This window comes from Jaculus jaculus, chromosome 17 (assembly GCF_020740685.1).
Source record: "Jaculus jaculus isolate mJacJac1 chromosome 17, mJacJac1.mat.Y.cur, whole genome shotgun sequence".
NCBI lineage: Eukaryota > Metazoa > Chordata > Mammalia > Rodentia > Dipodidae > Jaculus > Jaculus jaculus.
Genome location: NC_059118.1, coordinates 6441141 through 7017856, shown reverse-complemented (window position 1 = coordinate 7017856; position 576716 = coordinate 6441141). Strand labels below are relative to the sequence as shown.

The following is a 576716-nucleotide window of genomic DNA, read 5'->3' as shown; positions in this document are numbered from 1 at the left end:
TGGTAATCCTCTTACTTCAACCTCCCAAGTGATGAGATTAAATACATAAGCCATTCAGTGGTTAAAGGTAATTTGTTATAAAGTTTGATGGCCTGGGTTTGATTCCCCAGTAGCAGGATACACAGAATAATGCATGAGTTTGTTTGCAGTGGCTGGGGGCCTTGGCACAGTCATACATCTCTCTCTCTCCCTCCTTCTCTCTCTCTCTCTCTCTTAAATAAAAATACATTGTTAAAAAAAAAAGACATGAGCCATTATGCCCAACCTCCTATGCACATAATGAACAAGTTCCATGACTTCACTGAGTTTTGCCTCCTCTTATAAAATGGAGAAGACACGGCTGGAGAGATGGCTTAGTGGTTAAAGCTTTTGAAGTCTAAGGACCCAGGTTCAAATCCCTAATACCCACATAAGCCAGGTGCACAAGGCAGCATATGTGTCTGGAGTTCATTTGCAATGTTAAGATGCCCTGGCATGTCTATTCTCTCTCCCTCTCCATCTGCCTCTTTCTCTCTCAATTAAATAAATACAAAAAAGTAGAAAGTTTTAAGGTTAAAAATGGGGAAAACAATGTCTACTTGATGGGTAGCTGCATGTAAAATACAAATCAAAATTCTGTAGCATAGAGATATTCAACAAATATTAATCCCTTATTAAAAAGCAAGGTTTCTGGGCTGGAGAGATGGTTTAGTGGTTAAGGTGTTTGCCTGCAAAACCAAAGGACCTCAGTTCGATTCTCCAGGACCCATGTAAGCCAGATGCACAAGGGGGTGCATGCGTCTGGAGTTTGTTTGCAGTGGCTGGAGGCCCTGGCTTGCCCATTCTCTCTTTCCCTCTCTCTCATGTTCTCTCAAATACATAAATAAAATAAAATTTTAAAAGCAAGTTCTCAGCCTCTGTGAGTAAAGTGTTTGCTATGCAAGTGTGAGAACTTGAGTTTGGATCCCCAGAACCCACATAAAAATCTGGGCATTGTTGTGCCTGCCTATAATCTCAGTGTGAGAGAGAAGAGAATTCCCTGGACAAGATGGCTAACTGGACTAGCCTAGTCAGTGAGGTTGGGGTCCAGGGAGAGACCTTGTCTCAATAAATAAGGCAGAGAGCAGTTGAGGAAAATACCCAGCACCCACCTCTGCCCTTCACGTTTACACGAACACACATGTGCGCACACACCACATACACACACACAAAAGGTCTCAGACTGGGGATGTCACTCAATTGGTAGAGTGCTTACCCAGCATGCACAAGGTCATGGGTTCAATCCCCTAGCGCTGCATACATCAGGCATGATGACAAACATGGAATCCACTTGGGAGGTAAAGGCAAGAAGATCTAAAGTTCGAAGACATCCTCAGCTATGGAGGAAACTGAAGGCCAGTATTAGCCAGAGACCACGTCCCAAAAGAAAAAGGTAAGGTTTCTTTCTTTAGTTTTGCAAACTATAAGTAAGCTTAAGAACTAGAAGCCACAGATGGTCTGATACATTGCCTTGAGACTCAAAGAGATCGCCCATGGTGACTTTGCAGAGTGCCAAAAACCATCAGTTTTTATGTATATTCAGAGGAAGATAGAAAGAAGGACCAGGCTGGCGCAGGTGGAAAAGCGAGATGGACTGTGGTGTACAAGCATGTGCTCAGGGACGAATCAGGCCCAGCAGCTGATCAGAGCTAGAGAGACAATGGCACGGCCATGACACGTGGTGGTCACCGTGAAACGTAAGTGATCTGAGCTGGTGAGACAATGGCACGGCCATGACCCGTGGTGGTCACCGTGACACGTAAGGGGATGCAGGGGTAGAGTGATGACTTCTTGTAGGGCTCACAGACATGCTTCATGCCTGCTGCCTTGCCTATGGAAGCCTTCACAGCACACTTTTTGGATCCCGAATGCGGGTTGAGCTCAGGTCTTTTTCACGAGTGATGGTTCTGGGTCAAGGTTAAAGGAGGCAGCAGGAATCCAAGGTCTCGTGGAAGATCCACAGCCTAAGAGCCAAGCCCAAGGACGAAGGTATGTGTAAGCCAGGCATAGTGGCATACACTTATAATCCCAGCACTGGCAAGGCAGAGGTAGGAGGATCTCAGTGAATTTGAAGTCAGCCTAGGCTACAGAGTGAGTTCCAGGTCAGCCTGGACTAGAGTGAGACCCTGCCTCAAAATAAAAGACTGTCAGCTGAATAGATGCCATCTTTTTTGAATTATTTATTTGATAGTCAGAGAGAGTAAGAATATATGGCCATTCTAGGGACACCTGTCACTACAAACAAGCTCCAGGCGCATGCACCACTTTGTACATCTGTCTTTTTCGTGGGTACTGGGGAATTGAACACCTGGCCATCACGCTTTGCAAGCAAACACCTTTAAAAAGGTGCCATCTTGACAATCACCTTTTCATTTTTTTGTTTTTGAAGACTGGTATTGGGAAGGAGATAAAAATTAATTAATTAATCAATGAATCAGACCCTGGGATTTATAGAGTTGATTTCATTTTAGTTCCCAAAATATCATTCAGTTACAGAGAGAGGAAAGCTTTGGTTCCGGGTTCACATGAATATAAATGACTTGAAGAGAGTACCCAGGAAAAAAGAACGTCAAGGAGGAAAAATGAGAAATTAAATTTAAAAAATATGGACAGAAGAGGTGGCGCGATGGTTAAAGGCCCTTGCTTGCCTTAATGGCCTGGGTTTGATTCTCCAGGACCCACATAAAGCCAGATGTACAGAGTGGCACATGCATCTGGAGTTAATGTGCAGAAGCAAGAGACCCTGGTGTGCCCATATTCTTTCTCTCTTTCTTTCTCTCACAAATAAATAAATAAAATGTTTTTTAAAAATAAAAATATGAGAATACTTATGTAACGTGGCCATAATGATTGCTACAAAAGGTGCATTTGTAATGATTTAAAGAATTTAAGAAGCAGTGGACAACCACGTGTGGTAACTCACGTGTGTCATCCTAGGGCTCAAGAGCTGAGACGGGAGGATCGCTGTGAGTTCAAGGTCAGCCTGGGGCTATTGAGTGAGTTCCAGGTCGGTGAACACTGTCTGAAGAAACCAAGAAGAAAAGAAGAAGGAGGAGGAGGAGGGGAAGAGGGAGAAGCAGCAGCAGCATTGTACACTGCTGATGAGGGGATGGAAGTCAAAAGACTTGACTTTGTGCCTCAGTTTCCTTTTATGTCAAATACACATAGCAATCATTTCCATGTTAATTTAAAGTTATTTAATTGTTTTGTTTGTTTGTTTTTCGAGGTAGGGTCTCACTGTAGCCCAGGCTGACCTGGAATTCACTCTGTAGTCTCAGGCTGGCCTTGAGCTCACAGTGATCCTACCTCTGCCTCCAGAGTGCTGGGATTAAAGGTGTGCACCACCACACCCGGCTAAAGTCATTTAAATTTTGAAGTGCTTTGAAGTCTATAGTGCATTACTACAAAGTATGTTTGTAATATTAAGATATCTCCCTCTCTCTCTCTCTCTCCCTCCCTCCCTCCCTCCCTCCCTCTTTCTCTCTGGCATGTGGTAGCATGTTTTTAATCCCAGCACTCAGGAGGCTGAAGTAGGAGAATCACTGAGTTCAACGCCAGGCTGAGTCTACATAGTGAAAAAGTACCTGGGGCTAGGGAGATGACTCAGCAGGTAAGAGCTCTTTACCACACAAGCATGAGGCAAAGAGGTCCTGATTGACCCTGTGTTCAATCCTCCAGGACCTACATAAACAGCCATGCACGCCTATAACCCCAGTCCTGTGGGGACCAGAGACTGGAGAATCACGGGCTCACTGGCTAGCCAGTCGGACCAAAACATGACAGCTCTGGGTTGAGAAAGCGGCTCCATGTCAAGTAATCACGGGGATGAATGACATTCTCCTTGGCCTCTGCGCAGAGGCACAGTAGATATGTGCATCTGCACTAATGTGATGCGCCGCACATAAACCACACACAAAGCTCCACATACAGGAATAGTGGTGATGATGTAGTTAGGATACCTGGGCTTAGTAAGTACCTCCGGTGTTGAGCCAATTCCTTCTCGAAAGTACTTCCACTTGGCAGAGGTGTGGGCTGCTCTCGTTAAAAGAGGAGAGACCCATGTCCCAGAGTGCTGTGGCTGAGCCCTGCACAGCAGGACGGCCTTTGTGAAAGAGAGGGCCCCACAGCAGGACGAGGCTAGCTCATTGTTGTCGTTACTCAGAGAGCATGGCTTGCCTGCGGGTCGTTACTCAGAGAGCATGGCTAGCCTGTGGGTTTAGAGACAACACGTTACCAACTACAAGTACTACTGCTCTTCACATTTTCATTGACAGCAATGTGGAAATATATCTCATGGGCTGGAGAGATGGCTTAGCGGTTAAGCGCTTGCCTGTGAAGCCTAAGGACCCCGGTTCAAGGCTCGGTTCCCCAGGTCCCACGTTAGCCAGATGTACAAGGGGGCGCACGTGTCTGGAGTTCGTTTGCAGAGGCTGGAAGCCCTGGCGCGCCCATTCTCTCTCTCTCCCTCCATCTGTCTTTCTCTCTGTGTCTGTCGCTCTCAAATAAATAAATTTAAAAAAAATTTAAAAATAAAGTTAAAAAAAAGAAATATATCTCACAAAACATTATTCACAAAAGACCCTGTAGCATATGTTTATTAGATCTTTCTGTTTTCTTTTCTATTAGCTCTATGAATGCCTAACCTGCTCCCTCTAAGATCTTTCCTATGTAACTTTGAACCCACAGGGTTCCCATATGAGAACAGACATTAGATCTGATATGACATCTGCTGTCTGCCTTTTTCCCACCTGATGGCCAGCCTAGCCCCCTCGTGCCCACAAGGAGCTGTTATCTGTTCTGCCGCGCACACAAACCACAGCTCTGGGCAGCAGTAAGTCTGCCAACCATTCATGTGCTGGTGCTCAGGTACCCCAAAGTATGAACTATGCCATTGAGAACTGGGGTGTGCAAGCAGTGGGTGTGAGAGAGTATGGGTGCCCCAGGGCCTCTTGCACCTGCAAACAAACTCCAGACACATGCACCACTTTGTGAATCTGGCTTTATGTGGGTCCTGGGGAATTGAACCTGGGCCAGAAGACTTTTCAAGCAAGCACCTTTATCTGCTGAGCCATTGCCTTAGCCTGCGTCTCCCATTCTATTTATTTATTTATTGCCCTAAATAAAATATTTTCAAATAATGTTTCTTTTAAAATTTATTTATGTATTTATTTTTAAATTATTTATTTGAGAGAGTGAGAGAAAAGAGACAGACAGAGAGAGAGAAAAAAAGAGAAAGGGCACGCCAGGGCCTCCAGCCACTCACTGCAAATGAACCAGACACATGTGCCATCTTGTGCATTGGGCTTACATGGGCACTGGGGAATCGAACCAAGGTTCTTTGCTTTGCAGGCAAACACCTTAACTGCTAAGCCATCTCTCAAGCACCTCTTTTTTTAAAAAAAAAAAAATTGTTTATTTATTTGAGAAAGAGGCAGAGAGAGAGAAAGACAAAGAGAGAGAGAGAGAGAGAGAGAGAGAGAGAGAGAGAGAGAGAGTTAAGGTCTTGCTCTAACTCAAACTGACCTGGAATTCACTGACTTAGACCACCCTCAAACTAAAGCCCTCCTCCTCCTGATGCTGGGATTAAAGGTGTGCTCCACCACACCCAGCAACATAGATCTTTGTGATTGCTGGTTTCATACTGAGACACAGTTAAATTAAAGGTCACACACTAGACTCTGGATGTGAGCTACCCTCAGAAAAGTCAAGATAAGATAAATCTTTCTCATGGGCACAGTATGGGTTACCACAAAGATTCCCTACTTTAACCCCCCCCCCAAAAAAAAATAAAAAATAAAACTGACTCATCAAAGTGGCAAGACACCAAAGTTCCTCGGCATGTCTCAGATGTCGTCCCATCTTCTTCATTTCTTTAGAGCAAAGTCTTGTATTTTCCTCTTCATTGTTCATGCTCTGGAATGATAGGACTAATCTCCACCTGTTCCACTAAACAAAACATGACAGACAGCTAAAAGTGTGAAAGCCAAAAACCATGTGAAAAACTGCCTTAAAAGATGAGCAGCCCACTTAGAGGGAAAGTGCATGGGAGAAAGTAGGAGTTTGTGACTGCTCAGTGTTTTCACACAGACTTCTGCAAAAGGGGAAAAGAGGAGGAGAGCGTGGAGACCTAGCTAAGATGTCTCTAAAAATCAGATTGCTATTAATCTATGGAAATACCACTTGCAGAAAGGAATAATAGTGCCAAGAAGCAAGGAACCCAAATAGTTATCTACCAAGTCTAAAACTGGGTTTGTAGAGGAGCATTACGCTCTTTGGGGAACTGCAGAAGCACGGGTTCCAATGCGCTCCCCTGAGGCCGGGAATCACGTGCAGATGGAAGTCCGCAGCATGGCTGTTGCAGGAGAGGATCCCCATGGGAAGCGCCCCTTCTCCCACCCCCCCGCCCTCCCCTCCCGTGGGCTCCCAGTGAGCTGACTCCAGCAAAAACAAAAAGGGAAGGAGAAAGACAGAGAAGAAGGAAGGGGGGAAGAAGGGAAGGAGGGTGGAAGGGAGAAAAGAAGGAGGATAGCAAGGAAGGGAAGAAGGGAAACAGGAAGGGAAGAAGGAAAACTGAAAGGAAGAAAGGGATGGAGGAAATTAAGGAGAAAGAAAGGAAAATAGGCAAGAAGGAAGGAAAATAGTAAGGAAGGGAAGAAGGCAAAAAGGAAAGAAGGACGAAGAAAAAGAGTTAAAACCCATCCCCTAAAGAACTCCTGACGCACTCATACTGTGTTGCCCACCCAGGAGACCAGGACAGAACAAGAGTCGTGGACCTCCCGGTGTTTACGCTCCAGAACAAACTGCTGGGCCAAGGTGCCATCTGTGCCCCGCCCACCCTGAGCTCGATGGCTCATTGACTCGCGTTACACGGATGCTAGAACTATGGACTGGAACCGGTGTTGCTTAGTTCACGTATTCAAAGTGACAGCTCAGATCTGAGGCAAACTTCCTGCAAGTGCTTAACCGGCAAGTAGGCCACGCAGGCTGCTTGCTGCTGTCGTTGATAGACTTCCAGGTTCTTCGTTGCGGAGATTAAATATGGAGTGATTCGGTACACACCGGGCTGGGCGTCTCTCACTTCTTTTTTGAGTTCTGTCCTGACGTCTGCAGTACTTCAGTGTTGCTTTTGCTCTAGAGTTGCCGGCATGTTCTTCTGTTCCTGCTAGACCAAGGCTTGTCAGCTTGACTCCCGAGAGAGACACCCGCCCCCCATTCCTGCCTAATCATTCTTAGGGTTTTTGTTGTTGTTTGTTTTTTTGTTTTTTTTTAAAGGCATGCACCACCACCACCATGCCCGGCTTAATCTTTTTCTCTCTTTTTTAAAAATATTTTTTAAGACTTATTATTATTTCTTTATTGGGGACAGAGAGAAAGGGAGAGAGAGAGTGAGAATGGGTGCACCAGGGCCTCTCGTACTGCAAATGAACTCCAGATGTATGCACCACCATGTGCGTCTGGCTTATGTGGGACTTGGAGAATCAAACCTGCATCCTTAGTCTTCGTAGGCATGTGCCTTAACTAATTTAAGCCACTTCTCCAGCCCACTCTTAGGTACTTTGACTTCTGAGAGTGACTCCCACACACACACCCATCCTGCCCATCCATTCTTGGGTACTTTGATTGCTTGGTAAGCAGACTTAACCCTCCATAGGCCTCACAGAAGACATTCACTCCACTTTTCTCATAGTTACCACTGATCTCACCATAGCAGGAGAGAGATTGGTCAAGGGTAGAGATGGACAATGGCCTCAGCTTGGGCAGGTCAGGATAAATTTCTGAGTAAGAAATGGTTAATAACCATTTACACTCTTTTTTTTTTAATGTGTGTGGGGGTGCTCATGCCATGTGAAGGTCATATAAAGGTAGGTGAAGGTCAACTTTCACGTTGGTCCTCACCTGTCCACCCCATATGAGGCAGGCTTTTAGTTTTATTTTTTTTAAATAGTTGCTTTGTTAGTTGTTGTTTTGTTTATTTTATTTATTTGTTTATTTGAGAGCAACAGAGAGAAAGAGGCAGAGAGGGAGAGAGAGAGAGAGAATGGGCGCGCCAGGGCCTCCAGCCACTGCAAACGAACTCCAGATGCGTGCGCCCCTTGTGCATCTGGCTTACGTGGGTCCTGGGGAATCGAGCCTCGAACTGGGGTCCTTAGGCTTCACAGGCAAGCTCTTAACCGCTAAGCCATCTCTCCAGCCCTAGTTTTATTTTTATTTTATTTTATTCTTTTATTTGAGAGCGAGAGTGACAGACACAGAGAGAAAGACAGGTAGAGGGAGAGAGAATGGGCGCACCAGGGCTTCCAGCCTCTGCAAACGAACTCCAGACGCGTGCACCCCCTTGTGCATCTGGCTAACGTGGGACCTGGGGAACCGAGCCTCGAACAGGGGTCCTTAGGCTTCACAGGCAAGCACTTAACCACTAAGCCATCTCTCCAGCCCTAGTTTTATTTTTTAAAAAACTAAAAAAATAAAAACTTGAGTGGGAAAGATGACTCAGTGGTTAAAGGCACTTGCTTACAAAGTTTTATGGTCTGGGTTTGGTTTTCTCTCTCTCTAATAAATAAAGTTGTTATTTAAAAATTTAAAAACAGCCAGGTGTGGTGGCGCACGCCTTTAATCCCAGCACTTGGGACGCAGAGGTAGGAGGATCGCCATGAGTTCGAGGCCACCCTGAGACTCCATAGTGAATTCCAGGTCAGCCTGGGTTAGAGTGAGACCCTACCTCAAAATAACCCCCCCCCCCAAAATTAAAAACATTTTATTACCAACCTCCAGGCATTTACACAATGCACCCTGATCACAATGCCTCCTACCACCCTCCTTTGACCTCCTCCACTACCCCTCCCTCCACGGAACCGCTTCTTCCAACACCATCGTATTATTTCTGCTTCTTATTATGCAGGTCTCATGTAGGTAGCTTCAGCCACCGTGAGGTCAGGAATATCAAGGCCACTTTGTGTCTGGAAGGCAGCATTGTCAGCTCTGCTCCTTCTTTTGGCTCTTACATTCTTTCTACCACCTCTTCCAAAATGGCCCCTGAACCTTGGAGAGTGTGATAGAGATGTCTCACTCGGTGCTGAACACTCCACTTCTTCTCAGCACTGCGGTGATTTTTGAGTTTTCCCCAGTGGTCATGGCCATGTGAAAAAAAAAAAAGAAGAAGAAGAAGAAGAAGAAGCCTTTCTGACCAAAAGCGAGAGTAGAATTAATATGCAGGCAAAAATGTAAGTATTGGGCTGGAGAGATGGCTTAGCGGTTAAGTGCTTGCCTGTGAAGCCTAAGGACCCCGGTTCGAGGCTCGGTTCCCCAGGTCCCACATTAGCCAGATGCACAAGGGGGCGCACGCGTCTGGAGTTCGTTTGCAGAGGCTGGAAGCCCTGGCGCGCCCATTCTCTCTCTCTCCCTCTATCTGTCTTTCTCTCTGTGTCTGTCACTCTCAAATAAATAAATAAATAAATAAAATTTTAAAAAAATTGTAAGTATTTAGAGGACAATTTGATGGGCAAAATATATGCATTTAGCATGACAACAGCAGTAGTTTCCTCCCAGGACTTGTTTTTGACTAGGTTTCCAGAGCCAGGCAGGAATGCCCTCCTTGGAGCGGGCCTCAAATTCAGTCAGGAGGCAAGGTTGTTCATTCCCGACTCTCACTCCACTGTGATTTGCTGCACTTACCACAGGCTTCTGGGAAATCCTCATCTCAGCCTCATGTCTAGCCAGCAGCGGGCTGCAACGGCAGAAGCCTACCACGCCTCTGGCTTTCTTCATGGGGTTTAGAGGCCAGGGAATCAAACTCATGTTCTGGAGCTACTCAAGATACAGGTGTCACTGGTTATACCAACCCCAGGAGGAAATAAGCTTAATTGTTTTTACTTGTGACTAACTATATAGATCTTATAATTACAGCTCATATCTTCTGATAGAATTAATAAGATACCAGTATTTTACAAACTAAATGATGAAAAAGTGATTCACTTCTTAGGGGTCTTTTGTTTTCTTTTTATAAATAATTCATCACTGTTATTGACATTTTAAAGTGAGTACAGTGGCTCCTGCTTGTAATCTCAGCACTTGGCAGGCTAAGATAGAATAATCACCATCACCATAATAAGTTCAAGGCCAGCCTGGGCTACAGAACGAGTTCCAGGTCAGCTTGGACTAGAGCAAGACACTGCCAGAAAAAAAAAAAAAAAAAAGGAAAACAGAGAAATGCTATAAAATACCAAAAAGTGAAAATATGCACCATTTTAACCTTACTATCTAAAGATGTTGATCTATTTTTCTCCAGTCTTTTTTTTTCTATTAAGATACATCAATTCAGATTCAATATATAATCAATGATTATTCACTATCTCAATCTCTTTCCCTCTCATTTTATAAAAGGAGAAATACTCTTCCACAAAATCTAACATTTTTAAAACCTCAAGCTTCACAATATTCAAACACAAAGAAGCAGGATGATGTAACTCCTTGTTCTGCCTCGTTCTCAATTCTAACACTTTCTCTTGATGCTAAATCTCACATTTGTTTATTGAATATCCAATGACAAATATATACATTGAATGCTTGCTGGACAACAAGTTGGTGACATGGCATTCCTAATAAAAGATATATTACTAGTGAGAATATTAAGCAAAGTACATAAGTAAAATGTTTCCAGGATTGTAGAAATAAGTGCTAACCACAGAACCAAAGAATATTTCCGGAACATCTTTAGTGTTGAATAGAGTGTAAAAATCTATAGAATGACATGGCAGGAGACTTGACTAATAGAGTTTGGTATGCTAAATGACAATATTTTCCTATGATCTTCTTTCTGTGATATCCTAAAACTCCCTCCCTTAAAAAATAAAATGTGTTCCTTAGCTTTGAATCTGAGTATGCTAGTGATTACAGTAGATGTGACATCATGAGGTATCAGAGACAAGTTGTAAAAAGGCAAGAAAGATTCTACCTGGTTTTCTTGAAATGCTTGTTCTTAGAACCCAGTGTTCAAGCGATGAGGAAACCCAGACAGCCTGGGGCTTTACCTAAAGGCAGATTTCAAGATGGTGTTGACGTATCAAAGTCCTCTCGGTATGTCTCTGCCCCTTCCCCCCACCCCCACACACACACTTCCCATACAGCTTAGTTGCAAATTTCCACATTTTCTGTCTGAAAGTTCTGTCTTCTAGGAAATAAATGGAAAATGTTAACCATCTGCCACTCGTGCATCACACTCTGATTCTTCTCAGTATTTTTGCTTTGTTTTAGTCTACTTTTCTCCTCCTCCCAAGTGGTTGGCTCTCCATTTGATTTACGCTTTCCCTATGTGGTCAGCTCATGCACACCTTCCTCCAAATGCTACAGCTACTGATCTCTCTGTACATCTTGGTAACTCAGGCCTTTGCTAGCCCAAAAGACCACAGGGAAATAAATCTGTATAATACTTTCTTTTTCCCTTCTCTCTCAAACTAGAAAGTAAAAATGGTAGACATGTGAATCTCTTTCCTGACATAGCAACTCTTCAGAAAACCACTTATATTATTACTTAATATTTCTTGTCTAGAACCAGAGACAGCCATTTATGATTGCTTTTTTATGTTTTTATTTAGTTATTTATAATAAGAGAGAGAATGAATGGGTATGTAATGGCCTCCAGCCACTGCAAACAAACGCCAGATGCATATGCCACTTTGTGCACCTAGCTTTACGTGGGTACTGGGGAATTGAGCCTGGGTCATTAGGCTTTACAGGTAAGCCCTTTAACCACTGAGCCCATCTCTCCAGGACTAAACAGCTCCTCGAGCCCTTCCAAAGAGACGAATACCCAATCCTTGTATCATTCTGCCTTCTGCTAAACTGTTCAGAATTGTTTCTATTTACTGCCCTAGACGTTAACCTAGTCTTCCAGGGAAACTCTCAGAATTCATATCACAACATACAATTATATGGTTATTTATCAGATACTTTGTTTTTGTTTGGGTCACTTCTATGTCTTTAGCACCTAGGATAGAGCCTGGCGTGCAAAGATGGGATTAATAAATATTTGTCAAACCTAGGAGAGAAGTTAGCACTTTCAATTGTGTGGGTAATTCATTCGTCAACTAATCATGGAGATAATTATATTCACACCTCAGTTACCTATTACATCTTTAAACAATAACGAAATCACAGAGTGTCTAAAAGGAATGCAAGTATAGTTCAGGTTTATTCTGAGCACAAATACGTGTAGAACTGGGGAAATGGCTTTGGGGATAAAGCGCTTACCGCCCAAGCACGTGGACCAGAGAGCCGATCTCCAGACCCAAGTAAAACCGGAAGTTGTGGCGGGCATCTGTGATCCAACATACTGAGGCCAAGATGGGGGCAGGGGCACAATAACGTCCTGAAACCTCATGGACCAGCTAGCCTGGCAAACACAGTGGTGAACAACAAGATGAGGATGGGGGGCAGGAGCTGACACCCGAAACTTGCCCACCGACCTGCACATGCACACCGTGGCACATGTATACCTACGCTTATGCATGAATGTGCATACACACACACCCCTATCACAATCACATACAAAAAAAGAATTAGAGGCACTGCCTCCAGGTCCAAGACATAGTCCAGGACAGCAAATGAACAAATCTATGGGTAGTGGATTACTCTGTTCGTAGCAAGCCTGGCCTGATCTAATGCTGACTCAGTAGGAGACTTCTCCAAGCTAACTGGGAAAAGATCACTAGTCTAGCAACCAGGATAGCTCTGGTTGTGCTATAATTAAATGAAAAGAGGTTTTCTAGGCCAATTTATTCTGGGTATGAAGTTGTCAAGTTCTCACATCAAAGGGGAACTTCGATGTGGACCAAGATGTCTCAACAATCAAGGGTGAAATTTGAAAAGATTTGTTCATCTGCAACTAAGGTTCAGTTTATTTTTATATATTTTATTTTATTGTATTTATTTATCTGAGAGTGACAGACAGAGAGAGAAAGAGGCAGAGAGAGAGAGAGAGAGAGAGAGGGAATGGGCGCATCAGGGCCTCCAACCACTACCAACAAACTCCAGACGCATGCGCCCCCTTGTGCATCTGGCTAATGTGGATCATGGGGAATCAAACCTCAAACCGGAGTCCTTAGACTTCACAGGCAAGCGCTTAATCATTAAGCCGTCTCTCCAGCCCAAGTTCAGTTGTTTTGTTGCTGAATCCAAAGGTACAAAGAAACCGAGGGGCAGGTGGCTCTTAGCATGTGCCCAGCATGTGCACAGCCATGTTCCTAAAGCACTGGTAGCTTATGCAGGCCATGCAGGGGTGGCTAGCCCATGGGTTCTGGACAGAAAAGACCTGTGAGCACATGTGTCTCTTCCATTTGCAAGCTGAAGGCCTTGGAGCAAGTCATGTAACCTCTCTGAGCCCTTGTCTCCTTGTCTGTAGAGTGGAAATGCTGGTTACGCCTGCCTGTGACTAATGAAGGGTTTAGCTCCCGGGCTTAAGTGCAATAACACATGTCAAATATGTGGCATGGAATTTAGTTTATCCTGTCGTCTTTGACAAGTAGTAAGTGGCTGTTTCACTGTTCACTAACAGGATACTTTTGTGCTCTTCCATTAAAGTATGGTGAACTCTTAAACCTACAAAAGGAGTCACTGGTCACATTGTCATGTGAGTCCTAAGTTTTTCTGTGAAGGTAGAAAGTTCCAGAGATGTAAAGTGTCATCAAGACATAAGAAAGTCAGGCATGGTGGTTCTCATCTTCAATCCTAGCACTAGAGAGGCTGTAGCAGGGAGACCACCGACAGTTCAAGGCCAGTCTGGGCTTCAGAGTGAGTTCCAGATCAGCCTGGGCAAGATTGAGACCCTGCCTCAAAAAGAAGGGAGGGAGGATAAAGAAGGGAAGAAGGAAAAAGAAGGAAGCAAGAAAGGAAGGGAAGAAGGGATGGAGGGAGGGAAGACCACCAAATGGCAATTTCTACTTTGTGGGGTGCTTGCAGTTGCCCAAATCCTTCTGAAGTCAAGCCTGTTCCCCCCATTCTGTATGGTCCTGCTAGGGCTGCTCTCTTCCTGGTGTGCGTACCCATAGTACTTCAGTCACACAGTGGAACCGTGATTGTTCTAGAAGCCAGCATGCATTCCCAAATATTGCCGGTGTAAGACCTTTCCTGGAATCCATATGGATTTACACAAAATTTTGCTTTCTGGGTGCCACGTGCTGAAGGCACAATAGAAGCTGGGAGCCACCTCACATCTTACCTGGCTGGCAATAAGTTGATATGGACAGCAAAGGAGGCAGAAATGTGCATAGGAGAGGAAGAGAGAAAGAGAGGTTCTATGAATTTCATGTGTCTAGCCTTCCTTACATAAAATTACATAATCTTGTTTTATTTTTTATTTATTAATTTATTATTTATTAATTTGCAAGGAGAGAGAGAAAGAAAGAAAGAAAGAAAGAAAGAAAGAAAGAAAGAAAGAAAGAAAGAGAGAGAGAGAGAGAGAGAGAGAGGGAGGGAGGGAGGGAGGGAGGGAGGGAGGGAGGGAGGGAGGAAAGAAGGAAGAAAGAAGAAAGAGGTACCAGGGTCTCTAGCTGCTGTAAACAAACCCCAGACACATTCGCCACTTTGTGCATCTGGCTTTACATGGGTGCTGGGGAGTCAAACCCTGGTTGTTAGGCTTCGTAGACAAGCACCTTAACCGCTGAACCATCTCGCCAGCCCCAAATTATATTATCTTTAACACTGCATTTTATGTATCAGAAATTTAGTTTGGGGCTGGAGAAATGGCTTAGTGGTTAAGACATTTGCCTGCAAAGCCAAGGGACCCAGGTTCAGTTCCCCAGGACCCAAGTAGGCCATATGCACACGGTGGTACATGCATCTGGAGTTCAACCTCTGCAAACTGAGACCCTGGTATACCCATTCTCTCTCATAAATAAATAGATAGATAGATAGATAGATAGATAGATAGATAGATAGATAGATAGATATACATATTTTTAAAAAGAAAGAAATTTTATTTGGGCTGGAGAGATAGCTTAGTGTTAAGGTGCTTGCCTGCAAAGCCAAAGGACCTAGGTTCAATTTCCCAGAACCTACATAAGCCATATGCATGAGATGGTGCACCATTCTGAAATTTGTTTGTAGTAGCTAAAGACTCTGGCACACCCATATTCTCTCTCTCTCTCTCTCTCTCTCTCTCTCTCTCTCTCTCTCTCTGCCTCTCTCTCCCTAAAATAAATGAATAAAAATAAAATATTTTTTTAAAAATAAACTTAGCTTGTGGAGGGCTAGAGAAATTGCTCAGTGGTTGAGGCACTTTTCTGCAAAGCCTAACAACCTGGGTTTGATTCCCCAGAACCCATGTAAAGCAGGATGGCCAAGGTGGTGCATGCACCTGGAGTTCATTTGCAGCAGCTAGAGACTGTTGTGTCCTTTCTCTCTGTCTCATTTCTTCCCTCTTATCTCAGGAAGCAGAAATAAACCAAATCATATTTTTAAAAAGCCCTATAGTACTTGAACTCTTGCCTCAGGATCTATTTCGGGAGCAAATCTAAACTAAAACACGGCGATGAAAGTGACATACACTTACTTTAGCTCAGTGTAGACTAGCTGGGGCTGGGAAGAGGGCTCACTGGGGAGCGTCTGCTCACACACATGGAGACCCGAGTTCACACCCCAGCACCGAGTAAAAATGCTGCGCATGGGGATGTGCAAATGGAGAAATGGAGAAGTGGCTCAGGAAAGAGAAGGGCAACAGGGATCCAAGAAGACAGAAAGTGGGCTGGAGAGATGGCTTAGCGATTAAGCGCTTGCCTGTGAAGCCTAAGGACCCCGGTTCGAGGCTCGGTTCCCCAGGTCCCACGTTAGCCAGATGCACAAGGGGGCGCACGCGTCTGGAGTTCGTTTGCAGAGGCTGGAAGCCCTGGCGCGCCCATTCTCTCTCTCTCCCTCTATCTGTCTTTCTCTCTGTGTCTGTCGCTCTCAAATAAATAAATTTAAAAAAATTAAAAAAAAAAAAAAGAAGACAGAAAGTGAGCTGGTTTCATAGAGCCTGTGGCCACGTGGGCTTCTTGGGGTTACCAGTGCAGACCATCAACCTCAGAGCGAGCATACGTTCCTGGCAAACCCTCCGGTCATGGGTGCAGACTGTGTGGGAATGTTGGCTGGCACTTTGGCCTATCTCGTGAATATACATGGGAGCTTCTGGTTGCTGGGGCAAGCAAATGCTGCCCATGGAGACGGGCCTGTGGGCACCGCAGTGGTCGGGCTCTGAGGCATGGGGAGATTACCAGTGGCATCTGCTACAATACAGTGGTTCAAAAACGATGTAGAGGACTAGCGACACGGCTCATCAGTTAAAGGTACTTGCTTGCAAATTCCATAGTACCTACATAAAGCCAGACTCACAAAGTGGCGTATAAGTCTGCAGTGAGCAGTGGCAAGAGGCCAGGGGCACCCATTCCAATTCATTCTCTCTCTCTCTCTCAAAAAAATTTTAATAAATAAAATAAAATTTAAATGATGTAGAAAAACGTTTATAATGGACCAAGGAAAGCACTTAATTGGTAAAGTGCTTGCCTCACAAGCTTGAGGACTTGAGTTCAATTCCAAGTAACCACGCAAAAATATTGCAGCTAGTTGTGCACCTCCTAATCCCAGAGCTGGGGAGATGGACATGGGAAGAGCCCTGGGGCTTGCTGGCCAGCCACTCTAGACTAATGAGCAAAGCCCAGACCAATGAGAGACTCTGCCTCCAAAAAGATGGACAGGGTTTCTGAAGAATAACCCCCAAGAGAACCCTCAGCCCTCCACAAGTGCATGCATGCATCTACACACACACATACACACGCACACATTTTAAAATAAAGAAACATGCCAGTTATGACAGAATTTTCTGTTTCTGTAAGTCCTTAGGGGTTAGAAGAGCCCTACTGCCTTAGTTCCCTGATATCTTCCTACTACATAATGAGCAGAGTCACTACACACATGTCACATACATGTGCATGCACACGCACACGCATGCACACACAGTACTGGACTCAGAAATATTGAGAGAGCTGGAAAGTTGCTCAGGGGTTAAAGGCACTTGCTTGCAAAACTGAAAGGACCAGTTTTCAATTTTCTAGCACCCACAGAAAGCCAGATGCACAAAGCGCTGCATGTGTCTGGAGTTTGTTTACAGTAGCAAGAAGCCCAGGCAGGCCCATTCCCTCTCTCTCGATCTTTCTCTCTCTTCACAAATAAATAAATAAAAATATGTTTTAGGGGCTGGAGAGATTGCTCAATGGCTAAAGCATTTGCTTGCAAAGCCTAACAACCCGGGTTCGATTCACCAGCACCCATGTAAACCAGATGTGCAGTGGCACATGCATCTGGGGTTCATTTTCAGTGGCTAGAGGCACTGGCATGCCCGTTCTGTCTATCTGTCTCTCTTCTATCTCGCTCTGCTTGCAAATAAATAAATAGTATGATTTAAGAATATGTATATATTTTAAAACAAAAGAAAAGAAAGGTTGGGTGAGCTGCAGAAACAACCCAGTTATTAGGCAACAAAGTCTCAAGTGCAAGTGTTCTGACTTCAAGTCTACAGTGGGTTAAATTTGCTCTCAGAGCAGCTTTGGAAGAAAAGCCTTTACCCAATCTTTCCCCTCCCCCTTGTAATAGAAAACCAACCTCACTGCACACACATAAGATGTCTTAGAATATTATTTTTCTAGCTTCCTCCCTTTTCAAAATTTCACCGTCTTAGCTGGGTGTGGTGGGACATGCCTTCAATCCCAGCACTCGGGAGGCAGAGGCAAGAGGATCTCCATGAGTTCAAGGCCACCCTGAGACTACCTAGTGAACTGCTGGTCAGCCCAAGCTAGAGTGAGACCCTACCTCAAAATACCCCCCCCAAAAAGTCCCCAGGTTGTCATTACATTATCTCCGTAATGAAAACCTGTGTTTATGATTATTTTTTTTAAGAGAAGACTGTCTTTAAAGAAGTCAAGCTAAAAAGCCTGCAGAATTCAAATCAGTAAGATCTTCATCTATAAAGAGTGAAATGGAAACAGAATGAGAAGTGACCCATGATGGAAACTCTACTCCTCTCACAGGGAGTTTGTAGGTAAGTGTTAAAGAAAACCTGGCTTCAGTAGTTCACACCTTGGCCACACGTCAAGACAAAGTATCTTCACAGGAGGGTAGACTGAGGGGCTTAATGGGGTCAAAGGATATCACCACCCATGACTTCCGTTTTAAAGAACGGGTTCACAAGTCAAATACATAGGGGTGCAAAATCATAGATACCACCATTCAGAGGCTTCCAGATTTGGGGGCAGGCTTCTGAGGAAATTCAGTTTCTCCAGTTCTGGAAGATATCAGACTAATCTTGTGTTCTCAATCTCGTGGAGAAAAGTATGCAGTCTCAAGAATAAATACAGGTTTCTGAGTAGCTAGTAATCTCTTACAACTCATTTGGAAATCAACTAAGGTAGCAATAATATGATAATTAATACTCACCATAGTAAACCAACACTTCTGTATGCATGAAGCCCAAGCATGTACGCCTATGGGTGCATGTATATAACGTGTGTAGAAGCCAGAAATGGATATCAGGTGTCTCTCTCTATTGCACTTCGCCTTACTATTTAAAATGTTTACGTGTGTGTGTGCATACGCACCCATGCTCACACACGCACCAGAGGCTCCTGAATGACTGTCCAGCTTTATGAGCGTGGAGAATTAAACCAGGCCTGGTAGGCTTTGCAAGCAAGTGCCTTTAACCACGGAAGTACCTCTCCAATCCTTCCCCACCTTTTTTTCCCAATATAGAGTTTTGCTCTAGCTCAGGCTGACCTGGAATTCACTAGTCTCAAACTCATGGAGATCCTCCTACCTCTGCCTCTTGAGTGTTCGGATTAAAGGCGTGCGCCACCATGCCTGGCCCCACCGTTTTTTGTTTTTTTTTTTTTTTTCGAGGTAGAGTCTCACTCTAGCCCAGGCTGACCTGAAAATCACTATGGAGTCTCAGGGTGGCCTCAAACTCACAGCGACCCTCCTACCTGCCTCCCAAGTCCCACCTTATTTTTTTGTTCATTTATTTATTTATTTATTTGAGAGTGACAGAAAGAGGCAGATAGAGAGAGCGACAGACAGAGAAAGAGGCAAATAGATAGAGAGAGAGAGAGAGAATGGGCACCCCAGAGCCTCTAGCCACTGCAATCTAACTCCAGACACGTGTGCCCCCTTCTGCATCTGGCTAATGTGGGTCCTGGGGAGTTGAGCCTCGAACCGGGGTCCTTAGGCTTCACAGGCAAGCGCTTAACCACTAAGCCATCTCTCTAGCTCCCCACCTTATTTTTGATATAGTCTCTCACTGAGCCCAGAGCTCACAAGTTTGACTAAACAAGCTAGCCAACTGATCCTGGGATCCCAGCTGTCTGCCTCTCCAGCACTGGAATTATAGGCATATGCATCATGCCTGGTTGTCCACGCGGGCTAGAGAATTAAACTCAGGTCCCCACTTTACCCACTGAGCAATCTTCCCAGCCCAACAGTAATTATGTGTGGCTATTTCATAAAATTGGATAAAACATTCTTTCATTTCTCCTCAAGAAAACTTAAAAGCTAATAACTTTTTGAACTATGCTTTCATGACTTTTGTAAAATATACTGTGAATCATTGTTATAAATAATTTAAGTCAACTTCACCAATTTATTATAAATTAATTAGCAATAAATTCCTGAAATGACAGTCTAGATTTTTGAACTGGTCTCTGGGGTGTATGTTTGTGTTTCTGAAGATGATAGATTTTCACTTTTTCTGAATTTACCATTGCTGATAAGTTTAGGCAATTGGGGACTTAATTACTTCAAAATACTTTTGTGGGTTTTTTTTTTCTTTTTGTTTATATGTGTGTGTGGGTGCACATATGTGTGCATGCATGTTGAAGCCAGAGTTAGTCAGCTTACCCTGGGAATCCCCTATCCCAGCCTCCCAAGCACTGGGATGACAGGTGGGGTGCCACACCTGCCCAGCATTTACAAGGGTGCTGAGGATCCAGACTCAAGATATTAACCCTTGGACAGCAAGCAATGTACTGACTGAGCCATCTTCCCCTGCTTCGGTAACCTGGAAACCCCTATCTTCAGAATCCCTACAGACAGAACAGTGTGTTGTTGGGGCCTGAAGATCCCTCCCATGGGGTAAGGCCTCACCTGTGAATCAGCTGGTGGGCGGAGATTGTTGCTGGTGGGCGGGGCTTATTGCCAGGATCATTCATACCTGGTTCACCATCCTGGTAAGGGTCAGTGGTCAGTTTCTCCCTCCGGATTCAGTGGTCATCTGGAGGAGGGAATGACAGGGGAGGTGCTGGCGGATAAGAAGCACAGATGCTCTGAGATTGTAAATCAGGCTGGAGGAAAGTGTGTCTAAATTGGAGTTGAAATTGGGTCAAAGTCCAGCAGTGTGTGGAAAGTTCAGCAAAGGGCCCCAGGGGGAGTGCACAGAGGTGAAGTCAGGGCATGGGGAGGTGCGGATAAACCTGGGGAAGGGCGTGTGTCAACTGAGCCGTCATTCTGAGGACCACAGAAGGCAACTGAAAGGTAATGAACAGGACACACACACACATGCACACACAAATAAATTTGCATTTGATTTGCTTCCAGGAAAAGCATAATGAACATCTTTAACCAGATCCCCAGATGTCCAGGACAAGTATATGTCCAAGGTTGCTGGAAATATCACCATCCTGAGCGACACAACACCTTTCCTACAATGGCAACATATACTTTCATATCGCTGCTTTATGATGTGTTTAAGGCAACTGACACCCATCATAAAAAGAACATAAGCATAAAACATAAAATCGGCAGCATCTACACTCTGAGGGAAAGAGTGGGTTCCACATCTGGGTTCCACATTGTCATGTAGATTCACAAACCACATGAAAATAGGAGGAGGAAAACTTGAGAAAGGGAGGGGAAGAAGTAAGGGAGAAAGAGAGAGACAGGAGAGGAATAAACATGGTCAAACACATAATATATCTGATGAAAATGCCATTATGAAACCCATTTTTTGTACAAATGTATGTTCAGTAATTAAAAATAAAGAATGGTTTCCAAATTACTTCAATCTCTACACAGTTTAGGAAGTGGGATACAAAAGGCTTAGCAGCATAAAAATTCTATAGACAGGGGCTGGAGAGAATGCTTAGTAGTCAAGGTGCTTGCTGGCAAAGCCCAAGGTCCCAGGTTCAATTTTCCAGTACCCACATAAAGCCAGATGCACAAGGTGGCACATGCATCTGAAGTTCATTTGCCCTGACTAGGAGGCACTGACACACCCATTTTCTCCCTCTATCTCTCTCTCTCTCTTTCTCTCTCTTTTCTATCTGCCTCTGTCTCTCTCTCTCAAATAAATAAATATTTTTAAAATTCTATAAACAGTTTGCATAGGTATGTATGTGTGTGTATATGTGTGTGTGTGTGTGTGTGTGTATACACAATCAGTTAACTTCATAAATTTGCAGTCATACAATACCCTAGAAATTATCTAGCTCACTATTCTTAAACTTTCTGTCCCAGGGAACTCTCACACAGTTAAAAATCATGCCAGGCATGGTGGCACACTCCTTTAATCCCAGGACTTGGGAGGCAGAGGTGAGAGGATTGCCATGAGTTCAAGACTAGCCTGAGACTACATAGTGAATTCCAGGTCAGGCTGGGCCAGAGTGAGACTCTACCTCGGGAAAAAAAAAAAATCATTAGTGCCCTCAGAACTTTTGCATCTCTGAGTTCCCACTCTAAATACTAGCTATAGGGCTGGAGAGATGGCTTAGTGGTTAAGCGCTTGCCTGTGAAGCCTAAGGACCCAGGTTCGAAGCTCGATTCTCCAGGACCCACGTTAGACAGATGCACAAGGGGGCGCATGCATCTGGATTTCGTTTGCAGTGGCTGGAAGCCCTGGCGGGCCCATTCTCTCTCTCACTCTCTCTATCTGCCTCTTTCTCTGTCACTCTCAAATAAATAAATAAAAATGAACAAAATATTTTAAAAAATAATAAAATTAAATACTAGCTATATTAGGAAATTAAAAGCAAGAAAACTTTGAAACACAAAGTGGTTAAGCACAGGTTTCCTAGAACCGACAGGGCCATGATGTCATCACACATCACATCGCCTCAGGAACATTCACCACATACTCCTGAGAGAAAGAGAAAGGAGTGATACCATTTAACACTCTTACGAAAACACCTTTGCCCTGGTGGCCACACTGTCAGGATGCAGGGAACCCCCGTGATCCCTGCTTGCATCATACCTGGAGAACCATTAATCTGGTCCATCTAGAAAATTAGGCCGAGAACGTGCTCCGGGTCACCTAGTTGGTGGAGGCAAGAGCTAGAACGAGTTCCTGGTTTTTGATATCTACTCATGGCCGTGCGCCCATCCCAACACAGCCGCCTACCCAGGAGCAACTGCAAGGTGTGGGCATGAGGTAATGGAATACTACTGGATTGCGTCTGTTGATGCTCAAAACATGCAGGACACACTGAGCAGTTGTCAGCCGAGAGGGTTGAGAAGGACTTAAGAAGTAAGGTCTTCAAATGGGTCCTGATACACAGAGACATTTCTCCTGCCCATAACTGACGGCTAACTCCACAATGCATGACCCATCTACCTCAACAAGGAGGGGCCAAGGGGAGGAGTAAGTCACAGATGAGCCTAATAATGGTACCAAACTGACTCTATTTGCTGAATAGAAAACTAATTAATAAAAAAAAAAGTAAGGTCTTTCTGACCTGTCGCCATTCTCCTTCCTCCAAACCTGGGTCTGGTCTCCTTCTGAAGACAAGCCACAGGAATCAGAACTCGTCTTCCCCAAGGCAAATCAGACGAATTAGAACTCTCCCCCAAAGCAAGCCATAAAACTGGTGGGGGGAGGTCATTCTCTCCCTTCTACCTTGAAGACCCTCATTCCACATGGGTCCTGCCCCACACCTGGGGGAAGGAATGCCATACAGAAAGGTCACAAGGAATCTAAACAGACAGGCCTTGCTGGGTTTTCCCCTCTCAGTCTGTGACCATAGTTAATGCACTCTGCTCCAATTGCATATCTACATAGATGTTCATTGTTCCTCAAACTTAAGCATAAAAATACTTTTCCCTGGATAAAGGGTCTTCAGGTCTCAAAGCTCTTGATTGTATCAGTTTGAGATACTTTTCTCTCTCTCTCTTTTTTTTTTATTACAGAAATGTTAGCTATGGCTCTCACAATACCTGAAGGAATATATCGTATCTACGCATGCTTAATAACTATTTGACTGCAAAATTTTACTGACAATTATTCACACAATAGTTGATGATCTTGGCCAGTGAGCATCTCTTAGACTGACCAATACATCTCATTTTGCCTGGGAAGATCACTTTTTAACATTGAAAGTCTAGGCATTCCAACAGTCCTAAAGGGAAACTGTTGTCGTCCTAATTATTCCTCTGTGACTCCAGAGCTTTCTGCTTCCAGGCAGTTGAAAGGGAAGAAATGTAGGAAGCACACCTAATTCCTAAAATCCTCAACAGTACCCATCTGTTCCCCTTGCACTTCATGATGGAAATAGCTGCATAGAGGAAGGGACCTCGTATGGGAAATGCATGTGGACAGCTGCAGTCTTGAGAGAGGGAAATGCACATACCGGGCAACGAGACTATTAGGCCTCTTTGACGAAAAAGAAAAAGAAAAGGAAAAACGGGGCCTGGAGAGCTTGCTCAGCAGTGAAGGTGGTTTCCTGAAAAGCTTAATGACCCAGGTTCAATTCCTCAGTACCCAAGTAACACCACATACACAAAGTGGCACATGCATCTGGAGTTCACTTGCAGTGGCTGGAGACCCTGATGCACCCATTCTCTCTGTCTGTCTCTCTGCCTCTCTCTCTCTCTGTGTGTTTATAAATAAATAAATAAACAAAAATTAAAATAAAAAGAATGAAATTATCTAAATTTCTCCAATAACATTACAGGAAGGAAGATAAAGTGGGTTTCAAAAGCCCTGTTATTCTCAGTATTATAATAGAGATGAGAAAATTGAGCCCAAGAGTACTGAACACTCTATGTAAAGAGTGTTGATCTAATTTCTGCTTAATTCTTGTGTAGAGGCCTTGATCTAAAATAAACATTGATTTATGAGAGAGCACATTAACGGTTATTACAGTTAGTCCCTAAGAATATTGGAGCAGTAAAATATATTTTAGATGCATGAGAATATTCCATACTTAAGAGAATACTCTTAAATTTTCAAAATAATGTATTTTTAAAAAACCAACAAAAACAAAAAAATCCTCCTCATTTGACATGTGCATATTTATATTTTCTTTTTTTTCATCGTCTGTGTGTGGGTGGTATGTGTGAATGCATGCATGTTCATATGGGTGTGTTCACATGGGCATGCGGGTGCATGTGCCCATGTCCTCATAAATGTGGAGATCATGTGTTGACATCATGTGTCTGCCTTGATCATTCTCCACTTTTATTCTTTGAGACAGGGTCTCTCGTTGACCTAGAGCTTATTACTTCAGTTAAACTAGTTAGCCAGAAAACCTCAGGGAACCTCCTGTCTCCATCTTCCCAGTGCCGGTAATGTAGAGGAGCACACTCTGCCCAAAGTGTACACGGGTTCTGTGGATCCAAACTCGGCTCTTCATGCTTGTGTAGCAGGCACTCCACCCTAAGCTATCTCCCCAGCCATATGTTTGTGTTTAATTTTAATTTTAATTTTATTTTATTTATTTATTTATTTGAGAGAGAGAATGAGTGCACCAAGGCCTCTAGCCACTGCAAGCAAACTCCAGACACATGCACCACCCTGTGCATCTGACTTACAAGGGAACTAGAGAATCGAACCTGGATTCTTAAGTTTCGAAGGCAAGTGCCTCAACCCCTAAGCTATCTCTCCAGCCCATGTTTGTGTTTTCTTAAAGTTAGATGCTTCTTGCATTTTCCACCTAGTTCCAAAGCTGAACCCTACCTCTGTCACTACTTTGAAGCTTTAATGTCTGAAACTCCAACTAAATAGTAGCCGAACTAAGTCCCGAGCACATGCCAACAGTCTTCCCGTGAGTTAGAATCCGAATTCAAATTCTAAAAAGAATCTATAAATGCAAAAATAAGAAAACATAATTTGGCAACAAATGAAGCTGTCCTTCAAAGAAGTCTATGGTCCACTAGGCTAAGTTCTTTTTGGTGGGGCAGGAGTGATTCAATGCAGGGTCTCACTCTAGCCCAGGCTGACCTGGAGTTCACTCTATGGTCCCAGGCTGACCTCAAGCTCACAGTGATCCTCCTACCTCTGCCTCCTGAGTGCTGGGATTAAAGGCGTGCACCACCACACCTAACCTAAATTAATTTCTTAACAACAACAACAAAAAAAATGTAGGAGCTAGGCCGAGCAGAGATAAGAGGATCACCATGAAGTTCAGGCTATCCTGAGACCACATAGTGAATTCCAGATCAGCCTGTGCTAGAGTGAGACCCTACCTCAAAGCACACACACACACAAAGAAATGTATACTTTCATCATTTGAAAATAATAAGCAAGAAAACAAAATGGAATTAAACTGATGGGAATGTCTGTGTACTTCAGGTTGTATGTTCGTATTAAAATCCTCAATAAAAAATAATAAAATAATCCCAACACTCAGAAGGCAAATGCAGGAGGATTGCCACGAGTTTGAGTCCACCCTGAGATTACATAGTGAATTCCAGGTCAGCCTAGGACTCTACCTCAACCCCCCCCCCAAATAATAGTAATTAAATAAATTTTTAAAAGAATAATAATTAAATAATAATAATTAAAATTTAAAAAATAAAAATTTACCTGATTCATGTAAATATTAACATACTACTAAAAACATAATGCTGCATATTTACATTTTCTCTAGGAATTGATAGTTCAAGGCACAATACTTTGGGTCACAAATGTACACTTTTTCCTTGTATTATTCCAAAGAATTTTGGCTTGTGTTTCCACTACCCATTGCACATCTTGTCTGAAAGAATTAATTGTGGGTAAGCATTATTTAAACAAAGTCCCCTTCTCTTCTGGGCTGAAGCTCTCCTCTGAAATATAACTTGCCCAAAAGCATGTAAATAGAAACAGTGGCATTTCTTTCCATGTGATTTGCCAAAAGGGTGTTAAATTTTTGTGTGTGTGTTTTTTTTCTTTTTTAATGTGTGATTTGAAAAGAAGTGCTAAATTGCTAAAGGAAATTAAAATGGAGGGAAAAATGGAATTCTAAACATTGTTGTTTTTGAACCTAACATACCAAGTTAAGTTAAAATCCAAATTTTGATAAAAGAAAAAGTTGTTAGGGATAAGCAAGGAATATGATAACATATAATTTATATGTTATATTATATTGTTATTACACACTATGTATGTAATATAAATATAACAAACAAAATAAACAATATTTTTTTAAAAAAACAAGAATTAAATGAAATGTTATGTCTGAAATAGAAAAACTTACCATATACTGATGTGATATAAATAAAAAACAAAAAGAGAGAATCACTAGTTATTTGAAGGACTTTTCATAGCAAGGAAGAGAGTGTCTTTGAATTTTTTTAATTCTTATAAATTGGTCATAATTAAACAATAGACTATTCAGAAGGTATATAGGAGGGGAGGGAGGGGGGAAGAAAGGAAGGAAGGCAGCGAGGGAAGGAGAAGAAGAAAGGAAGGAAGGAATGGGTACAGGGAGGGAAGAAAGGAAAGGAAGAGAGGGAAGAAGAAAAAAAGAAAACAGGAAAGAAGAGAAGAAGGGAAAAGGGGAAAGGAGGGATCCAGGTCCCAAATGGCCACTATTATCACCTGAGTGTATTTCTCTCATTTTCAAAACACTTCTAATGAGTTAGCCCATTTCAAAAACAGCAACAAAAACACTCCTAAAGCCCTTTCATGGTCCTCATACAGGGATAGAACTTGTGCTCTTAAAAAGTAATAGGTATTCATTTGTTTTGTTTTTCAAACTCCAGAAAAGAACCATACCTTTGATATTCTACTGGCCTTACTGGTAAAGGAGGGAACTGTTAGCTGGCCCACTGGAAGCCTGACAGACCTTGTCAGCATTTAAAAGGACCCCCAGGCAGCTCCAGCCTTCTAAAATGGAGATTGGCCACCTCCAGTCATGAATCTGGCTTCCTCCTTCCTAATCCTCACCAAAGATTGTCACCCAATAAATTGTCATATTCATTTCATTCATCCTTCCACACTGGTCTTCCCATCGAGGCATAGACTTAAACCCATTGTTTCCATGAGAGCAGAACCCCGCCCGAACTGAATGTGTCCCCTGGGTCCCTGTGATTTGTAGATACATGCCAAGTGTCTCCCCAAGTCCACATGTCCTCAGAACTCTGGGGCTTGCAACCAAGACTCATACAGTCCCGATGCCACTGAGAAATCCCATGGCCAGGCGTCTGTTGAAATGGAGAAATAGAATGAATGAGTGTCGTGAGCTAATCATAACGTCATAGGAATGGAGGGGGAGTGGAGCGTAAAATGTTAACCACTTAAAGTTTCTTAATTTAGAACTCATTGCATCTTTCTTCAAGACATCCTCCTGCAGTGTTTAGAATGAGGTTGAGACTCTCACAAATGAGAAAACTCTGGTGGCTGAGGTCCAAACATTAGGACTAGAATTCCAGGCATGTAACCACTAGATCAATTAATTAATGTGTGTTTGTTGATTGCTTTCTGCCAATAAGGCTATGGCAATGTGACATAAAAATTCCCTTCCTTGCCGGGCGTGGTGGCGCACGCCTTTAATCCCAGCACTGGGGAGGCAGAGGTTGGAGGATCGCCATGAGTTCAAGGCCACGCTGAGACTACAGAGAGAATTCCAGGTCAGCTTGGGCCAGAGTGAGACCCTACCTCGGAAAAAAAAAATCCCTTCCCTTAGGTTGAGAGTGTAGCTCAGTGGTAGAGTGTTTGCCTAGCACACACAAGACCCTGGTTTATTCCCCAGCAACACAAAAGAAAAAAACATAAAATAAATAAGTAAATAAAAATATTACCTTCCCTAAAATGATATGTAAACTGACAGAAAGGAAAACAGCTATGAAAGTTTAAGTAAAAATTTAAGTACATGAAGAACAACCAAGCAAATATTGCTACAAATTAACAGAACTCACTAAAAAGACAATAAAACCCTCTCTTGTATAGCAAAATGGATGAACCTGGAGGAAATGATGTGAAGTAAAACAAGCAAGGCGTAGGAAGACAAGCACCACACAAGCTCACTCATAGGTGAAATCTTATTGCCTGGCTTTCTGGTGGGTGTTTTAAGGGAATATTAGACTCTAGGTATGAGAGCTGTCAGGTACATCTTCATTGAATTTGTAAGGTTCTTATTTTAATAGGAATAGAACAAAAATTCAATCCAGTGTTCACCAAAAAATGAAGAAAGACAAAGAAAGAAAAACCTAACATGAAAGGGTTAACTATTATTCCAGTCTCAATGGGATCAAAGGGCTAGAATCTGATAGAGATTACATTTGTGACACAAAATTTCCAACCAAAGGGAGGCAATTTCAGTGAAAAGGATTTTAGATAATCTTTAAGCATTTCATAATGGAAAGTGGTCCTTTCTTAGAGGTAGGGGCATTGTGGTGCACGCTTTTAATCCCAGCACTCAGGAGGGAGAGGGAGGAGGAGGAGGACCACTGTAAATTCAAGGCCAGCCTGAGACCAAATTCCAGATCATTCTGAACTAGAAACCCTACCTCAAAAACACACACAAATACTTAAGGCAATATACTACGTTGAGGGGTAATATCGAAGATATTCTTTTTTATTTAAATTTTATTTTAAAGAGAAAATGGGCACTCCAGGGCCTCCAGCCACTGCAAACAAACTCCAGATGCAAGTGCCACCTTGTGCGTCTGGCTAACGTGGGTCCTGGGGAATTTGAACCAAGGTCCTTTGGCTTTGCAGGCAAGCACTTTAACCACTAAACCATCTCTCCAGCCTGAGATTACTCTTTCTTTTGCAAAGCTCAGTGAGTCCATGATACATTTTATAATGAAATGTTCAGAGTATTCACAGATGTCTAAGTATTAGGCATGGAGCAGGCATTTTACTAGGAAAAAACTTGGCACCCCAAATTTGGGATCTGTGGATGCCCAGAATGATCTGCCATTTGGCTACTCAAACCTTTCTGGACAAGAAAAAGAAGATCCCATTTGGCAAAAAGGGAAAAAAGCATAATGAATTTGAAGACAGTTTTAGGATGGCTCCTTTCTACTTCATAGTGGGACATACAGCAATTGTATCTAAAGAATTAGAAATATTTGATGTACTGAATGGTGGTGTTGTACTCACAGAAATGAGAAATTCTGAAGAGAAAATATGGGGAAGATCATGTTCATTGGATGTGTTGGTTTGAGGTTGCTCTGAGAGAGACATTCATATAGCAACATAAAGACACTACATGAATTACATACTACAGAATCAGATCCCCTTAATGATATAATAATTAAATATTGCCAAATGAGGCTCTTTAAAATAAGTTTAGTTGATATAACATATCATCTCTTCTTCTGAGGGGAAAAAAATAACAACCAAACAGCATGCAATAATACTTTGAAAGGATTTTGGAAACTAGGTTTCTTTTTGGAAATACATTCACCCATTTATTCACAGATAGATGTTCATCAAAATACCATATGTTAGCCAGGTATGTCTTTAATCCCAGCACTCGGGAGACAGAGGTAGGAGGATCACCCTGAGTTCGAGGCCACCCTGAGACTACATAGCAAATTTCAGGTCAGCCTAGGCTAGAGCAAGATCCTATCTTGAAAAATCAAAAAATGTGTGTGTGTGTATGTGTGTGTGTGTGTGTGTGTGTGTGTGTGTGTGTGTACCATATATTGGGGGCTAGAGAGATTGCTCAGTGGTTAAAGCACTTGCCTGCAAAGCCTAACAACCCAGCATCCACATAAAGCCAGATGCACAAGGTGGCACATGCATCTGGAGTTTGTTTGCAGTGGCTGGAGGCCCTGGCACACCATTCTTTCTGTCTTTTGCTTCTGTCTGTCTGTCTGTCTCTCTCTTTCTCTCTCTGCTTGAAAATAAATGAAAATAAGAGCTGGAATGATGGCTTAATGGTCAAAGCACTTGCCTGCAAAGACAAAGGACCCAGGTTCAATTCCCCAGGATCCACATTAGGCTGATGCACAAGGTGGCACGTGCATGTGGAGTTCATTTGTGGTGGCTGGAGGACCTAGCATGCCCATTCTCTCTCTCTCATTCTCTCTCTCGATTCTCTCAAATACATAAACTTTAAAAAGCACTTGATGTGTAAGCCCCACAACCTCAGTCCAGATTCCCAAACTCACCTAAACCCGGATACAGTAGTGAATGTCTGAAAGCCCAGCCCTACTAAGGTGAGATGGCAAGTGGAGACAAGGCTTCACAGCAGTGATCACCAGGCAAATCTGTCTCAGACATGTAGGTCATGACTGACACCCACCCAAGGTCGTCCTCTGACCTCCACGTGCTTACCTGGGCATTCACGTGCCTGCACTCACATGCATAAATATGCGCACACGTCACACATAGTAACAGCAATAATAACAACGATGGTGGGAAGACTATCTGGACTTTTAAGTAATGGTTTGAGTGGTGTGTGTGTGTGTGTGTGTGTGTACTCTAAAATATGCACTCAGGAAGCAACTTCAAATTTAATAAATTTAGGCCAGGCATGGTGGCACACACCTTTAATCCCAGCACTCAGGAGGCACTGCTTGGAGGATCACAATGAGTTTGAGTCTGAGACGACTTAGTGAATTCCAGGTCAGCCTGCGCTAGAGTGAGATCTTAGCTCAGGAAAAAAAAAAAAAAAAATTAATACATGTAAGCATGAAGGTTTGATTATAGTCTACAAGTCATAAGCTTTTATTCAGATATCAATGTATATCATTTAATGAGAAAAATCAGTTCCCACACTTGAAATACAACCGTTTTAATCAGATCCTGTAACTTAAAAGTTAGCATACAATTTACTTAATGATGGACTCTTAACCTGCCTTCATCAAGGCGCAGTATCAAAACAGCCCCTCTCGACAAAGCCCCTGGACACCATTCATAATCAGGCCACTGTTTGCTAACAAACCCCAAATGGTTTTCATGGGTAGCGGGTTGACATATTGTCTCTGACACGTTGTACATAGGGAGCATGCCTGACTCGGTCCCGCAGCCCTTCAGGCAGCGCGGGGTTGCAGGCAGCGCTAAGCGGCACAGGTGCCCTGCTTCTGGAACCCGTGGTGGGGCATTTGTGAATCTTGACTCCAGGGGCTCATAAGGTGTCTGTAATCATATCACAGCGATGGAGGTGAGTGACGGAAGGAAGGAGGAAAGCTCAACAGCCTGCTCCTCAAAAAATAAAAAAATCACATGCTGTGAGACTTACAAGTATGCTCAGTGAGACTGGGAGACTTTTTCTTAATATGCAAACACATTGAAAAGTAAAGAAATATGGGCTGGAAAGATGGCTGAGCGGTTAAGCGCTTGCCTGTGAAGCCTCAGGACCCCGGTTCGAGGCTCGGTTCCCCAGGTCCCACGTTAGCCAGATGCACAAGAAGGCGCAAGCGTCTGGAGTTCATTTGCAGTGGCTGGAGGCCCTGGCGCGCCCATTCTCTCTCTTCTCTCCCTATCTGCCTCTTTCTCTCTCTGTCACTACCAAATAAATAAAAATAAACAAAAAAAAAAAAGTAAAGAAATAACGCAGGTCAACTGCTATTTTGGCAGACTGATTTTAAATATTGGGGATTTTAGTTGCTTGTTGTTTACTGTTAGTTCTTCAGGCAAGGTCTCACTCTATCAAAGGCTAGGCTAGAACTCACTTTGTATGTAGCCTAGGCGGGTCTCAAACTCACTGTACTCTTCCTGCCTCAGCTTCCCAAGCGCTGGGATTTCAGTGATTTGATTCTTTCTTTCTTTCTTTCTTTCTTTCTTTCTTTCTTTCTTTCTTTCTTTCTTTCTTTCTTTCTTCCTTCCTTCCTTCCTTCCTTCCTTCCTTCCTTTCTTTCTTTCTTTCTTTCTTTCTTTCTTTCTTTCTTTCTCTCTTTCTCTCTTTCTCTCGTTCTCTCTCTCTCTCTTTCTCGCAAGCCAAACAGACTGGCCTTTTGTTTTTAAATGCAAGAAAAAGAGAGAGAGAATTGGCACACTTGGATCTTGCATCACTTTGTGTGTCTGGCTTACATGGGACCTGGAAAGTCAAACATGAGTCCTTATGCTTCACAGGCAAGGACCTTAACTGCTAAGCCATCTTTCCAGTCCATGCTCAGTTCTACGCACAGGATTTTCAACCTTTAGCCCAAGGGCACATGTCACACAATTGCTGCAACCCTTTGAAGATACCTAACTTTGGAGGAAAAAAAAAAACATTACACATACTCCATATTTCTTCATCTCTAGAATGGCTATTAAGAGGGAGCTTAAAATATTGCTGAAATTAATTTTAGCAATAAATTACCTTTGGAAGATAATGTCTTACCTTCCAATAGTGTAGCCCATAGCAGTGAAAGAGGAAGTCTAATATTTCTTATCCAAAATTGGGACTACAAGTGCTTCAGATTTTACAATATTTTTATGTTTTGGGATATTTGCACATACACTATGATAATTGAAGAGAGGACCCAAGTTGACCTATGTGCTTCATTTGCATATTACATGTACCTTATACACATAGCCTCAAGATAACGTTGTACAATATTTTTACTCCACTTGTATTTTGACTAAGACCTGACACATGAGATCAGGTGTGAAGTTTTCCCCTGTCAGCATCACGTTATCACTCACAAGTTTCAGAACCGTTGAGATGACCAATCTAACTTTTGTTCCTGGTCATTGACATTGTTGTCCCTTTTTGTTTCTCTAAAACCAGTCTCTTGTCAACTCACAGAACATTTATTCTATTGTAGGGAATGGCTATTACCTGATTCTAGAATTGAAAACACAGCTAATTAAGATTGCTTTTTAAAAGAAGTAATTTATTTATTTGAGAAAGAGGCAGATATAGAGAGAGAATGAGCACAACAGTGCCTCTAGCCACTGCAAAAAATTCCAAATGCATGCGCTACCTTGTGCATCTGGCTTTACGTGGGTACTGGGAAATAAAACCTGGGTCCTTTGATTTTGCCTTAACTGTTAAGCCATCTCTCTAACCCAAGATTACTTTAAGAAAGAAAGAAAGAAAGAAAGAAGGAAAGAAAGAAAGAAGGAAGGAAGGAAGGAAGGAAGGAAGGAAGGAAGGAAGGAAGGGAGGAAGGAAGGTGGGAAGGGAGAGAAAGAAAGGGCAATCCAGGCATGGTGGCGCACAACTTTAATCCCAGGACTCAGGAGGTAGAGGTAGGAGGATTGCCAAGAGTTTGAGGCCACCCTGAGACTACATAGTTAATTCCATATCAGCCTGAGTCAGAGTAAGACCCTTCCTTGAAAAACCAAACCAAAAAAGAGAGAGAGAGAGAGAGAGAGAGAGAGAGAGTTTCAGATTTCACAGCATTTGCAAATTTCAAAATTTGGAATTTTTGGTCTGACATTTGTCCAGTGGAATTGTCATATGCACACATCCCTGTACGGTGGGTTGAGTATTTGACAGTTATAACACAGATGATGTTAGCCCTGGGTTGAAACCACAGTCTAAATGAGGCATCGCCAGCCAAGATTAATATTTAGTGCAGGCGGAATAAATAAAGCAACAAGGAAGCTTTTTATACACAACAAACAAATTGGAAAAGGAAACATTAGTGAGGAGGGTCTCTGTAGCGGAAATTTTATGTGGGTCCTGGACCCCTTTCTCTTGGTAGCACGGGTTAGTGGTGGCCCGCTGGGTGCCAGGCACTTGTCGAGACCCCAGAGGCCCAGCAACAAATACCACCAAGGAAGATCTCTGCCTTCTTAGAGCTTTGATCGCTTCAAAGGTGGGCTACCAGCAGGGCATTTCTCTTTTTTGTTTGAGGCAAACCCAGCAGACTGGCCTTTTTTCATGCAAGACAGCAAGAGTGAGAGACAGAGAGAGAGAAAGAGAGAGAGAATTGGCGCACCAGCGCCTCCAGCCACCACAATCAAACTTCAGACACGTGCACCACTTTGTGCATATGAGCAGCCTTATGCACTTGCGTCACCTTGTGCATCTATCTGGCTTATGTGGGACCTTGAGAATCAAACATAGGTCCTTAGGCTTCACAGGCAAGTGCCTTAACCACTAAGCCATCTCTCCAGCCCTACTTTTATTTTTAATGAAACAAAAATAGCACCGGTCATGGTAGCCCATGCCTTTAATCCCAGGACTCAGGATGCAGAGGTAGAAGGATTCGGATTGCTGTGAGCTCAAGGCCAACCTAAGTCTACAGAGTGAATTCCAGGCTAGTCTGGGTTAGAGCAAGACCCTACCTCAAAACAACAACAAAATAGATACTGTAAAGAAGGAAGTTGGGGCCAGAGTAGCTGAGCATGTCCAAGGCCCTAGGTTTGATCCCCAGAAAAATATAAAACAATAAAGATGAGTTTGACACATAACAGAGACCTCTTTTCACAGATGGTCTTCTTGGGGCATGCCATTTATTTCTTCTAGAATCACACCTTACAGTAGCTGGATGCCACCCAGAAGACCAGGAAAGCATTGGCAAGTTTCATTTCTTAAAACAGTTGGGCTTTTTGTGAGTGAGTGAGTGAGTGTGTGTGTGTGTGCATGTGTAAGTGTGAGTGTGTACAGAGTTTTCTATGAGGTTCTTTTGTTTGCGATTTGGGTCTTCTAAGCTTCAATCTTTTTCCTTCCACTACATTGTACAGATATTTTCTTTTTCTTTTTTCTTGAAGTAAAGTCTCACTCTAGGCTGACCTGGAACTTACTTTGTATCCCCAAGCTGGCCTAGAACACCTGGTAATTCTCTTACCTTAGCCTCCTGAGTGCCGGCTTGCACAGATATTTTTCCAATGAATATTTTTCATTCTGACTTACTATTTTGCTCAAGATATTGGACTGTCGTTTCTTCAGGATCACCAACACACCTTGTAGAAACACTTGATCCATGGAAAACCCATCTCCACACTCCCGGCCTCTGGACTGAGATGGCACACATCACAGATGCTGGTGGCTTCATTCCTGCTTTGGGGGGCCAAATAAGTTTCATATGTTGTCTTTACTATCCAGCCACAGTTTCTCCTGCCAGAAGAGATGCACTCTGAATCTGATGACTATTGGGTCATCAGAAGTAGAAATGGTGGACTCAAAGACTACTATTTGGGCTGGAGAGATAGCTTAGTGGCTAAGGTGCTTGCTTGTGAAGACTAAGGACCCATGTTCAACTCTCCAGATTCTACGTAAGCCAGACACACGAGATGACCCAAGCATGCAAGGTCACAGATGCGCACAAGATGGCCCGCCCGTCTGGAGCTCAATTGCAATGGGTGGAGGCCCTGGTGTGCTATTGGTCTCTCTCTCTCTCATAAAAAAAAAAAAAAAAATTAAAGAAAAGACTATTAGCCGGGCATGGTGGCACATTCCATTAATCCCAGAACTTGGGAGGCAATGGTAATAGGATCACCATAAATTCAAGGCCAGTCTGAGACTACAAGGTGATTTTCAGGTTAGCCTGGACTAGAATGAAACCTTACCTCTAAAAACAAACAAACAAAAAGACTATTATTCAAGGGCTGGAGAATTGGCTCAGTGGTTAAAAGGTGATTGCTTGCAAAGCCTGACAGCTGAGATTCAATTCTCTAGTACCCATGTAAAACCATGTAAAGATGCACAAAGTGGCACATGCATCTGGAGTTCATTTGCAATGGCAAGAGGCCCTGGTGTATCCATTCTCTACGCTTTCTCCCTCTCTCTGTAATAAAAAATAATTACTTTTAACTTTTTTTAATTTTAAAAAGGCTATCCAACAAGCCAGTGTGCAGAGAGACATACAGACACATAAGTATGTACATGTGTCCCCACACACACACACAGGAAAAAGAGGGGAAAGAAGATTCTAACAGCTGTGTCCCAAGAGTTCTAACCCTGGAAAACTGAATAAAGGATGCTGTAACATAATGTAGATTTAATGAATATAAAAATATATAGTGGTGCTCTCTCTCTCTTTCTAAAATAAAAATAAATAAATAAAAGTAAAAATAAATAGTAAATAAAAATATTTTTTAATGGACTGTTGAGATTGCTCAGTAGTTCAAGCTACTTTCATGCAAAACTTAACAGCCTGGGTTTGATTGGCAGTGGCAAGAGTGCCTGGCATGCCCATTCATTCTCTTTCTTTCTCTCTCTCTCCTCACAAATAAATAAAAATATTTTTAACATGAAATTTGATATGGAGATGTGGCTCAGTGCCTGCCCCAAATACACAATGCCTTGAGTTTGATATTCAGTGATATACACATACAAACAAAAAAACTGAAATTTCTCATTTAAAAATCCCGTTTGGGACTGGAGAGATGGCTTAGTAGTTAAGACACTTGCCTGCAAAGCCTATGGAATGGAGTGTGAGAAAGTGAAGGAGAATCCAGCTGAAGACATCTTTGGCCCTGCCTGTCTCCCAAGGGTGACGAGAGCCATAGGAGCCTCAGAGCACCTCACAGGAGAGAGAAAGTGTGGAGTTGAGATTTGGAGGCCATAGCTTGTCGTGTGAAGCATCCAAAGCCACCTTTAGTGAGCAGTCCAAGAGGGGAGATCAAAGTCACCAAGACATTTGTCTCATGGGCCGTGAGTAAGTGCATTCAGGCCCACACCGAGGTATTCACCTCTGATCCTATTACTTAACTCTTCCAGACTGCCTCCGCCTTAGCTTCCTGACAAAGCATAAACTCCTCAAGGAAGACCCAGGTTCCACACAAAGCAGCAAAGGTATGCCTGTTTCTAAAAGAGACTGAGACAGAGTCAGAGTCCAAGACCTAAAGGGGAGAAATGGAGAAAGAGAGAGAGAGATTGAAAGGAAACATATCTTGAGGTGAGAGAGGAAGAGATATCTAAAGAAGAAAGATCTACGAGAGAGAAAGAGAGGGAACAACAGATATGAATAAAGGAGAGAAGGGATCTGTGGTAGTTAAATCATTATCTTCTTTGAGTTCTTTTAGAAATAAAATAAATATAAAAAGACAAGTAATTTTCTCACCTAATTTGCTTGTGGAGCTGATAATTAAGTGTTGCTGATTGCATCACCAGGATGAATTTGTGATGCTTGCTGTAGTGGCTCTGCATATTTAAAGATGAAAATGTTCTTTCTGGCCTGGTAAAAATATCATTTTATGAACCCTCTCCCTCGGGCAGTCCCAAAAGCCTCCACTCCCTGCTTCTGTCTGGAGCTGCAAGATTCCCTGTCTGTGACAGGGCAAAAGATCAGCTTGATGCCTCAGCGTTACTGTCAGCCAACCTCTGAGAAGCAATCCTAGACTCTGATCTACAGAAATGCCAGATGTTCCCAGAAAAACCTACACACACACACACACACACACACACACACACACACTCCCACCTTGCATCTGCGTGTGTCTCAATTATTCTGTCCCCTCACCCCTTATGAGGAGAGGGAAAATGACACCACTGAAGAGCCCCAGCGGCAGTGGCCCACAGCTGCTTGGAGATGCCCACTACTCCATGTACAAACAAGAGGGTGCTGTGAAATTTTCTGTCTCCCTTTCCTCATCCCCAAACAGAAGCAGTGACTCACAGGAATGGTGTGAGCTTGAAAGGAGCGGATGACAGGAAAGCCCAGAACAAGGGGAAGATGTCATCGGCGTCCCCATCACCACCTATTCTGGATGACCCCGAAGTACATGCATGTCAGAATGACTAGGGGCGGGGCTAGAGAGACGGCTCCGTGGCGAAGGAACTTGTCTGCAGAGCCTGAAGGCCAGGGTTTGATTCCCCAGGACCGACATAAAGCCAGATGCACAAAGAGGGAGCATGCATCTGGAGTTCATTTGTAGTGGCTGGAGGCCCTGGTGTGCTCATCCCCCTCCCCTTGAATAAATATTTTTTAAAAAAAGAATGACCAGGGAGAATTGCTGGTGAACCAGTGAGCATATTGGGGTGATGTACGGAGCGTGAGTGACTCAAAAGCAGGAACAACTGTGCAAAGTCACAGAGGGAATTCTTAAAGGCTATATTCACAGGCTCCACACCCAATTTTATTAAGACTTCTACAGAAGGCCCCTCTGTGAATGAATGTTCAGGGAGCCACCAGTCCAGACCTGGGGGACTGAGCGTGACTGAGTGACGACTCCTGGTGGACTCAGGTTGAGGTGGCCACTATCCACCTATTCTGTGGGAGTCATCCCATCTAAGTCTCGGGAAACGGTGTCATCCCAATGGTCATTTGGTGAAAGTCAACCCTCTTCTCTCAGCTTCCTTTTTGTAAAAATATTTATTTATTTTTATTTATTTATTTACTTATTTGCAAACACAGAGAGACAGACACAGCAAAGGAAATAGAGAAAACGGGTGTGCTGGGGCCTCTGTCCACTGCAAACAAACTCCAGATACATGCACCACTTAGTGCATCTGGCTTTATGTGGGTCCTGGGGAATCAAACTTGGGTCATTAGGCTTTCCAAGCAAGTGCCTTAACTGCTGAGCCATCTCTCCAGCCTGGGCTTCCTTTTAAATCTTATCTGCTGCTGCTAAAAATACTTGTTCCTAACATTGATACTCCAAAGAGACTGAATTTGCTTAGTCTTTAGGCAAATGTCATAGGAGAGATGGGACTCTAACATGGGTAGTCTCTCTGTCTCTCTCTTTCTCTCCCTCTCAGTTCTAACTTTTCCTTTTTGATATTTTTGAGGTAGAATCTCACTCTAGCCCAGGCTGGCCTTGAACTCACAGTGATACTCCTACCTCGCCACCTGAGCGCTGGGATTAAAGGTATGCACCACCACACCTGGCCCTCAATTCTAACTTCTCTAAGAAGCATCCCTGGTCACCTTTAATTCCCACCATGCTGACTACTAAATATTCTTCGTGTATTTGCAGCAGCTCAGCAGAGATGACCAGCAACAGAAGTTTCTCCCATGGAGACACTGTTCTCGCCAGCAGGGATTTAGTGAAGAAGCAAAGGAGAGTTTCCCATTCCAGTTAACCATGTCAGGTCAAGAATTGTCTGGGGGCGAGAGAAATGGGAAATTGGATAAAACACTTGCCACACTAGGATGAAAACCTGAGTTTGGATCCCCAGCACCCACATAAATGCCAGGGTGGGCGTGGTAGCCCACTCGTCATCCCAGTGCTTGAGAGAGGGCGATAGGAGAGCCAGGCACAGGGCAAGCTGGCTCGCGAGACCAGCTGACTCAGAGAGTTCTCGGTTCAAGAGACAAGCTATGTACCAGTAAGCAAAGGAGGCAGTGATTGAGAGAGACACTTGCTGTCAACCTCTGGGCTCCAAAAACACCCATACACATGTGTGGCCACAGGTCTAAGAACGTACATACATGCATACACCATGTGACACACGCACAAAGAATTGTTTGCTCTGCGGAACAGCAATTTACACTCAAGCTTCCTTGTTTCTGCACCGACTCAGGGGACGACTCCTGGAGAGATAAGCATGGGTGTCTAAACGCGACCAGATCTCGACGAAACCCTGTGTCTGCATCTGCTCTGCTCATAGGCATCCCAACCAGTCCATCTCTATCATACGATGCCACTGTGGGCTGGGGCAGGGAGAAGCTCATCACCCACAATTCTGGTTCACGTGCAGCATCTCCGTTGTTTCTGCCATCCAGGAAACATCTTCACTGGTAGCTACTAACATCATCCAGTACAGGATGCACACAAGTTTTGTGTAGCTCATAAAAGATGAATTTTTTTTTTCTTCACCACAGCTCCCAGTTCATAGTAGGCATTACTGGTGAGGGAGACAATGTCTAGAAACTTTGTGAAAGTCACTGGAAAGGAGACAACTCATTGTAACTCCAAGAAGAGTTTGAGGTCCACACATCAACAGGACAGGCAGTTCCCATGAAAGGAAGCATTCTGGCCTGCCCATGACACTTCCTCTTTGTCTTATTCATTGATTTGAGAGAGAGAAAGTGGCAGAGAGAGAGAGAGAATGTATGCACAGTAGTCTCCAGCCATTGCAAAGGAACTCCAGATGCATCTGCCACCTTGTGCATCTAACTTATGTGGAAACTAGGGAATCAAACCTGGGTTCTTAGGCTTAACCACTAAGCCATCTCTCCAGGCCTGACATTTCCTCTTTGAATAAGGCTTTTAGTGATTGATATCACTGCTTACACATGGTGCTTTCCTGTTCCATATCTTTAATTTTTAAAAATTATTTATTTATTTATTTGAGAGCGACAGACACAGAGAGAAAGACAGATAGAGGGAGAAAGAGAGAATGGGCGCGCCAGGGCTTCCAGTCTCTGCAAACGAACTCCAGACGCGTGCGCCCCCTTGTGCATCTGGCTAACGTGGGACCTGGGGAACTGAGACTCGAAAGGGGGTCCTTAGGCTTCACAGGCAAGCGTTTAACTGCTAAGCCATCTCTCCAGCCCTGTTCCATATCTTTAACATCCTACATGCAGTAAGACCTCTTAGTAAATTAATATATTACTTTGCACACAACAGATTTGCAGGAAAATATTGTCAGTAGAAATAAAAGCAAGAATCAGCCATAAAGGTAAATTTTTAAAGTATTCTACTTATTTATTTATTTGAGAGAGAGAGAGAGGCAGATATATAAAGAGAATGGGAGCACCAGGGCTGCAGCAGCTTCTGCAGACACATATGTCACCTTGTGTTATCTGGCTTATGTGGGTATAGGGAATCAAACCTGGGTCCTCAGGTTTCACAGGCAAGCACCTTATCTGCTAAGTCATCTCTCTGGCCCTACATTTTTTTTTTAGAAAGGAAGAAAGAAAGAAATTAGGCTGGGGAAATGGCTCAGTGCTCGCCATCCAAGTATGAGGGCCTGAGTTCAGATCCTCAACACTGACATTAAATGTCAGGCATGGTGATACAGTGAGGTGTGCATGTAATCCCAGTCCTAGGGAATCAGTGACAGGGAATTCCTGTTGCTCATAAGCTAGCTAGTCTAGTCGAATGGATCAACCCCAGACTCAGTGAGAGAGCACACTTCAAAGAATAAGGTAGAAGGCTGGAGAGATGGGCCAGTGGTTAAGGCACTTGCCTGCAAAGCCTAATGATCCAGGTTCAAGTCCCCACATAGATACACAAAGTGGTGTATGCATCAGAGTTTGTTTGTAGCAGCTAGAGGCCCTGACATGCCCATTCTCTCCTCTCTCCTTCCAAATAAATAAATGAATAAAATTTTAAAAAGAATAAGAGGGAGAATGACATGCACACGTGCATCTGCACGCACCCATATATGTATGAACATGGATGTACGCACGCACACATACCACGTACGCATGCCAAAAAGAAGACATGGGGACCAAATTCACTGCAATTATTTTTCATAGCTCTTGTGACACACTAGCCTTACTCCCTGGCTCATCACATCCTCGAAGTAAGACAGTGGGGTGAAAGAAGCAGAGGTCACTATGCGTTCCTCATAGCTCAGCCACCTGCCGACCTCAGTGTGGGGGCCTGAGAGCCACTAACGAGTGTGGATTTTGTCACATTTGTTAGTACCTGTTAGCTGGATCAGAAGAAGGCATCTCTGCGCCTAAGCAGCCCACAAATCCCCTTCATGTGCCCCACTGCTGATAGGCTCTGACAACAATATGGTGAGACTTCCCTCCCTCTGGCCCAGGGCCACGAACAGCATCAGAGCACACCCAATGCTCCGCAAGTAAGCAGCATAGCAGGAAAAGGTCAGGATGAATTCTGACTTCTCTTGAAGGAAATACACCTCGACACAAGTTTTTTGTGTGTGGTTGTTGTCTATAGGAAAAAGGGCATCTCTGTCAGGAATTTTTCCTAACCAGTAAGTGCTTCTAAGGGAAGAGTGCTGAGCGTCTAACAATGAAGAGTTCAAGTTCTCTTTAAAATACACACACACACACACACATACACACACACACACACATATTTTATGTATTTATTTGAGAGAGAGCATGGGTACACCAAGGCCTCCTATCACTGCAAACAAACTCCAGATCCATGAGCCACGTTGTGCATCTGGCTTTATGTGAGTACTGGGGAATCAAACCAGAGCCAGCAGACTTAACAAGTAAAGCACCCTTAACCCCTAAACCATCTCTGCAGCCCAGATAGGTTCAAGTTCTAACCTTTGATATGGATAATAACCCCAATATAAAGGTTCTGAAGGCTGGGAGGATGGCTCAGAGGGCAACAGTGCTTACCACAGTCATGAAGCCTCGCGACTGCCTCAGCCTACCCTAATTCAATTTCCCAGGACCCGCGTAAATAATTGAGTATGGCTACACATGCCTGTAATCCCAATTCTGTGGGAATCGAAGACCAGAGAGTGGCAGGGGCTCTGAAAACCACAGCGCCACATTCAGAGAGACCCCATCTCAAGGAAACGCATGAAAGAGTAATAGAAGAGGGCACTGGACGTTCTCCTCGGGCATCTGGGCACCTGCGAGTACGTGGGCACACACCACATACACACACCAACACACACCACACCACACGTACTACACACCGTAAACACAGAAAAATGGCTCTGACGGAGGAAGAACCATGTTATCTTTTAAAATGGGGACAAGTGGTGATGATGTTCAATATTCCAAGTTCTTCCTCTGGAGTGAGAAGGTGAAGAGAAATTAACAGATAGTCAGAGTGCTATATCACACCAAATGTCCCCAGGAGGCCTTCCAAAAGAAGGACTTAGGAATCCAAGTCGGATTTGAGAACATGTTATAAATGGCAATTATTTGCCTTTACATTTTATATCTTTCGTTTGAAAAGGTTCCCTCTTTTAAGTTTAAATTTCCAGCAGCCACACGCACACCAGGTGGACATGGTGGCTTGACTGTAATCCCAGCGCTGAGGGAGGTGGTGACAGGGGATCTTCAGGGCAAGCTGACTGATTTAGCTAGTCATCCAGCAAGCTCTGGGCTCAAGCAAGAAATACTGTCTCAGACTGGGCATAGTGCCAACATGTCTTTAATCTCCACACTTGGGAGGCTGAGGTAGGAGGATCCCCATTATAGACCTTTTAAAATTGTTTATATCTTCTTGATTGAATGTTGATAGTTCACAAATGTGAAATTTATCAATACATTTTTAATGCACTCCCTAATCTCTAAACATCAACAGTACTTTTACATTTTTTATTTATTTGGACATGTGTGTGCGCATGCATGTGTATGGGTGTGGCAAGGGGCACTGCAAATGAATGCCAGATGCAAATGACACATCGTATAAGGCTTTTATGTAAGTGCCAGGAAATTGAACCCAGCTTGGCAGGCTTTCAAGTAAGCACCTTTAACCACTGAGGTTATCTCCCCAGCCACTCATCAGGTTTCTTTTTTTAATTATTTATTTAGTTAGTTATGATAAAGAAAGAGAGAAAAAGGGAAAGATTGGGTATGCCAGAGCCTCTAGGCATTGCAAACGAACTCCAGACACATGTGCCACCTGCGCGTCTGCCTTATGTGGGTGCTAGAGAATTGAACCTCACAGGCACCTAACTGCTAAGCCATCTCTCCAGACCTCATCAGTGTTTGTGTTTTGTTTGTTTTTAAGATAGGGTCTTCCTGTAGCTCAGACTGACCTCAAGCTCACTCTGTAGTCTCAGGGTGGCCTCAAACTCACAGCAATCCTCCTACCTTGACCTCCCGAGTGCTGGAATTAAAGGTGTGTGCCACCACACCGGGCCTTCTTCAGTATTCTTTTTTTTTTTTAAAATTATTTATTTATTTATTTATTTGAGAGTGACAGACACAGAGAGAAAGACAGATAGAGGGAGAGAGAGAGAATGGGCGCGCCAGGGCTTCCAGCCTCTGCAAACGAACTCCAGACGCGTGCGCCCCCTTGTGCATCTGGCTAACGTGGGACCTGGGGAAGCGAGCCTCGAACCGGGGTCCTTAGGCTTCACAGGCAAGCGCTTAACCGCTAAGCCATCTCTCCAGCCCTCTTCAGTATTCTTAATGCTGCCTTTTCAATTCTAATTGCATTGATTTGGGTTTGTAGCCCTTTTGGTTAGGTTGGCTAAGGGTTCACCAATCTTTCCATATTTTAAAAGAAGCAACTTTTTGGCTTATACATTCTTTGGTTCAGTTAGTCTCCATTTCTTGATTTCCACTCTGACCTTTGTCATCTCTTTTTATCCATTTTGTGTTTGGCTTATTCTTATTTTTCTAAGACCTTGAGGTAGATCACCAAGTAAATTCACTCCTCTCAGAAAGCTATAAACGTTTCATTAGAACTGCCTTTGCTGCATCTCGAATGTTCTTGTAAGTTCTTATTTTGTTTTTATTTGATTGCAGGAATTTTTTGATGCTAGGAGTTTTTAAATTTCATTCCCTATTTCTTCAATGAACCACCGACCATTTATGAGTTCAATTTCCATGAGTTTGCATAGTCTGTGTTTCTCTGGCTACTGATTTCTAGTTTTATTCTGCTATGCTCTGATGAAAAACATTCTTTTGTATTTTTTTTGTTTGTTTGTTTTTCAAGGTAGGGTCTCTCTCTAGCCCAGGCTGACCTAGAATTCACTATGGAGCCTTGAACTCACGGTGATCCTCCTACCTCTGCCTCCCAAGTGCTGGGATTAAAGACATGCACCACCATGCCCGGCTCTTCTGTATTTTTTATGACTTGCTTTATGGGGGCTCTGGCTGTCCTCGCTCTGTATCTGCTGTGGATCTGCGATGAAGTGAGCCAGCTGCCTCCATATTAGTGAAGTTTCCCCTTGAACTGTAAGCCTAAATAAGCCCTTTCCTCTCCTCAAAAAAAAAAAAAGATTTGCTTTATGGCTGAAAACATGATACATTTTGTTCCATGGGCTGCTGAGAAGAATTTATATTCCTCAGCTATCTAATGGAATTTTCTATAGTTATCTGTCAAGGCCATTGGATCTTCAATGAAGGTTAGCTATGAAGCATCTTTGTGGATTTTTTTTTTTTGTAAGTTTGTTTTGTTTCATTTTTGTTTATGTTTTGGTCTGAATTATCTTATCTGTTAATGAGAGTGGGCTACTGAAGTTATCCACTATTATTGTATCTTGACCAATCTGTCTCTGTATGTTTGCCAATATTTGTTTCATGGGAGTTGGTGTAGTGGTGTTTACTGAATACGTACTTGCAATCTTTATTGCTTCTAAATAGATCATTCTCTTGATAAATAAGTACTAACTAATTCTGGCTTGGAATGTGCTTTGCAAGATATGAGTTTGGCTTCACCTGATATTTAGCTTCCACGAGATTGGCATGTTGCTTCCCATCCTTCTGCTTTCAGTCTGTGGATGCCCTCTCCAGTAAGGTGTGTTTCTCACAGGCAATAAACAGATCATAGTTTTCAATCCAATCAGCTAATCTGAGGCTCTTACACAAACTCCCACTGATGTTCCCCCAAGTTCAGCCAGAACTTGATGTGAGTTTACTGTTTCTCTGGGTGACCCCTTAGCACCACCCAGTACAGCTGTCTAATGGGCTTTTCGGTGCCAAGTGGGAAGAGAAGGACATGACAGCATTCTTTATCCAGGCCATTTTCTGTTTGCAAAAGGAACCAGGTTAATGACTGGCATAAATGTTGTGATCACTTTTAACTAAGATATGAATCAGCCTGGTGCTAATGACTTTTTATAGCTATTTTTACTTTCATTAGAGCCTTGTCAGAAAACATTTTTTTTTAATAGGTGCTAAATCCAAGCTTATTTTTCAACCTGTTTAGGTCTAATATTCTGCAACCTGAAATATTCAAGGCAATGTGTATAATCAGAAATCTTTTTTTCTCCTTTAAAAAAATTTTATCTACTTATTTATTTGAGAGAGAGAGAGAGATAATGGGCACAGAGAGCCTCTGGCCACTGCCAACCAGACATATATGCCACCAGTCATTTGGCTTTGTAGGCAAGTTCCTTAACAATTAAGCCATCTCTCCAGCTGTAGAAATATTTTAAGTTGGAGAAAAATTATGCCAAATAAATGATTTGTAAAGTGCTTCTTAGCTGTATAATTCTATGATTGCCATTCAGTAATAATAATATAGGTCATTTATTAACAACTAACTCACATGGATAAAATGGTTCAATTATTTTTATCCTTTATGCATAGGGAAAAACTAAATTCCAATAAGGATGAAGATGAATAAAGCTCCTGAGATCATTCACTGTGCCAGGACTCTCATTCTGAATGTACCACACATATGTGTTTAGCCATTACTTTCCATACACAGCATCAAGTTGTCACCCACTTACCCAGCCAGACTGCAGGAAACAGGCATAAGGAATTTGCTACCAGTAAGAATCAACAAGTGGGCTGGAGAGATGGTTAAGGTTAATGGTTAAGGCACTTGCCTGGGAAGCCTAAGGACCCAAGTTCCATTCCCCAGTACCCATACAAGTCAGAATCACAAGGTGGTGCATGTGTCTGGAGTTCATTTGCAGTGGCTGAAGGCCCTGGTGCACCAATTTTCATTTTCTCTCTGTTTCTTCACTTTCTATCTTTCTCTTCTTAAGATAAATAAATAATTTTTTGAATAAAAAAGAATCAACAAGCAGTAAGTAGAAATGCTACTAAAATGAATCTATGACTTATTTTCTGCAATGTTTTAAAAGAATATGACATGCCCCTAACTATAGTCAATCAAGTGAACTTCCCAAATCAGAAATGAAAAGAACAATGGAAAATCTTTCTGTTGTGAAGTTCTAAATCCAGTAAAGTTGTCAGAAAAATTTAATCTGCTCTCCCACTGAATGTGTCACTCAGCTGTCAAGTCTAGAGGAAAGAAATAAGTCATTGCCTAATGCATTGAAAACAGTAAAAGATTTATTGTTTTCCTAATTAGTTGAATTTGGTTAAGTAGGCTGACCTTAGCCCACCTTGGGGGGAAGCAGATGTGGAAACTATCTTGGGGGCTATTGTGGAAACTCTAGAGATAAGATCCCAGAGATGTTGGGAGGAGAACCATGACTGGAGCACCTTATTACAATAAGTGTGGTTTTATTTGATTTGATCACCTAAGATGAGCCGGACGGAAGAAAACAATTTAGATGCAGGATCATTCAAACTGGCTTTTGGATGTGTCTTTAGGGACCATCACAAAGTTCCTAAGATGAAAAGGAATTCATAGCTAATACAGATATAGATATAGATACCCACATATATACAGGCTAGGGCTGGAGCGATGGCTCAGTAATTACATGTGCTTCCTATGCAAGCATGAGTTACTAAGGAGGCCTGAGACTGCCAGAGTTTGAATCTTCTGAACCCACATAAAAAGCAGGGTGTGGCCATGAGCACCTATAACCCCAGTCACTCAGGGTAGCAAAGTCTCCAGAATCTTTAGAATCAGTAAAGAGACTCTAGCTTATAAGACCAGGCAGAAGAGCAATCGATCAGGACACCTGACGTTCAACTCTGCCCATATGGGGTGACATATCACACCACATACAGACACACACACACACACACACACACACACACAGAGAGAGAGAGAGGGGGGGTAGTAAGAAAGTTTACTAATAGCAATAAACTTGGGTAAAAAATGGTTTGTTTTGTTTTGTTTTGTTTCACCTCATAATTTAACATTGGAGGGAAAAGAAACTCCAACCTATGACCCACAGGCAATGTCAGTGCTGAACAAAAGTCCAAAAATTACACATGAAAATGAATGTCATGGAGTGGAAAACAAAGACAAGGGCTTAAGATGGGTGGCAACCCAGAAACCAAACAGACACAGGATGTTAGCAACAGCAGACCAAAGGAGAAAAGGGTCCTTGGATGGAGGAAGAGGACCACAGCAAATGGAATGGGCAGGACCACCTAGGTCGATCACCCATCGTGTTGTAACAAGTGCTCTTGACGTTGGGGCATGAAGAGTTCCTGGGACCAGACTAGAGGTTAGGGAGATCTGTTTTTGCCTTCTGATGCACCCAAGAAATCAAATATCTTACCTCTACTGGTAAATATCTGGATTAAGTTTCTCATATTGTCATAGAACCATAGACTCATGGGAAATTTGTGAACTACTTCTTTATAATCCTCCCATATCTAAGTTACCACAGGTGATAAATTTGTGGATGTGTGTGTGTGTGAGTTGTATATATGGTGTGCACACGTGTATATGCAGATTCACACGCCCTATGCACACATATATAGAGGCCAGAGAAAGATGTCATGTGCCTTCTGTTGCTCTTCCTCCATAGTTCATGGAGTCGGAGTCTCTGACTGAGTCTGGCGCTCCCTGTTTTTCAGTTGGACTGGCTGAGCAGGGAGCCCCAGAGACCCTTCTGTCTATTATACCCTCCCTCTCAGCTCCTAGGCTGCAAGCACGTGTGACCATATACAGCTTTCTCCATGATGGCTGGGGATTGAACTCAGGGTCCACAAACTCACCCAGCAAGCACTCTTACCAACTGAACCGTCTCCCCAACCTCACATTTTTACTTACATTAACACCAACTTTGTCATTTCCCGCAGGGAAGAAATTCATCCTGTCTCTCAGTACCAAGAACAGTTTTGATTCTTCCAAGTGGCTCTTTTGCTTTTATTGTATTTGCGCTATGAGTCATGGGACCAGTCCTGTTCCCTGTATTAATCAGAGTGCTTATAAACTTATAGCCTGCCTCCACCAACTGTACAACTATAAGGGATGCATTTTTATGCTGCGAATTTGGGGTTTAAACTTTACTGATTCTAACTCACCTCTATTCTTATATTCCAGTATGCCTGCCTTGATTTCCCCATAATTCAGTAGGGAAAATTGTCTTTTGTTTGCTTTGATAGTGTTTGTATATGTATGCTTTCATTTGTATAATTCTGCACCTCATAATTAAAATTCTTTTTATTTTTTAAAATTTATTGTGTGTGTGAGAGAGAGAGAGAGAGAGAGAGAGTTGGGTGTAACAGAATCTCTTGCTATAGCAAATGAATGTCCATCTGGCTTTGTGCGGGTGGCTGGGGATTGAACCTCTGTGACAGGCTTTGAATGCAAGTGCTATTAGTCACGGGCCATCTACCCAGCCCCTCAAATCCTTTTCTTTTTAAGAAGTAAGTAGGGGCTGGGAAGATGACTCAGCAGACGGAAGCACTTGCTGTCCAATCACGAGTTTGATCCCTAGAACCTACTTGAAAGAGAAAAGCTGGGCATGGCCTTTCCTATAACCTCAGTACCGAGGGGAATCAGAAATGGGAAAATTTCTGGAGCTCACTGGTCAGCCAGTCTAACCAAAACAAATTTATTGATAGGTATAAATAACAAGATAAGAAAATAATAAAGTATATAAGTAGTATATAAGTAGATAGATAGATAAGAAATGTAAGAAAATAATAAAGTGTAATGAAATAACAATGGGTTTTATAACTGTGTATCTATCACTTCCTTTGACTGATTACATTAAACTTCAATGTCTCTTAATGTCCTATTCTTTTATTTTTCAGAGCAGATATACCACTTCTCATATGTTCCCCAGCTATCAAAATGACTTATAGTTTTAAGATACTGTGTGCACTTTTAGAAGTCTGAAATGTTAATAACAATTTGTAAGATAACCCTCAAATCTCACTGGCTTATCAATTCCTTAAGGACAATAGCCAGCTGGTCTGCCTGCCAATGAACTCCTACAGCAATTGCCATGCTTAGTAGGCAGTCAAAATTATTTGTGAAATAAACAATCCCTATCATTGAGCTAACTGCATTGCTATCAGAATAGACAGTGGAGACCAATTAGTGGTTTCAGCAACAGAAAACATGAAAAATGACAACTAAAAATCAGAAATGCTTAAAGTTTAGAATTGTGGCTTTAAAAAAAATTGTTCAGTAAATAAGAAAAGCTTCACGGGCCTTATTTCTTCTAGATTCTGCTGTGCCCTCCCCATTTTCATCACCTAGGCACCTTTTCATTTTCATCATCCTCCTAAGGCACCTTTCCAGAGGCTCCCTCTCTGGCCCAGCTACGCAAGATGATGTGGTTCTGTCTTCCCTTAGTTGTTGTTGTTGCTGTTTTTTCCTATGCCCTTGTTGAAGACCTTCAAAAGCTGCCAGGAAGCTAAGGTTTGAATTCTCTGAGAGTTAGAATGAGGAAGATACATGTAGAGTGTGATCCATTTGCCCTAAGCGCGTGGTCTTCCTGAGTCTCTACTGTCAACGGATTCGCCCCAGCAGGCTTCATCTCAGCCTGTTACCAAGAAGCACGCGTGGGGTCAGCAGGAAGGCTCGAGGCCCAGTATGGCTAAGTGCGGAGGACGCAAGCGCCTCAGAGTACCACCGAACTCGCTGAAGTCAAAAGGGGATGGTGCCGATTTATGTGGTCAGGTCACTAAAGAAAACATGTCCCTAAACTAAACAGGTACACAGAGGGAGAGTGTCAGGATAGTGACTTTTCTCCTTTTTTTTTCCTTAGAGTTATACAAAAGAACATTAATGTTACTTCTCAGAGGACGGCAGTCTATGTTTGTTCAAAATTGACATCCAGTGTTATTTTGCTGTGGAGGCTCTGGGTCCATTTTGCTGACATTTTGGTTAGCTATAAAATAAGTAATCTCTGAGTAAAAAGAATCCTGAGAGCTGGAGAGATGGCTCAGGGGTTAAGACACTTGCCTGCAAAGCCTATAGACCTAGGTTCTATTCCCCAGACCCACATAAAGCCAGATGTACAAGGTGGCACATAAGTCTGGGGTTCACTTGCAGTGGCTAACGGCCCTGGTATACCCATTATCTATCTGCCTCTCTCTGTGTCTCTCTCTTTCAGATGAACAAATAAAATACTTTTTTAAAAAAAAACAGAATCTTGGGCTGAAGAGATTGCTCAGTGGTTAGGATGCTTGCCTGCAAAGCCTAATGACACAAGTTTGATTCCCCAGTACCCATGTAAAGCCAGATGCACAAAGTGACAGGTGCATGCATCTGGAGTTTATTTGCAGTAGCTGGAGGTCCTGGAAAGCCCCTTCCCCCACCCACTTGCAAATAAATAAGATATTTTTTTAAAAAACCAGAATCTTGCTGGGAATGGTGGCTCATGTCTTTAATCCCATCACTTGGGAGGCAGAGGTAAGAGGATCATGGAGAGTTCAAGCCCATCTTGAGAGCACATAGTGAATTCGAGGCCAGTCTAGGCTAGAGTGAAACTCTACCTTGGGGGCAGGGGAGAATCTTGAGAATGAGAATCCACATCAACTAGTTCCTCTGTCACCAATCAGCATAAAGCAACAGAGAAAGAAACAGGTACTTTGTTAAATTAATAAAAAACCCATGAGGGGTGGATGAGAAAGCATTATATTAGCTGAACAAAATCAAACATGGCCAATTTTAAGGATTTATTTATGCAGCATTCTGGAAGAAGACCAATTATAGGCACATATAATAAACTAATTAATGGTTGCCTAGGAGGTCAGTGTAGCATTTGCCCCATAAGGTATGAGTGGGGATGGACATGTAGCTTATCTTGGAGTTACACAATTGTATGTATTTATGAAAAGTCACATAAGGGCTGGTGAAGTGGCTTAGCGGTTAAGGTGTTTGCCTGCAAAGCCTAAGGGCCCTGGTTTGATTCCTCAGGACCCATATTAGCCAGCTGCACAAAGGGGTGCATGCATCTAGAGTTCGTTTGCAGTGGTTAAAGGCCCTGGCACCCCCATTCTCTCTTCCTCTCTATCTGTCTCTCTCTATCAAATAAATAAAATATATTTTTTAAGTTGCATAGATGCACACTAAATTTTAATGTACTTACTCTATCTAAATTATTCCTTAATAAAATAAATTATTTAAAAAATATTTATTTATTTATTTATTTATTTATTTATTTATTTATTTATTTATTTATTTGATAGAGGGAAAGAGGCAGAGAGAGAGAGAAAGAGAGGGAGAGAATGGGCACACCAGCACCTCCAGCCACTACAAATGCACTTCAGATGCATGCACCCCCTTGTGCATCTGGCTTACGTGGGTCCTGGAGAATCAAACAGGGTTCCTTTGGCTTTGTGGGCAAATGCCTTAACCACTAAGCCATCTCTCCAGACCCATAAAGGAAATTTTTAAGGAGAAAGTCTCTATAGATAAATGCATGCCAGCTTCTTCCCTAAGCATGTGGAGGTATGAGGTGGAATGAGGTAGAAGGAAGAGAGAGACATTAGTATTATCATAACAAAATACTTCAAATTATCATTATGCACTAGACATGTTACAACCCCTGTCCTACTGAGTCCTCCATTTGAATAGTAATTCATTTATCCAAACCTAGTGGCTTTCAACCATTAGCCCAGTCTGATTTCTCTCGAAAGCCCAAGATTTCAATACAGTACTTGACTGCTTCTCTTAATGTGTGACAGAAGTTTCTTAACATACAGACATGAATTCAAGGGCTGGGGAAATGGCTCAGTGGATACAGAGCTTGCCACGCAACTCTGAGTACGTGATGGTAGACCCTCGGGCCCACACAATAGCAGGAAGCTATGGTGGGCTTCTGTAATCCCACCATACCTCTGGCAAGAAGGGAGGCAGAGACAGGAGGCTTTCCTGGAAACTCACCAAAGGAGCTATGAAGAAACAAGGAGAGCCCCTGCCTCCAAGCAAGGGCTGGGAGAGGACGAAAGTGTTCCTCAGCACCTCTTTGAGTTGTGACCACCTAGAGAGTTTTGAGTGGTACTGGTCAAATACTTATAGACCACTTCCCTTCTCCTAGGACTTCTCTGTATGATGTATTTGGGGCTATCTTCCTTTTAGTCTCAATAATATCTTGATCCATGTATGCAGCGATTACAAAATACCATAGACTCACATGGCTTTATAGACAATAGAAATTTATTTCTTTTTTTAACTTTTATTTATTTATTTGTAAAGAGAGTGTACGGGTGAGCCAGGACCTCTTGCTGCTACAGAAAGACTCCAGATGCACGTGCCACTTTGTGTATCTGGTTTTATGTGGGTACCAGGGAATTGAACCTATGTCAGCAAATTTTGCATGCAAGTACCTCTGACTGCTGACACATCTCCCCAGACCCCCAGAAATTTATTTCTGATGGATTTGGAGGTTTGGGAGTCCAAGAACAAGGTGGGTGTGGATTTGGTATCTGTGGAAGACATGCTTCCTGGCTCACACGCGACCATCCTGTGCTGTGTCCTCACTTGGGAAGAAAGTCAGAAGGGCCGTCCCAGGGTCTCTTGTACAGGGACAACAATCCCATTCCTGAGTTCTGGGATCATTATTGTTGTTGTTGTTATTATTATTATTATTATTATTATTATTATTACCTAGTTATTACCCAAGAGTTCCAACTCAGATGTCCTTACCCTGGGAACTGAGTTTCAGCGCAAGGACTTGGGGAGGGAGAGAAGACTATTAAGACAGTGGAATTCTGACATATATTTACTTATTTATTTATTTATGAAGAGAGAGAGAGAGAGAGAGAGAGAGAGAGAGATGAATGAATGGACCTCTAAGCACTGCAAACGAACTTCAGATGCATGAGCCACTTTGTGCATCTGGTTTGAGGTGTGTTCTGGGGAGTCAAACCTGGGACAATGCAGGTCAGCAGGCTTTACAAGCAAGCACCTTGAACCATTGATTCCTCTCCCCAGCCTATATTCTTCTATTTCCGTGGTCTGAACTCTGACTTGGGGAGACTTAAAGCTGTTGGGCTGAATTCTCCACTGGACTATTGAGTGCAGCACATGCAGAACCTTGGGGGATGAGGACAATGATATGGAATATGAAATTCTCTAAGTTAACGCATACCAAAATCCCCATCTTTCTCCAAGTGAAGGCACTAAGCTATTCTACGGGGTCCAGAAAGCCCTAGAAATTTGGTTAAAATCACATTGCTCAGAGTGGCTGCGTACTGTGTGCACTTCCAACCCTGCAGAGCAGCAACCCAAGAAATCTGTTTCTCCTTGAATGGAAGAATTTTGGCTTCCCATTTGTGTAGGCAATTCTCAAGGGAAATTCTCAGAACAAGGAGGAGGAGTTCTCTCTGGCAGGAGAGCAGCTCCTTCCCTCGGCATTTCTTCAATGTGTTGTTTGTTTCTCCCCTGACAGTCTCTTCTCCCATATGGAGAGAACATATTTTCACGCAAACAGAAATATGTTCGTATCAATATTTGGTTGAGATTTTAGTCACAGTGTTCCCTCTTGGCATCTACTTAACTGCTGTTCAGTAGCAGATTTTTCCATATTCACGGCGTCAGCAAATGCTTAGGAAATTTTTATTTATTTTAGCAAAATGTTTTGTTGAGCTGTCAATAGTTGACATGGCGAAGGTTCTCCTCCCTCCCCCCCCCCTCAGTTTCTTCACACACACACACACACACACACACACACACACACACACAGCTATACCAGAAAAGTCTGAAAATTAAAAAAATGCCAACATATTTTTTTTGTATCTTTGTGTGTGTGTACACATATGTGTATATGCATATGGTGTATGTGTGTGTGTGTGTGTGTGTGTGTGTGTGTGTGTGTGTGGCTGTAGGTGCACCATGGCATGCATATGGAGGTCACAAGACAACCTTGGGATGTTTTACTCTCCTCCTTTTTTCCCGAGGTGGCCCACTATAGCCCAGGCTGGAATTCACTCTTTTGTCTCAGGGCGGCCTCGATCCTCCTACCTCTGCCTCCCAAGTGTTGGGATTAAAGGCACACGCCACTACACCTGGCTTCCTTCCTCCTTACTTTTCTGCTGCAACTTGCAAGCTTCTAGATTCTCCTGGCTCTGCCTCCCATTTCCATAGGCATATTTGGATTACAGATGCATGCTCCTCTTTATGTGGGCACTGAGGAGAACTGAACTTGGGTCAACAGGCTTGTAAGCAAGAACTTTAAACTGCTGAACCACCTCCCACCCTCTTCTTTTGGTTTCTTTTTTATTTCTTTCTTTGGGCTTCTTAAGAAACAGTCTTAAGCCAGGTGTGGTGGTGCACGTCTTTCATTCCAGCACTTAGGAGGCAGAGGTAGGAGAATCGCCATGAGTTCGAGGCCACCCTGAGACTACATAGTGAATTCCCGGTCAGCCTGAACTAGAGTGAGACCCTACCTCTAAAAACAAAAAAATAAAAAAATAAAAATAAGATAAATAAAACAGTCTTGAAGGCTGGGAAGCAGTTAAATGCACTTGCTTACAAAGCCTGCCAGTCCAAGGTTCAGTCCCACAGAACCAATATAAAGCCAGATGTACAAAGTGGTGCATGCTCTAGAGTCATTTGTAGCCACAAGAGGCCTTCTCCCTCTCTCTCTCTCTCTCTCTCATAAAAGAATTTAGACTAGGACTGGGGACATGGCTTGCAATGCCTGCTACCCAGGTTCAGTTCCCCAGTACACAAAGTACCACACGTACCTAGAGTTTGATTCTAAAGAGCAAGAGGTCCTGGTATGTCCATTCTCTCTCTCTCTCTCTCTCTCTCTCTCTCTCACACACACACACACACACACACACACACTCACACAAATAAACAATTTTTTTTACAGAGAGAGACAGAATTTGCCTGCCATGGCCTCGGCCACTGCAATCAAATGCCAGATGCTTGCACCACCTAGTGCCCATGTTTGAACTTGCACGTGCCTCGCCTGTGTGCATCTGGCTTATGTGGGACCTGCAGAGTTGATCACGAGCCCTCGGGCTTCACAGGCAAGCACCTGCAATGTTGGTGGTCTCCGTCATGTGCTGCAAACTACAGGAGCTGTGAGTGTGACAGCCTATAGCTTTCCTCAGCGCCCCTCCCCGTCCCCTGGCTTTGACATGGGTGGGTGCTGGGGATCCAGGCCCAGGTCGTGTTGGCACGAAAGCGTTTTCCCCACTAGGCCATCTCCTCAGCCCCTAGATACCAACTTCCTTCGTTTTTCTCATCTCCGTACTATACCCATCTCTGCTAGGAAACAGTTCATCCACTGAAACAGGAATGATACATAGTGGGGACCACATCACTGGTTGAATGTGTATTTATTTCACAAGACATTGCTTTTAAAAAGTTTTTTAAAAAGTAATAGTCAGGGCTGGAGAGATGGCTTAGTGGTTAAGCACTTGCCTGTGAAGCCTAAAGACCCCGGTTCAAGGCTCAATTCCCCAGGACCCACGTTAGCCAGATGCACAAAGGGCACACGCATCTGGACTTCGTTTGCAGTGGCTGAAGGCCCTGACGTGCCCATTCTCTATCTCCCTCTTCTCTCTATGTCTGTTGCTCTCAAATAAATTAAAAAAAAAAAAGTAATAGTCAGGCTGGAGAGATAGTTCAAGTATAAAGGCACTTGATTACAAAGACTGGCGGCCCACGTTTAATTCCCCAGTGCCAACGTAAAGCTAGATGCCAAAAAGTGGTGCATGTGTCTGGAGTTCATTTGCAGTGATAGGAGGGCTGGCATGCCCTTTCTTTCTTTCTCTCTCTCTCTCTCTCTCTCTCTCTCTCTCTGTCTCTCCCTCTTTAATAGTTTTTAAAGACTAAACTGAACCTGGAACTTACCAATTCAGCTACAAAAGGCAGCCAGCGAGCCCTAGGGACCCACGTGTCTCTGCCACGGTGCCTGCACCATGCATTTGGCCTGGGTGTTGGGGATCCGCACTCAGCACGTCACCCGCGGAGCCGGCTCCCCAACCCCCACCTGCTTCTTGCCTCCGCAGAGTGGCGCTGTGTGTGATGTCACCACTGACCTTGCAGATGACAAGGGCCATTTGCTCTACTTTGCCGCAACTAGCACTATACAAAGCCAGAACCACAGACACTTGGTAAAGACTTTTGGAAAGAATAAACGGAGTGGGGGAGGATGATAAGAGGGGACTCAGAGGAAATAGGAGATGAAACCGGAAGAGGGAAGGAGAGAAAAGCGCAATGTGCTTCTGCTGTGACTGTATTAAATAGATAACAGAGGTGAAGCAGGCGGGGTGGCGCACGCCTTTAATCCCAGCACTCGGGAGGCAGAGGTAGGAGGGGCTCTGTAAATTCAAGGCTACCCTGAGACTACACAGTGAATTCCAGGTCAGAATCAAAATAAAGTCTGAGATTATTTACATAGATGTGTGTGTATGCACATATTTTTGTTTATTTATTTATTTTTGAGGTAAGGTCCCACTCTAGTCCAGGCTGACCTGGGATTCGCTATGTAGTCTCAGGCTGGCCTCCAACTCACAGCGATCCTCCTACCTCAGCCTCCCAAATGCTGGGATGAAAGGTGAGCGCCACCATGCCCAGTACTTTTTACTGCCTGCACATGCTGTAATTTCACTATAATCCCTCCTCATTACCCTCATTCGTCCCCACTTCCATCACCTGACTTCAGTGAAATCTGCTCCTCCTTCCACGTGGTCTCTCTTCTTTTTGAAGGTTCATTCTTTGTCTTACTCCCCTCCCATCACATATGTGAAAATGTTAGGCAGGTCTTATGGAAGTAGTGACCTCCACTGTGAATGCACCAGCCCCCACAGTTCCACGGGATAGGGTCTCAGAGCACTCTCCCCCACCCTCCGGCTCTTACATTCTCTCTGTCCCCTCTTCTGCAACATCTCCTGAGTCTTCCATGACTATATTCTTAGTCTATGGCACAATTCTAAAGTGATTTTACCAACATTATCTGTATCTCTAAAAGGCTTTTTTTTTTTTTTTCTTGATTAGCCACTCTTGCAAAATTCCATATATCCAGCTTTGAAGTCACCCTCCACGTCCACATTGTCTACACATGGCTGATTACGTAGATCAGCAGGCACGTGCTCAGTGTGGACTCGCACATTGAAGGGTAAACGTTTTCAGAGATGAATGACACTGTTCAGGATGTGGACCGTGCTGCCATTACTTTTATGTTGCATAAGTATCACAAACGCACAGTTGATACGAAGGGAAGAGCTCTAGGAAACAGAAAAGCTTTACCCTTAATGAGATGCCGAGAGACTTCAGCTTATTGGCAAGGTGTAGGGTTTTTTTTTTAAAAGAAGGCAAGGACTAAACCTGGGGTCTACAAATATATCATTGAAGATGATGCCTAAACAATGAAACCAAGAAAATCATGACAAATTATAATTCTGCGAGGCAAATGTATCTATCCTAACACACATTGCTCGTAGTCCAGTAGGAGCTCACAGTTGGGGACTGTATGAAAGGAGGGGTGAATGGTCTTTGCAAACCCTGAGGAATGCCAGGCACATCCTTTCACACAGTGGCTTGAACGTCAAGTGTCTCCCGTAGCCCCATGTATTTGTGATTAAGCCTCACACGGAATCTTCAGGAGCCTCTGGGAGGTGGAGCCTTGCTACAGGCGGTGTGTCACTGAGGGCGGACCTCGAGCTTGATTACACCAGCTCCAAGACCATTTCCGCCCAGCTTCCTCTTCTGCCATGCTTTCACTAGCCGTGACCAGGCTTCCCTTTGAGACTATAAGCCCAAATGAATGCTTTCCTCCCACAAGATGTTTCTGGTTGGGCATTTTGTCCCAGCAACGAGAAGGTCACTATAACACAGGATCTCTCACCGGCCCGGAGCTCACCAGTTAGACTAGATGGTTGGCAGTGAGCTTTGAGGATTTTCCTGTCTCTGCCACCCCAGTGCTGGGGTCATGGGCATGTGCCATCATGCTCAGCTTTTACACGAGCACTAAGGATGAAAGTCGGGTTTCTCCTGCTGACAAGGCAAGCACTTCACCCACTAAGCTATCTCCCATGCCAGTCATTTCATTGCTGCAACAAAATACCTGCCTTTGTTTTGGTTCACAGTTTGAAAGGACACAGACCATAGTGGAGGAGAAGTTGTGGCCTCACGGGTATAAGCAGCTGGTATTCAGCTCATTTTCTCTTCTCTTCCTTCTATTTCGTCCATGGCATGGTGCTGCCAACATTCATGATGGGTCCTCCTTCCTTAGTCAATTAAACCTCTTGGGAAAACACCCTCAGTTTTGGGAAACACCTTGCCCAGTGGTATGTCTCCCAGATGATTCCAAATCCAGGTCAGGCCAGGTGTGGTGGCGCACTTCTTTAATCCCAGCACTCGGGAGGCAGAGGTAGGAGGATCGCCATGAGTTGGAGGCTACCCTGAGACTCCATAGTGAATTCCAGGTCAGCCTGGGCTAGAGTGAGAGCCTACCTCAAACCTCTGCCCCCCCCACCAAAAAAAAGAAAAAGAAATCTGAATCCAGTCAGGTTGACAAGGAAGATGAACCTTCACAGAGGCACAAAATCACAGTGTTTGTGTGTTTGGCACAATTAAGTAGGTATCTGGAAATACCTGCATTTATTTACTCCTAACTTCCCATTTCAAAACAAATATTTCAACCAACTTACAAAAATATCAAATAATTCAGATAAAATAAGTATGGAACAAATAGTAAAAGTGAGATTAAATGAGAACAAAGGTAAGATGGGAAGACAAGAAGGGAGGAGTGTCTTGTTAACATAAGTAAGCTAGTCACATTGCATATTACTATCTTAAAAATTGACACAGGGGGCTGGAGAGATGGCTTTGCCATTAAGCGCTTACCTGTGAAGCCTAAGGACCCCAGTTTGAGGCTCGATTCTCCAGGACTCATGTTAGCCAGATGCATAAGGTGGTGCACATGTCTGGAGTTCGTTTGCAGTGGCCGGAGGCCCTGGTGTGCCCATTCTCTCTCTCTCTCTATCTGCCTCTTTGTCTCTCTCTGTCCATTGCTTTCAAATAAATAAAAATAAATTTTTAAAGGAAAAAATTGACACAGGGCCGGGAAAATGGCTCCACAGTTAAAGGCACTTCCTTACAAAGCCTACAGGTCTGGGTTCGATTCCCCAGTACCCACATAAAGCCAGACGCACAACATGGCATGCGCGTCTAGAGTCAGTTTGCAGTGGCAAGAGGCCCTAGCATGGGCCATACACACACTCTCTCTCTCTCTCAAATAAATAAATAAAAATATGTTCTTAAAAATTAAGACAGGGCTGGAGAGATGGCTTAGCGGTTAAGCGCTTGCCTGTGAAGCCTAAGGACCCCAGTTCGAGGCTCGGTTCTCCAGGTCCCACGTTAGCCAGATGCACAAGGGGGCGCACGCGTCTGGAGTTCGTTTGCAGAGGCTGGAAGCCCTGGCGCGCCCATTCTCTCTCTCTCCCCATATCTGTCTTTCTCTCTGTGTCTGTCGCTCTCAAATAAATAAATAAATAAATAAATAAATAAAAATAATGTTTAAAAAAAATTAAGACAGAGCTACATGTTGGGTCATGATATGCAGAGACATTTATCATACCAATAACTGTGCACTAACTCCACAATGCACGACCCATATAACTCAAAAAGGAGGGGCCAATGGGGAGGGGATAGGTCACGGATGAGCCTAATAATGGTACCAAACTGCCTGTATTTGCTGAATAGAAAACTAATCTAAAAAAAAATTAAGACAGAGTTGGAGAGATGGCTTAGTGGTTAAGGCACTTGCCTGCAAAGCCAAAGGACCCAGGTTCGATTCCCCAATACCAACGTGAGCCTGATGCACAAGGTGGTACATGTGTCTGGAGTTTGTTTGCAGTGGCTAGAGGCCCTGGCACACCCATTCTCTCTCTATCTCTCTATCTGCCTTTCTCACTCTCAAATAAATAAAAATATTTTTTAAAAAATTAACACAGATTTAGAACATGGTACACTCTCCAAGAAATTCTGCATGGAGCCATAGTAAGTGGGGGCAGGGGTGGAGAAAGCAGAAAGGGTGAGATTTCCTGCAAATCTATGACTTCATTTTTCTTTACAGCTAAATAAAACCCCACTGTGTATATGCACCTCGCTTTTCATTATCCGGTCATCAGTTGATGAAAATTTAAGTCGACTCCACATCCTCATTGATGGGCATTGAGCAGCAATGACCATGGGTGTGCAGTATCTCTGCAGTAGGATATCAAGTCCTTTGGGCATTTGCCCAGAAGTGCCATAGCTCAGTCATATGGTAGTCAATTTTTAGATTTTCAAGTAACCTCCACACTGATTTCTATAGTGGCTACTCCAGTTTACACTCCCACCAACAGTGGGAATGTCCAGGAAAACAGATGAAGGGCTGTGGAGATGGCTTTCATTAAGGTTTCATTGCAAAGCATGATGGTCTGTATTTGATTCCCCAGTACCCCTGTAAAGCCAGATGCACAAAGTAGTAATGCATGCATCTGGAGTTAGTTTGCGGTGGCCCATTCTCTGTCTCTCTCCCTCCCTGCAAATAAATAAATAAAATATTTTTTAAAAAAGAAAGAGGGAGAGAAAGAAAAAATGCAATTGGAAAAAAGATAAACTAAGTGAGGTAACCCAAACCCAGAATGACACAAACCAAACGTTCTCTCATTTGTGGATCTTAACTTTTAGTTTGTGCACATATATAAATAGGAGAATGTGAGGCGGAGTATGGGCTATGATTCAAGGTAGGAGGCCTCGAGAGGGTCAAGGGTACTTCCTCCAGTTGCTATCCCTGGTGGGGTGGTTTCAACAGCCTCTCGTGTTTATGAGAAAGCCCGGTCCGTGCTCGGTCTTCCGCAGGAACTCTGGGAGGTAGAGCCGATGTGGTGGAGAGCTGTGTGGTCAGAAGTACCACACCAGCAGCTCTCAGTCTCGAATTCTTACCCATATTAACAAAGCATTGAAAACATGGACTCTAACGTTTATTTTAGGGACAGTTACTACAACAGAGGAAGCAAAGCAGGGGAGTACCCAAGCAAGACCAACTCTCCCCTCCCCCAGCAGCATAATAGATCAGGTCCAGCAGGCCAAGCAATGAACTAAGCAGTTACGTGATAAGATGTTTCACGCCGCATTAAGATGCGTTTCTTGATTTTTTATTTTATTTCGTTTTATTTTATTACTATTTTTTTAGAGGTAGGGTCTCACTGAAGCCCAAGTTGACTGAGAACTCACTCTGTAGCCCCCAGTCTTGCCTCATACCCAGGACCCTCCTAACTCAGCCTCAGTGCTGGGAGTAAAGGCATGTACTACCATGTCCAGTTTATATCTGTGATTTTTAAATAGTCACAGAAATCATCTAACTTGGTTGTGTTTTGTTTTCAAAATAGTCTCTTTAGCCAGGCATGGTGGTGCACGCCTTTAATCCCAGAACTCGGGAAGCAGAGGTAAGAGGATCACTCAGAGTTCAAGGCCACCCTGAGACTACATAGTGAATTCCAGGTCAGCCTGGGCTAGAGTGAGACTCTACCTCAGTCCCCCAAACCCCACCAAAAAAAAAAAAAAAAAAAAGTCTCTTTAAGGGAAAATAACGATATCATCCATTTCATGTTGTTCCTTAAAGAAAATTCTGTAGAGAGGGGTGGTCACATCCACTCCTCTCTCTTGTCAGCTCACACTTACTCAGGCTGGGGAGATGGCTCAGCACTTAAAGACACTTGCTTGAAAAGCCTGCCAGCATGGTTTGGCTCTGGTTTGATTCTCCAGTGGCCACGTAAAGTCAGATGCACAAAGAGGCACATGTGTCTGGAGTTCTTTTGCAGTGCCTAGAGGCCCTAGCGCACCCATTCATATTCATTCTCTCTCTCTCAATCTCTCTCTCTCTCTATTTCTCCCTCCCTTCTTCCATCTTAAATTAATAAAAAAAAAAAATCCTTCCTCATCTCCTCATTGTATTTGTTTGCACCTATTGAAGGCCCCAGGAAAGTAAGGAAAATGAGAAGTTTCTGCAGGTCATTCATTGTACAGGGACATAGGATAATTCGACCTAATAGAAGAGATTCTAACTCCTAACTACATCCCCCCACCCACCCAGGAGAAAAGGCTCCATTGAGCTCCAATGAGCGGTATGGTTTCCAGGGGTAGCTAACGAGAGAATCACCTTTGCTCTATGAAAGCTAACCATTGGCCTTTCTCTGCTTGGTTGCCCTCAAGCAAAGTCACACCTATGTAATATAGACCATGAGTGTGAGTACTTTTTAACTAGCCTCAGAAAGAAGGACAATTAAAAAGTTGCTTGCGCCTGGTGTGGTGGCGCACACCGTTAATCCCAGCACTCGGGAGGCAGAGGCTGGAGGATCGCCGTGAACTTGAAGGCCACCCTGAGACTCCATAGTGAATTTCAGGTCAGCCTGGACTAGAGTGAAACCCTACCTCAAAAAAAAAAAGTTACTTGCCAAGAAATTGGAGCTAAGAATTCTAACAAGTGGCTTGTCAGTGAAGAATGTCCTGGCTCCAAGTAAGGAGCAGGCTTGTCACTTTTCACCCCATCCTCTGAGGATACGTAGGGAGGACAAAATGAGTGCAGCCCTCCTGGGTCTCCCCTTAAGAGTTTAAAAGCAAAATATTGATTTTGAGTTACCCCGTGTCAACTCAGCTTTTGCTCTCACGGTATTTTTATTCCCTTGTAGATTCCTGGGTCCATTTGTTGCAGAATTTTTTTTTAAAAAAGGAAATCACTGGCAAATCTGTAGTGGGTCCATGTAACATTTCTTCACCTAAAAAAATATGGTCAATTGACACCTTAAAGGTTTCCGGGCGGCTCTAACTCTTAGTGACATCTCTTCTGCAGCCTCAGTGTGTTCTAAGCAGATAAAGTGGACGAATTGATTTTAGTTGTGTAAAACCCTTGACAAAGCCTCTCTCTGGCCATCTAGGCAGTCTCTTGATAATTTTTAAAGGATTTGCTTATGACATAAATGCAGGCCTTCAGCTCCTCTCCATTTTCCTTCTCTTCTGGGTCCAGAGTAAGTTTCCTGAGACCACAAGATAAAACTCTCAGGGCAAACAGTACAGGCCACTGAGCTTTTTCTACTTTGCGTTCATACACCTCAGAACACCGTACTTTTGTATTATTACAAATGATATTGTTGGGATAGTCTCACACAGGACCAGTTAGGGTTCTTTTTTAAAACAACATATATTTTTATTTATTTCAGAGAGAGAATGGGCAAGCCAAGACCCCTTGCCACTGCACATGAGCTCCAGACACATGTGTGGCTCTGTGTGTCTGGTTTTGCACAGGTACTGAGGAATTGAACCTGGTCCAGTAGGCTTTGCAAGCCAGTGCCTTTAACCACTGAGCCCCAGTCCCAGTTAGGACTCCTAAAGCGCAGATGACCATGCAGAATATGAATTAGATGAGTGTCATAATCGATCCTGATGTTTAATCACGGAGCTCTAGCCACAATGTGGAGGATTGATTGAAAGGGGACATGGCTGAGACAGGGGAATGACTTTGGGGCTCTTTGTATTTGAGAAGGAGAAAAATAGCTCCTGGCTAATTTATGATCTATTCCATGGCCTAATTATTTAGCTCACAACTTATTTCCTTTTAGGAGCAATTTATTTTCTTTCTTTTTGTTTGTTTGTTTGCTGTTTGTTTTTTCAAGGTAGGGTGTCACTGTAGCTCAGGCTGACCTGGAATTCACTATGTAGTCTCAGGGTAGCCTTGAACTCATAGCTATCCTTCTACCTCTGCCTCCCAAGTGCTGGAATTAAAGGCGTGCACCACAATGCCTGGTTTAGGAGTAATTTCTTTTAAAAAAAAAGAATCCATGTCTCAAAGAAGGTGGAAGGCGAGAACTCACACTTCAGTTGTCCTCTGCCCTTTACACGCACACTGTGGTACACTTGTGCCCCCACACACACACACACAAAGAAAGTACATGATTCTCATACTCAGTCCTCACTGAGTTCAAACTATATGCCTGCTGTGGGATATCTCTCCATTATGGAGTAATATATATATATAATTTAGATTTAGATACCTGTATCATATCGTATATAAGATAAAGAAATAGAAAATTTAGTTCTAGAACAAATAAAAGTCAGGGCTGAGGACGTGGCTCAGTTGATAAGTGCTTGCCTAGTATGCACAAAGCCCTGGGTTCAGTCCCCAGCACCACATAAGGCCGGGGGTTCTTATACACACCTGTCACTTCAGCACCAGAGAGGTAGAGACAGAAGATCAGAAATTCAAAGTGATCTTCAGCTACATGACAAGTTTCAGGCCAGCCTGAGTTACAAGAGACACTGTCTCCAAAAAAAAAAGAAAAACATTAATTGAATTAATTAAATAAATAAAAGCCACATACAAAAATGATGCTAGGGCTGGAGAGATGGCTTAGCGGTTAAGCGCTTGCCTGTGAAGCCTAAGGACCCCGGTTCGAGGCTCGGTTCCCCAGGTCCCACGTTAGCCAGATGCACAAGGGGGCGGACGCATCTGGAGTTCGTTTGCAGAGGCTGGAAGCCCTGGCGCGCCCATTCTCTCTCTCCCTCTATCTGTCTTTCTCTCTGTGTCTGTCGCTCTCAAATAAATAAATAAAAAATTTTAAAAAAAATGATGTGTGTTACTGAAAGCAATGATTTCTGGAAGAAGTGGTCACTTGCAAGGATATAAAATTAGAATGTAGGGAAGCATAAACTGAGCTGTTTTGGTGTTTCACATTACCACTTTCTCCAAGCCCACTAGATGAAGAAGAATTACTCAGCAATGTTAGATTGTGACTGGGGCAGCAGACACAGGACTGCGGTGTGAAACTTCTTCTAAAGACACACTTTCTCCTTTCTGAACTCTGGGTAAAAGACCTCAGGTGCACTGACTCCTTTTCTAACACATTAGTGACTGCTCCTTCTACAGTGTCAAACCAGAAATATTCTCCAAAGACATACATACATACATATACATATACATATACATATACATATACATATACATATACATGTACATGTACATATACACATACATACATACACAGAATGTCCACAGTCTGACATAAAAGCCATTCCCTGTATTTCTGGGACCTCCCAAGCTTGTTCTTAATCTAAAATGAATGTGATTCATTTTTGCCCTTTAGGACACGGGAATCATTTTCATTTGGTGAATTCTTGCCAAATGTCTTCCCTTCACAATAGGTAGGGGGGAAAGGCTGCATTAGGTACCATCTGTCAATTATAAATCCTTCAAGACTAGGAATGACACCAAACAAAAACGTATAGTGAAAATGTGGACCACCTATTTTACCCTCTTAGAAAAAAGTGTCTTCCCATCACCTTCATCCTCCTTTTTGTAATATTTCCTTTCATTTATTTTATTTATTTATTTATGAGAGAGAGAATGGGCATGCCAGAGCCTCTAGCCACTGCAAATAAAGTCCAGACACATGTGCCACCATGTGCACTTGGCTTACATGGGTTCTAGGGGAGTCGAACCCAGGTTCTTAGCTTCTTAGGCAAGTGTCTTAACCACTAAGCCATCTCTCTAGCCCTCATCCTCCTTTCTTTTTTTTTTTAACTTTTTTGTTTAATTTTTATTTATTTGAGAGCAACAGAGAGAGAAAGAGTGAGTGACAGAGAGAGAGAGAGAATGGGCGCGCCAGGGCAAACGAACTCCAGATGCCTGCGCCCCCTTGAGCATCTGGCTAACGTGGGTCCTGGGAAATCAAGCCTCAAACCAGGGTCCTTAGGCTTCACAGGCAAGCACTTAACCGCTAAGCCATCTCTCCAGCCCTCATCCTTCTTTCTTAATGACAACAAAATATGTCAGATTCTCCCACATGTCCTGTTCCTTTCTCCTTGGGGTTAATAAGATTAAAATGCTTTGACAAATGTATAGCTCTGTTTTCTCAACATGCAACTCGATTGTCATTAGATGATAGTTAAATGTCAGAGACTAAAAATAATGTGGACTGTGGTAAGATGTTTGACTTAGGCTGGGGAGGTGGCCCAGCAGTTAAAGGTGCTTACTTGTAAAGCCTATAGACCCAGGTTCAGTGCCCCAACTACCCACCCAAGGCCAGATGGGTATCTGTCTACAGTGGCAGCAAGAGACCTTGGTGGACATACACAAATAAATATTTTTAAAAAGGGAAGAATTGGGAGTATAGCTCAGCAATTATAGGCACTTGTTTGTGAAGCCTGCCAGCCTGGGTTGGCACAGGTTCAATTCCCTGGTACCCATTTAAAGCCAGATGCACTAAGTGGCACATGCATCTGGAGTTTGTTTGCAGTGGCAAGAGATCCTGGTGCGCCCATTCTCTCTTTTTTGCTCTCCTCTCTCTCTCCTCACAAATAAATAAATAAAAATATATTTTTAAAAGATGTCTGGCTTACTGAAAAAAAATCTATGGGAAATTAACATCCCAAGCTATTTCAACTGCAAACCACAGAGCTCCAGCTTAAATGCGGCAAGAGTATAGGCAGGGAGTGAGCAAGCAGAGCTCACGGCCTCTGCTCAGGAAGTGCCTTTGCTTAGGTCGCCCACTCTATCACGAAAATTATTCACTGAAGAAACGTATCTCTGCCTCTGGATGAAACTAAGTTCCACGGTATATTTAATGATTCTTGGGCAAGATGAGAGCCAGCTGCTGATAGACAGATAGACAGACAGACAGACAAGTGCTGGAAGATGGCACAGATGTTACATGCTTTCTTGCAAAGCTTGATGGCCCAGGGTTCGATTGCCCCACACCCAAGTAAAGCACAGCTCAAAGTGAAGCATGATTTTTGACCTGAGCCCACCTAGGACAATGGGAGGGGTACCCAGAAGGACTCAAAGCTCATGAGCCAAGCTAGACGACAGCTGCAAAGAAGATGAAGCACAGAAAATTCCTCTGATCTCCACGTGCACATTATGGCACTCATTCCCAAACACACACACACTTACATGCAAATAAATCAATACACTGTTTAAAAGATAGATAGATGGATGATAGGAAGACATGATAGAAAGATAAATAAATTGATCATGAACAGACAGATGCAATTTTTAAAACATTTCTATTTATTTATGTGCATGACACAGAGAAAGAGAGAGAGGAGTGAGTACGGGTCCCCGTCTCTTGTGACTGTAAACCAACTCCAGATACATGTTCCACTTTGTGCATTGGACTTTATGTGGGTGCTAGGGAATCAAACTCGGGCCAGACGGCTTTATAAGCAAGCTCCTTTAACCACTGAGCCATCTCCCCAGCCTAATAGATATAATTTAGGTTAGAAAATTTGTCCAACTTTTATAATTAAATGCTTCCAGTATATTAATCAGCACAACATTGAATATAATTAAGTTTAAACATTTTCTTTTCCTAACTCTAGGGACAGAAGCAAGAGGAATGCTCAAGAGTTCAAGGCCAGCCTAGGCAATATAGCAAGACCTTGTCTTGGAAAAACAGAGAAACAAACATGGGGGAGGACTTCTGAAGGCAGGATGCTGGGAAGTCAGGAACCTGCTCTGCTCTTTTTTTTTCCCTCCTCTTTCTTCTCCATCTCTTCTTTCCCATCAATGTGTTTGCTGATTTTATTGTTTGTTTGTTTTGAGGTAGGAACTTGTTCTAGCCCAGACCAACCTGGAATTCACTATGTAGTCTCAGGTTGGCCTCATACTCACAGTGATCCTCCTGCCTCTGTCTCCCAAGTGCTGGGATCAAAGGTGTGCATTAGCACACCCAGCTACAGAGAGAATGGGCACACCAGCACCTCTAACCACTGCAATGAGACTCTAGACACATGCACCGCTTTGTGCATCTGGCTCCACCTGGAGAATCAAACTCGGGTCATTAGGCTTTGCAGGAAAGTGTCTTAACCACTGAGCCATCACTTCAGCCCTGTTTGCTGATTCTCTAAAAAGCCAAAGCAGCAGAGAGAGATGGTAAAAGGGAGAATAATTCTCACATTACTGGTATGGCCCTGTCCTGTGATGGTATAGGAGACGCTCAGTGATGGACCCATCAGAGCTCTGGTTTGGGCACCGTCAGGAACAGTGCCCTGTCGTGGAGCTGGAAAGCCATTTCTCTCATCCTCTCTCTTCCTTTTCTTAATAGATCTTGTTATCAGTCTCTCCTCTCAATCTGTCTCAGGTATGGCCACACTGCCTTTCCAGATGTTTCCCCAAATTGTACATTTCAGTTGGCTCTACTCTCCAGGACATCTCCATCATGCAATCTCTCAAACCTGCCCCACCCTCCAATCCATATCTAGACCTTGGTCTCTCAGTCCATTCAGGCTGCAGCAACAACACAGCAAGACCTTGACCTGGTGGGGGAGGGGCATGAAAACAAAAATCCAGCTCTGCCAGGCGTGGTGGGGCACGCCTTTAATCCCAGCACTCAGAAGGTAGAGGTAAGAGGATCGCCATGAGTTCGAGGCCACCCTGAGACTACATAGTGAATTCCAGGTAAACCTGAGCTAGAGTGAGACCCTACCTCGAAAAAACAAAAAAGGGGGGGGGGGGACGGAGAGATGGCTTAGCGGTTAAGTCATGTGCCTGCAAAGCCAAAGGATCCCAGTTTGATTCTCCAGGACCCACGTAAGCCAGATGCACAAGGGGGCACCTGCATCTGGAGTCTGTTTGCAGTGGGTGGAGGCCCTGGCATGCCCATTCTCTCCTCTCTCTTTCTCTCTCTCTGCCTCTTTCTATCAAATAAATAAATAACATATATTAAAAAAAAAAAAAAAGAAAAACAAAAAAAATCCAGCTCCATCTCCTCCAACACGCGCGCGCGCACACACACACACACACACACACACACACACACACACACACTTGTCTTCAGGCTCATGGGGCTGCCAAATTCTTCAACAACTGAGATCCTTCTGCAACAAAACAATTGGCCACTTTTCTCTGGCACGGAAAGAAAACTCTGGAAGGAATTGGGATATTAATTACTTCTTTATAAGCCTGGGTGCTTACCCGTGGTTTGTCCGTAGGCAGTTACTGTAGCTCACTGTGTCCAGCTACGTATGCAAGGGAAGGCTGAACAGGGGCTGAGCAGACACACACTGCCGCCTTCCTAAGCAAGGACAGCCTGCGGGCGGCACTTCCCACTTGTGTTTGTAGGTGGCATTAGAGTGACACCCACTCTTCTTAAGCATTGCATTTGTCAAGGATACTGCTGGATCTCAACAGAGCCGGGCCTACACGATCAATACTCAGCCACCATTCCATAAGTAGTAATTATTCATTTCATTAAAATATTCATTTTCCTAGGAAACTCTTTTGGGGGGCTTCTTTGTTTTGAGACAGGGTCTCACTTAAGCCCAGACTGACCTGGAATTCACTATGTAGTCCAGGCTGTCCTTGAACTCACGGTGAACCTCTTATCTCGGCCTCACAAGTGCTGGAATTATAAACTGAACCACTATTCCCCACTTCCGGGTAACATTTCTTTTTGAATATTTGTTTGTTAGAGAGAGAGAAAGAGTCTGGGTTCACCAGGGCCTCCTGCCCCTGTAAATGAACTTGAGGCACAAGTGCCAGTTTATGAGTCTTGATTTATATGGGTCCTGGGAATTAAAACAGGGACCTAAAAGTAAGTGCCTTTAGTGGCTAAACCATCCCTCCAGCTCCCTGGGTAATGTTTTATTTTTGGCATGTGTGTAATATGTGGGGGGGGGGTTGATTTATGCTCTTAAATGTGCCCTGGCCTATGGTATCCTGTGGGCTCACCTGCAGGGACCTGAGGAAGACCTCAAGTGTCACGTTCCATCAGTCACCCACCCGTTTTAAACTTGCGGGGGAGTCTCTTACTGATTCCAGAGCTTACTCTTTACAAGCCCCAGTATATCTGGTCTTGACGTCCCACAGAACTGGGGTTACAGATGAGCGTGCTTGCATGGGTTCTGAAGATCTGGAGTTAGGAAGCGTCGGGCTACCTCAGGCATTCATTCGCACTCTTTTTTTTTTTTTTTTTAATTATTTTATTTATTTGTTTGAGAGTGACAGAGAGAGAGAGGACAGATAGAGGGAGAGAGAGAGAATGGGCGCGCCAGGGCTTCCAGCCTCTGCAAACGAACTCCAGACGCGTGCGCCCCCTTGTGCATCTGGCTAACGTGGGACCTGGGGAACCGAGCCTCGAACCGGGGTCCTTAGGCTTCACAGGCAAGCATTTAACCGCTAAGCCATCTCTCCAGCCCATCATTCGCACTCTTGTAGGCAGTACACTTAGCTGCTGGCCATCTCTCCAGCTCCCAGGTAACACTTTTTAAATGTCTTTTCTCCCTTTCTTTGACATTAAAATATTTTATTTTTGTTGTGGTCTTTGAACTCCTGTAAGGTCTTTAATAATAAGAGTAGCAATGGGGCTGGAGAGATGGCTTAGCGGTTAAGCACTTGCCTGTGAAGCCTAAGGACCCTAGTTCGAGGTTCGGTTCCCCAGGTCCCACATTAGCCAGATGCACAAGGGGGCGCACGCATCTGGGGTTCGTTTGTAGAGCCTGGAAGCCCTGGCGCGCCCATTCTCTCTCTCCCTCTATCTGTCTTTCTCTCTGTGTCTGTCGCTCTCAAATTAAAAAAAAAAAAAAGAATTAAAAAAAAAAGAGTAACAATGTGGGCTGGAGAGATGGTTTAGCAGTTGAGACACATTTCTGCTAAGCCTAAGGACCCAGGTTCAAGTCTCTAGGGCCCACATAAACCAGATACACAAGGAGGCAACTACACCAAAACCAAAAGGAACAATAACCGCAAACATGACTATGCTTTAACATCAACTAATTACTGTATCAACAACTATATCATTTGAAAATCACAGAGCAACATAGACAAATAAAAGCCTGAGAAAAGACACGTGCGGGTCATATCTCGGGGGCCAGACCGGCGCAAGCCCTCTTCATTTTAGGTGTGAGGTCTTTTCAACATGTCAGTATGTGTGTGTGGTGTACTTCACACCCAAAGCCAGCCAGGAGAACTTACAAGGCACAACTCAGAGACGACTTTGCCCATGCGCCCCATCTTTAGATGGGTTCAGACCCTCCATGTATTGGGAAAGGCCCTTGCCACTTCACCCAGTGTTGCAGTCAGGTTGGCATTGCTGGTAGAAATCACCCAACCAAGAGCAGCTTGTGGAGAGAAAAAAAGAGGTTTATTTTGGCTTACAGGCTCAAGGGGGAAGCTCCACATTGACAGGGAAAACAGTGGCATGAGCAGAGGGTGGACATCACCCCCTGGCCAACATAAGGTGGACAACAGGAACAGGAAGTGTGCCAAACACTGGCAAGGGGAAACTGGCTGTAACAGCCATAACCCCTCCCCCAACAATACACTCCTTCCAGGAGGCTTTAATTTCCAAATCTCTATCAGCTGGGGAGACTAGCATTCAGAATACCTAAGTTTATGGGTGAAATGTGAATCAAACCACCACACCCAGCTTTTTTTTTTTTTTAATATTTATTTGAGAGCTACAGACACAGAGAGAAAGACAGATAGAGGGAGAGAGAGAGAATGGGCACTCCAGGGCTTCCAGCCTCTGCAAACGAACTCCAGACGCGTGCGCCCCCTTGTGCATCTGGCTAATGTGGGACCTGGGGAACCGAGCCTCGAACCGGGGTCCTTAGGCTTCACAGGCAAGCGCTCAACCGCTAAGCCATCTCTCCAGCCCCACACCCAGCTTTTAGAGTGGTTTCTTTCTTCCTCTTTTTTTTTTTTTTTTTTTTTTTTTTTGAGTCAGGGCCCCAGGCTGAAATAAAATTGCCCCTGAGTGCTGGGTACAGGCATAGGCCTTAGCTTTACATGGCATTTTAGAGTTAATAAAACAGCCTCATGAAAGGTCTCATTAAGTTGCCATTAAGAGCATTCTAGCATTGTTATATTATTTAAAATATTTTATTTATTTCAGAAGAGAGAATGGACAAGCCAGGGCCTCGTGCTGCTGCAAAGAACTCCAGATGGATGTGTCACTTTGTACATCTGGCTCTACATGGGTACTAGGGAATTGAACCGGGACCATCAGGCTCTGCAAGCAAGTACCTTTAACCACTGATCCATCTCCCCAGCCCACATTACTCTTTTTTTGTAATAAATAAATAAATATGTCTGTGTATTATTGGTTTTTTAATTGATAATTTAAAACCAGACAGTTTTTGGTGCTGTTTTATGTTTCCTGGGTTATTTGGCAATTCAAACACCTTCCCAGTGTTCAGGGCACACTGACCAAACACTCCAACATCACGTGCTACCCCCAAAATGCCCTCTTTCTGCAAGGCATGATGAGGTATGTCTGTAATCCCAGCATTTAGGAGGTGGAGGCCAGTGGTTGGGGAGTTCAAGGTCATCCTCCGCTACTTCTCAAGATGGTGCCGCTAGTCTGGGCTACCTGAGACCCTATCTCAAAACTGAAAAAATAAAAAGTAAAACGGAAGCTCCTTTATCCCTTTCCCCTGCCAATTCCAGACGACCAGCAGGCAAAGGGTGTTTCCACAGACTTTCTCCTGACTGTCACCTCTCTCTGCTCCCTCAGCTCAAATGTCAACTCTTCAGACAGGGCCTCCACCAGCCGCCAAACCCATCAACCCGGCCATTCTTCAACTCCAGCGCACGTTGGAATCTTTACGAAGCGGGATGCCTGAGTCTCTCCTCCAGCAATTCTGATTTAATTGTCCTGGGGAGGGGGGGTCTACAGAGGCCTCTGAACAACTCTCCAGGTTATTCAAATATGCAGCCAGAATTGGGAAGCGAGGCGTTGCGCTGGCTGATTATTTTTTGCCTTTCTCTCCTTGGCTGACTTGATGCTTTGTGGGTCTATCGCCAGCTGCCCAGGACTGCCAGCCGGTCCCCTTCTCAACATCATGCAGTTTGCATCCCACCACCCCATGTTTTTGGCTTGCAGGTTTACCGACCACAACGCGTGGTGATCACAGTGTGGGGCGCAAACCCAGCTTTATCTCACCACTAAGAAGGAGCTTGGAGAATGCGCATCTCCAAGAGTTGTCACGGGGTGGGCTGGGGTGAGGGGTGGGGGGTTGGGACTCCAAGAAAGTTGATCGGGTCAGTCCTTGGACCTTCGACCACACGCGCCTCCCGGCCGGGGTCTAACCCAGCCCATCCGCACCCCGCCACCCGGGCAGCCAAGCCAGGCAGGATTCTAACGAGGCGGACGGGTCCTTGTGGGCGCATCTCTTTGATCCGATCTAAGGCGGCTTTGGGTCAGTCTAGCAGATCGCTTCCCCGCCCACCAGCCGGAGGAGCACAGGACACGGTCCCCGGAGCTTGTTTACCAGCCTTCCAGGGTCTCAGAGGACAAACAACTAGGGGTCTCACGGCAAGGGAAACTCCTACCGGGGGCGCAGGCGGGGGTTCCGCGCGCTCGGAGTCGGGGGCCCACAAACCTCGCCGGGGCGCTGCGCGCGCGCTTCCCGCAGCACCGAGAGCCCCGCGGCGGGGACCCGCACCAACGTTTTAAAGCACGTGCCCAGGTAGCGAGACGGTGACATCTCCAGGAACTGGCTTCTTCAAGATGTATTTTTAAGTTGAAATAAAAGGGGATGGGGCAAGGTGTAGAAATGGTGTGTATAAAAGTGATCAGACGCGTGAGGCGCAGATAAGAAGTTCAGGTGCACACACGCCCTGCTGGGACAAATATGACATAATAATCCCAGAAAAGACAGAGGATTAGAAATTAATCCTGTTTGTCTTCAGGTCCGGAAAATTGGAAGGCGTGAGATGCTTATAACCTGGTGACTTTTAAAAAGAAATAACGCAAGTATATTGTTAGGCATGTATTGATTTTACATTATATGCTGTAGTATTATACATAATAAATCGTATTTGTATATATTCTGCAGCTGATATAGAGTTAAGGAAGTCGAAACTACCACCGGCCCTGAAAGCTTTCCGAAGGTGCAGAGAAAAAAAAAACACACACACAAAGATTCATAGTGAAAAGCGGAAAAGAGGGAGCGAGGAACATGCGGGTCCTCGTCCTCACACCTCGTCAATCAATCAAGACCACCCGGGAAAGGTGGGTGTCACTGGGGTAGTGACAGGGGAACAGGCGCCCCACCAACCCGAGGGCATCGGAACATCTGAGCTCCTGGGCCAGTCGGCTTAGGCGCACAAACCCAGACCAGGACTCCGGGATGGAACAGACATGTTTTTAAAAATTTTTATTTGTTGGTTTATTTATTTATTCATGCTCTGGCTGAGCGAACCCGAATATAGGTGGTAATAAATTGTATGTGCATTCACTCATAATCCTAAACGTCTCTTTGGAGCAGGAGTAGCCCCAACCACACCAGCGTCGCATGATGAGGGATTGGGACGATCTCAGAGGTCGGGCGACAGATAAGGCAGAGGCATCATCACGGCTGTGGGTGTCGGCACAGGTAGACAGAAATGCGCCCCAGGTCCCCCAACCCCCCCCCTTGCACGCCAAGATGGGGGTTGGGGGGCTGGTAAAGGCTCCTCGCGACTCCTGGCCCATAATGGAAGGGGGAAAAGACACTTAGGAGCGGACAGTCAATGAGCTGAAGTTTCCCTTGCAGCCTCCTAAGCGGATGACCCTCTAGGAAAGCTGTTGGCCCCAAGGCCTCATTTTTCTGATCAGTATTTCTAAGTCTCTGGGAGAAAGCTGCGACCTCCTTGGCTTCTCTGGGTCCTCCTGGACTTGCTACTCACGAGATGTATATAACTTAAAGCAACCTACTTTATCTCACCTACCCTCGACTTTCCTATCCATAAAATGGGGTTTCTTGCACGTGGAATGAAGGCAATGAAATCACATAAACCAAAGCTTTGGTCCAATCCTCTCAAAGAGTGGTCCACTCATGCTATTATGGGTCATTCCTAACAAGGATGACCCAACAAGACTCCCCCCGCCCTCCATCCCCCCCCCAAGATTGATGTTGAGACTGGAGTTGTGAACCTAGAATTGTGGAACACATTTGTAATCCCAGAACCCAGCACCTGAGGACGGTGAGTCAGGAGGAACTGTGAAGTTGCAGACCAGCAAGGATACAACAGTGAGACCCCGCTTCAATGAATAAGCAGATAAATAGGTAAATGAATGGACGAATGAATGAATGAATGAGTTATGAGGCCAAGCCCCCACCACCACCACCACACTCACCAAAGGGAAAACTGACCATTTTCCTTTGCTTCCTCCAAACCCACACAGCCTCTCTAAGGCTCTCTGTTTGTCCCACCTTCCCCAAGATAAGCCCAAGGACCCACAGTCCCCAGCATTAAGACCTTCCAGATCCAATTCCTTCCCCGCCCCCACCCTGCTACTTCCGGCCGTGTGCTTGGCAACAGAGGCCTTTCTTCACCTGTCCAAGAGTCATCCGCCTCCTCTATAAAACGAACTAGGGAGGCCTGGTTTGAAAGATCTTGCAAGTAAAGCTGAGGGCCTAACCTACGGTGAGCACCACATTATTTATTTATTTATTTATTTATTTATTTATTTATTTATTTATTTTTACTTTCTTTAGATATGGAGTTGAAGAGTCTTTCCCACGTGGTTGTGGGGCTGGCCCAGGAGGCTCCCTGTTTCTTCACCAGCTCCTTCATCCCTGGTAGGAGAGGTGGTCACGTGTACCTTTCCAGGCCCCGCCCGAGGGTCCAGCCATCTTAGCCCTGAGGTTGGAGGACCTCCTGCAGTCCCGCTGCAGCACCTCCTGCGGTGGTTCCCCCTGCACCTGTCCTTGCCACGCGCACGTGTTGTCCGCCGGTAAGGCCCAAGGAAGGAAACACACAGCCGGTTAAGCGGGGCCAGTTCATGGTACCACTCGACTTTTTCAGGGTCTGGGCTGCAACCGGATGGTGGAGAAGAAAACCTGAAGCTAAGGACCTTCTTTTCTTGCTTTGAAAAGTCCTGGGTCCCAGTGGCACAAAGAAAGAAAGAAAGAAAGAAAGAAAGAAAGAAAGAAAGAAAGAAAGAAAGAAAGAAAGAAAGAAAGAAAGAAAGAAAGAAAGAAAGGAGGGAGGGAGGGAGGGAGGGAGGGAGGGAGGGAGGGAGGGAGGGAGGGAGGGAGGGAGGGAGGGAGGGAGGGAGGGAGGGAGGGAGGGAGGGAGGGAGGGAGGGAGGGAGGGAGGGAGGGAGGGAGGGAGGGAGGGAGGGAGGGAGGGAGGGAGGGAGGGAGGGAGGGAGGGAGGGAGGGAGGGAGGGGGGGAGGGGGGAGGGGGAGGGGGAGGGGGAGGGGGAGGGGGAGGGGGAGGGAAGGAAGGAGGGAAGGAGGGAAGGAAGAGAGGGAGGGACGGAAGGAAGGAAGGAAGGAAGGAAGGAAGGAAGGAGGGAAGGAAGAGAGGGAGGGAGGGAAGGAAGGACGGAAGGAAGGAAGGAAGGAAGGAAGGAAGGAAGGAAGGAAGGAAGGAAGGAAAAAAAGAAAGAAAGAAAGAGGGAGGAAGGGAGAGAGAGAGGGAGGGAGAGAAAGGGAGAGGGAGAGAGAAAGAAGAAAGAAAGAAAAGAAGGGGAAGAAAAAACTCTGCGGGAAAGCTGCAGGGAAGGGAGGTCCTGGGAAAAACAGAATGCTAATGACTGCCTGAGCTGGGCGGAAGGCGCACGGCCAGGGTTAGGGAGCCTCCGGAAGTCTCCCTTTGAAGTGTACCTTTCCAGCCGAGCTCCCAGGAAAAGGCTTCTGATTCCTTCAGCAGTCCTGGAAGCTGGAAAGGAGCTGCTAGAAGCGCTGAGAGCGCTGCACCCCGGCTTCCTGCGGCCTTTGACCTGTTTACCGCTGCTCCCCGCCCCCCACCCGGCCCCGTCACATTTGGAATCCCGGGGAGTGGGAAGCCGGGGCCAAGTTTGGGTTCGTCTTCATTTAGCCCCAGTGACTTAGCAAGAAGAGGGAGCGGGGGAAAAAAAAAAGAATTCAACTCACTTTCAGTGTGATGGGAAGTAACAGCGCAAGACGTTGGCCTTTGCTTTGGACTAGGTACCATAGCACCGTCTTTACACTGTGGGATGAGTGCAGGCAGGGCCCGAGGCCCACAGGACTCAGGGAGCTGGTGCAGATTCATGGAGCCACTGCAAAGAAAAGTCACCCGCACTCGCAGTGCTCTGCTTTGCTCTTGAGAGTCCAGATAGGGAAAGTTTAATATATATATATTTTTTTAATCCTGTTTCCCACCTTCCATGCCCTTCCCTTCCCACTCTCCCTGTTCCTTGGTCATCATTTCTGCCAATGCCCACCGTCCTCATGCCTCAGGGCCTGCATACAGATGCTCACGGCCTGTCAAGCCTTGGTTCAGCAGGCTTGGGCTCTACCCACCTGTGGCGGAGACGTCCTCAAAGGGGGGAAACACTGCAGACTCTTCTTCCTCCATCAGTGATGTGCACTTGATGTCACTCAGGACGCACTTTCATCCTGGAAACACCCTGCTTGTTCTCTTAACAATTCTATGGTAATTCCAGCACTAACGTCTCACTCCCCCTACCAATTTTCCTGTGGGAAAAATGCTAGCGATGAAATACATGCAAAAAAAAAAAAAAAAAGTGCCAGGCGTGGTGGCGCACGCCTTTAATCCCAGCACTTGGGAGGCAGAGGTAGGAGGATTGCCGTGAGTTCGAGGCCACCCTGAGACTACAGTGATTTCCAAGTCAGCCTAAGCTAGAGGGAGACCCTGCCTTGAAAATAAAGCAAAAAAAAAAAAAAAAAAATTATATGTGACTGAATGTTCTTTCTTCTGGGAGAAGGAAGGAAGGGAGGGAGGGAGGGGAAGGGAAGAGATAGAAAGAGAAGGGAAGGAAAGGAACTAAGCTTTCTTTAGAAGTAGAAAGGGCAAAAGGAAGATGTAAACAAGTCCTGAAAAGTCCAAATGTGATGAAAACAACAGGTCTATCAATCTAGGAGGGTCTGCTTCCTTTTAACAACAATAAAAGGGCCCTTCTCCCTTCAGTCTTCTTGGCTCTACAGCATGAGACCTGAGTATAGCCCATACCTCAACCTTTAGCTCAGGGATTTAGAGCCCCTCTCCTTCAGTCAATCAGATGAGCTCCAACTAAGTGCCAGGTGGTTCATGATAGAAAAGTAAGACAGATGGAGCTTTCTATAATCTTCATACTTTAATGTTGCAATAATTAACCAAACATTTGCATAAATAATACACTTTTTGAAAGCCTTTTTTTTTTTTCTTTTTGGTTTTTTGAGGTAGGGGCACACTCTAGCTAAGGCTGAACTGAAATTCACTATGTAGTCCTAAAGTGGCCTTGAACTCATGGCAATCCTACCTCTGCCTCCCCAGTGCTGGGATTAAAAGAGCATTTCGCCTTTTGCCTCATGTGGCTTTTCTTATTATTTATGGGAATAGATGTACTTTTAACAAATGACTTTTAAAAAATAACTTGATTAAAAATATAGCAGCTAAGTCCAGAAATTCACCTGAAGTTTACAAAACAAAACAATTGAAGGTAAAATGAAGATTAAAGGTCCCCATCTGCAGAGAGTTTTAATTCAATGTTTAGGAATTTGCTGGTATAATAAGCAACTATTAGTATGTTTATTGATTTTCATTCCAGAATTTCCTTTCCTCTTCATATTTTAACAGTGAACAATTTGCACTTAGCCATCTAAATATATGAAGTGATAATGAAGATAAAAGTTTAACTTGGTCATTGTGGCTTGAAAAGCTGAAAGTGAGTTTAAGAGAACCCTTTGCCTCACACAGTTGTGAGTCTGGTGTTCTGTGTTGAAACAAAGTGATGTTTATTTCATTCAGTGTCCCAATGGGGAGAAAAAGTAACACAGATCCTTAGAAAGGTGAAACTATGTTGGGGAGATCTTTCAAGGATGGTTTGTTTGTCCTTGGCCAAAAGAAAAATCTTGAGGCTGGAGAGATGGCTCAGTGGTTAAGACTTTTGCCTGCAAAGCCTAAGGACCCTGGTTTGCTTCCCCAGTACCCATGTAAAGCCAAATGCACAAGATGGTGCATGCACCTGGAGTTTGTTTGCAGTGTCTAGAGGCCCTAGCATGGCCATTCTCTCCCTCTCTCTCTCTCTCTTTTTCTCTCTTTCTGTCTTTCTCATACACCCTCTCTAATAAATAAATCAAAATGTTTTTAAAATCTTTTGGGACCTTTACTGGATGGAAAGAAAGAAGGAAGGAAGGAGAAAGAAAAGGAAGGAAAGGAAAGGAAAAGAAAAGGAAAGAAAGGAAAAGAAAAGAAGAGAGGAAGGCTTAGAGGGAAAGCTGCCCCATGCTCTGGGAAGCCCAGCAGAGGTAGCAATCTGGGCATCAGAGAACAAAGGGCCAAAGAGCAAACCTGAGATGGTGAAATAAAATGTAACATCAACAAAGAAAGGGCCATAGATAAATAGTAAAAGGACCAACTTGCCACAAAAAACCCATTGACATTTTTCCAGAGTCCAGGGAAGTGCTGGTGACCGGTTAATGTTGGAATGTTTTCCTAGGGTTAAAAGGAGAACATGCAGCCAAGTCTGTTCAGAATTTACAAAGTGTTTGAATAACACGGACAGTGTTTTGATAACACATTTTTAGTGGGGGAGAAAATAATAGAGTTTATTGGGACATTTATATGGGCCCCCTTGGTTGCGTGTGGGATGGCAGGGGGGGATGGGAGGCAGACCCTATATCATTGCACTCATCTGCAACTCACCCCTGCAGATTATTCATACACGTGTCGGATGCACAATGGGCTTCTTAGTTTTACATTTCAATGATCCATGCATTGTGAATGGTTTACCTTTAGGGGGCAAAGGAGAGAAGAGCCCAGCTAACTCAGACTGGCAATAACTGCTATCAGAACGAACTGGTGGTGTGAAGCTGGTATACTTGTTTGGAACAAGCGAGTATGGGATATTTAATACACATCTATTACACAGCCTTGACCTTGACTTTCCTCAGCCCTGAGAGGTCGCTGCTGGCTCCATCTCAGGCTTGAAAGGTGAACCACTTAAATTGATCCAGTCAGCAGTTGGTTCTGGGGTTGCCAGGGGTCTCCTCCCCAATGTTGATGTTTTTCCTCAAAGTATCACTGTCAGTTGAGCCACATAAAACCAGGGCCTTTCAATAAAAGTCTCATTTGGATTTCATGAAGCTTGGGTGTCATTGAAATCAAACAGCAAACAGGCTGAAAGGCTCCATTCCTCACCCACCCAATCCAAGCAAGGCGCTGCCTGACATATTTGCTGAGGCCCCTGGTTTTAGCTTTCTTTTCTGCTCCTATTTCTGGAAAGAAGTAAAATAAAAAAGGGTGCTGGAATTTTAAAGTGTGACAGGGATACAGGAAAGCTTTATTTTTTTTAATGTCCCTTTCCCTATTTATAAGTATTACCGAGCCAGCAAAAAGAAAAGCCCATTCCAAGTAGGAAATCACAGGTTTGCTCTCTATAACTCTCCACACATTTTTAGACTAGGATAGTCCACATGTAATAAGAATAAAATATAATTAGTTAAATAACACTGAACCACTAGATTTATTTATCTCCATGCAGCCATAAAAAGTTATCTGTAGTTGAAACTGTGCTTTCCATCATTTTAAAGAGGAATTAATTAAATGGATGTGTGTAATATAATACATAATAGTATTATCATATTTCCAATAGTAGTATTATTTTCCACGTTCCCAAAATCTCGGATCCTAAAACAGTTTTTGGTGGCATCTTTGTTTTGATTCTCTCAGTTTCCCTTTACTTCTCCATGTGTTCGAATTTGGGTCAAATGATGGATTTATTAGGGAAGTGGGGAAATAGTTAAGTCCCATTCCTTGCCCCAACCATCAATTCAAATCCCAGTTACTCAGATGGAACTGTACAGATTTAATAATTTGGTGGCACTCAGAATGAACCCACGCACTTCCGTGAGCTTGCTCGGGAGTGAACCAGAATCAACCCTTTCTGATGTGGCGCCGGGGACAGCTGGCCTGTGTTATTTGCGCCAGAGTAGGTGGGAACGATGCCTGTTGCCTGTTCTGGCAGCGTGCCACGCGCTGCCTTTCCCTGGCGCTTCCAGAAAGGACACCAAGGCCCGCTTCTGGCTGTGTTAAGGTGCAACGCTGACATATACTTTCAGGTCACCCTACCTGCAAATAACGTGAGATTCCGTCTCACACCTACGGCCCCCGCCCCCACCTGCCTGCAACGTCGAAGCTAGGGACTTAGATCCAGCACTCCCCAGCACAGTCAGGGCTTGGTCGCCAGTGCTTCCAAGGCCTCGTCCTTTCCTGGAGCTAGAATCTCCCTCCTAGAATCTTCAGGCTGATATACATGAATCTACAAATGCATTGTCCTATAGGAGGCGGGGGGAATCTTCCAGGCTTCCCTGGGTGAAAACAAAACAGAAGCGAGGCGAGGAAAGAGGTCAGTCAAGTCATCAGACCGGGCTAACTAAGGCTGAACACTGGGGGCGACACATACGCTGGATCTGCTCCCAGGCTGGTGTAGATCAAGATTTATATGACCAACGTCCTCAGCCTAGCGTCTTAATTTGTCCCTCCAGCCACCCCCCACCTGTGCCTTAACCCCCCAAACCCTTGCGCAACCTCAGGATTTTAAACGGCACCCCACCAAAACCCACGCCCTGGAGCATCCGAGCGCGCGTCCTGCGCGCCCCACTCCCTCACACAGAGGTAAGGGTGCTGGTCCCCGAGTTGCAAAGCTTCGCGGGCTTCTACAGTAGCGTGTGCCCCCCCCCCCCCGACAAATCCCGCGGGCCACCTCCTCATCTGCCGTAAGCAAAAAGTTTCCCGTGTGATCGCGTTCGGTTGGGGAGACAAAACCCCCGACATCTCAGCCGGAAAATGCACTCCTGGAGCGATTCCTCAAGGCGTCCGTAATTACTTTTTAAATGCATATATGCAAGCTTCGTATCCGCAACGAAACGTGCCAACCCTCCCCCCTCTCTGTAATAATAAAACAATAAAATATGACGACACCGTCCCGGTCTGTTTGCGGAAATGCAGGAAGAAAAAAAAACCTGGCAGCTGGGGCAAAGGAGCTTAATTCAATATCAAACTGATTATTACACTAATTATTCTGCCTTCTGTATTGTGCCGCCCCAGAAGAGAGGCGCAGGGCATTTGAACCACACAGCTGCTAGGGAACCTTTGTGTCTTGATGTCAGTCCCCACTGAAGATGTTGGCACTTTGGGAAGGGGACAGGAAACATCCTGGAGTCAGGGGAAACTGAGCAGTGTAGATTTGAAATTGTAGGCAGCGAGCACGATCGCTTCCCGAAAGCCAGATTGTGAGCTTGGCGGTGACGGTAAAGTGGTTGGCTCGTTTAGACTCTTGTTTGGTCCTAGCAATCCTCTCCACTCGGCTTTCTGATGTAGTACCTGAGAGATTTCGCCACCCTTGGAATTGGGGAGGGCGGGGTGAGAGAAGCTGAGCTGTACGTTTCTCTCCACCAACCCTTCCCACTAGGTAAAAAAGATGAGACCGAACCAAAAAACTGGTCCTTGAACGTGGACCGCCAGGAAGTCATGAGGAAGGTGCGTCGCAGCTTCGGACGCGGAGACGCTGGGTTTGGGTCGCTCTTCCACTCGCCCGGGTTTTACGCCCTTCGGGAACGGACGTGCGCCTTGCTGCAAGTGGCGAGCTGGCGCAGACGCTCTGTGCGCGCCTCCAGTACCTGCGGCTGCATCATGCGCCAGGACTAGGCAAACCCTAGCATGGAAACTTAAGCCCTCCGTACTCCTCAACTCCAGGATCAATGACCACAGAGGGACATAGTCTCAAAAAACCAAACCAACCAAACAAACAAACCCAAGGGGTGGGAGGTGGGGGGAAGCAACTGCAAAACAGGCAAAAGAGGAGGGGGGGGGGCGGGAATAAAGTTGCAGGCAACTTGATCCAATTAATGAATGCCTAATTGAATTAGTGTCACCTCCACCAGCCAATAGAAGTGTCCCCAAGCTGCAGGGCTGCGAAGCCCCTCCCTGGCCGCACGTATATAAAGCAGCCGGCGACAGGCTGCAAGTTTCCAAATGGCCAAGTAGCACATTGGCTTGACAATAGAGAGATACAGGGCAGGGGGAAAAAAGCAAGCCAGGGCTGGTGGTGTGTGCGCGCGAACAAAGATCTAAGCCCTGTCGCTCTTCCACGGTGTGTGAGGGTAGAGATTCAGAGAGTCAAGACGGATAGGGAAAGGAAGAGAGAGGGGGGGAAAGAGAAAGAGGAGAGAGAGAGCGCGAGCGCTAGTTGTTCACTCTCCAGCTCCTACCTCCGCGCTCGGCGTGGACCGAGCGCCGGATCCGGGGCGCGCGCGGTAGCGGCTCGCTAGTCCGCAGGTGGGTAGCCCGGGCGTGGGAGGAAGGGGAAGTGACTTTCCCCTCGGAAGAGGGCGCTGGCTCCCCCATCCTGCCTTTATAATAAGGCTAGGGGAGGAGAGGAAGCCGCCGGCTTGCCGTCTGCGATTTGCAAAGCATGCAGTTAGGGGAGCAGCTCTTGGTGAGCTCGGTGAACCTGCCCGGCGCGCACTTCTACTCGCTGGAGAGCGCTCGAGCCGGCGGTGGCGGCGGGAACCTCGGCCCGGTCCCCGGAGGTGCCTCTGTCCCGTCCCCGCAGAGGCTGGACTTAGACAAAGCGCCCAAGAAGTTCTCGGGTAGCAGCGGTCTGTCGTGCCAGGCCGGGAACGCAGAACCGTCAGCCGCCGGTGCAGGGCCCCCCACGGCCATGCTCGGTGACGCCGACACCGGGGACACTTTTGCCAACGCGGCGGCGGCGACGGTGTCTAAGCCGGGACCCCCTGATGGTCGCAAGGGGTCCCCCTGCGGAGAGGACGAGCTGCCCTCCGCCTCGGCCGCCGCCGCCGCCGCGCGCTACTCCATGGACAGCCTGAGCTCCGAGCGCTACTACCTTCAGTCCCCTGGAGCGCAGGGCTCCGAGCTGGCCGCGCCCTGCTCGCTCTTCCCGTACCAGGCAGCAGCCGGGGCGACCCACGGATCGGTGTACCCGGCTTCCAACGGCGCGCGCTACCCCTACGGCTCCATGCTGCCCCCCGGTGGATTCCCCGCGGCCGTATGCCCACCCGGGAGGGCGCAGTTCGGCCCGGCGACCGGAGCTGGCAGCGGCGCGGCTGGCAGCAGTGGCGGAGCTGGAGGTCCAGGAGCCTATCCCTACAGCCAGGGATCTCCCATCTACGGGCCGTACCCCGGAGCTGCTGGGGCAGCAGGATCTTGCGGAGGATTGGGGGGCCTGGGGGTTCCAGGCTCCGGCTTCCGCGCCCACGTCTATCTTTGCAACCGTCCTCTGTGGCTCAAGTTCCACCGGCACCAAACAGAGATGATCATCACCAAACAGGGCAGGTGAGCGCAGCTTGGAGGAGCGCCTACTCCAAGTCCCCACCCCGAGGTGCCGGGATGAAGGGAGAATGTGGGATCCAGGGTGAAGATGGGTGGGAGGGAGTTGTGCCCACGCGCACTGGGCTTGGCTTGGGGGATGGTTTTCCGTGTGCAGTCGGGGGAGAGTGGACACCGCATCTCCAAAGCCCTTCTGTCCTGGACACCTGTGGATTGTGTCGGCAGCTAGTCACACACTCCTCTCCCCTCTCCTCACTCTTAACTGGATTGACAAGGAGGAGGCGGAAATGGAAATTTGGATTCGTGCACAAGGACGGATCCTAGCGATCCGCCGGCTCCTGGGTGCTGCTCGCTTCAAGCAGCGGGTGGGGAAGAGCGCCGGGGTCTCCTCGGGGCTCTTCTGGGAGAAGGGCGCGCCGGAGGAGTCTGGTTCGAATAGGGTAGATGGTAGGTAGATGGGTGAACAGGCTTCGGAACCGGATGTCAGACGTTGCAGGGGCCAGAAAGTTGAGGTATACCTACGAACTGCCAGCAGTCACTTCTGCAGGGAGTGGGGAGGGGGTCAGGGGGTCCTGGGAGATGGGGCGCTCAAAGGGGGGCTTTCAGCATGTATGTATGCATGTGTGTACCCATGCCTGCATGCACGCACGGATGCACACATTATACTTCAAAATGTATGCGCGCAACTTAAATGTTTTCGAGCGCTTCTGCATTTAAAAATAAATTTTGACATTGGGAGAAGGAAATTTATATTAAGAGTGTGAAAGAGCCGAAAACTTGAGTTGGCAGAGGACTAAGAAGTATGTATTAGGGAAATGCTGATTTGGGGTCAAATTATTTTAAGAAAAGAGGGAAATGTTCCAAGAATTGTCAATTCAAATTCAAAATACATACATATATGTACGTATGTATATATGGTATGTATGTATGTATGTATGTATATGTGGCGGAGGGGAGATAGGAGAGGCGCAGGAGGTGGGTCAGGGCCCTTCGTGGTACTGTCTGGATCAGCCTTACTCACTTGCGGTTCGGTTCCCTGGTGCAGGCGCATGTTTCCCTTCCTGAGCTTCAATATCAACGGACTCAACCCCACGGCCCACTACAACGTGTTCGTAGAGGTGGTCCTGGCCGACCCCAACCACTGGCGCTTCCAAGGGGGCAAGTGGGTGACCTGCGGGAAAGCGGACAATAACATGCAGGGTGAGCAGAGAGGAGGCTCCCCAGGGCAGGGAAGAGAACTGAGCCCCAGCGTCGGTCAGCTCGCACTTAAATTGAGCATCCCCTCCCCCCACAGTGCGGCCCCGAAGATGTTAGTCCGAGGTGCCTTATGCCGAGAGAGAACTGTTCGGTCACGTTTCTGACATACGGTTATAGATAACCGAACCTTTACTGTTTCCCGTGCAATGCCATGTTTGAGAAAAGAATAGTCTTAGAATATTCTGGGTGGGAAAGACCACTGTTGAGTTTTCTCTCAAGAAAGCCCTGACCAAAGGGTCAAGTGCACATATAGAAGTAACCGTCTTCCATCAGCTTTTGCAGCTTGGTAGTCTCAGGCTAAACATTCAAGAGCCATCTCTTGGCTTTTTTTTTTTTTTTAACTTTGGAGATAAGTGCCTTCTCCCGTGGAAGGCTGGCAGCCCCTCACCCAGGGAGGGTGTGGATGGGGGGGGGGTCCTACAGGTGTTGGGAATTCAGCTGCCGGTAGATAGCAGGCATTCCCTCCCCTGCCCTCTTGGCAAACAGGCCTATATGCATGGGTTTTAAGTTTTCTTTCATTTTCCTCTTAGGCAACAAAATGTATGTTCACCCAGAGTCTCCTAACACTGGTTCCCATTGGATGAGACAGGAGATTTCCTTTGGGAAATTAAAACTCACCAATAACAAAGGCGCTAACAACAACAACACACAGGTACAGGGACAAAGGGAGAGGAAGGGGTGTCTTCTGGCTGGGGCAGGGGTCTCTTCTAAGGGAAGTCCATACTCTTCACTGCGTTTGAGGATTTCACTTGTGATTGCTCCCCCCCCCCCCCACTTAAGTTCCTTATTTTCACTTTCTTACTGGATTTCAGTAATAGTTGACACGGAACTATCAACATCTTCTGGGGACTTAAGAAACCAACAGGATAAAGTGTTTATTAAGCACACAACACGAGGATGTTTTGCTATTTGGTTTGGGTTTTGGTTTTCTTTTTCTTTATTTTGAAGATTTTTTTTTTTTCTTCAAGTTAGGGTCTCACTCTAGCCGGGGCTGACCTGAAACTCACTCTGTAGCCCAGGCTGACCCTCAAACTCAGATGACAATCCTCCTACTGCCTCTCTAGTGCTGGGATTAAAGGCATGTGCCCCTGTGCTAGGCTTTGGTATTTATTTATCTATTTTTATTTTTATTTTTATTTATTTTGGCTTTTTGAGGTAGAGTCTCAATCTAGTCCAGGCCGACCTGGAATTCACTCTGTAGTCTCAGGGTGGCCTCGAAATCCAAATGATCCTCCTACCTCTGCCTCCTGAGTGCTGGGATTAAAGGTGTGCACCACCCCACTTGGTTTTTTATTTACTGTTGAAACCAGGCCTCATGTAACCCAAGCTGACTTTGAACTCCTGGTCCTCCTATTTCCACCTTTCCTGGTGCTGGGATTGCCAGGAATATACCACCAGGCTCACAGCTACGTTTCTAAGTTTCACAAGTGGTAATATTACTAGTCTTTAAAATGACAACAAGAGGGCTAGAGGGATGGCTTAGCGGTTAAGCGCTTGCCTGTGAAGCCTAAGGACCTGGGTTCGAGGCTCGACTCCCCAGGATGCACGTAAGCCAGATGCACAAGGAGTTGCACATGTCTGGAGTTCGTTTGTAGTGGCTGGAAGCCCTGGCATGCCCATTCTCTCTCTCTCTCTCTCTCTCTCTCTCTCTGTATGCCTCTCTCTCTGTGTCTGTCGCTCTCAAATAACTAAGTTAATTAATTTTAAAAAATGACAAGAAAACTGTAGGTGGGGAGAAAGGAGAAGTCTCATCCCAAGATATATGATGTGTTAAAAATCTACTTTTTAGGCTTTTAAGAGACTTTTAAGGTTTGGCAACTATTTCGGTTCCATTTCCAGATGATAGTCCTACAGTCATTACACAAATACCAACCACGACTGCACATCGTTGAAGTCACAGAAGATGGCGTGGAAGACTTGAATGAACCTTCCAAGACCCAGACATTCACCTTCTCAGAAACGCAGTTCATTGCCGTGACTGCCTACCAAAACACTGACGTGAGTGCCGTGCGCTGCGCACAATCTCTCAGGCCGGGTCTGGCAAGACCAAACACTCAACTACTGTTCTTCTCCATCTAGATTACTCAGCTGAAGATTGATCATAACCCTTTCGCAAAAGGCTTCCGGGACAACTATGATTCGTAAGTGCTGCTTTCCTTCCTTACTTCCACGGTCATCTTGAAATAGGACACATGTCACCACTCTGCTGAGGACTTGTAGGAAGGACTTTCATATTTGGGATTTTTGCCTTTTATTTTTTTGAACATTTTATTTATTTATTTATTTATTTATTTATTTATTTATGAGTGACAGAGAATGAGAGAAAGAGGCAGATAGAGAGAGAGAGAATGGGCGTGCCAGGGCTTCCAGCCACTGCAAACGAACTCCAGACAGGTGTGCCCCCCTTGTGCATCTGGCTAACGTGGATCCTGGGGAATCAAGCCTTGAACGGGGGTCCTTAGGCTTCACAGGCAAGCGCTCAGCTGCTAAGTCATCTCTCCAGCCCTGTTTTTCTCTTGATGTATGTATACACGCGTGCACGTACATCTGTACTGGCGATCAAACTCATGACCTTGTGCAAGCATTCTACAACTGACAGACTTCCTCAGTCCTTTTTTTTTTTTTTTTTTTTTAATTTGAGAGCGACAGACACAGAGAGAAAGACAGATAGAGGCAGAGAGAGAGAATGGGCGTGCCAGGGCTTCCAGCTTCTGCAACGAACTCCAGACGCGTGCGCCCCCTTGTGCATCTGGCTAACGTGGGACCTGGGGAACCGAGCCTTGAACTGGGGTCCTGAGGCTTCACAGGCAAGCGCTTAACCGCTACGCCATCTCTCCTGCCCCTCAGTCCTATTTTTGCACACAGTTTTGCCTTAGCTAATCCTGCTTCAGAATTTTATTTTATTTTATTTTTGTTTTGTATTTTGAGGTAGGGTCTCACTCTAGTCAAGGCTGACCTGGAACTCACTATGTAGTCTCAGGGTGGCCTCGAACTCACTGTGATCCACCTACCTCTGCCTCCCGAGTGCTGGGATTAAAGCCATGCACTGCCACACCCTGCCTGCCTCAGAATTTTTACGGGAAGAATGTTAAGGGCTTGAACATAAAAGTGTAAAAGTACTTCCCCCTTGCCCCCACATGTGAGTAGAGGTTTGGATTTTTGTTTTGTTTTGTTGTTGTTTGACGTAGGGTCTTGCCCAGATTGTCCTGGAACTCACTCTGTAGTCTCAGGGTGGCCTTGAATATAAGGAGACCCTCCTACCTCTACCTCCTAAATGCTGGGATTAAAGTGTGTGCCACGACACCCAGCTGAGGTTTGGATTAGTTTTTTTTTTTTTTTTTTTTTTTTAATTATCTATTTATTTGTAAGAAGGTTATGGGGAGAGAAAGGGAAAGAGAATAAGGTCCAGAGTCTCTTGTCACTGCAAATGAACCCCAAACATATGTGCCACTTTTTTTGTATCTGGCTTGTTGTGGGTACTGAGGAACCGAACCTGAGCCATCAAGCCTTTAACCACTGAGCCATCTCTCCAGTCCAGAGATGGGAATTGTAAACTTCTGCCTCCTTTTTATTTAAGCCTACTTGTTTTTATCCTCATCAGTGGATGTTTTTAACTCCCTCCTTTCTTAACATGTGAAGAAACTGAAAGTAAGAGGATGTATTTTCACAACAGCCGATGGGAAGGCGTGGTTGCTTAGATAGGGGTTGTTGAACCCCATTGCTAACATCTGCCCATCACACTGACAAGGGAGGTTTGCTCTCTAATCCGGGATTCTAATCAGGCCTGATCTGCTTCCAAGATCAGGCTTAGTGAGTTCAGGGCAGAGTTTGAGGACTTGGCACAGGTTGATTCCCTGTAGTTTAAATACCTAATGCCTGACAGAGGAAAACGCTTCCTTACAGGGTGGGAGCCCCCCACCTCCCCCTCTCCAACACACTGGTCTTCTCTGCTCAGAGACAACTGATACTACGTGGCCTTTTCTCATTTCTGGGAAGTGGTTTGTCTGGGGACATCAGGTTTTTGTTTTTCTTTTAAGTGTTTCTTTTTATATTGTAGCATGTACACCGCTTCAGAAAATGACAGGTTAACTCCATCTCCCACGGATTCTCCTAGATCCCATCAGATTGTCCCCGGAGGTCGGTACGGCGTTCAAAACTTCTTCCCGGAGCCCTTTGTCAACACTTTACCTCCCGCCCGCTATTACAATGGTGAGAGAACCGTGCCACAGACCAACGGCCTCCTTTCACCCCAACAGAGCGAAGAGATGACCCACCCTCCCCAGCGGTGGCTTGTGACGCCTGTCCAGCAGCCTGGGACCAATAAACTAGACGTCGGTTCCTATGAACCAGAGTATACTTCCAGTACCTTACTCCCATATGGCATTAAATCCTTGCCCCTCCAGACATCCCACGCCCTGGGGTATTACCCCGACCCCACCTTCCCGGCAATGGCAGGATGGGGAGGCAGAGGTTCTTACCAGAGGAAGGTGGCCGCAGCAGGACTTCCATGGACCTCCAGAATGAGTCCTCCCATGTTCCCGGAAGATCAGCTCTCTAAGGAGAAAGTGAAAGAGGAAATTAACTCTTCCTGGATAGAAACTCCCCCTTCCATCAAGTCTCTAGATTCCAATGATTCAGGGGTTTACACCAACGCTTGTAAGCGGAAAAGGCTGTCTCCCAGCACCTCCAGCAATGAAAATTCTCCCTCCATAAAATGCGAAGACATGAGTGCTGAAGAGTACAGTAAAGGCACCTCGAAAGGCATGGGGGGCTACTACGCTTTCTACACAACTCCCTAGAGAGTTCTCCTAGCCTCTTGACAACTTAGCTAACATCCCCCCGGATGGAACTGGTGGTGTGGTTCTGTGGTCGGTGGTGTTGTTCCTTGCTTCCCCTAGGTTGCCAAAAAGACACTCGCCTTCCTTCTACCATGATGTACCCTGTTTTGTGCAATTCTCTAAAAGAAGGAGCCAAAGCTTTGTGGTTACTGCAGGTAACTGAGACAGACCTAGCAATTCGTTGTTTTTTTTTTTGTTGTTGTTGTTGTTTGTTTGTTTTTTTCCCCCTCTTAAGTGAATGGAGGACTCTGAACTGTTTTAAAATTCAAAGGCCATTTAAGGTTCTTGATTTTATTTATGGGAAAAAAGTAACAAGCAGGCTGTGAAGATGGAGTTCCTGCACTATCAAATGGGATAAGAAAAAGAAAGAACACAAAAGAACCTTAAAGTCTCATTTCTATTTGTCAATCCTTAAGCAAACAGAAGCTCTGAGTGTTGAGGTATTTTTTGCTTCGGAAGAGAAGGGCTGGCCTTAGGCTCCAACAGTGGGCTCCCCCCCCAGCTCCCCTCCCCCCTTATCTCTTATCAGCGGCTGGGAGTCCAGAAACAGGTCTGTGAAAGCACTAGTCTGATCTGACTAGGACTCCTTGCAGATTTGTGCCATGAACCCCGGTTCAGGCACTGCCTCAGTTGAAAGTCGCTAGGAGAGGCGGCCCTTAGGACTTAGGGTAGGGAAGGGAGACAGAGAGAATATTTAAGTGTACAGTCGTGTATCTAGAGGCACTGTAGAATAATGTTGAATATATTGTATAAATCGACTCTGTGGGCGTTCCGAGGTCATGTAAAATGGGTGCTTTGGCATTGTTGAAGAATTTGCAGATCACCTAACTGTAACCGAAGGTGTGAGAGGTCAGTATCACACTCTGTGACGTTTGGGTACATTCTGATTACTTCTTAGGTAGTAAAGAATGTATTCAGCAATTTCTGTACCAATTTAAACCATGCTTAAAGAAAAATCCCTGTCCACCCCCTTCCTTGGCCATCCCTGCTCCCCACCTCGGGAATGTGAACGAGTCTGCCAGAGCTCCTCTAAGCCTCTGAGAGATCTTGGATTTCTATGTACAGCTTTAAGTCTTTTTAATAAATGTGGCTCAATAAGGGACCTGGCATAGCTCTCTCTTTTGTCCTATGGGTTTTATTCTTTTTTGTTTTTTTTTTTTTAAATCGCCTATTTGTTTCCTCCTGTATATACCTTTTTCTAGAGTGAGCAATCCCCACCCCCCTTGGAAGGTTCTAGAATCTCTACTGGATACTGCTGTGGTGAGGGGGTTGGGGCGGGGATGGTTTTGTTTATCATTCTTTTTTCTTTCCTTGAGGATGAATGGGGCTATTTCCTTGCCCACTAGGAAGTCCGGACAATGGCTGGGGATACTAACTAGATTGCGCGCTCCAGGTTTAATCCTAGTCTCCAAACCTCCGCCCCCAAGGGCCCTGAGTCATTTTGGTTTACTTTTGAGGCCACCCGTTGGTGGGTCTACGTAGGTTCTCCGGGAACCCCCTTCCCCGCCCCCCGCGGCCAGCTCTGAGCGCCTACACGTTCCGGGTCCCCGAGGCACCCGCTGAGCCGCGATGGTGACCCGCCGCGGGGCTTCGGCTCCCATCAGTGGGTTTTCATTGCTGCTGGCACCCAAGCCTTTTTTTAAACCTTCTCCCAAATTTGGCCGAGGCCGGGGGGTGGGGAGGGTGGGGGGGCGGGCGGGAGGGGGAAGGGGTTAGAGGAGAGGGGTGCTGGGGACGGGCGTGAACGGCGACCCGCCGGAGGGGCATCTCGCACCAGGATCAGCCTGGGGGTCTCTCCCTGGCTGGACGAAGGGCGCCCCATCCCCGGGCTGGAGCTGGGCAGTTGGGGCGGAGGACCCTTTGTCCTCCCCTGCCAGACGTCCCGCCAGGCTTATCAGCAGACAGCTCACAGCGCAGCTTGCAAACCCCTCCAAACCCCTTCTCACTCCGGGGTAAAGGTCTGCCTGGGAGGGTCCTTGGAACTGCGTAGATATGCAGCGGCTAAGAGGATTAGCTGAGGGAGGCCAGCCATCAGCCGGGCCCTCCTCCCCTTCTGCGTCCAATTAAGGCCTCCAGGAGATTGTACCTGGACTGGCGGGTCTCCCTTCCGCTCCGGGCTCCAGGGGCCAGAGCTCCTCCTGCGCCGCCGGTGAACTTGGCGGGGTGAATTTGCGGGGTGCTCCAGCTCCACGTTTCCAAGGATGTCTGCTCAGACCTGGCTGGCAAAGCCGAAAACCGCCCCGAATTTTACCTGCGTGTCGGGGAGCGAATAATTTCAAGATGCTTCTTTAAAAATAATAAAAAAAAAAAAGTAATTTGTTATTGCATAACAGATTTTGGGCTTGGGGATTCGGCACCAGCCCCGGACCCTCCCTTTACATCCACATCCAACCATTACGTACTGAGATATCCAAACGATGCTCTCCGGTTCCTGCCCCTTTGGAAAGCCCTAAAATGCTCCTCATTAGCGGGGAATAAAAGAGGACTCTGCCCTAGTCTGTTTCAAATCACTCATATGTGTGTGTGTGTGTGTGTGTGTGTGTGTGTGTGTGTGTGTGTGTATGTATGTATATATTTGCATCGTACAGTAAAAATGAACCCAATACTTGTGAAAAGTCCCTCACAGTGTTTAATAGAAACGTAAGTGGCTGAGTGGCCCCAATTAACACCTTGTGATAAGGCATTCCTAAGATGGAGTGTCAGACACCAAATTGTGAAGAGATGTATCTAATTAATCCTCCCAGGATGACACCGATAAACAAGCCTCCATTTAAATAAAGATCAAGGGCTCAGCACAGGTTTGTTTACACTCCCCGCCAGGGTCCGCGCGTCCGCGCCCCTGTAGGACGCTCTGCGCGCGCAGGGCGGAAGCCCAGGCTTGGGGGATCTGCTGGCTCGCCAAAGTTCGCTTCTCCTGGGCTCTTGGCACAAGCGAAAACACGAAAGAGGAAAAGGCAGTCTCCTGCCCCTCCCCCTCCAAAGGCAGCCACAACCGATTCAGAGTTAGAAATACTATGGTTTTTTTTGTTTTGTTTTGTTTTGGGTTTTTGTTTTTTTTTGCCATTTTCCACGCGGGTCGTCTCCATCACCAAACAGTATTGGATGTCTCGGGTAAAAGAAAGGAGAAAGGATAAAAAAGCAATCCACACGTCATCTCCCGATGTTATGTATTCCGTTTGGGGAAGAATTCCAAGCGGGGCCGTCCAGCCCACACCTCTCCCCGGGGCGCGCGTTCAGCCCAAGCAGGTTCCAAGACTGCTTGGCCTTGAGCGGCCCGGACGCTGGATGAGCTGCCCTGGGAGGGGCTGTAAGGGGACGCCTAGGCGTGGAAGAAGAAGAAGAAAAAAGAAAACTGGGAAAGGTGGGGGAAGAAACAGAAAAGAATTTGGGGCCGAAGGGGAAACTAAGTGCTAGCTGACCATATTCTCAAGCCTGTGTATTAATGGGCCGGGGTTACTCAGGGAATTTATGTCTCAACACCCCTGGGGATGTTAGATGCTCTCATTTCCCCCCCCCCTTTGGTTTTCGAGGTGAGGTCTCACGCTAGCTCAGGCTGACCTCGAATTCACTATGTAGTGTCAGGGTAGCCTTGAACTCACAGCGATCCGCCTACCTCTGCCTCCCAAATTCTGGGATTAAAGGCGTGCGCCACCACGCCCGGCTAGATGGTCTCACTTTTTTTACGTGAATCTGTTTTCCTCCTTCCTTGCTGCCTTTGATTCAGCTTTAAATATGTATAAAGGCAGGCTAGCCGTCTTTTTCTCTCTGCAGTCTCGACTCGCTTTCTCAAACAGGAGGAAGAGAAATGCACTTATTTAAATAAATAAAAAAAAAAAAAACCTCCTTGCAGGTGTAGTGTTCCGCAAGATTTTGGTTGCTATCGACCTTTTCAGCCGCCTGGAGAGACCATTTAAAACCTTGCCCCTCTCCGCCGCACGCGCCTCGGCGTCCTCCACTTGGCTAACGGAACCAAAATTTTAATTTTCCCAGTGGAGCGATTTCTGCATACCCTCCCCCCTTTTTAAATGCAATTCCCAAAAACTCTGTTGGTGAGACGGATGAAGTTCCCTTGATACGAAATACCCCTTCGTCGCCACCACCCCAGCGGCATCCGAGTTTTTGACGTTTTCAAATACGAGAGCTCCGCAGGTCCGGCTTGGGAAGATTCCAAGCCAAAGTCTCCGTCCACCTGCGCCGGGGCTCGCCCGCGGACAGATTCAGTCCTTCTCCGGGGCGGAGGCCTGGACCCTGCGCACACGCCCCGGGTTCGCGCGCGGGACAGGCCCGACCGTGGACAGTCTCCTCCTGGACGCAGAACCTCAGAGGTTAAGGTTGCCTGTCTGGGATGACACACACCTTTTTTTACTTTTCTTTGCTTTTTTTTTTTTTAACCCCTGCCTTTATTTCTTTCCCTTTGTTTATATTTATTTGTTTATTTATTTATTCATTTATTTTACTGGGAAGTTTGTATTCTAGACGAAGGTCTCATTGTAACCCAGGCTACATATCTACATATATGACTGTGTAATTCATTCTTGGAGCGGACGATGACTCCAGATCCTCTTGCCTCTCTTCTCCCCCATCCCTCTTTCTCTCTGACTCTCTCTTTTTTTGTAAAGACAGGGATAGCCCAGGCTGGCCTTGAACTCCTGGCAGTCCTCCAGCCTCACAGTCTCCCCAGTGCTGGGATTACAGGCACGAGTCACCACATCGGGTTTGAAAAGCAGACTTCTCTTGGAGACGCACACACACCTCCCGCGCGGGGCTCGTCCCCCACGAGTCCCGGAAGACGCCCAGTTCTGCAAGGCAAGATCCCAAACGCCGATCACGTTCTCAGCAGTGGTCCCCCAAGTGCTCCCGCGTCACGCAAGTGTCTGCGACGAAGCGCGGGTCACGGCCGACTTTTGGGTGCGCGTCCCGCGCGGCACACACCCTCCTGAAACCCTCGAGGGCGCGTCTGCAGCGCCCGCTCCGACCGCCTCCAAGCGCCGCGTCTCGCGCGGCCTGAGACACTCTTCGCCCAGCCGCGGATGGCCTGCGCCATCTGGTGGCCGCCAGCAGTGTAGGCCACCACTTTTAAAATCTATCTATATATAATATTTGAGAGAAAGAAGGAGAGAGAAAGGGCGTGCCAAAGCCTCCAACCACTGCAAACGAACCCCAGATGCATGAAGCCCCTTGTGCATCTGGATTACGTGGGTCCTGGGGAATCGAACCGGGGTCCTTAAGCTTCACAGGTAAACTCCTTAACCTCTAAGCCATTTATTTCCTCGGTCACCGATTTTGACAGGTCCTCGCATGTCCGGCTCCATCATGCCTCTGTGCCCATTCCTATTTGGGCTGCAATCCCTTACTGACTCCAAGGCTTTTACTGTTGTTTTGTTTAGCTCCGGTGATCCTCAGGTCTCTCTTCTCCCCTGCCCCGAGGGACTGGGGTTCCTGGCACAAGTCGCCCAACCAGATGTTGATGTGGGTTCAGGAGCGGAAACTTGGCCAGTCTTGGGCCCCCTCAGGCCCTCACGCTGGCGCAGGAAGCACTTACTCACAATGAGCCTTCTCTCCAGTCTGTGCTGCTTCTTTCTAGAAGCGTCCCTTCAGGTCATTTGCCCATTTATTGACTGGGTGATATGTTTCTTTGTTGTGATTTTTTTGTTACTTAGAAAAAGCTTCCCCTTACCCCCATTCTGTAGGTTCATTGCCCTGCTGATTTTCTTTATTTTGTAGGAGAGTTTTAATGTGTTGTGATCCCAGGTGTTGATTGTTGCTTTTAGTTTCTGAGCAGTTGGAGTCCCATTTAGGAAACTGGTACTTGTACCTATGTTTTGAAGTGTATCTCCTATCTTTCTCTCTCTTTTTCTCTTCTTTTTGTTTTTTTTTTTAATCTGTTTGTTTTATTTTGTTTTTATTGACAACTTCCATAATTTTAAACAATATCCCATGGTAATTTTCTTCCTCCCCACACTTTCCCATTTGAAACTCCACTCTCCATCATATCCCCTCCCCTTCTCAATTAGTCTTTTATTTTGATGTCATGATCTTTTCCTCCTATTATGATGGTCTTGCCTAGATAGTGTCAGGCACTGTGAGGTCATGGATATCCAGGCCATTTTATGTATGGAGGAGCATGTTGTAAGGAGTCCTACCCTTCCTTTGGCTCTTACATTCTTTCCACCACCTCTTCTGCAATGGACCCTGAAAGGTGTGATAGAGATATTGCAGTGCTGAAAACTCCTCTGTCACTTCTTCTCAGCACCATGGTGCCTTCTGAGTCATCCCAAGGTCACTGCCCTCTGAAAAGAGAAGCTTCTCTAACCAAATTTGAGAGTAGCATTAATATATGGGTATGAACATGAAGAAAAGTGTTTACTGGGCAGTCTGATGAGCACAGTATATACATTTAGCCAGACGTTACAACTCTAGGGCTCATGACTACCCCTGTTGTAAGTTTTCAGACTCAGGGATGAATTCCCTCCCATGGAGCAGGCCTTCAGTCCAATTTGAGTGCAGTTGGTTTCCCACATAACAGATATGCCACTATTGCACCTGTTGGCTCATTTGGCCTGGCTGGCCAACTATAATAAGGCTTGCAGTGTCCACTGTTGGGTATATTAGTGTTGACTTTTCTTTCTCCCATTGAGCTGCATGTAGTGTGAGGTAGGGTCCCACTCCAGCACAGGCTGACCTGGAACTCACACTGTGCTCTCAGGCTGGTCTCGAAATCAGAGTGATCCTCCTACCTCAGCATCCCTAGTGCTGGGATTAAAGGCATGCACCACCACGCCCATCCCTCCTATGTTCCTACTGGTAGTTTCAATGTTTGGGGTCATGCATTAAGATCTCTGACCCAAGCCAGGTGTGGGTATAACAGGTTAACATGGTATAACAGGTTACCTATACCTGGCTTGGGTTGTTTTCTTGACTCATCCTGACTGATGCATGTAGGTGTTAGAAAAATCAGGGGAAGGGTAAAGGAAAGGAGGAATAACATTTGAAAAATAGACAACTTCTATACTAAAGTCCAGGCACATTGGTGAAAGCGTTGGAGATCAGGAGGCAACAGAACAACAGTGCTGTCCATGAGCTCTTCTTATGTAAGCCTCATCTTAACAGTAATTTCCTTGTACTGCTAATGTTCTCTGTGAACTCGGGAAAGGGCAGGCAGTGAAGGGCACATGCCAGTCGGGGCATTGTCCAGTTGTCTGGGTGAAGTCCAAAGGAGTTGTCCCACAACAAAAATATCTTTATCTGAGAACAGATTGTAGACTATTTTCTGTGGCTTTACCCATAACCTGTCTGGGTTGGGTCAGCTGCTGAGTTGGCACAGTTGATGGTTAGGGACTATTGCTAAAGGTCAATATTTTCACAGTCATACCACACGGTTGAGCAGTGGCATCTGTCCCTGGCCCCTGGGAAAACAGTTCTTTTACACACAGTAGGGAAAGACATAAGAGAGTCTATCTTTCCCTCTCTAAGACTGTTCAAGCTGGTAATGGGTCAGTGTACTCTAAATAATGTTCTTTAAATGGGGAAGAAAAGAATTCACAACTTTGGGAATCATTTAGAGATGGAAGTTCACTGAGTACGAATATGTACATTTATTTTAGTGCAAGCAGGTAGTGAGACTTGTACTGTTTGAAGTACGGACAAAGCAGAGACAGTGTCCTGGGCCCAAGAAAAGTTCTGCAAATGAAGGTGCCCATTGGTCCAGGTATCTGTCAATATGCGTATAAGTTGGATGCAGCACTGTAGGCTTTGGGTGTGTCTGCTTGGGGAGCTGTCGAGCTGGTGTGTGGGGAGTGATGTGTGTTGAGAGCACTGCTAAGGATGGGTAAGGAATCTTGACGAGGCAGCTTGTCATCGGTGTAGGTGGAAGGAGCTTTTGGCTGAGACTAGAGGCTACAATAGCCTATACAGTGTGAGTGGAGAGTGATCCACCACTCTTGCTCTGGCTGTCTTGGAAACATTAAGGACAACTATTAGGTAGCTATCCTTGAAAGGAAGACGCACACATTCCTTCTCTGAAGGTCTAGAAAGCATAGCTAGGAAAATCCTCATGTGTTGAAAAGAAACACACACACCCCTTTCCTATGGTTAGAAATGGTCCATTTAGAAGTTTTAAAAATTTCTTTAACTATTTTATTACTTATTTTTATTTGAGACAGAGAGAGAGAGAGAGAGAGAATAGGTATAGAATAGGCCTCTAGTCACTGCAAGCAAACTCCAGACACATGTGCATCTAGCTTACATGAGTACTGGCAAATTAAACCGGGGCCCTTTGGCTTTGCAGGCAAGCACTTTAACCTCTAAGCCATCTCTCTAATCCTAGAAGTTGTTTAGTGTTCCTAAGTTATATGTGTGATCCTCTAAAAATGGATGACAGAAAAAAAAAATTGGTTATATTATCTTCCCTCCAGCCCTAAGGAAAAAATCCAGAGGATCTTTTATTAAGTGAAGATCTCTTCTGTGTGAAGAGGGTCTTGCACCAGGCAGAGAAGGCTAAGCCAAATAAAGGACATCTGAAGGAGTCTGCTTTCTTTCAGAGAGTCTGCTAAAGTTCTGAAATTCCTGAATGTGTTCTGAAATAGAGACAGAAAGGGGGAATTGCCTCCCTTTGGAAATCAGACACATCTGGCTATATAAAAGTATTATAACCTCAGAGGTTGAAGAGATGACTGACTCAGGGATTAAAAGCACTTATCTTCAAAGCCTGCTGCCCTGGATTCAAATCCCCAGTACCTTCATACAGTCAGATGCACAAAGTGGTGCATGCACCTGGAGTCTGTTTGCAACAGCTAGAGGCCCTGGCACATGCGTTCTCTCTCTCTTAAATAAATAAATAATTTAAAGGTAGTTATGAGCTAGAGAGGTGTCTTAGTGGTTAAGGCTCTTGCCTGCAAAGCCCAAGGTCCCAAGTTCGATTTCCCAGGACCCATGTAAGCCAGTTGCACAAGGTGGTGCATGCGTCTGGAGTTCGTTTACAGTGACTAGAGGCCCTGATGTGCCCATTCTCTCCCTCTCTGTCTCTGCCTTTTTCTCTCGCTCAAACAAATAAAACTAAAATATTTAAAAAAAATAAATAAATGAAAATAAAAATAGCAGAAAAAGAAGGAAAAGAAGAAAAGGGACAGAGTATGTGTAGTGGTTTGAATTAGGTGCCCCCCATAAACTCATGTTTTGAATGCTTGATACCCAGCTAATGACAATTTGGTAGGTGGAGACTGGCCTGCAGGAGGTATGTTCTTGGGGCAGGATAAGAGGTGTGACAGCCAGTTCCCCTTTGCTAGAGTTTGGCTCTCTCTCCTGCTGCTGTTTTCCACCTGCTGTGGCAGAGGTGATGTCTAGCCTCTGCTCATGCCATGCTTTCCCCTCCCATCATGGAGCTTCCCCTCAAGACTGTAAGCCAAAATAAGAAACTTTCCTCCCATCAGCGCTTTTGGTCAGGTGCTTTATCCCAGCAATGAGAAAGTAACAACAACAGGGAGGGAGAGAGGGAAAGACATGAAGTAATTCCTCTCATCATAGGTAATAAGTGGCCAAACTGGGATACGAACTCATCCCGTTGACTCATTCCTATTCACGTGGTTACTCATTAAAGCCCTCATGCTCCCTATAGGAAGAATCCACTATCAATATGAATCAAGAGCTTAAAAAAATCACAAGTCATGCACAGATTTCAACTGTGTACAAAACACCATTTGTTGACTTAAGTCTGATCAACAAGTATCTAGTCAGGAACAGGGGACGTGGTTCTCAGATCCCTCAACCTTTCTCCTTGTTACCAAGACACCTCACTCTTTGAGATAAGGTTCATTTCTCAGCCCTGTGAGTTGGATCACCCCTTCGAATGACTGTTCTCACTGAATTTTTTTTTTTTTTTTTTTTTTTGAGGTAGGGTCTCACTCTGGCTCAGGCTGACCTGGAATTCACTATGTAGTCTCAGGGTGGCCTTGAACTCTTGGCGATCCTCCTACCTCTGCCTCCCGAGTGCTGGGATTAAAGGCGTGCGCCACCACACCCGGCTCTCACTGAATTTTTGAGTCATCACCTGTGCAAATATTTCTAGCACATGTCACATAAACAAATACCAAACTGTTAAAAATCAAATAAGATTTTGCAGGGTGTGTCTCAGAGGAGACAGGGAAGTGTTAAATGTGTTACAGGTGGTGACCAAATAAAGGGAAAAAAAAAAATGCCTTCATTTCCCTTTCCAGTTCTCTCTGGTTGTGATCATAGGACCCTGCGCAAGAAGTTTTGTTTTCCCCTTAACTTTGTGCCTACTTGTCCAACAAAGGCAATAACAGTGATGACGTAACCCTTCATTTTCACGTATCTTTGGTCTACAGTGGGAATTAACACAAAAATAATTTTAAGAAAATGTAAAGATAAGTGACTATAGGCTAAAAAGTGGGCTAAGTATCAACAGGAGCATTGTGGACCAAGTTTAGACTGTTAGGTAGGCCTATTTTTCATGGGAGATCTACCAACAATCCTACGACACTCATCTGCATAGGCTTATCATATGCAAAGGTAAATATTAAAATATTTCAGGCTGGAGAGATGGCTTAGCAGTTAAGGTGGTTGCCTACAAAGCCAAAGGACCCAGATTTGACTCTCCAGGAAACCACGTAAGCCAGATGCACAACAGGGCACATGCATCTGGTGTTTGTTTGCAGTGGCTAGAGGCACTGGCACACCTATTCTCTCTTTCTCTCTCAAATAAATAAAAATAAAATTAAAAAATTGGTTTAGCCAGGCATGGTGGAACATGACTTTAATCCCAGCATTTGAGACGCAGAGGTAGGAGGATCACTGTGAGTTCGAGGCCACCCTGAGACCACATAGTGAATTTCAGGTCAGCCTCCTGAGCTAGAGTGAGACCCTGCCTCAAAAAAAAAAAAAGGTTTAAAAAATGTCAGAGTATGAAAAACATTAGAATAGCATAGAAATACAAGTGTTTTGATATTTAGATCTTGTTACTTATTGTGATAAGCATTGCATTCTCAAGTGCTGGGATATAGCTCAGTGTGGGCAGGACTTGCCTAGCATGGACAAGGCCTCGGGTTCCAGCACCAGCACTGTGAAAAAGTCTCTCTTGTGGGAGGGGGGAGGTTATTACCATGGGATATTTTTTATAATCATGGAAAATGTTAATAAAAATTGAGGAAAAAAAAAAAGTCTCTCTCTTCTCCGTCCTCTAACACACATGCCCATGTTTCCCTGACCACTGGGACTGCAGAAAGGTGCCACCACACCTGCTCTTCCTTTGATTTAAATTCACTACCTTCTTAAAAATCGAGTTTCTTACTGAACCTGGAGCCGCTGTTTTCAGCCACACAGGCTGACCAGCGGGCCCCAGTGATCTTCCTGTCTCTCCTTTCCCACCCCAGGACTGGGTTACGGGCATGTGTGGCCATCATGGGTTTTCACGTGGGTTCTGGGGCTCCACCTGAGGTCCTCCCAGTGCCTCCAGCTGGTATAGCAAGTGCTTTTAGCCACCAAGCCATCTCCCAGGCCAGACTTTTTAAATATGTATTGTATTTTTTATTGAATTATTTCTTAGAGAGAGAAAGAGGCACAGAGAGAGAGAGAGGAAGAGAGAGAGAATGGGCATGCCAGGGTCTCCAGCCACTGTAAATGAACTCCAGATGCATGTGCCCCCTCGTGCATCTAGCTTACATGGGTCCTGGAGAATCAAACCAGGATCCTTTGGCTTTGCAGGCAAATGCCTTAACCACTAAGCCATCTCTCCAGCCCCCAGACTTTTTTTTTTTAAATGCCTCTATAGATTCACATTATTTAATTTTCAATTGTCCTAGACCACTTGTAAATAAGCTATACATATAACATTCTGGCTTTCTGTAAGATTTGACTTTTCACTTTGTGGTTTGCTTAAATGCCAAAGGTCACAGAGGCACGAAATGTACCATTTGTATTCCTTGGGTGGTGTGGGAACTCTTCTACTTTTTTTAAGATTTAAAAATTTTTATTTTATTTATTTGAGAGACAGGTTGAGAAAGAGTGAGTATGGGCATGTCAGGGCCTCCAGCCATTGCAAATGAACTCTACATGCACATGCCACTTTGTGCATCTGGCTTATGTGGGTACCAGGGAATCAAAACCAGGTCATTAGGCTTTGTAGGCAAGTGTCTTAACCATCTCTCCAGCCCCTCTACTTTTTTTTTTTTTTTTTTTTTGAGACAAAGTCTTGCACTGAATCTAGAGCCTTGTGAGTTAGCTAGACTAGCTGGTCAGTGAACCCTAGGCATCTGCCTGTCTCTACCTACCCCTGAACTAGGATTATAGTTCTCATGCCAACATGCCCAGCACTTGACTTGGGTGCTGACAATCTGAAAACAGGTCCTCACACTTTCACAAGCAAGTCCTTCCGAACCATCCTCTCTGCCCCTGAAATTTTTCTGAAACACAGACAGGGTGGTTGCTACTGGAAGTGTTGGAAGTGTAGCAGCAGTTAGGCTGGCTCTGTCCCTAAGAGGATGGCCTCTGTGAGAAAAATGATGTGTACCAGGTCCATGGGGATGAAATCCACGCAGCCTCTGCTCATGAGTACAAGAATACAAGCCCATTTTAAATGCCCTTCTGTTCTACAGTAAGGTGTGTAAGTCTTCAAGCAGCTATGTAAGTGATGAATTCAACTTTTAGAAACAGAAAAAAAAAAAAAAGAAAAAAAAGAAGGGGCCAGTAGACTGTGCTGGTTGGGTTGGTGCAGGACTCTGGGAAGTGGGTCAAAGTCAGAACCATATGGATTTAGCTTGACTTAACCAAAGCTATCATGGTTATTAACTGCCCTGCCCACTGTTGAGTCATCTTGGTACACTGTCCCAGCATGCCACAGATAAACCGCACCATGACAGCGGCTATGTGGAGCTTTATACCTGGACTCTGGAGCCCTAAGCATCAGGAGTTTATGGGAATTACCTTGAGATTAACCAGGCACATCCGGGCTTGAATGAAGTCAAAGTCACTTTTGTCCTGAACATTATATAAACCCAAATCCTGTTGTCACTGAGGACCATGCTTATGTCAATAGTCTCAATCAGCAGCACTTTGTATAAGACTGTCTCAAAGGAAGGAGGGATTCAGTGGAGGGGAAACTCTGGGGAGAGAAAAGGGAGAGTGGTCGTGGTGGGATTATGATATAGTATATTGTCTGTATGCACGGAGGTTATCAATGAAAGTTTAAAAATTATCACTCTGTGTAAATACTGGGTTTGTTTCTCTTTTAGCTCTCAAAGAAACTTGAGACTGGTTCTCATATATTGGGGAATCAGTTGTGGCAAAAACAGTTCGGGGTGGTGTGGCTGTAGATGAGTTCCAATGGTGAGTTGTATATAAAGTTGTGGCACACAAAGCAGCTAGAGTTAACAGTCACTTACAGGTTTGAGGACAATGAGAAGATATTCATTTGCAGAAGCAAATATTACAAAGCAAATTGGGGCCAGCATTGTGGTAAAAGACCTAAAATGTTTCAATCCTGTGCATGTGTCCTAGTGAGACTATCTTCTCCTCATAATTTGCCTTCTTCTGATCTTTGTCTTTCTTTAGGTGCTATCTCCATTATCTTCTTGCTCAGTTTTAAACAGAGAGAGAGGGAGAACATGGGCACCACAGGGCCTCTAGTCACTGCAAATGAACTCCAGATGCATGACCACTTTGTGCATCTGGCTTATATGAGTGCTGGGGAATAAAACCCAAGTAATTAGGCTTTGCAGACAAGCACTTTAATGGCTGAGCCATATTTCCAGCCCTTCTTAGTAATGTTTTATTTATCATACTGTGTTTTGATAGGATCCTCATGTATGTAGATGTAGACACACAAATGCACGCACACATACATGTAAGTATAAAATTGGCAATCTTCTATAAAACTTGTGAATGCCCGAGTGAGGAAGCTTGTCGAGCATCTGCAGCTGGAAGTATAAGGGGATTCATGAATTTCAGTCTTTTGAGTGGTGAAGATTTCTGAAAAAGAACAAAGAGAACTCTCCTGGTAATTACGCAGGTGTTCACTGGTATGAGATATGAAAGGACTCAGCCAGGAGTTCAGAGAGTGTTCCAGGCCCTGCTCCAGTTCGGGTACCTCTCCGGACGTAGATACTAACAGAGCAATCTGTTCTCAGTAATGCTAGGGAAAAGGACAGGCTCGGTTGTGGATATCAGTGTGTACTCTGACAGGAATGTAAGGTCTTGCAAACTGAATCGTACAGAAGAACGTTCCTGACATGCATGTGAAGATTCATAGGTGACCAAAGTTGGATGAATTAAGCACGCAAGTGTTAACAATGCTCAGGATGACGACAGGAGCCAGGGTCAACACGGGCTACAGAAAGGTGACTTCCACTGGACTGTGATTTTTTTGTTTGTTTGTTTTTGTTTTTCGAGGTATGGTCTCGCTCTAGCCCAGGCTGACCTGGAATTTACTACGTGGTCTCAGGGTGGCCTCGAACTCGTGGTGATCCTCCTACCCTTGCTTCTTGAGTGCTGGTATTAAAGGTATGCGCCACCATGCCTGGCTTGAATTTTTCTTTTGAATATTCTCAGGAACTTACCACTTAGCATGTTAACAAAAAAATTTTTTTTGAGGTAGAGTCTCGCTCTAGCTCAGGCTGACCTGGAATTCACTATGTTATCTCAGAGTGGCCCCAAACTCATGGCAATCCTCCTACCTCTGCCTCCCAAGTGCTAGGATTAAAGGCGTGTGCCACCATGCCCGGCTTGTTAACAATTTTTGAATGAACACGTGAAAAATGTGATTTCACCAAAAGGAAGGATAAAGGCAAATGTCTGAGGTGTTATATAATCTGTCTGAACCATTTGGGCTAACTGACTCAAGGACTCTTTAGCTGATGGAAGAATCCAGACAAGTGAAAATGGCTCCACTGGAAGACAGAGAATTCCTGCTGGGCAGGATGGGGTGTGCTGATCTCCTCCACAGGCTGAAGCTGAAGGATAACTTGAGCCAATGAGTTCCAGGCCACCTTGTCCTGGGCAACATAACTTTTATCTTACTTTTTAAAATTTTGTTTATTTTTATTTATTTATTTGAGAGCAGCAACAGAGAGAGAGAGAGAGAGAGAGAGAGAGAAAGAAAGAGGAAGAGAGGGAGAGAATGGGCACGCCAGGGCCTCCAGCCACTGAAAACGAACTCCAGATGCCTGCAACCCTTGTGCATCTGGCTAACGTGGGCCCTGGGGAACAGAGCCTTGAACTGGGGTCCTTAGGCTTCACAGGCAAGCGTTTAACCGCTAAGCCATCTCTCCCACCCTTTTTCTTATTTTTTAAAAAGACTATAATTTAGGGTTGGGGAGGTAGCTCAAATAGCGTTTGCCACAAGCAAGAGGGTCTGAGACGGCCTGAGTTCAATTCCCCAGGGCCCACTAAACAGCTGGACATGGCTGTGCAAGTCTGTAACCCCAGTCCTGTGGCGAGCAGACGGGAGGATCTCTGGGGCTGGTTAATACCGCAGCTCCATATTCATATTCTCTCAAAGAAGTTTGTGTGGACGGAAAACAGAGGAAAGATACCCAGCGATCTCCTCTGGCCTCTGCGTGCCTGCGAGCGCGTGAGAACATACATTAGCAGACACCATAGACACACATACTACACGCGCGCACACATGCACACAAAGAAGCTCACTGCAACATGCTGTGGTGGCTTGCACCTTGGGGGGCTGAAGCCAGAGGACCGTAAGTTCGAGGGCCAGCCTGGGCTACACAGTGGGCTTCTCATTATAACGACAAAATAACTTAATTATTATTACTTAACGATGATTAATTAACCACAACAATTACTAACTATAATAATGACTATGGCTTAAAATAACCCCTACAGACAGAATTCTCCAAACGACGACTGAACAGCAGGCCTCCGCCCCCCACCTCCATCCTGCCTGGTCCTCAGCTTCCATCCCTGCTATCTGGATGTTCACGCTGGCTCTCTTCACTCGGTAGCAGGAGGCTCTCCTCGTCACTTCGCAGCGCCAAAGCCCGGGTGACAATCAGCTCGGCACCTCTGCCCCTCAGCCGTGCCCGTGCCCCTCAGCCCACCGGGCTCTGCCAGCCGCCAAGCCCCAGCTCAGCCTTCCGGGCACCTCTGGTTCTGGCCCGAAGGCGCGAGCTCGCGTGTGTCGGCCCCGCCCACTAAGCTTGTCCTCTGCGGCGCTCCGTACAAGTCCTTGGGCGAGCTCCACGTCGGCCGCGCAGGCGCCCTGGGCGCGGCGTTCACCTGCTGCCGTTGTCGTCGCCGCCGCCGCCGGGGCTGGATGGGGGGGCCGAGGCCAGCTTGGGGCACCCAGAGGACAAGACACGCGGCGGCGGCGACGCCGACAGCCGCAGCACGAGTGTCCCGAGACAGCCGCGAACCGAAGGCGGTGAGGCCCGGCCCCCCGCCGTCCCGGGGATAGAGAAGCCGTGGCCGCCCTGCGGCCGACCGGGACTCCCGTGACGCGCTCGTACCCTCGCTCGGCTCCGTCACCCTCCGGGACCCCGGCTGCACCATGTTCAAGAAACTGAAGCAGAAGATCAGCGAGGAGCAGCAGCAGCAGCTCCAGCAGCAGGTACGGTGGCCGCCTGGGGCCCCGCCGCCCGCCCCCCGCCCCCCCGCCCGCGGCTGAAAGTTCTTCCGCGGTGACTTTGAAAGCTCGGGTCCCGAGCACTGCCCCTCCCCCAGAACCCGTCCTGTAGGATGAGTTCATCCACCTCCTCCCACGGACCCGGATCCCCTCATCCTCATACTCCGGCGTGTCCGCAGTCATCGCGACCTCTGACCTTGGAGCACCTCTTCCCCTCTAAGAGGATGAGCGCCGTGGGTTCGAATCCTGCAGTGGATCCGAATCCATGTCGAAATTTTCTTCCCACACCCACCCGTGACCCCCGACCCAGCAGTAATTGGCAGTGTAGCGGGGGGGGATAAAAAAACCCAGCCACCACCACCCCAGGTCCCTCATGATAGCTGATCTTAGGCCGAGGTCCCGTCCCCTGCCTGTGTCAACCAGACATTGACTTTGCAAGAGCCACGATCCTCTCCTAATAGTAGTCTTGGCTGGTCCTGGAGTGGAGGGCAGAGCTGAGCCTTCCCGGGTCAGGCTGCTTGCGGGGAGCTCGGTGGGTGGGCCTCTGTCCAGCGGCTGTTACGAATTAGTCGCCAAGCATAACTAACTCCTTTAAGTGCGGACTGGGGAGGCCCGTGCACGGCCTTGCTTCTGCTTGTGGCTTGTTTCCCCACCCCACCCCTCTCTCTCCCCCCAGAGAGCCTGTTGCTTTAGGAAATGTTTCCAGGGGGAAAGGAGGTCATGTTAGTGCTTTTGGGAAGAAAAGAAAAAAAAAAAAGTTTAGCTCAGAAGAGAAGCCAGGGGCTTCCGCTAAATGTTCACAACTTTCCCGAATCTCAACGGATTGGACACTAATTTCTTCCTAAATTTTAGGGCGTCTGGCCTTAAAAAGGCTGAGTTTTGACTAATTCGGAAGCGCTGATTTTTTAAAAATATAACATTTATCCTAACTGCTGCGTTGGGTTTTTGACCCCTGGAACTGTAAGTTGAGATTGCTCTCTTTAAATTTAAAGATTGTGTAGAGTGAAACAGTCCTCCAGATGACACTGGAGCTTGGTTTTCCTAGGTAAATAGTAATTAAAGCTCAGATATTAAAGGGTGTATTTTATATACCTCTATTGCCTTCTTTTTTTAACTTCAAAAAAATCATCTATGGCCTGGACAGATGGCTTAATGGTGAAGGTGCTTGACTGCAAAGCCTAAGGACCCAGGTTCGATTCCCTAGTACTCACGTAAGCTGTATGCATATGGTGGCGCATGCATCTGGAGTTCATTTGCACTGGCTAGAGGCCCTGGCACGCCCATTTTCTCTCCATCTGCCTTTTTCTTTCTTTCAAAAAGATAAAATATTTTTAAAAAATACTTTTATTTAGAAAGAACCAGAAACTTTAAAAATGAGGCAGAGATGAATTGTGGAGTAATGGGCAGGGAGTGTGAGATGCTTGCACTTAGGAATGAATAAAGTATGAATGACCCAGGATTCTGTTTCTAGATTTTATTCTAGGAAGATTTAGGATGCACAAAGATTTAGCTTCATGTGGGACAATAGAGAATTGGTCCATCAGTTAGTTGTTTATTGAGCATTAAAAATAGCCAGCATAGCAGGGCTTGGTGGCACACACCTTTATTCCTAGTACTCGGGAGGCAGAGGTAGGAAGATCACCATGAGTTCCAGGCCACCCTGAGAGTACATAGAGAATTCCAGGTCAGCCTGGGCTAAAGTGAGACCCTACCGTAAAGAACAAAACAAAAAAAAAGCCAGCATATATTGGATCCTTACTGCATACCAGGCATTTGCTTTACTGTTTTACATAGACTACTCAATGCTGCGCATACCTGTGATGAAGATACTACTGTGGCTACTATAGATGGAGTGAGGCCCAAAGGTGCCTAATGTTACCCGGGTAGTATTAGGGCTGCAGAAAATTATTAACAACAGGAAGATATGTGTTGTACACTACAAATTCAGAGCAGCACGTAAAATGTGACCATGTTTTGTGGTAAAAAGAAATATATTTATAAGCCTGGCATTGTGGCTTACACTTGTAATCCCAGTAGTGGGAGGTAGAGATTGGATGATTGCTACATAGGAAAACTCTGTCTCCAAACACTAAACAAATAATTAAATAACTGATATATATATTTCTCTCTCCCCTCCCCCCTCTCTCTCTGTGTGTGTGTGTGTGTGTGTGTGTGTGTGTGTGTAATGAAAATAAGGAGTTTAAAAGGATATACTTTAAGGTGCTGATATGCTTTTTCATATTTCTACTAGTGAGCTTTCCTTTATGAAATGAAGTGTATTAGTGAGGTTACTACTAATAATAATAATAATAAAACAAGCACTTGTTCCAGGCATTAGAGCTCCTAGTTCTAGAGCTTATTGCCTTTAATGTGACAGTGCGTCTGGACCAGACAAAATCAATTTGTAGACACAGTAATGTTCCTTCCTACTACTGACTTCTTGTAGGCTTCTCAGCGAGACATGGAAACTTAAGATTTAAAATAGCCCTTTTGGATAGTATAGTTATCCAGAACTCAAAAGTAGAATGTTAAATGTTTTACCACTAATGTAACTCCATTCTCTTTTGTATTCAGATCTTCAGTTACTCAAAAACCTTCTGAAATGAGAAGTCTAGGTTGTTTTCAGAGAGCTAAGAATTTCTTTATGCATGAATTGAATATTTCTGATAACATTTCTTTTTTAAAAAATATTTATTTATTTATTTGCAAGTAGAGAGAGATAGAAAAGAGGCAGAGAGAATGGGCACACCAAAGCTTCTAGCTACCACAAACTAAATCCAGATGCATGTACCACTTTGTGCATTTGAATTTGTGTGGGTGCTGGGGAATCAAACCCCAGTCGTTAGGCTTTGCAGGCAAGCTGATTAACTGTTAAGTCATCTCTCCAGCCACTCTTTCTTTCTTAAATATATATATATATATGAAGCCGGGCATGGTGGCACATGCCTTTAATCCTAGCACTCGGGATGCAGAGGTAGGAGGATCACCATGAGTTCAAGGCCACCCTGAGACTCCATAGTGAATTCCAGGTCAGCCTGAGCTAGAGTGAGACCCTACCTTGTAAAACCAAAAACTAAGTAAATAAATAATATATATATTTGCTGAGGGGGGGGTAGGGAGGAGGGAGAGAGAGAGAGGAAAGGAGAATGAACAGGTACACCAGGCCCTCTAGCCACTGCAAGTGAACTCCAGATGTAGGGAATCAAACCTGCATTGTCAGGGCTTTGTAGGCAAGTACCTTATCCACTGAGCCATCTCTCTAATCCCATGATGACATTTCTTTTGCACTAAATTATATATGTGTATTTTCTTGATCACTAATAATTTTTGGGTATAAATTATTTTTTATTGAAAGCACTTGGACTCACTCAAAATTAAATTGTTTTTGCCCTTGCCCCCACACTAAGCAGCTTGTCTTACCCCACCATTCCATCTCCACCATGCTTATTCTTGGTCTGCTCTTCATATAATGTTTCCTTTTTTCCACATTTTCTTTTTGCCTATGTATGCGTATATGGTGTGCATGCCAGTGTACATATTTGTGTACATATGAGAACATGTATGTTATATGCAGGTGATCTGCATGTGTGTGCATGCATTTGAGACCAAAAGTCAACATTGAGTGCCTTCTTCAGTTGTTTCTCCCCCTTTTTTTATTTTTTGAGGTAGAGCCTCTTACTGAACCCATATTTCACCAGTTTAGCTAAACAGGCAGCCAGTGAATCTTTAGAATCCCCTTTTTTGCCTCCCCACACCGGTGTTACCCCACTTGTAGTTTAGGGTTCTGAACTTGAGTTCTCGTCTTGTGTAGCAGTTACTCATCCTCAGCTCTTTTGTAATGTTTGCAACTGTGTGCAGTAATGTTTCTTCCTACTTTTGAACTGGTGTGGGCTTTGAAGTTAGACATGGAAACTTGAAATTTATGTGAAAGACTTGGATGAGAGATGTAGGAAAATCGCCATGAGTTCGAGGCCACCATGAGACTACATAGTGAATTCCAGGTCAGTCTAGGCTAGAGCAAGACCCTACCTCAAAAAAAAACAAAAAAAACCAAAAAGCAATTACTTGAGGGATTTTGTGTATTAACCCAAAATGAGATGTTCCTTTTGTTTTCAGAGGCCTCTGTGTGGAGGTGTTCCAGTTATATCACTTTCCATAGGTGAGATTGCCTGACAGGCTTGTTTCCTTAGAGGGACTTGTTAGTTTCGTGTAATTCTGGGAACAATGAAACATTTGTAACTTGCAAAAGTTGGTGACAATAGTAATAGTAATAGTGATATTGTGTAGAGTTCTTAAAGGCTTTAAAAGCATTTAACAAGCCTTCTAATAATTCACATTCACTTCTGTTTATTTGATGCTAAAGTTATTTGAACACTTCTTTTGTGGTGATTATTATTATTTTTGAGATAGGATCTCGCTTTAGCCCAGGCTGACCTGGGATTCATTGTGTAGTCTCAGGCTGGCCTTGAATTTACAGCAATCCTTCTGCCTCCCAAGTGCTGGGATTAAAGATGTGCACCACCATGCCTGCCCACTTAAGATATTTTTTAGTAACATATATATTAGATTTTTAAACTCTGTAAAATTATTCAGAAGAAGCTAATAGAGCACTTGCCTAGCATTTTTTTTTCCAAGTTAGGATGTCACTCTAGCCCAGGCTGACCTCTCACTATGTAGTCTCAGGGCGGCCTTGAACTCTCGGCGATCCTCCTACCCCTGCCTTCCGAGTGCTGGGATTAAAGGTGAGCACCGCCACGCCTGATTTGTCTAGCATATTTAAAGCTCTCTGGTCTGTATTCCCAGCTGTGTGTGTGTGTGTGTGTGTGTGTGTGTGTGTGTGTGTGTGTTACTGCCATATATATAGTACATATGTATTTTGCATTTTCATTTTTTTGTAGTATTACTAGAACTTAAATATTACAAGAAGGAGATATCAAAGGACAGTGTTGTACTGCCCACCTATATGACACGCATAGAGTAGCCAAGTTCATAAAGACGGAAAACAGATGTGAAGTGAGACGTGCGATCGGCATCTCCGAGAAAAGCTACCCCTGCGTTAACATTCCACAGGCTGATTGACCGGTTAGAATGTCATGATTGTAGCTCATGGAGTTGGAATGTTGCGAGTCCACCGCCAGATTCTCCTGGGCTACCTTAGCTCTATTATTATATAGCTTCTTCTGAATTAATTCCACAGAGTATAAAATGTAGGCATTTATTGTCCTGCTGTGTGTGACCTAACATGCTATGACTACTAAGTAAACCCCAGAGCGTACTAATAAACCCCTGGTTCCATCAACCCAAAGGCCAAGAGCAGCAGCAGATAGCATCTAAGACCTACAACACATTTGCCACTTTGCGATAATCTGCCTATCTTGATTTTTCCACCAGTTTATTTGGAAAGTGACTTGATTTATGACTTGCTCTGTTTTGTTACCATTAAGACTTCATGAAATTTTTACCACATTGGAACATGATATTTGGGGCGATTTAATCTGTGTTCCCAGGCCATGCTCACTGCTGTTTGGTTCCAGAGTAAACAGTCTCTTATTCCCTCGAAGGGAGAACTGGTTTTCACATCAACAGGAGTTACTGTTTAATGAGTGCAGTTTCAGTTGGGAAACGGAGAAGGTTTGAAGATGGTGGTCCAGCAGGGGATGGACACTGCACCTACAATTACCATGCTCAAAACACTTTTTAACAAGCAGCATATAGGTAGGGGCACATGCTGTCCCAATACCTGGGAGACTTATGCAGGAGGACTGCTATGAGTTTGAGGCCAGCCTGGAATACAGAGTGAGTTTCAAGTTATCCTAGACTGGAATGAAACCTTACCTTGAAAACAACAAAAAACAAAACCAAAAGCAACATAAAGGCCCACTTCAAGCCTGCAGTGTCTTACAGTTTTTAATGTGAGGCCCTGAAATATTAGTTAATGTGGTAGAAAAACCAGTAAGCACTTCTACAGGTAACAGATTAAAACCAGTCCCTTTCGGAAGGGACCTAGATAGCTTTATTGTAAATTTGAGTTTATTAAATAATATCCCAGTCTGGAAATTGGTAAAAGTATAAATGCCAAAGAAAACACTCAGACTAGAAGTCAGAACATATCTTGTCTACTTGTAATCTTTGTTATAACGAGATTATGATCATCACTGATGTTTTATATAGAATATCTTTTACTACATGATAAGTTAATAAACAATCTTTTATGTGTTTTTTTTTTAAATATCTTTTTAACTAGTCATAGTGTTGCACGCCTTTAATCCCAGCACTTGGGAGGCAGAGTTAGGATGATTGCCATGAATTTGAGGCTACCCTGAGACTACATAGTGAATTCTAGATCTGCCTGGGCTAGAGTGAGACTCTACCTTAAACAACTTATTTCATAAATAAATAAAGAGATATATAGTTTGTGTATAGCTGTGTGTATGATGTTTGTGTGTGAGCGTGTGGGTGTGTCATGGCACACACGTGTGGGAAGATCTGAGGATAGCCTTGGGGTGTTTGTCCTTTTCTTCTACTTTGCTTGAGTCAGGGTCTCTTTTGCTGTCATGTTTTTGCCACTTGGTGCACTGTTCTAACTGGCCTGTGAGTTTGTGGGTTTGCTCAGCCTCTCGTTGCTTTTTAGGAGTGTTGGAATCACACACACATTCACAACTGTGCTTTGTGTGTGTGCTGGGGACTCACATTCAAGCCAGCAGGCTTGCAAACATGCACCTTTAACCACTGATCTCCTCATGTTCCTTTCTATGTGATTTTAAAGAAAATCTTCCATGAAGCTAGTCTGAGTGTCACACATATGAAATCCCAGAATTTGGGAAGCAGTCTGAGGCCAGTCTGGGCTGCGTAGGGAGACTGTGTCTGAGATCTGTCATGCTGTGGGAGTACATGAAGAACCATGCAGGCTTCTTCTCTTTTGTAGCCTAGCTGGTAGGGAGAGCTGGAGAATAAGTTCTGAGAGGCCTGTGTGCCCTGCACTGGGATGAATGAGCCCGCTCTGTTAATGTTGTGAGCCTCAGAATGCCCACGAGGGTGTGCATTGTGTGTGTCCCTCAGCTCTGCCTCCAGGGAAAGGGGAGGCAGATTCAGAGCCAACCTTCTGGGCCCAGGTGAGAACAAGGCTGCAGGTTATTGTAGAATCTCAGTGTGTTAAAGAAGGTCGAAAGGTTTGGACTTAACAGTGCAAGATTCCTTCACCTTCTAGATCACAGTGTATATGGGAGAGAGGATTTAAGCTTTTTTTTTTTTTTTTTTTTGTCTAGGTCCAGATTCTAGGTGGAAATAATTTTGCCTGAGACTAGTTCTCCTTTCTTTGTAATGTGTTGCAGATTGAAAAGCCTAATTCCAGAAACCTGTCTTTCTTTATGGGTAGTTATCATGCTATTTTGAGTTTTCTTTTTTTCCTTGATGTTTGGTAATTTCTAATTTTCATTTATTTCTTTTTTTGTTATTACTTTTGGTATTTTTTAATTCTTTTGGGGAGGAGGGAGTCTTACTAGTCTTTTTTGGGTGGATCCCATGTGTTTCTCTTTTTTTGTTATTTATTTTGAGAGAGAAAGAGGCAGAGAGAAAGAGGCAGAGAGAGAGAGAGAGAGAAGGGTATGCCAAGGCCTTCAGCTGCTGCAAATGAACTCCAGATGTGCGCCCCTTGTGCTTATGTCACTGTGCGTCTGGTTATGTGGGACCTAGAGATTTGAACATGACTTCTTAGGCTTTGCAGGCAAGCACCTTAACTGCTAAGCTGTCTCTCCAGCCCTATATGTTTCTTAATTTTGTTTATATATACTCTTTTCTCCTGCCATTTATTCTGTTACTTTGTGAGATTTCTTCAGAGTTTTATATCAACTGCTTCTATTGACTATCCCATTCCCACAAATACCACCGCCAGGTAGCACTGATTGGATGATCACAAGCTGAGTGCACTGCTCAGTGCATTGCTGGTACCATCTGCATCAGTACACAGTGTCATGTAACTTGTGGACTTGTAGTGTCTCCATTTTACAGACAAATTGAGGCTGAGATTAAGGGACTTGTCTGGTGCTCACATAATAAATGGTAAAGCTGAAATATGAACCCAGGCCGTCTGCCTGTACAGCCCATTCTTATTCATATTCTCTCCCCTTCCCCACAGGTGGTTGCCAGTGAGGAGGAGGGGCTCACAAGACTACAGCCCATTCTGTTGACCACCGTCCCACCTTTGCTTTTAGCTCAGTTTATGCTTACGGTTGTTTTACAGACACTACAGCTTCTCAACACTGAGTTGATAAGCACTGTTTCTCTCTCTCTTTCTTTCATACACACAGATACATATGCATATATATGTTTAAGTTAAATTTAAGCATGCATATATTTATGCTCCATTTTGTGATTAATTTTTTTGTGCCTCATATTTTTTTTGTGTGTGCGTGTGTGTTTGTTTTTTTGAGGTAGGTCTCACTCTAGCCCAGGCTGATCTCAAATTTACTATGTAGTCTCAGGATGGCCTTGAACTCATGGTGATCCACCTACCTCTGCCTTCTGAGTGCACCACCATGCCCAGCTTCATATTTTTATTTTTATTCATATTGGTTATCTTGTTCAGCTTTTTATTTTTTAAAAATTTATTTATCTCTATGAGAGAGAGGAAGAGAAAGAGAGGGCAAGGGAATAAACACACCAGGGCCTCTAGCCACTGCAAATGAACTTTAGATGCCTCTGGTTTACGTGGGTACTAGAGAATCGAACCTGGGTCCTTAGGCTTCGCAGGGAAATGCCTTAACCACTAAGCCATCTCTCCAGCCCAGGTTTTATTTCTTTTAAGAAACATTTCTCATGGTTGTTGGTGTTGATTGCAATCCTGGAGATAAATTCAGATAGCTGACGAGTAGAGGGCTGTGGACTGTGTGTGGGGGATGAGTAGGAATGGGGAACAGTCAGGGTTGTTGGTACTGTTTTTATGAGTGCCAGAGAAGTAAATACGAGAAATAGTCATGTAAAGACTGCTCTGGAGAAGGGTTAGGGAATTAGAAGATCTACACATTAACTCAGAGCTCGGAGCACGTGATCTGCACAAGCCATGCAAGCGTTCTGGGCGTTGGACCTCACCGGGAATCTGGGTACGCTCCCATCGGTCCTGCACACCTTTCAGGTTGCTTGTAAGGCTCGAAAGCAGTAACATACCTGAACGCATTTGTGATCGCAGAGCCCTTGTGCATTTCACAGTGCCCAGAAGGTGGGACGCTGGGTTTGCATTGTCTTGCAGATAACATGTGACCCCTGTGTGTTTGAGAGACAGGTTCTTCCAGTGTGATAGCCGTGTGCCCAAGATACTTTGACTGCACATAGGAAGATGTTTCTGAAAAGGATTAGGGTAACCCCTGAAGCGTCTTGATGGGCAAAGAAAAGTCCTAGAACAGGACATTGAAAGCTTATCATTCCTAAAGATGACTGTATTCGTTTTCTCAGGCTGATAAGTTACACAACTTTATAACTTTAGTACCTAATAAACTTAGTTACTTTCATCCTTTTGTAGGTGAGAAGTCTGTCATGGTAAAACTGGGAAGCTGGCTCACATCATCACACACCCACAGCAGAAAGAGAACAGCGCATGAGCTGGCTCTGAACACAGCCCCAAGGTTTGCCCCTAGCAGTCCACCTCTACCGCACGAGTCCACCAACTGGGGACTAAGTAGGAAACATAATATCTGAGGCTATGAGGACTTTTATGTTCAAACCACCACATGAGCTATGGTCTGGATATCCAGGTTGTTTTCTCATGTAGAGGTGAGGGTTTAGTTACCTAAAGAATGCTGGGGAGATGGGTAAGGTAATTAGAAGAGCACTGTGCTAACCCCAATGCCAAAACCTGTGACTAGCCAATTTTTTGTGGTTGGTGGACTAAGGTCCTTAATTTCTTGGGGACTGTGAAGAGACACCACTACAGGCTGCCAGCATTGCCTTGCCCTGGGTCTCTGTAGCATAACAAGAGTGCATCTATCTGGTCTCTGTTTCTGCCTTCTAGACCCCTATTTAAAGAGCTTATACAATTAGACTAGGCTCCTATGGGTAACTTAAAAATTATATGCATAGAACCCAGAGCCTTCTTTATACATGCTAGGCAAGTGCTATACCATTGAGCTATGTTCTCAGCGCTTTAAATCCCAAGACCAGCCACAGGAGACAGCTGCTCAAATACCAACATGTATGCAGTACTTTATGCTTTAGTCACGTCCATCCTCTGTGTGACCCTACCCACACAGTGCCAAAGAGTAGCCAGCCAGCCACTGTGCCAGGCTTTGCTGGGTGGTACTACTTTTCTGGGGACAGTGCATTGTAGAACCTGTTCTACAACTTCATAAACTCTGTCACTTGATGTTACCAGTTCATCCAGAGCTAACAAGTCCTCCTGATTAGGCCATTGCCCCTTTTAAAAATTTACAGTCTTCACATGAGTGGAACTCATTGCAGAGTTGTACTTTTCTAGCCTCAGACATTTATTTGTATATGTAGGTGAGTTCAGATCTGTTGTTACAATTAGAGAGTTCTGAAGGTTTGGGAAGCTGAATTATTAGGCTCATTTCTTAGGCATGCTAGAACCTCAGCAGAGTCAGCTGGTCAGGAGCATTTCCTCTAGTCTGTAGTTCTTTCTAAGTTACTTCCTAACATTTACCCCTCAGTGACTGTTTTCTCACAGGTCTGTTATAATGGGAAGCTCCTCCCTTCTGAGGCACAGCCTTTGAAGCTGGTGGGCTTGATAGCTGGTGGGCTTGATAGCTGGTGCTCCAGATGTGGGAGAGGTTTGTTAAGCCTCCCCCAGCATTCATGGCAGCTGTCTGTGATGTCCTCTGTGACCGTGAACATGGTTCCCTGGACATGCTTTCCCTTCCCAGGTTTCAAGCACACATTGGCTTGTAACCAACTTATACCTCGTCTAGGTACCTAAGCCAGCATATTCAGCTGTTGTCTTTAAAGTTTTATGTCTTTACTGTTCCTGCTGTGTTGTGGGTGATAGAAGATATCTTATCTCTTATGGTGACTTCTGCACATAGCTGAATTGCCTGTTATGTGTTGATATTCTGGTTCATCTTTTAGAATTCTTGGTTGTAAGCAACAGAATTAATTCTGTCTAGGTACAAGAAAAGCAATGTGGAAAGGATATTTGGTAGCTGGAAGTTTTCTTGTTCTGTGGTCAGCTGATTTCTTCACCCAGCTAGCTGCCTTCAGCTCTCATAGCATTGCATCATGGCTCTATCTGCGTGGCTGTTGGAAGGCCTGTCCTCATGCTTGCCAGATGACGACGACCTTTAACTTGACAGGTCTATTTTCTCCCTTGTGACTCAAAGTCTCATGTGGGTGTGTCTCATTGGGACATCTGAAGTTACCTGCTCCAGATGGAAAGAAGATTGGGTTAGTAAGTTTTTAGGGTTCTAACTTACGGTCTTGTAAGAACTGGTGCTAAGAGGAAAGGTTATTAAATTTAGCCTTATAGTTGCGTTTTCCCTCTTCACAAGTAAACTCATTTTGGGTTCTGCTTTTATCATAAAAATCTTTCCCATTCATAGATTAAAGAAATAGACTGTTGAGGTGGTTTTTTTTTGTATTTAAATTTTTCAAAAACATTTTCTCCTTAATGGAGTTAAAGTATGACCTAAGTATCTGATTTGATCCTCCTCGCCATTTGGATGGCTAGCTGTGCCATGTGTCCTGATGTGACCTGTTACCCTAAATCTCTGTCTGTGTTTATGTGCACACAGTGCTTGTATGTGTGCACTTTGAATTCTCAGATCCAACCCAACCTCACAGTTGTGCCTAGCTTTTTTTTTTTTTTAATATTTTTTTGTTCATTATTTATTTATTTATTTGAGAGCGACAGACACAGGGAGAAAGATAGAGGGAGAGAGAGAGAATGGGCGCGCCAGGGCTTCCAGCCTCTGCAAACGAACTCCAGACGCGTGCGCCCCCTTGTGCATCTGGCTAACGTGGGACCTGGGGAAGCGAGCCTCGAACCGGGGTCCTTAGGCTTCAGAGGCAAGCGCTTAACCGCTAAGCCATCTCTCCAGCCCTGTGCCTAGCTTTGATAGATTAGACTTTCATTTGTGTACTCATTTTCTCGTTCACTTGATAGATACTGATTAAGCACTTCCTATGAACAGCTGTGTAGATTACAAAGCATCAAGGCATTAGACATTCATTTCCACATGTAGTTGAGTTTAGATCTATTTTGTTACAGGTATTGAGTTTTAAAAGGTTTGATTTTGTACTTTTAGTGCTATTTTTAGCTCACATTATAGTAGACTAGACACCTAGCTTAAAATGTGGAGCTTTCTGTTGAGGGTTTTGTATTGTGTGTAGTAAGTGGTCAGTTTTACCATCTTGGTATCCAGCTGTCATGCGCACACAGGTTCAAACAAAGGCCTTTGACTAGAGAGGGAGGAAGTGCTGCTTACTTGCGCGCTGCATAATATTTACTGAGTGTTTTCTGGACCTTAAACATGGAATTGACAACCTTGTTTTTGTATGTGAACTTTAAACTTCAGAATCATTTTAAAAATAAAACAAAGAGTAAAAATTTCATACATTCTTCAGTTGGCTTAAGTTTATCTTAATATCATCTTATAGTTCCATCAGACCTTGTATGTATGAAGAGATCTAGCCCTCAAAAACCTCATGTTGGGCTGGAGAGATGGCTTAGCGGTTAAGCACTTGCCCACTTGCCTGTGAAGCCTAAGGACCCTAGTTCGAGGCTCGATTCCCCAGGACCCACGTTAGCCAGATGCACAAGGGGCCGCACGCGTCTGGAATTCGTTTGCAGTGGCTGGAGGCCCTGGCACGCCCCCTCTCCTCCCTCCTCCCTCTCACCCACCCTCCCTCCCTCCCTCCCTCCCTCTCTCTCTCTCTCTCTCTCTCTCTCTCTCTCTCTCCCTCTCTCTCCCTCTCTCTCTGCCTCTTTCTCTCTCTGTCACTCTCTAATAAATAAATAAAAATAAACAAAAACAATTTTAAAAAAAGACACTTCATGTTGCTGAGATTGGCTGAGATAGGCCAAGGACCCAGTAGGTAGCTTTGTCCTTTTCTTCTCATGTATTTATTCCTTTCTTCATTGAGCACTTAGACCTGGCTGGGAAAAGAACTGCCCAGTACATACATAGCGCACTAGTCAATGGTTCTGATTAGTTTAAGTGCTTCTAATTTGTACAATAACTTTTAAATATAGGCTTCCTCCAACTCTTCAACACCAACACGATCTAGAAGCAGGACATCTTCATTCACAGACCAACTTGATGAGGTCACACCCAATAGAGAGGTAAGTGAAACTTTTGCTTTACTTTGTATAAGAAATTAATCTAAGATGTAATGGTACATAAGGCCTGCATACACACACACATATGTACATAATCTGTGTATGTGTGTGTGTGCATCACATTTCTCTATGCAGTCATCTGTTGATGGACATCTAGGCTGATTCTATAATTTGACTGTTAGGGCCAGTACCCCAGCAAACATAGCTGGGTAATTATGTCTGTATGTTGACATAGATTTCTCTAGTCTGTGTCCAGGGATGGTATAGCTGGGTCGTGTGGTCATTCTGTTTTCAAGTTTTTAAGGCACCTTGGTTCCCACAGTGGCTGCTCTAGTTTACTTGTTCAGCAGCAATGAAGAAGGGTTCTTTCATCTCTGTCCTTAGCAGCATTTGGCATTTGGTTTCTTGATGACAGGGTTGAGATGGAATCTCAGTGTACTTTTCATTTGCTTTTTCTTTTTTTTTTTTCTTTTTTATTTTTTTGAGATAGGGTCTTGCTCTACCCTAGGCTGACATTATGTAGTTTTCAGGGTGGTCTTGAACTCACAACAATCCCTCTACCTCTGCCTGGGATTAAAGGTATACACCATCACACCTGGCTTTCATTTGCATTTTTGTGTATTTTCATATGTTTACTAGCTACTTGTTTTTTATTTTTAAAATATTTTTCTTTTAGAACAGTTCTATTTCCCATTTGTTGACTGGGTTGATTTGAACTTTGGAGTGTTGGGTTTTGGAGTTTATTAGTATATTGTCATTATTAATCCCATGTTAAATGAGTAGCTGGAAATGTTTCCCATTTTGTAGGCAATGGTTTTCTTTCCTGTGCAGAGGGGGTTTTGTTTGTTTGTTTGTTTGTTTTTATTTTTGAGTTAAGGTCTCACTCTAGCCCTGGAATTCACTATGTAGTCTCAGGGTTGCCTCAAACTCATGGCGATCCTCCTACCTCTGCCTTCCAAGTGCTGTGGTTAAAGGTATATGCCTGCATGCCCTGCTCAATATGCAGAGGTTTTTAAATTTGATGCACTTTTCCTTCTCAGCCCCTGCCACCATCTCCCAGGCTGTTACAAGTCCTGGTCACAAATTGCCTCCCTGTACCTATGACAGTACTTGCAGTGCAGTTTCAGGCCTGTTTTGAAGTCTGGTCCATTTTGAGTTCTTTTCTTTTAATTGTGTGAGAGATAGGAGTCTAATTTCAGTCTTGTAGATGTGTATATCCAGTTTCTCTAGCACCGTCTGTTGAAGAGGCTGTTTTTCTCCAGGGCAGCATACTTTTGGTGCTTTGTGGAAAATCAGGTGACTTATACTATCCCTGCATCAGCTTGCTTCTTGGTTGGCATGCTAGCTTTCTCTTGAATTGGTCTGTCTGCTTTTGTACCAATACCACGCTGTTTTCATTATGGTCATGGTATAGTTTGAAGTCTGGTATGTATGTAATCCCTGCAGCATTGTTTGTTTTCTCAGAGATTCTTTTGTGTTTTTATATGAATTACAGGATTTCTTCCTAGTTCTAGTTCTGTGAAGAATGTCATGTTTTTGATGGGCGTTGCACTGAATGTGTAGATAGCTTTAGGTAACATAGCAGTCATGATCTGTGAATTTATGCACATGGGAAGTGCTGACTTCTAGCGCCTTCAGCTAATTGACCATTGGTGCCTGACCAGTAGGCATTGAAGCTCAGGGTTGGGATTAAGACATCTGTTTTTAACTGGAATTCTACGAGAGAATTAAAACCTACAGAAGGTGATTTGAGTACAACTTTGTTTTCCCACTGGAGGTATTGAAGTGGTACCATGCTAGGTACGAGGGGCCCGGCCGCATGCCGTGGTGCCTTAGTGCAGGTGGTAGCTTGAGAGGGATGGTGGCAGCCGTGCTGTGCGATACGCTGTGCCTAGAGCTAGGACAGCTCTCCCGACAGTGGGGAGGGAGGGGAGGCCGGCTGTTGATAACGTCGCTGGCTCTGCTCACACTTGCTGGGGGAAAGTTTTGTCCTTAGGGAGGCCTTATGATCAGGAACGGAATCAATCAGCTCTCTTGCGGGCTGTGACTGAGTTTGTGACAACTCTTGTATCTCAGTAGAACAGGACACCTGACCTGGAGCTTCGGAGTCAGATTTACAGGATAAGGAAGGAGAAAGATGAGACCTATTCCAAAATGAGTCTGTAAGGGGAAGTTCTAGAATGAATGCTAAGAAGGCAGCCAGCAAAGAAATTAAGGTGTGATTTTATTCTAGATGAACTTAAAATAGTGAAGTGGTCTGGAAAAGACTTTCAGACAAATTCAAGGATATCCTTGGCTACCTGGTGAGTTTGAGGCCATCCTGGGTGCATAGGACCCTATCTCAAAGAAAAGAACTAAACTAAAACAAAACCTTGTCCTGTCCACAATTATGACATCTCTGACATAGGCCTGGATGAAGAATTAGTGAAGATTTCAGAGCGTATCTGGAATCCTACAGCTTTTATAGACATTTATTTTCAGATATGCATTTTCTACAATAATTTAGTATATACTGCATACTATGTTATATAATACATTATAAACTATAGAGTAGTTTATATGTTTATACTGTAGTATATAATTGATTGCCCTATAACAACTGTGAAGTTTACATTTCAGCATTTTTAAAAACATTTTTATTTTAAAATAGTTATAAGCATGTAAGAAGTCATTAAAAATTTGGAGGAATGGCCTTGGGTACCCTCTGCATTTTCTTATAATAGTACTATCTTGGATAGTTACAGTGTGTCATCTAAACAAAGCAGTTGCCGTTGACAAATTGTGACCCACAGAGCCTGCTGTTGAGGTTTTGTCAGTCTTCCATGTTGTGGTCCTTTGTGGACGTGCAGTTCTAGAACATCAATAGGTGTGTGTAACTTCTGCCATCAGAAGAAACCACAAACACTCCAATTAAAAATTGCTATATATTGAACTTATGATTGTTAATATTTTGGTGTGTAATATGCAGTTTCTGAAAGATTTGTCTTGAAAAGTTACACATTTCTGTTTCATAAGTTTCTTCTGTACATATTTTGGGTGAAACTAATTTTGCATGTAAATATAAATAAATGAACTCATCTCAGGATTTATGAATGTTGTACTAAGGCTTTGTGCTGCTCACCATGAATTCTCAATTCTAATTTACTGAGATAGGATTGACATACACAGTATATACAACACAGTGAGTTGGGTAAGTCTGCACCATGAAGCGATAGCCATATTGCATCTCCCAAAATTTCTTCTTGTCACTATCAGGATGGTGATGGTGGTGGTGGTGATGGTGGTGGTGGTGATGGTGGTGAGGTCTGATAAGAGGAGTGGTGCAGTCAGGTTTGCATTGCCGGCAGAAATCACCCAAGAGCAGCTTGTAGGAAAAAAGGCTTATTTTGGCTTACAGACCCAAGGGGAAGCTCTATGATGGCAGGGGAAACGATGGTATGAGAAGAGGGTGGACATCACTCCCCGGCCAACATCAGGTGGACAACAGCAACAGGAGAGTGTGCCGAACACTGGCGAGGGGACGCTGGCTATAACACCTATAAGCCCGCCCCCAGCCATACACCGCCTCCAGGAGGCATTAATTCCCAAATCTCCATCAGCTGGGAACCTCACATTCAGAACACCAGAGTTTATGGGGGGCATCTGAATCAAACCACCACAAGGAGGGAACATAAGATCTGTTCTCCAAGACAAGTAAGTCAGCTTCAGGCAATATGTCCTGTAGAAGACCCCCAGAACCTTACTTGTATATCACTGACAGACACTGTTCTTGGGTGCTGGGGTTTTTTTTTTTTTGTTTTGTTTTTTCAAGGTAGGGTCTTGCTGTAGCATAGGCTGACCTGGATTCACCATGTAGTCTCAGGGTGGCCTCAAACTCAACGGTGGTCCACCTACCTCTGCCTCCCAAGTGCTGGGATGATTAAAGCCTGTTTGTATGGAACAGCTCTCACGCTGCCATACAGTGTGCCATTGTGCCAGCTGTGGATGTGGTCTGAGTGCCATTTAGCAAGCTGTTTATAAGTGGACTTTGAAATCCTAAACTCCTTAGTTCATCTCCATTCCCGGTCATTCCCAGGAGCTTATTACTCTGTTGGGGTGAAGGGTCAGTAGTCACCGTGATGATACCAGAGGCCACTGCAGTGTTATGCATGCTGTGTGGTGAGAACACTTTGCAACATGCCATTTTGATTTGTATTTCATCATTTGTTTTGTTTTTATACCTCTGCTTGTTACACTGAATGAGACAGCTGCTAGCCGGGATGATAGCAGAGCCTGCTTTTCTCTCTGAGTATACTGTCTTTGCTTTGGATTCCTCCAAGCAGCCTAAAGCACAGAGTGACAGTGTGGTGAGTCCCTGTGGGGAAGCAAAAGTCATCTGGCTATTGTTGAAGCAGATCTGCCGCTGCCGCTGCCGCTTACCACTGACCGTGTCTCGCAGCCTCTTCAGCACCCTGTTGCTAACCTTCCTTTAAAGAACTCCGAGGTTCCTCACTGAGTGCCGCCACTGGTGTGCGTCCTGGTAGCCTGTAACCGTGTAGAAATAACCCTTTCCTCTAACAGGGAGAGTGCCTTCACTCTCCGTGTGCAACCGTGTGGAAATAACCCTTTCCTCTAACAGGGAGAGCTGCCTTCACTCTCTGTACGCACTGTTTCGCCTTGGGAATGTTTGCTTTTGAACTAAACACAGCATGCATTGCTGAAAACCTCTATATTAATACTGGGAGAAGGCCAAAAATACTTTGAGATGTGACTCACATTTTTAAGGAAAATAGTTTGTTGCTGTGTAAATCTATAATTAACACCATTGCATCGGTAAGTGGATTCTACTGTGACAAATTGCTATTTTGAAGTTACAGGTAAGAAATAATTGCATCTTATTTTGTAATTACTTCTGAGTAATGACAGTTTTCTGTGTACTTGAACATAGGAGAGGAAATAATTATCTCATTTTTTCTAAGTATTTTACACATAGGAAAGGAAATAATTAACTCATTTGTTTAAACTGAATGTCTTCCTACAATGTTTAAAATTTGTATAAAATTTTATTTTGGAGCTGGGCGTGGTGGTGCACAACTTTAATCCCAGTACTTGGGTGGCAGAGGTAGGAGGATTGCCAAGAGTTCGAGGCCACCCTGAGACAACATAGTTAATTCCAGGTCAGCCTGAACCAGAGTGAGACCCTACCTTGAACCCCCCCCCAAAAAAAAAGTATATATTTGGGGAAAGTAGACTTTTTTGTGTTTGAAGTGTCTAATAGCTTCATTATTTAGTAAGTTAACATTTAGAAATGTTTCTCTTGTAAGGTTAACTTTTGATATTAGATTGGACTGTGATTGATCTGGAATCATAGTGTTCCTAAACAGTAAGAATTGGCTTACTTACATGATTAGTTATAGAAATAGAATATTTCTGTATTTAAGTGTGTAGCCAATAAAAACTTGGTATGGCATATTGCCAGTAGCAGCCTTCAGTTCCTTTCTCAACTGGATTTAGAGAAGATAGGTCTGTGATATACGGGAGACTGGTTTCTCCTGGCGCTGGCTATTATTCTCACCTCACTCTTTCTAAAACTGGTTTGGGAGTGAGTAAATTTACCAGTTTACTTTAGGAAACATGAATAATAAATTTTATACTTGATATAGTAATGAAAATGTTAAAAATGAAAACAGCATCCACATACCACTCTCACAAGTACAGAGCATAAAAATCATGTCCAGTGAGTCCTTACTTTGTTGTTAAAATGCTACCATGTGAAAGTGTCAGTTTAGTCTATTTAGAAATAAATGTAAGTAGTCAAAAATGTCTTCTAACCTCAGAATATGGGGCAAAATAAAGCTCAGTCAAGAAAGTGCTTGGCTTGCAAGCAAAAGAAACTGAGTTCAGTCCCCAGAGCACACATAAAAATGCCAGCTGTGGAGGTGAGCGAGTGCTTGTAATCCCAGTGCTAGGGAGGCGAGACTGGAGAGACTGGTACTCACTGGCCAGCCAGTGTAGCCTAATTGGGCAAGCTTCAAGCTCTGAGAGGCCCTGCTCAAAACAAGGTGGACAGCAGTAAGGAATGACGTCGCCTCTTACCTCTGCATGCATGTGCACACATGCACATTCACACAAGAACACATATATGGATGAAAGAAAATACCCTCCCACCATGTCTTTTCCTGACCTGTGTCAGTGCCTTTCTTGATATCCTAACCATTGCTCACCCTTTCCTTTTCTTTTTTCTTTTCTTTCTTTTCTTTTTCAAGATTTTTTTTTTTTTCTTATAGAAAGAGGCAGATAGATAGAGAATGGGTGCACCAGGGCCTCCAGACACATGTGCCACCTTGTGCATCTGGCTTACTGTGGATTCTAAGGAATCAAACCTGGGTCCTTAGACTTTGAAGGCAAGTGCCTTAACTGCTAAGCCATCTCTCCAGCTCTTCTTTGTTTGTCTGTCTGTCTGTCTGTTTGTTTGTTGGCAGGGTCTTACTCTAGCCCAGGCTGATCTGGAACTCACTGTGTAGCTCCAGGCTCCAGGCTGACCTCGAACTCATGGCAATACTCCTACCTCAGCCTCCTGAGTGCTGGGATTAAAGGTGTGTGCCATCACACCCAGCAACCATTGTTTTTCAATATGTTGACTAGCCAAAGATATTGTTTGTCTCTGTAAAATATATTTTGAGTCTTACAGTGTATCATGTGGTACATTTGGAGGCCACATCCTATTAATTACACTGTTAATACTAGTACTATGCACATTTGTCATCTTAACATGGAAGTGGTAGAGAACAGGAAGATGTTAGTTTCCTATAGTCACCCAACCTTTCTTCCTTATGTAACTCTAAAAAAATGTCTTGGAATGATAAAAATTTGATAACTTTTATTATAAAGAGAAGAAAAAGTACTTAAAAGTTGTACTTTTTGCTAAGGAAAACTGTGAGCAAACTATAAACATGGAAATAGTAATAATGGCATAAGACTCTTCCTTCCCCTCCCCATACCCATCACCCCGTGTCAGCATAAATAACTCATGGCCATCCTGTTTTATCTGTTTCCATCCTTTCTCAAACTTTCTTACACTCAACACTCACCCTCTCCACACAGGCAGCCTCCCACTTTGGATATTTGCAGCAAATATCTATTCATATTTAAAAATTTGTGAACATTTTTGCCAAGCTGAGCACCTTGTCTACATAATTCAGGGCACATTAGGCCTGATGTTTGTCCTTCGTCGGCTGGCTGTAGAGAACATGGACCTAGTGAACGACCAAGTGCTCAAAGGTAGTGGCTGCTGCTATATCTGGCGGAATCCTCTTTTTTAAAACATAGAGTTTTGTTTCTAAATATTTTATTCATTTATTTATTTGCAAGCGGGGGGTGGGGAGGAGAATTTGGGCATGCCAGGGCTTCTAGCCATTGCAAACAAACTCTAGACACATTCACCACTTTATGAATCTGGCTCCGTGTGGGTACTGAGGAATTGAACCCAGGCTGTTAGGCTTTGCAAGCAAGCATCTTAACCTCTGAGCCATCTCTCCAGCCCCAAAACATATCCTGAGGTACTTCTCCAATGACAGTAAGTTGTAGTTAATATACTGTATTCTAAATGTGAGATAGAATTTTGAGTATCTAGGAAGCACAGGTGTCTGTGAAATCCATGACATGACGTCAGGAGAATCCTGCTTCACTTGGAACAGTTGTCATGTCGACAGAACAAAACAAAGCTTGACATGTGGAGAAGGGTTCTAATTAGAACTTTTTCTAAAAATGGCCACATGCTTTTCTTTTAAGTTGGCTTCATATGCATGAGCCATTTTCAATATCTTGTCCAGTTTTGTGGTTTTCTTTTCTTTCTTTTATTTTTGTAGTTTAGCCCAAATTATTTTAATTTGAATGTGATTTTATTGTAGGAGCAAATGCCTGTACTTGTTTTTGGACTGTTTTCTATTGAATGAGCTCTGCTGGTGGGACTCTTGTGGCTGACTTTGGCCATGGGGGAAAGTGGGCCTATGGTGGGAAGAGGTGTGTGTCAGCGTGAAGTCAGTTTGCTCACTACTAATCTCGACTCCAGTTTCACATGTTACAGCAGAGGGGGTGTTCTTCACTACTTACCACGCTGGCTGTGTGTTGCATGAACACTGTCTAACAAATGAGCAGTTACTAATTTGTTAATAGATAAAAGTCTCTGATAGGACTTTGTTTTTATGTGATAAGCTTTAGTTTTCTATTCCTTTTCATGATGTTTCTTTCTTTTTCTTTCTTTTTTTTTTTTTTTTTTAGAATGCCTCTCATGCTACAAAATCTCCAGATGGTGTTACTAGAAGTGAATCATCCACGCCTCAGGTGTGCTACTAGAGTTACTTAAGAACAAAACCAAGATCAAATCAAATCCACTATTATTAGCATTTTTGAGTACATTGAAATGATGATGTCTAAACATTTAGTATAACATATATAGCAAACAGGCTTGTTCCTGTTCTTTAAAAAGTTTCAAGTCAAAGAAACATTTTATTATTCATCATTAAAAAAACTAATGGCATTGAAATAAAAACTTCAAAAAATGAAATCTTGGGCTGGAGAGATGGCTTAGCGGTTAAGCGCTTGCCTGTGAAGCCTAAGGACCCCGGTTCGAGGCTCGGTTCCCCAGGTCCCACGTTAACCAGATGCACAAGGGGGCGCATGCGTCTGGAGTTCGTTTGCAGAGGCTGGAAGCCCTGGCGCGCCCATTCTCTCTCTCTCCCTCTCTCTTTCTCTCTGTGTCTGTCGCTCTCAAATAAATAAATTAATTAATTAAAAAAAAATGAAATCTTACCTTTGTAGTTGTGAAAAATTGCAGATGTAGCCAACTTGAGAGGCTAGTTGAGCTGTATGATATGAAAAGGACTAAGAAGGAAATAACAGTTCTTTAAAGATTGCTTATATTAAGAGTATTTTATTACTAGAAGATTAAAGCTATCTTTGATCTTTTTTTGTTTTTGTTTTTGTTTTTTTGAGGTAGGATCTCACTCTAGCCCAGGCTGACCTGGAATTCACTATGCAGTCTCAGGGTGGCCCCAAACTCATGGCGATCCTCCTACCTCTGCTTCCTGAGTGCTGGGATTAAAGATGTGTGCCACCACGCCTGGTGCTATCTTTGATTTTTTTAAAATTTTTTATTTATTTATTTGAGAGCGATAGACACAGAGAGAAAGACAGATAGAGGGAGAGAGAGAGAATGGGTGCGCCAGAGCTTCCAGCCTCTGCAAACGAACTCCAGACGCGTGCGCCCCCTTGTGCATCTGGCTAACGTGGGACCTGGGGAAGCGAGCCTCGAACCGGGGTCCTTAGGCTTCACAGGCAAGCACTTAGCCACTAAGCAATCTCTCCAGCCCCTATCTTTGATTTTTAAAGGCTGGGGAGAGAGTAGGGCTCAAGTGACAGGATTTGATTCCCCTAAAGGAAAAAATTCCTACCCAGTGATAATCGTAACTGGGTTAAGCATGTTTTCACTGAAGGTTCAGATTAAACAAGTGTGTGCTGTGTACCTAGTTCATGGAAAGCACTGTGGCAAGGCTGGAGAGAGAACACAGTCCTGTTGTAAAGAGCATGAAGCCTGAGGGAAGGCCGTGTGCACAGCAGACACAGTGATAGGACTCTCACAGAGGCGCACGCGTGCGTGCGTGCATGCGTATATAAGGCTCCATTCTGAATACATGAATGTTTTCCCTCACCTAATCTCACAACAGTCCTGCTAGGAAGGTGTTCCTTTGAAGCCCCCACCCCTGCCACATGCTCTTTACCTCTTTATAAACACATCCTGACCTCTAGGCATTATGTCTATAAAGAAGTCACCCTCACTCATAGTAGATGGGCTAGCTTAGCCCATCAGGATCTGCAACTGAAAAGCATTTCATGAGTCAGAAGTGACTGGCAGGGGAATTACCAATAAAGCATGAAGGTTCCCACTCTTTAGCCCTGTCCCCATCCTGCAGGTAAAACTTGCACATTACAAAAACCAGCTAGGAAGTACAGAGGTTAATGAAGAGAAAGTTCTTGTTTGATCTGATGTTGGCCTGACTCTGCAGAGGGTCTAGTTCAGACTAATCAATGATTGATTAATGCTGTTTTGTTTGGTTAATGCTTTTTTATTTTTTGCAGTCTTGGGGATTGAACCTAAGGCCTCACACATGCTAAGCAAGCACTCCACCACTGAGCTTCAGTGCTTAAGTTGACAGACAGAATTGTAAGGAGGGCAGAGTTGCGTGTTACTAGCTAACTCCACTCCATTCCTCTTTTAACCAGAGTGAGCTCCTTACACATTATCCTTCCTCTTAACTCGTTTTCTTGTGCTGTTGAGAATGATCTGGGATCACTAACTCCCTTAAGACTCCTCAGTAGTGCCCACTTGAATCATTCACACACCTCACATAGATGGTAGGTGGTATGGAGTCAAGCAGTTACGTATGGCTTCCTTCCTTTACTCATGGGCAGACTGAAGCAAAGTGACTTAGTGCAGTTATTGTACTGCTAGGTGACGGTCCTGAGATCTCCATTGCAACGCTGTGACTGGTCTAGAGGGTTTTCAGAAATAACCAAGTGTCTTGTTTTTCAGAAAAGAATGTTTATGTGTTATGTAAAGTATCAGGACCATAAACTGAATTTGTTAGAGCTTTACTGGATCGTTGACGTGTGGGGGTTGACGGGAGTGAAATGTGTGTGTTTGGGCTCATGTTCTCTGTTGGATTTTGGTCGCAGTCAGGTGACACACAGACTTTTACACAGAAGCTCCAACTCCGGGTTCCTTCCGTGGAGTCTTTGTTTCGAAGTCCCATAAAGGAATCTCTGTTCCGATCTTCCAAAGAGTCTTTGGTACGGGCATCTTCCAGAGAATCCCTGAATCAACTTGACCTGGACTGTTCCCCTGCCTTTGACCCACCTTCCGATATGGAGAGTGAGGCTGAAGATGCACAGGGGGCTCCAGGCAATCTCAGCACAGAGCAGTTGCTTCAGCGGTTGAGAAGAATGGAACGAAGCTTAAGCAGCTACAGAGGAAAATATTCTGAGGTAGGACATAGCCTCTTTCCCTTCCTCCTGTTCTGCTGTTTATATTACTATATTTTATTCTGTGGCTGGGTAAACCATTGATTGCCTAGATGCCTTGGTTAGTATTGGTTGGTGTTCTCTGGAGTATATGCTTACAAGACCTCATGATGCAGAGGCCCGCTAGCAGAACTGTAAATTTTTCTTCTTTTTAATTCAGATGCATGCACCACCTTGTGCATCTGGCTTACATGGGTGCTGGGGTACTGAACCTGGGTCCTTAGGCTTTACAGGCATGCTCCTTTATTAGTAAGCTGTTTCTCCAGCTCCACAACTGAAGGTTTTTGAGAAGGTTGGTGTCTGTAGGTTTTGGCTTTCACATTCTATGTCCCTTTACTTTCCTAGTCCCAGTCTACAAAGTGTTGGAGACCCAGGACAGTGGTCATCTCCTTCCTATACACCCTCTCTGCCCCCCATTATTCACCTCTATGGAGAGTGGCTCCAAAATGACCTTGTTCTTGGCATCTTACAAGATGACAAGTCATAAAGTAGCGAAAAATTACATCAAGAGCAAAGACTAGAAAAGGCTTAAACACACTGACACAGGAGCAGTGGCCACTCCAGCAGACTGCTAGGTGCATCGTTCGGAGAAAAGTGTGTCCCTGCTCAAGCCGTGCAGTGTCCCAGGTGCCTAAACTGTTCCTGTGCCAACCGATCATCTTGCAGATAAAGTACCTCCACTTAAACATCTGCCTAAAGGGAACCATGCAACTGCTAACTCTGGAGGACACCATGCCTGATTTGGGAATGGGAGGAAGGAAGTGACGCTGGATTGCCTCTCTTTTGGGTCTTTAGGAATGTGGCACCTTCCTTGTATGCTTTCCGTGTTTCCTCCTCTTAATTCCCTTTCTTCCCTGTGCACTGAGATGTGTCTGTGGCTTAGCTTTGTCTCCATGTGTGTTGTTGATTGCCCAATGGTTTTGTAAATCAACATCACATTCAATTTTAGTGTATCTTAAACTTCACAGTTAGGATGTGAATTCCACATATAGCTGTAAAATGTTGTGGGTAATTTTTTTAAAAACCCAGCAGCCCAAAATAAAGTGACGAAATCTACAAAATGCTTTTTTAGAACTATAAAGTACTGGCAAAATAGAAAGGAATCATCAGACTAAAATCTAAACACTGCCTGAAATGTAGAGCTGTGCAAGAGGACATCATACCCACAGGACTCTTGTTGCCTGTGGCATTATCCAACCTCTCCCTCATCTTTTCTTTCCAATTTCTATTTTATTTTTGCTAAAATGAAGTAATAATCTTGAATCTTTTTGTTTATTTATACTTGTGTCACCTTTGCTAACTAACCTTTTGTTTGAAGCTGGGACAACAGTAGAATTGAACACCAGGTACAACTTGTTCTGTATTTACAGTGTCATAGCTTTAAAAGCACTGTCCTTTTGAGGGATGTGTTAATTTGTAGTAGGAAAAGGAGATCCAGAGAGGTTAAGAAACTTGCTTAAAGTCACACAGGGAGTCATTGGTAGGATCTGTATTTGATTCTAAGTCTTCCCTATTCTGCACTGAGAGCCAAGCTGCTTATCAGGAATAAAGAGAAGCTGGGGCCTTTCTCTCTGCTCCTCCTCGTCACTGCCGTTCCTACGACGAGATGGCGTCATGGCACTCTTCCTCCTCACCCCACTTTGGCCTTTTTGGTCTGGAGGTAACAGGGAGATCCATATTTAAAAATTTTTTTTTCTTTATTTATTTGACAATGGCAGACAGAGAGAGACAGAGGCAGAGGGAGAGAGAGAGAGAGAATGGGCGTCCCAGGGCCTCCAGCCACTGCAAATGAACTCCAGACGCGTGCGTCCCCTTGTGCATCTGGCTAACGTGGGACCTGGGGAACCGAGCCTCGAACCAGGGTCCTCAGGCTTCACAGGCAAGCACTTAACCGCTAAGCCATCTCTCCAGCCCTGTTTATCACATTTTTGATCTACAGGTAGACTTGCTTCCTTTTTCAGTGCTGCTGGCTCTTGATCCAAGAGGTCAGTGCTGGTACTTAGGGGTACTCAGCAGCCTCCTGAGGAAAGCAGCAAGCTTCAGAGTAGGCAGCACTTCCAAATCTACAGCCTTGCCCTTCAGATCTCTAGCACTTCTAACCTAGAGTCCCATGACTCAGTGCATTTACATTCAGATGCGAACAGGCCTAAAAAGACTACTAGCCTGTCACCTCATCAATTTGTGCTAGAATGCGTTCAGTATCCCATTTAGGTTAAACATCTATTTGTTTGAATTACCAGTGTGTCTGTCTGTTGGTTTTGCAGTTCTTTCCTCAGGTTTTTGCAGCTCCATAGTCACTGATTCTACAACCAGAAAGAACTTTTCTGCTGTAGAATATGGAGTCCAGAGCCCAAAAGTGATCTGAGAGCTCTTCAGAGAAGCTGGCTGTCTGCTTCTCATTCCCAGTCAGGCTGGGGCAGGCGGGGCCCCAGCATTTGTGTCTCCAGCAAACCTCCCGCCCCCTGGAGCGCTTGCTGACAGGGTCAGTGACTGCAGCTGGGGAAGCTTTCCCCCTTCCCGCAGCTGGCTGCCTCGCCTCTGCCCAAGGTGCTGGACTCTAAAGAGGAGCGTGCCTGATGGAGTCAAACAGAGATTCTGTGTCCTGTAGCCAACTTAGATTTTTAGTTTTTAGAAATATATTTTCTATGTTGTTGGGTATTTTTTATCCAGTGAGTTATGTTGAATTGTCTACAAAGAACTTTTCTAACTTGTGTTTCGACTTGTTTGTGTATTGCATGTGCACACATACTTGCAGTTGCTTGTGCCCATGCCCATGCATTTGGGGGCCAAGAGAGAATGTGGCATGTCCTCCCTGGTGTCTCCGCACTGTTTCCTGTAGACAGAGTCTCACTGGTTCTGGAGATACTGTTTCCAGCCAGACTGGCTGACCAATGTGTCCCAGCAATTTTCCTGTCTCCTCTACCCCAAGACATAGCCATGCCCCATGCCTGCTTTTTTTTTTTTTTTTTTTTTTTTTTAACATGGGTGCTAGGGATTGAACTCAGGTCCTCATGCTTGTGCTACAAGTGCTCATACTGAGCCATCTTCCCAGCCTATTTTTAGACTTTTATAAGGAAACATTTTAGTAGTATTGAGAGTAGTTATCTGTATTTATTGAGGGCTAATGTTATACTGATTCCATTTTAGATTGTTACAGCTTACCAGACTCTTCAGAGAGAGAAGAAAAAACTTCAAGTAAGTCATTTGTTGGCTATGTTATTGAGTCATGCATAATTTTACAACTAGCAAAGCTCTAATAATAAGATACTGCTAATTCTCCCTTTTTAAATTCTCCACACAGTACCAGTCACCTGGTCATTACTGAAGGGTTTGATAGAGAACCACTAGCAGAGCCCATGCTAGAGACAGACCCTTGCTAGGGAGGGCTTCCTACAGTTGCTATCGGCCTCTTCAGTGCTCACGAGGTCTGGACAGAAGACACGCTTGCCTCTTTCAAGTATCTTGCCCGGCATCTTCATTGTTCAGCAGTGAAGAAATACTCCACATATGTTATCCATTGGTTCAATACTTACTGATTGCTCTAAAGAGCTAGACCTGCATTTGGTATTTGGTAGGTAGCTTTATATGAAACCATAAAAATCTCTGAGGAGTTTATTGTCTACTCCAGCTTGCAGACAGGATTAAATATAGGAAAAGAGGCTGATCAGATATATCTCACCAGCACAAAGCAGGCCCATGTAGCCTGTAACTAAACTGCTCCACATTTTTCTGAATTGTTAGTATTGATTTTATTTTTTTATCTATTTGAGAGAGAGAGCGCGCGAGGGCGAGCACTCCAGGGCCTTCAACCACTGCAAATCACCCCAGATGCATGCACCCCCTTGCATTGATTTTTATAATTGAAATGGTGACATTCAACTTTCTCTTTGTTTTCTTAATTGACATCTGTGATGTCTGCACATATTTTTGTTTCCTGTCATTCCATCTGGTGGATGTAGTGCAAGCAGTCCTTTCTCCTAGAGCAGCAGTTTTTGGAGATCAAACCAGGTTCCCCTTGAATGAATCAGGCTTAGGTCGCTGGGATGAACTTCCACACTAGGCACAGTTATGGATGAAGGAATGTATTTGACGCTTATAGATATAAGGGAAGTTCCGTAATGGCAGAAGAAATTGGCCCTCTTTCACAGGCCCACACAGAGAAGAGCCACAACTGCCAGAACACGCAATCACACTTCAGGACCTCTAGCCAATGCTCAAGCACTTTGCATAACTTTAGACTGGAATTCCCCAAACACATCTTAGGGCTGAACCCTAGGATCTGCCCACAATAACGCTAAGTTATGAGCTTTAAGAAAACTCCTGAATTGACTGGCGCACATCCATTCAAACTGCCACCCCCTTAAAGCTTCTTATTAAAATTAATATACAGTTAAATTGATACTTTGACTTACTTATCTTTGTGCTTTAACAAATGTGTAGAATTATGTAATCATTCCCAGAGCCAGAATACAGAACAGTTTGATGACGTTTCAAATTTTAACTTGTAACAGATTTTTAACATGGACATACCCTTACCATTTTCAGTACTGTTTTCTACCTAAAGGGTTTTTGGAGAAACAGTTGTAATATATTTTAGACAATTCTCTTTTACTTGCTTTGTATTACTAGGTCATCCAGACATTTAACTAACATTTTTTTCATTAAAGGGCATATTAAGTCAAAGTCAAGATAAATCACTTCGGAGAATATCAGAATTAAGAGAGGTAAGTTTTAGTTTTTTATACTTTGGGAACATTAATTTAATCTCTGTGTTCATTAAAACTATTTCACATACTACAGTGGCCTCATCGGCATGTAAGTAGAGTAACTAGCTACCCTGGCCTGGAAGACCACAGGCCAGTTCTTAAAATTTGTTTTGCTTTTTTGAGGTAGGGCGTAGTTCTAGCCTAGGCCGACCTAGAAGTCACAATGTAGTCCCATCCTGGCTTTGAATTCATGGTAATCCTCCTAATTGGGCTACCGAGTGCTGGGATGAAAGGAGTGCACCTCTGTGCCTGGCCAGTTGTTAACTTTTTAATGGTGTGGTTTTTCTATGACAGATGTTGTTGAAATGATGAAACATGCATCCCTTGCTTTGCAGTGGAATGTCTGTTCTTGTGAACAGTCAGCAGTAGTTTCCATGGCTAACTGGTCCCACTATTACATATTTTAGACTTCACTTTGCTTTTTGTAATCAATAATCTTCTAGTCTAAATAAAAGAGTACTTAGGTTCACTGTCACTTCCAGTTAGATTGAGTTCCTTCCTATTGTGGGTGATATGGACAAGGACGGGGGAGCGTTGCCCATTGTCAGACGTGAGCCTTCCTGGGACGGGAGTGGGTTTGCCCTTGGTCAGACGTGAACCTTCCTGGGACGGGAGCGGGTTTGCCCTTGGTCAGACGTGAGCCTACCTGGGACGGGAGTGGGTTTGCCCTTGGTCAGACGTGAGCCTTCCTGGGACGGGAGTGGGTTTGCCCTTGGTCAGACGTGAACCTTCCTGGGACGGGAGTGGGTTTGCCTGTGGTCAGACGTGAACCTTCCTGGGACGGGAGTGGGTTTGCCCGTGGTCAGTCATGAGCCTACCTGGGACGGGAGTGGGTTTGCCCGTGGTCAGACGTGAACCTACCTGGGACGGGAGTGGGTTTGCCCGTGGTCAGACGTGAACCTACCTGGGACGGGAGTGGGTTTGCCCGTGGTCAGACGTGAGCCTTCCTGGGACGGGAGTGGGTTTGCCCGTGGTCAGTCGTGAGCCTTCCTGGGACGGGAGTGGGTTTGCCCGTGGTCAGACGTGAACCTACCTGGGACGGGAGTGGGTTTGCCCGTGGTCAGACGTGAACCTTCCTGGGACGGGAGTGGGTTTGCCCGTGGTCAGTCGTGAACCTACCTGGGACGGGAGTGGGTTTGCCCGTGGTCAGACGTGAACCTACCTGGGACGGGAGTGGGTTTGCCCGTGGTCAGACGTGAACCTACCTGGGACGGGAGTGGGTTTGCCCGTGGTCAGACGTGAGCCTTCCTGGGACGGGAGTGGGTTTGCCCGTGGTCAGACGTGAACCTTCCTGGGACGGGAGTGGGTTTGCCCGTGGTCAGACGTGAGCCTACCTGGGACGGGAGTGGGTTTGCCCGTGGTCAGACGTGAACCTTCCTGGGACGGGAGTGGGTTTGCCCGTGGTCAGACGTGAGCCTACCTGGGACGGGAGTGGGTTTGCCCGTGGTCAGACGTGAACCTTCCTGGGACGGGAGTGGGTTTGCCCTTGGTCAGATGTGAACCTTCCTGGGACGGGAGTGGGTTTGCCTGTGGTCAGACGTGAACCTTCCTGGGACGGGAGTGGGTTTGCCCGTGGTCAGTCATGAGCCTACCTGGGACGGGAGTGGGTTTGCCCGTGGTCAGACGTGAACCTACCTGGGACGGGAGTGGGTTTGCCCGTGGTCAGACGTGAACCTACCTGGGACGGGAGTGGGTTTGCCCGTGGTCAGACGTGAGCCTTCCTGGGACGGGAGTGGGTTTGCCCGTGGTCAGTCGTGAGCCTTCCTGGGACGGGAGTGGGTTTGCCCGTGGTCAGACGTGAACCTACCTGGGACGGGAGTGGGTTTGCCCGTGGTCAGACGTGAACCTTCCTGGGACGGGAGTGGGTTTGCCCGTGGTCAGTCGTGAACCTACCTGGGACGGGAGTGGGTTTGCCCGTGGTCAGACGTGAACCTACCTGGGACGGGAGTGGGTTTGCCCGTGGTCAGACGTGAACCTTCCTGGGACGGGAGTGGGTTTGCCCGTGGTCAGACGTGAGCCTTCCTGGGACGGGAGTGGGTTTGCCCGTGGTCAGACGTGAACCTTCCTGGGACGGGAGTGGGTTTGCCCGTGGTCAGACGTGAGCCTACCTGGGACGGGAGTGGGTTTGCCCGTGGTCAGACGTGAACCTACCTGGGACGGGAGTGGGTTTGCCCGTGGTCAGACGTGAACCTACCTGGGACGGGAGTGGGTTTGCCCGTGGTCAGACGTGAGCCTTCCTGGGACGGGAGTGGGTTTGCCCGTGGTCAGACGTGAACCTTCCTGGGACGGGAGTGGGTTTGCCCGTGGTCAGACGTGAGCCTTCCTGGGATGGGAGTGGGTTTGTCAGTGGTCAGACGTGAACCTTCCTGGGACGGGAGTGGGTTTGCCTGTGGTCAGATGTGAGCCTTCCTGGGATGGGAGTGGGTTTGCCCGTGGTCAGACGTGAACCTTTCTGGGATGGGAATGGGTTTGCCCGTGGTCAGACGTGAACCTTCCTGGGACGGGAGTGGGTTTGCCCGTGGTCAGACGTGCTTGCTCCTTCCAGTGCGCTGCTGTCTTTCTCTCCCCCTTCCCTGTGGAGTCCATTGACGCGTTAGTGCTCCCCTTGCCTCCTTTCCATGTGGATCCCCGCAGCATGTGTTTTACTAGTGTGAGCTTTCTCCCCACCCCTTTGCATTTTGGTGTTTGGGGGGAATACTTTTTACTTATTGTTGAGAATGTTCTTCATGGATTTCAAGTACAGGCCTTTAACCACTAAGCCATCTCTCCAGGCCGTCTTCCTGAGTTTCAGTTTGCTACTTTCTGTTATTATTTTGAGAACTTTGAAACAGATGATTTTAGGACTAACTTTACAATTTCTTTATTATTTATTTACTTATTTGTAAATGACAGAGAGAGAAAGAGGCAGAGAGAGAGAGAGAATGTGCACACCAGGGCCTCCAGCCACTGCACACAAACTCAAGATTCATGCACCACCTTATGCATCTGGCTTATGTTGGAACTGGAGAATCAAGCCTCGAACTGGGGTCCTTAGGCATCACAAGCAGGTGCTTAACCTCTAAGCCATCTCTCCAGCCCTAACTTTAGAATTTTATATATTTTAACAGATATCACTTGTATAATTAATCAGTCATATATACAAATGTTAAAAGTATAAGTAGGCTTGAAAAGGAAAAGGATTAAAAATTGGTCAATATGCAGATAGCAGTTGAGAAATATTAGTGTGGGGCTATGTTTAGTGGTACCGTACTTGCCTGGTGTGTATGAGGCCCTGGTTTACCCCTGCACCACATTCCTTTTCTGAGTGGTTGCTGTCATCAGGAACAGCCCATTTCTCCATAGACGAGCCTTTGCTCTTACTGCTAATGACAAGATGACGCCCAGATTTACTGTCGGTATTAGTCACTTAAAATTTTCTTCTATTAATTAGCCTCAATCTGTGACCTCTTAGTGTCTGGTAGTACCTTCACAAGACCCTCAAAATAGGAGGAAAAGATAATGACATCAAAATAAAAGAGAGACTAATGGAGAAAGGAGGGGATATGATGGGGCGTGGAGTTGTGAAGGGAAAGTGGGGGAGGAAGGGGAGGGAAGGGCATTATCATGGTTTATTTCTAAGGATAGAAGTTGTCAATACAAAATATACATTAAAATAAAAAATTTTGCATTATTATTCTTACTGAAATAGTAGTTAATTTCCAGTCCTTTGTTTTATGAAGCCAGTTCCTTATGTCTCTTGTTATACAGAAGCAGCATTTACTGCAGTCCCACAGTAGTCAGTCCCTTTGAAAACTAGGCGAAGTCATGTGTGTTATGCTGGCAAGGCAGCCATTGACCTCTGTGCTAGAGGTAACTACAGCTACGCTTCCATGACAAAGCTTTAGGTGATGTTGATAATTAATATCTTAGATGAATCCACTCCCACTGTGGAAATTACTGAAAAGTCACAAATCCTTCCACCACAGCCTTCCTGAGATTCCAGTGTCTGGGTTTACTTGAAAGATAGTGATCATTGGAAAAGCATGCTTAGGGTTAAGGGTATATGAGGGGCTGTGGAGAATGAGAGAACCACAACTTAGGCAGCAGTTTTTGAAATCATCTTTTTTCAAGTTATGAGCACTACATCTTGTTTTTCCTTACCCTAGAGGAGCAAATACTGTCTTTGTTCATAATACATATTTATTATCTTGAATTTTGGGACTAAATAAAGTGGGATAATTATAGGTAATTCCATTTTGGGGAAGAATTTCATGCCCAAATATTATTCACTAGTGATTATCTACGCATAGTGATGGAAAGCAGACTTGTGTGCTCTACAGAGGATGTACATTTAGAGGCTGGGTGCTTACCAGGGCATTGTCTGTAGAGACACAGGACACTTCCTTTTGTCCTGATGCTTCTCTGCTGAGGAGTCCCTCACCGAGGCTGTTGTCCGCAGGAAATGGGGACCTGTTATCAGGTGGGTGAGTACCGCGCGGTGTTCCTTCTTACTGGCTGTTAGTAGTCCAGGCCATTGTAGATGCACAGGAGAACACAGGATACATCTGTGATAGATAGCACCTCACCTCAGTGTGCGCATATCTGTGATAGATATCGCCTCAACTCAGAGTGCGCATACATCTGTGATAGATAGCGCCTCACCTCAGTGTGCACATCTGTGATAGATAGCGCCTCACCTCAGCGTGCACATCTGTGATAGATATCGCCTCACCTCAGTGTGCACATCTGTGATAGATATCGCCTCACCTCAGTGTGCGCATCTGTGATAGATAGCGCCTCACCTCAGCGTGCACATCTGTGATAGATAGCGCCTCACCTCAGCGTGCACATCTGTGATAGATATCGCCTCACCTCAGTGTGCACATCTGTGATAGATATCGCCTCACCTCAGTGTGCACATCTGTGATAGATATCGCCTCACCTCAGTGTGCACATCTGTGATAGATATCGCCTCACCTCAGTGTGCACATCTGTGATAGATACTGCCTCACCTCAGTGTGCGCATCTGTGATAGATAGCGCCTCACCTCAGTGTGCGCATCTGTGATAGATAGCGCCTCACCTCAGTGTGCAGATAGATATCGCCTCACCTCAGTGTGCACATCTGTGATAGATAGCGCCTCACCTCAGTGCGCGCATCTGTGATAGATATCGCCTCACCTCAGTGCGCGCATCTGTGATAGATATCGCCTCACCTCAGTGCGCGCATCTGTGATAGATAGCGCCTCACCTCAGTGCGCGCATCTGTGATAGATAGCGCCTCACCTCAGTGCGCGCATCTGTGATAGATAGCGCCTCACCTCAGTGCGCGCATCTGTGATAGATAGCGCCTCACCTCAGTGCGCGCATCTGTGATAGATAGCGCCTCACCTCAGTGCGCGCATCTGTGATAGATAGCGCCTCACCTCAGTGCGCGCATCTGTGATAGATAGCGCCTCACCTCAGTGCGCGCATCTGTGATAGATAGCGCCTCACCTCAGTGCGCGCATCTGTGATAGATAGCGCCTCACCTCAGTGCGCGCATCTGTGATAGATAGCGCCTCACCTCAGTGCGCGCATCTGTGATAGATAGCGCCTCACCTCAGTGCGCGCATCTGTGATAGATAGCGCCTCACCTCAGTGTGCGCATCTGTGATAGATATCGCCTCACCTCAGTGAGCGCATCTGTGATAGATAGCGCCTCACCTCAGTGCGCGCATCTGTGATAGATAGCGCCTCACCTCAGTGCGCACATCTGTGATAGATATCGCCTCACCTCAGTGTGCGCACATCTGTGATAGATATCACCTCACCTCAGTGTGCGCATCTGTGATAGATAGCGCCTCACCTCAGTGTGCGCACAGGAATGGATTAAATCTGAAGGAGATTTGAGGTAAATCTTTTAGATTAGTCATCAAAAAATTAGAAGGATCTGAACCGTGGTTATGTCTGTAGGAGAAGATGGAACAAACATTGTAGAGAAAATAATAAAAGCCTTTGGTTATATTCAGGGGTCAAGGAAGATAAATGATGTGACCTTGTGGTAGCAGTTCCAAAATAATACAGGGGTTTGGTGTCCTTTCTAACATGTTAATAAGTATAGGGAAAAGATACTGGACTGCACCACCGTTGGAACCAGTGAAGGACCAAAAGGAATACAGTTGAGGAGAAATCATGGAAAACAGTGAGTTTGGTTGAGGTGGTAATTACTGTGGCTGGCGTAACAGGGATAGACATTGATTTTTTATAGGCCTCCTCATTGATGACCTGAAGCAAACATTGTTTTCCATAGTTTCAGGAACTAGGTGTATTATCTTGGATGATCAGCTCATTTATCCTTTTCATTTTACAGCTGAGAGAGCCTTGGTTTTGATTATTGGATGCTCTCATGAACTGGGAGGAGGATATTGTTGGCTTTCTGTTTGGTGATTGCAACTTAGCTTTAGATCAAGTGACTATAACCTAAGTCACCTTGGGCCCAGCTCAACTTTATCTTGTCTTTTTTTCCTTCCACATTATTATCAATCATCGCAGTTCCAAAAAGGATACATTGTCTTCTGAGTTCTTCATGTTGTTCTAGGAACAAAATTATTTTTCGATGTTAGTGGTTTAAATTCTCATTATTCTCTAATTATTTGTGTGTATACCTTATCTTAAGAGATTGGAAACTGTGGATTGGTCATATTTTTAAACCTTGAAAGCGTTTAAGTTTGTGTCTTTTGGTTTATACTGAAAACTACCTATAATATCCTGTTTGTTTCAGGAGCTCCAAATGGATCAGCAAGCAAAGAAACATCTCCAGGATGAGTTTGATGCATCTTTAGAGGAGAAAGATCAGATCATCAGTGTGCTCCAAACTCAGGTAAAAGTGTGAGAGAAGAGACTGGTCAGTAGACGAAATGTTTGCCGTGCTCGAGTGCCTGGTGTGGAGCACGGACGCCGTGGCGGCCGCTGTACTCGCTGCGCCCTGCCCTGAGCATCCCGTGCAGCGTGTGAGCAACAGGAGGCTGACGGCTCCCAGCAGGGTGGAAGGCGAGCGCTGACCTGCACGTCATCCTCCGACGTCCATGTGTGTGTCGTGCTGGGACGGCTTGTACTCTTACATGCACACATCCGTGCCCTAATTAATTAATTAATTGTGAGAGAAAGAGAGGGGAGAGAATTGAGGTGGCAGGGCCTCTCGCCATTGCAAACAAATTGCAGATGTGCCAATTTGTGCATCTGGCTTATGCAGGTACTGGGGAATCAAACCCAGGTTCTTTGGCTTCGCAGGCAAGTGTTTTAGGTGCTAAACCCTCTCTCCAGCCCCCTAAATAATTATTTTTAAGTATGGAATTTTAGATAAAGAAAAGTGGAAGAGTTATTATACTGCAGTATCTGAGGTGTTCTAAATTTAAAAGTGGGGGGAAGTTCAGTTTTAAAACTGCTTTTCCTCAGTTTTTTTTTTTTTTTTCTTTTTTCATTTTCGTTTTTGTTTTTTGAAGTAGAGTCTTGTTCTAGGCTGACCTGGCATTCACTCTTTAGTCCCAGTCTGGCCTCGAACTCACAGCAGTCCTCTTGCCCCTGCCTCCTGAGTACTGGGATTAAAGGCACACACCACCACTCCCCAGCCTTTTTCCTCAATTTTAATGGTAATTTTTGGTCTGTTATATCTTTTGACTAATTATGGTCTCACGGCTTAATAGCACATAGGAAAACCAACTGTATTGTGAGTCAGCTTTCCCACTGCATACCTGACTATGATAAAAATTATACTATGTACTATTCTCAGGGTGTTTGAAAGAAAGTATTGCCTCCATGCTTTCCCTAATGAAATATCCTTTGGTAGGTATCGCTCCTGAAACAGCGATTACGAAATGGCCCAGTGAATGTGGATGTACCCAAACCGCTCCCTCCGATGGACTCCCATGCTGAAGTAGGCAAGCACGAGGAGATCACAGAGAGTGTCGGGGAGCCAATAGGTAAGCTTTCTTTGTCACAGTTTAACAACCAGAGAATGCTGAGAGATTCCAGCATATGAGCTGATACAAACAGGCTGAGACAGAAGTAAAGCGCCTAACATTTCTACACAATGCAAGGGTTTCCTGGTGTTTTTGTTTTTGTTTGTTTGTTTTGTGGCTGTTGTCTTAATTCTTAAAAGAAAGCCACATAATGTGTAAGTAGCACCTTTTTGTTGTAACTAAAATACAACACCTGTGATAATCCTGTTTCACTACCTCCCAACTTTGTCTTCCAAGTGCTGGGATTAAAGGCATGAGCCACCGCCTCTAATAGTTTAGTTTTTAAATAACATTGATCACATATTTCTGTATTTTAAAATGCTCTTATTTGTCTGATTACTTGTTTGTTTTTAAACTAGGAAAGAAAAAAATAGATTTTATTTTAAAGTGCAGGTAGTACCCTCTCTGTATTTGAAACTTTGAGTTCATTTTTAGTAAAAGTCCCACTTTTCTTAGACAGGATCTCACTATGTAGCCCCAGTGAGCTCAACTTCTTGATCATCTTGCCTTAGACTCCCAAGTGCTGAGATTATAAGCATTCATCACTGTACCTACTCCTTTCTCATTTAAGAAGGACGTGCTTATGATAGTACAGTCAGAGGCAGAATAAGTTTGCTGATCAGCAGCCATTTAAGCAGTCAGCTATAAGATGTTATAAAATCCTTCTGGAATGTGAAAATCTCACTAGTCCTTACATTTAGAAGATTCAGAAAGCTGGACTCATCAGAAATTCTGTCCTGAGGAGATTAGAATAGGGTTGAAAAGAATACTTAGGGTTGCAGGGATAGCTTAGCAGTTAAGGCACTTGCCTTCAAAGGCTAAGGACCCAGGTTCGATTCCCCAGTACCCATGTAGGCCAGATGTACAAGGTAGCACATCTGTCTGGAGTTCATTTGCAGTGGGTAGAGGTCTGGGTGTGCCCATTGTCTCGTTCTCAAACAACTAACTAACTAAAAGATTTTCTTTTTAAAAAAGCATACTTAATAACCATTCCGTAGGATAGGCGCTGAGGTAGTGAGGATATGAATACCAGAAAGGGGTTTCAAGCTGTCTTTTAAGGACGTGAACTTCTGTGCCATTCCAGAATGGGATTGAACCACAAAAGAGGTGAATTTATACTCAGACCTTTCAGATAAAAAAAAAAAAAAATCAACAAAAGTAAGTTAAAGAGTAGAGGTTTGGAAAGGCCACATTATATTAACTGATTAGGATTGTCCCTTCTCTTGATCTGGCTTAGAGTATATCCAGGTTTTTGTAGAAGAGTTCCTTTCAGGAACAGTGTGGCTCAGTGGTAGAGAGTATGCTAGAGTATATGCTTAGCATGCACAAGACCCTGGGTTCAAGTCCCAACACCAAAACAAAAAGAAAAACTCCTGTGTTCTACCAGGTGAACTGTCCTGAGTCCTTTGGATCCTCCCTGACTGCCCTCTTGTGCTGCTTCTACTCCTTGTAGGGGGTGATGCTTCCATGAAGACCCTGGAAACACTTCAACAAAGAGTTCGACGCCAGGAGAATCTGCTTCAGCGTTGCAAGGAGAGCCTGCAGTCACGGAAGGAGCAGTGTACACTGCTGGCCAGTGAAAAGGAAGCGCTCCAAGAACAGCTCGATGAGAGGCTCCAAGAGCTGGAAAAGATGAAGGTAAAAGCACAGTGAGTTAGTTGTTTCATCCTGCAAAGCCAGCTGCACAGGCCCCGTGGCCTGCACCTCCTCTGGTGAGCCTCCTTCACCCCTGTCCACAGACAGGCTGAGAGGACGTCCTTGTTGGGGCCACGTGCCCAGGGTTTCATAGCGTTTTCCTGCATTTGAGATTTCCTATATACTTTTTTTTTTCCCCCTGTTATAAAATACATCTAGATTAGATAAGCTTCATAGAGTTCTCATCTGAGAAGTGTTATTAGAGATGGAAATGAACTTTTAAAACTCTTTTAGGAGCTTCATATGGCTGAGAAGACTAAACTTATCACTCAGTTGCGTGATGCAAAGAACTTAATTGAACAGCTTGAACAAGATAAGGTAAACCCCCGAAATTTATAATACTAAAATTTATTGGTTTTGAAAGCAGTTAGAAGCATTAATATATACTTCTGCTTTCCAAAATTTTTGCAGCTGCTTCCATGGACAGGATCTTTAACTAAATTTGTATAGTAACATTAGTTTTGTATGATGTCTGATGGTCTGTTATTTCTTAGTACCAGTCAGCATTTTATCTTGTAGGCTACAGTAATGGTTACAAAGGAAATCCATGTTTATAGTAGATACCTACTTTTCAGAGAAAGGGTGAGTTATTTAAACGTGAGATATTCTGAATGTGACTGGTTTCAGTATTTCACACAATATTGAAGCAGACTAGTCTTTCAGATAAGTTGTTTGAAAAGTAGAGCTGTGATAATGTGTATATTAACATAAACCAAGGTTTTTAGAAGTGAATTTTAGAATACACAGTAATACTAGGAATGAAGAAGGCCTGAGTTTTTCCATTAGCACTTTGGGTTGGAGCAGAAGCCTAGTAGACAGTTGGTCTTACACCCCAAGTTCTTGAGCCCCTTTCAGAAACAGTCTGTCATTGTCTTTAGTGTGTTGGTTTATAACTACAGTATTTTAACCTATCTTTAAAACAAAACTCGTTTTTAAGTAAAAATATAATCACCTTATGATTACATCTCTGATTTTGACAATAATTCCTTCATCTAGTCTGCTATCTATTTAACTTTTCCTTATCATCTCTTCCTTTTATTTTGTTTTATGAATCCAGTAAAGTTCTTTAATTACAGTAGTTTGGTATGATTCCTAAGATTTCTTTTAATCTATAGGTTTATTTTCCTCCCCTCCCCCCATTTTTCTTTCCCATTGTGATTTGATTTGTGAAGAAAATGAGGCTCACGACTTTGTTTGCAATCTCGTACTAGCGGTGCTTTACTTGCCTGGTTGTGCTCTCGTACTATCAGCCGTCTGGAAGAGCCATGCTCCAGAGCAGGGCCAGCGCACCCTGCAGGCCAGGTGACAGTTTGTTCAGACTAGAAAGTTGCTACCACAAAGTCTGAACACCTTTTCAGGAGACAACTTGATTTACCCAATTTTTGATTAGTCACAGATGACTGATTCAGTTCGCAACAGGATGCATCGAGGGCATTTGCTTCTAGTGTGGATGTTCCACAGAGGGACCAGGAACAGCCGCACATTGGAAGGATGGGGGCCTGGCCTTCCTGCAGTCAGCATAGGAAGGAGAACACCAGCTCCCACCACGTGGCAACAGGCACTCTCCCATCTCAGCAGTGGCTCAGATGTGAATGTCAAAGCACAGACCAGTAATTGTAGCTAATTGTGGCCTGAGGCAAGTTCAGAAGGCTTTACTTTGTTCAGTATCAGCTATTTATTAAGATGGGAAATTACAGCATATGATAAGGTTATAAAATAAGTCTTTAACCTGTTCCAATACTTAAAAGTACTAAACTTACTATTAAAATATTTTTAATATCAAAAATCCTGATGATACCACATAACTTAAGCTACAGAGCAAAATACAGACTTGAATTTGTGAAATACTGAAGACTTTCCTTAGTAAGAAGTATTGTTTCTGCCTTTCAAATTGTCTGAGCTGCGCTCTGTGTGTGCAAGCATGCTATCTGTGCAAACGTTTTAGACTCTGCACTTCTGTTCAGGGAATGGTAATTACAGAGACAAAGCGTCAGATGCATGAGACCCTGGAGCTGAAAGATGAAGAGATCACTCAGCTTCGCAGTCGTATCAGGCAGATGACAACCCAGGGAGAGGAGCTACGGGAGCAGAAAGAAAAGTCTGAAAGAGCTGGTAAGAGCTCAGGGTGGCTTGATTGATGTTGGCGCTCTAAAGTCCTTGAAAGTACTTGACCAATGTTATGAAGTTAAGTCTTGATTCGAGAACACCTAGGTGGCCTCTGGTCCATAGCCTGTGTATGTATAGCCCTTACCTTAAGCTAAGAGCAATTTTTATATTTGTAAATGTTTGAAAAAACAAAGAAGAAAATGTCAGAGACCATATGTAGCAGACTACAAGACAAAATATTAACATCGGATCCTGTACAGAAAATACTGATCATTGCCTTGGAATATCACAGTTCAGGTGTGTGGAACTAGTAGACAGTGCGTGGGGCTTATTCAGTAGCTTGTAGATGCTACAGGATAAGCAGAAAAGAGGAGATGTAACCTGTCACACGTTTTTAAACGCAGTAGCATTAGGTTTTAACACAATCAGTACTGTGCCTTAAAGAATAGATACCAGTAGAGTATTGAGCAAGATGCGGAACTGAGTCATGCTAGGGAGGGAGAGCTGGAGAGCAGGTCAGGAGGGGCTCAGTAGAAGGCAAGGACTGCACGGATCTCAGTTGTCCAAGGTCGGAAACAGGCATACTGACCATAGGGGGCAGGCGAATTCACTGGACACCACTTTTGCTGAATGGGAAATGGAGTTGGATTGTGAAGGAGCTGCTGGAAACTTAAAAGGTGAGTAGCTGCCTTTAAACCTTAGTTTAAAGGAAAGTGCAGTGTATGGAAGCTAATCCTTTACTTAGAAAAGAACTGCAGTGAGAAGTCAAAGTTGTAAGGAAAAGCAGAAAGTCAAGTTTGAAGGAGAGAAAGCTTTGGTGCCTTGACTAGGGTGGTGGTTCTGGGAAAGAGGGCAAAGTAGAGTCTAGAATTTGACCAGCCTAGAGGAGCAGAGGAAAAGTAGGAATCTAAGTTGACCCCAGCATTCAAGCCAACAAACTGCATGAGAGTGAAGAGTTAAAGTGGAGTCAGAGTTGGAGACATTTTGAATTTGAATTAACCATGAGCTTTCCAAATGGAATCGACCTGTAGGCATTTGGAAAGAAGAAATTGGAGCACCTACTAGGAGCCGCTAGTCTAGGCCGGAAGCCTGTGCTTCATTCTGGGGGAGGCTGGTTCCTCCACAGGATCATCTTACAGAACTGGTAGTGATGCCAGTGACAGGTTTTTGTTTGTTTGCTTGTTTGTTTAGTACCTGCTGCTTCTGCTGCCACTGTTCATTAACCGCTGCTGGCCAGTGGTCATGCCACTGTTCATTAACTGCTGCTGGCCAGTGGTCATGCCACTGTTCATTAACCGCTGCTGGCCAGTGGTCATGCCACTGTTCATTAACCGCTGCTGGCCAGTGGTCATGTCAGCCGGGCTCTGCTAGTCGTGTCTGACGTATTGAGTCCTTATGCTTCTGAGAAGTGATACCATTACTATCCTCATTTTACAAATAAGAAAACCAAGAATATTTAAAATAAGAAACTTATTAATATTCTAGTACAGAGAATCAGTATATAGTTAGCATTTTAATCTAGGCGTTGTGGCTCCTGGGTCTGTCTTTAACCCTAGAGGTCCTTGAGTTTTGTAGAGAGAAATACATGAGCAAAAAGAACTTATCTTGAGAAATCACAGGAATTTTGAGTGGTTATGTTTGGGAGAAGAATACAAAATATATTTCTGGAAGTGAGGAAGCTAGGATGAAAATTTTGAAAGGATCTGTAAATTTAATGATAATTTGGTTCCAGGAGCATAGTTCTGAGAAATTACTTTAGAAAACAGATTGTAAGGGGTTAAAGAGGGAAACGGACATGGATGAGAGAAAAATGGTTGATACCATCCTTGTGGTATCATGTTTATTTCCTTGTAGTTTTATGAATAAAGTGATTTGAGGGTTTTAGTTAATGAACTTGTTCTCAATAAGAAAATTTCCCTTTGGGGAGAGTTAATAAGTAGCATATTTGAGGATATAGTTTCTTGAGGTTTACTTCTGACATTTTAAGACTTGTAAGATACTGTTAAGCACATCTGCTGCCACTGAACAGAAAATCCAGAGTGTAGTGTCAGCGTCTGTTTGTACACCTCTGTTTTAGCCTTGATGCTTGTAGCCAGTCAAGAGGAAGTGATGTTGGTCAGGGAATTAATTTTCTCTTAAAATTGGGCTGTACTTTGTGAGATGGTAGAAGCTGATGAATAAATACCAATTGAGGCATGAATAGATAGATAAAATCCACAGTTGGCTCATGATAACTCCCAGTCATATCTTTAGTAATAATTTCCTTCTTGTCCCTAGAACAGATGCTGGTGTTAAATACCTGCCTTCCTTTTTCCTAGCCTAGGCTCCGGACACAGAGGGAAACATTAGCATTATTACACCTCCTAGTACTGCTGGGAATTTAGAAATAGATGTGTCTACATGAAAGAGTTACCAAAGGAAATAAGCTGTTCTAATACATTTTCATCTGTAAACATTTTCATTTTGATATTAGCATTTTCAACATATGGGTATTAATAAACGACTAATGACTTTGACTCAATCTGTATATGAAAATTGGCTAGAGAACATTCTGCACTACTTTTCTCAAGGAACCATCCATTGCATTGCTTCTAAACTATAATACCTCCCGTATGTAAGGTTAATGAAGTCTGAGTGTCTCCAGTTAAATAAATCATTCTGTTATAAAATACTGTTACAATTATAGCAATGTGCTAACACCCAGACATCACAGTCAATCTCTGCTACGTGCACAGTCTCTTAGAAAATTGAGACATGGTTTTTGAAGTGTGCTATAGTACTCTTATAAAATCATCTATTTTAATGGACAAGGAAAATGTAAGTGCTGTCCTCCAGCTATAGATTTTCTGCCTTTCTGGGTGTTACTTAAGGTCAGTAGAGAGTTATATCCTACAGTAACCTGACTTTTAATTTGGAGAAATGTAATGACTTAGTTTCAGTGCATGATGCTATATTTTAGATGCTAGGAAATACTTAAAATGGCCTTGAAAATTCAATCCTCACCAATGGTAGAATAGTAATTGATGCTATTGAACGTCTTCCTGCCTTTGTATGTGTGTGTGGGGGGGTGTTGGAAAATAGGAAAAAGAAAGCATACTATATTTCCATTTAGTCTTATCCAATCTCTCTTTTTTAAAAAATATATTTTATTAATTTGAGAGAGCGACAAAAGAGAGCAAGAGAGGCAAAGGGATAGAGAGAGGGTGAATGGACATGCAGGGCCTCCAGCCACTGCAAACTAACTCCAGACACATGCACTACCTTGTGCATCTGGCTTACACGGGTCCTGGGGGATTGAACCTGGGTCCTTTGGTTTTGCTGGCAAGTGCCTTAACTGGTAAGCCAACTCTCTCCAGCCCCCCCCCATCTGTATTGTTATATTATTGCTCATATAATTTTGTAGGTTCTTTGTACTACTACTTAGCATTATAGTAGGAAAACCGTTATATGTTGCTACAGTACTGACATGTTTTATGGCTGTGTCACCGTGCATGGATATCAATTCCTTGGTAACCATTTCTCTGTTGATCAACTAATAACTTGTGTTTTGTTTTTGCTCTTGTGAATACTAACAATTTTACATCATCTAATTTTCTCCCTCATGATAAATTTTTACCCCTGGACTTTTTATACTTTTTTTTTTTTTTTTTTTTTTTTGGTTAGTTACTCCTAGGTGATTATAGCCATTACAAAAAAGAAACCATACCACAGGATTAATTCCTACCCCAATTAAAATTTTCTTTCCTGCAGTTACACAAAATGAGTAAAGTATTCTGCTTTGATTTTAGTCTCCAGAGTGAACTCACTTGATCAGCCTTGTTTTCCTTCTTATCCCTGTCTTTGTAAAGTTCCTGTTTTAAGTAATTGGCTGCATGTGAGAACTTGAATTAACCCATCCTGTCTTTGCTTTTTGATATCATGATGTGTTGTGCAGGAAATCAGCTTTCATTCTTCTGTATAGTGTAGGCCTGGGGATGTACCAGAGATAGTCAGTAGAATGCATTTATTTGGTATTTGAAGGATCCTTTAAAATAAGTTAATATATGTAAATATTGCATAAAATTTATAAATATTTATATGATAAATCAAAATTACATATGTATTTAAGTGTTTTTTGTTGGTTGCTGGTAATTTATGTAACAGTTATTTTAGATTTTTAAATCTCACCAAACATCTTGTTTTTATGCATCTACACATGCCCATAAGTGAATCATGGTGCCTTTCCCAAGCCTTGTATGAACAGGACTGGGGTAAGGTCTGGTGTTTCTGTTTTTTGTTTTTTTCTAATCATAGGTTCTTAGAATAAGCTTTACAAAGAAAATTCCATGTTTCTCAGGCAAAAAACAAGGCATGAATTAAAGTAGATTTTAAGTGTGCCATATTTGGAACTAATTTGTAAGTATTTTGGCACTAAATATTGGATAGAATAAGTTAGTATATTATATGTACTTCCATGGATTTTTAAAATGCATTTATTTATGCCCCAAGAAATATCTTTATTACTAGAAACCATCAGCCTCCAAGTGAACACATTTTTAGTTAAATTTAACTAAATTTACTTAGCCTCACTTGAACCCAATGGTTTTAAAATTAGCAGTGCTTATAAGGTATCTGATGGGTTACAGTGTACAAGGACATCTTCCACAGTTCTACAGCTGTTTTCAAGTCAGAGCAGTGGAGTGAATAGGATGAACTTTGTTCCATATTTCAGAAAATGACTTTAAAAAGTCTATTTCTATTGCAGATGTGATACTTGTTAAGTCTCTGAAGGTCCTGATTTATTTATGAGCTTTGTACTATCTAGTTTATGCCACTGGGTGGTAGTATTTTCTTTCCATTTACATTAACTATAAACCAGGATTTTTCAGACTTTAATGTCAGAGGGACCTCTTTGCACTCTGTGTGTTTTTAAAATTTATTTATTTAGTTATTTATTTTTGAGAGATAAACAGATATATATAGTAAGAGTGAATGGGCATGCCAGAGCTTCTAGCCACTGTAAATGAATTTCATACGCATGTGCATCCTGCTTTATGTAGGTACTGAGGAATCAAACCCCTGTCCTTTGACTTTCCTGGCAAGCTCCTTGACCACTAAGCCATCTCTTCAACCCCTCTTTGCACTCTTAATACCCATGGCAGTTTCATAGAGCCATATCTGTGCGGTTCTGTGGATTGCTGTTTCTTTGTATTACTAATTAAAACTAAAAATCTTCAGAGATTTTTAAAAAACTATGTTTTTGGAATAAAAATATACATTTATGTCACTTGTTTTTGAAATTACCTATATTTTTCAAAATACAATCTTGTGTTTGCATTTCTGTTTGTTGTTTGGTGTAATAGAACACACAGGGATGTCTTCTCTATTCAGTCTTTTGACACGTTCTTTGCTTGAACTGTATAAGGAAAGAAAATCTTGTTCTATACAGACCTGTTTTGCAAAGGGAGACCCTCACAGATCTTGTGAAAGAATCCATGACCCCAGGTTCTTAGAGTACACACTAAGAACTGCTGCTTTAGATTTTTGATTTTATTCACAAAATAGCCGTAATGATTGGGCGGGAATGTTAGTAAACCAAATTTTTTTTGTCGCTTTTGATGTTAATTCATACCTCACCTATGTTGTAATTTTTTATTTTTATTTTTTTGGTTTACTGTCACATCATTTTAGCCCCTAGCCCCCACACACAGAGATAGAAACATAGGCATCAGCTTTCTCGTTTTTTGTTTTTTAATCTCATTAACCAGCCATAGTCAACAGTTAGTCTAGAGATTGGAGCCTTTCCACATTTGGTATCCCCTGCAGTGGCAGGAGTGGGCCTCATGAGTCCCCCCTTCCCTCCTTCCCTCCCTCCTTCCCTCCCTCCCTCCCTCCCTCCCTCCCTCCCTCCCTCTCTCTCTCTCTCTCTCTCTCCCTCTCTCTCTCTCTCTCCCTCTCTCTCTCTCTCTCTATGGCTCTGTAGGACAGAGCAGCGAGGCAGTGCTCTCTGTGGAGCCTGGGAGTTGTGGCACTAAGGAAGAGAAAAGATGGTAGGTGTCCAAGACAGTGCTTGAGCTGAGAGTCTGTTCTTCAATTTCCCTCCCCCTTGCTCATTCTGTGGTCATCTTATGAAGTGGTTTTTGCCTGTCACTCAATATCTAGCATGCATGGCACATGGTAAACATGCAGTCAGTATTGATTAATGACTGATTTAGCTGGTGAGCTATAGATTGCCAGCCTCTCTCAGCTTCTAAAGTAAGCATCTGCTCATTATTACAAGTCTCGTGGACCTCAGGTGAAGTGGAAGGTGAAGACTTAGTCTCAGAGCCCTGTGATGCATGTTATGTTGCCAATGGGATCTGACATTGGATTGTCCTACAACATTTTGATAGTACCCTAAAAGTGTGTTTGCTTTTTTTTTTTTAAATAAAAATTGCCTGAGATACATTGAATTTTGCTTTGGAAGAACACACGTGTTCTTGCAATGTCCTGCAGCCATTCATGCTTAGCCTACCTGTCCCTTGTGTGCCTATTCCGTGGGTCTCCACACTCTTGCATGCTGGCCGAAAGATGTGTTAGCTGTGCTTGACGCGCGCTCCACTCACATGCTCTTTGTTGGTAATTGAACAGTAGTTGTAGCTCAGTGTGCACTCACTTGGGAGTTCAGTTTTAGACTGTTAGAGGATAGGCAGGCGTCCAGGGCATACTACACATGTCCAGAGCCTCTTTCTGTGCTACTCCCAATGTCCCTTGGGAAAGAGCGGGGCTCCTGTTTTTAGATGGTTACAGGCCATGGCTGCCACTTCAGGCTGTGCAGCCAGGAGATGAGATGCTCAGTTTCCTAAGTGTGCTCTCACTTTGTCCTCAAAAAAACTGAAATAGGGCTCACTGTTGGAGGCAGACTTCCTATGAGGAAGTGGCTCTAGATATGGAACTGTGTAGACGCTATAGTGGGTTTGAACAATGTTTCACAAATGTTGAATGTATATGTGTATATATGAAATGTGCTTTAATGCTTTGGAGAGGGATAGTTAGCATTTCTTTAAAGCAGGAAGGAAGTATAAAATAGTTTGGTGCTTGTCAGACATGTATTCTGTTTTGTTGTGAGTACTTGGACAGCTCAGAAGCTTTGGCTTTGGTGAGGCGTGTTAGTGCGCGACTGAGCGTGCCCAACGCTGTCACAGTGCAGCGTGTGGCTGCTCAACTCAGTGAGCCCTGCTCCTGTGCCACTGAGCTTTCTCAGTACCGCTTTGTTAGGTCTCTAAAGTACTGCTGGCCAAGGACTGTTTCCTAAGAGTTCTAAAGTTCTGCCATCAATCTCATGAATTCAAGTTGATGTATCTCATGGGAAGATGCGGATGCATCAGTTACTTCATTTGAGAAGTTTCTTTCTAGGTGTGAAATTGTTTGATTCTCTGACAATAATAGAGAGGGATAAATTTAAATGAAAAGACTGAAACCAAATCTCTCTTCCTTAATCATTTTATTTAAGCCGGAAGGATACCAGAACTGTCTTCATGTTCCGCAGAGCCTGAGTTAGGACACTTCTGTGGTGTGACGTAGAAGGCTGAGGGAGTCTGTCTCACTTGCTGAATGACAGTAGTGACGAGCTCACATCTAAGCGGTCAAAGCATGATCACTCCTTCCCCTCATTTTCCCTGTCAGTTGCCCATCTTCAGCTAAGCAGCGAGCACTCGGAACCTCTTTTCCAGTCTTTGAGGAAACTAATATGATTGTAGCACTGGGTGCATTATTGCTGGCTACTTACACTGAAATTAATAGCAAAAGCATAGTTAAATAAAACAAAGATGGTGCTTTTCTCTCAGTAATTTATATCCCAGCCTATACATGTCTCAGGATTATCTTGGTATTTATTAGCAGAAACTCTAATAAAGTTAGACAAAAGTGATATCAGCGATTTAAATGAATTTTTGGAATCTAAAACTCATGAACATCAGTGTTAAACTTCGAGTATGAAAGGAATAACTTGGATAGATTCATGTTTTACATGAGCGAGTTTTGGTTGCACAGAAGTTAGATTTTTGGCAGCTGGGTCCCAAGCTGTGTTTCCCAGTGGTTATCAGAATTCAGTCCTCTTCTGTTTTCTGTACTTGGTCAATTTACCATTAGAAGATGCTTCAGAATAGATGTCTGTGCTCAGCTGTGCAGTTCCTGTGCCTAAACCACTGCCCGTGAAGCCAAGCTGTGGTAATCAAAGGCCTCATTTTACTGAGATACCTTACAGTGAAGTTCCCTTGTTTCCATTCAGCTTAGCTGGAAGTTGTATAACACAGAGTGTGTCTGTCAACAAGCTCTCTTCAGGGTATGTTTCTTGATGGGACTGAAAACTGGGCTGTGTTTATAAGCTGTGTCTTCGGGCTTCTGTGAGGACTAACAGAAATAGTGCAGGTAGTCAGTAGCAGTAAGATTTCCACATTATTACTATGTCATGGTGTGTGGATGTATCTGGTCATATGTGTACAGCCCATGCATACATACATGCACACTCGTATATCTACATGCACTTTATGTGCATGTGGATGTGTTTTTAGTTCCAGACTCTTCAGCCGTCACGCCATCCTGTCTGATTGCGCTGGATGCTGGACAAGCTGTTTTTTGTCTCATTAAAGATGAGGCAGATGATTAGACTATTCCTGCAAAGTCTCAGTTCCTGTTTTACCTCATCTGTGAGCTCCTTTTAGTATTGCCTTTCTGAATACTGTTGAATTAGATAGCTTTTTCCGCTTCCTAGTCAGCTGAAAATAGTCCTAGATTGAAACTCATATAAGTTGTAGGTTTGATTTTAAAAGTAGTGTTTAGATATATGATTCACCCAGTAAAAGTTTTTAAAAAAGAAACAAAAACCCCTTGGTTTTTCATTTTGTGGTTTAAAAGTCTTTAAAAAAAGGCTTGCCAAAGAATTATTTTTCCATTCTTAAAACATCCTAGTCAGCCAGGTATGGTGGGTCATTCCTGTAATCCCAGCACTCGGGAAATCAGAGGAGGATTGCATTGAAGCCAGCCTTGGCTGCACAGTGAGAGCAGCGCAGAAAACACAAAAAGACCCCGTCCCAGTGTGCACGTACCATCACCTCGTTCACGGTAGGAAGCACGAACCGTACTGCAAATACAGTACAGAGGCAGTGGCCTGTCTGTTTCTTTGAGTTTGTTGTCCATAAGGACACTGGTAGGGAGAGTATGATTAATCCTTTTAAAGTCCTAAACTTGAGTTCACGTAGGCAGTCCTGAAATCCTAATCCAGAATCCAGCAATACCGGTTCCAGTGAGCAGGCACCTCTTGTGGCTTTTTTAGACCGCTCAGAAGTCTCTCGGCTTAGAACAAGGGGGCGGCTTAGAACAAGGGGCCGTCTCCTAACCTGTCCTGCTGTGGCTGCTCTTAGTTTCTGAAGTTTATTGTGAGACACTTCAGTTTTGTGATAGCATTTTTTGAGATGCTTGTTTTTTGCTGTTTTTATTATAGCTTTTGAGGAACTTGAAAAGGCTTTGAGTGCAGCTCAAAAATCTGAAGAGGCCCAGAGAAAAATGAAGGCAGAAATGGATGAACAGATAAAGGCCATTGAGACATCCAGTGAGGAGGAGCGTGCCAGTCTCCAGCACGAGCTTAGCCGCGTGAAGCAGGAGGTTGCTGAGCTAATGAAAGTAAGGATCTCTTTGGAGAAATAGGCTATAGTAATTGTGAAAGCTAAGTCTGATGTTTCTTCACTCATCTTTGAGTATAGGAAAGAGTGAATTTGTCTTCCAGACCATGATCATTGTGTGATGCTCGGGACATAGTAAGAAAGCCCTTTGGTGGAAAAATGAGTTTAATGGTTAGATAGGTCTCTGCATCTTTGTAAACTTTGCTCTCTTTCCAGCTAAGATGTGCCTTGCCAGGACCCTGGTGTGAGGCTCCTTGAAGGCCAATTGCCTAGCTGCCTCTGCAGACTCTCCTCCATGGAAGTAGCCAGGAAGCTTTGGTCTCTGATTTTTATCCGGTGCCAGGTCCAGCGCAGGGCCTTCACGTGGTCGCCACGTGCTTTGCCGCGCGGTCTCAAGCCCTGTAGGTCATCATCAGCGTTCGTGCTGCTCTCAAGAATATCAATAGGCCTCGTTTTCCAAATTGGTTAGCTGTGTGGCTTGTCTTTTAACAGTAAGGAATGTCAGGCTGAGGAGATGGCCCAGAGGATAAAGACACAAAGCCTGCTGACCCAGGTCCGTTCCCCAGAGCCACCCACCCATGTGAAAGCAGATCCGCAGCGTGGTGCTTGTGTCATTTGCAGTGACAAGAGGCCCTGGTGCGCCCAGTCACACTCCCATTCTCTCAGACAGAATGGGTGGATGAGTGAGTGAATGAATAAATGAATGAATAAAAACATTTTTAAAATCAGTAACAAATGTGGAGCCAGATGTGGTGGCGCACACCTTTAATCCCAGCACTCGGGAGGCTGATGTAGAATTGCCATGAGTTCAAGGCCACCCTGAAAATACAGAGTGAATTCCAGGCCAGTCTGGGCTAAAATGAGACCCTACCTCAAAATACCAGAAAGTAGAGAATGTGAACGTGTCGTTATGTTCCACCCCGCTCCCATCCCCACAGTTTTCATCTTCTGTGTTCACCTTCATTGAGTTTTTGCCCAGTCTACGTATGTGTGGCCTGGACCAGAGCTGCCGTGCGGAAGGTTTCTGTGATCTTACTTAATAGTTCACAGGCGCTATTATGGAAATATCTGTATTGTGCACAGAGCGTTTTCACACATTTTCTTTTGCTGGACTCTAAACATCTTCCAAAGTAGCAACTAATTAGGATCAGTTGCTGAATATACAAAGTCTTGGATATAACCCTGACTGCATCCTAATTGTTAAACACCATATGATGTGATGTAATAAGTGATAATGTAACTATGGAATCCAGCAACTTAGAAACAATTTAGGAGTATTTTGAAAGGTACATATATGGATGTACAGCATGAAAATCAAAAGATAAAATGTATCTAGTGAAAAGATTTCCTTCTATTTTGACCTTTTCAATTTCCCAAAAGACAACTATCAGTTTCCTTTCTATACCCCAGAGATGGTCTCTGCATATAGTTTTTCACTTTTGCTTATAACACACCTTTTCATAGTTTTAATACAAAGGAACATGTCTTCTATGCTATATTTTCTTTTTCTAATGAACTGTCTAGATTGTTTCATGTCCACTGATAACTGGCAGTAATGCCTCATTTGTCTGAAAGGCTGCTCAGGACTGTGTTGTGTGCATGTTCCATAACTTACTCAGCCTCCTGTGATCCATGCATGCTTCCAGTGCCTGGCACTTGCTCACCCGTGGTTTCCTCAGGACAGGTTCTGGGAGGGGATTATTGCTCAGGCGAAGATCCCCTTTATTTCTGTGATTATCTGCTTGCTACATGCTTTCTTCACGGACAGTTTACACTTTTACAAGGCCTGTGTGGGAAGTGTTTGCCTTCCTTCACAAAGATGATGCTATCTTTATCTTTCTAACTTTTAAGTAAAAAAAAGAAATCACTACTGTGGTTCTATTGTACTTTTTTTGTATTGTTACTTTTATTAGTATGCTAAGTGTTTTTTATGCTGCAAAGGACTTTTCAGTGTGCCTCTTTGAATTGCGTAATCAATCTTCAACATTGTGGATGTTTTCACCATGTCTCTGGCTACTCTGTTGGTCTTCCTCTTCATGGTTTGTAGAAGCCTTGACTGAGAGTCCATTTAGCCCCTCAAATAGAAGATGCTTTTGCTCAGTAACCTCAGTTTATTGTTAGCTGACTTCATTCCTCGTTTGTTTTTCTTTTCTCCTTCCTTCCCTCCCCCTCCCTCCCTCCTTTCTTTCCTTCTGTCCTTCCTCCCTCCTTCTCTCCTTTCTTTCTCCACAGTAAATTCTTTTGTCATTCAGAAATTTTCTTTTTCTGATCATTAAAGTTACTAGCCTTTTCCTTAAATGCCACCTAGATTTTTGTTTAACTTAAAACACAGGTGGGGCCAGGGAAGTAGAGCAGTGGTAAAGCTCAGGCCTGACATATGAAGACCCAGGTTGCCATCCCAGGACTACGAAAGGAAACAGAAGCTCTGCACATCCTTACTTCTGAGATCATGCCTGGTTTTCGCTAGTGTGTTTGTTTTTGGAGGCGAGCTCTCTATGTAAGCAGGCTGGCCATTCTGCGTCAGGTGTGAGTGCTGGCACTGCAGGTGTGAGCCCACACCCAGCTCGTGTGCGCTCTGTTGTGTTTGGCGCTGATGTTTCTGTTTGGTTGTGGTGACATCTTTGGTCCAACTGAGAGTTTGGTGTGAGGATTGATAGACTAAACTAACCCTTCTTACGTGACTCCCACATCGTTTCCAAATCATTTGTTTAGCACCCCCTTTGCCCTCTAATATGCCATGTTAGTTACTTGGTCATGTAGTAAATTAGTGAAGTATTAAATGAGGGTCTTTTTTTCTGGATTCTTTGTGCTCTTCCATTGCTCTGTCCACGTACTGTTACCATACCACTCTGCTTAACTCTAGTTTTATAATGTTTTATTTGGCAGCCTCACAACGACTGTTGTTTTGTGGAAGAATATTGACTAGTCAAATATGTTTGTCTACTGAACCCCTCCCCCCAGGAAGTGCTATGGTGGTTTGTTTTGATTACATTAATTTCTTAGACTTATATAGAGAAATTTGACATTTTATAAAACTGAGTTTTCTTCTGTATGAAAGAACAAGGCCAGTCACTCTAAGAAGCCATGCCTTTCTAGAAAGCATATTACTTTGGTGTAGGCAAGGCAGCTGGCCACAGGGAAGCGAGTCTCACCCCTGCCTCCTCCCCCATCTTGCCTGTGCTAACTGCTAGGATCCCGCCAGCTCTGCCACTAGAGCTCTGGCCCCACAGCACCTCGTGCTGCGGAAGCACTTATGCCCACCTGACAGAGCCCCGCTGCTCCTTTCCACTGCCGTGGCTGTGGGGAGGGGCCTGCCTGAGGTGTGTGTCCTGGTTGTTCTTGTAACAGGCTTTTATCTTGATTAACTCCTCACAAAGCCTGACTTGATTGTGGGTGTTTGCACTGTCTCTTTGGCTGGTTTTCAGAAATCCTCAGAGGAACAGGTTGTTAAACTCCAGAAGCTGCATGAGAAGGAGCTGGCTAGCAGAGAGCAGGAGCTGACCAAGAAGCTTCAGGCCCAAGAACGCGAACTGCAAGATCAGCTGAAGATAGCTCTTGTAAGTGCCATTGTGTTGGGCTATAGGTGACCTCACAGAGAGTTCTCCTCCACGCTCCCCTCCCACTGTGGCCTTGACTGGCAAGACTTTTGTTGTATGCAGAGAGGACAGGAGGAAAGCAAAAATGGCATGTTAGCTTAGTGCTTATTGTGTAAATATGTTATATTTATTTATTTCTGAGAGAAAGAGGCACATAGAGAGAATGGGCACTTCAGGACCTCTAGCTACTATAAATGAATTCTAGATACCGTGCTACCATGTGCATCTGGCTTATGTGCATTCTGGGAAAGCAAACCTGGGTCCTTAGATTTTGCAGGCAAGCGCTTTAACCACTAAGCCACCTCTTCAGCCCTTTTTCATTGCATAAAAATTTTAACTTACTCAACTACAAACTTTCATCAGCCACTTTACCTGTCTGTTCCTTCCACCTTTGCAGTAGGCAGTGATTAGGAGGAAAACAATGAGGAATGCAGGAAGAAGGTTGACAAACTTAACAGACTGATGGTGCTCAAGAGCTCAAAGATTCCAAAGCTTTATCTGGTTTGCATTTCAAAAAAGAAAATATTTCCAGGGCTGGGGAGATGGCCTAGTGGTCAAAGGCATTTAGCTCAGATTTGATTGCTCCAGCACCCACTTAAAACCAGAAACAAAAAGTGGTACAAGCGCCTGGCATTTGCTTGCACTAGCAAGAAACCCTAGTATGTCCATATACACGCAGGCATGCAAATTAAATTCTTCTTTTTTTTTTTTTTGGTTTTTCGAGGTAGGATTTCAGTCTAGCTTGGGCTGACCTGGAATTCACTATGTAGTCTCAGGGTAACCTCGAATTCAGGGTGATCCTCCTAAGTGCTGGAATTAAAGGCGTGTGCCACCACTCCTGGCTAAAATATTCTTTTAAAAAAGCTTTACACTGAAAGTTTCAATTTTTATGATATTCAAAAAACAAAGTTACATTGAAAAACTGACTGAACTAACAAAAAAGGTTTAATTGGTAGAAAAGCAGTGGTGCAGATTTATTGCTGAAAGATTTGCTTAAGCAGTATAATTTTAAAATGTAAAACCAAAAGATTTTTCATTTCTTGTTGGGGACAGTAGGCTTTTGAGGGAACTATGCTTGACCGTTAGCCTGGATACTGTCTTCTAGGAACTGATACAGTCACATATATTCCTAGTAGAGAAGCAAGGCATACACACATGTGCGTGTGCTTACCCCCTTCTTTTATGAACTTATAGAAAAGTATTCGGAATATTGTTGAAAGAATATAGCATATTGAAAATGTATGGAAATAAGTGTCAATAGAAAAGGATTCTTTGTATACTCATAACAGTATAAACTTGTCTGTAAAGTGCAGTCTTCAGAGTGCAGTGACGTGAGAGTGATAGGTCAGCACTCTAAGCCCAGGCGAAGAGTGCAGAGAAGTGCACTTAAAACTGTACTGAGATCAAGAAGTTAAAATGTGGTATGCTAAGTTGATATGGAAAGTGCCATCTTCTCAAACAGCAGAAACCTTCAGTGTGAGTGTGTACGCATGACGTTGGGAGGAGTCCTGTCCCGACAGCAGCTCAGGGCGCTGTTGCTGCTCTCCTCCTAGGCCGGCTCGCTGCAGGCCAAATGAAAGGCAGGGTTCTGTTGAGCGCTTGGGAATGCTAAAGATCTACGTGGAATTAACATGGCATTAATTGTTTTTGGCACAGGAAAAGAGTCGATCAGAATATTTGAAGCTCATCCAAGAAAAAGAACAGCAAGGATCATTGGCCCTGGAAGAGTTAGAGTTGCAGAAAAAAGCAATTCTTGTAGAAAGTGAAAATAAACTCCTAGAGCTTCAGCAAGAAACAGAGGCTTACAGAACTGTAAGTGGAAGTGCTGGCAGATCCCAGAGCTGCGCTCTGCCTTGTGTACGGAAGCTAGTGCTCTCTCTCAGTCAGCACAGCAAGTCACAGCGTTGTTGCCTGGGGTTTGCACGTGTTCCCCTCCCTTCTGTGTGAGGTTGTCGAGGTCCTCTGAGGTGTTCAAGCGAATGATTCTGCCTTTGGGCTCTATGTTTGCTGGGTGGTGCTTCTGGTTTTGTGTTTAGCAGGCCAAGGTTCTGCAAGTCCCTAACTCTATGTCTCACTGCTACTTTGCTGCATCTCCACGCTATCACTCACCCTTACCTCGAGGAGGCGTCTTCTTGTACCAGGTCCTGAGTCTCAGCCCTGCTCCGCTTATGCCACAGCCGAGTTATACCTGTGTCCTGCTCACACGTGAAAGCTTCCCCTAGTTTTCTGTATTAGTAGAATGAAGTATGTGTATGCATGTCTTAGTGGGCATATCTTTACAGTCCTCTGGCCTTTTCCCTCAGCAATATTTGATTTACAGATATACTAGTTGGCATTTAGACATCTTATTCTTGAAACGGTGAAACAATCACACTCTTCCCAAGTTCTAAACTCTGCTTCACTCGTCCATGACCAGTGTTTGTAATAGGTGACATGCTGGACTGAAATGGGCACTAATGCAGCCTAGGTAACATTTGTTACCTTTGCAAATTAATTTTTCTTAATTTCCTGGCCAGTCACATAAAGAAGTTAGATTTGACAAACTCTTTGGACTTTGCTAACTCTGACTTTCAGAATAAAGATGGATAGTTTGTGAGATAATAGTAACCCCTGGTAAAAGTTTACTTAAGTGCTGTTGCAGTTGCCTTCTCATCGCTTGGACAAAACAGCCAGCCAAAATAGCTTTTGGGAGGAGAGGGGTTATTGCAGCTTATAGTTTGGGGGAAGCTTGATCATGGCAGAAAAAGTATACCACGAGCAAGATATCAGAGAAAGGAAGGAGCCTGAGCTAAACACTCAGTGGGCTGGACTAACAAAGGCCTTCTCTAGTGACACACCTCCTCCAGCCAGGCTCCACCTCTCAAAGTCTCCAACGACTTGTCCTAAGTTGCCACCAGCTGGGGCCAGGTATTCAGAATACATGTGGCTGGGGAGGACATTTTACCTTCAAACCACTAACAAGTGCTTTCTTGTTTTAATTTTATTTTTGGGAGAGAGAGAGAAAAAGTGAGAGAATGGGTATGCCAGGGCCTTTCAGTAGCTGTGAACAAACTCCAAATGCATGCAACATTGCATGGTTGTGTCACCTTGCATCTGGCTACATGAGGCTTGGAGATTTGGACATGTGTTCTTAGGCTTTGCAGGCAGGTGCCTTAACCACGAAGCCATCTCTCCAGCCTGACAAGTGCTTTCTTTAATAGCAATAATTTTGGAGGTAGGAAAATAAGATACATTGTTTATTTTTCCCCCCAAATTGAATAATGAAAGCAATAAGATACCACTGTAAGCCTCAAAATAAACTCAAAGTTGGAGGATTCATCTTTCTACCAAAAGTTACTGTTATCTGTTTTGCAATTATTTTATTGAGTATTCAGTTAGAATCTTTTTTTTTTCTTTTTCTTTTTTTTTTTAAATTTTTTATTTATTTATTTGAGAGCGACAGACACAGAGAGAAAGACAGATAGAGGAAGAGAAAGAGAATGGGCGTGCCAGGGCTTCCAGCCTCTGCAAACGAACTCCAGACGCATGCACCCCTTGTGCATCTGGCTAACGTGGGACCTGGGGAACTGAGCCTCGAACCGGGGTCCTTAGGCTTCACAGGCAAGCGCTTAACCGCTAAGCCATCTCTCCAGCCCTTCTTTTTCTTTTTGAGGTAGAGTTTCACTCTAGTCCAGACTGACCTGGAATTCACTATGTAGTCTCAAGGTGGCCTCGAACTCTTGGTGATCCTCCTACCTCTGCCTTCCAAGTGCTAGGTTGCCACCATGCCCAGCTTCAGTTAGGATCTTAAGACTCAAGGCACTTTAAATATTTACCCAAACAAGTAAAAAGAAGGTGGAATTATACATTGTGTTGTTATGTGATTCCTCTAGTAGTTGCGCACAACATATTGTTTGTTCTTGTGAAGTTCTTTAAGTATTAGCTCCATTTAATCTGTCGATCATTGCTCATAAACAAGTATGTACTTCAGTAAAAAATGCATCCATTTTCATTAACAGAGAATTCTTGAATTGGAAACCTCTTTGGAAAAAAGCTTGGAAGAAAGCAAAACTCAATCAGAGCAATTAGCTGTTCATTTGGAAGCTGAAAAAAATAAGCACAATAAAGAGATTACAATCATGGTTGAAAAACATAAGTCAGAACTAGAGAGCCTGCAGCATCAGCAAAGTGACCTGTGGGCTGAAAGACTGCAGGCCTTAGAGCAGCAGCATCAGACCTACGTGGAAACCCTTAGAGAAAAGTATGAACAGGAGAAAGAAACGTTGCTGAAGGATAAAGAGGTTCTTTTCCAGGCTCACATTCAGGACATGAATGAAAGGACCTTAGAAAAGCTTGATGTGAAGCAAACAGAACTGGAGTCCTTATCTTCTGAGCTGTCAGAGGTGCTGCAAGGCCGTGACAGGCTCGTAGAGGAGCTGTCTGCCCTCAGGGATCAAGCAGACAACATGAAGCAGGAACTAGAGGCCAAGCTGGATGAACAGAAAAGTCACCACCAGCAGGAAGTGGACAGTATCATGAAAGATCACGAACTCTCCCTCCAGAGAGCTGAGGCCACGTTAAAGGATCAGATCCAGCAGCTGGGGCTCGTCCTGCAGGAGAAGGACGAGCATCTACGAGAGCTTCAGGCTCGGCTGGGCAGTCTGGAGGCGCACAGCCGCAGGGCTGACGGGGAGCTGCAGCAGGCCTCTGCTCAGCTGAGCGCTGTCCAGTCCCGCCAGAGCTCCTCGCACGAGCAGGCCCGAGCGTTCGAGGAGCGCTTGGCCCAGCTGCAGCAGACGGTGATAGACCTCGAAGCAGAAAGAGATCTTCTTACCAAACGGGTAGCTGAAACCGAAGCAGAAAAGAAAGATGTCTGCCTGGCAGTGGACGCTCACAAAGCCCAGGTGCGGCAGCTCGAGCAGCGGAATGAGGAGCTGGAGCGGAAGGTGGAGTCGCTAAGCCAGCTCTGTGAGTCGCAGCGGAAGGACAGGGACACAGAGCAGGAGCAGGCCAGGCAACTCCTGATGGACAAGGAAAATATGATTGTGCAAATGAGAGGACAGAGCCAAGAAATTGAGATTCTCAAGCAGAAATTGTCTTCTAAGGAGGACAGCATTAGTGTTCTGCAAGAGGACTATGAAAGCAAACTTAAAACTCAAGAAAAGAAAATAGAAAAAATTAAGCAGAAAGTGAAGGAGATGCAGGAAACAAAGAAGAAGCTGCTGGACCAGGAAGCCAGGCTTAAAAAGGAGCTGGAGAACACCGTCCTGGAGCTCAGCCACAAAGAGCAGCAGTTCCGTGCCCAAGTGCTGGAGCTGGAGCTGGCGCAGGCGAACGCGGCTGGACTCAGTGACGTAGTGTCAAGGCTGGAGACCAGCCACAAGGAGCAAATGGAAAGTCTTGCTTCTGGGCACCAGCGAGAGCTCAGCGAAGTCATATCAAGCTGGGAACGGAAGCTCAGCGAGCAAGCCGAGGAGCTTCGGGAGAAACATGGAGTCCAGCTGCAGGAGAGAGAGCTGGAGGTAGCGGAGCTGAAGCAGCAGGTCATCCTGTGTGGACGCGAGAAGGAGGAGATGAGCCAGGAGATAGCGGGGCTGAAGGAAGAGGGCGGCCGGCAGGGTGCAGCCTTGGCTGAGCTGCAGGAGCAGCTCCGGCAGCAGTCTGTCCATCTGGCCCAGAACGAAGCCACCTTGCAGACGCACATGCAGGAGCTGGAGGCGGAGCGGACTCGGTCTCTGGCGGAGAAGGCGTCTCTCCAGGAGCAGCTCGCTGAGCTGAGGACACTGGCGGAAAGAGAACAGACCTGGAAGCTCCAGGTCTCCGAGTTGACCGGGAAGTTGAAGACCACCGAGGCGGAATTCCAGAGTTTGAAATCTTTACATGAAAGAAGAGAGAAAAGCCTGGAGGACAAAAGCTTAGAATTCAAAGCTCTGCTGGAGGAAGTAGTCCTCAGGAAAACTGGAGCTTTATTAGAAGCTAAAACCAATGAGCTCATGGCCATCAGCAGTGGTAAAACCAGTGCTGTTCTCACGAGGCTTTCCCGTTGCCAGCACCAGGCGGCTGAAGTGAGGGAGGCGCTGCTGGTGAAAGCCCGCAGGGTCTCTGAGCTGCAAGGCCAGCTCGAGGCCCTGGCGGAGGAGCGGCACACGCTGAAGAGCTCTCTCCAGCACGCCACCCTTCAGCTAGAAGAGAAGGAGGGCCAGATTAGGAACCTGAAGACTGACATTAAAGGTCTTGTCACAGAAAAAGAAGCCTTACAGAAAGAAGGAGGCCACCAACAGCAGGCTGCCTCTGAAAAGGAGTCTTGCATCACGCAGTTGAAGAAAGAGTTATCAGAAAACATCAATGCTGTCACACTGATGAGAGAAGAGCTCGCAGAAAAGAAACACGAGATTAGCAGTCTTCGTGCCCAGCTGACGGAACTGAGCGCCCAGCTTCAGAGCAGTGTCAGCCAGAGTGAAAAGGACGCAGCCATCGCATCCCTAAGTGCGCGGTACGACGGGCAGCAACGCAAACTGCAGGAGCAGGTGCGAGACTTGTCCCTGGAGGTCGACACTCTGAGTAGAGAGAAGACGTCTGCTCTGGAGCAGGCGGGTCACTGGTCCAGCAAGCTCTCAGAGTGGAAGGCGGAAGCCCAGGCAGAGTGCGCACGGTATCAGAGCACTATCCGAGAGCTGCAGGCGCAGCTAGAGCTAAAAGCAAAAGAAGCTAGTGAAAAGGAGGGGCGGATCCATTTGCTGAAGGAAGACCTTGATCAGCAAAGTAAGAGGATTGAAAGTTTACAGGGTGAGATGGAGGATAAGAAGAGCAGCATGGAGAAGAAGGAGTGCAGCTTAGAGACTGAACTGAAGACCCAGACGGCGAGGATGGCAGAGCTCGAGGACCGCATCTCTCAGAAACAAGTGGAGGTCGAGGCCTTGAACGAAGCGCTCAGAGACTGCACTCGTCAGAAGGACGCGGAGCAGAAGGAGCTGCTTCAGAAACTGGAGCGCTTCCGCGAGCAAGGAGAGGAAAAGGACAACAGGGTCCAAGAAGCTGAGGACAGAGTCTCAAGACTGGAGAAGCAGGTGTGTTTCCTGGAGGCCGAGCTGGAAACGAAGATAAAAGAACTAGATCAGGTGAGCTCCAGTGCGCGAAGCAAAGAGGACGAGCTGAAAGCCCTGAGGGAGAGACTTGAGCAGGAGAGCGCCTCGAAGGCAGCCGAGCTGAAGAAGAAAGCCGAGCAGAAGGTTGCCGCCATCAGGAAGCAGCTCTTGTCTCAGATGGAGGAGAAGGAACAGCGGTACAAAGCAGGGGCAGCAAACCAGCTGAGCGAGCTAAGTGCAAAGCTGCAGGAAAGAGAAGAACAAGTTCACGTCTTGGAAGAAAAGCTCAAGACCATGGAGATAACCTCACAGTCAGAAACACCAGTTGTGTCCAGATCCATAGTAAATGAGGCAGCATGTGCGGAGCGGGCGGCAGAGCCCCCAGGCTGTGCGCCGAAGGAGTGTGAAGGAAGCTTCCCTGAGAAAGAGAGTGTGCCGCCGAAGGGACGAGAAGAGGCCGCCACTCCTCACGCTGCTCTGCAGTGCGGGTCGCGGGAGCTGCCCGCCAAGCTGGAACGGGCTGAAGCAAAGCAGCGGGAAGACCTAGAGCTGATGGACCACCTTCAAGAAGAGCTTGAAGAAAAGAAGAAATACTGCTTAATTGTGTCACAACATATGGAAGCAGGAGGAGGTGAAAATAATACAGGAACAAAGAAAAACTGGGAAAATGTGGTTGACGGTTTCCAGAAGACCCTCAAGGAAAAAGAACTCACCTGCCAGAACCTGCAGCAAAAGATAAAAGAGCTAGAATCGGACTTAGCAAGGGAGAAGGACGTGCACAGAGCTGAAGTGGAAGAGCTGGCCTCAAAATACGGAAAGTTGCAGACCTCACAGCAGGACACGGATGGAAAAACCAAACCCTCCAGAGTGTTGGAAGACAGTCCCGAGGAAAAGTCCAGCTCACAGGAGATCCAACGGCAAGTGCTGAGTCCCGTGAAAGCGCAGCCCAGGGACCTGGAGGCCGAGTTAGCAGGGGCGGAGCGGGAGAAGCAGAGGCTGAGCAAGGACATCGCCAGGCTGCAGAAGGACCTTCGGATGTTGAGGAAGGAGCATCAGCAGGAACTAGACATCCTGAAGAAAGAATGTGAGCAAGAAATGGAGGAAAAGATCAAGTAAGTTTTGTTTCTGGCACTCCTCCTCGTGGGTCTTTATTTTATTAATTTTATTTATTTATTGCTGGAGTATATGTGGGAAATGGACCCACCCCTATGGTGGTTGGAGTATCCCACTCCTTCACTCTCCTGCCTGGCCTTGTTTTGAACCAGAGTCTCTTTACTGATCCTGGAACTTTCAGGACTCTGATGATTCTCGGGTCTCTGCTCACCTGCAGGATTGGGGTTACAAACACGCATGGCCATGCCCAGATGTGTACGTGGGCTTGGGAGGTTCAAACTCAGGTGGTCTCAGGCTCCTTCAGGACTTCATGCTTGCACAAGAAGCGTACTTAATGGCTGACCCATCTCTCCTGCCTCAACTCTCTTTTTTGTGAGCATACCTAACACACATACTGTGAGTTATTTGAGGGTTTCATCCACATCCAAAGTGTTCAACATAAACACTGAAGAGAAATAGCTGTTTGGGGAAGAAGCAGTGTTACCCCATGCCCTTTTAGAGAGAAAAGCCTCTTCTTGTTTGTAAGATCATAGTTATAATGCATGTGTCCAAGTAATTACTTTCTTTTTGGTTTATTATTTTTAATGGTGGTGGTATCAGGTAACGTGTGTGGTTGAAACTTAAATCAGAAAAGAAAAATGTTCCAGCCTGCGGAACTACTCACTAGAAGCGATCACAGGTTATGTGTCTTTGTAGATGTTTCCGTACCTGGTCTCACACCACACACACACACTCACCCTCACAGTTGTGCTCATGCCAGTGAGTTCACGTTGCGTGCACTGTTTTGAATTTTTGCCCTGTGTGTGGCTACTGCTAACTTTTGTGCCTTTGTTGCTCAGACAGGAGCAAGAAGACCTTGAGTTGAAGCATGGCTCCATGCTGAAACAGCTGATGCGAGAGTTCAACACGCAGCTGGCTCAGAAGGAGCAGGAGCTGGAAAGGACCATCAAAGAGACCATTGGTGAGCTCACTTTTAATGCACTAAGCAACGCCTCTCAGCTGGCGGAGACGTCATTTAAGCTTATTCCTTTTTTACACTTGTGGTAAGTTCTGTAAGTCATTAAACTAGAGGAAAAATGATCTTGGCTCAAGAAAGTTCTCTAACTTACCTTGCCCTAGGAGGAGAGTGGCATGTGAAAGAACCCAAAAAGCGTTAGCTAGTGACCGCCTTGCCAAGACTCAGTGTCACGAAGTATCTCGTTAGCTAGTGACCACCTCGCCAAAACTCAGTGTCACGAAGTATCTCGCATGCTTGTACTAAGTAAAGTTTCATTAAGGTTAATTTACAGTGATTAGTCTTACTACTGTTGTGATATATATATTCACTAATGTGTTTCCTGTGTCCATTTTTATTTATTAGATAAGGCACAGGAAGTGGAAGCTGAACTTTTGGAAAGCCACCAAGAAGAGACCAATCAATTGCGTAAGAAAATTGCTGAAAAAGATGATGATCTAAAAAGGACAGCCAAAAGATACGAAGAAATCCTTGATGTACCTAATTTTCTTTGTCTTTTGAGATGTAGCAGTATTTCATGGCAGTGTTAAATATTTCTTACTTTTCAGATGTAGAGAGATATTTTTGTTCAGAACTGTCCATACTAGTTTCAGTCTGATGGGTTTCTGCCAGGAGCAGGAATATGCTTCCAGATAGATTCCACTCCAGTTATAGCCCGCTTCCTGATTTGAAGTGACTGGGAGTGACCAAGGGAAGAAGATTCCCTTCTGCTTCCTGCCCACAGAGACATGCTGGGCTGAGAGAATTAGCCCAAGGACTGAGCGCTTGTGCATGGGCCAAGTCTAAGTGCAGTCATTATGTGGTGGAGTGTGGCTGCCCAGCCTCTGACCAGTGTCTTTCCAGGAGGGAAAGTTAACTTCACTCCATCCAACTCAGTTTCAGAGATTTTGCTGATCTCCAAAGGAAAGAAAAAGAAAGAAATAATGGAATGTATCACCCACATGTTTTCTGTTCAGTAGAAGGTTATTTCTTAGTGTTTACACTTAACACAGTGCCCTGGTACCATAAGAGAAGCATAAATGCTAGCTAGAACTTTAAACCCTAAGAATGTTTCAAATATAAAACAATTAAATTATTCTCTGTTGGGTTTTTATTCTCTGTAAGGTTACTCCCAGCATCTTTCATTATTTGCCAAGAAACATTTGATATTCAAAGAAAAATCCTAACCATAACTGTCTGTGTCAGCAGTAGACTTCTGAGCTAAGAACAGATTCTAGTTATGATCATAATTAATTTTAAATGTAATTGAAATGGCTAAAATTCCAGAATGTGCAATGCCATCTTTATATAACTTGCAAGCTTAAATTTCATTATGAAAAGGTTTAAATAATTTCATGTTTTCTTGTATTTCCAGAGTATATTTGTACTGTTTTAAAATATAAAGCCAGGGAGCTGGAGAGATGGCTTAGTGGTTAAGGCACTTGCCTGTGAAGCCTAAAAACTCATGTTCAAATCACTACGTACCACATAGCCAGACACACAGTGATGCAAGCACGCAATGTCATGCATGCGCCTTGGGTGTGCACATGTCTGGAGTTTGTTCACAGCAGGCTGAAGGTCCTGGCAAGCCCATTCCTCTCTCTCTCTCTCTCTCTCTCTCTCTCTCTGTCTTTCTCTTTCTCTCTTTGCCTTGTTCTCTCTCAAAAATAAAAATAATTAAAAATATGTGTAAAGCCAGTCATGATAGTGCGTGTCTGTAGTCCCAGCAATCTAGAAACTGAGGCAGAAGGATCAGGAATTCAAGGCCAGCTTTGGCTGTATAATGAGATGGAGGCCAGTCTGGCTTACATAAGAAATTGTCTTAAAAAACAAACATGAAAGGTGGCTCTGACACAGTATATAGTGCATTAGATGTCCAATGATGAAAACAAAGCAAATAAACATGTAAACTACGGTCACTTCCTGAATGCTTAGAGAATGCTGGAGTTGGAGTTTATCTTCTGTTTGTTGTCATCTTTTTGCTTTTTTTAAGAAGGAAAAGCAAGTTCGGCACAGTTACATGTAACATGATAGAGCAGAGACTCGTCATTGCCTTTACATATTCCTTAAAGACTATCTTCTCCCCATAATTCTCCCCAGAAGGGAACCATGAGAAAGCAGCAGCTGTGAGCCACAGCTCGTGAAGTCAGAGTGTTTCTTTTATCTGCAGGGGGTGAGCGCTTCCGCTGCTCCAGAGTTCTCTGCTGTGAGCTAGTACTGTGTGTCTGTCGATGTGGCTCGTGGTCACAGCAGACCTCTGTAGGTCTAGGAGTGGGGGAGCAGGAAGAAAGTAGCTGTAGGCATGCTGACATGGTTCCTTGGAAATGAGTTGTAGACAAGGGGCTGAGAGATAGCCCTCCGAATTTATATCTCGAAGGTAGAGCAGCTGGGCTGGGGAGAGGGGTAGATTCTTCTCCAAGTTCCTTCCTGAGCCTTAAGACCATCACAGGCCTTTACAGTTATAAGGGAAATCATGAATGTGGGCCACACGGTAATTTAAATTGTCTGAAAATGACATTTTAAAAAGTGGACTTTATTCTAATACTATATCATAACTAAGCCAATCTACATATTTTTGTTTCAACATAAGAAATCAACATAAGAAGTTTTGAGACCTTCCTCTTTTTTCTTTACCCTGTGCTTTTACTTTTGTTTTTCCCCTTGAGAAAATATGCTGTCACATTGTTATCTCAGTGATGACACTGTAGAATGCTGCGTCTTCCCATCAGTTGAAAGCCCCTCGCCTACAGGCGTCCGTGTGTGGTCCTGGCGGGAGGTGCTTGGATTTGTTTCACTAGAACAGCGGCTGACTCGTAGCTCACTCTGGGATGTGGCTTGCTGTTGCCGTTGCCGTTGCCGTTGCCGTTGCCGTTGCCGTTGCCGTTGCCGTTGCCATGTCTCTCAGTCTTCTCCTTCCCGCTGCACTGTTGCCACCGGTCATCTGGTGCAGACTGTTGTCATGTCCCATCCTTCCCTACAACACACTTATCTGTTTCTGTCGGGATGGTTTTCTGCCTTGAAACCAAGGTCTGATCACGAATATGTCCTTTGGCTTCCTGTGGTCCCGGGGTCACCTCCCCAGTGCAGTCTGTGCTCCAGTCCCAGTCGGCCGCGCTCGCTCTCCCCGTGCCTCGCCTGCGCGCGGTGCCTGGCACCACACCCCACACTGTGAGAGCCCGTGCACATGCTCGTCTCGAGCTTTGAGTTAGAAAAAAGAATTGAAACAAATTGCTTGGCTAAAAGATCAACATATAAAATGTATTTGAGCATGCCATATAATGAAAATTGTTCTTAACCTTGTTCTTTCTTTCACTCCTTTCTTTGTTTTTTTTTTTTGTTTGTTTTTTTTAAGAATTATAAACATCATTAGGAACAATTCTTTCTCTTACTGTTTTCTTTTCTTTAGCTGTACTAAGGACCCAGCAACGTGTACATGCCAGGCAGCCACTCGACCACTGGCAGCCCCACAACTGTGTTTTAGATGAGCAGTAACTCATCAAGGTTCTACTTTAATTCTTCCAAAGCTTACCTTCAGCTGGGTGTCCTGCAGCTGTCAGTGGAGATGCCAGACAGCTAAATGTCTCCACGTGCCTCACTGAATAAGCACCTGAGGCACCTCGGTTACGTGGACACAGGCAGCACAGGGGCATTAACCCCGAGCAAGGGCAGTCGTTCATAGGGCTTCCTGGGCGGTAATGATTCAGGAGTGGAGGCTAGCCACCACAGATCGCTTCTGCCATAGAGAAGGTGTTTTTGTTTCAGTCTAAGAAATGTTCATGACAAGTAGCTGCTTTAAAATTAGATTGTCAGGCCGGAGAGATGGCCTACAGGTTAAGGCATTTGTCTACAAAGCCAAAGGACCCAGATTTGATTCCCCAGTACCCATGTAAGCCAGAAGCACAAGGTGGTGCTTGTGTCTGGAGTTCATTTTCAGTGGCTACAAGCCCTGGCATGCCCCTTCTCTTTATCTGCCTCCCTCTCTCTCAAATAAATTTTAAAAAAATTAAATAGAAATTTTTTAAAAAGATTAGATTGTCCAGGTGACCTGTGGCTCATTTATTGTGTCTTTGAGAATGGTATTCTTATTTCTGAAAAGTCAGCATGTGTTAAATTGGGTGCCTGTTGTGCTGGTTTTCCTTGTTCAGTCTCTTATTCAGCACTTATCTTCATTTGTCAGATCAGATCAATATTCCAGTTCTAAATGTTCCTTTAGCACAAAGGTTATTCCAAGATTTATAAGGCTGAGGAGAGTCTAGATTGCTGTGTACGTTAAATCTCAGCCATCACCACATAAACAAGGAGTGTGAGGTGGGCGGCAGCCCCTCGCCTGGGCAGTCACATCAGAATGCTGATTTGCATATCAGATTTTTCCAAATAGACTGTGGGGCTGAAAAGTCAGCTATTGCCCTTTTTAGTTCAGCCTTGTTAATTTCTTCAAAGTTTGGGCAAATGAAGAAATGGCATTGCATACCTACATGGTGGGCAGGTTATAGTTGAATATTTTACCCTGAAAAACTCTTGGTTTGGTTTGGGCATGGGTGTGTACACAATGTGTAGGTTTACCAAGCTATAACGAAAGAACCCACTATTGACCTACCCACCCTACCCAAGGACGGTGAAGAAAATGAGTCCAAACAGGTCCACAGCTTCTGGTGACCAGTAAATTGTGAGCTGTGTAGGAAAATGGTACTTTATGAATTTTTTCAGGCAATCACACCCCACCATAGAGAAGGACAGCATCTTAAAGCAGGATGTGTATTGTAGTTCTGTTCCCATACTCTTACACTGCTCATGCTGAAACACTGGCAGGGTTTAGAGGGAACAGCTTGGTACACTGTCAGTTGAGAACAGAGGGATGAGAGCAGAAGAATGACATCCTGGAAATAATGTACAGCACTGAGAAAGACGTAGAGATAAATTGGGGCACAAAGGAAACTTCCAAGCACAGTAATAAACAAAAATCAGAACCATGTGCTTTAGAAACTCATTTTTCTACATCATACTCCTTCTACAACTTTTTTTTTTTTGGTGTCATTAACATTTTTTTGTTGTTGTTTTTAAATTCTTAAGGCCCGCGAAGAGGAAATGACTGCAAAAGTTAATGACCTCCAGACTCAGCTTGAGGAATTGCAGGAGAAATACGAACACAAGCTACAGCAAGAAGAGCAGGCCGGCAGCCATAGCGTGAGTGGACTTTGTTGTTTCACACGCTGCTGGAAAGATTGTCACTCCCATGCTTTGACTGCCTGCTACTCACTGACGTACTTGGTCTCATCTAATTCCAACGGAAGCTCTGAAGATTCTTGCTTCCATTGAAACCACACAGCTAAGATTCAAAAAGGTTGAGTGAAACAGTGTTCATGTCTTGTTCGTGGCCCGGATGCATATGCTGAGGGAGTCGACTTTGGAAAGTTAGACTTATTCAGAGAGAGCTGGCGCTGCACCTCTAGGCAGTTGGTGTAACCCCAGACTTGGATGTGTGGATCCTCCAGGTTGACACGTACATCACACATGGCTTCTTGCCTTGCTGCGCACTCCTCAGGTGTGCGCCCGGCAAGCGTGAGGTCCCAGGCCAGGAGCCTGACACGGACCCCGTCTTATTTCTGCCATGCCCTGTCCTAGGCTGCTCTTTTCTTAGCATTGTCTGAGGGTCTTGGGAAACAAGTGAGCACTTTATCCTTGAGAGGACTCAGTTCAGAGCATTTCTTGCCAGACATTGGTTTTCTCAACAGTTCCGTGGGTCACTTTTCCAAAATGCAGAAAAGTGGTGCTTATGAGAGGACTTTGCTGTGCAGTCCTCCTTACGAAGTATGTCTCAGTTACAAGCTCAGTTACTAAGCAAGTGGAATGGACCAGTTCTTTCTAAAGGGAACTGTTCTGTTTATTTATCGTTTGGTCATGACCTGACTATACCTGGTTACATATTACATACTGCTTCCTATGAGACATAATACCTGCATTTGACCAACATGAGTGTCCCTCAGTATCAGAGTTAATGTTGGATACATCGGTTCTTCGGCCAGTGTCAGGATGCCACAGAGCACTGAACATTATGAAACTCGAATCCAAAAGATCCTGAGTTCTTTTTCTTGTTTTAACAGAAAGGGGAGAAAATGCTAATTTTATTTCTACGATAAACAATATTATTTTTTGTTTTATTCTTTATGAAATTTTATCCTTTTCTTTCTTGGCATCTTTTCATGCTTCTTCCTTTTGTTTTTGTTTGAGGTAAGGGCACCACTGTGATGCCAAGACTGGTTTAGAACTGCTAGTTTGAGAGAACAGTCCTCTTGCCTCAGCCTCAGAAGTCTCTAGAGCTGCAGGCATGCTCTACCGTGGTTCTAAATGATCTTGGATCGCAAGTGCCCAAGACATGGTTATGCTTAGTGCAGACTGGACCCTCAGAGACAGTGTTTCAGAAGTTTCCCTTATAGGTGTAAATGTTTAATTCCAAAAAACTCTACAAGCAACGCATGACCATGCTCTTGTAGAAGGTCAGTTGAAGCAGGAGCATGCCAAGTCAAGGCTGTGGGGCAGGCGGCCACCTTCCTCAGCTGTAGTCTTTGTTAGAAGCTTGGTGCAGAGACTTTCACTCTTCTGTTTGTCCATGCTGTGCATAGATATTTTATGTAACAAAGCAGACCAGGTTTAAAAGCAGATACTTTAAATTGCCCTATCTCAGTTCTGGCCTCTGTCTCTGCATGTGTATGTATATTGTAGGTGTGATGTTTGGTGTGGTGTGTATGTAGGGTGTGCACACTGTGTGCACACTCCCTGCATGATCATTCGGAGGCCATAGGAGAACATTGGGTGTCCTCCTCTTTTCCCTTATCCATGTGTTTCCTTGAGATGGAGTCTCTGAACTGGGAACTGCTATTTGGTTGTTGGCTGGTTTTCTTCTGGCCAAACTGAATGAGCAGACTGCCCCAGCAATTGTCTCGAGGATCCCTAAAAGCCTGGATGTATAGCATATGTAGCTGTTCTTGCGGGTGCCAGAGGTCGAGCTTGAAGCACGTCAGGCCCTCACGCGGGTGCAGCATGTGCTCTTGCCCAGCCCCGCCTAGTCACTCTTTTGAAATGGGAAAATGACTGCCTGGCTCCTTGTAATCTCATACTGTTAGTTTTATTGTTTTCTTGTAAATGTAATTCTGTACACTCTTCTTTTCTTTCCAATTTTCAGGTAGCAATTATGGAACTACAGGTAAAATTCATTTTTTCATTGAATTTGACTGAAAATGCTGCATTTTTGGACCACGCTTCTCTTATAAATACATAAAAACCACAAGCAATATGGAAATGTGTTTGGGCAGTGTTCACACCCATCTTCATTTAGGATCTGACTTTGTTCTTTCAGACACAACTAGCACAGAAGACGACTCTCATCAGTGACTCCAAGCTGAGAGAGCAGGAGTTCAGAGAACAGGTACGGCGCGGGCCCGTGGGGCTGGTGTGGCACGGCGCGGGCTCGTGTGCCTGATGCTGGTGTGAACTTGTCGGAGAACAGGCACAGGCTTATGGGACTGATGTTGGTGTATTTATGGATCTCAACCATTTTGTTAAATTATTTAATAGTAATTCAGTAATGGCTTTGAAATTCTTTGGCCCCATACACAAAGTTTGATTTTCAAATCCAGAGTGCTGGTGGGAATTTCTATAAAGTTACGGTTACATATATTTACATAAGAACAGTTGCATCCTTTTATTTCTAGTGCTTAACATTTTTCAAAATATATTTTTAAGCTGGGGGTGGTGGCGCTCGCCTTTAATCCTAGCACTCGGGAGGCAGAGGTAGGTAGATTACCGTGAGTTCAAGGCCACCCTGAGACTACATAGTGAATTCTAGGTCAGCCTCAGCTAGAATGAGACCCTACCTCGAAAAACCAAGGGGAAAAAAATATGTGTGTGTATGTGTGTGTATGTGTGTGTGTATGTATGTATGTATGTATGTGTGTGTGTGTGTATGTATGTATGTATGTGTACATATATATATATATTTTGTTGTTGTTGTTGTTTACTTATTTGAGAGGGAGAAAGAAGCAGAGGGAGAGAGAGAGAATGGGTGTGCCAGGGCCTCTAGCCACTGTAAACGAACTCCAGATGCATACACCCCCTTGTGCATCTGGCTTACTTGGGTTTTGGGGAGTTGAACTGGGATCCTCTGGCTTTGCAGGCAAATGCCTTAACCACTAAGCCTTCTCTCCAGCCCCATGCTTACCATTTTTTTTTTAAATTTTTTTTTTTTTTATTTGAGAGCGACAGACACAGAGAGAAAGACAGATAGAGGGAGGGAGAGAGAATGGGCGCGCCAGGGCTTCCAGCCTCTGCAAACGAACTCCAGACGCGTGCGCCCCCTTGTGCATCTGGCTAACGTGGGACCTGGGGAACCGAGCCTTGAACTGGGGTCCTTAGGCTTCACAGGCAAGCGCTTAACCGCTAAGCCATTTCTCCAGCCCATGCTTACCATTTTTAATAATAATTTATATGTAGTTATATTATTGCATTATATTAAGTAGTTTTATATGTATATAATAAATACAGTGTTTTTTTTGGTTTGTCAAAGGGAAAATATACTGACATCAGTCATTAGTGCTTTATTCTAGTGGCTAATGTATTCTAATTTTAAATGATTTATTCATATAATACCCATGAGCCATATATACAACAGTTTATCTGCTAGTGTGCACAGTTCCAACATATAACAGAGGCATGCACACACAACTCTTGTGTCTGTGTGCATTTGTGTGTGTGTGCGCACGCGTGCATCCATGTTTGTGTGGCATGATCCTTATGAAGTATTTCCCCAAACTCTGGAGAAATAGTAGCTCAAATTAGTAGACTAAATTTCCCGAGATGTTCCAGTTCTCTTAAAATGCACACAGATGGAAATACTGATAATCATTGAAACTGGGTGCATGTTTGAAAATCTTCATGATGTTTTTAAAAGTGCATAAAGATAGGTTCTTGGAGGCTAGGCATGGTGCTACATGCCTTAATCCCAACACTCAGAAGGCAGAGGTAGGAGGCGCATCATGAGTTTGAGGCCACCCTGAGACTACATAGTGAATTCCAGGTCAGCCTGAGCTAAGTGAAACCCTACCTTGAAAAACCAAAAATAAAATAAAAGAGAGAGAGAGAGATAGGTTCTTGGTTGCATTGTTCCTTTATTTTCTATTTCTCTGTTGTTTTAAATTTTCAATTTTATTCTCAAGTCTGTTCCATTAAAACTCATTCTCTAAGCATCTTCAAAACAGTTATAGCATAGCATTTTTTAAAATGGACATAGCATAAAATTTGCCTCCTTATTTAAACCCCATGCCCATTAAGCATTCACTCCCTGTTACCTCCTGCCTTCAGCCCCTGCCAACTGTTAAGCTTCTGTGTGTCTGGACTTGCTTGTTTTGGGCTTTTCCTGTAATGGAGCTGTGCACCACATGACCCATTAAGTCATCTTCAGAAGTGAGACTTAGCATCGTGTCTACAAGACCCACCACTGTGTATTAGTACCTGGGTCCCTCTCGGGAGCAGTGTCTGAGTAATGAATGCCCTGTTGTGTGATATATCACATTCCATGTAGCCGTTCTTCAGTTGGTCAGTATTTGGGTTGTTTCTATCCTTTGTAGTGTTGCAGGAGCATTGGTGCACAAGTTTTTGTGTGAACACTTGTTTCCAGCCCTTTTGGCTATGTCCCTAGGAGTGGCATTGCTAGATTCTAAAGCCTTTCTGTGTTTAACTTCTTGAAAAACTACTTTCCAAATTGTTTTTCATAGCAGTGGCACTATTTTTTATTCTATCAGTAATGTGTAGGGACCGCAACTCTTCTGCCTCCCTGGCAGCAGGTTTTATTGACGCCATCTGTGTGGCGTGAAGCCGTTTCTGCTCGTGAGTCCCGCGGCTCTGCAGTGGTCGAGGACGCGGACGGCCCCCGCCGCGGTCTGCTGCTCCGCTCGCCTCCTGCAGCGCCGGCGCGCTCGCCGCTGCCTCGGGCTCTCTTTGCACTGGCTTACTCTCCGCTCCTCTGTGTAGTCTGCCTACCAGACGAGTGATTTGCAGGGTTTCCCCCTTCTGCAGGTCGACTTTCACACTTGATGTGTTCTTTGATGTGCCGAGCGTTTCATCTTCATGAAAGCCAGTGTGCACACTTGCTCTTTTCTGCCTGCGCTTTTGGTACCTGGCGAGGAAACTGTTCATGTTACTTGTGGTGCTTGTACTGTGCAGTAGCCACAAATCTCTTCTCATGTGCACAGTTTCCATACGGATTTCATGATGTGGTTTGAATATTATTTTTAGATTCACAATTTAGAAGACCGTTTAAAGAAGTATGAAAAGAATATATATGCAACAACAGTGGGCACGCCTTACAAAGGTAAGAGTGATTTTCATTCCATGTACCTGTGGTTTCCTATTCCAGGAGATGTATTAGCAATTTTTATTTTTGTCTTTGCTGATTTATATTCTTAGTGTTGTTTTTTTTTTTTTTACTTTTTAATTATTTTATTAATTGACCAATATTACATACACTTATTGCTAGCATCACAATATTTTGAAATACAAACTCACTGTGAAATGCCTAGATTGAGCTCATTACCTCACATACTTAACCTTTTTGTAGTGAAAACAATTAGTCTGCTCTCAGTGATTTCCAAGAAAGCAACATTATTACCCGTAGCCATGGCATTTATACAACAGGTCTCGAACCTACTTCCCCAAACTAAACTTTTACATCCTTTCAACAAAGGTGCCTCCATCCGTGCTGAGCTCATAGCTGCTGGTCGCCGCTATTCTGTTCTGTTCTTGGGATATGCCCTCTTTTTTTTTTTGTTTTTTTTGAGGTAGGGTTTCACCGTAGCCCAGGCTGACCTGGAATTTACTACATAGTCTCAGGGTGGCCTCGAACTCACAGCGATCCTTCTATCTCTGCCTCCCAAGTGCTGGGATTAAAGGCGTGCGCCACCACTCCCAGCTGACCACATCTCCTGAGATCCCACATGTAAGTGAAGCTGTGATGTTTGTCTTCTTGTGATTGCGTACGGCCTCCTTTACCGTCTTTACACTGCCCGGTGTCGGGATTTGTTTCCTTCGTTAACGGCAGAAAAGAGTTGTATTCTAACTCCTGCATGGTTTTTAGAATTTTTGTATTTTCCTTCATAAAATTGTTGATATCAGTGAGTTTTAAGGAAAGAATGACAGTAATATAAAACAAAAATCAATTCACAATTCTTCAAAAAAAAAAAAAAGCCTCAACCTCACATTTAGCTGAGATTTCAGGCATGTGCCACCAGGCCTGACTCAGATTAAAATATTTGAAAAACACAATGGCATTAATATTTTACATACTTTTCATATTATTTTAGCCACCCAGCATTTCTTTTGGGGGGTGTGGAGTATGTGTGGTGTGTGGGTATGTGTATGGCATATGTACTATGTCTGTAGATGTGAGCACACAGGCACTTGCGTGCCGAGGCCAGAGAGGACACTGGCCGCCTTCGCCAGGCTTCCTTCCACCTTGTGTGCTCGAGGCGCCGTCTGTGGTGCCAGTGGAGCCACCATTCTCTGGCTGACCAGCTGACCAGCAAGCCCAGGAGTCTCTCCTCTCTTTGGCCAGTCAGTGCTGGGATGGCAGCTGCACCTGGTTCCCAGGCTTGTGCAAGGACTTAACCACTGAGAAATCTCCTCAGCCCCATCTTGTATTTGAAAAGACTTTTTAAAAAATTCAATTCAAGCTTTCGGAGCGCTGCTGAGGCATCTGGGGAGCCCATTTCCTGTTGCAACAGATAAAGGATGTTTGCACCTTAAAAACAATTCTGATCAAACCAAGTACATGGAGGTTAAAGTGCTGAGAAGAACTAGAATGAGTCTTGTATACTGACTCCATGATGAAATGATAGTGATAACAACGGCTGCGAGAGACTAGGCAGGGTTCTTAGGAGGGAAATAAGGGGACAGACATGTACTGCCCTGTCATGTAAAATAGAGGAGGGAAATAAGGGGACAGACATGTACTGCCCTGTCATGTAAAATAGAGGAGGGAAATAAGGGGACAGACATGTACTGCCCTGTCATGTAAAATAGAGGAGGGAAATAAGGGGACAGACAGGTACTGCCCTGTCATGTAAAATAGAGGAGGGAAATAAGGGGACAGACAGGTACTGCCCGGTCATGTAAAATAGAGGAGGGAAATAAGGGGACAGACATGTACTGCCCGGTCATGTAAAATAGAGGAGGGAAATAAGGGGACAAACATGTACTGCCCTGTCATGTAAAATAGAGGAGGGAAATAAGGGGACAGACATGTACTGCCCTGTCATGTAAAATAGAGGAGGGAAATAAGGGGACAAACATGTACTGCCCTGTCATGTAAAATAGAGGAGGGAAATAAGGGGACAGACAGGTACTGCCCTGTCATGTAAAATAGAGGAGGGAAATAAGGGGACAGACAGGTACTGCCCGGTCATGTAAAATAGAGGAGGGAAATAAGGGGACAGACATGTACTGCCCTGTCATGTAAAATAGAGGAGGGAAATAAGGGGACAAACAGGTACTGCCCTGTCATGTAAAATAGAGGAGGGAAATAAGGGGACAGACATGTACTGCCCGGTCATGTAAAATAGAGGAGGGAAATAAGGGGACAAACATGTACTGCCCTGTCATGTAAAATAGAGGAGGGAAATAAGGGGACAAACAGGTACTGCCCTGTCATGTAAAATAGAGGAGGGAAATAAGGGGACAGACATGTACTGCCCTGTCATGTAAAATAGAGGAGGGAAATAAGGGGACATACAGGTACTGCCCGGTCATGTAAAATAGAGGTGCCAGAAGGAGAGGAGGAGGAGATGAGAAATGAGTTTGTCATAGTTCCCCCCTCCGCTCCCCCCCCCCCCGTATCCCTGTGGCAATGTTCAGTGTGAGCGTATGTGCACAGCAGAACTAAAGTGACCTTGACTACATGTTACAGAGAGGGACAGATCCACTCATTATAACTCGGCGACTATCAGAGCAACACCTTGTCTGTTCCATTGGTTGTTTTCCAATATGTGTATTTTCTAAATGACAAGTAAGTTACTTGGTTTTGATTTTATAATTTGGTTTTTCTTTCATTTGACAGGTAGCAATTTATATCATACTGATGTCTCACTGTTGGGAGAACCTACCGAATTTGAGTACTTGCGGAAAGTGCTTTTTGAATATATGATGGGTCGTGAGACTAAGGTAAAATTGATGTGTGTTGATGTGATTTTAGACTTGCATTAAATTCTGTATTACTTTTAATACATCTATTGAGTCCTCTGCTCACTAAGAGACCAGACACACTAACAAGAAATAGCTAACCTATTTTATTACTCAATAGAAATGAATTAACGGGAAAATATTGCTGTTTGCTACATTAACTAAATATTAATGTTAAGTACTGATACGTGACTGCAGCACGATCGAGACGCAGCTTCCGTTACATCAGGAGTAAGGTTTTAAAAGGAGTCAGTTGTGAAATATGGCTCCTTTTCCTTTTGTCTTCAATAGTAAAATTAGAAAAATAGAGGCAGAGTTTTTTTGTTTGTTTTTGTTTTTTGCTTTGGTTTTTCGAGGTAGAGACTCTCTGTAGCCCAGACTGATCTGGAATTCACTATGTAGTCTTAGGCTCGCCTTGGACTCACGACATCCTCCTACCTCTGCCTCCTAGGTGCTGAGATTAAAGGAGTAAGCCTGGAAATAGATGATGCTTTAAAAAAATATATTTTATGTATGCATTTATGAGAGAGAAAGAGGCTGTGGGGGGAGGGGCTCACCTCCAGCCATTGCAAATGAATTCCAGACACATGCACCACCACGCCCCGCCCCGCCCTGCCCCGCCCCACATGCATCTGGCTTATGTGGGTCCTGGAGAATCAAACCGGGATCCTTTGGCTTTGCAGGCAAATGCCTTAACTGCTAAGCCATTTATGCAGCCCCAATAGATGGTATATTTAAGGAGAGTTTAGGATACTGTGGCTAGCCTTACGAGTCACCATGATTAACAGTGGCCACTAAGGACTATTTAGAGACAATTTACTTCTTATTTTATTATTCAATGCATCTCCACATGTGGATATTGATCATTTTTTGAGTTACCACATTGTATGATTAGCCAGTTTCTTTTCTAGAGTGTAGCTCTTACTGTAAGATGGTTGACTGTAGTCTCATTTGTATCCTCTGTCATGTTTTCTAAAGAGCCTTCTACTCTATTAGACCTTTGATAATATATCTTAAATGGAATTAAATGATCTTATGTAAATTCATGAGCCTTTCATCAAGAGGTTTTAATGCTTATCAGTTTGTTTCTGACGCTGCTCAAGCTTTTTGCCTTCATGGAATTCCATGTTGTCTGCCATTCTCCTTGTCTGCCTGTGACAGTGCGGTTTCTGCCGCTGCCATCCATGCTCTGATACCCAGCTGTGGTTTGAGTCTAGGATGCCAGAGCCCGTTCAGGCATTGTTTTGGCCAATAACATTTAAGACCAAAAACAACAAGGGCATAAGAAAATATCTTAAAATAATGTGAATTTCTAGCTTGCAGACTTATGAGACACCAGGAGTCATATTACTAGAAGTCATTTGAGCCCTCAGTGTTTATAGAAAGTGTGCTTCCTCACATCAGGTCAGTGTGACGGTGAATATTTTTGTGTTTGGAATTTTGAGATAAGGTCTTGCTATTTAGCCCACCCATGTTCCCAAAAGCTGGGCTTACAGGCCTGCACCACCATATCTGGTCATCAGTTTCAGGTTAAAGCAATACAATCCTGAACATGTATCACAGAGAGAGATTAATTCACAGTAATTCTGTGTCTTTATTTTCCCTTAACCACTGTATTAGTATTCCCATTGTTGTGAGAAAACCTGGCAAAAACAACTCAAGGAAGGAGAGTCATTTTGGCTCAGATTGGAGGTCTAGTCAGTCCGTCGTGGCTGGGAAGCTGTGGCACCAGGAACATGAGGCAGCTGGTCTCCCTGTGTCCGTAGTCAGGATGCAGAGAGATGGTTGCCGGTGCTCAGCTCCTTTCTCTTTTTATTCAAGACCCCCACCCCACTGAGGGTGCCCCCTTATGGTTTGGATCTTCTTTCTTCAGTTAGTCCTTTCCGCAAACAGGTGTATTTCACCAGCTGCTGCTTCTGGATCTTGTACATGTTTGTGAACTGACATCTCTACATAGTTTCCAAACTCTGGAAGAAGGCTTGCTGAGTCCTGCAGTTAGTTTTAGGGAGTGACGGAGCCAGCTGAGAGGGATGTCCTGAGGCTCAAGCATTCCCGTGTGCAGACGTCTCCTGTCTTTATCTTCTGTTGTGCATACTTGGCTACTGAAAGTGAAGAACAGTCTTTAATCTTGTCATTACATTTCCTGTGTAAACACTGGAATTGGAAGCAGTTTAACTTATTTCACCTTTATTGAGCACTTAGTACACATGACTGTTTATCATCACCCTAGATAGAAAAGTGGAACCAGACACCACCATCTCTTGAGTTTAAAATCCGAGAGTGGCTTTGTTCGTAGGTAACTTTGAAGTGCACTCTGTGGTAAGGCCTGTAACAGGGATTCACTGTTGGGGAAGGGTCACGAAGGACATCCTGAGAAGGTGCTGTGTACACTGGACTTTAAGCACGGAGTAGAGTTCAACCAATGAACTGGGACAGAAGGGGCATCCCAGACAGAAAGTCTGAGGCAGAAAATGATGCTTGGTCCAGATGGAGCCCTGGATCTGTGAGGTAGAACTGAGGGCTATACAGTCTTGAGGGGTAAATTGTTGATGCTTTGAATAGCTTTACATGTATGTGTTGCATGGAGGGTAGTTGTAAAATCTTTGAGCAAGGCTGACAAGATTAGAACTGGTTGTAGACACATCTTTTGCTGGTTCACTTAATTTCTGTACATTAACAAAAAACTTGAAATAGGGACCAAGAAACACTTTGAATGAGCCAGGGTTCTGTGATTGGATTACCATCTGCAGCTGCTGCTTGTCCAGCTGAATGTGTCTGTCTCACCCGTTTCCTATTCACTTTTGTTTTTGGATTTTGTTTTTCAAGATAGGGTCTTGCTCTAGCCCAAGCTGACCTGGAATTCATGCTGTAGCCTCAGGGTGGACTCAAACTCATGGCAGTCCTCCTACCTCTGCCTCCCAAGTACTGGGATTAAAGGCATGTGCCACCATGCCTAGCTTACCTGTTTCTTCACCTGCTTTTGGTCACAGTGTTCTTTGTGCGGCAGTTTCTAAAGACTGCACACGTATGGTACACGCCTCCTTACAGTGCCGGGCGTTGTAAGCCCCGCCCTCTTCTCTCACACTGTCATGGCTTTTGGTCCTCCGCTCTGTTGTTGCCGCTGAGGTCCAGCATGTCATCCCTTGCAGTACAAGGTATTTGTTTCTCTTCCTAAACTGGATTCCAAGGGCACAACCACAAGAAGCGGCTCCTGAGTTAGGTGGCTTGTTTGAGCTTTGCTTCTCCAGGCCCGAAGACATGGTTTGGAGAGGAGACAGACTGATTCCTTTCCCAGTGTGGCAGAGAGCCTGAGCTTCTCCATTTAAGCCTTGTCTGACTCAATTCAAGGCTTTACTAGACAGCCATCTGTAAGCCCTGGGCCACTGGTGGAGTTAGAGCGGGTCACACCAAATGCTGTAACTGCAGCTCCTCTGTTTTTGTGTTTTGCACGCGTGCTTGTGCGTGTATGTGTACATGCTTTCAGGATGAGTGTAAGTGTAAGTGTGCTTTGTGGTGCAGTATTGAAAGTAGTACTCTTTAACTGTGAATCTCTTGAATTTTAGATTTCTGGTACTTGCTAAAAAACTGTTCTTCATAAGTAATAATATATAAGGAGCTGGTTCCATGTGTTAATAGAAAGAAAATACTAACATGGTTACTGCTTCCTATTTCTCTTGCCAATTCATGCTACATGTATGTGATGTCTGGACTTCAGTTTAGCTAGATGTTTCTGTTCTATCTAGTTAATGCCATGTAAATGAAGGATTATAAAATGCCTTTGGAATGCTCCAAGAATTCTGTTTTAAATAGTCATTTAGAATTTTACTTTTTATCATCAAAATGGCAGAGATAAAGACAAAGAGAAGAAAATGGCTGAAAGTAAAATCTTTTTTTTTAAATTTTTATTAACATTTTCCATGATTATAAAATATAAATCTTGCCATGTGTTGAGAGTGTGGGTGAGAACCAGTATTAGTTGATCTGTTGGATCTGTATATTATATTAGTTTTACATATAGGAATATTAACAATGTATTACCTATGCTTTGTACCTAATAGGATTCTTAAAAATTTCTTTCTAGATTTTTTTCAATTGATATGAATTTCCAAATCTTTTGATTGTCTATATTGTGCCATATCTTTTTTCTTAAGAAAAAATCAGAATATCACCACCAGCACATGCTCGTGCACATAGAGCACATGTAACCATGAACAAGGGATGTCAGAAACACTTTTCTGGGCTGTTGGCCCATCCCCTGCAGGAATCCCCTCAGACTCCTATCCCTGACTTTATATGTAAGCACTGAACTTGTTGTCCTGCTTATTTCATAAGTGATATCTTCTTTCCTCTCTGTCTTTTTCGAAACATCCCATCTTGATACAATATAGGGAATTTCAGCCTTTGAGGAGAATTTTCCAGGAGCTTATGGGTGACAGTCTGACTTACGGTATACTTATTCAGATCTGCACAATTTATGATCTTGTTGTGCAAACCACCATGTGTACTGTTTTGATTCATCATGTGTTCTCCCAAACAAAGCATCTGTGTCTCTTTACTATGTGATTCCTATTAGGCTGCTGTGCTGCATGTCTTAAAAACCACTGACCAAGCATGTTCATGTTCATGTAGTAGCCCGCGTTTAAGAGATATATGATGTGATTTAGTTCAAGTGGAACGTGGCTTATCTGATTCTGATTACTGAGCGTATAATCACCATATGGTTTCTGCAAATAAAAAGCCTTTTCAAACAAATAAGTCATAAAGTTTTATCTTAATAAGACCAAGGGCCAAGAACATTAAATCTTTGTATAGCTCTGTGCTATCGGAAATGCACCTTAAGATACTAGGAACCCAGCCCTTGTCAGGAGTCCTGTTAGCACTGCCACTGGCTCGTGACTGACGCCTTCACATCATACTTCTGTGTCCATGGCTTCATTAAGAGCACTGACGAACCCACCAGCAGACCATGTCAGAGCGGGTTGAGGCTCCATCGCCTTAGTGGTCTGTTACTGACCGTCTTTTCCTTTCTCTTATAGACCATGGCAAAAGTCATAACCACTGTTCTAAAGTTCCCTGATGATCAGACTCAGAAAATTTTGGAAAGAGAAGATGCTCGGCTGATGGTAAGCTTCAGCAGTGAGTTACAGCCGGTTGACTCTCGTTTGTGTGATTGTTGGTTCATGCACAAAGTCTTCCAGTTGGTAAAAGAAATTGACAGTCTTAAAGTCTTTTTTGTACAACAGCTTAACAGCTTGAAAAGTGACAGTGGATTTACATTAAGAAAGTTCTGCCATGGGCAAATGCCAGTGGACTCGCTGAGGGAGAGAACAGCCTACGTAGCACACACACGAGCTGGCACAACATCCGCAGTGTAGGGTCCGTGACACTCGAGCTATCTGAAGCAACGTTTGTTTAGCACATCACAGAATACAATTAATAAAATGGTTCCTTGTCTATTTTGATTGATTGTATATATGTTAATACTAGGTGAAAGAATTCAAGCATTTTCAAACTTGTTTAAATGGAAAGTTAGGCAGACCAGTTATTACTTTTCAATGTTAAATAAGCTGTGCTTTAAAAACAAACCCAACACTTCGCAAATGATTCAAAATTCTCCACGCTAGTGTTTCAGTAAGAAGACCACATTGGCAGACGTAAAGCATGTGAGGTTTTGGCCCTGCCCCCAGCACTTTTCCTTCCTTTCCATGTCAGTAGAAGCCTTCAGGGGCCTTCCATATCCTTTCCCAATCTGCTTACTCATCTTGTGAGCACAATCCTACTTTCTCTTCTCTCTCAATGAGGCAGCAAACATCTTCCTAGTAGGCTGCCTCTATCTGACACTCTCCAGTTATAGTGTCCCATCGTGCGTCTGCAGAACGTGCTGCTTACAACAGTTCTTGCTTAACCCAGGTCTCCCAAGTCTCATGAGCATTAGGTCTGGCTCATGACTGTCATCCATAGGACTCAGCCCACAGCAGGAGACGGCCCAGGTAGGAAGTTTTTACCCTTCAACACTTTGCACAGGACCAATCCAGGAGGGACCCCAGGGCCCAGGCAGATGATAACCATTTATTCTTGGCTTCCCATGGTCAATGTGGCAACACTGATCTTTGTCCCAGCATCAACATCCCATTATATGTTTGGATTGGTAGGAGAGGAGTTTTTTATTTGATTTTATTCATATTCATTTATTTATTTATTTATTTATTTTTTTGAAGTATCAGGGATCAAACCCAGCAATTCACATGTGCTGCACAAGTGCTCTACCCCGGAGCGATATATGCCCCTATATGTTGTATTATATATGTATTCTTTATTTTGTAGGACAATTGATATGATTTTGGTTGGCATATATTTTTATAAAGCACCCCTCTGACACTTAGTGGACTGTAAAGCATTGCTGTGCCTCTTTCTGGATATAATTTTTTTGATAAGTGCGTTCTTTCAGTGAGTGCCATTCATCAAGAGAGAACGCCATTTTCCATTGCATCAGATTTCTAATTCCACACCATGTCATTCAGAGTTGGTCACTCCCCTCCACCCCCCCCCCCACCCCCCGCTTCCTCTCTCCCTCCCTTTCTCCTTCCTTCCATGGGTCAGGAGGCAGTACCAGAACTCATGCCAATCCAGGAAGTACCTGCAGCTTTGTAAAGTAAAAGCCTCCAGTGCCACCAGGACTGTTAACATGATCCTATCATTACAGTTTCAGAAACATTTTTAAATGAAGGCTTCTGGGGTTAGATGACAGAGAGATCAGAAGTTTCCTCCACGCATGAGAAGAATCAGGGCAATAAAGAAAGGCTATATTCTGACACAAAAGAGGAGAGAATCTGAAGTCTAGGAAGTAGGGACAGGACAGTTGTCAATCACTGAGATACAGAAAGTGACACAGAAAAGGAGGCAACAGTCCACAGCAGCTGGGAGACCCAGGCTGGAGGAAGGCCAGGTGGCCCTGGTGACAACAGACTGCCAGTTGACTGAGGAAGAGCCCACTACTCCATAAGCCTTGAACCTGTGCAGGGAGATGGAGTAATAGAGACTTCCTGGGGAGCAGGCCAGCCTGGGGAAGACAGCCGTCTTGTCACTCCTTACCATCTTGAGAGGAGACCTGTCATTTGAGACTTAGCTACTCTGGGGATCTGAAAACAAGTAAAAGTTATCAGTCGGGCATCCTGGGCATAACCTGCCCTAGTATCTACTTGGAGAAAGAAAGAGAACAGTGGTGAGGTGGAAAGTTCCATATGGGACACTGAGAAGTTTTAAGAAACTGGAAGCAGGCTGGGGAGATGGCTCAGTGAACACGTGCAAAGCACTTGGTGTGCAAACACAGGACTGGAGTTCAGTCCCTAGCACCGGAGTGAACAGCTGAGCGTGTCCACACGTGCATGAGAGCCCAGTGCTGAAGGGTGGGCTGGGGTGAGGGGAGGATCACTGGGGCTGCTGTCTGCAGTCTGGGGGTAAAACAGTGAGCTCCAGAGCAGTGAGAGGCTGCCTGTAGGAAATAAGGCAGATGAGCTATAAAAAGACAGACTGCGTCTTCCTCTGGCCTCCACATGTGTGTTCATGCAGCATGCGTGTGTACATGCATACCAAGATAAAAAAGAGAAAGAAAGGGCAACTGGGAGCTCGGGCTGTGCAGTGTGACAGTAGTGTGATGAGGAGCCTCGCCTCCCCACCAAGGTGGTCTGATGCTTAGCAGGGCAGAGAGCTCTGAGCCCTGGCCCATCCTAGCGGTGGGCTTCTCAGCAGCCGCCCCTCCCTTAGGGTGCTGTAGGGCTGGATGGAGCCTGACAGTGATGAGCAGAGTGCGGGCTCCCTCAGTCCTCCGCTCCAGTGCAGAACTCAGTACTTTCTTCTTTTCCTGACACACAGTCAAGGGACACCCCATGGCTGGATGTTCGATGCTTCTGGATGCACAAACAGGGGTCTTTGAACCATGGAGACTGGTCTGGCATATAAGCCATAGAGCTTGCAGGGGCAAAAGGGGGTCCTCTTATGCACAGAAAGCAGCTTATCAGATCAGAGCAGCCCTGATGCTCCAACATGCCCTTTGACTGGCGAGGCTGACAACCCCCCCTGCCGCCCCGCAGTGGGGCAGAGGAGCTCTTACACACTGTGGCTGCAGCCGCCCACCCCAGACCTGGCGAGTCCAGTATAAAAGGCCATGAAAGAAGCTTCTTCAACTCTTGAACTTTCTGAAACCTTCTCTTTACTATGTTGTTTATTATTATTTTTTGTTTTAAAATCTCATGTTTTTGTTTTATCTCTCCTACCCTTGTCTTATTTTACTTACATTTTTTTATTTTGTGTTTGATATCTTTATCTCTTGTTCTTTTCTCCTCCTCACATTCTTTTTTTAATTCCTTTTTATTTTATTCATGCTTGCTGCTTTTGTCCCTGCTTACTCCTTACTTCATTCTTTAATTGTTATTTTTATCTTTACCAGCTCTTGGCGGTTTAAGAGTCTATGATAGATCTCTGCTGTGTTTCTGTTTGCCGTCCGTAGCACGGTGGCGTGTGTGCTGAGCTGTGCTCTGTGGGGTGCTGTCCTCTCTGAGCACTGCTGGACAATCCCTCAAGTGAAGGCTGCTGACTAGTGACACTGAGACTCCCAGCTGAAGCCAGAGGCGAGGCCCATCTCAACAGATGAACTTAGCACACAGTTGCAGCAGGATTATCTGAGAGTTCATAACTCTCCAGTAGTAATCCAAAGATACTGAGATGCTTACAATGCCAGAAAACAAACTCAGACATCTAGTTTTAAAATTATTAGTGAGGAGTGGGCATGGTGGCTCACGCCTTTAATCCCAGCACTCAGGAGGCAGAGGTAGGAGAATCATCATGAGTTCAAGGCCACCCTGAGACTGCATAGTGAATCCCAGGTCAGCCTGGGCTAGAGTGAGACCCTACCTTGAAAAACCAAAAAAAAAAAAAAGATTACTGAGGCTGGGGGAGATGGATCAGTGGTAAAGGTGCTTGCTGGCAAAGCCTGCTGGCCCAGGTTCAATTCCCGAGTGCTCCCATAAAGCCACATGCACATCCCCCCTTAAATAAAATAAAATTAAAATAAAAAAAAATGATTGGTGACATCAAACAAGCAATTGAAGTAATGGAGACATTTCAACCTGAAGCAAAATTCAACAAATTCTGAAAAGAAGAAACAAAATCTTAGAAATGAAAAGCTCAGTAAACCACATTTTTAAAGCCCTCAGTATAAAGCATCAACAGTAAGGGCAGGCGTGGCGGTTCGTGGTTCGAATGCCCGCATCGGGAGGCAAGGCGGTCGATTACACGCAGATAGCAGCAAAGATGAAAGCAGACCCTTCTGACCCTAGCATTCGCAATGCCGAGAGCAAATCCGCAAATGTGCCCATGGAAGAGGAGCGTAGACAAACAAGTCACAAAGCCTACTCAGTGAAAGTTTTACAAAAAAATTTCCACACCTGGGTGAAGAAATGGATATCCAAGTACAGGAGGCGTTTAGAGCCTTGAGTAGACATGGTCAGTAAAGAACACTATATCAACCCTTTACAGTTGAGTAAGAAATAAGAAAAAAAATCCACTTATGGCAAAGGGATAGAACTGGAAGTCATCACTTTTTACAATATAGTTTTGTTTATTTACTGGAGATGGGTATGATGGGCACAGCAGGGCCTCTTCCCCTGCAAACAAACTACAGATACATGCTCCACTTTTTGTGTATGGCTTTGCATGGGCAATGAGGAACCCAGTCCATAAGGCTTTACAAGCAAGTGCCTTTAACCAGTGAGCTCACCATTTAAATGAAATAGGTCCTACTGACAAATATCACATTTTTCTTTCATATGCAGAATTAAGATTTAAAGAAAGTCTGAAAGCAGAATGAAAATTTTGGGAAAAGAGGAAAGGGATCTGCAGAAGTGGGATGAGAGAACAATGGGGTGAATGTGATCAAAATGTGTGGGTGTGGGTCTGTTGAAAATGTCATAAGGAAGCCTATTATGCTGCATAAGTGACATGCATTCAGAGAAAGTAAAGTAAACATTAAAATACAAAGGTTTATAACATAAAAGGGAAATAGTTTAAGAGATGCAGAAGAGTCTGCTTTAATGATGTGTATCCTTCCTTCCTCGTGGCTTGGAACACAGCAGGGTCTTCTCAGATTCATCAGAACTTGCCGTAAGGACAGACTCACACGCACTGCATTCCTTGCACGTGTGGAGTCTGGTTGGTGCGCTCTGATGGGAGAGCAATTAAACTGGGAAATGCTATGTAGGAACCTCTTAAAGCAGATGAGAAAAGGGTGTTTTTTTTTTTTTTTGGTTTTTCGAGGTAGGGTCTCACTCTGGTCCAGGCTGACCTGGAATTAACTCTGTAGTCTCAGGGTGGCCTTGAACTCATGGCAATCCTCCTACCTCTGCCTCCCGAGTGCTGGGATTAAAGGCGTGCGCCACCATGCCCGGCTGAGAAAAGGGTTTTTTAAGTGGTAAGTAAAAAGAAATCATTAAGCAGGTATGGTGGCACACCCTTTAATCCCAGCACTGGGGAGTCAGAGGTAGGAGGATCGCTGAGAGTTTGAGGCCCCCCTGAGACTACAGAGTGAATTCCAGGTCAGCCTGAGCTAGAGTGAGACCCTACCTCGAAAACCCCCCCAAAAAAAAAAAGAAAAGAAAAGAGAAGAAATTGGAAAGCATTAGACTCTTATTCCCCAAATAAAGCAATGTATGTATTTTAGAGAGTGGAAACATTTGTATGTGATTCTCCTTTGTCCTGAGGCTGACCTGCTCAGACAGGGCGGCTCGCCCACTTCTCTACTGCCCTTCTAATCAGAGCCGGGACCCTGTGCGGCTGGGGAAGCGCACTTAGCAATCACTCATTCTATAGGTGTCTTTATGACGGAGATAACTCGTGTTGGCCTTGTGGAGCCTTTCATTTTAGGGTGAGAAGTAACGTCTTTCATCTTACATATGAATAAAAGAGACTAAGTGGTATGATTCAAATAATAAAAAACAGATGCTTAAGAAATATGAAGTAAGTTCCTGGCATGGAATGGGAAGAAATCTCAAAATATGGCATGATCTATAAATTAATCAAAGTGAGACAGCTGTTTGTCCGTGTAAGGAGACTCTTGGTACTTGGTAGCGTGACTCAGGCCTGCTCCATGTGTCTTGAAAGGAATCTCCTTGAGGATGTGTATTGGAATTGGCTGATGATTCATCTCTTGCAATTAAGTGATTCCTTGTTATGAAGAAACCTCCTTTCAAATGTCCCTAGAAATACACTTATCTTAGTGTGTTAGCACAACGTAAATGTACATGTCTTTTTTTTAATAACTATTGAGCAAAATGGTCCTTTTTGGATGTCACTTTGGTGACAGGGAAGCAGAGAGAGAGAGATCAAGAACAGGAAGTTGAATCAGTATCTCAAGGCCTGTCTCCAGTGACACACGTCCTCCAGTAAGGCTCCACCTCCTAATAGTTCCACGTCCCTCCCAAATAGTGCTGCCAGCTGAGGATCAAGTACTCAAACACACGAGCTGGTGGGGACATTGTACAGTCAACACCACAGGTGAATAGCTCCTCCCCGCTTCCCTCTACATCTGTCGAGTTCTCCCTTATTACTTAAATAGTCTATAGAGAATTAGTGTCCCTAGCTTGCCTTTTCACTTACTGTATCTTTGTGCCCCGTTACAAATGACAGTCTTTCATGTTTGAATGGCTAACTGTTGTCACATGGGTATCCTACAGTTCTCCTCGTTATCCCACTTAGCGTGTTCTCGGTTCTTACAGACTGACGAGCACAGGCACGGGCATCCATCCGCTTACGGCCTGCATGCATCTGCTGGCTTCTTTCTGGATGTCCCCTTCTGTGCTGTGTGCTGCTTGGATAGCTTGTCTTTTGGTTTTGCTGCCTTACTAACCTTAGCCTCACACCACATATGAAGAACAGTGAGCGTGATGCTTCGTAGATGGTCGTGTGGTCCAGGGCTAGACTTGCCTTTCATAAATTACTTTTATGTGTTTTAATGCAAAGCATGAACCTAGTTAATGACTGTGGATAATGGCCAACTGAAATTAAGGCACAGAATTTATTTAAGGTTTACCACAGTAAGAACAATATTTGAGATTGAGTTCCTTTAAACTGAAGCTTCAGTTTGGTTCTTCATTCTTAAAACCATTCTTGATATTATGAAAGTTATTCAGTAATAAAATAAACAACTTCTAAAAATGCAAATTAATATACAGATAGATGTACTGTGTTTCAAATTCAGCATACTTCCAAAAATTTTTGAGGATAAACAAAGATGAATCAGATTTTAAAGTATACTTTGATAAAGCTATGAAAGAAATCAGTCCTTTTGTAAATAACTATCCCCTAATTTGTTGAGCAGTTAAATACATGCAAGCACATGAAGGACAGTGTCCATCATGTGGTTGAAACTTGGGAATGGGAATTGGAAGCACAAGCTTAGGAGAGAGGGACGGCTCCATGCTCCTCATGCTGAGCCTGCACCCTCAGCTCGGGGCAAGAACAAGTGACGTGTACTCTGTTTAATACAGTGACTTCATAGACGCATAAAAGCTCTATTACTTTGTCTTAGAACTAACCCAATAAGCTTTTTTTTTTTTCCTGGCTTTGTAGTTTCCTTCACCTCGCAGTGGTATCTTCTGAGTAAACCACCAGTCTGTGCTTAGTTAGCATGTGGTGAGTGGAGAATAATGCCTCATGTCTTTTATAAAAAATCAAATGTGTTGCATGATACTAATCATTTTGCTAGAGTTCTTTTGTTCTTGTTTAATGAATTATTGATTATGATATGGCCTAATGTAATTGCTTTCTGCTGTTTCTGCTTTATAGATTAATAATACGTAGATGAACAGTTGCCAAGAATGGCTTTTGAAATTACTAAAGATTATGAGAAGGAAACAAAAAACAATTCTCTGGATCCAAATGAAGTGATAGGTATCACACATCCAGAATTGAAAACACACTAAAGCTTAATGAGAGTCAACAAGTTGGAAATGATGCAAACTCATAAGATTGATTAAAATTACTCTAGCAGTATTAGTCGATGCTATATTCATAAGTCTAGCTGTCAACCTGAAACATTTACCTCGGATTGTGCCATAACTTCACAATTCACAAATAAGTTGAATCACAGCTAATGACATAATGATGCCTTATTATTTCAAGGATTGACTCAGCTAGTACTCACCTAACAGTGTCCACCTTGTTAAGCTTTGAGCTTTAAGACTCCGCCATTGTCTGAATTTGAATCTCCTTTTGATTTGCTTTTATCATGTAATTTGCCTACATGATTATTTAGATGACCGCCTACTGTTCCTGTTTTCTACATTATAGTGGCTGGCAGGACAATACATACTTTTATTAGGTTACGTTTATAATAAACATATGAGAACTAAGTACACGTCCAATTCATCAAGTATAGTTTCCTTTTCATAAAAGCATTTTATCACACATTTTATTGCAGATAAATGCTGTCATTTAGCACTGGGAATGTATACTCACAATGGTGTTCAATCTTTTGACATTTCAATATGGCATTGTCATCTCCAATGTGATGGGCCACATTCCTAGCCATCCTAGGATACAGCCACAGTTGGACATGCCTATGTAGCTTTTAGGTTCATTGATTGCTTGTCTACTCAGCTTTTGGACTGAAACATTTTTAGACATAAGGTCTGCAAAAATAATACAATGAACATTTACTTATCTACCCTTTACTTAGATAAACCAGTTGTTAATATTCATTGAATTTCCACCCTTATTCTCACTCCTTGTTTCTGCATTTCCCCTATTGTTTTATTTGGCAGTTACCTGCAAATATTGTACTTACAAGTGTTTGACAATTACACACAAACAAGTACTTTAAAATATATCTTCAAGGTACAGGGATTTCCCTACACAATATAATTATCACACTCAGGAAACTTATTAAGATATTGCTGTTATCTAGTGTATAATATTCATTTGTTCCCCAATTGTAAAATAGTATCTTTCAGAATTGTCTGAGCTCCAGGGGCCACAAGATCACACATGGCACAGTGGCCAGGTTGCCAGTTTCTTTCACTAGAGAAGGTCTCGGTTCTTTTGTCTTTCATTGACAGTGTGTCACAACATTGAATCACTCATGATTTTTTTTTTTTTTTAGAATTGCTGAAGCTAGGGTTTGAAAATCCCATAACTGACAAAGAAATAATTACAATAGAGAGCCTTTTTCATGTTGTCCTTAGGTTTCTCAGGCCAATGTGATGTTGATTATAAATAATATTGCTATTAGTATTTCATGAGGAATGGATAGTACTTTGCATGTACAAATTGAAAAGGCCTTTAAACTTCCCCATTCCACCAAATGTATGTGAAAAAATTCTATTAATCTTACTTGATAATCTATGTGTCTAACATCTTAAACTTCACACTCAGTCTAACTACTAGCATTTAGCTTTCTTAGGAAGATTTTGGCTTTGTTTTCTCATAGCATTTTTCAGTTTCTAAATTGTTTATTAACTCCAGATGAGGCTTAGCCTCTCACACCACAGTGCTATTTGTCTTTCATTACTGTTCCTCTCATGCTGAGAGAAGTGCAGTTATGCAGGAAATCCACACATTGGGAAATGGAGCTGCCCTGTAAGCCAATATGAAGAGCTCCATACTCCACACCTGGTACATAGTGAAAGGCCACAGCTCCAGAATTCACATAAAAATGCTGCTTTCCAGAAGTACCTTCTACCCACTTGAATCATCCCAAGAACATAAGTTTTTTTTTAAATTTAATTTGATTTTGTATTTCATTTCATCATTATACCAGTATTTTATGCTTACTGTAGGCCAGTACCTACCACTGTTTTTTTTTTTTATTTCTTTTTTTTTTTTTTCAATTTTTTTTGTTAACAACTTCCATGCTTATAAAAATATCCCATGGTAATGCCCTCCCTCCCCCCACTTGCCCCTTTGAAACTCCATTAGAAGATTCTATTAGCATTTAATATTTAGAATATTTTTATTTCTTTACTACTCTCTCCAAACAGTAGAATGCATTTTTTACTTTAACTTTAAAAACAAGTCTCACAGAATCTCATGTGAAAGATTCTCTCATTTTCTTATTTGCTTCTTTTTTCACTTCCATTTCCTCTTTGTCTTACAGTCCTGGCTCCGACCTTCGTCTTGAAGAAGTGGGGAGAGTGAGGTGGGGTGACTGCTGCTCGCAACAGTGTCTACGCCCGCTCCTCTTGGAGAATGAAGCTGTCATTCAGGGCCATTTGTATCACTAGGAGACGACAAAATGTCTTGCACTGGCCACAGATATACTGCAGGTGATGGTGAAATAGATTTTTTTTTTAAAAAACCAGTGGAGAAATGGCCATGGGTTTTCCTTTTTCTTCAGTTTTTCTCTTGGGAAGAGTTTTATGTTGTTTAAAATAAATATTTTGAATTATCCTGATTTATGAGACCACTTAATGTTCTTCCATTCTTCTTGTCCCTCTTTTTAAAGAACTGCTTGTCTTTCTTATTTATTTATAGAGTGATTTTTTTTATAAGGACTTGTGCAATACATTTTGGGGTGAAATTTAGTGGACATTTTTCTGATAAATTAGAAAATTTAATTGACTATTGCCAGATTAATTTTTCAAATATTTGTTAAAGACTAATTCATGAAGCTATGACATGTGGAAGCCCTCAATGGCAGCACCTCATTGTTTACCTAGCTTTTGTACTTATATTTTTCAGAGGAGAAAACACTATTGTAAATTGTAAATAGCCAATACCTAACTATTGGATGCAGATCTGTAACTGTTGTCAATGGCATCTCATAGGAACAGATAAATAAAGTTTATTTCCTATATAATATGATTCCATTGTGCATCTTTGTAGGTTGAAATCCACTTCAAGATGGTTCCACTTCCATCTTTTATTTGTTTGAATATAGTGAGGAAATCTCAGGAGAACAAATGTGGAGCACCTGGAAAGGGGTGTGTGTGCATGTGCGTGTATGTGTGCATAATTAGTATGAACAAGTCAAAATGAGTATAGAACATTCCAGTGTATGTTTTAGGAGTGTCTCCTCTCTATGGAATAGATATTCCTTTGGTTCTTCTTAGACAGTGAGAAATTTCTGGACACAAGCAGTGGGAACTACTCAGAGGGGCTCACATACCTTCATGTTCTAAGAAACACAGTACTCAAGTTCTAGAGGCTGTCGAACCTCTGCCCAAGATGGACCCAAGTTACCAGCCACGCTGAGCCCCGCTGTGTTGAGCCTCAGGCTGGGATGAAAAGTGCGGCACTCTAAAGGGGTGGTCAGGGCCACGCACACCGCACAGCTGGCTCAAGCACTGCTCTTAAGAGAAGTCTATTGTTTCTTTCTTCCTTTCTCTTTTGGTTTTTATAGATAATAGTTTATGTAAATTGATAAAACGTCCCTCTGAAGGGTTTTTAACAACAACATGATTATCACATAAACTTTTATAAGCTTGTTTCTAGAAAAGAAAGGCTGCCACGAATTTCATGTGTAACTTCCTGTAATTTATCCTTAACCCTTACCCCACCTTAAATTATGGAGGCAGACAGGTCAGAAACAGCAGACAAAGATTAGTAGACTTTTTTCTTTTTTTTTTTTTTTTTTTAATTGACAGTGTCCATAATTGTAAAGAATATCCTATGGTAATTCCCTCCCTCCCCCCACTTCCCTCTCTCCCTCTCAATCAATCTGTCTTTTATTTTGATGTCATGGTCGTTTCCTCCTATTATGATTGTCTTGTGTAGAGTGTCAGGCACTGCGAGGTCATGGATATCCAGGCCATTTTGTGTCTGGAGAAGCACGTTGTAATGAGTCCTGCCCTTCCTTCGGCTCTTACATTCTTTCCATCACCTCTTCCACAATGGACTCTGAGCCTTGGAAGGTGTGATAGAGATATTGCAGTGCTGAGCACTCCTTTGTCACTTCATCTCAGCACCATGATGCCTTCTGAGTCATCCCAAGGTCACTGCCATCTGAAAAGAGAAGCTTCTCTAAACAAGAGTGAGAGTAGCATTTAATATATGGGTATGAATGTTAACAGAAGTGCTTACTGGGTAGTTTGGTGAGCACAGTATATACATTTAGCCAGACACTAGCAGATGTTACACCCCTAGGGCTCATGACTACCCCTGTTGCAGGTTTTCAATATAAGGGATGTATTCCCTCCCATGGAGTGGGCCTTCAATCCAATTAGAGGGCAGTTGATTTCCCCCATAACAAACATGCCACTCTTGCACCCGGTGGCTCATTTGTCCTGGCTGGCCAAATATAAGGCTTATACTGTCCACTGTTGGGTATCTTCACTGGTGATTTCTCTCTCCCCCATTGAACTGCATACAGTGTGGCTTTTTCCAGCTTTCTGTCAACTGGCCTACATACATGTAGAAGGTTTTCAGTTAAGCTCCAGGAGGATTTCTCAGTGACCTTGCAGCCCAAGTATGTTGAATCTTCAGCCATAGGGTCTTAACCATCTATCCCTGGTGGGAAACAAAGGGCCTTGGCAATGGCCTGTAATGTTTTGGGGCATCAGGGACCTCCCAGGCCAACAACTCACTGGAAGGTATCCCATCCCTGTCATTGAAAATTTTCTAGTAACAATCTGGTTTCTGAGTGTTCCATTGTCCAAAAAAGTAGGTTTCCATATGACTTGTTTATATCCTCTTAGATTTTGATTAGCCCTCCCTCCACCTTTCCTTTACTCAGTCTCTTCACCTGACCTCACTTAGGCCTTTTGACCCCATTAATCTGTTCTTCTACTTACATGTGTACAAAACCATTGTATTAAGTCCCCCCTCCTTCCCTTTGTAGTCCTTTTATATCTCCTTTCTAGCTTACTGGCTTCTGCTACTGAGTTTTATTCCCACTCACATAGAAGTCCAATCACGTATAGGTAGGATACACATATGAGAGAGAACATGTGACGTTTGGCTTTCTGGGCCTGGGTTACTTCACTTGGTATAATCCTTTCCAGATCCATCCATTTTCCTGAAAATTTCATAACTTTGTTTCTTTACTGCTGAGTAGAACTCCATTGTGTAAATGTGCCACATCTTCATTATCCAGTCACCAGTTGAGGAACATCTAGGCTGGTTCTATTTCCTAGCTATTCTGAATACAGCAGCAATAAACATGGTTGAGCAAGTATCTCCAAGGTAGTGAAATGAGTCTTTAGGATATATGCCAACGAGTGCTATAGCTGGGTCATGTGGTAGATCTATTTTTAGCTGTCTCAGGAACCTCCACACTGATTTCCACAATGGCTGGACCAGACTGCACTTTTACCAACAGTGTAGAAGGGTTCCTCTTTTTCTCTCACCAACATTTATGGTCATTTGTTTTCATGATGGTAGCCAATCTATCAGGAGTGAGATGGAATCTCAATGCAGTTTTAATCTGCATATCCCTGATGGCTAGGGATGTAGAACATTTGTTGGATGTTTATATGCCATCTGTATTTCTGATTTTGAGAACTTTCTATATAGTTCCATAGCCCATTTTTTAATTAGGTTGTTTGATTTCTTACTTAATTTTTTGAGTTCTTTGTGTATTCTACATATTAATCCTCTATCAGATGTATAGCTGGACAAAGATTTTCTTTCATTCTGTAGGTTGCCTCATTGCTGTATTCTCAGTGTCCTTTGCCATCCAAAAGCTTTGTAATTTCATGAGGTCCCAGTGGTTGATCTGTGGTTTTATTTCCTGAGCAGTTGGGGTTATATTCAGAAAGTTTTTGCCAAGATCAATATGTCGAAGGATTTCCTCTACTTTTTCCCTCTAGCAGTTTCAGAGTTTCGGGTCTGATATTAAGGTTTTTGATACATTTGGACTTAATTCTTGTACATGGAGAGAGATTAGGATTTATTTTCATCCTTTTACAGATACATATCCAGTTTTCCCAGCACCATTTGCTGAAGAGGCTGTCTTTTCTCTAATGAGTATTTTTGGCATTTTTGTCGAATATCATGTGACTATAGCTACCTGGACTTAACTCTATTCTGTTCTATTGATCTACACATCTGTTCTTGTGACAGTACCATACTGTTTTTGTTACTATGGCTCTGTAATATAGGTTAAAATCGGGTATGGTGATACCACTAGCCTTATTTTTGTTGCTCCAAATTGTTTTAGATATTTGAGTTTTTTTTGTGCTTCCAAATGAATTTTTGGGTTCTTTTTTTCTATTTCTGTGAAAAATACCATTGGAATTTTGATAGGAATTACATTAAATGTGTAGCTTGCTTTCAGTAAGATTGCCATTTTCACAATATTGATTCTTCCAAATAAGAACAAGGGATGTCTTTCCATTTCCTAGTGTCTTCTGCAATTTCTCACTTGAGTGTTTTGAAGTTTTCCTTGCAGAGATTCTTCACTTCCTTGGTTAGGTTTATTCTAAGGTACTTTATTTTTTGATGAAATTCTAAATGGGAATGATTCTCTGATTTCATTCTCTGTTTGTTGTTAGCATATAGGAAGGCTACTGATTTCTGTGTGTTTATTTTGTGTCCTGCTACATGTAAATATATTAAATTTATCGATTTGCGTATGTTGAACCATCTTGCATCTCTGGATAAAGCCTACTTGGTCAGGGTGAATGATCTTTCTGATATACTCTTGTATTCTGTTTGCCAATATTTTGTTGAGAATTTTTTTACTTTAAATATTTTATTTATTTATTTGAGACAGAGAGAGGGAGAGAGAGATAGAAAGAGAGAATGGGCATGCCAGGGCCTCCAGCCACTGCAAATGAACTCCAGACGCATGTGCCACCTTGTACATCTGGCTTACATGGGACCTGGAGAATCAAACCTGGGTCCTTAGGCTTCACAGGCACGTGCCTTAACCGCTAAGCCATCTGTCCAGCCCTTGTTGAGAATTTTTGCATCTATGTTCATGAGAGAGATTGGTCTTAATTTTCTTTTTTTGTTATATCTTTGTCTGGTTTTGGTATCAGGGTGATACTGGCTTCATAGAAGGAGTTTAGTAGGATTCCTTCTTTTTCTATTTTATGAAAAATTTTAAGAAGCATTGGTGTTAGTTATTCCCTGAAGGTCTGGTAAAATTTACCAGTAATTACATCTGGGCCTGGACTTTTTTTAGTTGGGAGGTTTTTGATAACTGCTTGGATCTCCATGCTTGTTATAGTTCTATTTAAGTGGTTAATCTCATCTTGATTTAATTTAGGTAGGTCATATAAATAATGGAAATCATCCATTTCTTTCTGATTTTCCAATTTAGTGCAGTATGTTTTCATAGTATGTCCCTATGATTTTTTTAATTTCTCTAGTATCTGTTGTGATGCTGCCTTTTTCATCTTTAATTTTATTAATTTGTGACTCTTCCCTCTTTCTTTTGGTTAGACTTACTAACGTTTTATCAGTCTTGTTTATCCTTTCAAAGAACCAACTCTTTGTTTCATTGGTTCTTTAGGGTTTTTTTGTTTGTTTGTTTCTATTTCATTAATTTCTGCCCTAATCTTTATTATTTCTTCCCATCTACTGATTTTCGGTTTGCCTTGTTCTTTTTCCAAGGCTTTAAAATGAAGCATTAAGTTGTTTACTTGTGATCTTTTTTTTATTTTTTATTTTTATTCTTTTAATTTTTTCTAATTTCTTAATATAGGCACTTAAAGTTATAAATTTCCCTCTTAGAACTGCTTTCATTGTTTCCCAAAGGTTTTGGAATGTTGTGTTCTCATTATCATTTGACTCTATGAATTTTTTTATTTCCTTCTTGATTTCTTCATTGACCATTCATCATTTAGTAGTGTATGGTTTAGTTTCCATGATTTTGTGTATGCGCTGTAGCATTTCTTGCTATTGATTTGTAGTTTAGTCCCATTGTAATCAGATAGATTACAAGGAATTATTTCAATTTTTCTGTATTTGTTAAAATTTGCTTTGTATCCTAATATATGCTGCTAAAAAGAATGTATATTCTGCAGTATTTGGATGAAATGTCCTGTATATACGTTAGGTCCGTTTGTTCTACGACCTCATTTAATCCAGATGCCTCTCTGTTTTTGTTGTTGTTATTGGGTTTTTGTTTTTTTGGGTTTTTTTTTGCCATGATGACCTATCAACTGATGAGAGTGGGGTGTTGAAGTCCCCCACTACAACTGTATTTGGTGTTACCTGTGACCTTAGTACTAATAGCATTTGTTTGATGAGGTTGGGGGCCCCCATGTTAGGTGCATATATGTTTAGGATTGTAATGTCCTCCTCTTGGAGTATTCCTTTAATCAATATAAACTGACCTTCCTTATCTTTCCTAACTAGTGTTGGTCTGAAGTCTACCTTGTCAGATATTAGTATAGCAACCCCTGCTTGTTTTCTAGGCCCATTTGCTTAAAACACCATTTTCCAACCTTTCACTCTTAAGGTAGTGTTCATCCTTTGTAGAAAGGTAAGTTTCTTGGAGGCAACAAATCGAAGGAGCCTGCTTTTTAACCTTATCTGCAAACCTATGTATTTTGGTTGGGGCATTGAGGCCACTGATACTGAGTTATATTGAAAGGTGTGTATTTATTTTTGCCATTTTTCTTGTTTTGTAGCTCTTCCAGTTTTACTTTTGCTTTCTTATATTAGGTAGTATTTGAATACAGCTTGGTTTTTTCCAGGTTCCTTATATGTTTGCTTTTCTTTCTCTTCAGCATGGAGGACCCTGTCACGTATTTTCTCTGGAGCTGGTTTTGTATTCCTTTAGCCTGCTTTTGTTGTGGAATGTTCTTATTTCTCCATCTATTTGAATGGATAGCTTTGCAGGATAAAGTAATCTTGGTTGACAGTTGTTGTCTTTCAGAACTTGGAATATATCACTCCAAGCCCTTCTGGCTTTGAAAGTTTGTGTTGAGTAATCTGTGATCCTGATGAGCTTGCCTTTATTTTTGACTTGATTTTTCTCTCTAATTGCTTTCAATATATTTCCTTTGCTTTGTATGTTTGGTAGTTTAATTATAATATGGCGAGGAGAAGTTCTTTCCAAGTTTTGTCTGTTTGATGTTCGAAAGGATACCTGTATCTACATTGGCCTCTCTTTCCCAATTTGGGGGAAGTTTTCTTCTATGGTTTTGTTGAAAATACCTATTATTCCTTTGGAGTGAAATTCTTCTCCTTCTACTATACCCTGAATTTTTATGTTTGATCTTATCATAGTGTCCCAAATATCTTGAAATTCCTATTCATACTTTACTATTAGTTTGTCTTTCTCTTTGTTGGACTGTATTAGATTTGCCACCTGGTCTTCTAGTTTAGATATTCTGTTCTTTATCCATTCTACTGGTGAGATTTTCTTCAGAGTTTTTTATTTCACTGACTGAATTCTTCCTTGCTAGTAATTCTTATTCCTGTTCATACTTTACTATTAGTTTGTCTTTCTCTTTGTTGGACTGTATTAGATTTGCCACCTGGTCTTCTAGTTTAGATATTCTGTTCTTTATCCATTCTACTGGTGAGATTTTCTTCAGAGTTTTTTATTTCACTGACTGAATTCTTCCTTGCTAGTAATTCTTACTGGTTTTTCTTTATTATTTCTATTTCCTTATTTATGTCTTCTGTTGACCTCCTTATTTCATTGAATTGGTTTCCTGTGTCTTCTTTGATTCCTTTGTTTTCCTCTTTAATTTCTTTGAACGTATTTATAATCATTCTTTAGAAATCTTTCTCAGGCATTTACTCTAATTCAGTCTCACTGGAGGCCATTTCAGATTCATTTCACTTTTTGGTGAATTGTCTTGATTTTTCTGTGTGTCTTGTGTTATAATGTATAGATTTTTGCATCTTAGATTAATTTAATGCTTGGATTTTCTAATTATCTGCAGCATTATTAAATATATCAATCAATCTGATGCTATATATCTTCTGGGTAGGAGCTTAAAGTGCTAGGTGTGGCTCTTAAGACTCTCAGAGTGTCTACAAAAGTGACCCTGGGTGTTGGGTTTGCCTGGTATGAGAGTATTCAGGTAGGCTTAGTGGAACAAAATATAAGCAAATTATAAAATTTAACTAGACAGTGTACACATTCAATGAAAAACAGCACCAAGTATTTATGCAAGAATAGATATTATGACAACCAGATCCTCTAACAAAATCACAGACCCTAAGGATATGTGTTGCCCCAAATCCTTAATCCTGTCAAGTGGGAGTCTGAGATTTATGTTGAGGGTTCCAAGTCAGCTTGTGACCAAGTGAGAATGGAAGAGGAAACAAAGGCACTATGAATCAGGAAGCAACAAATGACAAACCCAAAATACAGGTTTTTACAAATGGCAAATCTGATCATCCATCAGATTTAAGATATAATTTACCCTGACCTGGAAGGCGCAATTAGCACTTCTGATTCAAGCCTATATGCCAAGCTTCTTTGGCAGGTACTGACCTGGTGTGATCCCAGTTACCTTTTAGGATGGTTTTGGTCTCAATCATGCTATGCGCCTGCTTGGGTCCCTCTTTGCTGCGCTGTGGGCTCAGGTAGGCTGGCCGGTCACTGCTGTGATCGCCTGTGCGGGGTGCTGTGTAGGTGCGCTCCCTTCCCCAGGTCTCTGGTGCTTGCTGGCGCTTGTACTGGTGGTGGGGGAGGGGAGACTGAGGCTGTGGATGGTGGCTGACGTTCTCCTGCTGGTCCTGGAGATCCGCTCCATTGATCCCGGCCGTCCTCCCTTCACGTTTCTTGATTTTGCGAGGAGGCTGGTGTGATTGAAAACCTCCCCTCACCTGACTCTTCCTGCAGCTCAGGCCGAGCCTTGTGGCTGTGGCCACCGGGACCTGGTGCTTCTGCTGCTGGAGCCACCTCTTCCTGCTTCTCTGGGCTCTAGAAGCTCTGGATCTCTCCTACTTCTCTGCTGCAGTTGATAATTTCTTACATACCTCACTTTTTAGTACAGTGTATTTTGCTGGGCTTGTTTTTGGCTTTTTCTCCTGTAGGCTGCTTTGGCGTGGTTCCTACGCTGCCATCTTAACCAGAATTCCTCAGCCTTTTATGCACAGGATCAGATAATAAGCACACTTGGTGTGGTGCTTTGATTCAGGTGTCCCCCATAAACTTAGGTGTTCTGAATGTTCATCTCCCCAGCTAATGGCAGTTGGGAATTAACACCTCCTGGAAACAGTATATTGTTGAGGGCAGGCTTATGGGTGTTATAGCCAGTGTCCCCTTGCCAGTGTTTTGCACCCTCTCCTGTTTGTATGGTCTACCCGATGTTGGCCAGGAGGTGATGTCCACCTTCTGCTCATGCCATCATGGAGCTTCCCCCTCGAGCCTGTAAGGCAAAACAAACCTTTTTCCCCACAGGCTGTTCTTGGTCGGGTGATTTCTGCCAGCAGTGTGAACCTGACTGCAACACTTGGTCTTGTTGGCCAACTTCCATTGTAGTGCCGTAGGCAATGCATAAATGAATGAACACAGCTCTGTTTCAATAAAACTTTATTATAAAAGTAAGTGGTGTGCTGGGTTTGACTGAGACAGAAGCATGATATGGGGAGTGGCAGCCGGTTCATAGCTTGTTTCCCCTTAGTGTGGGATGTATTATGTCTTTCAAAAATGGGTGTGGCAAGAGTTGTTGTGACATTTCCTCAGGTTACTTTCAGCAGTGAGAAGGAAAAACTTGACTGTGTAGCACCTTGGGCTCAGATAAGACCGTTTTCCAGAGATCTCCTGTAACTGTTTCTGAGTGACAGCTAGGATATGCGAGTTTTTCCAACAGTGGCTAAGAGGACACATGGACCTCACAGCGTACTGCTTGATGGGTACTTTCTCTTCCACTTTTGGCTACATACAGACAGAGAAAGAAAAGCTTATGATGGCCCTCAGCCACTGAACAAAACTGTGATGCCAGCACTCAAATCCAGACCTGGGCTCTGACCCCAGGGCTGTGTCCAAGAGATTATGACTACAGTCCACAAAAACGTTGATACAGTAACTTTCTTGCCAAGAAACCAGCATTTCTCTTTGAAAGGTGGTAGATGCCAGTAAGTTGTTATTTTAGGAAAATTTTGGCCAAAATTTCACGTGAAGTCAGTGGAATTTGTAGCCACTTTGTTCTGGTTGGGTGCATATGAATTTTGGTAGAGAATGACTGTGCCTATTGTTGACAATGACTGAATTTGGCATTCCTAAATTAAAGGGCAAAAACATTATTTTCTGATGTATATAGTAGCCTTCCTCCCTCCCTTTTTCAAACACCTTTGGGCCATGAAGTCTCTGTTGACAGAAGAGCACGTGAGCCGTGAGGGTCCTGGTGCCTCCTTTCCCTGCTGCGGGCTCCAGGGGATGACTCGGGCTCATCTGTGGTCTCCTCTCTAGTAAGCGAGGGCTAGCAGGCTACCTACTAAAGTGCTCCTGCTAACGTTTATTCTTGATCTCTGAAAAACAAAACAAAACAAAAAGCTTTTTTCTCTCTCTCTCTGATTCTGGAAGAAGTTTAGGGCCATTGTAGACTAAATTTCTCCATTTGAATATGTAGGAAATTTGGCCACCCCTCTTTCGATCTCTGCTTCCTGAGTATAGATGTGACGGGACGAGCTGGTTTGCCGCTGCTGTTGCCATGCCTTCCCCACCACGCTGGGAAGTAGAAGGCGCCCGGAAGTGTTAGGTGAGAGTAAGAACCCCTGGGGCAGCGCTGCCTGCAGCTGGGGCGCTGAGCTCCAGGGACGCAGCTTCCATGAGCTCTGTCCGTTCTGCTGCTCCCCACGCGCTGCCCTGCCCTGAGCAGTGTCCTGTCCTTCCCCCGCCTGGCTAGCTGACAGCCACCACTCAGCAAGCCTGTCCGTGTACTCCCACCCTTCAGTGCTCTGGCTCATACAGGCCAAGGCTAACGGTCCCTCAAGTCACCAGCAGCAAGGTGATCATCTTGCTTCCTGGCCCCGGAGCCAGCAGGGCTTGAGGTTCGTGAGGTGACCCACCAGTGACCCAGGACTCTTACTTGCCAGTGTGATGAGAAGGGACAACGAACGCACTTCGTCCTGCTGAAGTCAGCCATAACTGCGCAGGCCGGCCTCCTTGGCTCTTCCCTTTACCTCCACGCCGCCCAGTCTTGTTTCTGTTGAGTGGATTCTCTCAGGGTTGAATTAATCCCACCACCAGAGTTACCTGGCTGTGATCCACACTCACACCATGAGCAACTGCCCTACAGAGTCATCCTGTGTGGTCTGCACTTGGGCCCTGGGCTCTGGCCCATCACAGATCTGTGAGGATTATCAGGGAGGGGGTGGAACTGGTTGTGGGGCCTCACCTGTGTGTTTGAAGTTAATCCTATTGCTACAAAATGAAACTGCATGGACCCTCCACTTCCATCATGGCTGACTCTGAGCTGATGCCAACAGAATGTGAGTGGAGCCCAGATGTGTCTGCTGCAAGCTTTGGTCCCAAGCAGAAGTAGTAAAACTTCCCCAGCATGGGAAAAAAGAAGCAGGACTTGGCCCATGTAAGTAGATAGATAAGCTGCCCAAGAGTGATAAAAGCTGGGCCTGTACTGTGTGAGTATGTGGCCATCTGGTTCTTGTCACTGGAGTGATACCCTGTGTGAGTATGTAGTCATCCAGTTCACACAACTGGAGTGATGCCACACCCTGTGTGAGTATGTAGTCATTCAGTTCACACAACTGGAGTGATGCCACACCCTGAGTGAGTATGTAGTCATCCAGTTCACACTACTGGAGTGATGCCACACCCTGTGTGAGTATGTAGTCATCCAGTTCACACTACTGGAGTGATGCCACACCCTGTGTGAGTATGCGGTCATCAGAGTCACACCACTGGAGTGATACCAGAACCCCAAGCAAGAAACACAATGTAAGCACTGCTCTTGGGACCTTCAGAAACCCAGCCTGAGGGGCTGGAGAGATGGCCTAGCGGTTAAGCACTTGCCTATGAAGCCTAAGGACCCTGGTTCAAGGCTTGATTCCCCAGGACCCACGTTAGCCAGATGCACAAGGGGGTGCACACATCTGGAGTTTGCAATGGCTGGCAGCCCTGGCACACCCATTCTCTCTCTCTATATATATATATATATATATACCTGCCTCTCCCCCGCCCCTCCCTCTCTGTCACTCTTAAATAAATAAATAAAAATGAACAAAAAATTTAAAAAAAAGAAACCCAGCCTGGGCAAGCAGGAAGCTCCCCTGTGGAGAAATCTACCCACAATGTGCTGGAGCTCCCTTAGAGAGTTAACCTACCAACAGTGAGCTAGGAGAGCATCTGAGCATTGACAAGAAGCACACTCAGGAAGGAACAGCAGCAAATGCACAAAGAGAATTACCACTCCCCAAGCAAGAGAAGATGAACCACTTGGGAGAGATGTTAGCATACATGTACAGAGGAAAACGCCGGCATTAGGAGAGCAAAAGGGAGCACCACACTGAGTGGAAGGGTTACCCACGCTTTTTAAGATGAGGACAGGGAACATGGGAGATGTCCACGGTGGAAGGAACAGCAAAGTCCAGGCGAGGGATAGGTGGGTTTGTGTGTGAGTGTGAACTCAGCAGGTGAGAGCTGACAGCACAGAGTCCATGAAGCACTGCAAGGTGAGGCCAGAAGCAACACTCCAGAACGCTCAAGGTCACATGTTCCTTGCTAATTTCCTCATCCTAAAGCATAACAAGCAACAACTTCAGCATGGTCCCAGCTGCTTTTAGCTCAAAGCCATTTTATCTTCTTTCTTGAAATTCTGGGGTCACTTTTGCAGCTGGTATATTAGAACAGCAGCTTTGCCAGTGTCGACTCAGAAAAATGAAATGCAGTCTGGAGAAGATGGATTAGTAGTTAAGGCATTTGCCTGAAAAGCCAAAGGACCCCAGTTCAATCCCCAGGTCCCACATTAGTCAGATGCACAAGGTGGTACATGCATCTGGAATTGGTTTGCAGCAGCTGGAAGCCCTGGAGCACCCATTTTCTCTCCCTCTCTTTCTATCTCTATCTCATCCTCTTCTCTCTCTCAAATAAATAAATAAAATATATTTTTAAAATTTAAAAAAAATGAAATGTACACAGGGTGTGCCCTTGCTCATGCCGAATGCAATGTGTAAAGTCAACTGGACTTCTCAGAGGGAGGACAGAAGAGCTGTCTGTAGTCCAACTTGTTCGTTGGAGGTATGTGCACCCCACTGCTTGCTGCCTGAGTCCAAGAAAATGAAGTCATAGCCAGATGGCCGGTGCCACCAAGCTTCACAAGCAAGGATTTGGACCAACCCCCAGGCCTGTTGGCCTACTGCTCAGTTGCTCAGTTCTGGCTGAACTAATCCATGAACAGATCCTGCCCAGGACATGGAACAGCTGAGCCACATCCAGCTCAAGGTGTGAGTGACCAGTGGGATCAGCTGAGTGACTGGAGAATGTCCTACAGAAGGAGAGTGATGCTGTTGCCTTTTGAGGACTTATCAGCTCTCCTTTCTCTTGGTTGCTGAGAAGGTGCCAAAGCCAGGCTTTCTCCCTCTGATAACTTTCCCTGCATCCAACTAGAGCTCATGCAAGGACTTACCACCACAGGCTCTCCTGCAGGGAGGCTGGTCTTGGCTGGCTGTCTGATATGGCAAGGCTTTTGTCTGTGATGTATATGTAAAAAGGCTAGGGGCTGTAAGTGGGGATATAGAAAAGGGTTTGAAGGCTTGAGAGATGGCTTAGCGGCTAAGGCACTTACTTGACTGCAAAGCCTATGGACCCATGTTCGACTCTAGATCCCACATAAGCCAGATGCACAAAGGTGAGGCAAGGTCACACATGCCCACTAGGTGGCACAAACATCTGGAGTTTTCAGTGTCTGGGGCCCTGGTGTGCCAATTCTCTCTCTCTAGTAAAATAAAATAAAATAAAATAAAACCCCATGGGAGCTTAAAAAAAAGAAAATGGTTTGAAACCCAAGCAGTCCCAATTCTCCCAGAATGCCTTTCAGGGATGCAGCTAGCCCCTGCTGGTTCCTGTGGCAGACATACTTGTCCACTCTTGTCTAAGTTATCTATTGTCATAATAAATGCAGCATAAGAATCCACTAGAGGGCTGGAGAGATGGCTCAGCAGTTAAGCGTTTGCCTATGAAGCCTAAGGACCCCAGTTCGAAGCTTGATTCCCCAGGACCTATGTTAGCCAGATGTACAAGGGGGTGCATGCGTCTGGAGTTCATTTGCAGTGGCTGGAGGCCCTGGCGCGCCCATTCTCTCTCTGTCTCTGTCTCTCTCTCTCTCTCTGCCTCTTTCTCCCTCTGTCTGTTGCTCCCAAATAAATAAATAAATAAAATTTAAAAAAAAAAAGAATCCACTAGAATTCAGTAGTTCAAAACAAGTATCTAACTCCAGAGGGTCTTCATGTCTGTGGTTCAAAGTGGACAGTTCTGGTTTGGGCTGGGCTCCCTCATCTGGTGTGATCAGGGGGTACTGGGTATAGGTTAGTGACTCTCCTGTTGGGATCAGCTGCTTTAGGACAGTCTGCTGGAGAAACTCAATGGCAGACATAACTCTGGATATCTGTAATCTTTGCATAAGTAAGCCAGCTATGTTCTCATGGTGAGGGCAGAAATGGTGACCTGTGAGCCTCTTTGACTCTTCTGTGTCTTATCCTTAGCCCAGCTGAGAATGAACACCATCTCCTGATACAAGGAACCCAAAAGTCACAGCATGTGACATATGTGACTTCCAGGGTTAGATGGCCAATTAGGAGCTGCCTCCATGGGACTGTGACCCATCAGGATAGCAAAGGAAAGACTACATTCTGAAGAGAGGAAGATGGAAAGAGAAACAGGAATCTAGGAGGAGGTAACGGGACAGCGGAGAAGCCTGGGGAATCAGAAGAGCACACTGAAGGGGTAGGACAAGGTCCACAGCTTCAGCCAGGCTGTCTACTGGGGAGTGGAAGCCAAAGCCTTAACCACAGGCGTGCGTGTCAACTCAGAAACGGGAAACCAAATCACCGTGATCCGTCCAAAAGACAACAGCTCCTCAGCACCCAAACCCAGAGATCCTGAACAGTTGAAATACTGGCCAAAATTTTGCCAAGTTTGACTCTAAAATGATCATTTGGGCCGGAAAGGTGGCTTAGCGGTTAAGGCGCTTGCCTGCAAAGCCAAAGGACCCAGGTTCCATTCCCCAGCACCCATGTAAACCAGATGTACGAGGTGGCATGTGCATCTAGCGTTCATTTGCAGTGGCTGGAGGCCCTGGCGTGCCCATGCTCTCCCTCTGTCACTGCACCTTTCTCTCTCTAACAAACAACATATAAAAGATGTATTTTGAAAAATGATAATTTATTTCAGAGAAGATACAAATAGGGAGATAAATGAAGTAAGGATGTCAACTTGGGATCAGGACAAGAAATTAAGCAGTATTAATGAGAAAATTCATCAAAGAAGCTGCAATGAAAACAAAAAGGCATACGTTAGAAATGAAAAACTCAAGAAATCAAAGATAATGGGAAACATCACCAACAGGCAATATGAACAAAAGAAATATCAGAGATTGAAGACAATACAGGGATTGCGGAATATTCAAATAGTCATGACCATAACTTTCAATAATCCAGACAAAGTCAAGAAACTAAATAAAAGACTCAGAAGTAGAAGGTGGGATATAAAATAAAGGCATAGAAAACCTATTCAATGAAATTCTGGCTAAAAATAACCAAAATCTACATTCAACACAAGACTCCAACCTCTAAGCACAAGAGCATCTAGAACCCGAAACAGAAGCAACCAGTAAGGAGCTCTCCACAGCAAGTTAGGGAAAACACTGACTACAGAGGAAGGAAGCCGTGTTAGAATCCTCATGAGAAAATCACCAACTCTCTTAGAAAAGAAACTTCATCCCAAAAACATCAGATTTCTGGTCCAGAACTATAAAAGCCAGGAAAAATGTTGGTCATATTTCAGTCCTGAAAAATAAATATTAACCAAGCTTACTATACCCAGAAAAGTCATCTTCTAAAAAAATCAGTTGAAAAATACCAAAAAAAAAAAAAAACCCACTCCAAAGTAAGCAAAAAACCTTCCAAAATGAAACAATTCGTGACCAAAAGCCAACATTGCAGAACTTTCATAAAACAAACACTGCTGGACATAAAGAGATAGAATACTTCATGCCATCCATATACAGATCATACAGTAACTCAAATTCAAGGGTAAACTTCATAGATGAAATGGACTTAGCAGACATCTCTACAATATTTCATTCAACAGCTGTGTAATATGCCTTCTTCTCAGAACTTGGAACTTTCTCAAAAGCATCATATTTGAGGCCATAAAGCAATTCTTAAGTCTTAACAAATACAAAGGAGCCCAAACAATGTTGTGTATTTTATTAGGTCATAATGGATAAAATGAGCAATCAGTGGCAAAAACAAAAAAAAAAACAAAAAAACACAGAAACTATAAATACATGGAGATTGTGCAAAGCACTCCTGAAAACTCAGTGCCTCACTGAAAAAGTCTCTAGCATCACATGAAAATGAAAGCATAGCCTATGGGAGCCACTGGAAACAGAAGAGACAGTTACACAGGGGAAGTTCATCAATGTGAGTGCTCACGTAAAAATGCCAGAAAGCCGGAAATGGTAGCGTATGCCTGTAATCATCCTAGCACTCAAGAGGAAGAGGCAAGAGGGTCACGGCCAATTCAAGGCCCATCTGCGCTGCCCAGCCAGCCAGGGTTACCTAGCAAGATCAAGTTTCAAAAGGAGAGCTACAGGCTGGAGAGATGGCTTAGGGGGTAAGGCGCTTGCCTGCAAAGCCTAAGGACCCATGTTTGACTCACCAGATCCCACGTAAGCCAGATGCACAACATGATGCATGCACAAGGTTGCACATGAGCACAAGGTGTCACAAGTGTCCAGAGCCCCTGGTGTGCCAATTCTCTCTCGCTCTCTCACTCTCTTGTTCTCACTCATTAAAAAAAAAATGCCAGGCTGTTGGACTTGCCTCCAAAACAAACCAAAACAAAAATAACAGCAACCGAAAAAGAATATTCGAAGAGAACTCAAATGAATAATGTAATGATATACTCCACAGTCTTTGAAAAACAAAAACAAGCTAAACTCAGATTAGCAAAATAAAAGGATTTTTTTTTTTATTTTTTATTTATTTATTTGAGAGCGACAGACATAGAGAGAAAGACAGATAGAGGGAAAGAGAGAATGGGCGCGCCAGGGCTTCCAGCCTCTGCAAACGAACTCCAGACGCGTGCGCCCCCTTGTGCATCTGGCTAACGTGGGACCTGGGGAACCAAGCCTCGAACCGGGGTCCTTAGGCTTCACAGGCAAGCGCTTAACCGCTAAGCCATCTCTCCAGCCCAAAGGATTTTTTTTTTAAAGAAAGAAACATATTAATGAAATGGAGACAAAAAGAATACAGAGAATCAATGAAACAAATAGTTGATTCTTTGGAAAGATAAACAAGATTGACAAATCTTGGTGAAAGGACCAAAACAGAATAGGGGCTAGGGACATAGCTCAGTTGGCAAAAAGTTTGTCTTATAAGCATGAGGACCTGAGTTTGTTCCACAGAACCCATTTTTTAAAAAGCAGAGATCCAGAGGCTCCTTAGAGCTCATCACTGAAGTAGACTTAAAACTCACCCAACACTGCTCGGGGAATTTTGCAGAAGACGGAGTGGAAAGATTGTAAGAGCCACAGGTTGAGACATCATGCCCACAGGCATACCCTCGGCCCCCCCCCCCAAAATAACTGCTGCTCCCACAATGCACAACATACAAGCTCATAGGGAATACCTCCAACCCCACTGAGGAGGGTCCCCAGTGGAATGGGGTCAGGGATGAAGGAAAAGAGGGTCCCAACACATGATGTATCCATACAAAATTTGTATGCAAACAATTCAAAATGGATCAAAGACTTTAATCCATGGCCTGAAACTTTGAAACTGTTAGGGGAAAACACTCCAAGGTCTAGATTGCAAGGGCTTTCTGAAGTGAACACCTATAGCTCATGAAATAGCAGGAATTCACAAATGGGAGCACATAATATTCAAATGCCTCAGCACAGGAAAAGAAACAAAGGAAAAATTCTCCCATTTCTCTAGAACTGGAGAAAATTATTCACCAGGTAGTATCTAGAATACATAACGATATACCACCTTACATAGCTCCTGAATGGCTTCCTTACTTTATTCATCTGCTTGTTTGAGTCCTCTTCAAAGTCACTGGTCACTTTCAAAGGAGGACTTTGAATTATCTGGCATTTCAACTATCTCACTGTCTTTGGATTCAGTTATTGAGGAGTCGAGAGCCCGTGGAGGTGTCCTTTCAACTCCAGACCGTCCGGAGCCGTAAGATGATAAATTTGTGGAGGGCTGGAGAGCTGGCTTAGTGGTTAAGGCGTTTGCTTGCAACGCCAAAGGACCCAGGCTCAATTCCCCAGAACCCACATAAGCCAGATACACAAAGTGGCACATACATCTGGAGTTCTTTTGAAGTGGCTGGAGGTCCTGGCACACCCATTCTCTCCCTCCCCCTTCCTCTCCCTTCTGCCTCTTCCTTTCTCTCAAAGAAATAAAAAATGAACTATTAAAAGCATGTAAGGGCCAGAAGATGGTGAGGAGTGCGATGGGACGCTGTCTTCTGGACGTGAAGCGACCTCATCGCTGTTGTCATTGCTGTCCCAGGCCTGACAGCGGAGGCCCCGTCAATGTTCCCACACGGACAGTGTTGCGCTTACTTTCGCATTGCTGGGACACAGCGCCTGACCCGAAGCAGCAGATGGGAGGCTTATTCTGCTTACACTCTCTAGGGAAAGCTCCGTGATAGCAGGGGAAAGCATGGAGAGCAGAGGCTGGGCACCACCTCTGCCACAGCAGGTGGGGCACAGCAGGAAGCTGACTCTAGCAAGGGGGAGCTGGCTGCAGCACCCCTACACCCGTTCCTAACAATGCATCTCCTCCAGCAAGACTCCACTCCAACTGGCCATCAGCTTGGGACCAAGCACCCAAAACACATGAGTCAACAGGGCAGGCTGGATTCCAACCACCACAGATGATGAAATAAAATCAAAATAAAAATGGACTAATTGGGCGGGAGGTGAGGGGACAACAAGAAGCAATGGGAGGAGATTATGATCAACATTCATCGTGTTGAGAAACACTGATGCACAGATGCACACATACACATACACTTGCATATTTACACAGTAATAAATTTATTGAGATCTAATTCATGTTTGATAATTGTCCATGAAAGTTAAATTTTAAAATGCTGAACATACCCAGTTCTTCCAAAAGTCCCCTCTCCCCTTTTGTAATCCTTTTATTTTATTATTAATTTTTTATTTTTATTTATTTATTTGACAGAGAAAGAGGGAAAGAGAGAGGGAGAAAGGAAGAAAGAATGGGCACACCAGGGCCTCCAGCCACTGCAAACGAACTCCAGACACATGTGCTCCCTTTTGCCTCTGGCTTATGTGGGTCCTAGGGAATCGAACCTCGGTCCAATGGCTTTACAGGCAAACGCCTTAACCGCTAAGCCATCCCTCCAGCCCCCTTTTGTAATTCTTTTCTCTCCCATCTTGCTGCCCACCCCATCCTAATCCTTGATAACCACTGGCCTGCTCTCTGGCACCTCACATCAGCTAGTTTCGTGGAGGCTTGTACAAATGGAATCACACCATACATTACTTTCTCTGCCTTGTTTTACCTTTGTTACTTTGAGATTCACTTGTGTTATTGCATGTTTATTTACTTTTTTCTGTGGCTGGGTGGGTGTGGTGTTTTGAATATGAAATGCACCCTCCCCCCACAGCCCCCGCCATGGGCTCACGTGTTTGAACACTTGGGTCCCCATCTGGTGGTGCTGCTCGGGACGGTGACAGCTGTGAGCAGGCGAGCCCTGCTGGAAGGAGTGTGTCACTGGAGACGGGACTTTAGATTTTATAAGTCAAGATCCCAACCGGGCATTCTCTTCTGGCATCTGCCTACACGTACATGGGGCACGTGTATCTGTACACACATGTGCATACATCATACACATGCACACATGCATGAATATAAAAAACAAAAAGGAAGGGGTAGAGAGAAGGCTTTTTGGTGAAGACATTGGCCTGCAAATCCTAAGGGCCCAAGTTTGATTCCCCAGTACCCACTTAAGCCAGATGCACAAGGTGGTGCATGCATCTGGAGTTTATTGCCCGGCACACCCATTCTCTCTCAAATAAATAAATAATTTTGGGGGAGCTAAGGTAGGATCTCACTCTAGCCCAGGCTGACCTGGAATTCACTATGTATTCTCAGGATGGCCTCGAACTCACAGCGATTCTCCTGCCTCCCAAGTGCTGAGATTAAAGGCGTGTACCACCATGCCTGACAAAATAAAATATTTTTAAAAAGAAACAAAGCTTGGTGGGAGAAAGGCTAAGGAGGGAACAGAGAGAGGTCTGTTGGGGCAGAGGTCAAGATCAGGGAGCCAACCTTCACAGAGAGCGTCCTTGGCATGCCAAGAACGGGGTGTGCCTTCCTCAGCCTTACAGCTGCTGGGGGCCGGCAGTGCCTCTTCATCATCCTCTCCTCACTCGCTTAAAGAGGCATTTCATGTAAGTGCTGGAGCCTGGAGACTTGTCACGTTGAGTGAGGCCTACAGGCACAAGTCCAAGCACGAAATCAAGCGGGATGTCTGGATATTTCGCATAAAAATATTTGCTAAATTAACTCCATGAAGATCTCTTAAGCATACTTGAAATGTCAAATATGTTCTCAAAATGTCATAATCTGGGAAGTCATTGAGATAAGCAAAGGGCCACAGGAGAGTACAACATGGACCTTGTCGCTCAGGCCTGTGTGGGGGACACTCGTGGTGACATGAGGTCACACTGGGTAGCTCGAGTGTCAGCTGTTGGGCCTTTGTCTTTGAACACACACCTTCCGTTTGGGTCCACCTGGCCTTGCAGCTGGCTGCGGCCCTGAGCGTTCATTTCTATTTCACTTTCCCTCTTCACTGGCAGGGGTCCTGCTGGTACCTGCGACGGCTCATCCCAATTGATTGGGTCAGGAATCAAGCCAGGGACAGACTCTAGGCCCATCTGTGAGAGTATTTCCAGGAAGTACCACCTGAAGAGAAAGAGCAGCCCAGCCCCGAGGGGCAGCACCTTCTGGTGGCAGCCCGCAGAGAAGATCTGGGGAAATCCAGAGCTGGCCTCCTTCTCTCCTTGCTGGCGATGCGTCTGCCGCGTTGCTACTACCATCCTTCACGGGCATCCGAACCAAGCTTCTCTGGCCTTCCAACGTGGCCCGAGGACAATGGTTCTCCGCAAACCTACAGACTTCTGGGGCTGTGTTGGAACTGCCCAACCGCTAGCCCCGTAACCGGAGCAGCTACTGGGTTTCTGGACTCTCCAGCCTGCAGCCAGCCATTGTTGGGCTGGCCAGCCTTTACTGTGGAAGGCAGCCTGATACATCCCTTTATAATATCTCATCGGGTCTGTTCCTCTAGGAAACCTGACTCCCACAGGGCCTCTCTGCAGAGGCCTGAGGCCCAGCAGCGGCTCTCGGGCCCGGCAGCCGGTAAGCGGTAGATCAGGACTTGTGTCTAGCCCCAAATCTCAGGCTGTAGCTAGGTCAGTCCCCTTACCACAGAGCCATCCCCACCACAGCAAGACTTGGGTCCCCTCAGCTTCCTTGTAGCCTGACTCACAAAGGTAACTGTGGCCATGCAAGTGGGTCTTTCCCAATCAGCCCCATGGCCAAGGTTGCTCAACTGCGGCCCAGGTGCCCTCTACCACGTACGATTCGGTTTATCACTTTCAATCTTCACAACAATCCGAGTAATGATCCCCTCAGTGGCTATCTTTTCAAGGACATATGCCCAAGTTATGAGCAGAACACGTGTGTTCCCTCAAAATCCCTAGGCTGAAGCCTTCACTCCCGGAGTGGCCACATTCGGAGGCAGAAAGTGACGGAAGGGACGAGGCTGGGGCTGTGATCTGACGGGGCAATGTCTGCTACAAGAAGGGTTGCCAGAGCTCAGTCACATGAACGCTTCCCGTCTCTTTTTATCCCCTTGTGAAGCTAAGAATTAAGTCCAGGACACTTAATATGCTAGATTAACTCTATACCGCTAAACAACACACTCTCTCTCCCTCCCCTCTCTCTCCCTCTCTCCTTCCTTCTCTTTCTCCCTCCCTCTCTCCCCCCCTTTTTTCCCCTCTCCCTCTCTCATTCCCCTCTGTTCTGCTCTTCTTTTCCCTGCCTTGTCCTCTCTCTCTTTCTCTCTCCCTTTTCCTCTCTTGCCTTCTCTTCCTTTCTCCCCAGTCTCCCCTCCCCATGCAAATCCAAATAAAAGTCCCTTTGAGGACAGAGAAATGTTCCAAACATCACAGCTCAGTCTAGCCTTACTTCAACATGTTCAGACACTTACATTAGCCTCCAGTTGAGTAAAATGATCTAACACCGAAGCCTATTTTACAAAGAAAGCATCGAACTTCCCGTGTGAGCTGTGGAGCTCCTCCCTGGAAGAGAAGAAGGAGGCCGTTCTACAGGTCCACTTCCACACCACTGTAAGGTCAAAAGACCGTCATTTTTATATTTGTGTTTTGGCAAGTGGTAGGCTAGTTTTAATCTTTAAATTGAGACAAGGGATATTTTATTTTTGTTTAGTTATTTGAGAAAGACAGAGAGACAGACAGACAGATAGAGAAGGGGCACACCAGGGCCTCCAGCTGCTGCAAACAAACTCCAGATGCATGCGCCACCTTGCGCATCTGGCTTACATGGGTCCTGGGGACTTGAACCTGGGTCCTTTGGCTTTGCAGGAAAGCACCTAAGCCATCTCCGCAGCCCAGAGAGGTGTTTTTAAATCTCAGCATTTTAAAATGCAAATGTTTACTCTTAACACTGACATGTGATACTTAAGGCTGTTTCACTAAATTTAGATCTCTATGAGGGAAAAAAAAAATCGAGCATGGAAACAGGTTGGAAATGTTGTACCCAATAGTAGCCGCGGGACAGTTTGGCTGTTGAAATACTTCAGTGGGAAAGTATTTGCTCAAGTGTCTGCTGTTATTGTTGAAGGTTTGGCGATAAGTGTGTGGCTTCCCCTTGAACTTTCTGGATGTCAAAACCATGTGGAAGTATCACGGCCATTGCCTGATGTGCACAGAAATGAGGTCAGGCGACCTGTGAAGAACTGGCATCAAGAACAGCACGGAGCTCCGTGCCAGTCATCTGGAGAATGGCTGGCTGACATGTGATGATCTCATTTTTTTTTTTATTTCTCTCTCTCTTTTGGAGCCATCTGGACAGAAATCACTTCTTCCACATGCTGTCCTCGGCTGTACTGCCAAAGTCCCTTCCTAGGAAGTCGATGTCAGCCCCTCCACAGAGGCCAGCGCTGTGGGGCAGGGCTGGTCAGGAGGTGGGCAGTGGCGGCTGCTCTTAGCTCAACTTTCTGTCCCTGAACTTTGAGAGGAGTCCAGCTGCTCTTACTTGGAGAGCAGACAGCTTTGTGTGCACCGTTCCTGATGTTTCCCTCCCTCCTCCCTCCTCCTTCCTCCTCTTATTCTCTTCTCTCTCCTCCTCCTTCCTCTTTTTTTTTTTTTTTTTTTTGGTTTTATTTTTTTCGAGGTAGGGTCTCACTCTAGCTCAGGCTGACCTGGAATTAATTCACTGTGTAGTCTCAGGGTGGCCTTGAAGTCATAGCGACCTCCTACCTCTGCCTCCCAAGTGCTGGGATTAAAGGCGTGTGCCACCATGTCTGGCTCCTTCCTCTTTAAAAAAAAAAAAAATTATTTACTTATTTGGGGGAGAGAGAGGGGGGCAGCTAGAGAGAGAGCCAGGCTCAGCAGGGCCTCTAGCCACTGCAAATGAACTGCAGACACACATGCTACCTTGAGCTTCTGGCTTATGTGAGTACTGGGGAATCAAACCTGGATCCTTATGCTTCACAGGCAAGTGCCTTAACCACTAAGCCATCCCTCCAGCCCCGCCTTTTTGTTTCGAGACCAAGTTTCACCATGTAACCCTGACTGGCCTGGAGCTCACTGTGTAGACCAAGCTAGCCCCCAGCTGGCAGTGACTCTCCTGCCTCAGCCTCCTGAGTAGCTGGGATCATAGGAACACAAGACCAGGCCCTCTGATGGCGTCCTGCTATGTCCTCTGGGCTGGCCTAGCCTCCCTGCGCCCCAGCCTCCTGAGTAGCTGGGGTTGATTACAAGTGTGCTCAGCAGGCTTTGCTTCCTTATTCCTGACAGGAATTCATCCTCACCAGCGTCTTCAGTTGTATGGAGATAGCCTCGACTCCAGACACTGAAGGCTATCCCTAGACTACTGAGGCAATACCAAACTAAACGTAGATAGATGAAAGACAGATAGAGAGATAAACAGGTGGATGATAGATAGACGGACGGTTGTTAGATGACAGGGAGACGGAGACAAAAGCAGCCTACAATCTCCGCTATGACCACTGTGAACAACTGAGGCATCTCTTCATGCTTACATGCATGTGCACGTACACAGGAAGATGTGTAGATATGAGGTCATAGTGGGCACGCTTGTTACAGATCCAGACTTTTCTGCCATACCTAAGCTGTAGGTATGGCCTCTTGCAGGTGTGTGAGACTGAATGCTGCACTTTAGAAACACCTCACGTAAGGTGCTGATTCAACCAGCACGTAGCTCTAGTATAGGCGAGATTTTTTTTTTTTTTTTTTGAGGCAAACCCAACAGACTGGCCTTATTTTATGAGACAGCGAAAGAATTGGCGCACCTGGGCCTCCACCCACTGTAATTGAACTCCAGGCGTGTGTGCCACTTTGTGCACATGTGCAACCTTGCACATGGGTTACCTTGTGTGTTTGGCTTATGTGCGATCTGGGGAATCGAGCTTGGGCCGTTAGGCCTCATAGGCAAGCACCTTAACTGCTAAGCTACCTCTACAGCCCTCTTTTTAAAAAAAATTTTTTATCTGTTTATCTGCAAGGAGAAAGAGAGAGTGAGAGAGAGAGAAAGAGAAAGAGAGAGGAAGCGTGGACATGCCACTGCAAATGGACTTCAGAAGCATGCACCACTTTGTGTTCCTAGCTTTATGTGAGTACTGGAAAACGGGCCCTGGGCCAGCAGACCTTGCAGGCAGGTGTCTTCAGCTGCTACGCCGTCTCTCCAGCGCTAGATGTCAATCGGTGAGAATCTCGTTGATGAATTCTCTGCTAACTTCAAAGAAAACCTCTCTTGGCTTGAGACACTCTGACCCCAAAGCAAGACCGGATGACCTGACCTGTGGGGGTGTGCTTTCTGGAGGGACTGGAACGACAAAGAGGTCACTTTGGAGGCCCACAGTGTTCATGAAGAGAGTCTGACCTGACCTCCACATCTCAGAGCCCCCACATTCACTCTGGATCCTCCTTCAGGATTCTGAAATGACATTAATTTCCTTATACCCAAAGGGAGTAAAACATGATCAGGTTATTTCAGTGATTTTAACATTAGTGAAGCTTTCTTTCTGGCAATAAAGCAGAGTAAATGCTTAGATGTCTGGGGCTGTTTCTTCTGATAAAAATGCCTAAAAGTGCTGAATTCAATATAAAAGTGAACAAGGGATGGCTTGGCTAGTAAGAAATAAAGTAAATATTTAGAGGCCAAAAATAATGAAAACAAATTCTAATGTGGAGGAAAATATGAGTGAAGTCAGCCTTGGGCACATGTGGATGTAAGTGGGTCTCTTCCATGCCAGGGGCAACAGACAAAGCCAGAGACCCAAGGCTAGAGTGCTGCCAGTTTGGAGAACCCAAATCAAGCTGAGCTTCTTTAATAGGTAAGCTAGGATAACCTTCCCCATAGAGAGAGCTTGTCAGAAGACATCCCTGCTTTGGTCTTGACTCTTGTTAGAATGAAAAAGAAGTGAAAAGCAAAAGCAGTCAGCAGGAGCACTGAGCCCCGAGCCCACGCTGTCCTGCATGTATTTCAAGAACAGTCATAACCAGACATTTAGGTTACAGCGGGGGCAAGTCAGCAGCATGTGGGCGCTCGGCAGAAACAAGCAGGAAGTGTTTGTGGAAGCACATGTTCTAAACAAGGGTAACATTCCAAGGAACACGAGCTTACAGCCAATGACTACGGCACACGAGGGAGCAAGCTACCACGGGACACAGCAAGCAGAAGCTACGGGCCACAGAAGGACATTCAGACTGCACACGAGGAGGGTCAGAGACTGAATGGGCATTCATCTAGAGACGTGAAGGAAGAAATGGGACAGAAGCCGGGCATGGTGGCACACACCAGAAACCCACAGATGTCCACAACCATACTACCCTGAACACCCCCAATCTCGTGTAAAAACCCAGAGGGCAGAAAGAAAGGAGGGAGGCAAGGGAAGGAAAGAAAAGGGAAGGAGGGAGGGAAAAAGGAAGGGAGGAAGACTAAGAATGAACAGACTAGAACTGACAAGGCTGGAGGACCTGGAGCGAGGGACGGAGCTCAATGGTAGGCCCTACACTTGGCACCTGCAAGGCCCGATTGGATTTCTAGCATAACAAAAGACCCACATAGGGCTGGAGAGATGGCTTAGCGGTTAAGCGCTTGCCTGTGAAGCCTAAGGACCCCGGTTCGAGGCTCGGTTCCCCAGGTCCCACGTTAGCCAGATGCACAAGGGGGCGCACGCGTCTGGAATTCGTTTGCAGAGGCTGGAAGCCCTGGCGCGCCCATTCTCTCTCTGTCTCTCTCTCTCTCCCTCTATCTGTCTTTCTCTCTGTGTCTGTCACTCTCAAATAAAAAAAAAAAAGACCCACATAAAATCTTCAGACTATAGGGCTGGGTAGATGGCTCAGTAGTCAGAGGACTGCCTACAAAACTTGCTTGTGAAGATTTGATTTCCAGTACCCAACATAAAGCCAGATGCACCAACGAAGATCATCAATACTAAGAACTGGTTAAACAGATGACACAGAGCTAGAGAGAGAATTGGCAAAACTGAAGAGACGAGCAAGATCACAGCCTGGACGTTAGAGGTCAATGGAAATGTCAAATGTCAAAAGGTGGGGATGACCAGCAAGAAGGATTACAGATAAATATTTGGAATTCTAGACAGAGAAGCTGGAGACAACCAAGACAGGCAGCATTCAAAGGACAGCTGAGAACTTTCTGGAACTGAGCAAAGACGCTAGTCTTTCAAATCAGGAAGCTAGGCGAATTTTAGGTAGACCTCGTGATCTAATAACTCTCACCTTCTCAGTGACCCCTTCCTTTACAGCTACTGTGACCGAACACCTGACAAGAAACGGTTTAAAGAAGGAAGGGTTTATTTCAGCTCACAGAGCCAGGGGCTGCACTCCTTTACATCAACGCAGGGCTGGTAACAGGAGGGTGAAACTGGTCACTTCACAGCCCTTGTGTGGAAGAAAGAGCAAAGAGAACGTGGGATCAGGTTACAAATCCCCAAGGCCCACCCCACAGGGACCCACTTCCTCCAGCAAGGCTCCACCTCATTAACAGCGCCACCAGCTGGAGACCAAGTGTTCACACACATTACAGGGGCTGTTGCTTTTCTTTTTAAAAATACTTTGTTTTTATTTATTTGAGAGAGAGAGAGAATGAGAATGGGCACGCCAGGGCCTCCAGCTGCTGCAAACGAACTCCAGACGCATGTGCCATCCTGGGCATCTGGCTTACATGGGTTCTGGGGAATCAAACCATGGTCCTTTGGCTTTGCATTACAGGGGGCTATTTCATGGTCACACTACAACATTGAGGGGAAATATTTTTTCCTTAGCATTTTCTTATTTCTAAACCCCCAGATTCTTGAGCGGTGCCTGGCACACAGCAGGCTCTCAACAGACCTGTGGAAAGACCAATAAAGAACAGTTCTTGTTTGTAGTTGAGTTCCATACAGGGCTACTCAGTCGTCGTAGAAATCCTAGCGATCTTTTCAGGTGGTTACTGTTTGTTATGGTTTGCATCTGAAATGTTTCCAATGCTCGGCCCCCAGTCTAGGGTGCTATTTTGAAGATTGGAGCCTTTGTGAGATGGGACCTGGCTGATGGACTAGGTCACTCGGGACTGGCCTTTGAAGGGTATACCTACCTTTCATTCTGTCCTGATCTCTGTTTTCTGATCTGCATCATGTGAAGATTCACCAGGATAAGTGGCCACTACCATGCCCTTGTCAGGTATTTTGGTCATAGTGATGCAAAACATATATATAATGAATACACTATTTATATCTGCATTTTGCATTCAGCTTTCTTTCTTTTTTTCTTTTTATTATTTTTTAATGTGTTTTCTTTCTTTATTTATTTGAGAGAGATAGAGAGAAAGAGGTAGAGCAAGAGAGAGAGATTGGGTATGCCAAGGTCTCTAGCCACTGCAAAGGAACTCCAGATGCATGTGCCACTTTGTGCATCTGGCTTAAATGGGTCCTGGAGAATTGAGCAGGGATCTTTTGGCTTTACAGGCAAATGCCTTAACCACTAAGCCGTCTCTCCAGCCCTCTTTTATTATTATTAACAACATATTTAGCATGGATACGTCATGTGTTGGTACCATCTTGCATCCACCTTTCTGTGCCTTGTTCTTTTTTTATTTTTTATTCTTTGAGTGTAAAGTGCAGCCAGAGATGGGAGAGGAAAACACATTTTTAAAATTAAAAAAAAAAACCTCTGAAAACTGAAAAATTGTTCCCAAATAATTTGTTAGCACATTCTACCCAGGCTGATCTAATTACAATAGCATCGTGTGGGGTTTCTGTTGCTTCTCTTGACAAGTCTCCACAAATCTGGGCCCTTAGCACTTCACAGAGTTACTATTTTGCAGTGCTAGAAGTCACACATCTCTGAGGCTCTGGGGGAGAATCCGTTTCCTCCCCTTCCCCAGCTTCTAGAGGTTGCTGTGCTCCTGGGTTGGCAAGGATGTGTCACCTGAGCCCCGTTCCTGACTCCCTGTTCGTTTCTGAAGACCCTTGTGACTCCACTGGCTCATATGAATAACCCAGGACAGAGTTTCCACTTCAAGACCCCGAGAACAAATAGATCTTCAGTCTGCTCTTGTCACATAGGGTTAGACATTCAGGTTTGGGGGATCAATGACAAAGAGCAGGAGATAGAAGTTGACTAGGCAAGTTAGGGGAACAGGGCCCTGAAAGTGAAGTTATTATTTGCTTGGCTAAAAGAGAGAAATACCCTTGAGCTTAAAGCGGGGGCCGCCCCAAGACCTCACACTGCTCTTTTAACCCTTTTGGCCTGGAATTAAGTTCCTCCCCAGTGACAATGTAGGGCTGGACTATGGGATCCACCTCCGAGGACACCTCTTCCAGCCCGGCGGCTGGAGATCCAAGTTACCAATGTAATTTTAACACCTGAGTCAATGGGGGAACATACATTTCAAACTACCACATGCAGTAATAACTTCCGAGCTGTGAAAAAGCTTGGATTCGGAAGCATATCTGGTCTCAAGAGTTCTGGACGCTGATACGATGTCAATTACGGCCGTGACACAGTGGATTCTCACAAGTGCACAGCTCCATGGTAGTGAAGATGGACTCACAGTGGATTCTCACAAGTGCACAGTTCCATGGTAGTGAAGATGGACTCACAGTGGATTCTCACAAGTGCACAGTTCCATGGTAGTGAAGATGGACTCACAGTGGATTCTCACAAGTGCACAGCTCCATGGTAGTGAAGATGGACTCACAGTGGATTCTCACAAGTGCACAGTTCCATGGTAGTGAAGATGGACTCACAGTGGATTCTCACAAGTGCACAGCTCCGTGGTAGCGAAGATGGACTCACTCCTAGCTGGTGCCGTTGTACCTGGACCACTGCGGGGTCTGAGGAGAATCCTCCATGAAGCGGCCAGGTCATGCTGTCACCCTTGCGTGGAAGGTACCTGTCCTTCTGTGAGCAGCCTGGTCACCTCTGCAGCTTCCTCTCCGCCTCCATGTCTACACCATCAGCTCCCTGCAAGCCGGGCACCTGTCATCCTCCACTTAGGGGTCCTTGGCCCACCCGCAGAGCACATGAACTAGAGTACCAGGGAGAAGTCCAGGCACATTGCTAAAGTCACGTTTGGAACTTCCTCAAACAAGACCCAGCATTTTGGGCTGACGAGATGGCTTAGCCGTTTGGGCACTCGCCTGTGAAGCCCAGGGACTCGTGTTCGACCCTCCAGGTCCCACATAAGCCAGATGCGCAGTGACACAGTGTGGAAGGTCACTCAAATGCACAAGGGGGCACCCATGTCTGGAGTTCAATTGCAGTGGCTGGAGGCTCTGGAGTGCCAATTCTGTCTCTCTCTCTCATTAAAAAGAAAAAAAGGCTTCCTGGGCTTGCCTCAGGAAAAAGGAAAAAGGAAAAAGGATCAGCATTCCCCCTTAGGCACAAGGAGATGACAAGGGTGTGGTTTAAGGCTTGGAGATGCTCACTCTGCAACCTTCTCAAATGGAAGAATCACACGTATTTCCTGTTGTAATTTGAAGCGATTGTCATGAAAAAATTACATTCCAAATTCAAGGTAATTGAACTAGTCAGTTTATATTAAGAACCTTGTGGACTATGGTACTGCATGCCTTTAATCCCAGCACTAGGGAGGCAGAGGTAGGAGGATCGCTGTGAGTTTGAGTCCACCTTAAGACTACATAATGACAAAGTGAGTCAGCCTGGGCTACAGCAAGATACAACCTGGAAAAAAAAGAAAAAGAAAAACACCTGAAAATGAAAATGTATCTAGTTTTTGACCTAGTATTTAAGCATTTAGGAAAAAAAAAACAAAACATGAGAACAAAAGCAAAATCTAAAGACTAGAAAGCAAAAAGAAAGGAAAGAAAAAGCTAAAAGAAACTTCCAGTAAAAAAGGAGGGGGAAATCAACCAATACTCTATAGATTTTTCTTTTCAAGGCTTATGAAAAAAATTGATGTTTTCCCCTGGACAGTTAATCATTTCTGAGTCCCTCCCTGCACTGGGTAGAGAGGGAGCTCAGCTACCCACCTTCATTGCTCCTTTTGAATTCTTGTTCGACAGCTCTCATCAGCGTGAGGTCAGGCTTGCCCTTGGGAAACTGAAGACAGACTCTAGGAAGCACGAGAGGTGAGTTGATTGTGATTGCTGTTGAGTGCTCAACCACTGTGGTGAACAAAAAGCTTTCAGGTTAGTTTTTAAAGTGAGAGAGTAAGAAAGGGGCAGGCTTGGGTGGTCATTTCAGACAGGAATTTGAACAAGAGCTGCAGTTCCTCAAAAGACAAAAGTCTGCATCCTGTATGGACATATTTGAAATAGAACACTGACCGGCCTGAGGTGGTTAATCTTTTGTCACATTGACGGGATTTAGAATTACCTGGGAGACACGCTTTTGGTTTTGAATGTATGAAGGTATTTCCAAAGAGGTTTACTGGAGGTGTGAAGACCCAGCTTGAATAGCAATGGCAGCATCTCACTGGCGGAGATCACAGATAGAATAATACAGGAGAAACCAGCTGATTACCTCCAGCATTCATCTCTCTGCCTTTTGGTCTACCCAGACGGAAGGAGCCCCAGCCGCCCTGAATTCTACCATGGCTTCTCCGCCATGATGGACTGTACCTTCTTAAACTGTGAGCCAAAACAAATCCTCCTATAGTTTCTTGTTGGGTATTTTGTCACAGCATTAGAAAACTAATACATCCCTCCTTAGCCGGTCATCCTGGAGACAGAAAGGTTTATGCTGGCAAGAAGAGAATTAAGCTCACTCCTGATGTCAGATTATATGAATAATTAATAGACATTCGACTTTACACTTACAACACTTCTGCTCCAGACAGCCTGCCAATAGCTTTCAACAGGTCTGTCAGTTTGTTGGTGTCTCTGTTTCATCACTCACCAAGATTATACAGCGGATCAGATCTGAGATTCAAAGCCTCTTCATCTGAGGCCAGATACCACAGTCAGCCATTCGACCGCACCATGGTGTTAGCTTGTTCAGGATCACGATGCAGAACTTGGAATATCTTTCCCATAGGAGGGAGCTTCCCAAACCTGGTTAACAAATCTCATAGTGTTCTGGACCTCACCTTTAGAGATCCTGATCCAGGGCACTTTTAAAATTTATTTATTTTTAAATGAACATACAAAATAATAGTATTCATTATGACATCTTCACATGTTTATCACGTACTTTACTCCCCGCATTACTGACCTGTTCCCGTCCCCTCCCATTAGTCTTCTTTCTCTTCTCTACTGTCCCCCTTTCACTTTCAGGTCACATGTATATGTACATATATAGATACATACATGTGCATATCTGTGCTTTGTGTCCATGTGGGTAGTGCGTGTGGTGCAGCGTGTATACGCATGGTGTAGATGCTCTCACACCCATGCATGCACACGCAGAGGCCCGATGAGTGTCGGCTGTCTCCACTCCATTGTGCATCCAAGTGTGTCCTTGAGATGGAATCTCTCACTGACTTTGGAGCTTGCCATTTTCTTTTAATTTTATTTATTTATTTATTTATTTATTTGAGAGCAACAGACAGAGAGAGAAAGAGAGAGAATGGGCACGCCAGGGCTTCCAGCCACTGCAAACGAACTCCAGACGCGTGCGTCCCCTTGTGCATCTGGCTAATGTGGGTCTTGGGGAATCGAGCCTCGAACCAGGGTCCTTAGGCTTCACAGGCAAGCGCTTAACCGCTAAGCCATCTCTCCAGCCCAACTTGCCATTTTTTTTAAAAAAAATATTCATTTATTTATTTACAAGCAGAGAGAGATAGAGAGAAGAGAGACAGATAGAGAATGAGCGCCCAGGGCCTCCAGCCACTGCAATCAAACTCCAGACACATGTGCCCCTTGTGCATCTGGCTTACGTGGGTCCTGGGAAGAGAACCTGGGTCCTTTGGCTTCACAGGCAAATGCCTTAACCGCTAAGCCATCTCTCCAGCCTGAGCTTGCCGGTTTTTGAGAGCCTCGGTGATTCTATGACTCTCCAGGCTCTGCTTCCAACAGGCCTGGGGTTTCAGGTGTATGTGGCCACACCCAGCTGTTTACACTGGCCCCAGGGAATCCAACTCAGGAGGTCTCAGGTCCCCTCAGGTCCTCCTGATTGCACGCAGGAGCTCTGACCTGTGGATCCAGCTCACCAGCTCCATACCTGCATTTGTACATGACTGTCCCGGACTCTGTTGTACAGGCAGGTTTGGAAGCCAGTTTTATGGAGTCAAAGACCAATGCTACAATTTACAGCAACATCATTTAGAAGTTAGTTTATAAAGGCTGACATCAGTCTTAGATCAGTGGTTCTTAGTCTTTTAAAAATGATCCTACATTTTATGAACTTGTTAAAATCTATGGCTCTTTCCCCGAGAAACACATGAACACACACATTCACACTACACAGGATTTTAGGTGGATGTACTAGTTTTTCATTGCAGCTTGAACAATATCATGACATAGGAACTTAAAACAACAAGCTGTGACCTTACAGTTCTGGAGGTCAAACCTTGGATGTGGGTCTCCCTGGACTCAAGTCAATGTGTCTCTGGGCTGTGCTCTTTCCTGGAAGCTCTGGGGGACACAGGATGGGGGTGGGGTCATCCTTACTGCCTTTTCCAGCCTTTAGAAGCAGCCTACATTCTTTGGCCCATGGACTGCTTACTCCATAAAAACGTGTGTGGTGGGGGCATGTGTGTGCCCCAGAATGCCTGCATGTGGAGGTCAGGTGGAGGTCGGAGGACAACCTTGGGGTGTGAACTTTGAGTCTTCTCACTCAACCTCTCTTTCCCATAACTGTGTGGCTTTAAGTACATGCTAGGAATTGAACTTCTGTGGAACAAGCACCTTTAACCACAGAGCTGTCTCCCCAGCCACCCTCCTTTCATTTTTGTTATTTATTTTTACTTATTTATTTATATTTATTTATTCGAGGTAGGGTCTCACTCTAGCCTGGATTTCACTATAGAGTCTCAGGCTGGCCTCAAACTCACGGTGATCCTCCTACCTCTGCCTTCCGAGTGCTGGGATTAAAGGCGTGCGCCACCACGTCCGGATTCCTCCCTCCGTTTTTAAAGGCAGCGGTATAGTACCTTGGTGACCCCCTGTGATTGTCAACATCAAATAAATAGATAATAATCAAATAATACAGGCACATGTTCGCACCTCCAGGTTCTTGTACTGTGAAGAAATGTCTGATACAGGCTATTTAGAATGAAAAAGCCCCAAACAGAGTACATGCTTAGAATGAGTGAGGCTTGGGAAGGAGATTGGAGAGGAGGGGGAAGGGAGGGGGTCAAAAAGAAAGAGAGAGAGAGAGAGAGACAGACAGACAGACAGAGAGAAAGAGAGAGAGAGGAAGAAGGAAAGACAGAGGCACTGAGAGAGAAAGAGAGATCCAATCAGCTGAGGAACAGCAGAGGGGACTCGGAGCACGAGGAGACCCCAGAGGTGGGGAGGTGGGGCAGCCTTAGGGGTCCAGGAGAGAGGGAGGAGGTGGGGCAGCCCTAGGGGTCCCGGGCGCGTGCACCGCGGCGCGCTGTGCAGCAGGTGGCGCTGCGCCGCCGTCCCTCCGCGGGCCTCCCGGGCCGCCCACCCCGCGGGCGCGCCTCTCTCCGCCGCGAGTGCAGCGCCGCCCGCCCGCCCGGCCCGGGGGACGGGGACCGGCTGCTCGCGAGCGCTCTCGCAGACTCCGGCACGGGGCGGAGGACGCGGTCGGCTCGCGGCCGCCCGGGGCTGTGCTTGGCTTCCCTCAGGCTCCGTGGCTGGTTCCCGGGCGGCGTGGGCATCCCGCCTCGGAGCGGGCCGGCGGTGGGGAAGCGCCGAGGCGGCCCCCGCGCCCCGGGGCCGAGCCAGCGAGCGCAGGGCGGGCGGGCGGGCGGCGGCGGCGGCGGCGTCCGGCCGGGCTGGGATGGGCGGCGCCGGGGGGCTCGGCGCGCGGCTGCTGCTGGCGCTGCTGGCCGCGGGGCTGCCCGCGCGCGCCTACAACCTGGAGCCCCGGCGCCCCGTGCGCTTCCAGGGCCCCGCCGGCTCCTTCTTCGGCTACGCCGTGCTCCAGCACAGCCACGACAGCACGCGCTGGTGAGTGCCCCCCGTCCCTCCTTCCTCATCCCCGGACCCCTTCCCCCTGGCATCACCACCCCGCTTCTCCGGCCTCGGTCCCCAGGGGCGCGGGAGGAGACGGACTGCGCCTCCCTTCTCCTCCCCAAGAGACCGAGGGACCGGGACGGGCGCTGCCCCCCCCCCCCACCCGGGGAGGACGGTGTCCCCAGCTCCACTCGTCCCGATCGCAAAGTTTCTTGGCTGTGTGCAACCCTTCCCCCGCTCCATCCAGGGGCTACCAAGCCCCATAGGCACCCCCAGGACACCCGGGGCGGCTCTTGGGGGCAGCTTCAAGTCTCTCCAAAGCCGATGCATTTACAGGAAGCGGAGGAATGGGGGACATGAGGGAAGTGGGGGGTAGTAGGCTTCTCCCGAGGAGAGACGTTCACAAAGCTCTCTGCGGAATTGATGGGCTCCGGGATGCGAAGAAGGGGTGGCAGGGAGGACTCCCCCCCCACACTCCCAGGGACAGTCTGTGACTGGTGGGAGCGTCTGGGGCAGCCCGGGGCCCAAGCCACCCTGTGTCTCCCCAATATTGAGACATCGGGTCTCCTGCAGCCATAGAAGGATGCAATTCTGCTTGGGGCAAGGAGTCCAGTTGCCGGCTGAGACCCAGGGATGCACCTAAGGAAATGGATGGGGGGGGGGTGCTTCCTTCACTTAGCGCCATCAGCTGACCCAAACAGCCCCTAGAGGCTGTCCAAGCCCTTCCTGGCCACTTCCTCCGACCGACCGAGAGAAGGCTTGTGGCTCTGTGGAGTTAGCTCCCATCTCAGTTTCAGATCTCTTCTCAGTGTGGGCCCAGGTGACAGCTGGTGGCACTGTGGCATGGGCATCGTTAGAGGCACAGGCTGGGTAGACGGAGACTGGTGATGTGTGAGCTTTTCTCAGGGAGGGACCCAGGGGAGCCACTGCTCCGAACTGGGCAGACGTCCTCAAGCACTTCTGAGGAAGGGAAGCTTCTCGGACCGAACCAGTGTCAAAGTGCTCGTACAGCTTGTGTTCAGTGACACGCGCGCCCTCCCGTTACTTGCGGTGTGCATGTGTGAGGCCACGCTGCCTCTCTCTGCACTTGCTCTGTCCGCACTTTCAAACAAAACGGGCTGAGCGTTGCCCCTATGTTCTCCCAGCTCCAGGTCTGCTGTGGGCTGTGGGTTGGGTACAGAACACAGCTTGGGGAGAAGCCTTTGGAGAATGCATCCCAGAGTCCCGTGCTGGGCTCCCAGACCGTGTGACCTTGGCATTGACCATGTAGGAGAACTGTCAAAAATAGAAGGGCTGCTCAGGGTAGGGGGTTGCGGAGGGAGTCCGAGTGTTGTAGCTGGCCCTTGGGCCCTGGAGCTCTTGGCCGTAGGGAGGGGTGCCAGGATCCTGTCACCTGGATTTGGATACACTACAGGTCACCGTCTCCCCGGCTGGGAACAAGATAGAGTCATCAGCAGACCTGACAGGGACGAAGTATCGAGCCTGGTTTGTTTTAAGAAGGGAACGTTCATAGATTTTGTAGAGAAAGTCCATTTGGCTCTCTGCTTGGCACTCGGGCCCAATGACAGGAAAGAACTGGGTGGCAGCGTTGGGGTTGGACCTTGTCAGAAGAGAGCCAGATTTCTCTGGGGCGCAGGGAAACCCAGATGGGCTGCTGGTCTCAGAAGAGCCCCCTCCTGTCCAGCCACTCCCCGCCTCGGAGTGTTTGTCCCAATAGTTTTTCAGGCGACCACTAAATTGGTTTTGAAGCAGATTTTTTTCTGCCCTGAATTACCTTCATTTTTCCTTAATTTCCCCCACTTCTTGACTTCTTATCTCTTGCTGCTTAAAAATAAATTTCCTCTCCATCCTTTTTGTCTTTTTCCTCTTGTCTCCAAAATTCTTTGCCTTGGATCTTGTGTGTATGTGTGTGTGTGTGTGTGTGTGTGTGTGGTGTATGAACATGTATGAACATGTATATGTAAATGCAGGCGCATGCACCCGTGTGTGTGTGTGTGTGTGTGTGTGTGTGTGTGGTGTATGAACGTGTATGTATAAGTGCAGGCACATGCACCCGTGTGTGTGCGTGGGCATGAGCACATACTTGCACACATTTGCAGATGCCAGAGGAAGATGCTGTATGTCCCCTTGTGTCACTGTCTGTCTTATTTCCATGAGACACATTCTCTTATTGAACCTAGAACTTGCCTTTAGTTTTGGGCAGGGGCTAGGCTGGCTGGCCAGTGAGCCCAGCAATCTCCCTGTCTCCACTGCCCCCAGTGTTGGGGTTACAGGCGTGTGTGCCACACCTGGCTTTTTACGTGGGCTCTGGGGATTGATCTCAGGTCCCTGTGCTTGTGCATCAAGCACTCTTACCCACGGAGCCATCTTCCCAGCCCCGCGTCTTGGACCTTGAGTCCATTTTCTTCTAACTATGCTTCACAATCAAGGCACTGTCTTGAAGCAAGAGAGACTTCCAACATCACTCTCGGGGGGTGGGGGAGCCGATGAACCTTAAGACAAAGGCCTCTCACTTACACAGGCCCATATGAAGGCCCCATGTTTAATTTAATCCTGCAGTTTTTGTAATAATCTTCTTAAAGGTAATCACCTTAAATGTGTAAGATTCCGTCCAGTCTTGTGAAAATCGCATCTACCCTAAGCCTTAACTCTCGGCCCTGCAGTTGATCCCCGACTTAGTGACTGACTGCAGGTCCTTTGTTACCAGACAGTCCCTGAGCCCAGTATCTTCTAGGATCATGTCAGCTGTTTCCGGTTGTCCGTGATTGTAACAGCATGCGTAAACAGCCTTCTAACTCAACACTGTGGGCATCCTTAATTGTTTCCTTCCAGTCAATCCTGGGCTCAGAATTACTGGGTCAGCAAGGGATGATGGTTTACGACAGTCGCCATTGGATTATGAAAGTGAAGCTACAAGCGTGTACATTAGGGAAGTGCACAGTTCATTCAGGCCCTGGAGTTTGGTGGCTGTTTAGCTACAGGCTATCCAGGTATAATAGGACAGCATAGAAATCTACGTGGAGTGACTTAAGAACCCAGTACATTGAATTGGGGTGGAATTAACGATTGTGTCTTGTGTCTTTCTTCCAGAAGAAATATTCCTTTTTATTAAACAAATGCATTTGTGTATGTATGCATGTGTGTCTATGTGCATGCTAGATGTGTATGGGTGTGAATGTGTTTGGAGGTAAGAGGACAACTTAGAGGTATTTCTCTTTCCTCTGTTTTTATAATCCATACACACACACGTACACACAGGTTTGGTAGGGTCTCACTCTAGCCCAGGCTGACCTAGAATTCACTATGTAGTCTCAGGGTGGCCTCCAATTCATGGCGGTCCTCCTACCTCTGCCTCCTGAGTGCTGGGGTTAAAAAGCATGTGCCACCATGCCCGCCTTAAAAAAAAAACTTTTATTTATTTATTTGCAAGCAGAGAGAGAGAGAGAGAATGGGCACACCATGTTGGTCCTCTTGCCACTGCAAACGAACTCCAGATGCATGTGCCACTTTGTGCATTTGGCTTTATGTGGGTACTGGGGAATTGAACCCAGGTCAACAGGCTAGTGCCTTAACCACTGAGCAATCTCTCCAGTCCTTCTTTTCACCTTTTTTGTTTGTTTTTTGAGGCAGGGTCTCACTCTAGCCCAGGCTGACCTGGAACTCACTCTGTAGCTCAGGCTGGCCTTGTACTCAAGGCGGTCCTCCTACCTCAGCCTCCCGAGTGCTGGGACGAGGTCCCTTGCTGCTTCTGCTTGCGACCTTCTAGATTTTTCTGGTTCCCCTCCCATGGCAATAGGCACATTGGAATTGCAGATCTGTGGGCCACTTCACATGTGCCTTTAATGGACTCGCTGAGGGCTCAAACTTGAGTCTGTAGGCGTGTATGCAAACATTTAACCATCTTCTTAGTCCCTGGAAGAAATACTTTTTAGTTTCCTTTCTTCCTCCCTCCCTCCCTCCCTCCCTCCCTTCCTTCCGTGTGTGTATGCACAGTGTGCGTATACAAAGTGTGTGCACACGCATGCAGAGACCAGAGCAGAATTGTGGGTGCCCTCCACTCTTCCACTTGTGTCCTTGAGACAGACGCTCTCACTGAACCTGGAGCTCTAGTGTTTGGTCAGGCTGGCTGAGCCCCGGGGACTCTGCCGTCTCTGCTTTTATAGGGCTGAGGTTACAGACATTATGTGGGCATCCTCAGCTGTGTACATGGGTGCTTGGGGAATCGAACTCAGGGAGAATTCAGGCCCTCATGCTTTCGAGGCAAGTGCTCTTACCACTGAGCCATCCCCGCAGCCCTTCTTTAGCGTCTCAGTTGAGTATTCTGTGGTTCAGAGTGTTTGTTTCATGCTAGTTCACCACCTCCTTTACAGGTGAATGGCCATGCTGAACATTGGGTGGGGGTGTGCCAGAGGGAACAGGAGTTGCCCAGGCACCCGGTGGCAGAATCGAGGGTTCCATGCTGTGTTAGCACCGTTACTGTCATTAATACTTGGATGGTCAGCTGATGAAGACGGAAGGGTTATGGTTGATCCCATGATGGGTTGGCCGTTCTGCTTTTGGGTCTGCCGAGGGGGCGTGCATTGTGATCAGGGAGAATGTAGGCAGACAAAATAGCCAGAAGGAGGGAGCGGCGAGGGTCCCACTGTTCTCTTGGAAAGCATGCTCCCAATAACTTTCAAGTAAGTCTCATCTTACAAAGCTTCCACCGCCCCAAGTAATGCCAAACTGGGGAGGGGGTGCTAACTTAACCCACAGGCAGGAAGGCATGGCAGTGCGTAGCGTGTTCTGTGAGTGCCCCAGGTGCTCACCACAGAGCATGCCAACGTGCTCGTCGTTGGTGGAGCTGGCTGCACCAGGGCCTGTAACTGTGCACTTGAGAAAGCCTGGTTGTCACTGACCAGAGGGGACCAGATGCCTTCGTAAAGGAAGGAGGTATGTGTGGGGGTGCTCTTGTCTTTCTGAACCCCTCGTACTGAGTATGGATCCTGTAATCACATCACACTGAGGACAGATACCAGGCTCAGAGGATCATTATCTTATTTTATTTATTTATTTGATAGGAAGAAAGAAGGGAGGGGGGCAGGCGGGGGCGCCCCAGGACTCCAGCCGCTGCGAACGAGCTCCAGACGCATGCGCCCCCTTGTGCATCTGGCTTACATGAGTCCTGGGGAATCTAACCTGGGTCCCTTGGCTTTGCAGATAAATGCCTTAACTGCTAAGCCGTCCCTCCAGCCCTCTGCTTTTCTTAATTTTTTTTTTCTTTTCATTTTTTTGAGGTAGGATCTCACTCTAGCCCAGGCTGACCTGGAATTCTCAGAATGGCCTTGAACTCACAGTGATCCTCCTACCTCTGCCTCCTCTTTTAATTTTTTAAAAAAATATTTTTGTTTGTTTCAATGTCATCATCTTTTCAGGTGAAAGTCAGGGAGGGAATTATCATGGTTTATTATTTGTATGGAAGCTGTCAATAAAAAGGAAAAAATAGTTTTATTTGTGTATTAGAGAGAGAGAGAGAGAGAGAGAGAGAGAGGGAGGCAGATAGAGAATGGGCATGCCAGGGTACTCCAGCCACTGCAAATGGACTCCAAATGGATGTGCGCCTCCTTGTGCATATGGCTTATGTGGGTCTTGGGGATTGAACCTTGATCCTTAGACTTCTCAGGCAAGTGCCTTAAGCACTAAGCCATCTCTCCAGCCCCGTTACCTTCTTACTGGGACAGAGCATGTGTTATTAAAAGGAGGAAAGGCTTGTGTAGGTTTGTAGTTCAAGGTTTCAGCTCTGTGATGGAGAATTCGTGGCGGCAGGAGCGCAAAGCCGAGCTGGTCACATTGCACCCCGCAGTCAGAAGGTAGAGTCATGACGGCTCCTGCTCAGCCGATAGGACCCCAGTCCATGGAATGGTACCTGCCACCTCCGGTTAAGGTGTGTCTTCCCACCTCAGTTAACCTAAGGAAGATAATCCCTTGACAGGCATGACCAGGGGCTCGTTTCCTGTTAAGTTGATAATCAAACCATTATATCCAGCTTTGCTTAAAGTGCTCGTTCGACATTCCTCCCATGACCATGCCGTGGGCAGTGAGAAGCATCCCCACAACAGAAGACCAGAATGACGTGATGTCACTTTGTATCGGTTGGATGCACTCACACAAGTGACTGAGTTTCCTTTTTTTTTCTTTTCTAATGGTACCCCCAGAGACTGTCTGCACCCAGAGCTCTCTTGTAACCCCCGTCCCCCATGTCCCGAGTCCTTTGGCATCCTTTGAACAACAGCAGTAGGTGCCAGGGAACACAGACAAAGCCAATTTCTGTCCCCTTGCCTAGCAGTTCCTCAGCTGCAGAGTGGAGAACTGTTAACTCAGTGATATAAATAAACCGGGCCTGGCTGGTGGCTGCCCCCCGCCCCAGACGCCCTGGAGTCCGAAGTGGTTGGGTGCATTGGCTTCCTTTCTGGCGACGTGCTTCCTGCCTCTTCTCCCTCCCGGGCCAGCGAGGACTCTGCAGCCGGGGAAGGGGAGGGCGCACTCAGCATTCGCTCCGAGCCTGGCAGTCAGTCACCCAGGATTCACGCAGGAAGCTCACAGTATTGACTTGCATTCCAGTTGAGACTTGAGAGAACAAGCCAAAAAGCTCTATTGAGCTGTCTGAGGCCCGAGGTATATTAGCACTTAAATTAAAACAGACTGAAGCTAAACAAAATTAAGAATTCTGTCCCTCAGTCACACACGAAGTAGTCACATGTGGCTGCTGGATGGAAAATCCACCGAGGGAGGCTGGGCAAGATATATTAGTGGAAGTAAGGACTTCAGTCTTTATGGAATACCCAATCCCTAGCATATTTGGATATTAAAACCAAAAACAGGTGCATGCATATATATATATATATATATATATGTATATATATATACATATACATATACATATACATATACACACACATAAACACACACACACACATATATACATACATACGTGTGTGTGTGTGTGTGTGTGTGTATAAAGTGCGGACTGGGGCCAGGGAGATAGCTAGTATGTGAAGTGCTTGCCTTACAAGCACGAAGTCCTGAGCTTGATCCCCAGCACCCGTGTATAGTGCTGGACGTGGCATGGCACCCCTGTAATCCCTGCGCTGGGCAGGCAGACGCGGGAGCATTGCTGGGGCTCGCTGGGCAGCCAGTCTAGGCCAGTGAGAGACACTGTCTCAGGTAAAAGGCGGATGGCTGGGTCTTAACTGTCACAGGACACTCTTTCCCAGCAGGGACAGGCTGTGCTCCCGTGGATGGTCTGGAGAGTGAAACTGTGTGAGCAGCCTAGCGAGGTGGAGCTGAGCTTCTCGTGATGCTTGCTGCGGTGCATTGTGGCTTAAGATGTAAAGTTTGTAATTAGTGTTGGCTCATTTCTATGCTTTTAAATATTCTTTTATGGTTATAAGCGTTTTAATAAATTCATTTTTATAGACAAAAATTATTTTAAAAGAGGTGGATGGCTTTCCTGAAATTAGCATTCAAGATTGTCCTGTGGCTTCCACATATATGTGCACATGCACCCACATGTGTACACGCACCCACACATACATGTACGCCCACAGAATGTGAATATGCATCTGTCAGTGCATGCAGAGGTTGTGGTCCAGTTTTTCATCTGTAAAACATTGCACGGAAACGTCACAACTCTGTTGAGTGAGGAAGTTCCGAGGCTCTGGTTTGTGGAAAGCATCGGGTGCATTCTGGGTGTGAATTGCGGACCCTCAGGCAGGCGCTGGTCGTTGGGAGGTGAGGGGCTTAGACGAGAGGCCTTGGGAATTATGGGCCTGGCTCCCGACACTGGCCAGGCTTTGTGAGGAAATACCTGAAAGTGGTGATGGCAGCCCGGCTGTCTCCTAAGCTCAGTGGCAGTGTTGGCTTCATGTGCGCAAGCTGGCAGAGCTGGCAGAGCTCGGGTACCCCGGGTGGGGCTCGTAGGGGACTGTGTGCGAACACCTCCTCCCTAGGCTTGTTTGGGAAATGCGATACTCCAGTGTGGCTTCCCTCGCCCGGCGCAGCCTGGTCTCTCAGGTTTTCAGGAGAGGGAGGGGACAGCATGTGCATGAGGTCCAAGTCCTAAGGAGACCCAGAAAGCATCTCATGGGCACTGCCAGGATGTTTCCCTTTGGATCCTGAGAAGTGCGTGAGGGTGCTGTTTTCTGAGCTAGTGCTGAATCTGGCTGGGAAAGAGGCAGCTGTCTTTGCCCGAGGAGAGAACCTTCAAGGGTCAGAAGACAGGCCGACTCTCCTCCGCCAGCTGTGAACAGCCCTGAGTGTGAGAGTGTGAAGGGCCGGGCCCTAGCCAGCTCCCCATTTTCCCGTTCCCCCATGACCACTGCTGTTCAGGAAGTCATCTCCTTATGATAATTTCTGCCTTGCTTTGTCCCAGGGAAGTGTTGCTTTCATGTTTATTTAAAGTAGCCATGGTGTTCTCTGAAATAATTTATTTTCAAGGAAGCTGCCTGCCACTTTAAAAACCCAAATGAATTCCATCAGAGAGTGTTTGCTGGACATGGCTGAGAGAGGTCACAAGTGTTACCGCCGAGTCTTTGTGGGAAATGGATGAGTGGTTTCTAGGTCTCTGATTACGAAGCTAGAACTGCTGGGTGTGGTGGCCCACACCTTTAACTCCACACTCCGGTGAGAGGATCAATGTGAGTTCAAGGCCAGCCTGAGACCACATAGTGACTTCCAGGTCGTCTTGGGCTAGAGTGAGACCCTACCTCAAAAAACACAAACAAACAAAATAAAAAGTAGCAGCAAGGACTAAGAGGGTCATCCGCCCGCCAGCCTGAAGAGCCAGTGCACATAAGTGGTGGGTTGAGTTGGCTTGCATCTCTGAGAAGTCCAAGGTGAGACAGGAGTGCAGGAGAGTCGTCAGGGCCGGGCTTTGACAGCTGTGAGAGAGAGAGAGGGAAGAAGCAGGACTGGCTGAGAGAGCCTCGGAGAGTCTGTCAACTCAATGGGCCCCGCTGGGCAGAAGTGGCCATCCCTGCCATGATGACCAGTCAGGGGATGGAGCAGCTTAGGAAGAACACGGTGCCAAGGGGCCAATGGCTGCAGATCTGGAGGGTGCCACAGCTGGAGCCTGTCAGCCGGCTCCCTGCTTGCAGCTGTGGAGTGGGTACACCTCTCCATGGCCACCCCAGGGCTCCTACTGCATGAGTTGCCATGCTACGAACAGAGGAAAAGTGTCCTCAGCGGGCCTGCGAGGCTGGGGTACTCCGCGTCCTTGCCCTTCCCTCCCCAGCCAGCTCAAGAGCGGGAGCACTGACCGTGGGCCTTTGGAACTGACCCGGAAACAGCAGCCAGAGCGCCGTTGCTGCCTCTCTGCGTGTCTCTTTCTGGTGTCAGAGTCACAAGTGAGGGATCTGGGGAGAGAGACCAGTTGGTAAAGTGCTTGTCTCACAAGCATGAATGAGGGCCTGAGTTCAATTCCCAGCAACGATGTAAAAGTACAGAGCTTGGTGGCAAGTACCTGTCAGCCCAGTGCCGGGGAGGCAGCGACAGGAGGATCCTTGGGGCTCCATTGCCAACCAGTCTAGTTTATGTGGCAAGTTCCAGACATTGAGAGACTTTGTCTCAAAAAATAAGTGGGCGGTGTTCCTGAAGTTATCACCTGTGGCTGTCTTCTGGCCTTTACATACAGAGTCATCATTACACACACACACACACACACAATTGCATGAACAATAATAACACACACACACAGAGTTGCAAGGGAGAGGCTCCTGAGGCACAGAGCTCACTCTCTGAACCATTCAGCCCTCAGAACTGCCAGTCCTTGTAGCCAAGTGGATTTGGCAGTCAATCAAAACAGAATAAATTGTTTTATCCCTACCTTCCTTTTTGCCAGAGGAAGTCTTAGGAAGCGAAAGTGAGTCCAAGATTGGGAAAATTTGAGCATCTTTGAAACCACAGGGCTCTCTTGGTCTGCAAGATATGCTTTTGAGGAGAGCAAAGGACTTCTGTTGTACATTTAAGTTGGGGGGCTGGGAGCGATGGCTTAGTACATAAAGCACTTGCTCTGCAACCATGAAGTTCTGAGCTCAGATTCCTCGCATCCACATAGATTCTGGGTGGGGTGGTAGCAACTAGGGCTGTGGAGGTGGGTACTGGGAATCCTTGGGGCATTCTGGATAGTTTAACAGAATTGGTGAACTTCAGGTTCAAAGAGACCCTGTCTCAGAGAATACGGTGGAGTGCAACTGAGGAAGACCCCCCCCCCCGTCCCAATATCATCCCTTAGCCTCTGCATGCAAGCACACACCCATGAGCAAGAATACATACCATAGAAGGGCAGGAACACACATACCCATCATACAAGAGTAAGAACACACTCACATGCCCATCATACCAGAGCAAGAACACACTCACATGCCCATCATACCAGAGCAAGAAGAACACACTCACATGCCCATCATACAAGAGTAAGAACACACTCACATACCCATCATACAAGAGTAAGAACACACTCACATGCCCATCATACCAGAGCAAGAAGAACACACTCACATGCCCATCAGACCAGAGTAAGAACACACTCACATGCCCATCATACAAGAGCAAGAAGAACACACTCACATGTCCATAATACCAGAGCAAGAACACACTCACATGCCCATCACTCAAGAGCAAGAACACACTCACATGTCCATCATACAAGAGCAAAAATGCACACATGCATTCCACACAAGAGCAAAAACACACTTACATACACATCATGCCAGAGCAAGAATACAGACACATGTACTACTTCCATACATATGGAAAACATGAGTAACAAGCACAATCTTAACAGGTGGGTGAGGCAACAACACACACACACGAGCAAACATACACACATGCACACCATACATACACATGAAAGAAAATGAATAATAAGGACAATATTAAGAGGTGTTGGAGGTAAGTCCCAGGTAGCCTTAAATGCACCAGCATGTGAGTTAAATTTCTTACTTTTTTGTTGTTCATGTATTTGGGATAATATGTCATCCTCCAGCACATAATGTCAGCCATGGAGCCAGCTCAGTTACTTTCAGAACAAAGCTTCCTTAGTAAGGGGTGGGGAGATGGAGGACTCAGAATGGGGTGGGATCAATGCCATCAGAGGAGGCTGGGTGAATACATACTGTATTCCAGAGGTGTGTCTCCTAGGTGAGTCTAGATCCAGACAAGCTGACAATCAAGGTGAAGCATCACAGTGTGTCTCCAGGCATTTTCTTCAGGACCTTCCCAGTACCCCACCTTGCACCTCACATATCAGCACGCTTATTACAGGTCTATGGTATTATTTGGTGGTGAGAATCTCTGGTTGTGGGTGGGGGGGAGGTAAGGAGACCAGGGAGTGAGAAGAGCCATGGTAACTCTTATCAGCTGCAAAATGGATGATTGGTTTAGACTCTAGGACATTGGGGGGAGGGGGTAGTAGAAATACTGCAGCCCAGCTCCCCTCAGAAGCAGTAAGCTTCCAACCACCCTAAAACTCAGAGGCTTTCACCAACCACCGCATTTTGGCTCACGATTCTGTGGCCGGAAGGTTCGGTTGGGCTCAGCTGGGTGTTTCTTCTGTTTGAGCCAGGGTCCCCTTCTCATGTGTCTGGGTTGGCTGAGAGGCATAAAATGGCTTCAGCTGGGATAGCTCATCTCTGTTTCATGGGTCTCTCACTCTCCATCCTGTTAGCCACACAGGGTGGCCAGGCAAGGTACCAAAAGAACTGGCAGAAGCACACATGGTTTCTTGAAGCCTCAACCCAAGGCATCGATTATGCATCTTCTGTTGTTTCCGATTGGCCAATTCTATTTGGAGGTAGCATATGTCACCTCTTGATGGAAGAAACTGCAGAGTTCCATGGACAGGGCAGGGATACAGGAAGGGTGGAGGACCATGGCTGGTTTCCTAATGTGACTGGTGGTGAAATCACACTGGCCATCCCTGGATTTCTGTGTCAGCTGAAATTCAAGCTCAGTTCCTGCCTAGCACAACAGAGAAGGTAGTGCAGTTTTGGGGTCGTCTGAGTAGCTCCTGGGGTGCTGCCCAGAGTTGGAGCTGGGACAGGTTGGGTACCAAAGTGTTTGGCCCACTACTGCCCAGCAGTCTAGCTTTTCTTTGAATGCCTACTTTGTACCAGGCTACATGCTGGGTGCCTTATAAACGTTCATTCTCTTGCTCAAACATCACAAGAACTTTCCGTAGGTATCCTTTTTGTACACATATGTGTGTGTGATATGCACATGTGTGTGCATGCGTACATGTGGAGGTAAAAGGTTGATGTTGCATATCTTCCGCTATCACAGTCCACCTTATTTTTTCTGAGAAAGGGTCTCTCACAAAGTGTGGAACTCACTGATTTGGCTGGACTAGTTACTCAACAAGCCCTGGAGATCCCCCTGTCTCCTTCCCTGTACTGCAATTACAAGTGTTATAGTTAGCTCCACATTGTTGGGATGAACTTCGGAACAGACACAGTTTATGGGAGGAAGGGATCTATTTCAGGCTTGCAGGTCCAGGGGAATTTCCATCAATGGCAGAAGAAGCCGGCTCTGGTTCATAAATCCAAGAAGAGAGAGGGGAGATGGAGGAAGGAAAGGAGGGAGGGAGGGAGGGAGGGAGAGAGAGAAAGAGAGACCAACAAACATCCAGCACTGCAAGCAAGCACAAATGGGCAGCAAATAGCAGGGAACTGCAGCAAGCAGCAGGGACCCTGGCAGGGCTCCAAACCTCTCTGCAGAGCTGGAGAGATGGCTCAGTGGTTAAGGTGCTTGCTTATGAAGACTAAGGACCCAGGTTCAATTCCCCAGCACCCACATAAGCCAGATGCATAAGGTGGCACATGTGTCTGGAGTTTGTTTGTGGTGGTTGGAGGCTCTGGCATACCTTTTCTCTCTCTCCCTCCCTCTTGAATAAATAAATACATGAAATATAACAAATTAAAAAACCTCTCTGCATATCTTTAGTCTGGAAATTAGATCTGTCCCCAAACACACCTCAGGGCTGGACCCCAGGATCCACCCACAAAGATGCCTCTTCTAGCCAGGTGACTAGAAATCCATGTCATAAGCTTTAATGAAACACCTGTGTCTATTGGGGGCATTTATTCAATCTACCACAACAAGCTTATGCCACCATGGCTCCGCATTTTATGTGGGTGCTGGGGATCTGAATTCAGGACCTCATGCTTACCTACTAAGTCTTCTCCCCAACTCCTGTGGGTATATTTTTATTTCTCCTGTTTGACAGCAGAGGAAAACAGACTCAGAGTAGTTAAAAATGTGTTCGAGGTCACACAGCTTATCAACAGTAGAGGCAGAATATGGCCTGCACAGCTTACATTTTTCCCTGAGTAACTGGGTCCCAAAGCTTAGAAGCTTGGTGATGGGCTGTGGGTGTAGCTTAGTGGGAAGAGTGCTTGCCTAGCATGTACAGACTCCTGGGTTCGATTCCCAGCACTTCCTAACCTGGGCATGGAGGCATGCACCTGTAATCCTAACACGTGGGAGGTAGAGGCAGGAGGATCAGGAGTTAAAAGTCATTTTCAGCTACATAGTGAGTTGGAAGTCTGCTGAGATACAGGACACTATCTCAAAAACAAACAAACAACAACAAGAAAAACTGTTCCAGGTGGAGCTATTAGCTTAAAGTGCCTAGAAAGCTCACTGCTTAAACATCTGAGGCCTCAATTTCTGGAAATGTAAGGACTGCCCAGGCTTTTTGGTCCATGGCTCTGGTCAGCAAGCCCTGGCCACTTGCCGCCTCTGTCTAAGAGTGAAACCTTTCATGTGCGGTGTGGTCAGAGGGCTGCAGCGCCAGACATCCCCTTGCTTAGCTGCCTTGTGCTGAGTGAGGGTTAGATAGTGGCTTTTGGGGTTTCCCTGTGGTGGACACACAGTAATTGAGTTTCATTCATGCAACCCAAATGTGGGTCCCTGGGGAAAGTTCGGGCTTGGGATCAAATGCATGTGACCAAACCTAACGGGTTTTTAAGTTTGTAATCTCCAGTTGTCTTTAGTCCAGCTGTAATTTCACCTAATGGAATGGCCACTGTGGCATCTGTGTGGTGATGGTGGTGGTAGGCATGGGCTTTGAGACACTCCTGGTTCCTGGCCTTCCCCAGGGAGGCGGCTGTGGCTCAGTCTGGTCATGGCTGTCCCGGGAGCTGACCTGGTGGTGACAGAGGTGGGAGGGAAGAGTTCAGAGCCAGGTGGGGCTGGGGGAGAGCTTTTGCAGACAGCTTGACATCACATCACTGGAGATAGAGAGGTGTTTGCCCTCACACTCTAGGACACTATTTGAGGGACTGGTTTAACTAATTTATTTGCAAGGAGAGAGAGGTGGGGGGAATGAATATGAATAAGAGAGTGGGCGCATCAAGGCCTCTAGCCTCTGCAAACGAACTCCAGACACATGCGCCATCTTATGCATCTGGCTTTTGCGGTACTGGAGAATCGAACCTGGGTCCTTAGATTTTGCAGACAAACTACTTAACCACTAAGCCATCTCTCCAGCCCCATTTGGAGGACTGGAGAAAGCACTGGCCACGGCCCTGGTCTCAGCACCCACCTGCCATATGTCCAGCAGTGTAAACCAGCTCCCCAGAGAAGAATACACAGAAAAGCTGACTGGCTGGGATTTCCTAGAGCAAGAAATCATGCTTGGTCTGGGGGGATGGCTCAGTTGCACATGTGCTTGCCTCACAAGCTTGAGGACCTGAGTTCAATCCCCAGAATCCATATATTTTAAAAAAGAAAAAGCTGGGCTTCGTGGTGCATGCTTGTAATCCCAGGGCTGGGTCGATGGAGACAGGAGCATACCTGGGCCACACTGACTAGCCAGTCTAGGTACTTGTTGAGTTCCAGACCTGTGAGAAACCATATCTCAGAAAAGGCACTTGAGGAATGATAACCAACATTATCCTCTGGCCTCCACGTGCACACGCACATACACACACACACACACACAGAGAGAGAGAAAATCAGGCTCTAGAAATCCTAACTGGTGCTGATGGCTGGACGGGCAAGCACACATTTTCAAAGGGGTTTGTGAGCTACTTACTAAGTGAGGCAGACCTCGGATTAGCATCGTGCTAGCAAGGTCAGTGTTTTGGAAAACCAAGACAGCGGTTAGAATTCACCTCCTTGGTCCTTTGATCTTGAAGGGGAGGAGAAAGACTGTCTGTGCCAGACTCCACACTTGGTAGGATGGGCTCCCAGATCCAAATCCTAACCCCAGAGCTGCCCTCAGAGCCTCCCTGGGCAAGGTTACACATGCGAGCATCTGACCACAGAGGGAGCGCTGGGTGCCCACTGCTTCCTTTTCCTCTTTCCTGGCTGGCATGGGCTGAGTAGAGGAGGGGGCGCTGGCATGGGCTGAGTAGGGGGGGGGCAGGTGGGACACAGCTGTGGGGTGCAGGCTGCAGCGAGGCGGCTGTGCGCTCGGACAAGTCCTGGGGCTCACCTCCACAGCCTGCCACCCCATCTACACAATGGGGATCATATGAATGGCCTGTCAGATGGCTGTGAAGACCGAATTCAATGCCCATAGGGAGCTGAGTCCATCATTCACACACTCGTAGGTACCTGCTCCACGCTGGTTTTCCTTTGTCAGAAACCCAGAATTCTGCGCTATTGAAAAGACTGAAATACCCTTGAGGTTCGCAGTATTGTGTGTGTGTGTGTGTGTGTGTGTGGTGTGCACATGTGTATGTCTATGGGTGCATGTACATGTGTGTGGAGACCAGAGGACCACCTTCAGTGCCATTTGTCAGGAATGCCAGCTAGCATTTAACAACTTTTCACTGGGCTCGGGAGATAGCTCAGTGGTCAAAGGGGCTTGCTTGCAAAGCCTGACTACCTACCCCAGGACCCACATAAAGCACCAAGAGGAGCATGTATCTGGAATTTGCCTGCAGAGACAAGAGGCTCTGGCCCCCGCATGCACGCTGCGCGCGCTCAATCTCTCTCTCTCTCCTTGCAAATAAATAAATTTTAAAAAGAAAAAGCAAAAAGCCTTTACATTTTTTCTTTGTGTGTGTGCATGCACGCATGTGCCACAGCACGCGTGTGGAGGTCTGCAGATGACTTTCAGGTGGTCTTCACCTGGTGGCCTCCCCGAGGCGGGGTGCCTCTGGATTCCACTCTGCTCTTCTTCGCTGAGCTCACCGCTGGTCTGGGGGTAGGACAGGCGAGCCTCCCTCGGGAAATTCTCCTGTCCCTCCCTCCCATCTTGGCTGCAAGCAGCACAGTGCCGTGGGGTCTGGTGGTTGAACTCAGGGAGTCTACCTTAAGTGAGCGCGTTCTCCATTGAACCCTCTCCTCAGCCTTCTTCCTTCCTTCCTCCTCCCTCCCTCCCTCCCTCTTTCTTTCTTTCTTTCTTTCCTTCTTTCTTTCTTTCCTTCTTTCTTTTCTCTTTCTTTCTTTCCTCCTGCCCCTCCCCTCCTACCTCCTCTCCTTTCCTTTCTCCTTCCTTTCCTTTCTCCTCCCTCCCTTTCTTCCTTCCTTCTTCCTTTTATTTTCTTGAAACAAGTTCTCTCATTGGCTTGGAGCTCACCAATTATGCTAGACTGGCTGCCCAGTGAACTGCAGGGATGCACCTGCCCACCTCCCCAGTGCTTGGGTCACAAGCACACACCACTACACCTGGCATTTTCACAAGGTTTCTAGGGACTTGGCTCAGGTCCTCGGGCTTGCAGGGTAAACACTTAATGGACTCCGCTATCTCCCCGTCCCTGTAGCATCTCTAAAAACACTGTTTTTTTCTTTACTTGCTCATTTGCTGATATAGGGTCTTGTTCTGTAGCCCAGGCCGGCCTGAAACCCAGTCCCATCTCAGTGTCTCAAGTGTTGAGGCTACCCATGTGAACCATGTCCTTGTTTTCGGCATCTTTAGCTGGGGATAGGACAGGTGGAGAACCCCACCTTTCAAGGGCAACCTGCTTGCTGTGGTAATTGTAGGATGCTGTGCAGCGCTCACACTGCAGACCATCTGGGGAGCTTGGTAAGATGCTGAAGCAGGCGGGTGGGGACAGCCTGGGATTCCGCCAGATTTCCATCAAGATGCCTGGTGTTCTCCACGCTGCCGGGAAGAGGCCATGCTTGCAGGAGCGAGTAGAGGTTTGGTTAAACCAGCTTGATAGTTTAGTAACAAATGCCTTTGTCTATAGACATGCAAGCTCTTTGTACCGGTCGCCATACGAGGAAAAAGACACTGTATTCTCAAGGATACCAGGAGAAGACCTTGGAAGTGGTTGGGATGTCTCTTTAGAACCCAGAGGACAATGAAATGAAAAGCAGCTGGCATCTTTTCCATGGCTTGTCCTGAACTGTGAGCCATGGAAATCTCTATCTCTCAGGATCACCCTGGCAAGCGGCCAGCTGAAATAGCTTCAAGCCAAGATCCCGGGCTGGCCCAAGGCAGCCGCCTTGCTGCTCCGTGGCCTCGGTAGAGAGCCAACTCCGGACTTGCCGAGGAAGCCGCGGTGTCCTGTAAACACAGATGCAAGTGTGTTCCTCCGGTGTGCAACCCCATGTGCAGCAGACACGTGTACACACACATGTCATTGTTTCCCCATCACAGGATTAGACGTTTGAACCAGAGGGACATTATCAGGGTTTGAATCAGTCATTGTCATGAGAACCAATGGCTAGGTCGGGTTCAGAAGATCGTGGTAACCCAGCAGGTCCCATTTGTCTCTGCTTGGGATTATTTCTTGTTTTGTTTTGAGGCCGGGCCTCACTCTATCCCAGGCTGATTTGTATGCATGTAGTTTACCCTGCATGTAGCTCAGGCTGGCTTTGAACTCACAGCGCTTCTCTGACCTCAGCTCCCCTGGCGCTGGGATTAAAGTGTGTGTCACCACACCTGGCTGCTGCTTTAGATTTAGATGCTCAGCCTTGGCTCTGGGTTGAGGAAAGCAGTGCCTGAGAACTCAGCCCCTCCAGGTTCCTTCATGCCTAACAATCTGAGCTTGAACCAGAGGCATCACCTGAAATTTCCAAAGTTGCAATGTCAGTTTCAGGGACACACAGTAGAGGCACAACTTGCTTTTTAATTTTGTTTTGTGTTATTTTTGGTTTTTTGAGGTAGTGTCTCTCTGTAGCCCAGGCTGACCTGGAATTCACTATGTAGTCTCAGGGTGCCCTGAATTCATGGCGATCTTCTTATCTCTGCCTCCTGAGTGCTGAGATTAAAGGTGTGTGCACCACTACACCCAGCTTTTTAATTTTTTTAAACGCCCATTTCCAACTTAAAAAAAAATATTTTTAGTTTTATTTACTTATGGGCAGGGGATAGCTGATCCATGCTTCTTGCCACTGTTAATGAACTTCAGATACATGTACCACTTTGTGCATCTAGCTTTACCTAGGTACTGGAATCAAATCCAGGCCAGCAGGCTTTGCATGTAAGTGCCTCTAACCTCTGAGCCAGCTCCTTGTCCTCCATTTCCCAACTCCTGTGACACATTTTCACTCTTGTTTATTTTTATTCTACTTTGCATGCATGTATTATTTTATGTATGTGTGTGAATGCTTATAAGTGTGGGGGCGTGTGTGTGTGTGTGTGTGTGTGTGTAGATGTGTATGCTTGTGGAGGCCAAGGATAACCTCAGGAATGCTTTCCATCTCTTTTTTAAATATTTTTATTTTTATTTATTTGACAGAGAAAGAGGAGGAAGAGGAGGAGGAGGAGGAGAGAGAAAGAGGGGGGGAGGGAGGGAGGGAGGGAGAGGGAGGGAGAGAATGGGTGTGCCAGAGCCTCCAGCCACTGCAAATGAACTCCAGACATGTGCGCCCCCTTGTGCATCTGGCTAACATGGGTCCTGGGGAATTGAACCTGGGTCCTTTGGCTTTGCAGGCAAATGCCTCAACTGCTAAGCCAGCTCTCCAGCCCCCTTCTATCTCTTTTGGAGACAGGGTCTCTCATTGGCCTAGAGCTCACTCATGAAGCTAGACTGCCTGGCTGGCCAGAGAGCTACAGAGATCCTCCTACCTCTGCCTCCTGAATACTGGATTACAAACAAATGCCACCATGCCTGGCATTTACATGGGTGGTAGGGATCGAGCTCAGGTCCTTATGCCTGTGAGGCAAGCACTATACCTATACCAACCGAGCTGTCTCTCCAGTCCTTGTGTTTATTTATTGTGACCTTGTTTTTTTATTTTGTGGTGGTGCCAGAGATTAAATCGAGGGCTGCATCCATGCCAGGTGAACCCTCAACTACTGAGCTGTGCCCAGGCCACTGTTGTAAAATGAAAGACACTGGCTCACTGGGCTGGTGTGAGTCTGGAGTCAGTAGGACATCTTGGATCAGCCCCGTGCCACTGGGGCTTTGCAGGGGACGAGGTCTGTTTACACTCCCTGGCTCTTTGGGCTTGCCATGTGGACACACTGTGGATGGCTCAGCGGTTTCGAGTTGCCAATCTGCTAATTCTTTTCACCTGTGAAAACAACTGGCGTTTCAGGGAAGACTCCTTCATTTGCCCCAGTGACTCCCAAACTCAGCTCAGAAGCAAAGGAGGAAATTGATCTCTTAAATGTAGCCTTTCTTCTCGGGGTTTCCTTCTGAGTCTCATTATGTATTTGTGTTAGAACAGCCAAGGGCCAGCCAAGCCACCCTTGCGTGGGTGAGCCAGTGAGGTCCGCTTTGGGAAAGCCCTTGCCTAGTTTTGTACAAGGCTTCTGCTTGGGAACCCTGCAGCTGGGGCCCACCGTGGTGAGGCCCAAGGAGTGTGGGCTGCCCACTGGAGAGACGGCAGGGCTGCTGGGGTGGGCGCCCTCATTGTTGGGGGACTGATTTCTCTCGGACTCCAGCAAAGCATCCTCACAGGAGCAAATACCAGCCCTCCATGACTGAGCAGGAAGGAGACAGTTCTGTGTAGGGCAGGGCACTATGCTGCTGTCCTCAGGGATCACCAGGTCTGGGGCTGGGAATTAGAGTGAGACCTCCTTGCCTTCCCATGGGCCTTGACACCAGGCCTCTGAGCCATGTTGGCGATGGTGTCCTCTGGGATGGCTACACTTGCCTCTGCTAAGGTCTTCTGAGGGCCTCAGACATGTGCTCTGTGATACTGTTTCCTGGAGTTCCGCTCTCACTGCCTGTCTAGAGCATCGATAGTGAACAGTGGCATAAATGCAGACAGAGGGAACTAGATCAGTGACCATGACCCCGAGATCAACATGGCTGCCGGAGCTTGGGTCAGCTTCCTGTATCCCCAGAGGGGCTGTCTGGGATCCAGGAACATTCTGACATAATAGCAAATGCATTTTAGTCCAAGACTTGTAAGAGAAGATATATATAGATGTGTGTGTGTGTGTGTGTGTGTGTGTGTGTTTTGCTTGTATGTTCATGTGCATGCATGTATTCATGTTCATATGTAGGTATACATATGTGTGCACTTGCATGTGGACGCCAGAGGTCAATGTTGGGTATCTGCCTCAGTCAACTGTTCAATTTATTGATTGATTGATTGTTTGATTGACTGATTGGGTGGGGTGGTTGTCGTGTGTATGATAGATGTGTAGTATATGCTGATGTAAGTGCCCACACGTGCATGTATGGAGGGCAGAAGAGAATGTCAGATGTCCCCCCATCACCACACACACACATTGCTCACTCCTCACATGTTTTCTTGGGACGGTTTCTCTCTCTGATTTTGGGCCATTTTCATGAGCCTCAGCAGTTCTCTGGTATCTGCTCCCCTCAGGCCTGAGGTTACAAACACGCGTGGCTACGCCCACCTGTTTTGATGGGTCTGGGGCAGTGAACTCAGGTAGTCTCGGATCTTTCCAGACCCTCACTCTTGCACAGGAAGTGCTCTTACCCACTGAGCCATCTCTCCAGCCCCTCTAGCATTTTGTTTTTGAGACAGGGTCTGTGGTAGTTTGAATATATAGCCCCATAGACTCAGGCTTGCATTTCGAGTCTCCAGTGGCACAGCCGTACTGGGGAAGAGGTGTCACTTGGGATGGATCTCAGAGTCCAGCCCTGAGGTGCGGAGAGAGCCGTGCGGGCTCCGGTGGTTCCTGTTTGCTGGCATAGGCGCTTTGCTTGCTGCACTTGTTTCTGTCTGCGTGTAAGCAGCCTCTTCCACCATTGATGGTGTTCCCTTGGACTCCACCAGCGTCAAAACAAACCCCTTCTTTCCATAAGCTGTGTCTGGTTAGATGTTTGTCCCAGTAACAAGGAGCTGAATGCAACAGGGTCTCTCACTGAACCTGGAGCTCTCCCATTCAGCTAAGCTGGCTGGCCAGGGAGCCCCAGAGAATCTTCTGTCTTTGCCTCCCCAGAGCAAGGAAGAGATTCTAAGTGCCTACTGCCATGCCCAGCTTTTATGTGGGTTCCTGAGATCCAAACTGGGGTCCTCATACCTGTGTGGCAAGCACTTTACCAGCGAGCATCTCCCCTGGCCCTGGAAGACAGGCTTTCAGCCCCTCTCCTGGCTGCTGCCGACAGGGAACGGCTCAAGTTCGCCCTGGCCAGGCCTGGGATGGTCTGCACCCTTGAGCAGCTCTGTGGACTCTTGGCCTTGTGCAAGACCTTTTCCAAATGGCTCACGCGGAGCTCAGACTTTCCTGGTTATCATTATTTAGTCTTTGCTATATATGTCCGGATGACTGTTTCCAGAAACAATGGACAAAACTCTTGGGCAGATTATTTTGGGGATGCTTGGAAGGGAACTTAGTGCCATGACCTCCACCCCCAGATTCTACACCACTCAGGCTCACAGGTGACTCTTATATCCTGGCAGCCCTTTTTCTGTGGACAGGGAAGGCCCACCTCCCGGCAGCTTTGCAGATCAAGATGAGCTGAGAAGTTTCCTTCATGCCAATGAGCATTCACGATTTCTTACCCTTGCCCGGGCAAGGGTTGAACCATCTTCCTCCTCTTGTCTGGTATTACCTTGTGACGGAATGTCTTTTCCTCTTCATCTACAGGGTCCTTGTGGGCGCACCAAAAGCAGATTCCAAATACAGCACTTCAGTGAGGTCGCCTGGGGCGGTGTTCAAGTGCCGCATCCACACCAACCCTGACCGGAGGTGCACCGAACTGGACATGGCTCGAGGTGGGTGGATGTGACCCTCAAGGTGTATACGGGGGTCTGCCCTACATGCTCCCCCCTCCAGGATATCCAGATCACTCACGTACCTGTCCATCCATCTGTTTGACTTTCTGTTAGTCCATCCTTCCCACCTTCCCCTCCTGCAATATACATTGAATGCCTACTAGTTATTAGATAGTGGGCTATGCCTCTGAACGAAATAAGGATCTTGTCAGCCTGAGCCTTGAAAGTGGTAGTTAGTAGAGACAGAAAATAAATAGTGAAGTGAGAGAAGACCAGAGCGAAGGTGAATACTTGATTTAATCTAGATTTGAGGGCCGGGAGAGGCATCTCTGGGAACCTTTGTATGTGACTACAAGAAAGAATTGTACCTAGCTAGCTGGGCAGACTCAGGAGTGGTGTCTCTCAGCGGAACAAGGACGGTGTCGCTGTAGGGGTGGGAAAGGAAGGGGGCGAGTGGAATCGATTGGCTTCTGTCAGGGCCTGGGTCACACGGGGCCTAACGGGTGAGCGTCAAGTGCTGGAATTTCATTCTATGTGCTAGGTTTTCTATTTTATTTTATTCCAAGTGCTCAGATTTTATTCTAAGTAAGGAAAGGTACGATTAGACACATATCTTACCTCCTGAGTAAGGAAATGTATGATCAGATGGATGTTTCTTAATGCTCTCTTTGATCTAGAGGAAAACACATCGTTAGCATCAGATGGACCCCAGGTGGGATGTACTGGGGATGTCTTGTAGCTTCCTGTGTTTCAGTTCCCTCATGCTGCAAAATCGAGATCAAGATATGTACCACAGGCTGGACAGTTGGCTTAGCAGTTAAGGCGCTTCCCTACAAAGCAAAAGGACCCAGGTTCAACTTCCTAGGACCCACATGAGCCAGATGCACAAGGGGGCACACGCATCTGGAGTTCATTTGCAGTGGCTGGAGGCTCTGGTGTGCCCATTCTCTCTTTCTCCCTCTCTCTCTCTCTCTCAAATAAATAAATCAACAAATAAAGAATTTTTTTGAGAAAAGATGTGCACCATAGGAGCTGGAGGGATGACTCAGTTAAGGTACCCAGTGGGTAAAGGCGCTTACTCACAAGCCCACTGGCCCGAGTTCATTCTGCCCAGCACCACATAAAGCAAGACACAAAGTGGCACCCGTGTCTGCGTGTCTCGAGGCACCTAAGGCCATGGGAGGCAGAGCCCAAAAACCCAGAAGCTGGCAGGCAGGATAGCCTGGCACATGCAGACACGAGACAAGAGAGCCTGTCTCCAAAGCAAGGTGGAAGAAGAGCCCTAACACTTCTGACCTCCGTACACACACACGCACACGCACACACACACACACACACATGCACACACACGTGGTATGCGTGTGTACAACACATGCACATATACACACAAATGCATTTTATTTTATTTTTGTTATTAATTTGAGAGAGAGAGAGAGAGAGAGAGAGAGAGAGAATGGGCACACCAGGGTCTCCAGCTACCGCAAACAAACTGCATACTCATGTGCCACCTTGTGCATCTGGCTTACATGGGTCCTGGGGAATCGAACCTCAGCCCTTTGGCTTTGCAGGCAAATGCCTTAACTGCTAACCATTAAGCCATCTCTCCAGCCCAAAAAATGCATTTTTTTGAAAGATTCTTACCCCACAAGGGTAGCCCTAGGAGGTAATTGTGATCGTGGAGACAAGCTTCCAGAACAGGACTTGACATGTAAGAGCCTTTGTTACAGTGTTACTGCAAATTCTCTCTCATCTAGAGCTCTTCATTCTTGTTTTTTTTTTTTGGTAAACAAAGCATTGTTATGATTTTCCTGAGCCAAGCATATCTCCAGAACGTGGGTGAAGACACTTTTCTCTCTAGAGAGTCTTGCTGTGAGAAAGAAAGGCCGTCTTAAATAGCGCACACCGTAACAGAGTTGAATTACATTTTCTCCCAAGTTTCTATGGAGTTGATTGACATTTTGTCACTAGTTCCTTACTTCTTGGCAGGTGGCAAAGATTTGAGCCCCAGACCAGCCTTTGAGAAGCAACTGGGAGCACCGTTCCTTAACCCAAGTCTGACTTGTCTCTTCCTCCTCCAGGGAGGAGTCGGGGCGCACCCTGTGGAAAGACCTGTCGGGAAGACCGTGAGGATGAGTGGATGGGAGTGAGCCTGGCCCGGCAGCCCAAGGCAGATGGCCGTGTGCTGGTAAGGCCTCTGTGGGGAGGGACGCTGGGACAGGGGCGGCGTACTGGGAGGGAATGGAGCCATGGGTAAGCTGGCTGACGTAGGGGCTGAAGCAGGGCCTTGAATTACGCATATCCAACTATTTGACATTATAACACAGCATTGTCACCTGCAAAGTTTACACTCCAGAACCACACACTCGAGTTACAAATAAAAAAACTCTCAAAAGAGCCTCCTAACACTTTAAGTAAGTTTATGAGCTTTTATTAGGTTATGTTCTTATTTTAAATTTAAAAATATATTTTCATTATTTATTTGCAAGTAGAGAGAGAGAGAATAAAAGGGGGAGAGAGGGAGGGAGGAAGAGAGAGAGAGAATATGGGCATGCCAGGGCCTTTAGTCACTACAAATGAATTCCAGATGTATGCACCACTTCATGAATCTAACTTTACGTGGGTACTGGGGAATTGAACCTGGGTTGTTAGGCTTTGTGGGCAAGTGCCTTAATTGCTAAGTCATCTCTCCAGCACTGGGCCATTTTCTTAACTATCCTTTTGTTGTACATGACTCATGTGTCAAGGTTGGACTCAACTAGTAGACAACAAATGGAATTTAAAAGTCTTTTTTATGTATTTATGAGAAAGTCACACACACACACACACACAGAGAGAGAGAGAGAGAGAGAGAGAATGAATGAATGAATGAATGAATGCGTGTACCAGGGTCTCTTGCCACTGCAAATGAACTTCAGATGCATGCACTGCTTTGTGCATCTGGCTTTATGTGGGTACTGGGGAATTGAACCTGGGCTAGCAGGATTTTTCAAGCAAGTGCATTTAACTACTGAGCCATCTCTGCAGCCCAACAACTGCATCTTTCTTTTCTTTTCTTTTTTTTTTAAATTTTATTTATTTATTTATTTGAGAACGACAGACACAGAGAGAAAGAAAGATAGAGGGAGAGAGAGAGAATGGGCACACCAGGGCCTCCAGCCACTGCAAAGGAACTCCAGACGCGTGTGCCCCTTGTGCATCTGGCTAACGTGGGACCTGGGAAACCAAGCCTCGAACCGGGGTCCTTAGGCTTCACAGGCAAGCGGTTAACCGCTAAGCCATCTCTCCAGCCCATCTTTATTTTCTTAATCTACCAGATGTCTTGTGTGTCTCAAGGTGCAGAGATGTGGCTACTGAAAAATCACATGTTGGCCTGGGGCTGTAGCTCAGTGAGAGAGCGTGCACAGGTTCCCAAGTTCAGTTCCCAGCCCTGCATAAGAAAAGGAAGAACATGAAAAAAAAAATGTAGGTAGAAAGAAGTTTGTAAATTTCATCGATTACCTAAGTGCTTCTTTTGTGTGTGTCTCCAGGTCAAAGTACAATCTATATAAAATATGAGATCTTACGGTTATAGCTTGGTTTCACAGTTGTATATATCTGTGTCTCCTACATAGAATATTTATGATACAGAACATTTCCATCATTCCAAAATGTTCTCTCTGTTTCAGTCCTCTCAACGCCTCCTACCCCTGAGCATTCATTGCTGTCGCTTTTTCTAGAACCTCCCGTAATGCAATGCTATACGCATGGGCTGTTTACCATAGCCTTCTTTCACTGAAGACGCTTTGGAGACTCATCCATGTTGTGTCTGTAGTTTTTGTGCCTGGGTCCTTTGGCTTTTCAGGCAAATGCCTTAACCGCTAAGCCATCCCTCCAGCCCAAAATATTCTTTTTTTAAAATTCATATTTATTTATTTTGAGAGAGAAAGAAATGCATGTAGAGAGAATGGGCACAGCAGGGCTTCTAGCCACTGCACACGAACTCCAGATGCACGCGCCCCCTTGTGCATCTGGCTTACCTGGGTACCGGGGAAATTGAACCTGGGTCCTTAGGCTTTGCAAGCTAATGCCTTAACTGCTAAGCCATCCCTCCAGCCCTGCATATGACATATTCTGATCTCTCAGATGCTTTGAAGCCGACACAAAGAGAGGCAGGGCTTTGCGACAAAGTGCCTGACGGCCCAGGTCTGCGTGACCTTACAAGGGAGGCTACAGGCCAGTTTAACTTTGTTGGTATTTATCAAAATTAAATTAAAAATTCACTTCTTTAAGTCACATTTATGATACTTTGGAGTTCAGCAACCACATATGTTACAGCTTAGTAAATTTGGTAGCATGGAGAGAAAAAAAAAAAACATCTCCATCACCAACAGTTTGGACTTGACGCAAAAGATCTCCTACCACCACCGAGCCTTTGCCACGACCTGCCTTGTCTTTTACCCCTCTCAGTGGATGTGAGATGCTGAGGCGCTTGTTACCTCCTGTCTTGAGGACAGAACACCCGACCAGAAGCAGCTGATGGGAGGAGAGGGTTTCTCCACTTGCAGTCTCCAGGGGGCGCTTCGCCACGGCGGGGCAAGCATGGCACCAGCAGAAAGCTGGCTAGACGTAGTCCTGGGCTTTGGGCTGAGCTAAAACCTCAAGACCCCCTCCCCCACCTCCAGCAAGACTCCACCTCCCAAACTGCCACCAGCTAGGCATTGAGAGTGAGGCTCAAAGACAGACACATGAGGCTGTGGGGGCCATTTCATATTCCAACCACCCCGAGCTTAAACATGCGGAGCTTGCAACTTGTTTTACACGCACACACGTGCACACACGCACACACGCAAGCGCACACGCGCACACATTCAGGCATTCCCACAGGCTCCTCGCACCCTTCCCAGCCCACCAGTGCTCTGCCCCTGAGGTGACACTCTTCTGACTTCATAGGTGTCGTCTGTCGGTGGCTTTGCTTGAAGGAAAGGTTTGTAGGAAGGTTTTGTTATAAAAGGACAACAAAAAGGGAAATAAGTCGACTGTCACTTCCTGAAGGTTTTATGAATGCTCAGTCCCAAGGGAAATGAGGTTTCTTTGAGGATTCAGGCACAATGTTTCCCGTCCCCTCTCTGAGGAGCCCACTCTTGCGCTAAGCTTCTGCAGCCCCTCCCCTCATTGGCCCTTGGAAGGGAAGGAAGAAACAGCTGGACCCTGTCACCAAGCCTTGCAGGGCCTCCCCACGGGACACCCCTGTAGGTCTCCTTGAGGTTTCCCCTCACTCCCTGCTGGCCTTGGATTCCTGTCCTTTAGTCCCTGTCACAGCAGGCCATGGGACCCTTGCCAAGCCACCACATTCCTCTAGGCAGGGTGGCCTGACCCCGGCTGAATGAATCAGCCCCAAAGGACTCTGCTCTACTATGCTTGTGGAAAGAGAGGGCGGGAGCTGGCCATCTCTCAATCAAGATGGCCTGAAGGGGCTGGAGAGATGGCTCAGTGGTTAAGGCACTTGCCTGCAAAGCCAAAGGACCCAGGTTTGATTCCCCAGGACCCACGTGAAGCCAGGTGCACATGGCGCACCCACCTGGAGATGTATGTATCTGGGTGCTGGAGAAGGAGGGGGCGTTGGAGGGCACCTGCTGTTCTCATGCCTCGCATCCCCCCATGACCAAAAATGTATGCAACAATATACGTCCTGGAGTCTTACTCAGTTGCGAAGCAAAAACTGAAATGATGAAAGTTGCAGGAAAGTGGATGGTTCTGGAAAGAGACTAGGACGGGGGGAGGGGCTGAGGAAAGCGGGGGATGGGGGTAAAAGGACTCATGTGACATGAACGTGGAAGGAGACGGGGAGGAGGGCATGGGGGCAGGGAAGGCAGCAACAGCAGGGAAGAAAAATCAACACAAATTTTGTTTGAAATGTCACAATGGATAAATAAAATATTAAAAAAGAAAATGCCGTAAGGATACCTTTGTATACTCATTAAAAATAAAATAAAAATGCAGGCTGGAGAGATGGCTTAGCGGTTAAGTGCTTGCCTGTGAAGCCTAAGGACCCCGGTTCAAGGCTCGCTTCCCCAGGTCCCACGTTAGCCAGATGCACAAGGGGGCGCACGCGTCTGGAGTTCGTTTGCAGAGGCTGGAAGCCCTGGCGCGCCCATTCTCTCTCTCTCCCTCTATCTGTCTTTCTCTCTGTGTCTGTCGTTCTCAAATAAAAAAAATTATAAAAATAAAATAAAAATGCATGCAATTAGAAGTACATATAACATACAATGCATTATCTTAACCTTTTAAATAATTTTTTTAAAATTTTCCTTAGTTATTTGAGAGAAAGAGAGAAAAAGAGGCAGAGAGAACGAATGGGCACTTCAGGGCCTCTAGCCAATGCAAATGCACTCCAGATGCATGCCCCATCGTGTGCATCTGACTTTACATGGATACTGGAGAATTGAACCTGGGTCCTTAGGCTTTGCAGGCAAATGCCTTGACCACTGCACCTTCTCTCCAGTCCCACCTTAACCTTTTAAAGTCTATAGTACAGACATTCTACGCACCCTTTTGCATGTGTCAGTGAATAAATAGCTCAGTGAATTAACCCCCCCCCCCCCAGTCAAGATACAGAAAGGGAAGCGCATGGAAACACTTCTGTGCATCAGGTCTCCAGAACTTGTCCGTTGTGTAAACCCCAGCGCCTGGCTGTTGAGCACAGCGCCTTTACCCCTTCCCCTGCTCTCTGGAAGCCTTCGTCCTGATTTCTTCTAAGCCAGAATTTTGTTAGATCTCATGCAATGGAATCGGGCCGTGTTTGTGTTTTGGGGGCAGTTTCTTCTACTTAGCATAATGCCCCAAGGTTCAGCTGTGTTGTAGCACTTGACAGGACTTCCTTTCCCTTTAATATGCTATTTATTATTTATTTATTTAAGAGAGAGAGAGAGAGAGTGTCTGTGTGTGTGTGTGTGTGTGTGTGTGTGTGTGTGTGTGTGTGTGTGTGTGGGCTCACTAGGGCCTCTTGCCATGCAAATGCACTCCAGATTCATATACCACTTTGTGTATCTGGCTTTACGTGGGCACTAGGGAATTGAACTTGGGCCAGTAGGCTTTGCAAGCTAGCACCTTTAACCATGGAGCCCAGTGCAGTCTTTTCCCTTTAAAAAAAAATGGGGTGAGCTGGGCATGGCAGTGCACGCCTTTAATCCCAGCACCCGGGAGGCAGAGGTAGAAGGATCGCCATGAGTTCGGGGCCACCCTGAGACTCCATAGTGAATTTCAGGTCAGCCTGGGCTAGAGTGAGACCCTACCTCAAAATACCAAAACAAAACAAAAAAAAAAATTGGTGTGTGTGTGTATGTGTGTGTGTGTGTGTGTGTGTGTGTGTGTGTGTGTGCATGTAGAAGTCATAGAACCACATTGGGGTGTTGTCCTGTCTCTTCTACCTTCTTTGAGACAGGGTCTGTCTTGTAGCTGGGAAGGCCAGACTAGCTGTCCAGTGAGCTTCAGGCCACACTCCACCACCATTACCTGTAGGCATTAGGGGGTTCAGTCATGTGTGACTCTTTGCATGGGCTTTACGCGGGTGCTGGGGATCTGAACTCTGATCAGCAGGCTTGCCAAGCAAGTGCCCTTAACCATTGAGTCATCTTGCCAGCTCTGTTTTTTTTCTTTTTTTTTTTTTGGTTTTTCAAGGTAGGGTCTCACTCTGGTCCAGGCTGACCTGGAATTCACTATGGAGTCTCAGGGTGGCCTTGAACTCACAGTGATCCTCCTACCTCTGCCTCCCAAGTGCTGGGATTAAAGGTGTACGCCACCACGCCTGGCTATTTGTTTTTTTTTTTTTTTTTTCTTTTTAAAGGCCAAATAATGTTTTGTGGTGTGCGGACACTGCATTTTCTATGTGCATTCAGTGGTAGGCATTTAGGTTGCTTCTATCTGTTGTGAATGGCAGTGCTGCAAGTCTACATCTACAGACGTGTCTTTGACACCCTCTTGGTCCAATTTGTTGGAATATATGTGAGTGTGTGTGTGTATGTTTCAGAAAACATCACAGGCATAAGACCAAGATTGGAAATCTGATCAAGTTGGATTCTTTGGGAATGCATACATAACCTCAAGTAAATAAAATGCTAATGAATTTTCTTATTTCACAGTCAAGCCTGCATTTTGCCTCACCCACCCACCACACACCTTAAAAAAAATTGTTATTACCATTTAATGGAGCAATTAAGGCTCTCAGTGGCCCAGTGAGGAGTGAGTGGGCGTGTGTATCATGAGGTCATGTCTGTATATCACACATATGTCTCTCATGGCTGTGGCTCTGCCGTCCCCACTCACCGCTTTGCATTCTCAGTGCGGCTCTTTCCCCACGTTCACAGAACTGCTTGTCTTGTGTGCTGCTCTGGATTGTCCCCCGGGGAGGCATTACGGGTTTTGTGGGCATTGTGATACTGCCCTGTTTTGCCCCATAAAACAAGTAATAATCTGTAATGCAGACACTACATCAAGACTGGAGACTCGTCCCTTTCCTTCTGACAATCTGACCCTGCATTCCTGGTGTGCAGAGGGGCTGTTTAAAGAACTAGTGTCACTAGTCAGGAGGGGTGGCTCACGACTTCAGTCGCAGCGCTGGGAGGCTGAGGTAGGAGCATTGCTGGGAGGGAGTCTGAGGCCAGCCTGGCCTACGCAGTGAGTTCCAGGACAACCTGAGCTACGGTGAGACCCTGCCTCAAGCAGAACAAAACAACGACGACAGCAGAGATATCGGGGAGAAAAGGCTGGAGAGATGGCTTAGTGGTTAAGGCATTTGCCTGCAAAGCCTAAGGACTGAGGTTTGACTCCCCAGAACCCACTTAAGCCAGATGCACAAGATGGAGCATGCATCTGGAGTTCGTTTTCAGTGGCTAGATGTCCTGGTGTGCCCATTCTTTCTCTCTCTCTCTCTCTCTCTCATACACACACATAAATAAAACATGAAAAAAATTAAAAAATGAAACTGGGGAGAGAAAAACAACAGTTCTTGTTCTAACCCCTGGACAAGCCTAGTTTTTGCTCTGACTGCTTCTTGCCGACCTCAGAGGACAGCCCAGAGTCTACTGCCTCTCATTCCACCAGAGTTGCCAAGGCTCAGATAACAACTAACTCAAGTTCAGAGATTGTCTTGGGGTGGGAGCAGCATCCTCCGGCTCTGTCTCTGCCGTTTCCTTCTGACATGTCAGGCCTCTCTCCCTGTCAGCTCTCCACCTCCCTTGTATGTATTTTCTTCAAAGCAATGGGGTACGTTTCCCCCATGCTCATCTGTCTCCGTCTCCTGATTTCGTGTGTGAATGGGTGAGCTTCTCACTGAGCTGTGACACATGCGAACGTGTGCACAGACCACCTGATGACATGTAAGTGACCTTTTCTACCAGAGGAACATTCCTGCACCCAGCACCCAAAAGCTGCCTGCACCCCAGAAGCTCCCCCCAGGTTCCGCCTTGTGACCTCCTCCTTCTCCTTGGTGAAGTGGCTTCTTCCGGGAGTTTGTGGCCTCCCATCCCAGCCTCGCTTTGATCCTGTGCCTACTGCCCAGTGATCGCGGCCGGAGCTTGGCCTGGCTGTGTGCTGTGGTTCTGGAAACGCGAGGAAGGGTTGTCCTTCTGTATGCGGATGCTGGTGTGGGGTAGTCGGCCAGGAATCGACAAGTATTTGTGATCGCCTAGAGAGGCCATGACCCACCTTCCAAAAAGAATGCACTTATCCCAGGACAAGAAAGGCCTGTGAATCGAATTGGTTACGTCTCTCTCTCTTTTATTCCTTGGGAGGAAACAATTTCTTCTAACAGGAATATACCTATTCTAAGATCTGGGGGTGGTGGCAGGTCCTACGCCCCTTTCTTCAGGATGATTTGCAAGCTGAATTTTCCTAAGCAAGTTTTTACTGCTGCCTTTTCTGTCTTCCTCTTCTTCTCCTTGGCTTATCCTCCTTCCTTTTCTCCTCTCCTCCTCTTTCTTCTCCCCTTCTGTGTCTCCTCTTCCTCCTCCCTCTTCTTCTTAGTCGCTCCTCCTTCTCCTCCCCCTTTCTCCTTCTCCTTTTTGACCTTCTTCTCTTCTTCCTCCTCTTTTTCTTTCCTTCATTCCTCTCTCACCAAGGGTCTTATGTATGAGACTAAGGGTACACCCTACCATTGAGCTCTACCCCTAGCCCACAGCAAGTCCTTCTATTTCCAGAGCAAGCTCTTTTTCAAGTTCTTTTCCCACAACAACTCACTCCAGAGACTGACGGTGTCTTGATGCTTTGCAGATCACTCCTCAGAAACCTATTCTATTTGTGTAAATTTTTGAATTTTATTTGTTTACTTGAGAGAGAAAGAGAGAGAAATAGCAAGCGAGAGAGAATGGGTGCACTGCAGATGAACTTCAGATGCATGTGCCACCTTATACATTTGACTTATGTGAGTCCTGGGGAACTGAATGTGGGTCCTTTGGCTTTGCAGGCAAGCTCTTTAACCACTAAGCCATCTCTCTAGCCCTTTTCTATTTTTTAGTGTAAGTACAGGTCAGGTTGATAAGTGTTTGTGATGATAATCAAGCCAAGCATAGTGTTTTCTTTTATAATACATTTACAAACGTTTCTGTACCTGTGACATTTCAGACCTCCCTGTGCTGGAATTTTAGATTAGTGTTAAATGTAGTTTTTGGGTGTCCTGTGCTTTATAGGACTTCAAAGCGGACGACATACTGCACCTTCAGGGACACAGTTGTGCCAGGGTGTGCAGCTGGTGGGCAACAGCCCTGTGACCAGCTTCAGCCACTATATCCCAGATTGCAGCAGCGTGCAGTCGCCCTCCAAGCCACTGGCTGAGTCCTTAATACAGCGAATTTACTCATGAGCTAGGTGATGTAAGTTCTTCACATTTGTAAGCAATCAGAACTGAGTCAGAACCTGAAAATTTAGAAGTGCATTAATGGGTCTTTCAGTATCCATGGATTCAGTGTCTTCAGATTCAATCAGTTTAGATTAAAGCCCTTTATTGAACATGTATTTAATATTTATACATGCTGTTAGTTTTCCATCACTATTAAAAAAAAATACCTGAGATAATCAGTCCGTGTGGTGGAATGGTCTCTCTGGGCTTTGTTTCAGAGGTTTCAGCCCGTAGTCACTTGGCCTTGTTGCTTTGGGCCAACAGAGAGAGAGCATGTTGTGGTGGGGGTCACTGACAGAAGCAACTACTCGCATTAAGGAAACATGTAATTGAGGTTTTTTTTTCCCCTTATTGTTGGGAAAAGAGTGATTTATTTGTTTATTTTATTAGTTAGGTACACAGTGTGTATACAACCATGTTGGTACCATTGTCAGCCTCCTCCCTGCCCTCCCCACTCCACAGGGACCCTCTCTGTTGGGGAATGAGGGTCGTGCATTGTGGGGTTAGCCATCAGTTATGGGGAAGAGGCACTGTCTCTGTGCATAAGAAACACGTAATTGTTGACGCGTGGGTTGCTTCACCACTTTAGTTCAAATGTCAGTAGCAACAGCAATCAAAATTAAAGTGGCCTGCAGCCCCCCTGGTGGCTCCGAGGCCACGTTCTGAGCTCTGCGACCCCACTGATCTATAGCAGCCAGCAGCGCAATTGAGAGACTACCTCCAGCTTGGCCAAAACTACCATTATTTTAATTTTAATTTTTATTATTATTTATTTTGAGAGAGAGAAAGAATGGGCATACCAGAGCTTTCAGCCACAGTGAACAAGCTCCAGATGTGTGCGCCCCCTTGTGCACATGTGTGACATTCCATGCTTGGATCACTGTGTCTGGCTATGTGGGATCTGGAGATTCGAACATGAGTTCTTAGCTTCGCGGGCAAGCGCCTTAACTGCTCAGCCATATCTCCAGCACTACTTGTTTTGTGTAATTGTGTGTGAAGCTGGATATGGTGGCTCACTTGGGAGCCCTTAGGAAGTTAACGTAGAAGGGTCTCTTTGAGTTAGAGCCCAGCCTGAGCTACTAGTCAGCCAAAGAGATCCTGCCTCAAAAACTGAATGCATACTAAACTTAGAAGACTTGTTCTCATCATGACTCCTTGAACAATACAGTATAACAGTTGTGTAACATTTAGGCTATGATAAGTTCTATGATAAGTGATCTAGAGATACCATATGTATGAGCTCACACACCAAACAGATCATTTTATGTACGGGATTTGAGTTGCTGCAGCGTTTGCAACACTCCCTCATGGGACTGAGGGATGTCCTTGTGAGAAGGAATGGGGTAATTATTTGCTTTGTGACTTTTTTTTTTATATGGTTCTTCATATTATTTCCATCGTTGAGAAATGAGCTATTTTAGCACCAAATGGGGAGGTGGGAAGGCGGCACAGTAGGAGGGCAGCGCTGTGTTGATTCCTGTAGTCTAATGTCCACAGACACGAGGCAGAGTGCCCACAAGCGCTGGTCTCCAGCACCATTCTTGGCACCATTCTCTTTTGTCTTTGGGATGAGCAGTGTGACAGGGATCCTGGTGTTGGTCTACTCAAAGCTTAGGAGGCTGGAGAGCTGGCTTAGTGTCTAAGGCATTTGCCTGTGAAGCTAAGGAACCCAGTTCAATTCCCCAGGACCCACATAAGCCACATGCACAAGGGGGTGCATGCGTCTGGCATGCCCCTTCTCTCTCTTATAAATAAATAAAGTTTTTAAAGAAAATCTTAGAAGACAATGACCTTATAGAATGTTTCAGGAGGATCTGGCAATCAGTGACCTTGGACATCCCATTCCAACCGGGGGGATTTCAGGTCCTGGACCCTCCTCACAAAGGTTGGAAGAATGTCCAAGAGATCTGCTGCAGGGGGACAGGAGGTGTCTCAGACAGGACTCTGGAGTCTTAGGATGAAAGTGCTTTCTAGTGAGACAGGATTTAGACACCACACATTCCAGTCCTGTTCGCTGCATCCTCTGACCATCTCCCAGCGCACACTCAGCTACTCAGTGTTCCCATAAAGAAAACAAGAGTTCTCTCCACCTGCCTTCCACGGCTGGAGAAGTCAAAGGTGGACCACCAGCATTCTGAAAGCTAATCACCATGGACGCAGTGAGCTTAATGGAAACCGACTAAGATGGTAACATCTCTGGTTATTTTCAAGCTCAGTATTTTAAGGAAAACTGGTGAACGGAATACAGAGGTGAGTGGAGGATGCTCAGGAGACGTGGGCTTTGGCCGGCGCCGCATGTCTTCCGAGAGAGCAGCTGTGTTTCTTATCCGCATCGTGGCATGAGTATGTGGAGACATGCCAAACAGGGACCAGCTGTTACATCCAAGTGTGAGGCAGGGGCATGTTTTGTCAGGTGAGACGAGCCAACTCTGCTCCCTGGCTGGTGTGCGGAGCGTGCTGGTAGGAATCACGTCCCCTCCCAGTATCTCCTGAGAGTTCGACCCCAGACTGAACAGCCGCTCTCAAAAGCCCGGTAGAGGGGCTGCGGAGACGGCTCAATGGATAAGGCAGCCGTCACGCAAGCATGAGGACCTGATTGAGAGACCCGTGTGAGAGGCAGCCAGGGCAGCACGTGCCTGTAATCCCAGTGCCCTACGGCAGAGGTAGGAGAATTCCTGGAGCTTGCTGGCCAGCTCATCTTAGTAAATCAGTGAGCTCCACGTTCAGTGAGAGACTGACTCTAAAAATAAGGTGAAGAGAGATTGAGGAAGACAGCTGAGGTTGACCTCTGACCGCCTCACACAGGTACACATGTCCAGCACATTCACACCCCACACTTGCAAACATATACACACGCATACACATGCAAAAAATAGAAATGCTAACTGAGGGGCCCATTCATTCCTTATGCCCTCATCACGGCTCATACAGGCTACGCTCATCCACCCTCTGCCCCGAACCTTCCCCACACCCCACACCCCACACCCTCTTGGTCTCGGGTCTCTCGCCTCACAAGGCTTTCTTTGACCAGTTGGTCAAAGGCAACCACTCCATGGTATATCAGGGAACTTTCTGGTGAGTTTCACACTGGGGTTTGGTGACATGGGTGTGTGCATCGGCCAAAGCTTACCAAGGGCTCCATTTGAGACCTGTGCTTTTTTTTTTTTTTTTTTTTTTTTTTTGCATATTTGGTATTTCGAGGTAGGGTCTTGCTCTAGCCCAGGTTGACCTGGAACTCACCCTATAGTCTCAAGCTAATCCTGGGTGCTGGGATTAAAGGTGTGTGCCACCAAGCACAGCAAGACCTGTGCATTTTTGCTGTGTGTAAATATTCCTCATCGGAAGAACTGTCCACATACGTTTGTCTTTGGTTGAGACCCACGCTGAATGTCTCTGCAGGGAAAACAGTGAAATATGGGCGGTCTCTTTCCTGCTGTGTCTTCACTTGGCAATTCCCCTAGTGTGTTGTGAGCTCTACTGTCCCCTTCGTTCTTCCCCATGCCCCATCCTGGTCCAGGTCAGTAACATTTCTCGCTGGAATGTCCACTTCTTGTCCTGCCTACATATGGTCTCTGCGTGGCAGCTGAGGAAGCCTTCCAACTGTTAATCCCATCACAGCACTCACTTGTGGGAAGCTGGCCTTCAGCTGAAGTCACAGTCATTACCACGACCCCCTGGGTCCCTCTTGGACCTCCTTCTCCTCCCGCCATAGCCATCCCCACCTACCTTCTTTCTTCCCCTTGATTTTCCAAGCCTGTTTTGCCTCATGTCCTCTGTACTCGCTGCTCTTTCTAGAACTCTTCCTCGCATGCTCAGTGTGGAGGGTGACATCTCACCGTCCTTGTGTCTCCTGACCTCACCTGCACCTAGAGCTTCTCTCCTGCTCCAGACTCTAGCCTATCACCCTGCGTCTTGACACTCCAGGGCTCAGAATTAGCCACACACCTCCCTGTGGATCTGTTCTCTGTCTCCTCCCCGTGGCTTCGCAGGCACTCATTCTCCTTCACGCTGGGCTCGGCTAACCTGGTGTGAAAGTATGGCTGGGCCCTGGAGAAAGCAAATTCCGTCCTATGTCCCCAGTTCCTCCCACCTGACATGCAGGTCTTGGGGCTGAACTTCTGGCTCTCACCGCGTCTCTGTCCCTCCAGGCCTGTGCGCACCGCTGGAAGAATATCTACTATGAAACCGACCACATCCTGCCCCATGGTTTCTGCTACATCATCCCATCCAACCTCCAGGCCAAAGGCAGGACGCTGATCCCTTGCTATGAAGGTGAGTGTGGACGATTCTCTCTCAGTCCTCTGCCCACTACAGGACTTCAGCAGTCTTCATCCTGCCCCTCCACGCCACCACCCGGGTTTCTGCATGATAGCGCAAATGGAGTGTTGCTTGCTCCTAAGATGGCCTCTGGTCCAAGGTCACATATAGGTAAAAGACAGAAATAAAGGGGATAGTAATGCCTTGCCTTCTCTCCCTCCCTCCCTTCTTCCCTCTCTCCCTCCCTCCCTCCCTCCCTTCCTTCCTTCCTTTCTTCTGTCCTTTTATTCCCTCCTCCTTTCTCCCTCCCTCTATTCCTTCCTTCCTTTCTTTATTTCTTCTCATTCTCTTTTCCTTTTCTTTGGTTTGCTTATTTTGTTTGTTTGCTTTTTGTTTTTTGAGGTAGGGTTTCACTGTAGCCCAGGCTGACCTGGAATTCACTATGTAGTTTCAGGCTGGCTTTGAACTCATGGCGATCCTCCTACCTCTGTCTCCCGGGTGCTGGGATTAAAGGTGTGCACTATCATGCCCAGCTCTCTTGGTTTGCTTTTCTGAGGTAGGGTCTCACTCTAGCCCAGGATGACCTGGAACTCACTTTGTAGTCCAGGGATGGCCTCGAAGTCATAGCCACCCTCCTACTTCTGCCTCTTGAGTGCTTGGATTACAGGTGTGAGCCACCAGGCCCAGCTGGCTACTCATTTCTTCCACAAAGCCCATGTGGTTTGCTATGAGAAGTACCACAGACAAGATTCAGTCAAACAGTGGGTCTTGGAAAATTCCCTCTCTCTGGACTTCTCAGATGGCCTCCACAGGCCTCTTGCAGCTCCCAGATGGTCACTGGGCCTTCACATAGCTCCTGACTGCACTATGGACAAATGTCCTGGGCTGGGGAAAGACGAGACCCAAACATTCAGAAACCCAGAGTGTGGTAGAAATTGAATGACCTTATACATTCAGTTCTCCTGTGGCATCCGTATTAGGGTTCTCTAGAGGAACAAAACCGGCAAAGATGAATTGTATTAAAAAGGGACTTTATTGGATAGCTTATGACAGTCCAAGAAGAGCAGTTTGCAGCCTTGAGAGTCAAGGAACCCAGAAGCTGCCCAGCCCGGGAGGCTGGAGGTGTCAGAAGTCCCCTTCTGGCACTGAAGGCCTGGAAGCTTCCTGGAGAGACACTGGCTCCTGGCTGAGGAAACTTGGTTCCGGCGCCAAGGAAGGACAGCCAGACAGGACAGATGCCCATGCAAGTGAAGACGCTCAGCAGCAAGCAGAGCCGGCAGCCAGGCCGGAGGAAGGGGCTCTTCCCTCTCAGGCTTCCTTACGTACAGGCCCTTCCGGGAGGACGGCCACTCTGGGGTCTGGCCCACTTCAGGGAAGCACTTCCTCCTTCAGTCAGTCAGTCCTTCCTGGAAGCAACCTCAGAGACCCAGCCAAGAGGAGCATCTGTGGATTCCTAACCAGTATTAAGCTGACAACAGAGCTTAACCTCCAAGGTCTGTTGATTCTCGTGTGCCTGGAACTGGACAGAATCCAGAGATTGGGCACCTTCTGGGTATAACTTGAAGAGCTCCCTGTAGCAGTTAGCTAGCGCTGTGTAACAACCATGAATCTCCATAACAGGTAATACTTGACATTGTGTTCTCTCTTATGGAGTTGCACACAGGCTGGGGGTGAACTGATCTGGGTGGACTCTGATTGCAGGCATATTTCAGGTCAATTCCATGTGTCTCTCCTGGGATGAAAGTCACGTGGAATGTGCTGTGTAGGTGCAAGGGGTGATGGTCAGGGATTTGAAAGGAACATGCCTCTTCTCTGGCCATCTTGCTTTGAACCTCAAGTTCTTGGTCACTGGGCAAAGCAAAATTGATGACTTTTAAGCCAATTGATTTCTTTTTAATTTTTAACTATTTTATTTATTTATTTGCAAGCAGAGAGAAATAGAGTGGAGGCTTCATATGAAGGTAGGCAGGAACATAGACAACCGTGTGAGCTAAGCAGCAGGGAAGAGCTGTGGCAGGTTCAGCTGGAGTCTGTCTACATGTCCCTCACTTACATTAAGAGCGTGTGAGCTCCAAGCCAGACCATGTCAGACAGCATGTCTCCACCCTCCCCTCAGTGCTTCTCACATCCCACACAGCTCGCGATCCTAAAAGAGAAGCACGGAGCAGAACTGAGCTCAGAACTCAGTGTATAGGTACAATTGCAAAGAATCATCACTTAGTATTGTTTGCCATGAAGATCTGTAGTTGTTACCCAGTTATAGCTGACTGACACAGGACTCATGTCAGGACCCCAGGCTGACAGAGGGCTCATCTCAGGAAGCCTCACATAGCATGCTGTGAATTGGGCCCAAATCTATTTGTTTTACACACACACACACACACACACACACACACACACACACACATATAATACATATATATTATTATTGACAACTTCTATACTTACAGACAATAAACCATATTTCCCTCCCCTCTCCTACTTTCTCCTTCACAACTCTGCTCTCCATCATATCCTCTCCCTCTATCCATTAGTCTGTCTTTTAATTTAATGTTATTATATTTTTGTCCTATTATGAGGGTCTTGTGTAGGAATTGCTAGGCACTGTGAAGTCATGGATATTAAGGCCAATTTCTGTCTGGATAGTTTTATGTAAGGCTCTTACATTCTTTCTGCTACCTCTTCTGCAATGGACCCTGAGCCTTGGAGGGTGATACAGATGTTTCAGTGCTGGATACTCCTCTGTCACTTCTTCTCAGCACTATGTTGCCTGAAAAGAGAAGCTTCTCTAGCCAAAAGTGAGAGTAGCATTACTATATGAGTATGAACATTAGTGTAGTGATTTCAGGGCAATTTGGTGAGAATAACTTATGCATTTATCCAGACAAGAGCAGACTTTATACCCCTAAGGCTCATGACCTCCCCTGCCATAGGCTTTTGATTAGGTTTTCAGTACCAGGCATGTATTCCCTCCCACAGAGCAGGCCTTCAGTTCAATGAGAGAGCAGTTGGTTTCCCCCAGAGCAGACATGCCACTATTGCACCTGTTTGGTCATTTGGCCTGTCTGGCCAAACTTGAGGCTTCCAGTGTCCACTGTTTTCACCACTGATGACTTCTTTCCCCCATAGGGATGCAGACAGTGCAGCATTTTCCAGTTTTCAGTTGGCTGGGCTACAGGGAGGCCGTTTTCTGCTCAGCACCAGCTTGATTTCTCAGTGACTTTGTGGCTCAGGGATGTGGAGTGTAAAAGAAGGGCGGTGGCGGGGGCGGAGGGGGGAGAGGGTCAATCAAAACTCAAGATATTCTGAATAAGACACATGACAAAATACTTTTTTTTAAAACATACTTTTTTCAATAATGACACATCTAGAAGCCATAAATTATTACTAGAAAGTTTTTCAGTGCCAGGGATAGGATACCTTCCAGTGAGTTGTTGGCCAGGGAGGTCCCTGTTGCCTCTAAAACATTACAGGCTATTGCCAAGGCCCTTGGTAGGACCCTATTGCTGAAAAATCTATTTGTTTTGATTGTCCCCTGATTTCATGGCGGTCCCATGGAACTAGGGAAGAGTCAGCAAGATGGGTAACTCCCACCCAGTGCTCTTCCCTCAAGAGTACACAGCCTTCCGGGTTCTGTTGTGTTTTGGCAGACGGTATCAGTGAGGCGCAGGGCAGGTATGGGGGGTGTTGGGGTATAAGAGCAACCGCTAAGGAGGAAACTGAGAACTGAACACGCAGCTTCTGTGCTCTGGGCACCGTGAGGGGAGTGGGGCAGCGGCAGATGCTCAGATTTCTCTAGATGACTTGTGGGGTGGGTGGGTGGCAGGCTGCGCTGAGAACGCTCTTGTCTGTGCTGTTGCTTTTGGAGATCTCTACTTCCCTGTTTTGTGGTCTTAATGAAGCTAAGTTTGGCTTTTGAACCAGCCATTATTTTCTCTTAATGTGGAAAAGTCTCAGGGATGCAAGCTCTGTGTTCCAGCTGAGGGCCACATTGCGCATAATTACAATGGAAGTGTTTAGAGTGTGATAGGACCCTCCAACTGTCATCTGGACCAGCCTCCTGTCCGTGTCAAGGTCTAAGAGCTAAGTAAGGCTTATGCAAGCTGAAATTCTCATTTAGCTATTGTCTTGCCACACAGTGTGGAGGCAAAGCGATCCAGCGGCAGGAACAGGACCCAGAACTGCCAGGGTTCAAGTCCTGGTGTTGCCGCTCCTTCTAATTACCAGCGTGTCTTCAGATGAGTAATTTAGACTCTTTGGGCCTCACCCACCTCAAGAGGCTGGGAAGAGGGTTAAATGAGTTCTTACATATATCTGGGATATAACCGCCAACATACTCTACACTGAGTGAGTTTGCTAGTATGCTATATGTTTTGACACACTGGAAGGTTGGCAAGGTTTGTAGTCACGGTAGTGTGTTCCAGGAAGAGAGCCCACTCTATTTTATTAAGTGCCTGAGAGACAAAACCTGAGTAACACAGCCCCCTTAAAATAGGGCAATGGGCCGGGCATGGTGGCGCACTCCTTTAATCCCAGCACGAGGGAGGCAAAGGTAGGAGGATCACTGTGAGTTCAAGGCCACCCTGCGACTACGTAGTAAATTCCAGTGAGTTGCAGGTTGGCCTGGGCTAGAGTGAAACCCCACCTTGAAAAAACCAAAAAATAAACCAAAATAAATGAGGGTAATGCGGTGGGTGGTGGTGCCAAGGAGACGGCTTAGTGGTTAAAGGTGCTTGCGTGCAAGGCCTGATGGCTTGGAGTTGACTCCCCATAAAGCCAGGTGTGCAGAGTGGCGCACATATCTGGAGTTTGGTTGCAGTGGCAGGAGGCCCTGGTGTACTCCCCCCCTTTGTAAATGAAAATCTTTCTAAAAAAGAGGTTAGTGGGGGTGCTCATGGGTGAAAGGCACTTGCTAGCAAAGCCTGCCAATCCGACTTCGCTCTTCTCTCGTACCCACTTAAAGCTGGATACAAAGTGGCACGTGCATCTCTGATCCCAAATGCCCTGACAGCAGCAGAAGGAACCGGGAAGATCCGAAGCCCATGCTGTCCGTTTGTAGCAGCAAGGGGCCTCTGCTTCAAAGAAGGTGGGACAGGAGCGGAGCCCTGGAGTTGCCGTCCTCTGGGCTCTACACGCATGATGTGCCACGTGCATGCCCACGCATATTCACAAATAAAAATAAGAGGGGGGTAGATAAAAAGGGAAGAACTTCTAGCAGGAGGAAGGGAAGTGACAGGAGGGTCACAGGGTGCATATGAGCAAAGTGCAATGTATGTGTGAACGTGTCAGCGTGAACCCCATTGTTTCGCATACCAGCTGAAAAAAATCAACAAGAATTTCTAAAAAGCCGTTTTCAATAAAGCAGACACCATGCTTGAATGTTGGTGCTGCGTGGGAATAATTCCTGCCCTACCCATACGTGTTTAAGTTGGGCACGTCTCCCCCAAGGTCTTTGAGCTGCACCCAAGTGCCAGGGCGTGAAGTCAAGAACATTTCACTTATCAACTGGGAGAACAGAAACCTCTTAGAATCTGCAGCGGGATGGTGGGAGCCCACCGTGGGCCACGCAGCAGGAGCAGAGCAAGGGCAGGGGGGGGCCCCGCCTCTGGGCACACGGCCCGTGCAGTGGTGGGCATACAGTGGTGGGCCGACCACAGAGCGGCCAAGGGAGACATGGCTGAGGCCTCGAGACCACCGCGCAAGTGACCTGCCTGGCTCTGCTTGGGCTGTTGGCAGGGGCTCTGGAGAACATGCAGGCGGAAGTGGCCAGAAAGCTGTCAGACTTCATGGTGGGCCTTCAAAGGAGCACTGCACCCTCCTGAGATGGCTGCAAGGGTGGTTTGAGTGAAGAAACGCCCAAACTGCGTACCACCTTTCCAAGATCACTCAAGGTTTTGACTTATTATATAAAAAGAATTGGTCTTTGGTTTGGCACAGGACGTTTTTTTCATGGCTTGTCAGGTGCTTCCTGTTGGAAGCTTCCAGAATATCCCATTGGAAACAGGAAATATAGAGGAAATTGGAAATAAAAATGAGCTGGGCATGGTGGCACACGCCTTTAATCCCACTCAGCACTCGGGAGGTAGACGTAGGAGAATCGCTGTGAGTTCGAGGCCACACTGAGTCTACATAGTGAATCCCAGGTTGGACTGAGCCAGAGTGAGACTCTATCTCGAAAAACCAAAAAAATAAAAAAAGAGTTTAGGATGTAAAATAAGATGGAGTCATGGTCCAGACCCTTAAGGGACACAGCGACACTTGCGTTTGTGGCATGAGGATGCATATATCATCCCACGCATCTATTAGTTGGTTTCATCAGAAGGCGAAAGCTTCTGTGAGAAGACAGGTGGAAAACTGCCAGGAAGTTAGTGTGAGCATCACCCCCCACCCCGTTTCTGCCTGGGTATCTGAGGACGCCCGAATGGTAAGTCAGGGCGTGTGATCACATCCTGCACACACACCTCTTCCACTCTGTGCTCCGAAGCCCGCTGATGCAGGATGCCAGCGTGACGTTACAAACAACTTATCCTTTTCATTGAAACAGGAAGGTCTCATGAGTATGGGATGATCTGGGAACAGCTTGGTGAAATTAGACACAAATTTTCAAGATAAAAACCCTGATAATATGCCCATGAGTGGTGTTGGTGGGGGGTGAGAATTGCTTTTAGCAGAATATTACCCTGTAATTAAATGTCAGAACAAAATGGTTTTTCATTTTTTATTTCTTTTCAGGCAAGCCCAACAGACTGCGTTTTTAAAGTGGGGAGGGGGAGGGAATCGGGGCTCCAGGGCCATTACCCACTGCTTGCACATGTGCATCACTGTGCACCTGGCTTACGTGGGACCTGGAGAGTCAAATGTGACTCCTCAGACTTGGCAGACAAGTGCCTTCACCATTAAGCCATCTCTCTCTCCAGCCCTCAGCAATTTTTTTTTTTTAAATCTGTGCTGTAGTTAAAACCTGAAAAGCCATGATGAATTGGATGAGCTCCTGACTGCTGATGAGAGATTTTAAATTCCTAATGATGTTCTGTTTAGGAACTGCTGTTCAAATTTTCTTCCACACCTCTTTCCTTTTCTGATTAATAATGCTGCTGAAAGTGTTGTGGGATCCAATTTTTGCACATTTCTATACGTTTAACTATTTGCATTAAGTTTCATTTGTATTCTGATGCCTTTTACCTTTCTTTAGTTATCATTGAGTGAATTTAAATCATCTAATAAAATCTAATATTTGTCTGGAGAGATGGCTTAGTGATTCCTGCAAAGCCTAGGGTCCCCAGTTCGAATCCTCAGTACCTATTTAAGAGGTCTTTAAGGTATATTAAGTGCCTAACATACTTCCAAGCTAAAAGTATAAACTCAATAAATGTGACTTTTTCTGATTAACTTTCAAATAATTCAATATTTTTAACTGTTCTCAGAAGATAGTTAATAGATTATTCTCTTAAAAATAGGTAAGGACAGGAGCTAGATATTATTAAATAATTTCAAGAGCTCTTGAACAGATGGTAATTTTTGTTTGTTTGTTGTTAGAGGACTGGATTGGCCTGAAATTCTTAATCCTCCTGCCTCAGCCTCCCTAGTCCTGGGCTTGCTGGCATGAGCCACAATGCCTGGCTTGTGGCTTCTTGTGCTTTGAAGATCACACTTGTACGATTTATCTGATCAGCTTTCTTGTCCTCTTCTTGTATAGGATCGAAAGCTTAACTCATGCCACGCTTAAATGTTCTTAGGTTTGGAGTGGATTGGGGTCTGAATTAATTAAATTTTACCGTGGTTTAAAATTGCATTATTGCTTCTAAAGATTTCTGTAGCACTTTATTAGGGAATGTCTGGCCTTTTTAATATTCATTTCTCAAGACAGTGGTCACTTCTGCTGAAGGAACTAGATGGCTCATTCAGATGTGGAGACATTTTTCTCCTTTAATGCCGAGGCTGCGATTCCCCCAGAGGAATAAAAATCAATCTCGATCCATTTACAAATGAAAAGCAATTGAAGTTTTGTTGTGTTTTTGCTTTGTTTTAGAAGGAGCCATGAAAGGCTACGTTGACTCATTTAAAAATTCAAGAGCAAGCCCCATAAATTTTTATTAAATTAAGGCTTTTGCATTTACATGGGACTTTATAGTTTCCTAAGAGCTTTCATAAACATGGTTTCATTTGAATAAATGAAGCAGATTTAAAAAGAAAGAAAGAAAGGAAGAATACTGTTCAGCATTATGACCAATTAAGAAGAACGTCCTGAGAGAAGGGGTGGAGGGCAGCCCCAGGGGAGAGTCGGGCTGTGAGGGGCACTGGCTGTAGAGCCTCAGGGGGCTCCAGGTATCCTGTTAGGTTTTCCCCTTGGAGCCAAGAACTTTAATCTTAGGCAAAGAAGAAAAATGAATTCTACACTTCAAATATGTTCTCATAAATGTGGCCCTTTAAACTGTATCTTCTAACATCGTCTTATGGCTGTCTGAGTTCTGTTACTCCATCCTCCAACTGCCTGCTTGTGTGGTCGTGAGTGTCTTGGGGTGGGGAGGGGGTTTGCTCTTCTTTGAGGAACTGTCATATTCAGATACCCCAGATGTTCACTGAGTGACACTGATCAGGGACAGGTCCCCAACTTTCTGATCTTACTGTGTCGCCATAGCCCTTGGGGGTCATTATTATTTTGAAAGCAAGCGCCTGTAGCCACCGAGCCACGTGTCCCGCCCTGTACTCCCATCATTATTTTATGTGTGCACATGTGCATGTGTGCGCGTGCAGGCTCATGCACGCCACAGCGGGCGTGTGGAGGTCAGAGGAGGACTCTGGGCATCAGTCCCTCCCCTCCACCTTCCTTGAGGCAGGGTCTCTCACTGTTCACGTCTGCGTTCACCAAGCTAGCTGGTCCTCTAACTTCCAGCTGATGCTCCTGTCTCTGCCTCCCTTCCTGCCATAGGCGTGCTGGGGTTGCGGATGCCCACCACAGCACAGCGTCTGGCTCCTGCGCTGGTTCCGACCTCAGGAAGCCCTGTTTGGGTGGCAAGACTTTATGCACTAAGCCATCTCCCCAGGCATGGTTGGTTAGTTTGTTTGCATGTGCCACATTGTGCCTCTGGCTTTACGTGGGTCCTGGGGAATTGAACCTGAGCTCTTTGGCTTCGCAGGCAAGTGCCTTAACCTCTAAGCCATCTCCCCAGGACATGTTAGTTTGTTTTTGAAGCTGTCCTCAAACACTTTATGTAGACCACGCTGGCCTTGAACTTGTAGTGATCCTTTTGCTTTTGCCTCTAAGTACTGGGATTACAGATGTATGTCACTGTACCCAGCTGGGGTGAAAAAATATATATGTTACATACATTATTTATTTATTAAAGAGAGAGAGAGAGAGAGAGAGAAAGAGAAAGGCAGAAAGAAAGAGAATGGGCACGCCAGGACCTCTAGGCCACTGCAGATGAACTCCACACTCACGTTCCACCTTGTGCATCTGGCTTATGAGGTTACTGGAGAATCAAACCGAGGTCCTTAGGCTTTGCAGGCAAGCGCCTTTAACTGCTGAACCATCTGTCCACAACCCCCTGGCCTAAAAATAGAAATATTTTTATTCCTACTGTACAGATGACAAAATTGAGGCACAGGGGAGGTGGTGAGGGTTGGAGGTTTCTTAAGCAGAGGAACGTTTGCTGACCTTGTCTGTTCAGTGTCGGTTTCACTGTAGATCCTGTTCTGTTACATGTTGGTTTTCTTTGTGATTACTGATGGCTCTGGACCATCACGGGGGAAAATCTCAAGTGTTTGATGTTATGACTATGAATTTTCAGGACGTTATTCATGGACTTTTAGGGTCTAGTTTCAGCTTTGCTTTGTTACACACAGTCTGCATCCTGGAGGTGCCGGGGCAGACACAGCCCGGGCTGGTGTGCTCTGTGCTGGGGTTTCTTACGCCACACATTTGGTTTTAATACCCGAACAGCAGTTCAACTGTTTGATTTTAGCTTTGGTTGTTCATGAGTCACAAAAATTGAATTCTGCTCAGTTCTCAGCTGGAGCTCTCACTGAAATGTGACTGTCCCATGTTCAGGGCCCACCCCCTTTTTTTTTTCTGAAGGAATGCATCATGACCTTATGTGTACCAAGTTGAATGCATACACATGATTATGTGGGGCTGCTTGCTACTGGAGCAGGCAAAAGATTGCTAAATTCTAGGTGAAAGTAACTGTCTAAAGCTTGCAAATTTCTTTTGTTTTTTAAAAACACTTTATTGTTTCAAAAATATATAACATAGTTTTATCATTGTAGCCATTTTTAGAAATATTTATTGATTGACTTATTTGAGAGAGAGAAAGAGACAGACAGAGACAGAGAGAAAAAAAGAGAGCATGAGTGCATCAGAGCCTCCTGCCACTGCAAAGGAACTCCAGATGCATGTGCCACTTTGTGCATCTGGTATTATGTGCGTGCTGGGGAATTGAACCCAGATCATCAGGTTTTGCAGGCTAGTGTCTTCAACCACTAAGCAATCTCCCCAGATTCACTGCAGCCAATTAAAGAATGTTATTTATAGTAAAAATGATATATATTTATTTACTTATAAGAGAGAGAGTGTGTGTATGGGTGCACCAGATCATCTTTGTACTGTGAATGAACTCCAGATGCACACACCACTTTGTGCATCTGGCTTTACATGGGTACTGGGAAATTGAACCTGGGCCATCAGGCTTTGCAAGCAAGTGCCTTTAACCATCTCCCAACCCAGCAGCCATTTTTTTTAAAAAAATTTATCTTTATAATGCTTAAATATTTATTTATTTGCAAGCAGAGAGAGATACAAGAGAGACAGAGAGCATGGGTGTGCCAGGGCCTCCAGCCCTTGTAAATGAACTCCAAATGCATGTGCCACTTTGTACATCTGGGTTTACATGGGTGTTGAGGAAATGAACCTGGGTTGTTAGGTTTTGCAGGCAAGCGCCTTAACTGCTGACTCATCTCTCCAGTCCCAGCAGCCACTTTTCAAGTATGTGATTTTGTGCTTCAAGTGAATTCACACCGTTTAATTGTGACCACTGTCCAGTGGCAGAACTGTCATCTTTCCATCTGAAAATGTCTGTACTCAATATGGATCCTCCATCCCCTACCACCCTAGTGCCTGGCAACTACTAGTGTGTGTGTGTGTGTTTGTGTGAGTGTGTGTATATATGTGTGTGTATATGTGTGTGTGTGAATGTGTGTGTATGTATATATGTGTGTGTGAGTGTGTGTGTGTATATATGTGTGTGAGTGTGTGTGTATGTATATATGTGTGTGTGAGTGTGTGAGTGTGTATGTATATATGTGTGTGTGTGTGGCGCTGTGGTGTGCATGTGGAGGTCAGAGGTCAACTTCAACTTCAGGTGCCGGTTCTTTGCCCTCCACCTTGTTTTGAGGCAGAGTCTCTCCTTGTTGGCTGCTCTGAATGCCAGGCTAACTGGCCCTCATGCTTCTGAGCGATCCTCCTGTCTCTGCCTCCTGTCTTGATCTAGGCACACAGGGTTCACCCTTACATGACTTCTGGTGATCCGAACTCAGATCCTCATGCTTGTATGGCGATCGCTTTTATCCACTGAGCCATCTCCCCAGTCCCACAGTGGAATTTTATTTGGCCATAAAGGATGAAAGTATGCTATTTACAGGGAAATGGATAGAACTCAAGATCCTTTTAAATAAAATAAGCCAGATACGTACTTGTTTTATGTGTGGGCACTAAAATTCTTTATAGACACACAAAACCACACACACACACACATAGGACATGTAAATACAAGAGGGAATGACAGAGGAAGACCAGTAGAGGGAAAGGGAGAGGAGACGGAGGGAAGGGGTGAATATGGTCTAAAGGCATGATTTACTTGAAAGAAATGTATTTGAAACCCAATGCTACAGTGAATGTGCACCAATATAAAAGGTGTCTTTGGGCTGGAGAGATGACTCAGTGGCTAAGGCACTTACCTACAATGCCTGACTACCCAGGTTCGATTTCCCAGTACCCACATAAGGCCAGATGCACAAAGTGGCACATGCACGTGGAGTTTGTTTACAGTGGTTCGAGGCCCTGACATGAGCATACACGATCTCTCTGTCTCTTATCAGTCTCTGCTTGCAAATAAATAACTTATTTTTAAAAAGTTGTCTCTGTGAAACCCAACACTATGTATAATGAATGTTTACCAATAAAAAGGACGACATAGGAAGATGGAATTTCTCCGATGTGTAGTAGGCAGCAAGTCTCCGAGGATGAGGCCACGGGCCACTGGTTGTACGCTGGTCTTTCTGCCGGATGGTTTACGCTGGCGTCCAATTCCGTGGCTTTCTGGCGTCAGTTACAATTGATCACTGTCAGGGAGTGGGCTGCGGGCCACTGGGAACCTCTGCTTCTCTTCCCCTTTGAATGGCCTTCTGTCTAGGTAGGGTTAATGAAACCAGAAGCTAACCAAGGAAAACACTACAATGTTTGGAAGGAGGAGTCCCACGACTTAATGAATTAATGTGTGTGCCTAGAGCCAAGCAAATCAAACCCACCCATGGCACGGAGGTCTCCACCCTGTTTCTAGGTCCCCTTGTTCAACCCCATCTGTGCTTACGGGAGCGTCCCCTCAGCTCCACAGCTGAGCTTGTCACAGAGCACGCTGGCCACTGTTGTGCAAACCTCGCTTTTCCGGGATGCCTCCCTCCGAGGTGGAAAAGCGCTTTATTCTGCACTGCAGGTCACTCTGGCGGGCCATCTGGGGCCAAGTGGGACATGCCAAGGAGCAGCAAGCTAGTGGACCCCACAGTCTCTGTGTTTGTACAGTAAAAGTTCTTCCTGGTAACATGAATATGGAGGTCACCCCCAGCCCCCCCAGATCCCTCCACCCTCCACTTCCTGGACTTCTCCATGGAGGCAGGGGGTGTGGCTCATGTTTCAGACCCTTGCTTCTCTTTGTTTCCGCCCCCCTCTCCCATAGCTATTTAGTACAGGCTGTCCTGCCATCTCAGTTTAGGCAAGCAGAATGAAGTTTTGCTTTTTAAAATAATTTTTATTTATTTATTATTTATTATTAGAGGACAGAGAGAGGGGGAGAAAGAGAGAGAGAGTGAGTGAGTGAGAATGGGCGCACCAGGGCATCCAGCCACGGCAAACGAACAACAGACACATGCGCCCCCTTGTGCATCTGGCTTACGTGGGACCTGGAGAATTGAACCTGAGTCCTTGGGCTTTGCAGGCATGTGCCTTAACCACTAAGCCATCTGTCCAGCCCAAGAATGAATTTTTTTTTTTTAAGACTGCGAGTAGCCAGGTGCAGTGGCTCATTGCTGTAATCTCAGTACTTGGGAAAGCTGAAGTAGAATTGTTGCAGGTTTGAGGCTAGCCTGGGCTACAGAGTGAGTCCCTGTCTCAAAAAAAAAAAAAAAAGGTTGGGGCCAGGTTGGGAACATTTTGTAAAATGCTTACCTCACAAACCTGAAGACCTGAGTTCAATCCCCAGAACTTGTTAAAAAAAAAAAAAAAAAAAAAAGCCTGGCATGATGGCTCGCTGGTGTTCCCAGTACTGAGGAAGCAAAGACAGAAAGTCCCCTGGGGCTCGCTGACCAGCCAGTCTAGCCTACTTGGCAAGCTCTAGGCCACAGGTGGTTGGCACCTGATGAGTGGCACCTGAAGCTGTCCTGTGCCCTCCACACACACGTGCCCTTACACCCACTTGAGCACGTCCCCATACACAAAGTAACACCATGAAGAAAGAGTTGTGAGCGTGTGAGCAAACCCTGTGTGGGCTTGTCAGTGAAATTATGTGAACATGTGGCTATAAGGGATCCGTTCCAACATACTTCTTCCATGCCAAAGTCCCTGGCTGCTCAAGCCTTGCATATAAATTGTGATATTTGCATATAACCTTCCCAAGGACTAAAGCATTTCTGGATGACTATAATGCATATAGTCACTATACTATACTGTTTGGCAAATAATGACAAAAAATAGTCTGACACAGTTAATACAGACATAGTTTTTTTCCGTGTGTCTGTGTGTGGAGACAGAGTCTCATGTAGTCAGGCCGGGTTTAAGCTCAGTCTGACAGATTGGAGGTGGGAAGAGCAGGAGATGTAAGTCCGTGGGGAAATGGATTATGGAGTTTAGGACTTTAGTGACCATGGTTGGCCCTTTTCCATTTCTCCCTGGTCTTCTGAACCAGGCCATGTATACACCTTAATCACCAAGCACTGTCAGTTATGGAGACACTGAGGTTACAGGGACGCTTATCTTTGCATTGGACCAACTTGGTGATGAGAAATCTGTCACTTATCTTGACCTGCAAGATCACCTGGCTAGAGAAGCCAGGAAGGTATCTCTGTAGGACTATGGAAGCCCATAGCATCAGTGGAGCTTCCAAGCCACCACTGTCCCCGAGTGTGTGTGGGGGGTGAGGGCGAGGGCAGGAGCTGGAAAGATTAGGACAGCATCCTGTTCCACGCTGACGGGGTTCCTGACAGAACCACCGAGGTTTCTAGGAGGCTAGAGCATGCCCTATTCCCCAACCAGGAATTCTGGCAAATCTAGACCTGGTGACTTCGGAAATGCCCAAGCTGATGGGCTGGGCTAGCGCCTGCTCCGGAGCCAGCCTGGAGAGGCAGTATCTGGTCTCAGACAGTGCCCCCTGCCGGCTGAGTCTAGATTGCCAGCGAGGGCTTCCCCAGGTAGGTGCCAGCCTGAACCCCGCGTGCCGCTACCTCGGAAACCCAGACTCCCAGGCCAGGAAACACTTGTACAGTTCGGGACAGGTTGAGAAAGGCTGGATGTTCTGCTGTCTGCTATCAGATTTCTTGTCATGAAGAGACCTCAAACCCGCTTTGGAAAAACAGTATCCCCGTATAATTAGTATTTGTGCCAAATTTTATGAGGCCGAGCTGGCGCATGAGGCAAGAGTGTTTCATTCAGCTCTTGGGGTCTCTGTGTCCTTATGTTGCCTGTTTTAAAGTGTCACAGTTGCAGCTGCGGAGAAGGCTCACTTGAGTAAAGTGCTTGCCTACCAAGCGCCAGGACCTGATTCCTGTCCCCATAAACCAGGTCACAAGGATACAAACCTGTAATCCTGGCGTTGGGGAGGTGGAGACAGCAGGATCCCTGGCCAGCGTGGTGACCTCCAGGCTAACGAGAGACTGGCTCCATAGGTGAATGTGTTCCTAAGGGTCAATACCCAAGGGTGTCTTCTGGCTTACACACACACACACACACACATTGGGTATTTAACCCTGAGAGTCTACAGGGTGACTATCTTTTGCCCGATCTTTCATGTTTAATACGTAACTTTTGCTTAAGTTGGACATTTTTATCTTTCTTGGCCTTTGCGCTATTTCATGCAGGATTTAGTTTTACTCTGTATTATTTCTCACCGTCCTGTAATTTGATGCATAAGCCCTCCACACCCAACCTGGTACACGATTTTGCACTGGTCACTGGCCGCTTTCTGGTGGTCTGGAGGTCCTGCTTATAACAACAGGGCAGGGGAGGGGGACAAGCCGGTTTAGCCTGGCAAGGAAGAGGCGTAGCTCAGTTCACATTGTGTTGTAATTTAGTAGTCGATTAATGGCCATTTACTGGAAAATGTTACTAGGCTCTGCGGTGAGTGTTGTTAGGAACTGAACTACTCTGTGTGTTTCCCCAGGGCCTTGGCCCTCCTCCGCCTGGAGTAGACACTTGGAGCTGCAGGAAGTGGCACTATGTTGTAATCACAGCCCCACTGTTCCTTTATATTATTTATATTGTGTGTCTCGAAAAAATAATTATATTGTTTTTAATGGAACTAGAGATTTGGCAAGAGTCTCTGGTGGTACACAGGGGTCACTGGGCGATTTCCTGGGTAGACCTCAGCCTGAGGATATCCAGGGATGATGTGAGTGCCAAATGGAATGTCACCCTGGGCCTTCCTGCGACCTTGCCTTTACTCACAGGAGGTCGTCAAAGAGTTGGTTACCACGCTTGGTTCTGTGAAATCACTCTGCTAAACCTCAGGGCTACAGAGGTGAGAGACCTGTGCGACCCTGGACGACGCTTCACTCTCTGAGCCTCAGCTTTCTTACCTATTGGTGAATGGGGGGCGGGGATGGGCTTCCTGGGACAGGAGATCAATGAAATTATGTGAAAGGCATTAAGTTACACACAGCCTGGAACATTCCCATCGGCCATCAGCTTTCCTCCCTCTTCCTTGCTTAGGAAAACCGGAGCTGGAGCAATGGCTCCGTGGATAAGGCACTTGCTGTGCAGGTGTGTTGCATGGGATCAGATTCCCGGTACCCATGTAAAAGCCGGGCGCAGCAGCATGTACCTGTCGCCCAGCCTACGAGAGAACGGGAAGCTTGTAAGCCAGCTAGCCCGGTGAGCGCAATAGCAAATAACAGAGCCCGCCGCACACACGGTAGAAGGTGAGGGAGGCCGGCACCCAGGGCCGTCCTCTGGCCTCCACTCGTACGCCGCGGCGTGGGCGCACACACGAGGGTGGGAGACGCAGTAAACAATGGCCACAGAGCGGCCCCGTTTGCCAGGTAGCAGCACGGACCTTGGGGTTCGAGCAGCTGGACTCCCTTGTCTTCCTTCCACCCAAGCCAGATGAGACACGAGCACATCATCCAAGTGTGACCACATGCTGGGGCCAGCCCGGCGCGACCCTCGTCCTTAGTCCTCCAGTGGACGACAGGCTTCCGGTGGCCTAGAAGAAGGCATATTGCCTGCAGCTGTCTGAGTGGTTTTTCTGGGAGGGTTGGTCTCCTTCCTGGGGACTCCACGCAAGGATGTCCACATGATTCCATTTCTGGATCCTGTTTTCAGCTCCTGGGGCCCCTCTAGGGATCTCGGTCCTTTCTGAAGTAAACGGAGTAATTGTCACCAGCTTCCCACTTAGCGACTGTGGCTTCCCCTCTCTCCTCAACCTCCCCGCCCCCCCACTTCCTGCATGAGTAGTGGAAGTCCTCTGAGGCACTTGGCAGTCTTGCTACCTGATGGCACCAGAACTTGGATTCTTGAGGTCTGGTGGGTGCAGAGGCATTCCTTCTGCACCCCAGCCTGGATGGTGTCCTGGGCTCAGCCCGCCGTGGCAGGGGAAGTAGCCAGCTCTGCACACGCCCAGCTCACACTGACATGATTACGGTCTGCTTCTCTTCCTTCCCTCCCCCTCCAGAGTACAAGAAGAAGTACGGTGAGGAACACGGCTCCTGCCAGGCCGGGATAGCAAGCTTCTTCACCGAGGTGGGTATCCGCCTTGTGGCATGTACTTCGTGACCTTTCTTGGTGCTTTGTTTCCTGGCTTTTTGTGATGGGCTGACCCCTGGGGAAGGGACTGGAGTGGCCCCGGGCACTCAAGCTGTGATGAGCAGATTCTGGTCATCATATCAGGGAAGGTTAAACCCGATGGAGGGCACCACTGTCCAGGGAACACCGGGTGGAGGGGTCACCTGGAGACTTCTCTAGAAGTTGGCTTGTTCAGAGATATAGAGGGGGAACTAGTGAAAGGGGAGCAAGAGAGACAAAAATCCAGCCAGGTGCTGCCTTGTTGGCAGTGTGAAGACGTATCGGACGCCTCACAGTATCCCGTCTCCTTAGTGGGGAGACATAATTTATGTGCAACGCTGGCTGTTCCTTTCCTCAAATTCTAAATGAGCCTACTCCTATTTTCTTTTGCACATGTATGCATGCATGTGTGTGTGTGTGTATGTGAGAGAGAGAGAGAAAGAGAGAGATGTGGTATAGGCACATGTGTGTGCAGATGCTTGTGGCCCACGTGCAAGTCTGCACAGACCAGAAGAGAATGTTCTTTATTGCTCACTTGCATGGTTTCTTGAGTCTCTCCCTGAACACAGAGCTCCTGTTTTTGGTCGGTGAGCCGCAGTTACTCTCCAGTCCCTGCTGCTTTCCCCACAGGACTAGTGTTCTGAGCATGTGTCCGCTGGGGAATTGAACTCAGGTGGTCTTGGCCCCTCATGTTTAAGCAGCAAGTGCTCTTACGCACTGAGCCCTTTCCTCAGCCCCCTGGCACCCAACTCTTGAATGTGGCCAGGCAGCAGTAGCAGTGGCATGACTGTTGACTGACAGGACAGTTTTAGGGACTGTTGTCTTAGGCGATTCTCCTCTGCCAGTGGTTTTCTGAAACGTCTTCATGGCTGCCACATGCAAAGCTTCATGTTGGGCTCTGAAAGGGGAGCCACTGTCTGCTCAGTTGTGTAGGTCAAAGATCAAAAGCACTTGCAGGCCATCTGAAATCTTCTATTTTTCAAACATCTTACTTTTTACTTATTTGAGAAGGAGAGAGAGGGAAAGAGGAAGGGAGAGAGACAGAGAGGACCGAAAGATATAGAGTAAGAGAATTAGCATGTCAGGGCCTCCAGCCACTGCAGATGAACTCCAGACACACGTGCTACCTTGTGCATCTGGCTTTCATGGGTACTGGGGAATCAAGCCTGGGTCCTTAGTCTTGGTTGACCACTAACTATCTCTCTAGCCCTGGAGTCTTTGTTTAACCTCCTACAAACATCTCACACAGCCACAGCTCTTTATTATCACCTCTCCTCATGATCACCCAGCCACCATGCTTCCAGGAAGGCCACTGTTGTCCTCTGGAGGCAGACATGCCTATCTCCAAACCGACCTCCTATTGCCTTTTATAAAAGAAAATCACAGTCAAGTGTATATAATGGGAAATTCTCCATTTTAACCATTTTGTTCTTTATGTGTTTATTTGCATGTGGTGTGTGTGACGCCTGTGTGTGCACATGTGTGTGCGTGTATAGTATGTAGACGGGAGGTTGACATTGGCTCTTCCTGAGTCACTCTCCACTTGGTTTACCCGAGACAGGATGGCTCACTTGAACTCAGAGCTTGCCAACCAAAGCCAGTTTAGCTAGTCAGCTTGCTCCAGGGATCCCCTGAGCCCCACCTCCCAAGTGATGGGATTACAGACAGACCACCACACCAAATGACATTTAAATGGGTACTGGGGAATCAAACCTCCCATCCTCAAGCTGGTGTGACAAGCTGGTGGGAACACTGGTCCATGTTCCCATCCCCATTCTAGCCATTTTACAGTGTACAGATCAGAGGCTTTTGGGGCATTCACACTGCCAGGCAACTGCCACTCTTGTGTGGTTGTAGAAGGATTTCTTCCCTCCAGCCTGGATCCCTTCTTGAGCAGTACCACGTGTTTCCTGCACATCGGCCCCAGGGATCATTCAAAGTGAAAAGCGCCATTCTGATCCTATGCCTCTCCAAAATACAGATGATGGAAGCCTGGGCATTATGTCTTGGCCGGGGAGCTTGAATACAAGAGATCCTCTCTCCCTCCTTCCTATAGGAGGGCATTTGACATTGAGGGAGATGAAAAGACAGATCTGATTTCCAGCACTTTCTGAAGAGTCACCAATCACAGTCATCATTTGAAACTGTCATTGGTGCTTTCTGAAACTGTGGTTTACATTCAAAGAAAAAGAAAAGGACACTTGCCAATATGGCACCTTATGTAGAAAGCTGAAAATAAAGTAGAAAGTTAGAAGTTTCATTACCCTTTACTCTCACACTGGTACAGACCAGACATCTTGCTGCAACACGGCCCTCGGTGACTGAACTCCGTTCACGCCCGCATCGTTTGTTGTGGCTGTCTACGCGGAATCCTGTGCCCTGTTCTACGAACGGTGCCACCACTTGTGGGCAGCTGTTGAGGCTAAAAACGGACGGGATTCTTCTCTTTCCCTCCCTCCTACCGTTAGCATCTGCAAGTCCCGCTTCTGTGCCCTCAGAAAGTGTCACAATGGCACACTTTCTCTCTGTGTCCTGGGCCACCCTCCAAGCCAGACACCGTTGTCTTCTCCCACCCCTCTTGTTCTCCTGTCCCAAAAGTTCCTCACTGAAGAGCCTTGGAACCGTCTTCCCCAAGAAATAGCGCCGTGCTGCCTGCCCTCCCTCCGAAGTGCCCAGCCTCTCCCCGCCCGCTTGTGCCGAGACCCACGCGTCCTCCTCTCCCGGCCTCCCGGCCTCATCTTCCCCTGGCCTCCCCCCGCACCCCAGCTACCGCCACACTCCCACTGCGGCGCCTCACCAGACGGCCGCACCGGGAGCCTCGCCAGTGACGCATAATAGGTGCCAAAGACATTAGACGATCGAATTTTGGTCCAGTCTGACAAACTGCATTCTAAAAATATTTACTAATTGCCCTCTTCCAATGATTTCTGCTCCAATATTCTGCTACCAACATTTAAAGGTTCTGTTGATAACACGAACCTGCTTTGGTATAGCTGCTCACTTATTCCGAACGTGTAGGCCTCTGCTCTGGCAAGCACCCCTCGTTCTAGCCCTTCTGGGCGAAGATGGGGGCTCTGCTCCCACGTAGGTTCTCTACCCACTCCTGCCTTCCACGTGGCAGGAGCTGGGTGTGTTTCCTTCTCTCAAGTCTCTGTGAACCTTAAAACAAAACAAAACCAACCTCTATTATTCATTCCTTCATCTATTTGTGTGTGTGTGTGTGTGTGTGTGTGTGTGTGTGTGTGCGTGCGTGCACAACATGGTGCTCACATGGAGGTCAGACGACAGCCTCGGGGTGTTGTCTGAGACAGGCTCTCTCTTGTTTGCCAGTGGGAAGGCCAGGCTCGCTGCTCCGTGAGCCTCGGGATTCTTCTGCTTGTGTCCCCCGTTGCCACAGGGAGGTTGGAATTACAGATGCGTGCGACACTTTGCGTCTGGCTTTACGTGGGGGCTGAGGACCCAAACTTGGATTGACGGGCTTGCAAAGCAGATCCCTCTATCTATGGAGCCACCTCTCCAGCCCATTTGTTTTATTGTCCCATTATTGATTATTGGTATGGCTTAGTATCTTTTTAGTTATTTTATATTTTATTTATTTGTTAGAGAGAGAGAAAGAGAGAGAAGAATGGGCACACCAGGACCTAGCCACTGTGAATGAATGCCAGGCACATATGCCACCTGTGCATCTGGCTTACATGGGTCCTGGGGAATCAAACCTGGATCCTTAGGCTTTGCAGGCAAGTGCCTTAACCACTAAGAAATCTCTCCAGACACAGTATCTTTTAAAATACTTGCCACATGTGTTTATCTTTCTGGAAGTTTCTTGTTTATGTACTTAATCCAGTGCTCTGCTTTTGGCGTTATCTTAGTGGTCACGTATTGTCAATACTAATCTCTGGTTATATGTGATTTTCATGTTTCCTTAGTGTTGCTGCAAAACATTTATGTCTGTCAAACTGATTGGTATTTTTCTTTCTAGATTTCAGATTTCTTTTCTTACTTAGCAAGGACTTCTTTTCTCTGAGAATATTCACCTATAGCTTCTTTCAAGTTTTTTTTTTAATGATTTGTATCTTAAATTCTTCTGGAGTTAATTTCATGTGAATTACAGGGTAGAAACCAGTTATATTGCTTTTCTCGATGTAGAGCTGTTGTTTGAATTGTAGTTGGTTAGATGGTTGTTCCTGTAACCCCTGTCCTACGCTGACTTCTTCTCCTCCGTCTCACTGAACACGAAGATGGTGTAGCCGCTGTCACCAGCGTTGCTGCAGTCGGTGGGGGAAGTATGACGGTGCCCACTCTTCATGAGCAGTTGGCCAGCGTGGATGCCATAGGAGAAAGGCTATCTGGTGTGCGCGTGCCCTGGACTTTGGGTGAAGAGACCACTAACGTAGCCTAGGCAGAAGGCCATGCGTGTTCCAGCCAGCAAGCACTGAGGCAGCTAGAGGCCTGCTTTAGGAATGAAACAGACTGGGGGAGTCAGATAACAGGAAGGAGGTGTCTGGTGGCCAGAGCACTGAGTGATGGAGAAAGGAGATTTGAATCAGGTGTCTGGAGGATGGTGGCTCCCTCGGTCTAAGAGTATGAGAAAAAGAACCCTGGCACGGGGGTGGACATGTGTTCAGAAAGGAGTGTGAGATGCGGGGCTACTCACAGAAATGCTTCCAGAACACACTTAAACGTGACCTGAGGTAGGAAGTTAGGTTTGGCTCTTTGCTAGCAGCTCTGAGGGGTTGAATGTGCTCATCATGGGGCTTTGGGGAGATGTCTCCCTGTGGAGGGCAGAAAACCAGAACCTATTGAGATATTGACCGAGAACTGAGGGAGAGAGAGCATGAGTTTCAGGGAGGGAGCTGGCTTTGTGGCTCAACCAGCTAATCAGTCAGGAGAGGTGAGCCACTAGACTTGTATGGAGAGAGGTCTCGGCAAGGTGGGCCAGCGGGGTCGGCGGCAAGGGCACAGAGGTGAGGCACGGGGGGCTGTGCAAGCTCAGGGTGACGGGAGGAATGAGGGAGCATGCTGAACCCCCAGGCGGGAGAGCCCGGGGGGAAGGCAGCCTCTTCGGCGGTAGTCTTCTGACCGCAGCCCCTGTCGGCTGGATGGCGTGGGCCTGAGCTTCTGCTTCGGTTCCCAGGCCTTTGGCCTCCTTAAACAGGAGGTCTTTGAACTCACTGCCTCCTTGATTTCTGGAACTTCAGCTGTCTGCAGCTGAACAGGAAATGTGGTCGGTCCTCTGTTCACCCCCCACTGGCCCCCATCACCAGGCTTGCCTCTGCTGTGAACTGTTAACTTGCTGGGCATAGCCTTGTTGGGCCAAAAATCTTCCAACCCAAGTGCCTTCTTGAACTGGAAGTCAGTGGCCCCGCGGTCACCAAAATGCTGAGTGATGGACGCCATTTAGGAGAAGGGAGAGATTCCTGGAAACATTAAGTGTTTTGGTAGAGTAGAGTAACAGAGGAGATACACGCCTAAGGGGGAAGAGAAGACGCGGGCCAGGTCACCATGGAGATGTTGGATTGACTTCGCCTCAGGACAGGTTTCCTTGTAGATCCCGTACTGACTGTGGTGGGAAGATCGAGGTCTCCCTTCCTGCATACAGAGATACCTCTGTGCCAACAGGTGCATCTTGGGAAAAGGCTCGCACTGTTAATGGGGCCATTAGATGTAAGCAGCCATGGATTTTGCTTGCATATGCGTATGTGTGGGTGACATTGGCACTGACTGCAACTTGGCTGATGAAGTGCTAAACATTGAGCATGGTTTCCTGACGCTTCTGAGGAACACTAAAAAGGACCCAAGCATCATCCATCTTGAACAGAGAAAGCCAAACTCGAGGGCTTCCAGGAAGACACCATCGCCACCCCCCACCCCGAAGCCATCACTGTTCTGACGGTCAAGGGTTCACCTCAGTTCACCCCTTTAGACTGAAAGGAGATAGAAGTTGTGAGCACCCGGGAGAGGGGAAGAAAGCAAGAGTTTTCTTTGTCAATGTTTCCATTTTTAAAAAATTTTCTTGGTGTGTATGGGTGAGCGCAGAGTACGTGTGGTGTGCTGACAGACGTGATGAGTATGGTGTTCGTGTCGGGGGTGAGTGTGCAGATGTGCACATCCGGTGCACACACATGCAGAGGTGGAGAAGAATGTTGGGTGTCCTCTTTTCACTCACCTGTTTCCGAGAGACAAAGGCTGTCACTCAACCCAGAGCTGCTGTTTTTGCCAGGCTTTTGTGTGTTTGTTTGTTTTGTGTTGTTTGATCAGCAAGCCCCAGTGGTTCTCCAGGCTCTGTCCCCCTCCCCCAGGATTGGGGTTTTAGACCTTTGCAGCCTCACCCAGCTGTTTGCATGGGTGCTGGGGAATCAAGCCCCCTTTGGCTCCCATGGCAAGTGCCCTTAACTACTAGCCCTCTTCCCAGCCCTGTCTTCTACAGGCTTTTAAGGAACAAGATGACTCTAGTCTCCTCTCCTTTGCAATACTCGGTAGGAGTATGGAGACAGCGTTCCTTTCTCAGTGTTCATCATGGGCTAATGCACCCCATGCCCGGTGTCCTGAAAAGCCTTTGCTACCCTGTGCTGACGCTCAGAACTTTGGCTTCCAGCGAGCTGCACATGGAGAGGGCTCTGGCTTGTGTATACAACCGGTCCTGAGGGCATCACTCATGCTCTCCGTGCCCTTTAGATCTGGGCACTGATTGCGAATTCCTGTCCAAGCTCAAGGCACGACGGGGTGGCGGGGGAGTCTCCTCTGAGGAAAACGTACGGTTTTTCTTTCTCATACCTTTGAGTCCCTCACACCAAACGGGGTGTGTAAGCGAACAGAGGGGTAAATCAATGAGTGAATACACGTGCACCCCACTGTACATTCCCCCCCAGAGTATGGGGTGTAACCTGTCCTTATAAAGCAGAGAGCTGATGGTGCATGCCTTTAATCTTAGCACTTGGGAAGCTGAGGTAAGAGGATGGCTGTGCATTCAAGGCTAGCCTGAGACTACATAGTAAATTCCAGATCAGCCTGGACTAGAGTAAGACCTTACCTTGAAAAACCAAGACATAAAAAAGTAAAAAGAAAAGAAAAGAAAGGGGGGCTCAGAGCATCTGTCATAAGTGCAGCAGCTTCCTGTGAAGGGGCAGGACCTCAGAACCTGAAATGAACCTCAGACACGTCTGGTCTATGTCATTCCCAGTTAGCATAGACAAAGCCTTTCATGCCCAGAGCCACCAGTTTTCCTTTCCCCCCGAGCTGAGCTTATTCCCTGGTTTTCATAAAGGTGCTTTCCCTGGTCAGGCCCAGAATCCATGACCTGCAGCGCATCTAGAATAGTGTCAGGTTGCCATTTCCTTGTTTGAGCTCTTTCTCTGTGTGTATATGTGTGTGTAGTGTGTATCTATGCGTGTGTGTGTGTGTGTGTGTGTGTGTGTGTGTGTGTGTGGACATGGGGGAGTCTTCCTCTATCACTGTATTACTCCGTGAGGACAGGGTTTTTCTCTGAACCTAGAGCTCACTGATTTGGCTAGACAAGCTATCCAGTGAACCCCTGGGATTCCCCATCTCTGCCTTCCCGGCTCTGGGGTCACGGGCACACTGCGTTCCTGATGTTTCACCTGGTTATGAGGATCTGAGCTCAGGTCCTCCGCTTATATAGCCAGCAGTACTGGGGCAGCTGTCTTCCCGGCGGCCGTCTTTGTTGGAGCTTCATGCCAGGCTGAGGAAATGCACGTGCCCTCACGAGTGGCTAGAACAGGGACTTGATCTGCCACTTGTTCTGTCCCCTTGCTCAGTAAGTCACCTCCTCATCTTTAGTCCTGATAATCCCAGGCATACGATAGATTCCACAGTGCTGGGGTGTGTGTGTGGGGGGGGGGGGTTCTGGTGTCGTGTGTATATCTATGCTGAGACAGAGCACTGGTGAAATTTAAAAATTAATCCTGAGTTCTAAATGCAACTGCTGACCCCTCTTCTGTTTTGCTGTCTGCTTTTGGATTTCTTCGTCCAGGAGCTGGTGGTCATGGGTGCCCCAGGCTCATTTTATTGGGCTGGGACGGTCAAAGTGCTGAATCTCACGGACAACACGTATTTTAAACTGAGCGACGAGGCGGTCATGAATAGGAGGTACACCTACCTGGGTAAGTGGCTGCGGGAGATGGAACAGGGGGGCCCTGAGTGATCCCCACAAGCTCATGGATCTCTTCTTATTGTTGGGAACAAACAAGAATTAGTGGCATTTGCATCTGTTGTTCTAATTAGTTACACATCTGGCTTTACATGTGTTATCCTAAGTAGTTACACATCTGGCTTTGCAGAGTGTGTAGGGAGGTTGTCACTGTCAGCTTCAGTTGCTGGGATGAGCCTCCAAACCAGGCCCAGTTATGGGAGGGAAAAATTTCTCTTTTTAAAAAAAATTTTTCTTTTGTTCATTTTTTATTTATTTATTTGAGAGTGACAGACACAGAGAGAAAGACAAATAGAGGGAGAGAGAGAGAATGGGCGAGCCAGGGCTTCTAGCCACTGCAAACGAACTCCAGATGCGTGCGCCCCCTTGTGCATCTGGCTAACGTGGGACCGGGGGAACCGAGCCTCGAACCGGGGTCCTTAGGCTTCACAGGCAAGCGCTTAACCGCTAAGCCATCTCTCCAGCCCAAAATTTCTTGAAGTTCCATCTTGGTGGTGGAAGCGGGCCCCCTTTCACACATGCACACAGAGAGAGAAAAAGCAGCCACCACCAAAACAAGAACGCTTATTCCTGGAACCCAGGCCCTGCTCAGACACTTTGCATATCTTTAGCCTGGACTGCAGATCTGCCCCCACACCTTTGGGCTGGAGCCTGGGATCCCACCCACAGTGATACCAAGTTATAAGCTTGAATAAAACTCCTGAACCTATTGGAGAGATGTCCATTCAAACTACCACAGAGGTGGAAGGGAAAAAAAATACAGCTGTGTGATTTAATTAAAATGTGACAGTTGGGCTGGAGAGATGGCTTAGCGGTTAAGCGCTTGCCTGTGAAGCCTAAGGACCCTGGTTCAAGGCTCGATTCCCCAGCACCCATGTTAGCCAGATGCACAAGGGGATGCCCACGTCTGGAGTTTGTTTGCAGTGGCTGGAGGCCCTGGCACACTCATTCTCTCTCTTCTCTCCCTATCTGCCTCTTTCTCTCTCTGTCGCTATCAAATAAATAAATAAAAATAAACAAAAACATTTTTTAAAAATGTGACAGTTGAGTTTCTGAGAAGCAAGCCTGCTTTGTTTAATAATCACTCAGGTTCAGTTGGTCAGATTCAAGGTGAATGCAGCCGAATCCTGGTGTTCCTCAGAGTCCACTTGGATGGGGTCCCTGCCTCCTGGTCACAAACAAGGGTCAGGAATGATCATGACAGAAACCTTGCGCTGAAGGTTGCTCAAAGTCTCAGAAAATTTCTCTTATTTTCTAGAAGGTAGACAATTTTGTTTAGCAGACATTACACAAGAATGATGTTAGGCAAGACACATCTGTAGTCCATTTACTTTGAGAGGATGAGGCAGGAGGATTGCTTGAGCCGAGGGGCTGTGAGGCCAGCCTGAGCAACATAGTGATGTAGTCCATTTACTTTGAGAGGATGAGGCAGGAGGATTGCTTGAGCCGAGGGGCTGTGAGGCCAGCCTGCGCAACATAGTGAGACCTGGTTTCAAAAAAGAATAAATAAATAGTCCTGGGCCAAGCTTATGCCTACTTAAGAAAAGAATTGAACTGGCCATGGTGGTGTCCATCCGTGATGCTGGCCATGGTGGTGTCTGTCTGTCTGTGATGCTGGCATTCATAGAGGCTGAAGCAAGAGGATCACTTTCAGGGCCAGTCTGGATTATATAGCAAAACCTTACTTCAAACAGCAAAACAGTGAAGCTGTATTAAAATATATATATATATATATATTTGAGAGAGGCAGAAAGAGAGAATGTGTGCACCAGGGCCTTCAGCCACTGTAAATGAACTCCAGGCTCATGTGGCACCTTTTGCATCTGGCTTACATAGGTCCTGGGGAATTGAACCTGGGTCCTTTGGCTTTGCAGGAAAATACCTTAACCGCTAAGCAATATCTTCAGCACCTAAAAGATATTTTTATTATTTGCAAGGAGAGAGACTGAGAATATGCATATGGGTACACTAGGACCTCCCAACAAGGCAAACAAACTCCAGACACATTCGCCACTTTGTGCGTCTGGCTTTCTGTGGGTACCGGAGAGTCGAACCTGGATTGTCAGGTTTTGCAAGCAAGTGCCTTCAGTCGCCGAGCCATCACTCCAGCCCCCAAAGCTATCTTTGCTCTTATGAAAGGCTCTTTGCTTTACTTCACACCCTAAGTGGACTGAAAATGAATCAAAATTAGAAAGGCCTAATGATGACAAAGCAAGTGTCTTTCATTCTCACTGCATGTAAATTGAGCCAGGGAAAGCCCCTGACCTGCTTTGTGCATAGAGAGCAGGCGTTTCTTGCTAGGTGGGTGTAGGGAATTGGTAATTTGTGTTTCCCCCTGTGACTTTTGTGGTTACAGCACCGTACTTGACCAAGCTTTGAGGCATTTACTGCTGGGCTTGCCTACCTCCTTCACGCTGTCCTTTGTTAAGCATTTACTCCATGACAGGCTTTGTCGATTATTTCTTTTAATTCCTGAAACCACCTCATAAGCCAGCTATTTTTACCATTATCCACATCTCGTAGATAAAGAAACTGAAGTCCAAGGAAGTTGGGTAACTTGCCAAAGTTATGGCTGAGACGTCGCAAGTCAGGATAAATCTACGGTTTCGATGCTGACATTTTCCTCAGCCTCCTTGGCACGTGCTGAGGGGACAGCATCCATCACTGGTACTGACTCCCTCACTCAGCTGTGAGCACCTCCAAGGTGGGGATTTAGCGTATCTGTTGCCTTGTATGTATAATAAGAACTCAACCTTGAATCAGAGATTGAAGAAAAAGCAGAAGATAGCCTGAATTTGTTGGTGGCTTGAAAGTCTAAGTCCTGAGAACTTTGGAGCCTGTAGTTTTGCCCTGTGACCAGATCAGAGGTGATTAGCTGCTACCAGGATTAACAAGGAGCAGTTGAAGGTGGCCGTCGCTGGTGACCTGCTTGGGCGATGACAGCCTCCATATTGAGAGGCGTCAGCCACATGGAGAACAAACATTAGTCATGATGGGCATTTGTGGCCGATATGTGTGATCACAAAACTCAACTTGTAATCACAGCATGAGGGTCTGAAGGTGACACAAAAGCTTCAGAAACATCTAGCAGCCTGCACGGGGATTCCTTAGTCCAGGGGAGAGGTTCCAGCCTGCCAGCCAGGCCCACAGAAGGCAAGAGGCATTTAGACTAAGCTCAGACAACTTCCCTTGTTTTCAAATGCCCCTTGCATCCAGATTCTTTGATCATCTGTCCATCTGCCCATGCATCTGTCCATCATCAGCTTCTTTGACCTTCTCTTGAAAATGTTATGACTGAGGCTAGAGAGATGCCTCAGCGGCTAAGGTACTTGCTTGCAAAGTCTAAGGACCCAGTTTGATTGCCCAGTACTCTCTTAAAGCCAGATGCACAAGATGGCACATGCGTCTGGAGTTCATTTGAAGTGGCTGAAGGCCCTGGCATGCCCATTCTCTCTCTCTCTCACACGCTTTCTCCTTTCTCCCTCTCATAAATAAATAAATACATAAAATATTTTTTAAATGATAAGATCTAGGGGCTAATCTTAGGGTCTCTGTAGTCACACAGATGAGATCCAAATCTTGCTTGTGGTCTTGGACATGTTGTCAAACTACATATTTTGTCTGTATGTAAAAAAAATAAAGTGCATGATGTATTTTTTAAAAAAAAATTTATACTGCTAAAACCCAGGCCCTCATAAGTGTTCCTCCACGGAGCCACATTGCCCAGTCCTTACGTTCACTCCCTTGATCTGGATAGATAGCTGGGGACATGTGTACTCATTCATTAAGTCTGACATTTCTTTCACTGTGTGCATTTAGCTGTGTGAAAATCCTGTTCCCCAAAGTAAAAAAAAAAAAAAATACAGATATTGAATATTCAGCACACCGGAGTGTCCTGGTAAGCATGCATTTATGTGACATGGGCCATGTGTCCCTGGAGGAATTTGTGCTCTGGGAGGAACTGGAATGGAACTGTCCTCATAGGACGACTGTTTGAGAAGCTTCTTCTGGCTCCTATTTTTCATTCCCGGTTTTCCTTCTTAACCACATTCTTGCTTTCTTCCCATCCTGTTCAGGGTATGCTGTGACCGCTGGCCACTTCTCTCACCCGTCGTCCACCGACGTGGTAGGAGGCGCCCCTCAGGATGAAAGCGTTGGAAAGGTGAGGAGAAAGGCCCACGGCATGCCAGGGCATCAGGCAGAAGAGGGAAGTGTGCCACCCCAGTTGTAGAGGTTTGCTGGCTTGCTTTGACCTGAGCATTTTCCTGGGTGGCTCACTGGCGAATGTGAAGTAATGAGGAGCCCACCGCCTCCGTCCAACAGCTTCAGTGTCTACCTTAATCAGAGTTGGGAGCACTTGGTGGCCCCCACCTATAATCCCGGCACTTGGGAGGCTGAGGCGAGATGATCGCTGTGAGTTCGGGATCAGCCGTGGCTGCAGAGTGAGTTCCAGATAATGCTAGAACAATACCTTACCTCAAAACAGCAGCAACAAAAAGTTACAGACTATGGGGCTGGAGAGATGGCGTAGCGGTTAAGCGCTTGCCTGTGAAGCCTAAGGACCCCGGTTTGAGGCTCGGTTCCCTAGGTCCCACGTTAGCCAGATGCACAAGGGGGCGCACGCGTCTGGAGTTCGTTTGCAGAGGCTGGAAGCCCTGGCGCGCCCATTCTCTCTCTCTCCCTCTATCTGTCTTTCTCTCTGTGTCTGTCTCTCTCAAATAAATAAATAAATAAATAAATAAATAAATAAATAAATAAATAAATATTTAAAAAAGTTACAGAGTATGAATGTTAGACACATTATCCATGGTCTACACACTTTCTTACGAGGCTTTCGTTAGCTGACTCAGTTGACGACTACTCTTGGCCTGGTGGTGCCTACCAGAGGGATGATATCCAGGGTTGCCCAAGTTCAAATGCCTCACCTTCCCAAACCTCCCCTGGTTTGATGTAGATCCCATGGAATCAGCTGTCATCCCACATACCTTCAGAGCTCTTTAATGCCTGATTTTAACTTGTTTTTTTTGAATGTTTTAGAAAAACATCCATTTTCCAAGACAGGTGGAGTTCAAGGCTGGCCTAGGCATATGTGGTCTGGCTTTCTATTAAACTATCTGCCCAGAAGGTAAAAGAAAGTCCATGGCACAGGGATGGCTGAATCCCTTTGGGAATCGTGGCCTCTAAGGGAGTGAGTCAGAGAATCAGACTTGCTGACCTTATAGCTTCAGGTCCATCATGGGGGTTCCGCATAAACCTGGATTAAAACGCCTCTTTCCTTTTGTCTTGGGTTGTGCTGTTAAAACCCCAATAGGAATGAAGGAACAAGTGTAAGGAAGGAAGTATTTTTCCTGACAGTCAAATCCTTTACTAGTAATATGGAAGTCCTTGGGTCTTATATGCAGATAGCTTCCGCAAGCTATGAATCTGGAGCCCATTTTATTAAAATGGCATCAAACTTTATAATATCAGGTGTATGGTTCACTAAGGGAACATCTCCTTACAATTGGGACTAATTAGGTTAGATGCATGAAAATGTGTTATTTGTTCAAATCACAAGGGTGGGGCAGACAGTGGATGATGACAGACTGTGATAAATGAAAGTTCTGGATCTAGGAAGAACCTTTCAGGATTGAGGACATGTGCTTTGTGTGGTTGGTGAGACAGAGCTCTGCTGACGTCCTCTTTGTCATTAGCCAATGTATGCACACCTGCCACGTGGCACCCAGGAAGATGAAGAGAAATGTCTTTGGTTGTTGCTTATAACCTAATTGGCATTTTTTTTTTTCATTCCCTAGGTGTATATTTTTAGAGCTGACCGAAGATCAGGCACCTTAGTTAAGATTTTTCAGGCATCAGGTAAAAAGGTGAGATTCATGGTACGGTTCATATGGGGGTCAATTTCCCTAGAAACTTGGCTCCAAGGCCCTAGCTACGCCTCGAGTTTATCTGTGTGTTGGGGGCTCTCACTCTACCAGGGATGTGTGTTACTTGCAGGTTTCACGGGATTCTCATTCATTTGAGAAGGTGTCATGTAGTGAGATGAGATTTATGTGGCACAGCATTTAAAGAACTGGTCACAGTCCAGACGCTGTCTTCCATGTTTCCTGCTGTGTGTCTCTCCCTTTCTCCATCTCTCTCTCTTATCTCTCCCCCCATCTGTCTCATGCATACACGTTTCCATCCCAGACAGATCGCATGGGTCAAGTTCAGATAGCAAATCTATTCCACATAGATGATTACTTTCAAGGGACACAGACAGAGGTTTTGTGCTGTTTCTATCTCGAAAACCTGACACTACTCCCTCTTCCCACATCCTTGACTTTCTACTGTTACTGCCTGGGGATCTGTCGTCACATAAAGAAACCTTATCACTGGGGAGACCTCTCAGGCAGTCCCCTGTAAGCATGAGGACCTCAGGTGGCTCTCCAGAACCCATGTAAAAATGACAGACAGGGTGGTGTGCACCTGTGACCCCAGGGCTGGGGAGGTGGAGACAGGAGGGTCCTGAGGGCTCTCTGTCCTGTCAGTCTAGTCTGATTGGCAACTTCCAGGCCAGTGAGAGACCCTGTCCCAAAAACAAAAAGTAGAAGGCATTCCTGAGGAAGGAAATTCAAGGCCTGTAACCACACCCACATACCTGGGTGCCCCCACACATGAGCGTGCGCATGTATACATGCATTTAAAAAGGTTTGGGAGACGGCTCCGTGGGTAAGAGCACTTACCACAATCATGAGGGGCTGAGAACACCTGAGTTCCATTCCCCGAAACCCACATAAAGAGCTAGGCCTGGCCGCGCAAGCCTGTAACCTCAGTCCTGAGGGGAGCAGAGCTGAGAGAAGCAGTGGGGCTTGTGAAAACCACCTTTTCAGGTTCAGGAAGACTCTGCCTCTCAGAAACATGCAGATAAGAGATACAGGAAGGACACCCGACCTGTAGTCTCCTCCCTTGCACACAGACACCTGAGTCTGCACATACGCATGCCTGTGCCCTCCTAACACACCACCCGTACTACAGTGCAAAAATAAAAATAAAAGGGCTGGAGAGATGGCTTAGCGGTTAAGGCGCTTGTCTGCAAAGCCTGAGGACCCAGGTTCTACTCTCCAGATCTCACGCAAGCCAGATGCACAAAAGGTGAGGCAAGCGCAAGGCCACACATGCCCACTAGGTGGTGCAAGCATCTGGAGTTTGATTTCAGTGGCTGAGGCCCTGGTGCACCAATTCTCTCTCAAATTAAAAAATAAAAGTAAATAAAAAATAAAAATAAAAAAAACACAAAGAAACCCAAACAAACCCCGCCAAGTGTCCTTCAGAACGTCCCCACACAAAGAACTGCAAAGGTGCCCTTGGAAGCTGATTTTGAGACACCCCAACCTGCCCGTCGCCCTCTCTCTGTTTCCCTTAAATTTCCGTATACGGCCCAAGTCTGAGATTAAGCCAGTTGCATTGTCCTTTGAGTCGTGATGTCACTTCCTCCTGGGTTTCTCAGTGCTGCGGATGGCTACATGGCTTATTAAATGAGCAGGGCAGTGTAGCTGAGCCATAGTATGGGACACAGCTTAGGCTGGCAGAGGTGTGGGCAATTTGGATTTGCTTTTCTTGGTGGAGGCCATAGTGGGCTGTGGGGAGAAGCACAGGAATGTGGGATGTGGCAGAGAGATGCCCGAAGACAGGGGAATGCCCAGTGGGTGTTTTTACCTACCAGTGCCCTGAGAAAGGGGGAAAATGATTGTCTCTTCCTGACCCATGTTCCCTGGCCCCTACTCTGTTCCTTCTCTGAATTATTCCCACCATGCACCAGCCTTGGAGCATTCCATGTTACGCCGACGGTCAGCCGCAATGTGAATTCCAGAAATCCTACTGTCGACATAGACGGCTTTGCCATTGTAACAACCTTACTGTGTGCACTTAGTAGATCATGATCATAACCTTTTGACTAAAATATGTGTACCCACAAACTTGGCTTTGCTTCCCACCCTCAGAACTGTACTGGCTCGTGTTATTTTAACATTTCCAAAACCCCAAAACAACATTGGAAAGTGACTCTGAGCAATTTTGAAAAAAAGTTTCCCAAGCATTCTAAAGTTCAAAAAGAAATCGCTACATGCTATTCGTAGTATCAAAATGAGTCTAAGGGGCTGGGAAGATGGCACAGTGGTTGAAGGCACTTGCTTGCAAAGCCTGCTGGCCAGGGGTTCAGTTCTCTAGCACCCGCATAAAGCCAGATGCACAAAGTGGAGCACGCATCTGGAGTTTGCAGCAGCTAGAGGCCCTACTGTGCCCATTCCCTCTCTCAAACAAGTAAATTTTTTTTAAAAAAAAGAGTCTCAAAGAGCAAGTCAGGCATGAATGCTGTTAAATCTAAGAGTTTATTTACTTGCAAGCAAATAGGGACAGAGAAAAGAGAGGCAGGCAGAGAGAACAGGCATGCCAGGGCCTCTAGCCGCTTCAGACAAACTCCAGATGTAGGCACCACTTTATGCATGTGGTTTTCCGTGGGTACTGAGGAATCGAACCTGGGTCATTAGGCTTTGAAGGCAAGTACCTTAACCACTGAGCCATCACCCCAGCCCTGAATCTAAGATTTTCGAACTCTAAAATACCGTCATATAATAAATGGATGAGTGTGACTGCTGTGCCCCTCCCCCATTCAAACACACCTGGGTTTGAAAACAAAAAAATTAGAGGATTCTCTCTCTTCTTTTTTTTTTTTTAATTTTTATTTATTTATTTATTTGAGAGCGACAGACACAGAGAGAAAGACAGATAGAGGGAGAGAGAGAGAATGGGCGTGCCAGGGCTTCCAGCCTCTGCAAACGAACTCCAGACGCGTGCGCCCCCTTGTGCATCTGGCTAACGTGGGACCTGGGGAACCGAGCCTCGAACCGGGGTCCTTAGGCTTCACAGGCAAGCGCTTAACCGCTAGGCCATCTCTCCAGCCCTCTCTCTTCTTTTTATTATTGCACATATGTAGGTGTTGTGTACATGTATGAATGTGTATTCATTTATGTGTGTGTGCACGCATGTGGAGGCCAGAGGTCAGCCTCAGGCAGCTTCCTCAATTGCTCTCCATCTTATTCTTTGAGACAAAGTCTTTCACTGAACCCAGAACCCACCAGTTTGGCTAGGTGAGCTAACCAGTGGGCTCCCTGCCTCCACCTTCCCAGCAGGCACACACCACCTCTCCTGGCATTTTACCAGCTACTGTGGGTTTGAATTCTGGGCCCCAGACTTATGAAACAAGCATTTTATCCACTGGGCCATCTCCCAGGCCCTAAAGAGCTCTTTAGGGAGAGAGGAGAGAGAAGAGAGATAGACAGAGTGAGAATAGGCACTCCAGGGCCTACAGCCACTGCAAACAAACACCAGGCGCATGGGCCCCTTGGGTATCTGGCTTACGTGGGTCCTGGGGAACCGAACCTGGGTCCTTTGGCTTCACAGGCAAATGCCTTAACTGCTAAGCCATCTCTCCAGCCCTGGCTAACTTTTAAGAATGCCTTTGTCTAAACTCCCTGAACATTCAGTGCCTGTACCTCCAGGCTGGCTGGGCTCGCACGTCTGCTTGAATGTCTTTCTTGTGGAAGATGTGTTGGGGTTCCCAGCATGGATACCACAGGGCCTAGCAGGGCACCCCAGCTCCACATCCCACCATGCCTTTTATTTGTCCCCTTTCCCCTTTCCTTGCCTCTTCTCTCCTCCCTTATCCTTTTTCTGTCACTTCACCTTTCCCTTCCCGTCTTTCCCCTTCCCTTCCCTTTCCTTCCCTCCCTCCCCTTCTCTTCCTTTCCTTCCTCTTCCCTCTCCTTCCCTCCCTCTTCTCTTTTCCCTTCCCTCCCCTCCTCTCCCCTTCTTTCAGGAATCTTTGTCCTACTCCAAAGCTCTCTCTTCATCCTGATACACCCTCATGATCACATGTCCTCCACTTTCTTCTTGAAGTTTCCCCAGCTAGCTTTATGTCTCCATCATCCTTTTGACTTTACCACAGGCCATCCCCTCCTCCCCCTCCCCTTCCTCCTCGTCCTTCTTCTTAGAAAGGGACCCTGCAGCTCCCGGACTTCTGCAGTAATTCCACAGGGAGGAGAGCGGACCCAGGGCTGTCAGAGGAGGCCCTAGCTTTGCCCTTTGTCTAGGGCCACGCACAGACAGGGGTTCCGCCTCAGCAAGCCACCACTTCACTTCTGCTTTATTTATTTTTGTTTTGCCTCCAACTGGGCCAGTGTGTCTCTTATCCTAACTTCTTAAGAAACAAATAAGCAAACAAACCAAAAAACACAAAATACTAAAAAAAAAAAAAAACAAAAACAAAAACAAACTTTTCCTGGTTTTTATTAATTGATATATTACAAATAGTACGCATAAGAAATCATGAATAAGTTTGCAGTTCGGAGTGCCCCCCGCCCCCCACATTCACAGGCTGGTGGATAGCTGTGATTAAGACTCTGCGAGGCTTAAAAGCCTGTCAATGCCATTTACCTCAGTATGTGAAGCATCTGTATTTTAAAGAGATTCCAAACTCCATGTGCAAGGATTCTGGTTGCATACTCATGAAGGTGCCGGGTTAAATAGCCCGCTGAGACTGAACAAATGGTCCCCTGGGGCTCAGCCTGTGAGGCCAGCAGTAACCCTGCCCTCTGGGGCTTCCACTCAGCCCCGGGGGACAGGCATCGCTCTCTCTTCCTGGCCCTGCCTGTGGCTACCCAGACTGTTTTCCTGACATGTGCAGGTGGGGAGATTGAAAGGCCCCCTGATTCAGTGACTGGCCCTTCACTTCTGTCCTCCCCATCTTCTGTGATTCCAAGACTCAAAACCATGTCCTTGTCCCTTGGGTGGAGGTTGGCTTTGCTGTGGGACTGAGGAAGGGCTTCCCAAGTCCTCCAGGGCCATTGTAAGCTGCAGGAAGTGGACGGGAGTGTTCCCCACCTCGCAAACTCCCCAGAGAAGGAGCCAGCAAGAGAAAACAAGTCGGCAAGGGAGAAATGTCCTTTCAGGTTCCTTCCGTTTGGAAACGTTTATTTAAAAGTATATTTTTAAAAGATCGTGCTTTCTCCCCTCCCCCCCTTTTTTGGTTAGAGGTTATAATTGACGGTCTTTAGAGAGGACACAGCCTGCAAGTTTTTGCTTGCTATGTGAAACATTTATTTATTTGCTCTTTTTCTGTAAAGCCAGGGCCTTATGCTTGCTAGGCAAACACTCTTATCACTGAGCTACATGCCTAGCCCCCCTTTTACTTAAATTTGCGTGTGTATGACGTGTGCATGTGTGCATGAATGTGGGTGTATGTACACATGCATGCATGCGTGTGGGTATGCATGATGTGGGTAGATATGCGTGCATGTGTGTGCCTGTCCCGCTCCACCTTACTGTCTGGGACAGGATAGGCTACGGTACAGGAAGTTCCCTGACTCCCTGGGGATCCCCCTAATCACCCCTCTCCAGGGCTGGCAGTGTCAGTGCCCAATGTCACACCCACATAATCATGTGGGGGCTGGGGATCCAAACTCAGGTTCTGATGTTTGTGCGGGGAGCTCTTTACCAACTAAGCCATCGCCTCAGCCACTACTTTTTATTTTATTTAATTAATTAATTTATTTATTTTGGTTTTTTTTGAGGTAGGATTTCACTCTAGCCCAGGCTGACCTGGAATTCACTATGGAGTCTCAGGCTGGCCTCAAACTCACGGCGATCCTCCTACCTTGGCCTCCCAAGTGCAGGGATTAAAGGCATGTGCTACAATGCCTGGAAAATTCATTTAAAAATAAATTAAAGCATTTTATTTATTTATTTATTTGAGAGACAGAGAGAAAGAAGAGGCAGCTATATAAATAGAGAGAATGGACGCAACAGGGCCACTAGCTACTGCACATGAACTCCAGATGCATGCCCCCCTCGTGCATCTGGCTTTATGTGGGTTCTGGGGAACTGAACCTGCGTCCTTTGGATTTGCAGGCAAGCATCTTAACTGCTAAGCTATCTCTCCAGCCCCGATTTGTTTATTTATTATTATTTTTAATTAATTAATTTTTTTTTTGAGGTAGGGTTTCACTGTAGCCAGGCTGACCTGGAATTCACTATGTAGTCTCAGGGTGGCCTTGAACTCATGGTGATCCTCCTACCTCTGCCTCTGAAGTGCTGGGATTAAAGGCATGCGCCACTATGCCCGGCTTTTAAATTTTATTTTTAGTAAAAAGTTTTGTTTGCAAGCAGAGAGGGGAGTGGAGAGTGCACCAGGGCCTCTTGGCCACTGCAAATAAACTCCAAATGCATGTACTACTTGGTGCATATGGCTTTTTACGTGGGTACTGGGGAATTTAACCTGAGTTGGCAGGCTTTGCAAACAAGAGCCTTTGACTACTGAGACAGCTCTCCAGCCCAATCCCTACTTTTTATTTTGAAACAAAGTCTTGCCAAGTTGCCAAGGGCCTTGGACTTGGACTCTTCCTGTACCGGTCTCCCGAGTAGCCGGGACTATAGGCCTCTGCCATTAGATCTGGCACATTGGTCATTTAAAAAACTTGTTTATTTACTTATGAGAGACAGAGAGAGAGAACGAATGGGTGTGCCAGGGCCTCCAGCCACTGCAGACGAAACTTCAGACGCATGTGCCACCTTGTGCATGTGACTTGCGTGGGTACTGGAGAATTGAACCTGGGTCCCTGGGCTTTGCAGGCAAGTGCTACTGCTTAGCAATCTCTCCAGCCCTCACTGGTCTTTTTTTTAAAAAAAATATGAAAAAGTCATCAGTATTTGGAACAGGTACCGCAGGTACCCTGTTAGATTTGGGGCTTTTCTTGGCCATGGAAGGGTCAACCTACTTGGAGTCCGCTGGCCTGGCGGCATCCCTGAGCTACAGCTAGGAGCAGTTGCTCCTTCAGCTGCCCGTGCTCTGAGGCCACCGTGGTGTCTGTCTTCCTGCTGAGACTTAGACCCTGAAGGCAATCATCACTTGCAGCCTGGAAGCATGTTTGCACTGTTTTGTTTTTCTTTCTTTCTTTCTCTTTCCTTCTTGGTGTGTATACGGTGTGTGTGTGTGTGTGTGTGTGTGTGTGTGTGTCCCAGTGCATGGTGGCGCATGTGTGGAGATCGGAGGACTCCTGTCGGCTGTCTCTCCTCCCCTTCCACCTTGTTGGAGACAAGGTCTTTCATTGTTCACTGCACTGGCCCACAAACTTCTGGAAAATTCTTCTATGCCACCTCCCTTCTTGCCCCAGACCCACCGGCTTTACCAACGCCAATGCTGGCTGCAGTGCAGTGATTCGCGTTAGGTGGGCGCTGGACAAATGCACTCAGACCCTCGGGACAAGGGTTTGACGCACCGGGCCATCACCCCGTTAGTTTTCCTCTTACCTATTTTAATTCCCACCTAGATCCCACTGGCCTTTCGGATAGAAAATAACTGCTATGGGATTATGTTTTTAAAAGAGCCAACACAAACCAGCCCTGTTTCTGCATCCGCTAGACTTGAGCTGTACCGTTTTCCATCATTTCAGCTCGTGCCATCCTAACTAATCTGTAGCTCTACACAGGAGTGGAGTAGGGTAACTGATGTCCCCACGTCACATGTGTTTTCATTCCTGCTGCGTGTGATTTCATCCTCTTACGTGATGGGCCTTGCCACATGTCTGGTACATGGGACACCTATCACGGTTGTCACCTGTATTTGCAAACTCAGCTTGTGCTTGTCAAAATAGCACCTTGGCCTGGAGAGTGATTAAGGCACTTGCTTGCAAAGCCAAAGGAGCCAGGATCAATTCTCCAGGACCCACGTAAGCCAGATGCACAAGGTGGAGCATGTATCTGGAGTTGGTTTGCAGCAGCTAGAGGCCCTGGTGCACCCATTCTCTCTCTCTGTCTGCCTCTTTTTCGCTCTCAAGTAAATAAATAATTCAAACAATTCTTTAAAAATAAAAAAAAAGCCCCTCATTCTGCAGGGTCTGGCCTGCTTACCTCCCCTGACAGGGTTCCAGGAAAGGGGCCTCTGGAGCGGTCAGCTTTGGCCTGCATCCGGTGGGAAGGCCCTGGGAATTGGACATGTTACTCGTGGCCTTGCCGTTCTGGCTCACAGGGTAGCTTTGCTGTCTCAGTTTCTGAGTAGCTGGGCCATGTGTCTAGAAAGTTTTAAAGCCAGCTGGGTGAAGGCTAGGGCCTCGGTGCGTGAGGACAGACACTGAACGCTGTTGTGACTCAACTTGGTTGCAGATGGGCTCTTATTTCGGCTCCTCCTTGTGCGCAGTTGACTTGGACAAGGATGGACTCTCCGACCTGCTCATCGGGGCCCCCATGTTTTCTGAGATCAGAGACGAGGGGCAGGTCACCGTCTTCATCAACAGAGGAAATGTGAGTACAGCATCAGACCACAAAGGGACTGGGCCTGTGGGGGAGGGGCCTTTGTCCAGCCACAGTGACCGGCATCCTCTGGATTCCACTGGTAAGGGGACATGCATTGGACCATGTTACCCAGAGGTGAAGACCTGAGTTCCTCATGAAAAAGTATAATGCTCTGTTAATGAAAATTGATATGTAAGTGGCAACTAGAATCTTTGTTTTTCTTGAGTGAGAGAGAGAAAAAAAGAAAGAGTATGGGCGCACTAGGGCCTCTTGACTTTGCAGACTCCAGATGCATGCGCCACTGTGTGCGTCTGGCTTTACACGGGTACTGGGGAATTGAACCTAAGACTTTGCAAGCAAACACCTTAATCCGCTTCCCATATGCGCTGCACCAATAATTAGAATCTTTTTTTTAAAAATTATTTATTTATTTATTTATTTATTTGAGAGCGACAGACACAGAGAGAAAGACAGATAGAGGGAGAGAGAGGGAATGGGCGCGCCAGGGCTTCCAGCCTCTGCAAACGAACTCCAGATGCGTGCGCCCCCTTATGCATCTGGCTAACGTGGGACCTGGGGAACCGAGCCTCGAACCGGGGTCCTTAGGCTTCACAGGCAAGCGCTTAACCGCTAAGCCATCTCTCTAGCCCAATAATTAGAATCTTAATGATTGCTGTTGGCGGGCTGCCACATGCCGGGCTGGACCTGTTATTTTTTCCCACTTTTTCTGAATAACTTCAATGCAGTGTGCACATTACTAGTAAGGGGTTCCAGTTTTTCAGATGAAACTCCGAGGCACAGAAAAGTTAACAAATACGCTCTCTGAACCACATAGCTAAGCAGTGTGAGGCTGGGACTTGAACTGGCAAGCTCGCTTCCGAGCTAGGTTACAGCGTCTCTCTGGGAGCTTATGTGCGTCGACCTGGAGAAGCAGAGGCCAGAATGTGTGGGCGGAATCTTGGGGAAGGAGCAGGAGCTAGGCTGATGGGCAGGGAAAGCTGGGGCGCATCTCCCAGCAGGGAGAGGGGCAAGTGGGTTGAGGTACGAGGTAGCATGACCTTTACTTAGGTCAACGTGGGCAGGAACTGAAAAGTCACAATGTCCCTTGTTCTGTAGAAACACAAAAGGGATGGGACTGGGATGGAAAGGTGTCTCTGCCCCTCTAGCTGACAGAGGGCCAGCTGGACAAGGGCTTGGGGTGCCAGGAAGGAGCAGTGACTAGTGGAAGCAGGAGACCCCTGAGAAAGCAGAAAGCCATCAGGACCTCAGAGTTCAAGTTCAACAGGAAGGAAGCAGCTCCACGAGACCATTCTGGACAAGATAAAATGTGCCATTTCTGTTTGTTGCTAGAACCCAAGATCCCTACTGCTCAATTTTCTGCCAAAACTGGGGGATGGAAATTAGTGGAACGAATAGATTTATTCAAGGACGATCCTGAGGAAAATCAAGGAGACTTTTCTGTGTCACATGTCCATCCTGGGGTCGGAGCTCGAGGGTGGTACAAAGGGTGTTCATGGAATACAGAGGTTACAGTGAGGCATTGAATAGGAAATCTCCTTGCTGGGCAGAGAGAGGCTTTCTCTCCGGAGCCTGTCTCCTGTCGTCCTGGATTGGACCCGAAGCCTTCGCTTCCTGGGTGGGCATCTGTGTTTTCTCCGGGCAAGCACGGTTTGTCCTGGAGGTCAGTTCATCTGAGCTGAGGAGAGGAGAGAGTCTCACGGAGTGCGTCCAGCCAGCCACAGATTGAGCAGGAGATGTGTCTGCGCCCAGTGCGTGGGGGCCTTTCTCCTCATTGTTCCCTAAATGATAAAGTGCAGCAGCTGTTTGCAAATCACTTACATTGTAATAGGTGTTGTAAGTAATGTCGGTGTGGCTTAGGTGTAGGGGAGGGTTTGTATAGGTCAGATACAAATATTATACTATTTTATAGATGGAATTTAAAAACCATGTGAAAGAGCTGGGAGATTAAAAGATCAGGGAAGAGGGAAGACAAAAAAAATGGGTGTGGGGGTGCACCGCACACCTTTATTAATTTGAGCACTCAGGAGGCAGAGGTAGGAGAATCACCATGAGTTCAAGGCCACCCTGAGACTACAGAGTGAATTCCAGGTCAGTCTGAGCTAGAGTAAGACCCTACTTCAAAACACAAAAATAAACAAACAAAAAAAGACCAGGGAATGAGGTTGCAGAGATGCTTCAGCAGTAAGAGCACTTGCCACACACAAGCATGAGGGTCTGATACAGCCTGACTTTGATCCCCAGAACCCACGAAGAAAGCTGGGCACCGGCTGGAGAGATTGCTCAGTGGTTAAGGCGCTTGCCTCCAAAGCCAAACGACATAGGTTAGATTCCCCAGGACCCATGTAAGCCAGATGCACAAGGTGGCGCATGCGTCTGGAGCTCATTTGCAGTGGCTGGAGGTCCCAATGTACTATTCTCTCTCTCTCTCTCTCTTTCTCTTTATACACACACACACACACACACACACACACACACATATATTTAAATAAGTATATATAAATATATAAAAATATATATTTAAGTAATTCTGACAAACCACAAATAAGTAAATAAATAACATATGAAGAAAAAAAAAGCTGGGCCCCGGGCTGGAGAGATGGCTTAACCATTAAGACTCTTGCCTGCAAAGCCAAAGGATTCAGGTCCAATTCCCAAAGACCCAAGTAAGCCAGATGCACAAGGTGGTGCATGTGTCTGGAGTTTGTTTGCCATAGCTGGAGGCCCTGGTGCTACCCATTTTCTCTCTCTTTCTTTCTTTCTCTCTCTGCCTCTTTCTATCTCTCTTTCTGTCTGTATCAAATAAATAAAATATAAAGAGAGAGAGAAGGAATGGGTGTGCCAGGGCCTCTAGCCACTGCGAGTGAACTCCAGATGTGTGTGCCCCCTTTGTGCATCTGGCTTACGTGGATCCTGGGGAATTGAACCTGGGTCCTTTGGCTTTGCAGGCAATCGCCTTAACCGCTAAGCCATCCCTCCAGCCCCCCTTTGCCTTTAAAACACCTCAGGCAACCGCAGGCCCTCCCGCTGCACAGATGAAGGGACCTGTTTTGCCACCAGGACAGAGGAGTCAGGGTTCCTGTGGTTTTGCCAAGGTGTTTCCTACCCATGGGTGTGCTCTCAGAGGGTGCTGGTCTATGCTGAGTTTTCACTGTGCCTTTTTCTCCCCCTCTCATGTTTTTTTCTTTTCTTTCCATCCTGCTTCCCAGGGAGCCCTAGAGGAACAGGTGGCTCTGACCGGGGATGGCGCCTACAACGCGCACTTTGGGGAGAGCATCGCCAGCCTGGGTGATCTTGATGATGATGGGTTCCCAGGTGAGTGAAGTCTCCTTAGGGTGTGGAGTCTTCCCAGGTATCACAGCCTGCCCCGTGGCCTAGCTCTGTCCTTCCTCAGTGAGTCACTCTTGGATCTCCCGGAAGGTCCATCAGTGTCCCATGAGGAAGGACAACAACTAGAGAAGTCCTGCACGTGAATGCTTGAGGCCCGGCCGCCCTACACCCCTGCTTGTGTGTATGTGACCCTTTCCCCTCAGCCCTGCGTCTGCGCTGTGTGGCAGTGAGAGCCGGCGCTGAGGCTGGTCCATTAGTGACTTTCTCTATAGCACAGAAGTAAGACTGAGCTTTCCCCCCACCATGGCCTCTACTCATTCATGCATCTGGGATGCTCGGCCATGTGATGAGGGAGTTGGACACTCTCTCCTCTGAAAAGGCAGCCACAGCCTCTCGCCTCCTCGCTCTGGCCTTCTTCATTCCTTTCCCCTCCACTGTTTGCATAGACCCTGGGACTTGGGGGAGCCGCTGCTCCAGGGCTAGCGCTGTGCTCTTGCTGAGGCCAGATGTCCTTTGAAACTTCATGCCACTGGCCACAGATGGCTTCATTCAGAGCGAGGACTGTCATCTGGGGGTCATGGGAATGCATACCCCTCACCCTTGATCTCACTTCTGCAGTCACATGGCTTGTTAGAAGCAATGGCTTGAGAGAGTAGCCCCGGCTTTGTTCCAGGAGCGATCATTTGTCAGTAGAATGTTGGATATTCTTAGTGAAATGAATGCTTTTCTATCCATTTTCGTTTCCTAGACTTAAGGTATATTTTATCACTTATGCAGTAACCATCGCTTATGGAATTCCTGCTCTGGCCCATGAGATTAGGATGGGCCTGTTACATTTCTCTTTCTGTTATTGATGTTCTAGTGTTTCTTTTATTTTTTAAAAATATTTTTATTATGTATGTATTATATATATGGAGAGAGAGAAAAAGTAACTATGGGTGCACCAGGGCTGCCATTGCAAATGAATTCCAGACACATGTGCCACTTAGTGCGCCTGGCATTATGTGGACACTGGGGCATCAAACCCAAGTTGTCAGGCTTTGCAAGCAAGAGCATTTATCCTTCAAGCCACCCCTTCAGCCTTTTGTTTTTTTCATTTTTAATACTTTATTCATTATTTGAAAGAGAGAGAAAGACTCCAATGTTTTCCTATGAGGATGAGGAAAACACTTTGCTGAGAATAAACTCTTTTCAGAATGTATAACTTCCCACCTTTTTTTTTTTCCTATTAAAAGGCAATGTGCCTAATTAATATTTGAGTAATGAACAGCCAAGAATTTGCCCTATCAGGGAATTCGGACATAATAACTGGAGTTAGGGAAACCCCACTTCTGTGATTCTATATACCTTTTCTAACTCAAAGCTGTTTTTCTCCCTTCAGATGTGGCTATTGGAGCACCCAAGGAGGATGACTTTGCAGGCGCGGTCTATATCTATCATGGTGACGCCGATGGCATAGTCCCCCAGTACTCAATGGTAAATGACGGTAGCTCTACTGCAAAAGATAATTGTTATTCTTCCAAAACTGCACACAGTCAAAGAAACATCATGCTTATAAAATTAAAATTAACATGCAAATTCTTACTTTCTTTTTCATTTGTTTTTAAAAAGACATTCTAGCCCAAGTTGGTCTGGAACTCACTGTGTAGCCCCACCTTCTTTGGCCTCCCTGTGCTGGGATTAGAGGCGTGTGCAGCCACGCCTGGCAGCATCTAAATTCTTATCCGGAATTAGAACTACTTAATTAAGAGAGAAGATGGGCTGGAGAGAAGGCGCAGCAGTTAAGGCGCTTACCCGTAAAGCCTAACAACCCGAGTTTGATTTCCCAGTACTCACGTAAAGTCAAATGCGCAAAGTGGTGCTTGTGTGGGTGGAGTTTTTTTTGCAGTGGCAAGAGGCCCTGATGTGCCCGTTCATTCTCTCTCTCTCTCTGTCTCTCTTTCTCTGTCTCCCAGCTATGGTGGTGCATGCCTTTAATCCCAGCACTCAGGAGGCAGAGGTAGGAGGATCACTGTGAGTTTGAGGCCAGCCTGAGACTTCATAGTGAATTCCAGGTCAGCCTGGGCTAGAGTGAGACCCTACCTCAAAAAACCAAAAGCCAAAAAAAAAGGAGAGAAAATTTTTCTTTTTGTGACCCTCCCCCCCTGCCAACCACCCATGTACTAAGCCAAAGGAATATGTTTTGCATTGCAATCTAGGGGACCGAGAAAGTCACATCGGACGGTTGACAGAATTGGCACCAGAACCCGGAACTGGTCACAGTTCTGGCCTCAGACCTGGGACTTGGGAACGTGGAAGTGGCGAGTTCTGTTTTTGTTTTTTTTTTTTTTTTTTTTTTGCCATGTAAGCATGGTGTTCAGTCTTGCTGATGGTACCAAGTCCAGCCCGTGGGAAAAGGAAGTCATGCTCCCGACAGAGGCACAGTCAGGTTTGGAGACATGTGTAGCATGTTGCTGGTCTGTGTCTTTCTCCCGGTGGTCAGTGACAGAAAGGGACAGGGTGCACACCGACAATTCCGCAAGCATTTGTTACTAAACTCTCATGCTGAGCCCTGCTTATGTTTAAAAAATATTTTATTTATTTTTATTTATTTATTTGACAGAGAAAGAGGGAAGAGGGAGAGAGAGAGAATGGGCATACCAGGGCCTCCAGCCACTGCAGACGAACTCCAGATGCGCGCATCCCCTTGTGCATCTGGCTAACGTGGGTTCTGGGGAATTGAACCTGGGCCCTTTGGCTTTGCAGGCAAACGCCTTAACCGCTAAGCCATCCCTCCAGCCCCCTGCTCATGTTTGTACGTATAGGTTTGTATTTTAAGAGGTAGCATGTAAGTGGAGGTGTAGTTTCTCCATTCATCACCATCCTTCCAGCAGATGCAGGTTCGGGGTGCAGAACATATTGCCATTTGAGCCCTAGGTTCCATCTCTGCCGACCTCCTGCTTAGCTCAGTGCCTGGCCTGGCAGGGCCGATGTGTAGGGAAGTGCTTGGAGTGGAGGAGAGGCCATTTCTGGAGAGCCATCTCTGTCTTTTGCTTATCCTGAATCCTCCCAAGAGCCACTGGCTTTCCCTGTTCATCTGGGACCTTTGGCCATTGGAACTTCTCCATTGCAACTCCCTGAACTTTAATCCTAACCACCGCTCTCAATTCCGTGGTGGCAGGAGGCGCGCTCAGGGAAACCTGGTGGGAACAGTAACCATTAGGGAACCTTGCTCCATCGTGAGGTATGTGTGCTCCAAGGAGCATCTGTCCCCTTGGACTACCCCGTTTTCATTAGGCATGAGCAACTGTGGGCACAGTAGTGGACTCATAGGTGATTCGGCCAGTTTCAGCACAGTACAGGACCATGTGGTATGGGACAGGGATGCTGTGCTTCGTGTGATAACTTGGAAGTCATCTAAGGGGGCCATCCTCAGGCAGGGGCTCAGGGTCATCCTCCATGCATCCTCCTGGAAGCTCCCTCTTGGCCTTCAGAAGCTCGTCACGCAAGAGGCCACCTGCAGGAGTCCCTGCCCTCCTCCTCCCAGGGCTCTCCAGTGTTTTGTTTGGTTGCTGGGCGGGATCCGCCACCAAGCTACAGCCCACACTTGTGGTCAGCAGGGAGTGTCTACTAAGGAAGCTGCGACCAGCCCTGTTGGATGCCCAGCCTCCGTCAGCACGCAGCCTGGCTCCTCAGCTGCCACACGGAGAAGTGGTTTGGGGCTCTTTAAATAAAAAAGGCGGACAGAGGAGCAGCTATGATTATATTTTTCCAAGCTGCTAATATGTATGTGATAAGATCAGTGACTTAAAAGGGGAAAAAATCCTTTAATGACAGGTTCTTCCGGGCCTGGTTCCCTGACAGAGTGGGCATTGTGTGTGGGAACTAGGGGAAGAAATCAGAAACGAATCTAGGCTATGGGATGGCTTTTCTTTGGCCCAGATTGGTATTATTTCTGCTGGAGGAATTGTGAGATCAGAGCCTAAACCCCTCCCACATTATTCTCTAACTCCTTCCTCCTTCCCCATGAAAAGTGTTGATTTTAAGATCCCCAGTCCCTTTCTCAATTTGAGAGCCCTCTGGGCATGTCTTGGGGGGTGGGCGAGGAGGTCCTGCGATCTTTCTCCTGCCTTAACAGACACTGTGCATAAACCTGGTCAAGAGGAGGTTTTCCACCATTCCTGGTTTCCATTTTGGGTTATTAGCACCGCACAGCCTTATCTTCCTAGCTTTATAGTATAATGACCTGCAGATGTCGGTGGAGAACTTAAGCCTGCGTCGCCTCCCTCTCCGAGCGGACCAGCCCTCACTCTCCCCCAGTCCCAGCCATGAGAGATCTTAGAAACGCGAACCTGGGGCGAACTGCGGTGGGTGAGCATTTCCTGGCTTTCAGAGCTGAGCTGCGGGCTGCGTCTGCGCCTGGCTTTTAAGACGGCTGCAGGCACACATGCCAGTTTGTTTGGACAGAGCCGTGTAGGAGGTGAAGCCCAGCCTGTCAGCAAACAGCATCTCTACCAGCGCTGGCGACAGGGCTCGGAGCTGTGCTTCGCGGCTCACATGTTTCCTGTTGGATGGGCAAGCTGCTCTCTCAGATAACTTCTGGAAGGGTTACTTGCAATTATCAGCTGCTGGGGCTCCATCATTATTAGATCCTGTGGAAACTTCCCCTGACCCCACTCTGACTTCTTTACAGGATGACTCAGTAAAGAGAAACGTGAGGGAAGAAAGGCAAGAGGGGGGCACTGGATGTCTGGAAACTTGGTCTTTTGAAGAGTGGCTATGTGATTTGAAAAGAAAGCATGCCTCTTGTCATCCATTGTAAGGGCATCCTCAGGGGAGCCTCCCCAAGGAGACTGTGGAGGAAGGGAAGGGGGAAGCCGTCAGGTCCCAGAAAACGAGACTTTTCTGACTCAAGAAGTCTGGTACCTTTGAAAGAAGCTGTGCCACAGAAAGATAGATTCGGGGCCTTGTTGGGGGGTGCTGGCTATGTGACAAGTGCTCTGGGACTAGGGTTGCCCGTGCTGGCATGTGATGAACTTAGTGATAGATGCAAAGTAACCACAGGTGAGTGCAGGCACACACTCAGGTCCTGGAGCCATCAGTGTGACTGGTTGGTTGAAGCCTTCGGCCTTTTAGTTAAGAATGCTGATGGTTTATTATTATTATTATTATTATTATTATTATTATTTGCTTGATTTCTTGGTGTCTGTGTAGAGCATATGTGATGTGGTGTATGTAGTGTGTGCACATGTGTACACTCCGTGCGCATGCATGTGAAGGTCAGAGGACATCAGGTGTCCCCTCTTTTTGCTCATCTATCTTTTTTTTTTTTTAATAATTTTATTTATTTATTTATTTGAGAGCGACAGACACAGAGAGAAAGACAGATAGAGGGAGAGAGAGAGAATGGGCGCGCCAGGGCTTCCAGCCTCTGCAAACGAACTCCAGACGCGTGCGCCCCCTTGTGCATCTGGCTAACGTGGGACCTGGGGAACCGAGCCTCGAACCGGGGTCCTTAGGCTTCACAGGCAAGCGCTTAACCGCTAAGCCATCTCTCCAGCCCTGCTCATCTATCTTGAGGTGGAGTCTCATTCAACCCAAAGTTGCCATTTTCATCATTTTTCCAGTCACCAAGCTCTAGTTTCTCTAGTTTCCAGACATGTGTGGCCATGCCTGGCTGTTTACGTGGGTGCTAGAGAATCGAACTCATGTGGTCTCGGGTCCACATCGGCTGATCCATCTCCCCAGCCCGTTTGGTAGCTTGTGTGAATTCAGAGTTTACAGAAGGTTCAGCACTATGGACTCGCTGCCTACGCAAGATTGCTTAGTACTTTCCATGGCTGGAGATTGGGGTGGTTTCCACATGGCTGCCCTTCCAGAGGGACAAGTTAATTACGTGTCCATCTAGGGACACATTCTCTCTACCGTGCGTATCTTAGGAGAGGAGAGTTACACGTTATCTATTTGGGAACTACACGTGATCCTAAGAATTCCAACCAGCTGTACCTGCGTCAAAATGAAAGAGAGCCTATTAGAAATGGGAGTCGGCCTTATATTCATGGTCACTCCCGCATGTCAAAGCACCATAGAAGTTGGGGGGGGGCTCTATTTTGTTAGCATTTAACCAAATTTTTAAATGATGACATTTAGCAAAGGCAAAGAAATAAATAAAGGCTATGTGGTCTTCAATTGCCCTCTAAAGACCTTCTCATCAAGTTAGCCTTGTACTGCCCCCTCCTCGTCAACAACAAGTTAAGACCAGATGCCCTGGGGAAGCTGGGCTCAAACAATCCCAGGCCCTTGTTGGTGGTTCTGTCCCCTTCCTGTGACTCCATTTCCCTATTGTCTGTTTCAGAAGCTGTCTGGGAGGAAGATCAGCCCCATTCTGCGGATGTTTGGGCAGTCTATATCAGGAGGCATCGACATGGATGGAAATGGCTACCCCGGTAAGCTGTTTTTCTTGAAAGCCCTGTGAGATACACAGAGACAGGCCGGACATGCACTCATTTTCAGCCCAGTTACATTGCATTGTTACATTCATGTAGGTTTAGTGTAATTCACACAGTAGAATGGCGATGAATTTTAAGGTAAAAGTTTGCTTTTGAGCTTTAAAATGATCTTCTGGATGGATTTTAAGTACCGCGAGATTATAGTGTTAATGACTTCTGTAGCGGTAATTCTAACAAAGACAGTGAAACCTTAAGGCTTTTCTTTAAATATTTACTTCTTTGCAAGCAGAGAGAGATAGAAGAGAGGCAGATAGAATGGGTGCACCAGGGCCTCCAGCCACCACAAAAGAACCCCAGATGCATGTGCCACTTTGTGCATCTGGCTTTATGTGCATACTGGGAAATTGAACCTGGCTCATTAGGTGTTGCTGGCAAGAGGCTTAACCACTGAGCCATCTCTCCAGCCCTGGTTTCCTTTATGTTTAAGTATATTCAGTGACTTCTTGACCTTGAAAAGGGAAAGGAGTAATCCCCCTTGCCAAGACAATTGCTGAGAGAAACATTAGGATATCCTCTTGTTGTAGGTGATGGGTCTTCACCATTCACGGCTGACTGGCTGGTCTTCATGCATTGGGGTAGTTGAGGCAAACTGAATTACTGTACAGTCTTGAATCCCAACTACAAGTGATGCCTAGGGTACTTTAGCTTGACCGAGTGCTAGAAAAGCGGTCTTTGGAGGTGAAGCCAAGATGAGAATCTGAAAACATCCATAATCAGCACAGAGTTCGGAAAACCCTACCAGAAGTATCTAAGTATCAAATCATCTTACTCTAGAGAATTTTATTTTATTATTATTGCTTACTACCTGTTCCAGTCAGGTTCACATTGCTGCCAGAAAACACTTGACCAAGAGCAACTTGTGGGGAATAAAGGGTTTATTTCAGCCTCCCTCACATGGTTTTGAAAGTGATTAATCGCTAAATCAATGTCAACATACTGCTTATACTTTACCAGCGTTTTTTTTTTTGTGTGTATAAATTTTCTGATATATATTTCACCTGATAAATATTTACATAAACATTTGATATGGTCAAGTATTATTTAATACACATAGCTAGTGAATGTCAACTACATTTGGATTTAAATATTATAAAATATTAGCAACTTTTCTAAAAGGCCCTGGGGATTATAAGCCATACTTTACACACCAGCTACAAAGGGAAATCCTGAGGGCACATTTAATAAGAAGTGGGAGGTGAGGAATCTTATGGGTGACAACCCAAATAGCAGTAATACTAATAGTAATAATATCAGCTACATAGGTCAATTGATATCTGCTACCATGTAACTATGTATAAAGACAAACCGAAGTTCATTTTAATGTTTCAGCCCCATGTAATGAGCCTATGATGATTTTAATATGTAAACGATACAAAAGTCCTGTGTGAGCTGGTTAATATTTTAGGTCTTTGGAATCTGGTTTGTAGTGTACACTTCCAGCTCACCTCCGTTCCCAGCCACGGCTCAGGGCCTCAGCAGCCCCATGTGGTTGTCTGTCATTTGGGACCGTGTGACTGTCATTCTCATAAGGTCGGGCAGCTGCAGTAGGGAGGCTCCCAGGCCATGCATCTGGGCCTCCGTCTCTGTAGAGCTAAGAGGTGGCGGGGGCGGCTTCTGCAGATTTCTGAGTGCTATGATTTCTTGTTTCTCAGATGTCACCATCGGAGCCTTCCTGTCCGACAGTGTGGTTCTTCTAAGGTGAGACCCCCGGCATTTCCTTGCTCCCTGGGTCGCATTCTTTCTGAGTATGGGATGGGGTTTGGTGGTGTGGGTGGGGGCACAGGGTGTCATCTCCATTGGTCAACCCTTCCCTTTGTCCTGCTCCTTGCAGCAAGAAGGTGCCTGGGGGCTGGAGAGATGGCTTAGTGGTTAAGGTGCTTGCCTGTGAAGCCTAAGGACGCAGGTTCTATCTTTCTCCAGATCCACATAAGCCAGATGCATGAAGGTGAGGCAAGTGCAAGGTTGCACATGCTCACTAGGTGGCACAAGCATCTGGAGTGCGATTGCAATGGCTGAAGCCCTGGCACACTAATTATCTTTCTGTCTCTCTCTTCAAAAAATAAAAGGTGCCTGGCCAATGGTAATGCTGCTTTGTCTACTGTCTCCTCCCCTCCCAGGTTCCAGCTGGTGGGCCTTGAATAGCTGGTAGGTGGGAGGTGAGCCCTTCCTTCCTGGCAAGGTTTGGGGAGACACCAACCCCCAACCCAAGGTCTGTTTGTCCCTCCCTTCTGGCAGTGAACAATAGAAACAGTCTCATTTCCTATGGATGCCATGACTCTCAGAGGGCGAGGAAACCCCTTCTACCCTGTCTTCATCCCTTCCCAGCACCCTCACCTCAACTCCAGGACCTCTCTGGAGCCTTGTGCCCATCCCCCGGAGGTAGCGGAGGTGAAGGATGGATGCTCAGGCCCAGTTCTCATTAAAGTTCATGACGTCTGGATCTCTCCGTCAAAGCACCGTCACTGCCCTCAAACCATCTCCAAGTATTACTGTCGGTGTGACTCAGGAGGCAGAACTGCATTTTGGAGTGGCAGCCAGCGTTTAGTTTTCTTAATAAGCCGGTGGCAGAACGTTCTAAAATAAACTGCTAGGGTCTCACAGCTGGAAGGCATGCCAGAGGTTATGTAGTTCCACACCCCAGATGCTTCTCTTTGAGCCTTGCCTTCTCTGAATTTCTCCAGAGGGACACATGGCCCCTTCTTGAATGAGGTGTTCCATGGACGGGGGATTACTAACTCCAGGGCAACAAGCTGACCTCGGAGTAACCGTAAACTTTGAATTGGAGGCTGGGGGGATGGCTCAGTGGCTAGAGCGCTTGCTGTGCAAACATGAGGACCTGCGTTCAGAGCCCATGTGAAGCCAGGCGCGTTAGTGAATCGCAGTAATTCTAGCATTTCTGTGTCAAGATGGGGGGTGGAGACCGGAGAACCCCCGAAGCTCACAGGCCACTTAGCCCGTGTACACAGCAGTGAACTAAAAGAAGACCCTGCCTAGGGGTGGTGGCAGGCCAGGACCACCTGGAGGTTGTCTTCTGACCTCCACACACGTTCATGGCACACATGCACGGCGGGGAGGGGAGACTGAAACCCTTGGAACGTTGATGTGGCAGAATAGGTTGGAGGTCAAGTGTGACCTGGAGGCCGGGTGACCTGGGTTCAAATCCTGCCTGGGCTTGCTTTCCATCTGTTCAAGGAGTCTCCTCTGTGAAAGGGGCTAAGAGTACTGCTAACCCGAACACGGCGAGTTAGTACACGCCAAGTGCCACAGCAGGGTCTGGTGCATATGCTCAGTAAGCATTAGCAAATCTTCCATAAACTGGATTAAATATGCCTTGCCAGCGTTCTGCTTCACGGTTTCGTTCTGCGCCGCCGTATCAGGAGGTGACGGCTATGTCCTCTGAGAATTGGCTTCACTAAAGGGAAACCTCCCCGGCACCTCAAATTATTTCTTTTTTTTAAAGATTTTTATTTATTTCTTTGATTATTTGAGAGTGACAGAGAGAGAAAGAGGCAGATAGAGAGTGAGAGAGAGAATGGGCGCGCCAGGGCTTCCAGCCACTGCAAATGAACTCCAGATGCGTGCCCCCCCTTGTGCATCTGGCTAACGTGGGACCTGGGGAACCGAGCCTCGAACCGGGGTCCATAGGCTTCACAGGCAAGTGCTTAACCGCTATGCCATCTCTCCAGCCCCCAAATTATTTCTTTTTTTTTTAATTAATTTTTTTTTATTTATTTGAGAGCGACAGACACAGAGAGAAAGACAGATAGAGGGAGAGAGAGATAATGGGCGCGCCAGGGCTTCCAGCCTCTGCAAACGAACTCCAGACGCGTGCGCCCCCTTGTGCATCTGGCTAACGTGGGACCTGGGGAACCGAGCCTCGAACCGGGGTCCTTAGGCTTCACAGGCAGGCGCTTAACCACTAAGCCATCTCTCCAGCCCTCAAATTATTTCTTAAATGGCTGGATTCTCTCTCTCTCTTTTTCCATTGCTTCTTCCTCTGGGGTGATAGCTTCCTTGTTGGGTGAGGTGACTTGCGAGGCTCCAGAGGATGGAGAGGAGACTGTGACATGGGGATCACTAGTGGCGCCTTTATGCTGATGTCTGCTCTCTTCCTACACCGAGTAGCCCACTCTGGCTGCCGGGCTTGTTCTCAAGAGAAAAGCCTCCCTCGGCTTCTTGTGAGAGCAGGTCCTCCTAACACTGAGAGCGTCTGGTTCCAAGGTGGATGGCGCAAGTGCTGCCTTGTCTCCTTTCTCCCTCACCTTCATGAGCGCCAATCCCAAGAGACTTCCCTTTTTCTCTCCTATTACTAAGTGGTGTGAGTGTGGAATGAGGTGGGTTCACAGTGGATGGGAGATCCCAGACGCCATCCTGAGCTGAAGGCCGAATCAGAGGCAGCGGGTGGTTTCTTTGGAAATGGGATCTCATGTGGCCCCGGATGACTTTCAACTCACTGTGCAGCCAAGGATGACCTTACACTTCTGCTTCTGGGATTGCAGTACCACACCAGGTTTTATGCAGTACTGAGGACTGAACCCAGGGTTTTGCATATGCCCGGCAAGCACTCGACCATCTAAGCTATACCCCCAACCCAACCTGAGGTAGAGCTTAGCTCAGACGAAGGTAACGTCGTGGAGGAGAATGCTAAGGAGAACACATATGGAGACACGGGGGGGGGGGCAAATGAGGAGGCCAGGAGGAGACCTGGGAAGAGCAGTGAGGCCGCATGAGCCTCAGAGGAGAGTGCGTGACGATGCCATCACATGGGGTCCCTTCCCCCACTTACTCAGCTAAGATACGTGACCGCTGAGAAGTGTGTATGTGTCCGACACAGGAGACTGAACAGAGAACGTGACCGACCTAGTCCTTGGGCTTCCGTTCTAGCCAGGGAATTCTGCCCAAGCAGATAATGAGACAACTAAAGTTTGATGTCACACGCCAGACACCGTTGGAGCATTTCATGTATATTCATGGTTGTTTAGTGACAGGGATATATTCCGAGGGATCCTTTGCTAGGTGATGTCATGAGTGGACATCATGGCATGCACTTACATAAGATGAGACAGCGATGACATCATCACTAGGCGACGTCACCTTTGGGGCTTCCATCACCCATGTGGTCTGTCCTTGACCTAAGCGTCACTGTGACTACCCAATCATTCTGTGCTGTTATTTTCCTTCCGTGTTGAGTTATAATCTGTACACAGTAAGATGCACCAGTGTGTGGACCAGCGAGTTTTGGCTGGTGCACGTGCCTGTGTAACTACGCCACGAAGACAGCATCCCTGCCTCCTCCTTCTTTTTTTTTTTTTTTTTTTTTTTTTTGAGATAGGGTCTCACTCTATCGCAGGCTGACCTGGAATTCACTATGGAGTCTCAGGATGGCCTCAAACTCATGGTGATCCTCCTACCTCTGCCTCCTGCGTGCTGGGATTAAAGGTGTGCGCCTCCACGCCCGGCACTGACTCCTGCTCTTGATAGACACCTGCTGGGTGCTGCTTCCGCCCAAGCTGGGACCCGGATGACCGAGCATGCACGCCCGTGTCTGTCTCGGAGCCTCGCCATGCCATCGTGGTGCATTCTGAGTGTGCCCTCACTTACTGTCCGTCCTCCGTGTTCACAGGGCAGGGCTTAACCTGCTCGTCTCAGTGACCTATGGGTATGCATTGTCATTACCCTGTTCTTTGAAGACCAAGGGTAGCTTTCATTGGATTAAAAGGCAATTCCAGGTGGTAGTACGTGCCAGGAGGAGCCCAAATCAGGCTCACATGGTCAAGGGTGATGGTGGCACAGTCAGCAGGAAGGGTCAGCTAGGGCCCTGTTGGAGGTGACTGTGCGAGGTCACTGGTGGCTTTGACCATTGCAGCTCCTGGGAAGTGATGGGTCAGAAGCCAGATGGCCATGGGTGGGTAAGGAAGGAGAACTAAGACCAGCAGCAGTGTGTGCGTGTGCATGCGTGTGTGTCTGTCTGGTGTGTGAGTGTAGGTGCATGCGTGCCACGGTGCATGTGTGGAGGCCAGAGGACAGCTTCAGGGGTCTGTCCTCATCTTCCACGTTGTCTGAGGCAGGGTCTCTCCTCCCAGTGTCCACGGCACAGGTCCCAGGCTAGCTAGCCCGTGAGATGCTGGGAGTTCTCCTGTGGGAATAAGAGGATTACTTACAGACACCCACTACAGTGCGTGCGTATTTATGTGGGTTCTGGGGATCCAAACTCAAGCTTGCACTGTAAATGCTCTGTCCACTGAACTATACCACCCCCTCCAGCCAGAAACAGTGGGCTTGACTGCCTTTCCTGAATCCGTGCTGAAAAGGAATGCATGGTGTCTACAGATGGTTTAGAGAGGGTGTTAGGACCAGAGGCTCAAGATCATTGATTAGGCCAAGAATACTTTTAAGACTTAAAAAAAAATTTTTTATTGATACCCTCCAGACAATATACCATGATTATAACCCTCTCCAACACCCCTCCCAAACTCCCTCCTCCACAAAATCCCTTCTTTCCAGCTAGTCTGTCTTCTATGTTGCCTTCATCATTTCCCCCTCCCGTTCTGCAGGGTTTGTGTAGGTAGCGTCAGCCACTGTGAGGCCATGAACACCATGGCCACTTTGTGTCTCAAAGACAATATTGTGAACCACTCCTCTCCTTCTTTGGCTTTTACGTTCTTTATGCCAGGTATTACTCAATGGTCTCTGAGCCTTGGAGGATGTGATAGAGATGGCAGACCTTTTTTTTAATTTAAAAAATATTATTTTCAAGGAGAAAAAAGAAAACAGAGAGAGAGAGAGAGAGAGAATGGGCATGCCAGGGCCACCCGCCAACAAACTTCAGATGCATGTGCCACTTTGTGCATCTGGCTTTACATGAGTTACTGGGGAATTGAACCTGGGTTGTTAGGCTTTGCAGGCAAGTGCCTTAACCAGTAAGCCATATCTCCAGCCCCAGGAGACCTTTCTTAGCTGAAGTTCCTGACCCTCCTAGAATATTTTGAGTTGCCACACTCCACCCTCATCCATAGGAACCCTCACACCCTGACTTCATCTCCCCTTGGGACCTGCTGGGGTTGAAGACACCACAGGGAGGCGGGGAGATGTAGCGGGGCAGGGGAGGTTGGGTGAATGCTCTTGACCCGTCCTCCCGTCTCTGCCCTGCACGAGGCCAGGGAACTTGGAACAGCCTATGTGAAAGGGGACCATGAGCGCTCTTGCTATTTTTCTGGAAGTGGAGTGCCAAGATTTGCTCTGTTGGCCATCAGGAAGGTGCATTCCAGCTACCTGTTTCTTTAAAGTCCTAAAAGCCCACGCAGTGTTGTCCCTGGGTGCCCCGTGCTGTTGTCTCAGAGGTTGACAAGCGACAGGTAGGTCTGTGAGAGGCAGGAGTGTGGGATGGCGGCAGCTCTGCCCTCAGGAAGTGTGGTCAGGAGGGGGCAGGTCCTGTGTTAGGGTGATAGTGGCCTGGTGCTCTGCCATTGAGGGACAAAGGAAGTGATCAGAGAGGCTTGTGAAAGATTTGCTGGGCTTTTCCCAGTCCAAAAACAACACTTGGAGTGGGAACAAAAAGGTTGAGGGAACTAATGTGACAGATGTTGGGAGGAGATGGACCTGGGAGGTCCTCGGTCGGCCCTTTCAAAGGATTCTGTTTTTGCAACCTTTGTTGAGGTCATTTTGTCGTAGCTGCTCTTTGCTGCCCCCTCCTCGCCTCACTCTGCCCAGCAGAGCTCTCTGAGAGGAGGCTTTGGCCTTCTTTCTGACCAAGTGGCCCCTGGGGCAGAGGAAGGGCTAGATTTCTGCTCCCCAAGTCAGGCACAGCAGGGGTTTGCTGAGGTGGGCAAGGGCCAGCTAGCGCAAAACCGAGGCCAGCTATGCCTGGGACTCCTGTGTGTCTGTGAGATGGTGTAAGTGGGGGCGAGAGAGACAGAGAGAGAGAGAGGGAGGGAGGAAGGGAGGGAGGGAGGGAGGGAGGGAGGGAGGGAGGGAGGGAGGGAGGGAGGGAGGGAGGGAGAACAAGAAACCTGGAGGCTACACTTGACTGAGCTAAGCAGGGGACTCAGGCATGGTCTCACTGTTGGGCAAGTTAGTGAGCTTTCTGAGTTTCCTCAGATCTGGGGTCAGACCAGTGCAGGCGGACGCTCAGAACCATTTGGTGTGCATGCCTACATAGCTACACAAACTGCGTTTGTCATAGACTCTCCTAAGGGAGGGTCTCCCCACCTCTCTCTCTCCTCTCCCCCTGTAGGCAGAGATATGTCCACAGAGCTGAGAGCACAGGGGCGGGAGCCGGGGTGCAAGGGAGGTGCTCCACAAGGAGGGCGGCCGGGCGCATGTGGGCAGTCTGTACACTCACAATGGCTGGAGGAGTCCATCCGCTTCCTACCTTATTTCTAGCATCTTCTAAGGATGAGCCCAGAGGAGAATGGAGAGATCAGGATGCTGATTTCTTTTGAACAGTTTTTGTTATCTGACTTCCTTTTGCCCCACAACCGGATATGCTCTGAGAGTGTCACGGTCCGCTGCCCTGTCACAGCTGCCTCTCTGTTGACCCTCCTGTCCCAGCACTGGTGACACCAGTGTGATCCCCTCACACCATCTGGGCGGTGTGCCTCCTCGCTTCCTTTCCACACCCAGGTTTTGCTTAATGCTGTCTTGTCCTGGAGTTATTTGGTCATTCACCCCATCTGTCTGGTCACCTTGGGTGCATACCGAGGTAGTGTTAGCCACAAGCGGGGTCATTATTCCTAAGCCCTGATGCCCCTTAGTCTTGTGTGTGAAGGCCAGGGCTCCTGAGAGGGCAAAGGATCTTTGTGAGGCCTGGAGGGGAGAAGGTCAAGCAAAGGCTGAGGTGAAGCCTCCCTGAGCAGATGTTTGCAATGAGAGCAGAATGCCATTCCTTCTCAGCTTTTGTCCCTCTGCCCCAGGGGCATCCAGGGACACTGTCCGTCCACCAGGAACTGGGGGATGATCTGTGTCACGGACAAGAGTGTGTTTATTGCGTTTCACTCAGTTCTGAGGCCAGACAGGTTGATTTCTGCTGCTTTTGAAGCGCTGTGCTTGTACCAACTGGGACTCCATCCCTCAATTTCTTTTAGAAAAGAGCTCGATGAATTGATAAAGATAAGGGAAGGGGGAGGTTTGACAAACTGGACTGGGCCAGAATTTTGTAGTGCATGCTGACAACAGGAGACTGCCCGACTACGCATCTGCATCTCTTTTCTCCTTCCCTTCTCTCTCTTTCCTTCCTTTCCTTTCTTTTTTCTCCACCATTTGCTTTTTTATTTTTGAGGCAGCTCTTATTCTACAACCCAGGCTGGCCTGAAATCCACTATGCAGCTCAGATTGGCACTGGCTTCCAGCTCTGAGAGATCATCTGGACTCAGCTTCCCAAGTTCTGGAATTTCAGGCGTGGGCTGCTATGTTTGCTTAATCTCTAGTTCTTGAATCAGGGCTTCTATCGTAGGAACGCCTCTTAAATGCATTCATGTAATCCCAGTAAAATGGAAATTGGAACTCTTTTGGTGAAATATTAAATAATTTCCCAGTATCTGGTAGCTGATTTATGCTTGTGAGCAGATGTGGTTTTAAAAAATATTTTATTTATTTATTTGAGAGAGGTTAAGAGGGAGAGGGAGAGGGAGGGAGGGAGGGAGAGAGAGAGAGAGAGAGAGAGAGAGAGAGAGAGAGAGAGAGAGAATGGGTGCACCAGGGCTTCCAGCCATTGCAAATGAACTCCAGATGCATGTGCAACCTTGTGCACCTGGCTTACGTGGGTCCTGGGGAATCAAACCAAGGTCCTTTGGCTTTGCAGATAAGTGCCTCAACCACAAAGCCATCTCTCAAGCCCCCAGATGTGTTTTTTTTGACAGCAACTCACTTTTGTTATTGGGAAGAGAACCATTGGTTTATTACCAATCAGTGTACTTTCAAAACCAGAGAGAGGGTTCAGAGCACACTGCTCCATCTCTCTTGGGTTATTTCCATCTTTAGTTAAGTGCTGGCTAAAGGCCCAGGGTCTATCCTGCCTAGATAGTTTTCGTTTGATTCTGAGAGATGCTACTCAACACAACCGCATCCCCTCTTGTCCCGCAGGGCCAGACCCGTCATCACGGTGGACGTCTCCATCTTCCTCCCGGCCTCCATCAACATCACAGCGCCCCAGTGTCTCGAGGGACAGCAGCCTGTGAACTGCCTGAATGTCACTGCCTGCTTCAGGTTCCACGGCAAACACGTTCCGGGAGAAATTGGTAATGAGCCCCTGAACCTGGGTGGGACAGGCTCTGGGCTGGTGGAAATGGAGAGCTGGAAACCTTGTCCGTATGGGATGTTCCACACGGTTGAAGAAGCAGCGAGAACTCTAGAGGCTTTTCCCATTAAGCCCGTGGCATCAGCCAGGTGCCAGGGGCCTCCACCACTGACTGTGGCATTGGGCCAGTGGGGAGTTTTCTTTCTTTCTTTTTTTTTTCAAGATAGGGTCTCACTGTAGCCCAGGCTGACCTGGAATTTACTATGGAGCCTCAGGGTGGCCTCAAACTCATGGCAGTCCTCCTACCTCTGTCTCCCGAGTGCTGGGATTAAAGGTGTGCACCACTACACCCGGCTTTTTTCTTGTTTTAAAAATATTTTATTTTTATTTATTTATGAAGGGGGGAAATGAGTGGGCATGCCAGGGCCTCCAACCACTGCAAATGAACTCAGACACATGTACCATCACTATTTGCAGCTGGTTTACGTGGGTTCCTGGGAATTGAACCTGGGTCCTTAGGCTTCAAAGGCAAGTGAGGTTAAGTGCCTTAACCACTAAGCCATCTCTCCAGCCCCCCACTTTTCCCCTTGGTTTTCAGAGATAGCCCAGACTGACCTGGTATTCACGATATAGTCTCAGGGTGGCCTCAAACTCACAGCAGTCCTCTTACCTCTGCCTCCTGAGTGCTAAGATTAAAGGTATACACCACCACCCAGTAAGGGATGGAAGTTTTCAAAGGTTTGGGTGTTCAAGCGGGGGGAGACACTGCTTAGACAGTGCAGAGGATTGGGGAGAAGATAGGTGTTAGCAGCCAGAGATATTTCTGTGACCTGGTAAGGCCAACTTGCTGTCTCATCTCCAGAGAGTGGACTAAGCCCCGAGCCAGCTAGGACCTATGCTGATTAGCATCCAGAGCATAGGGTCCCTTGAGGGAAGTGAACTAGAGTTTTACACAGACTGACAAGTTAATGGTAGAAAGTTCTAGCAAACAAACAGAAACATAATCCGGGCTGAGACTCCCTGACTTGCTTATTTGATCCAGAGTAACTCCTCTTGCTCCTCAAAGTGTGGTCCCTGGACGCATAGTGCCCGCGTCGCCTGGGAGCTTCCCAGACATGAAACGTCTTTGGCTCCAGTCTATGTGTGTATGTATGTGTGTATGCATGCATGTTCATGAGTGTGAGGACTGGCGTGGACATGCCATGGCACCTATGTGGAGGTCAGAGGAAGACTTTCGGGTGTTGCCTTCTACTTGATTTGAGAGAGGGCCTCGTCTCTCTCTCTCTCTCTCTCTCTCTCTCTCTCTCTCGCTTTGCTCCACTCTCCAGGCTGGCTGGCCAATGAGCTTCTGAGAAATTCTCCTGTCTCCACCTCCTGTGGTGCCGCAAGTGTGCTGGGATTCTAACTTCTGGCTTTTATGGCATTCATGTAGGGTCTGGGGACCTGAATTCAGGTTCTCGCTGCTGCATGGTGTTTTATCTACTGTGCCATCTCCCCAGCCCAGGGCCCCACTTAATAATAAGTAATAATAATAATAATAATAATAAATAATAAATTATTTATGTATTTATTTGAGAAAGAGAAAGAGGTGGTGGGGGGGGGGGGAGAATAGGAACACCAGGGCCTCTAGCCACTGCAAATGAACCCCAGATGCTTGAACCACCTTGTGCATCTGGCTTTACATGGGTACTGGGGAACCAAACCCAGGTCCTTTTGGCTTTGTAAGCAAACTCCTTAACTGATAAGCCATCTCTCTAGCCCCCCAGGATCTTACTTTTGACCTCAGATCAGCATCTGCATTCTAACAAGATCTCTGTGAGGTTCATGTGCACATTGAGGTATGAGTGCACACACCCCTAAAACAAACTTACACATTCCACTTCATTCCTCAGCTGTATCTAGAATGTTCTACCTTGTTGTGGAAAAAAAAAAAAGAAGCCAATCCTTCTCTTGTGTCTCACTGACCATTTCTATTGATCTTCAAGTAGACTGAATAACCTGTATGGTTGTAGTTAAACTTTACAGGAGCCATGCGTGGTGGCACACGCCTTTCATCCCAGGATTCAGGAAGCAGAGGTGGGAGGATTGCTGTGAGTTCAAGGCCACCCAGAGACTACAGAGTGAATTCCAGGTCAGCCTGGACTACAGCAATATCCTACCTTTGAACAACAAGAAAAAAACCCTTATACTTCTTTTTAAAAGAACTTAGGGGTTGGAGGGATGGCTTGGCGGTTAAGGCATTTGCCTGCAAAGCCAAAGTACCTCGGTTTGATTCCCCAGGACCCACGTTAGCCAGATGTACAAGGTGGCACATACATCTGGAGTTTGTTTGCAGTGGCTGGATGCCCTGGCACGCCTATTCTCTCACTTTCCCTCTTTCTCTGTCAAATAAATAAATAAATAGAAATAAAATATTTAAAAAAAAAAGAACTTAGAAATTTCCACACTGACTATAACCATATGGTGAACTTGGGGATTGGAAAGAGAGGATTAACACAATTTTTGTGTATAGTCCAGTGCGTAAAAGAAACTCACCCAAGTTCATACAATGATTGGGAAAGCCAAGAGTTAGATTCTTATCTGAGGCTAATTTTACTTTTCAAAACCATTTCTCACCAGCTCCTTTGTTGCTTGAGCCATCATAGTGTTAAGGAAAAACAGGTCTTGGGGCTCATGTGTCTTCTATCAAATACCAGCTCTTGATCTAGAACAATTCTGTCACAAAATGTTCTCATTAATCATTATTTTGGTGCTAGGGATCTAACCCAGGGCCGTGTATCTGCGGAATACTTGCTAGCCACTGAGCTACATGCCCTAAAACCTCAATATTAAATTTGACACACACAAAAGTGTTCTAGAGTTCTTTAAGCAAAGCAAGTGTGTGTTCATTTGATAGACACTCTGTCAGGCATTGGAAATGTTCTGCACTTATGAAGTGTCCTTACAGAGAGCGTCTACTGCTTTGCACCTTATGCAGTGCACAACTTTTGCCGTTGACCCCTGTTGTGGTGAATGTGAACTTGGCATAGTCAGAGCCATGGAGAAGCTGAGATGCGAGTCTGAGCAACAATGGGTTTAGAACTTGAGACCTTGTGAAGGTTCCTGAGATGAGTAGGGAGGTGTGCAGTTTCCTGTGGTTTTCCAGCCAGGGGCCGTTTCTGGAACCAACAATCTCCACTGACCAGTGGGCAGAAATCCATTGAAGGTTCAGGCCTGACCACGATCCTTGAAAGATTGGATGTGATGGAAGAGACAAGCTGTTGGATGACGTATGGACTATGTGGAGTGACCTGGTTAATATCCAGTGCTAAGCGATGATGTTTAGCCTGGGCATACCCTCCCATTTCGGTCACTTCCTCATCCTCTATAAACAGTGTGGCTCACTAACGAAGTAAAGATCCACTTACACTCCTCCAGGGAATCTTTCCCTGTATTTAAATATCAAGTTGGGACTGGGGGTGTAACTGAGTGGTACAGTGAGTTCCCAGCATGTGCAAGGTCTTGGGTTTAGTCTTCATCACATGTGCATGTGTGTGCACATGCACATGCACACATAGGCACATACACATAGGCACACACACACACAGGCTCAGCAGAGTGTTGCCAGCTCAGGGTCATCTCCTAGTCTTCCGCATTAGGAATGCAGATCTGGGGTTCTGGGCAACTCTCTTTACTCCCATTGCTGCAAAGGAACCATGTTCAAAATGGATTTGTGTACAGAATGCCTGTGTGTGTGCGTGTGTGTGTATTGTACTGGGCAACCTCTGGGCACTCACTGTCTACATAACTCTGCACTGGTTGTCAGCAGATCAGAATGCACCTGGCACTATTTTGTGGGCACCTGAACTGCTGCCAGACGTGGTGTCTTTTGTGGCGTCTTCAACCACATGATCTCAGAGAATGGTCCCTGTGGTTTCTTCTTACCCTTGGAGCCTCATGGGGACTGAGTGTTTGCACAATGTATCAGTTATCTCCTCGTGGGGACTGAGCGTTTGCACAATGTATCAGTTATCTTCTCGTGGGGACTGAGTGTTTGCATGGTGTATCAGTTATCAGTTATCTTCTCATGGGGACTGATCATTTGCACAATGTATCAGTTATCTTCTCATGGGGACTGAGCGTTTGCACAATGTATCAGTTATCTTATCGTGGGGATTGAGCGTTTGCATGGTGTATCAGTTATCAGTTATTTTCTTGTGGGGACTGAGCGTTTGCTGGGTGTATCAGTTATCTTCTCGTGGGGACTGAGCATTTGCACAATGTATCAATTATCTCCTCATGGGGACTGAGCGTTTACATGGTGTATTAGTTATCTTCTCGTGGGGACTGAGTGTTTGTTGGGTATATCAGTTATCTTCTCATGGGGACTGAGCGTTTGCTGGGTGTATCAGTTACCTTCTCATGGGAACTGAACATGTGCACAGTTTATCAGTTCTCTTTTCGTGGGGACTGAGTGTTTCCTGGGTGTATCAGTTATCTTCTTGTGGGGACTGAGAGTTTGCTGGGTGCATCATTTATCTTCTCGTGAGGACTGAGTATTTGCACAATGTATCAGTTATCTTTTCATGGGGACTGAGCATTTGCATGGTGTATCAGTTATCTTCTCATTGTGGGAACACAATACCCACCCAGAAGCAGCTTAACGAAGGAAATAATTTATCCCAGCTTACTGCTTCAGGGGAAAGTTTCATCATGGCAGGGAAAACATGGCAGAGGCAGACAGCTTGTGTTACATCTTTGCATCAGCAGGTAGGAAGCAGCAAGAGCAAACAGGGCTGGGCTGTAACAACTCAACGCTGGTCCCCACTGATATACTTCATCCAGCAAGGCTCTTCCCAAACAGTGCTTAGAGCTGGGGATTAGGTATTCAAACATGTAAGTGTATGGGGGCAGTGTACATCTAATCTACACATACAGAGAAGAGACACCTATTGTCCGTGTGTTCCCTGCTTCAGCAGTGGGAAACCACAGTTCTCACTTGGCCACAGGCGTATTCAGAGCCAGCTGTTCAACAAAGCCACAAGGGCCACCACAGCCCCTGGAAACACTGTGCAGAACACAGAGATTTTCTCTAGAGGATGAATCTGCATTGGCCCCTGCAAAAGGCAAGATTTGGTCAGGAAAATAGACATTTATCTTAACAAGAGAAGTGGACACCGGGAAGTGACTGAGCAGGTCATGGGAGGCCTGGTAGTAACCGCAGGAAGCAGCTGCCTCCCCTGGGTCTGTGCCAGTGGCTTTGAACCAGCCTCAGATCTGCTGCATCATGTCACTTGGGTGCTCATGAGTCAGACAAATTCAAACTGAATCGGAGCTTTTGAGGGGGGGGGCCCATTGATGTGCATTTCACCAAACTTGTGGGTGGTCAGAGATACATTTGGGGTTAAACACTTCCTTGGGGGTCATCAGAACTTGTGAGTTTGAAGAAGGAACTTTGTGGAACTGGAACCTGAGCCTCTGAGCAGCAGAGATCACTCTCTGAGGGGACCAGTGAGGCTGGCTTTGGGGTCACAGGGCTGGCGGGACTAGAGAGTAGAATGAACTGATGTGGGGGCCAGCTGCTGTGAATAACTGTTTCCCGTTAAGCAAACCGAAAACAGGGTGGAGGGAGCAAGGCCCGTCTCCCTTCTGTAGCCTCATGGGCTCCTGTAAGCTCTCTGGAGCACAGAGCCTTGCAGGGGACTCCCTGGCAAACACCAGAAGAGTAGCAGGGCCCCAGCCTCAGCCTCACAACACAGGGGAGGCTGGTGGGTTTGGAAAGGAGAGACCAGCAGAGAAGTATCAGTTGCATGAGGTTTCTGAAGCCTAGGGGTGCATTTCGATTGCAGAGAGTGTAGGTCCTCAGAGGGCATTTTTTGAGTTCTTTCTGATCTCTAGAGACTCACAGAGATGCGAAAATGAGACTAACCCATGTTATTTTGGGTTCTTCAATCAGCAAATAGTTAGGACGTTCTTCCAAAGTGTCAGGCACCATGCTTGGCCCAGGGCCCAGGGCATGGAGCTTGCATTCTAGTGGGAGGGGCTCCCTCAAGACACGTGCCGAATGCCTTTAGTGAGGCACGCACCCTGCACAGTGCAGGCATGCATGCAGGCTTCCCCCGCTGGTGGCAGGCTGTCCCAAGAGTTAGGTTTATCACGTAGTTCACGAAGCCATTTAAAACAGCAGCTCTGACCATCCCAAATAATAATCTCCATCACTTGATCCTGGGCTTGGGGGATAGGGCAGTGGCTTCTCACAGCCTCCTGGCTGCCTTAGAGAAATGGTGGCGCACGCCTTTAATCCCAGCACTCAGGAGGCAGAGGTAGGAGGATCACCGTGAATTTGAGTCCAGCCTGGGCTAGAGTGAGACCCTACCTCAAAAAAAAAAAAAAAAAAAAAAAAGAAAGAAAGAAAAAAAGAAAAAAGAAAAAGAAATGGTGGTGAGTGTTACAGTCAAGAGGGCTGTGCACTTTTCCCCATAGGCCCTGTCTTACACTTTCTTAGCACTCAGCCTAAACTGGGTATCAGGCTGCCAGTTTTGGACTTTCTCCACGGTGCTTGAAAAGCAGGAAGGTAGGGGCTGGAGAGATGGCTCAGGGGTAAGAGCACGAGAGCCTGAGTCTGCTGAGACCACCCAAGTTTGATCCCCCCACATCTGTGTAAACAGCCGAGCACAGGCATGTATGTCTGTAACCCCAGGCCTGTGGGGTGCAGAGAACTGAAGAATTGCCGGGGCTCACTAACTGTAAAAGTGGCAAAAACAAACAAACAAACAAAGCCAGCTCCGGGTTGACTGAGAGACTCTGTCTCCAAGAAGCACGCAGATGACTGTAAAGAGGAGGGTACCATGTTTCTTTGGCCTCTATACCGGTGCACACAGGCTCACAGATCTGCACACACACGTGTACACTACACGCATATCACTTCACACACAACGCCACAGATGCTCTGCACTTGCACACGCCCACCCTCCAAAGAGACAAAACAAGAAGTTGTGTCTTGTGCTCTGCTTCTGTTTGGCACTGGGGACTGACAAGTGCCCTATCACTGAGCTACGAGCCCTTCTTCTGATCCGTCACCCGTTGCCATGGCTCACAGACAGCCTGACAAAGCCGTGTGTGAGCAGAAACACCTGCATTGCTGTGGAGCAACGTGTGAAGCCCTCCCGAGGGGACGGCACCAAGGCCTGCCATACCAGTAACAGCAATACAGTTGAAAGCAGACGACTTGTCCCCTGTCCCTTTTATGCCTTTTGGGGTGCATTTCTGCTTTGGAGAGCATTTGCTCACGGACAGCATTCTCCAAGCTTGTGGCCCCTCAAGAAGCCTGGAGAGGGGATGAAGGACATCCGCGTCATGTGCAGAATGGGAACAGCCTAGACTGGCAACTACTACTGCATTCCTCGGAGAAAGGAGAACGTTTAGGCAAAGCTAGAAAAGTGGAAATATCCCTTATTCCCCTCCTCCCCTGGGGAAACTCTGAGGCAAGTTGAGTAACCCTGGAAGGAGAATTTATTAGAATCTCACAGCTGAACTCTTATTGTGATGGAGGATGGGGCTGATTCAGAACTGGCCGGGACAGACCAGAGCCTGCGTTGATGCAAGACAGCTGGCTCCCCCCCCCCCCACCCCCCCCCCCCCCCCCCCCCGTCCAGCGCTCAGGAGCCAGCTGGGGGCAGGGCAGGGAGGCGGCTGATCAGCTTTTCCATCAACATGACATCACTCGACATGGCATGGACATGGTCTGCCAGAAGGAAGAAACCTGAAGACGTAATGCGCTGTGGGAACAGCGCTGCTCAGAGCCAGCGCTCTCTCCGGGACAGGGGCTGGCTGGGCTGGCTTGCATTAAGGGGCAGCTGTGGTCACAACTCTGCGGGCCTGAGGCACCATCCTCCCCCCACCCACTGAGTGACCGATAGGCTGCTTGCCAGCATGCTTGTAGACTTTGGCGGGCACCATTTAAAACTCCCAGTGAAGAGCCTACGCAAAGACCTGAGTTTGGATTCCGCAGCTCCCCTGTGAAAGCCAGGCATGGTTGCACATACCTGTAATCCCAGTGCTCGGGTGGCAGACAGGGGAGGATCCATGGGCTTGCTGACAAGCTTTTGTCTAGCCAAGTCGGTGAGCTCTTGATTTTTGAGACACCCTGCCTCGAAAGAAAGGAAGAAGGTGGACAGTGATTGTGAACACACAAGCACACTCATGTACGCACACACACCACTAGTGATTGAGAACACACAAACACACTCATGTACGCACACACACCACTAGTGGCTCTGGAATAGTCTTTGTTTCCTCTTACTTCTGGAAGCTCCAAGATCCTCCTCCCCTCCCAGCTGGGGGTTTCTCCCTTGCTGTCTTCTATGAGAGTCTGGTGTAGAACTGACTCTTGGGGAGTAATTTAAACCACCAGGATCGATTTTATGTCCAGCAGCCCTAAGCAGGGAGCTCTCGAGATGCAACGCTTCCAAAATGATGGCAGTCGGTGAGGAGGGCTGAGTCTGTGAGAGCGTGTACGTGGGCCGGGGGAGTGCCATCGGTGAATTTGTTGGCATGGGCGTGCCCCACCCAGAGCCACCCAGAGCCGAGCCCTTGCCTCGACCTCAGCACAGTTTCTACAAACTGCGGTGTCTTCTCCCTTCCCTCTCCCCTGGGTGCCAGGGTACCTCAGGTGATTCTAGTCTTTGACCAAACACATGACAAGAAGCAGCTCCAGGAAGGGAAGGTTTATCCCAGCTTATAGTTTGAAGAGACTCATCCCGTCAGGGCAGAGCAGACATGGCAGCGGGAGCGGGGGCCACCTCGTCCATGGCATCCAGTCAGTAGCGGACACACAGGAAGTGGGGCAGGCGATAGAACCTCACGACCCACCCCCCACGACCCCCTTCCTCCATCAGAGCCCCACCTCCTCCTCAAGGTTCCAAACCTTCCAAACAGCGCCACCAGCTTGTGCCCATGTTTTCAAACAGAGGACCCCAAGGGCGGGGGGGCATTTCACATTCAAGCCACAATGGGGGGATGTTTTACCCATGACTGTCATGCATGGAGCCTTGAACATGAAGGTGGGCATGTGCCAAGAGCCCAGTTCTGAGCACATACCAAAGGTTGAATTCATTTCCTTTTCCCTACTTGCTTTTTTAAAATTTGAGCCACCCCACCAAAAGATTCTGAGGATGTACATATACTTTAAAAATAATTGTTTATATTTTGTTTATTTATTGTAGAGAGAGAGAGGGAGGGAGGGAGAGAATGGGCATGCCAGGGCCTAGCCATTGCAAATGAACTTGTAACATATGTGCCACCTTGTGCTTCACAGCTTTATGTGGGTACTGGGGAATCGAACCTGGGTCCTTTGTTTTTACTGGCAAGCACCTTAACCTCTGAGCCGTCTCTCCAGCCCCATATGCATTTTGATTCAAGGGTGATCCCCAGTAGCACCTGCTGGGAAATAGGGGTGAGCTGCTGGGGTAGGCAGCACTCATTCACCAGACAGAGCGGGGAGGTGGGGGAGAAGGGGAATTGGAGTGATGCAGGAATGTGGGATGGTTGATGAATTTTAAGGGACTGGCTCACGAGATGGTGGCGCCAAGAAGCCTGGATCTGCAGGGTGGATCAGTTGGCTAAAGACACGAGTCTGAAGACAGGCTAGAAGAAGAATTCTTTCTTCTTAGAGGGATTTTTTTTTTTTTCTTCTTAAGACCTTCAACTGATTGGATGGAGTCCCACCCACATTATGACAGATGAATGTCTTCATTCAGAGTCTACTAATTAAAGTATTAATCTCATTTTAGAAACAACTTCATAGTGACTTCTAGATTGGTACTTGCCCAAATCTCTAGGTACTGTGGCCCAGTCAGATAGACACATTGAAATGAACTATCCTAGCAAGACAAAGAGCATGTGTTATGAATGAGCAGGCTGTCACTGGGGACAGCTTGAGCTCATTTCTGCTGCGGAGCTCTGTATCTATGGAGTGTGGAGCCTGCCTTGGAGCAATCCCATCCAAGAGGCAAGGGAGCTCAGGTCCTGCCTGCAGGGCATCCCTCAGGCACCCCAGCTCTAGCAGGCACTAGAGAAGGCCTTTGGGACTGCTGGTGTCGAGAATTGGTAAAAGCCGAGAGGATATGGGTGGGGGAGATGAACCATCCGCTCTCTCTTCCTGTGTTCATTTCCACCCGTGTTTTTTTTTCCCCCCTCTCTGAGCTCTCTGTTTCATCTCTGGCAAGATAACTCAGTTCTTCTGTTCCTTCCATTTTCACCCTTCCTGAGGGACATAGGTAGCCACCACTCTCTCACCTGGGAGGAGAACCAGGCGGGACATGCCGAGGACACTCTGCTAGGCGGCTGCCACTGCCGTGTGGGTTTATCTAGCCAAGACTCCCGCGTGACCCTCCGCAGTGTGCATCTCCTCCGGCCATGATCCTGCTGCATGCTGCTTTGGGAACCCCGTGTATACATTACCGTTCATACTGTTGGGCTGCTGCTCGGGAAAATTGTTAAGCCGTAGGAAGTAACTGAGCTGGAGTTTCCCTCCACGTCCCCTCATGTGCTTGGTGCTACTGCTTCTTCCTTCACTGAGTCAGAGGTTTGGGGTCAGGTCACGTAGAAAGACATGCAACAAGACCCAGAGTGGTAGGAGCAGTCAGACTCCGTGGATCAGGAGAGTTCTACGTGCTGCGGTGTGGTGGATGGCTCTCTGCTTCAGAGCAAATCTCTCTTCTTAGGGGGCCTCCGTCTCTTTGTCTTAAAAATGAAGATTTTTGGGCTGGAGAGATGGCTTAGCAGTTAAGCACTTGCCTGTGAAGCCTAAAGACCCCGGTTCGAGGCTCGGTTCCCCAGGTCCCACGTTAGCCAGATGCACAAGGGGGCGCACGCGTCTGGAGTTCGTTTGCAGAGGCTGGAAGCCCTGGCGCGCCCATTCTCTCTCTCTCCCTCTATCTGTCTTTCTCTCTCTGTCTGTCGCTCTCAAATAAATAAATAAATAATGAAGATTTTTGAGCTGGAGAGATGGCTCAGCAGTGAAAGACACTTGGCCTGACATCCCAGGTTGGATTCCCCAGTACCCACATCAAGCCAGATGTACAAAGTGGCGTGTGCTTCTGGAGTTCATTTGCAGTGGCAAGTGGCCCTGCGTGTCCATTCTCATTCATATTCTCTCTCTCTCTCTGCCCTTCTAAATAAATAGCAAATAAATTAAAAGGGAAGGTTTCTCACAAGGTTTAAGGACTGCCTCAAGGCCTTGGCACAATCCGAGTCCACCCACTTCCATGCCCATCGACTTGGCTGGTAACACCTGTGTGGACACGGATGTTTGCGGTTGGATCACTTGCCTACACACTTTCTTTTCGTCCTAACGGTAAAACGATCTCTGGCAATAGTCCATGTCCTGGGTCTCTCCTTGTGATCCAGCCTTACCTTGAAAACCAGCTGCTTGCTGGAATGAGCAAGTCGGAGCAGACTAGCCCTCCATGGCTAGGAGTCCACCTGCTTGGCCTGGCGGGAGCCCCGCGATGGCAGAGGCCCAGGGAAGCCATTAGATACAGCAAAAATATGCTCTAAGGCAGATGCAGAAGGTCTGTCCAGGTCACCTTCCACCCTCCCTGTTCAGACTTGCCCTGGTGGCTGGTCCCTTTGATGTTATTTAAGGCACAGCCATCTCCCGGGTTCAGCTTCAATGCTGGCGGGCATGGGGCTGTTTTTCTCCGGTGTGGTGGCCCAAGCTGAGAGGTGAGTGTGTGGAGATGGACCAGGGCTGGCTCCTCTGCCTTCCCACTCCTCAGCCATTTCACCGCATTGCAGTAACAGAGAGGCTCCTGTTTCCCCACTTTGGAAATGCTATGCAGAGCCCCCACAAAGCAGTATGCATCAGTTTCCTTCTCATTGCTAGGACAAAACACCTTGGTCAGAAGCAATTTAGAGAAGGAAAGAGTTTATTTCAGCCTACAGGTCCTGAGGCTAGAGTTCATCAAGGTGGAGAAAACATGACTGGCAAAAGCAGGAAGCTGGTGTCACATTGTGACATCCACAGGGAGGAAGGGGAGAGAGGAGAGACGGTGGGGGAACAGCAAGACTTGCCCCCAGTGACACACCTCCTCCAGCAAGGCTCCACCTCCTGAAGGTTCCACAACCTTTCCAGACAGCACCCCTTCCTGGGGATGAAGTATTCAAACGAATGAGCCTATGGGGAGCACTGTGTTCAAGTCACCACACAGTGAAGAAATGGAACTAGTTACAAAGGCACAGAGAAGCAGTGAAATGGCTCTGTTGATTCTAAAGTTGTGTTTACCTGATAAAACTCCCAACTGTTTATTTACTTCTAATCTGAAATAATACAGCATGCAAATAATACCCAACATGTACTTGACGCTGCACGTTTGGGTGCAGAGAAAGAGCTTTCCTGTTCATGAGTGGAACTCAGTTCAGGCACCACTGTGGCTAAAGCTTTGGTGGAAGAATAGGCACAGGAATGTGTAATCACCACACTGGGCTCTCTGGGGCAGAGACAGCCCCGGCCGGCACCTAAGTTTCCAGTTTTGTGGGTTCTGTGAAGCTCTTTTCTGCCTGTGGTTTTCATTGGCATGTTGCTGTGTGTCCACAGTGGTGCCTGGCACACAGTCTGTGAGGGGAGTTAGAATTATGGGAAGTGATTGTCCCCGTTGCTGGGCCTGTGGTACAGGCCTCCACAGTGTCAGTGTCCTGTGAGGTCAGCAGCTTCTGGTTTTGTACTACAGGCTTGCCGCAGCGCTTGTCAGAATGCTACCCTGTGCGTGGCTGAACCCGCTGTGGGCCCGCTTACTGGTGGGCTCCGCTGATACTTCATGATGGCATGAGGTTTAAACCAAGGAGGGCCATGGGGTCTGACAGACTCAGCATCACTGGGAAGACAGAGGGTAACTTGAGTCTGCCCCCCTCCCCCTGGCCACAGGCTTGTCTGAGTGAGGCTGCAGGGTAGTTCCCTGTGCAGAGGAGGGCTGGGTATCATGTACCATCCACATAGGATCGTCGCAGGACTAAAGGCCACTGAGTGTCTTGTCCTTTGCAGATGTTTTGACCTCTCGTTTATTGGCAGGTCTGAATTACGTTCTGACTGCTGATGTTGCCCAGAAGGAGAAAGGCCAGCTACCCAGGGTCTACTTTGTGTTGCTGGGAGAGACTGCCGGCCAGGTTTCAGAGAAGCTGCACCTGGTCCACGCGGAGGAGACGTGTCGTCACTACATGGCCCATGTCAAGGTCAGTCCCCTCTTCCTTTGTCATCCTCAAATTCTGATCTCTACAGATGTTCATTTGGACTGAATGGAAATTAGTTGTATTGTGTGTTCTGTGTGCTTTGACTCCCAACATGCGATTCCACGGGGAGAATATGCATTTCTTGTTGAAAGCTGACAGCCTTTGACTTGTCTTATTGTGCTGGTCTCACTCTCTGAGAAGGCGACAGGTTGCCTTTGTTTAATGGCAAGCTGGGGTCTCTCTTGCAAAGTAGGGCCACAGAGAGCCTGCTGCATCCCTGGAAAATGCACTCAGGGGACAGCAGTCATGAAGTACAGGCTGGGACAAGGCTGCTCCAGGAAGTAGTTATGGGCCCTGACCGTACCTGGCTCTTTTAGGAATGTGTATTAGTTAACTTTTATTTTTGCTGTGACCAAATACCTGACAAGAAATAACGTAAGGAAGGAACAATTTAGTTCGGCTCACAGTTCCAGGGCATACAGTGCGTCATGGCCGTAAGGCTTGGTGGCGGCAGCAGGTGGGAGCAGGTCACATTGCACATCCAGAGTCAGGAAGCAGACAGTGATGAATGATGGACACTGGTGCTCAGCTCGCTTTCTCCTTTTTAGTCAGCCCAGGACCCAGCTCCGGGGATGGTGCCGCCCCATAGTTAATCTGGTTCTTCCCACCTCAAATAACCTAATCTACAAAATCCCTCCTAGTCATTCCAGAGATTTGTTACCACAGTGATTCTAAATCCTGTCAAGATGGCAACTGAGATTCACCGTCACAAGCGGGCTTCTGGTCTTTAGTAGGCGCACTGGTCCTGCAGAGGAGGGTCTGAGCAGCCCCCACGCTGGGTCTCCATGACGCTTGACTGCACTGCACCGATACCTTTCTCTGTAGTCCACACCGTATTAACTCACAGTCAAAGTTAATGCATTTCAAAACTGGTTATACTAGATTTAAATTTTTAAAAATATTTATTTATTTATTTTCAAGCACAGAGAAAGAGAAGAGAGAGACAGACAGAGAAAATGGACCCACCAGGGCCTCCAGCCACTGCACAGGAACTGCAGATGCATGCACCACTTTGTGCCTCCCACCCCGGTTGTTAGGCTTTGCAGGCAGCACCTTGACTGCTGAGCCATCTCTCCATCCCTGGACTAGATTTTTCTTGTCTGATTACTTTCTATGTATTCAGGACTGCATTTTTGGCCCCTCTTTTCTTTCTCAATAAACTTTTTTTTTTGAGGTAGAGTCTCTCCCTAGACCAGGCTGACCTGGCATTCACCATGTAGTCTCAGGGTGGACTCAAAGTTATGGCGATTTTCCTACCTCTGCCTCCCAAGTGCTGGGATTAAAGGTGGGTGCCATTATGCCTCAGTAAACTTTCAAATAGTTTTCTCCTCTTCAAAGGGTTTTGGAAATACACTGTGTTGTTAGTTCAGGAGGCCAGGCTTTGAGTAGTGACAAAGTGGCCCCTGTGCAGGGTGCGGAGTTCTGGCCATGCTTGCTGCTATAGTCATGGCCACCCATTGGCCCACAGGCAGGGTCAGAGAACAAAGGCAGTGGAAGGAACCACGTGGTTGAGTGGAGAGTGGAATGCAGGCAGGGCTTGGAGCCATACAGGACGGGCCTGGATCAAGCTGGGTAAGTACTGGGTGTAGGTCTCTAAAATGTCCCCAGCAACACTTACCATAAAAGTGGCCGTAATAATTCAACATTGCACAGGGCTTGATGACACACACCAGTAATCCTCCTAATTAATACCTCTGAGGCAAGGACAGGTGGATCATGACTTTAGAGCCAGCCTGGGCTACCCAGGGAGTACCAGGCCAGCCTCGTCTGTATGATCAGACTCTGTCTCAAACAAACACACAAACAAATGTCAGGGCTGGGAGATGGCTCAGCAGTTAAAGGCTGGCGAAATCTGCTGGCCCAAGTTCCATTCCTAAGCTACTCATGTAAAGCCAACCAGGCTTTTTTTTTTTTTTTTTTTTTTTGCAATAGCAAGAGACCTTATGTGTGCGTGTGCATGTGTGTGTGTGTCTCATATACACACATGCAAATAAATAAAATTTTTTTTAAAACATTGCACGGCTGAATATACTTTAAAAACTTTGCATGGAGTTTGATAGAGGCTGTCAGTATCATTATTTAGGCCAAACATCATTTCCAACATCCTAACATTTCTAACACATAAACTGCAGTTTCATATGGTTTAAGTCAATATCATTAGCCAGTAGATTTCTAGCAGATAGTAAAAATAGTCTTTGGATTGAAGTGTCTTCCATTATTGCATTGTTGGGACCAGCGTCAGCTGTTCTTGGATGGTCTTTAGAGAATTGCCTCCACCTCTGTGGCACTTGTCTGGCACAGAGCCTCGGAGCCCATGCCTGTGAGAAGCTTTGCGGTAGGGCTGGGCTCTGCCTTCTGCAGGCTCTCGTGTCTGGACCTGCCCAGACCAGCTGCCCTATGACTTGGGCTTCGGGCCACTTTTAAAGCTGCCCATGATACTCATAAGCCTCCCAGCCCCTGCCCTTCTTAGTCTCCAAGTCCTTTGGCTCCTGAGTATCTTTGAGGGTGTGGGGCTGCTCAGGACAGGCTCATGTGCAAACCCGACCAGGCCCTGGAGTCTTGCTTGGAGGTTTCACACTTCTTGCCGGCGACGGGACATCTGCGAGTTATGTCTCTTCCACGTGACATGTCTTTTGGAGCCCTTTGCAACTTCTAACAACTGTGTTCATAGCCTTTGGGAGATAGGGCCACAGAGAGCCTGCTACAACCTTGGGGAAAAAGTGAATGGTGGTCGTGAGGTTTTGGACAAGGCTGCTCTTACGATGACCTCTGAGGGTCCATGGGCATGAGCAGGCTGCCCTGGGGTTACTCTGGCCACTTCCTGCTTTCTAGGCTTTCCAGATGAGCCAAAGGCACATAGGACTTGCATTGCATTTGGAGTTTAGATAAGCCATCTTCTGGTATTTGTACAGCGGTTCCCCATTTGCATTTGGTTTCACTTTCTGGGGTTCCAGTTGTTATGGATCATTGAGATCCAAAAGTACTCAATATAAAAAAAAATCCAAAACCAATTCATAAACCTTAACTCATTTTTATTCAAGAACATTGCTGTAGTGATTCCATTTTGTTATTACTCCTGGTTAATCACGCACTGTACTGAATTCATGAACTTTATCCTGGGTGCATATGCAAAGGGAAAACACACAAGGTTTTCTATCTGCAGTTTCGTGCAGCCACAAGATATCTTGGGATATATCCCCTGCAGATAAGGGGAGAATATGGTGTGTTCCCTCTCCACTTCTTGAGACAAAGCCTAAGCCCAGGCTTGCCCAGAACTCACTGGCTAGCCCGAGATGGCCTCAAACCCATAATTATCTTCTTGTCTCGACCTCTTGAGTGCTGGGGTGACAAGTATGAGCCAGCACTCCAAACTTCTCTGAAATTCACATTTTTTCCAGATATTTTATTACTCATTTTGCAGGGAGAGAGAGAGAGGAAGAGCGAGAATAGGCTCACCAGAGCCTCTTGCTGCTGTAAATGAACTACAGATGCATGTGCCACCTTGTGCGTCTGGGTGGGTACTGGGAAATTAAACCCGGGTGGTCAGTCTTTGCAAGCAAGTGCCTTTAACCACTGAAACATGTCTCCAGCCCTGAAATTCACATTTTTTACTTAGCATCCTGTTGGCAGATTCAACTCCAATGATCTTCCTCCCACCGCATAGCAGGACTTCTCCATTCACGTAGAACCTGGAAGATTGAGGTGGTGGCGAGATGAGTTTGGGGGGTGAGAACAGGGCTCTAGAGTGTAGAGTAGATCCATTCATTGTGTTTTTACCTGAACCGTTTCAGGAAGAACAAGAGTCAGGCTTGCTTTGGAAGACTGGTACCTGGAAGCTATTGTGTGGTCATTTTCATCATGCAGGCAGATGGGGGTGGTGGGACACAGGGGAGAAATCGTTCTGAGAGCCAACACTGTGGTTAAGGAATTAAGCTCAGGGAAGCTAATACTGTACTGCCGTGAGGAAAGCACCCCCCCCCCCCCCGTCAGTTATTGCCTGGGCCATAGCAGAGGCCCCCGGCGAGCGACCGAGTGCGTGAGCTGTGAGCGAGCGAGCGAGCTGTCTGCTGGGTGGCACAGCTGCCAGCCAAGGAGACCGCAGGCGTGGTCCGCGGCGTGCATGGGGCTGTGGGAAAACAGCTGGCAGGCTGGGACCTGTGTGCGCAGCCCGAGGCAGGCAGGGGTATGGGGGAGGAGTGTGGCAGTGGCCGCTGCCCAGCCAGACACTGGGGCCCTGGGAGCTGTGAGTTGGGCTGGAGAGCATGACCTGTTCCCTACCGCAGGGGGCTGACTTTCAGCTTTGAAGGCTGGTCATGGACGATAAATACGGGAACGAAGCGAACGAAGCGCTGTCTTATCACACACCATATGGCCAGCAGACAGAGAGGCAGGCCCCGGGGCCAAGTGAGTTTTGTTTAGGCTATGTTCAGGGTTTTTTTTCTTTCTTTCTTTTTCTGTTTTCCTTTAAGGCTGTTCCAGTCTTTTCTTTTGTAAGTTTTCATTCCATATATGGTGATAAGTTATCTACTGTAAAGAAAAGAAACCAGCTTGCACTAACACCTGCCTCCTAGCAAGCCAGGGGGCACCACAGCCTACTCCACCCATCGCCCTGGAGTGGTTTCTCTCTGTGCGTCTCTGTCTCGGAGGCGCACAGTTTTGTGACAAGCCACATGCTCCTTCTGAAGGCCTGACTGTGCCCAGCAGTGCAGACCTTGTCCCACCGGCTTCCTTGGCCTCTTCCTGCACTCCATGTTCTCCACTTAGCTCTTGCCCCCCTCAGGCAGACTCACTTTGCAAGCACACCCCTTCTTCCAGTCACGTGGTCTGGACACCTGCAGTGCACCCTTCAGTCACAGGTGAAAGCCAAGACGCCTCCCCTCAAGGCTCGGGCCACTTGGCCTCAGTTTCCTTATCCAGCTTCACCTTGTAACGGCACGTCACACGTGCTGTGCTGTTAGGAGCTGTCCCCTATCCTAGAACTTACCTCCTGTGCCAGCTCTGTGGGATCCCCAGTGTGTGGCTGGCTCTTCAGTAAACTGAGGCCTGGCTCTTATCCTACCCATGGAGAACCATGTCCTACCTGCATGAGTTTTGCCTTAAGAATGCACCTCCTACCATATTTTGTTTTATAAACTCTTTTTAAATGTATTGTTTATTTATTTAGTTAGTTATTTGAGAGAAAAAGAGGCAGACAGAGAGAATGGACACTCCAAGGCCCCTAGCCACTGAAAGCAAACTCCAATCACATGCACCCCTTTGTGCATCTGGCTTACGTGGGTCCTGGGGAATCAAATCATGGTCCTTAGGCTTCACAGGCAAACACCTCAACCACTAAGCCATGTCCCCAGCCCTTATATACTCTTTAAAAAAATATTTTGGGCTGGAGAGATGGCTTAGCAGTTAAGCACTTGCCTATGAAGCCTAAGGACCCCGGTTTGAGGCTCGGTTCCCCAGGTCCCACGTTAGCCAGAGGCACAAGGGGGCGCACACATCTGGAGTTCGTTTGCAGTGGCTGGAAGCCCTGGTGCGCCCATTCTCTCTCTCTCCCTCTATCTGTCTTTCATCCTGTGTCTGTCGCTCTCAAATAAATAAATAAATAATGAACAAAAAATTAAAAAAAAAATATTTTATTGGGGCTGGAGACATGACTTAGTTGTTAAGGCTCTTGCCTGTGAAGCCTGAGGATCCAGGTTCAATTCTGCAGTACCCACGTAAGCCAGATGCACAAGGGGGTGCATGCATCTGGAGTTTGTTTGCAGTGGAAAGAGGGGTTGGTGTACCCATTCTCTAATGATAAATAAAAATAAAATATAAAAACTTTTAAAAAAATTTATTTATTTATTTGAGAGCAACAGAGAGAGAGAGAGAGAGGGAGAGAATGGGCATGCCAGGGCCTTCATCCACTGCAAACGAACTCCAGATGTGAGTGCCCCCTTGTGCATCTGACTAATGTGGGTCCTGGGGAATCGAGCCTCGAACCAGGGTCCTTAGGCTTCACAGGCAAGCGCTTAACCACTAAGCCATCTCTCCAGCCCTATAAAAAACTTTTTATTTACTTGCAAGGAGAGAGAAAGATAAGAGAGACAGACAAAGCAGAGAGAAACTGGGTCTGCCAGGGTCTCCAATCCCTGCAACTGAACTTCAGATGCACACACCACTTTTTGCCTCTGGCTTTATGTGGGTACTGGGGAGTCAAACCGAGGTCATTAGGCTTTGCAGGCAAGTGCCTGAACTGCTGAGCCATCTCTTCAGCTCTCATATACTCTTTCTAAACCAGCTGACATTTAGTGATATAACCAAGCAAGATTGTATGTGGGGAGATGGCCCAGTCAGTACAGTGTGTTTTGTTTTGTTTTCTTTTGTTTCGTTTTGTTTTATTTTTTCAAGGTACGGTCTCACTATGGCCCAGGCTCACTTGGAATTCACTACGTAGTCTCAGGTTGGCCTCGAACTTATGGCAATCCTCCTACTTCTGCCTCCTGAGTGCTAGGATTAAAGGCGTGCACCACCACACCTGGCCAGTACAGTGTTTTTACATCCTCCTGTAAACAGAAAACCAATTCTAGCCCACCACAGAAGGTAACCATGTAAACAAACATGGACAGAGAGACAGAGAGAAAGAGAATGACATGGCTTCTTACCTCTGCAAAAGAACTCCACACTCATGTGCCACTTCATAAATCTGGCTTTACATGGGTACTGGAGGACTGAACTTGGGATGTAAGGCTCTGCAAGCACTTGCCTTTGCCTGCTGAGCCATCTATCCAGCGCTAGCTTAACTTCCACTAGTGGATGTGTCTAGCCCTGACTTCCAGGCTTTCTGAAAATTGAACAATGGGCTCTTGCCAACCAGCTCCAGCCAGCTCACAGCACTGTCGTGTTTGTTAATAAGCTGGTCGGTCTTGCCATTCAAGCCATGCCTCTTGCCCAGCTGTTATCAGTCTCGTATTCTGCTCCTTTCCTCTGGCTTTGAAAGTTGATAATAGGAAAATGAATTTGTGGGGTTGTCTTAACCACCAGACCACAGCTTTTACATTTGTGAATTTGGCTCCAAAGTGTTCTGTATTTTGACTGAATTTATTACATGGTGCAATAGTTTCCATCTAAAATAACGGGAATGATTTTACTTGAGCATGTTGAGAGCTTACTCCTCACCCCGTGTGTACATGTTGGGGTTCAGCAGTCCTGTGTTCGTAAAAGAATGACACCTTTCTGAGTATTGTGTGTGCCTGGACGGGGACAGGGGGCTGGGAAAGGAAAGATGGGATCTTTCGTCTGCCTTTAAATTCTGGAGAGTTCCTCAGCTTGACTCTGGCTGAGTCCTGATGAGGGCAGGGTGGGGTGGCTGTTGTTTGAGTCATGTTTTTGGCACTTTGTCTTCTTTCTGGGTGACTGGATCAAGAAAGACCTAAGTGCTGGTCTTCCCCATTTTTGAAAATCAGGGGCAGTGTACCAAGCTTGTACCATCATTCTTTTCATTGCCTTCTCTATCCCTACCCGAGGTATCTACCCCTAAGCTATCTGGGAAATTTGCTGGTCTCCTAAGTGAGCCTTGCATGGCTCAAAGAGCAACAGGTCTCAGATTGGCCCTCTGCATAGCCGATGGGCCCTCTGTCTGCCTCCATGGGCTGCCTTGGCCACTTCCTGCCCACACAGGCTCCAGGTGTGGAAGGAGCCCTGACACCTCCCTCCTTGCAGGTCCAGGCTTTGCATCCGAGATTCATTGAACTCGATGTGGAAGGGCCAGAGATGGTCCTTCAATGACGACGAGTGAGTGAAGGGCGCTCAGCCACCACATGTTGCTGCTTTCAATTTTCTCTTTAATTATTTATTGAATTGCAAAGCACAGAGAGCGAGAGAGAATGGGCAACTCCCAGGCGCATGTGCCATCTTGTGCCCTGACTCTGTGTGGGTGCCAGGTTGTTAGACTTTGTAAGCAAGCACCTTAACCACTGAGCAATTTATCCAGCCCATGAATACAGACTTCTATTGCTGCCTCTATGGTTAAAGAAAATTGTTACTTTTAGTCAGTGGATGATCACTTTTTTTTTTCCTGTCAGTTTGGGAAAAGATACTTTTAGGCCCTTTAACAGGAGAGTCATTTTACCAGCAAGCATGTAATTGGCCAGTAAAGTGAATAGGGGCACAAACATGGAAATACTACATTAAAATTAACTCAGAACAACGCCAACTTTGACAAAGAACTCATGAGCATGTTCTCTGCCTACCTCCCTTAGTCTCTTTCTCTCTACATGCGTGTATACATGTGTATTAAATCAATACTTTTATTTCGAAACATCAGACTCCAACATAAAACATTGACAGATTAGCTCAAAGCAATGCCATCATTGCTTTCCGCACATAGTCTGAATGCGAGCCTCTTGTTATACATGCTCCGTCATTATTCATACCTGTGGCCTCTTGAGGGAAACCTGAAGGCAGGACGCCCCGTTTCCCCAGAACATGTCCGGCACAGTTCCCAAGAGCCAGACTGTTCTTTTACATAACCATGACACGGGCATTGAAATCAGGAAATTAAAAGGTAGTTAGTGTTAGCCCAACTGCAGAACTTACTCGAATGTCTCCTCCTCTCCACACGTCCTTTATAGCAAAAGACAATCTTGGACCATGTCCTCGTTTACTGGTTTTATCTCTTTAGACTGGAATGGGGACTTGGCCTTGGTCTTCTGTAACTTTGACCTTTTCCAAGAGAACGAGGTCAGTTATGTTCCAGAAGGTCCCTCAGTTTGGATTTGTCTGTTTAATCACAATTAAATTTTCTTTCTTTCTTTCTTTCCTTCCTTCCTTCCTTCCTTCCTTCCTTCCTTCCTTCCTTCCTTCCTTTCCTTCCTCCCTCCCTCCCTCCCTTCCTTCCTTCCTTCCTTCTTTCCGTCTTTCTTTCTTTTCTCCCTCCTTTGTTTGTTTGTTTCTTTCTTTCTTTCTTAATTTATTTTATTTGAGAAGCAGAGAGAGAATGGGCACGCCAGGACCTCCAGCCACTGCAAACAAACTCCAGGCATATGTGATACCTTGTGCCTCTGGCTTACATTACATGGGTACTGGGGAATCGAACCTGGGTCTATAGGCTTCACAGGCAAGCGCCTTAACTGTGAAGCCATCTCTCTAGTCCCAGAATATACATTTTCTACAGGACTACCACAGAATAACTGTGTCCTATGAATCTAAAGACATATATACCCAACATCATGGGGTGATATATACTGAGTGATTTCAACATAGATTTCCAAGGTCAGTTGCTATTCTCAAACAGGCTGCTTTCAGCTGTCAATGGAGGTGAATATGATAATGGAATAGCTTACCACCTCTCTCCCCTACTCCTTGGAACAGATGTGCATTCCAGCCCCTGGGAAAGTGATAAATCGAGTCCTTTCAAAGGCCTTGAACACCATGTTGTCTGAAATGGAGACTCAGTTCTCACTATAGTCTGAGAGCAAAACATGATACCTTCAGATCTCACCGAGCCATTAGTTACGAATTCCATTTCCCTGCCGAAGTTGAGACCTAATTACAGGGGTGTAACGACAGCAACATGGATTCTGTCTTTTCTAGCGGAAGAGAAGTTGCTCGTGTTGGTCCCCATGGCTCAAGGATGTGACTCTATTGATGCTTCCCTTACTCAAGACCGGTGATCTGTGAACTGTGTGCTGGACGGTGGCCCCAGCTCCATCCATAACAGAGAAGAATCCTTGCCCTAGAGGCTTACAGGCCACTAACAGGATACAGACAATAGAGTCGCAACAAGTGTCATGAAATCGGGCTGGAGAGATTGCTCAGTGGTTAAAGGCACTTGCTCACAAAGCCTGACAGCCCAGGTTTGATTCCCTCGTACCCATGTGTTTTTGATTCCCTAGAACCCATGTATAGATGGACAAAATGGCACATGCATCTGGAGTTGGTAGTGGCAAGGGGCCTGGCATGTGCACTCTCTCTCTCACTCCTAAGTAAAAAAAAATACATTTACTAAGAGAGAGTGTTATAAGGTGAAAAGGGCCAAAAATAAAGAGAGAGAGAAAGAGAAAGAAAGCAAAGCAAGACTGTGCAGGCCAGGAGTGCGGGTGAGGGTGAGGGTGGTCAGGTGACTCTGTGACAAGGGGAGACTGAAGGAACTGGGGGCCTCAGGCAGTGGCTTCCTGGAGACAGTGCGTAAACAGGTCCCTGGAGCATGGAGTACTTGAGGTGGAGCATGGATGCCAGGGTGAGAATAGGAAGAAGAGGATGTGAAAATGCTTTTGGAATTTGGGGTGTCTTTGGGAGGGACAGAGCTTTTCTTGGGTGTCGGGTGGGTTGAAACGTGGGGCTTAGGGAGCTGGATGGTGTCCGTGAAACAAAACTTACACTGCGTCAGTGACCTCCAGGTTCTTGTCATGAACGCGACCAACATGTTCTGCAGACCATAGAGGACGATGCTAGAAGGATTCCACCATAGATCTTACGGGAAGGAAAGAAGGCGTGCTCCTGTGCAGCAGGAGGTGGTCCCCGAGGATGGGAAGAACCCACCTCGTGACTCAGACTTGGCCTTCGAGGGGACAGGGAAATCCTTTAGGGAAGGAAAAGACCGATTAGTCGTGTTTCTGTGCCAGGAGTCAGAAGATTTCTAGGAAAAGGAGTAGTCTTTTAGGAATCTCCTAGGCTAGGGGATACTTTTCTTAGAAGGAGTTTATCTCCTAGGAATCACCCTGGAAAGGCCTAATCTTCCAGAAAAAAAGAAGAAAAACCCAGATTCCCCTCACGGGCTCAAAGCATATCTTACCTTTAGCCTAGGAGAAAAAAAAAAACCTGTTCACTCGGGGAGACTTCCTCTCAGCTGCCTGGCCAGTTTCTATCTTCCTCATAAAGAAAATTCAGAGGACGCAGAGAGATGAATACCAAAGGCGACTTATAACACAACACGCCCGCCAAGGCTCAGGGAACGTTGCGGAAAATGGACATAAAGAGCCACATGGTGGGACGTTGCATCCAAAGACATCAAAGGCATCGTCCCCTCCACCCCCCACTGACACTGAACTGAACGTGCTCTCATGAGCCCACAGGGAATAACCAGCAACCCCACTGACGAGGGCTCGCAGCGGAATGGGGCTGGGGAAGAACAGACATAGATAATCTGATGGGAATATGACCAGTATGCATGCAGTATGCGCATACTTTAAAGTTCCTAATAGCAGTTTTTTAAAGTGCAATGGTCCTGGGCAGACCATGTGCGCCTCGAAGGGTCAAGGTATTTCCAGTACGATGACCACCTCACGAAGGGCGTGGGCAGAGCGGTGACGACGTGGTTTAATTTCCATGTTTCAGCCGGCTCACCTGGCCCCTGGGTTGAAGTGGAGGGCGGGAGGCAGGAGGCCGGCGAGCGGACGATGAGAGCTGTCCAGGGGCGAGATGGTGGCTCTGCCTGGGAAGACAGCAGCGGGCTGGCGAGAAGTGGTCAGTCAGCCAAATCTGTGCACAGTTTGGAGATGGATCCTGTAGGATTCCCTGACAGTTTAATGGATATCAAAGATGATTTAAGGGATAGAGATGCCACTGGCGTTCAGGTGGAGCATTTAAGGGGAAGATCTGGAAATTTCTTTCAAAAATTTAAGTTTTTGATTTATGTAGGGTTGGGGAGAATGGGTGACCAGGGCATTTAGTCACTGCAACAAATTCCAGATGTGTGCGCCACCATGTGTATCTGGCTTATATGAGTTCTGGGGAGTTGAACCTAGGACCTTAGACTTCGCAGGCAAGTGCTTAACCATCTCTCTAGCCCCTGGAGTTTTCTTTTAGATACGCTGAGGGTGAGAGAGGGGCCTATTAGACATTGAAGTAGAAATGTGTGTATAGGAATCTTCAGCTCGAGAAGCAATCTGGACATGTAGGCATGTTTTCTTTTTCAAGGCAAGGTCACGCCGTAGCTCCAGGCTGGCATCAAACTCACAGAGATCCTCCTACCTCAGCCTCCCAAGTGCTGGGATCAAAGGCATGTGCCGCGACATCCAGGGTTAGCTGGGACCTTGCTGGTTTACTCCTGTTGTCCCAGCATGAGCATTATGGTTACTCCTGCTTTTAATTAGGTGTCCCAAGTTGGATGGCATCCCTGTATTGGACACTCATTATGTCATCAGCTGCTGTGCCAGCTCTTGGTCTGCTTGCACATCTGTTCTGAAGGCTGTGACCTTGCAAATTCAACTTGCCCTGAAACTGGCTTCCTCTCTCGACCATGCAGCTTCCTCCTTCTCTTCCAAGCCAGTTCCTTGACCGCCCCCCGCAACCCCCTAGAATAATTGCTTACTGCCCTGTTCCCTGTTTCTCCTCTGCCACTCTGCTGCCATCCTACTCCCCAGGGGACTGGCCGCGGCTTTCCGACCCCTCGACTCCCCTATGCTTTCGTCTTAGGGCCTTTTCCCTGCCTGTGTTTGTTACTTGGGTCTTCTACCACAGGGATCTGTGACATTCAGTGCTGTCGCTCTGGGCCATGCCTGGGCATATGTAGCGGTTTGCATGTGTGGCCCCGCAGACTCAGGCTTGAATCTTGAGTCTCCAAGATTGTGGAGCCCTGCTGGGGAGGAGGAATGTCAGTAGGGGCAGATCTTGGAGTCCAGCCCTAAAGTGTGTTTGAGGGCAGATCTTGACTCCAGCCCGATGGGGTTTGGCAGGTTTGAGTTCTGCCTGCTTGTGTTTCTTTTTATTTTTTTTTTAATTTAATTTATTTATTTGCAGGAAGATGGAGAGAAAAGAGAGAGATAGAGGGAGAATGGGCATGCCAGGGCCTCTAGCCACTGCAAATGAACTCCAGACACATGTAGCCCTTGTGCATCTGGCTCACGTGGAGCCTGGGGAATCAAACCTGGTCCTTTGGCTTCACAGGCAAACACCTTAACTGCTAAGCCGTCCCTTGAGCCCTGGCTGTTCATGTTTTATGGTGCTGGGTGTTTGGTGGTGTCTCTCTGCTTGGATCTGTGAAGGGGAACCAGCTTCTTCCACCGTTGATGGTGTTCCCCTGGAATTTATAAGCCTGAAATAAACCACTTCCTACCATAAGCTGCTTCTGGCTGGATGTTTGTCCCAGCAACGGGAAGCTAACTGCAATAGCATAGAACCCTAAAAATGTTTGCCAGATGTGTAGGTTAAAGTGCTGGTTTTCACTTTACTTTTTTTTTTTTTACTTTATTTTTTTGTTCTTATTATTTATTTATTTGAGTGGCAGACAGAGAGAAAGGAAGAGAGAGAGAGAAAGAGAATGGGCACACCAGGGCTTCCAGCTACTTCAAACGAACTCCAGACGCATGCGCCCCCTTGTGCATCTGGCTAACATTGGTCCTGGGGAATTGAGCCTTGAACCAGGATCCTTAGGCTTCACTGGCAAGCATTTAACCACTAAGCCATCTCTCCAGCCCTCCCTTTACTTTTTATTTCTTTAAATATATTTATTTATTTGAGAGAGAAAGAGAAAGAGGCAGAGAGAGAGAGAATAGGCACACCAGGTCCTTCAGCCACTGCAAACGAATGCCAGATACATGTGCCGCCTTGTGCATCTGGCTTACATGGGCCCTGGGGAATTGAACCTGGTTCCTTTGGCTTTGCCAGCAAGTGCCGTAACCACTAAGCAATGCCTTCAGCCCCTTGACTATCCATTTCTAAGAATGGATAATGACCTAACGTGTTGAACATGAGGGAATTTTTCCTCATAATAATTGAAGTGTTTTTAAACATGAGAGGAATCTGATGGATAAAACTGTATATGAGCATGTGTAACCCACCCATTCTGGGGCCAGTAAATGCATGCTTCCATTGAGTAAAATGTAACGCAGGGCCTGTGTGGACCCCACGAGTGTGGTGTGAGGCTGAAGTGAGCCGGTGCTCAGGAAGGCTCAGCCAGCAGGCTGGGAAGCCCGTGAGCTTCTTCCACGAGCCTGCGGGGCTGCGGTTTGCAGGCAGGTGGCCTTGCGGTCTCTTGCCGGCCTTCTCGGGTGAGCGCGACTTTTGTTTGTGTCTCAACAAGTCAGAGACTGGGCAGATGGCGGTCGTGGAGGTGGATATCCTCCGTGGCACGTGCCTCCTTGGCCTGCTTGCCCTGCCTCCGAGGAACCAGAGGAGTGACAAACTATTGTAGGAAATGGTTCGAGGCTGTGTCAAGGAAAGAAAAAAAACAAGAAACCACAATGTGGACAGCTGGCAGGCCAGGGGGCAAGCAATGGCATCCTTGACTTAGGCGAAGGGGAGACACACGCGGGCCTTCCTCCCCCCTGGAATAAGGTGTTTCCCCACAGAGCTCACAAGAGCAGTGCTGTCTAATGTCATCTGAACGGTGGACCGTGTGCCTGGTGGGGAGGCCAGTTTTCTGTCACATGGGAAAAGCTAACCAGACAAAGTTTTAGTAACACGTATGTTACTTTGCCCTCACAAAGGCCGCAGACTAGGTGACTTAAGCTGTTACTTCTCGTAGCTGTGAGGCTTGAAGTTCAAGATCAACATCTCGACAGCTTTGATTTGTTTCCTTTCCTTGACTTTCTGTGTCTCCGTTCTCACAGTGTCCCCGCCTCGTCTTTATTCTTTGTCAGGGTATAGCTGATGTGCGTGTGCGTGCGTGTGCGTGCGTGTGCCTCCAATTTCCCCTCACATAAGGACAACAGTCACATTATTTTAGGGCCCAACCAAACGGCTTCATTCTTACCTAATCTCTTTTGTAAAAGCCCCATGTCCAAATACAGTCATGTTCTTAGGCTCTGAGAGTCAGGAGTTCAATATAAGGATTTTGGTAGTGCACCATTCAGCCTATAACAGAATATATCATTTAGCTCAAGATATATAAAATATTATTTTAGTCTATTGTCATTATAAAAATATTATTGAGGGGCTGGAGAGATGGCTCAGTGGCTAAAGGTGCTTGCTTGCAAAGCTGGATGGCCCAGGTTTGATTCCCCAGTACCCATATAAATCCAGATGCACAAAGTGGCGCATGCGTCTGGAGTTCATTTGCAGTGGCAGGAGGCCCTGGTGCGCCCATACCCACTGTCTTCCTGTCTGTCTCTCTCTAAAATAAGTAAAAATATTTTTGACATATTAATAAGACATATACATCTTGTCTGTATTTTAGCTTTAATATCATATATGTATTTTAGAAACATTTAAAAAATATTTTTATTGATTTATTTGAGAGTGACAGTATGGTCATATCAGGCCCTCTTGCCACTGTGAATGAGCTGCAGATACACATGTTGCTTTGTGCATCTGGGGAATTGAACCCAGGCCATCATGCTTTGTAAGCAAACAGCTTTAACCGTTAAGGCCTTTCTGCAGCCCTATTTCAGCAACTTCTTACATGCTCACTCACAGGATCCATATAGGATGGTGTCTAACTAGAGTCACATCTCATCAGCTTGAAGGATCTAGGGCTGGTGGCAGGGAGGCGCCATTCCCGGAGTCAAATGATGGTAAAAGTGTACCTTCTGTCAGCTGAGGTCCTGAGCAGCATGGTGGCCTTACAAAGCTTGTCTTTATACCTAGCAAAGTTGGAAAGTACAGTTCTGAAAACTAGGGCTTCCTGAGCCCAGGAAGTGAGTGTGGCAATGGAGGTTTGGCTTTTAGCATTTCAGAAAGCCTTTCTGGGGTCACAGTGATTGTTATCTGGTCCCCCTAGGGGTCAACATCATTATGAGCCAGAGTATTAAGTCTGCGTAGTTTGCTAGTGACCCACGTGGCTCAATTTTTCTGCTTGTGTTTTTTTTATTAGTCATGTATATAGTGTGTACACAGCCAGGATGGTACCATCATTAGCCTTCTCCCTGTCGTCCCCCCGTGAGGATTGTGGGTGTTGCATTGTGGGGGTGGCCATCAGTTATGGGGAGAGGCAATGTCTCTGGACATAATGACTCAACTTATGGCTGTAACAATCTTTCCATCCCCCACCCTCTTCCGCCAATTTCCCGGAGTCACGTTGGTTTCATCTGCTTGTGTTTTGATGACATTGTAGAAATTTCTGGGGTCGTGCTGAGTGAGTGCATAAAGAAGTCCTTGGCCGATGAGTCACCCACAGACTCAAGTAGGGGCCCGGGGCCTCCTTTGTCAGCATTGCTGACACTCTCAAGGTCCTCCAAGGTGCGGTGGGGAGGATGGGAGAGGTGAGCGCATTTCTGACCCAGGGCTTCCTGTGTTGAAGTCAGGATAGAAACATTTCCTGTGTGCCACAAATAACGCTCTCCACCTGGAAGGGACGCCTGGGAACCTCCGCGCTGCTCCTGCCTCAGCCGCACAGGCTCTGCTGACAGCTGTGCCGCAGAGGGCCCCGGGTTCCTCATGGTCTCTGCAGAGCCATGGAGGGAGCACTGGCTGGTGTGCCGGGCATCGCTTAGCTTGCAGTCATTTAGCTCGGGGAGGAATCCACTGCGTCAGGCAGGCTGTCTAGTAATGAATAATTGAATACTATCCATAGCCTGGAAGCTTCTCTTTAAGCTGTTTTATTTATTTATTTATTTATTTGAGAGTGACAGAGAGAGAGGGAGGGAGGGAGGGAGGGGTGGGCATGCAGGCAGGCAAGCAGAGAGCAAAAGAGAGAATGGGCGCGCCAGGGCCTCCAGCCGCTGCAAAGGAACTCCAGACGCGTGTGCCCCCTTGTGCATCTGGCTAACGTGGGTCCTGGGGAATCAAGCCTCGAACCGGGGTCCTTAGACTTCATAGGCAAGCACTTAACAGCTAAGCCATCTCTCCAGCCACTGTTTTTTTTTTTTTTTTTTGGAGTAGTGAAGGTTGAAGGTGGGGTTTCTAGTCCAGGCTGATCTGGAATTCACTGTATAGTCTCAGGCTGGCCTCGAACTCACAGCGATCCTCCTACCTCCGCCTCCCGAGAGTGCTGGGATTAAGGTGTGCACCACCACTCCTGGCTTTCCTTCTTTATGCTTTATGATTACACCTCCTTTTCTAGTTCTGCCCCTGAGCAGGTGCAGGAGGGTCTGCCTGTCCCCTCACCAACCCCAATTTCCTGCCCCTTGCCACCCCCAGCATCCTACGTTTCCTTGTTATTCCATTAGTGGATTTATCCTTAGTTTTTATTTTTATTCCTCTCTTTGTCTGTGCTTACCTCTCCCTGAGAAAGTTAAGAGAAAATGAGGGAGAAGAAACTCAAGCAAACTGGCCTTGGTCCTCATCACCAGGGATGGGAAGATGACTTACTGGGATATCCAATGGCTGTCATTCTTCCCTCCTGTTTGCCAGCTCCTTGGAACTGGTTGACATCATCCTATCATTTGGAACCACAGCTGGCTAGATTCTCCTGCCACACTGGAAAGTATATGTTGGTCTGGATTACACCGTGATGTTTATTCATGGGGCTCTCCTGAATGGCCTTTGTATAGCCATTCTCCACTTCCCCTAGCTTAATACCCTTTTTTCCATCAGCTTTGTTAGAGACATGTTAGCATGCACCAGATTATAGCCTTACCTGATTGATTAATGAGCCAAAAAATTCCACAAACTTGGGTTGCAACCAAAGTCGTACTGGCAAGAAATATACATGAATTCAACAAGGTATGGAATGATTTTATTAATCATCAAGCCATAAAGATTTAAAAACACTTGGCATCGGGGACATCTCATTTGTCTCTGTATCCCTAAAACCAAACAGAGTAATTGACATTGACTAATTGCCTAATAAATGTTCACTGAGCTTTCAAAGACATTGGACTAAGTCCAAGATGAATGAGCCAAGACTCAGGATATTCTATTAGCAGTTGTACAGGGTGACCCGTCACATTAGTTCACTGGTCCATTTCAAGGGAATTTTTTGTGTTGTGTACAAAATGCTGTTGGACAGCTGTGAAAATAGTATGGTTTGATTGTCAACATGAGGAGAATCATGTAAACTGATAGTGAGAAACACTTGGTAACCTGAGAGATCCATTTTAAGACTGGCATCAGAGGAGGCAACCAGGAGTTCCTTCTATTCCCTTGAATCGAAGATTGTCACAGAAATCTTGGGCTGAAGCAACACATTCATTTTTAAGCAGCCCTGAGTAGGGGACTGTAGTCTGAGCAGGAGGGATTCTGTATCCCAATCCTCCTCACCCCCAACCACTGAACTTCTAGTGTTAAATGTTTAAGTCCCTTCTCCTTTCTTCCTAGGATAGTCTTGCTACATGTAGGGGCCATCTGACTGAATCTGACTATCATTTCTAGAGGACAACTGTTGCAGTTTCCGTCAACAGTTGTTGAAGTTGCTGGGACAAAATGGCCAACCAAAAGCAACTGATGAGAGCTTATGGCCTCAAGGAGAAGCCCCATGATGGCAGGGCAAGCATGGCAGAGAAGAAACTGGCATCATTTCTTGTCATGGTAGCTGGCAGAAAGTAGCAAGAGAGTGAGCTGAGCTCTGGCAAAGGGGAAGCTGGTCTATAACACCCCAAAGCCCGCCCTCAACAGCACACCTCCTTCAGCAAGGCTCCCCCTCCCAAGCTGCCATTGGCTAGGGACCAAGCATTTCAAACACACGAGTTTACAGGGGTCAGCTGAGTCACACCACCACAATAACTTTTCCCACGGTAGCCTTTCGGGACCATGTTCCAGTTGTTGAGGAAAATTCCTCACAGATGTCCTTGCAGATTTATTCCCGTGGTGATTCTAAATCTTGTCAAACTCACAACCAGAGATTAAGTAAGTGTAACAAGGATGTGCCTCTAGCATGTACATCTGCAAGTGTACATGTGCAAACACAATTATCTGAAAGTTGTCCCACATTTGAGCATTAGAAATTGAACTAGAGGGGCTGAAGAGATGGCTTAGTGGTTAAGGCACTTGCCTTCAAAGCCAAAGGAACCAGGTTCGATTCCCCAGCACCCATGTAAAGCAGCTACACAGGTGGCACATGTGTCTAGAGTTGGTTTACAGTGCCTGAAGAAGGCTCTGGCATACCCATTCTTTCTCTCTCTCTCTATCTCTCTTTCTCTGTCTGTCTTTCTCTTTTTCTGTCTCTCTAACAAATAAAATAAAAAATAACTTTAAAAAATTGTACTGGAAAGGCTGGCGAGATGGCTTAGCAGTTAAGAAGCTTGCCTGTGAAGCCTAAGGACCTAGATTTAATTCCCCAGAACCCACACAAGCCAGATGCACATGATGGTATATGTATCTTGAGTTTGTTTGCAATGGCTAGAGGGCCTGGCATGCCCATTTTCTCCTTCTCCCTACCCTATCTCTCATAAATAAATAAATATACAAATTGCATTGGAATCATCATGCAAAATTTTAAACTCTTGTCCAGTATAAATTTTAGAACAAATTGCATTGGACATACCATATTTTTATTTTTTTATTTTTTATTTTAGAGAGAGACTGGGCAGGTTTCTTGATTGTAGGATCTTGCAAAGCTTTAAAAGTCAAAGTGCCCTAGAGGGTTGCACTGTATTCAATTTCCCAAACATCCTTGACCATGGAGTACTTGGATTTTTTTGATTGTTTGTTTGTTTTTGTTTTTTCGAGGTAGGGTCTCACTCTAGCTCAGGCTGACCTGGAATTCACCATGTAGTCTCAGGGTAGCCTCGAACTCATGGCGATCCTCCTACCTCTGCCTATGTGCTGGGATTAAAGGTGTGCGCCACCACGCCTGGCTGCACTTCATTTTCATTTTGAAATGTAGGAGCTACTGTTGCAAGGCGATTAGATTTCTCTAAATATTTTTAGCTTTTGCTTTCCCGGGTCTTTCTTTTACAGAAACTCTTTCTCATACAGAAATTCTTCTTTGGCTGAAAGCTTTAGCGATGGGAAACTCAGTGATAGTTCCTGTCCACAGCCTATTCTGCAGGTTCTTCTCGTTAACAAAAACCTGTTTGAAGATGGTACAGGCCCAAACACCAGGCTCTCCACTGTTTATACATGTCTGCCGATCCCATAGTGACTTGTTTGGTTATATTTTTAGTGGGCTTTTATACCATAGGACTTTCTGAAAGCCCATATCTCATGCTAAATTTAGCTAGACTTGTCACAGCCTTGATTGACTGTTGATCTTAATGGAAGAGAATATGATCCTTTCTCCTCCACTCTTGTCATTAAATTATGACTGATTTATGAGGAGAGGAAACAGGAACTGGTTAAATGGGTATCTTCAAAAAAAGTCACTGTGGCACATCATCCAGGCAAACACATGTGCCTCTTAATTCAACAGGCATCTGCTGATGCTTGGGTGTGCAGGCTCTCCGCTGGGCTGGGTCCTGGGGCTCACCCAACAATGCAGTCACACCTACACTTACTATGGACAAAGGGGTTAAAAGAAGCCCAGTGGGATTAACAGGCGCTCTGAAAGGCCAGCTCTTGTGAGGAGAGCAGAAGTGGAAGTTGAGATTACTCAAGTTTTGTAAGGTTCGGGGCTGCAGAAATGGCTTAGTGGTTAAGGTGCTTGCCTGCAAAGCCAAAGGAACTCAGTTCAAATCTCCAGGACCCACATAAGCCAGATGTACAAGATGGCACATGCATCTGGAGTTCATTTGCCGTGGCTGGAAGCCCTGGAGCACCCATTCTCTCTCTCTCTCTCTCAATTAAATAAGTAAAACTAAGATTTTTTTAAAAAAAGATTTGTAAGGTTTATGCATTTGGACAAAACAGACCTGGTCCTGGGCTCCCTTGAAGTCTATTGGTGAGAACTGGTGTCCTGGGAACCCACAGGCAAGAGGGTGAAGGCTTCAGGAAAATCTCTGAGTATCCATGTGCAAAGCATTCTGTCAGGGGACCAGTGACCCTGGCTGTCGTGACTCGGTTTACCTATGTATCTGCATCTACTTTTAGTAACTTCTTATTCAAAATAATGTAAGATTCATACACTGCAAATATAGTAGCAGAAGTTTTCACATGCCCTTGGCTTGGCTTCTCTCTTTCCTGTTCCTGATCCTATTATTAAAACTAGGAAATTGATAAGGGCTTAGCACTTTACACTTATTTACTCATATAAATTTTTTGTTTGTTCATTTATGTATTCTGGGGTATTGGGTATTCAATGCATGGCTTCATGAATGCGAAGCATACATCCTTCTCTGAGCTATGTCCCTAACTCCTTTACGTTTTGTAGAGTATTGACATCAAGACCAGTAGTAGATTTTTAAAAATATTTTATTTATTTAAGAGAAAGAGAGAGAGAGAATGGGCATGCCAGGGCCTACAGCCACTGCAAACAAACTCCAGATGCATGTGCCACCTACTGCATCTGGCTTACATGGGTACTGGAGAATTGAACCTGGGTCCTTAGGCCTTGCAGGCAAGTACCTTAACTGCTAAGCCATCTCTCCAGCTCCAGTAGTAGATTTTTAACCACCTATACCCACATTTTAGCATGACCAGCAGGGCAAGGTCTGGGATTCGTAAGATGAATTTGTTACATCTCCAACAAAGCTTGGAGACCAAGAGGAAAGACCTAGTCTGGACCAGTTTCACATGTTCACGTAGAGAACCCAGCTTGTCCTTTGGAACCGACTGTCTGGTGAGGTCATGAGCTTCACATCACTGGAGGGATCCGGGCCTGAGTGGCAGGATTTCTGCCCCTGCACTGAGAGTGAGCCTGGGACAGGTGCTTCCTGGGTGTCATGCCTTAAAAGCCACATCGGTGGCTCTGTCCAACTTTGCAGCTAGCTTTGATCAGGCTGCAAGTTAAGTGACATTCCGTATGGGTGTGTGGGCACCAAGATGAGCACCTTCCAAGTTTCAAAGAAGACCCTTTGGCATGGCTTTTGGTAAAGCCACGGGCAAGCATGAAGCTGCATTAGACTCGGCCTCAAATTCCCATTGCTACTGCTTTGAGAATACCTGAGGCATGCCAATGAGGAGCTGTCAACCATCTGAGCATCACGCGACCATGAGAAACTGGCTTGCCCAGAATAGGCTTGGCCAGTGATTTTGCCAGGCCCCAAAGCAGCTGCCTTGATCCCTCCGGGGCCCAGCATTTCTGCTGTGGGTTTGGCCGCCCCTGGCCTTGACTGACCCCTTTCTCAAGGGTGCAGCAAAGACTCCCTTGAATGCCCCTCTTTAGTGCTGGGCATCTGGTTGCAGGACAGCTTTCACATCATGGGGCTATTCTGGTTGTCACTGTTCTTATATGTTAAGTGACCCCCCAAATTCACAATCAGATCTCAGTTTGTGGGACATTTTAAGGTAGAAAGGGGAGAATGAAACCGGAGTCAGAAGGCGAGGCTGACTTGTGAGGTTCTTAGACTCAGTGCTTCTGGAAGCGCGTAGGGCTCGTATTGCTTCGATCTAACAGGCGCCTCCTGCCAGGTCATGCTGACCCTCCGTGTCCTCTGTCAGGCTTCTTTGGGGTGTGTCGTCAAGGATCATGGGAGGTTCTGGAAGAGGAGAACCCACCTCTGTTGATGATCTGGGTGAGGCACATTGGGAACATTTGAATTGTTTATTTGAGAGCGAGAGCGAGAGAGAGAGAGAGAAAGAGAGAGAGAGGGTGCATCAGCATCTCTAGCCACTGCCAACAAACTCCACAGGATGTGCTACGTTGTGCACGTGGCTTAGGTAGATGCTGGGGAATTGAACCTGGGTCCTTAGGCTTTGCGGACACTTTAACAGCTATGCCATTTCTACAGTCCCTCCTTATTTATTTTTTTTTTTTTTTGTAAAGCAGATGTTGACATTTGAGAAATCTGGGCTTCTTCGGAGCATGGAGGCTGGTGTCTCAGAGAACAGCGTGGCGGTGGTAGATGATGGCGCCTCTCTGGTCCAAGTTGAGATATCCAGGTTGCCCATGCTCAAGAGAAAGGCGACACTTCAAGGAATGTCAAGTTTGAAGTGTAGGGAAGCAGATGAAATCACAGAAGGGAGTAACATGTTTTACACGGAGAGAACAGAGTGTGAACTGTGTATGTGTTCTGGGCCAGGGAGTCCCAGGTGGGGATCCAGACAGGAAGATAATGGGGAGTAGATGCAGACGGAGTGCTCGGTCACTCACCCCCGTGCCTCAGGACAGGGCGCCTCGCAGTTCTTCTGGGTAATTACTTCACTCAAGAAGCCCAGCACTTTGTCACGAACCCTCATCCTGTTGAAAACTAGACCTTACTGAAGACCATTCTAAGATGTACTCCATTTAATGCAAGCCCTACAAAGTTTCATTTACCAAAGTTCATCTCAGCATCGTGCCTTGCGTGTGTTTAAGTCAGGTGTGGGGGAGGGGAAATAGCACCCAGAGAAAAATGTTTGGTGAAATTTATTTTTTTAATATTTTATTTATTTTCAAGGAGAGAGAGACATAGAGAGAGAATGGGTGCACCAGGGCCTCCAGCTGCTGCAAATAAACTCCAGATGCATGGGCCACTTTGTGCTTCCGGCTTTACATGGGTGCTAGGAACCAAACCCAGGCTGGCAGGCTTTTCAGGCAAACGCCTTAACCGCCAAACCATCTTTCCAGCCCTGAAATTTATTTTTGGTCCTTTATAGAGTGGGTATTTCTTTTAAGACTGTTAAGAGTGTATTTCCTCCTCACTTGCCACGCCCTACAAGAATAAGCTCACTTTTATTTTTGAATCATCTTCATGTGCTCAGAATATCTCACTTTAAATAGTGGGTTGGAGAAGCTCCAGGTTTAGTAGAGAATAAAATCCCATTGCCTTTTGACCTTTGGGTTAGGATTGAGTATGGTGTAGCAAAGAATTAGTCCCAAGAGTCACCTTGGCTGACTCTTTTCCCCTATTATTCTTTCCTGTTATTCCATATTCATGCAAGTCTTGCGGTCAAGGATTGTTACATTAAGATCCAATCTAAAATTAAAACTTCCATTTCCACCAGTAAGCTAGCTGTAAAGCTATTGAACTCCCACTGGGATGTGGTTACCTTTCCCTAAACTTCCTGAGTTGTCTCTTCAGAGCCTCTTATTTGATTTCTTACCAAACCTTTGGAAAGTACCCTGATATTCTGTGCCATTTCCCTTCAGAGTGGGGAGTGTTGACTCCAAAAGTCTTAAGGTCACAGGACCTCCCGCTGAGCTGTGTCAGTGGCGGGAGAGGCATGGCTCTCCTGGGGCTGGTCCTGCCCTTCCCGGTGGTACAGGCCTAAGGTCACATCAAGAGCAGGTCCACGTTGGCAGTGAGGCCCTAGCAGGAGCCAAGCCCGGTCTTTCAGAGCTGCAGTTTATATTCTCAGAACCTTCCAGAACACCTTGCCCTGCCATTCACTGCCGTCAAGGGTCCTTTGGATTCGTGCACAGAGTCCATTTTCTTGGCATCGCTTTCCCCGAGGCCACCCTGACTCTAAGGCTCATGAAGAGGGAGGAGGACGTCTGTACACGGTTGCATCTTAATGTCGGCTGATAAAAAATAAATCTGTTGGTGAGAATCCTGTTAATCTGAGGTGCACATTCCTTGCCACCTCGTGTGGCTCATGCTTGTGCATTCCCATTTGATGTGACAGATTTTAGATGGTGCTGGTTGCTAGTATGGAGGTGACACAGAGGTGGCAAGGAGAAGCTGCCAAGCTTAGCCATCTCACAGTAGGCATCTCACAGTGGCCATCTCACAGTAGGCATCTCACAGTGGCCATCTCACAGTAGGCATCTCACAGTAGCCATCTCATGGTAGGCATCTCACAGTAGGCATCTCACAGTAGCCATTTCATGGTAGGCATCTCACAGTAGCCATCTCATGGTAGGCATCTCACAGTGGCCATCTCACAGTGGGCAACTCACAGTAGACATCTCACAGTGGGCATCTCACAGTAGGCATCTCACAGTCGGCACCTCACAGACTAATCCACTGGACCCACACTCACTAACTTTGTGTTCAGGCTGCTATTGTATTTGGCCTTCTTTTGTATCTCCTCTCTAAGGGTAAATAAAGGTGGGTAAGCATTGTGAAGTCGTATCCTTGATGACGGCTGGCAGTTATTGGATGCTCACTACTCCCAAGTACTCTCCTACCTCTTTGCCCGCGCTGTCTCTCCTAGCCCTCACCACAGCCCTGTGGAGTTCACACTGTCACGCACCCACCAGGACACTTAAGTCCAGAGCAGAAAGTGACTTTGCCCGAAATCTCATAAGCAGAAAGCAGTGAGATCAGACCCAAGCCCAGTGTGTCTGAACAGAAACCTGTTTGGCTCTGCACGTGAGGTGTGGGGGGGGGGGAGATGGGTGGTGGAGAAGAAAGGAGGAAAGATATGACACAGGCTGACTCCCACCCCTCAGGACCATATCCCAGGGGCAGTTTAGTGTGGCATAGGTGACCAGTGGGTCCTGGGAGGTTACTTATCTCCTGTGGTGCTCCAGGGACACTGCCTCCGGGGACAAGGGGACACTGTCATGTTGCTAGCTGCACGTGGCTTGCCCTTCAGCCCCCACTGCACTGCGTCAAGGAATCTGGCTGCACACGTTGCGGCTATGAACTGTAACACCCAAATGGTGCTTTTGATCTCGGCTGATCCAGGAGTAGTGTTCATACCTTCGTGGCAACTGTAAGAATAGTTGTAAGAACAGGAGGTCCTTTGGAGGCAAAGGGTGGACTTGGGCTCCCTGGAGACGCATCAGACATGACCGTATGAAGCTCAGGGGCCAACAGTGGAACCAGCTATTTCTAATTTCATCCAAGTGGGTTTCCCATTACATGTCTAACATATCCTTAAAAGGCAAAAGAAATGGCAAGGATGGTGGCTGGAAAGATTAAGTTCTTTACAATGCCTTCCTTTAATTTTTTTTTAAACATTTCTTTATTTTTTTTTATTTTTTTTAAAATTTATTAACAGACACAGAGAGAAAGACAGATAGAGGGAGAGAGAGAGAATGGGTGCGCCAGGGCTTCCAGTCTCTGCAAACGAACTCCAGACACGTGCGCCCCCTTGTGCATCTGGCTAACGTGGGACCTGGGGAACCGAGCCTCGAACCAGGGTTCTTAGGCTTCACAGGCAAGCGCTTAACCGCTAAGCCATCTCTCCAGCCCTATTTTTTTTTAATGGCGTTACAATTTTTCAATGTGAAATGTGCCCCCACAGGCTCACGTGTTTGAACACTTGGTCTCCAGCGGTGGTGCTGTTTGGGGTGAGACATGGAGCCTTTGGGACTGTGGACTAGCAGCAGAAGTGGGCCATGGAGAGTGGGCCTTGACAGCCATACCGGCTTTCAGTTATGGCCTGAGCTCTGTCTCCTGATCCACCAAGATGTGAGCAAACTGTCCCCCAAGCTCCTGCCCCTCCGAACACCATGCCTTGCCCACCATGATGGCCTGATGGCTCCTGACACTGTGAGCCAAAACAACTCCTTCCTCCCTCGAGTTGCTTCTGTCAGGCTGACGAAATAACTGGTGGCTCATATGCCACCAGTCGCTTTTCCTGAACCATCTATGTCATCCTGTTTTTCATCGAGTTGTGGCACAGGAGGAACAATGAACAAAGCCTTCCATTACCACAGCCAGTGGGAAGCTAAGCAGATCCTTTCTGTGGAAGATGGATATGTACACAGAACACGCCACACCTTAGCAAGTTTCTGGGAACAAACTCATTCTTATTTTACTCATGAGTAGAGTATAAACAAGGGCCTGAAGCAGCTCACATATTGATCTTTCTTCCCAAACAGTCTCAGTGTTGCCTTGTGCTGACCTCTTAATGTAGTATTGGAAAAACCTTGGATTCTTTTTGTCGTTTTTATTTATTTTCATTAGTTAATGGACATACTTAGTATTGTCATTTTTGACTTTGTAAAAAGAATACAGTCGTAAAGAATGCTGGACATTTAATGTCAAGCCCAAACATGGGTTTCTAGTGAGGGAAGAATATTCAATAAAACTTGATATTTTTAGTTCTAGAAAGAATTGTGGGAGGGGGGAGTGGTAGTCAAGAGATGGAAGAAATGATCTGTGGGGGAAGATTCTCTGATTCCTGTTATTCTGTTTAAAAACTTGTGTTTCCTATGAGGGAGGGGAGTTTGATTTTGGAACTTTTAGATGTACTTCTGAGTGTTGCTACATTTTAGGTCCTTGCTAGGGAATTTGGGGTGCACGCACTTCCTAAGGAATTACGTATCTGCAAACCAGCATTAAATAAGGGTGGGGAAGCTGCCTCCTTTAAAAGGACACGCATCCTTAGAGGGATGTCCCGAGTCTGAAAGGGATAGTCAAGGCCAGGCTGCTTCCAGATGGAGGCAAATGTCTTTTCTTGTTCCTCATCTGGCATTTATTCACATTTAGGGAGCTCTTCCTTATATCTCTCCTTGTCCTGTCAAGACAGGGCCATGCCCCAGCTGTCCTCCACCTCAGCAGCCTTGGCTGTCTCTGCTGAGTCACCCGGGAGAACCCCGCTCTTGACTTCTCCGTCTGCTACCCCAAGTTGGCTTTAGCTAGATCAGGGATTTGGCTTGGATAGCCTTCAGGTCCTTAAGGTCACAGGGATGAAAGGAAGTTAGCCCCCATCACCCAGGATCTCAGGATGCTCAAACCTTCTTTCTTCAAGTCCCCACCTATTTTCAGGTCCAGAAAATGGAAGGCTGCTGGAGAAAGCTGTGTCATGATGGGGGGGGGGGGGGGGGTGGGGGAAGGGTAAAGGAACGTCTTGAGAGGTTCACCCCTGTCATTCCTCAGGGTGGGGCAGTCCCGGGGTTGAGAAAGGCAAGCAGGCCAGTGGGAGAGGAGAAGCGAGTGTGGCTGGTTACCTGGTAAGTGGAAGGAAGCCTGGCTGTGCTAAGGGCTTTGCCTCATTGTCTCTTCCATTGTCACCGGGTTTCCTGTTGGCCGTGGCACATTGTTCCGTCCATCGAGCTTCCCATCGTTCCCCCAAGAAATTCTGGGGCCTTGTGTCGGGCAGTGGCTTCCCTCACAGCCTCAAGTGCCGCTATCATTTCATCCGTCCTGTGACTCCTCGCCGTGACTACGGGGTGCCATCGCTTTCACACCAAGTGGCGCTGTAGCAGGAACCCGAAGGAGGGTCACTGCTCACCCAGGAACAGTGCAGGGTTCACAGGCGTTTGTCTCTGGGATCACCGAGCTCCAGGGAACAGTCTTGTTCTGCTCTACCTCCTTCAAACCAGAGCTTCCAGCCTGAAAACCCCTCATGATTGCTGGAGTTCCAAACTTTACATGCAAATTCCAGATAGGAAAAGGAAAGAGGAGTAAAGAGTACCAAAGACTTCATCTCTCGCCCAACTTTTCTCCCTTTCTGGATCTTTCCCGGAAGTCTTATGTGATACACACAGGGGAAGTTTGTTTGCAGCAGCTAGAGACCCTGGCAGGCCAATATTCTTTCTCTCTCTCTCTCCCCACCCCCTTGCAAAGAAATAAATAAAGACATGATTTAAGACTTTAAAAATAGGCTGGGCGTGGTGGTGCATGCCTTTAATCCCAGCACTCGGGAGGCAGAGGTAGGAGGATCACCATGAGCTCGAGGCCACCCTGAGACTGCATAGTGAATTCCAGGTCAGCCTGGACTAGAGTGAAACCCTACCTCAAAAAACCAAAATAAATAAATAAGTAAAAATAAACAGAGCTGTAGGCTGAGAGGTGGCTCAGTGGGTAAGGCTCAGTGGCTCAAGCCTGAGTCCCCAGAAGCTCCGTCTTCCCAGGCAGCTGCCGCCAGTGCTTTTCCAGCAATTCTTTTTTTATTATTATTAGAGAGAAAGAAAAGCCTAGCGATGCAGGTCTGCGTTGAGACAGAGGCCGAGTGAACGGAACCCTGTGCAGAGCAGGACCAGGCTGGGCTCTGGGATCAGAGCAGCTTCCTCAAAGTCTGAGCGCCAAGGAGGCATCACGATGGCAGAGCCATGATCCCACCCAGAAGAAATCCCCGGGGAGGGTACCCAGTATCTGGGGTTTGAAGCACTTTGAGGAACACGGTCCTGAAGGGTTTTCTGTTCCACTGTGGCCCTTGCCCTGGTCTTTTCTTCTCCATTTTTTTTTTTTTCTAAAGGGAATCAGCTTTATGGCAGCTTCTCCTCTTCCTGTTCATAATCCAGACCTGGAAGCCATTGAAGACAGGCGACCTTTCCTCCAAAGAGGAAGAAACCCTTCTTGTGTGTGTGTGTGTGTGTTTTTTACAAGTCTATTTCTCAAGCAATGACAATGGCGGCAAACAAATGCCCCAGTGACGATTTCATACTTATGAAATCATCGTCAGGGAGTCAGAAACTAGATAAAAGTCTTTGGCAAATCTGTAAAGAATAGTTCAGAGAGAAAGAGGCCAGATTTTATAGGGTCTAAAAATAGCTGTTGAACTGCAGCTGTGTTTAGCCTGTCAGGGAACCTGTTGAGTCGAGACAAGCAGGGGGGTGTTATTTCTCTAGCCCTGAGGTCATTTGTCTTGTTTAAGAAAGGGTAGCAAACATTTCCAAATAGGGATGGATTTCTAACGGGAGGAAGATGGCTGGGTTCACGTGGTATTTCTTGCTTTCTGCCCTCCCTCTTCTTCTTCCGGCCACACTCCGAACCTGCCCTTAAGTAAAAAGGAAGGAGAGACTGATTTTCCCGGAGTCAATGGAGGCTGCCCGGGTGGCAGGATTTGGATGTTCTTGCAGGGACATGTGGTGACTGTTACTCTGAGGGTTGGTGATAGTGGGGCTGCAGAGATGGCTTAGTGGTTAAGGCACTTGCCTGCGAAGCCTAGGGACCCATGTTTGACTCTGTAGATCCCACATGAGCCAGATGCACGAAGGCGAGGCAAGCGCAAGATTGCACGTGCCCACTAGGTGGTGCAAACGTCAGGAGTTCAATTTCAGTGGCTGAGGCCCTGGCGTGCCAATTCCCTCTCTCTCTCTCTCTCTCTCTAATAATAATAAAAAAAGAATTGCTGGTAATAGGCTGACTATTTGGTCTTGGAGGGCTCTGTACTAACTCTACACTGAAGAAGTAACCCCATGGTTGAAGAAGGAACAGTGAGACTTCCCCAAGATGGCCTGGCTGGCCTTTGGGCTGTCTTTGCCTCATGTCTAGTCAGGGATGATATTGTCCTGCCTCTTCGCAACCCGGGAATGAAATGTTTGCTCCACCCCAGACCTGAGGTGTCGTGAGGTGCCTATGTAAATGGTCCTTGGCCTGTGGTGGCTTGGCAGGGGCTTTTGCCTTTCTGTAGTGTAAAGGCCACATTCAGAAGAAGCCGCCATTCACACTTTCAGCACTGGTCCTTTCCTGGGCTAGCGGTATGTGGTCCAACGCTCTCTCATGATGCTGGGCAGCCGCAGTAAGCCAAGGCAGACAACCCCGAGGCCACGAGGTAAACAACTGGCTCCCTACAGGATACGTGCTGTGCGGTTACGGTGTTCACGGGGTAAAGATGCTAAGTCCGTTTTCAGCTTAGCAATGGGTGTATCTGAAACGCCACATCCTAAGTTGAGAAGCACCCATGCCTACTGCCGTGTCAGCATCGCTAGGCTTTTCTTTCTTTTTATTTTATTTTTTGTTTTTTCGAGGTAGGGTCTTACTTTAGCACAGGCTGACCTGGAATTCACTATGTGGTCTCAGGGTGGCCTTGAACTCACGGCGATCCTCCTACCTCTGCCTCCCGAATGCTGGGATTATAGGCGTGCGCCACCACAACCGGCTTCTTTTCTTTCTTTTTAAACAAAATATTTATTTGTTTGCAAGCATAGAGAAAGAGGAAGAGAGAATTATGAGTGGATGGGTGTGCCAGGGACTCTTGCCCCTGCAAAAGAACTCCAGACATGTGCGCCACTTTGTACTTCTGGCTTCATGGGGGTGCTGGGACATTGAACCAGGGCCAACCCAGGATGGAAGGCTTTACAAGCAAGTGCCTTTAACCACTGAGCCATGTCCCCAGCTCATCTGTGGACTTTTCAATCCCTAGAAATTCAAACTTCCTTCCCTTCAGTATCTGTTGAAACTTTGGTTGAAATGAGTTCGGTTTAGGGTAGAACTCCTTAAGATTATGTGGTTCACTTGTCTCTCCTCAGGTCGAATGTCTCTCCCCATCATGCTTTGCTTGTCTTGCATGTTACCCTATGCAATTGCACATAAATTAATATTTCAATAAAATTAATATTCTAATGTGGAATCTTTCATTTATAAATCTTGATTTTTGAATTCTCCTGGTGTATTCAAAGATAACATCTTAGTTGAGGCTTCTTTCTCCAAGAGAGCCCGCATCATTGTGGAGTGGTCCCTTGTTCTACCAAGACAGTGTGGGTCAGGATCAGGAACGGCACCTGCACTTCCTTTGAGGATAGTAAGCAAAGGGTTAAATGTGTTGTTGAGTGTGGAACACCTGCCTGGCGGCTAAGGAGATGGCAGTGGGAAAAAGCACTGGCTGAGGGCCTGAGCGGTTAAGGCACTTGCCTACGAAGCCTAAGGACCCATGCTCTACTCTCCAGGTCCCAGGTAAGCCAGGCACACAAGGTGACGCAAGCACGCAAGGTCGCACGTGTGCAGAAGGCGGGGCACGTGTCTGGATGATGATTTCTGTGCCTGAGGCACTAGTGCGCCAATTCTTTCTGTCTTTCTCTCCTCTCTTTCACTCTCTGAAAAAAAAAATTTAAAGAAAAGCCTAGGTCTAGTATGGCATGCCCCACAGTCACCCAATCATACACATGTACATACACATACACATTAAATAAGGAAATAATTATTTTTAAAAATTAATTTTTGGAATTAGTTTGAGAACCATTAGGGGGATCTCCCACGTTTCCCTGATGAAGGCAGTATTTTGTTTAAAATTCACATTCCCGCCGTTTTCTGTAGGATTTAGCAATGGAATTGTCTGACGTGTTTCTAGAAAGCTCTGAGAAGGCGGTTTCTCTGATGGCTCCAGCCATCCCAGAGGAGGAATCTCACTTACTGCTCTCTGGAGAAGAGCACCGTGTCCCTTCCCAGGAAGGCCATACTCTGGCCACATTACGGAGTCACCTTCTGACAATGCCATTTTCCTCTCTGTAGCAGTTCTGCCCAAAGCCTTGCCCAGAAACTGCATAGTAACCCCAATACTGGATGACGTTGCAGCCCTTGCTATCAAGTGCATTGTTATTGTGCCCTGAGAATTTGGGAGGAAACTTTTCTGACTTAGTGTTTGTAGTTGTGGGGGGGGGGGAGGGTTAATTCTTAATTTTTCTCAGAGTTGCTGGGCAACCTGAGTAGGCTGTTCATTTACAGTTCGCCTTACTGTCGCGTCTATGAGCCACTGAGGAAATGACTTGCTGCCCCAGCTGCATTCTCTTGGAGTATTTTGTACTGTGTTTTTCTGTTGTTCCACATGCTGTTTGTGTCATTTAGTTCCCTCACTCCCTGTCCACACCCTTCTTCTGTCTTTTGTCCAATCTACAGCAGGGTCAAGTGAATAAATAACAAGCCTAAGGGCTTGGAGGAGTGGGAGTCGTGAAGCAGGTGTGTTTGTTGCTGGCATCACCCCTCACCCACAGTGCCACCCTGGGGTGGTGCCTGAGTATGCCTGGCTTGGCGTCATATCGCACGGTGCACCTGGGAAGGTAGCAGATTGTTGATTTTCCCATTCTGCATTAAAATATCATTGACTGAGATTCAAGTCTCAGTTGGTTGAATGGATAATTACTGTAATAATAACAATGTTTCTATGCTTCAGGGCAGGAATATAGCCAGGGTCTGGCTTTGAGAAGCTCAGGACCTTGAACCCTGAAGCATGTATCCTGCAGGGCAGAGCTCGCGGCCGGTTGCCCGTGAGCTCACAGAGCTGCTTCGGGAGGAGAGACTGAGGTTCAAGTCCCAACTCCGCTAAGGAGTTCCAAGCTTTCTGATACTGTTTTTCTTCCTGGAAGACAAATGGAGTTTATACAATGGCATTTGAGGTTCAGTTCAAGGTCAGTGCCAGACAGGGCAATTTCTTAGTGCTGAGTACTTCACAGTGTCCTCTAAAGAACCAAACCAAGGGCTGGAGAGATGCCTTAGCGGTTAAAACCTTGCCTGTGAAGCCTAAGGACCCCGGTTCAAGGCTCTATTTCCCAGGACCCACGTTAGCCAGATGCACAAGGGGGCACACATGTCTGGAGTTCGTTTGCAGTGGCTGGAGGCCCTGGCGCACCATTTTCTCTCTCTGTCTCTCTCTCTCTCTGTCATTTGCTCTCTCTTTTTCTGTCTGTTGCTTTCAAATAAATAAATAAAAATAAACAAAAAAATTTTTTTTTAAATTTTTATTTATTTATTTGATAGCGACAGACACAGAGAGAAAGACAGATAGAGGGAGAGAGAGAGAATGGGCGCGCCAGGGCTTCCAGCCTCTGCAAACGAACTCCAGACGCGTGCGCCCCCTTGTGCATCTGGCTAACGTAGGACCTGGGGAACCGAGCCTCGAACCGGAGTCCCTAGGCTTCACAGGCAAGCGCTTAACCGCTAAGCCATCTCTCCAGCCCCCCAAAAAAATTTTTAAAGGACCAAACCAAAGCACCCGCCTTCCTGTCCTCTGGCTACCCACCCATCTGTCCAGTCACCCATCCACCCCCTCATTCACTGATTCCATCTGCCCACGCTCCCCCATTCCCTAATTCCTGCAAGGGGCCCAGCACTGAGTGCAGTGACAGAACCTTCTGAGAGCCTCTTCAGAGAGAAGAATCTCACCTCCATCCTCTGAGAGGACAGGAGCTCGTACCTCTCATCTGTGGCCACTCAGCCAGACAAAGTGCAGCAGCCTGGGCATCTTTGTGACGTGAGGACCCTGAAGCCCCTCTTTCTCCCCCATGGGATGCAGTGTGTGCCCACTGCAGCGGGGTCAGAGCCGGAGCAGGCCTCATCTGCTATCGCTTCTCTACTTGGGACATCTGCTCTCAGGGGAAAAAAGATCAGCGCTCACTCTCTTTCTCTCTGTCTCTCTGTCTGTCTCTCATCGCTTTGCTTTGCCTCTTACAACCTCATACGCACTGGAAGTTCTGTCTGGAATCACCCTGTCACTGGGACCAGGGTCCAAATGGAGTTAAAAGTTACAAGTCAAGGTAGTATTTTATTTAAGAGAGAGAGAATGGGTGTGCCAGGGCCACTAGCCATTGCAAACAAACTCCAGACACATGCACCATGTGCATCTGGCTTATGTGAGTTCTGGGGAATAGAACCTGGGTCCGTAGGCTTCACAGCCTTATCCAATAAGCCATCTCTCCAGCCCCCAAGGTAGTACTTAGAATTTTTTTAAATTTATTCATTTATTTATTTGAGAGGGAGAAAGAGGGGTACAAAGAGTGAGTGAGTATAGGTGTACCAGGGCCCCTTGTTACTGTAAACGAACTTCAGACACATGTTCCATTTTGTGCATGTGGCTTTATGTGGGTATTGGGGAATCAAATCAGGGCCATCAGGCTTTGCAAGCAAGCACCTTTAACTGCTGAACCATCTCTCCAGCCTGAAGGTAGTATTAAATGCCCTCTGTTCTATCCTCTCTCTGAGGTTCCTTAGAGCTTAGTACAGAGATGGGCAACTTCCAGAAAACTGCCTGAGAGCCCCTCTCTAGTATTTTTTTTCTGGTTCCAGTTCACACCGGGGAGGCCTCCTGTGCACATGCATGGATGCTCTGGCCATGGTAATCATGGACGCTCATCCAAGCAGCCCAACCCAGTAGCCTATAGGTGCTTCCTTCATTTCTGAAGAGACTGTCCTTTCATGAACCCTGCTGTGGCCAGGCTGTCCCCCAGGAGCCAGGGCCTCTGTTCTCCTGGCCTGCTGAATGATGCGAGAGGACATAAAGACAAGAGGAAGATATTCCAGGGCTGGGTGGAGGGCCAGGGTGGAGCCCAGCTGGGTGAGGGTGTGTGTATCAGGGAGCCAACAGGAAGGAGGGCTGGGTTCTTTTACTAACTGGTTCCCAGTCAGGGCTCTCCCGTGGGCTTTCAGTGCTCGCACTGAAGCCACGTTGCTCCTGTGTGTGGCTGTAGTCGAGCTTCATTATTTAGCCGTGGTCTCACCACTCCTCATTTTGCTTAGAGCTGGGCGCAACCATCAGTCCGGATACCTTCGGAGAGATCTCCACCCCGCTCTTTGGCATTGGAGCGGAGGCCTGCCCTGAGTCTGGGAGGCTCTCCCGGGTCCTTTGCCAAAGTACAGATGTCCTCCTTATGGCTCTGTGGGTGGACACCAGAGGGGGGCAGAGAGGTAGCAAGAAGGATCAAGCCCCTAGGTTAGAAGGCTTCCTACTCAGTGAGCGCCTCTGGAGCACGTGTCCCCCCCATACCCCAACTCCAAGGAAAGAGCACTTGGCTCAGAGCCCATCACGGCCCTGTATCAGAAAGATGTCTGCCAGTGGAAAGGACATCGCCCCTTAGGCAGCACATGGAGCCCCAAGAGAAGGGGTCCTTGGCCCTACCTGGCATTGGACAGTGGACTGGACAGCACTGTCCTCATGCCAGCCCTCCTGCCGTGGTTCCAGGGCCCTGGGCTTTGGTGCTGCTCAGGGGACCTGGGGCTCTGGTCAGTGAAAGGTGTGTCATCTGGGAAGAATCCAGTCTCTCTCTCTCTTTCTCTCTTTCTCTCTCTTCTCCTTTTCTTTCCACCTCCTTTCATCATGTCTGTGCTAAAATGAAAGCTATTGTTTATTTAAAAGGACCATTTGCCTAATGCTCCTGGAATTTATTTGCTGGACCATTTTCCATGTTCCTAGTCAGTTCAGACCTTGGCTGTAGCCCGGTTGTTATGTAACCTAGGATGAAATGAAATTGGCATGTGGAGACCCCAACATCTCCCATCCTTAGCCATGCCCATGGGGGTGGGTGAGTGTACCCCTGGCTGAACGATCAGCTGGCTTCTGTGCACTGCGGGAGGTGGGGGGTCGGGAGTCCTAAGAGCTGATGGAAGAAGAGTTGGCAGCTGTTAGCGTCAAGACAGGAGGAAGATTTCTTTCATGGGTTGGATTCCTAGATCTGCATTAGAACTGCCTGTTCCTCATCAGCTGTAGACCCTGGAGCTCAGACATTCCCTTGTGCAAAGTCTAGTCCTTTCTACTAGCCTGTCTCTGGACCTCAGTGAAAAACCCAAGCATCATTGCTGGAGTCTTGGCAGGATTCAAGAAATGTTTCTGGCACTTTCTTCCCTGCTGGCCTCCGAAATCTCCCTGCTCCTGCCTTCCCCATCAGGACTGGCCAGGAAGGTCACCCTTCTGCCTGGTTCCCGGCCTAAAGTCTCTTGATTTCTACCCCGAAGCTAGACTGGGTCTATATGATGTTGCTTTGGCTGGAAACAGAGGAGGAGTGATTTCCTGGCAGTGGAGGACTGGAAGCTTAATCTGCCTTGATCTGTAGAGGAAAGGAAAAAGCGGAGCGTGGTGGCACACGCCTTTAATCCCAACACTCGGGAGGCAGAGGTAGAGGGATCACTGTGAGTTCAAGGCCAGCCTGGGACTACCTAGTGAATTCCAGGTCAACCTGAGCTAGAAGGAGTAGAGGGAGACCCCACATTAGGAAAAGGGTGGGAGAGGAAGAAAAGGAGGAATATAACTTGGAATTTGAACCTCTGACTTCAGTCATGGGTAGGCTAAGAGTGGTCGGCAAAGAGGGCGCCCCTTGTCCCTCTCTGTGCTCCCACTTGGCAGACAGTAGAAACCCCTTCTGTGTTCCACTTCCTGTCATGGCCAGAAGTGTATCCCTTTCACATACATAATTTCTCTACTTTAACGTGCCTGTTAAACCCCCGGTGAAAACCTGACGGCCCTGTCTCTGTGACAAGCAGACTCTCAAAGTTCCGTGATACAACTCATCACAAACTCTCAGTGTTGTGTGTCCACATGATCTTGCTTTGGCTGGAAACGAAGGAGTGGTTTACAGGCAACGGAGGACTGGAAGTTTCGTCTGCCTTGATTTGTGTAAGAGAGGAAAAGCTGAGCGTGGTGGCACAGGCCCTTAATCCCAGCGCTTGGAAGGCGGAGGTAGAGGAATCACTGTGAGTTCAAGGCCAGCCTGGAACTGCAGAGTGAATTCAGACTCTGAATGTTCAGGGATACAACTCATTACACACCTGCTGGCTGCTCATATGTTGGCCATAGTAGGTTAGCTTCGCCACATAGTGATTTGGGGATTCCGTGTTCCTCCCATGGATGGCTCTGCCTCCCTGGAGAGACGGGAGGAGAAAGAGCCAGTGGGAGAGGCACACTTATTTCTGCCTATAAATGACCAACCTCCCTTCCACTCACTGTCTATTGGTGAGGACCACTCACACAGCCACAGCTGGCCTCAAATGAGGTTGGGGAATGTGGCTCAAGGCTGGCCAGTCACCGCAGTTACAGTGCCATGGGGTTGGGGCAAGAACTGGGGAGGAACAGATGTACTTGCGAGGCGCAAGGGTATGAAATCAGCGGGACCTGGTGAGCGGGTGTATGTGGGGTACTGAAGGGCAGTCAGGGGCCTCAGCTTTCTAGTTGGCAGACAGATGCATTATGGTGCAGTTTGGGGAATGGAGCCTCCAGGAAGAGGGGAAGATGTTGGGAGGGGAGGCTCCTGCTGGCCACATGCACCCACCATGGCCTAGGTGCCATACTGTACTGTAGAAATGGGTCGTAGTCACAGGAGCGAAGAGAAATGATGGTGAACGAGCTTGGATCCCTTCAACCACGGAGGGGGCAGGCGAGAACTTTGGCGCTGTGCTCCATGACCCAGAACCACAGTGCCTGATGGATATGACCCGTGTGTTTGCAGGTACAAAGCTCATGCCAAGAATAACAGAGGGAAAGCTGAGCCAGTGCCCAGTGCTCAGCTTAGGCTGCTGGGACGCAATATACCACACATTGGATGGCTTATGTGACATTTATTTTCTTATTGTTCTGGAGACTGGCATGATTGGTTTGTGGTAAAGACTGCCTTCCTGGCTCATAGGCTACTGTGTTCTTGCTGTGATTTCACACAGTCAGGAGAGGAGGATGGAGAAAAGAGGAAAGAGAAAGAGAGTCAGGTAGGGAGGAAGAGAACACTATGGTACCTCTTCTTATTCTGTCAGGAGAACCCGTCTTTAGGATCTCATCTAAACATACTTATTTCCCAAAAGTCACTGTCTCGAAAATCTATCCCAGTGGTGGCTTCAATGTATGGATTTGAGGGGACATCACTCAAGTCTGCTGTAGCCAGTAGAGAATGCTTCTCCAGGCATCAAGCCCCGCCCCCTGCCCGCTTTTGGTGTCCTTATCGCCTCTCTGAGCTGGAGAAAGGTGGGACGGCAAGACTGGGGCCTCGGGTGGGCAGGCACCTTCTGCTTTTCTCTCCGCTCTCTTTAACCTCCAGTCATAGTGCGCACGCTGCCAGGAAGGGCCTCCAGCTGGCATGAGTCACACGCAGACCCCAGCAAGGGGAAGACTGGGGCTGTCACTACATGCTACCTCCCCAGTGGGCTGAGCCAAGTTGCCACTACCACCTGTGGGCCCAAAGGTGCCAAGAGTGCCAGGAAGCCTAGGATCAGGGCCTCAGGGCCATGAGAGCTCAGGGTCAACAGTCAGTCATGGGAACAAGCATTTACAGGTGCTTTGTGGAGGAGGATCGACACGGGGGTAATAAAGGCCAGAATGACAGCTCTCTACCAGTGTGTCTTTATGCCAGGAGGAAGGGGAGGGCACTGCCTACAGGGTGTGCAGCTGGGGAGGGTGAGACTCGCATCCCTGCCTATGAGGCAGTGCGCCCAGTGACAGAGAGTAGAGGGTTATTAGGTGGCCTCATGCCTAGACAGATGTCAGCAGGCTCTTTTATGTCATCCCAGACTCTGGTTGAAGCGCTTTGGACAGTGAGGACCAACGTGTGGCGGTGTGTGTGGACGCGAGGAGAGGGGCTTCCTCCGCTTTCCCCAGCAGCAGGACACTCCCCCAAAGAGAATCACAAAACAGAACCGAAAACAGTTCTCGTCCTAACTCCCGGCTCTTGAGGGGTACGATGCAAGGGCGCAAGGCTTGTGGGGAAGCGATTGGGAATGTTAGACGAAAGGCTGGGAGAACTGGAAGTGATGGCCATTCTATTCATACCCACACCCCCACTGAATGTTCAGTGTATCACAAGGTGCTTTGGCAGTCCCTGGGCACGTGACAGGGTGGTGATCCCAGGGACATGGGACTTGAAGACGCTTGTTGTCACTTCCCAGGCCCCCGCCACCCCTGGCAGAGTATGTAGTAAAGGGAACGGCTTTAGGCAGGTGAAAGGAAGGAGAGGTTCTTGGAGCAGTGGGGTGGGTGAGAAACAGGCCAAGATCTGTTTATTCAGAGAAGAAGCCAGAGTAAGATTCCTGGGTAGGCGTAGAGCCAGTTAATGTTCTGTAGGACAATGGAGGTGAAGACTCTGGCGCTCTCGGTCCAGCAGGCAGTAACAGTTTATGGCACGTCAGTGTTCTAGAAAAGAGCAGCTAGCTTTCCGTCACTCAGACCCTGCTTCAGAGCGAGTGATAGGGGATACCTGTCCCTGGAGAACCACGTGTCCCTTAGGGCAGCCTCACTATACAGCCCCATAACGTTGACAGAGAGCCTGGGGAATCATCTGATTTCACATTTGGGAGAGCAGCAGTGTCACGGTGGAAGAAAAACCAAGTTGGAACATGGAGGCAGTCAGGTCTCCACACGTGTCTCAGAAGACCTGCGAGCCTCGGTGGTCTGAGTCTGGGGTGGAGATCAGACCCCAGGGGACGTGGACTCTAGAAGATGGCAAGCCCACCCACCCCAGAGCTGCCTCAGTAGTCCTGAATGCGCAGGAGACCGCCCCCAGGCCACACGGCACCACTGGCCACACAAGGTCCAGGCAAACAAAGGCCATGTGGCAAGAAGTGCGGATGGCAGGGAGCTCTGGTGGCAGATGACCAGACCGGAGTTCAGAAAACTGTGTACAGAAAATAACCAGAACTGAAAGCAAACAGACTCCTCGTCCAGAGCACACGACTCAGAAAATGCCAGGGAAGTCTAAACACTGCAAAACAACCCCAGCTACTTAATCTCTTTGTTTTGGTAATCAGAAGTGGCACGGGCGGGGCGGGAGCTGAGACGGGCTGCGACCTCGCTTGGCCCGCTGGATCATTGCATTCCTTTCCTGGCCTGGTGTTCGGGCTGAGGCAATCCACTTGAGCGCTGCTCCGCTCTGGGCCATTCCCTGCCACCTGTTTTCTGGTTGGTTTTGTTGTTGTTTTTGAGGAAGGGTCTTGCTCTAGCCCAAGCTGATCTGGAATTCACTATGTAATCTCAGAGTGTCCTCAGACTCACTGATTCTCCTTCCTCTGCCGCCTGAGTTTTGTGACTAAACAAACACATGCACCACTGATCAGTCTCTCATCTGGTTTTTTTTGTTTGTTTGTTTGTTTTTAGGAGACAGAGAGAGAGAGAGAGAGAGAGAGGATTAGCTCACCAGGGCCTCAGCCACTGCAATCGAACTCCAGACACTTGCACCACCTAGTGGGAAAATGTGACTTTGTGCTTGCCTCACCTTTGTGTGTCTGGCTTATGTGGGATCTGGAGAGTCAAAAGTGGGTCCTTAGGCTTCACAGACAAGCACCTTAACTGCCAAGCCATCTGTCCAGCCCTCACCTGGTTTTTAGGAGTGTTCTCTTTCTCCCTGTGTGGGGCAGCGGGGAACAATCCAGCCCTAAGCCAGGACAACAGCCATGTGCAGGTGTGTGCCTTGAGGCCTGGGCCTGAGGGAAGCCCCCTTTGCTTGTCCAGCCATGGCAGGAAGGTTAAAATGCTGCTTCCCGCTATGGATGTTTTCTTTCTTCCCTTTCATTCACTGATTGGTTGTGCCAGTCCACAAGCATTTATTGAGTACCCACCATAGGCCAGCATCATGCCTGGGTGTGTTAACGTGGTTGGGCAACATTTTAGGCATGAAAATGGAAGCCAACAAGTCCTTGGGGGCCTAGGCTTTGGAAACGGCAAGAGGTTGTTTCTTATGCATTCTGCTGCCCAGAATAAGTTGGATGGAGAAGCAGTTTCTACCTATTGATGAGAGAAACCATTGGATGCAGGTGTAGGAAGGGATAGAAAATCATGGCCATATGCTATGGACAGAGTTAGTGGGATTTTTGAATCACACATGGCTGTCAGGACAAATGCCAGAGTTATCACTAAAATGCAGCCCTTAGTGAAGATGAAAACGCAGTTACGTCCACCTCTAGAGATCACGTTGAGGGTTTAGAAATGCATATAGGGCTGAATGTGTACTAAATGATCACTGAAACTACTTTTGTGCATTTTGAAAATTTTCCTATTAGCTCATTCTGTGCTCTCATGTAAAAAAAAAATTATTTATTTATGAGAGAGAGAAAGAGGGAGAGAGAGAGCAAATGGGAATACCAAGGCCTCCACCCAGTGCAGATAAACTCCAGATATCTGCACCACCTTGTGCATCTGGCTTTTGTGGGCACTGGGGAATCAAATCTGGGTCCTTAGGTTTCACAGGCATGAGCCTTTGACTGCTAAGTCATCTCTCCAGCCCCTGTGTCTGCATTTTTTCTAGTTTGGAACATGTGGTCTATAGTACTTCCCTTCCCTGAGGCAAGAGGGGAGATTGTCATCTCTCTCTTGAGCTCAGAGTTGGAATTTGGAAAGCCATAGGAGGGGAGCATTTATCAACACTGGGGATCTGGAAAGGGAAAATTAGACAAGGAGGGAAAAGGGTGTCTCATCTTTTCAGGAAACCATAGGCCATGAGGCTGTCAGGAAGTGTAAGGACATTTCATTCTCTCTTATCAGGTAGCCTTCCTAGAGACCTCCCAAGAATCCCAAGTACATACGTACAGTAACTCTAAACATTAATAAAGATAAGCACTAATTTGGTATATACTAGACTCTGTGGTAGAGCCAGAAACACAAAGGAATAAAGCATCGGGCAGTCTTCCATGTAAGCTGTCCAGAGCACCCTGAGGACCAGTCAGTGCCTCAGATGTCATAGATGACCACGTGGGACGTCCCAGGCCCTTTATACTGTGCTGTTTAGCTGTACGCCATATTCTTCCTGTTTCCTGTTCCCGTTGCACTGAAGCCAAGATGGACTCTTCCACGTGTGCCAAACATGCCCCTTGTTCTTCTATTCTTATGACAAGTGCAGCGCAAGAACGACCCTGGGGGTGGAAAGCAGCCAGCCTGGTAGGAAAGGCCAGTGGTACATGTGGAGATCCTGACCCTATACATGGCTGGGAATTGGTGGGGGGGTCTATGAATCTAGAGACAGGACACTGCTCCCTCTATCTCAGGAGCCCTTTACTAATGTTCCCTTCCCCATACAACTCGCTATGAGCTTCCACTTCTCAGAGCCGGCCTGACCGACCGCATGGGCAGAGAGATCTTTTCCCAGGGCAGGTGTAGCTCAGGGCTAACACCTCACCTAGCAGGCGCAGGGCCCCGGCACCTTCCTCTACTTGCAGTATTCTCCTGCCTAGCTCCTTCTCAGGAGCTTCACAGGCAATGATAGAAATCCCCCATCCATACACACACCCAGCTCTGCGGTGTGGCCTCCCATTCCCTTCTCTCTTGACTGCACTTGCTGGGTGAGAAGAGGAGACTATGTAACACACTGTAACGCACTGTGAATGCTGGGTCGGGAAAGGGTGAGGAGAGGTGGAGTTTGCCTATGGTGGCCAGCCGCGTGGCTGTAGAAGGGAGACTTTGTGGCCTGCTTGTGGACCCAGCATGGAACTTTGAGATTCCTTTTCCCCCATAGACAGACAGACAGACAGACAGACACACACACACACACACACACACACACACACACACACACACACTGGTCTTTTTTTTTAATTTTTATTTATTTATTTGAGAGCGACAGACATAGAGAGAAAGACAGATAGAGGGAGAGAGAGAGAATGGGCGCGCCAGGGCTTCCAGCCTCTGCAAACGAACTCCAGACGCGTGTGCCCCCTTGTGCATCTGGCTAACGTGGGACCTGGAGAACCGAGCCTCGAACCGGGGTCCTTAGGCTTCACAGGCAAGCACTTAACCGCTAAGCCATCTCTCCAGCCCCACACTGGTCTTTTTGAATACTCACCGGCCTCAGCATCTTCATGTGAGTCCTTATACTTTCTAGCCTCTTCAGAGAGGACAAGGGAATTCGCTCTGCAACTCTCTGTGAACTTTGGTCCCTGTTAGTGATTCTCCCCACTCCCAAATCAGCGTGTCTGTGAGGTAGTATGATGAGATCGCCAAACACTTCTCACACCTAGGAATTTTTCCAGATAGAATATTGATCATTTCCAGACACTGTTGTGTCTGTGAACTGTCAACATAAGCAATAGTGGGCTCCGCAGCTGATGTAAATCAGCTTAAGCTCTGTCAACCCAAGTCTTAGCAAAATCCTCACATATGTATCAGAAATTGTGTTTCTTCTTTGATTTATTTCTTTTTCTTTTCTTTTCTTTTTTTTTTTTTTTTTTTTTTTTTGAGGTAGGGGCTGGCTCTTGCCCAGCTGACCTGGGATTCACTCTATAGTCTCATGCTGGCCTTGAACTTATAGTGATCCTCCTACCTCTGTCTCCTGAGTGCTGAGATTGAAGATGTACACCACCATGGCAGGCTGTTTCTTCCTTTAATCAGAACCTCAAAGTCAAAATTAATGACTTTATTTTTCTAAATTAATTTTCAAAACACCTTGGCTTCTTACATTCAGCTAGTTTATTGTTAACATCAATTGTTGACCTCTTGTGTGGTAGTCAACTATGTTAGGCATTGAAAATTTAAAAAAAAAAAAAAACTGAGGAAGGGCTGGAGAGATGGCTTAGTGGTTGAGGCACTTGCCTACAAAGCCTAAGGACTTGTGGTTTGACTCTTCAGGTCCCACATAAGCCAGATGCACAGTGACACGAGTGTAATGTTGCACATTCACACAAGGGGGCACACATACCTGGAGTTCAATTGCACTGGCTTGAGGCCCTGATGCACCAATTCTGTCTGTCTCTTTCTCTCCTTTCCTCTCTCTTACTCCCTCTCTCTCACACACACATAAAAAAAAAGCTTGTTTGGCTTGCTTAAAAAAAAAAAAAAAAAAAAAAAAAAAACAAGAAAAAGTGAGGCCCCTGCCCTTTGTATTGCAATAACAGAGCTGAAATTCATGTAGAAAGCTCAAAGGTCTGAAGCAATTTTAAACATTTAAAGTAACCTAAGCCGAAATCCACATTAACATCACCCTCAGTGTTGAAATATAGAAGCAATCTGTATCCCAGTAGGGAGCATAGGCGAGAATTTTTGCAGTCACTGCTACTGTTTATTAAAGATCCCTGCCAATGCCATAAAGTAAGAAAAATAAACAATGGAAAGTGAAAAATAACACTATCGTTACTTCTAGATGATACTATCTATCTATAAAATAGAAGAGAATTATTTATTAGATTAGTAGGTTTTAGCAATGTAACACATAGAAAGATTCATTGCTTTCCTAATTGGTACTTTGTGAGAAAAGTTTAATTTAAAATGATCACAACTCCCCATTGCGACGGGCAAAATATCTAAGAACAAGTCTGATAAATACGTAAAGAAAACTGTATAAAGGATTTAAAAGATTTGACTCAATAAAAAAAAGATATGTCACCTAAATCAAGAGATACAATACATAAATCTGCCAGTGTCATTGCAATAAAAGCATGCAAATTTATAGGTTGATCCTATTATTCTTATATTGAAGGAATCAAACATTTTTTTGTACTTTTAAAAATTAATTTGTAAGCAGAGAAAGACAAAGAAGAGAGAGAGAGAGAGGAAGCAAAGAGAGACAGAAAGAGAAAAGGAATGGGTACACCAGGGCCTCTAGCCACTGCAAACAAACTCCAGATACATGTGCCACTTTGTGCATGGAATTATATGTGGGTACTAGGGAACTGAACCTGGTTCACTAGGCTTTGTAGGGAAGTCCCTGAACTGCTGAGCTATCTCTCCAGCCCTCAAAAAATTTTAAGAATATGGGACTGGAGAGATGGCTTAGCAATTAAGTGCTTGCCTGTGAACCCTGAGGACCCCAGTTCAAGGCTAGATTCCCCAGGACCCATGTTAGCCAGATGCACAAGGGGGCGCATGCATCTGGAGTTTGTTTGCAGTGGCTGGAGGCCCTGGCGTGCCATTCTCTCTCTCTCTCTCTCTCTCTCTCTCTCTCCCTCTTTCTCTGTCTGTCGCTCTCAAATAAATAAATAAAAATAAAATATTTTTTAAAATTTAAGAATAAAAATAATAATGCCCTAGGCTGATATCAAAATATAAAATAGTAATTAAAACAATATATAATTAATACCAAAGTGGAGATATTTTAAATCAGAAAAAGACCAAACTTAATGTATTATTTCACAGTAACATAAATGTTTTCCCTCTTGGAAAAACGACCAGATTGCAACTTTATGACATTCACAAGAATCAGTTCTTCCTGGGTTAAAAAAGTAAGTATAAAAAGCAGGACTATAGAAGTATTTGAAAAGGCCACATTCATGGACCAGAGGGGGTCATCCTGATGCATTACACTGATACAGTAAAGAATAAATCTGAACAATTATATTAAAGCCCGTTTTATAAGACACGATGACATAACAAGGTAAAATGGCTGGTCGAAGAAAACACTGAGTGGTAGGAAATGTATAACAGGTGATTCCTAGTCTATGTGTAAATAACTTCCAGAAATAGTGAAAAAACAGTAACACTATTAAGAAACACAGAAGGTTCCAGAAGCAATTCATAGTCTGGTTCTTTAGGATATACAATAGCAAAGTAAACAAACACATCTGTTCATATGTGTAATGAAGGATGGACAAAAACAATAAAATTGTATTTTTCACTAATCATTTCATCAAAAGTTTTAAATGATTAACTACAGTAAGACTAAAAATAGAGAAGTAGTTATCCACTTACCTGTGATGAGAGTGTCATTTGAATTTTATCAAACATGCCAATTGTGAGCCGGGTGTGGTGGCGTACACCTTTATTCCCAAGGCCACCCTGAGACTACATAGTGATTTTCAGGTCAGCCTGAGTCAGAGTGAGACCTTACCTCAAAAAAAAAAAAAAAGTTAATTGTTCATTTCATTCAACCCAGTAATTCCATTTTTTTTTTTAATTTTAGCAAAAGTGAGAGAGACAGACAGAGAAAGAGAGAAAATTGGCATGCCAGGGCCTCAGCCACTGAAGTTGAACTCCAGATGCTTGTGCCACCTAGTGGGCATTTGCGACCTTGCGCTTGCCTTATCTTTCTGTGTCTGGCTTATGTGGGATCTAGAGAGTCAAACATGGGTTCTTAGGCTTTGCAGGCAAGCGCCTTAACCACTAAGCCATTTCAAAATCCCAGAATTCCACCCTCCTGTTTTTCCTTTTTTTTTTTTTTTTTTTTAGATTTTGAGGTGGAGTCTTGCTCTAGGCCAGGCTGACCAGGAGTTCACTATGTAGTCTCTCAAGGTGGCCACGAACTCTTGACAATCCTCCTATCTCTGCCTCCTGAGTGCTGGGATTAAAGGCATGTGCCACCACGCCCAGCTGTATTTCCATTCTTTGATATTTTCTCTAAGAAATATCTGTACATTGTTGTTTATAGTGGGAGAAAAATTGGAGCTACACAAGTGTCCACAGATGGGAAGATTGTGGGTGAGATGTAATGGGATAGAATATACGCTAGATGGAGAGAAAGCCTATGCACCGTCCCAGCAAGCTGCATCAACTCTGTTTTGAGAATGATCAAAGCAACATGGTGGATGCCATGGTGCACAGCTCAGCACTCAGATCTTGTTCCGGGAATAAGGGGCACTTTCCTCAGCTAACCTTGTCCAAGGCCACACCCCCTTCATGGACCAGACTGCATCCAATGGTGGATTCCCACAAAGGAACAAAGGCCAGAGTCCCTTAGTCTGACTTAGGCTAGCTCTAAAGCTTATTCTGACTTTAGTAGTGAATGTCCACTGGGCTGAAATTCCCATTGAGACTGTATTGCACTCCAGCTTGTCCCTCTTTCTATCCCCGCCACAAGCATTGGTCCTGACATAGTAATCCTCACGCGTACAGATCTCCTGGTCGATCTCCTCCCATGAGACCTGTATTGAGTCCACTGACTTGTTGAGCCGTCTTCACAGTCGATATCCTTTGACTTTAAGAGTCCCTGCAATGCTATGTCTATGTATAGGTATGGCATGAATTTGAAAAGCCTAGAAGACTGACTACATATCTGAAGAGGCAACTGTATAGGGCAAGAGAGACAGCTCGTCTTCTAGAATGGCATATACGAACGTATTTCTCTGGGGCTGGGGGTAACATGAGTAAAAATTCTTCCTTTGAAGGAAAGGTACAACTGAAAGAACTTAAATGAATGTTTTGTTACAACTTATAGAAAAAGGAGATGCGCTTCCGTGGCAGGGTGCTTGTCTGGCACACCCGGAGCCCGAGGCTGTAGTTCCCAGCACCAGAGGACAAAGCATGCGGCCCCAAAAAACGTAACGGTAACTCCACCGTTCATGCACTGTCTTGGTGACTAGGGAGGTCACGACCCCTGTGCCTACAGGATACGTGGTACAAGGCTTAACTCTTGTCACTGTCTCCCAGCGTGTGCTAGCCACTGAGGTTCTGTCCTGTCATTTGGGGGGGTCCTCTGTGACACAGGATGGTTACGTGGTGACCCAGTTCTTGAATAACACTTACTTGTTCATTCCGGGAATGAGTTTCGGTGAAGCCACATGGGTGGCCAGTTTGTGCAGCTCTGGTAGTGACAGGACCCCCCATTTACCCTCCCCCCTCCCCGCGTTCAGTGTGTCTTCCACCGCTTTCGGCCCCCTCCAAGTCCTCACGGTCCGCGTCCTGATCGTCCGCACTGCTCCACAGCCTGTGCTGTGAGATGGGGCTCCCTCGTGTTCTCCCGTGAGGACGAAACACCGTCCCGTGCTGCTGGGGAAGGCTCCCCTCCCGTGGCGGGTGTCTTGCTGTAGATCCATGGGGTGACGTCTTGGATGCACACAAAGTCTGGGAATGCTCCAGGCTGACCAGCTGTTCAGCTCCCTCATGGCTTTGTGGGAACCCATATGTCCGAGCCCCGCAACCACCTCGGGTGGGATGGCCCCTTAGCCTTGGTACTGCGAGAGGGAAGTGGTCTCACTTCCCTGAGAACCATGCAGAGCCCTTCAGCTTCCGGTGGAACCCCGCCGTTGCCTTCCGGACAGAACTCAGGAGCCATCATGTCACAGCAACTTTTCCCTCATAGAGCGCTTTGTGATGGGGAGTCCTTTGCCCTGTGTACCAGACTTTGTGAGATGTGTCTTTTCGTTTTTTCAAGGTGGGGTCTTGCTCTAGGTCAGGCTGACCTGGAATTCACTATGTAGTCGCAGGGTGGCCACGAACTCTCGGCAACCCCCCTACCTCTGCCTCCCGAGTGCTGGGACTAAAGGCGTGCGCCACCACGCCCGGCTGTAATTCCATTCTTTGATATTTTCTCTAAGAAATACCTGTACGTTGTTGCTTATAGTGGGAGAAAAGTTCGAGCCACCCAAGTGTCCACAGATGGAACATTCACACCTCTTCCCTCACTTACCGTAGCACAGCCTGAAGGTCTCAAGCCTTTCTACAACGTCTTGTTGCCATGGTTTTTTCTTGTTGGGATGCTGAGTGCAAGATGAAGAATTGCCGCTACCTGCCGTATCAGAGACACGTCCGGCCCCAGCCCTGACTGCTCTGGCCTCCTGACATCCCACGCTGGAACTGGCGACGGACAATGGCTGAGGGAACACAGGCCTATCTTTTGGGTGTTTGTTTTAAGATATTTTTGAGACACCTGGAGTCCTGTAGCTTCTTTGCTTTCAATGGAGAAAGACTTGGGAGAAACTGAGAGCTGAGTGTAGATAAAAGGCACACAGTGCCGAGCGGGGTGGCGCACGCCTTTAGTCACGGCACTAAAGAGGCAGAGGTAGGAGGATCTCCATGAGTTCAAGGCCACCCTGAGACTACATAGTGAATTTCAGGGCAGCCTGGGCTAGAGTGAGACCCTACCTTGAAAATCAAAAACAAAAAAGGCTCAGAGTGAAGCAGAACAATAAGGAGCTCACCTCTCATTTCCTGACCTTTCTGTCTGACCCCGTTCTAGAAATAGGTTGTCATGTGAATTACGGAAACGGGCTTAGTAGACATGGAACTGCCCCCTCGCAGTCTGTTTCGACAGCAATTAGTGGAAATATGTACCTTCTCGTGTGTAACTGGAGGGCAGCAGGAAAACAGGTCCCTTGTGTGATCAGACACACAGGCTGAATATTGAGGAAAGCCTCGCCCGGAGAGGCAACTGTTCAGCCAGGGGCTCCCACACTGCAGGCTTTGTGCGGCTCTGGGGACCGGCGCGGGGCTCACGTGCCACTCTGTCTTGAGTTATGATTTACCTTCCCTTAATGTCCCCTCTCCCTCCTTTGCCTACCGTGGAACGGAAACCCAAAAGATGTCGTTTTTGGCAGATGTCCCTGGTAAGGGTCCAGTGTTTCTTACTCCACCCGTTTAATCCCCTGAAAGGAAAGTTAGTTTTAGCAAGCAGAGGGAAAAAGCAGACACGCTCAAAGACGCAGAGAGGCCGCATGCGCCCTCCGTGAACACACAGAGGCCCATTGGTGGTGAGGCCAAACTCTTTAGTCACCCAGCGAGTCACGGGGTTACCCGCGCTCATTTCCCAGCAACTCTGATGGACTGGCTCTGGGGGAATCCATGGCACAGGTACCTTGACAGGACTTCCTGTCTAGCAGGGCTGATGCACAGTGAACCCGTACTGGATGAGTGGAGGCTCTGTGAGGACAATGACCAGGCTGACATGTATGAGAAGGGGTCCTCATGCCAAGTGTAGAGAGAAGTCACAGCAGGAAGAAGGAACAGCCGCCGTGGTACCTGGAGACAGGAGCGAGGTTGGCATGATTGATAGGGAGGCAAAGGCGGCTGGAGTTTGGTAGAGAAGAGGGAGCGTGGGTGGTGATGGGCAAGTATTGGAGCCACTTCCCGCAGGGCCAGAGCATGCTCAGTGGGTGGGTTTCATTAGCAGAGCAGTGGGAGGCTCTTGAAGGGTTTCCAGCCATGGTGGCTGTGTTTTTACCAGCCCAGGCTCTGGTCTGGAGAATGGATAGGGGAGGAGCCAGAGAGCAGGCCGGGACTCTGAGCCCAGAAACCACAGAAGTAAATGCTAATGTTGTCTCTGCCATGTCATTACTGCGTCCCTCCGGCGGATCTCCTAATCCCTCTGGCATTCAACTGTTCACCCCTCATAAAATAGGGACAAGTGTTTTCTCATGTGGTTGCTAGAAGGAGTAAGTACTCCTAAAACCCTCTATAAACGTGGACCATATGCCCATCTGAGCTGCAACATGATTCACGTGGAGAGGACTGTGGAACCCCCTGTGAGGTTGGAAACTCACTCCACTGCCTCTGGGCGAGCTGCAATTTATTACAGCCCCAGGCTAAAAGGATGCTTTTCTTTCTTTATCGTCTCTCTAAGGGAGGGTGCTGGTTTAAGAATCACATGGTGTGGTCATTTACTGTAGCGATTTACTGGGGTAATAACTTGGAATGCGTGGGCCTTTTCTTTTTTTAATTTTAGCTTCATGTCTCTGTTCACCATCTGTGGGTGACGCATGAACATGATGCAATGTATACGGATGACATGCTGTGAAGAAGGCCTGAGGGAGGCCATTAAACCACCCGCAGTTCTGCTGACAGCAGACCCCCAGGCTTTTAGCACCCAGTCGTTGATGATGGACCAGCCTGTACCCCTAGCCTTGCAGGTTGCTACAGTCCCGACCCAAGTGCTTCACCAGGCTTCTGGAAAAGTCTCATAATATTTATTTTGGCTTTGAACAAGCCAAATTTCTGTCTTTTGTCATACACATCGGCCACTTGAAACCTTATGTTAAAAGAAAACCCGCCTTTGTAAATGCAATTGTCTGTTGTGGTACCGACCTGGGCTGGCCTGTCATACAGAAGGGTGGGGGGAGGGCAGGGAGACCCATTGGAGTGAGTGGCACTATGATGGTGGACATATGCTCTGTTAGCCACGAACACGCGTAGCCACCCCTGTGTGCTTGAAACTGGAGAACTGAGTTATAAGTCATGTTGAACCTGGCTGAATTTAAACTTCAGTAGCCACTTTGTATGGCAACACAGCTTCTGTAGAACTTTTCTATAGAAACGGGTTTTGTTTATTTGCAAGCAGAGAGAGATACAGAGAGAAAATGGGCGTACTAGGGACTCCAGCCACTACAAATGAGCTCCAGGTGCATGCACCACCTTGTGCATCTGCCTTTACATATGTACTGGGGAACCAAACTTGGGTTGTCAGGGTTTACAAGAAAGTGCCTCAACTAGTGAGCGATCTCTCCAACCCACATTCTTTTTCCTCTGAGAAGGCTCCTGCCCTTGACCCCTAAGGATGACATGAGCCCGTGAATGCAGGCTTTCTTGATTTCCACCACCAAGACCATCACACGGTTTTCTGTGTCCCCTGATTTTCAGGGAATGCTATCCATCACTCTGGGTTGGCTAACCATGGGGACCCGCCTCTGTCCTTTCAGGTCACAGCACTTATGAAAGGCTGTCAACGCTGCTCTGGACTCCAGCTTCCTCTGTTTTATCCTTTTGGTAGCTCAACTATGGCTGAGGAAGACAGCAAGTCTCCAGGGAGAGTATTTGTCACTTCCTGCTCTTGCTGGCTAACATTGTCCTTTTGGCATACACATTTCCATGTCCACAGTTTCTTGACTTGCCTGAGAAAGATTTAGGGGGATTTTGATCATGTGTGGAAGTGAGCACAGCTAGGCTGTGGCTTCCTTTGTGCTTAGGAAATAACCATTTTCTTAGGAACAGGGGTGTTTTAGGAAATAACCATTTTCTTAGGAGCAGGGGTGTTTTAGGAGGTCTTTGATGGGTGGCAGATGGATGGATGGATGGATGGGTGGGTGGGTGGATGGATGCATGGATGGAGGGAGGGATAGATGAATAGATGTGTGGATGATGGATGGATGGATGTGTAGTTGGATGTGTGGGTAGATGGATGAATGGGTGGATAAATGGATTGATGAATGGATGGGTGCATGGATAGATGGATGGATGGTTATATGGGTGGATGATGGGTGTGTGGGTGGATGGATGGGTGGGTGGGTGGGTGGATGGATGCATGGATGGAGGGAGGGATAGATGAATAGATGTGTGGATGATGGATGGATGGATGTGTAGTTGGATGTGTGGGTAGATGGATGAATGGGTGGATAAATGGATTGATGAATGGATGGGTGCATGGATAGATGGATGGATGGTTATATGGGTGGATGATGGGTGGGTGGGTGGATGGATGGATGGGTGGATGGTTATGTGGATGGGTGGTTGGATGGATGGATGATGGATGGATGGGTGCGTGGATGGATGATGGGTGGATGGATGGATGAATGGATGGATGTGTGGATGGATAGATGGTCTGTGGATGGATGGATGGATGGTTATGTGGATGGATCAGTGGATGATGGATGGATGAGTAGATGTGTGGATGGGTAGATGGATGGGTGGGTGATGGATGGATCAGCTCAAGGTATTCTGTAGAGGTAGGAGATATGGATTCATGGTCAAACATCAGTAGACTATGCAAGAAGGAAAAAGTTAAAGATTATCGTAGCTCAAATGAGGAAATACTCTATGGACAAAAACCACTCAGTTTAACATTCTTTTCCATCTTTAAGTGAGGAAAGAAATATTGGTGACCTGTCTGAGCTTGAGGGTAGAATGCATGTTGATTGTGAATTAAATCTAATTCTCTTCTAGAATTCAATGACTGTCTGAGAGCCCTGCCTCTCAGAGCAAGGTGTCACTGTGCAAAACAAGGGAATTAATTTATAAGCAATATGGCAAAGGACACTGGAAAAATAGTAGATGAGTGTTCTGTTGCCAGCAGCCTCATTTTTACATGAGACAATATTACCGACCCGGGGAAGAAAGGGGTTGGCACGTCTGGTACTGCCCATCTCAGCATGAGGCATGGGAAGCTCACTGCACCCTGAGGAAGCACCGTCACTGCCGGGGACAGCCCAGACCTGGGAGTGATGTTGAGGATTGAGTCATGCTAGGATGTGGTCCGGTGCAAAGACTGAAGGTTCTTTTTAAAAATTCAGATTTTGGCTGGGGAAATTGTTTAGAGACTAAAAGCACTTTCTTGAAAAGCCCAATAGCCCAGGTTTGATTCCCCAGTAGACATACAAAGCCAGATGCACAAAATGGTGTATATGTCTGGAGTTCATTTGCAGTGGTGTGAGGCCGTACCCTCTGTCTCTCTTTCTCTCCTCTCTCTCTCTTTCCTCTCTCACTAATAAGTATATCTATATATCCATATACCTATATCTAATCTATATCTATATCTATATATGTATATGTATATATTATATATGTATTATATATATATATATATATAGCCATCTTGAATGTGAGGACGGGCCTGTTTCACCACTTGTGGTGATCTCACAGGACTTCTTGTTCCTGCACAGATGGCCAAGCATGAAGAACTCAAGCAGAGACTTGAAATTCACAGGCGATGATCTGTCCTGCAGCCAGGGCTCTCCCCACAGGGCACATGTTTGTTTCAATTCTGGCTTTGATGACTTGTAAATGGGTAGCTTGGTTATGAGTGAGGGTGTCTGTATCCTCTTTATGGCAGTATTTTCAGAATATGCTTTTCAAGATTATAGTTGGAGTTACTTTGGTTGAGGAGGGTATATTTATCATAAAAGCCTCAAATCATTTGTGTTTCCCTTTCTAATATGAAAATTGTTATTAATTTGCCCACCTGAAAAGTTCAGAAAAAAATCATATACAAGTATTATTTCGGGAACATAGATCCAGCTCTTTCTGCCAACAGAAAATGCTTACATGGGATACAGAGGCAGAGAGATTGATGATTGGGTGGAAATGACACACCAAGGAAGACTCACACACAAAAGCTTTGCCATCATCCTTGGGCCTCTACTCTTTGTTTTAAAATTTCATTTATTTATTCTTTCATTTATTTATTTGCAAGCAGAGAGAGAGAGATAGAATAGGTATGCCAAGGGTCTCCAGCCACTGTACATGAGCTCCAGGTACATGTGCCACTGTGCCCCTGGCTTTCCATGGGTACTTGGGGAATCAAACTTGGGTTGTTAGGCTTCACAGGCAAACACCTTAGCCACAGAACCATCTTTCCAGCCCCCTTGGGCCTACTCTTCTGGAAAGTTCAGGCCGATGGACTCTGGGAGTTCACTGAAATTATGTGAATAATCTTACAAGGTTTGTCCTCAGGACTCCACATGATCCATCAGGATGTGTGAATCATTTCAGATGACTTTGACCTTGGCGCAGAGAATGCTGTGTTAACATTTGTGGAGACATTTCCTGAGTCCAATGAAAGGGTTTTCCTTTACTTTTTAGTGACATCAGTTGAAGGTATAAATATTATTAAATATCACCCTAGGTAGTAAACAGGACTGACTCTCATATGGTTTGTTTTATTAGACCAGAGAATTTTTTAAAATAATTATTTATTTACTTATTTATTTGCACAGAGAGAGAGAGACCCATATGAAGCCAGATGCACAAAGTGGTTCATGTGTCTGAAGTTGGTTTGCAATGGCAAGAGGCCCTGGTGTGCTCAATCTTTCTCTCTCAACTTACAAATAAATAAATAAATAAAAATTTAAAAAAACCCTCATACTTCATTTGAAATTTGTTCAAATATATAAATATATAAATAAAATATCCAGGTAGGAAAGGAAGGTTTACCTGAACAGAAGAGGGAGAAATGAAGAGATATGATAAATGATACCATTTTGTTTTTATTACCTACATCCAAGCATTTCAGAAGTGTAATCATCGTTTGGATTATCCTGCTGTAATTCCTGATGGTGTGAATGGCTCCCTGGGGTCATAGCCACCAGCCATAAAATGATACATGTGTAGACTTCATTTGTCTGAGCCCAACACTCTCAAGTTGTGTGGGGGGTAAAATGCCTATGGTAACATGGTACCAGATAGTCCATACCCTACAGCCAGGCCCTGAGCACTGGTGAACAATCAGCGCTGGCTGAGTACAAATGTGACTGGATGCAAATGCTGACGGGAGCCGAACAGACCTCACTGCGAGTGTTCATCCACTAGGATCGCATCCTTTTCCTGTAAGCAAGAGCCCCAGTATACATCCCGGGCTTAGACTCTCTCTTTATCTGATACCCCCAAGGCAGGTAGAAGGTATAATAAGTGGTATCTATTGAGTGGGTAAATATAGCTTTGTGGGTCTGTAGACATGGCTCAGCAGTTAAGATGGCTGCCTGAAAAGCGTAAGGGCATGAGTTTGATTCCCCAGTACCCACATAAAGCCAGCTGCCCAAAGCAGCACATGCATTTGCAGTATGTTTGCAGTGGCTAGAGGCCCTGGCACACCCATACTCAGTCTCTTTCTCAAATAAATATATAATTGGGCTAGAGAGATGGCTCAGCAGTTAAGATGTTTGCCTGCAAAGCCTAAGGACCCAGGTTAAATTCTCCATGTAAACCAGATGCACAAGATGGCACATGTGTCTGAAGCTGGTTTGCAATGGCTAGAGGCCCTGGTGCACCCATTCTCTCTCAGTCTGCCCTCTCTCTTTTTCTCTCAAGTAAAAAAAAAAAAAAAAAACTTTTTTAAAGGCTTGACTTAAAAAATGAACACAAAAGTATTTGGGCTGAAGAGATGGCTCAGTGGTTAAAGGCACTTTCTTGCAAAGCCTGCTGGCCTGGGTTGACCCAGGTTTGATTCCTCAGTACCCTCTTAAAGCCAGATGCACAAAGTGGTGCATGCATGTGGAGATCATTTGCAACAACAAGAGGACTTGATGTACCTATTCATTCTCTCTCCTTTTCTCTGCTCACAAGTAAATAAATAGATATTTAAAAAAAAAAAAAGAAAAGAAATAAAGATCCAGGTGTGGTAGTACACACCTTTAATCTCAGTACTGGGAAGGTCAAGATAGGAGGGTTGCTGTGAGTTCCAGGTAGCCTGAGAGTATGTAGTGAATTCCAAGTCAGCCTGGGCTAGAGCAAGACCCTGCCTCAAAAATAAAAAAAAATAATAATAATAAAATAAAGAAAACTTCTTTATGTTTAGAAAAATATTTAGAAAAAATGTTTATGCATGTATTGTACCTTAACTCCACATGTAGGGTCTGTCTTCTGAATAAAGGTGCCTTTCATATGAAGGGTGGTCAGAGCTCACCATTGCCCTCCTGTTGACAAATACGCATTTCAGTTTATGTTCATGTGACCGGATGTTGACTGCACACCCGTGTGCCACGCAGACTGGGAATGCTGAGACAAGTGCCCAGTGGCCTCACTCCCAAGAGAGCTCAGTGCAGTTGGAGAACTGTTAGCCAGCGACTTGTTGAGATGTCATCTCTGGAGCAGAAGGGACAACAGCGGGGACAGGAGGAGCGAGCCATCCCTTGGCGGGGTGCCGGGGGGGGGGGGGGGGAGAGTCAGGTAAAGACGGCCTTGAAGATGAGATTCTCTCGTGAGCAATGACTGGAGGGATGGAGACAGATGAGGACAGAGGAGGAGAGGGCTCATTGGCTCCGGTGACAGGGCGGTCCTTGGAGACTTTGCTGAGGCCCACGGGCATGGAAGGAGAAGGAGAGCAGAGTGAGCAGCCTGTGCTGAGAAGGGGGCATTTTGCTGCCTGCGTTCTATGACAGGTCTGCAGGGTGTCTTTGTTTGCTGAGCCACATGCCACACAGAGAGGCTGGGCTCGCTGAGCCCCCAGGCTGAGTAGATAAGCCTGCCGTGGCTTCAGTGACTCAGGAACCCCATGAAGTCAATGTTTTACTCCATTTCAGTCACGGTTCAGGACTTTCACACACCATCCATGTCTAGGGAGACCTTCTCGGCTCTCTGGACACCCTCTCTGGGCTCATGAAACAGCAGGCCTGCCCGGGAAGGTCAGGATTCCCCCCATCAAAGCGCCCGCTGCTCTGCCCACTGCTCTGCCCGCTGCTCTGCCCGCCGCCCGGAGCTCACGCGGCGAGGCCGACCCTGACTCCCAGCTCCCGGTGTCCAGGCGGCTTCACCCCCCTCAACCCTGAAACCAAATTCTTAAAACCCCAGGGGTCCTGGGGTGATGTTTTTGTGCATGTGTGTCCAGGCCCTGAACCTGTCATAAAACGTAATGGACGGTGTATGTTTAACTGCTGAGTCCCGGGAGTTCATATAACCCCAAAGGATGGAAGCAGCGCAGGGCTTCAGCAGTTCTGTTTTTGTTTTTTTTTTTTTTTTTCGTGGTGGAGTCTCGCTGTAGCCCAGGCTGACCTGGAATTCACTATGTAGTCTCAGAGAGGCCTTGAACTCACGCGATCCTCCTACCTCTGCCTCCTGAGTGCCGGGATTAAAGGCGTGCACCACCACACCCCACTCTCTTTCTGTGGTTCTAAGATGACCGTGAAGCGTTTCAGAAGCTACAGGATGATCTCTTCACTTTTCAGGCAAAAGTTCTTAACTGCTTCTTGGCATGAGCCCCACAGGGATGGGGAGATGCCCATGGACCCCTTCCCATAGCACATGAAAGGTACATAGAATTACCAAGAAGTTCAATTATGTTGAAAGATACATATCAGATTGTTTTTGTTATTTATTTGTGTGTGTGTGTGTGTGTGTGTGTGTGTGTGTGTGTGTGTGTACATACATATATGAGTGAGCGTGTGCTACAGCCCATGTTTGGAGGTCAGAGGACAACCTCTGGGATGTTTCTCTTTTCTTTCCACCTTCTGAGGCTTGGGGGTTTTTGAATATTTATCTATTTGACAATATTTTGTTAAACTTTTTTGTTTATTTTTACTTATTTGAGAGTGACAGATAGATAGATAGAGAGAGAGAGAGAGAGAGAGAGAATGGGCGCGCCAGGGCCTCCAGCCACTGCAAACCGAACTCCAGACGCATGCACCCCTTGTGCATCTGGCTAACGTGGGTCCTGGAGAATTGAGCCTCAAACTGGGGTCCTCAGGCTTCACAGGCAAGCGTCTAACCACTAAGCCATCTCTCCAGCCCAATTTGACAATATTTTTGATATCTAATAATATCTGAGAAAGAGAGAAGGTGCCTGACTCCTTTCACTGAAAATAAACTCCAGATACATGTGCCACCTTGTGCATCTGGCTTTATGTGGATCCTGGGGAATGGAACTTGGGTCCTTTGGCTTTGCCAGAAAGTACCTTAACCATGAAGCCATCTCTCCAGTCCCCATATGTACAGTTTTGATGAGAAAAAAAAGTACTAAATAATTTTAGAGGTTGATAAATATTAAGGTGTAAATTATTTTTTTTCTCTAGACTTCACGAATTCTAGGCTGATAACTCCTGCTTGGAGGTCTGATTTTGGTGGACAGTCATAAAGATCCCATCAGTTTTGCAACATGCAGTAATAGACACAGTCTTCTGGCTTGAGGAGTTCTGTACTGATTCTGGATAGAGCAAGTCCTGGCCCTTTGCATTCCAAGTTTTTTTTCCTTATAAATCTTGGTGCTTTGTGCACACACAGCAGACAAGGATGCTTTGAGAACAGCTAGCTCTCAATCTCTCTCTCTCTCTCTTTTTTTTTTTTTACAGAAAAATAAAAGCTACAGGAGAAAAGTTTGCCCTTGAGGAGGCTTAGAACTGATGTGTGTCTTTAATCCATCTTGAGCCCTATGACTTATTCCTAGAGAACTAGTTCTGCTCTTTTTGAGACCTACGCGCAGATAGGCAGAGTGAAACTCCAAGTTGAAAACATTAGAGTCGTGGTCAACAGGAGAATCCGCCGGTAATCCCCTCGTTTCCCCAGTACAGATGGGGATCTGTTTGCATTCTGCTCAGACCCGAGCTCCGGGTCACCCCGGTTCTTTATCCAGCTCTTATCACCTCTTCAGGATATATTTAAAAACAGCAACTTCAGTATGGAATTTATTACATGCCATTTTGCATCCTGCTTCCCAGAAGCAAAATCTGAGATGGGGGTTTTCAGTCTGAGATTTATTGGGGGAGTGCTGTCAGAAGTGAGGGGAACAGAATAGGGCAGCGAGGGATGGGGGGCTGAGGAAGGATGTGGAGGCAGACCCCGTGGGAGGGCTCTGGAGTATAGCTTATCCTCATGACGGTGGGGGTGGGGCTGTTACCTCACTCCTTCGGCCAGACGGGAGAGTCAGGCATGCATTCGTTTTCCATCGCACTTTAAAACAATGCACATCTGGTATCGTTGCTTCTGCGGTTAAGAATCTGCTCACAGTCTAGCTGGGTCCCCTGTCCAAGGTCTCATGAGGTTGTCGTCAGGGAGTTGGTCAGGTCGCTTCTGAGCTGGGAGAGTGTTCTAATTCGTGACTACTGTGGAAGCCAAGGCAACTTGCTTCTCCAAGACTGGTGTGAGCCTCTCTGCTGCTTCTGGTCTCGGAAGAGCTACCTGGGTAAGCCCACCAAGTTCTGCAAGCTCTTCTCACCTTTGCCATGTAGTATAAGCACAGGAGTGACAGCCACCAAGACCCAGTCCCTCCTACACCCAGGGAGGAGACTATAATCGCAGGAGGCCGTGGAGCCCTTAAAGCTTAAACCTTAAAGCTCTGCCCGAAGGCTTCTCTGCAGATGGTCCTGAGAAGGCCATAGATGTGGGCTGCCAGTCCCCATGGCAGGTAGTGTGTGCCCGTGGCCGAGGGGCTGTGCCCATGCACTGACTTTGGTTGCTACATATGAGTATCTCCTGGATATCTATAACTTTAAAAAATGCAGTGGTGCTGGGTGTGGTGGCGCACGCCTTTAATCCAAGCTCTTGGGAGGCAGAGGTAGGAGGATTGCCATGAGTTCAAGGCCACCCTGAGAATAAAGAGTGAACTCCAGGTCAGCCTGAGCCACAGAGGGAGACCCTACCTCAAAAAAAAAGAGAGAAAAAAAAAAAGCAGTGGTAAGCAGATGTACAGTGAGCTGTCCTGAACCTGAGTCTGCCCCTCAGGCCAGTTTGATCTTATGATTTGGCCAAAGTCAGGCAGACATAGGACATTCAGAGCTAGCCATGCAGACTAGAGTCTAAGTAGGAGGAGTTTATTTCCTTCCGACTAGCAGCATCTCGTGGGGGCAGTCAGAGCCTGACAGGGTCCCCTTCAGGCCCACTTATAGCTTCCTACCATAACCCTCTCCTCAGCCACGCTGTGTTGGTGTTTTCTGAGGTAAGGTCTCACTCTAGCCCATGCTGGCCTCCTACCTCTGCCTCCCAAGTGCTGGGATGAAAGGCATGTGCCAGGCCTTCCAGTCACATTGTGTTCTTTGTAAGAGGCTAGGAGTCACGGGACTCCACAGGAACAAGGATAGCATCCTTTGTTCTTTTTTTTTTTTTTAAATTATTTATTTATTTATTTGAGAGCGACAGACACAGAGAGAAAGACAGAGGGAGAAAGAGAGAGAATGGGCGCACCAGGGCTTCCAGCCTCTGCAAACGAGCACCAGATGCGTGCGCCCCCTTGTGCATCTGGCTAACGTGGGACCTGGGGAACCGAGCCTCGAACCGGGGTCCTTAGGCTTCACAGGCAAGTGCTTAACCGCTAAGCCATCTCTCCAGCCCTCCTTTGTTCTTTTTGACTCTAAAGCTTCCCTGCTGCATTCTTGTACTCTCTCAGAATCTAGGGGTACTCTGGTCTTGGTGAGCCCTTTCACTTCATGGGCCCCAGTTTCTTTCTTTTTTTATTTAAGCGACATTTTTTTTTATTAGATACAGACATATTTTGTATGTAAACATCCCATGTTGGTACCATCCTTTCCCTCCTCCCTGCCCCTTTTCTGAAGAGGCCTTCCTTATTGGGGATGCAGGTCAACCCCATGGGGATTGTGGGTCATGCATTATGTGGGAGGAGAGGCGATGTCTCTGTGCAAAATGTCTCAGCTTGTGGCTCTAACAATCTTTCCACCACCTCTTCCGCAAAATTCCCTGAGCCATGCTGGTAGCATCTTAGGTCTATTTCGGTGATGGGCACTTAGGAGCATCTAGATGTCTGGTTTGGTAGGTGTTGAGTGTCCTCAGAATCTTTCTCCATCACCGTTGTGCTGATATCAGATTCATTAAGAAAGCAGCATTCTTGCTCATTTCCCCAGTTCCTCTGTGGTTTCAGCTAGGGGCCTCGATTTCTTTATCCCTGTAAGTGAGCATTTTCCAGGTGATCGGTGTGTATGTGTGGGTTCCTCCTGTATGTCACAGATCAGGCTCAGATGTTGAGCATATAGGACCTCTGTATTTCCCTGCCACCATATATATTCACCTATAGATTTGATCTGTACATACATAAATATATTTCTGCTACCACAGGTTTTTTAAAAAAAAAATAATGGTGAGTTACTATATAAGGCCAGGCTCCCCAGAAGCAAAGCTTGAGGAGGGAGTGATTTTCACACAATGTATTGAGCAATGCTCTCAGAATGAGAGACTCAGGACAGCAAGACAGAGAAGGAGAAAACACTAAGCAAGAATGTGCTTTCAGAGCTGGAGAGATGGCTTAGAGGTTAAGGCACTTGCCTATGAAACCTAAGGACCCAGGTTCCATTCCCCAGGACCCATGTAAAACAGATGCATAAGGTGGCGCATGCATCTGGAGTTTGTTTGCAATGGCTAGAGGCCCTGGGATGCCCATTCTCTCTCTCTCCTTCCCCCTCTTTTTCTCTCAAATAAAGAAATAAAAATTTTTTTAAAAAAAGAATGTGCTCTCAGCTGGATGTTAGCCCCAGGCTGATCTCACAGCAGCTCTGGAGTATGCATTGCAACTCTGAGAATTGTCCCACCTTGAAGCAAGTGATAAACCTCTTGTTTCGCCATGCAGCCACTCATTACTAAGGCCTGCCTAATGGGAAAGGGGCATGGCATAGAAATCCTAGGGGAGGTGGCTTCCATTCGATTAAGGACAGCTCCCTGCAGAAGAGTCAGTCAGTCACATGTTGGTGGCGACCAGTGTGCAATCGGGATGACGTAGCTAGGAGGTACCAGCCAAAGAGCCTACGCCGCCTTGTCCCGCCCTCACTCAATGCCCCTGATGGCCTCTGGGGTTCTTAAAGCTTACCTGTGGCATATGGGATGAAAGGTCAGGTTTCCCTCTGTGTCTGACAGCTCTTCCAGCTCCTCAACTTGCGCTCTTGCTTGGCAGGTCTATCTCAGGTGGTGGTGATAATGATGATGATGATGGTGATCTGACAGCTCACTTTTCCTGAGCACCAGCAGCTTCGCAAGGCCCTCCCTCTCTCTACTGGGGGATTGAGTCTAGGGCTTATAATCTAAGACATGTTAGGCAAGCACTGTACCACCGAGCTCACTCCCAAACCATCCTTTTACTTTTTGTGTTTGAGACAAGGGCTCCCTGATTTCCCAAGGTGGCCTTGAACTCCTTATGCAGCTAAAATGGGCCTTGAACTTGCGACTCATCTCCACAGCAGTCCTACATAGTTAATTCTGTCCACCCATTTCACATGGAGAGGAGGAGAGGAGTTCAGAGAGAGTGAGGTGCAGTGACCCAGCTCACAGTGTTTAAAAGGTAGAGCTGGGAATCCCTCAAACCAAGTTCCATCTGCCACTGGAGTCCCTGCGTCCCCCCCCTACGTCAGACTGCAGATCGTCAGCCCTCCGTGTTGTCCTCACTAACTGGTATGATGGCATTCTTGCCCCTATCTCCCTGTCATCTTGCTGAACAGCTGGCTAGTTTTCTTTCCCGGATGCCTCTTCTCCAAGAACTCTTGACATTCCCATTGCTGCCTGCTTCTGAGTGGGAAATGATTCCTTCCTGGTGGGGTTCCCGCAGATCTTGCAAGAGCGTCTTCTGGCCTGTGTCACTGTACGTTGCTCATGTCTCTCCTCCCTGTCTCATCTCAGCTTCCCGGGGCCTCATCTGGTGCCAGGCACATGACGCGCCGACCCCAGGATAGACAAAAAGGCAACCCCATGGATGGTCCTCTGGAGATGGGTCAGCCAAAACGCCCATCTTCCCATTTCCACTGCTCAGCCACCCCGCACACCTGCCAGCCCCGGCTCTGCCTGGCATGCTGTGTCCTGGACACTGCTGCCTTCCGTTCTTTCAGACCCTCCACGGAGACTGCCCACGGCAGAGCCAAGAGCCCGTGCCCACAGCCAGGGACCACTCCTTCTGCCCCTTTTTCTCATTGATGTGGCCAAATACCTGACAAGAAGGATTGATTTTTTTTTTAATCCTCATGGTTTGAGGGTACAGTCCACCACGGCAGGGAAGACGTGGTGATGGGAGGGTGAGGCAGCTGGTGTACATTGTGCCAACAGACAGGGACCAGAAATAGACCCAGGCCCTGAACCTCAAGAACCTTGTGCCTGATGACCCCTGCTGGCTGGGCTCCACCTGCCAAGGGTTCCACAATCTTCCAAACCAGCACCACCAGCTGCAGAGCAAGGATTTGAGCGTGAGAGCGCACGGTGTACAGGCAACGAGGTAGGGCAAAGGGCACCCCTCCTTTACATGCAAACCGTCACAACTCCCCAGACGTCCAGCGAGATGTTCCGTCTTTGAAGAGGAAAAGCCGCAGTAGTGTTTGCGACTTGTGTGCACAAGTGCAGCGGCGTGTGCAAACATGATAATTGGAGATGAACTGATGCTTTCTTGCCAAAGGGTCGCACATGGGGACCAGCGACGGATGACGTCTGTTAATGTGATCTACTGCCTGTAATGAAAATTTCTAATGTCGCTGAGAAACTTTCAGAAACAATATACGCTGAGCTGCTCACTGCTTGCTTCCTCTTCTCGCGACAGGATTTCTGGAAGTTCTTTTGAGTTCGTTTTTATGAAGCTCTGACTTGTCTAGCCACTGTTTACATTTGAACTCGTCCAAAGATAAAGGTCGTCTCTTCTTTGCCCAGAGAAAGTTCTTATCTTGGAAGACTCAAGTCAGTGGTGCTTTTCATAAAAGTTCTGTTTAAAATTACTTCCACACTTTTCTCCCTCAGTATTAATTTGGCTTATTCACTGTTGAATCTATAGGACCATAAATGAAACCACACTTGGCTTCGGCTCATTGTTTCATCAAGTTGGAAATGGGATCTTGTTCAATGTGTGGTTCAAGATAAGGATTCGTTTAGCCATTGAGGTGGAATTCTAGGGGGGGGGACATCTTTTCCTTTTTTTTTATTTTTATTTTTTTTTAGATTTATTTATTTGAGAGCGACAGACACAGAGAGAAAGACAGATAGAGGGAGAGAGAGAGAATGGGCGCGCCAGAGCTTCCAGCCTCTGCAAACGAACTCCAGACGCGTGCGCCCCCTTGTGCATCTGGCTAACGTGGGACCTGGGGAACCGAGCCTCGAACCGGGGTCCTTAGGCTTCACAGGCAAGTGCTTAACCGCTAAGCCATCTCTCCAGCCCATCTTTTCCTTTTTTAAAAAAAAAAAAAGAAAACTGAATTCAATTTTTTAAAAATTAGCAAGGAGAGAGAGAGAGATACAGAGAGAGAACTTTGCAAACCAACTCCAGGCTTGTGCCACTGGCCATCTGGCTTTGCATGGGTCACAGAGAATCAAACCCCAGTCATTAGGCTTTGCAGACACCTCTAAGATTGCCAGAAACTCAGCTCGATATCTTAAAAATACCATCCTTGGGTTGGAGAGATGGCTTAGCGGTTAAGCGCTTGCCTGTGAAGCCTAAGGACCCCGGTTTGAGGCTCAATTCCCCAAGACCCACGTAAGCCAGATGCACAAGGGGGCGCATGCGTCTGGAGTTCATGTGCAGTGGCTGAAGGCCCTGGTGCACCCATTCTCTCCCTCCCTCTCTCTCTCTCTCTCTTTCTCCCTCCTTCCCTCCCTATTTCTTTCTCTCTCTGTTTCTCTCAAATAAATAAAGAAAAATAAACAAAAAAAATTAAAAACTCCTTTAGCCATAGTTTCACAGTCTCACTTCTCACCTCTCTGCACATTACTAACATACCATCGGTGCTGCTCACCTGTATGGTTTTTCCATGTCTTTGATGCCCTAAACTGTGAGGCTTGGGCAGTCCGCCTTGTTCCTAGGTTGTTTTAACATGCTGCATATTGATTGTATTTCCATCGGGTTACCCTCTTGTGTCCCCTCTGCCCCGCCCCCACTCCATTGAGGACCCTCCTCAGTGCGGTTATCAGTATTCACTGTGTGGTCAGGAATGCTCCAATCTCTTGTGGGGGGCATAATGCCTCGGGGTATTCCTTCCTACCATGCGGCAATTACAGTCTTCCTACCGCCTTTTCCACAGGTGGGGGCTAACGCAAGCACACGTCTGTCTTTATGTGTCCGGCTTGTCCAGCTGTCAGTGAGAGGATAAAATTTTAGTAAGCTGGGCTGGAGGGATGGCTTAGCGGTTAAGGCCTTTGCCTACAAAGCCAAAGGACCCAGGTTCCATTCCCCAGGACCCACATTAGCCAGATGCACAAGGTGGCACATGTGTCTGGAGTTCATTTGCAGTGGCTGGAAGCTGGTGCACCCATTCCCCATTCTCTCTCTCTCTCTCTCTCTCTCTCTCTTTCTCTCTGACAAATAAATAAAAATAAATAAATAAATGATAAAGAATTTTAGTAAGTTACTCTGTTATTGCTGGAAGCCGGAAAACTTCCATTTCCTTTTGAAACAACCTTGGAGCTTGTGAGAATTTACAAAATAGCCTGTAACATTGTAACTGGCATTCTGATTATCATCGTGCTTAGCGAGGAGGGTCCTTTCTGAGAGCGTGTTGCCAGGCGACTCTGTGGTTGCGGGAGCACCCCAGGGCACGTCTACGCAGGATGGCTGTGGAGTCTCTGTGAAGCCAGCCTGTGGTTTGGGAGAAAAGCTGCCATGACGTAGCGTCAGCTACGCTGTGACGAGTGTGATGGAGGAAGAGGTACCCCGCTTTGGGAGGCTTCTCATTTGAGGCTTCTCAGTGTCTGCAGGGCTCCCATGGGCTGGATTCAGAGGATGGAGGATGGAGCTGGCGGAAAACTCACGTGTGTGGAAAAGGAAAATAATACGGAGACCTCTACAGAGCAAAAAAACCCACAAAACACTTAAAAGATTTACCCCCAAAGCAGTGATCTGACTCAATCCTGTTTATTAACTCAAACTTCTGTGTTATTTGCAAATTAAAGTGAGGCCAACCCTTCCTGTTTGCACTTAGTTTGTGACTGTTGCTGTGAGTAACCTAGGAAGAAAAATTTGTCGTTTTTTTTTTTCTTTTGGAGGAAAACCAGCTGTGGGGTAGAGTTCTAAGTCACATGACCAAGGGTCAGGTGGGTGCCACAGTTCTTAGATGCAGCCGACTTGAGGGTGAAGAGTGAGGGTGGAAAGGAGTCTGCGGGGTGCTTCTCCCAAACAGTCCTCCTTCGGCCAGGAGGATGGATCCTCATTTCCCCAACTCGCATTGTCTTTCCCTCAAACCCCTTTGGCAGTCTCTACCCCAGACTCTTCCCACTCCCGTCCTCGTCAGTCCTTTTCCGTGTGACAGCTCGATGGGTCTTTCTAGAACGGAGCCTATTTAGCATCATGTTACCCCTAGCTTTCCCTACCCCGGGACTCATACACCCTGGTTTCTGCCGGAGTCTCCCCTCCTCCCCCCCCCCTGCTCCTGCCCACCAGCCTGCTTTTCCGGCCTCTGCCAGTCACATGTGGACCACCAGACACCCCATGCCTTCACCACCCTGTGTCACCAGCTGTGCCTCCACCTGCTGCCTGGCGCATGTCTGTCTTACAACTTAGCCCACGAGCACCGCCTCTGGGAAGCCTGCCAGGTGCGTCACATGCAGATGCCCCTGGTTTATGTCCCCGAAGCCTCCCCTGCCCATTCCAGGGCTAAGTGCCTTTCCCCCTGAGACTAGAAATTCCCCGAAGGTCTTTCATGTCTGTCCCCCTGTGGCCCAGCACACAACCTGGCATAAAGTAGGCACCCAATAAATTTCAAATGGAACATATGTTACCTTCCTATAAAACCTCAGCCACCGTGCCACCGTGGGCCTGGGGGGGTCCTCCGTGCACGCTCCTTCAGCTCTTACGAGCGGCAGCCCCCTGCAGAGTGTGTTTGCTAGAGCAGGAAAGGCAGAGATGGGCCTCTCCATTTATGAGAGCACTCGTTCAGCTTTGGAAGTTTCAATTTATAATCCAATCTGGTGGCACACACTGTAATCCTAGCACTTGTGGGCCAGGGGTTCAGGAGTTCAAGGCCATCCAGAGTGAGCTCAAGCAAGACCAGTCTGAGCTGCATGAGACCCCACCGCTTAAAAAAAAAAAAAAAAGAGTTGTATTGATGGTTTTCTTTGTCTTTTTTTTTTTTTTGGCATCTGTATATGTAGAGTATAGGGTGGGGTGTGATGTGTGGCATATACGTGTACGTGTGCCAATGTGTGTGCCCATGTGCAGACGTGTAGAGGCCAGAAGAGAATGCCCAGCGTCCTCCGCATGGCTCATCTGCACGTTTCCCTGAGACACAGTCACTCGCTCAACCCACAGCTGCCATTTTCAGTCATCGAGTCCCAGCAGTTCCCCAGTCTCCACTCCCCAAAGACCGGGATCTCAGACACGTGTGGCCGTGCAGCCTTGTTCACGTAGGTGCATCTGGAGTTCATTTGCAGTGCCTAAAAGCCACTCTCTCTCTCTCTGCTTCTTTTTCTCTCAAATAGACAAACTCAGGACAAATTGAATGCATTCAGGTCCTTATGTTTAAGCCGCAAGTGTTCTTACCAGTTGAGCCCTCTCCCCAGACCCAAGATTTTTTTTTTTAAGGTGTAAAATTTCAGCAAGTGTGGTCAGTGCCAAAGCCTCTGCCCCGAGGTGGTCCTCCACCGAATGCGTTACTGGGCAGAAGGGGGCCGTACTTCAGATCCGACGAGGAAAGCCCAGTGGTGCGGTTTCTACCTCTCAGCATGGGTGGGGGGGACGCTGTGGGGGGCAGGCGGGAGGACTGCCTGATTCCAATCCCTGCACCCTCCTGGCTCTCCACCCACCTCTCAGTGTGGTTTGAGTTTCTATCTGCCCTGAGGCTCCTGGGACATGAGCCAATCAGAAGCTGCTTTTCAGATGCCTTAATTACAGCAAGGTCATTGCGTCATTGTCAGGGAGCCCCGTCCACCCACCTAGATGTCCAGCTGCTTTCTCTGTCCAGGGTCAGACTCAGCGAGATGGAGGGGTCCCTCCTCAGCAGTTGCTGTGTGTGTCTCAATCCTGACCTGTGAAATAGCCCCTGCCCTCTTTGCTCTGTATGTTCTTAAGCAAGCAAGTCATTTTTAACACATATTTTATGTATTTATTTATTTGAGAGAGAAAGAGGCAGATATAGAGAGAGGGAATGGGCATACTAGGGCCTCCTGTTACTGCAAGTGGAACCCAGAACAAGGCAGGTGCCAAACTTGTGCATCTGGCTTTACATTGGTACTGGAGAATCGAACTCTGGTCCTTAGGCTTTGCAGACAAGGGCCTTAACTGCTGAGCCATCTTTCCAGCCCTAAACACATTTTAAAAGGGATACCAGAACCTAATATGGGTGGAATGATTGTTAGTAGTGTGAAATGAGCTGGGGCATGGTGGGACCGCACACTGAGGAAGCTGAGGCAAGAGCAAGAGTTTGAATCCAGTCTGTTCTACGTAGGAAGTTCAAAGCCAGTGTAGACTACATAGTGAGGCCCTCGTTCAAAACAACAACAATAGTGTTTTCTGGACTTGGAACGTGGTTTTTGCCTTTGGATCTATATCTGGTGCTACCGTGGAACGACCTTTGGGTTGGTGGGCTCCTGTAGGCCCATGACTTCTCTGTAAAACGGGGACGGTAATGGACCTGCTCAGGCATGGTGAGGGTGAGTATAGTTTGAGTCAAGTGCTTAAAGCGCGCCCTGAAATACACTGGGCATCCAAGAAATGTGACGTCCCTGCTGCCTCCCACTCTCACCTGCCCTGTGCCCAGAATAACAGTGTCGTCATTGTTTTATTCATTTATTATTTGTGTGAGAGAGAGAGAAAGGTAGAGAAAGAGAGAATGGGTGTGCCTGGGACTCCAGCCACTGCAAGTGAACTCCAGATTCATGCGCTACCTTGTGCATCTGGCTTATGTGGGTCCTGGGGCTTCAAGCCTGGGCCCTTTGGCTTTGTAAGCAAGTGCCTTGACCAGTAAGCCAGCTCTCTAGCCCTCGTTGTTTTATTTGTCATGACAATTGCATTGCAAAACTTTGCAACAGGAGCAAGGAAAGCTCGGTAGTGAAGTGCTTGCTGCACAAGCATGAGAACGTGACTTCGGGTCCCCTTCCCCACTGTAAAAGCAGGGTACAGTGGCACGTGCCTACAACTCCAGCTGTCGGGGAGGTAGAGACAGGTGATCCCTGAGACCTGATGACCAGCCAGTCTAGCTGAAGCACGAGCTCCAGGTTTAGTGAGAGATCCTCTCTGAAAAAATCTAAGGTGGAGCATGATTGAGGAAGACACTCATGTTGACCTCTAGTCTTCATGTACTCTTCTAAAACTTATTTATTTATTTATTTGAGAGCGACAGACACAGAGAGGAAGACAGATAGAGGGAGAGAGAGAGAATGGGCGCGCCAGGGCCTCCAGCCTCTGTTAACGAACTCCAGACGCATGCGCCCCCTTGTGCATCTGGCTAACGTGGGACCTGGAGAACCGAGCCTCGAACCGGGGTCCTTAGGCTTCACAGGCAAGCGCTTAACCGCTAAGCCATCTCTCCAGCCCTGGTCTTCATGTACTCTTGCACACATGTACTTGCATGTGCACACACACGTACCCATACACACACACACACACACACACACACACACACACACACACACGTGGGCACACACATAAGCCACCTCAAAGAAACACAAAGAATCTCCTTGCTAGCACACGACGCCGCCGTCCGTCCTCACCCACACACCCTCGTGTTAAGTCTTGGTCAGCGGAGTCAGTGATAACGAGCATTTACATCTTAGGTGCATAGCTTGCTCTTAAGGTCACACACTAAAATGTGGAGTTCCAGAGAACTTTCTGAAAATAATTCATCCAGGGCATCTTGAATCCCCAGGAGACCTTGTGTCTTGTGTAGACTGGAGAGTCTTTGCCCAGGTAAATGCTTTACTGAACACAAGGGGAAACCATCTGCTTGTGGCCCGGGCACCACCTCTGACATTACCTCTGCCCTTCCTCCAACCCCCACGCCCCACCCTCTTGGCCACATCTGCCTCCCATCCTGGGCTGCTCAGTCCCACCAGCACCTTTCCAGAGCTGCATGGAGCGGTTTCTACCTTGTCCTCCATCACTCTTGAATGTGTCCTACCCAGCCTCCTGCCCCCGGCGTCTATGAGGAATCACATGGTTCCATGTCCCAGTAACCCCTTCCTCAGAGAAACCCCTTCCTCAGAGACAGCTGCAGTCAAAACCGAAGCAGCAGACAAGCTCATGGAAGAGCTCTTTAACTGAGCTTGGCTTGTTATCACCCCTGACTTGTCCAACCAGACTTTGTGCACCCCACTCCCATTAACTGAGGTTCATAGAACCTATCTGGAGAAGCCTGCAGCAGTTTCTGGGTGAGCTGCATCCATTCACTTCTAAAGGAGCCTTGAGTCCAAATGTGGATCACTGAGTCCTCACTATGCATCCTTTAAAATAGACTTCCGGGCTGGAGAGATGGCTTAGCGGTTAAGGTGCTTGCCTGCAAAGCCTAAGGACCCAGGTTTGATTCCCCAGGACCCACATAAGCCAGGCACACATGGTGGCGCATGCATCTGGAGTTCGTTTGCAGTGCCTAGAAGCCACTCTCTCTCTCTCTGCTTCTTTTTCTCTCAAATAGACAAATAAATAAAATAAGATGCTAATAAAATAGACTTCTGTGTGGCCCAGCAATACTTCTACTCCTGGGCTGATCCGCTGAAGACTCCACACTCTGCTATAGGGATGTCTGAATGTCCGTGTCCACTGCGGCTCTGCTTACAATAACAAAGAATTAGGATCAGCCAACATGCCTATCAACAGATGAGATGAAAATGTGGTGTATATACACAATGGAATTCTATGCAGCACTATTGAAAAAATGAAATTATGAAATGTGCAGGAAAATGGATGGATCTGGAAAGAATCATAAGTGAAATTTCTCAAACTCAGAAAAACGAAAACTTTATGTTGTCCCTGACATATGTTTCTTAGAGTGTAACATCTACAAGGATGACTATATATATGTATTCACATACACTTCACATATGCACACATACATATATGGGGCAAGTGGGAATTAAACCTACAAGACAGAACTGCAACCAAAAATGGAAAACAACAGCATCTGGCTCAGGGGAGCTGGCTGTAACATCCTTAAGCCCACCCCTAAGCACACACCTCCTTCAACAAGGCTCTACCTCCCAAATTGCTACCACCTGGAGGCCAACCATTCAGGACACATAAATTTATGGGGGTCATCTGATTTGACCCACCACACCTCGTTTCATTGCTGACTAACTCACCAGGGGCACTTGATGGCTACCTTGGTAGGGATACTGGCCTCTCCAGTGCTGCTGGGTCCCTTACCCGCACGCAAAATCCATCACCTGGGGGTGGGAGAGCTGAGCTCCTGAGCACCCCATGGAAGCACACAGCAGTGGGAATGCAGATACACTTCCTGAGAGCTGGCATCTCAGGGTGTGTGGAGGATGAGTAAGGTCTTCCACATGCTCGGAAGCCCCAATTTTCAGTGACTGTAACAAGCTGGTATATACCCTAGGACCCACTTACCTTGTTTAAAAAATAGAAGAGGACACTCAAGACCCACCAGCCCAGAGATCCCAAGGCCCCTAAGAGCTCATCACTGAAGTAGACTTAAAATGCACCCAACATGGCACAGGGAACTTTGCGGAAGAAGGGTGGTCAGAAAGATTTTTAGAGCCATAAGTTGGGACATTATGCACAGAGACATTGCCTCTCCCCCATAACTGACTGCTGCCCTCACAATGTAAGACCCACATTGCCCATGGGGTTGACCTGCATCCCCAGTGAGGAGGCCCTCTTCGGAAAAGGGGCAGGGATGAGGGAGAGGAGGGTACCATGTGTTGTTTACATAGTAACTATGTCCATCTCTAATAAAAATGAATTTAAAAATTAAAATCCAAGCTCACTAGGGAGTTTGTGAGGATAGCATGAGGTGAGTCGTGGCCCGGTTTTGTCCACTGTGGAAGGCTGTTGCTCCGTCTGCCGGGACCTAAGGTTAACACTCCTCTTCTTTGCTGTTCCAGCGGAGGGTCCAGGATGTCATCAGCCCCATTGTGTTTGAAGCTGCCTACAGCCTTGGGGTGCATGTGACCGGCGAGGAAGACCGTGAGCTGCCCGCTCTGACCCCAGTGCTGCGCTGGAAGAAGGGACAAAAGATAGCCCAGAAGAATCAGGTCAGAGCCCGAAAGTTCACAACTGGCTCCCCAGTTGGCCAGTGCACACAACACTAATAATGGTGGCCCAGGGCTGGAGAGATGGCTTGGCAGTTAAGTGTGCTTCCTGTGCAAGCATAAGGGTCTGAGGGGGGCCTCAGACTTCTCAAGTTCAAATCTCCCGATCCCGTGTAAACAGCTGGTGTGACCATGTGCACCTGTAACCCGAGTCTCAAAGTAGAGCAGAGACCTGAGAATTGTCTGAGTCCTAAAAACCCCAGAATTGGTAAAGAGACGCCGACTCAAAAAACAAAAGCGGGCAGAAGAGCCATGGAGCAGGACGTGCGACGTTCTGCTCCAGCCGCCACAGGCAAGTGCACCTGCCGCAGGTGAGCATGTGGGGTGTTGTACGGGCACCTATATACAGCACATACCACACACAAAAGACTTCAGAAAGGAAACCAAGGCTCAGGGTCCTGGCTGGTGCACATCTGTTCTCTGGGCTCTGCTTCCTGATCTGCAGAATGCCGCGGTACATTCCCTGGGCTGCTTCTGTGCTCACGGGGTGTCTGAGCACATTGAAATACTTCTCGGTTGGTTAGAAAGCTGTTACAATCTCGAGGTCATGGACTGTTCAGTTGGCCCCCAAACTTTCTCCCTATTCCTGTACCATTTCCAAAGTGTAGATTAGCACATAGTAGGTATTCAGTAAACGCTCTATTGGCAGAGAGTGGGGACAGCCAAGAGGCATGAGCTTCAGGTTTCTAAATTAGTGGCTGAGTAAAAAATATGCCCAAGCCAGGACCAGAGAGATGGCTTTGTCGTTAAGGAGCTTGCCTACAAAGCCAAAGGACCCAGGTTTGATTCCCCAGTAACCATTTTGATTCCTCAGCTTGCTTGCTGTCTTTCTCCCTCCCCTTGAAAATGAATAAATAAAAAATTAAAGAAAATTGACCAACATTAGTAATCATATGGACTAAATAGAGATCAAAAAAACCTTTCAAAAAAGTTGAATTTTATTATGTATCATTTTATTATTTACCTAACAGTCAGATATGAGGTAAACTAAAGGGACTTTCCAGATGAGCAAGAACTTGCAAAGCTGACCTTCCTGGTCACCACCCTTCAAGGTCTTTACCTGAGATGTACTCCAAGCAAACAAGGGTAGCAACCAGATGGGGAGCAAAAGCATGGGCCACAGAAGCTATGGGAATCATTCCCAGAGACCAAGTAACAAGATGACCCTGGATAACAGTTGCACAGAAACTGTAGAAAACAGCCAATCTGATTTAGAACGAGCATCAATAAACTTCCAGAAGAACCAGGAACCAAGCAAAGAGCAGAACAAGAAAGAGGCAGGGAGTCAGGGTCTGGTGTGTTATGAATAATCTTTCCTTCCATAGATAGGAAAAGTAATAAAAGCAACACAAACTCCTAGAAAAATAGAAAGGCGGTCAGTGAATTATATAATTCAAACGTAACGCAAATTAAACTGTGAGATTTGGAGTGAGTGGATAAGGAAGAAAAAGACCTTGACAGAAGTTCTCCCTTAAGTGGACATGAGATATTCCTAGACTTGAGCGTCGCCTCTGTGGTGAAGGATGTAGACTCAAGATAATAGTCCCAGCTCTTCTGTGAAAAGAAATCATGTGTCTGTAATCACATGAGAACCGCTTGTCCGTTTTCACTCTTTGCATTCATGCCAAAACCAGAGCTATACAGAGAGTATAAAGTACAGATGTCATCAAATTTGGCTATGAAGATGTAGAAGAATCATAATTCTCTTAATAGCATATTCTTTTAAGTTGGTAAGTCAAGAGAGATTTCAAAACTTGATGAAACAAGAAATAGCTGTTTATGACTTAAAGTTGCAGAGGTTAGCAGCAAAATAGTGCTTCTTAAACTGTGGTCCTGGGGCTGGAGAGATGGCTCAGTGGTTAAGGGCTCTTGCTTGCAAGGTCTGATGGCCTGGGTTCGACTCCCCAGGACCCACATGAGTTCGGTTCCAGTGGTGGGAGGCATAGCCATCCATTTCTCTCTCTATCTCTTTCTCTCTGTGTCTGTCTGTCTGTCTGCCTCTCTCTCTCTCTCTCTCGCTCTCGCTCTTTCTCTCTATCTCTCTCTTTCTTTCTCCCTCATTCCCTCCCTCCCTCCTCTGTCTTCTTCCTTGCATATTAAAGTGTGGGCTCCACTCCAGCAACATCAACCCCTCTTGGGATTGTGTGAGAAACAAAGATTGTTGGGCTCACCTACTCACCTAGACCCAAGTTCAAGGTGCGCACCATGTAACGTATGTTTCAGCAAGCTGACCAATGACCCCAAGAGAGCTGAAGTTTGCGAACCACCTCTGTGGGTCAGGAATGGTGACTTGCCTGTCCAGGTTAGGAAGGGGAGGGAGGGGAGCCATGGTGTGAGATCAACTCTGGCCCGTTGTGGCCGGGATTCAGCACGGCGCAGTGTACATCGGTGCATCAAGTAGTCATTATCAGTATGCTTTCTAGAAATATGGAAATGATCCCCAACATAAACATACACAGACATGGATAATGGTGGCTTCCCCCTGAGAGAAACTTTCCCTTCCAGAAGGACTCAGTGCGAGAGGTGTGTGGTTGGAGGGGTGTTCTTTTTTCTCCCCCCACCACGTCATTCTTTAGTTGAAATTAAAATAAAAGAAAAATATTGTTCTTAGATTGGAAAGATTGTGCAGGAGCCTGAGAAAACGTCTAGCTCTTGCTTCTTCTCCTTTTCCTGATTAGGAAAAACAAAAAGGATCATTTCAGGGATATTCCTCTCCAGTTCGTCCATGTGCCTTCCAGATGTTGGCTCTGTTTGAAGGGAAGAACAATGGAGAGCCAGGTCCTGTCCAGGAAACCGAGTTGATTTTAACCAGGCCTCAAGAGCCAGCTCCATCACCACAAGCCCCACAGATCCATGAATAGCACAAGAATCCCTTCTCTGTGTTCTGACTTTGCTGCCACTCCATGTCCCAGGGTCAGACCACCTACACTCCGCATCACACTGATGTCCTTGAATGACCAAGGCCCTTATGATAAAGTCCACACACCCCTGCAAGGTGGGAGCCCCACTTCTCCAGAATTCTCCAGTGCCCCCAGACACTGCGCTTCAGCTGCCCTTAAACTCACCCACCCAGCTGGTCTTGGGCCCTTGTGAGCCTTCTTCTGCCCTCTGCCTTCCTTGCAGACAATCTTTAGTTTCTGGTTTGATCTTCAATGTCACCAGGCCAGAGAACCATCTGACAGCTTCTCTGACTTGACCAGCTGTTCATTTCTTCTGTGATCCCCAACACTGTTGTTTGGAAGGCTTTTGTTTGCCTTTATAAGACAGGGTCTCAAGAAGCCTGGGCTGGTCTTTTTAAAAGAAATTTATTTATTTATTTATTTATAAAACAGAGAGAGAGAGAGAGAGGAGAACACCAGGGCCTCTAGCTGGTGTAAATGAACTCCAGATACATGCGCCACTTTTTACATCTGGCTTCATGTGGGTATTGGGGATTTGAACCCCAGCTCATTAGGCTTTGCCGACAAGTGCCTTAACTGCTGAACCAGCTCTCCCTGGGCTGGTCTTGAACTTACTATGTAGCCAAGCATGACCTTCTAATCCTGCTTCTTCTATCAGCCCAGTGATGAGATTAAAGATATATGGTACCATGCCATGTATGTGGCACTGGGCGTTGAACCTAGGGCTTTGTGCATGGTAGGCAAGGACTCTATCAACTGAGCTATATCTGCAGCCACAGATTATTATTTTATCCAATTACTTATTTTTAAATTTTTTGAATTTGTCTGTGAGCAGGGAGAAAGAATAAGTATAGGCACGGCAAGATGTCTTGTCATACTTTCTTCACCTGCATGCTCAGCCAGACATACAGCTAAAAGGAGTGTGCTCTGAGGTCATTCTGGGAGCCCCTTGTTGGTGAGAGAGCCCTGTGCGGTCACAGTGCACAGGGGCATTCAAGACTTTATAAAAATAAAAGGTAGAGAAGCCAGGCGTGGTGGCACACACCTTTAATCCCAACACTTGGAAGGCAGAGGTAGGAGAATCACAATGAGTTCGAGGCCAGCCTGAGACTACATAGTGAATTCCAGGTCAGCCTGGATTAGAGCAAGACCCTCCGTACCTCAAAAATAAAAATAAGTAAATAAATGAAAGGTAGAGGGAATGTGGGTGATGGAAGAGAAGGCACGGGCTGCCTTAAGTTGCCTCGGGTATTTTGTCATAGCAATGGAAGGGTGACTAACACGGAAAGAAAGCAACAGCCCCCTGGCCTGATCTTAAATGCCAGTCTTTTCTCTCCTCTGTCTGCCCATAGCTGAAGCAGCACTGAAATTCCGGGGATCACCCTGCACTTAATAATGAGTCTCATGAAAGATAGGGCTGGGTTCTAGACAAAGAAATGGAATTGGCAGGGAGAAACTTCTTCTTAAGTCACAACAGTTAACTTTTCTTCATTATTATTATTATTATTTTATAAAGGTTAAACTCTAGGTCCCCTCACCCCTGCTTCCCTTCCCCTGAGCGCCCTCCTCCGTGGGATCATTGATACTCACTGTGGGGTCAAGAAGGCCTCATTGTGTGTGGAGTACTGTGCCTCACAATATTTCCGCCCAGCCTGTAGCTCTTACAATCTTTCTACAATGTTCCCTGAGCCATGGTGGGCCTGTTAACAGTCAGGTTTCATGTTGAGTTTTCTGTGGCCTCTGGGTTTCTGCTTTGGTGGGTTCTGATTGGCTGCGCTCTCTGTCATCATCTCCTGGGAGCTGGTTGTCAAGCTAGCAGTGAGAGCTGTATTCCTGTTCTGCTTACTCTGCAGTGTCTCCTGGGCCTCAGGGGATGTAGTAGATGCAAGATGTCTCACGGTGGGCGTTCGGCCATCTTTCCTTGTTGTGTTGGTGGGTCTTGGATCTTCTCAGTAAAATAGATTCTCCAACCAAGAGTGAGAGCAGCTTGTATTAAAGGGGACATGCATAGTTATTTGAGAGTGTGTATACCCACTCTTAATAGTCAGAGAGTAGCTTTTCTCCGGAGTCTGTTAAGTTTCCTGGCTAGGGGATACTGACTTGTTGCCAGCACCAGGTAGAGGTTCTTTCCCTGTGAGCGGGTCTCATGTCCAGTCATATTGCAGCTGGTTACCTGTGCAGGCTGTGTGCCTCTATTACACAGGTGTATGCTGTGTAGCTTGCTGAGTGTGGCAGTTAATTTTTGTGGAGACTGTGTCAGGTAAGGAAGGTCGCAGAACCAACTTGCACATGGCCGGGGCCTCTAGGAACTTAGGTGAGATGGTGTGAGGATCACCAGTTCAGAATTGTCACATCTGTGGTCCAGGCAGGGTGCCACGCTGTAGGGGCAGACACCCAGAAGCGAAGTCATATTACATACACATCAGGAAACGTCTTGCTCATTTTAGTTTAAAAATAGCCACCTTGCTTGGTCCCCTTGGGGTAGGATTTGAAACCCATTTGTTCCCACCCAATCCAATTGTCTTGCTTTCCTCAGGCCTCAGCGTTGGGACTTGGTTGCCACGGCAACCTTATATACAGTCCCATCCATAATTATGGTTTTATTTTAAAGCAAATAGTGCCAAATCCAAGGAACTGCTTCTCCTCCAATCACGACAGCTGGGGTCAGGACTCTCCCCTCCCGGTACATGAGCAGGAAGGGTTTCGGTGTGGATATGGGCAGTGCTAGGAAAGGGTCTCCCAAGGCCTGAGCACCCACATGGCTTTGTGACAGGAGCAGCCCCTAAGCTGTCAGCCCCTGAACGACCTGTCCCCACGGCTGCCCTGGCATCATCGCGAGGAGAGCGCAGGCGGCAGCTCGACCTCAGAGGGAGCCAGTCGGGGGTCGCAGGGGCTCCCCTTCCACTTTTCCTGGTCTCCTTTCCTCTTGTCTCCCCTTCCCTCTTGGCCCTCCCCCTCCTCTGCCCCTTCTGTCTTTTTCTTAAATTTTTGTTGTTGTTGTTTTGCCCTTGGCCAGAAGAAAATAGAGAATTTGATAGCCAAATATTCTAGAACAGGAGGCAGGTTGTGGGCCTGTAAATAAATAAATAAATAAATAAATAAATAGTGTTAGTGGCATACACCCATGTCCACTTGTGGTCCATGAGGTGAGTGGTTATAACAGAGACCACAAATGCCCCTGTCCTCAAAGATGTCCCATCTCACTCTTTTCAGCCAACGTTTGCCAGTCTCATTCTTACAGAAGTAAAGTAAGGGTTTAGTGAGGGGGAAAAATGTGAAAGCTTTTCGGAGTAAAGGTGTATTCTCCAAGAATACGCACAGGGAAGAGCAGAGTGAGGAAGGAGCCAGCATGGAAACCCAGGCTGGGAGGCGGCTGGGCATCCATTCCTCCATCCTCAGAAGTGCAAGGCAGGAAGTGGTCATCTCCTGAGAGAGATTTTAGCTTCCTGCAACCAGGGAGAGGAGACGTGGTGACATCTGAGGCCTGTTCACTGCACTGGACAAACTGCTTCCGGAGAAGCGAGGAGGCGACCAGCCAGCAGAGGCTGGGGAAGGGGGCGGAAGAGATGGTGCCCGTGCTGGGCTTGGATTTGCCTGACTGTGGTTCCAATCATGCATTTGCCAAGGAGATGGGGCGGGGGGGCTAGGTAAAAGCAGCTGGCAGATAGAATACACCCTGACAGAGAGGAGGTCATCTTATTGTGGGTTTCACTGGCATTTCCCTGATGTTGTGGTCTTTTCATCATTAGAAGCCTTGTAGAACCAAGAGGAGTGGGTTGATGTCATAAAAAAAATTAAAGTAAAAAGTTACAGACCAAAAACACTACATTACCTCCAAAAAAAAAGTCCTTCAAAAATGAAGGGGGACAAAGAATTCCATTTCTTTGTAAAAAATGAGAGAGAAATGGGGCTAAGGATATGGCTCGGTGGTTAAGGTGCTTGCTTGCAGAGCCCAGTTGACCGAGATCAGTTCTCCAGTACCCTCGTGAAGCCAGATGCACAAAGTCGTGCATGCATCTGGAGCTCATTTGCACTGACAGGAGGCCCTGGTGCACCCATTCATATTCACTTCTTCTCTCTGTGTCTCTCTCCTTCCTCTCCGTCACTTTCTGAAATAAATAAATAAAACATTTGGAATAAAAAGGAGTGAGAAAGTGAGTTCAAGCTGACATGACAGGACTCTTTAAATCAGCAAATGAGAGTACATTAAAATAAGAAACTCATTGGTAAATGCAAATCTATAGACAGAACCAGAATATTGTATTACTGTAAAAATTGTGGGTGAGTAAATTCTTGGTGGTTAACAGACAATCACACCTGAGGTCCATTATGTTAACATGTATGTAACGTGTATGTAACATGAGTAGTTGTCAGGTAGGCCACAAATAGCATGTGACAGAGGAGAGGAAAGATAAAATCGGAGAGTCTTTCACACAGGCAAAATTGGGTTTTGAGGCCTAACAAGATGGCTTAGCAGTTAAGGCACTTGCCTGTGAAGCCAAAGGACCCAGGTTTGGTTCCCCAGGACTCACATAAGCTAGATGCACAGGTGATGCCTGCATCTGGAGTTTGTTTGCAGTGACTGGAGGCCCCAGACTGCCCCATTCTCTCCCTCCCTCCCTCCCTCCTTCTCTCTCTCTTTCTCTTTAAAAATATAAATAAAACATTTGAAAACTAGGTTTTTATCAGCTTATTACAGACTATTACAATGCTAAGATATTTTATATAAGCCCCTTGTTAACCACAAAAGCAGTCATATATATATTGAAGTTAGGCAGTAGAAAGAGAGGCGTGCAGCCTTATCAGCATGTGGACACACACACACACATTGGGAATACAAAGGAAAGCAACACAAAAGAAGACAGCACTGGGCTGAATTGTGAATGAAGCACTTGCCATGCCAGCAGGAGGACCAGAGTCCAGATCCCCAGTGTCCACGTGAACACTGGCTCTCAAAAAGCAGAAACAAGGGATCCCTAGGGCAAGGTGGCTGGCTAGATTAGCCAATTCTGCATGGTCTGCATTCAAATGAGAGACTCTCCCTCAGTAAAATAGAGAACAGTCGAGGAAGACCAACATTAACCTCTGACCTATTCCTGCACACACTTGTGCCCATGCAAATAAAATCAGCAATGGAGAAAAGAGAGATTTAAAAAATCCATAAGACATACAAAAAACAACCCTTCCTTGTCAGTACTTACTTGACATGGAGACATAGGAGCTGGAGATGTGGCTCAAGGGTTAAAGTCGCTTGCATCCAAAGCCAGCAGGCTTAGGTTCAATACCGACATAAAGCCAGGTACTCAAAATGGCCTGCAGGTCTGGAGTTTATTTGTAGCAGCAAGAGGCCCTGGCATACCCATACTCTTATTCCCTCTCTCTCTTTCTCTCTCTCTCTAATAAATAAACAAAATTTTAAAAATGAATACATATGCGCTAAACTCCTTGTTGCAGTCAGGTTTGCATTGCTGGCAGAAATCACCCAACCAAGAGCAGCTTGTGGGAAGAAAAAGGTTTATTTTGGCCTACAGCCTTGAGGAGGAAGCTCCATGATGTCAGGGGAAAACGATGGCATGAGCAGAGGGCAGACGTCACCCCCTGGCCAACATAAGGTGGAAATAGCAACAGGAGAGTGTGCCAAACACTGGAAATGGGAAACTGGCTATAATACTCATAAGCCCGCCCCCAATAATGCACTCCGTCCAAAAAGCATTAATTCTCAAATCCCTAGCAGCTGGGAATCTAGCATTCAGAACACCTAAGTGTATGGGGTACCCCTGAATCAAACCACCACATTCTGCCCCTGGCCCCCATAAACTGATAATCATTCATGATGTAAAATATAATGCATTCAGTCCATCTTTAAAAGTTCCCATAGTTTTTATCGATCCTAATGTTATTCCAACATTCCCATCGTCCAAGATCTTTTAACTGAGCTATAATACCAAAAAAAAAAAAAATCCCCCCAAGACCCATAATGGCACAGAATAAACATTCACACTGCAAAAGATGGCATTGGGTAGAGCAAAGAAATATTCAGCCAATGCAAGATTTAAACAGGGCAGACCTCAAACTCTGTAGCTCCAAGTCCAACAACTCTAGCCAGTGACAAATCTCCAAGTCCGATAATTCTTACCAGCAACAAGTCTCTGGTATTCCAATTCCGCCCCTCCAGCTAGGCTACTCACAGTACTGGAAAACATAACCCGGGGCTGGCAGCTCCTCCTTGGCAGCCATCTTGCAGTCCCAGAATCTCCACTGGGTCTCCACTGCAACCCACGGTTCATCCTTGTGGCTCCATTGGGTCTCCATGCAGGCATCCAGCAAACCTGCTTCACACTGCCCATGGCCACTTCCAAAACATAAGACTGCATTGAAAACTTAATGACCCTCTCTTTCCTGCATTTCTTATGCTCCACAATATCAGGTAGGGTGCCAATTTGCTAATCCAAGGAAGAGTGAAGCAGACTTTGAAGAACAAGACACTCCTTGAGCACTCAAGGCTCCCTCAAAAGTCTACATTCTTCCTGCTTCCCCAGTGCAGGTCAGCTGGCCCAGTCTCAAAGGTTATCATTTCTGTGTCATAACCTGTGCTTGCACCAGGCCATTTCTATGCACTGAGACCCTGCACAAGTTCTCAGGACACGGGTATAACAGCAAGCCTTGCACGCAAACTGCTTCTAGCCCAGTCCAAACAAAGCTCCTTTCACCCTCATAAGCCAAACCTCACAGTCAATAGTTCTCACTGCATTCAGGTCTTAAAACACGGACCAGAATAGTCCATCAAGCTATACTTACAGCACAGCAAGGTGATTCTTAGTCCAAGGTCCCAAATCCTCCCACATTCCTCTTGAAAATCAGCTCCAAAAGGCCAAAGTCACATAGTCAGGTGTTTGGCAACAATGCCACTCTCAGTACCAACTTTACTGTTGCAGTCAGGTTCACATTGCTGGCAGAAATCACCTGACCAAGAGCAACTTGTGGGAAGAAAGAGGTATATTTTGGCTTACAGGCTTGAGGGGAAGCTCCTCAATGGCAGGGGGAAACGATGACATGAGCAGAGGGTGGACATCATCCCCTGGCCAACATCAGGTGGACAACAGGAACAGGAGAGTGTGCCACACACTGGCATGGGGACACTGGCTACAATACCCATAAGCCCGCCCCCAACAATACACTCCCTCCAGAAGATGTTAATTCCTAAGTCTCCATAAGCTGTGAACCTACCTTTCAGAACACCTGAGTGTAAGGGGGACACCTGAATCAAACCACTATACTCCCCAATAAGAAGATACATGTTGACTGAATCAGCTAAACACACATGTATACACATGCAAGATCAAACTACATGCTATCTACCAGAAGCCAACTTCTGGCTAAGGGTATACATAGGGATAAAAAGAAAAAAAAGAGTCCAGGTGAATGTGAACCAGAAGAAAGCAGGAGACACTCTGGACTTTAAGTCAAGAACCATCTCTGAAGACAAGTCTTTACATAGAAATATAAAGAGTCCTTTCAACAAGCACATAGATCAGTGGAGAATTTGCCCAACACCAGAACGCATATGAAAGAAACATTGACAAATCGGCAAGGAGGCCTCGACAGCAAGGCAATGCAAGATCTCAGTGTTCACTCTCGGTGGCGGGTGGGACACCTCTGTAGACAGGATGAACGAAGCAGCAGATGGGAACAGCACTGGACCCGAGGACCCCTCAGACACACACAGAACTTCCCAGCCGGCAGCAGAGGCATGCACATTCCTCTCAAATGCACAAGGAGCATTCTCCAGGATAGATTGCATGTTAAATCACAAATCTCAACAAATTTAAGAAGCTTGAAACCAGACCAAGTTTCTTTTCTGACCACAATGGAATGAAACAAGAAATCAATAGCAGAACAAAAACGGGGAAATTGTGAATTTGTTTATGAATTTGCAATTTGGCAGGGCTTGGCCAAGCCACCTCATCTCTCCGGAGCCTCTCATGGGGACTGGAGGCCCTCTGAGAGCCTCACTCCCAGGATGGCTTCCTCACATGGCTTGCAAGCTGATGTGGCCGCTGTCAGCCTCCCCCACGTGAGCCTCTCTACGGAAAGCTGGGGTTTCCTTGGCACAGCCTGGCTACATTCCAAGAAAAAATGACTAGAAAAAAATCTCTGTTGCTTTTTATGGCCACAGCTTGGAAGTCACATAGCATGACTCCCATGAAGCCACAAATCCTCCCAGATGGAAGGAAACATTCGCTCCTGCCTCTCTATGAGAAGATTGTTGAGATCACATACACTGTCAAGACACGGTTGTGTGGAAAATGCTTTCACCTACGCAGACGTAAATTCGCATCTACTATCCCCTCTTATTTCACTGTTAACTACCAAGTCACGTGGTGCTGGGTCTCAGACACGGCTGGAAAGAGAGGACTCAGGTGACAGAGATGGGGGGGGTGCAGGGACCAGAACTCGAAGCCTTTGTGTTACAGGATGGAGCAGGGTCCCGCATCCTCTTCCTCTCACATCTTCCTGCCCCTCCACCTCTGATCCCATGCCATCCGTGCGCAGCTCACTTTCTGTCAAGGCTGCACACAGAGACAGAAAGAGAGTCCGCGAGGATGCTATCAGAAGGAAAACAGGAGAGGCTCACACTTACATCTGGGAAACTGGCTCTAGCGACAAAGAAGGCCATTGCGTAGCAGTACAAAGTGTGTTCTGAGAGCAAACACGACAGCTGTGAATGTGTGTTACCCCAATACCAGAGCACTCCAAGGCAGACTGTGTCTCTTGCCTGTGAAGGAACAGACGCGTAATCCGGGGCAGGATCTGAGTTGGGGACCCAGATTGTATAACCTGAGGTTATACAATTTGAGGGGATGGATCAGGAAGGGAAAATAATGTAAAATTAGGAATGCAAAGCCGGTTCAGTAGAGGTCGGGTCCATGAAGGACCTTCAGGCTTAAGTTCCCTCAGCCTTTAGTGATGCTGTCCTGGTCCTGAGGCCCACGAGGCCTTCTTGCCTTAGACATCCTGGGGGTCCTCACACCTTCTTACTCCAGTTTTCTCCCTGGGTGGATGGTGAATTTAGCCCAGCTGTTTTATATTGAAACCTCTTGGGAATTTGCCTCTCCTCTCTCTTTGGCTCAATGGTATCCAACAGAACGCCAGAAGTTTCCCTTTGGGCCCAAGACTTCCACAATCCTCCCCCCTCCCCGCATAATTAAGGAAGGGAATGTTGGCTGGGACGTTTTATTCTTTGGAAATGTGGCACAGGACTATGAATTTCCATAGGCAAAATTATCCTGCCTGGGTGAGTCGAGGCTGTCCACTGGCCAGCAGCCTTGTTTGGAGCCCACACTGGCACAGCGGCCTCCTGGATTGATCGTGTGGGAAGAGAACAAATCACCTAGAACTGTTTTGTAGGAGGGCGGAAATTCCTCACAAACGTGAATGGTGACTATGAGGAAGTTTAATGGTAAATAAAGTATCATTAGCCGGGCATGGTGGCCACACGCTGTTAACCCCAGCACTTGGGAGCCAGGTAGGAGGATCACCATGAGTTAGAGGCCAGCCTGGACTACATAATAAATTCCAGATCAGCCTGGGCTAGAGCAAGACCCTACCGCAAATAATTAAAAAAAAAGAAAAAGCCGGGCATGGTGGCACACGCCTTTAATCCCATCTCTCAGGAGGCAGAGGAAGGAGGATCGCTGTGAGCTCAAGGCCACCCTGAGATTATATAGTGAATTCCAGGTAGGTCAACCTCATCTAGAGTGAGACCCTACCTCAAAAAACAAGCAAACAAACAAAAAAAAAAAAAAAAAAAAAAAAACACCATCGACAAAGGGTGGAGGCTTTCCTCTCTGGATCCCGCTGGGTTGATGAACGCTGTCTCTTAGTCACAGGCGTCTATATTTTGTGGAGAGTAGGGATGCTGCCCTCCACAGGTCAGAAGTGTCAGGGATGGAGACCCAGTGGAAGAACATATAAACAGGCCCTCCTGGTATTACAGCCAAAAGAAAGCTGGATCCCAGTGCAAAGTGCTGCCCCCAATTGCATAGCCCACACTCAGGCTCAGACTGCTAGCTCTGACGAGAACACCAGTTTTGAGCTTCAAGCCCCAGCACTGGATGACGATTTGACTATGGAGGAAAAAAAAATTACATTAGGGCTAGAGAGATGGCTTAGCAGATAAACGCTTGCCTGTGAAGCCTAAGGACCCCGGTTCAAGGCTCGATTCTCCAGGACCCACGTTAGCCAGATGCACAAAGGGGCGCACACGTCTGGAGTTTGTTTGCTGTGACTGGATGCCCTGGCACGCCCATTCTCTCTCTCTCTCTCTCTCTCTCTCTCTCTCTCTCTCTCTCTCTCTCTCTCTCTCGCTTTTGCTCTCAAATAACAACAAGAATATTAAAAATTACATTACTCTCTGCTAACTGCTGGCAGATATACCCAGAAGAGTCCCTTCTGTCTTCTTAGCCTCAAGCTCTGATTATCATTGACGTTTCCCTTTGGGACCAAAAGTTCAACCTGATTCCTCCCATGGCTTAGGTAGAACCTATGTCAAATAAAGATTGTCTAGCTCCCAAGAATGCAGATGGTAGAAATGACAGGAATGTAAGAGAATTCTTTCCCAAGCTGGAAGATGCTTCTTCACATCTGAGAGCATCTAAAAGATATTTTTTTTAATCTTAATTATTTGAGAGAGAAAGAAAGAGGCAGATAAAGAAAATAGCCCCTACCCACTGCAAACAAACTCCAGATGCATATGCCACCTTATGTATCTGGTTTACTGGGGAATTGAACCTGGGTCCTTAGGCTTCCCAGGCAAGCACCATAACTACTAAGCCATCTCCTCGGTCCTAAAAGATAGTATCACAGCAGCACGGACCAAAAAAGATGCCTTCCATCCACCCTGGCTTCCTGAGAGAGTTGATGGAAGCGCCCAGTAGACGGAGACTTAGAAGAAATAAAGAGCACAGGTGGACTCAGGACGCGGCCCTCAGTCCTCAGAGCCTCGTGGAGGTGGGAGGGAAGAGTGCGGCTGATTGGCAAGAAGGGATCCGGCTGTGATTGACCCTGTTTCCATTGACGCCTGTCCTGACTTCCTCTGTGTGTCTCGCAGACTGTTTTTGAGCGGAACTGCCGATCCGAGGATTGCGCGGCTGACCTGCAGCTCCAGGGTCGAGTGCTGCTCTCCAGGTACGTCATGGCTCCTTTCGTGGCGGTGTTCTGAGAGTGCGTCTTTTCTGGACTCCAGACCCAAGGTCTGAACTTCTGTTGTCCCCACACAAAAGGGTGAGCAGTGTTGGTGGTTTAGAACATCTTGTGATTTCCAAAACCGTATGTTGTAAAAATAATTTTAATAGCCGGTATTATTTGGGGGAAGTAGTTTAGGATTTGTTTGTAATTTCACATATCTCACGATGTAGGTCCAGAATTTAAAAACACCACTGAGATAGTTACTTTTTAGGCCCAAATTTTAATTAATGTTGGGGATTCAGAGCAAAGAAAGTGAAGAGGGAGCTCTGAACCATCTAGAGAGAAAGAGAAGGTTTTAACGTCTTCTTGTGGGGGCGATGGAGGTAATGGTTCAGGTGCTTGCCTGCAAAGCCTAACGACCTGGTTTCTACCATGTGAAGTTGGACGCACAAAGTGGCACATGCATCTCAAGTTCGTTTCAGTGGCCGGAGGCCCTGGCATGCCCATTCTGTCTGTGTTTGTCTCTCTTCTCTCTATCTCTGCTTGCAAATAAAATAAAATAAAATTTGAATAAAAGATTTAGGGCTGGAGAGATGGCTCAGCAATTAAGGGGCTTTCCTGAAAAGCCTAAGGACCTAGGTTCAATTCCCCAATACCACATAATGCCAGATGCGCAAAGTGGTGTGTGCATCTGGAGTTCTTTTGCAGTGACTAGAGGTGCTGGTGCACCCATTCTCTCCCTCCCTTCCTCTCTCTCTCTCTCTCTCTCTTTTCCTCTTCCTCTTTCTCTCACAAATAAATAAATAAAATATTAAAAAGAAAAAAAGATTTGCCGGGCGTGGTGGCGCATGCCTTTAATCCCAGCACTCGGGAGGCAGAGGTAGGAGGATCGCCATGAGTTCAAGGCCACCCTGAGACTACAGAGTTAATTCCAGGTTAGCCTGGACAAGAGTGAGACCCTACCTCGAAAAAAACCAAAAAAAAAAAAGATTTAAAGTCTTCTTATGGAGAACTAGGGAGGGGAAGGTCTTACACTGAGTTACAGGGTGTCTGGCCCACACTGTATGGGGTCTCAGATTCATGGTGGGTGGGAATTTTGCGGGAGCCATAATATCTTAAATCTTTGTAAGAAAGGCTTTTGATACTCTTGTTTTGAGTCTAAGGGTGCTGGCTAAGGTACAGAGGGCTTTGGAATTATCATACTAGAAGGTGTTGGTTCTAGGATCCCTGACCTAGCCTTAGGTTAATTACAAGAAGGGGTAGAAACAACCCTTGAAATACCTCAATTTCCACAACCAAAACTAGCTTCCTGCGGAAATTAGAACTGAGCCAGAGGGAGTTAGGGAGGGTGTGGATGGAAGGAAACATTTCTGAAATCTTCAGTCTCTAATTTCTATATTTGGATCTTGTGAGAGATTTCACATTTACTCACTGTATTACATGGTACCACATGAAATTGCCAATAATTGGCCTTTTGAAGCAGGTTTGTGATTTAAGTTATTATATAAAGTTTCCCTTTCTTGCTCCCTTCCACGTAACAGTGGTGTCTGTTTTAACAGGAAACAATGTGCCTGGGGCAGGCTGGGTATGAAGGAATGAGGAGCAAGCTGGCCTGATGCAGGCCAACTGACGGGCAGACTGGATCTTTATTATTTCAGAGCTTCCTCCCATAGCGTAAAAACCCCCGGAGACTGAAGGTGGAGGGGGCGACCCAGGCCTTCTGTTTCCTCTTTGCCATCCTTTTATTTTAGACTTCTTTCAGGAAGAAGGTGTTGGTTCCAAACCAAGCCCGTTTCAGAGGTGGGCTGTCCTCACGTCGTAAAACCCATCTGTAGGATTTATTACCGCTGCTCAAAACCATGGGTTTGATTGTTGTCATCCATAATGATAGAGTGTGTCCTTCACTTGCAACTCTGATCGTTGACTTTGAGCCACTGACAGACGACATGCAAGACTGGGGCCTGACACCTTCCTATATAGCTCAGGTTAGCCTTGAAATCCTCCTGCCTCAGCCTTCACGGTCCTGAGATTACAAATGTGCGCCACTATGACCAGCTTCCACATTCAGATTTCTTTACTGTGTGTGTGTGTGTGTGTGTGTGTGTGTGTGTGTGTGTGTGTGTGCCCTTCAGGAATGCCACCCACTTTTTTTATTTTGAGACAGGGTCTCTCACTGGCCTAAAACACACCAAGTAGGCTAGCCTGGCTGGTCAGCAAGTCCCAGGGAGCTCCCTGTCTCTTACTTCCCAGCTATGGGATTACAATTGTGTACCACCACACCCAGGTCTATTTTTAATATGAATTGTGGGAATCAATTTCAGTTCTTTTATTCATGAAAGTCCCACTGTTTGAGTTTATCAGGGGAAGGCGACAGACATCACACCCCTTAGACTATACAAGGACACTAGTACTCCAAGCCACTTAAAGATCAGCAAACTTTCATTTGACTCTGGGGAAGAGTAGAAGGTTACGGTAGCACATGCTATTTGAAGCTTAGGAAATGACCTTAAACTCATGGAGTGGATATTGAGATTGTTGACGAGCCTTCTGGGATGGCTAGAGAAAGCAACTGTACCGAGCTTCATAAATTATCAGCTCATTCTTTTTTAATTCTAGGTAAGGCTTCCAAAAACAATGTGTCTTAGGGAAAAAGTATAGAAGCAAATATATATATATATATATATATATATATATATATATATATATATATTTCTTTTTTAATCTCAAGCTACACTGTAAATGCTGGGATTTATTTTGGATCATGGAAGACTTCATGTGAAGGGGAAACATTCACTGGATCCAATATTTAATATTATTAGGAAAATCCAAATGTTCTTGCTAACCATTTGTGGATAGGCAAATCCATGTCTTCTGTGTAGTGAAATGTAAAATTCAATGCACTTGGGCTGGAGAGATGGCTTAGCGGTTAAGCGCTTGCCTGTGAAGCCTAAGGAACCCGGTTCGAGGCTCGATTCCCCAGGACCCATGTCAGCCAGATGCACAAGGGGGCGCAACGCGTCTGGAGTTCGTTTGCAGTGGCTGGATGACCTGGCGTGCCCATTCTCTCTCTATCTGCCTCTTTCTCTCTCTGTCTGTTGCTCTCAAATAGATAAATAAAAATGAACAAAACATTTTTAAATAATTCAGAATTCAATGCACTTATGCCTAAAGCTGCCTCCATTTCTCCAGCCTGTTCTCAAGGGTGGGTTCAAAACCAGGTCTGCTCTGGATGAACTCAGGTGGCCAGAACTCAGAATCCTTATGTCTTACCTTACCCTTCCATCAGAAGAACACCTCCAGACAAAATGCAACGGCATAAAGCAGCAATCACTTCTTCTCATGCTCAGGGAGGTTGGCTGGATTCAATGGGACCTTCACTGACATGTTCGTGAATCTAGGTTGGGTGCAGGTCTGGGCTTGAGGGGTCCAGCGTAGCTCTGCAGCATGTGTCTTTCATTGTCTCTGTGGAATCCGTGGGCAGAGTGAGAATATCCTTAGAGCATGGCAGAGGTACGTGAGGGGCTGGAGAGATGGCTGAGCAGTGAAGGCACTTTCCTGTGAAGCCTAAGGACTCACATTCGACGCCCCAGTGCCCACATAAGATGCACAATAGTGGTACATGCATCTGGAGTTTGTTTGCAGTGGCTAGAGGCCCTGGCACACCCACTCTGTCTATCTGTCTGTCTGTCTGCCTATCTATCTATCTGTCTATCAATGCAGCTGCCTCTTTCTCTATGTCTCTCAAATAAATAAATAAGTAAATAAAGTATTTTTAAAAAGAAGTGCCAATACTATCTTAAAAGAAAAGGTACATGAGGCCAAAAAACATGCAATGGCTGTGAGGCACCATTACTTCCACTTTATTCTATTGGCTACAGCGAGTCACTTTGGCAAACTCCAAAGTCAAGGGATGGGAAGTCTTCCCTACCCTTTAGCGAGAGAACTGCAAAGACATGCAGCAAGGGACAGGAACGTAGGAAGGGGCAAAGAACTGGGAGCCGTAGTCCTGCACATGCACAAGCAGGCTGAGGAGATCTCATCTATATAAGTTTCAGGGTGGGTTCAGCCTCGCTTGCAATTCCATCCTCCTAGGACGCAGACACGAGCCCCAAAGCCTGGGTGAGTTTTCCTGCATCTCAGAAGCAAACAGTGATCTCAAACAAAGCCTCTAAGCCCTTCCTTAGGATGGGGCTTCCTTGGAGAACACATGGTCTCTCACAAGAGCCTTCGGGCTGGATCTTCCACTAAAGAAACCTTCGTTCTGCTCTGAGACCCTGGCTTCCCACAGGAGGCATTGGGGAAGCCCGCCCGCTGATCACTGGAGATATAAAACCGAGCCCGTGGTTCCAGTCATCCTGCATTTCCGCAGGCGCGGCGCGAGGGAAGGCCCATCAGGAAAGCCACGGTGGAAACCTGGGTCTGCACCAGGTTGACCCCCGTTGAGTGCCTTGATCTCCTCTGGCCTCAGTCAGCCATTACCTCTCCATTCATTGTTGCCTGGGATGCTACGCACGCTCATCCACTGTTTGAGAAAGGACGGGGCGCTGCTGTGGCTGGCAGATGTGGTCTGGGCAGGAGATGGTCAATGTACTGGCTGGTGGTGGTCCTACTTGGTGCATGCTATCTTGAAGGGGAGCATCTTCCTGCTGTCGTGAAGGGAGTAAAGAAAACTCTAGCACTCAGGGCAATAGAAATGTGAGCAATGCCTGGACTCCACGGAGAACTGCAGGTGATCTGCAGCAGGGGAGAGAGCTGACTAGAACAGGAGGTGGGGTAGAAGGGACGGGGAAGCAGGGTTAGGACGCCCCTGTAGCTCAGGCTTGATCTTGAAGCCACAGGAGTGCAGCAGAGTCCCGCTATAGGGGCATGAACCTAACCAGAATACAGTGAGACGCACTCAGGAGCCAGAGACTTGGACTGTTGACGCAATGTCAGCCATTTGGTCCCCTTGGCTCCATGAAAGCAGGTTCCAGCTTGAGTGTTTTGAATCTTTTTTTGTATTCTATTTTTATTTATTCATTTGAGGGGGAGGGGCCGCTGCAAATGAACTCCAGGAGCATGTGCCACCTTGTGCATCTGGCTTACGTGGGTTCTGGGGAATCGAACCTGGGTCCTTTGGCTTTGTAGGCAAGCTCCTTAATCGGTAAGCCACCTTTCCAGCCCTAGCATGAGGTTTGACTCTGGCCTTCTCTCCGCTCGTCTTAGTTCCTAACTTCCCAGGCATAAATTCCTGGTCAGAGAGCAGCTGTCGTCTGTCTCAGGGTAGAGCACGTTTGGCAGGTAGGACCCGTGGAAGATGCTGTGCTGATGTCGACCACGGTGAGTCACCAGGGCGGTTTGTGCTGTCTTTAGAACTTAGCTGTCATGGGAGTTTGTGTCCTCACCGAGGAGAGCTGTAGGTCAGGAGCGTGGGAAAGGTGTCCACCATGACAGGGCAGCACCGGATCCCGTGGCTGGAGGCAGCCGACCCCGCAGCAGACCAAGGAGCTTGTGTCTCCAGAAAGTAGCGGAGAAGATGTCGAGGGCTGGAGTGCTTCACTCAGAATGGCCAGGGAGCAAGCCAGGAAAATGCTCTCTGTGTCCCAGATTCATGAATGTGGTTGGTGTTTTGTTCTGTTTTGTCTTTGAGATGGGCACACACGAGTAGGTGATCCGCGCACCTCAGTCTCCAGAGTGGCATTATGGGCATTTGCCACCATGCTCCAGTTAGATGTTTTTTTCTCTCCAGAAAGTGTGATATCTGGTAGGTCTGCTGTCACTTAAAAACATTCAACTCTTCAGTTCAAAAGTCCATGATCTTTAACGTGTTTGAGCCCAGTTCTACAACATGCCATTTCCAAAGTACCCGGGAATTAGAATGGAACTATTTAGATGGTTTCTATTAGACAGGGCTGAAAATTCCATTTGCAGAAGGATGCAACTGCGTTTGTGTGAGTACCCACAGTGTCCAAGAAAGCGTCACATCTGAATAAGATAAAGAGAAATGAAAATAGACTATGTCAGTTGAGCTGAAGAAAATATATATTTTTGTCTATTTCTGATCCCATCAGAGATCAGTGTAACATCCTGGTTCTTCCTGACAAGCCAGTGACCGTTCCTCCAGTGTGGCGGGGGCCATGACAGGAACAGCGACTCACGGGGCCTCGTACAGCCTACTTTAAGAGCTGCCACATTGTCACTTTTGCTACATTCCCTTGGCCAAAGTAAAGTCACAGGACTGACCACCTAGAAGGATGGGAACTCTTGTACCAGTGAGCACGGATGTGAAGTCACAGGGCAGCAGAGGGGGCGGCAGAGGTCCTGTCCTGCAGTGGGTCAGACCCAGCCACCAAGTTGGCTGACTTGGAAATTCTCGGGAGCAGGGGGAAGGTGACCCTCAGAATGACCACATCCCGGCTGATGGAGCTGCAGCGTTTGGACAGCAACTCCCAAAGCCTTTTGGTTCAGGGGCTATCGACGTTTAAACAGCAGTTAACAGCCTGACTCGGATGCTAGCCTTGTTTCGATCTGTGACAAGGCTGTCAGTTAATGCTGGAGACAATGGCAGAGGAAAATGGGCAGGAACAGAGGGGCGCTGGGCAGGGTCGTGGGTGCTGTCTCCAGTACCTGTTTTTCTTAAAGACTCAGCTGATGCGTGCACTCTGGCGTTTCTCACGGAGCATTGAAGTCATCTTTGCACGTGGACTCTGACAGCTTTCTTTCCTGTGGTACTCATCCACAGCGTAAAGGCTAGACCTCCTTCTGTGCCAAGCACAGCAATGCATTCTGCTTGTAGAGAGACAAGTGTAGGCCAATAGCTTCATTCTCATTCTCCTGAGGACAGTAGCAAAGGCATCTGAAAGTTGCATCCACAAGGGAGTCGCAAGTGGAGACAGTAAGACCCTCTTGAACTGAGTCAGCCCTGTCTAAGCACCCGGTGCCCTGCATTCCTTAGGAGTCTTGGCTCCAGCCCAGCCCAGCTCAGAAATGAGACCGCCTGTTGACTAGAGTGACACGTTCTCAGAACTGTCTTACAAAGTAACCAAGGTTGGCTAGAAGCAAGTCTGGCACCCTGTCCTTCCAAGCTGGTAGTTTCAGTATATATATATATATGATTTCTATCTGTTTATTTGAAAAACAGAGAAAGATACACACACACACACACACACAGAGAGAGAGAGAGAGAGAGAGAGAAATTGAGAGAGAGAATGGACATGTCAGGGCTTCTAGCCACTGCAAATGAACTCTAGACACATGCACCACCTTGTGCATCTGGCTTTATGTGAGTCCTGGGGAATTGAACCTGGGTCCTTTGACTTTGCAAGCAAGCACTTTAACCCCTAAGCCATCTCTTCAGCCCCAGGTTGGTAGTTTTTCTTTAGGTATTTGGAGTCACGGCTTTTCTGGAGCAGAACAGGAAGCTGGCAGACATAGATGCAAGTCACTTATCTGAGGTCACAATGAAACTTGATGGCTGGGATGGTCATTCCATAAAGAACCCATTGGTTTTGTTTGTTTGTTTGTTTGTTTTTTAGGTAGAGTCTCATTCTAGCCCAGGCTGACCAGGAATTCACTCTGTAATCTCAGGGTGGCCTCGAACTCATGGCAATACTCTTACCTGTGCCTCCCAAGTGCTGGAATTAAAGGCATGCGCCACCACACCGCCCAGCTCAGAACCCATGTTTTGAAAAAAAAAAAAAAAAAAGTTGGGTGTGTGCTTGGGATCACAGTATGGGGGAGCAGAGGCAGGTGGATGCCTGAGGCTCACCAACCAGACAGTCTAGCCTATTTGGTGAGTTCCAGGCCACCGAGAGACTGTCTTTAAAAAAATAAATAAACAAAGGTGGGGATGGAGAAATGGCAGCAATTAAAGGCACTTGCCTACAAAGCCTGCCGGCTGGGGTGTAAATCGCCAGGACCCACGTCAAGTCAGACCCACAAGGTGGTACATGCATCTGGAGTTTGTTCTCTCTCTCTCCCTCCCTCTCCCTCCCTTCCCCCCCTCCCCCCCGCCCACTCTCTCTGTCTGTCTGTCTTTGCTTGAAAATAAATAAATAAATAAATAAAATGAATAAATAAATAAATAAAAATTTTAAGAGGTGGACAGTGTTCCTAAGAAATGCCACTTGAGTTTGTCTTCTGGATGCCACATGTACAAACCACACACACACACACACACACACACACACACACACACACAGAAATTTGAATGGCAGATACAAAAAAAAAAAAAAAAACCTACCAAGTGGCTCCCAAGACCCATGTCCAGCTCTTTATATGGATGCCACCACTTGGGGAACCTGGCCTTCTGTACCCCTGGCCTGTGTGTAATAGAAAAGACTTTTGGAAATTCCTCTTGCAGGGGGGATTGGGCTGTGGTTTCCTGTGTATGAGGCTGGGGGTGGAGGGTCTGCCACCCAAGGAACTGACCCTTTTCCTGTGTTGGGCAGATTGGAAATGCTGAGGGAGCCTTGTAGGCACACAGCAATGGAAATCCATCCCAACAGAGAACATGTTTCGGGGACAGCCCTCCCCTTAGCGTGCTGTCTCTGGCACCCAGATGTCCCAGCCTCCACTTTTCTGGATGTAGTGGCGAATGGAGATCCTGAATGGGGTATAGAGAGAGGCAGTAGCCACGGCAACCAGAGGGGTGGTTGGTGGCATGCATACCACAGACCTTCATCTCAAAACTCCCTCAGGGTTTGCCTAATAAAATTTTATTTGGTAGTATTTTTCCTTGGCTGCCAGATACACCTCACCATGGGAGGCTTCCCTGTGTCACTCTCCCGCAGAGTCGCAATGACAGAAGTGCTGTCCTCCTCGCTGGACCCCTTCCAGGTGGTCTCCGTCCAAGCCTGATGTGCTGGGTGGACGCTACTGCCACCATGCCCAAGTCCCTCAGCGTGTAGGTGTGCGTCCATCTTGAGCTGGCTCCTCACCGCCACCCCTCCCCAGGCCCAGAGAGTGACCCTGGCCTCCCGACAGCCCCCTTGCCTGAAAAGTGACTCTTCTCTCCACCCTCGGCCAGTGGGATTTAGGGGTGCAGAAGACCATCCCGTTATCTCAAGTGCAGATTATCTCTGTTAGCTCAGTTTATGCTCCACACTCCCTTTTAAAGGAACCCCCTGGGTGAGAGGAAAAGGGGCGCCCCTCAGAGCAGTGGCCCCCCACTGCAGAAGCCCCAGTGCCATGAGAAAGCACTGGTGACCCGGTCGGGACCATCGGCCTTTCTTGCCAAGGCTCCTAGAATGTTCTTCTCTGGGAAGTTTTCTGTGGTTATGAGACTTGAACGAGGGAATAAATGATATTATTTCCGTCAACACTTTGTGTTTCCTCAAGGAAACAAAATGAAAGGCAAATTTTTATCTTTTTCCTGGTGTAAAAGTACACAGAGCATCTGACCCTTCTACGCCAAAAAGGAGAAAATTCTCATCCGTCGCTTTTCCTTGCCTGTCCCCAGGATGGGTGAGAAAGTGGCTTGTTCCTGGTACTAGGAAGGTAGACTTGTGAAAGAGACCAGCTAATTACTTTTTTAAAAATATTTTACTTTTATTTATTTGAGAGAGGCAGAGAGAGAAAGAATGGGCGCGCCAGGGCCACCAGCCACTTCAGATGAACTCCAGACGCATGTGCCCCCTTGTGCATCTGGCTTACCTGGGTCCTAGGGAGTCAAACCTGTGTCCTTTTGTTTTGCAGGCAAGCACCTTAACTGCTAAGCCATCCCTCCCGCCCTTTTATTTTTTTTTCAAATATTTTACCAGCTAATTACTGTTACCTTATCATACACCCTTCAAAAATGCCATTCTTTCTCCCATCCTCTTGGTGCCCAAGACTACACATGCCCTCCCGCCTCTCCCTGCATCGCGAGCCTCCTCAGCCCTGCCACTCACCTTCCCACAGCGCCGGAGATCTTAACCTGGGCTCCCTATCCCCTCGGGACCTGAGCTGGAATTCAGTGAGCTGGGATAGGAAAACAATTGCGTCTTTATTTGTATTAAGCTTCAGATAGAATGTTAGCATTGTATCCAACCATGACTGTGCGTGAAACACCACGGGAACATTAACAGGACCCATGACTCCATTGTGAGCAGAAGTCATAGATATTTTCTTTCTCTTTAAAAAAATAAACATTTAATTAATTTATTTATTTCAGAGAGAGACGAGGCAGAGAGAGAGAGAATGGGCGTGCTAGGGCCTCTAGCCACTGCAAACAAACACCAGACGCATGTGCCGTCTTGTGCATCTGGCTTTATGTGGGTACTGGGAAATTGAACCTGGCTCCTTAGGCTTTGCAGACAAGCACTTTAACCACTAAGTCATCTCTCCAGCCCAAAAATCACAGATATTTTCTAATCAAGTGTTAGTACTGGGAATGTTGTGAAACATCATGATGATTCACCCCTGCTTGGCAGTTCTGGCAGTGAAATCCGCCACCAGAGTTTAATATTTACTATGTAATTTTAAGAGGAAGCACACATTTGCTTAACATAACTATCACTCTATTGTTGAGTAGTTGATATCTTCATCATTCAGTTTTCCCCTCACACATCTAAAGACATTCTGAGAAGGAGGTCCCTTGGCTTCACTGCACAGCCACAGGATACAGTGGAAACAAAACAGGAGAAACCCATGTGTTCTAGAAGCTTTCTCTGCATATGGGAAAATATGAGTTTGCCATGGAGTAGCCAAAATAGTTGTATTATAATACCCAGAACTGGAACTTAATTTTAAGGCTTGGTGATTATTATTTTCTACTGTGGAACTGGAGAGTGTTTCCCTCCGCAAGGGTCCCAACAGCACACCCGTGGTGACACCAATTATGAAGCAAAGATTCGTGCCTTTCTCTTGCTCAGAGCTCTCATGACTTTGAGAGAGCACATGCTTTTGGCTCAAAGCCGAGAGGACTGGCATGGCGGCATGTGAGGCAGCCACACTGTGAATAAGCAGGGGTGCTGTCTGGGGTGTGGAGTACCCAGCACGTCCCTGTCCCTCCTTCAGGACCTGGCCGAGGTCCAGAGCCCCGGTGGAGAAGGCTGTAGTCCTCCCCCCGCCCAAGATGGACAACGAGGGAGCTCATTTCAGATTGATTTTTGTTATTTATTTATTTGACAGAGAAAGAGGGGGAGAGAGAGAGAGAAAGGGAATGGGCACACCAGGGCTTCCAGCCACTACAAACAAAGTCCAGATGCATGCGCCCCTTGTGCATCTGGTTATAACGTGGGTCCTGGGCAATTGAACCTGGGTCCTTTGGCTTTGCAGGCAAAGACCTTGACTGAAAAGCCATCCCTCCAGCCCCAGATTGATTTTTTTTTGGTGGGGGGGGGGCTGTCACCACTTATATCTCTGTTGGTTAAAGGGAAAAACGGAAATATTACAGCCATAACAGAGTCACTTGTCAAGGGACCATGGTGGCCCGATGGTCCTCCTGGTATGAGTTCTCTTGAGTTGTCTGACTGGCCAACTTCTGAGAAGCCCAGATAATAATCAGGCAGCTCAGGTGTGACAGACTCGGGATGTCAAACTTCTACACACACAGCCTGCGATCCTGGGAATTCCTCTGTTTCCCCCATCCCCCGCCACAAGTATTCCTTGTCCTTAATCCAGTGTTAGAGCGAATGGACCTGAGTTGTTCCAGATGTCCTGAGACTTAGTGATTCTGGAATCTGCTGAAGTTAGTCAGGCTCAGGAGGACCGGCACTGGTCTGTTGTGCAGGAACCGGCATTCCTTGCGGCAGGTGCCCAGACAGGGCAGAACGAGGAGCCTGAGCTCCCTGGAGGGGTAGGAAGGGTCCTCTGCCTCACTCTGCTTGCTTCATTAGAAAGAAAGTGGCCATTGAGGAAGTCCTGATCCTACCATTACGCGGGTCAGTAAACGAGCCGGAGCTGGAGCCAAAGTCATCAGAGACACAAGCATTTTACTGTCGGAAGTAACATGTACACACTGCGATGATCTGAATATTGCTAGGGAAACCACGATTTTTTAAGTTCATTTCCCCTCAGCAAATGCATTTCTCTTCCATTTTATGCGCATATCACTGGCCCAGGTGGATGTATACGAGAGAGGTAGAAATATGTATGCATTCATGTAAGTGGATTTTCAACCCAGAAATGCAGTTCTAAGAAGTCATTTCCCCAAATCAATGCAAGTCATTTCCCCAAATCATTGCCTTCAAGAGATACCACTTGACCTCTGGCTGAAGCTAATGGGAAGACCGTATGGATCTGCACTGCGTGACTGGAAGGGCTGAACAGAGCATGGTGGCATGCGGAATACATCTCAGACTAGTGACCCACCAAGCTGTTGTTCTTTCCACCATGGGCTCCTGGGAGTAAGGCTGCGAGAAAACACGTGTATGCAAACATCTTTGAGTGCCTGCTTGTAATTCTTCTAAGCTTACACACTCCGAAGTCATATTACTGAATCATATGACAAGTCTATGTTTCATATTTTGTTTTATTTATTTAAGAGAGAGAGAGAGAGAATGGATGCACCAGGACCTCCAGCCTCTGCAAACAAACTCCACATGCATGTGCTGCCTTGTGCACCTGGCTTATGTGGGTACTAGGGAATCAAACCTGTGTTCTCAGGCTTTTCCAGTGACTACCTTAACTGCTAGATCATCTCTTCAGCCCTATGTTTAATTTTTTAAGGAACACTGACCCTATTTGACTCCTCCATCAACAGTGCACAAGGGTTCCAATTTCTCTATATTCTTAACAACTGTTTTTATTGGCTTTTTTTTAAGTGGGGAATGGTAGTTTGTTTTTTTAAGCAATGGAGAAATAACTAAGAATTAAGCAGGTGAAAAGAAATGAAGGAGAGAGGACAGAAAGGAGAAAGGAATCACATTAGCTATTTCAGCATAATTGTGACCAACTTATATGAGAGAACAACTTAAGGAAAGACTTGTTTCGGCTCATGATTTCAGAGGCGCCTCCGGGCAGCTCTGGCATTCTGAGCCTGAAGTTGAGGCAGAGCATCGCCATGTTACTGGGGGGCCTGGGCTTCCTTTTTGTGGCTTCTTAGTCTCATGAATAAAAACATTTAGAGACAAACTCAGAGGCAATTTTCATAGCATTTGAGAGAAAATCCAGAGGGCAGGCAAACTGTAAATCTTGGCAGCTACCAGGAGCAGGTAGGTAGATGGGCGAGAGGGAGAAAAGCCACGCCTGCTGCGCTCCGGTCCACGAAGGAGGAGGTCAGCGAGCCGCTACGCGGAGCTGGGGAAGAGGGCTGCGGCATTCAGAGAAACCACTTAGAAAACCCTCAGGACACGTGTGCTTGGGATTTTTGGCTGGCATTCAAAGAAGAGAAAGAAATGGAGGGAAGGGAAAGTTGCTTTTTTTCTCTTTTTTTGTTAGAACCCAGGAAAGCAGGCAGGCTTACAGCATAGAGCCTTCGAGCACCTGCCCAGCAGGAAGAGTCTGTTGGGGTAAGTTCCCTGTCTCATTAAAGGGAGAATTACTCCTCCACGTCCTCAGCACGTCTCCAGCTCAATCAGCTTTCCCGAGGGACAGCCTCCTGCCTGACTCAGTGGGACCGAGTCTGAAGGAAGGAGCCTTTGTGATCACATGCTTTGGGTAACAGAACACCACATCTCTACCACGGACCAGAGGTAGAACTCGGATTCTGTTCTTTTGATCAGAAGGAAGTGGCTTTTCCTCAGCAAAACTATCCTCCACCCTCCTTACTTTACCAGGGAAACAGGAGCTGGGGTCAAAATTTTGTTGTGAGGAAAGGGTCCATCCTCAGCGGCCTCCAAGCCTGCTAACGCCTGCCTCGCTGTCTAAAAGTGGCGGTGGGAGTGGCTGGAGGAGGAGGCGGTTCAAGCAGAGCAGAGCTGTGACAGGAAATGGTCAGGACAAGTGAATCCTCCCGAGGACACCCACCAATTACGAACGTCCAACCCGGCCCAAGCTACCGTAGGTTCAATACTTCCCCCAACCGGCTACTCACATTTTGAATCAGTGAACTTATCCGTTCCTTAAGTCAGAGCTTGCATGTTTGAAGCCTCTCTAGAAATATCCTCATAGACACCCAGAGGTGTGCTTTACTGATCTCTTAGGTATTTCTCAATCCAATTAATTTGACCAGCTTGACCAGCACAGGAAAGCAGGGAGGGCAGATGGACGGACCTGGCCGCCCTGCGCTGTCATGATGGTTTTATCAAATATACTTGCAGGAGCTGGGGAGCTGGCTCCACAGTTAAAGGCACTTGTTTGCAAAGCCTGACATCTGGGTTCAGTTCTCAGGTACCCGCCTAAAGCCAGAGCACAAACGAGTGCATCTGGAGTTCATTTGCAGAGGCAGGAGGACCTGGTGCTTGCTCGCTCCCTCTCTGTCTGTCTGTCTGTCTGTCTGTCTGTCTCTCTCTCTCTCTCTCTCTCTCTCACACACACACACACACACACATACACATACACACACACACAAATAAGCAAAAATATTTTTAAAATATAGTTGCGATCGTCAGATATGGTAACAGTGTCAATGAAGATGGATCTACAGTTGTCTGACAAGCACCTGGTCTGTTCTCACATTAGCGTCCTTTACTTCAGCTAGCTTTACGCTAGCAGCGAAAGGAAAATGTGGTATTTCAAGGAAGGTGGATTATACCCACAAATAAGGTTAGCGTTTATATCTTTAAAACCTTAGGAAAATCAAAAGTTAGCCAATGGAAAATTAATTATCAAGCACCATTCAACTACTTTAGGTATCTCCTATTGAATCCTCGGGGGCGGGGGGGAATTGCCTAGCTAGAGACATTCTGTCTCCTTAGTGACTGGGCATATGAGGCTGACACATAAATACACTGCATTTACCCCATAAGGAACTTGGAATGGTCATCATGGTGAATGGTGAGAACTGACATCAGAGAACCAGTTCTGCAGAGAATCTCAGGCTTCTTACTAACTCCCTATGGCTATCAATAGCATTTGACGTTTGGGGTGGCGACTGAATCCATGCTAAACTGTGTATGAATACTGTAACGTGTTGAAAAAAAAGCTGCCATTAGTACTGGGACAGAATTTCTAATAATAACAAATGCACAACATGCTTCTAGAAGGCTATAGAAGATCTAGAAGGCAGGCTTTTTAGGACCAGCAAGGTTTGGATCTTATAGTGACTATTAATGATGCCGTTAATCCAAAAGCACTCCAAAGAGACGCACGTACGAAAGTGGTATGGCTCACTCAGAAAGCTGTTACAAGCAAATTAGAATTAATGGGAAATCATTAGAGGATAAAATTCCTTGAAAATTAGAGAGGTTGTTCTTCAGCAAATAAATAAGGGGTTCGGAATGCTTGGCGCACACACACTGTGCTTGATTGTTTTAAGCCTTTGGCGGAGGCTGTCTGAAAGGCTGGGTCTTCACGGAGTCCTGTTCTTTTCATATGTCATTAAAATACCTTTCTTGCCAAAGCCCGTCCTGATTTAGATGGGGTTTTCATTATACGAGGGCTGCAGCTTGGATGGCTAAGGGACGCTTGGCACTCGATGCAGCTCAGACCCCACATGGCTGGGTATCTCAGTTGAGCGGGTTCCTCTCTCTGGAACTGAGTTCTTCCTCCGAAAGATGTAAAGTTGAGCTTGTGGACTGTGGCGAGGATGTCGTGAGTGTTTGCTGATTCGCTCAGTGGGCATTCGTTGAACTCTTCCTGGGAGAGAGCACCTCCGCAGCCCTGAGGAGAGATTAAAGCAAGCCAGGCACAATAGGAGCCTCACTGCCAAACGTCTTGTGGGTCTCCTACTTGTTTATTCAAGAACAGTCCCCCTATTGTCAGGAAACTGTATGCCCTGAGAAAATGTGTGTGTGATAGCCAGTTCTGTCACTGGGAGGTCAGTGATGAGCACGCCCAGTCAGGTGTCCCTGCCTCCTGCTGCTAGGCTCTAGCTGGGGAAACGCAGTCCTCAATCAAAGAGCCACAAAAATTGGATCTGGAGAGATGACTTAGCAGTTAAGGCTCTTGCCCTCAAAGCCAAAGGACCCAGGTTCACTTCCCCAGGACCTACATAAAGCCAGATGCACAAGGTGGCACGTGTGTCTGGAGTTCATTTGCAACGGCTGGAGGCCCTGGTGCACCCATTCCCTCCCTCTTTCTCTCTACCTCTCTCAAATAAATAAATAAAAATAAAAAAGAGCCACAAAACTTAGTATTTGGTTACCTTGGTAAGTTCTGGGAAGGGCTAACGCGAATCCATAGGGTTGGCAAGCTTGTGCTAGGGAGCTGGTTTTTTTTTTAATCTACACAAGGAGATCAGAAAGGGCCTCCCAACACCATGCCAGGTAAAGGGCTGGGCTTGGGATGGTTTGGCAGGCATTCTCATCCAGCCACCTTAACTATATACTTCATGAGGTCCTCGTCTCTGCAAACAGCGCCCACATCAGTTACTGTGAGGTTCGAGAACGACCACTTTTTTGACAGTAGCCAGCCCCATGCTAGCAAACTGTACTTCCATCTCATTTTATTTCTAAGAATAACTTTGGAAGCAGCCATGCACTGCTTTGGTTGTAGGGTTTTAGCTTCACAGAAGGAATGATGACAATTTTGAGGCTTCTTCATAAAAGTTTTCAGCTGTCACATTCAGTCCTGGAAGGTGCCTGGCTTCCCTTAATCATCGAGCCATGTTTAAGTCACCTGGAGACTAAAAGAAACCAGGGAATGACCTTGCTGTACGAGTAAAAGACAGAGGCTCACGTTTGGCCTGCTGGCAGCAATTCAGATGTCTCTGGCCGGAACCCCTTAACACTGACACATGAGAGAAAGAGACTGGTCTTGGGAGCGATAGCGCTGGGAAGAGGCGGCAGCTCCCTCCCATGACTCTCAGCTGTCTGTGTTGACTCCCTGCCGTGTATTCCATGGGAACTGTGGCCGGTCTGAGGTGACTGGCCACTTGCGAGCATGTATGCAGGTCCTTGGACTCATGCTGACCCATAACTCAAGGGCTGATGATGACTCCTTTCATCTTACAAAAGCAAACAGAAGGACAGAAATAACCCATCAATTGTTTAAAACCCAAATGGCCAACAATAATAAATCGTCTCCACAATAGCTAGGGGTCAGGGTTTTAATTTATTGGAGGCCATTCAAGAATTTGAAACTCTTCTCTGAGTTAATTTTTCACATCTTGTTTAGATCCTCAGAGTTCTTGCTTCCAAAGCGAGGCCATCACATTTCTTGTTGAACATGTTATTCTTGTCGACGTGCCAGCCGTACCAGGACAGTGAGGTCCTCTTTCCATGGATACGTAATGATGGCTCCTACCCCGCCATAAAGAAATTTGTATTTCAAAGCGTCGTAGCCTATTGAGGGTTTGAATGCTTCTCTTCTCTTTCATGCTGGATTAGTTGCATTGATGGTTGCAAACAACAAAACATATGCTGGTTAATTTCGGCATAAAATGAATTTATTAGAAAGATATGGGCTAGTTCGGAGCAGAGACCGCAAGGCTGGGGAGCCACTTCATCAGGAAACGGGGGGCAGGCAAAGCTTGGCTCAAGATAGTACCTCTGGGTCTTCACCCACTCTGTAGCCACCTTGGAAGTTCTCAGAAGACCCTTGTGTCTTTGTACAACCCTCAAGATGCCCAGCCCTGTATGGCAGCACTAGTCACCACAGTAAAGCCACACGTCCATTAGATCATGGACTATACTTCATTAGGTCCCTACAGCCTAGGCACCCACATGGGGAGAGGGTTCTGCCCCTTTTCTGTTGATGTGCCCCTCACTGGGAGGACCCGAAAGCCAAACAGCCAAAAGTAACAACTGCCCCTTCTATCAGCCCCCGTGCGCTTCCCCGCACCTTCTGTCAACAAGTTGGTCAATTACAGATTGGCCACTGATGTGACTTTATTTTGTCCAAAGCTTATGATAAGAGATAAGAGACAGAAATTGACTATGCAGTCAGGGCAACAGAGCCTCAAAAGTGATTTTTTTTATTATTATTCCTTGACTAAAAGCAGGAAATGTCACTCAGCTTGCAGAAACCTGGATGTTACACCCTCCAGGAAAGATTTCTAGATTAAGCTTGCACCCTTCCAAGAGGACGGAAACTCTGATATTTTCTTAAGATTACTGGCAAAGCTGTAAAATCTGGTCTTTGTCTGTAGCAACCTGCCCATCTAGTCTTCCTCACATAGCCACGCCCCATTTAAAAAAAAACAACAAAGCAGATCCAAGTCTCCAGGTGAACTTCTTACCTCCTCCCGCCTCTCTGCGCCAGAGCTCTGCCCTCTTTCCTCACACGGAGGCTCAGACCCCTCTTGCCTGTGTGGGCAAAAGCCCCACCTTGCTTCCTTCTCCTATGCTGTATGCTTGAGCCCCCTTCTCTTCATCCTCCTACAGCTTTAAGCTGTAATAAGATCTTTCTGAACCTTAGCCTCTGGTCCGCGGATTTCATTCTTAGAATGCATAGGACAAGGGTCTGGGAAGAGCCCAAATGGCGGCTACATTGGCATACAAGGAACCCTGAGCTCCTGTGTCCCTTATGCAGCATAGTGCCCATCAGGCTCACACGCTCTTCTCCAGCATCCTTGACCCGTTGTTCACTCCCTTGCTCTCCTGGCTAGCATTTCTCTGCATTGCCTCACCTCTCAAACAGTTCCCCGCCCTGTATTTGACTCTGCTTCTCTTTCAATGCAAGCAGTCACAAAGGAATCTGCATTCTCCCACCGCCCATCTACCCGTGCATCTGTGATGAGGCCTCCTGCTCAGCTTAGCTACCGCCCACCAGCCTTTCCATGTGTTCACCAGGCCCGCCAGCCATTGGCCCCTGTCACGTGCTCATTAATGTTCCCCCTCGTGTGTCTTCCCACTAGCATGCTAATATATTATGATAATTCCCATCTTTATATCATAAAACACTCTCCCGAGCCCAGTTACCGAGAAGCTACTATATCCTGTTTCTCTGCAACTCTTTTTGGGGGTTGCTGGGAAGGGGAGGATTTTTAAGGTAGGGTCTCACTCTATCCCAGGCTGACCTGGAGCTCACTGTGTAGTCTCAGGATGGCCTCAAACTCAAGGTGATCCTTCTGCCTCTCAAGTGCTGAGATTAAAGGTATGTGCCACCACACCTGGCCTTGCTAACTCTTTACTAAAAAAGAAAGAAAGGAAGGGAGGGAGGGAGGGAGGGAGGGAGGGAGGGAGGGAGGGAGGGAGGAAGGAAGGAAGGAAGGAAGGAAGGAAGGAAGGAAGGAAGGAAGGAAGGAAGGAAGGAAGGAAGGAAGAAAAAAAGGCTGGAGAGATTGTGATTGCTTAGTGGCTAAGGCATTTGCCTGTGAAGCCTAAGAACTCATGTTCAGATCTCCAGGTCCCACATAGCCAGACACACAGTGACACAAGCATGCAATGTCGCACATGTGCCACAAGGGGGTGCACACATCTGGAGCTCATTTGCAATGGCTAAAGACCTTGGCGCATCCATTCTGTCTCTCTCTCTCCTCTCTAAAAAAAAAAAAAAAAAAAAACTCTGCATTCATTGTTATCTGCATTCATTGATGTTGCACATTCTCCTCTTCGTCTCTTAAATCCATTCCCAGCAGGGTCTGCTCATGACTCCACTTAACACAATTCCCAACAAGGTCACCTGTGTCCTCTGTCTGGATCAACGCCCCTTAAACAGTAGTGAAGTCACAAACCCATACGGGGGTCTCGTAACTGAAGGCGAGGCTCGGAAAAGGCTTGGCAACAGTGAAAGGTATTTGAACTTACAATGACCAAAATTAATTTTCACTCAAACCCCGAGGTGCTTCCTGGCAGTTCTCAGCCGTGCTGCGTCATGCGGCGTGACCACAGATTTGGCTCTGAACACACAGCACGCCCAGGTGGCACTGCGGCCCCGCGTTCTGCCAGCCAGCGAACTCTGCCCACAATGCCGCAGCTTGGACTCAAGACTGCATTTATTTGATGAACTGCAGTGTTTTTGCTCTAACCTACACTTGTCTGCTCATATGGAAACACATTGATTTAAATACAAAAACCGAAGAGTTCATTTCCTACTGTTATTCCTCACCAATTATCAAATTAGTGTGCCTTTGTATTGCATTGTTACACATCCATCTCATTAGTATGCAAATTTGCTTTCATCTTTAATAAATGATTCAATGTTTTATGCCACAGACTTGTTGTTTTGTTGTGTTTTGTTTTGACTTGTTTTTTTTTAAATATTTTGTTATTTATTTGAGAGGCAGATAGAGAGAGAGACTGGGTGTGACAGGGCCTCTAGACACTGCAAACAAACTCCAGATGCATGCGCCACCTTATGTACTTGGTTTATGTGGGTCCTGGGTAACCGAACCTGGGTCTTTGGCTTTGCAGGCAAGGACCTGAACTTCTAAGCCATCTCTCCAGCCCCACAAACTTGTTTTAAAATAAATTCCCTTATGACTTACTACCAGTCAGTGTTTGATCTCTATACCTATTTTAGAGGCCTGTAAAATTTTCTCCAGGGCAAAAGAGGTCACAAGTGAATAAAATTGAAGCCCTGCTCTAGATAGTGGATTCCAATGATCAGTTCTACTTTTGCAGGTTGTTTTGCCCTATCTGTTATGGTGGTGACCGCACCTCCCTTGGAACCTGCCTCCTGTGACCAACTGTTCCATGTCATCCCCCTTAGTTGCAGTGAAACCTATGGAGCAGCCAGGAGAGACTGTGGGTGAGGAGGCGCCTACAGTAATCCTGCAGTAGGAAGGAAATACTGTCCTAGCCGGTCCTGTTTCCGTTGCTGGCTCCTCCCATCGTCGGCTCCCAAAGGCGAGACTTCGCTCCCCTCTCCAGTCATTCTCTGGTACCCTGCCTACTCCACCCCAAGTGCAGACTTCCAGCCCAGATGTCTCCTCCATCATCCAGCTGCCTTGAATCTCCTGTAAATCCAGCGGCATCTGGATTTCCCTTCTAGGTCCTCTCTACCCACAGTCTTTCCCATTGTGCTCAGATAGGAGCCCTTCTCTTCCAGGTGTTGAATGCTGAAACCTTGAGCCATCCTTGGCTCTATTTTTCCTAATACCCCTTGTCCAAACCATAAGAAAATTCTGCTGTCACAGCCTCAGGAACAAATCTAGATGGTGGCCCCCTCTCCCCACGTCAGCTACTCCCCCCCCCCCCCGCCGTGTGTTTTCATCTCTTTCACTTGGATTACTGTAGGAGTCCCCTCACCCACAGTCTCTCCTGGCTGCTCTCCTCCGCAAGGCAGAGCCCTGCGTTTTAGATGACCAAGCAGAGGCCCCTGGGTACATGCCTGGAGAATGGGGCTCCTGGGAGTTGTAGTTGAGATTCCAATTTCTACCTTTTTACCCCACACACTCAACAACCCTGAAGCCTCATGTTATATTAGCGTAACCGTTGGCATATTAATTGCTATTAATTTTTCTTTGCAGTATTGATGAGAAAACCCCATATCTAGCTCTGGGGGCCGTAAAGAATATCTCTCTCAACATCTCCATCTCCAACCTCGGGGACGATGCTTATGATGCCAACGTGTCCTTCAACGTTTCCCGAGAACTCTTCTTCATCAACATGTGGCAGAAGGTAAGGAGGGCACCCCCAAGGAGGATCCGTTTCCCCATCTGCTGGGCCGTGGCTTTCTTCATAGCCTGGGCTTAACAATGACTCTACAAAGACTATTCCTTGTAAGGAACTCGGGATTACTAGAACTTTCTCGCTTTTTTACTTAGGAATTCTATTGCCCGTGCAGTCAAAGCCTTAGCTGTAAACACGTGCCTTGGAGAGTGCCTGCATCTTATGTTGCCTTCCATCTCTTTTCCCTTGTGGACTCTGCTCCCATGTGACTTTTAAAAAATATTTTATTTGGGCTGGAGAGAATGGCTTAATGGTTAAGTGCTTGCCTGTGAAGCCTAAGGATCCCAGTTCGAGGCTTGATTCCCCAGTCCCCACATAAACCAGATACACAGGTAGTATATGCATCTGGAGTTCATTTGCAGTGGCTAAAGGACCTTGTGTGCCCATTCTCTTTCTCTCTGTCTCTGTACTTCTTTCTCCATCTGTCTCTCTCAAATAAACAAAATAAATAAATATTTTATTTATTTATGAGGTGGAGGTAGATAGAGAGAATGGACGTGCCAGGGTCTCTAGTCACTGCAAATGAACTCCAGATGCATGTATCATCTTGCGCATCTGGCTTACGTGAGTCCTGGGGAATCGAACCTAGGTCCTTAGGCTTTGCAGCCACTTAGTTAACCACTAAGCCATCTCTCTAGAACCCTTTCCCTATGGCCTTTTATATATTCCCTTCATTAAGTTGCTATCTCCAGCACATGCATGATCTAGAAAATTGTAATTTTATGTCTGAAAAATAAGAAATAAGGACAGACAACTGCTTATTCAGCCTGTGATCACCAGCAGTGCACTGAATTCCTCTGTTAGCTGGGCACCTGTGACAGCCCTGTGCATTGACATGTTGATTTCGGCCATAAGTAGAGTGCACTGAGGAAATTAATTTACGACTTGAGCAAGGCTTTGTAGAGTGGATTAACTTATTCAAAAGAACGGAAAAGAAGAAGCAGTGATATTTCCTCCTTCCCATGGTGCCCCTCGGCGTGGACAGCAAGGGGGAGGGCTTGTGTGGACCCTGCCGCCTCAGCGGCTGTTCAGAGGGGATTCTTCGCAGCTTGTCACTGTTTACAGCATCGAAGTTTGATGTCTCTGGCTCAGAGTTGAAATGGAGCCAAAGTCACTTTCTGAGCACAGCCCTCACTGCCCTCAGTGAGCGCGTGCGCGTCCCCAGGTGCAGGTGCAAGGCCTTCTGTTTGAGCACACGTCCTGCCAGGCACCGCTGACTTTTGTTGCTGGGTGGTTTTTTTTTTTTTTTTTATGTTGCTGTTTTTGAGCCAGGATCTCACTCTACCCCAGGCTGATCTGGAGTTCACTATGTAGTCTCAGGCTGGGCTCGAACTCAGAGCAATCCTTCCACCTCTGCTTCCCGAGTGCTGGGATTAAAGGCGTGCGCCACCACGCCCGGCCACAGCTATTTTGACAGGACTGTGCCAACCTTATTCAACCCGGGGGCCTAGTCAAGCATCATGGCTCCAGTGCTCTGAGAACTTTCCAGGAACCTGCTTCTAGCTCTCGGGAGCCTCTGGGGGAAAGGTATGCTTTCTAACCCTGCCGATTATCTCTGAATTAAGCCCACTGAAACTATAGGGTTCTGTTGTCTCTGACTGCTCCCAGAATCACTTGGAGAATTGCACGTGTCTCGATGCTTTCCCCGTGTGGGGTGGGATGGCATGCAAGGGCAGAGGGAACCCCATCGTAACTGGGAAGAGGTGGTTGGTGAAGGGGTGATTACATGACACGTATCCTCCCCTCGCTCAGGATCTGTGGGAGAGACTTCTCTCTGGCTCGGGGCTAGGAAACAGCTATGCGTTTCTGCCTTATTTTTATCTCAGAACCTGGACTTGTGACCAACGAAGCTTCACTGTGTTGACTGCTAGAAAGTTCATAGCCTTTCAGGATTCAGGACTCGGTATATTATTTTATAAAGGAGTTAACTTCCATGCCATGCTTTGCCCATGTTTATTTTTGGCACGATAATCTACCATATGGGCCATATGGATTTCCTACCAAGTCCTCTGATTAGAAATTGAGATTGGGCTGGAGAGATGGCTTAGCGGTTAAGTGCTTGCCTGTGAAGCCTAAGGACCCCGGGTCGAGGCTTGTTCCCCAGGACCCACATTAGCCAGATGCACAAGGGGGCGCACGTGTCTGGAGTTCGTTTGCAGTAGCTGGAGGCCCTGGCGCACCCATTCTCTCTCTCACTCTCTGCCTGCCTACCATTCTCTCAAATAAATAAATAAAAAATAAAAAAAAGAAATTGAGATTATTTCCCACCTTTCATCCTTTTTTTTTTTTCTTCTTAGACCATGTTGTGATAAAGGTCTTTTACAGAGATTTGTGTCGGCAAAGGGCAGTGTACGTCAGCTCTTTGGCTGCTCAGGGGCCAGGGAGTAGCGCTCGTGACCGCGTTCTGCACAGCAGCAAGTCCGCGCCTTTCCCTTCCCTTCTCCCCGCTCTGAGCCGCAGTGAGAGAGCTCTCCGGAGAAGAGCACCCAGGGAAGCTGGGAGTCAGGGGAGGGGATGCGAAGGAATGCCGTCAGCTCAGATCTAGCCTCATCTGACATCAGGGGTAGAAGGAGCTAGGTGGGTGATGCCCTAGACAGCTGAAAACCTGTCCCCACCCCCTTGGAAGTTGCAGGAGACCGAGCATGCTGAGTTAGCCTCCCAGGCATCATCCTAGGCCACCAGGCTGTGGTCAGCCGAGGACAGTGTCTGTACGAAAGCCGCAGGTATGAGTCGTTAGCCGCTGCACCTGGCCCAGGACAAGAGGCACATGACAGCCCCTCAGCTTGCTGTCTTTGCCACTGAATTTCAGGTACCTGGAAAATCCTTACTGCAAGGACCTCCGGGTTTTATTTTGGCACAAAGTTGACAAGATGCCACGGGCCCTCTAGAACATTACGAGTACGGGTGTGAGGGAGGTGGCAGAGGACAGGGTCGTCACGTAACTCTGTGGCGGCAGAAGTCTCATCCCCTGCCGTGAGCGCCCGGGCCTTTGCGGGACGCCACAGATCCAGTCACGGCGCCCCTCGAGGTGGAGTGTCTGTCCTCTTCGAATCCAAGGCCACCCTCATGGACTTGCTCCGGGTTACTTTTTCAGGGACAGTCCTTTATCAGTACACGGGGTAGAGATGAATGCCCATCTGGTGACTTTTCTATCACTTAAATCAAGCTATCCGAAAACATGCTGAGAAGGGAAGTAGTGTGCTGATGAGCTCAGGGTACAGTAGGCAGCAACTGAGCTCTGCCCGGTGTACCATGTCCCCTGCCAGACAGAGGCCCTTGGGGAAGTTTCGTCCCAGTGTAACAATTCCTGGGGTCCTCTGCCGGAGCAACGAGAGGGTGATCCTGGGGTGTTAGGGGTGCGTGGGGAAATGGAGACAAGGAAGAATGACGCCGTATCACACAGCTCCGTGGTCACTGCGCTTGCTGGGCTTGTGGTGAGTGGCACCCTCAGAGCCCAGTTGTACAGAATGTAACGTGAACAGTGCCCTGGGCTGTAGCACACCGTTTGGCCCTGGAGTCAGTATGAAACTTCTAAGTTCTCCATGCGGCACTGCTTGGCACACAGGGCACTGGCCGTTGTCTCTGTTGGACAGGAAAGGGCTTGTTTGGACTGCACCTATTGAATGCCTGCCAAGTGCCAGCCACTCAGAGTCACAAATGAACGTGATCTAGTCCCTGCTCCCAGGGATGTCACGGTCTAATGGGACCAAAGGCATGTCATCAAGTAATTAAAATACACGGTGCCAACTGAGCCTCAAATGTGCTGCAAAGTTTCTCTGAAGCCCAGATGTGGGAAGGGAAAGAAAATCATGACTGTAACTGCCAGTCCATATGGCAGAATCGCCGGGTGAGTCCGAGCTGACAGGTGAAAGGAGCTGCTGTGAGCAGGGTTAGCATGGGGGGCACTTGTTCCTGCGGCTAGTGAAGGACGGAGCCGGACCCAAGCAAGAAGGGGAGACAGGGCTGGAAGGATGGCTTAACGGTCAAGCCTTTGCCTGCAAAGCCAAAGGACACAGGTTCGAATCCCCAGGGACCCATATAAGCCATATGCATAAGGCGACACATGTGTCTGAAGTTCATTTGCAGTAGTTGAGGCCCTGACATACCCATTCATTCTCTTTCTCTCTCTCTCTCCCTCTTTCTCTGTCAAATAAATAAATAAAATAAAATAAAATAAAATAAAATAAAGAAGGGGAGACAGCGGAGGAAGAGGTGTGGCCCAGCAGGAGAGGAGAGGAGAGGCTGTACTGTGGAACAAAGGGCCCATGATGTCGGTTGCAGGATGACATCATAACATGTTAGGGTTTGATCCCTTCTGCTCTAATCCTGTCAGTTAGGAATCCTCCTACCCCCTGGCATGCCTTCTTATGACTGCAGGGGGTGTTGGGGGCACCATGGGGAATGTATGAGTGTTTGTCTCAAGTAAGGGGCTGGGCTCCTATCACATCGTCATGGTATTGACCCGTTCTTTGGTACGATGGAAGCAGGCATAGGCCTGACAGTATACCCTTCAGGCCAAGCGCAAGAAGGCTCCCAGCTGAGTTTAGGCTCGAGAAGAGGCAATTCCTTGTCACGGAGTTTCAGAGGAGGCTATGCCAAGAGAGAACTTCAGGGTCTCTGTGTTACAGGCTCCCTGTATTCATTTCCCGTCACTGTGACCAAATTCAGAGAAGAACTTAAAGGGAGGAAGTCCTTAATTTGGCTCACAGTTTCAGAGGGCCCGGTCCATGGTCACTTGGCCCCATACCCTTGAGCAGAGCATTATTGGCAACAGGAGCATGTGCGACAGCTTTGTCACCTTCATGGTAGACAAGAAGGACAGCGTGAAGAAGGGACTGGAGAGCATACATGACCTTCCGGAGTGCACCCACCCACCCCCATGACTGACTTCCTAACTTCACCAGCTAGCCCCTCCCAAAACAGTGCCACCAACTAGAGATCGTGTATATGGTCAACACATGGTCCTGTGAGGTGAGGGTTATTTCTTTATGTTATTATTATTAAGTAGAAACTTTGTATGGACACATCGTATGTTGGTATCATCATTTCCCTCACCCCTGCCCCCACCCCCCCTCGGGCCCACCTCGGGGGGATTGGTGGTGTTCACCATGGAGTTGTGGGTTATGAGTTGTGAAAGCACAGTCTGTCATTGTGGGGAGGGCTTTGCTTCTGGGTATTTCTTCCCACCCTGTGGCTCTTACATTCTTTCCACCCCCTCTTCTGCAAAATCCTGAGCATTGGTGGCTGTGCTTTAAGTCTACATGAGTGTTGAGTCTCCGCAGCTTCTGGATTTCTGCATTGATGTGTTTTGAGCGACCTCAGTGTCTGTCTCCGTCACCCTGGCGCAGGTTGTCAGCTCACCGCGGAAGCAGCGCTCTTGCTCATCACCAGCTCCTCGGTGGTTCCCCTGGGCCCTGGCTGCTGTGTGAGGGGTGGTTCATCTCCTGCTGGGAGTCAGCTGTCCATTCTTGGCTTGTTGACAGACATGGTTGTCCTCAGTTCTCAATAATTTCTGGTTTCACCCTCTGGGCTCTAGCATGGTTGTGAGTCTGCCATCTTGATGGGAAGTCACGGTCAAGGGTCATTTTTCTTTGCAGTTTTGTTGAGGTAGGGTCTCACTCTAGCTGACCTGGGATTCACGATGTCTCAGGCTGGCCTCCAACTCATGACGATCCTCCTACCTTTGCCTCTTGAGTGCTGGGATTAAAGGCCTGAACCACCACGCCCGGCTTGAGGGTAATTTCTTGATAGAGGCCCGAGGCGTCTACGCAGTAGTGTGGGATGCCATCTTGCTCTGGGTGTCCCAGATGCTGACCTGGAGGCAAATAACTGAGGACAGTTAGTTGATTTGGGAGATGCTAAAACCAACGTAAGGACAGTCAGGAGGCATTTCTCACAATCAGAGACAGAGATGGAAAAATCAGCTGTTGAACCAGCGGCCACTGAGGATGAAGGGTCCATCCTGCTTCAGATGCATGGCTGTGTTTAGGGGAAGGAAACGAATGGACAAGGTCAGTCCAAATATAATGGCCATGAAATATTTCTTTCTTTATTCATTTAAGGGAGGAAATGGGCACACCAGGGCCTTTAACCACTGCAAAAAAAAAAAACCTTGAAGATGCATGCCATCATGTGCAGCTGGCTTACACAAGTAGTGGAGAATCGAACCTGGGTCCTTGGGTTTCATAGGCAAGCACCTTAGTTTCCAAGCCATCCCTCCAGCTCCATGAACTATTTTTAACTGGGAACACATTACAAATTCATCTATTCCCATCAGGTTACCCTCTTGTGTTCCCTCTTCTCACTTCCACGCCTCACAGAGCCCCCTTCAGTGAAATATTGGTAATCTCTGTGGAATCATAGATATGCCAGTCAGTTCCTGTGGGGTATGTCTTGCCAGGATATCTTGCCTACAGTTGATGATTCTTCTAATCTATGTGGGCGTGTGCACACGCATGTGTGTGTGAGTGTGGGCACGGGACAACCTCGGACATCAGTCCTTGCCTTCCACCTTGTGTGAGACAAATCTCGTATTGTGTGCCAGGCTGAGTGGCCCTCGAGCTTCCAGAGTCTTTGTCTGCACCTCCCAGTTTAACACAGGAGCCGGGGACTGTAGACACGAGGTGCCTCGTTTGGCTGTAGGTGGGCTCTGGAGATCTGAGCTCAGGTCCTCACGCTTGCACATCAAGCGACTTATCCATCAAGCCTTCTCCACAGCCTAAAGGTAATGACTGTTTAAAAGCTATTTGTGGGGCTGGAGAGATGGCCTAGCGGTTAAGCGTTTGCCTGTGAAGCCTAAGGACCCCGGTTTGAGGCTCGGTTCCCCAGGTCCCACGTTAGCCAGATGCACAAGGGGGCGCACGCATCTACAATTCGTTTGCAGTGGCTGGAGGCCCTGGCATGCCCATTCTCTCTCTCTCTCTCTCTCTCTCTCTCTATCTCTATCTATCTATCTATCTGCCTTTCTCGTTCTGTCTGTTGCTCTCAAATAAATAAATAAATAATGAACAAAAAAATAAAAAAAAAAAGAATGGGTTGGGGAGATGGCTTAATGGTTAAGCACTTGCCTGTGTAGCCTAAGGACCCCAGTTCGAGGCTTGATTCCCCAGGACCCACATTAGCCAGATGCACAAGGGGGCGCATGCGTCTGGAGTTCGTTTGCAGTGGCTGGAGGCCCTGGCATGCCCATTCTCTCCCTCTCTCTCTCTCTCTCTCTCTCTGTGTCTCTTTCTCTCTCTGTCACACTCAAATAAATAAATAAAAATGAACAAAAAAATTTAAATAAATAAATAAAAGAAATACAGGAACATGCCTGTGTTCTTAAAAAAATAAAATAAAAATAAAAGCTATTTGTGGACTGGAGAGATGGCTTAGTGGTTAAGCACCTGTCTGTGAAGCCTGAGGATCCTTGTTCAAGGCTCAATACCCCAGGACCCACGTTAGCCAGATGCACAAGGGGGCACATGTGTCTGGAGATCATTTGCAGTGGCTGGAAGCCCTGACATGCCCATTCTCTCCCCCCCCCTCCCTATCTCTCCCTCTTTGTCTGTCTGCTGCTCTCAAATAAATAAATAAAAATTTAAAAATTTTAAATAAAGCTAATTGTGACTAAAATATCTGTGCTTTGCAATGATGGCAAGAAGCAACTAAGCTAGAGTTTGGATTGAGAAGTAAAATAGTAGGCATCTAGGGTGGCACAGAGGGAAAACGTGGCTGTGACTACCAACAGATGCCGAGCTGGAATTCCAGCTCTTTCTGGCAGTCAGCATGACCTTGGGCCGAGGATCCACTCTTTGTGCCTCAGTTTCTTCCTCTATAATGTGAGATTGTGCTAAGGGTCAAATGGGGCCTAAACTAAGCTACTTGTGCATAAGGAATCCTGCCATGGTAGGCCTCTGAATCCCACCATATATATGGAAGTCCAAACTATATGGACCATTTATGGAGTCAGAAAGTATTCAAATAGTCTGTGACTTAGTTTGATGGTTCAACTTAGGACCTTTCAACGTTACGATGGTGAAGAGCCCTACGCTTTCAGTAGAAACTATGCCTCCGTGAGTTGGATCTTTTCCTGAGCTAGCAAGGATTAGCACAGTGCTGCTCGTGTCCTGGGCAGTGACAGTGGCATCTTACAGGAAGAGAAGTCAGAGTCTTCGGGAAGACAGGCCCGTGAGGAGGAAGGGCAGTCATGGATCAGCAGGGAGAACACTTCACCTGCCGTGCATTACGCAGCCTCCAGCTCCCTTGACACTCTGTAGGGCGACAGCATCCTTTGGTCATTCGTCACTCACTGAAGCTGTCTGGGGAGGTAGGGCACCGTCTTCTAATCTCTCATGAGAGACTGAGATGGGAGACGGTCCCCGTGTTCTTTCTCTTCTTCCCACGACGGCGCCTAACGAGGGAGGGTAGCGGGAACTGGTTTGTTTGCTTTGCCCGTCTGGCGATTCTTCTGGTTTATGATCTACCTTTACTGCCCTTTCCTGCAGGAATCTCTCTTCTCACTTTCAAAGCAAACCGCCCAAGGTGGTGCCAGATGATAAAAAAAAAAACGATCGTCTTTCTAATCTCAATCCAGGAAGGAAGGATTTACGCGCATGCATACTTGTGTGGGAGAGGGGCCTGGCCTAGGGCAGAAGGCTCCCCACAGAACCCGGGCACCTGCGTTCGCCGGGCTGAGGAAGTGACTGTCCGCGGCTCAGCCGTCTTTCGGGGTGTAAGCACGCTGCGTCCCTGCAAGCCGTGGCTGTTCTCGTTTGGCAGAAACCGTCGCCCATTGTGTTTTGCTTTCTCTGGTGTCTCTTGTCAAGTTAATAGTATCCTCCAGTAAAATGCAACCTTTAGATGTTTCTAGTCATCTTGGCCTGGCCATTAAGATGATGAATGAACTCACTGCCTGCCCTGGTAAGAGAGCCCTGGGGGTGGAAATCAATACGTAGGGAAGAAGCAGTCTCTTCCGCCCCTTTCCTGTCTTTAATCCAGTGCCCTGAGCCCCTCGGTGACTACCTTGAACTTCCTGCACAGTGCCAGGCAGAAACCTTGCCTGGCTCCGTTCCAGCAGAGGCTCTGGTCTAACAGCCGGGCCTTATCTCACATCAGCAGTCTTCCCCAGAGACCATCAGACCATTAAGAAAACTGTTAAGGGGCTGGAGAGATGGCTTAGCGATTAAGCGCTCGCCTGTGAAGCCTAAGGACCCTGGTTCGAGGCTTGGTTCCCCAGGTCCCACATTAGCCAGATGCACAAGGGGACACATGCTTCTGGAGTTCATTTGCAGAGTCTGGAAGCCCTGGTGCACCCATTCTCTCTCTCTCTATCTGTCTTTCTCTCTGTCTCTGTCGCTCTCAAATAAATAAATATATAAAATATTAAAAAAAAAAAAAAAGAAAACTGTTAAGCTGAGTTGCTTCCGTGGGCCTCAACCTTCGTCCCTAAGAGGGGACAAAAAGGGAGAGGGGAGCAGGTACCCTGGGTTTGTAATTCCTCACCTGATTATTTTTATATACTTTTACTTTTTTTTTTTTTTTTTTTTTGGTTTTTCGAGGTAGGGTCTCACTCTAGTTCAGGCTGACCTGGAATTAACTCTGTCGTCTCAGGGTGGCCTTGAACTCACAGCAATCCTCCTACCTCTGCCTCCCGAGTGCTGGGATTAAATGCGTGCTCCACAATACCCGGCAATTATTTTTATTCTGCATGAGAGTGTGTGTGTGTGTGTGTGTGTGTGTGTGTGTGTGTGTGTGTGTGTCTGTGTGTCTGTGTGTCTTATGCATATGGGAGTACTTGTGTGTGCACATGCGTGTGAGGCCAGAGATTGAGAACACTGTGAATCTTCCTCAGCCATTCTCACCCTGATGGGTTTTTTGTTTGTTTGTTTGTTTGTTTGTTTTTTGATACGCTGGGCCTGGAGCTCACGAGTTTGGCTAGAGAAGCTAGCCAGTAAACGCTGAGGATCCTCTAGTCTCCATCTTCCAAGCGATGTGATAACTGGCATGTGCCACCATACCTGATTTTTACACAGGTGCTGGGGATCTGAACTCGGGTCTTCACGTTGGTGCAGCAAGCACTTTACCTGCTGAGCCATGTCCTGAGTCCCCCCAACCTAGTGATTTTACTTGTGGCCCTGGGCATCTTCTGGTACCCACTGTCAGAGTAGCCTAGAGCGACATGCCTCAGAGAGAGCAAGGCCCGTCGGTGGCAGTTGGCATCAGGACGCAGTGGGGAACCAGGTCCTTTCCAGCCGCAGGGCTCCGTGGCCGTGGGCTCAGTTCTCGCCCGTGTGAAAAGCTCCGTTTGTGCTTGCAACTAGGGCTACGCTTAGCTTTGGAGGCCCCAACACAGCTGAAGCTGAAGCAGAGCCAATTACGAAGAACGCTGCCCGCAGCCACGCCACGGCAGATCTCTGAGAGGGGCTTAGACAGCCTGTGTGAAACTCGCGGATTTGTTTTCCTAACAAGCTGCAAAACAGCAATTTAATAATTTCCTCTTTTTTTATTTTTTTCGAGGTAGGGTCTCACTCTAGCCCAGGCTGACCTGGAATTCACTCTGTAGTCTCAGGATGGCTTTGAACTCATGGTGATCCTCCTACCTCTGCCTCCCGAGTGCTGGGATTAAAGGTGTGTGCCACCATGCCCGGCCAATAATTTCCTAGTTTAACAGGGAAGGGAAGGTCGGAGTTACGGTCTCTTTTCATGAAGCAGCTAAGCACCTCTCCAAAGAAGGGTGGAAGAAGACTGTTCCGCTGAGTCAAATACGTGACAGCTAGGAAAAACAAAAACAAAAACCCTCAGGAAGAACATGGGTGTCTCAGGCTGGTTCTACTGGAGCTGATGCTGAGAACGTGGACTCATGTGCGGGTAGAAAGAGGGGGCTCATGAGGGATGTCTGTTTTGGGGGATACATGCATGGAGGCGGTGTGGGACACAATCTCAGGCAAAGCCCCCCCCCCATTGTAGCCTTGGCTAGATCCTGTTGGGGAACTCTGACACAGCACTGCCCCATCTCCAGGCCAGGAAACTGGGCTTCAGCCAGACCTTAGTCGAGGTCCACTTAGGGAGCAAAGCTCCTGGTACTTTCCAGCCGTAGAGGGTAAGATACGGACAGTGTGGCTCCAAAATCAAGCCACCAAAGGTGACCTGTGGGCGCCCGCTCTCGGACGCCAGTACAAACCGAAGCCATAAGGCGGTCACGTGAAAGGGGCCTTGGGGGATGTGATTGGACACTGAAGAGGTTTGCTACTGTAGAAGCTGCTGAAGAAGCTGGTCGCCTCTGTGTCAGGCCAGGCGCACTTACTTGTACACTGATGGTCTCTGAGCTCTTGTGTCATTTCTGATGCTCTCAGTGTCAGTTATGCACAGGATATCCCTGCCAGCTTCGACACGGGGGGACTGGCATAGGCAGATGCCCGTGGAGTTTAGTAGACAGTATGAATGCTCAGGTACAATCCACGACAGTCCAGCTTGCCAGATTTGGTGTCTGGCTTACGGAGAACCCAAGATTTTCAGAGCCCCCATGTTCTATGAGGCTATTGGCATTGTCCTTATGAGGTCTTTGAGCCTGCCCTGCTTCATATGCAAGTGAGGATTTTGTTTTGTTTTTCAAGGTAGAGCCTCACTCTAGTTCAGGCTGACCTGGAATTCACTATGTAGTCTTATGGTGATCCTCCTACCTCTGCCTCCTAAGTGCTGGAATCAAAGGTGTGCTCCACCACGCCTGGCTGCCAGTGAGTTGTTAAGTCAGTTAGAGATATGTTTGGCTGCATGAAAAACAACTGTTATCAGCTGATACTAATAAGATATATGTGCATGTGTGTATGTGTATGTATATATATGTGTGTGTGTGTATGTGTGTGTATGTGTTTAGTTATTTACAAACACAGAGAAATAGAAGAGAGACAGAGAGAATGAACACACCAGGGCCTCCAGCTGCTGCAAATGAACTCCAGGTGCTTGAGCCACATTGTGCACCTGGTTTTACGTGAGTCCTGGGGAATTAAACCTGGGTCCTTAGGCTTTTCAGGTAAGCACCTTCACCGCTAAGCAATCTCTCCAACCCTATTTATGTATTTTTTAAATTTTATTTTTATTTATTTATTTGAGAGAGAATGGACATGTCAGGGCCTCCAGCCAGTACAAACAAACTGCAGACACATGCGCCACCTTGTGCATCTGGCTTATGTGGGTCCTGGGGAATCGAACCAAGGTCCTTTGGCTTTGTAGGCAAACACTTTAACCACTCAGCCATCTCTCTAGCCCTTATATACATATATATATATATATATATATATATATATATATATATATATATTTTACTCTAAATAGTTCCAATTTTTTTCCACTTTTTTAAAATTTTTATTAGCATTTTCCATGATTATAAAAATAATCCCATGTTAATTCCCTCTCTCCCCCCCACACTTTCTCCTCCTATTTATGCTTTTGATACATGTGTATATGATGTGCAAGTGTTCATGGGTATAAGTGTGAGCTCATGTGTGCCACAGCCGACACGCATGAAGAGGCCAGAGAACAACTGTTGGGTGTTGGTCCTCACCTTCCGCGTCACTTGAAGCTTAGGCCGTGCGTGCCGCCACGACGCACAACGTGGTCCCTGTGTCAGCTGCATTAGCATCGCCTGAGACCTTGCTAGACTATCCGCCTTCCCATCTCCACCGCGCCCCGGGGCTGCGCACTTTAGCCAGACTCGTGGGGGGTGGTACCGCGGTAGAATTGGAGGAGCTGTTCTCTACTGCAGTATCCATGGCTCCTGGCTTGAAGTCCTGCAACCCTGTCACCCTGTCAGGCCAGTGATGAGGACCACAGATGCACTTGGAGCACGGCTGAGGCCTAGCAGCGTTGCAGAGCCATGTCTTCTGGGCAGACACGGAGCCACTCTGTGGCTGGCCTGCGAAAGGAGCGGGCGTCCGCCGAGCGTTCTCCAAGCACTGTGCTGGCGCTGCGTTGCTTGCAATCCTTGCCACAGGCCTGCCAGATGGGCTCTGATGGCCAGCGTGAGTGAGGGAGCAGGGGCTCACGGGGTCCATTTAGGCTCAAGGCTCGCGGAGCTCAGGAAGGCTGAAGCACCATAAGAGGAGGAGACGGAGCTCCTGGTTCCGCTGGCCCAGGGTGCGGCCTTACCCACGGGGGAGCCGTTCAGCCGCCTTGCCAAAGAATCTCCTGGGGAAGTCAGCCTCTGCCCCCGTAACTAGTTAAGGAGTCTTTTAAAAGTTATTTATTTATTTATGTATTTACTTATTCATTCGTTTATGAGAGACCGAGAAGAGGCAGAGAGAATGAGCACACCAGAGCCTCCTGCCCTTGTGAACAAACTGCCGACGCATGTGCCACGTTGTGCATCTGGCTTTATGAGGGTTCTGGGGAATTGAACCTGGGCCAATAGGCTTTGCAGCAAATGCTTTTAACCACTGAGCCATCTCTCCATCCCCAAGGGAGTCTTTAATAGCATTTATAAAAATATCTGTATTTATTTATATGCAAAGAGAGAGAGAGGATGGGCACATAAGGGCCTCTTACCGCTGCAAATGAACTCTAGATCCCCCCCCCCAGCGCCACTTTGTGCATCTGGCTTTAAGTAGGTGCTGGAGACTTGAACCCAGGCTTTTGGGCTTTGAAAGCAAGCACCTTTCTCTGTGGAGCCTTCTCTCCAACCCTTTAATAGCATTCTGACTGAGGTGTAATTTACACACAGAGACGATGTAACTCACAGCTATGATCTATCATAATCCAATTTGCCAGAACAAGGGAAGAGAAAAGGGCGTGAACGGGGCCGAGCAGCAGCCCGTTCACTGAGGAGCACAGGATGCTCAGGTTGCAGCAGAGCCTGCTGGCACTCCACCCGTGCCCCTTGTCCTTGTCTCTGTAGCTGTTGGCACCTGCATCCTTTTACCCATGAGCCTTTCTATTGACAGAGTTGCTCTGGTCCTGCCCATAGTAAACCAGAAGTGTGGGGATATCAGTGCTCCCAGGAGGAGCCCAGTCAATGCATATTGGGCGTTCACAGACAGAGACTACAGCCGCGTCCACCTTGGGGTAGAGACCTCTGTGGTCTTTGTTCTGTGCACTCGGCTCTCAGTGGGTTAAGCCCATTCGCCCACAGTAGCACCTGACTTAGTCATCTGTCCGTTGGTAACTATGTGAATTTCTCCCACTCATGTCCCTGTCCCCTACATTCAGTTCCCAAACATGCTTGCCCTGGAATTCGTCTCAGAGTTTACTTCTGAGGAAACTGCACAAAGACAAGGGTGTTTCTTCAGAGTCTTTGAAAGAATCCATAGCACAGATCATTATTAAAGGGTCAATAGCTCACATCCCAGCCCGCCATGCGTCTGCACAGTCCCGGGCCAGCACACAAATCCGTCTGGACGGAGGACTGCTTGGATGAGAGAGAGATGGTTTCAGATGAGGAGAGATATGGCGAATCTGCAGAGGTGTCCTTGGTCCATAGTATGTCTGCCTTGAAAGGCAGGTTTTTTAAAATTTTTTTTCTACACTTAAATAATCTAAACAAAACATTTACTTATTAACTTTATTTACCACTTTCACAAAACACTTGCAATAACTTGTAAGTTAAAAACATTAAGAGGTTTAGGTTGAGCCATGGGAAATTAACATATGACTCTAAGTGAAAAAATAGCCTAGTGCCAGCCATTTCATATGGTTCAAACTAATAGAATTTCTCCATTTATCTTTGAATAAAAGCCAAATCAGCTGAACTGTTTTGTAAGTCTAGACTATTTAAAATGATTTCAGTGCCTTAGAAAATAAACCCTGACGCACCAATTAGTCGACTAACACTAAAAGCCGCTTACACCCGCGCTAACACCAGGGACGCGAATGCCTGTTGTCGCTGCCAGAACTCATTTTGACGTTGGTTCTGACTCCTGAATGGAACTGGGCTTGAGCTCATTTTCCCAGGAGAGTCTGGGCTGCCTTTTTAGCCAGAGGTATGAAGGTGGGGGTCTAGGCTGCAGCAGGGAGATCTGGCCCCAGGGTCCCTTGTCCAGTCGGTCAAGGAAGCCAAGGATGTTGGCGGCCCCCTCACTCCAACTTCCGTTCCTTCCAGCACGTCTGCCCCATCCACCTGAGGGCACACACCCACACACACCACAGTGGCTTGCTTTGCTTTGAACGCCCTGCACCCGTGACTGTGGAAGTCCGAGGGACCCCGACAGCCCTTGAGGTCTGGTACAGAAGTGCAGAAGCCCAGTTCCCCTTCAGGCCAGCGCTGAGTTGGGACCCTGTAGGGATGTGACCCAAGATCTCCCGGTGCTTGGACCCCTGTCTACCCCTGCGCTGCTGCACCCTGTCTTCCTTACTGTCCTTGCGGAGGGGGTGGTGGAGTTTTACCCATGAGTCCTCTTCTCAAAGTTGGCTTTTGGGAACCCAGGTCTAAAACGGGCCCTCGGTTTAAAAATACTTAATTTAATTAATTCATTTATTTAAGAGAGAGAGAAAGAGCTGCTCACCAGGGCTTCTAGCCACTGCAAATGATCTCCAGATGCACACACCACTTTGTGCATCTAGTTTTGTGTGGATACTAGGGAATCGAACATGGATCCTCAGGCTCTGCCAGGCAAGTGCCTTAACCACTGAGACATCTCTCCAGCCCAGGCCCACCTTTAAAGAGGAGGCTTGACTCATTACAGCAACTTCCCAAATCTGATCTGACCAATCAGAATGTTTTGACCTCTGTGTGTGCGTGTGTGTGTGTGTGTGTGTGTGTGTGAGAGAGAGAGAGAGAGAGACAGAGAGAGAGACAGAGAGAGAGAGAGAGAGAGAATGCTCTTTTTCCTCAAATGGACTATTTGGCGTATCTCCTCATTGTAATACAACCCCATGAAGTCTGCCTTGTAAGCATTTGGTCTTCAAGGTTTATTTTGCCTGAGGCCCAACCCAATTCAGTTTAGTGTGAAGTTCTTGATCAGTAGTAGGTCTTTTTTATGCATGAGCTACTAATAATTAAAATATTGATGTGCTACGCTGTTCATATAGCTTCTCTTTTGACCTTTTCTCAGGATGAATTATATCTTTAAAGTTTCACTCCCTACTTGGCCATTGCATATCATTCCTGAAGCGTGTTGTTGTTTTATGTAGTATACTGGCCATAAAAAAGATTTATCCACAGTTTGCTTTCTTGTGTGGTCTTTGTTGGTTTGTGTTGTTAGGCTTTTGCTAGCATTTGCAAAAATAAACGGAAGGCATGCATTCCTTTTCACGTGACTGGCACAACCTCAGCAGCAGGCAACAGGAGCCAGTCCTGATGGAACGCCAATTTATGTGCACAACACTTCCGTTTTAATTTTTTTTTTCAGCCGGGCATGGTGGCCTTTAATCCCAGCACTCAGGAGGCAGAGGTAGGAGGATCTCCATAAGTTCGAGGCCACCCTGAGACTACATAGTTAATTCCAGGTTAGCCTGGGATAGAGTGAGACCCTACCTCAAAAAACAAACAAAATTTTTTTCACTCGTTTATTTATGAAAGAGAGAGAGAGAGTGGACATGGCGGGGCCTCTAGGTGAAAGACCCGGAAACCAGACTGGCGCCATGACAGGCTTCAGAAAGGCACGGCCCTGGCCAGGCCTAAATTTCAAATTCCCGCTTAGGCAGAGGACCTGAGTCAGCCCACACATCCAGGCATGCCCAAGACTTGTCCCTTCTGTCTCTCTGCCCCAGCCAATCAAAAGAATACAAGTACAGTTACTGTTTAAACCAACCAATCATGTAACCGTCCTCTACTTCTTTGTTCAAATCCCTATAAAAACCCTGCCCTCCCACCACTCAGGGCTCTTGTGTGGATCCACTGTGCTGGTGAAGTCAAGGGTCTGAGCTTAAGCCCCAAATAAAGCTCTTTGCTTTTGCATGTGTGTTTGGTTCTCCTTGGTGGTCACTGGGAGCACTGAGAACTGGGCATAGCACTAGACACTGCAGACAACTCCAGATGCATGCACCACCATGGCTTTACAGGGTTCTGGGGAAATCAAACTTGGGTCCTTAGGCTTCACAGGCAAATACCTTAACCACCAGGCAGTTATGGTTTCAGTTTTCCTGATGAGGAAACCAAGCAGGTCACAGCTGGTAAAACTGGACACTGGCATTCAGGCATGGACAGGCTAAATCTAGGGGACTTGGGCACATCTTCTTTGCATAAAGAGGCCCCGGGCCGTGTCTGATGGACACGCAGCTCTGTAGCGGTTACCCTCTGGCCTCTGGACAGCCGGGTGCTTCATGAATTAGTCTTTTTCATTACATCATTGCCCGGTGTGTGTGTGTGTGTGTGTGTGTGTGTGTGTGTGTGTGTGTACGGGAGGCATTGATGAAATTTCTAGGGCAGCTGTGATTTATCTGAACAAAGCTCTCTTCAGTACACTGAGAACATTGGCACATAGAGCCAGCCCCCTACCAAGCTTCCCCTGGAGTCAGCTATCCTGAGGTGCCCTGTGTCTCCACACTGGACTCTGGGAAGCTGGCAGAGCCTCATTCCCCTTTAAGCTTCCTCTCTGGAGTTAATCTGTCCCCAGGTGAACTCAAATAAGGGAATAGCACACAGAAGAGCTTTGCCTCGGATGGGGCTGGAGGTGGAGAATCACGGGTCATCCTGTTTCCTCTTCTGCTATTGAGCAGCGGACAGGGAGGAGAATAGTAAGAGAGGGCCTCAGACATCCTCAGTGGGTCACATGGTTCGAACTATCTTGTTCTGGTCCTGACTCGGTCAAAATTTTCCCAATTCAGGTCCAAATACTGTTAGAAATTTAAAAAAAAAAAAACAAAACCAGCTTCTACCTCTATACAGGAGTCACATGCCAGGTGCAGGTGGCACACTGGGCAGTGAAATGGCTCCAGTTTCCTAGTAGACAATGGGGCACTGCTTCATGATCAAGTTGCATGTCATAACAGCCCATGTATTTATTTTGTTTGACTCAAATAAGTCAGAAGCAATTTCTACTAAGAAGAGATCTAATGACTAAAATCGGGTCTGTTCTGTGAAGCTCAGAAACGGGTCTACGGGAAGGACTCCTGTACGTAGTGCGTACTGAGCTGAGCAAGGAGGCTGTATGCTTAGATTCTGCCTGGCCTGGCCAGGAGCAGGGTCGCATTCCGTCCGTCCGTCCGTCCGTCCATCTGTTCATGCTTTTTTACAGCAAGGGTAAGGCACGTGTTCAGCGTATATTAGCATGAGATTTATGCGCAGAGTAGACATCGAGCCTGCGTCCCGCCTTCTTACAGCGCACTGGGGGAAACGGGTCAGAGAGCAGCTCTGGGAGTTGGGACGGTGGCAGATGCGTGACTGCCAGGAAGAGGTCCACATGCATTATGGGAGGTTTTCAGGACAGGGGAAAGTTCTGCGGCTGGCTGGAGCACAGGCTGCCAACAGAAAGGAAGGTGTGGCTGAAGCGGCGGGAACAGCGGGCGAGAGGAGAGGCCTGCGTCCAGATGGAAGCCCTAGGCAGGGGCCAGATGGCGCCTGCTGTGGGAGGTCCGTGGTAAGATGTCCACACACAGATGAGAGAGGACATCGAGTGAGAGGTGACTTCTGTTTTGCCTAAATGTTTGTGCCACTGGTACGGGCATAAAATACCACTTAAACTATAGTCCAGTTGTTAGCTCTGAGAAAATAAGAGCAAAAACAATCTTTTAAAAATACTGTCCTTGGGCTGGAGAGATGTCTTCGTGGTTAAGGCACTTGTGCTATAAAGCCAAAGGACCCAGGTTCTATTCCCCAGGACCCACATAAATCCAGGTGCACAAGGTGGCACATTCATTTGAAGTTTCTTTGAAGTTTCTGGAGGCTCTGGCATACCCATTCTTTCTCTTTCTCTCCTCCTTAAATAAATAAATAAAGTATTTTTAAAAAACTGTCCTAGAGGCATGATGGTGCATTCCTTTAATCCCAGCATTCAGGAGGCAGAGGTAGGAGGAACATTGTGAGTTTGAGGCCAGCCTGGAACTACAGAGTGAGTTTCAGGTCAGCCTGAGCTAGAGTGAGGCCCTTGAAAAATAAAAATTAAAAAAAAAAAAAACACCCTATGTGAAAATAGAGGTTTTTACATAGACACTAGAATTGACATCATTTAAAAAAAAATTTTTATAATAACCATGGGTCAACCCAGGCTTTAAGCCTGACCCTGGTCATAGGCTACATGTCAAGACCTTAAAAGGTTGCATTTCACAGAGAGGATGATCCCTACTAAAGGAAATGGTCAGGTCAAATCACAAAGCCAAAGGGCATATTGAAATTTGGGTGCTTATTTAAGAAACTCGAATTAGGCTCCGAATATTCCCTCTGGTTTCCTCTGTCTCCAGTCTCTGAGCACGCGGCTCGGTGTGAAAGGAGCTCAGCTCCCGGCAGCCCTGTTCCCCCCACGCAGGCCGCCATCGCGTCTGAGCAACGTCCCGCCCCTCCCGGCGCCCTCTCTCTAGTTGGGTTCTGCATGCGGTACTACGTTTGCCTTTGGAAATGTAGTTTCTTTTACATGGCCCAGAGTATATAGTAACCGTTTTATTTCATGTGTTCCCTGGGAATCAAGTGATATATAACATGTCGTATGTGCTAACCATTTTATTTCACATGTGCCCTGTGAATTAAGTACTAGATAATATATAGTAAATAGTGACCATTCTATTTTGTGTGTGCCCTGTGAATTAAATGGTGTATAACATGTAGTAAATAGTTGTCATCCCATTTCATGTGTGCCCTGTGAATTAAGGAGTATATGGTATATAGTGACCATTCTCTTTTGTGTGTGCCCCGTGAATTAGGGGGAATTTGGTACGCAGCAGCCATTCTGTTTCATGTGTGCCCCATGAGTTAGGGGGATGCACAGTGGGCACTCAGGCTCTTTGAAAGCCCATGATGTACAGAGTGGCCAATGTGTCTGGCGTTCATTTGGTACACCCATTCTCTCTCTGTCTTAAATAAAAGTATTTTTAAAAAGAAAGAGAAAACTTATATGTGAAAAATGTCTGAAAACTTAAAACATTTAAACAATATTGTTCAAGAAGGTTTGAGCTAAACAAAAATTAGAAAGAAAAGAAGATAGATCCAGGCTTCAAAAAAGACAAATGAGGAATTGACTTACTTCATCACAAGTTCCTTCTGTTTACAGACTGATTCACACTGATTTTGTTTTCCTTTGAGACAAGATCCCATGTAGCCCATGTTGGCCTTGAACTTACTACATTCCTCATCAAGGCTGGCCTGATCTTCCTGCCTCTAACTCCTAAGTGCTGGAATTATAGGCTTGTTCCACTGTACCCAGCTCATAATCAAATTACAAGTTTAAAAAAAAAAGGAAAAGAAAAATCTTCTTTGCGCAGTTCAGTGTATCTCAAGATTTTTAATGTGCTTTAATAATTTACAAATATTTAGTTAAGAAACAAGTTTCCAACGAGCTCTTTTCTGTCCCAGGCGGGCTCTCTGGGAGTGACCTCATCTTCTGCAGACTAGGAAAAGCACTTCTTCGAAGGACTTTATGAAACACCTTCTTTGATTTTTGTTATGTTTGTCTTCTTCTATTTCTTTTTATTTGCAGTACCCTCGAGTACTTTGCGGATTTGAGGACAGTAAATACAGTCTGGTGGCCACTTTTTGGCTTCTGTCTTCTGAGTCAGTATGCCTTTCTAGGTTCAAATTCCTCCACCCCGCAGGGGACATCGTGATCAAGCAGAAGCAAGGCGATGTCAGGGCTCGCTGTACTGTCTACGCGCCACGTCTGTCTCCCCAGGCCCCGCTTCTCTTCTTTCTGGTGCAGTACTCAGTGCTTAAAGCGTAATAAGATCTTCCGTGGCTCTCTTCTTTCTAGAGTTTTCACCTACAGAAATGGACGCCACTTCTTGATGCTTGCACTGTGAAGGAGTAGACATTGCAGCTGAGAGGAAGGTTGGCACGAGCCAGGACTTCTTTTGCTCTGGGCATGCAGCATAGGCTCTGCTGAGGGCCATGGGGGGTGGGGCATGGTGACCACAGGACCATGGCCACCCTTTCCTGAGTGCAAGGAAGGGGCTAGAGGGCCCAAGGCCACTTGCTGTTCCTCCTCAAGGCAGTTTTATATTGATTAACATAACAAACTGCCCTGATGTGTGTTGGCATACTACGGAAACCCTTTATTATTGCTCCTGACTCTAGACATCAGCTGGGCAGCTTCTGGGGCTCTGAGCCAGGTTCGGCTACTTGGCTGGCCTTGTTCTTGTGCCTGTGGTTGGCTGGCAGGTCAGCTGGAATCCAGCTGTTGTCTGAGATGAGAGAGGGAGCTGTGTGGCTATCATATGTGACAGAGTCTGGTTTGCTGTCTGTCACAGGGAATGTTTCCCCTGGGGAGACAGGAACCCACTGTCTATTCACCCCAGACAGGGCTCGGACGACAGATCAAAGTATAGTTGCACCCCAACCAGTTTTGGTGAACCAATGAGTTTATTGGGGTTACTTAGAGAACACGGGTCGGGGGCTGCTCACAGGAGCGTGGGTGACTCAAGGACAGCTACATCATCACAAAGTCCCACCTCGTCCTGGATGGTCACCTCACGGGAGCTGCATGGTGGAGTCCCACTTCCAGTTAACCTTCCACCTCCTGTATCATCTAGCTTGTTCCCAAGGTCACTTGCAGCTGGGAGAGGGCAGGCAGGAACAACTGTGGTAACATTGGGCAAGGGTCGTGTGACCCTCCCTTCCTCTGTCCACTGTGCTTCAGTGGAAGGAACGCAACTGTCATGAAACAGGAGTTTGGGGCACCAGGGCCTGTACCATCCCAGGGACATGTGAGTTAACCTGTGAAGCTGGAATTGGCTGTCTGCTTTACAGAGGTGATGGATGACTTACCTGGGACGCTGTGCAATGTGCTAGGACCCCGTGGAATGATACTGCGCACATTCGGGGTGGGTCTTGCCTCCTAAGTTAATCCTGTCTGCACCTTCTGACCCTATGAAACCTAGTAAGGTGGGGGGAAGTTTACAGCTCAGATCAAGCTTGATTTCTCTACGTTCTGCAAGCACAGCATGTGGTATCTTCAGCAGTCGAGTCTTACCTGTAGTTATGATGGGAAGCTAAAAGCAGTGGCAAAATCCTGTATCGTCTGGAGGAATCTTATGGGCTTCCCTGACCAGCAAGGCATAAGGAGGTACTGCATCCCTGGCACTGAGATTTTCACGTCTTCACCTATGGCATTCGGGAGCTCTTTTGTCCACCCACACAGGGTGCCACCGTTCCAACTATTTCAACTCTTTTCGAAGCAAACAATTGAAGACTCATCCCATGCCATCATAAGTGAACAGAGAACTCATTGTTCTGCAAACTGAAAACCCAGGGTTGACTTGGACCACACCTTCCGGATAGACCTTTGAAGGTTGTCATAATGTCTCTCTCCATCTGTCAGATTCTTTGTCTTGTTTTGGCTCCATTTTAAGACAGGCTTCCCCCTCATGAGAGCAGGATGGTTGCCAAGCCATGGTGAACATTTCACAAAAGTCCTAGCAAAAGTTTCATGGAGTTTCCTTAGATTGATTGACATAAACCTGAATTCACACGTCCCCCTTTCAGGATGTGGTGGGAATAAGATGGAATGTCCCCTGAAATTGGTGGATTGAGAGTGATGTGGTAGGTATAGAAACAGATGGCTTAGCAGTTAAGGCACTTGCCTGCGAAGCCTAAGAACACATGTTCGAATCTTCAGATCCCACATAAGCCAGACGCAGTGATGCAAGCATGCAATGTCACACGTGTGCCACAAGGGGATACACATGTCTGGCATTCGTTCACAGTGCCTGAAAGGCCCTGGCACACCCATTCTCTCTTTCTCTCTCTCCCTCCCCCTCTCTTCCTCTTTGTCTCTCTCAAAAATAAAATAATAATAATGAAAAAACAGATGTCTGTTATGGCATTGTCAGTCTTCACTTACCAATGAAACTATCAGGACTTAGAGCAAGCTAGTTGACTGTGATCTCACGGAGAGAGCAAGTGAAGGATCCTGCTGCTCCTGCCCTGATTACTGCTGAAGGAAGAGCTCTCCACCCCGACCTTTCTCCTCAGAGCTGTGCAGGCCTTGCACTGTCTTCCTCACACACCAGTAGCTGTGGAGGTGGCAGGATGATGGCTCACCAGTGACAGGATACTGAATTTCTGTCTCCTAAAAAACTCGCAAAGTGCATGGTGGCACACTTTTAATCCCCGAACTTGGGAGGCAGAGGTAGGAGGATGATCATGAATTCAAGGCCACCCTGAGACTACACAGTGAATTCCAGGTCAGCCTGGGCGAAAGTAAGACCCTACCTCGGAGAAAAAAAAAAAACAAAACCCTCTTACAGGAACTCAGAAGATCCCTGGATAATAAGAGAGGGACGCCGGGCATGGTGGTGCACGCCTTTAATCCCAACTCGGGAGGCAGAGGTAGGAGGATTGCCATGAGTTCAAGGCCACCCTGAGACTACAGAGTTAATTCCAGGTCAGCCTGGACCAGAGTGAGACCCTACCTCGCAAAACCAAAAAAAAAAAATAAAAGAGAGAGAGGGAATGTTTGTTACCTCAAAGTTCATATAACCTTTCCTCTCACCTAGTAGGGCTACTGAAGTGTAAGGTTTAAACAGAATTCTTTCTCATGTCCCCAGCTCCAGGAAGCTGAGAATTACCTGCTGAGGAAAGACCGTCGTCTGGAAGGTTCCAGATGAAAGGGCTGCCTTCCCACTCCAGGGGTAGCAGAGGGCAGTGGATGGATCCACAGAGGGAGGAGGGAGTCAAAGTAAGAAGACAGGAAACAAGCTGTCCCCCCAGATAAGCATGGGGTCCAAGCTCAGCCCAGGCAGCTAGAGCTGGGCTGGAGCAGGCCCATTCAGCCTTCTCTCCTGAAGCCATGCAACAGGGCAGGAAAGCTGAGCCTTCTGCCAAAGAAAACTCTCATTACTTACTTTCTTTTAAAAAATAAAATAAAAATAAAAAGCCTTTTGAGCTTTCTTCATGAGCGAGCTGCCGGGTGGGATCTAGCGTCCACCACATGGGTCACCAACTAGGGTTCTCCTGGCCCGCTCCACCTGCAGCCACACCGCAGTTCCCTTTGGCGGGGGCTACACCATGGACCCTCCAGGTGGATGGGACACCTCTCTAGCTCTTTATTTCTGATGGAAAAATGCCAAAGACCACATTGGAAACAGTTCTTTTCTGACAGAAACTCTACCTTAAGCCACTGGCTTCTCTCTGCATTGCCAAGACCGAAGGTGGCTACCCAGTGTGATCTGGGGCAGGATGTCCACTGTCTTAATGGCCATGGGAATGGCCAGGGCCAGGACATGCAGGGGCTGAGGAGCCAATCCAACTTGGACTGGAGTCCTGGTTTCAGGCAGTTAATATCCATTTTGGCAAGTTGCCCGGTTTCCTGACTCCTCGTTTTCTTCGCGGAGTGCAGTGGAGACCGAGAGGCCGCCCCGCAGTGTCAGGATTGCGTAACACGGGCCGGGCATGAAGAACGCATGCGTCGGGCATCCCTTATTTGAAACGCTTAGGAGCAGAGCTGTTTCAGATTTCAGATTTTCAGATTCAGGATGTTCAACTCGACCTCTGTAAATGCTGCCCATCCCCTCCTCCTCCCTTGACTTCCTCTTTAACACTTCCTGACCACGGAACCGTGAGAAGTGAATTTTCCAGCCCCATTTTTTGAGAAGGGGAGCTTGGAAGCCACATGGGGAAGGATGTCCATAGCTGGTGGCCATTCCCATTCATCAGGGGCAGGAGACCGTGCAGACTTCCCGGCACCCCCTGCTCTGAGCCACAGGGGCACCAGAACATTCACTGACTCAGCAAGCCGATGTCTACCCTTTCCTGGCCCCTGGAGGCCCAGCCCAGGAAGCGGCCTTCCTCCCAACGGAAAGAAGCCACCAGTGTTTCCGAGCCTCCGGTAGTGTGTGGGCCACTGACCACTAGCAGCCGCATCTGCTGGGACCCCATTAGACAAGTGACCACGGGCTCCTCCTACCGAGTCAGAAACACTGGGTAAAGTGTCTGTCACGTGTCTGTGTTTTGACATGCCGCCAGGTGGTGTAGGGTCCATTCATGAAACAAAGGAAACTTTGGCCCCAGGTCTGTTAAGGGCCCTTCTCACGCAGGCACTAGCTGCATACAGGGTGTGCTCTGGGGTCAGACAGCTCCTGCTCTCCTAGTGGCTGCTGTGTGGTCTTGGGCAAGTGCTTGTGCTCAGAGGCCCTCCGACTCCTCACTTACTCACCTGTTAGGACTGTGGAGAGTCCTGGAAAAGTGCTCACAGCCATTGGGATGAGAGGTCACTTAGCTCGGTCCTCTTAGCTTCCAGGCAGCCCAGCCGGGTTGAAGGCCTTATTCCAAGGATTCCTTGAACACATTACACATCTACCAGAGTGGACGACCGAGCCAAGAAACCCCCAGTAGTAACCCCGGAAACCACAGTGGCAGCCACATGGTAACTCCTGCAGTCCACACAGCAAGATCTCAGGGAAGGAGTTACCATCAGTATGTTTCAGGGAAATAAGGACTAGAGACACTATGTAGTAAATGGTAGAGCTGACTTGAATCCAGGTCAGATTGAAAAAAAAAAAAAAAGCCATTGAATAATCATTAACTTAGGGTTTCCAGGGCCCTAGCTCCTCCATATAAACTCTTTTAAAAATTTTAAAAATATTTTGGGCTAGAGAGATGGCTTAGTGGTTAAGCTCTTGCCTGTGAAGCGTAAGGACCCCAGTTTGAGGCTCGATTCCCCAGGACCCACGTTAGCCAGATGCACAAGGGGGCACACGCATCTGGAGTTCGTTTGTAGTGGCTGGAAGCCCTGGCACGACCATTCCCTTTCTATCTGTCTCTTTCCCTCTCTCTCTGTCACTCTCAAATAAAGAAATAAAAATGACAAAAATTATTTTTTAAAATACATATTTTATTTTTATTTATTAATTTGAGAAAGAAATAGGCAGGTAGAGAGAATGGTCATGCCAGGGCCTCCAACTGCTGCAACATACTCCATATGCATGTAACCCCCCCCCTTTGTGCATCTGGCTTACATGGGTCCTGGGTAATTGAACCTGGGTCCTTTGGCATTGCATGCAAGCACCCTAACCACTAAGCCATCTCTCTAGCCCTCTGGATAAGCTCTTAAGGGGAAGGTGGTTTTTTGCTTTGTTTTGTTTTGGTTTTTGTCTACTGCTCAGGACCCCCACCCTCATTCCCTGGGGCTTGGTGTGGACATTGCTAGAAGCATCCTCCCAAAGCAAGCAAAATGAGCTTCAGGAGCGATAACTCTGTGTGTCCATGTTTAAGAGGCTCTAAGGGAAGTGAAATCAACGTGCAGTCACATAACTCCAAGGAGCCATGTTAGCTGGCATCGTAACGTTTTATGAGTGGCGTCTCTGTTTTCAGAGATACAGACGTGCTTGGGACAGGCGGCCCCCGTGATGCAGCTCTCTCCCCACAACATGTGGCATATGAGAGGTGTACATGACCGGGCGCCCAGCTCCAAGGTGCCATGTCCACAGCTGAGGCAAAGACAGAGGAGGGAAGTTAGTTCGTGTGATGGTCTGCTTCTCACTGTCTTGGGCTGAGTTCCTACAGAAGATGCCACAGAAAAGTAATTTGCTAGGAAATGTTCCCAGGGGAATGAGGGAGTAGATCTGGGAAGGGAGGCTGGCCAAGCAGGAATGGGATGTCAAATCAAGCCTTCAGCAGGGAGAAACAAGGTGGGTGACTGTGTTGTAGTCCACACCCCAAGATGCCCCACTCCATGACAGAAGAACTTGATGCAGTGTACTCCCAAAGGATTTGGAATTCCCAAGCACTTCTGTCTCCATGTTTTCAGGTAAAGAAAGTTCCCAAGGGCTGGAGAGATGGCTTAGGGCGTAAGGTGCTTGCCAGCAAAACCAAAGGACCCAGGTTTGATTCCCCAGTACCCATGTAAAGCCAGAAGCTCCAGGTGGCACAGGCGTCTGGAGTTCATTGGCCACGCCTAGAGGCCCTGGCATGCCCATTCTCTTCTCTCTTCTCTCTCTCTCTCTATCATCTCTTTCTTAATAAATAAAATATCTTAAACAAAAAGAAAAAAAGAAGGTTCCAGAAAGCCCAAAGAGCATCCTTGCATGAAGACACACAGCTGTTAACACGTGGGACAGGGGAATGGGTAGCCACATGCAGTAGAGACCTGTGACAGTGTTGACGGAGCTGAGCCACCTAGACAGCTCCTTCCCCAGCCTGCGGAGAGAGCTGCGGTGTGGGTAAGCCCAGGCCTCAAGCAGGACCAAGAAACCAGTATGGAAAGCAAGACATAGGAAGACACTCTGAAAAGAAGGGCAGGGGCAAGATGAGCCAAACTGTCCAGAGATAACAGAAAACGCAACACAGAAGTTTGGAGGGGTGGCTCAGCACTGAAGGCACTTGGTGGTAAAGCCAAAGGATCCCAGTTCAATTCCCCAGTACCCACGTAAAGCCAGATACACAAGGGGGCAGATGCATATGGAGTTCATTTGTAGTGGCTAGAGGCCCTGATGCGCCCATTCCCTCCCTCCCTCTCCCTCTCTCTCTCCCTCTCTCTCTCTCTCTCTCTCTCTGTCTACCCCCTCTCTCATAAATAAAAATGAAAAAGAAAACACGGCAGAAACCTAGAAAATATTGACCAATCAGGTATCACTGCAGGCTCAGAGCTAGGAAAGTCATAACTAAACCAGTCCATTCATCTCACCCCAACAACCGTAATCAGAAATGTATTCTATGCCAACTAGTTTGAGCCCACTGTTTCTTATTCAATTTTAAGACCCTGAGCGTCGGCCATATTGTTCAAAGGACTGAGAAAAATCATTAATTTTTCAAAAGCAGTTCTAGTAAGAGACAATTTGAAACCTAGCTATTAAAATGACGCAAAGCAACATGTGTTATTTGTACGCACAGGTCATTTCAGACCACTAGCTAATTAATGGGGCCCGCTGAAACCAAGGAGCCCCCTGGGAAGCGAAGCCCGTGGGCCTGGATGGTGTCTTCACTGTTTCTACGTCCGTCTTTCTCAGCCTGGCGCTCCTACAGCGATGTCTGCCGGCTGTTCTAATTGTGAACCGAGGCTCTCAACAACCACTTTTCATTAGTTTGCGCACAGTCTGCACACCCTAGGATGGTACCTGTGCCCGCTTGTGATCCTCATGGGACTTTTTTTTTTCTTTTTAAAGCTTGGGCTTCAGCTGGTATTTGATTCTGGGTTTCATCAGATGCTATGACAATTGCTTTTCTTTCTGTGTAGCTACAGTTTGGCTCTGGAATGTTCCCCCCCAGATCCCACACATTAAAGGCTTGGTCCCCAGTCCGTTGTACATTTTGGGAGGTGGTTGAAGCTTTTTAGAGGTGGGATCTAGCGTAAGGGTGTTAGCTGTGGGCCTGCCCTTCAAAGGGACCTAGAACTCTTTGTTTCTCTTTCTTTCTTTCTCTCTCCACCATACACTGTGACCCTACGTGACGTCCCGCCTCACCATAGGTCCAAAAGCAATAGGCCAACTGACTGTAGATTAACGCCTCTAAAACTACAAGCCAAAACAAACCTCCCCCTCTCAAGTTGATTAGCATAGGTAGTCTGTCACAGTGACACATACATATAAATATGCATATATCCATGCACACCACACACACAGGTCATTTTCAAAACTATTTTATTTTTAGTTATTTATTTGACAGAGAAAGAGAGAGAGAGAGAGAGAGAAGTTTGCACCAGGGCCTCCAGCCACTACAAACGAACTCCAGACACATGTGACCCCTTGTACACCTGGCTGATGTGGGTCCTGGGGAATCCTGGGGGTCTTTTGGCTTTGCAGGCAAATGCTTTAACCACTAAGCCATCCCTCCCCCCACACAGATCATTTAAAAAAAAAAAAGAAGGGGCTGGAGAGATTGCTCAGTGGTTAAAGGTACTTGCTTGGAAAGCCTGATAGCCTAGGTTCAATTCCCCAGAACCCACATAAAGCCAGATGTACAAGGTGGCACATGTGTCTAGAGTTGGTTTACAGTGACTAGAGGCCCTGGTACACCCATTCTCTCTCTTTCTCTATTTCTCTACCTGCCTCTTTCTCTCTCTAATAAAATTAATAAATAATAATAGAAAGAATGGGGCTGGAGAGGTAGTTCAATGGTCAAAGGTACTAGCCTGGGTCCAATTCCCCAGTACCCACATTAAGCCAGATGTACAAAGTGACACATGTGTCTGAAGTTCATTTGCAGTGGCTAGAGGCCCTGGTATCATGCCATTCTCTCTCTCCTTAAAAACAAATAAATAAATAATAAAAGAATTGAGCTCTCCAAGCAGAAAAAGAGGAATTTTACGCTGGACTGTTATGGTGGCACATGTGACTCCATTTCATAGCCAGGAAGCAGAGGCAGGAGGACGGTCTGTTTCTCACAATCTTGGGCTAGGTTCCTTATAATTAAATCTTGACAGAACATATCGTAAAAAAAGTAGTTTAGCCAGGCGTGGTGGCGCACGCCTTTAGTCCCAGCACTCGGGAGGCAGAGGTAGGAGGATCGCTGTGAATTCAAGGCCACCCTGAGACTACATAGTGAATTCCAGGTCAGTCTGAACTCGAGTGAGACTCTTCTTTGAAAAAAAAAAAAAAGTAGTTTACTTGGAAATGTTCCCAAGGGAACTAGGGAATAAAACTGGGAAGGGAAGCAGGCCAAGCAGGAATATGGTACCAAATGAAGTTCTCGAGAGAGAAATAAGGTGGGCAACTCTGGCGCAACCCAAGATCGAGTTCACACTTCAGAACTGAAGCCCAGCCCGGGCTACACAACAAGACCTCATCTTGGAAAACCAAAAAGAATTCCACATTCTTTGGATAAGGTGCACTTTTTTTTTTTTTTTTAAACCAGCCAACCAGAGAGGGTGAATACATCCTAGCTTTTCAGGATCCTTAACTTGGGGCCACCTCAGAACCACCCAGAAAGTTTTCCACCAGGGCTGTTGCCTGCTTTGATTCAGGCTTTGGGGAGGGGTGTGCCCGCTTAAATCCTGGCTCTGTCGTTTGCCAACGGGGAAACCCTAGGCAAGTGATAGAATGTCTTTGTGTTCCAGTTTCCTCCTCATAAAGCGGAAATTAAAAAGCGGGTTTCTACATGGAGTCCTCGGGCAGTGGATTGAAACCGGTGTCTGGCGTGCTCGTCACTGAGCAGAGGTCCTCTAGGAACTCCGTCCTGCGCCCCTCAGCCCAGGCAGGGAAGTCGTGCCCCTCTCATGCAAGTGACACCCCTTGGCAGGAGATGAGCTCCGGGCTGGTGGGAAGGATGGTTGATTTGCAGGGCATGGACGTCTGAGCCCACAGTCTGAGACGCACGCCACCGTGTGCCCACTCCTAAGCAAACTGCCTCACCAGCAGGAACTTGGTGGGCCCTGCCCCAAAGGTTGGTCCTCTTAGAGCGGGTCGGCTTTGTGATGAGTGACTCCTCGTTGAGCGGGACTGGTGACGCTTCTCCCGGGAAATAAACGCTCTTTCTGCCAAGTCATTGATTGAGCCAGGTTGCGAGGAACTCTGTTCGCCTCTGGTCCCTCCGTCATTTAAGTCACCCAGCATGGAGACTTCCCTTACCAGCTCCCCAGGTAAAGGCTCTCACGGGAGCACCAGTCATGGAGACTTGGGGGTCCTCTTCAGTTTGACAAACACCCACATGGGAGCTGGAAAGGGAGAGAGTCAAGCTTTTGATTTCAACCTGGCACTGAGCGTAGGCTGCCGGCGACCTCTAACAGCCCCACACGTTACCCTGTTTCCAAGGAACGCCGCACTGGTGGTCAGATAAGGCTGAAATCAGATGCTCATGTGAATGGGGGGGGGGACCCAGAGGCCAGCGAGGGTCACTCTAGCTAGCCTCGTCATCTGATTCTTCCAACAACCCAGCGCTGTGACCGAGAGGGCGGGAGCCTGGCTCTGCCGGCCGCGCTCCCAGGGCTCGGGCAGCCAAGGTATGTCTGGAAAAAGGCAGGACTTTGCCAAGGCAAGCAGTGCTCATGCCAGGCAGAGCAGCAAAGGAGCTGCCTCGCGCAAGTCCCTAACTTCGAGTCCTGTGTGAACCAAGGCCTGTTTATTTAAAAGATGCGAACCCCCCCCCCTCCGGTGTTAGGGGCCCTACTGAGCACCAGGCACTGAGAATTCAAATGTGCACAGACCAAGAATGCTCTCCACCATGCTGTTTTAAAAACTGTTAATGGATGACTTCCTATCTCGAGACTAGTGTGTGTTGCTAGGAAATTTAAACTGGATTACCTGTAATCTCCAGGGAGGAGCCCTGATAGCATTTTATGGTGTTGGCTGCCCTTGCTAGCCTAGGAAAAATGGGACTGGGACAAAGGCCAGCCATTTCGTGAAGCATCCCAGAATTGGGTCCAAGATCTCATAGTCAAAACGTTTTGAAGAAGTTTTGATTGGGACATTGAAAACCAAAAGTTTGTGAAAGTAGGTTTATTTTATCCTATGTTTAATAGCACTTGGAACACGATAATTACGACTTTCCAAGTTATCTCAGGTCCCAGGCAGAGGCTTATCGGTTTTATTAGCATCTTTAACATAACCAACCTCATTTCTAAAATAAAAGAAGGAACTGAATGCTGACGGACAGTTTGTGCACGGGAGTTTCCAACTGTATCATTTCACATCTCCTACCCCCACCATCACGGCATGCCCCTATTTTTTAGTATAATTGTAAAAGAATCGAATTGTGTTTTGTTTTGTTTTGTTTTTTTTCTCAAGGTCTCCTCTGGACTTCTTTTGTCTAAGTCATTGTTTTCTGTAGCGTATTCAAATGTTACCACCTCAGGTCATTTTGACTTCTCTAGTTGTTAAGTGATGTCTTTACCAAATTCAGACTCTTGTGACTTTGTGAAGGTTTGACCGGTTTGCTGAGATAGCTTTTCTCCACTTTCTCTTCATGAAAACCATTGCCCTGGGACGGGTCTGCATGACATTTGAATCAGATGATCCAGGTGGCCACATTGCCTGGATTGGGGGCTCCGGATAAGCCGTGTTCACCACTCCCTGTCTTCCGTGCAGCCCACCCCGCTCACTGGTGCCTCTTCTCCTTCAGGAGGATATGGGCATTTCCTGTGAGCTGCTGGAGTCAGACTTCCTCAAGTGCAGTGTGGGGTTTCCTTTCATGAGGTCCAAGTCGAAGGTAAGTGGCAGAAATGGCGGGGGTGCTTCCTTTGGCCGGAGCTCCCTGGTCCTTCCCGTCAGTCACTGACTCTGGAACTGTCTCCCAGGTTCCTCCCCCATACACCCTGCCCCCCCCATAGTAACTGGGGTGTCTGTCACTGGTGGCCTCCTCCCGAGAGGCTGTGGTCACATGTTTTGTCAGTTTGCTTGATGTTCCCCAAGTGTAGAAGACACCACGGACTGGCTCCTTTATACTGTATAAACTGGCATTTAAATTGCCTTTCTAAAAGTATTTTCCCCCTGAACATTCCATACCACTTTGAATCCTCAACACAACACAGAACATATGATCTGGAATAGTGACACATAATCCTGACTCGGTCACTTCCTTAGACACTCAAAAATTTCTGGAGACCTGGAGACCACCCCCCACCCCTCAAAATTATCAAACAGCTGCATTTCACTTAATTTTTGACAAGTAAAATATATTGCAATGTATTAGGTATTTGTTAATATGACAAATTTCCTAAGCTCAACCTGTAATATTCAGACATTCATGGAGCATTCCAGTATGTGCCTGGTTAGGAGATAAAAGGAGGCTATAAAATTGATTTGAGGAACCAAACCTAGAATCAAAGAAGACAAAGATTTGCCTTTTAAAATAGAAGCTATTTCTCCAAATTTTTTTGTTTGTTTTTGAGAGGATTTTTCAAAGTAGAGTCTTGCTCTGGCCCAGGATGACCTGGAATTCACTATGTAGTCCCAGGATGGCCTTGAAGTCTCGGAGATCCCTCTACCTCTACCTCCCAAGTGCTGGGATTAAAGGCGTGCGCCACTGCACCCAGCAGTACTAACATATCTTTAACATCACTTGCCAATCTCACTATTTTGCTTATTTTTATTTTTATGTTTTTATTTTTATTTTTTTTTAATTTTTATTTATTTATTTTTAATTGAGAGCAACAGACACAGAGAGAAAGACAGATAGAGGGAGAAAGAGAGAATGGGCGCGCCAGGGCTTCCAGCCTCTGCAAACGAACTCCAGACGCGTGCGCCCCCTTGTGCATCTGGCTAACGTGGGACCTGGGGAACCTAGCCTTGAACCGGGGTCCTTAGGCTTCACAGGCAAGCGCTTAACCGCTAAGCCATCTCTCCAGCCCTATTTTTATGTTTTTAGATAGCATCTCACTATGTAATCCAGGGTTGTCACTCCACATCTAGACAACCTGACTTTTTTTGTATTGTTCATGAGAGAGAGAGAGAGAGTTGGCACTCCAGGGTCTCTAGCCACTGTATTTGAACTCCAGACACGTGTGCCGTCTTGTGCACACGTACAACCTTGCACACTTGTGTCACTTTGTGCATCTGGCTTATGTGGGATTTGGAGAGTCAAGTGCCTTAACTGCTAAGCCATATGTCCAACCCAACCTTACTTTTTAAGAAAGAGTAACCTGAGGTTCAGACACTTTCATGTCGTCACAAATCAACATTGATAAACCTTCATTGTAAAACTTTTATGACTACCTTTTCTTTACAACAAGTGATTCTGGATACCCATCTCTGATAATGACATCAACAATTCTTTTAATATAATTTTTAAGCCAGGTATAGTGGCACATCCCATAATCCTAGCACTTAGAAGGTTGAGGCAGGAGGATCACAAGTCTGTGTCCCTTACCATCTTGCTTTGTCTCAAATAAATAAATAAAAATATTTTTAAAATAACTACTCAAGCCAGGTATGGTGGTGTATGCTTTTAATCCCAGCATTTGGGAGGCTGAGGTAGGATGATTGTTGTAAGTTTGAGGCCAGCCTGAGACTACATAGTGAATTCCAGGCCAGCCTGGGCTAGAGCAAGACCCTACCTCAAAATCCACACACATACCCCCAAAAAAGAAAAACCTCAAAACAACCAAAACAAATCAATAAATAAAGCCTGCTGTGAGCCAGAGGCCTTCACCTGCAGGACAGCATAACAAACGCAGTTTAAGAACCAGTGCTTGCTGGTGCCAGACACCGCTGTCTTTTTCCCTAGTACGAATTCAGCGCCATCTTTGACACAAGCCACCTGTCTGGGGAAGAGGACATTCTCACGTTCATTGTCACTGCTCAGAGGTAAGGGGCGGGGCTTAAACATCTTTTTTCCAAGATTAAGAATTCATGGGACCAGGAGAGGGCATGCCAGGCGCATGCTTCCCTGGTTCCAGGATGTCAAGGAGAAAGGAATGGTTACTCTTGGATGAACACTCAAGCCCGCCGACTGGGATCCGTATGCTTGGGGATATTGCAGCATATTAGTTACTTCTTCATTGTTGTGACCCAGTTGCTGACAAGAAGCAATTTAAGAAAGGAGGGGTTTCGAGCCAGGTGTGGTAGCGCACGCCTTTAATCCCAGCATGCGGGAGGAAGGGGTAAGAGGATCAGTGTGAGTTCGAGGCCACCCTGAGAATACATAGTGAATTCCAGGTCCCTGTGAGTTACAGCGAGATTCTATATCAGAAAACCTTAAAAAGAAAGAAGGGAGGGAGGGACGGAGGGAAAGAGAAAAGGAGAAAGAGAAAGGAAGGAAGAAAGGAGGAGGTCAGGCTTGTGCTGGCTCACAGTTTCAGGGGATACAGCGCATCGTGGCTGGGGCGGTGTGGCAGCAGGTGACCCTGCACAGCAGGAGGGTGAGGCGGCGCTTGCCACACCTCAGGCTGCGCAGCTCCCACAGCACCTGCTGAATTGCACCGTCTTTACTTCAAGCCTCTTTATACCTCGGCTGCCGGGGGACCCTGAGGGGCAGGTCTTCGCCACCCTTAGTTATTCTCCCTGGAAATTCCCTCGCAGATATGTTCAGAGGTGTGTCTCCTGAGTCACTCTAGATCTAGTCGAGTGGACAATGAAATCCAGTCAGGGTGACAAGACTGTCCGTTGCACCTAGTGACCACCTGGGACGGAGTTGGTGGGGCGGGGGCTGAGAATGAGCCGGTCAGAGGGGATATCTCCACAACTGAGGAAAGACGGAGTGCAGACGCGGGGTTCTGTCCAAGGTCGCAGTCCTGGTTAGTTCCCGGCTGGCCATATGTTTCCTAAATCAGACAGATGGCCTCTGTGGGTTATCAGGCCGGGTCAGCTGCTTCTCAAGGACATACCGCTGCATTGACGAGTGGGGAAGGCCACCTGCAGCCTGGGGGTCCCGCCAAGCCAGCTGTCCGAAGCGCCCGAGTGATGACAACAGGATGGTCCCAGATGCTGAGTGGACAGAGAGGGAAAGGGATAGGAGGGTGGTGACATCCCCCCTCAGGAATGAGGAGAGCTGCGGTCTGGGCTGACCTTTGGAAATTTAGGAGATAGCGACTTGAAACAAAACACTCAATAAGTAAGATGGAAGAGATATCAAGAAAGAAATCTAACATCAACTTCAGGCCTCTATATGCACACACAACGCGCACACACATGTGAACATATACACACAATACTGATTCCTGATCCAATCCCATCCCACCTCTGAGATTTGAGTCTGAGATTTGGGGTGAGGGTTGGGTATTGAAACTATTGGAAAGGTTTGGTAATTCTAAGGAGCAAAGTCATTGGTCCCTTAATGCTAGACACATTATCCTCCATATACACCTGTTACGTACCTACTGTTCACCAGATTCAGTACTAAATTTAGGACATATAAGGAAAGGCTGGGGCTGAAGAGATGGCTTGGTGGCTAAGGTGCTTGCCTTCAAAGACTGAGGACCTGAGCTTGATTCCCCAGTGCCCACATAAAGCCAGATGCACAAGGCGGCACATGCATCTAGAATTCATCTGTAGTGGCTAGATGCCCTGGTGCACCCATTCTCTCTCTCTCTCTCTCTCTCTTTCTTTCTTTCTTATTTTCTTTCTCTCTCTCTCTCTTTCTCAAATAAGTTAATAAAAATATTTTAAAGAAAATGTCAATTACCTACTAAACTCAAGGAATTCCCTTACTTCAATAATAATGTTACCCAACATCAGAGGAGGCCTTGTATTGGCAGCATAGGTCATATGAGAACCTGTGGTTGCTTCCTGAATCACGGTTGTCAAGACCTCGTTATCTTTGAACGCTGGAATATTTCATGCGCTGACGTCTTTCTAGGTGTTGGTGACAATTGTCCTCACTGGCCCAGTGGCCTCACAACACTCTGCTGCTGCAAGCGGGTCATTAAAGTTCCTTATCTTGAGAGGCACAGTTGAAATATCAGCCATTCCTTTCTTCCATCGCCCTCCTTTGAAGGCCTCTTGTAGCTTTCGGAGGGCATCAGCTGAGACTAAACAGCGTCTCATGACCTCTCGTCTCTGGAACCAGCAGCCTGGCTTTGCAGCCCATTGGAAACTGTCCCAGAGCCGGGGGGGGGGGGGGGGCTGGCAGGATGGCGGGGAGCCTTTGATGTTGGCCTCTTTGTCTGAGCCATGCAGCTTGGTTCCTTCTGGAGCTGTTACCTGATGACAAATGAGACTGTTGGGCCCGAGCTGCCAGCGGCCACAGGTGGCCATACAAATGACAGGGCCTGGGACAGCTCTGCCATCAGGAACCAGATTACTGAGTCCGGGAAGGAGGCTGGGCAAGTGAGGGGCTGGTTCTCGGCCAGCTTGATGCCATCGTATCCACAGGGACGCCACCTCTGAGCCGCCCGCAGCCCTGATTCCAGGGCTTTAACTCTCTCTCGACAAGGCGAGGCGAGGTTCCTAGTGATGCGGGCACCTGTCCCTGCCGCCATGTACTCTGGCCATGCGGCGAAAAGACTGATGTCATCCACCCCGTGTGCGGAAGACAGATGTGGAGCCAGGGGCAGTGACAGTGGCCCTGTTAGGTCAGAGTCATGCGGCACCATTGTTTCAGAAAAACAGGAGAGAGGAGAGGGGATGTGAGGTGAAGGCTATTTTAGTTCTGTTGCAATTCAGCTCTTGCTGGTGGGAGAGGAAGACCATGGGGCAGAGAGAGGGCATAGAATTGTGGGAGAGGAAGACCATGGGGCAGAGAGAGGGCATAGAATGGTCGGAGAGGAAGGCCTTGGTGCAGGGAGGGGGCATAGAACAGACTGGAGCCCAGCAGGAACTCAGAAATTATGCTGTGGGGAGTAGTCAGGGCGAGCCACACCCGCGCCTCGCCAGGTCTGAAGGTTCTTAGGTTCTACCCCCGGTGGCTGAACTTGGCTTTGGGCCCGGATCGGCCATTCACTGCATGTGTTGTATCCAGCTGTAAGCATTCCCTGTGTTCAGCAATATGAATCCCACGTCATGCCTCTTCCCAGGACATCGGTTCTGGAGAAGAGACATCAAACTTCAGATTGAAACCTGATGAATGAGTCAGGGGAAAACTAGCCCCCCCACCCCCAGTGACCTATGTGAGCAGCTCCTCCCTCCCTCCCCCCACCCCAGGTCACCGCGAAAGTCAAAGTGAGTTCCCAACATTAGTGCCAGGCACCCAGGAGCCATTCAGTAGCACCAACTCCTTTAATCTCCGCCCCTTCCAGAAGACTTCCTCTCTCTGTTTTCTTCCCTGAGAAATCAATACTACAGCCAGAGGCTATAACAAGCACACCCAGGGTGTCTTTCCTGGCTGGGTTGACCAAGGCTGCTGCCCTGGGCGTGGCTGTCTTCTGAGGGCCAGAAAGCCCCGTTCCTGGCTGCAGTGTCCTGACCCCACAGGTCCACTGCTCGTGGGGCACACCCAGCTGGGGCCCCACCACACCCGCGCCCCGCACGCTCACCGGGCAGCCGACACCACCTCCTGCCGCCCTCCTGATGCTGCCTGTGGTCAGCGCCCACTCGCCCGTGTGACAGGGGAGACCCCCTGTCCTCTCACGCTCCCAGAGCTGCTCTCGGCCGTCGGGAGTAAAGACCCTGCTTGTGCCCACGGTTGGGATGGCCAGGGCCCGCGTTCTAAGCCTCTCAGAGGACCCCAGGGGGCCTGGACCCCAGCTGCCTCCCACAGGGCTCCAGCAGCTTCTCTCCGCTTCCTGCCGGTGTTTCCTGGGGTCACCTCCCAGACACATTAGCTTCCTTCTCGTCTCTCTCTCTCTTTCTTTTTTGCATGTGTGTGTTGTTGGTGTGCATGTATGTGCATGTTCTTGTGTGAGGGAGCCTCTGTGTGTGTTGGTTGATGTGTGGGGGGGGGTCTTCCTTAATCACTCTCCACCTTACTTTTTGAGACAAGTCTCTTACGGACTGGAGCTCACCAAGTGGGCTAGACTAGCTAGCCAGCAAGCACCAGGGATCCGCCTGTCTCTGCCTCCCTGTTAGAGTTGATGAGAACAGAAACTCTGATACAATTCCTTTGGGGGTATGGAGTTTATTTAGTAGCAGCTCAGAGCAGGGCAGTGGAGTTGGGAGGGGGAGACATTTTGGGAAAGCCAAGAGATGCTGGAGGGAGCGGGGATGATAGGATCCAAGAAGCTTGCTGTGTGGGTGTTAGCAAACCTGGGGCAGATTCCGGAGGGCACGGGATTTGGGTTTCGGGGCCTAGCTGCTGCTGCACAGCTCGTTCAGGTCATCCACAATGAGCCCCATTGGCCAGGGTGCATTGCGGGGGCAGCAGTGTGACTGGGAGAGGGAAGGAGACAGGTAGGCGGGGCCCAGGAACCAAGAGAGATGGAAGTGGGAGGCATGCGTGAGGGGAAAAAGAGATAGAGAAAGAGAGGAAGAAAGAGAGCTTTGTATGCGCCTGGAAAGCGTTGGGGCCAGGAAGGAAGAGCGAGAGACCTCTGGGGAGGTTTTTCTATCCATCCCTTTGCGGGGGAGCTGCCCTGCGAGAGGGGAGCTTTGTGTGGTGTGCAGGGGTGTGGGTTTGAGGGGCAGACCTCCATCCTCTTAGCCCAGACGTAGCCCCGGTCCTAGCATAGCCAGGTTAGAGGGGAGGGAGGGCAATGAGTAGCGCCTTTGAGACCCCAACCCTCTCCCGTGCTGGGATCATAGGTGCAAACCTCCTGTTTTGCTGACACCATTTTTTTTTCTATTTCATTTATTTGAGAGAGAAAGAGAGAGAGAGAGAGAGAGAGAGAGAGAGATCATGGAGCGCCAGGGCCTCTAGCCACTGCAAATGAACTCCAGACTCATGTACCACCTTTTGCATCTGGTACTGGGGAATTGAACTTGGCTCCTTAGGCATTGCAGGCAAGTGCCTTAACCAGTAAGCCATTTCTCCAGCTCCCCTTTTACACCATTCTACATGAGTGCTGGGGATCAAACTCAGGTCCTCACGCTTGTGTGGCAAGCACTTGACCTCCTGAAGTGTCTCACCAGCCTCTGTCCCCACGTCTCTGTACGTGGGATGCAACTAAATAGAGCACGTGCTGTGGCCCCGTCCAAGGGACTCTGCGACAAACAGAATGAGGACAAATAAGTGGAACCTGCAGGATAGAGACACTGGGGTCCAGTGTGGGGCACGTGGCTCTGCTACTTGATAAACAGCGCCAGCCAACGTTCCTGCATTCTCTTCTCCACACAGCGGAAACGTGGAGCGCTCCGAAGCCCTGCATGACAACACCCTCATGTTGACGGTGCCCCTGATGCACGAAGTGGACACAGCCATCACTGGGTGAGTAGGTGGACACAGGGCGCCCTCCAGTGGAGGGCTGGGCTTTCCCTGGTCTGCACCTGTAGCCTGTCAGGAAACCAAGGCCCGGCTGCCTCCCTCCTCCAAGCCTGGAAATGCAGGAAGAAGCTTGGTCTGGGGCTGGAGAGATGGCCTAGCTGTTAAGGCACTTGCCTGCAAAGCCAAAGGACCCAAGTTCGACTCCCCAGGACCCACATAAGCCAGATATACAAGGGGGCGCATGTGTCTGGAGTTTGTTTACAGTGGCTGGTGGTCCTGGCGTGCCCATTCTCCCTCTCTCTCTCTCTCTCTCTCTCTCTGTCTGTCTGCAATGAGTCACGCCCCCCTCCCATCTCTAGCCGCCTGTACCCACCTGGTTGGTGGCCTGAGAAGTGTGGTGATACCTTTGTTGCGGGGTTGAGAGGTGACAGACGATGCCTCTGCATGAGCTTAGAGCTCACCAATCCAGTGGCTCTGAAGAATCCCAGTGGCTTTCAGGTTCTTGTCTATGATTAGCAAAGTATTGAAAGACATAGACCCGAAGGAGGGTCAGTGATGAAACAGTTAAGGGAGAATGGAAGTGGGGCTGGAGGGATGGCTTAGTGGTTAAGGCATTTGTCTGCAAAGCCAAAGGACCCAGGTTCAATTTCCCCAGGACCCATGTTGGCCAGATACACAAGGGGACACGTGCGTCTGGAGTTCGTTTGCAGTGGCTGGAGGCCCTGCTGTGCTCGCTCTCACTCTGGTTCTCTCTCCCTCTTTCTCTGTTAAATAAATAAACAAATACAATTAAAAAAAAAAAAAGACAGAGCGAGAGTGGCACTAAAGCTGGAAAACCCTGGTCCCCCTGAGGGGAAAAAAAAATCCACATGACAACTTGGATCAGGTCATTTTGTAAATGAGGCATCTGATTGTGATGAGCCTCATTGCCAAGTTCAAATGTACATGAAGGGCCTTGATGGGCTGGCGGGCTCAGGAGAGCGCAGTCAGAAAGGGCCCACCAACGGGAGTGGGAGAAGAGCGCGCGGAAAGTTCAGGAGGAAGTTAGGTCAGGAAGCTGCTCCTTAGCGACTTCTTGGCTCAGACTAGAGACTCTCCAAGGCAGGGCAGCATCCACGTTCTTCTCTGCTTGTGTCCTTAGCTAACTACCCGCAAAAGAAAGCTGCCTTGCTCCAAACCTTTAACCCCTTTAGACCATATAATTGCTTTGAACATTGTGTACCCCTTTATATACACCTATTTCCAACCCCCGGGCCCCATCCCACTCGAGAACACCACACAGCGGCAGGCTCCGTGGTTCCTGGGGTTAACGTAACCGCCCAGGACATCTGGGCCAGAGGAAACAGCCACCTGTGTCCCGGCTCACGGGGCCTGTCCTTTCTCTTAGCTTCACAGTCCACTCCGGTTACCTCCTTGCGCAAAGCCAGACGTGGCTTGGACTCATGTGTGTGAAGGTCTGGGATGGGCAGACAGACAGCCATCACAACAGACAGACAGACCATCCGTGGAAGTGAAATCTACAGCCGCTCAGTGCTGTTGGCGGTGTTGGAAGTCGAGGCTCCGGGCTGTGGGCTGCGGGGACCCGAAACAACCCAAGTCACTTGTCACTCAAAGCTCAAGCTTGGAAAGACGCGGCCTTGGTCCCCGTTCCTCGTCGCTGCATTGAACGGAGCACATTCCTCTTTGGTAGTGAGGGGGGAAATGGCAGTACAATTGGTTTACATCACATGAGGACCCTCTGACCCAAACACAAGCTGAACTTCCTGGAAGTTCGCAGTTTTTTGTTTTTTTTTTTTTTCTTCCAGTTTTCAAATACTTCTGGGTTCTCCGGGGAAAACGTTGATGTGTGGAGGGAGTCGCTGTCCTACCGAGCAGTGTCAGGTTCTGAGCCAGTGGACTGAGCATCAGCCTTCCCACTGCGGCTGAGCTCTGAGCATCTGTGGCACCGTCCTGGTGTAATATATTTACAGAGTGGCACATATTTGCCTCTGTTCACAGCTCTGGTTTTTTTTAAAATTTTTATTTATTTACTTATTTTAAAGTGACAGACAGAGAAAGAGGGACAGAGAGAGTGACAGACAGACAGAATGGGTGTGCCAGGGCCTCCAGCCACTGCTAACGAACTCCAGACGCGTGCGCCCCCTTGTGCATCTGGCTAACGTGGGACCTGGGGAACCGAGCCTCGAACCGGGGTCCTCAGGCTTCACAGGCAAGCGCTTAACTGCTAAGCCATCTCTCCAGCCCCACAGCTGTTTTAAACCGAATGGTTTATTTACTAGTCCTGTCCAAAGGAAAGTGAGAGATATCCAGAACCAAGCCCCATCCTTGGGGATAAGAGAGAACGCCTCCCCCACACACTTGACCAATGGACCAATCGCGTTGGCAGGCCTTAACTCACCATGAGGTGTGAGCAGCCCCTGACGAAACCATCAGTTACACGAGCCAACCTTTGCTCTTTGCAGGAACACAAAACTGGGTGAGTTTGAATGAACCAGTTTCTGCCATTTGGCAGTGCTGGGAACTCACTGTGCCATAAAATAAATGCTCAAATTAAAAATAGATGGTTGGAAGCTGGAGAGATGGCTTAGTGGTTAAAGCACCGCTTGCCTGCAAAGCCAAAGGACCCAGGTTCAACTCCCTAGAACCCACATAAGACAGATGCACAAGGGGGCACACCCATCTGGAGCTCCTTTGCAGTGGCTGGAGGCCCTAGCGTGCCCATTCTCTCTCTCTCTCTCTCTCTCTCAAATAAAAATAGATGGGTGGTATCCATTTGGATATGGCCCCCAAATCTTTCATGGCTATGTTGAGTTTTGTGAGCAGCTTGGAGACCCCCAGTGTCTGTTAATTGCCACAGGTAGGGGAGGTGTCAGCCTGAGGTTTGTGTGTTGGGGGGGTGTCAGCCTGAGGTTTGTGTGTTGGGGAGGTGTCAGCCTGAGGTTTGTGTGTTGGGGGGGGTATCAGCCTGAGGTCTGTGTGTTGGGGAGGTGTCAGCCTGAGGTCTGTGTGTTGGGGGGATGTCAGCCTGAGGTCTGTGTGTTGGGGAGGTGTCAGCCTGAGGTCTGTGTGTTGGGGAGGTGTCAGCCTGAGGTCTGTGTGTTGGGGAGGTGTCAGCCTGAGGTCTGTGTGTTGGGGGGGTGTCAGCCTGAGGTCTGTGTGTTGGGGAGGTGTCAGCCTGAGGTCTGTGTGTTGGGGGGGGTTGTCAGCCTGAGGTCTGTGTGTTGGGGAGGTGTCAGCCTGAGGTTAGTGTGTTGGGGAGGTGTCAGCCTGAGGTCTGTGTATTGGGGGGGTGTCAACCTGAGGTCTGTGTGTTGGGGGGTGTCAGCCTGAGGTTTGTGTGTTGGGGAGGTGTCAGCCTGAGGTCTGTGTGTTGGGGAGGTGTCAGCCTGAGGTCTGTGTGTTGGGGGGGTGTCAGCCTGAGGTTTGTGTGTTGGGGAGGTGTCAGCCTGAGGTCTGTGTGTTGGGGAGGTGTCAGCCTGAGGTCTGTGTGTTGGGGGGGTGTCAGCCTGAGGTTTGTGTGTTGGGGAGGTGTTAGCCTGAGGTCTGTGTGTTGGGGAGGTGTCAGCCTGAGGTTTGTGTGTTGGGGAGGTGTCAGCCTGAGGTTTGTGTGTTGGTTGAGGTTGTCAGCCTGAGGTTTGTGTGTTGGGGGGGTGTCAGCCTGAGGTTAGTGTGTTGGGGAGGTGTCAGCCTGAGGTCTGTGTATTGGGGGGGTGTCAACCTGAGGTCTGTGTGTTGGGGGGGTGTCAGCCTGAGGTTTGTGTGTTGGGGAGGTGTCAGCCTGAGGTCTGTGTGTTGGGGAGGTGTCAGCCTGAGGTCTGTGTGTTGGGGAGGTGTCAGCCTGAGGTCTGTGTGTTGGGGGGGTGTCAGCCTGAGGTTTGTGTGTTGGGGAGGTGTTAGCCTGAGGTCTGTGTGTTGGGGAGGTGTCAGCCTGAGGTTTGTGTGTTGGGGAGGTGTCAGCCTGAGGTTTGTGTGTTGGTTGAGGTTGTCAGCCTGAGGTTTGTGTGTTGGGGGGGTGTCAGCCTGAGGTTAGTGTGTTGGGGAGGTGTCAGCCTGAGGTCTGTGTATTGGGGGGGTGTCAACCTGAGGTCTGTGTGTTGGGGGGGTGTCAGCCTGAGGTTTGTGTGTTGGGGAGGTGTCAGCCTGAGGTCTGTGTGTTGGGGAGGTGTCAGCCTGAGGTCTGTGTGTTGGGGGGGAGTGTCAGCCTGAGGTTTGTGTGTTGAGGGGGTGTCATCCTGAGGTCTGTGTGTTGGGGGAGGTGTCAACCTGAGGTCTGTGTGTTGGGGGGGTGTCAGCCTGAGGTTTGTGTGTTGGGGAGGTGTCAGCCTGAGGTCTGTGTGTTGGGGGAGGTGTCAGGTTTGCTCACATTCGCAGTGTTGATCACAGTATTGTTACCATCTAAGCTAACTTCTTGGTCACCTGACTTTGGTGACCGCTGTTGAAATCTTCAGAGAAAATGCCATCTTTGAATTTTCCTACTTTCTTTTGTTAAAAGGAAATTATTCATTTATTTAACAGAGATACAGAAAGAGGCAGAGACAGGCAGACAGAAAAAGAGTGAAGATGGGTGTGTCAGGGCCTACTGCCTCTGAAACGAACTCCAGACCCACGCCTTGTGCATCTGGCTCTACGTGGGTACTGAGGAATTGAACCCAGGCTGTCAGGCTTTGCAAGCAAGTGTGTTTGACTACTGAGCCAGCTCTCCAGTACTTGATTGCCTAATTTCTAATATTCATGGTAGTCTCACAACTTTAAATAAAAAAAATTTTAATACGTTTTTTACACAGTAGGATTTAGGATACCAAATATATAACTATGTTTATTTCTTTAAGAGCTTATTATTAGCTTCCTCTGCAAAAAATAAATCACATGGCAAAACAAAAATTATAATCCAGTCTCTTTTAATCTTTTATTTATTTCTTTGCAAGCAGAGAGAGAGTGAGAGAATGGGCCTGTCAGGGATTCCAGTCACTGCAAACAAACTCCAGATGCATGCACCTCTTTGTGCATCTGGCTTTACATGGATACTAGGAAATTGAATCTGGGTCGTTAGGCTTTATAGGCAAGCACCTTAACTGCTGGGCCATCTCTCCAGCCCTATAACACAGGTTTTTTTTTTAAGCATTGCTGTAGTTTTGCCTTTTGTAACCTCATTTTAGAAATAGTGTCCCGGTGTAAGACATTTATACAGCCCACCGATGTGACCTAAGACTAGAAGGTGGGCTGTAAACATCTGAGTAGAAAAGCCTAGGCAAACAGTGTCCAGTCGTGGGAGCAAGATTCAACCGTCCAGGAGGGGAACATCCGGTGGGAAACACGAACTTAAACAGAGGCAGATGTGTGAGTTCAAAGGACGTCGGTGACCTGGATGCCTGACCTCGGGCGGGGTGACAGCTTTCATGCCTTCCCCTTTCAGAATCGTGTCTCCAGCGTCCTTTGTGTACGGCGACTCTGTGGACACATCCAACTTCGTGCAGCTGGACGACGCGGAATGTCACTTTCAGCCCCTCAACATCACCCTTCAGGTACCCCGGAGGCCCTGTGAGAGGACAGAGGTTGCCAGGAATGTGTCTCCTGGTGAAAGGGCAGGGTGAAGTTTGTTTTGCCAGAAGACCCTTCCAGTCTGGTTTCTAGAGGCCGTGTGCGCCTGTGTTCTCCGTCAGCACACACCTGTGAGCCCTCTGTGCTTGGGGGGCGAGCCACGCCACCCCGAGCCACCACCAGCCTTCTTGGGAAGCCTTCTCTTCCCCATGACCCTCCCCCTTGAGATCCTAAGGAGAGTCTTCAAGGATGTACAGCATCCCGTTCCTCTTGGGTTTCCACGCCAACTAGGTGGAGCCACCCCTTCCCTGGGGACCAGCCCGGGTGTCTGTGCACCACAGGGGAAGTGCCCTGGTCCCTCAGGGCTGGTTCATCTTGATTTACCTTGGCACTATTTCATCTCAGTGTGGACCATGCACTTCATGAGCAGTACTGTTCTGTCTCCCCACCCCCCTCTCTCTGTTTTTCAAGGAAGGGTCTCACTCTAGCCCAGGCTGACCTGGAATTCACTATGTAGTCTCAGGCTGACCTTGAACTCACAGCAGTCCTCCTACCTCTGCCTTCCAAATGCTGGGATTACAGACATGTGACACCATGCCTGACCTGTTCCTTCTCTTCATTTGAGGCTTCAGCCTTTTTTTTTTTTTTTTTCTGTAAAGAGCCTGAATGTAGATATTTGAGGCTTTGTGGGCATATAGTCTCTACCACCTGTCCAGGCACGCAGCCGGAGTACAGAGGCAGCCTCAACCAGAGAGAGGTAAAGTTTTAGTTAAGACACCCAGATTCAGGTTTTATGAAATGTTACTCTTTTTCCCCACTGGCCATTTAATAATGTAAACTGTTTTTAGCTTGTAGACTGTGCCACAAAAGTCACTGGATCAGATCGAGTCTTTTGGCTGTCATTCATTGGTGCTTGCTTTTGAAGTGTTAACCCTAAGTTCAACGTGTGAATCTGTTCATGCAAAGCTAGAGGGGCCCCAGCATTATCTAGTCCATGCCCTTTAAGGGGAAGCACAGAGATACATGGACCTGAACAAGAAAGGATGTGCTGGGCTGGAGAGATGGCTTAGCGGTTAAGCGCTTACCTGTGAAACCTAAGGACCCCGGTTCAAGACTCGATTCCCCAGGACCCACATTAGCCAGATGCACAAGGGGGCACATGCATCTGGAGTTTGTTTGCAGTGACTGCAGGCCCTGGCATGCCCATTCTCTCTCTCTCTCTCTGTCTCTCTCTCACTCTTTCTCTCTCTATCACGCTCAACTAACTAAATAAATAAATAAGAACAAAAAAAGAAAGGATGTGCCGAAGGTCCCAGAGCTGGATAGGGCAGGGCTGGGGCAAGGACTGGCCAGGCATTGAGTAAAACCTCACATACCCCAGAGCAGTGGATGAAGTCACAGGGGCTCCTCTCACCCACTGAAGGTCACCTCTTGCACTCCCGGGTCCTGGCGCCCAGAGCTGCTCCCTGTCTTTCCATCTGTCTCCTTGGAGTTAACTGCAGAGGCCAAATAATGACTATTTTCTTTGCCTGCGGTTTCTCCTAATTGGATGTGGAGGATGAGAAGTGATGGTGGGGTGAATCCCGGGAGGGTGAGACAATAAAGTACTGTGGACTCTCACAGACAATGGTCTTCCTCTCTCCAGACTGTTCTTTCGGCCAGCAGACCTCCAAATCCATGATGGATAACACATGTCCCCGGCTTAGAGAGGATGCGTCCCTGACCAGCTAAGTCTAGCTGTCATACCCTGCCTGTGATTTACAGGGGAGAACGGGAAAAATCGACTTAGGACCTCTTCTTTCTTTCTTTGCTTTTAAAGACCATAGAGTGACGGCACCAATTGTGCCTCTGTATTTCAGAATCACTTCTCCATCCATTTATTACTTTTTTTCCTCTGCTTTTTGCAATTGGATAGAAAACAGATAAATGCCAGATAACTTTATTTTATCCTTGTCACGTACATGCTTTTCTTCTCTTGCAATAAAAGATAGAGTCAAGAGGATTATTTGGAAGAGTTCAATTAGCCCAGACTGTGTAATGAAGAAGGGGCTGTGTTGAAAAAGTCAAGGGGATACTAGTTATACACAAGATACTGAATGTTGCTGCCTGCTTGGGGAAAAGAAAACAAAGGAGAGGAGGGGAGGGGAGGGGAGGGGAGGGGAGGGGAGGGGAGGGGAGGGGTAAGGAGGGGAGAGGAGAAGAGAGAAAAGGAAAGGAAAGAAGAGAAAAAGAAAAGAAAAGGGATTCTGAGGCTTTGGGGCTTATTTTTCTGGTTGTTTCTCTGAAGCTGTTTTCATGGGGGAGGCGTAGACTAGGGATTCTGGCTCTGGGGAAAGAGTGGTTGGCGCGGCCCCTAGTGTAGCCCACGGCGAATGGGCTGAGGAAGGACACAGCATTCCATCCTAGCTTGAGAGTGGCTGGAACTGGGATTTGGAGAGTGCAGACTCCTGTATTAGCAAAGCCCACCTGCTCTGGAGTGTTCTCCGCCAACGTGTCTTCTAATATAACTGGGGTGGAAGCATAAGACAGCCTGAATCTCCTTGTACATGCCCATCTGGGCTCTTGGTTGACTAAGAGATTGTCAGTGAGGGATGATATTTTGAAAAGAATCTTTTCTTGATTTTTCTAGTATTAAAAACAGGTTTGGAGCCGGGCATGGTGGTGCATGTCTTTTTATTCCCAGCACTTGGGAGGCAGAGGTAGGAGGATCACCTTGAGTTTGAGGCCACCCTGAGACTACATAGTGAATTCCAGGTCAGCCTGAGCTAGAGTGAGACCCTACCTCAAAAAACCAAAAAAAAAAAAAAAAAAAAAAGTTTGATTGATTGATGAGACAGAGATAGTAATGAGCATGGGCCAGGACCTCTTACCACTTAAAACAAACTCCAGACACATGTACCACTTTGGGCATCTGGCCTTACAAGGGTACTGGAGAAATGAACCCAGGCCAGCAGGCTTTGCAAGCATCTTTAGCCATTCAGCCATCTCCCCAGCTTGAGGTTTCTTAAGATGACCTAGAACAGAGATTTGCAGATGTTATCAAGCAATACTGACAACCAAATGAGCTGGATAGAGCAGTGAAAGCACTCCTTGGTGGGAATCAGATGACATATTTTACAGTTTTCATCACACCGTCAAAGGAAAGAGCTTGGGCTCCTCACTGTTCTCTGTGATGGCTTCTGGCTCCCATCTCCTGGGAACTAGTTGGAAGTAGAGATGGACGAGAAACTGGGTGTGACCCTCCCACACCACTGGTCTGTGTTCCAGCAAGCCTCCCAGAGCATCCTGAGGCTATCCTAAAGGTTGAGTCCAACTATGATGACTCAATTATGAACTCAACTATGATGACTGAGTCCCGACCCACTGTAGTCTATGAGTACAATCTAGGTATGTTACATTAAGTACAATTTTTAATAGGAAAAGGACAAGAAAATGCTTTAAAATACATAATTTGGGGTGGAAAGATGGCTTAGTGGTTAAGGCACTTGCCTGCAAAGCCAAAAGACCCAGGTTTGACTCCCCAGGACCCACGTAAGCCAGATGCATAAGAGGGCGCATGCATCTGGAGTCGTTTGCAGTGGCTGGAGGCCCTGGCCCAACCATATATTCATTCTCTCCCTCCCTCTCCCTCTCTCTCTCTCTCTCTCTGCCTATTTCTGTATCTCTCTCCCAAATAGATAAATAAAAATAAAATATTTTTTAAATACATAATCTAGAAGTTTTGGAGTTGTTGCAAGCCTGTTACAAGGGTTTCTATTTTGCTAAAAGTCCCAGTTATTTAATATTTCATTTCACTTTAAATCGTGTCCTATCCCCAACCCCTAAAGTTTCTGTGTGCGATTTCCAGAATCACAGAGCACGTGTTGCATGACGTGAAGTAAAGGGCTGGTATTTCACTGCACCTCTGTCCGTGTGTTCCACCCCACAGGTGTACAACGCTGGCCCGAGCACGCTTCCGGGGCCCTCGGTCAGCATCTCCTTCCCCAGTCGGCTGTCCCCAGGCGGCGCAGAGATATTCCAGGTCCAGGAGATGGTGGTGAGTCCTCCATTCCTTTCCTCTGCTGCTTTCAGCCTTGAGCTTCCAAGTCGGACTTTGTCTCGGATCCACCATGGCTTCCACAGTAAAGGGCCAGAAATCTTAATTCTTCTGCACTTTGGTGACATATCAGGGGATGCTGGCAGAACTATAAGACTTGAACTTGTACATGGAGAGACAGTTTGGTTAGTGTCTTGAGAAGGCCTCTGTGGGGACGGGAGGGCCTGGTTGTAGACTCATCTCCGAGGATGCCCTTTACCACCTCTGGGAGCCCCAGCACTGTCTGCACTTCCATGTATCTGAGCACCTTTTCTCTGAGGAGAAAATCTACAACATTCATAAAGGTTCTCAGAGGGGCACTGGCACCCACGGATAAGGGATCTGAGTGTAAGATGTGTGCGCTCTGGGGCTGAAACTCAAATTTATGTGCAAAACATGTGGCTGCCTGATCCTGATTCAACCGGAGCCAACTTTGTCCCAAGGGATGCATGATACCCATGTGTGGTGACTGCTGTCTGCCTGCTTGGCCATTCCCAGGATATCACGTTCCCCTGACTTCTCATTTCTCAACTTTCCAACTCCTTTTTTTTTTGAGAAAATTTTGTTGATGGGCTGGAAAGATGGCTTAGTAGTTAAGGTGTTTGCCTGCAAAGCCTTAGGATCAGGTTTGATTCCCTAGAATCCACATAAGCCAGATGCACAAGGTAGCACACATATCTGGAGTTTGTTTGTAGTGGCTGGAGGCCCTGGCATGCCAATTCTCTTTCTCTCTCTCTCTCTCTCTCTCTCTGTCTGTATCTCATAAAAAAGAAACTTTTATTGGCAATTTTCATACATTTACATAATGTATTTTGAGCACAGTCCTTCCCTAGCCCCCTCCCCTGCCCTTCCCACTGAAACACTTCTACTTTCCAAGCAGTCACTCTTCTGTTTTGATGGCTTTTCCCCTCCTCCGTCGATCCATGATGGCATGTTGATGGGACCGTGTCGGACAGGTCATGGGCAGGTAGCGACAGCCACTGTGAGGTCGTGAGTGCAACAGCCACGTCGTGTCCAGAAGACAGCGTTCCAAAGCACTCCTCCCCCATCCTTTGCCTCTTACATTCCTCTGCCACCTCTCCTGAGTGTCCGCCGAGCCTGGGAGGGATGTCTCATTTAGCTGAGCACACAAGTGTCTCTTCTCAACACTCAGATAGGTTTTAAGTCTCCCCGGTCATCACTACCACATGCAAAAAAGAAGCTTCTCTAAACAAAAGTGAGAGCAGCACTGGTCTATGGGCATAAAACATAAATATTTGAAGGGCAATTTTAGGGGCACAAGATATCCATTTAGGCAAACAACAGTAGAAGCGTCCCTCCCAGGGCCTATGGCCCGCCTGCCCACAGGCTTGTGAGTAGGTTTTCAGTCGCAGGCATGAATTTACTCCCAGGGAGGGAGCCTCAAATCCAATCCAAGAACAGTTGGTTACCCCTATTTAAAAAAAAAAGGGGGGGCTGGAGAGATGGCTTAGCAGTTAAGGTGCTTGCCTGCAAAGCCAAAGGACCTTGGTTGGATTCCCCAGTACCCATATAAGCCAGATGCACAAAGTGGCACATGCATCTGGAATTCGTTTGCAGTAGCTGGAAGCCCTGGTGCGCCCATTCTCTTTTTCCTTCCCCCTCTCTCTCTCTCTCTCTCTCTCTCTCTCTCTCTCTCTCTCTCTCTCTCTCTCTGCCTCTTTCCCTCTCTCGAATAAATAAATAAGAACAAAATATTTTAAATAATTAAAAAGAAACATGTCACTATTTCACCAGTGGGCACATCTTGCCTGGCTGGCCAATCATATGTCTTACAGGGTCCTCTGCTGGCTACATCATTGATGGCTCTTCTCCCCCCAGCAGCTTGCAGAGCACTTTCCAGCACCAGCACATTTGGCCCACAGCATCTTCCCAACTTTAAAGGGCCCGGGACCTCCTTTATTTACCCCGCACCCCTCTCCAAGGTCTCACTCAGCTGTCGATTTAACTCCAGTCTGCATTGGCAGCACCTGGTTCTCTCTAGCACAGACCCAGACCCCTCTCAAGAGTCCCAGGCGTTGGTAATAAACTATCCCAGCGCCTAACAACTATCTCAGTTTTTATCTTACACCAAATTCCCAACAAACAGTATCTTTCTTGGTCTATTTTTTTTTTTGTTGTTGTTGTTGTTGCTAGTAACGCATCACTATTGACTGGGTAGGTCGTAAAGAAAAGAAGTTTGTTTGGGCTTTACCAGTCTGCTCAAAAATCTAGGTCTCTAATCTGGTGGTGACCATCTCACTGGCGGAGTCCCATGGCAGCAATATCATGTGACAGCAATCATTGTGTGTGTGTCACTGGAATCTCTGTTCCTCTTATTTAAAAAAAAAAAAAAAAAAAAAAACACAACTAGGATTTAATCACAGGGTGTATTTAATTACAGGGCCTTCTTCATTCTAGTGAATTTGCTGAACCCTAATAACCCACCCAAAGCCCTGCCTCTAGACACCACAGTTAGGTTAAGTGTCTATCCTCACAAGTGAAAGTAAATGGAGTTTGTACCTCACAGTGGAGGGAGCAAAGCAAACCAGCTTCTCCCATAGCACTCTCTAGCCTTCTGGCTTGGGTCATCCTGAATGTGTCTGTCTGTCTGTCTGTCTGCCTGCCTCTCTCCAGTCAGCAAACCTGACCTGCCCACCTTCATAGAAACTCCAGAGTATCAGCACGATTTGCACTCTGCTTTAGCACCCGGCTCCAAGCGCCGGGATGAAGACACTGCGACCCGCCCTCCCCCACACCATTGCTGTTCCTGTTTCACAGTCCGACCTCGACCTCGCACCAGAGGCACCCTGGAGGTGGTGAGCTGGGTCCTGACCCGGCTCCGTGTAAAGCTCTCCAGTAGCTTGTCCCAGCAGCTCCACTGTCCCCAATGCCTGTCAATGGTCACTCTCTGACCTCCCCTCCACCTCCCCCTGCCCTGTCTCCGCTACATCCACCACAGTGCCCCCTGCTGGCTGGCTGCAGAAGTTCACCTGCAGAGCTTTCCTCTTCCTTCCACCTGGGATGCCCTCTGCCATGGTCACCTGACCCCCCCTGTCAGGTACCAGCTCAGGGAGTCGCTCCACAGCCGGCCTCCATCTGGTGTGCCTCATTCCCTTGTCCAGCTCACATCTCACCTCGTCACCAAGCCACATTTCTATCCATTTATTTACTAATTTATTCTTGTCGTTGCATTTTGTTTGGTTCAAGGCAGGGTCTCCACTCTAGCCCAGGCTGACCTGGATCTCACTCTGCAGTCCCAGGCTGGCTTCGAACTCACAGCAATCCTCCCACTTCTGCCTCCTGAGTGCTGGGATTATAGGTGAAGGCCACCATGCGAGGATTATTTATTTAGTTATTTATTTATGTATTCTTAAATTGCTTCCTCTCCGTCCCCTATGACATAAGGACAGAGAATTCTGTCTGCTCACTGCTTTATCTCCAAGACCTAGCTCAGAATACAATACATGCTCAGTGAATACTTGTGGGCTGGAAGGAAAATTCATTGTCTAAAATAGTTGTTTCGTCTGTTAGAGACTTTGGGGGGGGAAATACTGACATGAATTGCAACAGAATCTCTTCACTCAGTGATTTGACTGTTTGTTTTGGTTTGGTTTTTCGAAGAAGGGTCTCACTCTATCCCAGGCTGACCTGAAACTCACTCTAATCCCAGGCTCAAACTCATGGTAGCCCTATCTCTGCTAGGATTAAAGGCAAGCACCACTGCGCCCGGTTTGTTTTGATTTTTGATTGCTGAGCCATGATTTAACACATCCTGTCGTGTCCTCTGTCAGAGAACCCTGGGACTTCCCAGTGTCTCAGGCTCCTGGTAAAGGAGGTAAGGATGTGAGGGTACTACTTCCTGATGAACCCCTGGGAAGAAAGGGGCATGAAGCTCTGGAAAGCCACCACACGGGTAAAATGAGAGGCTAGGTTGAGGGCATTAGAAAAGTATGGTAGGGACAGAGCCAGGCTGGCAGAGGGTCTCTGTGTCTCTCTCTCTGCCTCTGTCTCTTCCTCTCTAGCTTGAAAAGCCGGGCGGGCAGCAAGCCCACAGCCTGTGCACATCTAAGGCTGGCAAAGGACCCTGCCTACAGGGCGGAGGCTCCGGAAGCAGCGTGCTCTGTAGTCATGGTTTCTGGCGTTGCCATCCTCTTCCATCACACGGGCTGGAAACTGGATCCCATGTGACAGTTAAGAGTAGAGCTGGTCACGGCCCCTGAGTCGCCTGCTCCATTGGTTACATCCCTCTTGCGGGTCTAGCTGTGTTCCTTGTCTGTGGCCCTGCTAACCTGGGAGATGAAAAGTTCCCACTATGTGCACCAGCCCACAGCCTGGTCTTAGCCCCAGGGTGGCAAACCATGCACAGACAGCTGTCCTCTTACTCTCTTATTTGTGGTGCTAAGGGTTAAGTGCCTCCGAGCTACGCCTCCAGCCCTCTCTTAACCAGGTCCCTTCCTTGTCCCCCAATATTCTGTTCACGCAGCATGTGATATTCTCCAATAGCTTTGCTTTGCTTTGTGTGTGTGTGAGCAAACGCTGTGTGCTTCTGTCACGGAGCGTGTGTGGAGGTCAGAGGACAACTCCTCCCCTGTCCGCCTCACGTGAACCTGGTTTCTCCCTGGGGACCTCACTCTGCCCTTTGTTGGGCTCGGGCACGCCTTCCGGAGATCCCCTCCCCCCGCGCCCCCCCCCGCCCCCGCCTCCCATCATGCTATCGGGTGCTGGGATTGGGGCTTCCGGCTTGTATGTGAGGTCTGCGGATCAGACTCGGGTACTCAGGCTGGAGGGGTGAGGATGTCATCCACTGAGCCCTCTTCCCAGCCCTCTAAGAGCTTCTCGTGTGAACATTTACAGTGTTGTAAAGAGGCTTTCCCCCCTGCAGAGCAACAGGGGAGAAAACGAACTTTGTGAAGCCTCTCCGCTGCTGAAGGTTTCTCAGAACCAAGTGGCTGCTGTTCTGTTCTTCACTGACCCAGGCCGTGCTGTGCGAGCCTGCTTCCATGGGAAGACAGAGGGTCCGTCCCAAGGATTTCCAGAGTCACTTGTCTCTGAGTCTACTGGTGACCCTGAAACTCCCAACTGATAGAAGGAGCTAGCTACAGGGGAAAAAAAATTCTCTTCTTCAAGTTCAAGTTATCAGAATCCAATGTTTTGGGACTTTTTTGTTTTGGTCTTTGGTTTTTCTTTCACAAGATCCCACATGGTTCATGGACGCACGAATGCTGAGCAGGCCTGCTGCAGGGGCCGCCTGCGCCTGTGAGCTTGCGTAACCTTGTGTATCTGGCTTACCTGGGACCTAGAGAGCCGAACATGAGTCCTTGGGCTTTAAAGGCAAGAACCTTAACCACTGAGCCATCTATCCAGCCCCGTTACCATTTTTTTTTTTTTCAAGGTAGGGTCTCACTCTGGCTCAGGCTGACCTGGAATTCACTATGTAGTCTTAGGATGGCCTTGAACTCTCAGTGATCCTCCTACCTCTGCCTCCCGAGTGCTGGGATTAAAGGCGTGCGCCACCATGCCCGGCTTCCCGTTACCATTTTAAATACAGTGGTCATGAAAGGTCTGATGGAGACACTGATTTGAAGTGGAGGACAAAGCAGTTGTACAGGAGTTTGCGATGAGGTCTTTGTGTATGTGGAGGTCTTGCCACATTTGTATTTTCGAGAAGTTTCCCCCCCTTGATCTTGGCAAGTTTGTTTTCCCTCTTTGGAAATGCCAGCCCCCGGGCTACCCCCACATGGTGCCCAGACTGGACACCCGGAAGTCTCTGTGTGTGCTCATTAGTGTGCACTCTGGGGGAGTTTTCTGCCACCGCATGAGTCCCTTAACTTCCGTGGCAGCAATGAGTTGCCACTGTTGTTCAAAGCCAGCGCGTTTCACGTGAGAAAAGTCCTGGTCTTTATGACTTAGCTATGCTTAAAGGGGAATTGCAACATGAAGTCTCTCTGGAGGCCTGAGAGTCAACTTGTACATGACATGAGCCAGGCCTGGCACTTTAGAGCAGCCCAGCACATAGCCCAATTCAAAAGTGAGTGATGAAGCCGGCCGTGGTGGCTCAGCCTTGAATCCTAGCACTCAGGAGGCAGAGGTAGGAGGATCGCCATGAGTTCAAGGCCACCCTGAGACTCCATAGTGAATTCCAGGTCAGCCTGGGCCAGAGTGAGACCTTACCTTGAAAAACCAATGGGAAAAAAAAAGAGAGATGAATGAAGACAATGAAGAGAAAACTCCGTGCGCAGAGTGCTTGCCACATAAGCATGATGGCCTGAGTTCAATCCCCAAAGCGCATGCTAATTGAAAAAAGAAAAGAAAAACAAGTCAAGCGGTGGTGTGCTTGCAACCCCAACACCGGGAGGCTTGGACAGGCAGCCCTGGACTCACCAGCTCGCCAGTCTATCCTACTTGGTTAGCTCCAGGCCAAAAACAGTGGACAGCATCTGCAGACCAACACCCAGGGTTGTCCTCTGATCTCTACACACAAGCACCTACATGCACACACATGAACACACGTGTAAACATACATAAAGACCCAAAAGGAGACCATGACTCAGACCCCAAGGTCTGAAACCGCACATGACCTCCCCACACCTTTCCGGGACATGTTCTACGCGACTCCCACGCAGAGCCTCCTTCTCACTTTGTCTGCCGGGCTGCTGAGCGAGGCCGTCGGGCATTTCCCGGGCTCCTGCCCTTGCCCATAGCGTCTCTCTTCCCTCTCATTCCGCCAGACTCAACTTCCAGCCCCTGTCTTCCATCACACTTCCCAGAAGGCCCTGCTTCTGCGGGGCGCACTCTTCCCTCGGAGCTTCATGCAGCCAGGCAGTCCTCTGATGCAGGCCTGAACTGAGGACTTGCCGTCTGGGCCAGTCTATGCAAAAAAAAAAAAAAAAAAAAAGTGATAGGGGCTAGAAAGATGGCTCAGCAGTTAGGGCACTTGTCTGCAAAGTGTAGCGACCCGAGTTTGATTCCCCAGTATCCATATGCACAAAACGACGCATGCATCTGGAATCCATTTGCAGTTGCTAGAGGCCCAGGTGCAGCCGTTCTCTCTGTAGCTGGGTGTGGTGGTGCATGCCTTTATTCCCAACAGAGGTGGGAAGGTCAACATGAGTTGGAGGCCTCCCTGAGACTACATAGTGAATTCCATGTCAGCCTGGGCTAGAGCGAGACCCTATATCAAGGGGGGAAAAAAGCAGTGTGCTCAGGCAAATGAAGGAACTGGCTACCACATCTACCGAATTGATCACCGTCAGCTGGGTTTCTTTTTGTCATGTCCTTAGACAACATCTCTCCCCTACAGTACAGCTAAGGACTGTGTTAGCTCTGGGCATAGATAAGCTGCAGCGTTTGCCTCACAAGCATGAGAAGCTGAGTTTCATCCCCAAAACCCAAGTACAGAAGATCCGGGCTTGGTCGACCCACACTTGTGACCTCAGCACTGGGGAGGTGGTGATAGGCAGATTTTTGGGACCCACAGGCCAGCCAGTCTCGCCTAGTTGGTGGCCTACAAGTCAGTGAGAGGCTTTGCCTCAAACAAAAGGTATATGCCATTCCTGAGGAATGACACCCACCGTTGTCCTCTAGCCTCAAAATACACACGTGTGGGGCATGACGGCACATGCCTCTAATCACAGCACTCCAGAGGCAGAGGTGGGAAGATCATCATGAGTTCAAGGCCAGCCTGAGACGACATAGTGAATTCCAGGTCAGCCTGGACCAGAGAGAAACCCTACCTCAAAAAAAAAAAGAAAAAAAAAGAAAACACACACACATACACACACACACACACACACACACACACACACACACAGAATGCCTCATATGTCCTAAGAAGATTCCGTTGAAATCCCTAAGTAGAGCTTTTTTGACAAATTCCATTAATGCACAGCGGTTTGTCTTAATTTCAATATTAGAATAAGGAAGAAGGGAACATTCTGAGCTAAGGCTAAATCCTTATCATAAATGAAAGCACCAAAGAGCAAACTTACGGCCCACAAGTTTTCGTCAGGGACCCTTCCCCACTTAGATATCCACTGATCTTGGCAGCGACCCTAAGGCAGTCCTCCCTTCCCTTTCCTTCCCTTTGCACATGCATGGGCGTGAGCTGAATGGTGAGGCTCCTGGGATGGGTCAGGAGTAGGCTTGTTTATATATATTTATTTCCCTCAACAGAAGCCAAATACTTAAGGGAAGGGAGATGGTTGATGAATTCTGCAGTGATAGTTTCGGTCCTGGGCTCAAGCTGGGACACTGCCCGTGTTTCACACACACCCTCCAGAAGGTGGGGACCAGCTCCAGCCTAGGCTGTGTGCGCACTGTGCTGGCCAGAGGCTGCCCTTTCACCCTGAGCGTGACGCCGAGAATAAATGGGCAACGTCGTGTTTGCCCCGCTGGCTGAGGGCACCTGGCCTCATCAAGGAGACCTGAGTGTCCTGTGTTCACAGACGCGATGACATCTGGAAGCCTGGACACTGGGCTGCCATCGTGGAGGCCAGTTGGAATGCCCGTGCATGGTGTTTTCTCGCACATGAACAGACCTTAAAAGTCGGTAATTATGCAGCTGACTTTCCCTCATCCCTTAAAAGCAACATGACACAGAGCCCCGGGGTGCAGGGGTGATGGGTTGTTAAGAAATCCATGACGGGAAATTTCACCGAGGCTAAGCAGAGCTCATCGGCCATGGCCCAGAAACACATGGTTCTCATTTAACCTGCTGAGGACTAATTGTGTTATGCTCAGAAGCACAAGAAAAAGAAAATGGCTTTCTGACAGGCACCCCCAAATTCCTCCTGACCAGAAGGGATTGCCTCAGCACCATAAGACACTGAGAAGTAGTTTTCTCCCCGGGAGCCAACCTCCCCTTTAATTATCTAAACTTACGACCTGCAGCCCATTCGGGCCTCCCATGAAGTCCCTGAAACCTTAGACTTAATGAATCACCTCCAGGCCCCACTTTTCACAGCTCCGGTGTGGGTGTGCTCGCGTACTGCGGGAGGTTGCCCAGACGGTGGTGTGTGAAAACAGCAGCTCAAAGGCAATGGTCGACCTTTGGACAGAAGGGTAGTAATCAGGTGGTGTGTCTCCTGATCGCAGAAACAACCCGGGGAAGCCTCTAATGTTAGATGGATGTGTCACCAAAGGCAAGAACCAGAATTTAAACAAACTAGTGCAGTTCCAAGGTCTGGGTTGCATCCCCTATGGGAGTTAGAGACGTATTTATTATCCAAACCAACAGGCCATTCTGCTTCCAAAGTGCCTCATTATCTGTGGAAGGAAAGCGTTTTGGGCTTGCATGTCAAGTGTTCAGACAATGTATTTACGCCTCGCTTTCACACTCCAGAGAATGCACCCGCATCTGGAAATCCTTTGGTGTCTCCGAAACCACTTCCCAATCTGTATCACTTTAACTCTGGTAACAGCCAGCCAGAGCCTCCTCTGGGGCTCATCTTTCTCTGATTACATGCAAATGAATTCTCTTTTATAGACAGCTTGGTATAGGGCCTGTACTCCTGACTCTCCAACATGTTGGTCTGTTACTGCCCCCTGCCCCCCTCCCAAATAAGGAAGGTTTAGGAAAAGGGGTGAGCGTATTGCTGATAGAAACAAAATTTATCCACTTTTTTAAAGTTTGTGTTTATTTATGGGAGGGGGGAATGAGCATGCTATGGTCTCTAGCCACTGCAAGCAAAGTCCAGATGCATTTACTACCTTGTGCATCTGGCCCCTCATAGGTACTCGGGGATTGAACCTGGGGCCTTAGGTTTCACAGGCAAGTGCCTCAACCGCCGAGCCATCTCACCAGCCTGCATCCACTTTTGTAAGAGATGAAAATGCTAAATAATGATGGGCTTAGAGAGAGGTCAGATCTGTATGTAATGTTGTGCCCACCCTTTTCCCCCAGAAGGTGAATATTTGAGCATCACTCTATTTTCTGTTTCGCTTTTGGTCTCAGTAACACCCTGGCCTTTTAATCCCAACACGGCTTTTCACAGTGGTGATGGCCTTTAAGGACCAAGAAGGAGCTGGAACATAACTATTTATTTAGAAGACAGTTTTCAACTAGACAGAGAGACGATGTCTACAGTTAAAATGATGATGCTTGAAAGCTTTTAAAATCTCTGTTTTCCTTTCTAAGTGATACTAGGCTATTTTCAGTCTTTCTCCTGCTGATCCATCCCTGACTCAGCAGAGTTAGAATGGGCTGTCACTTGAGAACAGCTGTTCATGCTTTCAATTTCACTTTTCATTTCAGCAACAAAACTGTGTTTGAACTCTTTACTGATTCTTCATAGGCACATGGAAGGGAAACGGAATTGTTAGCTCACCTGTGGTGCTGTGATCATAGGAGAGATTTTCCTCTTTGGATTAATTTTTTAAAATTTATTTGCAAGCAGATAGAGAAGAGAGAGAGAGAGAGAATGGGCATACCGGGGTCTCCAGCTGCTACAAACAGACTCGAGATGCCTGCACCACTTTGTGCATCTGGCTCTGGGTACGCACTGGGGAATCAAACTCAGATTCTTCCAGGCAACACCTTAAGTGCTGAGCCATCTCTCTATCCCTCCTGTTTGGATATTTTGGATACTTATGTGAACACATTGGATTTTCTAGCTACATAGAGGAGTATCAGAAAAAAAAAATCAGAACTTGCAGAACTGATTTTTTTTTTTAAAAAAAAAAAAGGTCTCTTCACAAAATCCAAATTCATCAGTCACCATATGCCAAGACACCTTTGAGAGCTCTCCAATACCTTTAAGCAGCATGGCGCACAGTCAGACGTGATGTTCTCGACGTTTGACTCATTGGTAGGGTAAAGCTAGGAACGCCCATGAAAGGGAGCTAGCCAAAATTGTTACTGCTTGTCTAGCCCGATCTTGCGGTGGATGGAGAAGAATAAGCAAACGGAACATTGAGCGCCCACCGCTCTGTGGATCTGCACCGCAAGGCTTGGCTTAGAGGGAATGCTAAGCACGAAAGTACTGTCTTGTGTTTGTGGTCAAAACCCCGTCATCAAAGCAGAAATCGCGAGGCTGCTGAGAGCTCTACAGGAAAGTCGACTTAAAACACACCCGCCAAAGCGCAGAACCATTACGGAAGAGGAGGCGGACTGTAGGAGCCACAGGGTGGGAAGGGGCACGCTTGGGCATTGCCCCCCACCACCACATACACACACTGACACGTCCATGACCCCACAGTGCATACCTCACTGAGGAGGGCCCTCAGTGGGGCGGGGGCGGGGGGAGGGGATGTAAGAGTATAACCTGATGGACATGTGCACCACACCTGATCCGTTCATACCGTAAAGATCGTGACTAATAAAAATAATAGACCACCGTCTTTGCCGCTCTGCCGTCAGGAGGCACGCAAAGCAGGGTGACTGAGCATTTGGTGGGGAGCACTGTCTTGAGTAAGATGCTACATGGCACATCATGTCTCATTTGTCTTTCCAGGGGTGAGGGTCTCAGGCCTGGCCTGACTACCCGGCTGGTGTCAGTTTTCAAGAGGTTTATGACTTCTGCTTTGATTTCAGCCCTCAGAATCCTAACATGAATGCCACCACAGCCCTTAGGGAGCACGTTAGGCCTCCTGTGGCGGAATGAGGGAGCGCCGTCTTCTGAGAGCTCGGGTCCCAGAGTGGGCAGTGGGTAATTGAATTAGCAGAGCAGGCATTCAAAACATTCTCCGGGTTTCCAGTCTCAAAGGCCGTGTGAATTCAGAGAGGCGGGCGGTGACGTCAGGGGCTGGTCATGTTTACCCAGTTGCCATCAGCTGTGATGATGTAACATGATATGGAAAAGAGGCCCAGGGAAGTAACAGAGAACAGAACATCAATGGTTAACGGGGAAATGTGACTTAACAGGAAACACATGTTACCGAAAATGAACCTGTGCCCTTTACTCCATTCGGTTCAACGAGCCGCTTTCAGATCAGACTTTCCCCAAGGGCTGCCTGGGCGGTGACGATGGTTCATTTTGAGTCTGCTTCTCTCTTCTCTTTGGTGGGCGGAGGGGGAGGGGCCAAGGCAGGGTCTCACTAGTCCTTCTTCTCCCTTTTGTTGGCGATGCTCTGCATTCTAGAGACATCCAGTCAAGCACATTTGGCCGATCCTGTCTCTGAAACTGCAGACAGCTGGTGTAGCAGTCAGGGCATGGACTTGATGCCGGCCGAAAGGGGGGCCTCTCTCGGGCCGTTCACTGGCAGAGGCACCTGAGTGAAGTCAGCTCCTTAGTTCTGAGACAGGGCAAGCTGTGAGCCTCCGATCGCACGTCCCCCTCCCCTTTGGTCCAGAGCCTTCGCAGGCTGCCCCCGGCCCTCTTCCCGGCGGCCCCGCTCCTAAGATTTGCTTCAAAGGTCCTTGTCTCCGTCTCCGTGCACGGCTCGTTGTGATCGGCGGGTGTTGCCGATTAGTACTGAGTCCTCCTGAGCAGAGGTTTATGGAGCTCCTGGTTCCGGGCCTGCAAGGTCCGAGAGACGGCGCCGGCGCAGTGGGGGCTTCCTGCCGTATGCTCCTGACACAGCTGAACGCATCACACAGTGGGACAGCATTCTTTTGGTGACCCTCTAATCTCTCAACCCATGAATGGATTCGTCTATTTATAGAGACATAGCCTTCGTGACCCACTGACTCCCCAAAGGGCTACCTCCAGATACACTAACACGTCTTCGGGGACACCCTCAAACCCCGGCAGGCTTCCTCTCTCCAGGCACAGCTTTCCCAGCGTCCAGCCTGTGCTTGTCCCCGGTTGCATCTGAGGCTCTCTAGACTCATCCACTGCGAGCACCTCCAGGTTTTGCAGCACTGTTCCCCTCTCCCTGGATTCCTTCCTCCTCCTCTCAACTCCCAAGACTGCTCTGCCCGTCAGAATTCAACACTAGCTCCCCTGGGTTAGGAACGCACGTCCTGCCAGGAGCCGACTTCCAGGTCAGAGGAAAACCTTGTCGAAAAGATTACATCACAGGAGGATCCCAGCTCAGAGGCTGCATAAACAGTCCCGCAGAGGCAGCAAGGTGTGTTTGAACCCCAGCTGGGCGGCCTAAGTGCAGGGGAAATGGAGCAGGGCGGAGAACACCCTGTTGGGGACTTTAGAGATGTGTGTCTCACACCTTCAGAGCTCACGGGTGCCTGGCATGTTACTTAAGCTCTCTGAACTTCAATTTATGCATCTGGAAAGTGGAGGTGAAAACTGTGGTGGCACTTGGGAAGCTGAGGTAGGAGGATCGCCATGAGTTCAAGGCCACCCTGAGACTCCATAGTGAATTCCAGGTCAGCCTGGAAAGAGTGAGACCCCACCTCAAAAAAAAAAAAAAAAAGTTCCAATTAAGCCAGGCATGGTGGTACACACCTTTAATCTCAGCACTCGGGGAGGCAGAGGTAGGAGGATCTATGTGAGTCTGAAGCCAGCCTAGGACTACAGAGTTCCAGGTCAGCCTGGACTAGAGTGAGACTCTACCTCAAAAAAAAAAAAAAAAAATTCCCAATTAAACTATGGAATATTACTCAGCCATAACAAAAATGATATCCTGTCACTTGTGGAGACAGGGATGAAATTGAGGGGTATTGTTAAGTGAAATAAGCCAGGCACAGAACAACAAAGGCCAAATGTTCTCACTAGTGGCGCAGCAGAGAGAACAGTGACCTCCAGAGCCTGGGAAGGGGGAGAGGGGAAAAGATGGTTAACAGGCACAGAGGTGCAGTTGAAAGGAGAAGAACTTCCTCTTTTTATGCATATGGCTCACACATTTTTTCATTCATTGTCTGTTTTAATATGTATTTATTTGAGAGGAAGAGGGAAGATAGATATACCTCCTACCTCTACGAACTCCAGATGCATGCACCACTTTGTGCATGCAGCTGCACATGGGTACTGGGAATCGAAGCCTGGCCACCAGGCTTTGCCAGCAAGGGCCTTTGACCACTGAGCCATCTCTCCAGCCCAGGAAGAATTTCCTCAACAGCACAGTAGGGAGCTTGTGGTTGGCAACAGTCGACAAACTATTCCACGCCAGCTAGCTGAGAGGCCACTGGAGGTCCTCAAGTAACAGCTGTCGGCGGTGATCGTCGGCTACTCAGTGTGATCCTTATACACCTTTTCATGTGTTTGAAAAAAATCACACTATGGGGCTGGAAAGGGAGAGATGGCTTAGCAGTTAAGGTGCTTGCCTGTGAAGCCTAAGGACTTAGGTTCATCTCCCCAGGACCCACGTTAGCCAGATGCACAAGGTGGTGCACGCGCCTGGAGTCCGTTTGCATGGCTGGAGGCCCTGGTGTGCCCATTCTCTCTCTGCTCTCTCACTCTGTCTCTCAAATAAGTAACTAATTTTTTTTTTAATTTTTACTTTATTTATTTGAGAGCGACAGACACAGAGAGAAAGACAGATAGAGGGAGAGAAAGAGAATGGGCGCGCCAGGGCTTCCAGCCACTGCAAACGAACTCCAGATGCGTGTGCCCCCTTGTGCATCTGGCTAACGTGGGACCTGGGGAACCGAGCCTCGAACCGGGGTCCTTAGGCTTCACAGGCCAGCGCTTAACCGCTAAGCCATCTCTCCAGCCCTAAATTTTTTTTTTAAAGTTACGCTGTGCTCCACAAATGTGTACAGTTGACAGATATCAATTAAGTAGTTTTTTTTTTTAATGTCCCAATTTAAGTAGTAAGTCATGGGGTCGCTCTACTGATGACCACACTCTGCACATGAGTGTTGCAAGGATCCAGTGTAGGCCCTGGCTGTTAGAATGTGCTTGTGTGAGATAGTATCTCTTCCTATCAGAATTCAGTATAGAGTGCAGGGGGCTGTAAGCAACCACAGCTCACTCCCAAGGAGGTCTGCTTGGGGCATGCCACTCTAAAAATCAAGCTGAGTGGAGGTGATGCACACCTGTAACCTGTAACTCACAAGGCCAACGCAGAACCACTGTGACAAGTTCTAGGTTAGCCTGGACTACTACACAGTGAGCTGTTGGCCAGGATAGACTATATCGTCAAACCCTGTGTAGAGAAATCATGCAAGAAAGAGAGAAAGGATGGGGCTTAAGAGATGACTCAGTGGTTCAGGTGCTTACCTGCAAAGCCTAACGACCTGGGTGCGAGTCCTGAGCACCCACATAAAGCCAGATGCATAAAAATGTTAGGTACATGCATCTAGAGTTTGTGTGCAGCAGCTAGAGGCTCTGGTGCACCTACTCTCTGTCTGTCTGTCTCTCTCTTTCTCTCTGTCTCCTCTCTCTTTCTGCTTGCAAATAAATAAAAATATCTTTTAAAAAAAGAAAGGAACAGATATTGTATATATGTAATTACAATGATTGTAATGGGGAGGTAATATGATGGAGAATGGAATTTCAAATGGGAAAGTGTGGGGGTGGGGAGGGAGGGAATTACCATGGGATGTATTTTATAATCATGGAAAATGTTAATAAAAATTTAAAAAAAAAAAAAAAGAAAGGAACAGGCTGGAGGGATGGCTTAGTGGTTAAGACGTTTGCCTGCAAAGCCAAAGGACCCTGGTTCAATTCCCCAGGACCCACATTAGTCAGATGCACAAGGGGGCGCACTTGTCTGGAGTTCATTTGCAGTGGCTAGAGGCCCTGGTGCATCCATTCTCTCTCTCTGCCCCCTTTCCTCCCTCCTCCTTCTCTGTCAAATAAATAAATAAAATTAAAATATTTAAAAACTAAAGAAAGAAAGGAGAACAAAGGGAAGAAAGGTGTTCCTTGGCTAGAGATGGGAAAAGAGGAAGTGGGACCCACATTCTCCCTTGGGCACCTGTGCCCCAGGCTCCTGACAGCTCCCATGTCACCACCTCTCCATTTTGGCATGCATAGTGTTTTTTCTTTGGGATCAGGGTAGACAGATGCCAATAGAAAAGCTCACTCACAGGAGCTAGAGAGATGGCTTAGCGGTTAAGCGCTTGCTTGTGTAGCCTAAGGACCCCGGTTTGAGGCTCGATTCCCCAGGACCCCTGTAAGTCAGGTACACAAGATAGCACTTGCATCCAGAGTTGGTTTGCAGTGGCTAGAGGCCCTGGTGTGCCCATTCTCTCACTCTGTCTCTTTCTTTCTCTCTCTCTCTCTCTCTCAAATAAATAAATAAACAAAATTTAAAGAAAGAAAGAAAGCAAACCTCACTCACTGCCTTGGCGGACATCAGCCCTTGACAGTGTGTCTCGTGTTCTCTTGTCCCTGTTTGTGGACTTGGGAAGTTCTGTTGTGCAAATTCCAACCGCCGCAGACCTCGTCCAACTCCCAGGGGTCCTGCTGAGCAGCCCTGTTGTGGGACACTTGTGGGCTTGGGCTGTCTCACTGGGAAAGCATGAGGGGGGAGTGGGCAGAGGTAAACTGGGGTCACTGGCCACAGGACCCCTCAGCCAGCCAAGGAAGCGTAGCGAGAGACTCTACTGGGGTGGTGCTGGAATTTGTCTGTGGTACGGGAAGAAAGCATTTCTTCCCTGTGATTTTGAGTTAAGAGGACGGGAGAATCGGCGTGTGCTTGTGTACAGATGTGACATTAGGTGTGGTGCTTTGAATCAGATGTGCCCATAAACTCGCAGGTTTCGAATGCCGGGTTTGGAGGTGGGGCCTTGCTGGAGGAGGCGTGCTGCTCAGGGCGGGCTGAGGGGGCATTACAGCCCAGCTTCCCCTTTGCCAGAGCTCAGCTCACTCTTGCTGCTTTCTGCCAGCTGCTGTGGCAAGATGTGACGTCCAGCCTCTGCGCTGTCATCCTTGGCCCACCATGATGAGACTTCCCCTTGAGACTGTAAGCCTGAGATAAACCCTTTGCCCCCACCAGCCGATTCGGCCGGGTGTTTTGCCCCAGCAACGTGAAGGTAACTACAGCGTTAGGCAACCCCAAGTTCCGGGGGGAGATTCACAGATGGGCCGTGAAGTGTGGAATTTGCATCTCAGGATAATGGTGACCCAGCATCCTCAGTGTAGGGCTGCAGCAAGGTGCCACTGAGTGCCATGCACGTCGGCCTCACAACTTGCAGTAGCCAAATCACGGCGCATCCCTCGGTGCCCGTCAACTGACGATGGACATGGAAGGTGTGGTGCATACACGCAGCGGAGTTTTACTCAGCCACAGAGAATGGAATTGTACCGCCGGCAGGAAAAGCGGTGGGATGTGGAAGCCATCATGTCAAGTGAAAGAAGTCAGCCCCACCAAGACAAGTGTATCCCACCATGTTTTCTTTCAAGCAGAATCTAGCGGGGGAGTCCAGAGGCCACGCAACAAAGAGGGTGAACAGCTAGGGTTGTGGAAAGGGGAGAACAGAAGGGGGGAAGAAAGGGAGGACACGGAAGAGTAACCGACAGGAAATGGAGCGTGTGCACTGGGAACGGGCTGCCGGCGGCACCCATCCCAGGACCTTGAACCAGCCACCACACTCGAACTCAGGTTCTCCGGTTTATTATCTGCCAGCCAAGGCCAAGGACTGTCTAATCTCAGAGCTGCCTTCCAAAAACAACATTCCAGGGTGCTCTGTTCCCTTTCCAGCGCCAGACAGCACAGAACAGCCTGGCCTTGCAGCCCACACGCATGTCTACCTCTTGTGGTCTGGCCAACAATCAGATTATTTTTATTTTTTCTCCACAATGGCAAAGTGGGCCAGGATGAAGGACTCTGGGACTTGCAGGCTCTGAGTTAGTGGGTCCTTCCTACTGAGCTGGGCAAGAATGGGAAGGGATGGCTTCCTTCCTCCCCTGGTCTCCCCTGCTACAGCCTCATCTTTAACCCCTGTGCCTGGGAAGCAGCGCAGAGGCATGGCGACAAGTCTCCAGTCCAGCTCTGTGACCTGCTTGCCAGGGCACCTCTGCTGGTCATCCAGCCTTCTCTTGCCTTCCAGTTTCTCCATCTGTAAAATGAGACATAATGTCACTCAACTCATGGGACTGTTATGAAGACTGAGTGTTGAAAATGTGACAAGTGGGCTGGAGAGATGGCTCAGTGGTTAAAGCCTGACAGCCTGGGTTCTTTTCCCCGAGACCATGTAAAGCTGGATGCACAGTGGCACATGCATCTGGAGTTCTTTGCAGTGGCAGGGAGTCCTGGTGTGCTCAAATTCTCTCTTCTCTTATGTGTGTGTGTGTGTGTTTCTGACTCTGTCTCTTTCTCTCTCTCTCTCTCTCTGTCTCTCAAATAAATAAATAAATAAATAAAATATTTTAAAAGATGACAAGCACCCAGCTGGCATTGGGTGACATTCTGTTGCCAACATGTCCTGCACCCAGAAGAATGCTTCCTCTGGTGACCCTGGCCAGGAACCAAGTGACTAAATTTCGGCTGCTCTGAATCACAGCCCCAGTAGCCTTAAGTCTCCCTTTGAAGGACGACCATCCTGAACCTCCCAGAAAACCCCTTTTCCTAATTGAAATGCTTCCTACGTAGCCACAGCCAGGAGCATGAATGGCCAAGATGCCCGTCCACCAAGGCCGGGTCTTCCACGTCCTCCAAGATGCCCATCCTCCACAGGCTAGGTCATCTACTTCAGTTCTGCAGTTCCCCAAAGGGCAGATGGTCACGTGGCATCCGATCACCTCATCCTCACGTCCCTGCTCACACACCACTCCAGGAAGGAAGCCAACTCCACACCCTCCAGGCTGACGCTTCGGCTTGACTGGTTCTCACATCCTGGTCCTCCTGCCCCTCCCACTGCCGGAGCCTGTGGTCTGTTGTCAGCACCTGTCCTCATGCCGAAGCACATGAGGGAAACGAGTCAGGTTGGGGACTTGCTTCCTCTACCTGCCTGGAACCCCAAAGCACCTGAACCCCGAAGTTTGCAGAGCAAGGGGAGTCTATCCCCACCTCTGATTTTGGTGAGGGACAGTGTGTCCTGAAAGGCTCAGAGGGTCTGGTTCTCTACAGGCAAACCAGACCTGGGAGTCTTCACAAGGATGTCTGTACAGATGACCATCTTCCAGGGCCTGTCAACAGCTGTACATTCAGAGGACATGCAGGGGACATGGAGCCCCACATGCTTGAGTGTGAAAGATGACCAGAAGCAACATCATGAGCTCATCCTAACTCTCAAGTGTCCATGTACCGTATGTGCCGAGGCACGAAGCAGTTCCCAAGTGACACACGCCCCTCTCTTCCCTCATGAGGTCAAGTGTGCATGTGCGTCTGCTTGCAAATACATATATGTATATAATTTATTATATATGTATACATGTATGTATATTACATATATGTGTATACACACACATATATATATACATACATATATATGTATATACACCACACACACCCACATATATATTTAAAGCACATGTATTTTTTTAAACTGTTAGCTGCCAGACATAATGATTGACACCTTTAATCTCAGCACTCAGGAGGCTGAGGTAGGAAGATCACAGTGAGTTCAAGGCCAGCCTGGGCTACAGAGTGAGTTCCAGGTTGGCCTAGACTAGAGTAAGACCCTGCCTCAAAAAAATGAAAGAAGAAGGAAAGAAAGAAGAAGGAAGGGAGGAAAGAAAAATCGAAACCAAAAAGCCAACCTGTGAGGTGCGTGTATGTGCGCTTGCGGCTCCGCTCTCGCTTGCCTGTGCTGGGGTCGCTCGCCCGAGGTGACTGGAGTGGAACGTGGAATGTCCCTGCTCATCATCTTCCACCTGGTCTTGTTTTGAGCCTTGAGTCCTGAGTCTGTCTCTCTCTCTCTCTCTCTCTTTACCTAATTCCAGACCTTGGGGATTTCCGTGGATTCTTGGGGTTACGGGTGTGTGTGGCCAAACCTAGCTCTTTTATGTGGATCCGGAGATTCGAACTCCGGCGGCCGGAGGCCCCTGCAGGCCCCTCGCTTGCTGAGACATCTCTGCCGCCACTTTCAACGTTTCTACACAAGGCTGGTCAACTCTGCCCGCTGCTTCCTGCTGCCAGTGTCTCTGAAGTCACCCAGCATCCAACCCTGAGACCCTCTCAGGCTGCCAGATCGTCTCCAAGTTTTGTGGTTTCAATAAAGTAATTGAGAAAGTCCCAACATATGAGAACTTTTGAAGGACAAGTCCCAAACCATGGGACACTTTCAGAGCAAGGGCCGTTAACCACAGAGCCATCTCCCCAACCCCACGGGACACTTGTAAAAACAACATTATTTTTTTTATAGTAGTGAATTTGAGGAAGGAGCACTTCACTTTGTTCATTTTCAGAAATAACTAGTAAATCTTGGAATTTGTTCAGACCAAAGATAAATAGAGAACAATTTGGCAGTCTTGTTTTTAAATTCATTATTGAAAGATTAGCAGAGTTATTTTTTATTATTTATTTATTTATTTGAGAGTTGGGAATGCCAGAACCTCCTGCTACTTCAGACTAACTCCAGACGCATGTGCCACTTTGTGTATCTGGCTTTAGGTGGGTACTGGAGAATCAAACCCAGGCCATCAGGCTTTGCAAGCTAATGCTTTTAACCTCTATGCCATCTCTACAGTCCTTAAACTATAGGTTTCTTTTTGGAAAAACTCTAAGCCTTGCTCCCTACAACAAATGAGGAATCAAAACAATCTAGAAGAAACTCAGACAGAGACACACTACATTTTACACAAGGGCCTTAAAGATAGAAAAGTTTAAGCAAACATTTCTGGTTAGCAGTAGGACTGTAAATATGGATTACAATGTATTATTAATTTTAAAAAATCAGGGCTGGAGAAATGTCTTAGAGATTAAGACACTTGCCTGCAAAGCCTAAGAACTCATGTTCGAATCTCCAGGTCCCATGTAAGCCAGACACACAGTGATGCAAGCGTGCAATGTCACACAGGTACACAGGGGGCATGTCCATCTGGAGTTGGTTTGGTTTGCAGTGGCTGAAGGCCCTGGCTCACCCATTCTCTTTCTCTCAAGTAAATAAAAGTAAGATATATATATATATATATATATATATATATGAAAGCAACTGAGGAAAACAGTTATGGCCTCTGGACACATGCATGCACTCACACACATACGCCAAAAAAGGAGGAAGGGCTCATAAGGGGTTTTACCTTGCTGGGTCTATGGAACATTCTGAAACCTTCTGGCACTAGACTGTACATGAGGTTTACTTACCCACCCCAATGGACCTTAGGTCTCAGAAAACCCAGAAAGCTTGCTGTGTGGTATCAGGTAAACGTATGGTCCATTTCAGTCTATTTAATTCCTTAACTCTTCCTGTTTCCTAGCCACTTCTTTGCACAGTGTGAGCCCTCTCAGCTCAGTCATTTAGGGACTTAACATCCATAATTTCTGCTACAACTTCTGCTTTAAAATTAACTTTTCAGCTAAGAGTCTGGTCCATAGTTCTGGGTGCTCAGGAGGCTGAAGCAGGGTGATCACTTGATCCCAGGAGTTTGAGGCCAGCCTGGGCAACTTGTTGAGAACCGCATCTAACTAAAAACAAAAAAAAAAAAGCAAAACAAACACTTTGCAGCCATGCTGGTCCAGCAGAGAAAGAGCAAAGGCGAAAGCGCGCACCCTGTCTGCCACTGCATCCGGAGATTCGGGCTTTACTCCTGGGACTGCAGTTCTGACGTCATTTCCTTTTTCATTCTCAGGTGAGCCAAGAGAAAGGAAACTGCTCTTTCCAGAAAAACCCAACCCCGTGCATTATCCCTCAAGAACAAGAGAACATCTTCCACACCATATTTGCCTTTTTCACCAAGTCGGGAAGGAAAGTCTTGGTAAGTAAGGAGTTGCTTCGTGGCTGTGTGGCAGGGTGGTCCTCCAAGGACGGCGAGGCTAAGATGAGAGGCCAGGCTTCTTTTTGGGATAGGTGATTTCACAAATCTGCCTTTTATCAGTTGGCTTAAAAAAAAACAAAAACTCCCAGGGACTGTTTTTCAGCCTGAGGTTTCAATCAAAGTATTAAATTTATATTGTAAATTCCGTTGCCTGACCAACGCCTTTGCGACCCGCCAAGCACAAAGTACACAGTTACTTCAACTAGAACGAGTCTAAACAAAGTTCTAGTTCTTGTACAGCACTTTGGAAAATGCCTGGTCATTTCTAGTACATGTGCTCTGTGACCCAGCAAAATGGACCATTTGCAGGTCTATGCCCAAAAGAAACGAGTGTGTGTATCTGCGAAGAGGCATGAATCGGAACAGTTGTAGCGGTCTTAAAATAGCCAAATGATAGAACTAGAGAAATGGCTCAGCAGTTAAAGGCACCTGCTTTCAAAGCCTGCAAGCTCGGGTTTGATTCCTAGCACCCATATAAAGCTAGATGCACAAAGTGGCACATGCATCTGAAGTTCATTTGCAGAGGCAGGAAGCTCTGGTGCACCCATTTACTCTCTCTCTCACACACACACACATAAATAAATAAATAAAATTTTTAAAATGAAAGAAAGGAAGGAAGGAAGGAAGAAGAGAGAGAGAAAGAAAGAAAAAGGCAGCTTAGCTGTTAAGGCACTCACCAGCAAAGCCAAAAGACCCAGGTTCAATTCCCCAGTACCCATGTAAAGCCAGATGCACAAGGTGGCACAAGCATGTAGAGTTTGTTTGGAGTGGCCAGAAGCCCTGGTGTGCCCATTCTCCCCGCCTACACCCCACCCCTCTCTGCCTCTTTTTTCTGTCACCCTCATAAATAAATAAAATGTTTTAAAACAGAAAAAAGCACTAATCAGAAAGTCTTCCCATGACTCTCTTCCCTGTATCCTAGCTGTGTTTCTTCAGCCCCTTAAAAACGCCTGGAGACGAGGCATCCCTCGCATCCATCACTCCCTCTCTCCTGCCCCTCCCCCTGCGAGAGAAGCACAGTCTGTCGCCAGTTGAAAGGTTTGGACTTTTTCACTGGCCCAGCGAGAACCGCAGGTCTTTCTAAAAGCCCCAAGGACAGTTAGACGCGGCAATGACTAGCGTGGCCCCTGTGCAGGGTGGCAAACAAACACAAAACACATTTGTGCTCAAAATTCATGAGAATGGTATCAAAATATGTAGTTGTTTCTTTTTGTGTTTTTATTTGTAAGCAGAGAGAGAGAGAGAAATGGGCACACAAGGCCTCCGGCCACTGCAAATGAACTCCAGACACAAGAGCCACTGGCTTTACGTGGGTCCTGGGGGATCAAACCTAGGCCCTCAGGCCTTGAAAGCAAGTGCCATTAACCACTGAGCCATCTTACCAGCCTCTATAGAGTTAAAAAAGAAAAAGAGAAAGGAAAGGAAAGCAGAAGGAGAAGGGGAGAGGCGAGGGGAGGAGATGGGGAGGAAGGGAAGAGAGGGAAAGAGAAGAGAAGAAAAAAGAAAAGAAGAGAAAAGAAAAGAAAAGAGAAAAAGAATTGGTTCTCCTTGTGAAATCCAGCTTGTTGGTAGGATCAACCAGAAATGTTGTCTATAGATGCTAGGTCAGAGCTGGACCCTTGCATCTGCCAGGCAGGCATTCTTTCCAGCGCCCTCTGGTGGTAGCAAAGAATAATTATATCTGGTTTGGGGTTTTGTGGGGTTTGGAGGTTTTTAGTTGGTTTGATGGATTGTTATTCTGTTGTTGTTGCTGTTTATTCAGAGGCGTTTTGTTTTCTTATTATCTGTTTTATTTTGTTGGTGCTGGGGATGGAATCCAGGGACCGGGCCAGCTAGACAGGGGCTGTACCACTTAGCCCCCCATCCTGTGGGCTTCCTTTGCCTCACCGAATTTCTGGAACTCAGTGCTCTGTGGATGGCCGTGGGTTTTTCTTGCTCTTAATCCCACCTGACAACTCTTTGGCTTCTCCTCAGGACTGTGAGAAGCCAGGAAGCTCCTGCCTGACCATGCACTGTAACCTCAGCGCTCTCCCGAAAGAAGATAGCCGTACCATCGACATGTACCTGCTGCTGAACACGGAGATCCTTAAGAAGGTGGGTCCTCTGGGCTGCAGGCTTGGCTGCAGTACTCATGCTGCCCCGTAGTAGACTTCCCCACCTGTTGCCAGGAGACAGTATCAGACGCTGTGTGCTCGGTCTGGTCCAAGGACCCACCTAACCACCTGGGAGCAGGTTAGAAATCCAGAACACTGGGCTGCACCCCACACCTACTGAATCGACTTAACCAGCTCCCCCTCAGAGCCACCTGGAAGCTCTATACTACCTTAGATTCCTTGGAGGATAGGATCTGAGATTCTATAGTCAGGTGGCATTAATTCTGTTCTAATGGAACATTATTAGTTTTGTTTTGCTTTGTTTTTTTATTTGCAAGTACAGAGAGAGAGAGAGAGATAGAAGAGAGACATAGAATGGGTGCAATGGAGCCCCCAGCGACTGCAAATGAGCTCCAGATGCATGCACCACTTTGAGCATCTGGTTTTACGTGGGTACTGGGGAATCAAACTCAGGTTGTTAGGCTTTGCGGTTAAGTGCCTTAACCTCTAAGCCATCTCCCATTCCCCCCCCCTTTTTGAGAAAAAGAAAAAGAAGCAAAGAGAGAGAGAGAGAGAAAATGGGTGTGTCAGCACCTTTCAGCCTCTGTGAATGAACTACAGACACATGTGCCCCTTGTGTGCATGTGTGACATTGCATGCTTGCATTACTGTGCATCTAGCTATGTGGGACCTAAGGATTCAAACATGCATTCTCAGGCAAGAGTCTTAGCCACAAAACTCTCTCTCCAACTCCCCCTTTTTTTAAATTAATTAATTAATTTGAGAGAGAGACAGAGGAAGAGGTATATAGAGAGAATAGGTGCACCAGGGCCTCCAGCCACTGCAAATGAACTCCAGATGCATGTGTCGCCTTGTACATCTGGCTTACATGGGTCCTGGGGAATCAAACATGGGTCCTTAGGCTTCATGGGCAAGCACCTTAACCACTAAGCCATCTCTCCAGCCACTTTATTGTTTTACAACCAGAGGATGGCCAACCATTTCTGTCATGGGCCAGTAGGAACAATGTGAGGATGTATCATCCACATCGTCTTTTACAACTGCTCTCAACTCTACTATTATAAGGGGCAGGCTGTGTTATAATAAAACTTTATTTGTACAAACAGGCAGAGGACCATATCTGATGCATGAGTCCTAGTTAGTTGGCTCCCTTGTTTCAAAGAAGTCTAATATTTGAACTTCAGGTCACTTGAGTTTGTCAAAAGCAGTTCCAAATACCTCAGTCAGTAAATGGGTGACCCTTAAAGAATCATGTATGTTTAGTACAGTTTAAGATAAGAGCTGGCTAGGTATGAGAGGCTACTTCCAGCAGGAAGCCACAAAAATAATTGGATATGAAAGTAAAACAAATTATGTGTGTTAGCCTTCAATTCCTATTTATTTTCCTTCGGAAGCAGTACATGTACGATGCATGGACGCCTGCCCACGGGGGAGTGAGGACCATCAGAACCATCTCATGGTTCTTTGTTAATTAGACACAGCGGTGACGTGCTGACCCGAGAACATGCAGCCATTAGGGGATGGTGTTTGCTTTCTTATTTTTTCCCCATTTCCTCTCCACATACCTATGGAGATCTGGTGGCTGCCTAGCTTCCCTGGTTTGCTCTGGGAGGAAGTTTGGGGGAGTCGGGCTGAACACATGGCTCCCCTGGTGTCGCTCCTCTCTGGAGGACAGTGAGAGGAGTTTCACAAGCATGAACTAGAGCACCCCCCTTTCCCGCCCTGATCCTCTTCTTCCAGAAGGGGGTCACTGCAAGGCGTTCCTCCCTCAAAAAGGTCCCCAGCAGTTGGGGGGCCTGGGTTTCTTCCCGATACTGACTGTATTCCCAGTGCCACATTTCTCGTTGTACACAGAGCGCACTGATAGGAGAAACCACTCTGATGTCTCACCCTCCGTCACATGGCTGCCTACGGGCCTAGCTGAGCTGTGGTGTGGCTCTCTCCCCATGACCACTGGTGACCCTTCACCAAGAGCCATGTCCCACTAACTGTTGTCACTAGGAGTCAGCCAGGCCAGTGGAACACCAAGCAGGACAGCTTAGTGCTGTGGGGTGACATGCAAGGCCTTGGTGGCTTCTGCTCCAAGTGCCCTTCCAGTGGACACTCCAGGTATGGAGGGAGGCCAGCAAGCAGGCTGACCTGGAAGCTACGTGGGCCGGCTGCTCCTGGAGCATCCTTCACCACCAGGGACATCACCAGATGACTCCAGGGCCATGCAGCCTCCCTGGGGCCGTGGAACGGCACCAGCCTTGTGGCCGGCCTGGTCCTTGAGTTCTGTTTATTTTCCTTTTGACCTCACGGTCTGGTCCCAGACAAGGGGACTCTGAGGTTTTATTGTCATGACCTTAACAAGTTTTCATTTGAAATGGAGGATCTGATCTTTAAACTGTCAGAAGGTTCATAGTTCTCCAGAAGTGTCCATGGGCTTTCCTCACAGGGGTCTAGTCTGTGCCAGGCCCCGCATCCGCCTGGTCATTGATGGGCAGCAATCATCACTGCCACCGTCATCACCACCAACACCCAGAGCGATGGCAGCTCAGGGCTGAAGACACGGTGTTCTGTGGCGCATGGAACCACACAACTTATAAAACTTAAATTGCTGAAAGGTTCTTGTCGTGTAAAATCCTATACGGTCTAAGCAAGCCATCCCTTTGAATGGCAGTCCTTCGAGAAGCAAGTCACATCCACCTTATGGGGGAGGAGTGTGGAAAGGGAGGATGGGTTTGATCAGCGCACGTAGGTGTCTACAGGGCTCTCCCAACACTCCTGGTCACCCGTGCAGGTATGTATTCTATTCAGATTTGTAAACACCACACCAAACTGTAGGTACAATGAAGCCATGTCTTTAAAATTTTTAAGCTGGAGCTGGAGAGATGGCTCAGCGGTTAAGGTTTACCTCGGAATACCACTCACATGTGACTTCAGGGTACCTGAATCAGAAGGGGACACCCCCAAACCCCAGAACTTCCTTGAGTGACAGATGGTCTGAGTCAGAGGCAGGTGGGAACAGCACAAGGCACAGCACCAGCCGAGCCCAGCCGTGCCCTGTCTGGGAGCCAGGCGCCGCCCACTCCACAGCCCACGCAGCGCCCACGGCCCGAGCTCCTGGCCCTGTCCTAGGCCGGGACTTTGCCAGTCTCCTGTCTTTTTGCAAATTCCGTCTCCGTCTTCGCTTCGGAGCCATTCTCTCATTATCTGGATTGTGGCTTTGAGTCTGAGCCTACAGCAAGGCTCTCGAGCAAGTCAGATGACCAACAGTCCCCTCCTGGATCTCAGAGGTGTCATCCTTTCCCCCTTGGGCCCATTAATCAGCTAGATGCATCTCTCCAGCGGGTATCCTCTTTCCAGTTCAATGGCTTTGACCCTAAGGCAGCTGGGTTCAAGAGTAAGTAAAGAGTTAAGAGTAACTCCTGTAAACCCTCACCGGTTTTGAGGGCTGTGGTCAGGGCAAGAAGATGCCTATAAAATGAGAATCAGATGCCTTTTGGGGAATGCCAAGCCTGGATTTGTTGCACACAGCTAAACGGCTTTCTTGATCCTCGGCTCTCTGTGCCTCTCAAGTATCCGGCTCTTACCGCCTGGAAACCACAGCATACAAGCTTACACGTGTTGATTACTGACAAGGCCACGGTGGTTCCACATTCTCCATTCCTAAAAGCGTTCTCAAGAGAAGCTGGATGTGTGTGCTCACATGGATGCCCATGATGGGGAAATTTCTAGTTGAGTGGTAAAATTGTTACCCGGTCTACACATAATCTTGGGATTTTTTCTCCCCCCTCTGCATTTCTCAAGGGAAAACCGTTGTCATTGAGAAACATCTTACCTGAGTGGTATTGTTTCTCCCACAGGACAGTCCCTCTGTCATCCAGTTCATGGCGCGAGCCAAGGTGAAGGTGGATCCTGCCCTACGGGTGGTGGAAATAGCTGACGGGAACCCAGAGGAAGTGACGGTGAGTCAGCCAACCCAGGACAGCCCTCCTGATGGGGTGAGGGCAGCTGGGCCACTGGGGGCTTGAAGCTGGTATTTGAGGGTAAAAAAAAAAAAAAAAAAAAAGTCCCTGAGCCAATAAACAGAGCTTGTGGTAAACCCAAGGCCAGGCCTGCCCGGCTTCCAGGCCCCCTAGAGCCCGAGAGGTTCGTTCAACTGGCATTGTTCTATGAGGACACCATAGCTATATGGAAGTTTCATGCTGTGATTGGCCAAAGGAAAAACAGTCTGGGGGCTGGAGAGATGGCATAGTGGTTAAAGCATTTGCCTGGAAAGCCAAAGGACCCAGGTTCAATTCCCCAGGACCCACATTAGCCAGATGCACAAGGGGGTGCATGCATATGGAGTTCATTTGCGGTGGCTGGTGGCTGGTGGCTGCTCTCTGTCAAAATAAAAATAAAATAAATCTCGGTGGGGCTTAGATTCCCACTCTGAAGCCAGGACTATTTTTACCTTTCTCGGGGCCCTTCCCTAAATAAATAAAAATAAACGCCTGTGCCTCTCCAGTCACGCTGTTCTGTGCATAAACGCTGGGTGTATTAGAAACAATTGTTTGATTGAGTTGAAGAGTTCACAGCCTAATTGCCAAAACCTGGAACCTTCTTCTCTTTCACTCTTACTGGGTTTTGGCCTCCTTAAAGTGCAGCTGTCATGAAACCCTCAACCAGCCTCATGACTTAGCTGTCAGAAGGAGGATGGAAAGATAGGGTGGCCTTCACGCCTGTTCCTGGCAGGGGTCATGTTGTTGGCTCCCCACAGTCAGGTCGAGGCTGGAGTGGGGCAAAGATCTCCTGTGAACTCCTTGTTATAAGCTGTGTGGTCATGTTTCCCCCGGTGCCTCCTTCCCTGATTTCACCTTCTCTCCTGGGAAACTTGCACTTTCAGACAATCAACGTTGCTGTGACAAATTTGAGGGTTTAAAAAAAAATTTAGCCAGGTATGGTGGCACATGCCTTTAATCCCAGCACTTGGGAGGCAGAGGTAGGAGGATCACCAATGAGTCTGAGGCCTCCCTGAGACTACAGAGTGAATTCCAGGTCAGTCTGGGCTAGAGTGAGATTCTACTTTGAAAAAAAAAATTACTTATTTATTTGAGAAGGACGGTATGAGCGCAGCAGGACCTCTTGCTGCTATAAACAACTGCAGACGCATGTGCCACTTTGTGCATCTGGCTTTATGTGGGTACTGGGGATTTGAACCCAGCCTGTCAGGCTTTGCTGGCAAGCTCCTTAACCTCTGAGCCATCTCTCCTGCCACAGCTTTTTCTAATAACAGTGGAAATGTCTCCTGTCGTTGCCTTAAGACTCTGGCATAAGTCCTTAAGAGTCTCACTGAAATCTCAGCCCTATTCTTGTTTTCGGTGAGCAAGGGATAAGAGCGTCGGAGAGTCCAGAGGGTGACAGGCTGCATGAGGGGCCAGCCATCCCTCCATGTAGGGACAGAGTGTCAGGGGCAGACCTGTCCTCTAACGTGGAAACGTTGCCTGGAACAGCACTCAAGTCCTTCTCTACTTGAAGTCAGTTTTTCTGACAGGTTAAATATTTGGAGTTCTCTTTTCTCTTTCCCTCCCTGTCTTTTAGCCACTTAAGCACTGCTTTAGACTGTCACATGGAAGGTGAGAGAGAGCAGCAATTGCCCTGCTCACTGTGCTAGCTCTGGTTTAAAAAGTGTATGGGGGGCTGGAGAGATGGCTTAGTGGCTAAGGCATTTGCCTGAGAAGCCAAAGGACCCAGGTTCAATTCCCCAGGACCCACATAAAGCCAGATTCACAAGGTGGTGAATGCATCTAGAGTTCGTTTACAGTGGCTGGAGGCTCTGGCCCACCCATCCTCCCTTTCTCTCTCTCTCTCTCTCTCTCTCTCTCTCTCTCTCTCTCTATCTTTCTATCTCACTCTCAAATAACTTTTAAAAAAACTTAAGTTATAGGGGCTGGGTGTGGTGGCACACGCCTTTAATTCCAGCACTCGGGAGGCAGAGGTTGGAGGATCGCCATGAGTACAAGGCCACCTTGAGACTACATAGTAAATTCCAGGTCAGCCTGGGCCAGAGTGAGACCCTGCTTCAAAAAAAGCAAAGCAAAAGAGTGAATGGGGAGGGGGTGGGTTAGAGAGATGGCTCAGAAGTTAAGGAGCTTACTTGCAAAGCCTGATCATCAGGGTTCGATTCCCCACTACCCACCTAAAACCAGATGCACAACGTAGTGCATTCATCTGGAGTTCACTTGCAGTGGCAAGAGGCCTTAGCACGCTCGTTCTCTCTGTTTATGTCTGTCTCTGTCTCTTTCTTTCTCTGATTGCAAATAAATAAATAAAAATACTTTTTAAATTAAAAAAAAAGTAAGAAGTTTACAGAATGAAGCACGTGCTAAACATTAGAGGCTTAGACTGTTCTGGAAAACCACAGGGTTAGCAATTTAGATAGATAGAAGTAATTAACATGTGTCCCTATAGGTGAAATACCTTGTATAGGTGAAAGAAATTGACAGGGGACATTACTTCCATTTGAGGACCTAGCTCTGTGATCCACGAAGGCACTGCCTAACAGCATGTATTTATCAGGGTTCCCTAGAGGACCAGAACCGACAGAATGGATTGATTGTGTTAAGAAGGGAATTCATTGGCCAGCTTACGGCGGTCCAGCCACAGCAGGCTGCAGGCCCGAGAGTCGAGACCCCGAAGCTGCTCAGGCCGCAGGCTGGAGGCCTCGGCCGTCCCCACCGGGCCCTGAAGGCCTGAGGCGTCCCGGAGAGCCGCTGCTTCCAGTCCCCGCTGGAAGGCGGAGGAAACTCGGTTCGACGCCGGGGAAGGACAGCCGGGCAGGCCGGGCGCCCGTGCGAGGGAGGACGCTGGCCAGCGAGCCGCGCCGGCGGCCGGCGGAGGAAGGGCTCTTCCCTGTCAGGCGTGCTCGCGGGCAGGCCGCTCTGGGGAAGACCTCACTGTGGAACAAGGACTTCCTCCGTCAGCCAGCCAGCCCTTCCTGGAAGCAACCTCAGAGACCCAGCCAAGATTCGAACCAGCACACAGTTGACGACAGAACTTAACCATCACATGCCTCGTTGTGCAACATCATCTTTATCCAGAGCACAGCGTCCATCAGTTACTGCTCCAATCTGTGCACTCTGCGGGGATATTCTTGTTAGCAAGAGTTCCTGAGATGAGACCAGGGTTTTGTTTATTTTTTTCCATGTTCCTACGGAAAAAAAAAAGGATCACACGTAGGGATCCGGTGGTGGCCCCTTCTCGAAGCTCCCTCCGATAGCTGCGTTTTTTGTCCATGAACTCAGTGGCATAGCGATCTGTTCCCAGGTTTCCTCGTGGGACAAAGAGAATCTTTTCTGAGTGGGAAGATGTTTTGCTTTTAGAACAAGCGCTTTGCCCCTGCTTGGTGCTCCTGGACCCAGCATCCCTGAGGGGGGATTTGCACACGCTGAGATCTCCCACGTGTTCAGATTCAGCACCAGCTTTGGACCGGTGAGGACTTGAACTAGTGGGCATCTAGCAGGGTGTGGCCCAGAGTAGAGAGACAGTCATTTCTAACCATAAAACGTATGCAGGGAGGGCTGGGCAGATGGCCTTAGCAACTACAGGAGTTTGCTGACAAAGCCTGACCGCCTGGGTTGGAGTCCCCAGTACCCACATTCAGCCAGATGCACAAAGGGGCGCATGCATCTGGAGTTCGTTTTCATGGGCAGGAGGCCCTGGTGTGCGCATACGCTCTCTCAAATAAGTAAATAAAAATATTTAGCAAGTGTACATGAAGATGAGTCTAGGAAAATGACATAACCTTCCTGTGACCGCTTGTGTCTTTGTTGTTGTTGTTGGTTTGTCGAGGTCGGGTCTCACTGTAGCCCAGGCTGCCCTGGAATTCACTGTGTAGTCCCAGGCTAACCTGAAACTCACAGCATTCCTCCTACCTCTGCCTCCCAAGTGCTGAGGTTAAAACTGGGCAGAGGGAGAATGGGCTCTCCAAGGCTTCTAGCCGCTGTAAAGGAACTCCAGATACATGCACTAGTTTATGTATCTGGCTTTACGTGGGCCCTGGGGAATCAAGCCCTGGTTGTTAGACCCTGCAGGCAAGCACCTTAGCCACTGAGCCACCTCTCCAGCTCTCCTTGTGTCTTTTTGTTTCAGTGCTGGGGTCAACCCAGGGCCTCCCACATGATGGCAAGTGTTCTACCACTGAGCTACATCCTCAGCCCACATGTCCTTTATGTTTATACCAGTACACAAGTAGTATTTTCAGAGCATTTGGTGAATAACTAGAAATATGGAATTAAACCCTTGAGGTCTTGCCTAGTAATAAATCCATCCGGGACACTTAAAGTAATGTGTCAGCAACATCAAGACCAGCTGGGTGCGGCCATGCACAACCGTAGCCCCAGCCACACAGGGGAGCAGAGATCCAAGAATCTTCAGAGCTCAGCAAGTTCCATAATTAGTAAGTGGAGACTCCAGCTCAAAACAGGACCAGGAGGAAGAGAGATGGAACAGTTCACCCTCCCTTCCGCTCAGGCCACCGCAAGCAAGCATGTGGGGTGGCATGACCACACACACCACGACCACGCCCCCCCACACACACATGCAAAAGAAATAATGGGAGCTAGGCATGATGGGGCATGGCTAGAATCCAAGCATTCAGGCAACTAAGGCAGGAGAATCGAGTTCAAATTCAGCCATAGCTGCATAGCAAGACCTTGTCTCCAAATAACAACAACAAAAAAAAAGTGCTAAAATGAATGATGCTTCTTGGCCAGTGAGACAGGGCAAATGTCTGGGTTCCTTTACTTTCTGCTGTGGGAACAATGTGTCTAGAAAGACATCTGCTTCACTTACCACATAGCCATCAGCGCTACGTGCGCTTAAGGAGAGAGGGCACAATGTCAGGCAGTCCCCAGAGAGCCTACTGCAGTCTTCCTGGCTGAGCCCTGCGAGGTCCCTTCCTCTAGTGACTGAAGAAAGCTGTGATCCTTGCAGAGAAGAAACGTCTTGCCCGCTCTCACAGTGCCTGAGCCAAGGGTGGGCTCTGGACCTCTGGACTTGCAACCCGGCGGTCTTTCCCCCTCTACCTCGCGGCCCCTCGGTCACATGGGACGGCGCCGAGCCATTCTGGATGAAGGAGCCAAAACCAAGCTGTCCAGCATGGGAAGGAAATAGTTTGGCTTGGGTTAAAGTATCAGTCGAAACTGCGGAGGGACCTGCAGTCTACAGAGCTGGGCCCTGCCAACGGGCCCGGCTCCTCTTCCCAGCGGGGGGCTTTCTCTGCTCTGGCTGTTAGACCCCAGACACGCTTAGAGTCATCTAGCAACTGGGCAGCAGGGACAGTGATGGCCAGCGCGATGTGACACCCCCCCCCATGGTGTGTCTCCGTGTGTGTGTGTGTGTGTGTGTGCGTGTGTGTGTGTGTGTGTGGTCTATGAGCACTTTGTGTGCGTGGGTGCCTGTGCACACGTGTACGTGTTGGTGTGGAGGCCCGAGGTCAATGTCAGGTGTCTTCCTCCATCACTCTCCACCTTTTTTATTTTATTTTTATTTTTTGAGATAGTGTCCCACTGGACCTGGAGCTCACTAACTCAAGCTAGACTAGCTAGCCAGCAAGCCGTAGGGAATCCCCTCCTGTCTCTGCCCCTGCCGTGCTGGGACTAAGGGGTGCACCACCGCATCCAGCAGTCGTCATGGGTATTGGGGTCCGAACTCGGGTTCTCCTGTTCTCACGGCAAGCACTGTCCCCCCTGAACGCTCAGCCTGCCTCGCTTTTTTGTTTGCTCATTTTTCATCTGCAACCTGGCTTCTTTTTCTTTTAGATATTAATTATTTATTTATTTATTTGCAAATAGAGAGAGAAGGAGAGGCTGGGCGCACCAGGGCATCTAGCCACTGCAAACAAACTCCACATGCATACGCCACACTTGTACATCGGGCTTGACGTGGGTACTGGGGAATTGAACCCCGGTCGTTAGGCTTTGCAGGCAAACACCTTAATTGCTGAGCCATCTCCCCAGCCCCGACCTGACTTCTTAACACCATAGGACACTCAAATCATCACTGACAGGCGAATTTCCTTGAGTCAGCATGTGAGAGGCTGAGTTCGGCTAAAGCACAGAGCACGTGTCCAAGAGGACCAGCGACATCGCTGAGAAATGAGAAAAAGATGAAAAAGCACACATTCCAGGGTCGTGACAGGGCATTCTTGTGGAATTTGCCAGACTAAACTGTAGTGGCTACTCTCGTCTCTGTTTCCACAAAGCCATGCATCTAACATGACTCCGGCAGAATGTGAATTTCAGTGTCCCTGAGAAGCCACGTGGGCTAGTGCAGGGCACAGGCCTGGCTCCGCACTCCGTGTCAGTGACGAGCTTTAGCAGACGTTTTGGGCTTGAACTTCCAGAGAAGGGCTATTGTACTCACTTTTCACAGGGGAGAAAACTGAAGCTCCGAGAAGTTCCTTGCCCACGTCACCAGCCAAGGAGCCTCCATTCCTATCCCCAGCAGGGGCTCCTGCACCACACAGGCAACGTCCGTTCACTTGTCCACACACAGGAAGGAGCTCCTCTGCTCTGCCGGATCTCCCTTCAGATAACACAGCGGGCTCAGGGTCTGCACATGAAACCGAGGTGGTCTGACACATGGACAACAGCCCATTCCCACCCGCACATCCTCAGCTCCTCCTGTCCCCGGACTGGAGACAAGGGCCTGGGGTGGTTCTATTTGCTTACTTAGCCCCAGGGAAGAAACAGTAAATAATCCACTGAATCAGTCAATAGTCTATAAATCAGACCAGGTCTAGGGAGAGAGCTCAGTTGGTAAAGTGCTTGCCTCATAAGCACGAGGACCAAAGTTTTATCCCTAGAACCTACATAAAACATAAAAAGCCATGCATGGTGACACACACTTGTAATCCCAACAAAGAGGAGGTGAAGACAGTGGAATCTTTGGGGTCCAATAGCCAGCAAAGCTAGCCCAATTGACAACTTCCAGACTGGTGAAAGATCTTCTCAACCAACAACTTATGTGTTTATTTTATTTATTTATTTATTTGCACGTGTGTGTGTGTGTGTGTGTGTGTGTGTGTGTGTTCCCACTGTAAATGAACACTAGATGCATGAACCACTTTTTGCATCTGGCTTTATGTGGTGTTATAATCGGGTTCGCATTGCTGGCAGAAATCACCCAACCAAGAGCAGCCTTTGGGAAAAGGAAGGGTTTGTTTTGGCTTGCAGACTCAAGGGGGAGCTCCATGATGGCAGGGGAAAGTGAGGGCATGAGCAGAGGGTGGGCATCACCTCCTCGCCAACGTAAGGAGGACCATAGCAACAGGAGACTGTGCCAAACCCTGGCAAGGGGACACTGGCTGTAACACCCATAAGCTAACACCAAGAGCAGCAGGACAAACCAGCGGCAGGCAGGACCCCAGAGCTCGGACCTCTCTGCACACCTTTGGGCTGGAATTCACATCCACCCCCCAAACACACCTTTGGGCTAGACCCAAGTTACAAGCTTTAATAAAGCACCCAAATCTATGAGGGACACACATTCATGCTACCACTGAGGTCTTCACTGGACCTCCGTGGCTGGTGGGCACAGAAGGCATCATGGGGCAGCTGTGTGAATCTGAGAAGAGATTATAGGAAATACGCAGAACCTGACAAGGAGAAACACTGGCTAACATCCGAGACGTGGAGCCAGGCCCTGAAGAAGAAACATCTACTATGGATAGTTAAATCTCCCTTCAGCCCACTCGCTGTTTGGGCTTGAACAAAGGGTTGGGCCACCGGCTCCTGGCAGAGGCTCAATGTCAGCTGCTCTCGAGGACTGGGTTGAGCTAGACCTTTCCTAAGGCGTGGATAGGTGCTGCTTGGGCAAAAACGTGTGCTTGGCCAGCTGGAGCCAAGGGAGAGAGACAGGGACTGCCCAGGGCTGGTTCATTTGACTCCTCACCAGGGAGGAACTTGAATGGGACTGTGCTTGGTTAATGGGGTCACTGGGCCTCAGAGGGCCCAACAGCTGCTTGGCATTGTACAGAGTCACGCTCCCTTGGGACCAGCGAGGCTAAAGGTGGGCCAGAGGGAGCCATCCATGGTGATCTGTGCACGTCAGACACTCCGCTCTCCGACAGAAGGGTCGAAGAGTCCTGGCTTGTTCACCAGTTTCTGTGATACTGCCATCCCACCACGACCCATTTCAGACTGCTATCACGATGTCACTAGAGTTGGAAAGAGTCACACACTTGGCTCCCACAGGCTGATGTGGGCCGCTCCAGCACACTACTGCGTTTCCCTGGACGTGAGAAACGAGCCTTAATGTGATGTGACCTCCAATGCAGGTGGCTCATGTGACAAAACACGGCACACCTTCCCGAGTGGGTTCCTTCGAGGCGTCAGGCGTAGCCGTGAGACCCGCAAACGTGTCTTTGCCCTAGTGGGGGCTGCAGTCTGCTGGGGGAAGTGGTGTTGATCAAATACTTCCACACCAAGAACACGCAGACAAAAGTACTCACTGTCTCCCATAAGACACACCCTGTGTTCTTTGTGTCAAAATCTGAGAGCAAGGTCGAATGCTGTCTGTTCCGGTTCAAGAATACAGTATGTCGGGGCTGGAGAGATGACTCGGCAGTTAAGGCACTTGCATGCAAATCCTAACAGCCAGAGTTCAATTCCCCAGTCCTCATGTAAAGCCGGATGCACAAAATGGCTCATACGTTCGGAGTTCATTTGCCAGGGCTGAAGGCCCTGGCGCACCCATTCTCTCTGTCTGTCTTCTGTCTCTCTCTGCTTTCAAGTAAATAAATAAAAATATTTTTATAGTACTTGGCAGACAGAGGTAGGAGGATCGCCATGAGTTTTGAGGCCACCCTGAGACTACATAGTGAATTCCAGGTCAGCCTGAGCTAGAGTGAGACCCTACCTTAAGCAACCAAAAACAAGAAAAAAAAAATATATATATATATATACATATATATAATTTTAGAGAAGAATCTAATACATCTTCAGTTTTTCCACCGTACTTTGGTCCACTCCATATTAAAGGAAGGGTGGGTGCTGTCATCACAGCACTGGAAAGCCTTGGCTTCATGGTCACACACCTGTCCTCCCTTGCAGGTGGTCTTCGAGGCCCTGCACAACCTGGAGCCCCGGGGCTACGTCGTGGGATGGATCATCGCCATCAGTCTGCTGGTGGGAGTCCTCATCTTCCTGCTGCTGGCTGTGCTGCTCTGGAGGGTGAGGCTGGCAATCACAGGGGCCCGTGGGGTCCCCGCCCACAGATGTCAGGTCTCTAGCCTCTTCAGGGCTGGAGCACTGGGGAAGATGTTTCCCTTAAAAGTACAGGTCTGGGGCTGGAGAGATGGGTTAACGGTTAAGGCGCTTGTCTGTGAAGCCTAAGGAACCATGTTCTACTCTCCAGATCCCACGTAATCCATGTGCACAAAGGTGAGGCAAGTGCTAGTCCGCAGATGCCTACTAGGTGGCGCAAGCGTCTGGAGTGTGATCGCAGTGAATGAGGCCGTGGCACACCAGTTCTCTTTCTCTCTCATAAAGGCATTTACCACAACGCCTGATCAAAAAAAAAAAAAAAAGTACAGTTCTGAGGAGGTCATGTCCTCTTTCAGATAAGGGACAGAATCTCAGCTCCTCTTGAGGCCATTTACAACTGAGAATCTGGCCCGCTTCAGAGAGAGAGAGAAAGAGAAGCCTCAATTTCCCCTTATCTAATCCAAGAGGGTTAAACCCATCCTGACTTAGGGAGGTAAGACTCATACTCCAAACGAAAAACTTGGGGCACAATAGCTGGCGTGGTTCACCATTGGCTTAGATGGAAAATCAGAGCAATTCTCTCCTCTTTTCCCCTGTGGGATTCAAGAGAGACATATGCCCAGACTGGGTGGGTCCAGAGATGGCTGCGGGCCAAGAAGCCCACCCGAGTGGCTTCATACTAAGTTCTCCCATCCCTGTGGTGGTTCTTTGGGGCTGAGCCAGGGTGTAGAGGTGCCCTGCCCGCCCTCAGGGCCCAGAGCTCATCCAGAGGCACGTCCTGACTTAAGCATCATTCTCCTTCATCCCGTGTCCATCGTGATTGCTGTCCTGACCTCCCTTCTTTCCAAGACCTGGAGGCCTTTGCTTCAGAACCTCCACACGCCTCACCAGTGCCATCACCATCTTTCTTTGAAGGTCTGTCTCTTCCATGGTCCAGATGCCCCATGTCAGTCCTCATTTCTACTGGGTCCTCAGCTCCAGAAGACCATGGGGCCATTGCTGGAGGGCATCTATGATCCTTTAGCATTCAGGTCTCAAGCGTCAGTAGAAATGTTAAGAGTCTTAGGACAAAAGCCCTTGGCTCAGGCAGTCCCAACAGAGTCATCTCAGCCACCTCTCCTCATCGTGGTGGCTTGAATGCAATGTACCCATAGCCTTGGATTTTTGTTGTTGTTTTGTTTTTCAAAGTAGGGTCTCACTCTATCCCAGGCTGACCTGGAATTCACTATGTAGTCTCAGGCTGGCCTCAAACTCACAGCGATCCTCCTACCTCTGCCTCCCCAGTGCTGGGGTTAAAGGCGTGTGCCACCACACCTGGCTCCTTAGATATTTTTTGATTAAGCTTCCTACTTAGTCTTCAGCAGGCACAGGTCGGCTGCAGGAGGTGTCACTGGGGCTGGACCTTGAGTCGAGCCCTGTTAGATGTGTGGAGAGCCAGCTTGTGCTCTGGCACTGCCCCCCCCCTTCTCTCTGCTGTAGATGTGTGATGATGTGAGCCAGCTTCTTTGCCATCGTGAGGCCTGGAATAAACCCTTTCCTCCCATAAGCTGCTTCTGGTCAGGTGTTTGTCCCAGCAACAGGAAGGAAACTGCAACATCAGTGCATCCATTAAAGAGACAAGTAATGGTGTAAAGCAGAGAAAGTGTATCTCATTCGTGAACTATGTTGGGAAGAGGAGCCAATACAGGGGTCTGTTGACCCAAGTCCACCTTCAGGTGCTGTAGCATGAACTTGAGGTTTAAATAGAAGAGGTGGGGCAGGTGGTAAGAGGTGTGTGTCACTTGAACAGCCTTGGTAGAACATGTTTGGGTAATCACTCTCACTTCCGGTTCTCCCAGAAGGGCCAAAGAAACTGTTACGTCACTTAAAGAGAGCAGCCTGGTTCCCATAGGATGATCACTACTGTTGACGAGCAATTGCATGATGGGGTAACGGGTCTGGGAGGCCCTGGTCTTACCCCAAAGTGACTATGGATTTAGAACAGTGAGTCTCTGCGCCTTGAGCCTTGAAGGGAATGAGCTGGGTATCACAGGCTTCTAGATGGACACTCCCGTGCAGAGTCAAGCAAGAGTCAAGGAGACAGATACAGCAACGGAGGCTAATGTTTCAGGCTTCGTCCTACTTTGGTCACTTTCTGGGACCAAGAGAGGAGTTGGTGTTTGGGGGCAAAAGCAATTTCTACGTGCCTGTTTTAGAAACCTCTTAGATTGTCACAGACAAAAATTTTAAATCCAAATGCTTAATTTCTGTGGGATTATAAAATCTCCATAATGTAGATGCACTGATCAAACATGACAGCATACTGGGAAGAGGGAAAATGTAAAACACCAGCAGTTACATTCCAGTAATTCCAGCGATGAGCATAGTGTGTCTCTTTCTTGACCTTTTTCTCTGCGTATATAGATATAAACAAGGCTTTCACATTGGACCAACCTGTTCTTTTTTAAATTATTTATTTGTTTGAGAGAGAGAGGCAAATAGAGAGAGAGAATAGACGTGTAAGGGCCTATAGCCACTGCAGATGAACTCCAGACTCATGTGCCACCTTGTGCACCTGGCTTATGTGGGTTCTGGGGAATTGAACCTGAGTCCTTAGGTTTCATAGGCAAGTGCCTTAACCATTAAGCCATCTATCTCTCCAGCCCCTGGATCAGCCTATTCTTGAGTAGTTTGGTAGTTACATTTTCCAGTAGTATACTCAACTATTTTCATATTAATGTATTAACTCATATTAAATAATACTAATATATTAATAATATATATCTCTAAATTTAAAGTCATAAGTTCATTTCTTAATCTGGCAAGCAAAAAGCATAACAGATAGAAGTTAGAGTATTTGGAAAGTCTAGAAACACAGGAAAACAATGTGTTTATATTACATTTCTCAGATTAATAATAGGCTCCATTGCTTTAAATTTAGGGGAACTTAGGCTGGAGAGATTACTCTGTGGTTAAGGGTGTTTGCTTGCAAAGTCTTCTGACCTAGGTTCAATTCTCCAGTGCCCATGTAAAGCCAGAAGCACAGCGGCACATGAGTCTGTAATTTCTGGAGTTCATTTGCCGTGGCAAGACCCCCTAGAGCACCCATATACACCTCCGCACTCTCAAAACAAATAGAAATATTTAAAAGGCAAAACATAAACTTAGGTGTACTTCACCAGAAAGAGTGTCTGGAGGTTGAAGAAACAATGTATGGAGCACATCACTTGAAGATAGGTTTGTCTTACAACCTCATGCATCCAGGCATCCAATGTGCTATTTTGTAGCCTGTTGTGATACTGTGAATATCTTTCCTGCTGTTAGGAGCCCATTTCCAGCCTGTCTTACAGCTACAGTGTTACTGTGTTGTCCCCTGGAGCGAGGATGAACTTCCTCCTGGCTGTATAACAGCGCCACAGTACATAGCCTTAAAGTCAAATCACTGTGCAAACCTTCATCCCGTCCTTAGTGTGAAACCCTAGATGTGGAATTATGCCAAGCACTTATTTCACATTGCAAACTGCCCTCCAGAAAGGCTATCCCAATCTACCCTCCCACAGGCAGTATTTAGCAGAAGCATCCGTTTCCCTCTGTCTGTGTTTGCCAGCAGTGGATATTACCTGTTGTTTTGTGTGTGTGTGTGTGTGTGTGTGTGTTTTTAATCCTCCAATTTGTTGTTTATTTAATCTTCATTGCCAGTGAGATCTCAATTCTCTCTTTCCTCCAACTCTGGCTTCTTCGTGCTGAGAGCGCCTCTGGTTTGTGGGTGGAGAGCAAAACAGACCGAGGGCTTGGAATCTGAAAAGACAGGCTTCTTGCTGAGTGGTGGGGGCTTTGGGAGGAGGGCATGTAGAGAGAGGGAACATGGGAGGCTCCCTTCGGCCTTACAAGGACTCTTGAAGTGAAAAACAAATGCTTTCCCCCTCCCTGGCTGGGCAGGACAAGACATTCCCCTTCACGGGGGTACATGCCCTATAGCCCCATTAAGATCTGCCTCGGGAGGGTGTCTCATCTCCACCTACCTGGCCCCTGCTGTATTTGGGTTTTGTTGTATTTGCTTAAAGAACGTGTGCTTATGGAATGTCTGTGATGGGGTGACCAGCAGCCTAAGGTCTCCTAGCTGAGTGGGACTCCCGATGCCAGACATCCTCCACACACCTCAATCTTGCCGCAGCTCAAGGGGCGACTGGAGGGCGGTGGGGAAGCTGTTGAATAGCCATCAGGGAGCTGGGTTCATTTCAGCCACTCTTACTGAACACGTGCTCTAACCCAAATCCTGGCCAAGGAATCAGGTGCTGTGTTGACTGTGCCCCTCACCTGCCCTTGAACCCTCACAACCTGGCACTAGACTCCTAGCCATGACGGAGGGTGACCAGTGCTGTGCAGGGACTTCTCCACAGCAGAGGAGAAGCTACTGTGATCCCCACCCCACACCAGGATGAAAGGCCACATGGTACAGTGTGGATAAGAGCCGGTGCTGACCTCTTGCGGGCACCCGTTGGGAGGCCCTGGGAGCATAGCTTGCCAGGTTTCTTCCTGTGACAGGGAGACCGAGACATCCAGCTTGGTGGGTGGAACTTATGTGAGGAACACATTCTACCGTGTAGAAGCCTCCGGCAGAGGTCAGCGTGGCAGATTCCAGGGTTCAATTGGCCACCCCCAAAGGGGCTGTTAAGTTCCAGAACAGAGACAGGTGCCCAGTAGCAGAAGCAGAGAAAATTTATTGAAAGATAGTTCACTACGCAGGAGGGGGATGCCACAGATCAGCCCAGAAGCAAGGGCAGTGGAAGGGAGCCAGGAAGCGAGTGGAGAGAGAGAGAGAATGAGGTAGAATAGAAGGACAGGGACAGAAAGGAAGGTACATGCTTGGATCAGCACACATGACAGACTGAGATCGTGGTAGACAGAGAGGAAGGAATACAGAGATAGACACATGTCTCCAAGAAAGAGGGCCAGAAAGAAGTAAGAATGGCATCTGGGGGCTGGAGAGGTGGCTTAGTGGTTAAGTGCTTGCCTGTGAAGCCTAAGGACCCCGGTTCGAGGCTCAATTCTCCAGGACCCACGTTAGCCAGATGCACAAGGAGGCACACGTGTCTGGAGTTCATTTGCAGTGGTTGGAAGCCCTGGCGTGCCCATTCTCTCTCTCTCTCTCTCTCTCTCTCTCTCTCTCTCTCTCTTTCTCTCTCTCTCTCGCTCTCACTCTGTCTCTCTCTCTCTGTCTCTTCCTCTCTCTGTCTGTCGCTGTCAAATAAATAAATAAAAATTAACAAAAAAAAAAAACTTTAAAAAAAGAATGGCATCTGGGGAGTCTTTTAGGCACCAGAGGGGCCTCGGGTGGTGTGGAGGGTGGAGGGTGGGTTGGGAGAAAGTGGCCTACCCTTCGCATGGCCAGGTGATGTGGGGAAGAGAGAGGGGAGATGGGAGAGAGCTCTGAGACCCTGACAACAAGCGGCTGGGAAAGGTGAATGAGATGTGCTCCTGAAAGTTCACCTGCGGACTTCTTGTCAACTCTGATGCCTGTGTCTGCAACCTAGGAGCAGTGTGTTATGGGTAGAGCGTGGCGATCCACTGTCACCTTGACAGGACAGCTCACAGAAGCCTGCTGCTCCTGGGGCTAAGGGCTAAGCCCAATGCCTGACCTGTGTGGGAGGCCTCAGTGGCTTGGGCTTATTGCCATAGCCCGTGTGTGACTCCATTCCCAACAGGGGATGCCACTGTTGCCTAAATGGCACCCAGCTGCCCAGCTCTGCCCAGGCAGCACATCACTGAGGATTGTGAAGGACAGATGGCCGGTGTCCAAGCCCTCTTCCCTTTGTAGGTCACATGTATTGAGGGCTCTTTGAGAGTAGCTTATGGCATTGCTGCCTGCGGCTGCTGGCCGCTGGCTTGTGCTCACAGAGCCAGAACCAGTAGAGGAAGCTGAGCCAAGCGCCTGGCCGTGCCCCTGCATTCATTGTAACACACGGGCCCTGGGCCGAGGAGCGGAGTGAACAGAAGAGCTCTCCTGTGCTCTTGAACCCTCTGAGAATGCAGCCCAATGGTAGAGAGGGGCAAGGTCGATGTGGCTTAGGCCACCAGCTGTCGCCCCCTCCCACACCGTCCCTGCGGGGCTCCTAACTCTCCAAACCGGAGACAAATGCTTTCTCCACAGTCCGGGCTCCCATCCCTGTCCCTGCCCTCAGCCCACCCGGGTCTCTCTCTCTCTCTCTCTCCCTCCCTCCCTCTCTCTCTCCTGCAGCCTCTTTGCGGCTCCCAGAATCTTCCCAAAGGCCCTGCTGGCATCCCAGGCTCTCATGCTTGGCGGCAGCAGGCTCTGGCTCCCACACAAAATCCACAACGGGGGGCCCCAAGCTAACCAGAACCCTCTCCAAATACCGAAAGGGATCCTAATCAGGCTTCCCAAAGCTGAGCCGGTAGCCGACGCGGGGAGCCATAATTTAAAGTCGAGGACTACGGTAGCCAAACCACTGTGCGGGAGGAGCCCTTTGAAACTTGAGGCTCGTTCGAGGGAGAGGGTCCGAGGAGCCCCTGAGTCTCGCTGAGCGCCCGCCCGGCTGGGAAGTGTCCTCGGCTCATACTCCAGCCTGAGCTCAGCAGAGAGCCGGGGGACACGCTGCCAGAAGAAAGGCACCCCGTTCTCTCCCTCACCCCGTGTCATGTCACAAGTCCTGTCCCTGTGGGTGGTTTTCCGGAACACTCAGGCCGCCCCTCAGCTAGGAAGCCTCCATCTCTGTCCCTGTCTCTGACAAGCCACGATGACCAGAGACGAACCATTGCTTTGTCACCTCCCGTTAGCCCAGGCCTGCCCGCCCCGGGGCCGCAGAGGCAGAGACCGAAAGCCCGCTCGCTCTCTCGCCTAGGAAGAGGGCTGCCTCGAGCCCCCGCTGGTGGGGCCATCCTGGATCAGGAGCCTGATACTCCTGAGCTTGTTTGGGGCTCACAGTGTGTGTCAGACAGCATGACTTCGAACAGAGATGTGAGAGCAAATTTGTGAGATGACGCAGAGAACTGTGGGAGGTTTGGCACCGCCTCTGCAGATCACCGGGGTCACCACCTTGCCACCAGCCAGGTGTGGAAAACTCATCCCTGCCTCTCCAGAGAAAGCATGTAGTCAGAGCCGAGCGTGGTGGCGCACGCCTTTAATTCCAGCACTCGAGAGGCAAAGGTAGGAAGATTGCTGAGTTTGAGGCCACCCTGAGACTACAGAATGAATTCCAGGTCAGTCTGGGTAAGACCCTACTTTAAAAAAAAAGGAAGAAAGAAAGTATGTAATCAAACAGAGGAGATCATTCAGGGTTAAAGGGCGTACCTCGCAAACATGAGGACCTGAGTTCAAATCCTTAGCACTCGCCTAAAAGATGGATGTGGTGGGAAAGTGCCTATCTGTAATCTCAGTGCTGGGACAGGAGAGACACTAGGAATTGCTCCCGAGCTAGTCTAGCCCAGTCAGTGAGAGATTCTGTCTCCAAAAACTAGTAACATGGGGCTGGAGAGATGGCTCAGCGGTTGAAGGCACTCGCTTGCAAAGTCTGATGGCCCAGTATCCATGTAAAGCCAGATGCACAAACTGACTCATGCATCTGGAACTTGTAGTGGCAAGAGGCCCTGACATACCCATTCTCTTTCTCTCTTTCTCTCTTTCCTTGGAAATAAATAAATATATATATTGAAAACAAAGAAACATAAATAATAATAAGATGGAAACCAACAGAGGAAGAAAACCTGAAGTTGACCTCTGCCCTCCACACAACCACACACGCACACATATACACATGCAAAGAAAGCGAGTAGTCATGCGCACGCATGAACGTCCACACACCACCTCACTTAAAGCCATGTGTAAGAGACATGCGGTGGGACAGGCTTGTTTACAAAGTGGATATCAATTTGCTATCACAGTGTGGCCGTCTCTAGACAAAGACGTGTTACATAAACAGCCAAGTAACTGAGAGGGCCCTAAACAGAAGTCCGAGCATGAGTGTGCAGCAGGAACGCGTCCAAGGTCCTTGGAGTAGCTGCCCAGGAAACAGCAGAAAGGCCAGTGGGGGGAGGAATGTCCCCAAGAGGCCAGATGCCCTGGATGGGTCCCACAAGACCACTCACCCTGAAGTGGACTAGGCTGACCCAGGAGTTCGGTCAGCCTTCATCTCCTTCCAGGCTTGCTGCCTCACACAGCACTCACCTTTGTGAGCTGTTGGGGAGACTCTGTTTTGCTAGGGTTTCTCTGGGAGGTTTGAATACAAAGTCGTGTCCGAATCGTAGGGCTGCAGGAGCGTGCTGGAGCTGCTCTCTGGGGCAGTAGGCCCAGCGAAGACTTGAGGCCACAGGACACACTGCTCCCTCAGCCTCCCGCCAAGCAAACTTGGCTCGCGTCTCCTCCTCAAGGGTTTCTGTGTTTCTTCTACTACAAACAGAACAACTATAAACAGAACCTCTTGCCCTGTAAGGAGCAGAGCAAACCCTAGAAGGTTCCAGAAAAGACTCAGGAAAACATTGACTCCGTTGGACATTGGAAGTGTGTGGCTAGTGTGGGTGAAGCTTGAAACCAACCATCAGTCATTTCCCAGCAGCCTTGGGGGGGATGCGCTCAGCTGGAAGCAAGAACAGATTCACTCAGGACTTTCAGAATTTCTCCCAAATGCCCATGACTGCTAAGAAAAAGGGCATGTGTGCTCAAAGAAAGGCCTACAAGAGAGAAACATATGGCAAAACTGTATAATTCTCTCTGGAATCGCTTTACATTATATCCATACTTCAATATAAAATTGAAAATGCATATACAGACCCCTGTAATTTGCTAAGAGCAAATCCCAGATGTTCTTACCACACACTCATGTTACTGTATGAGGTGAGGGGTAGGTTCATTCAACTGATTGTAAGAAACAGTCCTTAGTGTATGCATATATCAAAACCTCAGGCCAGGCATGGTGGCGCACGCCTTTAATCCCAACACTCAGGAAGCAGAGGTGGGAGGATCGCCATGAGTTCAAGTCCAGCCTGAGACTACATAGTGAATTCCAGGTCAGCCTGGGCTAGAGGAAGGCCCTAGCTTGAAAAAAGAAAAATCACATTCTGTAATTTAAATATATTATTTTAAAAATTTATCAGTCATGTATCAGTAAGACTGGGAGGGGAAACATTTAAAATAAGAAATATCCTCCAGCTGGGGAAACTGCTCAGTAGATAAAGCATCTGCCCCACAAGGCTGAGTGCCGGAGTTCATTTCCACACACCCCGCATAAAGCTGGGAGCCGTGGCGTGCTTCTGTTATCCCAGCATGCCAAAGGCAAGGTGAGCAGCAGAGACGGAGAATTTCCAGGAAGCGGAAGGTCAGAGGCCAGCTAGCCTGGTGATCAAGCAGTGAACAACGATGAGACCCAGAGACCCCGCCTCAGACAAGGTGGAAAGTGAGGACCTACCACAGAAAGTCCCTGGCAGGGGGGGAAAAGGCTCAGCAGTTAAAGGTACTTGTTTGTGAAACCTACTGGCCTGTCTTCAGTTCCTCAATTCCCATGTAAAGCCAGGCCAGGGGAAAAAAAAAAAAGAAAAAAGAAGGAAAAAGAAAAGAAAGTTGTCCTCTGACCTCCACATACATATTGTGCACACCTACATATGCACGATACATAAACACAACCGGAATGAAATGGAATGGCATGGTATAGCTGAGCTGAGTGTGGTGGCGCACGCCTTTAATCCCAGCACTGGGGAGACAGAGGAGGGAGGATCACTGTGAGTTCAAGGTCAGGTGAGACTGCATAGTGAATTCCAGGTCAGCCTGGACTAGAGTGAGACCCTACCTAAAAAAAAAAAAAAAAAAAAAAACATCAAATGCATGCATTCAAAGGCTTCATAAGCATTTAAAATATTAAGCCATATTTATTTTTTTATTTGAAAATTTAACTTTCCAAAAAAGTTTTAGAAAAGTGTTAACACTAGACATAAACTGCATCCTCCCTTTGTGAGTGCTGAGGAACTGAGTCCCCCCTTGGTGAGCGCTGAGGAACTGAGTCCCCCCTTTGTGAGTGCTGAGGAGCTGCGTCCCCCCTTTGTGAGTGCTGAGGAGCTGCATCCCCCCTTTTTGAGTGCTAAGGAACTGAGTCCCCCTTTTGTGAGCACTGAGGAACTGCGTCCCCCCTTTGTGAGTGCTGAGGAGCTGCATCCCCCCTTTTTGAGTGCTAAGGAACTGAGTCCCCCTTTTGTGAGCACTGAGGAACTGCGTCCCCCCTTTGTGAGTGCTGAGGAACTGCATCCCCCCTTGATGAGTGCTAAGGAACTGCGTCCCCCCTTTGTAAGTGTTGAGGAACTGTGTCCTCCCTTTGTGAGTGCTGAGGAACTGTGTCCTCCCTTTGTAAGTGCTGAGGAACTGCGTCCCCCCACCCTTTGTAAGTGCTGAGGAACTGTGTCCTCCCTTTGTGAGTGCTGAGAAACTGTGTCCTTCCTTTGTAAGTGCTGAGGAAGTGTGTCCTCCCTTTGTGAGTGCTGAGGACACAGTAATGTGACCAACACCCTACGTCCCTGAAGCGTCCCTCGGGACCAGTGGAAAATGTTGTCAGCTTTTCACCTTGGAGAGGTCTGAGGATGTGATTGATTTCTGAAGCAGAAACAAAGAAAGATGCCGGAGCCCCAAGCCAAATTGGGTACCTAGCTGACGTTTGTACAGTAGCCAGCAGTCTGTGCTCCTTTATCACACCCTGTGGGCTGGGATGACAGTTATCTGAGGAATCACTCTTTGTCAGTGTGCTGTGAGTCAAAGCCAAAACCATGCCCCAAACCCAAGCACGAAGGTGGGGCTGCAGAGAGATGGCTCAACAATTGAAAGGGCTTGCTTCCAAAACACAAAGGCATGCTCCTTTTCCAAATGCACTGGGGGCCAACACAGCGGAACATTACACGGCCACTCGAGGTCATCACCCCAGCACTCAGGAGGCGAAGGCAGGAGGATCATGAGTTCAAGCCAGCCTGAATAACATGGTGAGTCCCTGCAGAGAGAGTGAGAGGAAGAGAGAGGGGGCGAGACAGAGAGAGAAGACGCAGAAAGAGCCGGGGTATGGCTCAGTGGCATAGCCTTTGCCTAGTATGCACAGAGCTCTAGCTTCTTGCTTCCCTGGGTAGAGTGTGACCTTACCTCAAAAAAGAAAGAAAGAAAGAAGAAACGAAGAAAGAAAGAAAGAAAGAAGGGAGGGATGAAGGAAGGAGGAAACGGAGGTAGGCACACGCCTTTAATCCCAGCACTCGCGTGGCAGAGGTAGGAGGATCGCCGTGAGTTCGAAGCCACTCTGAGACTACATAGTGAATTCCAGGAGAGCCTGAGCTAAAGTGAAACCCTACCTCGAAAAACCAAAAAAAAAAAAAAAAGAAAAAAGAAAAGAAAGGAAGAAAGAAAAGTGAATGAGTTGATAAACCAATCAAACAATCGAGCCATGTTTGACATAGCTACTACTAGACTGTACGGCATCTTGAGTGAACTAGTCAGCAGTGGCTGCCCCCCCCCAACCGCCCCATCCTAAAGACTCTGGCAGGAAGTTCAGAACATCCACGGTTGTTACGAGACCCTCTACTGCCATCTGTTGGGAAGTCATCCCAGTAAACTTCCTCAGCTGTGCTAAGATGAGTGCTGACCCCAAGCCCTCATTCACAGCTTGTGCAGCGGTACTCAACAGCCCCAGCCATGAGAGAGCAGTAGGGTCTTCTTTTTATTTTATTTTATTTTATTTTATTTTATTTTATTTTATTTTATTTTATTTATCTGAGAAGAAAAGAAGCAGACAGAGAGAATGGGTGTAGCCACTGCAAAAGAGTTCTGGATACATGCGCCACCTTGTACATCTGGCATACATGGGTACTTGGGAATTGAACCTGGGTCCTTAGGCACCGCAGGCAAGTGCCTTAACCACTAAACCATCTCTGCAGCCCTGCAGTGTGTTTTAAGAAATGATCTTTAAAATATATATATAAGATAGAAAAAAGAAGAGGGAGAGAGGATTGGCGCACCAGGGTCTCCAGCCACTGCAGTCAAATTCCAGACACATGTGCCACCCTGTGTGCGTGTGTGACCTTGCGTGCCTGCATCTCCTTGTGCATCTGGCTTACATGGGATCTGGGGAGTCGACCATGAGTCCTTAGGCTTTGCAGGCAAGCACCTGACCCACTAAGCCAACTCTCCAGCCCAAGAAATGGTCTTAAGAAATTATCTACATGAGTGTCAGCCCCGACCTCCCATTAAGTAATCACACACAGGTTGTGATGGGAACAACACTCTCGGACCCTGATGTGCCGGAGGGGAGCATGGAGTTTGCAGGGGTGTTTGTGAGAGCAGCTCTGGGTGTCTGCTGGAGAGGACAGTGCTGTCACTTTGTTGGTGACAAGGATGACATCATAAAAACATGAGAGCCTCGTGGGTGGGGTTGCTGTAGACCCTGTACCAGATCCTAACATGACCATGAGAGGTAAGCTGACATTTTTCTATCTTAGAAAAGAACTAGAAAAGTTTAGTTCCTCAGGACAAGGCTCACTGATGACCTTTATATGTAGAACATTAGCTTCCCCTCTGATTCATTTATTAAGTCAGCAAAAGAAAAAAAAAAAAAACTGCCATTAATTTCCGCAACAGGCGCCTGGGTAGTTTGCGGTTTGGTGGGTTGGCAGTCTGGACAGATCTAGGCCTTATCCAGACTCCCCGCAATGCATCCGCCCACCATGACGGGTTGGCTCATCTGGAAAGGGCCTCCATAGAGGTCTCTTGTCCTTCAACAGGCTGGACTGGCCTGTCGGTATATGGGCAGGGCAAGTTTCTAAGAAAATTAAAGGAAGTTTGCAAGGTCCCTGAAGGCCTCAGAGTGAGACAGGCATGGCATCCCTTCAGGGATTACCAGTGGAGATTCGAGACTGAGGAAATAAATGCCATCTCATGCTGGGAGTGGCTATGGGTGAAATGGAGAAGGGAAGGGAAGAGAAAGGATTGTAGGGGCATTTTTACAGCTCACCACTGGTACCAAGGATGGATAAGACACCAAGTGCTGGGGCCAGAAGTCACAGCTCCTCATTTAAAAGGAGTGTCCCGGGAGCCGAATGTCACAGTCTGTTAGACTGGTGCTGCAGTAGGAATATGGTCCTTCTCTGCAATTAAAAGGGGGTCATCCTTTATAATGTACAGGGCCCTGGCTCTCATCCCCAGCACCACAAGAATGAATGAATGAATGAAATAATGATGTGTGGGTGTTTTGATGCGTTACACAATCAGGGTCCACCTGCTTTCTCTACCTGAGGAGGTCGTGACCCTCAAAATGACCACTGTGGTTTGGGGATCTGCTGTGTGTTTCCCAAGAGTTCGTGGTTGGAAACTTGATTCCCAGTAGAGTCAAATGGGAGGTGACTATGCCAGTGGAATGCTTCTTTTGGCAAAAATTGCTATAGTTCTCTTCTGGTTAGCTGGCATGAAAAGATTGTAAGGAACAAATCAAGACTGCCTCTCCCATCACTCTTTAAAAAACCATGTTTTCTAAATTTTTATTTATTTGTAAGCAGAAAGAGAAAGAAAGAAAGAAAGAAAGAAAGAAAGAAAGAAAGAAAGAAAGAAAGAAAGAAAGAAAGAAGGAAGGAAGGAAAGAAAGAAAGGAGGGAGGGAGGGAGGGAGGGGGGGAAGAGAGAAAGAAAGAGAGGGAAATGAGCATAACAGGACCTCTTGCCACTGCAAACATACTCCAGATGCATGTACCAATTTGTGCATCTGGCTTTACGTGGATACTGGGGAATCGAACCCAAGCCATCAGGCTTTGCAAGCAAGTGCCTTTAACCACTGAGCAATCTCCCCAGACCCCTCTAGTCACTCTTGCTTCCTTTCTGGCCACACGATCTCTCTCACCCTGATGCCGTCCACCATGGGACCCTCACAAGAGGCTAGCCTAGTGTTGGGTGTTCAGCTTGCCAAGCTGTGAGCTAAGTAAACCTCATTGGGTAATTGTGCTACTGCCACAGAAACTGAGCACACACAGTTACTATGTCTGTTTCTCTGGATGCCCGGTCCACAGAGGTGTGCCCACGATGGCTGGCTCTGCTTTACAGTTTGCCCGGGTGCATTATATACAGGTGTTCGCTGTGGGCAGCAGTCAGCAGAGATGACTGCTCTTGAGGGCATTCACATGTGACTGTGGGAATCGCAAACTAACTAGACCGAGACTCCGCACACAGCGACACAGCAGGACCTCCATGGCAGACCAAGGGGCGCCTGAGTTCCCTCTTTGAAGGCACTGGGGTGAGTGCAAGCAGTTCACTTTCAGGTGAGCGCAGGAAACAGTGTGGGGATCAGGAAAGGAAGTCGGGGAAGGAGAGGGAGTTAGAGAAGGGGTTTGGCAAGCTGGTCCCCACTCCTCCACTGGGAAATAGACAGTGTACCCTCAAAGCTCTCCTGCCCAGGAGATGGAGTGGGGGTGCTGTACCCCCACGACAGGTTGTCGTGTCTGACCTAGAAGCAGAGAGCACAGGTTCTGGTGTGCAAGGGGCAAGACATGTCATATCTCCCTGGACATGGGAAGACAAGTGAGATTTGGGGCCACAAAAGGTGTGGAAACATTTAGCAGTAGAGACAGGAAGGACTCTGTGTGAAAAGCCCTGAGACCAAATGCAACATCAGGGCAAGGTTAGGTGGCAATCTTTTCAAGAAACTTCCACCCTGGACAAGAATGACGTGCCCACTGGGCGAGTCCCACGGAACCCACAGGAGTGAGAGAAAGTTCTATGTGACCGCAAGGTGGAAGGCAGGCCTGCCGAGGTTGTAAAAAGCTTGTAATTTAGGTACTTGGCGATACTCCATCAATAAAGTGCTTGTCTCGCAGGCACGAGGGCCTGAGTTCAAGTCCCAGAACCCACGTCACGAAACCAGGCTTGCTCATAAGTGGAGCGAGGAGGTAGAATCAGTCAGATCCCTTGGTCTTCCTCACCAGCCAGGCGAGCCTAATTGGCTAATGTCTCAAAAAAAAAAAAAAAAAAGTAGACCACACCTAAGAGAAATGGCACTCAAGATTGTCCTTCGATTGGTGTGGGGGCTGGAGAGATGGCTTAGTGGTTAAGGCGTTTACCTGCAAAGCCAAAGGATCTCGGTTCGACTGTCCAAGACCCATGTAAGCCAGATGCACAAAGTGGTGCATGCATCCGGAGTTCGTTTGCAGTGGCTGGAGACCCTGGTGCACCCATTCTCTTTCTGCCTCTCCCTTTCTCTGCCTCTCTCTCTCTCAAATAAATAAAATAAAGTTAAAAAAATGTTTTTTTTAAAAAAAAGATTGTCCTTGGGCACACAAGCACGAACACACACACATACATTTTCATGTGAGAATAATATTTCACAAATTATCCCACACATGCCTGGTATCTCTCAGGACATTAATGTTAATCACAACACAAAGTCATGAAATACGGGCTTCTTCCCCATCGGAGCTGTGGGATCTTTTGCAGTCCTACCGTACATCACAGATGTCTAGAAGAAAGAATGGGACAGTTCCCAAACTTGATTCACCATGTGATTTTTTTTTTTCTAACTCTCAAACACCTTTGAGTGAAACCCTGGCTAGCCAGCATCCCCACACGCAGCGGCCAATCTGAGATCCGCCAGCACTTAGCGCCTGCAGGACGCTCCGCTGGCCACGGTGTTTTCTACCAACGGTCCAACCCGAGAAGTTCTCTAGGCCTTCTGGGGTGCTTTGATTCAGGCGTCCCCCATAAACTTAGGGTTCTGAACGCTAGGTCCCCAGCTGATGGCAGTTTAGAAATTAAAGCCTCCTGGAGGCAGTGTATTGTGGGGGAGGGGGTGTTCTAACCAGCTTCCTCTTGCCAGTGTTTGGCACACTCTCCTGTGGCTGATGTCCACCCTCTGCTCATGCCATCATTTCCCCTGCCACCATGGAGCTGCCCCTCGAGTCTGCAAGCCAAAATAAACCTTTTTGGTTTTTTCTTCCACAAGCTGCTCTTGGTCGGGTGTTTGCTGCCAGCGCTGCGAACCTGACTGCAACACCCTCCCAGCCCCAGGAGGGCGGGCCACGCCTCCTCGTAGCCCCGGCCACCTTGAAATCCAAACAGCCCGTCCTGCAGCCTTCCTAACCATCTTCTTCCTCCCTTCCAGCTGGGCTTCTTCCGCCGAAGGTACAAAGAAATCATCGAGGCTGAGAAGAACCGGAAAGAGAATGAAGACAGTTGGGACTGGGTCCAGAAAAGCCAGTGACCTGCCACGCCAGTCATGTGACCCCTCCCCCCACCACCAGCCTGTCTTTGTATCTTCCATATTTGGAAGAAAAAAGAAATCTTCTCCAGATTTTTCGGAGGCCCCACTGATGCTGTCCTCTTACTCACCCTGCCAAGCCCGGGTGCCAGCCCGACGCAGCCACTTCCAGCCAGGTCACATGACTAGGGCCGGTCGCCACTTCCTTTTCAAGATGTACTCTGAAGAGCTACAGAGCCGAGCAATATTTATGGATGCAACGTGCATGGTCAACCCTCAGGGGAAAACTGTTACCTAAAAGTATTTTTTTATAAATATAAGCCTTTTATATTGATCTTGTCTTTATATTTGTATCGATGTTTTATGATTTCTATTAAATAGTTCTATAATTCACTCAAGCACTGAAATCTTGGAAATACATGTACCTGGATACAAATCTTAAAGGATAGAATCGTATTGTACTTTGGAACTTGATGTTTAAAATTTAAAAAAAATAAAAAGACTCAGATAAAATAAGCTGAAGCAACCTGGTGAGAAAAATACACCAAGCTGGTAGTGCCACGGAGGACCCCTAGATGAAGAAGACCCCCCCTAGGCAGTTCACGGTGGAGCACTTGAAGAATCATGGATGCTCTCTTGGATGGACCTCTCCCTGGGAGAATCCCAACAGGAACTTGCAAGGAAAGCCGGATTCCTCAAACACTGGGCGCCACATCACCCTGGCGCAGCAGGCATCGCACCCTCCTGCTCCAGCGGCAAAGCTGGGTGGACATCTGCTAAACCTCGGACACCATGGCCCAGGGGTCACAAGCCCAGGACGAAGTGAGTGGTCCCCAAGCACAGGTCTGTGTCTGCAGACTGGGGGGGTGTCGCCTTCCCTCCAGAGGTCCCCGTTTCTCCTGCCCCTTCTGCCGACCTCAGTGGACAGTTCCTTCCCTGGGACCATCCGTCCCGATTTAGGTATCTCAGGGGGGCTCTCAAGAATCAAAGAAACAGGCGTGCAAGTAACTTATTAAGGAAGACTTTCCAGAAGATAGCAATAAGGGAGCCGAGGGCGTAAGACGGCGGGGGTGCGGGGGAGCCAGGCACGGGTGTTCAGGGAAAGTCGCATGGGGTGGTCCCAATCTAATCAGCTCTGAGGTGGGGAGCCAGAAAGCCATATCCCACACCTGCAAGGCAATGTGAACCTTCTCGGTTCTGCTGCCAAAATGGCTCCGTCCTCCAGAGGAGAGTTTCAGGAGTCCCCCTTCCCCTCCACCCCACCCGAACCCAAGGAGACTCAGAAATCACGCAGAGGTCTGAGCAGAGCATCGACAGGTGAGCACTCTACATTATGGCTTTGGGAACCCAAGCTCTCTGAGTGACTGTATCTGGGGTCAGCTGTGCTCCCCTCTCTGCTTCTGAGTACAGCGTGACTGTAAAAGGGCAGAGCTAGGAAGCACGTGATGGGCTCTGCATGGCTCCCGTTCCCCGGTGACCACTCAGCAGCTGCTGCCAGCCGTGGCTGCCTCGGCTCCCACCACCAAGGCCCCAACTAGTAAGAGAGAAAACATGGGAAATAGTCATGATTCCTTATTCCAGCCCGCTAATCACTGCCCCCACACACACACACACACCACACAGATGGCTTCAAATATAAATGAAATCGAATACCAAACCAAGGATCTTTCTTACGAGGTCTTGCTTCCTAGAATCTGACGTGTTGGATGTTCTGTGAGCATGGTTGAACAGACATAGAACCCAGCATCGGGGGACACCAGTTTTCTGTACTGTAATTAACTAATAGCAGCATCCAAAATGTTGAGGGTGTGAGGCCAGCACACACCTGGCCCGGAGCACATGTCTTTGGTTCTTAGTATTTATCCAGGTGACTCCGCTGCAGGAAGGCAATGATTGTGCCACATGTCCCTTCCCGGTGACAGGAAATGGACCACAAGAGCCGAGCAGGTTGTGGAAGTCAAATGTTGTGTCTCTCTGTGAGGTCGAGGCAGGGTCAGGCCAAGAATCCAGTCTTCACCCAGTTTGAGTTTTATCAGAAGAAACAGGCAAAACAGTTTTGGCTCCCTTAATAGCCATGGTGGTGCCCCGATTGTTGGCAGGCGCTGTGCCAGATGCCATGGGTTTCCTAGAGAATGGCACAACTGCCTCATGCCTCAGGGAGGCCAGCCCGCTGCAGTGGGCATGGATGCGGACTCCTACAAACCACGCTTGCAGCTGCCCTTTGGTGGCATCCTGTCCCTTCAGTCGTTTAGGAGTCTTGGGTGGTAAAGCACAGAACGGCACCATCGGCATTTGTGCCCACTGGCGTCGTCCTTTAAGGGGTGTGTGGAAACTTGGTGTCATTGGATAAGGGTGACCCTCAGGGACACAGTTCTACCATCCAGCCAGCAGAGCCCCTCTGAGGAAGGGTGGACTGTAAGGAAGGGTAGTCCCAGAGCTGGGGTCTGTTTGTTTCTGCCTGACCCAAACGGTAGGCCCACGGGAGTGGTTGTGTGTCGAGAAGGTCACTACAACTTCGTGGGGCCGTGTTCAGGAAAACCGTACGTGGTAACACCCGGGACAAGTCCTGGCAGCTGCCCCAGGTAACTGCTTGAGGAGACACGCTGTCTACCTATTGAGTAGCAGGTGAGGCGAGGGCTGATGACGTGGCCACTTAGCATCGGTGGTGGAGAAAGGAATGGAACGTTCTATGAGGATTCTTAAGCCAGCACCTTTCCAGCCCTCCGTGAGCTGTCAGAGGAAGCAGGCAGGGTGGGCTGTCATGTCTGGATTCCATTCCAGGGTGTTCTTTGCCACCACAAAGCCCATCACCCCCTTCTGCCTCTGACTCGCTGTGGATTCCTGCCAGATAGCCTCGTGGGCGTCATCTTTTGTCTATTTCAGCTTTTAGGCGCATCCTCAGTGGATTTGGCCACCTGCCAGCAGGCGGAGGCACTTTTTAACTATGAAAAGAGACCTTTGTAAAACCTCAGTAAAACAATGCCCCCCCCTTTTTGAAAATAGTCCCCTTTTGCTCGATTAACATAGGTCTCAAGAGAGTTTGGATCTGTCACCGAAAGGCCATGACATTCAGAAGCACAGGGTCACTGGTGGGAGGGAACCAGGTGACGGGCTTCATGATGACTGACGGGGTTCGCACCCAGCATCCCTGCCACCGGGGAGGGGTTCAAGCCCCTCAGCATCTCCACTGTTCAGAGGTTTGGCAAACTGTAGCCAAGTCCCTGCCGCTGAGCCCTGTGTGGCCTAGAGCCCTAGAGCCAAAGGCAAGGAGGTCAGAACAAACAGGACGGCTGCACCCATGAGACATCCTGGTAGTGACGGCGTGCCAGGTGCAACCTGCTGACGCCCAGCACGGTGGGCATGGGAAGTTTATTCACAGTGTTTCCACCGTCGGGTGAGGAAGGCATTTGTGTCCGCAGTATGTCCGACTACCTGTGAAATGTACAAGTGAATGTATGCCTGGTCTAAGTTTCCTGGAACTTATTGGTGCTGCAAAGAATTGTATTTTCCAGAGCTGTGAGTGCAGCTCAGTGCCCAGCACGTGTGAAGTCCTGGGTTTGAATCCCAGTGCCATCCAAAAACATTGTATTTGGGTGAACTGTCCCTTCAGGCAAAAAAAAAAAAAATAGTGAATGCTATTTCAGAAATGCTCAAAGAAGGCAGTTTTAGTTGGTGTTTTGATACATGAAGTGTAACACGTGCGGGTAATAGTTTCTGGAACAAAGAATGAGCAAAGGGAGACTACGGAGCCAGTGGGCTGAAGTGAACCTTCTAGAATGTCTTCTGGGTTTTCTGCAGAGAGGGACAATGAACAAATTTTCCCCAGCACGCCGTGATACCTTAGAGCACAAATGATCTCGACTTCCGATGTGTTAGCGTGTTTGGTTTGGCTTTGTTTACCCCTGATGTGCATGGTAGGACTGGCAGAGCGGGTTTAAAGCTTTACACGCGGTCAATTGCATGGCGCGAACCCATGCTCTGTACTTCCACGGCCTCGTGGGGGTGTCCGTATATGCGACCCGAGAGGATTTGCAGCAGGAGAGCTAGCCCTCCTGCGTGTCATGTGTATCAAGTCTGTGCATCACTTCTCTTCACTTGCACTGTTTGGAAAATGCCAGGTTTACAAAACACATGTTTGGAATAAAAAAAAAAAAAAAATGGCTTCAAATGACCGAGGAGTACGAGTGTAATTTCTTTGCTAACGCGAGCTCTCTACCGTTCTAAAGACAAGAGTTCCAGTGCCTTGCCAGGTGAGCATTAAAGAGCGACTGGAGACCCGTTAGATTGCACATGGACAGCCCACTGGACGAGATATTTCCTGTCCTTGACCCCCAAACTTTGTTCACGGTCCGCCTTGCTCAGAGCATTTCTGAGATCTGACTTGAAATGAACGTGTCCAAATGAATTGGAGGGTTCCTCATCATGAGCAGACTTCCTGGTGTCCGTAAGCCATGGAGAATTTCTCTAGAAGACTTTCATTATTATTATTATTATTATTAATTATTTCAGTATCCCAGGCTGACCTCAAAAGTAACCTTGAACTTCTGGTCCTCCCGGGGGCTGGGATTTTATGCATACACCACCACACTTGGTCTATGGAGCGCTAGGAATTGAACCCAGAGCTTCATCCATGTGAGGCCAGCACTAGAACAATGAAGCTAGTGCATAGAGCAATCCCAGCACGCTGGAGATGAGAGGCAGAGACAGAACTTCTCAGAAGCTGGTGCTGAGCACAACAAAGAATAACAGCAGAGGGCTACAGAAATGGCTTAGTGGTTAAGGTACTTGCCTGCAAAGCCCAAGGAACCAGGTTCAATTCCCCAGAACCTACATAAACCAGATGCACATGGTACACATGCATTTGGAGTTCATTTTCAGTGGCTAGAGACCCTGGCATGCCCATTCTCTCCTTCTCTCTCTCTCTCTCTCTCTCTCACACACACACACACACACACACACACACAGAGTAAATAAAAATTTTTAAAGGGCTGGGGAAATGGCTTAGTGGTTAAGGCATCTGCCCACAAAGCCAAAGGATCCCGGTTTGACTCTCCAGGACCCACATAAGCCAGATGCGCAAGGGGGTGCACACATCTGGAGTTCATTTGCAGTGGCTGGAGGCCCTGGAGCGCCCATTCTCTCTCTTTCTCTCTGCTTCTTTCCCTCTCATAAATAAATATATCAATAAAAAATATTTTTAAAAGCTTTTAAAGGGCAATAGCAGAGTAAGGTCCAGAGAGAGATCCTGCCTCTAATGAGATGGAGCGGCCAGGGCCCATCCGAAAGTTGTCTTCTGGCCTCCGTGCAGGGGACACGGCACATATGAACTCACAGAGAGAGGGGGAGGACGGGAGACATGGGCCAGATGCTGCAGGAGCCTGTAATCTCAGCACACCTCCAGGGAGGAGGGAAGTGGGGACAGAAGGATCTTGTGAGGAAGCTCACCTGGCGAACGAGTGCAGCGGTAAGAGATCCGACCTCACACAAGGTGAAACGTGAGGTCCGACACCCAGGGTTCCTGTCTGACCTCCGCGTGCACGCATGCACATAAACAGGCACACTTACACACAGCACACACTCGCAGCAAAAGTGATGTTGGTGTCCAGCGCCAAGGTGTGCTGGAGGCAGATCTGGGCCCGGCTCCACTGTGTGGAGAGCAGTTGGTCCTCCGTTGGGTTTGTGATGCTGGTTGGTGATGGCGTCTCCCTACTTGGACCTGCGAAAGCGAGCCGGCTTCTTCCAGTGTGGACAGTGTTGGCACAGAGCTTGTAAGCCTGAAATAAATGCCTTCCTTCTCTGGGCAGCTTCTGGCTGGATATTTGTCCCAGCAAAGCAAAGCTGACCGCCACAGTAATATAGTTCATGCAAAAGGTCCTGAATTTAATTTTTTAAAAGTACCCTTTGATAGATTGGGCCATCAAGTGTTCTTTATTTTTTTTCACTTAAGTTTTCCTTTTCTACAGTAACCATGAATTCCTTTTTCTTTCTTTTCCTTTTTTAATTTTTTTGTTCATTTTTATTTATTTATTTGAGAATGACAGACAGAGAGAGAAAGAGGCAGATAGAGAGAGAAAAAATGGACACACCAGGGCCTCCAGCCACTGCAAATGAACTCCAGATGTGTGCGCTCCCTTGTGCATCTGGCTAACGTGGGTCCTGGGGAATCAAGCCTCGAACCTGGCTCCTTAGGCTTCACAGGCAAGTGCTTAACCACTAAGCCATCTCTCCAGCCCTCTTTTTTGTTGTTGTGTTTTGGGTTTTGGACAGACCTGACTATGTAATCCAGGCTGGCCTAGGACTTGTGGCGGGTTCTCTGCCACACATTCAAGTGCCTCTGCCTGTCCAATGCTGCAGTTACAGCCTGTGCCCACCACTGGTCAACAGGTAACAACGAAACACATGGAACTTTTTTTAATTTTTTTGTTTTGTTTTGTTTTTTCAAGGTAGGGTCTCTCTCTAGTCCAGACTGACCCGACCTCAAAAAATAAAATAAAATAAAGCTCTCTCCAGGAGACTGTGAATGACTTGCTAGAAGAGACACCACGTTGTAGGTCTGGAAAGAAGGCAGTATGACATCACGCCTCGGATGCTGGTCCAATGGGCAGTGTGCAGCACCCTCCCCTCCTCCCCATCCTCTCCCCCTGTTTGTCTTCTTCCCTCTGTTTACACGTCATGGGTATCCTTTTGCCCATCCCCACCCTTCTAGCTCATCTCTTTATATTCCCTTTTGGTGACTATTCAGTGCTTGCAGGTTTTATTCACACTCCCCACCTTATGTACGCATGCTTATGGACATCACAAACCAAGACCCGCCCGTCAGAGAGACCATGCAGTCTCCAGCAAGCACGATGCTTCCTGCCTTCACAAACCTGTCCCCAACACCAGAGCTAATCACGCCCACCTCTCTAAGGATGCCCACACTGCTTTCCTCGGCCAAGAAAAGGCCTTAACAAAGAGGGCTGGAGAGATTGTTCAGAGGTTAAGGCTCTTGCCTGCAAAGCCTAACGCCCCAGGTTCAATTCCACAGTACCATGCAAAGTCTGATGCGCAAAGTGGTGCGTACATCTGGAGTTCATTTGCGGTGGCTGGAGGCTCTGCACACCCATTCTTTCTCTGTCTGTTTCTCTCTCTCTTTCTCTTTCTCTGCTTGCAAATTAAAAAAGTATGTTTTAAAAACAACGGAGCCTGGCGTGGTGGTGCATGCCTTTAATCCCAGCACTTGGGAGGCAGAGGTAGAAGGATCACCATGAGTTTGAGGCTACCCTGAGACTACATAGTTAATTCTAGATTAGCCTGGACCAGAGTGAGACCCTAAGTCGGAAAAAAAAAAAAAAAGGAATAAAAAACACCTGGCATGGTGGTGCACGCCTTTAATCCTAGGACTTGAGTCACAGAGGTAGGAGGATTGCTATAAGTCCAAGGGCAGCCTGAGGCTACATGGTGAATTCCAGGTTAACCTGGGCTAGAGCAAGACAATACTTCAAAAAACAAACAACAACCAAAAAAAATGAAAGACGAATCACCCACTAGTAAAGTCTACTTCCCGTTCCATCATGTGTTCAAAACCCACGCAATCATCTTTCATGCCTCAGGTGTGTCTGTTCAGTAGCTACTGCTTAGTGATGGAAGTAATGGAGCCACGTACTGAAAACCCCGTTACACTAGCCAGCTTGTCAGCCACCATCAGCAAAGCCACCTGTCTTTAAGGCCATGTTGGGTCACTGTAAGTACACATCCAGCTACAGAGAGCTTAGCCAGACATTCCCACTCTGCACAGACAGCTGGGCCAGACGCCAAGCCTCAGTTTCACCTCAGTCTGGTCCAAATTATATTAGACTTTATTTGATATGATTTTTCAACAACTGAAAAGAAATCCTATAAATTAGAACCAATCTGAGCAAGGCTTAACTGTGTTCTTTGAGGACATCGCACTGGTGAAAAGTCAGAAGCATTTAACAAAGGATCTCTAGGAGACCTTTCTTCTGTGAAATGTGAAAAAAAAAAATGAAAATCTCTCCAACTCTGTATCCATTCTCCTCTTTTTCTGTTAGCAGAATAGTTGGTTCCATGTAAACAAACACTCCAAAATAAGAATGGGTAAGCCTGATAAGAGTGACTCCCTCGCACATAAAAGACCACATGTGAAGTCATCACGGTTTTGCATAGCAGCTTTGTAGAGACACCGGGATGTGGTGTCCATCGTCAAGGTTACCTGATGGTTCCACATTGTTCCCAGGACACAAGCCCTCAGACACATATTCCAAGCCAACAGTATTGGAGGGCCAGATGGCACATAACCTCTCCCTTTGTATTTTACCCCTGCCAGAGGTTTCAGACAAACTGGCCATAAGTTCCCAGGTGTGTTTACAGGACACAGAACAGCATGGGGCACAGATTAATTTCACAGACTTGCCATCCTTATTTTCTCGTGTCGTGTCGTAGAATGAATGGATGACTCAGCAGTTCCCATCCTTTCGTCTACGCCATGCTTTCGAGGCTACAGACTTCTCCATTGCTGTGTCCCACAAAACTGGCTGCATTCCTCGTCTTACCATTCCACTTTGAGAATTCCCGGTTTTCTTCTACGATTTCTGCTTTGCTCCATGAGCTATTTAGAAGGTGTTTCTTCGGGAGCTAGAAAGATGACTCAGCACTTGCTGTGTAAGCATGAGTTCCGAGTTTGATCCCCAAGACCCACGTAAACACAAACAAACTAGGCACGGCCACACGTGCCTGTAACCCCAGCACTGAGGGAAGCCAGAGACAGGAGGATCCCTGGGGTTCTCTGGCTGGCTGGTCTGACTGAAAAGCAATGTGAGCTACGTGTTCGGCGAGAGGCTGTCTCTGGGACACGGTGCAGAGGAGCCGCAGAGGAGGACAGTCGCACCTGCCTCTTGCCTCCACAGGCCTGTGCACAGGACACATGTCAGGCACTGCCACGCCCAGGCTGGCGCCTTCAGGAGAAGGGCCTGAGCTGCCAGGCATGGCTAAGGACCACCCGGGCTACAGGAGGCCACTCCCTCTCCAAGCCCAGCGCACCTGAACTTAGGCTCTGCCCATAGCCCTGTGCCCTTTGGCCAGTTGCCTAGGAAACTCCTTAATGGTGTCAGCCAGCAGCCCTCACACAGCCCATCCCCCCCCCCCCCCCCCGCAACCCTTTTCCCGCCACTATGTAGATCACCGAGTCTCTCCCTGCGTGCTGGGATGAATGTCCCTAGGCATCGGCCAGCAACCTTTGAACCCACCAATCCCTTTAGGACCGTCGTCCCTGTTCTCAACTGCTCTCTGAGGTCGTCTCCTGGGTGTGTAACGTCCAGTAGCTCCCACTTCCGCTCAAGACCCTGCTCTCCACGGTCATCTGGACACCTTCAGGGAACCGCAGCCCCGAGGATCTAGGGACCCACAGACACGCATCTGCACACACATGCATATGCCACATACTACACACAAAATGGAGCACACCTAGCATTTTATACGGGGACTGTGGATCCGAACTCAAATCCTCATGCTTGTGTGGTTCAACACTTTACCCACTGGGCCATCTCCCCAGCTCTCACAGCTGGAATTTTGAAATGCATTCTATTCTAACAATCTTTGTTATCATGCCAAAACATTTAGTTTCATGGTAATTGTTGGTAGTGATGAGAGAGAATGGGCATGCCAGGGCTCTTAGCCACTGCAAACGAACTCCAGATGCGTGTGTCACCTTGTCCATCTGGCTTAATGTGGGTACTGAGGAACTGAACCTGGGTCCTTAGGCTTTGTAGGTAAGTGCTTTAACTGCTAAGCCATCTCTCCAGCCCCAAACTAACAACAATCCTCCTCCCTCTTCCTCCCAAGTGCTGGGATAAAAGGCATGCGCCACCAGGCTTGGCTAAAGATTATCTCTGTTTATTGGGCACTGTGGTTCTGCTCTGCCGTCACGGGTCACCCTGCTTGAGTTTGGCTGAGCTACTGTGGTTTCACAGCTTCAGTTCCCTTCGCCTCATCATTATTATTAATTGTTAGTAGTATCAGGGTTTTTAATGTGATTCTCACACTATAATCTAGGCTAGCCTTGAACTCACGGCAATTTTCTTGCTTCAGTGTTGGAATCACAGGCATGAGTCACCACACCTGACTTCGCCCATTCAAGTATTATCTGTGGGCTGAGAAGATAGCTCAGCGGTTAAAGGCACTTGCTTGCAAAGCCTGATGGCCCAGGTTCAATTCCCCAGTACCCATGTTAAAGCCAAACACAAAGTGGTACATGCATGTGGTATTTATTTGCCAAAACCCTGGCAAATGCACAGGACCTTAGCACATGCATGCATGTGCAAGTAAATGAAAAATAGATAAATTTTAAAATATCCTATTTAACTACCTGTATCAGCTCTCTGCTTCTGTGTCCCATGTGGCCTTTTTGAATCCCTTAAACTCTCCTGTGGCTGCTTTAACCCTTTTGTAGCCATTCTGTAACCTATGTATGTTCATAAATAGAATTGCTATGTGGTGTGTCGTGTGTGATCTGAGAATTAACACTGGGCTGGAGAGATGGCTTAGTGGTTAAGATACTTGCCTGTGAAGCCTAAGGACCCACGTTGGACTTTCCAGGTCCCACACAGGTGACACAAGAACGCAAGGTCACACATGCCCACTAGGTGGCACAAGTGTCTGGAGTTCAATTTCAGTGGCTTGAGGCCCTGGCACACCAATTCTCTCTCTCTCATAAAAAAAATGATGTTTGAGGTCTGGAGAGATGGCTTAGCAGTTAAGCGCTTGCCTGTGAAGCCTAAGGACCCCGGTTCGAGGCTTGATTCCCCAGGACCCACATTAGCCAAATGCACAAGGGGGCGCACGCATCTGGAGTTCGTTTGCAGTGGCTGGAGGCCCTGGCGTGCCCATTCTCTCTCTCTATCTGCCTCTTTCTCTCTCTGTCACTCTCAAATAACTAAATACAAATGAACAGAAAATGTTTTTTAATGATGTTTGAGGTCACCCAGGTGGCAATGCCTCCAGAGCAGAACTCAACTCAGCCCTCTGCTTGCCACACACCCTCCCCCGGGATTCCACTGCAACACGGTGCTCAGCTTGGAAACTATATTTATTTTCTTGCCATTTCTTTCTTTCTTTTTTTAGACATTTTTATTTACTTATTTCAGAGAAAGAGAGTGTATGTATGGGCACAGAAGGGCCTCTTGCCGCTACAAACAAATTTATATGCATGTTCCATGTTGTGTATGTAGCTTTATGTGGGGTACTGGAGAATCAAACCTGGGTTACAGACTTTGCAAGCAAGTTCCTTTTAACCACTGACCCACCTCCCCAGCCCATATTGCCATTCCTTCAGCAAACAAATGCAGGGGTTCAGCTTTCTTTTAGATGATATTATCAGGAAAGACAGATCTAGAAGTTCTATATATCTGAAATTTGTTACATTGAAAATAACATAGCAAAAATAAGGCCAGGCATGGTGGCACATGCCTTCAATCTCAGCACTCAGCAGACAGAGGTAGAAAGATTGGCTGTGAGTTCCAGGCCAACCTGAGACTACATAGTGAATTCCAGGTCAGCCTGAGCTAGAACGAGACCTTATCACAAAAAGAAAGAAAGAAAGAAAGAGAGAGAGAGAGACAAAATGTAGTAACTTCTTCTAGCACCATGTAATTTGCATGTAATTTGCGTGTAATTTGCATGTACTTTATCAAGAATGTACCAAGACATCTCTCTCACACCCTCCAAGGATCAGAAACTGTTACTGAGGAAAGGGTGGAAAGAATGTAAGAGCCAAAGGAAGGGGAAAAGTGATTTGCAATACCGTCTTCGAGATACAAAGTGGTGATGATGCTCACGACCTCACAGTGGTGGATGCTACCTAAACAAGACCTGTATAATAGGAGGAAAAATTATGATATCAAAATAGAAAAGGACTAGTTGAAAAGAGGAGGTGATTCAGTGGAGGGGGATAGAGGAGGAAGGACAAAGATCAAAAAGGATCATGATCATGGTCCATTATATATATCTATGCAGGTTGTCAATAAAAAGGGTTTTTTTTAAATTTCAGGGAGAGAGAAAGAGGCAGAGAAAGAAAAAGAGAGAGAGAGAAAGAGAGAATGGGCATGCCAGGGCTTCTACCCTCGGCAAACTAACTCTAGATGCATGCACCACCTTGTGCATCTGGCTTACGTGGATCCTGGGTAATTGAACTGAGGTCCTTTGGCTTTGCAGGCAAGCGCCTTAACTGCTAAGCCATCTCTCCAGCCCCATTGAAAAGTTTTCTTTTTATTTTAAAAAATTTATTTATTTATATATTTGATAGAGAGAGAATGTGTACACCAGGGCCTCCAGTTGCTGCAAACGAACTCCAGACACATGTTCCACCTTGTGCATCTGGCTTACATGGGTCCTGGGAAATTGAACCTGGGTCCTTTGGCTTTGCAGGCAAGCGCCTTAACTGCTGAGCCATCTTTTCAGCCCAATAAAATTATTATTTTTAAAAATGTAGGGCTGGAGAGATGGCTCAGCAGTTAAGGCGCTTGCCTGCAAAGCCTAACAGCCCGAGTTCAATTCCCCAGTGGTCACGTAAAGCCAGTCACACAAGGTGGTAAATGCACCTGGAGTCCATTTGCAGTGGCTGGACATCCTGACTCTCCCATTCTCTCCGTCTCTCTTCTATCTCTCTGTGCTTACAAATAATTAACTAAAAATGTTTTTAAGAACCAATGACATAAAGGGGAAAGTGTGGGGGGGAGGGAGGGAATTAACATGGGATTTTTTTTATAATCATGGAAAATGCTAATAAAATTAAAAAAAAACAATGGCAGAGAGAGAGTGAGAAGAGAGGGAAAAGAGAGGAGAGATTGATTCTGAAAGCAAGAAGATGCTGAGAAGCACTATATAACATTTGCAACAATTATTTCCTCCTCTGGGTTTTCCATTTAATACATCTTCCTCATGCTTGAAGGTTTTATGAATGATATTTCTGTAGATGTAGCTATTGGCAATAAGAGTGCATAGTAAAATGTGTTTTATACTACATTTGTGATTAATTGTGTGATAAAATGTGTATGACCATATGAGCTGATGGAAGTGAGGATATAAATTAGAATCCCACTCTTCAGTGCTTAATATCAGCACCAATCATTATTGGGGTAAATTTTAATGGCATTCATGAGGCAATATCAGATATTGTAAACCCTGACTTACTGAAAATGTCTAAGGAGGGTGGGCTCTGAAAAAGACACACAACTTCAAACAAATGTAGAGTCCTTTATTCCAGGCTGGGAGTGTACGCCCCTATAGAAGCCACATCGATTCTTAAGGGTCCCTTGAATGCTGTCAGGCTATCACAGCCATTCACAGAGCCAGGGGGCCTGGGCCACCTGGACATCTACCAGCAACGGTGTGTCTGAGAATACCAATTGTCTGATGACGTGAGTGTTTTTTCTATTCATCTATGTGTCTGTGGGTGTGTATGATGCGTGTGTAGGGGTACCCTTACGCCCCGGAGCACATATGGATGCCAGGGGACAACCGTGGGCTGTCTCTCCTCTCCGGCTGGGGGGGGGGGAGCTGGACTTGGTAGCCCGCTGTGAGTCTAAAGCAGCAAGGATCCGTGAGGTGTGAACGGGTCTGGTGGTTTGAACGTGGCGTGTCCCCTGCACACCCCTGTGTCTGTGGCTTTGCCTCACACACACCTCCCAGCTGGGAGGGGGCGTCTTGATGGAAGAGGTGTGTCACTCAGAACAGACGGTGAGATTTCTGAGCCCAACCCTACTGGGGACTCACTGGCTCAGCTCACGGCCACAGCTTCCTTCTTGTTTACGTGGAGATGTGACCCAGGCTTCTGCCCAGATGTTTTCCCCACCATGATGAAGCCTTCTCCTCGAGACTGAAAACTGAGACACACCCTCTTCTTCCATGAGCTGCTTCTGGTCAAGTGCTTTATCCCAGAAATGAGAAGCTAACCACTACAGGGGGACACTCCAGCAGCCCAAAGCAGGCCAGCAGGATGTGTCCCCCGGGAACCAAGGCACAACCCGGGAGGGATCACATAACCGCTGCTCTGCACTCCAGGGCGAACACCAGGACCTCGGGCTGGGGGGCACCCTGGTTATTTAGAACTAGCCTGGACAACTTAATGAAATCAAAAGAAGCTGCTGAAAGTCTGTACTCTTGGTTCGGGACAAGTTCCAGATATAGGACACTTTGTATGAGGGGCTAAAAGCTGTCTCATGCAGCTCCAAGATGGATGTCCTTAGAAGTCATGCTCTGAATGCTGTTGTCAAATCATGTTTTTTTGTTTTGTTTTGTTCTGGTTTGGTTTGGTTTTCTTGTAGAGGAGAGGGGTTGGTGTTTTCAAGGTAGAGTCTCATTCTAGCCCAGGCTGACCTGGAACTCACTCTGTAGTCCCAGGCTGGCCTCGAACTCACAATAATTCTACCTCTTAAAGTCATGGGCCACCATGCTCAGTTGTCAAATTGTAAAGCCTTATTGCCCCATAGATCATCAGAGCTTCCCTGAGACATGTAGGGCACCCCTGAGGAAGTAGGTAGACCCCAAGACCTGGAAGCAAGGGCGAATGGGAGTATTCCTTGGCCTCTCGTGGCCCTGGCTAGTCAGTCCACTCCTCCATTGCAGCTGCCTTGAGAGAGATGCCTTGTCTCTGTAGAACCCACTGCCAAACCTTTCAGTGCCTTCACATCTACAAGATAAGCCAGAGCTCCCAGGGACACTCACATCACCCAGGCACAGGGGTGGTTTAGTGTGACCAGGACGGAACCGACCTAGTTTACGGTACAGCGGGTGCTATGCTGAGCCCAGCCACACGGAGCAGGTCAGGAGGCTCCGAGAGATGTTGCTTCATCAAGAAATCAGTGATAGGGGCTAGAGAGATGGCCTAGCAGTTAAGGTACTTGCCTGTGAAGCCTAAGGACCCAGGTTTGATTCCCTACTACCCATGTAAGACAGATGCACAAGGTGGCGCATGCATCTAGAGTTCATTTGCGGTGGCTAGAGACCCTAGTGCACCCATTCTCTCTATCTGCACCTCTCTCTCTCTCTCTTAAATGAATAAAAAAAGAAACCAGTGATAGGCTGGACAGATGGCTCAGCGATTAAAGGCACTTGCTTACAAAGTCTGATGGCTTGGGTTCAATTCCCCAGTGCCCATGTGAAACCAAACACAAAACATGCATCTGGAGCTTGTTTGCAGTGGCAGAAGGCCCTGACATACCCATGACTGTGATCTCTTCTCTCTCTCTCTCTCTGTCATAAGTAAAAATGTTTAAAAACAGAAAAGAAATCAATGATGGGCTGGGGAGAAGGCTCAGTCCGTAAAATGTTTGCCTCGCAAGCTTGAGGCCCTGAATTCAATCCCCGGCACCCACACAAAAATGCCAAACCTGGGGCTGGAGAGATGGCTTAGCGGTTAAGCGCTTGCCTATGAAGCCTAAGGACCCCGGTTCAAGGCTCGGTTCCCCAGGTCCCACGTTAGCCAGGTGCACAAGGGGGCGCACGTGTCTGGAGTTCGTTTGCAGAGGCTGGAAGCCCTGGCGCGCCCATTCTCTCTCTTTCCCTCTATCTGTCTTTCTCTCTGTGTCTGTCGCTCTCAAATAAATAAATAAAAATATTTAAAAAAATGCCAAACCTGGCAGCCCACGTCCATAATCCCAGCACTGAGGAGGCAGAGACAGGAGGATCCCTGGAACCTGCTAACCAGCCAATCTTGCTTAATTGGCAAGCTCCAGGCCAGTGAGAGGCCACGCCTCAAAGGAGGAGGACAGTGTTCCTGATGAGTGGCGCCTGAGGCGTTCCTCTAACCCACACACATATGTCTACTCACCATGCATCTGCACGCGCATGCACACCTGCACACCTACGAACATGCACACCTACACATACACAAAAGATCAATAGTGGGGCTGGAGGGATGGCTTAGCAGTTAAGGCGTTTGCCTTCAAAGCCAAAGGACCTAGGTTTGATTCCCAAGGACCCATGTTAGCCAGATGCACAAGGTAGCACATGCATCAGGAGTTCGTCTGCAGTGGCTGGAGGCCCCGGCATGCCCATTCTCTGCCTCTCTCTCTCTCTCCCTCCCTCCTTCCCTCCCTCCCACTTTCTCTGTCAAATAAATAAAGTATTTTATATATATATATATATATATGTATGTATATATGTATAAATATAAGTATATGTATATATCAATGGTGAACACCCAATGTACTGGAATTCCAATGGAGGAGAGACATTTATCTGAGCTATATTTGAAGTCAATGGTGACAAAACCAAGTGTCTTAGTCCATTTTGGCTGCATAGTAAGAGACCACAAATTGGGGTGCCTACTTGCTGAGTCCTCACATGATATCGCAGTCAGTTTCACGTTGCTGGGATGAGCCTCCAAATTAAATACAGTCTATGGGAGGAATGGTAGTCAGTTAAAGCTTGCACATCCAGGGGAAGTTCCATAATGTGGAAGAAGCTGGCCCCCTTTCACAGGTCCACACAGAGAGCAACACCACCATACACCATACCACCAGCACCACAAGCAAGGGCGCTTCAAGAACTGCAGGCAGAGCTCAGGCACTCTGCCTGCCTTAGTCTGGAATTGAGGTCCACCCACAGTGATAGCTCCTCCAGCCAAGTTACGAGCTTTGAAAAAATACTCCTAAGTCTATTGGGGGCCATCCATTCAAACCACCACGTTCCACCTCAGGCCCACAATAGATTCATAACCTTCCCACAGTGTAAACTGTATTCAGTCCAACCTCAAAGATCCTCATAGTCTTTACCAACTTAAGATAGTTCTAGGGCTGGAGAGATGGCTTAGTAGTTAAGGCATTTACCTGCAAAGCCAAAGGACCCAGGTTCCATTCCCCAGGACCCATGTAAGCCAGCTGTACAAGGTGGCACATGCATGTGGAGTTCGTTTGCAGTGGGCTGCAGATGCTGGCATGCCCATTCTCTCTCTCTCTCTCTCTCTCTCTCTCTCTCTCTCTCTCTCTCTCTCTCTCGCTTTCCTCTTTCTCTCATAAATAAAAAAATAAAATAAAATAAATTTTAAAAAGATAGTTCTAAAGTCCCAAGTCTCATCTGAGATTTAAAATTGTCTCTTAGCTGTGAGGCCTGTAAAATCAACACAAGTTATATACTTTCAACATATAAAGCACAGAGTAAACATTTCCAACTGCTATAAGGCATAACAAGGAGAGACTGGACCAATGCAAAGTCAATAACCATCAAGCAAACATCAGACATCTGCAATCCAGGTCTGATATCACAGTCTGTGACTGACAGTCTCATGATTTTCCAGTTCCACACCTCCAGCTGACTGAGTAGCCAGGGAAAACTTCCCTCCTGAGTCAACAGCACTACATGGTAACCCTTGCACGGTCCTGGCATATCCAAAACATCTTTGGGTCTCCATGCAAGCTATGATCTATTTTCCAATGGCTCCACTGGCCTATGAGGGTCATCATGCCCTGCCTATATGCCATGTCTCAGCAGCAGCTCCTGGAACCATGTGAACTTCATGATGCATTCCACACATTTTAATGCTTCCAGAATCAATACTGGGTTTGCAGAACACAGCCATATTCTTAATTCAGGGGTAAAATCGTGACCTTGAAGAGCAGGCGCCTTCCTTTCAGTCAACTCCTTTCAAAAGAGTTTGCATTTCTAGTATTTAGTCTTTCCTTATTTTATTTATTTATTTATTTATTTATTTATTTATTTATGTATTTGAGAGAGAGGGAGAAGGAGAGAAAGAGGCAGAAAGAGACAGAATGGGCACACCAGAGCATCTAGCCACTGCAAACAAACTCTGGACACATGTGCCACCTTGTGCATCTGGCTTACATGGGTCCTGGGGAATTGAACCTGGGTCCTTTGGCTTTGCAGGCAAGGGCCTTAACCAGTAAGCCATCTCTCCAGACCCCAATTAGTCTTTCTTCAGGAATGCTTTCCAATGTTTCAATGTAAAGCAGTTGGGGCATCCTTAATCATGATAATATCTCCTTAACAATAGCAGCTGCAGCAACCAATCTCAGTGCCAGTAATTTTAAACTAGCTTGAGTTTTTCCAATTTTAAATCTTAAATTTCTCAGTTTCATATCTTTAGCCGAGCACATCCGCCCATTACAAAGTTAGCCACAGTGACAGTCTCTGGGCATGGGCAGCAGCACACAGCCAGCCCTTCCTTATGCCGGTAGTCCTGTTCCAACACAGTTCTCTGTGGTCTTTCCTTCCCCCTTGGAAGTTAATAAGCAAAGTCTCCAATTACAATTTTCTTTGCACTTCGCATTTTCAAACTCAGCAAAATAACCCATAAAACTTAGCTTATCTCTCTTGAAAACATCTTAAGTTGCAAATACCAGGTCTTTGGCCATTCTTCCAAACCAGAAGTTCCCAAAGACCAAACTCTACATGGTTAGACTCACCATGCATCAACACCCCACTCCTGGTACCAATTCTGTTGCAGTCAGCTTCACATTGCTGGGATGAACCTCCAAACCAGACACAGTTTGTGGGAGGAATGGGATTTATTTGAAGCTTACAGATCCGGGGTAAGTTCCACAATGGTGGAAGGAGCTGGCCCCCTTTCACAGGTCCATGCAGAGAGAAAAACCACCCCCAGCACCACAAGCAAGAACACTCCTGGAACCCCAGGCAGAGGTTAGGCACTCTGCATATCTTAGGTGGGGATTCAGATCCACCCATGGTGGCCCCTCCTCCAGCCAAGTTGTAAGCCTTGATAAACACCTGAATCTATTGAGAAACATCCATTCAAACTACCACACATGGTAAAAGAGGCAAAAGTCATTCTAGCATGTTCATGATCTCATCTTTAAAAGACCTCACCTTCAGGGCTGGACAGATATCTCAGTGGTTAAGGTGCTTTCCTACAAATCCTAATGACCAGTTTGATTCCAAGTACCCACTAAAGCCAGATGCACAACAAAGTGGCTCATACATCTGAAGTTTGTTAGCAGAGGCTAAAAGTCCTGGTCTCTCTCTCTCTCTCCTTGCAAATAAATAAGTAAATACATATCTTTTTAAATAAAAAAATTAAGTAAAAGGACTCTCCTCCGAATCCCTAAGGCATAAGGCTGTTTAATAGGTATCTATTAGGGGACAATTCAACATCCAGGCAGAGACAGAAGGATGTACGGGGCTTTAATAAGTCTACCTGAATTGGCAAGTACTTGGGTTCAGTGACTCTGTCTCAAGAAAACAAAAATAACAAGGTGAAAGTGCCAGTGAGGAAGACAGTGGATGTCAATTTCTGGCCTCTGCACACAAGTGCACACACAGAGGTCCAGCCTCAGCTACATAGTGAGTTTAAGACCAGCCTGGGCTACCTGAAAACCTTTCTCAAAAAACAGTAAAAGAAGCCAGGCATGGTGACACATGCCTTTAATCCCAGCACTTGGGAAGCAGAGATAGGAGGACCACCATGAGATTGAGGCCACCCTGAGACTACATAGTGAATTCCAGGTCAGCCTGGACTAGAGTGAGACCCTACCTTGTAAAATAAAAACAGTAAAAGAAAGGAATGACAAAGAACTGGAGAGATGGCTCAGCAGCTAAGGCACTTGCTTGCAAAGCCTAACAACCCAAATTCAGTTCCCCAGTACCCGTGTAAAACCAGATGCACAAAGTGACACATGCATCTGAACTTCATTTGTAGCTGCTAGAGGTCTTAGTGTGCCCATTCTCTCTCTCTCTCTCTTCCTCTCTCTCTCCTTTCAAAGAAATAATAAAATTTTAGAAAGAAAGGGGTGTGACCTAAGAAATGATAAGGGGTTTCTTCTAGGGCGTGAGTAACAGGAGTGGGTGTCAGGTTGTGTACATTCCTGTGCCAGGACTTGTAGAATTATTTGACTCTTTAAACTACATACTTTGTAATTTTCATAAGAGTATACCCAAATTTTAAGGTCATCTGTAAATAATATCAAAGGTTGGGGATGGTGGCACACGCCTTTAGTCCCAGCACTTGGGAGGCTGAGGTAGGAGGATTGCCAGGAGTTTGAGGCCAGCTTGGAGCTACAGAGTGAGTTCCAGGTCAGCCTGGACTAGAGTGAGACCTTACCTTGAAAAAAGAAAAACAGTAGCAGTAATAAAAAAAAAAATGAAAGAAGATTATGAATATTATCAAGTTCCTGAAGACATGATAAAAACCTACAGAATTATCTGGAACAGAGCGACATGGAGCCTGGGGAGTAACGACAGCTTTGAGGACGGAATGACAAAGGGGATGATCTGACCCCTGGCACTGAGTCCCGTCCAAAGACCCAGCCCCTGGCTGATGGGAACAATGCTGTGTGGGAGCCTAGACAAGACACAGGGGACCTCCCACGGGGACATTTGCAGTGTGTCCAGGATTGGTAGCAGCAGTGTTGGGGTAGGGGAGGTGTCATCTTGGCATAGGTTCCCCAGATAACAGAATTTGAGACAAAGGTTTATGTATGAACATCTTATTGGGTGTGCAACTACAGGCGTGCAAAAATGAGCTGTGAAGCGATGTAAATCAAAGAAGGGCCCTCAGGCAGGAGGCGCACCACAGAGCCACCCACTGCTCAAATAATTAGGTGCAGACCTCTCCGGGGAGGTTCTCCATCGAAACAAGAGACACAGCCGCCGTTTATCTGCCCTTCCTCCATCTCGCCCACCCCCGGTGGTCAACGTTGTTTCTCAGCAGGAGCTAACTGTCCCACACATCTTCATCATCTGCTGGGGAGTCAGACCCTGTGTCCTGTGTGATGAGGCTTTGAGCTCAAAAGGGTTTGGAGTCAGCAGCAGCAGGCAACGTCCTTCAAAGTCACAGCGGAGACATCAGAAGCCACAGACAGGCGCCCGAGGAGGCATCTAAGGGGACCACACAGAGGAGGCATCTGGGGCCTAACTAAGCTCGTCATCCAAGTTCCATAGGTGCAGTCAGGCCCATGCTGGTCTTAAGTCCTCCCCCAAGACAGAGTGTGGCTGTGTGTGTGTGTGGGGGTGTCCATTCCAGGGAGGGCTCAGAGATGCCCCAAAGAACACTCCAGTCCCTCAGCAAATTGCGACCAAGCTGGAAAACATAATTTGTGTTTCACTGACCCCTGGAAGTGAGTGAGTAGAACCCACCAAGATGCTATCAGGTGCCAGGGTTGGCCCCGTTCTGCCTTTTCAAAAGCCAAATGGGACCCCTCATAGCACAGCTGTGACGGTAAAGAGGTCCAGCTACCTGCCGCCCCCTGGTGGGGATGCGTCAATGCAGCTTTTCTAACTGCTTACAAACTGGGTATTTGGGGTGTCTGTAAGAAGAGAATAGTACTGAGGGACATCAATAACCAATTAGGCTGGAGAGATGGCTCAGTGGTTAAAGGTGCTTGCTTGCAAGGCCTATCTGACCCAGGTTCGATTCCCCAGCACCCACATAAAGCCAGACACACGCGCACACACACACACACACACACACACACAAAAATAAAAAACACATGGTATAACCATCTGGTGTTTGATTGCAGTGGAAAAAGACACTGACTGGTGCGCATGCATACACACATAGACACACATGCAGATACATACATGCATGTGCAAATAAATAATGATTTTTAAAAATATTTTTATTTGTACTTATTTTTCGAGAGAGAGAAGCAGAGAGAGACAGATAAAGAAAGAATGGGCGTGCCAGGGCCTCCAGCTGCTGCAAATGAACTCCAGACCATGTGCCACCTTGTGCATCTGGCTTATATGTGTCCTTTATGGGCATTGAACCTAGGTCCTCTGGCTTTGAAGGCAAGCGCCTTAACCACTAAGCTCCAGTCCTAAGTAAATATTTTTTTTAAAAACTTAGTGAGATGCCCTCCAAAGCTCAGGGAACATTGTGGAAGAGGAGATAGAATTCAAGATCCAGAGGACTGGGAGAAGTCTTTTGGAATGCTGTCTTCAGGACACCAAGAGGTTTTTACATTAGTGAGTTCATGGTAGCTGTCTTTGCCTGCACAATACTGGGTCCATCAACATTCCATCACAAATGGTGAAGAAGGGCAAAACAAGAAAAAGATATCAAAATAAAAAAGGGACAAGCTGGAAAGAAG

General features: G+C 47.0%; 3 protein-coding genes and 1 long non-coding RNA gene across 14 annotated transcripts; 3 read left to right on the top strand and 1 right to left on the bottom strand.

The window, feature by feature from the left end:
- The first annotated feature begins 83569 nt into the window (after positions 1-83569).
- On the top strand, positions 83570-92064 carry Eomes (eomesodermin). Of its 2 annotated transcripts, none has more exons than XM_004662091.3 (6): positions 83570-84875; positions 85915-86069; positions 86657-86778; positions 87966-88124; positions 88206-88267; positions 90241-92064. In XM_004662091.3, exons 1-6 carry the CDS (start codon positions 83995-83997, stop codon positions 90923-90925), a joined length of 2064 nt encoding a protein of 687 aa, XP_004662148.1. In that variant the 5' UTR covers positions 83570-83994; the 3' UTR covers positions 90926-92064. The 2 variants fall into 2 exon arrangements, with proteins under 2 accessions (XP_004662148.1, XP_004662147.1); XM_004662090.2 differs by having other exon boundaries at positions 90184-92064.
- Positions 92065-104702: 12638 nt separating this feature from the next.
- LOC123455511 lies at positions 104703-107519 on the bottom strand. Its single transcript, XR_006633968.1, has 2 exons — positions 107437-107519; positions 104703-104944 (listed from the first exon to the last, which is right to left on the bottom strand). It is a non-coding gene; the product is annotated as an uncharacterized LOC123455511 (long non-coding RNA).
- On the top strand, positions 107286-199910 carry Golga4 (golgin A4). 10 transcript variants are annotated; one of them, XM_045136298.1, is made up of 26 exons: positions 107287-107537; positions 120748-120837; positions 125082-125180; positions 129094-129156; positions 131575-131856; positions 135040-135087; positions 136560-136616; positions 143400-143498; positions 144465-144597; positions 146090-146274; positions 146566-146649; positions 148296-148443; positions 157898-158076; positions 161501-161632; positions 163328-163483; positions 165670-169847; positions 170688-170809; positions 171209-171339; positions 175913-176026; positions 178023-178043; positions 178197-178265; positions 181130-181205; positions 183945-184048; positions 189103-189189; positions 196688-196750; positions 199212-199910. In XM_045136298.1, exons 1-25 carry the CDS (start codon positions 107478-107480, stop codon positions 196715-196717), a joined length of 6747 nt encoding a protein of 2248 aa, XP_044992233.1. In that variant the 5' UTR covers positions 107287-107477; the 3' UTR covers positions 196718-196750; positions 199212-199910. The 10 variants fall into 10 exon arrangements, 8 of the variants coding, with proteins under 8 accessions (XP_044992233.1, XP_044992230.1, XP_044992235.1 ...); XM_045136295.1 differs by having other exon boundaries at positions 131548-131856; XM_045136302.1 differs by having other exon boundaries at positions 107514-107537; positions 120745-120837; positions 131548-131856.
- Positions 199911-233144: 33234 nt separating this feature from the next.
- Positions 233145-555174, top strand: Itga9 (integrin subunit alpha 9). Its single transcript, XM_045136949.1, has 29 exons — positions 233145-233164; positions 233481-234011; positions 255970-256097; positions 258176-258282; positions 271116-271239; positions 288378-288445; positions 296478-296607; positions 300731-300816; positions 302450-302518; positions 310848-310985; positions 314204-314309; positions 315706-315800; positions 320659-320749; positions 322465-322510; positions 330893-331047; positions 344095-344255; positions 416301-416450; positions 430518-430594; positions 451950-452100; positions 484196-484282; positions 486299-486378; positions 491720-491809; positions 497220-497328; positions 501273-501380; positions 522938-523063; positions 525098-525217; positions 529086-529187; positions 538320-538439; positions 554563-555174. Exons 1-29 carry the CDS (start codon positions 233145-233147, stop codon positions 554659-554661), a joined length of 3474 nt encoding a protein of 1157 aa, XP_044992884.1. The 3' UTR covers positions 554662-555174.
- The last annotated feature ends 21542 nt before the right edge of the window (positions 555175-576716 follow it).

Bases quoted from the DNA above. Each gene is read 5' to 3' on its own strand.
- Eomes (XM_004662090.2), top strand. From the start codon at position 83,995: ATGCAGTTAGGGGAGCAGCTCTTGGTGAGCTCGGTGAACCTGCCCGGC. The intron at 86,779-87,965 runs GTACAGGGACAA...TTCCATTTCCAG, and splicing joins CTAACAACAACAACACACAG to ATGATAGTCCTACAGTCATT. The intron at 88,125-88,205 runs GTGAGTGCCGTG...TTCTCCATCTAG, and splicing joins CTGCCTACCAAAACACTGAC to ATTACTCAGCTGAAGATTGA.
- Golga4 (XM_045136295.1), top strand. From the start codon at position 107,478: ATGTTCAAGAAACTGAAGCAGAAGATCAGCGAGGAGCAGCAGCAGCAG. The intron at 161,633-163,327 runs GTAAGTGCCATT...TTTTTGGCACAG, and splicing joins ATCAGCTGAAGATAGCTCTT to GAAAAGAGTCGATCAGAATA. The intron at 170,810-171,208 runs GTGAGCTCACTT...TTTATTTATTAG, and splicing joins GACCATCAAAGAGACCATTG to ATAAGGCACAGGAAGTGGAA.
- Itga9 (XM_045136949.1), top strand. From the start codon at position 233,145: ATGAAAAAGCCCCAAACAGA. The intron at 296,608-300,730 runs GTAAGTGGCTGC...CATCCTGTTCAG, and splicing joins TAGGAGGTACACCTACCTGG to GGTATGCTGTGACCGCTGGC. The intron at 430,595-451,949 runs GTACGTCATGGC...TTTTCTTTGCAG, and splicing joins GGTCGAGTGCTGCTCTCCAG to TATTGATGAGAAAACCCCAT.